Source organism: Dermochelys coriacea, chromosome 1 (assembly GCF_009764565.3).
Source record: "Dermochelys coriacea isolate rDerCor1 chromosome 1, rDerCor1.pri.v4, whole genome shotgun sequence".
Lineage (NCBI taxonomy): Eukaryota > Metazoa > Chordata > Testudines > Dermochelyidae > Dermochelys > Dermochelys coriacea.
This window is the reverse complement of record NC_050068.2, coordinates 222286884-222742014: the sequence shown is the minus strand read 5'-3', so window position 1 is coordinate 222742014 and position 455131 is coordinate 222286884. Positions and strand designations below refer to the sequence as shown.

General features: G+C 43.0%; 2 protein-coding genes and 3 long non-coding RNA genes across 13 annotated transcripts; 4 read left to right on the top strand and 1 right to left on the bottom strand.

Annotated features, from left to right (window-relative positions):
- The first annotated feature begins 32367 nt into the window (after positions 1-32367).
- On the top strand, positions 32368-119243 carry LOC122460299. Its single transcript, XR_006281537.1, has 3 exons — positions 32368-32580; positions 49045-49213; positions 119071-119243. It is a non-coding gene; the product is annotated as an uncharacterized LOC122460299 (long non-coding RNA).
- Positions 119244-142844: 23601 nt separating this feature from the next.
- On the top strand, positions 142845-369972 carry FAR2 (fatty acyl-CoA reductase 2). 4 transcript variants are annotated; one of them, XM_038387279.2, is made up of 13 exons: positions 142845-142961; positions 148237-148336; positions 248157-248391; positions 304589-304764; positions 307246-307425; positions 314478-314655; positions 315992-316036; positions 337018-337136; positions 344934-345001; positions 360101-360272; positions 364254-364383; positions 367325-367452; positions 369364-369972. In XM_038387279.2, the coding sequence occupies exons 3-13, from the start codon at positions 248203-248205 to the stop codon at positions 369524-369526; spliced, it is 1548 nt and encodes a 515-aa protein (XP_038243207.1). In that variant the 5' UTR covers positions 142845-142961; positions 148237-148336; positions 248157-248202; the 3' UTR covers positions 369527-369972. The 4 variants fall into 4 exon arrangements, with proteins under 4 accessions (XP_038243207.1, XP_038243206.1, XP_038243205.1 ...); XM_043514834.1 differs by lacking the exon at positions 142845-142961 and adding an exon at positions 143501-143562; XM_038387278.2 differs by lacking the exon at positions 148237-148336 and having other exon boundaries at positions 142852-142961.
- Positions 367451-434773, bottom strand: LOC119849905. Of its 6 annotated transcripts, none has more exons than XR_006281527.1 (7): positions 433540-434773; positions 427329-427376; positions 419366-419602; positions 383788-383888; positions 375743-375838; positions 368814-369024; positions 367451-368618 (listed from the first exon to the last, which is right to left on the bottom strand). It is a non-coding gene; the product is annotated as an uncharacterized LOC119849905 (long non-coding RNA). The 6 variants fall into 6 exon arrangements; XR_006281522.1 differs by lacking the exons at positions 367451-368618; positions 368814-369024 and adding exons at positions 370158-371733; positions 372174-373170; XR_006281519.1 differs by lacking the exon at positions 368814-369024 and having other exon boundaries at positions 375743-375865; positions 433540-434768.
- LOC122460285 lies at positions 430290-433802 on the top strand. The gene is made up of 2 exons (XR_006281515.1): positions 430290-431737; positions 432889-433802. It is a non-coding gene; the product is annotated as an uncharacterized LOC122460285 (long non-coding RNA).
- A 2102-nt stretch (positions 434774-436875) lies between the features above and the next one.
- Positions 436876-454815, top strand: LOC119841435 (TRPM8 channel-associated factor 2-like). The gene is given in 9 exon segments (XM_043514832.1): positions 436876-436880; positions 437430-438063; positions 440581-441554; positions 444351-444445; positions 446864-446977; positions 446980-447079; positions 448580-448819; positions 451026-451363; positions 454408-454815. Coding segments are annotated over 8 exon segments (2718 nt in total). The 5' UTR covers positions 436876-436880; positions 437430-437446; the 3' UTR covers positions 454648-454815.
- The last annotated feature ends 316 nt before the right edge of the window (positions 454816-455131 follow it).

Genomic DNA, 455131 nt, shown 5'->3' with positions numbered 1-455131 from the left:
CTAGGAAGGCACACACTTGCCTTTTGTGCTTGGAGTCTTGTATGCCTGTGAGGCATGGACTTTATCTACAAAGGGTAGACTTGCCCGCCACTGACTGTGTGGCACAGGTAACAGGCTTCCTCTTTTCTTATCAGGCATTTAGCACAGTTTGCCATTACCCAGCTTCTTCCAGTGATTGGCAAATGGTAGCTAATTTATCCCAATCCTTGCTATAGATGACTACATCACCCAAGTATGCTGCCACATATTGATTATGCTGCTGGAGTTATCAGTCCATTAAACATTGAAAAGTAGCCACCACCCCATGTAATCCAGTAGGCATAACCTTGAAATGAAATAGGCCGAGTGACATAGAAAAAGTTGTCTTCTCTTGGGAACCTGGTGTTAAGGGAATCTGTCAGAATTCCTTCATCAAATCCAAAGTGGCAATTGACTGGATTTCTCCCAACTGGTTTAAGAGTTCATCCACCTGCAACATGGGCTAGGCATGAAATTTTGAAACTGCGTTCATCTTTCTGGAGTCTATACAGAAACACAGTGAGCCAGCCGGGTTTGGAACCAGCACTGTAGAATTCTTCCAGTCACTTTGGCATTCCCCTATTACTCCAAGTTCTAACATAGTTCTGAGCTGTTTCTCAATGCTCCCCCTCAATTTGTTACGGATTGGTCAGAGCCCTTCTCATATTATTTTACTGGATTCCGTATTAATGTGATGATGGGCCAAGGATGTCTTCCTGGGGAAAGCTGAGAATACCTTTGGAAAAGTGGCCACTAGTTGGAGCTCCTATTGCTTTTGTTTCTTGTTTAGGTTCTCTCCAAGGGGCACTGAGCTCTCTTTCAGGCAGTCATTAATTTGGGGTCCCAGTTCTGGTTCTTCAGGATACGGCATTATGAAGAAGCTTTCCCTCGCCTTCCAGGGCTTCAGCAAATCGATATGATAATTTGTTGGGTATTTTTCATGATTGTCTGATTAAATAGTCCACAGTTCCTACTTTCTTTACCACTTCATAAAAGCCTTCCTACTTGGTCATTAGCTTTGATTCAGAGTTTGGAAGAAGTACATAGTATAACTCTGTCACGCGGCTGGAAGACGCATATTCTCGTCCCTTTATTATATTATCTTTGTTGTTGTTCCTGTGCTTTTTTCTGTTTTTTTTTCCTAGCATATGTCCTCATAGCCTCCAGTCTCTCATGTAACTTTAAAACATATTGTACTATGTTTTCAGCTCTTGGTGCTTGGCTTTCCCATGTTTCCCATGATCTAGTATGCCTCTTGGCTGTCACCCATATAGCAGTTCAAATGGTCAAAAATCTGTTGAGGCTTTTGATACTTTTCTGATGGTGGAGAGTAGGGATGGGAATAGTTGGTCCCAGTGTCGATGGTCCTGAGTAATAAATTTCTTGAGCATCTGATAGAATCTTTCCACTAGGACGTGTGTCTGCAGATGGTACATGGATGTGCATAACACTTTGACTTTCAAAAGTTGTCAGACCTTTTTCATCAGTTATATGTGAAACTTGTTCCCTGGTCTGTGAGGATCAGTTTGGGAATCCTTGCCCATGTGATGACCTTCAGCAGCTCATTAGCAATAGCCTCTGCATTTGTAGACCAGAGTGGTATGGTTTCTGGGCATCGGGTGGCATAGTTCACAATAACAAGTGTATGCTGATGTCTGGAGGAGCTCTCTAGGGGGCCTATAAGGACAATTCCTATTCATTCAAAGGGGTCTCCACCCAGGGAAGGGGTACTAGAGGGGCCTATGGGACTTATTTAGGGGCTACTAATTGGCATTCAGGGCATGATGCACATAAATTCTTGACTTCTTTAAGGTGTGGGTATTGGCCGGGAACCTAGGCTGTGTCATGTCCTTCCCAAAATGCCCTGCACATGGGATTACATGTGCTAGATGTAGGAACTTGTGATACTATACCCAGGATACTAGTAGTTGCATCTGTATCTCTTGTATCTGCTTGTCCTGGTCTATGTGATATAGTAAGTCCATCTTAAGGGGAAAATGGGGCTATTGTCATGTCCTGTGTAGGCATGGGGAGTGGAGCTGGTGGGATGCTTCAAGTCATGGTCTCAGGGAAATCTTACCTAGGGACCATGAGAGGCTACTTGTCACCTATCCTGCCTGTTGGCCAGTCAGCTACCTGTGTTCTCTTGGGGTTTACCACTTCCCTTGGATACCTGTCTGTTTCCTTCTCCAGTGTATATGGAACAGTTATTTCCATAGCAGAGGGTCCCTTGAACAGCCATATAGTCCTCCATGAGGCAGGTGGCATCAGCTAGGCTTACTGGTCAATGTTGCAAACCCAGTCTCAGCTTGCAGATGGTGGTTGTGCTTTGGGGGTTTGCACTCATGGTGCAAGCATTGATGATAGGTTTCTTCATCCAAACTAAGCTGTTCCAGTGTGGTCACCTTCCCTTGTTTATAGTCCTGGGCTGCTGCCTCGTCAAGTCCCTGGTATGCTGCCTAGGCTTCCCTAATGAGGAGTCGAGTGGGCTGGAGGCCTCACCACCCTTTCAAAAGTACCAAGAATGACTCTGGATCATCATCTGTTGTTATCTGGGGAAGCATCAGGGTCAAAATGGTTCCCTGAATTATGAGAGACTCATTCCTTCTCGGGGTGGGACCCAGAAAAGTAGCAGCCGGTACCAGTTCTGCCATCCATTGTAACAACTGTTGCTGATGTGATGCCCTCTGTTGGAACAGTTGTTGATGTCTTTGTTTCTGTTGCGCTTGTGTGTCAGCCTACCATTGCAGGAGCTGATTTACCTCCATAGCTCTTTTGTATATACGAAAGAGACCAGCTATCTGGGACACCTTTCCACTAACAAAATGCGCCTAGCCTTAATTTCCATGTGCATTTTGAATTTTTTTAAAAATGTATCATTAGCTAATATGGGGCTACACTTTAAGCCCAACTGGAATCCTAATTTGGTACATTTTTTCTCAGTGGAAGCACATGACCCTAGGGCACTGTGATCTTCACTGGCTGTCTTTCAGTTCCTGAACTGAGCTTATGGTGTTAGTTTTGACCTAGAAAGCCATAAGCAACTCAAGACCTGCCTACTTCCTCATGCCGTAATTGTTGCCTTTGTGATCAGTGCTGGCATCTGAACTGAAGTCTCACTGATTTAAAAGAGGGGGCTTAAGGTAAAGCATTACCTGAGGAGGTCCCTGAGCTCCAGCATCTACTCCTTCCTGTGGTCCCAAATATTGTTTTAGTGACCTTCCAGATGTATTGAAAGGGGTATATTTTAACTCAGGCTCTTCAGGAGGGAGGTGGTGGGGATGCAGTGTGTGTGTGTGTGTGTGTGTGAGGGGGGCTTTGTTTAATTGAGAGTTATTGGGAGGGTATCAACTTTCATAAGCTCTTCGTAGTGTCATTGGAGCTGCTGGTTGTTACTTACTGGATTTAGATGAGTAATGTTTTGTTAACTTTGTTTAACTTTTCCATCTATTTTGTACATATTTTTAATAAAATATGAACAAATCAATAATGTAAGCAAAATAAATCCAGTACCAAAGTGAGCCCTCCCCCACTCTCCACCCAATCTAGTCCCTCATAAAAAGCCTAGGTAAACATCTGGGCCTTCCAGCATGCCTGGAGTGTGGCTTCTATTGTACTGCAGGCAGTGCTTCTCTATAACCCAGGCAGCTTTCACATCTTTAAAGTTCAAAATACAGCACCTAATGTAAATCTCCAGGGGAGCAGTGAAGACGCACTGTCTGCTCAAATCTAGAAGCTGGGCTAACTTCTCTCCCTCTGGATGGTTTACAGAAAGAAGCCCCCTCCTCTCTCTCTCTCTCTCTCTCTCTCTCTCTGCATCTTTGAGGTTATGCATATCTGGCGGCACTCACTCTCAAGGAATATGCAGCCACGTCCATAATGATCAAAGGCAGTTGCTGCTTCCACTCAGCTGAGAGATCAACAGCTTCTTGTGCAGCGCTGTCTTCCTTGTCTTACCACACAAGAAGCAAAAGTGAATATTATAACAACAACCCTCCCAAAGACTTTAGACCTCCTTTCCTGAGGATCAGACCTCTCATGACTCACCTTCCTGGGAGCGTGATGTAGGCTCAGCAGCTTGGATTTTGGAAACCATCACGCCGTAGCATGTTGTTTCAATTTGTCATCTGCCATCAGAAGGGTGGCCACAGTTCCTGATGGAGTTTCCTCACTTAAACATTTCTCTGCATATAAAAAATGTCCATGCAGTTATCCTGCCAAGATCTGCATATTTAGAATAACATACATTGGCCAGAAACTTAAGGAGAAAAAAAATTATGTTACATATAAAGTACACCATTGAAAAGAGGGAAAACTGGTGAGTGGAGAAAGAAGCAAGGGGATTCTTTTCTTTTCCCTGGTTAAATCCTATCTTTCTTCAGGTCTGTGTCTAATGTACAGGCCTCCAATGTTTCCTGCCAAAGGAGTAATCCCATCACTATCTTCTAAAGGAAATGCAGTTTTTTGGGAAGGGTGCAACAGAATGTTCTGTATTTCATAGGTTTAATACCTTTACCCACTCTCAGGGCTGAAGTGCACCACTCCAACTGATGTAGAAATTAACCAGCTTTTAACATGGAAAGGATCATCTCAGTCTGGTCCACTACTAAGGGTGGTAAAATTGGTGCCCTACAGGGTGATGAATACAAAATTATTATAAAATAATTCTCAGTTCATGTGAAATTTACAAAATTTAGGATACCATGTAAGGGGGTCTTATCCACGGGGCAGTGATCAGAACTAGACAAGTAACAAAAAGTGTGGCTACAGTGACTCAAATGTACTGTACCAAGCCAAACGTGGAGATGAACTGATAATGTATATCTGATTTATATAACACTTCATGCCATATGTGTTAACAACTTCCATTTATCACCTGGCCCACAATAGCATTTAAAGAAGTACCACCAACCAAAGAGGATACATTCTGATATTAAGTTTTTATGCCAGTTCACCATTCTGATGTTGAAACATTATGTAAAGAAGTTACTCACTCCAGGAGACCATACTTCTCGAAATGGTGGTCATATGAGAAATGGGGTATGCAGGGTCTCACATTCAGAGATGCCCATCTATTAATGGGTATGTGTCAGTCATCTTTCCAGCTATCATTGAAGGAACAGGCTCCTGAGGTGTCTCACCTCGGAAATCCAATTAATGGCAACTATCCATCGGTGGCCACCATCGAGCCAAATATGCCATTGAAAAGATAATTACCTGGCAGTTAAAATTGTTACGGTTAAAAAAAGGCAGGTAGATTATAATAGTTCACTGAACTCCTGGGCAAACAGGGGATATGTTCTGAACAGGAGCCGTGCTTGCAGTGCCAGAGCATTTGATTTGCCTATCTGCCTTGGTGTTTCTCTGTTTTATTCTGGGACCTGCTGGCAGTAGCTCAGTGTGATGCTTCAGGAAACTTCCATAATGAACCTGGCCACATCTGCATTGCTTTTTTTATTGAGCAGGAATGACGAGGGATGGGCTGGCTTCCTTCTTAATTTCCCGTCCTCTCTTTTCTCCCCCCCAACGGACTGTCACCCCACGGCAGTACATTTATGCCAGGAGGAAAGGTGGCTGACATTCCTGGTACTTTTTGGCCTAGTTAGCATAGTAAATAAATAAAATCAGCTGATCCAATATTCTCTGTAAGAATTTTTAAGGCATTTTATTAAACTACCTTTTCCCTGTTGATTGCGATCTGAACTGACCTACCATGAATCTATGATTACACTGTCTGAACATGGGAACAGATGAGTTGTCTTACTGAGACAGATTATTTGTCCATCTAGTTTTGGTATCCTGTCTCTGGTCTTGCTCTGCCTCTAAAGCTAAAGAGAGGATAATATATTTATCTGGAATGGTATTTTTGAACTGTCCCTTGGTGCTGTTACTCTGGAAGGAGGAAGAGAAGTTCGGTCTATGGATGCGAAGGGTGGATGTGGGAAAATAGCCTTTAATGTGAATGCAGCCATAGATGTCACAATAGAGGTGTTTTGTTTGTTTGATTGCTGGTGAAAGGTGCTGGATTGTCCATCCTAAAGACTTCAGTCCTCTGTTTTAGGAACATAGTTGTAGTGTGGGTTAGGTTTCTGTTTCACTAAACACAGGTATGTCACTGGAAATTACGGTATTTAAAAAGGGAGGGAAAAGGGAGCTGTACTGTAGGATTAATTAAAAGGCACAACATGACTAGAAGAGAAATTGTTAGAGAGAACTGGTAAGGAATTCCCACCTGAGGGCTGAGAAATCCTAGCAGCTGAAGTGTGTTTATTGAATGTTAATACAGATAGCAGGGTAAGCCACTCTGAAAACTCCAGACTAACCATGATTGAAAGAAGAGTGGGGCACAGAGTAAGCTTTGGGGATTTTCAGAAGAGCAGCTTGTTTTGGTAGAAGTAAGCAAGGCTTGGGGGATTTTTAAAGCATCAGTGATTTCACCTGGGGTTGGTGGGAAAGCAAGGCTACTTTCTGGCCATGTTCGGTACTGTACATTTCAAATCTTCTTTTGACAGAGAAACAGTTACATGCAAGACAGGCTGCTTCTTGGAGCTGGGCTAACAAATGATTAATTGTATCAAGAAAAAGAAACAGTGTCTCCTTGCTAAGCTTTGTAACGGGCTTCATATAAATTTGCGTGAAATATTATGTGGGATTACTGCAGCCAGCCAGGACTTCAGCTGCAGGAGCCAAGAGAAGAATGGGAACCTAGCCAACAGGAGAAGCAGGAGATGAAGTGGATGATGTCTGCCAAGTCCAGGAGGAGAGCCAAACCATAGCTACAGTAGCATAGTAATGAGAAATTGGAATTACATTCAGCATTTGTGTTTATTATTTATTATTATTATTGTTTTGAATCTAATTCTTTATCCCATCCCCACCTCACTGCTCAGCAAAATGTAAGATAGGGAACATAAAAGATATGTATTTAAATGTAAACCCGTGGGGGCCCTGGCTGGTATGGCATAAATCCCCCACCTACCCACCCACCATGGCAGGCAAGGGCTGCAGTAACAGAAACTCTCTCTTTACCTGGGGGAACATCAAATGCTGCTTTCCAGCAACTTCACCCACTGAAATGATTCAGTAGCAGCATGTTGACTCAAGAGGATTAAGGAGAATTGGAGCCTCAGGGCAGTATTTCTTTCACCCTTCTTTCCCCTCAATTTGTGTGGTCAGTGTCCCTTCAGTTTCCATCTTGTTATAGCTGGGGAAGGGAAAATAAATGCAGTGATCCAAAGCTATGAAGATTTTGTATAGATGTATATTTTTTTCAAGTCTGCTCCCAGCAACTGAGGAGTTCCTGAGTACTGCTCCAATGCAAGCGGGGATTATTATTTTAAGCAGAGAGAGGCCTGAACCAGAATTTCAAATCCAAGAACCTTCCAGCTGTGAGGAAGTTTGAACATCACCTCTGACTCTTATCTCCAGAATGGAGCAGATTAAAGTTCCAGATCTGAACACTTTTCAGAAACTTGAATCTGCGTCTGAATTTAGCAGCTGCCCCCTAACTCCATAAGGGCCTGAAGCCAACATCTTCACTCACAGAAGAAATTTGGATCCAGAACCAAACTTTGCATCTCAGGACATCTCTACTATTAAATCCAAGAGCTCTTGTTATGTGTAAAAATGCCTTGGCCCTGGTGTGGCTGTCACTAGAATGCACTTACTGCATGTGCACATTATGCGAGTTGAGATGCACACTAAGGTGAGGCATCTGTAGGCAACAGCTCTAGCCAGTGAGCCAAACCCTGGAGGAACCTTTCACCTGTGGTAGGAGCCACACTATGCTTGCCTTTGCTGGAAATCTCTTTGCCTGTCTTACAGCCCTTATACGTATATGGGTGCACTAACTGATCCATGAGATTGAGCCTGTATTAATACATCCTTTTCCTGAAGAGGGGCAGGGAGATGTGCGCACACACATACACTAATATGAAATAATATCATATTCTATCCCTTGGTGGCAGATGAGTTCTCCCCTCCGCACCCATCCCCATGTGTGTGGAACCTCCAAGATCAATCTGACTGAGAAAAGGGTGACTTTTTTCCCCTAGTTTTCCCTCCAGCTGGAGTGAAACACACAATCTTCTCGTAAACACAAACTAAGAGATTCTTGTTTTCTGGAAGGAGACAGGGTAAAAACCTAGACTTCAGCCCGGAGCCAGAGTTGAGGGAGTTTCCCTCCTGGAGAGGGAAAGCTTGCCAGCATCACTGAGTGTCACAGAGTGCCCGGAAAAGCATAGCGCCAACACAGAGCTCCAGGTGTCAGTGGCTGTGGACTCATCCATTTGCCCTCCAATGACATCCTCTCACATCTCATCACCTGTCCAATGCAGCATCTGTCTCTTCCCTGGCTCACTGAAAAAGTAAGACACAGTCTTCCCTGTTTCTTCTGTCAAAGCTAGCCTGGATAGCTGTGGGTGGTATATGAGCCCCCGCTATTTTGAAACAGCAGGGGTGAGGGGTTCAAAGCTTCAGAAGGGACAATGTCTAGTTTTTCTTCATATCTGATCATGGGAGACTAATGATTTTTTTCAGGTCCTGGTCTGCATCCCAAGCTAGGTTCCAGTGGGGACATAAATGAAAGCTTCTAGGAATGGGAAAGAAATCTTCTACCTCTGAGGAAACATTTCAAACAGTAAAAGAGATCAAAATAAAATAGTGAACAATTCCAAATAGCACAGAGGGTATCATGAAAACCTAGAATGTACACAAGAGGAATATTATTTTGTTTTCATTTCATTTTGTGGTCTCTGAGCATTTTAACAAGTGTATGTGGATGATGGAGGCTGATGTTACCTGTACATTTAACTCTTACGCAGAATTTACCCATTTGGGACTCTTCTCTTGCAGGGTCCAAACAAAGACTGAACTCTGAGCAGAAACGCAGAGTGTCCTGGGTAGAGATTTTGGGGGTTTTTTGTTTGGTTGGTTTTTTTTTTTGGTTGGTTTCTTTTTAGATCTCCACTGGTAAGAAATATTTTTTCACTTTGCCTGTACTGGGACAAGAAACAAAGCAGATAGTTTGTTTTATCCCCTGTGTCTAAGCCCAGGTTTCTGGTTAGTATGTGATATTCCCTTTTTCAAATGTTCAGATGACTTAATAGGTTTGTGTAATATTTATTCTGAATTGAGTGGAAAGGACCCTTCAACCCATAGTCTTTGTTTTGCTAACTGTAACACAGATCTTGCACTGCTTCTTGTAATCATTTCATTTTTCTCAGTGCTCCTTAAGGAAAGCTATATGCAACAACAGGGCACATGGAGTAAATTCCATTTCTTGTATTTGTCCATTTTTTTAAAAAAAGTCTTCTTTCTGCTCTGCTAAGGACCCTTTGTAAGCAGCCTCCTCCCACACCACCCGCCCGCCTGCCTGCCTTCTGTGTTTCCACTTAAATTTTCTCTTTTAGCAACTAAGCATGTAATGTCTGTGAAATACATCTCTACCACCACCCCCACGTTCATTATACCTGAATTTGTCTCTGACCTCTGCCTTCTGAGAATGCAGTGTAGTTTGCAATCAGGTAAGACAGTCTTCATTGAATGTTACAGACGCCTCCCCCCCACCCCCTCCATCTTTTTTTCCAAGAAGAAGCATTTTCCCCTATGGCACTGCTCCTAGCTTTGACTACAAAAACAAGACTCTTAGTGGAATGATTCTTATATATTTGCCTGAGCACCCTTTCTCCACCCACACTCCCTGTATGACCTTCTGTGTAAAGAGCTGTATATAAACTGTAGTAGCTCCAGGACTCTTTATGACTTGTACACTTGGGAACTATAAGTAGAAGGCAACAGCTGGCTACTGGGAAAGGAAGTAGCTGAAGGAGAGAAAGGAGATTTTATGAATTACAGTAGAAGGAACAATATTGCAGCTTCACAATGAATGAATAGGATTATGAAAGAGTTAGAGCTAAAAAATCAGAAAGGAGGAAGTTTATTTGAGGTCCTCCATGAAAGAACTGTTGCTGGTGTAGTCCAAGGTCCAGTGTGCTACAACAGCAGCTGTGGGAGCTGGTTTGAGGAGAACAGACACTGACACACAACGCAGAGCACACAAAGGAGCCTCAGGCCCAGTTTCCCAAAGTTGTGTAAAAAGTCACAAGGCAGGCTTCCCCTATCTTGAACAACCTCATACTGGGCCAGTGAACAGGAGGGGGGCTACATTTTTTTTAGTTATTGGTGCTGTGACTCAGATAGGAAAAGTTTAAATTTCTTTTGCACACAGTAGGGAAGCTGCCACACAAGAGAACCAGAACAGCATGGATTCACAGTTTGGAGCCCAGGGGGGTTGACCTGACCCTGGTTTAATGTCAGTAAAAATAGAGACCCCCCCAAAGAAAGTTGTAGCCAGGAGACTCCTGCTACTAAGGATGAAGGTACTGGGGGGGGAGAAATCTTGGGGAGGAATACAGTAATGCTATATAGCATTATACCTCCCTCCACAGTACCAAATCCGTGGGGTTCCTGAGTTCAGTGGTGGTAGAGATTGCAGGGTAGACACAGAGGACTGGATAAAAGATATACAGTACCTGCTAGCAGCCACTGGCATGCCTGAGCCTTTGACATTCCTCAGCCTCATCACATACCTGGATGGGGGGGTCACGTAAATTAGTTCTTAACCTGCCACCTTAGGAGCAGTTTCCAGCCCGAACTATTGAAGAGCTTAGAGCAGAGTACAGTGACTGCCATTTATCGCTGGGCCCCATGGCAGACTTGTATGAGAGATGCCAATGCCCTAGAGAGATGGCCTCATCCTATGCCAATGAGCTAGAGGCCCTACTGCAGGTAGTAGAGGAGAAGCTCTGAGAGGGCCTTCCTTTCCCTGATCGGGGAAAATTGACACTATAAATTGACACAGCAGTTCATGAAGGGCATCCAGGAGCGAGAAGTGCAGGGCAGGTTGGCACCTATGCAGCCTCGCTACCTGACATTCCGACAGCTGTAAAGAGAACTGCATCAGCTAGCCTAGGAGAGGAACATAGAGGGTAGAATGGATATGCCATGAGCTGCCCTGTCAAATGGCACTGTGCAGGCTGTCCCTGGGGTGCCTTCATCCAGCAGAACCCCAGATCATGTGATGCTACAGGCAGTGAAGGACCTAACTTGGCTAGTCCAAGAACTGACTGTCCTCCAGAGACAGAATCATGAGAGAATGGGACAACTGGAAGCACAAGTGCTGCAGCAGGGTGCAGGAGCAAGGATGACACACAAAATTCTAGATGGGGAAATGGTCAAGTTATCCCTGATATTAGTGTCTGTGGCACCAGAGGCCATTTCATATGCCACCATTGTGGAAAAGAGGGATACATAGCCTGGGGCTGCCATCAACCTCCTCAGCCTCACCTGATGATGCCAGGGCAAGGCGAGGCTCCCTCTTCTTTAAACTGCTAAAACCTGACACTGAGGGGCAGGTGAAGGGTGTAGAGCTGGTGAGAAGTCCCCCAGTAGCATGCGTGCACAACTTCCCAGTGTACTCTACCAGCTGCAATCTGGCATCCCGGCCTGGTGGGGCCCTTGAACAAGGAAATTGTGGAAGTGAATGGTATCCTGTGCAAGGCTCTAATTGATTCAGGGTCTCCGGTCACAACCATCACAGAGGATTTCTGGAGAAACAACCCTACCCTGGACAAGTTGCATCCCCTGCCTGTAACTATCCTAATAGAGGGAGCCATGGCCAAGGAGTCTCCCATCAAGGAGCAATCAAATTAGATTTATCTTTTCTTGGCCAAACCTACAAGAGAGTCCCTGCCCTTGTGGTGCCTGGGACGAAGTACTGCCAGGGAGTCCCCATGTTGTTAAGGACAAATGGCATCTGTTCCAGTTGGCAGGATTTAGCTAACCAGTGGGGGAACCAATTCCCAGCCTGCCTGAAAGGGAAGTAACCAGTCTGGTATGCAGCCTACAAGCAAGTGATCTCTGGCCAAGAGAGGTCATCCTTGAGATACACTGGCAAGCAGCCCGTCTTGTTAAGTTCTGGAGAAGAAAGAAGTGTACCTGTGAGGGCCTACTGGGATACAGGATGGGTACCATACACTATTCTGGTAGAACCTGATGCTAAAACTCACCTGCCAGAAGATCTGAGGGTGGAGGAAGGCATAACGGATGTTGAACAAGGGAAGGCTTATATTTGTCTGCAGAATGTAGGACAAACAACAGCTGTAATAAAGAGGAACCCCCAGCATCTTGCTTCAGCTTCAATAGTCTAAAGCATGACTTATGCTTAAACTTAAAGTATTCTCCAGGACAAGAACTGGGGGGAGTGGCACTGGCCATTGCTGCTGTGCCAGAAGTGGACCTGAGTCAGGTAGCTGTGCAGGACCCAGCTCAGCTGAAGATATTGGAAGAATTGCTAAGGTGGAATGCAGATGTATTCTCTCAAAATGATCTCGACTTGGGCTGCACTTCCACAATCAAGCATGAGTTACCCCTGATTGATACTATTCTTATGAGGCAACCCTATCGGAGAATACCTCTAGCACAATATCAGGATGTCCACAAACACTTGCAGGGGATGGTGGAGGTGAGAGCAATCAGACCGTGTCAAAGCCCTTACGCTTTACCAGTGGTGGTGGAAAGGAAGAAAGATGGTTCTATGCGAGTGTGTATTGACTCCAGACAGTTGAATGCTAAAACCATTCAAAATGCATTTCCTCTGCCCCATATTGAATAAGCCCTGGATGCCCTTGGAGGAGCCAGATATTATTCCACACTAGATCTTACCTCAGGTGGAAATAGCAGAGGAGGATAAACCCAAAACTGCATTCATTAACCCTATGGGGCTGTTTAAATGTAATCAGATGCCTTTAGGTCTACAGAATGCCCTGGTTACCTTCCAGAGGCTGATGATGCATGTCTTGGGGGATTTAAACTTTTCTGCAGTACTTGATTTACCTTGATGATGCCATAATGTTCTCCCATACTTTTGAGAAGCATCTGCAGTGCCTGGAAATGGTTTTTGATATACTTCCTGGGCTTCGTATTGACGGAATCTTACTTGCTACAAGAAGAGGTAGGACACCGTGGGCACATAGTGTCTGCCCTAGGCATTGCAACAGATCCAAATAAGATACAGCAGGTGAGGGATTGGAAGACCCTTTCTAACAGGAAGGAAGTGTTACCGTTTCTTGGATTCATTGGCTATTACAGGAGATACATCAAAGGCTAATCCAAACTGGCAGCCCCATTATTCAGATTAACTGCAGGCGAAGCTCAGACCAGAAAGAGAAATCAGAGGGGATCCACTAAGATACCCAGTTTTGTTTGGACAGAGGAATGTGACCAGGCTTTCACAGAGCTGAAGACAAAGATGACTAGTGCACCAATATTGGGATATGCTGATTACAGTTTACCATTCATACTCCAGACAGACACATCCACAGAGGGGCTAAGAGCTGTACTGGCTCAGAATCAGTCAGGGAAGGAAAGGGTCATAGCTTATGCCAGCAGAGATTTAAAAAAAATATATAAAAAAATATAAATATATCTTGCCATAAACTGGAGCTCTTGGCATTAAAATGGGCAGCTGCAGATAAATTTAGAGACTATCTACTAGGACACCAATTTACAGTGCTAACTGACAACAATTCACTGACCTATGTTGTTACTACTGCTAAAATAGACGCAACTAGTCAAAGGTGGATGGCAAAGCTGGCAGAGTTCAACTTCGACATAGAGTACAGGCCAGGAGAAGTAATATCAGTGCTGATAGTCTGTCTCCCTGGAGGAGGTGGCTACAGTTCTGAATGCTGGATGCAATGTGTCCTCCATAGTAACCCAGGGTGAATGCCAGAGGACTGCAATGAAGAGAGCTGAGCCACTTCACAGGCCAGACACAGAATTAATCTCACGCTTGCCTAAGGAAGAATTGAGGAGGCCTCAGGAAAAGGATGAAATAATCTCCCAGGTAAGGACCTACCTGCCCAGGCAACAGGCACCCAGTGCCTGGGAGAGGCAGAAGGAAGAAACACCAGAGCAGACATTACTGAATCAATGTAAGCAATTGCAGCTGGTAGAGGACAACAATCTCAGAAGAGGGACACATCCAACTGGTGGCGCTGCCAGAAAAACTCCAAAGAGAGATATTCGAAGCTCTGCACACAGACATGGGGCACATAGGCATTGGCCATATGGTGGATCTCTTCCACACTCACTGTTATTGGCCAGGCATGCAGTCCTCCATTCCGGGGGGCAGTTGGGGGGGGTCTTGCTTGCAAAAGGTGCTGCCTAAGAAAGAGAGGCATCTCTGAAGGCAGAACTCCACTTACCTCCATCCATACCAGTAGGCCCCTCGAGCTAGTGTGCCTTGACTTTCTCACCCTGGAACCTGCCCTGTGGGTGCATTGCGAATGTCCTTGTAGTCACTGACCACTTCACTCGCTATGCTCAGGCATACCCTACTGAGGACCAGTAGGCATCTACTGTGGCCAAGGTGACGTGGAAACAGTTCTTCTGCCACTCTGGCATCCCTGAAAGGATACATACAGACCAGGGGAGAAATTTTGAAAGTAATCTCCTGGTCCAGCTTTGGAAACTGTTGGGGAGTTCAAAGCGCAGAAGCACCCCCTATCACCCTCATGGGAATGGGACTACTGAACACTCATGAATATGCTGGGAACCCTGTGTCTGGACCAAAAAGTGAACTGGAAGGACTCTGTTGAGCCCATGACTCGTGCCTATAACTGCACCTGGCATGATTCCACTGGGTTTTCCCCATTTTTCTTAATGTTTGGCCGGCACCCAAGGCTGAAGGTAGATCTGACCCTGGGTTTCCCCCACCGGGGAAATGAAGTGATGGAGGTGGAGGAATACATCTCCCAGCTAAGGGAATGCCTAGAGAGAGCATATCATCAGGCTGCACAGGCATCTGAAGTCGTCAAACTTCACCAGAAACAGTACTATGACCACCAGCCGCAAGAAGCCCCACTGACTCTTGGAGACAGGGTGCTAGTAGCCAGGGAGAATAAAGGGAAACAGAAACTGGGAGATAGATGGGAGCCAATTCCCTATATTGTGATCAGAAGACAAGGGAACTTGCCTGTCTATGCTGTACAACCGGAATCAGGAGGAGGAGAATGGGTGATACATCATAACCAAATTACACCATGCATATTTCTACCTATCAGTGGAGTCAATCAACTAGCAGGCAGGGATGTACAAATGGAGGGAGCCAAGTCAGGCCCTGAGGGAAACTTCCTATTGGAGGCAGGGACAGGGAAGGAACTTACTGGGGGCTCTGTAGATAGACCAGGCTGTTATAGGGGAAAGAAAAGCAGAAGGGGGAAGGAGTACAGAGGGAATACCTGGGATATAGGGGATGGGCAGTGCAATGAAGGGAAGCCAGGCCTACATTGTACTGAGTCACAAGACCCAGACAATTTTGACTCAGACCCTCAGTACTCTGACCGGGAGAAGCTTGACCAGATCATGGGGACCATGGAGGAGACCGATCAAATGGAGGAGAGTCTGAACAAATTTAATTGGATTAGAGAAGGGCAGACAGGTGGAACCAGATTGGAGAGATGCCCAGAGGTAGTTCACCAGCTCCTCCATGCTCAACAAGACAGCGAAGGGCACCTGTCCGGTTTGGTTTGGAGAAGTGGGCTGCCTGATGAAAGAGGAGCAGAGACTGGGGATTTGGCCAGTGCTGCTGTGGGGCAACATGCAGCAGGGAGCTCTTGGAAACATTTGAAAAAAGGAGGTGGCATGTGATATACAACCTGAGAGGTTTTTGACTAAGAAAAGGGATGGGGTCGTCCGTTCCATAGGTGGAGGAAGGGTGAGGAGGAGGAAGGAGGAGCCTAAGGTCCAGTGTGCTTCAACAGCAGCTGTGGGAACTACAAAATGTGGCCTTCAAACGGTGGCAGGTTGGGAGAACTTCCTGGTTCCTGCCAGGATGTATTCTCCCCCGCCCCCCCACCCCACCCCCGCAGCAGGAGATCTCAGCACTGAGGCAAGCAGAGAGGAGGCTGCTGGACTGTTATCCTGTTCTATGTTCTTTACAGAATAAAGTCTTATTCCTGGTGGTTTGTCTGAGTGGGTCTGGTCTGAGGAGAACACACACTGACACACAACGCAGGGCACACAAAGGAGCCTCAGGTCCAGGTTCCCAAAGTTGTGTAAAAAGTCACAAGGCAGGCTTCCCCTATCTTGAACAACTTCATACTGGGCCAGTGAACGGGGGGGGGGGGAGTGTTATATTTTTGACACATTCGCAACCTAACAGCACTTGAAGGGGTTAATACACCTTGAAGGGAGTTTTAAAATGCATTTTTTTTCCTCTTGGCCTCAGCATAAGGCAGCACTCTATTAGATTTGACCTTTCTTAATACGAATTAGCAGCTTGGTGGAACAGGATCCAGAACTCAGAGTCCCTTCCCTTTTCACATCCATGCATTAATGTAACAAAAGCAAAAAGGTGTCAGCAAGGCTAAGAATATCCGAACAGATCTTGTGCCAGTTTGGAATAAAATATAGGACCCTCCAGACATCGGAAGTAGCTGGTTCCTTCTGAACTCTAGGTAGGGCAGGTATTTTAAATTCACCCCCTCCAAACCACAGAAATGAAAGCATGGACAAATTCAGGTACTGAATTAAAAAAAAAAATCTTCATTTAGGTAGAACAAATTAAAGTGAATGCCAAATTATCTCTTAGAATCTAAATTACCTCTCCCCTCTAGAAATACAGTTTTGCTCAATTTTCTTAAAGGAATCCTTTCTTCCAGCCTTCCTGCCCATCCTCCCTGTTTCTTGCTTGAAACCTCTCAGCAGTCTTGTCACCTCAGGTCCTATCCTGTCTCATGAGATGATTGATGAATCCTAACTAGACACAAGGATGTGCCATCCAGGAAACCAGACCAAAACTGGTTGTGTTTAAAAACATGTCTGAAGAAAGCACAGGATGATGGGGGGAGGGGATGTTTTTCAGCCAATCCTTCCCCTCCGCCCCCCCACCCCCAAAACAGATACACTTCTTTCTGCAGCCCACTGAAAGATTTTTGGATGCGAGGGTTGAGAGGTGCGGGGGTGGGAGGCATGTGATAACTAGACTTTCATGTTACATCTGGTTTTTAGGTACTCGCAAGAGCTATAGCTGTGCAAAGTGGGGGGAAGGGAAAAGGGGCTTCAGCTCCAACTTTCTAGAGATGAAGTTATTTTAAGCAATGTCTTTGAAACAAAAAAACATGTGTTCTCAGGTCTGTAAAGCATTGGGCAAGACTTAAACACCAGGGCTGGGTTGCCCAGGGTCGTAGACCCCGCCAAAAATAATAGAGAGCTCTGAGGTGGGTCTGAGGCAGGTTGGTCACTGGTGAGGGAGCGCTGACACAGCCAAGTCTGAAGTAGCATGCTCTGATTGGCAAACAGGGAGCGCAGTGTTGACTACCCCGTAGGTATTTTCCTTTAAGTTTGCTGCTCTGTTTCAGACTATGCTGCTACTAGCCAATGTGCCATAATGCATGTGTGAAGGATGGGGGCTTGGACCCTGGGAATGAGCTTTGTGTGCAATTAAGATTAGAATTTACTTTTATTTGTTGTCCAAATTTTGATTTTTCTGGGGTTGATAAAACTGCTACTTGCCAATGACGGGATCAGCAACACATCAAACCCTGCCATGATGTCACACTGGTTAGTCTCTATGTTGCCTGATACAGTCACATAGCACCTCTCTGACTAATAACTCCACCCTCTCACTTTGCTACTCATTCTGCACCTACCATCTAGAATAAAAGCCCAGTTCCCTACACCCTCAAAGGGGGCACAAGCCATAAAGTCCATATCTGCATATGAAATTCCTCAGAGTTGGAATGTTTTCAGTCCCATCCCCAAATCAGGGTACTGTTATAAATATAGTTAAACAAAGTTTCCCAGCCCTGAAAAGTATTAGGAAGTGACAAACCAGCTGCTTTTTTGAGAACACTTAAAATACTGCCATTAGAAGCATTGTTGTTTAAATGAAAAATAATGTTCCAGGACTCCACTCTTCTCCCCAACCCACCCATCAAGAAGCAAGTGCACCGGCCCGGATGCTGGCATAACCTCATTGATTTTGAGATAGAATCTTCTCCCCCTGGTTTACTTGTGTGTGTTGACCTGCTGCTCCCATTTTTGAAACTCAGTGAAGCAGGCAGATTGATATCTGAGGTCATCATAGAAATATGGGAAAGCAACTGCACTCATACAGAAACCTCTCCTGCATTTCCTCAGTGGCCCTGCTGCAGATGTGCACAAGTACATTTTCCTCTGGGGAGAACTCTCTGATAGGGAGAAAAATAAATATTCCATAGGTTGTTTTAGGCTGCTATCCTACACATGCTATGCATGTGCTTATCATGATCCATGACTCTTGAACCCAGGTCTGCAGGCATCATCACATACCACCCCTCCACCTGACAGCTTACTAACACCAGTTAGAACCAGAACTCCTTGAAGCCTGGTCAGATAGAAGTCTCCTCTCCCAGACCCTGATTGGTGGAACACTGGAGCTCCTTATTGGCCTACTCGCCCTACTTAAGTCAGAAGGAGGAACAGAAAGTCATCTGCACAAGTGGGCTTCACCATGCTCTGAGCTGTTCACCTAGTGCTGCCTATTCCTGTTTCCTGATCTTGGTTTCCTGACTCGGCCTAATTCCTGGAATCTGACTTGTGGTTCCTGAGCTCAGCTCATGACTTACTGGTTCTGAACACTGACTGGTGTGGGGACCTGGCCTCCCACCCCGTGGTAACCACTGGGCCGGGCTGCCTGCATCCCAACCCAGACAATACTTAACGATACTACAGTGAGTAGAATCCCACTGAAATCAGTGAAACTACTCATAATGCTAAGCATGTGCATGAGTATTTGCAGGATTGAGGCCTAAGGTTTCATAATAATGTCAGACATTGGCACCTCTTCTGTAAACTATATGATGATATGGTGTCTGCATTGCTGAGTACCCACAACTCAGCTGAAGTCGGTGGAAGCAGAGGGTACTCAGCACACCTGAGAATTAGCCTCATGATGTATAAAGATTGTACATCAAAGGCCAGTCCTCGCTTACAGATAGCCCCCCAATCTGAAGCAAATACTCACCAGCAACCACACACCACACAACAGAACCACTAACTCAGGAACCTATCCTTGCAACAAAGCCTGTTGCCAACTCTGTCCACACATCTATTCAGGGGACATGATCATAGGGCCTAATCACATCAGGCACACTATCAGAGGCTCGTTCACCTGCGCATCTACCAATGTGATATATGCCATCATGTGCCAGCAATGCTTCTCTGCCATATATGTTGGTCAAACTGGACAATCTCTACGTAAAAGAATAAATGAACACAAATCAGACGTCAAAAATTATAATATTCAAAAACCAGTTGGAGAACACTTCAATCTCTCTGATCACACGATTACAGACCTGAGAGTGGCTATCCTTCAACAAAAAAACTTCAAAAACAGACTCCAATGAGAGACTGCTGAATTGGAATTAATTTGCAAACTGGATACAATTAATTTAGGCTTGAATAGAGACTGGAGTGGATGGGTCATTACATAAAGTAAAACAATTTCCCCATGTTATTTCTCCCCCCCCACCCCATCCCCCACTGTTCCTCAGACGTTCTTGTTAACTGCTGGAAATGGCTCACCTTGATTATCACCACAAAAGGTTTTCCTCCTTCCTCCCCTCCTTCCTGCTGGTAATAGCTCATCTTAAGTGATCACTCTCCTTACAGTGTGTATGATAAAACCCATTGTTTCATGTTCTCTGTGTGTGTATATAAATCTCCCCACTGTGTTTTCCACCGAATGCATCTGATGAAGTGAGCTGAAGCTCACGAAAACTTATGCTCAAATAAATTTGTTAGTCTCTAAGGTGCAACAAGTACTCCTTTTTTTTTTTTTGCGAATACAGACTAACACGGCTGCTACTCTAAAAGATTGTATTACGGATCCTTATCACTTTTGGCTAGTTTTGAGGCTCTTTAACGTTTGACACTATATATATTATAGTATTTTTCTCTTCTGTGGGTGTGTGTAGGGGTAGTGCTGTTGGAATGTACTTTAGAAAGCACCTCAAATACAGCCTGTTGTTTTCACAGGATATTTGTTTATATAGAGGTTTTTTACTGGCACTCATCATCATAGAATCTGAGTGCCTCACCTACATTAAGGAATTTACCCTCAGAATGCCCCTGTGAGGAAGGTTGCTATTTTCCCTATATTACAGGAGGGAATTAACCCATAATTAGACCAAGGTTACACAAGGAGTCTGAGGAAGAGCCAGAAAAAGAACCCAAATCTTCCTGATTTTCAGCTGTGTGCCTTAACAAGACTAGAGCTAGTTGAAATTGTATGGACTAATAGTTCATTCATCTAAAAGTGCAGTTTGGGGTTGACCAAACTATTCACAAATTTGACAACGATTCGCTGCATAGTTTTGGAGAAACCAGAAGTGTGAGGGCTCAGTTCACAAGGGGACTTGGGTATTATTCACAAGACTACCACAGGTAATGCCACCCAATGGCCCAGCCTAGTCACCTGAGAATGTGGGAGAACCAAGTTCTACTCCCCACTCTGTATGATTCAGTAAAGGGATTTGAACAGGAGTCTTCCACCTCTCACATGAATGGCTGCACTACTGGGTTATGTGGTATTATGAATGGGCTCAATCTCAGTCACTCCTGTAGAAGATATTCCACTTCTGTATAAACTACTGAAATAGTCACCAGAGCAGGAACAGTAACCAGGTGTCCCTCCTCCCCAGGTGAGTCCCCAAACCACCAGGCTATAGAGTCATTTTTAGTTGCTTCCTCTGGCCCAGTGAATACTTATTGGCTATAAGCAGGGCTGCATCAGTGCCACCTCCTCCTTTGATGGTTTTGTGACTGAGGTTTCAGAATTTTCTTTGTTTTCAATTGTAGTGAGGCGGGATGGCCTCCCGAGGACCCGGAGTGGGAGGGCCCCCGGACTGAGCACTAGTGGGTGGAGCCAGGGCCTAGTTGCCCCTCCCTGAGGCCAAGGAAGAAGGACACAGTGAACCAGAGAGAGAGGAACAGGGAGAAGAAAACCCCGATGAGTCCCGGACCCAAACCCAGCCCCCAGATCCAGTGGAGGAAGGCCCTGCAAGAACCTCCCTGTCCAACTTCCCTCAAGACCAGCGGGATGACCCCACCCTTGATCATGCCTATAACCAAGTGTCCCACATCAACAGGACCATAGTAGACCCCCAGGGAGCAGTGCAGTGGCGGGGTTTGAACTTACAGCCGATCACCTCTATCGGGTAGAGCGGGACCCCCAGACCCAGGAGGTCGGGACCCAGCTGGTTGTTCCCCCATGCCATCAGAGAAGTGTTCTGAAGCTCGAGAGATCGTAGAAAAGGAGATTCAAACGATGGTAGAATTGGGAATCATTGAGCGGTTGCGAAGCGAATGGCACAGCCCCATGTACTGGTCCCAAAACCTGATGGGAGCCATTGCTTCTGTATTGACTTTCGGAAGGTAAATGTGATCTCAAAGTTTGATGCCTATCTGATGCCCTGGATTGATGAGCTCCTCGACCACCAATTACATCACCACACTTGATCTCACAAAAGGGTATTGGCAGATCCTCCTGGATCCACGTTCGATAGAGAAGATGGCATTTGCCACTCTGAAGGGGCTGTATCAATTTGTCCAGATGCCTTTTGGCCACCATGGGGCCACGGCTACCTTTCAGCATATGATGGATCACCTCCTGAGTCCACATATCACCTATGCGGCTGCTTACTTAGACGACATTGTTATTTATGACAGATTTTAGAGTAGCAGCCATGTTAGTCTGTATTCGCAGAAGTGAGCTGTAGCTCACGAAAGCTTATGCTCAAATAAATTTGTTAATCTCTAAAGTGCCACAAGTACTCCTTTTCTTATTGTTATCTATAGTCACCATTGGGAAGAACACTTACTCCAGGTAAAAAGAAAAGGAGTACTTGTGGCACCTTAGAGACTAACAAATTTCAAATTGCGAATACAGACTAACACGGCTGCTACTCTGAAACCTGTCATTATGCAAGTTACTCCAGGTAGTGACAGTCCTGTGGACCATTTGGAAAGCAGGCCTCATGGCCAACCTGAAGAAATGTCAGATTGGATGGCAGGAAACTACCTACCTGGGATATACCCTCAGGCGAGGCCTCGTACAGCCCTCATAGGGAAGGTTCAGACCTGCAGGCCTGCCAAATGCCAACTACAAAGCGGCAGGTAAGGCAGTTTTGGGGTATAGCAGGATACTATCAACACTTTATCCCCGAGTTTGCATCCATTGTGGCTCCCCTCACAGTCCTTTTAACTAAGGACAGCCCACGTCGAGTATGATGGTCAGCGGAGTGCGAAGACGCATTCCAAACCTTCAAGGAGAGCCTGTGTCGAGAACCTGTACTATTCAGCCCCAATTTTGACCAAGAGTTCCTGGCCCAGATGGATGTTTCAGAGGTGGGGCTAGGGACAGCCTTGTCCCAGGAGGTGGATGGGGAAGAGCACCTTATCCTCTACATTAGCCGGAAGCCCTTCCCCAGAGAATGCCACTATACAGTTATAGAAACGGAGGCCCTCACCATCAAATGGGTGATTAAGGCCTTCAGATAGTACCTTTTTGGGAAACCCTTCATTCTGATAACAGATCATGAGCCCCTAAAGTGGTTGGGTACCATGAAAACCGCAAACGCTCGGCTGATGAGATGGTACCTCACCTTGCAGCAGTATGCCTTCACTATCCAACACTGTGTGGGGAAACAGAATGCTAATGCAAACTTTCTGTCCCACGTAGGGGAAAGCCAAGAGCCCAGCTCCGAAGATCGGGAGCTGGACTTAAGAGGGTGTGTGTTTAGAACACAGAGTAGGAGGGCCCCCACACTGAGCCCTGGTGGGTGGAGCCAGGGCCTAGTTGCTCCTCCCCCTGGAAGTGGGTGGGAGGGGCAGGAAGTATAAAAGGCAGCTCAGAAAGCTCCGTAGGGAGGCAACCACCAGAGAGACCAGACGCCTCCTGTGGCCTCCCGAGCTGGGAAGCGGCAGAGAGTATTGCTGGAGCAGGACTGGCCTGGGCCACTGGGGCTGGTAGCTGATTCAGACTTGGAGGAAGCAGACAACTGGCCTGGACTGCTAACGGACCAGACCCCCCAAAGACTTGCTCGCAGTCCCAGAAGCCACCGTCAACCTCAATCTCTCCTCACAGCAACAGGACACCAAGAAAGGGAGTGTGGAAGTGGCCAAGGGGTAGCAGACCCTTGTCTGGCCACAATGCTGATAGAGGGTGAATCAGCGTGTTGCAGCGTGGATCCTTGCTGACCCAGTGACAAAGTACTTTGTCACTGCTAGGGCTCTGGACCGGGATGCAGTGGAATGGGTGGGCCTGCTTCCCCCCTGCCACCCCAACCCAGGGGTGGCAGTCTCCTCTTCCCCAGGCCAGAAGCCTGAGCCTCAGACTCTTTACTACCCCACCTTGATCCAGGGTCTGGGCTAATTGACTTTATTTGCCGCTCAGCATGAGCACTGGCCTGGGCCCCAGCTGCTAGCGGAGACTGCTTCATTCCCCACAGCAGCTGATGTATCAGTGAGGTGGGGTGGCCTCCCAAGGACCCAGAGTGGGAGGGCCACCGCACTGAGCCACTACATTGATTTAAAAAAAAACAGTTAAGTTAAAATGCCCCAAAAGGAAACAAAATGTGTTGTGCTATACAAATAATTTTTTTTGTTTTGCCCAAAAACAAAAACAAAAAAGTTTATTTTGGATCAACCCAAAATGATTCCCCTCCTCCCCATACCAGTTCCTCAGTTTGGTCAGCAAACCAAAAAATTGATTATTTACATGGCTCTACACAAGATCATCCTTCCTTTCCAAGGTCTTCCTTTTTGCCCAGTTCTCTAGCTTGGTCAGGTGAGGCCAAGTGACCTACCTATCCCAAGAACAAAATTATGAGCATGGCACAGTTGGGACTAAATATAGGATTTACCTGACTTCTCTGCTGCAACTATTAAACACTACAGACCCATCTGTGGATGCAGCATAGGAGCTTGTTTGGGGTCTGCTAAAACCACCAAGGATCAAAAAGAGCCAAAAGATGGAAGAAGTATACCTATCAGGTATGAGATCCCATTGATAGGTCTGAGAGGGATTAAATTCAGAATGGACCTTGATCACTTGAAGCAATAGATCTTGTCTGAGGTGACATTCACACAAAGGGATGCTAATGGCTTCTCCCCCACCCCCACCAGAAATGTACATGGAGTTGATGAAAAGCAGTTGGTTTAATTCTCATACTCTCTTTTTAGGGTAAAATGCTGCAGTACATAACTACAAACACCTACCATGTTATTTCTTCAACAAAATCTGCAACTACCTATTTTACTTTGAGTCTGATCCAAAGCCCACTGAAATTGATGGGACTTTCCCTTTTAATTTCATTGGGCTTTAGAATAGGAGCTTCATCTTTGCCTCTAATTTGTTTTCTCAATTATTCCTTGCTGGTGGTGGTGTTTGTTTGTTTGTTTTTAACCAGAAAGATTTCAAGAGATCCTAGTACTTATGAGAGTCAGCAACTAATTCTCTGGCTAATGCGCATGCAAGCAACAACTGCACAAGCTTCCCCATTCACATCTTCCAGCACCGGATAGCTCAGTGGCTTGAGCATTAGCCTGCTAAACACAGGGTTGTGAGTTCAATCCTTGAGGGTGCCATTTAGGGATCCAGGTCATTCCTGCCTGGAACACTCTTAGTATTCCAGTCCTTAGTGTTTTTTGAGCAGACCTTGTCAGTTTGCTAAGGTGTGCCAGTGGTCCATGTGCTTTGTGATAGATGTGAGTCAACATTAACTATATTAAGGCTGCCAAATTCCTTACGATCGACAATTTAGACTTGAACCTAGGGTTGCAAATGGTAGTTAGTTCACTCATTGTGCCACCTTCCTTACCCTCCAGCACTCTAGCCCTCTGACCAAATTCCGTGCTCATTTTTCTTGTGTCTCTTGAACAACATACATGCACCAAACCACATAAACGTTTTAAGCTTCTTTAGCTGGGAGGGAAAAAAGGCTGCCCCACCCTTGAGTCCTGAATAGCATTCAGACTTATTGTTAAACATTTGTCTCAAGTAAACTCTCAGCTCCTGATGTTGTGAAACCACGCAAATTGCAATGCTGTGCAGCAGAGCATACACATGCTGGGAAAAGCGTCCTTGGCAAGATGAGAAGAATTCTCTTTTGGTCTTGAGGGAAAAGCTGCAACATGTCTTGGAGAAAATCCATTGTCATGTATACACAGAGGCCATTTCCTCCTCCTTTGTTAATACAGTGCTGATGTAAGCTATTTGCATCGTGGCCACAAAACAATGGGTAGTGTTTTGCAATAATGTAACTTTAGTGGAATCTCCTTAGTAGCTGATGACCATCTCACTGATGTGAGCTGGGAAAGGTGACTGCTGGCTGAGATAGGTTCCTGCTTGCTCACTCTCTTGTTTCACCTGGGAAATGCGCTGACTTTAGCCCACACAAGGGTCCTGATTTCAGCCTTGACTTCAGGAAGCACACTCAGTATAGCTGCCATCCCATGGAGTGGAGTCTGCTAATTCACTGGTTAATTTTGTCTTAGTGTCTGCCTGCCACATTGCAGACACAACAGTTGCATTAGACTGGAAGAGAACATTAACCACTGCCACTCTAGCTGCTATTATACCCTGGTTATGGGTAGCCACAATAGATTTGCCATTGAAGGCAAAGTGCTAATGAAAGTCTATCTCAAAACCAGTGAAGTCTAATGAAAGAGTTTCGCCCAGCCCTTGAACATACTTAGCAATAAGGCCAGGATAGGCCTACACGGGGAAAAGTAACATGTACTAAAATGCAAACACGTGCTATCAAAAGGCCTTAAGTGTCTTAATAGATAATGCACAACTTATTATATCAAGACATGTGCCAGTTTTAGCCTGCCCACAAAGGGGCTAGTGGATTTCAGCTGAATCCATCAGGCATTGAGTAATAAGACATCTGACTGTGAATGACCAAGAAGGCTGGAGAGATGGTGGGCTTTGGGCTCATGGTGCCCATGCTTGCTGTCAGTGCCACTCAAACAAGAACTAACTAGGAGCTCTCATCTTGATTCCCATTGTCCAAGAGTCCAGCACAGAATATTCCATGTAATTAAAAACAAAAACCCATGGGATGCTATGATCAGCGAGGAGTCTGAAGAAGCAGGTAATACTGTTCTCCAGCAGGAACGGTTCATGCATAGTTAGCAGGATTGGAAAAATAGAGCATAATAAGTTTTTTGTGTCAGTGTGGATAATGAATGCTTTTTTAATGTCTACAGGGCTTTTACAGGTGAAATTTGAGCCAGTGAACTGGCACCATGCCAAGCCCAGCTTAGCTCCCCTCCCAAAATGGCTGCAGGGCACAATTATGTTCTCTGTTCCTTTTCCCTCCTTTATCTCTTAAAAGGGTAATTCCTGAACATTTACATTCAGGCAGTTTTTTGGGGGTGTCTCTCTTTCCTCCTGGCAAGTGCTTAACTTCAGGTCTTCTGTCTCCTGTCAGGAATCATTTAGATCTTATTTACCTGATTAAGGGAAGTGGGAAAGCAAATAATTTGCCTTGTAAAGTATACCTTCCCTACTCTTCAGTCTTTTAAAACAAGCCCTGATGCAGTGCATCCCCCACTCGCATGCTCCCCTTTCTAAGAATCAGAGCTCTGTTTTATAGATTACTGCCCACTAAGTTCTGAGCAGAGGCCATCACAATCACTTCCCATGTGACCAAGAACCACAATTAAAGCCATATGTGGAAGTGTAAAGGTTGGAGAGGAAGGGATATTCCTTTTGGCTTGTTAGCTTAAGATCAGTCAGTGCCACCACATTACATTATCAGTGTTCACTAGCGAGGCTGGGCTGACGGCTCATGTTGCCCAACCAGAACAGAAACAATGCCTTTTTTTGTTTTAAGAGGGAGTTGAGGAGAATGTGGACTTACTCTGGTCATTAAGTAGCATTGGAAGGCCCTGGAGTTGTGATGGGCTAGCACATATCACCCCTGGAGAACATAGCTAAAAGAAATAGAAAACACCTTATCAACTTATTTGTACTAGAAACAGCAAAAGGCATGCTCTCCTTTCCTGAGCCTCCACCAAAGTTTGGGGACAAGAGTTGCAGCATGTGTGTCTTTTAAGGTGAGGCCAGTGTAGTGCTGCTACATAGAGGATTGAAGCTCAGTTCTTGTCTCTTGGCCTAGATGAGAAGAGGGTCTGCAGAATTATGGAGGCTGCATGTTCAGGTGATTTACGGGCAAATGAAGGAAGCATTTCATTATATTACATTATTCCTGTGTGACATCCACACCTGACAACACAGGACTACTACCCAGTAGCAGTAAATATGTATAGTACAACAAAGATTACTCTGCTGATAGAATTGGTTGGTCTAATGGGGTTCCCTGCTTGAGATAGGTTGAGACTGACAGTGACAGAATTGGTAGCATTATGTATTTCTTGGGAGAAGGTGCAGCTTTGCTGTTTCATACCTCTGGTGGTCATGCATGGTTGTATAGCTAGAGACAGCCTTTTCCTTGCCTTCAGGAAGGACAATCAGTGCCACGGACTGCACAGAACACAGTGATGGGGGCCGGTTTTGCTGTGAAGCCTCATAGAAAATGGCCCACTTTCGGTCTTCCACAGAACATGCATGAAGTCCCTGCCTGAAAAGATGGCCAGGTTGGAATCTACACTATAAAAGAAAAGTGATGGCATAAGTGATTTTTACAATTTCACTCAATATTTTTTCTGAATCCATGACCTTTTGGTACTTCAACATTGTGGTAACCTACCATCAGTCAGAATGTATAATGGGAGTCTATATAAACAAAATAGTTGTGTTTATTTCTACTGTGCTTACATATTGAGTGCTTGGGAACTCCCTCACTAAATTCAGTCTGAGCTAACACTCTGCAGCTCCAGAGGTTTTATTTTCCAAAGGCTTTGAACTATGAAGCCAAGGGGTTTTCATTCCTATCATCTTCTTTGATCACCACCATAACTATGGTGTAGTGGGTAATTACTAGAGCTGTGCAAATAATATTTTGCTGGTAATTTAAAAAAAGTTTTCAGGTTGGACTGAAAACATTTTTTTAGTTCTCCCTCCCTCCCCCCATGGAAAAAAAATCAGGTTGGATCAAATGAAACATTTTGCTTCAACAAAACTGAAATGTTTTGTTTCAATTTCTACCATTAAAAATGTCTTTATTGTTTTTATGGCAAAACTAAGAGACACTTTAAAACAAAGATTTCAAAACAAAAAATTGAAGGATTTCATTTAGAAAATATCAAAATGTAATGTTTTGATGTTTTTTTCAGATATTTTTTTTTCTTACCCAAACAATTTGGTGAAACCAAGATGAATTTGCAAGCATTTTGCTGTGATCATATTTGTTTCTTTCCCTGGAAAAAAGTTTCTGCCAAAAAACTTTGCTCATTGTCACTATACTGTGTTTTCACTGCGGGGGACATGGCCTCAAATCTTACCTCAAGTCACAAGTAAAATTGAGTATGTTGGTCTTATCTTAATTCCTAGTAGATTTTTGTCCACGATATGAACCAAGCTAATTGGCAATCTCTGCATAGGAAAGGTCAGGCTTAGAACAGTAGAAGAGGCTATACCTCAAGGCTTCTGATGCACTGGCAAAGGTGAGTGTGTGAGTATACATGGGCCATCCGAGCACTATGCCTGGCTCTTGCCTCTTCTATTAATCCACCATTTTCATGACCATCAAATTAATATTAAAAATCATATAACCCTTGTTTGTGATTTTCATGGACAGGATATCAAGGTGCAGCTGAGCTGTGGAGTGCATCTGGTACGGGGACTCAGAGGTGGCATCTCCGTTGTTTGCAGATGATGTCCTCCTTCTTGCTTCTTCAGACTGTGATCTCTGAAGCGCACACGAATGTTTCGCTGCTGAGTGTGAAGCAGCTGGGATGAGAATCAGCATCTCCAAATCAGAGGTCATGGTCCTCTCCTGGAAGAAAGTGAACTGCTCTCTCCAGGTGAGGGGGGAGCAGCTGCCCTGAGTGGAAGAGTTAAAGTATCTAGGGGTCTTATTCACAAGTGATGGCAAGCGGGAGCGGGAGATCGACCGCAGATTGGTGCGGCAGCGGCAGTGAGGCAGGCGCTGTCCCAATCAGTGTTGGTGAAGTGGGAGCTGAGTTCTCAGATGAAGCTCTCGGTTTATAGGTCGCTCTACATCCCCATCCTCACCTATGGTCATGAACTTGGGTAATGACCAAAAGGACGAGATCATGGGTAAAGCGGCAGAAATGAGGTTTCTCCGCAGGGTGGCTGGACTTACTCTTTGAGATAGGGTGAGGAGCTTGGCTACATGGGAGGGCCTCGAAGTAGAGCCACTACTCTTCCAGATCGAGAGGAGCCAGCTGAGGTGGTTTGGGCACCTAATAAGGATGCCTCCGGGGAGGGTTGTGAGGTTTTTTGTAGGAGTGGGTGGGTGAGATTGTGTGGCTTGCATTGTGCAGGAGGTCAGACTAGATGATCAGAATGGTCCCTTCTGACCTTAGTACCTATGAATCTATGGAACTCTACCAGGAGCGTCCTACTGGGCAGAGGCCCCAAGGCTGATCCAGGACACACTGGAGGGATTATATCTCCCAGCTGGCCTGGGAACCCTGGGGAATCCCCCAGGAGGAGATGGAACCTGTTGGAGTGGAAAGGGAGGTCTGGTGCTCCCTACTCTCCCTGCTGCCACCATGACCCCTCACCAGGCAAAGTGGCATAAAGAAAAAAAGAAGATCATAACTCTTGTGATGTCCAACTATGTGCAGGATGTTCCCTTGTGTGCTGAACGCTAGTCAGCTAGCTACCTGGCTATGGAAGTATTTGACACTGATTGAAGTTTTGCCCCTTTACCCTATCAACCTGTCTCAGGACGCAGAAGCCAAATGTGAGTTCAGATCTCCCACTGACTACCAGCTCAGAGTTTATGGCATGTTATTATCTAAAAAAATCCTATGACAGATATTTGTTTAACCTTGTTCAGTTTTGACCTCTCTATGTCTCCCAACTTACATCATATGATTTTTCTTCCCAAAGTAACCAAGAGAAATATAACAAATAAAGGAACCAGGAGAATACACAAACAGAAATATCTTCTCACCAGCTGGCTCACCATTTCCTGAGAGCAAAAGACAACATAGAAACAAGAGATGGAAAAGCCCCATTAGGTCATTTTATCCATCCCCCTACTAAGACAGTCCAAGTATGGCATGCTATTAGCCAAATTGCTCTTCAGTTTCCAGGCCTGCCTTTTAAGTGTGTAGATTGTTATCTATACTGGATGCTGCTGCAGGGGAATGATCTAATGATCTAAAAGATGAAACATTTGTTTGGTTCCCAAGAGCCCTGTTGGCTCTGTTCAGTAGATGATGAGACTGCAGCTGATGAGCACTACCTCTGTCAATAGGTGTTGCCCTAATCAGCAGTAATTACCAACGTGAATTTTGCAGATAACTGGCTTAGCATGAAAGGTAAAAAAATTAACAAAAACAAGACCCAATCTTATGAAGTCAGAAATGGCAAAAGAGGATGCAAACAGAACTTTATGATTTGGTGGAAAGCCAAGTGTGATGCCATGAAGACTTGTTTATCTTATGTCAATTAACCTCTGGGTTAAATCAAGTCAGCAATTGAAGTCATACAAGCAGCATGAGGGAAACTCATGTGTCTAATTAACTACCAAAGAAAAGCAAATCTGGCTTCAAAAAGTTGGGGCATTCACTCAACATCCGGTTTTACACTGTTTTCTTCAGCCTTGTTTCATTTCTTGCATGCATCAGTGGGGTTCAGGCTTCTATTTCATCTTTTAAAACTGAACTTAGTGCTGTTGAAAAGTGCTGGATTCACATCCTTAGAGTCTGTGGTTCTCTGTAGATCTACAGGATATCTACAGTCTAGGCAGCACCAGTGCAAGCATCCTCACATTACACTGCCAATGTCCCTCATCTCTGTCTTAGGCTGAGAGGAGAATGCAGAATCCATTCCCACTGAATTCTCAAGCCTCTAAGGCAATGGGACACTTACTAGATTCATAGTTGATAAGGCTGGAAAATAGGGCTAGATTCCTAAAATGATTAAGGTGCCAAACTTCTGTGTTAGGTGCCTTATTCTGGGATTTAGGCTCCACTGGGATTCACAAAACTGCTGCCACTAAACTGACTCAGGATCTAAGTTGTTGAAGTAACAAGTTCCCTAGGTGCCTGTGTTTCTGCCTTTGGACAAGTGCAGTATACCCCACTCTAAGTGTCCAGTTGTCTCTCTCCCACGTAAGCCCCAGTGCAGTGCACAAACCAGGGGAAGTTAGGCGTTCCTTCTCCTGCAGAGCCTGATCCAGTAAGTGTGCTCAGAGCTCACCTACCAGATTGAGGCCTGTACGTGAACTCTCACAAAACAGCTGTGAGGGGAAGGAGAAGGACCTGACATACAGGCCTCAATCTGGTAGGTGAGCTCCGAGCATGCTTACTGGATCAGTGGTTTGGGTACTCACCTGGGATGAGAGAGACTTCCTATTTCAAGTACCCCTTCCACCTCAGGGGGAGAAGAGATTTGAACAGGGATCTGCCATCTCTCAGGAGAGTGCTCCAACCATGGGGATATTGGATAGTTTGATATAGGGAATCCCTCCTCTTGAACCTGTTCCAATAAACAATGAGCAAGAGAGAAAAAGTGACTCTATAGCCAGCTTAGAGCACTCACCTGGGATTTGGGAAACCTGTGTCCAGTCCCCCTGCTCCAGTGTAATTTTAAATTATTTAACCACAATGGAACAGCTTCAAAAAAAGAGACTGGGGGATTCCCCATATCAAAATATCCTATATGCCAAAGGCACTCACCTTAGCGATGGCAGATCCTTGTTCAAATCCCTTCTCCCCCTCACTTGGAGGGGGGATTTGAACTGGAGGTCTCTCACATCCCAGGTATGTACCCTCTCCATTGAGCTAAAAGCTATTACGAGGAAGTGGCTTCCTTTCACAGTTGTGTTGTATGAGTTTGCAGATGGGCCCCAATCCGGTAGGTGAGCTCTGAGCACTTTTACCGAAACAGGCCCTCCAGGTGAAGAAACACCCATCTTCCCCTGGTCCTTGCATTGCACTGGGAGAGAGGCATCTGGACACCTAGAGTGGGGCTGCAGTGCACATGCCCAGAGACAGAAACATAGGTGCTATAGCAAAGAGGTGTGGCCATCCTCAGACAGTGAGGGATGGCCAGATTCCCCCTGGTGGGTGGAACCAGGAAAGCCATGCTTACCACACCGGAAGCAGAGGGGTGGGACAGGACCAGGAAGGATAAAAGGCAGGCCCTGTAGCTCAGTTGGGCAGTAGCTGTCGAAGGAGGTGGATGCATTCTCCCCAATGCTGATGCAGGAGCCCACAGGAGACTTCAGTTACCCTGAGGACTTGCCTAAGCTACCAGAGCTGCTAGACCCAGCCAAGCCTGAGGAGCTGTTGGGGTTGCTACTGCTGGCATACCCCGAGGAGACATCACACACTCACTGCACTGAGGTACCAAACCTGGGGAGAATAGGAAGTAGCCCAGAGAAACTAGATGACCTGTCTGGTAGAGTGCTGGCCTGATACAAGGTCAGTGTGTTGCGGGCAGATCCATGCTGACCCAATGGTGGACCCCTCTGCCACTGTTAGGGCCCTGAGCTGGGTTGTGGTGGAGTTGGGTGGCTTACATCCCCCTACCTTCTGCTATCCCACCCCTGGGGTAGCAGCCTCCCCACCATAGGCCAGGAGGCCAGTGTTGGTCTACTGTTTGAGACCTAGACTGTGTTTGGTGCTCATCCCTGCCTGAAGGCCAGGCTCCTAGACTCTTACCTTCTCTACCTTGCCTGAGGGCTGGAGCCCTAGATTGCTTGGTGCCCTGCCTAAGGGCCTGGGCTCCTGAACTGTTCACTGCTTTATCCTGCCTGTGGGTTTGAGACCTAGAGACAGACTGCCCTTCCAGGTGTGTGACAGCAAAGAGGCATGGCTGCCCTCGGAGATTGACAGTGAGGGACAGCCATGCATGCCTACAGGTGCCTAGGGAACTTCATTGTAAAAATTTAGGTGCTAAGTGAGTTTAAGCACCTACAGCATTCAGCATCAGCTGTGAGATGGGGGTGGGAGGTTGTGAATCCAAGGGGGGGGCTGATTCTGCTATTTGTGTGCCAAAAGTGGCAGTTGGGCAACAAAATATTTTTGAGGTCCTAGCCCCAAGGAAGGAAAAGAGAACATTTAAAATTCAGTTACAGAACTCCTCCACAGCTCAGCACTTTTTGTTCATTCTGAGTGCAGTTTACCTCCCATTATACCATGATCTCGCTCTAACACTTATCCAGGCATTGTCTCAACTCTCTCTTCCCCCTCCTCCCTTTTGCCTTTTAGCTGAAGGTAGTTGCCTACTTAAATGCAACTTGATTAAAAAAAAATACTTGAATGGATAACCCAGAGTGCGTCATGGGCTGAACACAGCTGTCAGCACAGTTTAGGGGGGTGAGAGCATCTTAAAGGTAACCAATATTCATAGCTGATCACAAACTTTGAACCAAATAAGCTGTCATTAATATTAACCTCTGTTTCCCAAAGCTGGTGAACATACAGTAGACAGCAGCACAAAGCTATGGGCAATGTACTGGGTTATGGTAGTCAATAGTAGAACATGGAGAACGTAGCACAGCTCGGTATATCTCATTAAGCATTCCTAGTTTGTAAAAGTTCCAGCAAAGGATGTTTGGCTTAAGGAGCAAAGCTGAAGCTGTGGAACAGTGTCACCAGGATCTCCAGGCTGGAATTACAGCCTGATACACTGAGTGGATTTTATTATTAAAAATTCATGGTAAATTATAGACCCCATATGCTCCTGATTTCACTGATTTTAAAAATAGAAAGTGAAAACTCCCAGCTGGGGGCACAGCTGCTGCTAAGCGCAAGTAAAAACCATGGCCAGAAGAATCGGTTGTAAATGCGGCAGCCTGCAACTCAAGTGGAGAGAGAGGAGAGTTCCTTCTTCCTATCTCCAGCTGGATCTTGACAAAGAGGGCTTCCCCCCACTGCCTGAAGGGTCAACTGTCTCTAAGCAGATGCAAGCATATTTAACTACAAAGTTCCCAAATATGGACAGTGCTCAGCCCCATTGTACTTCAAAGAGCCCGTCAAAATGGTGTTATGAGAATTGTTGGGATGCTGTCTTCTTTTACAATCATTCAGGCTTGAGCACTTTTAAAACACAATGCAATCAGAAGTGATGAATTTAGGCTACCACCTTGGTCACACTGCTGTTTGCCTGGGAGATAGGGTAGGTAACAAGTGATGCAACTTCTAATAACCCAATGGACTAATGAAAAGAAGAACTAAAATCTTTCCAAATGTACAAAACCCATGTCAAGTGGCCATGTGATATCTGACATTAAAGGACAAAAACTGAACACTGTAATAGCATGCTGGTTGGGTGAAGTCTTCCATTGAACTGGGCTTTGTAGGTTCTGTTGGGGACAGTTCTGACCTTGTGCCAGCAGACCCTGTCGTCATTACCTTCCTGATAAAGTAGAAATCCCTGCCCTATGTGTGAAGTTTCTTTTGTTTGTTTGTTGTTTAAAATGTCCCTGTCTGAAAGCTTTGTAACAATTGGGTTGGGTTTATCTTTACAATCCACCATAGAAATGACTACTGTTGTTGTTGTTGTTTGTTTTATAAATGGACTTTAAAATACAAATGTTCCTTTCCCTCGTCCTTGAAAAGAAACTGTGAAAAGTACTATTAATCCATTTGCTGAGGCTCAGAGCAGGGTCTGTGTAAAGGGAGATTCCAAGGAGAACAGTTTTTGCACAGCTGCTGTTTCTTGATCTTAAATGTCTACAGTGATTCTGACTCATAGGTCAGGAAAAATAAGAAATGCTATCTTGTTGAACCACACTGTCTCTTACCTGGCTTAGCATTTAGGTCGCTGGACTGGACCACCTAACTTGAAGACTTACTTTAAAGGAAATACTTTGATGGCGAGACGTGGGATTCAGGGATTTTTGAAACAAGAGCACCCTCTAATGGAAACAAAGAGGAAACAGCAGCTATGCCATAAAGAGGCAATTTGGACACAATGCTGAACATGTTCTCTCGTCTATCCACTACTGCTAGAGGTAACTTTCATGTTAAACCCAGTTAATTTCCACCTCCTACATTCACTATAGGTTATCTCACTTTTATTGTAAATGATTTATATACAGAATGTCAAATCAGGAACCAGAGCTTGTGGAAAAATAACACTTTGCATTGGGATAGTCCCATTCAGCCCAGAATCAAAAAGCACTTTACAAATAATAAGGGATAGATTTTTGTCTTTAGGCACAGTCCTGAAAAAGGGGTAGGGCAAAATGTGCATTGGCCCAGGAAGCACCGTGACCCAGAGACACCCCCTCTGAGACATAATCCCATCTGAGAAGCTAGTAACTTTACTGCTGGGCTTTATCAGCAGCAAATTATGACATGCTCTGTGCTGGGACAGTTGCTGTGTGGAAAGAGAAATTGGCATGTAGTATGCACTTCCTGCTGCACAACTGGAGTGTGGCCACAAGGAGCATTCATATTCCTTCACATGAGTGTATAGCTCAAGTCACAATCTAGCCTTAATTAAGGCTAGATATACATATGAGCATTAGGCATTATTACACACATTTTGCAGACAGGGGGAGGAAACCAGGGCACAGAGTTTCAGTGATTTGCCTAGGATGCTGCTGCAAGTCATGGTTTGTATGTAAGAACACTTTTAGTTTGTGGCAAGCTGCAGTGTAACTCTACCCCACATTAGCCTTCTGAATGCAAAATGTCCATGTGGAACCTGCTGCCAAGCACTACCCATTCTCTAGTATACTTCAATCTATTCCACTTTCAAGTGGGGTAGAGCAAACCATGCTATGGAATATTTGGTATGCAGCAGCAGGGCCCACATGGACACTTGGTACTCACCAGCCTAATGTGGGATAGACTTTCACAGCAGCTTGCCACAAATTCAGTGTTTTGTATAGACAAGCCCTGCATTACAGGCTGGGAATAGAACTCAGATCTTCTGATACCTTGTCCAGTGTTCTGACCTAGAAGACCCAGTTGTCTCTCCTGGAGAATGTAATTTGTGTAATGGTGTTCTTTAAAGAAATGAATTTCACCCACATCTACTTAAGCTTTCTTTCCTGCAGTTTTTTGTGTCCGTTATGTGTTTGTTTCTCACATTTGTGTCCCACAATTTGGCTACAGTAGGCTGACAACTGTGAAAACAAAGCTCATTATCAGGGTCCTGATGATGAATAAATAGAGTATTTACAGTACAAGAGATTTCCATTTTATCTCTGCAGTGCCAGCACATGTGCTCACCATTTAATATTTAGCCAATTTAATTTTGCCCCGAGCACTAGCAGAACCCTCCTGGTGATGCAATGGAAGGATGTGCAAGTCTAAAAGAAGCCACATCAAATAAATAGGTGTGCCATGTTCAGGCATGCCAATTGCATCTATTGAAAGAAACACTCAAACATTTCCCTAAAGACTGGTGTTTAGGTTAAATCAACCCAGAGGCATGTCTTGACTCTATGGGGTTTTTCCATGTCTTTCTATGTTGCTGGTCAATAAAATAATTAAGACTGTGTGGACTCACTGTACCAACATCAATGTATGTGTTCATAAATAAACACAACACACATACCAGGCTTTTGCTTGGTAGCAAATACAATATTGTAGTTAAGGTGGCAAAACAGTTTCTGCTATAAATTAATGTGTTCACTTGCTCATAGCTCTCTAAAGGGTTCTACTTTCTAGGCTGAAATTTTCCATCATTGGTCTCAGCCAAAATGAGAATTTTATGGGAAAGTTTGAGGGGAAAATCCATTCAGCTGTTCTCGAATTCTGCAAAGCTGGGGAAAATATGTTTTCTTTCTCTTATAAACAACTTAAAATATATTAAGATACACATCCAATAAAGAAAACAAGAATAGAAAACACAAATGTGTACACCAGGACTGTTTATGTAGCTGTCTAGGAATCTTAACTTGTACAGTTAGCTTTTATTTTATTTTAAAGACCTCATACTGCTTCTCAGATGTATACTGGTATAACTCTACTGCTTTCACTAGAGTTACTCTTAAATCAGTGCACATCAAGTGAGATCAGAATTAGGCTCCTACTGTACAAGTTTGCCATTGCTTTACTTTTTTTTTGGATTTAATGTGCATTAACTTTATGCAATTTACATGTATGTATATAGAATCAGTATGTAAAACCATTAATCTCGATGAACAATTTATGCCATTTAACACTGTGCTGTAAGAAACTGGAATTGCCATATTTTGTCAGACCATGAATCTACCAAATAGCATCCTACCTCTGGCCTTGTCCAATACCTGAAGCTCCAGAAGAGGATGGAGGAGGGAAAAAATAAACATCAATAATTTATCTAGGGTGAGGGCAAAGACAGACTTGTATTACTCATGTCTCCCTTTCTCACTAGTGATACATACTCCTTGTGCTAGTCAGCTGTACAGGGTGAATTTCACCCCAAGGTAATTGAGCAATGATGCACATGAGAGATGGGCTGACCACAGGAAGGCTCAGTTTACACCCTGAAGCATGAGGTTGGTTTGTTTAACATAACTACAAATCTCACTAACTTTTCAGGGGTGGGAAGTGGGTCCATGTGAATGCACTTCTGAACTGTATGTCTTTCCTGACTAAGGACAACTAGCTGTGAGTGAGGTGATGTGTTAAAGGGATGGTTGTCTGGAGTTTCACATCCTAAGATGGGAAAATGGCACTGCCCAACATATTGTGTGCTGGGTGTTTGCTTATGGTTATCTGTTCTTGAATGTGGTGGTGGTGGTGGTCTCCCAAATTAATGCTGGGTTCCCTGTCCCTTTTTAATAAAAGCTTTTCTTTTGTAGTATACAGATTCACGTGGGGAAGAAGTATTGCTTCTTAGAGGTGCCCTGGGGTCATGTTTAGTTTTTCTGGGTTACTGAGGCTTGAGCCAGTTCTATTTTGTATTTTTAAGAGGAACCCCTAGATATTGTACCCAGCCCATCTGTGTAAGTTTGAAAGCTTGTCTCTCTCACCAACAGAAGTTGGTCCAATAAAATATATTACTTCACCCATCTTGTCTCTCTGATCTCACTAATAGCCATATACCTACCTGCCTCTTATTAAAATGCTACCACAGTACTTGAGATTGAGCTGACATTTAATACTCAAAATGCCCTAGGCATAAGAGCATGGATTTTCCCACGCTCCATTTACAGTAGGAAGAGAGTCTCTGAGGTTAGCCACAAATCTCTGCAAGACAGTGACCAGTACATATAATTTACTACCATGAATGCAAGGAGTCAGATCTTCAGCTGATGTAAATCAGTGACACCTCATTGATTTGAATGGGGCTACGATTACTTATACTGGCTCACTGATGTAAACTATGGTGTCTGATGTGACTAATGCATTACAATGGTTCTCTGGTTTGATGCTGAACATCCTGAGGAAATGTTGATCTCAGATCTTGTGTGTGTGTGTGTGAATGAGAAGGGAAGTGGGTGTGTGTGGGGGATGGGGTCCCTAATCCTTAAGACTTGGAAAAAGCCATAACTCAGAACTGAACTTTCATTAATAAATAGAACTGCTTTTGCTCTTTGTCCTCCAGCCCTTCACCCATTTCTTAAAAAGAATAATGGGTCTCATCAAATGTGAATGTTTAATTTTTCTGTGCTTGGGTGGGGAAACTCTTTTTGTCAAATCTTGTGCTCACCTTCACAGTGGGAAGCTTGGATCAGAAGTCTAGATGTGGTCACCAGAGAAAATGAATTAGATTGGAGGGAGGTTACCAGTGGAGTTCCTCAGGGATCGGTTTTGGGACCAATCTTATTTAATCTTTTTATTATTGACCTCGGCACAAAAAGTGGGAGTGTGCTAATAAAGTTTGCGGATGATACAAAGCTGGGAGGTATTGCCAATTTAGAGAAGGACCAGGATATCATACAGGAAGATCTGGATGACCTTGTAAACTGGAGTAATAGTAATAGGATGAAATTTAATAGTGAGAAGAGTAAGGTCATACGTTTAGGGATTAATAACAAGAATTTTAGTTATAAGCTGGGAATGCATCAATTAGAATTAACGGAGGAAGAGAAGGACCTTGGAGTATTGGTTGATCACAGGATGACTATGAGCTGCCAATGTGATATGGCCGTGAAAAAAGCTAATGCAGTCTTGGGATGCATCAGGCAAAGTATTTCCAGTAGAGATAAGGAGGTTATACAAGGCACTGGTGATACCTCATCTGGAATACTGTGTGCAGTTCTGGTCTTCCGTGTTTAAGAAGGATGAATTCAAACTGGAACAGGTACAGAGAAGCGCTACTAGAATGATCCAAGGAATGGAAAACTTGTCTTATGAAAGGAGACTCAAGGAGCTTGGCTTGTTTAGAACTAACTAAGAGAAGGTTGAGGGGAGATATGATTGCTCTCTATAAATATATCAGAGGGATTAATACTGGAGAGGGAGAGGAATTACTTAAGCTCAGTACCAATGTGGACACAAGAACAAATGGGTATAAACTGGCCATCAGGAAGTTTAGACTTGAAATTAGATGAAGGGTTCTAACCATCAGAGGAGTGAAGTTCTGGAACAGCCTTCCAAGGGAAGCAGTGGGGGCAAAAGACCTATCTGGCTTCAGGATTAAACTCGATAAATTTATGGAGGAGATGGTATGATGGGATATGATATGGTATGATATGATTTTGGCAATTAATTGATCTTTAACTATTCATGGTAAATAGGCCTAATGGCCTGTGATGGGATGTTAGATGGGATGGGATCTGAGTTACTATAGAGAATTCTTTCCTGGGTATCTGGCTGGTAAATCTTGCCCACATGCTCAGAGTTCAGCTGATTGCCATATTTGGGGTCGGGAAGGAATTTTCCTCCAGGGTAGATTGGAAGAGGCCCTGGGGGTTTTTCACCTTCCTCTGCAGTATGGGGCATGGGTCACTTGCTGGAGGATTCTCTGTACCTTGAAGTCTTTAAACCATGATTTGAGGACTTCAGTAGCTCAGACATAGGTGAGAGGTTTATTTCAGGAGTGGGTGTGTGAGATTCTGAGGCCTGCATTGTGCAGAAGGTAAGGCTAGAGGATCATAATGGTCCCTTCTGACCTTAATATCTATGAGTCTATGAGGTTGCCTCATTCTAGTCCCCATTGTCCCTATCATTAAAATGGTCATGTAGCTTGTCAGGAGTGATAATCTCTCCTCCAAAGGGTTTGAGACTAGAAAAGCAAGTGAAGGCTGTAGGTTAGGACTCAGGTGCAATGAGAAACCTGGTATGGGAATGCAGGGGGGTCCCTGGCACATTGATTGTCTAGAGTGGCCACTATGTCTGTCTTAAACCTATACTCTTAATCACACAGTTTTAAGGGGGAAAAAATTAAACCTCTTGCAAATGTTACCCAAATACACACACTTTCACATCTGTAAAGCTTACACCAGAGAGCCCTCCAGTGGCAATGTTTTAAAGCTCTTTTCAGCCGGGATATGAACAGGTAGAGACATGTTCAAATCCAAATTCATGTAATACGTTTATGGAATTTTGCTATAGAGATGATTACATGATATTAAAGACTGTTACTAAAGGATAAAGCAAGTGGAAATTGCTTGTATTGGGTGGACAGATTACAAAATTTAAATTGATGACCCTTGTATGGAATCAGCAAGTATTTGATCTATGTGTTGAGTATGCTTTAATCCTTGCAAATCTGACATGATGACCAGAAGCATATGTATTGTGACTCTGTTTATCTAGAGATTGATATGTTCTCAGGATACATGGAGTTGCACTTTGATAAGTTTGCAAGCCAACCAGTTTGGCAAAGGCTGAACACTGCAAACTAAATTGACCCCTGTGCAGAGGGCTACCATATAGGTTATGCACAGTGAAGTTCACCTTAGAGGATTTACTTGTCACTTTAGCCTTGATTAGGAACCCTGCACAGAGATGAATTTCACCCATAGTTCAAACTGGGTCTTCACAATCAAATATACAAGTTGAATTTCATTTTCAGTAACCAATCTAGCATGAAGTTCCCTTCTCTTCACATATATGTTGGTAATACTTGATCACTTCTTTGTTCACAGAAAGCAAAGTTCAAAAGGGATACAATCAAATAGAATTTCACTTTTGAAGTCACAATTTTTCCACTACAGACTCAGGTCTAGTCAGATTTAACATTGATCTAATAATCTTCCAAAGTATGCAGATGTAATCTGCTGGTCAGTGTGTTATCCATCCCCTTCCATGCCTGATTCACAGAGGCTGTGAGTTTGTTGTTATAGCTCCCAGCTGCAGCACCTTGTTCTTTGGTTACATGCAGTTAAACATAATATTCTTCAATGAAACAACTGTTTACTAACTAGCATTCAGTAAAAGGAAGATTTATAAAACCAGTTCTCTGAAAGTCAGAAAAGACTGGCTATGTTAGACATAGAGAAATAATGCACATAGAGAAATAATGCATCACAAACCCGTTGGGGGGTGTGGGCCTCTTGTTTACTGGAATGAAGAGCCTTTTGGTCTGAGAGAGCTCTTCCGCTGGATTTCATTTGGCCACATATAGAACCTGATTCTGCAGTCACTTTAGTGGAGGCTTAAATTGAAGTATGTGAGTAGTCCTACTGAAGTCAATTGTGCTATTCACATGCTCAGGCCCTCCTTAGGATTTATGGAGGTCCTACACATTATTATTAAACTGGTGCTTTTATGCCAGCGCAACTGGTGCCCCAATGCTGGTGCATTTGGCTCTGTGAATACTGGTGCCCCTACACCAGCGCATCTGGCTCTTGGAATACTGGTGCCCCTAGGCCAGCACAAGTGGTGCCCTTAGGCCAGCGCATTTGGCTCTGGGAATAGGGCTTCTGCCTAGTAAGGAGACTGCAGCACGTGCACTGGGTGTGCGGGAGCCGACCTGCTCTTACCTGCTGTCCTAGTCATAGGTGTGGACTCCAGGAGTGGGTGCTCCGGGGCTGGAGCACACACAGGGAAAATTTAGTGGGTGCATCCCATCAGCGCCAAGCTATACCCCCTTCCCCCTCCACCCGCATCTCTTGTGTGCTGGTGGCCCTGCACTTACCAACTCTTTCCTCTCCCTCCCAATGCTTCTGGAGTGCCGCGAACAGCTGATTCGTGGCATTTAAGCTCTGGGAGGGAGGGAGGGAGAAGAGCTGGGATGGCACGCTCAGGGGAGGAGGCGGGAAAGAGGCAGGGCGGGGGCGGAGCAGGGATGGGAAGAGGCAGGGCAGGGGCAGGGGTTTGGGGGAAGGGATGGAGTGGGGGCAGGGTCTGGAGCGGAGGGGGGGTGTCAAGCACCCCCTGGCAAAATGAGAAGTCGGCACCTATGGTCTCGTTGGTGCTCCCACATTTTTGGATGCCCTCCACAGCTGCATATGCCTAAAGACAGTCCTGCACATGCTTAAGGTTAAGCACACGTGTATGTGTTTGAAGGATTGGGCCATAGTCTTAATCCACACCTGGTTAAACAAGAGTTTAGTTAAGCAGGGTTGCAGCATATCCAGGATTGAGTTTCTATGGTTTGTTTTTCATAAAGATAGTTTAGGTCCAGAAATTTTAATGTCAAGCATCTGTTTTCATGATAGCGGCCCCAATCCTGCAAAGAATTGTGCCCGTGCTTAAAAATCAATGGAACTACTCATGTGAGTGAAGATCTGCATTTCCATGACTGGGGCCATCGATGATCATTATTTTGCTACTGAGCACATTTTAATGGTTTTTTTTCTTTAACAATTTTTTTAGTTCATGCAACTGAACAGGCTCTTTATGGTGCCTCAATTTAGTGTTTTAATTTCCCATCCGTTTTTGTGGTAGTGGAATTTCATTATAATTCCTTTATTTCTAGGAGGGTGTGGGGTGTTTTTTTCCCCCCAACTGATGTTATCATACTCTAATTCTTACTACTTTGCTAAAGGAGAGATGGGAAAGATATGGAATGAACACAGCACCGCACTTGTACTAAAAAAAATCACATTACAAATAAAAAAAAAAAAAGTCAGTCACTTCATGACATGATCTCTGGGGAGAAAAGTCTTCGTAGAAAAGGGGTCACCAGTAAAATTATTACATTAAACTTGAAACAATGATCACTAACTTATATCCCGTTTTCCAAATCAGCACTGCTTTATGAGGGTAGAAATGGCCTGGAAATGGAATTTCCATCCTGGTGACATGTTCTGCAATGTTCCCAACTTCCCCAGGGGGCTGGGCAGCCTAGGGAGCCAGGCATACCAGCAGGAAGGCAGGCTGGCCAGCAGAGTGTGCTCTTGCATGGATCAACTGCTTTATATTCCACTTCCTTTCCCGGAAGGTGAGAGTTGCTCTTTCATGTAGGCTTCAGTGACGTAAGGACTTTCTTTTGTTTATATGGCAGCACCCACTATTTATAATAACTAGGGTAGAACAACTTTTCTAATCGAAACCTCTGTATGAAGAAGTTTGAATTATATTTCAGCCATAAAATAAAGTCGGATAAGAAAATTTTCTCTCTCTGGTTGAAATCCTGGCTCCAATAAAGTTAGTGGCAAAACTCCCATTGACTTTAATGAAGCCAGCATTTCACCCTCTGTGGGTAATAATTGTTTTTTGTGTTTGTTTGTGTTTTTTAAATCTGTTGTCAGTTTTAAGATGGGGAGAAAATAGCAGAAGTGAATACTTTTCAGGAGTGCTTTTGTTTTTTTTTAAACTCAAGCCCCTTTCAATCTCATTTTCTCATGTGATCAGTTTTTAAAGGGTGAATTTCACCCTAGAGCGCGCACAGCCTGATGTTCCATGTTCAGAGGTCTCTGTGGAACTTAACTGATGCACTGGCATCCTGAGGACCTGCTGCACTGGAGTGTGTTTCACCCACGGTGAACTAATATGGCAAGTCTTGGAATGCAGAGTCTGGCAAACATCTGGTACATTAACTGTCACCTACTATATCAGCACAGTACATTTTTTCCCCAAAACTAAATTTCACATAGTCTCTTAATCCGAATTCACACATACTAATAATATAATTGCATATCTTATGTGACACTGTAGCCTAATTATAGAGTATAACGTTCCTCCTCCAATTGCATAGCCAAGATTTTTAATTACAAAATTGAGATGTGTGACTCTGTAGTGCAAGAACAATTTTATATCACAAAATAGAGAGAGAGAGACACACATACAAATGCAGTAAATTAATGGGGAATAATGTTCCAAATGGTTTGGGAGCAAATTGGTGCAGTGTCGGGGCCCAATCCTATACTCCTCATCTAAGGAAAATTCCTGCAGAAAATGACTTTTACCCTAGGAAATGCTTTAAGAGATCTCCTAAATGGTGTCATTGTTTTGTCTTGTGTTTTTCATATAATTTTAAATCAATTTTGCTAATCAAATGATCAGATATCAGGGCCAAATCTCAAGTTGCTGCAAATCAACAAAGTTCTATTAAGTCCAGTGGAGCTGCTCTAATTTATACCAGAGGGGGATCTTTCCTACTGTGTTTATAATTCAACAAATGTTGTCTCCCCCTTAACACACCTCTCATGGTGAGCTCTGCAGTGACGTCATAACATTGAATTTGTGACATCGTTATCTCTCTCTAACAGGGTGGTTTGACCCATTGGCTGGAGAGCCTGCAGTTAAGTCAACTCTGATTACAGGATGAGTCCCACCTGAGAGGAATCAGATGCTTCCAGTACAAAAGGAGCAAGAAGGGGGCAATTCAAGAAACTACACCAAGTCTATAAGCACTGTGGGAATAAGAGGGTGTCTGCAGGACCCAGAGTGGGTAGGTGGGATGCGTAGGAAGCTGCAGCTGTGCCTGTAGATACTGTAGGGAGTATTACAAAGGCTTCTGCAGTTTCCTGAGTCAATAGGATGGAGACAACAGCTGAAGGAGGCCAAGGAGAAGGGCATATGCTAGGCATGAGGGGTGGGGAAGTGGAAACGCAATCCCTCAGCGGGGAGGCAATGTGCCCAACTGAAACTGTTCTGGGGGAGTGTATGAGTTTGTGTTCTACTTGAAAGACTTTGTTATTTTGAACTAGAGAGATGCTGTATGGGCTGGGGCCTAGGTGCTAGTTTGTATCTGAAGACTTAATGAATTTGACTCTCTGGAGGGGATTGTTTGACCTACCTTTGAACTGAATGAGTTTTTAAGGGGCCCTGAAAGCAGGGTTGGGTGGGAGGAAACAGGCAGGTTGCTTGTAGTATAGCTGCATGGGAAGCAGCTGGCCTGGTTATGCATTCCCATGGCAAGACTGTGATTTCACAAACAGGTTGATCATGGGCTTGTTGACTAAAGGATTAAACAGAATGGTGAGAATCAGAGTTTATTCTCCCAGCATCCAGATTTCCTTAAGTATTTTTAATAATATTTATTTAGCAATGTACTGGCAAAGAAAAATGTTTAAGCCTAAATGCTTTCATTTCTTCTTGTTTGTCCCAATATGAAAGTCCCTCTCTAATTACTTGCTACAGTAGCTGTCTGCCAGAAATGGAAGGGAGAGAGGAGAGAGTTATTTTAAGGAAAAGTTTTCAGGACTCTCTTCCTTGTTGACATCCTTGAGAGAGGGTGGATGGGTTGTTTGTTTGTGAGCTGTGAACAGCTTTCTGCCTTCTTCTGTGTGAGTTGAATATTGTGTATATGTCTATTTGCATTTAGCAAACACCAGAGTATAGGCAGAGATTGCACAACCCCAGCTGTAGTTTGTCTGTAAACCTGGAAAGGGTTATTTTTTCATCCCACATAGCACTTCATTTCTAGTGATTCCAGAAAGCTGAATAGTCTTCTCCTAAAGTGTATATTAAATTGATCTTGGGGGCAGCAGACGCAGCAAAGCCTCTGTGCTCGAGTGAGTTGGGGCTGTATGAATGATCATTTTAGGAACTGCCTGTTTGCTTTGGAGTAGTTTTGGCAGGCTACATGTTGCATGGCTTTTTTTTTTTTTGGGTACAACCTGTACTTTTCAGAAGTATTAAGGTTTTTGTGGGTGTCTGGTCCTAGCATTACAAAATTCCAGCCAGAATGTAAACAAAAATCAGTTCTTCAGTCGAATTCAATAAATATAGGCCAATATAAATCTGTGAAATCCATGCTGTGCCAAGCAATGTTAAACCTTGTGAACTGTTGAAATTCCTCACCTCAACTCTTTTTGAAAAGTACCAGAAACCGTATTCTCTAATATACATATATCCATAGTATGCACTAAGGTTATACACTGAAGCCAATAATCATATTTGTTGCATATTTTAGGGAACTCTTTTAAAATCTGATTTATAAATAATAAAAAAAGACCCAGTTGCTAAAATCCAAATCTATAGAAAATGTTATCTTTGGAAAATAAATGGTTTTAGCTGAATATAAATATACTTAATGTGTAGCAATTTAGTAGTCTGGGCCTGTTCCATAGACTCAAAGGTTAGACTTAGTGCCAAATTCCTTGTAAGATATAGTAGATTCTAGTCCATCTGACTCTATAAACATTAGGTTCTGAGTTCCTAGAATGACAGAGGTTAGAATAATAGTGAATGCTATCCAAAGAAATATACAGCCCATTTAAATATTAGGATCCGTCATCTTTTATTTGTACTGCACTGATACTTGGCTGGTCACTGAGGGGCAGCTAGTGTCTAGGATCTTTAATGTGACAATAGAAGAATGGTGAAAAATGTGGCTCAGAGGATCCATGAGTGACAACTTTCTAGGCAATGGACAAATGTTGACTACAGTGGGACAAGCAAAAGGGAATAAAATATCCTAGCAACACTGATGGTAGTTCTTTCATCCAGTTCAAGTGACCTCTTTCCAAGAGCCTTGCTTACCCTGGGGAATCACACCATTGCAACATCTATGTACTGATGGGTGGTGTGACTGAGCTGTTGCAGTTGTGCAGTGCATCCCCCACTTTATATTCTTTTTGGGGTGCTGTGATGGGTTCTATCTCCTGCTGGGGGCCTCAGCACCCTGACACCCCCCTGCTTAAGGAAAACTCATTCAGGGCAGGCTATAAATGAGACATGGTTCTCAAGAGGCCTAGAAGTGCCAGGAGGAGCCACTGACCAATAGGGAGCCAGCAGGCTAGTTAAGAAGACTTGCCTGCTTCCTTCGAAGGACAATGCTGAATGGGTGTGGCAAAGGAGAAGAGTTCCCCAGAACTGGCCTAAGACTCCAGAGCCAGGTTGGGTGCTTTGCTTAAACACTGTGACTGAGCAGTCACCTTTTGTGACTTGTTTATTAGTTTAATGGTGCAGGCAACTAAATCTTGAGTTATAATTAAATATTTAAGACCGATGTTAAGGTCACTGTATGGGCCTTTCTTCCCTAGCCTGGCTGCCACAGGTGCACACAGTACCTTACCTCCACTCATAGCACTTTCTGCAAGTGCTGCAGGGCCTCCAGAGAGTTGCGCTTTTTCCATGGTTCCTGACACGTCTCCCTGGAGCAAGTGCATACTGTCTATAGTGTACAACTGTGCACATTCTCTCTTTGTCCCAATGGATGCTTTGAATGGCTGTGTCCTGCATAAGGAACCACCCATTCATCAAATCGGGCACAAGTAGGGTTGCCAACCCTCCAAGATTGTCCTGGAGTCTCCAAGAATTAAAAGTCAATCTTTAATGAAAGATTAATGCCCCAAGGGTCGGTCCTGGGGCTGGTTTTGTTCAATATCTTCATTCATGATCTGGAGGATGGCGTGGATTGCACCCTCAGCAAGTTTGTAGATGACACTAAACTGGGAGGAGTGGTAGATATGCTGGAGGGTAGAGATAGGATACAGAGGGACCTAGACAAATTAGAGAATTGGGCCAAAAGAAATATGATGAGGTTCAACAAGAACAAGTGCAGATTCCTGCACTTAGGACGGAAGACTCCCATACACTGCTACAGACTAGGGACCGAATGGCTAGGCAGCAGTTCTGCAGAAAAGGACCTAGGTCTTACAGTGGACGAGAAGATGGATATCGGTCAGCAGTGTGCCCTTGTTGCCAAAAAGGCTAATGGCATTTTGGACTGTATAAGTAGGGGCATTGCCAGCAGATCGAGGGACTTGATCATTCCCCTCTATTCTACCTTGGTGAGGCCTCATCTGGAGTACTGTGTCCGGTTTTGGGCCCCACACTACAAGAAGGATGTAGAAAAATTGGAAAGAGTCCAGCGGAGGCAACAAAAATGATTAGGGGGCTGGAGCACATGACTTATGAGGAGAGTCTGAGGGAACTGGGATTGTTTAGTCTGCAGAAGAGAAGAATGAGGGGGGATTTGATAGCTGCTTTCAGCTACTTGAAAGGGGATTCCAAAGGGGATGGATCTAGACTGTTCTCAGTGGTAGTAGATGACCGAACAAGGAGTAATGGTCTCAATTTGCAGTGGGGGAGTTCTAGATTGGATGTTAGGAAACACTGTTTCACTAGGAGGGTGGTGAAGCACTAGAATGCATTACCTAGGGAGGTGGTGGAATCTCCTTCCTTAGAGGTTTTCAAGGTCAGGCTTGACAAAGCCCTGGTGGGGATGATTTTAGTTGGGGATTGGTCCTGTTTTGAGCAGGGGGTGGAAGTAGATGACCTCCTGAGGTCCCTTCCAACCCTGATATTCTATGTCCAACCAAAATTGGTAACCTTAGGCAGGGGATAGGCCCTGTAGCAGCTTCACACTTTTGTAGCTGCTATGAACCAGTCTCCCGCCAATCCTGAACTGCAGCTGGATTACCTCTCAGTCCAGTTACCTGGGGTCCCTTCTGATGAGTGCTACCATCTTTTGGAAAGTGGTGGTGGAGGAGATTAGGAGCTTGATGTTTATTCTTTTCATTTCCTCGGCCATTTTTACTGTTTTAATTTTGTGGCATTGAGATTTTCTTCTTTCTTTTGGCCTTGTGTTTCGCCTTTTAGCTGAACTAACATTTTCCTTCTAGCATTTCCACCGAGGATCCCGGCTGGGAATGGCTCAAGCCCAAGCGAGAATTCTTCCAGTGCCCCTAATGCCAAATCAGCCTATCCATCCCTCCTCCCTCATCCAGCTCAGGAGGGATCCCAGTGAAAGTACTGCTCCTCGTGACTGAGGAGATGAGCGGGTATTGGAGAACTGTGACGGGAGGTAAGTAGATTTACTTAGGGGCATGCAGCTGCAGGGGTGGACTTGCTGTGTAATCTTCAACTACCTTTTTCTGTTGGGGTTTTGGGGTACGGAGCAGGGACAAGAACAGCCAGGTACTACCTTGGATGGTTGTGGTCCTGAGTGGGGTGGGGTGGGGCCAAGCCAAGAGCCGTCAAGTACTACTTCAGTTGCTCTCAGGCCTGCATGCAGCCAGTGGATGGTTTGATGAGTGACTAAGCCGGTGCTCTGTGCTGTCAAGGCTGCTGCTAAAGGTTGTGCTGCAGCAAGGTGGGGTTGAGCAGGAAAGAGCCCTTTACAGATAGCTCAGTGCTATATAACATTGTCCTTAGTTTTGATCAAAGAAGGTGAGTTATAATTGGCTGATGAGCCATATGCTGCTGAAAGTGAGGTGGTCATCTCCAGTAGTCAGTGTGGGAAGGAAGGAGTCCAGTTAGTGTAGAAGAGAGAATAGGTATGAAAAATTTAACAAATGTTGAGGACTGTTTAGGAAAGTCACTTGCACCTTTTCTCTGCATTTTCTCTGATCATTTTACAAGTGAAGGGATACATTGTACAATCCCCTGCAAATGCCACTCTGTGGCATGTATTGTAGGTTATCAGAGCATGTTCTTGTGTGGCGAAGGTATTCCAGTAAAATGCATCCAAGGGTGGAATTCAGCCCTGCACAGGGGCCCAACATAAGGATTTGTGTACTTTTTAATCCCTATTTTGGATTCTTAAGTGAGGCTTTAGTGGTGTGTAGGCCTTGCTGATCCTCTACACGGGGTGAATTTAACACCATCACATACCCTCTTGTGGCTTATTGATCTACTGGCTCACCTTACCTTCAGGGCAAGACACTGTTTGTGGCTTCTCGTGGAAGAAGTAGCCTTGTACAAACTAGTCCATCCCTGGCTGTTACTGTGTCATCCATTGATCAGGCAGTTGCTTTGTTTGCTATCAGTTACTTTGCAAGAGCAATGAGACAATTAACAGACGCTGCCACGTAGTTGTTTGTGTATCACAGAAAATGATTCCAAGGACTTTGGTTATGAATAATAACGAAAAGGAACTTGAGAGAGGACAGAATGAGGCTGAAGTGAGCCAAAGAGTATTTTAAGGGCTAATGAGACTATTGATCAATGTCTTCCCAAGCCATGTCCTCAATGCTGTCTGCTTGAAGTACAAAGTAGGAGTTTTTAGTATTCCTTTACTGCATCTTCCTCTGAATATGGTGTACTAAATCAAAGACCAGAAATAATGTCATTGTTTTAAAAGCTATGGGTCAGATTCTTAGCGGGTGTAAATCATTGTAACTCCATTGACTTCATCGGTGCAACACCCATATAAAACAGTGGAATGTCTGGCCCATCAAAGTCTGTACTAAGATAGTGAGCAAAAGTAAGAAAGTGATTCTTGTGAGGTCTTACGAAACTCAATGACAGCAGTGACCATTTTCATTGGACGTGATTCATTACTGGCTATTACAAATGCTGTTCATATTCTCCCATTATTCTCATTTCCCTTGACTTTGCTGTGGCTCTTTGTATCACACTAAATTATAGAAGTCAGATTCAGAACTCTTTGTTATAAGGCTAAGTGAAGATTCCTGTGGCTTGTGTATCCTGCTATTGGTCAATGGTGCCTGTTCAGTAGGGGTGAAATTCACACATACGCAAAGGGCCAGTACAAGGCATATAAATCACTTTAGTCCCACTTAAGCCTTGTAATGAGGAGTTAAGTGAGTCTTAAGTGTTGCATAAACTGTGCTGATCTTCTACACTAGGGGGAGTGTCACCATAAGAATGGCCATGCTGGGTCAGACCAATAGTCCGTCACAGTCTAATCCAGTATCCTGTCTTCCAACAGTGGCCAATGCCAGGTGCTTCTGAGGGAATGAACAGAACGGGCAATTATGTGATCCATCCCCTGTCATCCACTCCCAGCTTCTGGCAATCAGAGGCTAGGGACACTCAGAGCATGGGGTTGCATCCCCGACTATCTTGACTAATATCCAAGGTGTGGGCATACTATGGATTTATATAGTGGCATTGTGATATTTCCTGTCTTATTGTCTATCCGTTTCCACCAACCATGCTTAGCTACCATTTGTATTTTAATATAATCTGCATAAACCCCCTCTACATTGTAGCTGAACAGACCTTTGTTCCATCTGTGTCTCAGCTTTTCCCTTTGTAAAATGGGGAAAGGCACTTTATTATAAAGCACTTTGTACTTCTAAAGTTCCATCAGTCTAAGAATCTCAATTGTTTCTTCTTAGCATTATTTGTTACTGTTAGAGAGGAAGGATGGTCCAGTAGTTAGCATGCTGGTCATGTGGGGACTTGAGAGACCTGAATTCCAGTCCCTGTTCTGCCACAGACTTTCTTTGTGACCTTTTGTAAAACAATTCCTCAGTTTTCTATCTGTACAATGGGGATAATAGTGCGTCTCTTCCTCACAGAATAATTACATTAAAAGATTGTGAGGTGCTTAGATACTATGGTAATGGAAGCAATACAACCACCTTTGGTGGATTTTTAACTTAATATTGAAACTTTCTAGTCTGTAGACTGCCAGCAATGTCCCTATTGCCAAAAGCAAAAATAAATATGGTTGGTGCACTGGAGGATTTGGGACCTACTTCACCATTTTGTTACTCAGCGGAGTTACCCTGCAGTGAAACTAGAGTAACACTATCATGAGTCAGGTCCAGTATTTTTACTCTTATTTATCTCAGAGAGGTGTTTGTGTTTTAACTGCAGAAAATCGTGAAGCAAAATATGGTGAATAGTAAACACTGATTTTTTTTTAATCACACTTCCTGTATTGTCCCTATGTTTTTATCAGTTTGGTAACATACACAGCATTAAATATAGCATATGCCCAAGTATATCTAAGTATATATTTCATGTGAATGTATTATATGTGTGGATTATGACTGATCAAACCGAGAAAAATACAAGGAATATGTAGTATAGTGGCTGCCATTGAAAACTCAAAGTTTACCCCTTCCTAATGATTGTGGTGTCTCCTGATCTCATTATAAGTAGTTATTTGGATTGCAATTTTTTTTTGGGTAAGGATCCTTCATACATGTTTGTACATCTCTTATCAAAATGGGGGCCCCATGTATAATTGTGGCCTTTGGATGCTGCCATAACATAAATATTGAAGAGTAGTAGCACTGTGGTTTACTGTATGTCCCTATGGATGTGTGGAGTGATGAGGAGGATGGTAGTGCTGGATGCTGAAAGTCATTCTGCATAATGTCTTCTGGGTAGAAAAGAAAGAACACTAGAAATGATGACTGAACTGAAGAGCAGAGAGAAGAGGGTCATTTATAGACATGCGTCATACAACTTTTCATTTTATATTTAACACCTAGATATCTCAATGATGGGTGTACTAGATATTCATTGATGCGGTAAGTAGAGAAGTAGGTTCAGTTATGTCCAGTGAAGTGAGTGAGCCAGACCGTGTTTTTTGCCTACTTTCCTGTTGCTATATTTGAGCTTCATTATTTAGCATCCTAGAGATTTATAGAATTTACAAGACAATACATCAGTTACAAAGAATACCTGAAAGCCTGCTGCCATGTTTACAAGCAATTAGGGCACACAATACCTTGGATTCTTAGCTGGCTTCAAGCAATAGAGATGAAAGGATCTCATAATGTGCGTCACATCACATAAATTTTTCTTCAGAACCTTGAAAACTAGCAACATCTGTAATGAAGTATGCATAGCAGATATGTTGGACTGAGTGCTGTATGCTTTGTCTTTCTCTGACTAAATTTAAAGTGTGTATGCAAAAACTGTACATCGGGTAACTTTTATGTGCACAGGGTACAATTAATCAAAGTGTGGAAAAGTGTTCTCAGGGATCTACACTTTGCAGTGTTTGGATTATTGCAAGAATAAGTAATGTAATCTATTTGTTCAGCAAATTAAACAACATCACCAGCAATGATGTCTCAAAGTTGGCAATAACATTGAGCATCGCATCTTTTCAGTCATCTCTTTCCTATACAGGGAGCACTACTACCTCCATGTATGTTCTGTGTTTTTGTTCATGATATAGCTGGTACGCTGTATTTCTGTATTAAGATGTGGAAATAAATTTCATAAACCTATGTAGACAAATACTGTAAAGCATTTCCAGTAATGGAAGAGCTATTGAGAAGAATTGGCTGAGAAATGTTTACTCTGGGGCAAATCTCTCAAAGTCAAAAGTGAATCAATAAGAATTACATCCTAAAAAAAAAAAAAGTCAAATGGCTCACTTAGAGTGGATAGCAATGTTCATTGATGTGGGTGCACTACTGCCCTCTGCTGCTTGGAATATGTCTTTCTCAGGGTTGCAAAACACAAATGCACACACACCAAAAACCAAGCCAGTGTTTGTCTTCCCCAGAGTTAAATCAGGCTTTCCTGGGACATCTGGGGGGTCAGAATTTGGCTCATTCTCTGCAGTAATATGTTTTAAATGTAATTTTTGCATTTTAAGCAAAGGCGACAGCTGTGTCAGTATAGTGCCTAGTGCAGTGGGAACCTGATCAATGCCTCGGGTTGCTACCATAATAATTAATAACACATTCTTTCTCTTCATTTCCATTTTGTTTTTAAACCAAAATGAAGATGTCATTTTTAATCAGAATGTGAATGTTTTCATTTTGTTTCCAGTTTCCCATTGGAAGGTTGTAATTTTTGGTTGGAATCAATTTTTTTGGTGGGAAAATGTTATTTCAAGTAGACAGTGTATTCAGTGGTTTTCAGCCTGTGGTCTGCAGATTCCTAGAGGATCTGTAGTCTGTGACTAAGAGGTCCATGAAAGGTCACTAGAAAAATAAAGTTTCAGAGCCCAGAAAAGGCATTCCATTTTTCTGATCAGTCAAAAGTATTTGAATACACCAACCTACAGGTCAAAACCCGGAAGCGTTGTTACCATAGGATCCCACAGTTTAGCACCCTTTCTCATGCTGCGTCAAACGCCATGCCGAGCACATGCAATATTTATAGTTGAATTCTGTTCAGTCAGTTTTCAGTCTAAAACTTTTATGATGGGGACCACAGGTTGAATTTCCATAGGGGTCCACACCTCCATTCAAAATTGTTTAGGGATCCGCACATGAAAAAAGATTGAAAACCACTGATGTATTTCAATGGGGAAACTTTCTGTGCAAAAAATGTTAATCAGCTCTAATAATTAATATTTTGCCTGTAGAAGCATCGTGCATCCCTGGTGGATTAGCTCAGAAATCAGAATGAGTCATGAGGATGGTGGGGGGTTTTTTTGTTTTTTGTTTCCAATACAACGGATATCAGAGCTTACCTGAAGGTTGTTAGAAAAGAGCCAGATGGGAGAGAGTTTGAGGCTATAGGTGAGAGAAGGAATGTAACAGTGAGTGACGGGGGGAAGGGGATGGGTTGCCAGGTTAGGAGAGCCAATGTTAAGAAAGAAGCCTCAGTGTGTATGACTGGGATGAAAGGGCTTAATGTTCGGTGGGGAGGAAGAAGTTTACAAGGGATGGGCTGGTGAGGGAAGGGTGGGGTTGAAGACTCTTGCAAGATTTTATCAATTTTCTCCCTGAAACATATCTACCTTTGGTAGAGTGAGGAGTTGAGAAGAATCACTTGTAAAAAAACAAAAACAAAAAAAACTGCTGCCAGATCCACGCTAATAATCATTCCATGTAGTATACAAGGAATCATCTTGTGCAAGGGGAAATATTAAACGTCAAACCCAGAGATGGTGAATGGAAGTAATTGATGTTCTCCAAGCTCTTGGGTGACCTGAGTCAATAGAGTGAACACGTCTTAAAAATTAAACAGCTATTGATGAAGTACTTGTCTGATTTTAATGGGCACTTACTATTCCAATGCATCTGGAGAGGGAGAATCAATATGATCTTTCTTTTTTTCAGTCTGTTCATCTTCTAAGTTACGGTGTCTCCATTTAGAGTGACCAGATAGCAAATATGAAAAATTGGGACAAGGGTGAGGCGGTAATAGGCTTCTATATAAGACATAACCCAAAATATCGTGACTAAAATTGGGACATCTGGTCGTTCTATTCCATTGTACTTATTAACTGATCTATGGTTAATTCGTATGTAGATATTAACCAATTTGCCAGCTCATTTAGTAATCTTTTAATTGTATTTTTAAGAAAAATCAGCTTACAACATAATAAAGCATATTCTACATATATGAATAACACTCTATACATTGTGTATTGTAATGCATTAGTAGCTTGATACAACAGAGCAAATACTGTATATATCACCTAATCTGTCTATGCCATGGATTATCAAACAAACCTAAAAGGTAGACATATGAAACCAGAACTGAACAAATCGAAAGATGGCTTTTTGTGAAGGACCAGACAAAATATTAAAGGGATTAATCGTGTTTTTCATTTGGGAGTGTGATACTAAAACATGTGTTGGCTAATGAGTAAGGCGACATTTTAGTCACGGGTATTTTTAGTAAAAGTCATGGTCAGGTCACAGGCCATGAATTTTTGTTTATTGCCCGCAACCTGTCCATGACTTTTACTGTGACTAAAATGTAGCCTGTCCATGACTTTTACTAAAAAATACTGGTGACTAAAACGTGGGGGGGGAAGCGGGGCTGCCCGGGACCCCTGCTGGGGTTTGTGTGGGCAGGTCTGGCAGGCTTCCTACCTGGCTCTGTGCCGCCCCACCCCATTAGTAGCAGAGTTTGGGAGGGGGCAGGGGATTGGGGCATGGGACAGGGTGAGGCGGGCTCTGGGCAGTGCTTAACTGGGGGCTCCCCGGAAGCGGCGACATCCCCCTCATTCAGCTGCTAGGTGGAGGCATGGCCAGGCAGCTCTGCCTGCGCTCAGAGTGCTGGCTTCGCAGCTTCCGTTGGCTGGGAATCACCCCATGCTCCAACCCCCTGCACCCTCCCATGGAATCCGTGACCTCTGTGACAAACTTGCAGCCTTACTAATGAGTTATTAGAGCACACCAGAGCTCCCATCTTTCATCTAGAAATCAGCACTGTTTAAAATGTAGTTAATGGCCACAGAATAAAGCAATCTGTATATACTTCAGTCTGTGGTTCCAACATCTGCCTGTATATATTGATTCATTCTGCTATGTACAATATGTGAAACCTTTCTCAAATTTTGCAGTCTCTAATAGTTCATTGGTCTTTTGCAGTATGTTCAGAAGGAATTGTATTTAGTGTTCTTGATCAAGATGTAATGTGAGCTGCTGGTTAGTGTGAGGGCTATTGCGTTACATTCTTGTCTCTGCCACTGTGTGTAACCTTGGACATCTCACTTAAACTTCCTGTGCCTCGGTTTCCCAGTCTCTAAAAACTTATATAAAAACTGTGTGAACAACCAATTTTTCTGATTTGGTCACTGAACCAAAATAAAAATTGGTTCAGGTTGACCTGAAACAAAAAAAAACTTTTAATTGTTCTAGCAAAATGAAAAAGTCAAAACAATTTATTTGTGGGTTGAACAAAACATTTCATTTCTGAAGGTTTATACCTTTTAGAAAAGTTTATTAAAAAAACTGAGTGAAATTCCAAAACAAAAATGTCTTTCCAAAATAAGTAGTTCCATTTCAAAACATTCCTTTTTTAAAGTGCCAAAATGAATCCTTTTGATATTTGTGATTTATTTTTTATTCAACCCAAAGCATTTCCTGAAAGCAACCTGAATTTATGAATTGTTTCAGTTTACCTACATAAGTGACTTTTGGCAAATTAATGATTTGCACAAAAAATTTCACCCAGCTCTAGTTTATAGTAATTCCCTATCTCTTGGTTATAACTAACCAATGGCTTTACATTGGCAGGGAGAGCTGTTAAATAGGTTTTGTTCATAGTTTACGTTTTGATCGATTGCAATCATTAGGAACCAATAGATGGGATTTTGCTCTCATTTGTACTATGGCTTGCTCAGCTGTAGAAATCCCCATAGAAGTCAGAGAATGAATGAGTGGCACAGTGGGTTGGCAAGGTGGGGGAATGCTGGCTTGACGCACAAAATTGCATCCAGCAGTGATCTGTAGTTGTGGAGTTGCTGAGGCAGGAGACGGGGCTGGCTGAAACTAGTTAAAAGCCTCCCAGTTAGTCAGGTGGGTGCATCTGTCAGGAGCTGTTGGAGGACACCATGCTGCTGGGGAAATGGAGCAGTACAAACCCTATCAGGCATAAGGAAGGAGGCCCTGAGGTACGGGTGACGTAGATATTGAGGAAGTGGGGGCTGCTGTGGGGAAGTGGCCCAGGGAATCATACTCGTCCAGTTTCCAAAAAGTCAGCTACCAAGAGCTTCTACTATCAGGGTCCCTGGGCTGGAGCCTGGAGTAGAGGGCGGGCCCAGGCTTCCCTCTTGCCTCCCTGACTAATCACTGAGACTGGGAGACAACAGAGACTGTGTGAGGGAGGATAGCTTCTCCTCACCTCCCTTGCTGGCTTATGATGAAAATGGCTCAGTAGGCTGTGACCGTTGCCTCTAGAGAGAGAGAAGGGCTACGTGGAGGATCACAGTGAGCCTCTGAGACTAACATAATCCACCAGGAAGCATGGGACCCACTGAGACAATGTGGGAGCTTTGTCACAGTATAGTTGGGGTTATGTTTTCTAATGTGCATTACTTTGCATTTATCAATATTGAATTTCATCTGCCATTTTGTTGCCCAGTCACCCAGTTTTGGGAGATCCTTTTGTAGCTCTTCGCAGTGTGCCTGGGTCTTAACTATCTTGAGTAGTTTTGTATCAGATTCTACTAAGAGTCTAACAGTCACCAAGTGCATCCAGAATTTCAGTGAACCATGCTGGCCAAAACACAGCCACAGACAACCTAGCCACTGACCTTTCTCCATTGATGCTGACACCTCAGTCCAGATCTGAGAAACTTTCTTAGCAAAATAACATGAGAGAGTCTCTGTATTTAAAAGTAGTTATTGCAAGACATCCTTGATCATCAGGGGCTTCACGGTTGTATCTATGCTGCACTTAATAGCCACTTGGAACTTTTTGGCAGCAACAGGGATGGAACGTGGGTGCTCCTGAACACAAAATATTGAATTGCACTAAAGGAAATCTTCTGGAGCAGGTAGTAGTACAGGGCATAGGACACACACTTGAGCACTCTGTATAGTGAAGTAAACTTTACGTCCCCCTAGACTCACAATCCACCATTCTCTGGGATCAAGATCTCACTCTGTTGCATGCCAGTGTGTATTATTATGAATTATTTGTATTACAGTAGCACCTGGGAGCCCCCATCATGGGCAAGGACCCCATTGCGCTAGACACAGACATAATAAAAAGACACCACTGGGCCCTTGGTTTGTTTATTAAAATATGGAGTCGAGTCCTGCAAGATGTGGGGAGGGGAGGCCAGCTGTTTATTATGTTGAAAGCTAGAACAAAATCCTGTTCCCAGTATAACTTACTGGGGTTCCTTTGCCAAAGTGGGGTGTTCTCAGTGAATCCTAGAAATAAGAGACAGGACATCCACCAGTACTAGCTAAAGAGGTCTCTATTGAATAATGCAAAGTCTTTCACTGAGCTGAGCACACTCTGCAGTACTCTCTACTAGATTAGAGATTGAATGATGCGGACCAAGAGGACTAGTGGTGTTTAAACATTACAAATAAATACAAATTTTTAAAAAAGTATCAAACACTAATCTCTTGCTTATAAGTAATAAGCACAGCTACTGAGCTGGTTCCTCCAAAGTGCTTTGATTGTGATGCTAAAAAGCTAGAAAATCTTATGCTTAATATGTGAATTCTGTTTCTTTTAATGCTCCTTGCTGTCTTTCCTTTTGCTTTGCCCCTTATTCTAGTCCTTTGCCTTTCATTTCAAAAGGCTAGCTATGCTCCCTTTGGTTGTACCAGTACAGTAACATCTGGTCCCAAAATGACATCAATTTCCACCATTGCTATCCATTAATAAACAACTGATCTACTGACATACACTGATTATTATTTAATAGTCTAGTAGTACCCAGAGGAACCAGTCAGGATCAGGGTCCCATTTTGCTGCATGCGTTACAAATACATATAAAGACGTCATCTCTGGCCCCAGGGGATTACAGTCTAGAGCCATTCACACTTCAACTAAAAAAGAAAAGGAGTACTTGTGGCACCTTAGAGACTAACAAATTTATTTGAGCATAAGCTTTCATGAGCTACAGCTCACTTCATCTCATGAAAGCTTATGCTCAAATAAATTTGTTAGTCTCTAAGGTGCCACAAGTACTCCTTTTCTTTTTGCGAATACAGACTAACACGGCTGCTGCTCTGAAACACTTCAACTAGAATTTCCATTTTTTTCCAGGAAATGAACTAGTCACCTAATGCTTTGTACATCCAGCAACTCACAGCACCCTAGTTATTTACAGTGCTTTGGGATTTAATGTTCCATTTCCAATGTTAGGATTATGTTGAATAAACTGGCTCTGAATGCCACTCGTTGGAAAACAGTGAGATGGTTTTATGGAGAAGAGGATAATTGAAGCAGAAAAGTGCCTTCACATCACATCACATTCAGATGAAGACATTAGTTTCCCCCTCAGCAAAACTTCCCTTTGCCCTTTCCTCCTTTAAAGCTTAGGGGCTCTGTGGTCAAACAAGCAACAGATTTAAGTGATTTGGGGTGAATGTTATTGCCTTAGGGCTTGCTTCAGCTTGTAAGTACGGGCATGATCTTGCAGCATGATGAGCATGAACTGGGTTGTTGGGCACTCTCAACTTTTGTTGAAGCTATGTTGAAAGCACTTGGCAGGACAAACCCCTCTATCTTAATTCACGTGATAATACACAGAAAAGAGTCAGCTCATTGTCATTTGTTTAATAAAAGAGGTTCCATTTTCAGAGCATTTTATCTTGATTAGTGCAGACTGTTGCACCAGTGTTTATCCCAAGCCTTGCTGCTTGTGTGTTGTTAAGTGTTCAGCTCTTCATTATGTTTCTGAAAAGCTATGATATTGCTGACACTTTAATTACTTGTCAGGTTTCTTTCTGTAAAAATCCTTTTAATTTCAGCTACTTACTGGCAGTGATGAAATGATAAAATTAGATGTTAGAGGAATCAGGTTGGTTGGATCATCCATTTATGTGAATAGAATTAAGAAGGCCTTTTTCTGTTTATTTTTATTTTCCTTTCCATCATTTTACACATACCAAGGAGAGTCAAGTATTTATCACCAGCAGCTTGTGCTACCTTTTTAATGACCCAAGAAATCGCCCAGGAGATAGATAATGGAAACTTCTAATAATAGTTCTGATGAGTCCAAGATTTGCCTTTTATTTTCCAACGCCCACAAGTGTGATATTCTTTCAGTATGTCTACAAATTTAATGGGAGAAATTTAAAATGTCTTCCAGTGATTATTTCCATCTAAAAACTTGAGCTTTGCTCACACCTCCTGTAGAACTTGGAAAAAATAATCCCTTTAGAAACAAGACTGGTTCTAGCTCTGCTTTTTCTCCCTCCTTTCTTTTTAGTGGACACATTCAAACTAGAAATTAGGCACTAATTTTTAACAGTAAGGGTGATTACCTATTGGAACAAACTACTAAAGGATTAGGTGGATTCTTTGTATCTTTACGTCTTCATGTCAATACTGGATGCCTTTCTGAAAGATATCCTTTAGTCAAACACAAGTTACTGGGCTCAATGCAGGGGTGAGATTTTATGGCCTGTGATATGTAGGAGGTTAAACTAGAGATCTTAGTGTCTCTTATGACTTTAAACACTATGAGTGAGGATCTGCTGGTCTGGGACCTGGGTCTGCTGCTAGTCCCTAGAGGATGGCCACAGCCATGCTGCCACCCAAAGGCTCTGGCAGAGCAGAGCAGAGCAATCTGCAGGCTGTGAGCCTTGTGGGCCCGAGACCCACAGGATGCGCTGCCTACAAAGGGCCTGATTGGCAGGGCCCTGGGGTCCCTGCTTGGTCCAAGTGCACAACTTAAGCCTGAGACTCCAAGAAGTTGTCTGTGTGCAACTGGGTGGATCCCCAGGTAGCTGCTATGACAGACAATTCTTCTTTGCCTTGCTCTCGTTCCTGACTTCCAACTCCAGCTCTGACCATCAGCTCTGGTTCCTGGCTCTAGCTTTGATTCTTGACTCTGGTCCCTGGCCCGTGACTCTGGCTCCATCCACTAGGCCTGACCACCCATGCCCTGGCCATGACACTATGAATCTATCAAAAGGATTTTTTTTTTATTAATCAGATTTAAGCTCTTTGGGGTAGGGGCTATCTTTTTCTGTATTTGCAGTAGAGCACTGGTCCATGATGAGTTTCTAGCCACTGCTACAATACAAATGAATAATGATATTAATTATAATTAGGCATTTAGCTGCTGTTGCTTATTCCCTGTCTGCCTTCAGGTTCTTCTCTTCCATTCTGAAAGTGTTTCCATTAGCTTCAGTGGGCTTTGGAGGAGACCTGTTATTACTTGCCTCTCCACAGCAACCCTTTGTGATGTCACTCGATAAGTGTTGGCAATGCTGTGAAGTCAAGTGCCCCAATAAATGGTTATTTATCCATAAGGTGCTTTTGCTTTGGATTTGGGATGGATCTTAAGAAAGAAGAAATGTAATATATGGTATGAAACAGCTAGCTGCCCCTTTTGTCATGCTTCCCTCCTGATTTTCTTATTCTTTAGGACTGAGAAGATCAATCCTAGAATAATAGTTGTCATTTTCTCTAACTGAAAAAAGTAATATACTGTATTTTGAACATCACTTGAGTAGCAATATCACTCTGCATTAGATAGGTAATTTGTCTCAAATTATCCTTTAATAATTCACTCATTTATATTGCTATGCATGGATCATGTCTCACTGAAAAGTATCCACCTCTGAGATGGAATGTAGCAGCTATTTAACAGCATGTGCCAGCCTTACAATCTTAAACACTATATTTCATTCATCCTGTTGTGCTCCCAGAATAACCGAGGGTTGTCATACAGTGGCGTTCTTACTTGCTGCATGTGTTGCAAACCTTAGGCATAGCGGAGTGAAAGATCCTTTTGTCTGCTGGCTGCAGATAGTCTTATTTGAGTGGCTTATTGTGATCTCATTGCTGGGGCTGGTACTTGGCACAGTGCAGACAAGGCAGGCCCCTTGTCTTCCCTTTTTTTTTTTTTGGCCCCTTGATTCCTTTAGGTGATCAGCCCACGATGGTAATTCTCAGGCTCCATGCTCAGATTGAGCTGGTAGTACTCAGTAGTCCGTACACTGCCCCAGCCCTTCTGAGGTAGCCCCTTCCGTTTCTGCAAAATTTAAACTTTCTTTCCAAAAAATGGATTTCTTGTGGTCCTTATCTGTGCACCACTGACTGTGACCCAATGGTGTGTTGTCTTCATGAGTTTGCAAAGAGACTGAAGCAGTAGCTCTGAGGTGCAGCCTACCTGCATTCATCTCAATGGATATTAACCCTGAGGCCTAATGATTACAAAGTATGAATTTTGACATCTGACTTCTGGCAATATATTTCAGTGGAGGCATGTTTCAATTATATACTATAGGGCTCTTAAGTTACAAATTGTAACTTTAGGTGTATACAGGTAAACCAATTTGGAGAAGTTTCATGTTTGCTATGTTGCCACAGTTCAGCGAATTTACAGAAGTCAAACTGTTCCCATGGACTTTCCTGGGCCAGTCACGGAGGAAACAAAATTTTCTCCTTTCAGCCATACTCTTCTGACCCAGCTGTGGTTGGCCTCCTCCTGCCACCTGCATATGGAGGATGAACTGATAGACTAAGTGATCTACTGGGCTGGTGACCCAATATTACAGTCATAGATCTGACAAACCAAGATTAAGTGTTCAGATTTGAGTCTGTTGAATCAAATTTGACAGGTTTGGACAGGACTGTCTTTTCATCTAAACAATGCCTGCAGTAGTAATGCTGGCAAAACATACCCAGTGAGATCACTCACACAAGATGAAACTCCCTTGAATTTCACCACTGAAATATCATAAAATGGCAAGATTCATTGAGAGAATTATGTATTCCTCCCATACACACAAGGACAATGCTGCACAGTTCAGCAGTAGATGTCACCTTATTCTATTCTGTTTGGTCCGGACTTTTCTTAAACTCATCTGTCTTCTGGACATTCTAGCATAGCAGGAAATGGATATGTACACCGCAGTCCAATGGCCACTTATCATGGGGATGAGAGGATGAATGATAGTGCATGATTGAGCTGGAATTGAATCTTTTCAGCGCTAATTGCTTCAGGCTTTCTTTCTGGGATGAACTATGTGTCAATGCTCATAAATGTTACTGATCTCATGAAAAGAAATGCAAGCAGGGTTCTGTTAGCAGGAAGACAATAGTCAGTAATACTTTGATTGATAGCAGCTGAAAGCAAACCAAAAGGACAAACTGGATGCATCCCACTATTGTGTAGTTTCAAAAGTCCTCCTTAATGAATATCTTCCTCCTTTTGGCCTGCTTGACTGATTAGGAATATCCAAATTCCCTTCTGTTTATCTTCTCTCTTCTGCTGCTTTCAGCTACATCTTTCTTGGTGCCCTTCAGCTGCCCTAAGTGTTCCCAGTAACCAGTTTGTAAAGGATCATTAATTACTATGCACACCTGGTAGGAAACATTACATGTGTTAGCTATAATGAAAACTGGACCACTGACTTGTCCCCATACGGTTACTGTCTTGAACCTCAATTCAGACTCCATGTAAAAGCAGTTATATGCAAAGTCATTATGTAACCTTTTGGGGCTGTGGATGACAGTCCCTTGCTCAATAATGACTTTGGAATTTCTGATTGGTATTACTTGTAGTGAAGGCCAAATGCCAGGTGGGTTATTATGTGTATTATGATTCTTGAAAGGTTAACAAGATATGCAGTGGAGTAAGATTATCTCTCTTTCTTCCAGGAAGGCTGATATTTTTCAACAAGAGACCTCTCGTATTGTAGAGATGGCAAACAGCACCCAACACCTATTTAATAAATAAAAGGGGTGTTGAGACAGGGAGCTATTTAAGAAGCTAAATCTTGCATATTCTTCTATTTGATCATATGCTTAAAAAAATTCATAGCTAACAGGTACAGCATGAACTGCCTGGGTCTTTTAAAAAAAAATACTCTGAGCAAATACAGTGATCCAATAATGGAAGATTTTAACTAATGTCTGAAGGCTGTAAATCCTATGCAGCTTTTATTGAAACCTGCCTTTGATAAGCTGTACAGCAGCAAGATACTCAGTGGGAAAGCAAAGATAAGTCACCTGTTCAGTCTCTATTATAGCTGGCAGTGCACTTCACAGTAACTAAGAGGTGGTTGTCAGGAGAAAAAAGGAAGACAATATTTTGCAAATTTCTCCCTCTCAAATTTGAAATTTCAACCAGCTATATAGAGGTGGTTGAAAACCCGGAAAAAGATTGTCAAAATGTAATCAAAACTTCAACTCTGCAACATTTCAAGCAGTTCTAACAACAGCATACTCAGAAATTGACACCCACACATAGCTGGAGAGAGGCTGCAGTACATTAAGAACTGGACACAAGTTTTAAAAAAAACAAAACCCACTCATCCCAGGGAAACTGCAAAAATTCTTTATCATTTGTAGTTAGAGTACTTTAGCCACCATAAGAATAACCAAATCCCATAGTTCAGGGCATAAAAGCTTTAGTAGTCAGAGAACAAGTTTCTGTTGCATGATATATTTGGTTCATTAAGGGGAGGGGATTATGTTGTTTTCTCCTTCTTAATCCCCTTTAACTTTGGTATTGGCCCCTTTAACTTTGGAATTGGCCCCTGATAACTGCAGGATGCTATAATTAAAGGACCAGTAGTTGGGTCCAATTTGGTAAATTTTGTGTTGGTTAGGCAGTGCTTATTTTCACAGTCTCTTGCCCTGCTGGCCCGCAGGATCTGCAAACAAGGAATAATGCTAATTTGGAGGAGAACCAAATGAAATCTGGTGGAGGGTATGCAAAAGCTACATGTGAATTGTAGAGTCACTGTGCACCCAGCCCAAAGTCATCCCCTCCCAGGGTTAGTTTCATTACAAAAAGATAACTCCTAAACACCAGCGGCTTCCTACTTTTCCCCCAAGGGTGCTCAATCCCTGCTCAGCCCCAGGACCTGCCGCTACCCCACCCCTTCCCCCAAGGCCCTGCCCGCACTGCACTCCCACTCTCCTCTTTCCTGCCCCATTATGCCCCCTCCCCTGAATGCACCCTGTCTCCACTTCTTCTCCTCCCCCCACTGCCTCTTGCATGCCACAGAGCAGCTGATTGCAGCGGGTGGGAGGTCCTGGGAGGGAGAGGGAGTAGTTGATTGGCAGGGCTGCTGGCAGGTGGGAGGCACTGGGGGGAGGAGCTGGCTGCTGGTAAGTGCTAAGCACCCGTTAATTTTTTTCCAGGGGTGCTCCAATGCCTATGCTCCTAAATAATAAACTATATGAACCCCAGCTTAAACCTTCTCCCCAGACTTGTCTGCTCCTAGAGGCCCTTCCCTTATCACCTGTCCCCACCTGCCTTTTCTTCAGAGAGGAGTCTGAGTCACTTCTGCTCAAGTGAGTCAGCAGTAATTTACCTGCAGCTCCCTCTCAAATTCTTACATCTGCTACATAGGTGAATCCTGCCTCCTCCCTGTTACACCACACATCTCTCTTGCTAGGAAGAAGCTGTAATGATCTATAAGTGCCAACCTAAAAGGAAAATCGGCCACTCTGAGTGTTCTTTAAAAATCATTGCTGGTAACACTGGAGAGAGGAACCCATGTGAAACAGATGGCACTGAGAAATAGTAGGTGTAGAAAGGCTCACCTTCGACTGGCTTACTACTTGCATGGGAGTTTTCAGGACTTATTGGGTGTTAGCATGAGCTCTAATATAGATAAAGTGTCAGATTCTCCATTGTCCTGTACCTGGTGTCATCATTTATACTGGTTCGAAGTGGATGTAAAATGCTATCATTCTGATTGGATACACCACTTTGCAGTGGTGTAAACGACTGTGTGAGGGCAATTGAGAATTAGGTACACAATTTTTAAGAAGAACTAAAAGGAAGGCCAAAATAAAGCTCAGGCATCATGGGGTTATAGAAGCTGGAAAGGATAATATTAATAACAGAGAACATTCCACATAATTACACAGAAGTTCACTGTGGAATGAATACTGCATATTACAGTCTTTTTTTCTGTGCAGCAACGCTTACCTCTCAGGAATGGTTCTGCTGATTACTAGTACATGTATGTACAGCACTTTGATGATGAATAACATAATGTAAATACTAAGTATCATTTGTTCATCAAGCCACTACTCTCACTTTGTTGAAATTGCTCCTAAAAACTCCACTTTCATCTTTTGCCTGTGAGAAGTGTGGGGGAGGAAAGGCAATAACAAAACAAAGAAGACCCTGGAAACTTCAAGATACGTACATGACTGCATTCTCGTCATCTGCATTTGTCGTCATTCCTCAGTTCTTTGGAAGTAGGACTGGTGGGGGTTTTTGCTTGGTTGTTTTTGGCTGGTCAAATACTTAGCACAATTTTAGGCTCTCAAAAAATACTGGAAAGTTTTATTTATTTTGGAGTTGAGGTATCATTGGATTACTCAGAAAGGGTCACAACATTGTGTCTGCTTTATTTTGGTGGGAAATACTGTAGAAAACGTCTGAACTAGAAAATAAGATTTTTCCCAGTCTTAGCTTTAAGAATGTCTTTGGCAAAATATATTTTTCTTTCTTTTTCTGTTTATTCTCTCACATCTTTCATCTTATCCCTCTGAAAGAAAACCCAGTGCATATATTTAATTTAGTTGCCAATGTTCCATTTATTTTCTTTCAAGCTTCCCTTTCGTAGGGACCAAAATTTTTCTTATTCACCTCTGTTTCCCTAACAATATCCCTAGCCCTACTTAGGCAATCTCCATGCCCTGGAGCTATTTCAAAATATGCTAGTCTAAGTCTAGGTATAATGTAAGCACCATTTATGATTTAATTAAGTTCAGGCTCCTGCTTTCAGTGCCATACCAAGGGTGTTCCAGGCCCAGTTTGAATACTCCTCCTCCCGCTACAAACCACCTCCCAATCACCACTAATTACTTTTACAAAAAGACCTTCCTAGTCTTCTCTAAATCAATCTTGTTAATTAGCTCATCCCATTCCATCCATCTTGCTTCTGAGTTCTCTATAGAAATAATTGCCAGATAGCATAACCTTTCCTACCCTCTGGATGTTCTCAGAGAGGTTCTTGATTAATTTTAATTTGCTGAAATGCCTTTTTGTTAGCAATCCTAGTGTGACAGGGTGTATAAATCTCGCACTAGAACTGAAGGGACTCACGAGAAACTGTAGGCCCAGGCATCCCTGCCAAGTTGCACTTGCCGAACATGCTCCAGCTGGAGGTGGAGCTTAGAAGGAAGCCAGAGAGTTCAGAAAGGGCCTGACAAGGGAGGGAGAAGGACCTGCCCTGAGGGCTCCTGAGGAAGAACACTGCACAAACCTTCTTCAGTAGAGGAAGAGCCTGCTTGCTGAGCCCAGGGGGAAGGGAGTGGGGCTGAAGATTCAATTGGCACCTTTTATTTTACAACTTTGCAACAAACTACAAGACGTCAACAAGAGAGCGACCCAGGGAGGCAGCCTTAAGGTTGTCCTGCATATTAGGCGCTTACAGGGCCGGAGCCAAGTGAAGTGGGAAGGACTGGGTTCCCCTACCAACCTCCCACCTCATCAAAAAGGGTATGAAAACCCTCATGTTTTAAATTACCCCAGGAGGGAGGGAAGGATTAATACCTTTTGCAACTCCCAGCTGCAATTGGACACTCAGGGGAGGGAGGGGCCAGTAGCCAAACCTCATCTGTCTCTGGAAACCCCACCACACTGGAGGGAGATAGGACTGAGTAGCATACTGACTGGAGGATCTAGTCAACCCCCAGTAAAAAACAGACTAACACCAGGCATGAAGGTAGCCTGGGGGGGGAGGGGCAAGGGAGAGTGGCCACTGGTGAACATCACACCCAGTTACAGGAAGACAGCAAAAAATATGCTGTGCTATTTCTGTGTTGGGGAACCTCACATCTAAAGAAGCTCTGAGAATGAAGCTAAGGAACATAAGAATGGCCATACTGCGTCAGACCAAAGGTCCATCAAGCCCAGTATCCTGTCCTCTGACAGTGGCCAATGGCAGGTGCCCCAAAGGGAATGAAGAGACAGGTTATCATCAAGTGATCCATGCCCTGTCACCCAATCCCAGCTAATGGCGAACAAAGGCTAGGCACAGCATTCCTGCCCATCCTGGCCAATAATAGCCATTGATGGACCTATCTTCCATGAATCTATCTAGCTCCCTTTGAACCCCGTTATAGTAAGGAAATCAGTGGGTGCTTTCATTTCCAAGTCAGCCTTAAATATTCACTTGCAATAACTGCTGAAGCGCTCGATCTCATTCTCAGAACTCTGTTTAAATCCTCAGTGTAGTTGCTTGCCAAGTTTTGAGCGTACCTCATTACGTCTTTACTGTTGAGCTTTTCAGTTTCTCACCTGTCAAAAAAGCAAAACTTTCTCCGAATCCATCATACTTCTGAATCCTATCATCTAATTGGGTTAATATCATATCTAAGATGGGGTTCAAAACCCGTCATTCCAAACCTGTTCTTGGATCTGATGACTTCTGCAAGTTCACCTGGCATTACTTTCCTCCTTCAAGATTGTTTCTCTCTGAGCAGGTTTCAGAGTAGCAGCTGTGTTAGTCTGTGTTTGCAAAAAGAAAAGGAGTACTTGTGGCAGCTTAGAACCAAATTAACAAATTTGTTAGTCTCTGAGGTGCCACAAGTACTCCTTTTCTTCTCTCTGAGCAGATATTCCTAATGTTACCTGCTGAATTTGATTTTGTATGCTGCAGCTATGTCAACTACATTGTCATAGTGTTGTACCCTGCAATCAGCCTTATCTAATATTGGCCATTTTTTTCAGCTTCCCTAAAATAACCTCTATAATACCCTCCCCACTGATGAGTATATCAATGAAAGCTACAAAGCAATAAATGGGGTCCCAAATGGTCCATTCAGGAAACTCAGTAGGCTAGGGCCCCACGACAAGTATAATTAAACGAGCAAGTATAATTAAAAAACAATTAACCTAACCAAACAAAAAAAAGGGGGAGGGGGCCTTTACTGACTGACCTTGGCCATTTGAAACCTCTTCTCACAGCCCTGCCTACTTTTGCAAGCATAATGGAAATCTGGCTAGGTAATACTGCGGTTTTATTGTTAGCCTGGATCACCCATAGCTGTTCACACACTGAAATTTGTTTTTGAGAGGGGATTGAAATTAAAGAGGAATGAAATGTTAAAGGAAATATGCAATACAGCTACTGCTGTTCTGGCCTTTAAACATAAATTACTGATTCGTTAGTTTGTTTTCCCTTCTTTTTGAAAAAAAGTCATTTGAATGACAAAAAAATTGTATAAGTAAACAGTATAAACTGGACACAAGTATGATCCTAAGACATCCCACTAATCCCAAGGCATTCTTTACCTCAAGTGGAGCAGAAACGGAGAGGGAGCAATATATATTGACATTTTATTTCCAGCTGTGAGAGCCAAAAATCTGGTCCAGAAGAATGAAGATGGTTGACAAAAGCCAAACTGAAGATGTAAATAAAGGAAAATATAAACCCATTAAAAATAGACTAAGAAGGCATGAGTAATTGATAGAGGGCTATGGAACTTCTGAGGAACCAGTTAAAATCCTGCCCATGGTTTTACTCAGAGTTGGTCAAAATGTTAAAAAAAATTTTTTTTTACCTTGGAAAAAATAGCCTTTTTTTCAAAATCAGAAATTTTCTCCCCAAAAGTTTGTTTCCAAATGTTTCATATTTTCTTGGACAAAACTGAAAAATGAAAAAAATAGGTATTTTTCCTCCTCCTTCCTCCCCCCCCCCTTTTTTTTTCTTTTCACTGTCTTCTTCAGTGGCAAAATGGAAAAAGGAAAGGAAAAGAAAAAGGGGAAGGATAACTGAAAAGTCCCAAAATTGTAAAATAAAAACAAGCATATCAAAGCTAGAAATTTGTTAATTTTCATTTAAAAAATTCAAAACAAACAAACAAAAGTTCCTTTTCAAAATCTGTGGAATTAAAATTGCTGTGGAAACATTTTGCAAAACCCTTTCCATTTTTCGATCAGTTCTGTTTGAAGGGATTTGAAAGTCACCGCCTTTTGTGCACTTATGTAAACAGGGATACATGAGAAAGCATGGACAGTGAAAAGGATTTTAGATGATGATACCTTGTATGGCATGTTGCTTTTATGTGCTTAGGGAGAAGAGAAGTGTCGGGCAGTGGCGGGTAGCTGATTTCTTTTTTTTTTCTAATTAAGCTGCAAGAAGATGGCGGTGCCGTCCAGAAACTGATGCCTTCATTTTTTAAAATCACAACTCTATTTTGTGTGTGCTTGACTTCACACACACAATTTTTGCTGTATTACCACTTGTGCAAACAAATGACAGATTATACACATGCAGAACCCTTTTATACTTTAATCAGTTTTTTTTTTTTGCTCCGTGACAAGAGATATGGATATTTTAAAATCGATATTTAGATCTTGGAGACTATTGCCACTCAGGAGACCTGGGTTCTATTCCCGGCTTTACCACAGGATTGGGATGAAATCTGGACCCCATTGAAGTCAATAGGAGTTTTGGTATTGATTTCATGGGGCCCAAGATTTCACCGTTAGTATATAACCTTGGACAAATCACCTAGTGTGAAATCCTGGCCTTATTGAAATCAATGAAGGTTTTGGAGTTGACTTCAATGAGGCCAAGATTTCACCCTTAATTTCTCTATGCCTCAGTACCCTATCTATAAAATGGGGCTAATAATGCTTGCCTGCCTTTTGCATAGTGCTTTGAGATCTGTGGTTAAAAAGATGATATATAAGGGCATTTCTGAATGAAAATATTTCAGTTTTCAGGCATTCCACTTTTGTGATGGAAAAATTACAATTTTCCATGGAAAATAAGCACTTTTCATGAAAAATGCCATTTAGATAAAAGCGCAATTTTCCATCGAAAAACAGCTTCAGTGGGACATTTTTGACTAGCTTTATTAATAAGCCATGGTTATAAACAATCTATTGACTTGTTGGACTCTATAACAATTGATTAACCATTTCTTAACGCCTATATTAATAAACTATTTATAAATTGAACCATAATATAAAGTATGAACTTTTTTTACGTGGCTCTGCAGTTTGCTAGATGCCTCCAAATGCAAACTAGTAGCCATGGCCCCCTTCCTAAAGATTTTATAATCTATATTCAGACATAATGCAAAAAGGAGGGGTGGTAGGGAGGAAAAGAGTAACAACTAGAGCTCTTTGAAACTCAGAATTTCCATTTAGCAGGAAATTTTGACATTTTGAAACGTTTGTTTTGAATCAGAACAAAATCCATTACTTTCAAAATTTCCTTCAAAGTGAAATTCCAAAAATTTCAGTTTGGGAATTCCAAGATTTAGCTGAGAATTTTATGTTAATGATTTTTCATTTTTATATTATTTTTACATTATTTCATAACATATTGGTAGCATAATATGCCCCACTACTATTGACATGTTATAATTAAGGCTAAGATTTTGTCATGCATATTTCTAGCAAAAGTCACAGATATATCACTTTATTGCCCATGACCTATCATGATTTTTACTAGAAATATGCATGACAAAATCTTAGCCTTAATTATAACATGTCAATAGTAGTGGGGCATATTATGCTACCAATATGTTATGAAATAAAGTGATATATCTGTGACTTTTACTAAAAATATGCATGACAAAATGGGGAGATGTGGGGTCCCCACAACACCCCAGGGGACCCCGGCTCGGAGCTGTGAGATCCCATCACGGTTCCCAGCCACCACGGGTTGCAGGGGGAGGGGAACCCTGCAGCTACTAGGCGCCACAGGCTCAAGTCTTGGAGATCTCTGGAAGTCACGGATTCCATGACCTCCATGGCAAAATTGTAGCCGTAGTCATAATATGATGATCTTATAGAGAAAAGTTGCAGTTTTGCTGAACTTTCACCTTAAACACAGGAAGTTTTTCATTGGAACCCTGCCTAACTTTCCTGCCAGATTGCCTTGTGGGCTACTGGGGAGTACTATCTTCCGCGGTCTACAGCTCCAAGGCAGCCCCACCATGCATACTGTTCCAGAGCTGGGGACCCAGAGCTTCCAGAGCAGCCTTGCTGTGCAGACTGTTTCAGGGCTTACAGGTTCCCTGATTCAGAACCTGGATGCCCTGGGAACCCTGGGTTGAGGTAGTGCTCTCATAGCTTCTAGGCTTCCCAGCTCCAGGGGGAGTAGCTTGGGGAGTCCTGCAGTGTAGGGGCATCTCGCTAGTCCATTTTGTTTTTAAACAAAAAACACCTCATCACATTTATTTGATTTTTCTGCAGCAATTGGGTTTTTTGGAACTTTTTTTCTGCAGGAAATTTCGAAATTTCTGATCAGAATAAAAATTTCTTGAAACACTGGAATGTACCCTGAAACAAAAAATTTAAGTTTTGACCAGTTCTACTCACATGTCATGGCTCCTTAGTTCTGTGCTGTAACCATGTGCCGTGAAATGCACGGTTATCACTTCACTGCAGAATTGAGTAGCAAGAACAAATGGATCATGAGGGAACTTTTGTTTGGATGCCAAAAGCTCTTGAAATGACTAAAAACATATTCCAGTTTATGGCAGGTGTATCAGAGTTAAATAGATTTGTTTTATGTGATACACTTGACATTTTCCATTATTGAAAATGTCTTTGTGGTATGCGAGCACTTAAAACTCATGTCATGGCTATAATGATCTAGATTAGAATCCCTGACTCCCATCGTTAAGAAAAGACCGTGTTCAACAATTGTCCCATAATGTTCATGAAGCTATTTGAAAGGTTGTGCACAAGAAATAAACTAACTCAAGCAGACACTAATCTGACATTTAAAGCAGAGCAGATGAAGCATTGTACTTTTTATTTTATTTATATGTATTTCCACTTGGAATGGACAAATGAATGACTCACGAAGGCTCAGCTTCAAGGCAATCTGACTCATGGCAGCACAGCCAAGGCAAAGCAACAGCAACCAAGCAAAAAGCAAACAAACAGACAGGATGTTAAAATGCTCATCTGTAGCAGCAAAATGCTTTCCTGACTGATACATGAAAAATAGGTCTCAGTGCTCAGAGAGGGAAAAGGGAAGGCCAGAGCCAAAGATATAAATCGAGCCATCAAAGCTCACTGCAGCTGGTGTGGGTGAAGGATGCAACAGAAAAAGTGAAGTTACACTGTATTAGAACTGGGCAAAGATTTGTGCTAAATCTCTCTTTGCCAAAAAAGTGCAGATTTGGGTCCAATGAAACAATTTAAGAATTTGAGTCAGTTTTGGTAAGTTGTTTTGATAGGGGGAAAACAAACACACACACATTTTAGAAATGTCAAAACAGTTTGTTTTAGCATTTCCAAAAGAAAATGGGTTGACTTGTTTCAGAAAGTTTTTCCTTTGAATTTCACTCAATTTTATATATAAAAAAAGTTTTTTATGGTGTTTTTAAAAAAACCTCAAAATCAAAATGAAATCTTTAGTTTCAGGTTGAACAAAACATTTTGATCTACCTAAAATGAACTTTTTTCTAATGTTCAAATTTTTCAGCAAAATGAAAACGTTAGTTGTGTGTAGACCTAAATTTGTTTTTTAATGTGGCACCAAACTGAAAAGTAATTTTTTGCACAGCTGTATGCTATTTGTGTACATTTAACCACCATGTCTGGCCATGGAGTTTTGAACTAATCCCAATTTTGCTCCCATTGACTTTCAATAAGAGCTAGATGGAACCTTTAATTAGGAATTTGCCCTGGGACTTGGGTGACTTGGGTAGCCTACATGCAAATCCTGACAGCAAGGATAACCCAGCTAGGGGTTTGTTTGGTTTTTTTTTTTTTTTTGCAGTGGCAGTGTATAGAGTGAGAGGATAATTCTTATCACCAACACCTTGGAGCAGCACTTGGAACTGTACAGATAATCACTGAAAGTTTTGGGGTCCTAGCTTTGTGCTCATCTCACTCAAGAGGCAAGCTGCTGCATTCTGCATTGAGTCCAGCTTCAGAACCTTCTTAGGCAGTGTCTGCATTAGCCTGTATTTCTAAATTTTCTCACCATTGGTACCATCTCTGTTGTTAGAGAGCACTCATATAGATTGGCCAGCAGCATTTTAACCACCATGTCATCTAACATTGCATGGAGGAGGTCTGGACAACATGGTGGTTGGACGCAAGAACCAGGTCTACATTAGCTCTCCTACCTGCTGTTACTCAGTAGAGTGCTGTAACTGTGGCAATGATGGTGGGACAATTTTGAGGAAAGGGTTAATGCCAATGAAGCCTTAGAGAATAGACTCAATGGGTACATCTGCACAGCAAGCTGGATCCCACGGCAGTGAGTCTCAAAGCCTGGGTCTAAAGACTTGGGCTTGCACTACAGTGCTACAAAGAGCCCAAGCCTGAACCTCTACACAGCTATTTTTAGCACAGTAGTGTGAGCTCAATTCTGTAGAGTGGGCTCGGAGACTCAAAGCTGTAGGATCCTGCTTGCTGTGCAGACGTACCCAAATGGAGCATATTGTAGGACTCTGATCATGAGGTTTGAATAGACGTGGATTACTTGCAGCATTCTCATCAGAGAGGAATGGACACAGCTCCTCACTAACCATAGATGGGAAAAGGCACTATTTGCCACTGGTATCATTTGAGAAACTGGGGTCAGTGATATATCCAAAATAACACAACACATATGTACCCCATGCTTACTCAGTGTGGCTATCTGACACCCTCAAGGGCAGGGGTGGCCAACCTGAGCCTGAGAAGGAGCCAGAATTTACCAATGTACATTGCCAAAGAGCTGCAGTAATACGTCAGCAGCCCCCCACCAGCTCCCCCCACCTGCTCCCAGCCCTTCCCACCCACCAGCAGTCCCGTCGATCAGCGCCTCCCCCTCCCTCCCCGCGCCTCCCGATCAGCTGTTTTGTGGTGTGCAGGAGGCTCTGGTGGGGGGGAGAGGGGGAAGAGCGAGGGCATAGCAGGCTCAGGGGAGGGGGCTGAAAGGGAAGGGGGCAGGGCCTGTAGCAGAGCCAGAGGTTGAGCAGTGAGCACCCCCCAGCACATTGGAAAGTTTGTGCCTCTAGCTCCAGCCCCGGAGTCGGTGTCTATACAACTTCATATTAACTTCTGAAAAGCCGCATGTGGCTCCGGAGCCACAGGTTGGCCACCCCTGCTCTAGGGATTGGCACAGCGAGCTTTATGAGTCTTACAGACATTGAGCTGGCAGAGCGGAGTCTTTCAGCTTAGGCAGTGGTGATTCATGCTTTTGATCCAGAGGTCCTGGGTTCAATCCCTGCTATGACAACTTACTTGGCAGCAATGCAAGGCACATCCAAACCATATTGGTAAAGGGTAGACAAATAATACAGGGTGCACCCACAGCCACCACCCATTCTTTTAGCTATTTCCTCATAGCTACCAGTGTGTTTCTATCACTAGGGCACTTTTAGTGCATCCAGCACAATCTGCATAGGCCAGTTAGTGCAAAACATTGAGGTGCTTCAGAATTCACATCCCTTTAGTGAACATTGCTGCACTGGGTAGACAAGGCCTTAGATTGAAAGCTCTTTGGAGCAAGGATTATGTATGGTGTGTGTGTGTGTGTGTGTGTATATATATAAGTCCCTAGCACAATGGGCTGGAGCTGACTTATTAAGTTTAGAGCAAGTACAGTTATTTCAGTTCAGTCGTCTAAACTCAAAAGCCAATTTTTGTGTGTCCTTTCTTCCTTCAAGATTTTTCCACGCCCTCACTATTCATGATAAATGGCTGGCTGAGTAAATAGCCTAGGGTATTATATAAGCTCTGTTCCAAACATTTGCAATCTCCCTTACTGAACATCTGTAGCCAAGCAATTCCCTTCCTATTTGCAAAGCCCATTTTGTCTGTACTTCTTGTACCTAATTTAACTGCAGTGAAAGAGTGGTTCTCAGGGTTTTTTCTTCTTCTTCTATATTATGACACCGTGTTACAACAGAAAAAGTTTTGGGAACTCCCTGCCCCTCATATATCTATATATATACACACACACAGACACCCACCCTGTCCCATCTAGCCTTTGATTGCAACCCCCTGACACCTGATTGTGACTCCCTGGGGTCATGACCCCCAGCTTGAGAACCAATGCACTAACAGAACCTAACTAACTCATGCTACCTTAGGAGGGGCTGTGGTGCCCTGTTGTCTTGCAAAATAAGCAGTACTGGGGCAGTATTTGGATGAGAGGCCTCTAAGAACCACACAGGTGCTGAGGGAAGTGATAGTGATAAAGGAGGTGGAGTTTTCTCTTATGAGTTGTTGCCAAACCCACACCACAGCATGATGTTAAGGGTTACTGTGCCAGCCAACTAAGTGACCAATGCAGTGGCAGTGAAATCAGGAATGGTGAGGGTAACCACTATGTGATGATTGCTTAGTCTTCAGTTTAGGCACATTCATATCTTGGTGGATCTCTTAAGAACGGCAATACTGGGTCAGTCCAAAGGTCCACTTAGCCCAGTATCCTGCCTTCCGACAGTGGCCAAAGCCATGTGCCCCAGAGCTTTTGCTTTGTTTTGAAATATTGTGGAGGAAGTGAGTAGCTAAATCCCCAATATAGTTTCAAGAGGAAAAGTTAAAGTATTCTTCACTTTCTGTCTTAAACTGGGGCTTATTGATAATTTTGCTATTAAGCAGTTTCTGATTCTTACCTCTGAGAAGGCTGCATTTTAGTATCAGTTGAAGTGACTACTTTCATATTTTGTCTCTTTGAATCCCTGATCAGTTTAAGTCCTGACCCTGCAAACACTTATGCACATGAGTAACTTTACTGATATGAATAATCCCTCTGAAGTCAAAGGACCTGACCTTAAGACCCCTTTATATCCCTCTAGCCGTATAAAGGAACCATAAAGTGGGAATAAATTACACACCCAATGTACAGACTCTTTACACTGCCAGAATGGTGTAAAAGAGCTTTAGTGTAAATAAGAACCTGGCCCAAATACTTTATTCCCATCAGTCTTCCTGTTGTAGCACTTGCATATGTCAGGCAGAACACAGCATGTCTCTTCCCTTAGGGAATACATGTGGATTATTTGTTTGCTTACAGAATAGTGATAATCTACATTTGTATCACAACTTTCATCCAGGAAAATCCAAATTTTTTTACAAACTTGTGTCTTGCAAGCACTTATTTACTCACATGAGTGGTTCTACTGACTTCAACACCTGCTCAGTGGTGCTTAGCGGTGAATACATTTGCAAAGGTTTGACTATTTTTCTGTGTGTTTGGCAGGAAAAACACATGGAAGAAAAATGTCTGGAAGTCTTTAAATATGTTTGTACACTGTTCCCAAAAGGGCTGTAACACTGGTAAGGCCAGCTATGAAAATAAACACTGAGATACTGTACACATATGTTGGGAGTATTTTTAGAATTTCTTCTACTGTAAAGAAGAAGAAAAGTAAAGGTCTCTTTATTGGAGCAGTAGCAATGTGTCAAAATGGCAGGCAGACAGGTGACACAAGAAGAGAGTCAGTTATTTATAGAAGCAGATGAAACAATTTTAACAATCCTCTTATTATTCTTTGTGCTGGTATGGCCCATTTCATCTGAGGATCTTTAAAAAGATTAATTGATTTTAATCCTCACGTTCTGCCTGTGAGACAGGTAGGGTGAAAGCCACAAGGACTTAGGTGCCAAGCTTCCACGTTGGGTGCCTCAAGCCATTGACAATCACAAAATCTCTGCTCAGCTGTGTAACCCTGTAGGTGTCTAAAATATCTATAGGCCAAACTTTCTACCCTGAGTTTCTCAAATTTTCATGCCAGGGCATGTGCACAGCTGTCTAATTCCTGTCACGGCCCAGCACATACTTCTCACTGGGATTCACAAACTAGGGCCCAATCTGTAGGTGTACTCTGCTCACACCTAAATTGGTTGGAGGAGGAGGGCCAGAGAGCATATGAGAATGACTTTTTATAGCCTGTTGGTTAGGGTGGTACTGTGGGAGGGCCAGGTTCTAGTCCCCCTGCTCCAATGAATATTTAATTATTTAAGCAAAGTGGAACAGTGTCATCAGAAGAGATCAAGTGCCTCATTCTAGAATACCCAATCGCCCAGTGGTTACAGGGGGCAGGGGGACTGAAATGGGAGACCTAAGTTCAAGCCCCTGTTCCACATCAGATAGAGTGGAGCGTTGAAGCCAGGTCTCCCACATTCCATGTGAGTGCTCTAACCACTGGGTTAAAGGTTGGGGGCAGGGAAGCCTCCCCTTTTTTTTAAAGCAGGTGAATAACTCCAGGAGAGTTGTGATTAGGGAGTTGGGGCACATGACTTATGAGGAGAGGCTGAGGGAACTAGGATTGTTTAGTTTGTGGAAGAGAAGAATGAGGGGGGATTTCATAGCAGACTTCAACTACCTGAAGGGGGTTCCAAAGAGGATGGAGCTCACCTGTTCTCAGTGGTGGCAGATGACCAAACAAGGAGTAATGGTCTCAAGTTGCAGAGGGGGAGGTCTAGGTTGGATATTAGGAAACACTATTTCACTAGGAGGGTGATGAAACACTGGAATGGGTTACCTAGGGAGGTGTTGGAATGTCCATCCTTAGAGGTTTTTAAGGTCCTGATTGACAAAGCCTTCGGTGGGATGATTTAGTTGGGGTTGGTCCTTCTTTGAGCAAGGGCTTGGACTAGATGACCTCCTGAGGTCTCTTCCAACCCTAATCTTCTATGAGCAGAGAACGTTCGTGGCTATGAATCCTGAGTACAGATAGGAGCCTCCCTCTGGCCCAGAGTATGTGCCTACCAAACTCCTTTTGAAGGGTAAGGCTTACGCCACACCCCTTTCTTCAACATTTCCTATTGGCTAACATGGCTCCCCACTCAGGGTGCTGGCTTTTGTGAATCCCCTTTTTAAGTGCCTCACTTTCCATACATTGTACAGGGACTCTGGTTGCCTAATTCAGAGTTGTGAATTCTGTGAGGTGGCAGAGCACCTAAGTCCTCTTGTGAATCTCACCCATAAGCTTTAATATCTCCATTTTGCAGAAAAGTAAACTGAGGTATAGGTAACGTGAAGTGACTTTAGATCATTATAGTGAAATAAGGAGAAAGTCTAGACTTCCAGGTCTCTTCTCTAATCACAAAACTACATTTCCTCCTTCTAGAGTAAAATTATTTAAATACATATATTTTAAATATAGAAAAAATCTGTTTAATAGTCAGATTGTGGCATGTGGTAACCCCTTCATTATGTAAACATGTTCACCTTGAGCAGAGTTTATTACATGCTAAAGAGAATGTGATTATTTGTGTAAGTCTCTTGTTAAAACATTGGCAGCACATCACTGCAGGAATGCAAGAACTGTAGTAGAGTTTTGAAAACAGTAGTAGAGTTTTGAAACATGCACTTATTTAATAAATTGATTTTAGCATAACCCTTGCCCCTCCCCCCCGAATTCTGCAACACAAATTACCTAAATAACATAAAAATAAATGTACAAACAACTGTAATGTACTTGTCTTTACTTTTTTTCCTATTCTATTGCGAAATGTATCTTTTTCTTTAAGGATGACATGCAAAGGATTTTTTTAAATTTGGGTTTTACACACACACACACACACACACATCTATATTAGATTGTGTTTTATATCTATCTATCTATAGATAGATAGGCCTGAATGGTTTTAGTTTTTTAAGGCATCGGTAGGGAGTATTCTGCTTGGTTTTTTACCTTAGAAAAAGGATCTAGGCATCTGAGATGTGTATTTTGAGCCCTCATGATTTAACTGAAGGGGTAGGGATACTCATCCTTTAACAAATACATCCTTTCACTCAAATATTGATTAGGCTTTGGAGTTTAACAGGTGTTAAGAATAACAAACACAGTATTAAACATTCTTACAGTTCCTTCCTCATTCAATGCTTAGCTTTCACTTTCTTGATTCTTGTGATGTCAACATTTTGCTCGTTCTCCAGTTGCAACAGATAGTGTTTAATATATAATAAGAGTATTTCTGTGTAATATTTCAAGGTAAACAAACCAGAATGTCTAATGTTTGGGTTTTGGTTTTGAGGGGGATGTTTTGGCTAAAAAAACCTTTCACCTCACTCAGTTTGTTTTCCTTTGCTGGTTACCTTTAAGAAAACGTTAATTACGTTAATTTAAAAAGTAAAATGATCCCCCCACCCTCCTGCAAAAAAAAAAAAACCCAACCCACTCTTAAAGAAAGTCCCATTAATGCCTTGCTAGAAAATCTGTGAATAATGAAGACTTGCTGATGCTTTAAAACAGATGGCAGAGGATTGAGGGGGTGTGGGAAGGAGGCCAGGAAGAGAGGGTTCTGTCACAGAGTAGTTTTCCTTTTGGTAATGGAAAATTGCTATTTTGCTTCCAGAAAGACTTCCTTTCCGTTCTGTTGTAATGAGGATTTGCATGCATACAATGCCTTTCAGGACTTCTGAGGTCCAGTAAATTCAAGATGTGTTTGTACATATCCCGAAGACCCATATCCCATGTTTTTCTTGACTTATTTTTCATTGAAACATCAGATAATTCAGAGGGGACTCAACAGCCCTTCACTTTTGCCAGTTAGTTCAGCTTCTTTGCCTCCAGGCCCAGGTTTCAAACAGGAAAACTGAGTCACAACAATATTTTTTTTTCCTTCTCAGCTGCAGGCAATTATCTTCACATGGTTTTTTGGAAGTTGAGTTATGATCAACCCTGCTTTCCACATATGAACGTCAGACAACCCATTTTAAGGAAGGAGAATTACCAGCACTTAATACTCGAGTCCAGACTATTCAGGGAATATCTGCAGAGGCAAAAAAAGAGAAGGTAGCTGCTCAATTCCCATCAACGTTCAATTTCAGTTTGCAAACTATCCTTTGAAAATCTCCTCTTCATTCATTAGCAGGAATTCTACTCCCATGAATTCAGCCTTTTTAAAAACCCGCCTATTTAATTTTATTCTTGTATTTTAACAAAACCTTCCAACTAACTCCCATTAGGAGCTGTTGGGTTCTCAATGATTTGTAAATCAGGCAGATGCTTACATATGGATTTAGAAGCCTAGTTTTAGGATCCTACTCTTGCTATGGTTTATATTTTCTGCTACCATTAAAGACTAAGATTTTTCAGAAGTCTTTGGAATACCCTAGTTCATCAGAAAATGCCAATTCATTGAACCTGAAATGTTTTATGGAAACATATTTGATTTGACAAACTTCTGATGAAACACAGGTTTCCTGTCAGCACACCCAGCAGGCTTCTGGGGACCCCAGGGCATCCAGGGCAAACCCATCATGCTCAAGATGGGGCTATCAGGTCTTCTTGGTTCCCCATTCCACTGCAGGAATCCTGGGAGCCCTAGCTGGATCAGGGGCTTTCAGGGCTTCTAGGCTCCCCATTCTTTGGCAGAGGACTCCCCTGACTCTGGGGGAACTTGGAGGCAGCCCAGGGAATCCTCTAGAGTTGAGGGGAGTTGACTGTGCCATTTCATTTCAATAAAATCGAATTGAAGCTGCTCAGTGTTTCCAAAATGAAATTTTTCAACTTTTCTTTTCCATGGGAAATTTTGCAGTGTTTTACTTTTTGTTCCAAAATGGAATTAAAACTTCTTTGAAAGATCAGAATTTTGTGTGGAACAGAAATTCCAAGTTTTGAACAGCTTTACTCCTGACAACCTCCTATGAATTATAATGGCATGAGAAAAAATCGATAGGGCTATGATTTTGTCATGGTGGTCACAGAAGCCGTGGATTTGAATAAAGTCCGTGACATGCCTCCAAACACAGTGGTATTGTGACCTGACACACAGGGCCCCTCCATCTCCATCTACAGAGGGTCAGACAGGTTACATCTAATTGGTGTTGCGAACCTGTGTGATATGTCACAATGCCAATCAAATTTGGCCCTTTGCCCCTCCATCTTCATCTACGGATGGGTGAATGCACCAGACCTGAGTGGTGGTGCAACCACATGCACTAGGTCACAACTCCCCGGGTAGGGAACCAGGCCCAGCGTCACAAGACAGTAACTGCCACTGTGGGGTGATTACAGTGTGCTCTTGCTCTCCAACCCCTACCCCCAGGTCACCTACTTTCCCCTTTTCCGTGACTTTATTATTTTTTCCCTGCACGTCTGCCATAAAATTTATTTTAAAAATTCCATGACAAAACGATAACCCTAATCATAGGATACATACTTTACAGTACTCTAATTGCTGAATATGTACTTTGTGACACAATACTATCAGTTGAAAATGACCAGTTTCAATAGTTACCAAAATACTCACCTCTCCTTCACATTGCCAAGTGCCCTTACTGTGGTGTATTGAGAACTGTGCTGGAATTGCCAGTTATCCCTTTAAGAATGGGGCAGGGAGGGGTTCTACTTGCAGACTAGGAGACTGTGAGTGAAGCATGCCATCTGGGAGCAGCGGTCAGTCTGAAGAAAAACAGCCTAGAACAAGGAGGGGTGAATTGTGCCTCACTGCATTCTGGAGCTGCCTGTTTTGTCTCTGCTTTTGATTACTGTGTGTTTTCATTCTAGTTTCTAAGAATAAATATAGTGTTATGTTGCAACCTTCCAGCAAGAGTATTTTGTTTTTTTAATCTTACTTCTCTCTTTGTTTGCCATGAATATAGCATTACCTCCCATTGGGAAGATGAAGATGCTCAGCACCTCCTTTGCTTGAGTTCTAGGTCTCTATCTTGTACAATTAAAAACATACAAGAGAGACAGAGAATTTTGTTTTAACTTTTTAAAAAGACATTCTTTTGCTAGAGTTCCCAGCAAACTAAGACAAAGTAGCCCCTTGTCACAGTGTAGCTGGCCTCTTTAAGTGAAGTGAGTCCAGCATTCCTGTGCCAGCAAAGGGTCATCCCCAGGGTGATCTGATTAAAAGGGTAGGGCAGAATCTGGAGCTAATAGATGAGGGGAAGACAGTTGTGGTGGAAGGAGGTCCTTGGAGGGAGAGGCTTGAATTCCCTAGGGGAAAGGCCTGGAAAGCAGTGGAGGAACTAGCCTGCTGACCTTCCTGAGCTGAAGAGCCAGTGCCAGCAGTTTGAGAAGGGCTGAAGCCTGGGAAGCCAGTGGAGGGGCGAGCTTGTGCCCTTTCCCAGGCAGAGGCTTGGAAGCCAGGAAGAAGCCTGAGAAGGACTCCAGCTGGTCATTTTGATAAAAGAAGAGGCAGTTTAGGTTGGACATTAGGAAAAGCTTCCTAACTGTCATAACTTAAGCACTGGAGTAAATTGCCTAGGGAGGTTGTGGAATCTCCATCATTGGGGATTTTTAAAGAGCAGGTTGGACAAATACCTGTCAGGGGTGGTCTAGACAATACTTAGCCTTGAGGGCAGGGGACTGGACTAGATGACCTCTCAAGGTCCCTTCCATTTCTATGATTCTATGACGCTAGGTTTAAGAAGAAGAATGGGGTAAGTTAAATGATTTCAAGAAAGGAAAAAAATTGATGTAGGAAGAAAGATGGCCACGAATTTAAAATGTACAAGTGTGCCCTAGTAAAAACAGAGTATATTATAATTTATTTATATCAAGTTCATGCCTAGGATCCCCAGTCATGGGCCAGGATCCCATTGTGCTAGATGCAGTACAAATACAGAACAAAAACATAGTCCTTGAACCCAAAGAGGTTATAATCTTCTACAAGACACACTCTACACGTGCATTAGGAGGAGATTGGAACTGCTTTGCACATGAAAGCTGATGGAATTCAAAGGGCCCACAACAGGAAGGCTATCGTGAGGTATTGGCTGTTGTTGTGTTGCATGTGACCTTATGCTTTCTAACTGATGCTGCTGTCTTTAGAAGCAGAGGGCTTGTCTACACGGGCAATTTACAGTACTGCAACTTTCTTGCTCAGGGGTGTGAAAAAACAACCCCCCTGAATGCAGCAAGTTTCAGCACTGTAAAGTGCCACTGTAGACAGTGCACCAGCGCTCGGAATCGTGCTCCCAGCACTGGTAGCTATACCCCACATGGAGATGTTTTCTGCTGCAACCACACAAGCCATGTTAAAGCCTTCTCTCAAATATTAGAGCGCTTTACAAGAGTTGTTCCCATTCCCAGTGCTTTCTGATTGAGCTCTCTGATTACAACTGATGCAAAACCTGCTCTGAGGAATGACAGATCAGCAACTAGCAGTCATGTTCTGTTACTAGTAGGGCAGGGAGAGAGCTCTGCTTCCTTGGGGGAAGATCAAGAGTTACAGCCAATGACTCAGCATTATCATGGTAACTACTTAGAATCATAGAACTGGAAGGGACCTCAAGAGGTCATTTAGTCCAGTCTCCTGCACTCAAGGCAGGACTAAGTATTCTCTAGACCATCCTTGACAAGTGAGAGTCCAACCTGCTCTTAAAAATCCCCAATGATGAAGATTCCACAACCTCCCTATGCAATTTTTTCCAGCGCTTAACCACTCTGACAGTTAGGAAGTTTTCCCTAATGTCCAACCTAAACCGACCTTGCTGCAATTTAAGCCCATTGCTTCTTGTCCTATCCTCAGAGGTTAAGAAGAACAATTTTTTCCCCTCCTCCTTGTAACAACCTTTTATGTACTTAAATTGTTGTCATGTCCCCTCTGTCTTCTTTTCTCCAGACTAAACAAACCCAATTTTTTCAAACTTCCCTTATAGGTATGTTTTCTAGACCTTTACTCATTTTTGTTACTCTTCTCTGGACTTTCTCGAGTTTTTCCACCTCTTTCTTGAAATGTGGCACCCAGAACTGGACACAATACTCCAGTTGAGGCCTAATCAGCATTGAGTAGAGCGGAAGAATTACTTCTCATGTCTTGCTTACAATATTCCCGCTAATACATCCCAGAATGATGATCCGGCCTCCCCCCCCCCTTTTTTTTTTGTAACATTGTTACACTGTTGACTTGTATTTAGCTTGGGATCCACTATGACCCCCCAGATCCCTTTCCGCAGTACTCCTTCCTAGTCATTCATTTCCCATTTGGTATGTGTGCATGCCAGAGGACACACAATTTAGATCCTCCTCTAAATGTGACTGTTAAAAATGGCTTTCATATACAATTAGCTCCATTTACAAGTGAAAGAATTTTTATTTCCTGGAGCTAGTCAAAAAATGGAAAAACAACTTTTCAAATAATGTAAATAATCTTTGAAGTTGTTTCTACTTGCAGGGTTCAAAATGGAACAATTTCTCAAAAATTTTCACTAAATAGATTTTGAAAAAAAGTGAATTTTTTTCTTCTTCCCTTTTTGCCACTGAGTGTAGTAAAATGAATAATGACCAGGTTTGGGTTTTTGTCTTTGTTTCCTTTAATCTGTTCCACTCTGTAAATTATCAAACCTGGGTTCTATTCCCAGTTCTGCCCCTGGCCTGCTGGGTGATCTTTGGAAAGTCACTTCCCCTCTCTGTGCTTCCATGTTCTTTTGTAAAATGGGAATAATGGCACTGACCCCTTTGTAAAGCACTTGGCGATCCACTGTTGAAATGCAAGTATTATTTATTATTACATGGATAAAGATAGGGGTATGCAGTCATGGTAACCAATCACAAAATAATTTGATAACTTTTGTGGTGTTTCATCTGCACATGAAATGCAGACTGACAGAAGAACTGAAATGCTGTATGTTTCCTTTGAGTTGGGCATGGAAGTAGTTTTTTAATACAATGGTATATAACTGCATGAAATGCCCCAAAATTCTCAGTGACTATGTCATTTAAAGGCTAGATGGCAGAGTCTGACCTCAACCTCTCCAGTTGTCACACAGCAATATTGCCAAACCCACACGCACCATTGCAAGTGCCAGGTTATCATGTCCTGAAAGAACAGGAAGCTTATAGGAAAGTACCAGAAGGTAGGGATTGTTCATGCTGGACTCCTTTTTTTGCCAAGGAAGGGGTGTGATAGACATAGTATAGTGGGGTGGTCAACCCGCTCCGGCCCAGAAGGGGTTAAAACAGCCCTGGGAGAGGGCTGCCCAGGGAGCCAATAGTAAAAGCAGCCCTGGAGAGGATTGTGGCTGGGGGAAGAGGAGTGAGAACAGCTGGGGGAAGTTGAGTGAATAGCTGACCACAGCTGTGACCAGCTCAATCAGGGTCCAGCTGGCCCTTATAAGAGGGCTGTGGGCCAGAAGCAAAGAAGGGTCTCACTTTAGCCCTGGAGTGGGAAGGGTTAGCTGCTCGGGGCGGGGAATGGAATGGAATGGAATGGAATGGAATGGAATGGGGCGGGGCGGGGCGGGGCGGGGCAGGGCAAGGCAAGGCAAGGCAAGGCAGCTCCAGCCTGGTAAATCCCCACACTGCATGCCTTGAGAAAGGCCTATGAAAAGGTACTGGGGCTGCAGAGGGGCAGCCCAAGGATAGGTAAAGGTAGCAGGTCTTAACCCCTTGCCAATGATTAGTGGCCATTACAGACTGCAGTCTGCCTCAGTGAGCAGGGGCTAGATGATGACTGGCAGTAGCCACTGAGGCAACGTGGGTTTAGAGGGTTGGGGGTTCCCCTGGGAGGGGAGATCCAGAGTGTGGGGGTACTGCTGGGGAAGAACCCCAAGGAAAAGGGCACTGGGTTCTGGGAGGGACAGGGGGCCACTGGCAGACGAGACATTGGCCAGAAAGAGGTGCTCTGTGTGCTGGAGAGCTAATTCCCAAGACAACCGGCAGGAGGTGCCGTGCCGGTGAGTCTTCGCTTTGCTACACATGGTAATTCCTGCAATATCTTTGAAAGATATTATTGTATTTAGTTGATGTACTATGTGGGCAAGGATTGTTAGTAACCTCTCTAGCGGGGGAGTCATGACAGATATAAGACCTGGGAGTTCAAAAGACTATATTGAAAATGTGCTAGGTAGGTATGGCCTTTTGGGACAGTAAGTGGATTTCTTGGGGAATCTGTAGGGAAAGGTTCAGACAAATTCTTCAACTCTGGTTATACAAAACCCCAGATTTTTTAAGCTGCGCCCTGAGGACAGGGTCATTGTCTGCTGATTATCTATTACAGAAGGCCAAGAACATAAGAACAGTCATGCTGGGTCAAACCAATGGTCCATCTAGCCCAGTATGTTTTCTTCTGTCAGTGGCCAGTGCCAAATGCTGCAGAGGCAATGAACAGAACAGAGCAATTTCAGATGATCCATCCCCTGGCCTTCAGTTCCAACTGTTGGCGGTTTAGGGACATCTGGAACATGGGGTTGTGTCCCTGATCATCTTGGCTAAGAGCCATTGATGGGCATGAATGTATCTAATTCTTTTTTTTTTTTAACCCAGTTCTACTTTTGACCTTTCCAACATACCACGGCAATGAGTTCCACAGGCTGACTCTGTGTTGTGTGTCTGTCTGTGTTGCGCCTCCAACTCCTTTATCCTTCTTCCCAGAGCCACGTAGTGAGGATGATGTCAAGGAATTATGACGTGATTGGAATAACAGAGACTTGGTGGGATAACTCACATGACTGGAGTACAGTCATGGATGGTTATAAACTGTTCAGGAAGGACAGGCAGGGCAGAAAAGGTGGGGGAGTAGCACTGTATGTAAGGGAGCAGTATGACTGTTCAGAGCTCCGGTACGAAACTGTGGAAAAACCTGAGTGTCTCTGGATTAAGTTTAGAAGTGTGTGCAACAAGAGTGATGTCATGGTGGGAGTCTGCTATAGACCACCGGACCAGGGGGATGAGGTGGATGAGGCTTTCTTCCGGCAACTCACGGAAGCTACTAGATCGCATGCCCTGATTCTCATGGGTGACTTTAATTTTCCTGATATCTGCTGGGAGAGCAATACAGCGGTGCATAGACAATCCAGGAAGTTTTTGGAAAGCGTAGGGGACAATTTCCTGGTGCAAGTGCTAGGGGAGCCAACTAGGGGGAGCGCTTTTCTTGACCTGCTGCTCACAAACCGGGTAGAATTAGTGGGGGAAGCAAAAGTGGATGGGAATCTGGGAGGCAGTGACCATGAGTTGGTTGAGTTCAGGATCCTGACGCAGGGAAGAAAGGTAAGCAGCAGGATACGGACCCTGGACTTCAGGAAAGCAGACTTTGACTCCCTCAGGGAACAGATGGCCAGGATCCCCTGGGGGACTAACATGAAAGGGAAGGGAGTCCAGGAGAGCTGGCTGTATTTCAAGGAATCCCTGTTGAGGTTACAGGGACAAACCATCCCGATGAGTCGAAAGAATGGTAAATATGGCAGGCGACCAGCTTGGCTTAATGGTGAAATCCTAGCGGATCTTAAACATAAAAAAGAAGCTTACAAGAAGTGGAAGGTTGGACATATGACCAGGGAAGAGTATAAAAATATTGCTCGGGCATGTAGGAAAGATATCAGGAGGGCCAAATCGCACCTGGAGCTGCAGCTAGCAAGAGATGTCAAGAGTAACAAGAAGGGTTTCTTCAGGTATGTTGGCAACAAGAAGAAAGCCAAGGAAAGTGTGGGCCCCTTACTGAATGAGGGAGGCAAGCTAGTGACAGAGGATGTGGAAAAAGCTAATGTACTCAATGCTTTTTTTGCCTCTGTTTTCACTAACAAGGTCAGCTCCCAGACTGCTGTGCTGGGCAACACAAAATGGGGAAGAGATGGCCAGCCCTCTGTAGAGATAGAGGTGGTTAGGGACTATTTAGAAAAGCTGGACGTGCACAAGTCCATGGGGCCGGACGAATTGCATCCGAGAGTGCTGAAGGAATTGGCGGCTGTGATTGCAGAGCCCTTGGCCATTATCTTTGAAAACTCGTGGCGAACGGGGGAAGTCCCGGATGACTGGAAAAAGGCTAATGTAGTGCCCATCTTTAAAAAAGGGAAGAAGGAGGATCCTGGGAACTACAGGCCGGTCAGCCTCACCTCAGTCCCTGGAAAAATCATGGAGCAGGTCCTCAAAGAATCAATCCTGAAGCACTTAGAGGAGAGGAAAGTGATCAGGAACAGTCAGCATGGATTCACCAAGGGAAGGTCATGCCTGACTAATCTAATCGCCTTTTATGATGAGATTACTGGTTCTGTGGATGAAGGGAAAGCAGTGGATGTATTGTTTCTTGACTTTAGCAAAGCTTTTGACACGGTCTCCCACAGCATTCTTGTCAGCAAGTTAAGGAAGTATGGGCTGGATGAATGCACTATAAGGTGGGTAGAAAGCTGGCTAGATTGTCGGGCTCAACGGGTAGTGATCAATGGCTCCATGTCTAGTTGGCAGCCGGTGTCAAGTGGAGTGCCCCAGGGGTCGGTCCTGGGGCCCGTTTTGTTCAATATCTTCATAAATGATCTGGAGGATGGTGTGGATTGCACTCTCAGCAAATTTGCGGATGATACTAAACTGGGAGGAGTGGTAGATACGCTGGAGGGGAGGGATAGGATACAGAAGGACCTAGACAAATTGGAGGATTGGGCCAAAAGAAATCTAATGAGGTTCAATAAGGATAAGTGCAGGGTCCTGCACTTAGGATGGAAGAATCCAATGCACCGCTACAGACTAGGGACCGAATGGCTCGGCAGCAGTTCTGCGGAAAAGGACCTAGGGGTGACAGTGGACGAGAAGCTGGATATGAGTCAGCAGTGTGCCCTTGTTGCCAAGAAGGCCAATGGCATTTTGGGATGTATAAGTAGGGGCATAGCGAGCAGATCGAGGGACGTGATCGTTCCCCTCTATTCGACACTGGTGAGGCCTCATCTGGAGTACTGTGTCCAGTTTTGGGCCCCACACTACAGGAAGGATGTGGATAAATTGGAAAGAGTACAACGAAGGGCAACGAAAATGATTAGGGGTCTAGAGCACATGACTTATGAGGAGAGGCTGAGGGAGCTGGGATTGTTTAGTCTGCAGAAGAGAAGAATGAGGGGGGATTTGATAGCTGCTTTCAACTACCTGAAAGGGGGTTTCAAAGAGGATGGCTCTAGACTGTTCTCAATGGTAGCAGATGACAGAACGAGGAGTAATGGTCTCAAGTTGCAATGGGGGAGGTTTAGATTGGATATTAGGAAAAACTTTTTCACTAAGAGGGTGGTGAAACACTGGAATGCGTTACCTAGGGAGGTGGTAGAATCTCCTTCCTTAGAGGTTTTTAAGGTCAGGCTTGACAAAGCCCTGGCTGGGATGATTTAACTGGGACTTGGTCCTGCTTTGAGCAGGGGGTTGGACTAGATGACCTTCTGGGGTCCCTTCCAACCCTGATATTCTATGATTCTAAGAAATACTTCCTTTTGTTTTTTTTTTAAACGTGCCGCTTATTTATTCATTGGGTGGCCCCTAGTTCTTGTGTTTATGTGAAGGGGTAAATAATCCTTTCCTATTCACTTTCTCCATAGCATTCATGATTTTGTTGCCCCTCTATCATATTCCCCTTAGTTGTCTCTTTTCTAAGCTGAACAGTGCCAGTCTTTTTATCCTCTCCTTGTATGGAAGCTGTTCCATACCTCTAATCATTTGTTGCCTTTCTCTGTGCCTTTTCCAATTAGAATATATCTTCTTTGCTTAGGTGAGCCGAACTGTATGCAGTATTTAGACTTCACATTGAGCAGATGTTTTTAGAGAACTACCCAGGGTGACTCCAAGATCTTTCTTGAGTAACAGCTAATTTAGACCTCATCCTTTTGTATGTATAGTTGGGATTATTTTTTCCCAATGTAAATCAAAGGCCCGAGGTGTATTAAGAAACAGCTGATCTGGGCTCTGGTTCTAAAATGGATAACCTTGTAATCATGAGGAAAACCCAGTTGTGGGTTTTGAACAACTAAAACCTACCAAAACCCTGGGCTGGAGTTGGGGGAGTGACTTCTGGTAAGCTTTTCAGCTTTGATATATTTTCACTGTAATGCTTTCACTTTAAGAATAAGTGTGCTTGCTTAGAAGGAGCTGTGTGGTAATTTATAACTGTGGGCAATATACGGGTTACAGCTTTACACAAGTTGGGTGGCAGGGGGACGCAGGCCCCCCCACTCCACTGCGTCCAAGCCCGTGGCCCTAGTAGTGACAGAAGACCCGCTGTTGAGTCAGTGGGGATCCTGGCCACAACACACTGATGTGGGCTCTAGCAGTGCTGCAGCCAGACTAGGATCGGCTGTCCCCGGGCCACTTCCAGACTCCCCCTCTTGAGGTACCTGAGTCAGGGTGGTGTCCTCAGGGGGATCCAGCATCATGGGTTCCTCGGGATAGCTGGCTAGGGGGTAGACTCAGCAACTCCTCTGGGTAGCTGGCGCGGGGCAGGTCGGGCCAGTCCTCAGGTCTTCCGCAGGCTGGTGGGCTTCCCCACTCATGAGCTAGGCTGGAGGCATCTGGCCCTGGCAGCTGCTTCCCCAGTGAGCCCTGAGGTTGGGTCTTTAAATTTCTGGGGCAGCACCTGACCCTCTGGGGGGTGGGCTCAGAGCTCCCTGGCTCCGCCCACTCTGGTGTCCGGAGGGGCTCGTCTCTCTCTGCAGCAGCAGGGAACCACACCACCTCACTACAAACAGCTAAATGTTGTGAGAGGACCCATCCAAAGGGGCCTTTGCAGACTGTGCCCCACAGGACAGGGGGATGGGCAAGGCCATGGGCTACCTTTCACTCAGATGCCCATCAGTGAGGAGGCAGAAGCTTTCCCTGGAGGTGGCACTCGCAGTGTGGGGAAGGAGGATGCAGCAGGGCGCCTGGCTTCGGGCTGAGTCCCTCACCCCCTTCTACAAGGGGCTGCTTCTCCGTCCCTGCTGCTGAAGTTCCAGCACTTTCCAGACTGCCCTGGGGCAAATGCCCTGTGCCTGTTCCCAGGGCAGAGGCCGCTCTCCCACTCCTATAGCAGGGGCTCTGCCCAAGGGAAACTGCTCCCCTTGCACTGCAGTGAGGCTTGCCCTGACTTCCATTTAACAATAGCTTCTAAGGTGAATCAAAAGTGGAGGTGGTGCTCCCTCCCTGAGCCCCACCATGTGGGGTTGGCCTGAGCTGCCTGGTGTCACTGGACTGACCTGCCTGGTGTTGCCGCTTTCCCTCCCCAGCGAACGTTCCTCCACGCCCATGCCCCACAGTTTGAAAACCTCTGTGCTAGATCCATGTGCCCCCCCTTCCCCTCTGAAACTTTAAATTGTGCCCCTTGCACTATCAACGGTTACATATCACCTCTGTGCTCGAGGGACCACTGAGATGGAAATACAGGTGCAGTTACCCTGAAACTGACAAGGTGAACATCTGAATACTTGGCTATGTCTCTGTCTACTCCCTAACTACCAGGGTGTGTCTCATCCATTTCACGGATCTTTATTTGTTTTGGCCATGCCTGCAACCCAGCCTGCTGTAAGCCTTTGTGTCTGTTGCTTTAAACCTAAATACCTTCTAGTAGTTAGAGGCAGAATGGAATCTGGTCCTTTGATTCATAAATCTGAGACAGGAATGACTTCAACAGCCAGACTCATTTATAATTTAGGCACTGGAATTAGTTTTAAAGCAAACAGCTCACATTTTATTCTGGTCTCATGCTTTGATAAACAGTCACCATTTACTCCTAGTAAATAACTGTACCCTTTCCCTTTACCCTTTCCCTTTAATGCATGGTATCTGGAATGATAGGGCTTAATTAAGATCACACAAATCTAAAAAAATCAACAAGTATAAATAACACAGATTTTTAAGACAATCCACCTTGAAAAACAACTTCCAATCACCTGCCTAATTTTCTCTTTGTTGTTTAATCCATACAACTTCAAATGAAGCCTCAAACCTAAAATCAAGATCTTTCATTGCTTTATAACAAATGGTTCCACATTTCAGTAACTGGCTACAGTGCTGTAAAAAGCAATAAAGCATCTGATTTAGAATGACTGGTTCAGTCTTCCAGCATTGTGTGTCGGCAATTAATCCTTTTAAAGTAAAAATAGTATTCAACGGATGCGACTGCAAAAGTTGCTGCTGAGCTCATCTTTTTGTCTTTAAGAATGCAAGCAGTCTTGGCTATTGAAATCTGTAATACTTATAAAATAGTCAACAAAACAAAAAACCCCACTAAGGTATATGCGGGAGGGAACAGTTGCTAAATACAGTTGTCATCCAGTGCTATTCAGCCGGGAGGATGGTGGCTGTGAAATGGCATGTGGAGGGTGGGATTAAAATAGGGTAGCAGGGATGGGGATGTAAGGATCCTCAAGTCTCCTTCTGTGTTACAGACTCCTAGAAAGAAAGAAGAAACATAGACCTGTTCACATGAGTGATAGTGTTGAAAAGCACACTTGTGAGTGGAGCCAAGTGAGAGGATTTTGTCATGCATCAGTGGAAGTACATTGGAGTGCTGCCAATGACTGCAGTAGGTGCAGGATTAGGCTGAAAAAGACCACCCCAGACTCTAATTATTCAGCCCCGGATTTAAAGGAGGATCTGTGTGTTCTTCCCCAAATAGATATTTTTACTCTCTAGTGATTTTTGCATAGATCTGAAGACTTTAATATTACATTTAACACTCATTTTGACAGATATTCTGTTTGATATTATGGAGAAATTGATGGTAGTGTAACAAGTCTGACCCCTAGAGTATGGAGGCAGAGGCTGCAGGAAGAACTCCAGTTTGTAAGGCCCAGAGCAGACAAAGGGTGCAGCTGACTGTGGCAAGCAGAGTGGGAGGAGTTTCCCCCTGTAGAGGCCTTGGCCCTGGTTGACCAAACTGAAGTATTTTTCAGTTGCTGGCTCCAGAGGATGAGGAAGAGAAGCAGTGGCCATTAGCAGTGGTAACAAGGGAAAGGCAGCACGATAAGAGAGGCTCTTGGGGATGCTGAGTGCAGTGTTTGTGGAGTCAGACAGTTGTAACTGTCGGTGAGCAAACTCTTTTTTTTTCTTTTGTTTTAAGCTGGTTCCAGAACTCCTCCAGAGGTACCAGTCAGCAGTAAACAATAAAAGCTAATTCATTCTTCATTCAGTAATTGATATCCTGGTTCCTCCCACTCTGGTTCTAGTTATCAAACCTGGATCTTCCCTTGATTGGGATCCACTCCATCACCCAGGGTCTCTAACTTTACCCTGGGGGAGGAGAAGAGTAATAACTGGTGTCACATGTGGGATAGAGAAGTTCTGAGAGGAGACACTGAGTTGTTAATCTTGATGAGTTGACATGGAGCAGGTTGCTGATATGCTTGCTCAATCCATGCCAGCCAGGCAATACTTGAGGGAAAGATCCTGTCATGAGGCTGTATTGAAAAAGATTCAATTTAATCAGGCTGCACTGGAGGGAAATATTTTATTCAGTCAGCTGTAGATAAAGACTGTTGAATCAGCAGCTACAAAAGCATTCAGGCTGATCTTGGAGGCCAGCAACAAGATGTTAAATCTGAATTTATTCTAGGAGATAACGAAGATCCAAAAAGACTTAGCTGATCTTCAACTGGCAAACAGAGTTGAGATGGAAAAGGGATTGAGAGAACTGGAAAGGAGATTTCTGGACTTGCAGCCCACCCTAGAAGCCTGCATTTTGGATGAGAGATGGGTAGACATTCAGGTAAACCAGAACCTTTCAAAAACATTTGCCCTCCCATCTCCCTTCATATCCCTGCAAGGATAATGTGGAAGCCCATTATATTTGAGAGGGAAAACTCATTGGAAAGCTTACTTTAAAACAGTTCAATATAATATGCCAAATGAATAGCTGGGGAGAAGCAGATAGGGGAAGTTTTCTGGCAACTAACCTGGGTGGGCTGGCCCTTACAGTGCTGCAGTTTTTGCCCTAGAGTAAGAGACAGAGCTATAGAGATTTGTTGCAAGCTTTGGATGTGTGACTGGAGCTAATCACCTATCAGTTGGCCAGGGCTCAGCTGCAGGCCATATAGAGGGGCAAGAGGGAGACCCCATTAGAGTTGGCAAAGGACCTGCAGAGGCTGGTTTCACTGGCTTATCCCTGTACCAGTCCAGAAACCCAGGACCAGCTGGCAATGGAGCATTTACGATGCCCAGCTGCATACAGATGTGCAGCTGAAACTCTGCAAGAGGAGACCAGGCTTATTCCATACAGTGTGGAAATCCTCACTGAACTTGAGAGCTTCCTTGCTGCAGTTCAGCAGAGAGGATGGCTGCCATTTGTGAGGAAGTGGAATCCGAGAGCCCATCTGCATCCAATACAAGTGGAGGAAAAGGGGAGTTTAAGCAGGTGACCGAACTTGTAGAGCAGTTAGGAAAGTGCTAAGTCTGGCTGATAAATGCGACATTTTAGCAATGGTGGGGAGAATAAAGAGCCTGGCTCACTTAAACGTTGGCATTATGGCAAAATTGACCAAGTCAGTAGAGAGAGTCATATGAGCTTAGGGAGGTTCCCTCACACAGTTCAGGAAATGAAGCTAAAGTGGCAAATCTTAAGGGTGCGTGTCACATCCTCACTATGCTTGTGCAAATCTGGGCAATTGAGTAACCACTGAGGAAGTCTGGCAATTACATGTGAAGTGGGGAGTACAAAATGCAGAGGGATTGTAGATATTGGTTCAGATGTAACAATAATTAGACCAGACTTGCTGAGAAGGCCAGGGATTGGAGGTTCCAAAAATAAACTGCTTAATAGGTGAACTGAAGATAATAACTGAGGACCAAGCACCAGTCCCAAAATGGGGGACATTGGTCTTAAAAGTTGTCCCCCTAAAGCTTGAACAACAGGTCTGTGTAGCAGAAATAGAGGATGAGTTTATCCTTGTGTTAGAATTTGTCACATCTAATAAATCTGTTACTAATCCCAATGGAGGTGTTCTGCAAATGTGATCAGTGACAATTCCCTTTCCAGATACAATTAATTGTAAGAGCAACGCCTTGCAGGAGGTTGGTGCTATGTAAATGAGTTATCTTAACTCCCGGAACTGAAATTATTGTGCCAACTAAATGTGTGGGAGACATCCCCGCAAATGAGAGATGGGGTAATATTGAGACTTGCTTGGGCCAGATTAGTCAAAGAAGGTTTCTCATTGCTAAAGCTCTAGTTGATCTGAGTGAGGTTTTTTCCCTGTCGGATTACTGAATGTCTCACATAAACCTCAGGTCAGTAAAAGGAGTACTACAATAGTATAGTTTGAACCAGTGAGTTTGGTAGCATTTGGTGCAGAAAAGGACTCTGTGGAAGGAGGGAGTGAAATAGAGTTCCATCTTTAAATGTACAGTATTGCACTCAAAGAATTCTAGGAACAGTAGGGAAGTTTGAAATATTTTCTGCAGGAAAATAAGGGGTAGTTTTCCTGGTCCAATAACAATATAGGGAAAAGTGCGCTGGCATCACACAAGATTGACATTGGGGAAGCCAGGCCAGTAAAACAGACACCTTATTGGTTGTATGCTGTGTTATAGCAGCCATGTTGGTCCCAGGATATTAGAGAGAAGTTGGGTGAGGTAATATCTTTTATTGGACTGACTTCTGTTGGTGAGACAGACAAACTTTTGAGCTAACACAGAGCTCTTCTTCACATCTGTAAAACTTAAGACTTGTCTACACTGGCACTTTACCGCGCTGCAACTCTCTCGCTCAGGGATGTGAAAAAACACCCCCCTGAGCGCAGCATGTTTCAGCACTGTAAAGTGCCAGTGTAAACAGTGCACCAGTGCTGGGAACCTCTCGTGGAGGTAGTGTTGTGTGGTGTTTTTTTGTTTGTTTGTTTTTTTTTAAGAGTGTTGGGAGAGCGCTCTCTCCCAGCACTCTGCTGTGACTACAAAAGCCACATTAAAGCGCTGCCAGTGTAGACTAGCCCTTAGACTGTCACAGCTAAATACAAGGTGGAACAGATTGTTTAGTATAAGTATTCACCTATTCAAGGTGAAGTGGCCCATTAACACCCCTCCAGACATAAGGCAGAAAGGAAGGATGGAGAAGCAGCTGGGGGGATTGTTAGTGGGTTGTATCTTTTTGAATGTAATAAGCCAATACTCATCATACCAGTAACTTTCCCTCGATCAGTGTCCGCTCCTCCACCCAAAATTTCTAACTTTACCCAGTCAGGAGTAAAAACTGGAATTCAGGAACTTCTTTTCCGCTTTGTTTTATTGAAAAAAATCACATGAACTGTCTGATTTTTGAGCAATTTTCTATGCACATAGTTCAGGAATGAACTAAGGGAATCACTTTGAACTGCATGTAGCCTTCACATCTGATTTTTTTCCCTCTTTATTTTCTGTATGTTTCAGTTATAAAATAGAACCTCTACATTCCTATTGGTGTAAACGAAAGCCCGGTCATCTTATTGGATATACCTTTTGCTTTAGATTGCAAATACGGGGCTGGATCCAACCCAATGGAAATCAGTTTAAAGCATCCCTTGACTTCAGTGGGCTTTGGATGAGGTCCATTGCAGACAACATCTTCAGGTGAATCGTGCCAACTCTGCGCACACGAGAATATTTAGGGCACAAGTTTACTAAATGGCACAGCAAGATTACTATCATTGCATATGTGATTCTGTATTGGCATACAGCAAGCACAAGGGCCATACTCGTATTTCCTCTTCACTGTCAACCTCATGGGGAGACAAGGCATTGTTATGCAGAAAAAACTACACAGGATCATTTCAGGGGACAAGACAAGATGTCATGTTTATTATAACACAATTTGATTTATGACCAATATCTAATACCTATGTACGCGCACTCACATGCACCCCCCCCACCCCCGAAATGTTCTGCAGCTGCTGTATAGTTACCAGTCCTGAATGTAGTTTGAGTTTGTAGCTTGTGTTCGTAGCTTGTGGCAGCTAACTGGCCAGGAAAGCCAGGCACAAGGAAGAGCTGGGTCTCTGTTGGGCACGCACTGATGCCCTTCCATGTTGGCAGCAGAATGTTACCTCCAAAGTCTTCCATCTCACGGATCCTTTTTGTAGGCTTTAGTTGAATCCAGAGTCTATAGGTCTTGCTGTGTCACGATGCCTCTGTGTTCAGTTTGGTTGATCACACGTCAGTTGCAGACATGACTTTCAGCCTGGGACCTGGCTTTGATGTATGTTCAGTTGTACTTTTGTTCTTTTTCTTTTTAGGGTGGACTCTTATTGCTTTGTCAGGGCTGTTGTCTGCATCTTTGGCCGTTGGTGTTTACACTTTATTTCATCAGGACAGGCTGGGGCTGGAGGTTTATTCCATCATCCATACATACCGCATTCACGCATCTAAACTACACTAATAAGATTACATCAGGGTTTTGCCAAATGAAGGTTGCAGCAGGGTTTACAAAATGGAGTGAGCATTTTAAAATGGAGTTTGAGTTACAATATGGACAAGTGTAAGGAATGGCAAACAGTGACCAGAAGTTACAGTGTTGAAATGGTGTAAGTTTCAGCAATTTCAGCAGCAATTGGATTGAAAGTGGAACTTACAAGGGCAGACACCTGAATAGCTGTGGCTCTTAGCAAGCAGCTTAATTGTCAATTAACCAGTTATTGGGATAACCAGTTTTATGAATGAATGTTTCATTCATAAAACTTTGCTTATGAAGTTATATTAATAAAGTGAACAATTAAAAACAATTTCATTGATCAGTTTTACAGCATCCAAGCATCACTAAAGTGCTTGAGTGGCTAAGTATTGTTATACCTAGAAATGGAGGAACTGAGGTTAATTAGCTTACCCAAGGTTGCACAGACTCCCAGTCCTCTCAGACAATGCTTCCTCACTTAGTAAGTGTTCTGTGAACTTGTATCCTTTAAATCCATTTACTTGGAAATTAAATTTATGGACAACAATCATCTGAAAGAAACAAAAAAGTAGTTTCAACCACAGAATTGAAAGAATCAATTATTCACTCAGCTCAACTCCTGACCATGGCTTTCTACATCTTGGGGGCAAGTGTTCCTAGATATGGCAAGTCTTTGATTACCCTGGTAAAGACAATTGAGTACTGTTACAAAGTTGTTGCGGTGCTGTCCTACAGAGGCAGTGATCACAAACCAAGATCTCATGGGAGTGAAATTGTGGAAGGGAGGAAAGATGAGTGATTAGATAATGTAGAAGTGAACAGGTTGGGTCATAATTTTTTTAACTGAAAAACTCCATTAGTAATTGCACGTTTCCTTTGCAAGAACGATAAAATATGTATATTCAGATATTTTTGTGGAAGTGTCTTTGATGTCACTCACACTTCAGCTTGCAGACCTGTCAGTTCCAACTGCAGATTTTATTGGATCAGTATTTCTTGCATAAGTGCTGGAACTAGAGGTGCTGGGGGTGCTGCTTGAAGTGGTTTCCATCATATACAGGAGATATAGTTTGATTCAATGACTCTCAGCACTCCCACTATACAAATTGTTGCAGCACCCCTTGATGCATTTTTGTTCTTTTTACTGTGCTTTCTATTGACTTCAAAGAAGAGAAAGTCCTTTCATTTTAAGCCAAAATAAGTAAGAGTTAATTGAAGTCTCTAAAGAATGGAAATTACCGAACACTAACTTCTTCCCAGCAAATTATTTCCATAGACCTCCATAACTAGCTTCTTAAGGCACCTTTCCTTTAGGTGATGGCTCTCTAGTAAGTCAGCAGTAACTATTAACTGCACAAACATCAGAGATTTCATTCTCATAAGATCAGTCAACAGACTGGTGTAAATAGACTGTATAGTGATTTACACACGAGCTGAGGATCTGGCTCAATGTATTTAATCTGTTTGCTGCAGCAGCACGTTATTCCAGTTTCAAGAGCTTCTAGAGTTGGCTGTATTTAAATTATTTTACTTCAGTAGTGATAGAGCACTCACTAACTAGAGCTATTGATAATTATTCAAGCTCCTATTGCTTCTGGATGTTCCTCAGAACTCTGAAACTACAGAATCTGTATCAGTCACAACAGCCAAGACTGCTCAGATAAATTTAGTTTTCTTTCCCTCTGCTTTTATTACTGAGTAGAAATAAATAGATAGCTCAAATACAGGGAGGAAAAGCTTGTTGCTGTTTCTTGTAGAGTTAGAGGCACAATGCAAAGCTTCTCAGGAAGGCTACTTGAAAATCAGAGCCAAATAAAATTCAGTCTGAGTCCTCACAGAAAAGCTTTACTGTCAGCCCTTGATATGCCAATATTACTACTACTTGAAAGAGCAGACTTGAGAGTTTCAAGTCCAGAAAAGAGAGGAGAGAAATGTCTTTTATTCCATAATACAGCTCAACAATTTTCTGTTCTTGCAGCTCAAAAGATATTTCTTCTTCAGATCATTAGTTGGATAAAAAAAGTGGGACTTGACCCTGCCTCTGTCTGCTGCTGAATTTCCTAATAAGAAATCGGGTCATTTTTCAGCTGTTTCAGGAAAATAGTACAACTCCTCAACAATGTCAAGAAAGTTTCTAGCAAGAATTACATTCGAATAGGTAATCTATAGAATAGAATGAGGTTTGAAGGACTTTCATCCACAAGTAAACTTCCTGGAAAAGATAAAATGTTCACACACACGGAGAAATTTACATTGTCACCAGAGGAGAAGTGGGTAGGAGACCCAAGAAACCCTGAGGGACAATGATGATATACCCGCTGTTTCATGCACTGTGTGCTGGGTAATAACATGACAAACTCCATGTTACTAAAACTAAACTGGCTCTTTATTAAGGGAAATATTTACAGCAGTGGTGGGCAACCTACAGCCCAAGGGCCGCATGCGGCCCATCAGGGTAATCTGATCGGGGGCCATGAGACATTTTGCTGATGTTGACTGTCTGCAGGCATGGCCTCCCACAACTCCCAGTGGCTGGGGTTTGCCGTTCCCAGCCAATGGGAGCTGCAGGAAGCAGGGACATGCTGGTTGCCACTTCCCGCAGCTCCCACTGGCCAGAAATGGCAAACCCCAGCCACTGGGAGCTGTGGGGACCATGCCTGCAGACAGTCAACATCAGCAAAATGTCTCACGGCCTGCAATCAGATTACCCTGATGGGCCTCAGGTTGCCTACCATGGATTTATAGAGATGGTGCAAACTGACTTCCTGGTGCCTCCTCCAAACTCTTCACACCTGCAATCTGTACTCCTTCCTTCCTTTTCCTGCAGGTGGCTACATCTTTCCTTCTAGTACTTTTTAAAACAATGTTGTGTCTTTTGTGCCAGCATTTGCCGACTTGCTAGGGCCAGAGCTACTGGTGCATAGCCCATTGCACAGACATGGGCTTTACAACAAGGTTGTCGTGGCCTGTTATGCCTCACAGTCCATCAAGTATGCTGGTCTTTGAACCAGCCTCCCATTTCTTGTTTGTGGTGTTTCATGGTGGGGGACTATCTTCCATCCTGTTGGTCCTCTATATTTCTCATTTATCATGTTTCTTCTGACTCTCCCATATCAGGCCAACTAATAGCTGAGGCTCTCTCTAAGTCCTAACCTTGGCCCTGTATGTCTGGGTGTGTTGTCTGTCTGCCACTACTTCACAAGTGTGCTTAATTTCATCTCCACCACAGTCCTGAGTCTATAGGTACCTCATATTACCTGTGTTCCCCTGCAGCTTTGTGTTCCCTTTTGCCATTGCGTTACATGGCTGTTTGATGATTGGACCCAGATCTGCTCACCTCTGCATAGTGGCCTCAGATTCTTGGCTTTGTCATAGCTGACTGTATGCCTAGCTTGAGATTCTCTGAACTGTTTCTCTGTCCTGTCCATCATTCCTCCACTGGGCTGCAGCAGACTACCCTTCATGGAAACAGTCTTGGTTTTCTGGCCCATCCATCAGTTCCTGTTCTGGGCTACTATCTAGTCCCTAGTTAGGTATATTGTGAAGGTTCAAAGTAGTAATAGGATTTTCATTTCTTCTTTTTCCTCCACCAATTTCATGACGTATCCTCTTGATTTTTCTCTTCCATTTGCCTCTGTTTCATTTCTCTCTCTCCTTTCCTTCCTATCTTTCTCTGTGTGTTTAAACTTTCTTGGTCATCTCTGAAAGGTGGTTGTAGAAAAATTGTACACTGTACAACAGGGGTGGGCAAAGTTCTTGGCCCAAGGGCCACATCACGGTTCTGAAACTGTATGGAGGCCTAGGGAGGGAAGGCTGTGCCTCCCCAAAGAGCCTGGCCCCAACTCTCCCCCTCCCCCCGCTCCTTGTCCCCTAACCACCCCATGGGACTCCCACCCCTATCCACACCCCTGTCCCTTGACAGGCCCCCCAGGACTCCCACACCCTATCGAACTGCTCCCCATCCCCTGACCGCCTTCCCCCCCCCCAGAACCTCACCCCATCCAACCACCCCCTGCTTCCTGTCCCCTGATTGCCCCCAGGACCCCCTGCCCCTTATCCAACCCACCCGCTCCCGGCCCCTTACCATGCCAGAGCCAGCCACGCCGCCATGCTGCCCAGCAGGAGCAGCAGGCCAGAGTGATGGCAGTACAGCGAGCTGAGGCTGTGGGGGAGGGGGAACAACAGGGGAGGGCCCAGGGGCTAGCCTCCATGTCCGGGAGTTCAAGGGCCGGGCAGGATGGTCCCGCGAGCCAGATGTGGCCCGCAGACCATAGTTTGCCCACCTTTGCTGTATAATGTGGCTAACCTTAAGATTATATTTTCTTCTCTTTATCACTAATATTTGTGGCCTTTGTGCAATTGTTAAATAGACTTAATTTTGAAATATACTCAATGCATAAAGAATTTCTTAAAAAATGCATGATTGTCTCCTATATATGTATTGACACTTAATTCTGTGATTAAGACTTTGTACACCGGTGTAATAGACTTTATTTAGAATTGTACTCCATATTTCCCTCAAATTGAGGGAAAAGTATGAAATCTATTTTTTATTTGTAATGCTTCAATAAATTTAAATTAAACCTCATTTTTCAAAATGCTACAATATTGTACAGTAATGCTTCAAATATTCCATTTTACTGTGGTGATTCTTCACTCCTTGGGGCCATTACTGTAGAAAATGTTAAGATTCCCTGGAGATGTATACTACCTCTATCTTCTCTTGTGTTCTGGGACAGAGAGGAGGAAATAATCAGCTAAGCTACCATATGAATATTGTTGAATTCCTGGTACAACAGCCAAGTAAGGTCCAAGGCAGATAGATCGCTTCCTACAAACCACTAGGTGTCCTCTGTTAGTAACCATACTCATATACTGTATATAGTTTTCTGTATACTGATGGGGAAAGCTATTTCAGATTATATGAAAAACGATACTGAACATTTTCCTCAGAAACCAAATGGAATTTATATTTTGCGGGGGGTTTTTTTAGGTTCATCAAATTTCAGTGACATTCCTGAAACCTAGGAATTACTGGAATGCTGTAAAAAGAACGAGTACTTCTGCCATCTTATAGACTAACAAATTTATTGGAGCATAAGCTTTCGTGGGCTACAGCCCACTTCATCGGATGCATAGAATGGAACATACAGTAAGAAAAGAATCTATTATTGTGAGATTTTGTGCATGATTTTTAAATTGTATAGGCTTGGATAAACATTCACATTTTGAGATGTGTAACAAATCAATGGAATGCTCAAACTTGCATCTCTACTTGACTATCATAATAAATGGATTTTTAGGTCACCTAATAGTTAACCTAACCCTCCTCATGTTAGGACCTCCAGTAGCAAATCCTTAGGAAAAGGATTTATTTATATTACAAATATCTATGTAATGGGAAGATCCTGTGGTTAAAGCATAGGGCTGGAGTCATGAGATCTGGGGTCTGTTTCTCGTTCTGGAGTAGACTCACTTTGTGCAAGTTACCAAGCCTCTTTTTGCCTCAGTTTCCTCATCTGTAAAATGGGAATAATACTACTTTCCTACAACATGGTATCTCAAACTGTCTCTCTTGCGGCTTACATCATTCACATTTGTAAAGCAATTTGCGATTCTCAGAGGCAAGGCATTCCAGAGGAGCAGAGTAATGTTAGTTAGTATGTTGGCTTATTCCTAATTTGACCTGGAAAAAATATGAAGAGCTTAATCATTGCTTTATGGTATATCATGATGATTTTCAGCACTGGCACTGAAACAGTGCAAAACAGCAGCTAACTGCAATGCAGCACATTATGTTAATCTGACCTTCTTGAAACCATTAGACCATACAAATGACTTCACATTGTAGCTCCTGCCCCAGCCTTATTCCTTTGAGTTTGACATTGTCTTCTTTATTTACACTCACAACTTGCCATCTTTCCTGCCTGCTGGTATTTTATTATGAGCACATGTAGAAGCTGCAAACAGCCGTAGTACTGTTGCTCAAGAAATTCAACCTGGACTGAAGTCTCCAATTAGCTTTCTATTGCATGGCTAGGGCTTTAATCAGCACCTGCTGTTATGAAGGGGCCTCAAGTGTTGAGATGTTACTAAGGCCCTCTTTTTACTGTCATACAATTAAACAGTTAATTGTAGGGTTAGAGCCTTTTGTAAAGGGACTCTCGTCTTCATCCACCCCACAGAAATCTTTGCCAATGTTTGTTAAGCATACAAGAAAAGAACAAGGCAGCAACACGAAAACACTTGGCTTTCAAAAATTAAAGAACAAGTCATTCTGGGGATACTGCCCCTTTCCTTAGTTTGCATTCGATAATGTCTTCCAGAAGAAAAGTGTTGATTAGAAATATCTCTTGCTAGTGTCAAAATTCTATCTTGTGGGGAAAATATAGTTAATCCACTGTGGGATTTTGGCTCAACAGTTGGTTGTGGGTGCTCAGAGTTTTCCTGCTCTTTAGACAAACTCCAAAACCACCCACAAGGCGGGAAGTTAAAGGATAGTTCAAAAAAAAATTGTCTCCCCATTGCTTCCTTTGCTCACATGCTGGAGGCAAGATGTAGTACTCAGGCTAGTCACAAGTGTGTGTACTTTCACCTTTGGACCCCAGATGACTTCCGGCTTGCATGATCTGGTCTGTTCTAACTCGTCCTTCTTTACATTGGGGTGAGGCTGCTTGCAACGTCTTCACCTGTTTTGCTGGCTACAGCAATAGATTTCAATTAATTCCAGAGCTGGTTGAACTTTGAATGAATCAGATAAATGACAAGCAGAAAGAGCAAATAGAATGAGGGTGAAGTGAAACACAAGTGAGGGGATAGCAAGAAACTTAGGGAGGGAATTTTACAAAACCTTCAGTGTTGGCCTAACTTCATAGCAGGGACCATTAGATTATCTATTCTAATCTCCTGTACAACACAGGCCATAGAATTTCACACTTTTATTCCAGTATTAAGACCAATAATTTGTGTTTTGTCTAAAGTAGATCTTCCAGAAACTTAAAGGTATCTAGTCTAGATTCGAAGATGTCAGGAGATGGAGAGTCCACCACTTCCCTAGGAAGTTTGTTCCAATGGTTAGTCATCTTTGCTGATAAAAATATTGTGCTGTAGTTGAAGTCGATAGTTTTACATTTACTTCAGAGGGAGTAGAGTTAGACCAGTGCTACGGGTTTTTGAAAACCCCACCCTTAAGTATTACATCACAGAAGTGCTGAGGCTTCATTCAATCTGGCCATGATAGCCTGACATCCTCACTGGACCTTTTGCGTCTGAATGTATCAAACAAAACAAAACCTTCCAAAGACCACAGCAAAAAGTCTTGTCCCTACTTTAAAATAAGGACCTTCATGACCTCTTTAATGTCTTGCTTTTACTACTAAGAAAGATGGGAGTAATGTGCTATACAGGGGCGTGATTTCTAAAGTGCACCAATGGGTTGCACGTTCATTGGTCCGTGCAGACTCTGTTTGTGCACTTTAATGTAGTGCTGTTTGAAACGGCACTACGTTAATGTGCACTAGGGAACCTTTAGTGTGCACCAGCAAGTTCTACATGGACCAATTAATGTGCAACAAGTTACTAAACTTTAGAAATCAGCCCTATAGAATGCATTATTCCTCCCCCCATGTAGACAAGCTCTAACTTGCATCAGGTAAAAACACAGTGAAGACAAAGCATTATAGGTTTACTGTGAGAGAAACTCGGTATTGTCAACCATGAGCAGGGGTCTAGTGTTGACCTCACCTTGTTAACTAGGCAGTAAAACTAAAATGCCTTATGTTCACTGTGCTGTTACCTCAGGATAGTTCACGTGCATTAGTTTCCCTGAGATAAAACACTTTTTTTATAGCAAGGGAGACAAGGCCTGTGACCCGTAAAGACCCAGAGGGCATGGGAGTGCTCCTGTGCTGCCCTGTCTGAATTGTTGACTCCAATGTGTTTAACCATCGCTGTTCCATCAGTCTAAACTTCTGATGTCCCAACGGTGGGTGTTTCTTTCAGTTTCAAGGAATCTTTTTCCATTATAAGCGTCCTTTGAAGTAATTTCTTCATCGTTGTATTTCAGCCTAAAGAAATTCAGTTCATGCAGTTCCTTGCACTTCAGTTTGTGCTGCTGCTGATCAATGTTATACAACAGATTTACAGGTTTCAGAGTAGCAGCCATGTTAGTCTGTATTCGCAAAAAGAAAAGGAGTACTTGTGGCACCTTAGAGACTAACAAATTTATTGGAGCATACGCTTTCGTGAGCTACAGCTCACTTCATCGGATGTTTTTGGTGGAAAAAACAGAGGGGAGATTGATATATACACACAGAGAGAACATGAAACAATGGGTTTATCATACACACTGTAAGGAGAGAGATCACTTAAGATAAGCCATCACCAGCAGCAGGGGGGTGGGGAAAGGAGGAAAACCTTTCATGGTGACAAGCAAGGTAGGCTATTTCCAGCAGTTAACAAGACTATCTGAGGAACAGTGGGGGTGGGGGGTGGGGGGGAGAAATAACATGGGGAAATAGTTTTACCTTGTGTAATTACTCATCCATTCCCAGTCTCTATTCAAGCCTAAGTTAATTGTATCCAGTTTGCAAATTAATTCCAATTCAGCAGTCTCTCGTTGGAGTCTGTTTTTGAAGCTTTTTTGTTGAAGGATAGCCACTCTTAGGTCTGTAATCGAGTGACCAGAGAGATTGAAGTGTTCTCCAACTGGTTTTTGAATATTATAATTCTTGACGTCTGATTTGTGTCCATTCATTCTTTTACGTAGAGACTGTCCAGTTTGGCCAATGTACATGGCAGAGGGGCATTGCTGGCACATGATGGCATATATCACATTGGTAGATGCGCAGGTGAACGAGCTTCTGATAGCGTGGCTGATGTGATTAGGCCCTATGATGGTATCCCCTGAATAGATATGTGGACAGAGTTGGCAACGGGCTTTGTTGCAAGGATAGGTTCCTGGGTTAGTGGTTCTGTTGTGTGGTGTGTGGTTGCTGGTGAGTATTTGCTTCAGACTGGGGGGCTGTCTGTAAGCAAGGACTGGCCTGTCTCCCAAGATCTATGAGAGCGATGGCTCGTCCTTCAGGATAGGTTGTAGATCCTTGATGATGCGTTGGAGAGGTTTTAGTTGGGGGCTGAAGGTGATGGCTAGTGGCGTTCTGTTATTTTCTTTGTTGGGCCTGTCCTGTAGTAGGTGACTTCTCCTTACAGTGTGTATGATAAACCCATTGTTTCATGTTCTCTGTGTGTGTATATCAATCTCCCCTCTGTATTTTCCACCAAATGCATCTGATGAAGTGAGCTGTAGCTCACGAAAGCTTATGCTCTAATAAATTTGTTAGTCTCTAAGGTGCCACAAGTACTCCTTTTCTTTTAACAGATTTACAGGTCATGACAGGTTTTTGATACCTTCTTTGAATCTGCAAGGCTTTCCTCTATTTAGCTAAGTTCTTAACACCATAAAATTATAGGTTCCACTGCAGCATGATGCACCACTTTGCCTATGTAGTTTTTTAGGATTGTTGAGGGTACTGATTCTCTGCTTTCCTGAGTAGCTAATGAGAACCTCTCTCTATTTTATTTTGATTCTTTTGTATTTTTAACACCATTTTCTTAGCATATTCTTTTCTACCCTTAGTTACTTGATGGCAAACATTGCTCTGGCATTTCTTTTCTCTCCCTGGGTGGAAATATGGTGCTGTTCTGTGTAAGGCATAGGATGGTACTTTGCATATCGGGCCAGGTTCTCTACCTTGGTTCCTGAATCACAAAGGACCTGGAATCTGTCTGCAGCTGCCTAGGTTTGGGGACATAAAGGCAGCAGAGCTAGTTCCTACACCAATTGCCCTCTAACTCTGGTTTAAGGATGTGTCAGGGGAAGGAGGAACATGTATGATATGAAGGAGCACAGCTATGCTCTGCCAATTCACAGCTTAGGATCCACAGGTTCTGTAAGTTAGAGCAGCCCCAAGGCTGCACTAGCATATGAGAGGATTGGGGATGAGGTAGGTTGACAATCAGGGAGTAATAACCAGCTTCCTGATCTCCCTTCCTTCTTCTGCACTAAGCAGATTGCAGCATAGGAGATAATCCAACCTATAGTGTTGTCTTCAAGGTACACTATATACTGGTGCTTTACATAAGAGAATATATAAAGCTATTTATAGACAGTCAGGCCCTGTTCAGTGTAGGGCACATATCAGGGTGATGTTTTGTGTAAGAATATGGAGTGCTCTTGATAGATGCATGATGGTACTTTGCACTGAATATTATGGCTTTATTGTGTACAGTGCAGATGTGAAATGTTTCATTGATGAGAGCAAGACAAAATGCAGACAAAAGTAGGCCAGGGGTCAGGAGAACTCAAGCCTGGGTTAATGAGGGCAGTGCCACACAGTTGGCCTTGCCTAGTAGCCAAAGTCAGGCTTATGAAGGAAACATGTAGCTGAGTGCCTTATTAGCATGAGGAGGATGGCATTAACATTCATATTTTTATGGATGCTCCTTTTGTCCCAGCTCTCTTTTACTCTGAATACTTGTAAACAAAGGAGCAAGCTTGAAACTTACTCGTCAGTGCAGAGGACTGCGTGTAGAAACTTCATCTTATTTGAAGCCTATCCTCACACTTGCGCTAAAGCTCAGAAACCTTTCTCATCACACAAGGGGGTTGAGTCTCAGTTTCATCCAAGCTATACTTGGCACGTGAATGAGTTGGGGGAGGGAGGCATAGAAAAGTTGCTTAAAGCCACTTTCATGCATTCAGTCTCTGGCATAAGTTAGGGTATCCCTAAGGCTGCTCTAATTTACACCTGGCTAAAGCAGCCCTCTAGGAGCCATCCAATAGCTGAGAAGAGCCAGAGAACAGAGTGCCTCTTGTCCTATACACATCCCCTCTGTCTGCTTCCACTAGGTTTATAGTTCTGCTTTTCACCTACAATGGCATAAAAAGGCTGAGACAGAATGGAAAATTGTCTCAAAAACTCTTGAAGGAAGAGTCCTTCAGTGTTGTCCTGGGCTGCTTATCTTTAATGATTGATCGTTTCCTACCTGTTTGAGGAATCATTAATTATTATTCCTTCATGGCTGCAGTCTGCTTCTCTAAAGGTATGTTTTTGTTTTTGTTTTGACCATTTGCTGCTTGCTCTATGCTGTTTCCCACTGGGGATGTCGTTCATAGCTACACACTACATAGCTTTATTGTTCTGTTTCTAATAAAATATTATGAAACTGTGCATACTGATTATCTTGCTATTGGTTAGTTCATTCCTGAATAGAGATTGTGATTGTACTTTGTCTCAAACAACAATATGCCAGAATTATTGTTCAGTGACCATGTGCTGATCCCTAAAAGAATGTGAAGATACTAACACTGACTATTTTGCACCAGTCTGACCATGTACATGTAAATCAGCCATAGATCTGACTTAACTAGTTGATTAAGTCAGAGTGGTGCAAAGTAGCCAGAAGGTACAGGTGAATCTGACCATACATACATCAAGGAAAGTTAAATTAGAGTGTCACACGTGCTTATTATGTTTGACATTTATAGATGCATGTACTCTAATGGTAATAGAGAAATACTGTTAGATCTTAATTTGAATAGAATATTTGTTACCATGTATAGAACAAAAGCTAATCACCAAATTCCTCCTATAGATTCCTACAACAGTTGAGGCTTGGCAGGTGCAAGCAAAAATGAATCGCTGGTTTATTATGTTTGGGAATTCACATGGCAGAATTAGAGGCAAACTCTCATTCTTTCTGTCATCACATGAGAGGCCTGGGATCATTGTTAAAGAAGGATGGGCTCTGCCCTGGTGAGATTTACCATAATTCCAACATGAAGTTTGTTTGTACTGATCTTTCATCCCCATAAGTTTATATTCAAATCAAGATCTCAAGAGATACACCTATGGAAAATATACTCTTGCTTATTCACCTGGAGTGAGGTTTATGTTCTGTGTCAACAAAACATTCTCTTCACCCTAGGAAGCCAGATTCACAGCAGAGTTATATAAAGATAAATGACAGTTGATGACTAAAATTTTATAGTATGTAATATAATTGTATTATACCATATAATAACTAGAGTTACCTTCCTCTTTCAACATTTCACAGGAGTTGATGGGCCAGTGTCAAATGCTGCAATCCAGAAATGATAGGTCACACTGTTACTCCCTTTAAGGATTAGTAGAAAGTTCTGAAAGAGTATCAAGATTAATTTGTTCTGTATGTCTTCTGAAATAACACTCTTCTTTCTCTGTTTCCCCACAATAGGTAATGGAAGCGGATTGATCTGAGATGGGATACTTCAGAAAGACTAGGAGTACTTGTGGCACCTTAGAGACTAACACATTTATTAGAGCATAAGCTTTCATGAGCTACAGACTGAATTTAATTCATTGAGAAGAGTGTAATCTAGCAGAGAGGCATTGGGAAAGAGCCAAAGACATTTTTATTATCGTTTTTGATAATAACAAAAAATAACTCGGGCCTGTCAGGGTCTTCCTCACAAGAGTTTGGCCATTTCTTCAAAGTGTTTGTCAGTGCTCTGTAGGAAACAGCTTGTGGCTTAAGACCTTCTGAGGAAGCTGTTTGAAGGCATTTTTATTTCACAGTATCCTCTAGCTGCTCATCTCTGCCTTTCCTACACTAGAAAGAGAGGCAAATAGCTGGTGTTCCCTATGCAGTTCCACAAGACATCAAGATAGGAGCTAACAATTGTCGATCTGTGTGGAGAACAACTGGACAATACATATAGACTATCCTATCTGAAATGTGAAGGTCCTTCTCAGTGGAACTTTGCCAGAAACAAATTGCATATCTCAGAATAAGTGCTAGCGTAGGTACCAATGCTGCAAGGGGGGGAAGAAGTAGCTTGATCTTACCCTAATTTATTTGCCATCATTTGTTACAGTCACTCCTGGAAAAAATGCTGATAAGCTGCAATCCGTTAATTGGTGGTTGCATGTATTTCTTGTGCTTCATCTTTTTTTCTGACTCATTTAGAACTAGTCTAACCTATTCATTACCAAGCAGCCTAGAGGCTATGTTAGAGAATTTGGGGAATTGAGGCTCTTGGGGTCTGTTCCGAGGGGGGTCAATGTGCTTGAAGAGCAATAGGAAAATCTATAGATTGGTCTTCCCATTTAAAGCAAAATGAATTCTCTTAACTGATGGTAGAGGCAATACAACTTGGCAAAGAAAATTTGAACACACTAGTGCTGGAAATATTTACACATTTTCTCTTAGAAAGAATAGTATATATGATGATGTAGCTCAGTGTTCAACTTGTCCAGCTTAAAATGGGGCTAGGGTGGGAAGGCCTTCTGGGAGGGTCAGGATTTAAAACACATTTTCCTCTTAACCAAGCCCAGGGGAAAAAAAAACTATAAAATGTTCAATGAAACACTTTGTGCAATGAAACTAGTGCAACCCAAATGATTCCCCCCCACCTTTCCAGTTCATTTTTTTAGGAAAGCTATGTAATCACAGGAGATTTGGTGAGACTGCTATAGCTGTCATAGCAAAAATATGCAGATGAGATGTGGCTCTGGGTCCTTTACAACAAACCATATCACTGTCACCCAGCTAACCCAAAGCCTGGCCAAGATCATCTCAGAGAAAAAGGAAAGTTGGTTTAAGTTAAACCCCAGCAATTTGGAGGTTATGCTGATTGGCAGAAGGAGGAGTTTGTTGTCATGGTACAGTCCCCACTCATGGAAGAAACACACACACATTCCTTAATGACACTAAGCTCTGACACAACAGTGTCCATGAATAACACACAACTTTTTTGGCTGGCTAGGAGGCTGCATCTCATCCTTGCAGACACTAATGTGGCTTTGATAGGACATGCTTTTGTCACCTCTAAGAGACTTTTAGCAATGTAATCTGCCTGGGAAGCAACAACTAGTACAGAATTCACCGGCTTGTGTCCTCAAGGATACTGTTTAATGTGAGCATAACCAGCCTATCCTCCACTCAGTACTTTGCCTCTGTGGTGAGGAGGCATGGCCCCCCTCAGACGCAGACATGGAGGGAACGCGGCAGGCTGCCTGGTGGGAGGAACCAGGAGGGCAATGCCCAGCACACTGGAAGCAAAGGGGTGGGACAGGAAGGGGAAATATAAAAGGCTGGCCCAGTTGCTCAGTTGGGAAGAAGCCATGGGAGGCAATAAACTCTTCTTCCCCACTGCTGGAGGCGAGCACCAAGGAGAACCGCTGTTGCCCCAAGGTCCAGCATGAGCTTCCAGGCAGCCCTGATCCTCTCGAGGCAGAGGAGCTGCTACCTCTGCCCTTGGCAGTGTACCCAGAGGAGATTGAAGATGACCCCTGGATTCAGGTATGCCTGAGGGGGAGAGAAGCAAGCATCCCAGGGGAACCAGGCAGTAGTCTGGTGGAGAGTGAGCCTGATGCCAGGTTAGCGTGTGGATGGATTCCTGCTGACCCAGTGGTGGACTGCTCTGTCACTGATAGCCCCCAGGCTTAGGACATGGTGGAGTTGGGTAGGCCCATCTCCCCCCTGCCGCCCCACTCCTGGGATGGTAGTATTCCCCCTCTGTAGGCCAGGAGGCCTGAGCTCCATAGACTGCATGTGGTGCTCAACCCCAAACCTGAGCCCCTACACTGGGCTGGTACGACAGCTCGGCCTGACTGCAGGCCAGAGCCTTAACTTGTGGCTGCCCTGCCTTGCCTAAGGGCTGGGTGAATAGACAGCAGTAGCCCACCCTGGTCATCCGCCAGAGCCCAGACTGCGCATGGCCTGCCCCGCTTGAAGGATGGGCCCCCTTGTGAATCGCTAATTCCCCTACTCTTGTTCAGCTTAGAGAAGGCTTTAGCAAATCGCAAGGAGGTGTGGCCACTCTCAGCTGCCAGCCTACAGCCTCCCTAAAGGATATTGTTCCAGGTCTTCAACTTTTATATTCAAGTTTCTTAATAATCTGGGCCCAACAGACACAAAAGATTGTCTAATGCTCCAGGATGAGGACTCCATTGATCAAACCCCTGCTCTGACACAGTAGAAGAACTCTCTACTGAAAGGATAAAGCTGCTATGTGCAGAAGAGTGCTTCCTCGTGGGCTGGTCTATAACTGAATGGACTAAACTCCGGCTCAGTCTAAAAGCTACCTCACCACCTTCTATTCTGGAAGCTGGATGCACTTGTTCAACTTTGCTTTCCTAAATTAAAGCACTTAGCACATTATAACAACAAATATATATATATACATTTCCCTCTGGGTAGAAGAAGAGGGAAAGCACCACACATGACCGATGCTGGTCATACAGCATCATGGATCACTGGAAAATGTCCAGATACTGCTGTGATGGGCATGGTATAAGAACTTAGAATACAGATCAAGGAGGAACTGCAGTAATAGAGGCAGAGAAGAGAAATCCTCCCAGATTGTAAATTTTCAATGGCAGAGATTGTTTTATTGTGGGTTTGAATAGCACCTAGCACAATGGAGCCCTGATCCTGGCTGGGGCCTCTAAGCACTTTTGCAATGCAAATAAATAACAATACTAATCCCTTCAAAGTAGAATTCAGATTTTAACAAGGGGCTCCTGAGAAACCACAGATGTACCTTCTAGCACATCACTAGTGTGTTCAAAAAAGCTCATGAGCCATAGCTGTTAATAAGCTTTCATCTGAAGATACTCCTTTCTTATTTGTCCAGAGGGAGGACACGTGGAATCTGCAGTGAAGCAAAATACACCATGGATTGGAAGACCCTTATCAAGATTATTTGCTGACTGTGCCACAAAACAATATCAATACCTAGAGCTGGATGGGTAGTGTAAGGTATATAAAGAAAGACTTGCAGCTGGAACATGGCTACCACAGCCCCTACTGACTCAGTTTGTGTGCAAGGCTCACTTACAAAGCTACCATTTTTGGTTGCAAATGAGTCCAGACACTGGGAGAAGGATTCTACTAATTTGGTTTGTTTCTGTTCTGGTGTCTGACACAACACTTGATTCAGAGCCTGTTTCTCTTAGCTATTGTAAAGGTTGAATTGATATGAATGAGCTAGTCAAACTTGTCTCTCTTTCTCCCATTCCACTTATTTTTGCTGCCTTCTCTTGTCACTATAGGCCCATATGGTTATGAAAAGAAAATATTTGTTGGACTGGAATTTTACATTCTTGCTGCCAGGGCTGAGATGCACAAGCTGCCTCTTCACTCGCAAAATAGGGGAGCCTGGGATAAAATCCTCACCTCATATTTCCAATGGTTATACTTTGTAATCAAGCTACAAATGTTAGCCTTTTTAAAAAAATCAATTTTTCATCTGTAGAGAGAGACAGGTTCTTCCCTCCACCTCTTAATGACATTCCTACCATGGCAGAGGAATGCATACACAGAATCATTTTCTGTGGTGTTGAATGTTTTGTTTGGCACCCACAGGAAGCTGGGGTAAATGCTGTTTCATTAAAACAAGCAACTGAATTTCCGTGATCTCTGCAATTTCGGATATGTTCAAGTTTCTCTCTTATTTGTCCTGACCGCCAAAGAACATGCCAAGTGTCATACCCATTCAGCCTCACAGACAATGGATTTACAATGCTTTTTATTCAAAAAAAAAACCCCCCCAAATCCCCAAAGCTTTCTGAAATCAAAATGCCACATTCATTATAGGCTATTAACACCATGCCACTGATGCCTTGTTGGAATCTTTGAAGAACATTGTATTTAGAAGCTGTTTTGTTTTAAACGTTATCAGAATAGGCTTGCTATCATTAAGGCTGAGAAAAGCATTTCATTCTAAACCTCTCTCTTCAGCCATTTTCTCAAACAAAAATGTGCACTTGAAGATATAAATAGTCATTGAAAATGCTGCACATGTCACAGCTGCAGAGTGGGTTAGTTACCATTGCTCTGGGGATCTTTTACTTTTGAAATATCTGACTTTTGTGGTCTTGAGAATGTTCAAGTGGACTCAAGAGCACGGCTTAGAAAAGTCTCTTAGAACATTTAGCCCTATTGGCTAGTTTCTTAGCTGGAGTAAATCAGCATAGCTCCATTGACCTTAATGAAGCAACAACCCTTTGACAGCAGCTCAGGATCTGGCACTATGAGCTCAAATGAGGGGTAGGCAGAGATAACAAATGGACACTAGTTCTCATGAGTAGCCCACATGAAAATAAGTTAGTTAGCAATATCTAGAACTGGAAACAGTTTCTGAGTAGAGACACATGTGAAAAGGCATATTGGTCGTTTCTGAGATGTAACAATGGTTACTCAGGCTACATTCGAATAAAGTCACTTTCAGATCATCTTGAAATCTCCATCAGGCAAATGACTGCTCATGACAAGAAAAAAGGGATTGTTTTTCAAGGTTGGCACTGCCCCTGTTTTAGGAACATGTTCTCATACATTTGCAAAAGTATCCTAGCTGGAACCATACAAACATCTCTTGAATAATGTATTCATTGCTCACAAAATATGATCAATCCACTATATTTTGAGACCATCCACATTTCTGTTTAAATTCCGTACTGCAAAATCTTGACATACCTAAATTATAGTGACATTGGTTGTGTATCCATAGTTAAAGGTGAGCTTAGTTTTGTACTTAAAGCAGGGATGCAATCTCTGTTATGTATGAAGTGTGTTTCCTATATTTGTAACACTTGCTCTTTGAATAGTTTATCAATTTTTAGAGAATATACAAGTAAATCCATTAATTAGTTTTGAATTAATATTCATTAATAATGGGAATTTTATTAAATTTATTCTGTATTCAGCCTTTTTTGGTCCCAAATGATAAAGACCACCACACGCTCTTCTCACATTCAATATCATTAAAATTCATTGGAATCTCTTGCATAGGTTGTGTTTGAAGAAATTAAGTTAATGCAACAGTTAATAACTTATTTATAACTGGTTTCAGAGTAGCAGCCGTGTTAGTCTGTATTCGCAAAAAGAAAAGGAGTACTTGTGGCACCTTAGAGACTAACAAATTTATTAGAGCATAAGCTTTCGTGAGCTACAGCTCACTTCATCGGATGCATTTGGTGGAAAAAACAGAGGAGAGATTTATATACACACACACACAGAGAACATGAAACAATGGGTTTATCATACACACTGTAAGGAGAGTGATCACTTAAGATAAGCCATCACCAACAGCGGGGGGGGGGGGGGAGGAGGAAAACCTTTCATGGTGACAAGCAGGTAGGCTAATTCCAGCAGTTAACAAGAATATCAGAGGAACAGTGGGGGGTGGGGTGGGAGGGAGAAATACCATGGGGAAATAGTTTTACTTTGTGTAATGACTCATCCATTCCCAGTCTCTATTCAAGCCTAAGTTAATTGTATCCAGTTTGCAAATTAATTCCAATTCAGCAGTCTCTCGTTGGAGTCTGTTTTTGAAGCGTTTTTGTTGAAGTATAGCCACTCTTAGGTCGGTGATCGAGTGACCAGAGAGATTGAAGTGTTCTCCAACTGGTTTTTGAATGTTATAATTCTTGACGTCTGATTTGTGTCCATTCATTCTTTTACGTAGAGACTGTCCAGTTTGGCCAATGTGCATGGCAGAGGGGGCATTGCTGGCACATGATGGCATATATCACATTGGTAGATGCGCAGGTGAACGAGCCTCTGATAGTGTGGCTGATGTGATTAGGCCCTATGATGGTATCCCCTGAATAGATATGTGGACAGAGTTGGCAACGGGCTTTGTTGCAAGGATAGGTTCCTGGGTTAGTGGTTCTGTTGTGTGGTGTGTGGTTGCTGGTGAACCTATCCTTGCAACAAAGCCCGTTGCCAACTCTGTCCACATATCTATTCAGGGGATACCATCATAGGGCCTAATCACATCAGCCACACTATCAGAGGCTCGTTCACCTGCGCATCTACCAATGTGATATATGACATCATGTGCCAGCAATGCCCCTCTGCCATGTACATTGGCCAAACTGGACAGTCTCTACGTAAAAGAATGAATGGACACAAATCAGACGTCAAGAATTATAACATTCAAAAACCAGTTGGAGAACACTTCAATCTCTCTGGTCACTCGATTACAGACCTAAGAGTGGCTATCCTTCAACAAAAAAGCTTCAAAAACAGACTCCAACGAGAGACTGCTGAATTGGAATTAATTTGCAAACTGGATACAATTAACTTAGGCTTGAATAGAGACTGGGAATGGATGAGTCATTACACAAAGTAAAACTATTTCCCCATGGTATTTCTCCCTCCCACCCCACCCCCCACTGTTCCTCTGATATTCTTGTTAACTGCTGGAATTAGCCTACCTGCTTGTCACCATGAAAGGTTTTCCTCCTTCCCCCCCCTGCTGTTGGTGATGGCTTATCTTAAGTGATCACTCTCCTTACAGTGTGTATGATAACCCCATTGTTTCATGTTCTCTGTGTGTGTGTATATAAATCTCTCCTCTGTTTTTTCCACCAAATGCATCCGATGAAGTGAGCTGTACCTCACGAAAGCTTATGCTCTAATAAATTTGTTAGTCTCTAAGGTGCCACACGTACTCCTTTTCTTTTTATTTATAACTATTATGATTATATAGACTTCTCAGACAAAAAACCTGCATTAAGATGGAGTTAAGGCTGAGAGTGCACATCAGTAATTTTACAGTCAGAATATTACAGGGCATATTGTAATTATCCCCCAAACCAACCAACGTTACAAACCTATGAAATTCAAAGTTAAGATTACCATGTCTGGATTTCTTTTACCTTATCTGACCATTTCTATACTTTAAATGTATCTAAACAACCTTAACTCATAGACTTTAAGATCAGAAGAGACCATCATAATCATGGTGTCTGACCTCCTACAGATTGCAGGCCACAGACCCTCATCCATCCACTGCTGTAGTAGGCCCATAAACTCTGGTTGAGTTACTGAAGTCTTTAAATCATGATTTGAGGACTTCAGGTTACAGAGAATCCACCATTTATACTGGTTTAAACCTGCAAGTGACCCGTGCCCCGTGCTACAGAGAAAGGGGAAACCCCCTGCCAGTGTCTCTACCAATCTGACCTGGAGGAAAATTCCTTCCAAACCACAAATATGGCATTCAGTTAGACCCTGATACCTGAGTGAGACCCACCAGCCAGTCACCTGAGAGAGGATTCTCTGTAGTAACTCAGAGCCCTCCCTTATGTAGTGTCCCGTTTCCAGCTGTTGGAGATATTGGCTCATAGCAGTGACGGATGGGCCACAAGCCATTGTAGGCAACGTCACCATACCATCCTCTCCATAAACTTGTCAAGCTCAGTCTTGAAACCAGTTAGGTTTGTTGCTCCCATTGGAAGAATGTTGACCCATTGATTTTATGTTCTAGAACTTCATTCCTCTGATGATTAGAAACAGTCATCTAATTTCAAATCTAAACTTATTGATGGCCAGTTTATAACAATTTGTTCTTGTGAAGTTATGCAGTAACCATGAAGATTATGAATAATGTGCATGCCTCCCTGCCATTTGGTTCATTATTCCCTGGGTTATATTGCCTGGCTGTCTTACTTCTTTGTCTCTTGCCCCCAAAACATCATCTCCCACCGCTTGCTGGCAGCTTTATTCTTTCTGGTGGCTCGGCTCCCCCAAGGCTGGCTCTGGTTTCCTCTCCTTTCCCTTTTTCTATATCAATGATATTAGAAGAGGCAGCAAGGCTAGCTTCTCTTTCCTGTTTCTATCTGCTTTTACAGGCTTTCTCTTTGCAGTGAAGATTCAGGAGGAATGAGAGAAGCAGCTGATAACATGGGCAGCCATTACAATGTGACCAACCACCTCTTTGCAGATCGCCAGTAAGTGTTCTGTGGACAACTAGTCGTGCGTGGACAGCAGATAAGGTGGATATCTGAAAAAAGTCAGAGGTACTTTAAAAATGAAAGTAAAGTACTTTAAATGAAGCAAGAATAGTGGGCGTCTTTAATGACTTCTCAGGAGAAAAGTCACTGGTATCGTGTGATCATTGAATAGGGTTTTATTTTTTAAAAAATGTGCCTTGAATCAACCTCTTATTGTTTACTGTGTATAATAAGCCACCCAAAGCAGAACCTTTCCCCACTTATGATAGAGGTGCCCATAAGCCTTTCATATAAGGGGGAAATCTCTCTGTGCAGAGCCTCATATTAGATTAAATTTTTAAATAATTACATTAAATTTCCAATTACAATGCTGAGGGTGAAAGGCATTTTGCCATGTTAACTGACAAAGGTCAAAGGTTTTGTCAAGTGTACACAAGCTTCAAAGGAGCCCTGAAGGGAATCTATTCCTCTCAGTCAAATGATTCTTTCCAGTATCACTGGATACTGAGAAGACATTTGACCAGGTAGAGCAGATTACTTATTTCTGTTACCTGAGGACTTGGACTTTGGAATCCAATATGCAAGTTTTGTTCCAGGTTCTGTTGAAGAATATCCACAGGAAGACTAAATAGCTGAGATTCTGCCTGCTCTGATTGTTAAGAGGAATTCCAGTAAGGAGGGATGTCGCTTGCCCCATTACTATTTGCCTTATTTGTGAGCTCACCAGCACAGACTTTGTGGGCCAGATTCTTGACCCTGATATGACCCACTTTTGATGATCCAGTTCTTCCAGCACTGGGGGCTCCTTGAGTGGCACTGGTGAGGGGATGTGTCAAGGGACATACCAGGAATACGGAGTGAGGTTGGAGTGCTGATGTGCTCTGGCAATCCTCAGCCAGTTAGAGCTGGCTGATTATTTATTATTATTATTTTATTTTATTATTTGGCAAATAGTAAATTCACAGAAAAATGCCTTCGGGGGGCACTAAAACTATTTGGTTTCTAAATGGTTTAAAATGAATAGTTTTGCTTTTTTGATAAAGAATTTATTTATTCATTCATTTTTGCCAAAACTGATTGCTCAATTCGACCCAAATTCTCAAAAGGAATTTTGAGGGTTCATTTTGACGTATTTCATTTCAACCATTTTGAAATGTTTTGTTTCAGCCACTTCTAAATGAAACGTTTCTGCTTTTCATGTTGGAAAGGTGTTTCATTTTGAACTTTAGCTAATTTAATAAAAAACAAACAAAAAGGGGGGTGGAAAATATCCCAGAATGACCCCAAATGAAAAAACAGAATAAAAATAGTTCTGGGTCAAATGGAACGTTCAGCCTGAAATGATTTTTTTTTCAATTTTTCTTTTTGTTTTGGCAAGAAAAAACAAAACGTTCATTTTTGGTTCAAACTAAACTGAAATTTTTTTTTGTTTGGCCCCTGAACCGAAAAATCAATTATTCACTTAGCACTACAGCTGATATTAAGGCTTCTTGAGGGGCTATCACCAGCCTTTGTAACTTAGAGCAGTCTCTGGACTAATTTAATTTGTGCTGGAGAACAAACTGGCCTCCGGCAAATCCAGGGAGGAATGGAGCTATGCTGATTTACACCAGTTGAGGAATTGACCCAGCAAGAAAATATTATTTGTAGACTCTTAATGAATGCAGAAGTAAAAGGAGCATTGCAGCAGAACAAATGGGGAAGCCAAAAACACAAGAGAGAGGGGGGGCTGAGGGAAGCAACCAGCTTAACCATAAAAGTTATTTATTGCCAGGTAATAACCACACAAGGAAAGCCAAACAAACAAAACAGTTACAATATTAAATCTAGCTTAATTTTTATTACAAAGTCAGATTTAGAAAACTATTCTTGATCACACAAGTCAGGGTTAGAAAGCTATACCTAGAGTAAAGAGAGAGAGAGAGTTGGTTTCTCACCACTCCATGAAGCTTGAACCAGTCGGGGTTCCCAGGTGGTGATGGTGGTAGCTGAGGGTCTGGAGTGCTGGAGACAGACAGAGCCCCCAGTATGATGAATCAAAAGAAGATGAAGCCCCAAAGGAACTGATGCTGATTTTGGATCTAGGAGGCATCAGACCCTTTACTTGAGCGTGGGTAAGGATTTTTGTAGGGAAACAACAATGGTTCAAGGAAGAACACTAGATTTGTTTATGGGTAAACTGGTGGCTCAAGGAAGTATACCAAAGTTGTTTTGTTCAGGCTAGTGAGCTGGAGAGTTTGGTAGTGTCCAATGCAGAAAAGGACTCAGCAGAGGAAGGGAACAAAGCAGTGTTCTTAATTCCTTCTTGAACTGTTCCAGTGCAGTGCTGTACATTTAAAAGCACAACAGCAGAGTAGTTTAAAATGCTTTCTGAGGGAAAATTAGGGATTGCTTTCCCAGTCCAATATTGATGTAGAGCAAACTGTGCTGATACCACACAAGATTGACACGAGGGAAGCCAGACTGGTAAAACGGACACCTTACTGGTTATCCGTTGAAAAGAGGGGAAAAACTTTGAGTTATTGAAGAAATGCAACATGAAGGTAGAGTTGAATCTTCAGTCAGCCCTTGGGCCTTGCTTATAATACTGGTAAAGAAAAAGGATAGCAGCACTCGAAAGCTGAATGAAGTCATCTTGAAAGATTTGTATCCTTTGCCAAGGATAGATGATACACTGGATGCTGTGGCAGGGTCAGTTTGGTTTTCCCCATTGGATCTCGAAAGTGGGTATTGGCAGGTGCAAGTGAACCCTATGGACAAAGAGAAAATGGCATTTACATCAAGGCAATTTGAGGAGATGCCGTTTGGCCTATGTAATGCATCAGCAATGTTTGAAAGGCTTATGGACAGGATTCTTCATGGTATGCTCCCTTCCACTTGTTTTCTATATCTAGACAACATATTGGTGCATGCTAAGGCTTTTCAACAAGAAGTGATGCATTTGTCAATGGTCTGTGACAGGCTTAATGAAGTTAATTTGAAGCTGATTCCAAAGAATTGTGAACTGTTTCAAAAGAAGATAACAACATACCTGGGACACACCATAAGTGCAGAAGAAATTTCCACAGACCAACAGAAAACTGAAGTTTTGGAAAACTGGCCAACCCCTAGTACAGATGTTGTTGTTATACCAGTATAAAGGTGCCATGACCAAGGTAACTGAGTCCACGGTAGGTGGGCTTGTACTGCTTTAGCTGTACTGATACAGTTAAAGTGCTACAATTTTAGATAAGGCCAAACTTAAGCTTGGTTCTAAGAATCAAGCTGGACTCTTTCTTTCCCACACATCATCACCAGCAAAAGGTTCTGTAGATCAGATTAGTCCTTCATTTACATCTATTGTTATGAAATCCCATTGTCTTTCTTTTATGGCCCCGGTGGTGCCTGTGCAAGCCCAATATATTTAATTTTTTTAATTACTTGACAGCCCTAGTTTTTATCAATTTTTGTTCTGTTTGTACACTATGAACATACAGGAGAAAAAATTAATCCTGATTAATCACACTGTTAAACAATAATAGAATACCATTGATTTAAATAGTTTTGGATATTTTGTACATTTTCAAATATATTGATTTCAATTACAACACAGAATACAAAGTGTATAGTGATCACTTTATATTTATTTTTGATTATAAATATTTGCACTGTAAAAAACAAAAGAAATAGTATTTTTCAATTTACCTAATAAAAGTACTGTAGTGCAATCTCTTTATCATGAAAGTTGAACTTACAAGTGTAAAATTATGTACAAGAAAAACCTGCATTCAAAAATAAAACATTGTAAAACTTTAGAGCCTACAAGTTCACTCAGGCCTACTACTAGTTCAGCCAATCGCTCAGACAAACAAGTTTTTTTTACATTTTCAGGAGATAATGCTGCCCTTTTCTTGTTTACAATGTCACCTGAAAGTGAGAACAGCATGTTGTAGCTGGTGTTGCAAGATATTTATGTGCCAGATGTACTAAAGATTAATAGGTTTCAGAGTAGCAGCCGTGTTAGTCTGTATTCGCAAAAAAGAAAAGGAGTACTTGTGGCACCTTGGAGACTAACAAATTTATTTGAGCAGAAGCTTTCGTGAAGTGAGCTGTAGCTCACGAAAGCTTCTGCTCAAATAAATTTGTTAGTCTCTAAGGTGCCACAAGTACTCCTTTTTTTTTTTTTTAAGATTAATATGTCTCTTCATACTTCAACCACCATTTCAAAGGAGATGGTTCCATGCTGATAACGGGTTCTGCTCGATAACCATCCAAAACAGTGTGTACTGACGCATGTTTATTTTCATCATTTGAGTCAGATGCCACCAGCAGAAAGGTTGATTTTCTTTTTTGGTAGTTTGGGTTCTGTAGTTTTCATGTCAGTGTTGCTATTTTAAAATTTCTGAAAGTTTGCTCTACAGCTCATCCCTCTCAGATTTTGGAAGGAACTTCAGATTCTAAAGCCTTGGGTTGAGTGCTCTAGCGATCATTAGAAATCTCACATTGGTACCTACTTTGTGTTTTGTGAAATCTGCAGTGAAAGTCTCCTTAAAACGAACAACATGTGCTGGGTCATCGTCCGAGACTGCTGTAACATGAAATAAGTGGCAGAATGCAGGTAAAACAGAGCAGAAGTCATACAATTCTCCCCCAAGGAGTTCAGTCACAAATTTAAGTACTGCTGCACTGGGGAAATGTTCTGGCAGTGAGGGAGAGCTCTGGTGGGAGGGGGAAGAGGCAGTGGGGAAAGGATCTGGCAGTTGCGAGAGCATTTCCTTGCTGCAGTGAAAGGCTCCAGCAGTGGGGAGTTACTTGAGCCTTCCCCCCCCCCCCCACCTGGGCCTTTCACTGCCATGTGTAGCTACACATCCTGCAGCTAGTATGGACACAGCCTGCCTTTAACTGCAGCATGTAGCTACATGCACTTTACATGCTGCCACAAATGTAGATGTGATCTATGTGTGCTGCAATCACACCTCTGATTGTAGTGTACACATACCCAGGAAGCAGGTCTGCAAAGTAAGAAATTGCCCCTTTTTTTACTTAATCACCTTTGGAAAAGTAGAACTTCACCTTAAGTAGAAATTGGCAAGTGATCCTAAATGTCTGATTGTTTTCTGATATGAAAAACAGTTCACCAGGGACTAGATGAGACATTACATTCATTTTAATTGTGCCCAAAACAAGATTTGAAGCATCCTTTCTCTGAATGGGAAAAAGCTCACATTTTAAGCTTACTGTACCATCAGCTTTATTTCTCTCCTGAAATAGTGAGTCCCAAAGAATTTTATTTTTATTAATTAACACCAAAAATGTGCTAGATGCTGTATAGAATGTGTAGGGGACAAGTTCTCACCTTAGAGAGCTCATGGCCTATATAAAGAGCTGAAACAATAAGCAGACACAAAGAAAAAAGAGGAAGGGAACGAAGAGGACAAAGGTTACAGATTTGGCTTAGACAGGTATGGAGCCATCTGAACTGATTTTTAAGTGAAGGGGTTTCTTTAGGTGTATTTTGATATAAAACATTATTGATTTGGGGGTGAGTTGAAGTGGTGAGGGGAAGGAGAAGAGACTATGGCTGTAATCGTGTGGGAAGATGGGAGGAGGAAAAAGAAAAAGAGAAGCTCAGGGGAGGAGAGGGATCAGATGTATGGTAGGGTGAGACAATCCAGTTAGGGAGCCATGGGTGTGGTGGAAGAGGAACATAATTAAGGTAATATTGACAATGAGCAGTGATCCAGATAATGATCAGAATGTTCATGTTCCAAAACAATGAAGAAAGGCCTTGAATTTAACCTGTGCACCCTCACTGGCAGCTGCTGATGTAGGGAAGGAGATGTGAGGGTCTAGATCTTTTCCAAATCCTTGCTGCTGCTAATTCCCATCTCAGAGGGAAGAAGGAGAGCAGGATGCTGAGGCAGATCCTTAGGCTTGTCCTTCTGGGGCACAGGGTTAGGTTGGACTGGAGTAGTTGCTTTGCGAAAAAGGAAATAGAATTGCCTGGATTTAGGAGCTAAGGAAACCAAAGTAGGTCTCATCTTGCTCCAACCAACTTTGAGAGTGTCTTTCCAGCCTGCCTCTGAATATCGGTTTTACATCCTTCAGTGTAATGCAAATGTTATAAAGGGTTAACAAGATGTTTAAAAAATAACTAAAGAGCTGGTGATTTGATTGTATTTTTAATGAACTTCCTGTTCTTTACTTCTTGCTGGAGTGTCTCAGGTACTTGCTTTAAAGACACCATATTAAAAACTGTTGATTACTTGATTGAAGTCAGGTCAATTAGAAACTAAAAGGTGTAAAACTTCAACCCACTGATAAAGGACCATTTCTGTTTGCTCTTAACTTGTACATGGTAGATTCTTCAGTCACTGATTTTGAAGTATTCTAATAAATGAGGACAGGTTGCTATAAAAATGTTGATCCTCCCTTTAAAGAGAATAGGTCTATCTTAGGTACTTCTGTTATCCCTTTTACAGTAGTATCAGAGCACCTCACAATCATTCACTCATTTTTCCCCGCAACATCACTCTTATTACTGCCATGGGACAGCGGAGGAGAAGAAGCGGGGGACATTGGAGGGGATAAGGGAGAACCATCAGGTGTTAGGGAAAGCTATTAAACCTCCATCCTTGCTGCAGAAATCATGCACTACTGCTTGGGAGCTGAAAAGCAACTGATAGTGAAGTGACTTGCTTGCCCAGCTCTCTATCTGTTGATTAATCCAGCTCCCACTGTAGGCCCTGCCCCAGCTGGCTGTGAAGAGGCAGTTAAGTAGCTTACCCAGGGGAGTAGAAGATGGCAGAGGTCCTTTTTACCAGCAACCACCAGCATGGGTGGGGAGAGGAACTGGGGCTCTGGTGAAGGGCGTGGTTAGAGATTCCAAGTGGGAAGGTGAAGATAGAGTCAAAAAGTGCTCAAAGGGACGTAGGTGCCTAGATCCCAGATTTAGATGCCCAAGTCTCAGTTTTAGGCACCATAGCATTCCCTCAAACCCCTGTTGACAGCTGCCTAACCCTGTAAGAGGAAGGGAATGAAGCACTTAAATTCACACAGCACTTACATTTTTGCTGTACAAGTCCCCATGACACCTACATTTCTGCTTCAGGCATGTGCACTGCTGCCTCACTCTAGGCATGTGAATCCCTGTCTTATGCCTAAGCCCCAGCATGAGCCACAAACCAGGGAAAGATAGGTCTTCCTCTGCCTAGTTTTCCTGAGGGGCCTGATCTGGTAGGTGTACTCAGGGCATGCTTAACTCCACACCAACCATCTGGGGGGAGGAAACAGCCTTTCTCCTAACTTTTAGACCAGTGGTTGAGGAACTCACCCAGGATGTGGGAGAGAAGGTTCAAGTTCCCCCTCTGCCTGATATGGAGAAAGGATTTGAACAGGAATCTGCCATCTCTCAGGTGAGTAATGTAACTACTGAACAATGGGATATTCTGATGTGGGTCTCTCTCAATTTCTCTTGTTGAAGCTATTCTACTTAAATATTTATTGCGCCAGAAAGAGAGTGACAATCACTCTGTAGTTGATTTCAGTGTTGCTGTAGCTGTGTTGTGTTGTGTCCCAGCCTATGAGAGACACAAGGTGGGATAGGTAATATTTTTTACTACTAGACCAACTTCTGTAGGTAAAAGAGACAAGCTTTCAAACTACATGGAGTTCTTCTTCAGGTCTGGGGAAGGTAATCCGAGTGGCATAGCTAAATACAGGTGGAACAGATTTTTAGCATAAGGAGTTAACAAAGGTTGCAAGAGACCATTCAAGACAAAGTGGGCAATTAACACTTCTGCAGTCATAGGAAAAAGGAGAGTTAATGGGTTACAGATTGCTGTAATGAGACATAAAACCAGTGTGTCTACTGAGTCTGATTTTCATTGTCTAGCAAAGTTATGTATTTAAGCTGCCAGGCTCATCTTTTGTACAGGTTTTCTTTGAGGTTGGGATGTCAGATATACAGTGATCATTTTGTGAAAAATATTCACCCACAGGTGATAGTGTTTTGTCTTATCATTTTTCTGTGTGAGTTCAGTTGAGAGCAGTGATTCTCTGGTTTCACCTACATATTTGTGGTGGGGGCATTTCATGAACTAGATGAGGTGCACCACACATTGTGGAGGGCAAGTGTAGGACCTAGGATCCTCAAAGGCATATTGTGTGGGTGTGACACTCTACCTCGGGGGACTGCCTTGTAACCCCAGTGTTAATCATTTATATATAACTGTGATATTTCATATAAAGCATGTCATGTAAGGTACTATGGGAAAGGTTATGATCTGCTGAAAGTCACTGGTCTATCTAAATATGTATATCTTTAGTGCATATGAGATTGAGACTGTGTTGTATGGTTGTCATTAAAATATGCTGTGAATTGGGGAATCGCCCAGATATTAGATCCCAAGAGGCAATAATAAGGGAGGCAACCAATGCCTGCACGGGTGTAAAAAAAAAAAACAACAAAAAACAAAAAAAAAACCATCAACAGCCATTAACTAGCAAGGAAGTTACAATTCAATGACTCACTTGCACAAGGCCACACCAGGGGAATTGCTCAACCTGGCCTGGTGACTCGGCAATGCCCACCAAATATGCCACGTGAAATGAGGATATGAAATAGGGGACAGAGGCCTCATGGTTGGTTCTTTCTCTTCTCCCTACCCACACTGAAAGAAACGAGTACACTGGAACTGAGGAGACTGGTCCCCAGGCTAACAGGGAGAGCTTGCGTATGAAACACTGTAACAAACCTACAAGTATCCAGTGGGGTGAGAAAAACCGCTTAGCCCAGATACTGCCTACTCTATTAAGGCTGAGAATTTAGACACTGTGCTTACCTTTTTTTTTTTTTTTCCTTCGGTAACTACTCTGACTTTTGCCTGTTACTTATAATCCATCTTTTGTAATCAATAAATGTATTCTAATGTTTATCCTTACCAGTGAGTTTGACTGAAGTGCTTGGTAAATCTGCTCAGTTTGCAATTGCTGGTGTATGTGGTGAACCAATTAATAAACTTGCATTGCTCAAGAAAGGGTCTTTTATCACTTTCCAGTGATATAAGGCTGGGAGCTGGTGGGATTAGACTGGTGTCTTTCTCTGTATGATTCATGAGTGGCTCTTGGAGCATTCATGCAATCTGGCTGGCTGTGGGGCTCCACATGCAGTTGTAGTGAGTGTAAAAAGCACCTGGAGGAGTTTTCTGCTTGTCACCAATAAGGCATTGTGAGAGACAACCCAGATTAGTGAGTAAAGGGGCACAGTGGCTCCATAGTCCCAGGTTCCATCTGGGGATCCTGTCACAGTGGTGCAGCAAGCTGGATGAACTGCACAATTTGTTGTACTGAGCGAATTTGGCACTTCATACACTGTGATAGAGATTTTAAGTGAGGCTTTAAGTGTAGTGGCTAAGGATGGTCAAGAGCAGTTTATCAGTTTGTTATTCTGTTTGATTATTTTTGGAAAGGGAAGTAGGGACAGAAAAGAAGAGAGAGAGTGAAAGCAGCGAAGCCATTGTGAAACTGGAGCTGTTCAGACTGCAGATGACAGAAAAAGAGAGAGAGAGAGCACCTTGGAGCTGAAAGAACTGGAGATAAAGGAGAATCAAAGAGAGTGGGAGGAAAGAGAGAGAGCGCAAAACCACCAAGTGGACGTGCTAGAGAAACAGAACCAGAAATCACTGACACAATGAATCCTGTCTCACTCCAAAAATCCATAATTAGGACCATTTATGTCCTGCATACAACAAGGCAGATGATATTACTGAATATCTGACTAGCTTTGAAAGGCTGTGTGCAGTGCACAAAATCCCTGATGCCAAGAGAGTTCCTACCCTGATGGCAAAATTAACTGGTAAAGCTCTAAATGTATTCAGTGAAATACCCATTGAAGATGCTTTAGACTCTCTTGTAAATTTAAAAATACTGTTTTGCGAAGGTTTCAGATTACCCCTGAAACATATATAGCTAAATTTAGGAATCTTAAGAGGGGTATTAGTAATGGGGAATACGTAAACAAATTTGAAAATTTGATCGGAAAATGGGGGAGGGACGAAGGAGTGGCAAGCTTTGAAGGAATGTTGGATCTTGTTGCTCAAGAGCATTTCCTAAGCATATGTAAGGCAGATGTAAACCAGTGCCTATGGGACAAAAATGTAGAGTCTCTGGATGAGATGGCATCTCTAGCTGATGCCTTTGAACAGACTCAGGCATCTGTTGACAGCAATCCATCAAAAGAAGGGTTTAAACCTGGTGGGAATGGAGGATCCTGTTTCGTACCTAGGAAGAAATAAGGGGGTTGGGAGCCCAGAAATTCTCTTCCCCCAAAACATCCCGTTACTGGTAAGTCTTATCCCAAACCTCCTGTCAAAACAGAGGAGCCGAGAAGGTGCTACTTCTGTAACTCCACTGAGCACCTGAAGAATAAATGCCCCAAGATGAAGGAAAATAAGCCACCAATAGCCCATGTTAATGAGTCTGTCGTCAGTCCAGAGGCCCCAGAGGAGAATCAGGCATGAACACCCACATTTTACCCAACACGTTTTGTGAGGACTGGCTCCTGTGAACCAGATGTGGAGCACATTAAAATTGTCAGAATTAATGGCAGAGAAGATGTGGGGTGGAAAGATACAGGGGCCCAGGCCTCTCTGGTTAAACAGAGCATGGTCCCAAAGGCCAAATGGCAGAGATTGTGGGGGTGGGTGGAACCAGATTCCCCATACCACTAGTTAAAATTCATGTGGTGTGGGAAGGTCTTGAAAGCAATCTGATTGTTACCATTACTCCCGATGGAGGGCATACCAGCTGACATGTTAGTGGGAAATGATTTCTTCCACAAGGCTAAGAAGACTGTTAGTGTGGTGACCCATAGCAAGAAGGAATAATGTATTGGGTTCCCTGGGGGAGGGGTTGAAGCCCTAGGAGCTGCTGAGGGGAATGGAGAAAGTTTCTTTGATTCTCCTGCTTTCAGGTAGGGGAAGGGCAGGAACGAGCTCTTTTACGCCCAAGGAATACAGAATGTCCTTGGGATCAGGGGCAGGGGAAATGTCGTCTGTGACTGAAGATGCTGTCCCAGTTATTAGCTGCCAGGGTTTTGCAGATGAGCAAAATATATACTCTAAAGAGCATAGGGAGATGTGTCCCAGAGGGAAGCCCAGAGAAGGGTGATGGAATCTTAGAAATCACTGAGGAGGATGATGGTTCCTTTAACTCTACAGCAGGGGGAAGCAGCATGCTTCTAGGTGTGTGGGAGTGATTGAGATCAGCCTCTGCATTGAAGCTGGAGGCAAAACCACCCTCAGAAGGGAGGGGGCTGAAACATCTGTCAGTGAGAAAACTGTCCAGGCTGTTAGCTGTGAGCCCTTCACAGCTGAACAGGGGATAGATCCCACTCTAGAGAACATAGAGGGAGAAATTGGGGAAGTGAAGGAATGTCTCTTCACTCGTCACTTGGGAGAGGATGCCCAGGACAGAATGGTTGATTCAGCATCTGTGAGCCCAGGCATTTATCCTGTGACCCAGGTTTGGAGAAAGAACTGTGTAACTTACCTCCTGGAGGTGATCAGTCACACTGCTGACTTCTTGGGGACAGAGAAAGCGGTGACAAAGGGTACCTCAATCCAGGTTCCTGTTTTTCAGGATGCTGTTCCTGATAGGCTTTTGGAATGTTAACTGTGTCTCTTTAAATCAAGATGCAGCTCCAACATCCGTGATAGCAGAGGAGTTGAGACCAGAAAATTGTCAGGTGGTGGTTTGTGAGAATACAAATGACGCAACTAATGGGGCAGAGTGTCTTCACCCAGGCTGGTGAGGTACAGAAAAGAGTTATGAAAAAGCTACTGGGGAAAGGTTCATCTAATCAAAGGGTAAACACACTTAGCCCAGACAGCACAGATCACAGCCTTCTAGGAAAAGAGGGCTGGAAAGGACTCAGTGCTTGGAAGGGGGAAACACAAGATAACCCTAAAAAGGAAGCTGGATTTTTTGCATATGTACAGTTCTGGGGTTGGGAGACAGCTCCCCAAAGGACCAGCCAATATGCAGGATCCCCCTAAGCCCCTATCTTGCCAGACCCGGAACAGCTGTGTCCCTTCTATTCTCCAACCTGGGCTACCTTTTACCTGACTTTGCAGTCAGAGCTATCGCTCCTGGTCTGCTCTTACAGCCTCCAGCATGTAAGTTACTCCCAGTTGTATTATATGAGCGATATAGCCATCCACTCTTGAATTACACCAGCAATTTCCCAGATCCAGACTTGCCCTAGAAATGTATGTCTTATACTATCCAGCTCTCTCCTGGACAATACAAACTCATATAAAGTCTATCATTTTATTAATAGAAAACGATATACACAAATCCTGTTATCCCAAATGGGGTTTCCCAAACGCTTCAATTCAACACACTGGTTTAGATAACTCAATAAAAAAAAGTTTTATTAACTACAGAAGGATAGATTTTAAGTGATTACCAGTAATGAGGCATAAAATTCAGAATTGGTTACAAGAAAATAAAAGTAAAATGCAACTAATGCCTAACTTAACAAGCTAATGTAAATTCAAAGCAAAGATCTCTCTCACCACATATTTCAACAGTCTTACTGGCTGAATTTCTTTCAGTCAGGATCCCTCTCCCAGTCTAGTGCTACTTCCTTTGTTCTTCCATTGTTGTCAATGCCAAAGGTAGAGAGAAAGGGGAGATAATTTGGGGTGTATGCTCTCCCTTCTTTTAGTTCTTTCTTTTCTTTAAGCATCATCTCCAGCTGAGGTTCAGGAGACAGAAAGTCTGTGTGGGTGGAAACCCCAAGATGTTTCTTTGTCAAGATGTAGCGTTTTTCCCACACCCTCTTGCCTGCCAAAGAACGACCACTTAACCTGGCTGAGGCATCCGCTTTCATTTTGTCTCAGAGGAATTGGCTTGTGGTTGCTCCCCTGACTTGGAACATGTCTCATTAACATTATACTGAGGGATCTTATAGCTTTATATACAGTATTGCCATACATATTTTACCAGGACAATCATGATCAGCAAATTCTGAGTTTTCAAACAATACCTCACCAGGCTTACTTTGTACAAAATGTATCATCATCTTGTAAAAGGGGTAAACATAGGGGTACAGACAGTCACAGCCCCCCACAGATCCTTTATTTTTGCCCCAGATTTTATCTTTGTGTTGTTCTCCCTGCGTGCTTCCAGAACCTTCTCCATCTTTGCTCTGCACAGCCTAAGGAGCCTGCTTCCTTCCCACAAATGCCGATAATGCCTCTTTCCCTGCTGCAGTCTGCTGCTTCTAATTTAGTAGCATTTGACATTTGCTTTGCAGTCACTTTGCACATGTGTAAATGATATAACAAGGTGAAAAGCACTGAGGTCAGATTCATGCCCTAATCAGGGGATGTGGGGATCAGTGCAACATTAGCACAGCACAAACTAGGGCAGCCCTAACTCGTGTCCCTCTTGCAAGGGCCTCTTAAGCATCTGCAGTAGCCATACCACTGTTGATCAGCTAAGGCCCAAACATGGGACACAGTGTATGGCAAAAAGAAAAGGAGTACTTGTGGCACCTTAGAGACTAACAAATTTATTTGAGCATAAGCTTTCATAAGCTACAGCTCACTTCATCGGATGCATTCAGTGGAAAATACTGTGGGGATTTTTATATACATAGAGAACATGAAACAATGGGTGTTACCACACACACTGTAACCAGAGTGTAGATAGTTTAGTGTCCTTTTTCTTTTATAGAGAAGCAAAGTGTGTGTTGTAAATGGCTTGTAGATAGTTTAGTGGTTACAGTGTGTAGCTCACGAAAGCTTATGCTCAAATAAATTTGTTAGTCTCTAAGGTGCCACAAGTACTCCTTTTCTTTTTGTGAATACAGACTAACACGACTGCTACTCTGAAAATTGTATGACAGAGACAAAATGAGGAGGACACAAACTGTTCATGGAGGGAATTTAAAATCCTGGTAGCGCAAATCATTCTTTCTGCCTCAGCACAGGGTAAGAGACTATGTGATCTCTTAAGTTTCCTTCCAGCCTTGTATGTCTATAGATTCTTTTTTCTTATTATTAATATTATTAATATTAATATTAACATTTATATTATAGTAGCGCCTAAAGGCCACAACAAACTTATTCTCCATTGTGCTTGGCACTGTATACACACATCAGAAATGACAGCTCCTACCCAAAAGAACTCATATTCTAAAAGACAAAACATAATAGGAAGATTAGGCAAACCTGGGGGCTGGGTTGGGGAGAGGAGAAAAGTTTTTTAATATTATAGGATGTGTGCAATTCTGTACTACTGATGTAAGTAATTTTCAATGTTAATAGTTGGGAGAACTCATATTTGTGTAGAACGTGAGAAATATGGGAACTCACTTGAGTGATGTCCCTCAAAATGAGGTAGGTTTGAGAGGTATGGCCCTGATCATGTTTCCCCCCAACACACCTCAAAACTCTCCAACTGTGGCCAGCCTCTTACTCAGTGCAAAATAAGAGGCAACGCAGAGCAGTCAGAGCAGCTCTGTGCCTGACATAGGAGCTCTCTACAATGGGGGCATTCACCAGAGTTGAGGACAGGTTTATGTCTACCCGGAAGCCCTTTGACATCATCCTATTTACCTAGTTATCCCCTACCCCCACACCCCGAATGTAGGATATTCACCTTGGTACCAATTATTAATGCTAACAGGAATCATGCATATAGCTCCCAAGATACCCAGAAAGGAAAAGAAGATCCTGTTAAGTTCCATCTTTTCTTGTTTTGACAGGTGCTTTTTTTGTAAAGAATAGGACACTTTGGGATTGTAGATTTGTGACAGGAATAATTTTTAGAACTCTGGCTACAGGTGGTTGTGAGACATAGATTACCTCAGTTGTCCAATCAGAATACTGAACAGCTTTCTGTTCATAGTTGTTGAACAGGTAATAAAGTGAAATAAAAGAAAAAAGAAAATTTCAATGGGGAAAGAAAATGAGGGCCCAATTAGAACTGAGCAAATAACTGATTTTTATTTATTTATTTTTTGATTCAGGTCCAAAATGGGAAATTAGACAAGAAATACTAATAATTATTGGCCTTGTACTGCAAAGCCCATTTATTAGTGTTTTCTGATTTTAAAATATTAATTTATAGCACTTCTGTGGTCTGGCAGTCTGCAGATAGGTCTCAGGGTTCTAATCCTGGCTCTGACACTGTCTCGCTTTGCAACCATAGCCAGTGTCCTTACCTCTCTGTACCTGTTTCACCAACAGTAAATTGAAGAGAAATTATTTGATTAATATAGCTTCACAAAGTTAATGTGAAGGCTAATTGAAGTTTTTATGGAATTCTGAAGATGTGTAGTACTACATAATTGCTAAATATTACTGCTCAGACCACATACTGGCTTGAAGGATTTTCATGGATCTCAAGTATGTAGCTTCTGCTACAGCCAAAGTAGGACAACTTAATATTCCTGGCAAAACTGCAGTAAGTAGGGTTTCCCCTCCCTTATCTACCTATAGTACCTTAACTAACCTAATTACATTGATTTGCACCAGATTTACATTGATTTGTAATTAAACAAAAAAACCTAAAGGAATATTTGTATGGGTAAAATAAATTTGGTCAAGACTCTCTACATTTGTTGGTTGTAAAGTGAAGATGGAATAAGTGGGCAAGAAACAGGGATGCCATTTAGGGATGGTTGGGGGGCTTCTGCACTGCCCCCAAGTTTTGTATAGGAGGTGCCCTCCCAAATGTAGCTCTTATCTACAGCACGGCATCAGTGTGGAATGTGAGTTTCTCAGCAGAGAGCTGCTGCTCCCAGCTTGTGCCCCTGGGATGGGGAGTCAATATTTTGTTTACAAACAGAGGCAGGGTGATTAAGATAAGAAAGTGTGGGTGATTAAATTAAGGATCTAGGAGTCATTAGATGAGCCTGTGAAACAGGAATCCCACTGTAGGGGGTGGGGGATGTTGAACAGAGAACACAGGGGACTCAGGCCTTGTCTACACTACAGTTTTGTCAACAAAAGTTTGTCAAAACTCAGAAAGCACTATAATAAAAATCCGTATTGCATGTTTACACTCACTCCCTCTTTCAGCAGAGAGCATCCACAGTTGGGACACTATCATCGACAGTGTGAGCAATGCACTGTGGGTACCTATCCCACAGTCCAGGTCAACCCCTTCTGTTGCTAGGTCTTGTGGGAAGATGGAATGGATCACAGCACATCTTGGGACCAGGCTCAGTGTCCCATGATGCATTGTTTTCTGTCCCAGCATTCCATGGGCTTCTGGCTTTCTTTTGTGGCATTTTTCAACAGCCTTTGTTTGCTGTGCACCCTGGCATCTTTGTGAGAAGGGATGGATCCTGCTCTGCTCTCCTATGCTCTGATAACTGTCATGAAGACGTTGCAGATGGCAGTGCAGTTAATCGCAAAGTTCCTAACTGAAGAAGACTCCCAGTTGCCTGACATGCTGTGTGATATGGATAGGAGCAACTTTAGATTGCTTTTGGCATTCACAGAACAGCTGCATAGGGTAGACAGTCACTTTTGGGCTCAGGAAACAAGCACTGAATGGTGGGATCATATCATCATGCAGGTGAGGGATGACGAGCAGTGGCTACAGAACTTTCATATGCAGAAAGCCACCTTCCTGGACCATTTGCAGAGTTCGCCCCAGCACTATGGCACAAGGACACCAAAATGAGAGCTGCCCTATTAGTAGAGAAGCGTGTGGCAATCTCTGCATGGAAGCTGACAACTCCAGACTGCTGCTGGTCGGTCACAAATCAATTTGGAGTGGGGAAGTTGACCATTGAGGCTGTGTTAATGCAAGTGTGCAGGGCAATTAATCGCATCTTGCTATGAAGGACCGTGATTCTGGGAAATGTGCGTGAAATAGTGAACGGTTCGCAGAAATGGGTTTCCCTAACTGTGGAGGGATGATAGATGGCACTCGTACTCCAGTTTTGTCACCAGACCACCTTGCAACACAGTTCATTGGTAGGAAAGGGTACTTCTCTATGGTGTTGCAGGCGCTTGTGGATCACCGTGGGCATTTCATTGTTATCAATGCGGGATGGTCTGAGAGTGCATGACACTGCATCTTCAGGAACACTGGCCTGTATAGAAAGCTAAAAGCGAGGACTTTCTTTCCAGACCAGAAGTTTACAGTGGGGGATATTGAAATGCCCATAGTGATCCTGGGAGACCTGGCATACCTCTTACAGCCCTGGCTCATGAAACCTTACACGGGAAACCTGCACAGCAGTAAGCAGCAGTTCAACAACAGGCTGAGTGGGTGCCAGATGACAGTGGAATGTGCCTTTGGCAGATTCAAGGCATGCTGGCAATGCCTTTATGTCAGGTTAGTCATCAATGAGGATAATATCCCCATGGTCATAGCTGCCTGCTGTGCTCTGCATAATCTTTGTGAAGCTAAGGGTGAAAGGTTACTCAGGGGTGGAGTGTTGAGGCAAACCGCTTGGCTGCTGATTTTGAACAGCCAGATACCAGGGTTATCAGAGGGGCCCAGAGGAGAGCAATTTGAATCAGGGAGGCTTTGAGGCAACACTTTGAAAATGAGAAGCACTAATAAAAATGAGAAGCAATTTCTCTGTGATTGGTGCTGCGATGTTACATTGCATGTGGTTTTCATAGGAGGTAACGCTGAAATTTGGGGCTTACATTCCAGTAAGCAAATGATTAAACTGCCTGTGTATGTATTGTTAGTGCCTGCTATCTCAATTTGTAGAAAACAAATAAAGATGAGTTACCATTCAAAAACTTTGTTTTTATTGCTTTTATTATTGTTTTTAATATTTTTATTATTTATCATTTAAATAATGATTTATTTATTAAGAAACAAAACACACACACACAAAGATGCTTGGTGGGAAAGGAGGTACCAGGGAAGGGCAGACTTTCAGAGCTGTGTGTAGGTTCAGCAATGATTTTAAAAGTTGTCTGAGGGGGTGGAGTGAAGGGAAAACAGAGAAGTCCTGGAAAGCAGCAGGGACTCTGAGGGTGGAGTTTGGGGGCAAGGAGGCACAGAAAAGATTTCTGAGTGTGCTGCAGGGGAAGGCGGGCATGCATCTGCTCAGTCTGCTGCATTAATAAGGACTTTAGCATCTGTGTTTGCTCCTCCATGACTTCAATCATCTGCTCAGTAGCATCCTTAAACTCCTGATTTTCTTTTCTGTCCTCCTTTCGGCTTCCCTCCACTCCTTGTGTTCCCCTTTCTCTGCTTTGGAGAAGTGCAGTACCTCCTGGATCATGTCGTCTTTGCTTCATCTTCGGTGCTTTCTTATCTGGCAGAGATGTTTGGCCAGTGTATGTGGAGCCTCAAAGCCACATATGCTGAAGCACAAGGAACAACGTACAGAAGCATGATTGTTAAGTTCTCGCTCAGTATTGAAACATCTACTACGTGCTTGTGGCATCTACCCTGGTCCCGATGCTGCTGCTTGCCTTTGTGCCACTTTGGTCCCTGCACAAGTGATTGCCAAATGGCACGAGAAAGTTTCTGACAATGGGGGAAGGAATAAAGCAGCTCTTCCAAGGAACCTTCGGCAGACGATTGCTGAGTACCTCCAGGAAACTTTCCTAGAGATCTCTCTGGAAGATTCCCATGAGATCTCGCCATGCATCAACACCCTGTTCTTCTGTACTGATTAGCTACACAGGAAATGTCCAGCTCATGGAAACACAACCAGTCTCCCACATTTCTATACCCCGAACTCACTTCTGCACAACACAAAACCACAGCCACTTACCAGGCGTCTCGTCTCCTGCTTCTTGCTCGTCGGAGAGCAACTGCTGAGACTGGCTAGATGCCTCCAGAGTGGAGAACAGTTCCTGGCTGCCTGCCCCACCGGGCGACCCCGCTGGGTGCTCCACATTGTTGTCTAACTTCACCTCTTCATCAATGATTTCATCCCCCAGGTTAGGTCCCCTTTCCATCACCTCCAGGCCCGCCAAAGTATCCATGGCAGTGGAGGTGGGATTGCCACCAAGGATAGCATCCAGCTCCTCATAGAACCGGCAGGTCTTAGGTGCAGCATCAGAGCAACAGTTTGCCTCCCTCACCTTATGGTATGCCTGTCTCAGCTCCTTTATCTTCACTCTCGGCACTACAGCATGTCCTGATCATAGCCCTTTTCGCACAAGCCTTGAGAAATCTGCCTGTAGGTATCAAAATTCCTACAACTGGAGCACAGCTGGGACTGCACAGACTCCTCTCCCCATATACTGATCAGATCCAGCAGTTCCGCAGTGGTCCAAGCTGGAAAGCGTTTGCTGCGATAAGCTGCCATGATCACCTGGGAAGATGCAATGAGACCTTTCTACGCTGAGCCCACAGGAAATGGGATTTCAAAAATTCACATGTCTTCTAACGGGTAGGGATGGATGATGGTTTACCTGGCTGCAGGGCAGTGGAGTTCAAACTGCTGACCAGAGTGGTCAGAATGGGCATTGTGGGACACGTCCTGGAGGCCAATTAAAGCAATGAAATCAAACGTTGTTTATACTGGCACTTTGTCAACAAAAATTTTGCACAAAAAGCCTTATGTCTCTCTTTGGAGTAATTTTATTTTGTTGCCAAAACAGGCCATTTTTGCCATCAGAAGTCACATCTCAGTGTGTATGCATTCACTGTTTTGTTGACAAAAGGCAGCTTTTGTCCACAAAACTCTGTAGTGTAGACAAGGGCTCAGAAGAAATACAGCCAATTCCTCTGAGCCAAGGTTACGTTCAGAAAAGAGGGGGATTTGAGGGGCATAGTTGAAAAGAAGGGTCCCAAACCCAGGGAAGTAATTGCCGTGGTAAAGAGAAATTCCCTGTCTACTTGTGGTGCTTATGTGGTCCCCATCACCATATTATCTAAGTACCTCACACTGTCTAACCTATTTCTCCTCACAGCCCCTCGTTGAGGTACAGAAGTGCTGTTATCCCCATTGTACAGATGGGACACTGAGGCACAGAGAGACTAAAGGCTAGATTTTCAAAGATATTTAGGCACCTAGTGGGATTTTCAGAAACACCTAGAAAGTTAGGTGCTTTGTAAACCCCACTAGATACCTAGCTGCATCTTTGAGTGCCTAAAAGACTTTGAAACTCCGTCCCTAAGGCACTGGCTTGTGGTCGTACAGGACGTCGGTTGTGGGAGTCTCCCAGGTCTCTCGGGGCTATCTCCCTATCCACTGGACCAGCCTCTCTCTCTGCTGCATGCTGCAGAGAAAGAGGACTCTGATAGATGGGAGCAAAATGAAGAAGGCCAGTTTTCTGAGACGCCAGCAAAGAGTCTGAGGTGATTGAGAAGGATGTAGTGGAGACAGCATGAAAAGCAGCACAGAGGTCAGGAAGGATGAAGAAAGAAAGAGAGAGAATGAGAGTTAGATGAGAAGAGATCACTTGCCACCCACGGGGTGGCAGATTTTGCCCCCTGCTGGGTTGTAGAGAAATGCTGTGCAATTTTACATTGAAAACCTTTTTGTTTTGTCATTTTTTGTTCTGAGTTTGAGAAAAGGAAGAAATGAGAAAGTGTCGTATTGGTATCAGATGTGTTTATGCCTTATTCTTAGGGTTTCAGCTGTATCCAGGCCAATTCCAGAACAAAGAACAGAAATTGCATTCACAGAGTCCATAAAGTTGATTATTGTTGTGATTTATGGTGTTCACTGAGCACTTTCTATGTGCTCAGCGCTGCTCAGAATGTGCCAAAAAATGTAGTCCCTGAGCCAATGCGTGTAAGATGTGTAGCCCTGGATAAGATGGCTCAAATATTTAAGTATGAAGTGTATAGTTATTGAACACATGTTAATATCTATGAGTGGAGGTGCTGATGGTAATAGAATTTTTACATGATTAAGGACCAGAAGATTTGACCCTCCAAATTTCTTTCAAGAGGAAGAGCTTCCAGAGCTCCTGTGCCTGTTTGTTTTCCTTTCCTGCCTGCAGTGGCCCTGATATACCTCAGAACCTTCAATTTTTTTCTCCACTTTAATATGTGGAATGTTCTTGGTATTTGGTTTTAAATATTCTCCTGTGAGAACTGCAACTCAACTACTGTAGTGTTGTGTTTAAGAGCCTTGTGGAAAGTAACTAGTCTTTGGTAGATGGTGTATTGCCACCCTTACTTCTGTGCTACTGTTGTGGCTTGTGGTGCCTGGTGCTTGGCTGCATTTTGCCAGAGCCCAGGGCTCTCCTGCATCCCTCTGGCCATTTCTGGCTCACCATTTCAGATTTTTTTGGGGGGTGGGAGAGGAAAGGAAACTTTAACCATGATTCCAGGGACTACTTAGGCACCTGAAAACTCTAGGGTTTTTGCAGATAATAACTTAGGAATTAGCTGACAGCAGCACTCTAATTGTTATATAAAAAAGACAAAATATATACAAATTCCAATTAAAGCCACATTTAAAGTTTATATGTAAATTTAGAACAATCAGGAGATAATACAATAAAATATTCCCAATCCCAAGCCTTGAGGTATCATTGCTGGAGCTTTAACACAGATATCAGAAACACATGTCTGATCCTTTGTACGCTATCTTTAGTAGAGATAAATAAAAATAAAATCTGCTTACTTTCTCCAACAGACACACTGTGTTACTGCCATTATTTCTTTTTCATTAAGACAGGGCATTAATTTTTCTAATTATTTTGGCATTTACATTTACTGTCACAATCATGTCTGTGACTCACTAACATGTGACTCCATCATTGCTATTCGTGTCATAGTTGGAACTGCATTTATTTTCATGCAAATTTTGTTATTTTACAGATATAACTAATACTACAATTTGAAAATAAGCAACCCTCATCTGCCCAGTGTCTAAAGTCATGTGTTTAGCTAATGTTTTTAAAACTGGCACTGCTAAGGTTAGTACAAGCAAAAGTTACATTCTAGAAGGATACTATTATTTGATTGTACCACTTTAAATAATGAATGACAAAGCACAATATGATAATAAAAGTAATAATGATAATTACTCCAGCCAGGACAGGTTAGGCATTTTAGAACTCACTACTCAAAGAATTAAAGTTAAGCATAAGAGAGAAATACAATTATGAAATGCATAGACCAGTCAAAAAATAACAGCACTTTGAAAGAATACAATTACAGAGACTATATCTGCACTGCAGAAAGTACCAACAACAATATAAGTATGTATTGGGGATGAGTGTGAAAGAGCCAGAGTATGTGAGCTGGGGGAGTGGGTGAGAGACCCCACGGTGCCCCTTTCAGAAAGCTGCACTCACCAATCTGAAGAAACGCTCCTTCAGACACAGCAGCAGCTGCCAGCAGCTCTGTCCCACTCTTGGTGAGCCCTGTTGTTGTCCCCCCCCCACTCTGTGGAGATGGAGTACATGGATGGGGGGGCAGGGGACACCCTGACATCAGTACCCCTTCCCCCCCCATACAGCAAACAGGAAGCTCCAAGCAGCAGCTGGCCAAGGGCGGCTCCTAGGCGGGGGCAGGAGCTGTGGTGCTGCAGATGCCAGCAGAGGGAGGAGCACCCCTGCTCCAGAAATGCCCGTTTATAATGGCGTCCTGGGCTTTCACCCAGTTTGCCTGTGCCTAAGGCTGGAACTGTTAGTCTTTAAACAGAAGTGAAAACAGTGATGCCAACTCTCATGATTTTGCCATGAGTTGCACAATAATTATTGTTTACCTTAAATCCCCAGCTCCTGGAGTCAAGTGGAGTGATGTCAAGTCATGTGATGATTTCAGCCTGCATTCTTAAAGAAACATGAAATTTCTAACCCTTGTGGCTGTGGAGAAAGCTTCAAAATGTAACCACAGGGCACCCTAAAGGCTAAAAAGCAGACAGCAAATAAAAAGAACACCAAATCTATTATTTTTACGTAATCTCATGATTTTGGGTGAGCCTGATTCATGATTTTTTAACATTTGGGGTTAGCAATACTATGAAAACGACTTGAAAGTGTCAATTTCACTCCAGTTTAAGGTCAGTTTATAGTCTATTATTTGTAGTGAGGTAACAAGCTAGGTGCCATAGTACAATGTTTCCAAAAGTTTATCTATTTCAAGCTTGGTGAACCACAAAAGAGTGATCTTGATTTTTTTTTTCCTACAATTGTTTCAGTCCTTGTCTTGTAGGCAAGAGTTAGTAACAAAGTCAGAATATACATTAAAATTTTAAACCTAACCAATGTCCCTTAAGTGACTTGACACAAGATATCCTAAGGTGTTTGTATCAGAGCTGGGTGGGTCTAATATTTATTTAATTTTTTCTTTGTATAGGAATTAGATACAATGCTCCGGTCAGCTGATTTCTGTTATCTGTAAAACAAACAAGCCAACCCCTAGAGTTTTCAGGGCCTCAGTAGCCCCTATAATAAAGGTTCAAGTCCCCCTCCCCCAAAATCTGAAATGGTGCCCCGGCCCGAAAGGCAGGCATTCAAGGCCTAATAGTCTTTTGCATGGGCCAGTTCAGGATGAATTTAGAGCATGCTAAATTCCCGTCCGTCCCTGAGGGGATTCCCTTTGCCTGGTGTGAGCACAGGACATCAGACGGCGCCCGTCCCCTTCTGTCAAGCTTGGCTGCCCCCCCTCCTCCCCGCCCCCTTTTACTTAAAGCTGGAGTGTAAGAGTAAGAAGTGAGATGATGATGATGATGATGATGCTAATAATAATAAGAGAGGCAGGGAGGCGCTGCTAAGCCAGGAAGGCGAGGCAAGCGCAGCTGCAGCTCTAGCGCTCGCTCCTTGCTTCTGTCTTTGCTTCCCAAGTTCCAAGGCGACCCGAGAGCCTGGGAAGCCCGACAGAGGAGCTCCAGGCTCACGGTAGGGAAAGACATCGCAACACCCTACCCCAAAGATCCTGCGCCTTCCTTAAAGCGCCACTGCCTGGAGAGGGGGGGCTCCCTGCGGCATGGCCCACGGGAGGAGGTGGAGCGAGGCGCGTACAGCCTGCAGGGAGCCCGCCGCGTTGCACGAGGCGCGGCTGTGCGCCGGGGGGGGCGCCCAGAGTTCATTGAGAGCCAGGGAGCGGCGGCCCGCCTCCGCCGCTTTTTGTCGTCTTCGGATCAAGGGGAAGCAGCCCGGCCGCAGCAAGCGGTCGGCGCCCGCTGATGCCAGCCCCGGGGCCAGAAACGGGAGCAGAAGCCGGCCAGGGCGGGACGGGCGGCTCGGCCGCCGCTCCGCCTGCCTCTTCCCTTCGGCTAGGGGCGGGTGCGCGCGCAAAGGTTGCACAAGAGGCAGGGCCGGGCAGGGCAACGCTTCCCCGCCACCTCCTGCCTCAAAGCCGGATATGTAGCATCAGCGGCTGGAGGAGGAGGAGGAGGAGGAGGAGGGAAGAGGGGTCGCGCCCGCCTTTGCCTAGAGTCGCTTGTGAGCGGGGAGGTGGGGGAAGCGTTCTGGAGCCGGGAATTGCTCGGCAACGAAGGTACCAGCCCGCTGGGAAATGGGGCCAGTCCGGGTTTCAGCCCAGCAGAGACTTTCGCCTTTCGCCCCCGGCGCGGGGAAAGCGAGGAGGACGGGAGCGAGCGAGCCTGGCTTGGGGTGGGGCTGCGTTTGGGCAGCAGGGGGCGCGCCCGGGAGGGAAAGGAGCCGGGGCAACTCGGGCTGGGTTCGGTGTGGGAGCGAGGGCTGGGAGGACGCAGACCGCGAGCCCGGGGCGCGGCTGACTTTCATAGGGGGTAAGTGTGGCGCTTTAAAGAGAGAGCGAGAGACACGCCCGGGCTGGGGACTTCAAAGCCGAGGGGCCGGGCGTGCCAAAGCCAATGGACACGGGGGCTGTGCTGGTACCTGCCTCTCCATCGCGCACGAGTCTGTCCTCGGCTGGCTAGTGATCCTCTCCAGCCCCCGCCCGTGGGCTCCCTTGGGCTCCTCCTTGGGAGCGTTGAACACGGAGGGCAGACATATGAATGAGGACAGGAATGTCATGAGTGGATAGTCACACTCCGTTTCACAAGATCTGATCTGGGGAGGAATAGAGACTTTGTGGTGCAGTGAGGAGACCCGGGGGGTGTGTGTGTGTGTGTGTGTGTGTGTGTGTTTAAGGTGCTTTTAAAATTGCAGGTTTCTTCCCCACCCCTTAATTTTTTTTCTGCCCATCAGTCAGTATAAAGAACAGCATATAATACGCAGCTTGGCTACAACTATTTAGATTTTTAATACATGGGGGAAAAAAGAAAAGGAGTACTTGTGGCACCTTAGAGACTTTTTAATTAATTTGTTAGTCTCTAAGGTGCCACAAGTACTCCTTTTCTTTTTGCGAATACAGACTAACACGGCTGCTACTCTGAAATACATGGGAGGAAGTGTAATTATGATCCCCCCCAACACTACTTCTGCTCACATTTTATTGCAACTAAGGTAGTTCCAGGAAACAGCATAGGTTTTTCAATATGAAGACATATCCTTAATTTTAAATTGGGGTCCTAACTCTTCCTACATCTGAGATGATCTTCAATTTTTCAGGAACAAGAGGCATCTCTTTGTGCTGTGTTTGTATAGCACTTTGAAGATGCATGCTGATAAACTACTGTTAAAGTGCTAACTTTTTTGTGTAGTAATAATGAATTTGCCTCTGTGTCTTTAAAGGATTTAGCTAGAGAAGAGGAGCCGGAAATTATCAGATTCAGCTTTATCTTTGTAATAATACATTGAACAGCTATTGCTCAATCCGATTGTTTTATAATCCCAAAAATTTGGTGAGCAGATTAGGCACATAAATTGATAACTAAGATTGTAATTTTGTGACAGCTGTAAAGGCTTTCTGTATACCCCAAATTTCACCCCAGTTCTGACATTTGAATTGGTGTTAAAACAAAAAGGAACTGAAGTATAAACAGATGCAAAAGGTATCAAAATTCATGAGTTTTGATGAGTTTTTTCAATCAGAAATCACAAGTTATGATATTCCATTTGCAGACTAGTCAGTTTACTGCATATGTCTGCACTCTTGATTCCTCAGCTCCACCCAAGTGGCTGAGCATATGTTATTATTGATGTTACAGGCACATATCATTGTGGCTCTTTTATCCGAAGCTGTAGTGTTTGAAATGTAGCTAGTAGCTAATATAGATTATGTTTATTATTGCTAGAGGGGTAAAGCAATGTTCTTACTAAACAGGGAAATTGCTTCTATGTGTGTTTCTATGTCTATATAATAGAGAGAGGACTCATCTATCATAGGGGTAATCATAGTGATTTCTTAGGTAAGGTTGCACTGAGAGTTGCACTTAAATCTGGTCTAAATCCTCTCTCTAATATAATTTAGTGATTGAATTTAGTCTCGAAAATTGATAATAACTCTCCAGTGTTGCATGTTCTATGTAATAAGTTTTAGTAAGATACTTACCAATTTTTGTAGCAGCAATATTTGAAAATGCTCCATTTTTGAAATTTTACCCTGTTTTCTTCATATTTTTGGGGAGTGGGGTGGGGGAATCCTTTAGTTAAACAACCATACTCCCCACAAACTCCACACTCCTGCATATTCAGATGATAGTTTAGCCAGGCATATTTTTAAAACACAGTGGCTAAAAATTTTAATGAACACTTAAAAAAACAAAACAAAAAAACATTGTGTAGATAGAATATGTGAGTCGGTCAAGGTGAATCTCTAGAGAGGCTGATAGGCTTGTAGAGAGGGCCAGGAGAGTTGTGGGTCTCTGACAACCAGGCCTTTAACTTGCATCTCTGCTACAGAGACCACTCTGCTGGAACCTCCTGTGATTTCTCAGAGGTCAGCCTTGGTTTGGCAGGCCTGTGGTAGCCCTTTGGGCTGGGACTCATCTGCAGGGCTTAATGACTATGAGGGAGGAAGACTATGTGTTGTGGGGAAGGAAGGGGTATGGATATGGGGGACTGAATAAGGTGCCATTGATGATGTGAAGTAGAGAGACAGAAGTGGTTACTGCAGAAGAGTTGGGGAGCAGGAGTGAGCAGCAGAGCTCTTCACTATCTCCCTGGTCCACTGGTCTCCAGATCTGCTGTAGAGCACAGTTCCCTGGTCGCAGTGGGCCGTCTGGTCTCCCTAGTCACATGGGCCTTCCACCTGCATTCCACATAGAAAATTATGTCCCCCCTTTATTTGTATATTTGCTTTAATGACCATTTATTTTCATCCATAAAAGGAAATGATCATGTAAATAAAGAGGAAAGATAATTTTCTATTTGGAATGGAAGTGAGGGAACCAGGCAACGAGCTGTGACTAAGGAGCTGGGCTCTGCGCATGGGGCTGGGAAGTGGTGGGTAGTAGGATCAGAGACTCTGTCTCTGATTGATATCTGTTTGATACAATGCATTTTCAGTGCATGTATTATTTGGCTATGTTGGACTTAGGGGAAACAGCAGGGAGATAGTTGAATATTCTGCCTTCTGTTCACTGTGCTCTCTGCTTGAATTTGGACACACACATTTTTGATTAGCCAAAGAGTTTAAACATTTTAGGCACTGTGAATAAAATTGTCAACAGCACCAAAGTCACTTAGACTCAAGGGCTAGATCTTCAAAGGGATTTATGCACTTCACTGCTACTTTACCCAATAGCCCAGTAGTTAGACACTCCCCCAGGATGTGGGACACCTGGGTTCAAATCCCTGCTCTGTCTGATATGGAGCAGGGACTGGAACTAGGGCAGGAATCGGTAACCTTTGGCACCTGGCCCGTCAGGGTAAAGCCGCTGGTGGGCCGGGCTGGTTTGTTTATCTGGAGCATCTGCAGGCATGGAGCCCCGCAGCTCCCACTGGCCGTGGTTCGCCGTTCCCGGCCAGTGGGAGCTGCGGCGATCTGTGCCTGCGGAGGCTCCAGACAAACCGGCCCGGCCCACCAGTGGCTTTACCCTGAGGGGCCGGGTGCTAAACTAGGGTGACCAGAGGTCCCAGTTTTATAGGGATAGTCCTGATATTCAGGGCTTTGTCTTATATAGCCACCTATTACCCCCCCATACCTGTCCCGATTTTTCACACTTGCTATGTGATCACCTTCATTGGAACCCATGTGACTCCCCCTACCAGGCAATAGAGTCATTTGATCTGTCTCTGGTTACTGCCAGTCTCGCTATGTCATGTAAATGAGGAAAAAGAACAGGAGGACTTGTGGCATCTTAGAGAGTAACAAATTTATTTGAGCATAAGCTTCTGTGAGTGTTTAAATAAATTTGTTAGTCTCTAAGGTGCCACAAGTCCTCCCGTTCTTTTTGCGGATACAGACTAACACAGCTGCTACTCTGACACCTGTAAATGAGGGTGTTACATTCGGGCTCTATGGATTTTTGACCCAGTTCAGAAGAATGCTAAGCACGTGCTTATCTACAAGGGGACTTAAGCTCCTGCTGAATCAGGGCCATAGGAGTCTCACTGTAAGAACCAAGGTTTTGGCCCAGTGATGCCAGCCTTGCACTGGGTAGTATCTTATCCCATAAGAATGAAGGACCAGGGCCTTAGAAATTAAGCTACACGGTCATAGTGATGGCTTAGTTGGATCTCTCTTTGTTAGGGAACCTGAGCTGCCGTTTTGGCGACTGGGACTCTGTCGCTGGGCGTAATTCGAACATGGTTTAATACATGGTAGCCGCATCAGGGCTACCTCTGGCTGTCAGACACATCTGGCACAGGCTCATTTTCGCTTCGCTATTTCAGGCAGCATTTATCACAGAGGCGTCTTCTGCCTTTTATTATATTACCCCTCCCCCAGTCTTTTTGTGTTTTGCCAAGCACGTAACTCCTCTTTTTTTCTGACACCATCTGAGTGTCAGCATTTTATCCTGTTTCTACTTTTTTCAACAAATTATTTTTCAAATTAGTGCTTCCAAATTGCTGATGACCCTTCAGAAAAGATAATAGCTATTGGGTGATGCCTTTATACAGAACATGGTATCAAAAGTCATGGTTAACAGTGCCTCTGCACTGTAAATAGAGAACAATATGTAATTAGTCTCTAATTGAGTAATTATAGGTGTGCTGGGAATTACTTTCTTTTCTCTAATCATTGACTAAGTTTGTTTTATTAAAACACTTGGGCACTATTGAAGGCTTGGCAAGAATTTCTCTCATCTGACTACAAGTATGTTCAAACATAATATAATACTGTCTCTCTCTTGTTCACAAGATTCAACTGTACATACAATCGCCCGAATATATATGCATAGAATCGGGAATGCAAATGGTGAATAATCACAAAAGGCTAGATTCTTCCATCCTTGATCACAGTGAGTAGCACCCTTACTCCTCCACAAGTTGTGCGATCATACCTCACTCTTCTTGTTTTCTACTTGCCAGGAATCAAAGCGGAATAACTGGACCCATAGGATGTGTAGTGTATTAGAGTCTTTTCCTGAATTAAACTTTATTTTTATTATGTATGCCTGATTCTGTCGTCCTTGTGTACACTGAGAAGTAGTTTATTCCTCAAGAAGTCCAATTTGAAGTTAATGGGACAACTTTCAGGATAAAGTACTATGCAGTGTGTAGAAGGGTGGTACTTACAGTTAGGAACCTCATTCAACATAGCACTTCACCACGTGCTGAAGTCCCTCTGAAGTTAAGCAAGGGCTTAAGTGCTTTGCTGAAGCAAGGGTAAAAGTATAGAACCAGGTTCTGATACCCTCAATTACATGAGGTAGTACCTTATGTCCAGCTCCTCAAAGGTATTTAGGTGCCTAACTTTCCATTGACTTCAAATATCTTTGAGGATCTGGGCCTTACTCCACATTAGTCCTGTTGACTTCAGTAGGGCTATTTCAGGAATAAGGAACCAATCAACACGAGTAGGGGTATCAGAACCTGACCAGTATTCAGACCCTGAAATAAAAGTGGCTTGATTTCCAGAGGTGTATGCCTACTACTTTTATTTAGGTGATTACTATTGACTTAGGGGAGGAGAGAGAGCTTGGTGGTTTGAGCATTGGCCTGCTAAACCCAGGGTTGTGAGTTCAATCCTTGAGGGGGCCATTTAGGGATCTGGGGATTGGTCCTGCTTTGAGCAGGGGGTTGGACTAGATGACCTCCTGAGGTCTCTTCCAACCCTGATATTCTATTCTATGTGAGAAGCCTATCTTTAAGCACCCAGGTTTGTAAGTTGGAGCCTCTGTTTTCTGGTAACCTAAGCTCCACTATAATTCTTTAATAAATTTATTGTGCCATACAGCTTTATAATTTATAGTGTCTTTAATATCAAATGTATACTTCAGCACTTTTAGAGAGTTCATTATAGCTACCCACCCTGATGTATGAAGTATAAATGATAAAAATTACATAAAAGAAAAAGATACATTTTTGGATTAAAAAATCATGAAACATTTTCTATCCATATTAGTGTAAAATGGCATCTGACACCAAAATTAAATTTGGGACCAACTACATTGGCAGTGTCCTTTTGCTTTACCTGTCTTGACACAATTGCAAAGCCTTTCAGTAAAAGGAATGAAAGGTTCTTTACTTTCACTGTAGCATCTGTAAAAGAGTGCTGTAGCCTCTGCTGAAATGCTGTTTGGTTAATTCCTACAATAGTCCTCTTTAGTGAATCCCAAGAGATTCCTATGATTCTACCCAGACACTTGGGTCACTGTTTTTCCTTTCTCTGTTAGCGGAAGCACACCAATTGATAAAATGGTGTGCTGCAGAGTTGAATATATTGGAGGGTTAATAATGGGATACAGAGTCTCGGTTGGTAGTAGCCAAAATTTGATTCCATTTAATGGCTTCTTGGTGGTATATGTGAAATGAGTTGCTCTCAGTTCTTCTAATGCACAGCTGCCCATATCACAAAATCCAGGGCTGTAGTTGACTGTAACTTCACTTTAGTGAAGAAGTCAAGGGCTGAATGACTACAGTGACAGCATATGCCTATCCTCTTACTCTCTTGTATTTGTTTCTAGTTAATAATAAGCTATGCTGTATTTTAAATAGGTTAGCCTTACTTACCAAGTAACATGGTAAGAAATGGAAGCTTTAGCAGCCAGCTTTGTTTTAGTGACTTCGAGCCAGTCTAATGTTATACTATAATGAGCTGTTTCAGCTGTCTCTGCTAATGCCACAAGATGACAATGAGGTGCAGATACCATGGAGATGGGTGCAGTATAAATATTCAAATAGAAAAGACTGCACTTTTCACAGGTACGGTGATTGTTGGTATTACAGCACTGTTCTCCACAGACACTATAGTCACAAGTGTTGCTCCAGCATATTTGGTCCAAGCTATGTAATTCCCTATCTTCACATATTTCTTGGAAGTACCAGTACCTCATGTCTCTTATAGAAAGCAGAGTATAGTTTCTAATTTTCTGTTGTTTTCTGGCATTCAGACAGTGGTAGAAGAGAAAAAATGAGTCATCCTTTCCACCCGTTTTGGGATGGAACATCTGTAATTGTGCACCCCGAGCTCTGCTCCAAGCTACAGGTTTTGGCAAGCCTTTAAGAAACTACAACAGGACTAATATTTTTTTTGGCTGACTTCTTTACTGCTGCCAAGTGTTGATTTGAAATGGAGGGCATCCTCCTCATCCTACAGGCTGACTTTCCTTGGGCCTTACAATACCTGGGTTGAAATCTTGCCTTGGTTGAAGTCATTGCAAAACTCCCATTGATTTCACAGTAGCCAGGATTTCACCCTGGACTTGTTCATACATCTGTGGAATCGCTGTTTTTAGCCACATAACTCAAGCACCAGTCAATGAGTTTTACAGGTCATGCATTGAATTTTTGTTTTTTGGATTAAACAATCATGAAACATTTTGGCACTTTATATGTCAGTCTCTGCTCAGTTACCTAATTTATCGTTATTGAACCATTATTGAATGTAATTGATCTGAAGTGCCAAAGTGCCTTGTTATCCAACACATTCATGAAATGATTGGGGGTGTGTTGATCTCCAGACAGTGAATGAGGTTGTCATCCTGGAATAATACTCTTTGTCTACCTCAGGAAACCTGATGCCTCAATTGATTGTCTCTGTCCAAATTTCTAAACTGGAGGTGACAGAAGAATACCTTCGGTTTTCCTTTGCTGAGAACTGTTGCAACCTGACTGCTTTTACCTCCAGGCTTGTGGGCAGCAGAGAAATGGGATATCTGCTTTTCTGGCAGATTCTGTGGTATTCACACAGAACCACAGACACTGATAGCTCTGCAGTCTAGTGCTGGAGCCAATATATTCCCCTTTGGACAAAACCACTTAATTACCACCTTCAGTTATCTTTGGGAGAAATCTCTGATTTTGGCTACTTTACTTGTCATTTCATGCCTTTTTCTGCATGCGTTCTTCCTTTGTGGATTTGCTTGCACTTCTCAGTAGAATCATCAGCTTGCCATCTTCAGGAAGAAATTAAAACAAGTCTCTAGTCTGGTCAGGGCTCTGGCATAAGATGGGACTGTCTACTGCAGATCATCTGCTCTAAGTGCTGATTGCCTTTTTCCATACTCGTTACTCTGTGGAAAATTGTCTGAGATGATTTCCTTGCTTGGAACCTGTTGCATTCTGAGCATGTCTTTGCTTTCATCCAGAATAAGCACATGTTTGTTTTTGTTTTTTGTTTTTTTTTTAAACCAGAGATACCAGGACGTTTATGCTCTGTCCTGACATAGACACCTTAGTCAAATTCTGCAGAGCCTGTCAACCCAGTGGCAAATATTTGGGGCCCCAAATTGCCACCATACCCAACTCAAGTTCTGGGGAATTTCTTCGCATTCTGTCAAATACCTGCTCGCTGACTGACACTTCCCTCCCCCCCCCCCAAAATCGCTAAATGTCCTAGAGTTATTCCAGTTTTGGCCCTAAAGTCTCAGGTCATGATGAGGATCCTAGATGATCTGTTAACTTGATGGTGTGCATCACATATTGATACAGTGGTCCCAATTTACTGCCTGTCATTTCCAGCATTTCATCTCCTTCATCCACTTCGTCCATCACGAGGCTGACAAGAGTTGAGAAGTTTAATTGTACCCATAAAGAAGGATTGACTTCTCATCTGAGCCACAGACTTACCCCTTCTATTTGGCACTTCACTGACCCTTCTCTACTACCATAAGTCTATGCATAGTACTAACATGCATTCTCTTGCCTCCTTCATGCTTGGAAGGGAATTTAACTGCCCCATTCTTAAGTTGCCTTGGCATGGGGCAGTTAAAGGGTATTATTCTTGTATGCATACATAATTGAATTCCCTAAAGTGTTTGTAAATTACAGGGGCCAAGTTAGCATACTATACGGGGAGCAGAAACTGGCTTCAGAATGGACTGGGCCTTTGAAGGTCTAGCAGTGTTTCTACTGAGTGACCACAGCAGATGATACACAACTTGTATGCAAGTGATTCCTGATCTGCTGGCTACAGCACCATTCGCTCTGTCAGCTGAAAGCTTGATGCTGAGGACACGTGGGTGAGTCCTTGCAGAACTCCCACAGCCACTGAAAGGCCCTGATTGGGCATCACTCGCCACTTCCAAACTTGTTACAGAGGACTTCATACACTCTTCTTGGGCTCAGACAAGATAAGCTCGAAGTCAGGGCGATATGACAATGACACCTGAAAACCAGGACATTGGACTCTACCAAGAGTAACAAAATTATTTATCTTTGTGGTTGGTTTACAATAATGTTTAGTGTGCCTTTAATTCTCAAGCAGTGCAAAGTTCATATGGACAAGATGTGGAAGTTTCAACAGCCACCTTTATTTTAGTAACCAGTAAACATTTAAATAGCGGCATATCTCAGTGACCATCTCTTTCCCAGTGCTGTAGTTCCCCAGGTCAGGATTAAGGCACGTAGGCAAGGAAGACTGTTTGTCGCTGTCTATGCTGTACCATTTAAGTAGAATAAATAAATAAACTTTAGTCTCTAGGGTGTCTTTTTAGTTATTGTATTATATTGTATTATAAATTGTATTATAACATCACAAAAATATTCTGAAACACGTCTTCCCAGCACTGATAATAGCCCAGTACTTATTTATGGAAGAATCCTAGCCTTTACATGGAACAATACCGGCAGTTCTTTTAAAAACAAATATTCTGCTGTTCAATAACATTTAATTTCCATGGCAACTTATGCATCTTGTGCTGCTGAAAGCTGAGAGATACAGACCCCTTTCTTAAAGGAGCCCACCTCACTGTTATCTTATCCAGTGTTCAAATATCCACAATATTTTAAAAGAAAAAAAATCTTTAAATAAATGACTTGTCCAGGATCAGCCTGGATTTCTGATTTGGTTGTCAGCAAGAAAATGAGCCTGCAACTATTTTGTAGCCAAAATATTTTTTTTCTTTTTCATACATTTGTACTACATGTAAGACTGGCTTGGATGTTTTTGGAGGCATATGGGACATACAGTATATTTCCTTTTGCTGAGTTTACTTGTTGGAACTGGCCCTGAAGCCTACTAGCGTTCCTCATTTCAGTGCAAGATTCTCCCAGACTTGCTATCCTGATGGATATACTCTGAGTGGAGGGGAGGCTGACCTTTGGCATTATGGATTCAGGGCTGTCAGTTCACTTGACAGGAATGCACTATGTGGCCATTGCCACTTCCCCTTGTGTTTCTTATTAGTGATACAGCAGTGTTTGAATTTGTGGTAGTTTTTTTTTTTTTTAAATTGTGTTACTTCTAAAGAGACCTGGCCACAATGTGTTCTACATGGCAGAGCCAATGTTCACTGGGATCTAGAGCAGTAAAGGGAGACTGCACAGTTAGAACCAATGTTGCAACAAAGGTAGTCGCTGCGTATGAGAAGAGCGGGCTACCCGGCTGTTTCTCAGTGCTTGAAACCTTGCCTTGAGTTCAGGCAGGAGGAAGACTCCTAGATGTTGTGTGGTTTCCCTCAGTGAAAAAGATGCTGATCTGATTTAACCAGTACTTAAAAATCCTGGCTGCATAGAGTATTCAGCATGGAAAAGCTACAGCTGAAAATAAAAACTAGCCTTCAGCATCATTTTTCCTGTAAATGCCACTGAACAGCAAGTGGGGTCCCAAAAAGGCACTTGGAGTTGAGTGTATGTGCAATTAAGCCATGGGCATGTTTCCGAAATGCAGAATGAGTGTAACTGGCTAAGTGTCGGAGGAGGAGTTTGAGCAAAGTAGCAGCCTGGTGGGCAAATTTTCTTCCTCTTCTGTTCTTTGGTGCCATTTTTGAGGAAACTGAGAGGAAAGGAGGTCATTCTTCACTTTCAGCCTCAAGCCTGACCATCTCTCTCTTCCCCTTCTCAAATTCCCTCACTGACCTCCTTTCTCTCTCCATATCCAGTTCCAGTTCCTTGTCTTGACCTTAAAGGCTCTGCACAGATCCGCCCTACACCCCCATCTCCTCCCACTCACTACACGCCACCCAAGCTCTTCCAACTGTGCTTATTGTTTCCCTCACCCATTCGGGTATATTTGTGACAACTTTGCTGTCTGTCACACTACCAATTAATGTTTGCCCATCTCTCTTCTCCTCCCACTCACTTCTGAAAGTTAAGCTATTCTGCAAAGAAATCCCGCTATCAGGACTGCTCTTCACTTTGAATTAATTCTGTGCCTTTTTGTGTACTCCTGTGATTTTAGACGTTGGGCCTTTTGATATGGTTTGCTGCTCTTTTCATGCATGGTTTTTATTTGCATATTGCACAGCTGCTTACACTAACAGCCTTTATATAAATAATCATTTGAATAATAAAATTATTCCCAGTGATCAGAGATCCCAAGATATTTTAGTGCAGTTTAGTAGTTTGTTGGATGGCTAGAGAGTAAATGTTGGCTCTTCAGATTGAGGTTTTGATTGTTCCAGGCTAACAGAAAATAGGATTCTTCTAAGCATCATGCATATGGTACGAGTTTCAACGTTCTTTGTTTTTTAAGGATTTTTAATGTAATTTTTTTTCTTCTCCAGTTCTTTGTACATATCTTCACAACTACAGGATTCTCTCAAAGGGTGGCTACTTGATTGCACTATGTTCTAAAAGGCTTTATATAAATTCCACTTGTTGCAAGGAATTAGCACTACATCATTTGCAGATCAATAGGATGCTTCCATACACACCTTTTGGTGAAATATGTATCTGCCAAATGCAATCCTCTGCCATCCCCATCCGCATCTCTGAAATAATAATTGCTCTTACATGGTGCCTTCCATCCAAGATGCTCTGAATTCTTCGAAAATGGTTTTCTTGATAACTGATACCTAAAGGGCATGATTTTTCCACTGTGTTGTATTGCATGTAATCATTAGCATCTGTGCAGAATTGGTGTAAAAATGCAAGCAAACAAAAATTCTCCACTCTCATGGGAGGTAACATTTCACACCCACTTTGCTCATATGCAAATGACTGCAGAAGGTGCAGTGAGAATCTGGCACAGAATCTACATCCAGGGTTTTACATAACTTTATATTTCCATTGTCAAAAGGACAAATCTTGGTGGCTTATCTTCCAAATAGGAAATCTGGCACCCATAAATCTTACTCTTAGAAAACTAGCAGTAACAAAGATTCATGCCTGCTTCATAGTCTCTCTCCTCTTAGTGCAGCACAGTCGCTGAAAGATTTACATTTCCAATTGAATTCACTTCTGTTGTCCCATCTGAAATAGTTGTCTAAAGGTATTTTACCAGACCAGCTCGAGGCAAGCTTGTCAACGTCAATTCAATCTCTAATGTGAGTGGCTACGCAAAGATGTCATAGTTATTCCCTCTTTATGGCAAATGATGAAATGTAGAACATCACAAAGAAAACATCTGCTCAATGTTGCATTTACCTGACCTGATCCTCTTTTCTTTTTCAAGGCAGATTTAGAAGGAACCTGACTGAAGAATAAGAGCTAGAAAACAAAGTGTCCATTTTTGTTTCTTCTATCTGCCTGTTCAGAAGTCTGCTCTGAATGGGTGGTCAGATGTAAGCTAACAACTTTGATAGAATCCCTTTACTTTTTGTATTTTGTACCCTCCTCCATCACTGTTGATTGCATGTCTTTAGCGTACACTGTAAATACATCATCACAGTAGTGTTTGCAACAGAATGTGCAATTTAGCATTTTGAGTAGAAGCAACAACATTCCATTAGGAGATTCCCTTGAAGAAACATGAATACAAAAACAAAATTTGAGTTCCTCTGTTGGACCAGAGATGTCCTGCATGATCTTGTGGATGGATGTATTGTGTCATCTGTCAGGGTATTTATATCCTGCACTTACAGGTTGAAGATCTCAATGATCTTGTATGTTTTTTCATTTCCAGCTTATATGATCCTACTTGGATATTCTGTATCATTTATCTTCTGTTTTGCTATCCATATAACACTATTGGCATTATCGGCCCTGTCATAAATATAAAGGGAAGGGTAAACACCTTTAAAATCCTTTCTGTCCAGAGGAAAAACCCTTTCACCTGTAAAGGGTTAAGAAGCTAGGATAACCTCGCTGGCACCTGACCACAATGACCAATGAAGAGACAAGATACTTTCAAAAGCTGGGGGGAGGGAGAAACAAAGCCTCTCTCTCTGTCTGTGTGATGCTTTTGCAGGGGACAGAACAGGAATGGAGTCTTAGAATTTAGTAAGTAATCAGCTAGATATGCATTAGATTCTGATTTCTTTGAATGGCTGAGAAAATAAGCTGTGCTGAATGGAATGGATATTCCTGTTTTGTGTCTTTTTGTAACTTAAGGTTTTGCCTAGAGGGATTCTTTATGTTTTGAATCTAATTTCCCTGTAAGGTATTTACCATCCTGATGTTACAGAGATGATTGGTTTTTTTTAACTTTTTCTTCTATTAAAATTCTTCTTTTAAGAAACTGAATGCTTTTTTCCTTGTTCTTAAGATCCAAGGGTTTGGGTCTGTGGTCACCTATGCAAATTGGTGAGGATTTTTATCAAACCTTCCCCAGGAAAGGGGATGTAAGATTTGGGAGGATTTTGTGGGGAAAGACGTTTCCAAATGAACTCTTTCCCAGTAACCGGTGTTAAACATTTGGTGGTGGCAGTGAAAGTCCAAGGGCAAAGGGTAAAATAGTTTGTACCGTGGGGAAGTTTTAACCTAAGCTGGTAAAAGTAAGCTTAGGAGGTTTTCATGCAGGTCCCCACATCTGTACCCTAGCGTTCAGAGTGGGGAAGGAACCTTGACATGGTGGTAGTGGTGGGATTAACTTGAAATCATTTTGAGATCAATTTGAGATTTTTTGAACCAGAAGCACAGATTTTAAAAGGGAATTTTTTTTCCTTTGGGCTGCTGGAAAGCAGGTTTCCAACTGAAAGCAGTTAGAGGTTTTTTTTCTCTGCTTTGGGGCCAGAGCAGAGACAAAAGGGAATTGTCTTTTGTGAGCTGGAGTTTTCTCTACCTAAAGGCAGGGTAGTTAACCTCCTGCAGGGAAATTCACAAGTCTTCACAGACCTGAAGTTGTTTTTTACCTAAGAGCAACTAGAGGGGTTTTCTGTCTATTTGCCTGGAGACAAAGGTATTAGGGGTTTTATTTAGTTTTTTTTTTGTTGTTTGTTTTTTGAGGGTTTTTTTAAGGATTTTTCTGTAGGCTGACAATCACTATCAGAGAATATAGGTATCCTATTACAGCACAGCAAAATTTTACAAGCCAAGTTTTTTTGTTTTGTTTTCTTTCTAACTCTCGGGTTTAAAGTTAGTTAAAAAGAGAGAGGTTAGGATGACAGACTCCACGGTTCAACAAAAGCTGGAATTAGCCACATTTGAGGCTGAGAAAAAAACAAAAGGAATATGAAAGACAGATGGAACTAATACCGAAAGAAATGGAGGCAAGGGAAAAAGAAAGGGAGGCTGCCCACAGGAGGGAAATAGTGGCAAGGGACAAAGAAATGGAGGAGAAAGAAAGAGAGGAAGCATGCATTGGAGATGGAGAAGGCAAAAGCTCAGCAGAATATACCAACAAACCCTAGCAATCCTTCTCCAGGTGCCACTTCCCATCCCAGAAAGTTCCCCACCTACAAGGCAGGTGATGATATCGAGGCCTTCTTAGAAAACTTGGAAAGGGCCTGCCTTGGGTACAGCATCTCTACAGACCAATACATGGTAGAGCTGAGGTCGCAGCTCAATGGACCCTTAGCTGAGGTGGCGGCTGAAAGCCTAAGGAACACATGAACCAGTATGAACTGTTTAAAACCAAGGTGAGAGTCAGAATGGGGCTAACACCCGAGCATTCCTGTCAGTGGTTCAGAGCCCTAAGGTGGAAACCAGATGTGTCATTTACCCGACATGCCTACCACATTGTGAAACATTGGGATGCCTGGCTATCAGGAGCAAGTGTTAAATCTTCAGAAGATTTGCCCTTCCTAATGCAAATGGAGCAGTTCTTAGAGGGTGTTCCTGAGGAAGTAGAAAGATGCATCCTAGATGGGAAGCCCAAAACTGTAATCGAGGTGGGGGAGGTTGGAGCCAAATGAATGGAAGTGGCAGAAAAGAAAAAAACTGGTCGCAGTTGGAGCGGATACCAGAAGGGACAACCCCCGACCACACCCCAGTACCAGGGGCCGCCCAAGGTCCCACCTATCCTCCAAGGAACCCTCCAGCCACCTTATCATCCCGCCACACCATTCTCCAGCAACCCACCTCGCTCCAGTGACCCGTCAGCTGGACAATGTTTTAAATATAACGAGCCAGGGCATGTAAAGGCCAACTGCCCCAAGAACCCTAACAGATTACAGTTCATTGCACCGGAATCACCCCAGAGGTCCTCAGGCCCAGATATCTCCCAGATACTCTCAGAGCGGAGGGAAACTGTGAATATGGGCGGGAAGAAGGTCACTGCGTGGAGGGACACCAGAGCACAAGTGTCGGCTATCCATGCTTCCTTAGTAGACCCCAATTTAATCAACCCAGAGATCCAAGTGACGATTCAACCCTTCAAGTCCATCTCTTTCAATCTGCCTACAGCCAAGTTGCCTGTCCAGTACAAGGGCTGATCAGGAACGTGGACTTTTGCAGTCTATGATGATTATCCCATCCCCATGCTTTTGGGGGAAGACTTGGCCAATCATGTGAAGCGAGCCAAGAGGGTTGGAATGGTCACCCGCAGCCAGGCTAAACAAGCCATCATGCCCAGCTCTGTTCCGGAAACTTCTACCAGGACCCGGTCAGAGGTGATGGACCCGGACACCAGGCCAATGTCTGCAACAGCAGTAGTGGATCCAGTCCCAGAGACCCAGACAGAGCCAGATCCGGAACTGGCGGAACAACTAGCACCAGACCCATTGCCAGCACTGAATCCAGTACTTGCAACCCCAACACCAGAGGGCTGCACCGAACCTGAACTGGCAGCAGCCGATAACCCTACACAAGAGGCTCAGTCGGAGCCTGAACCCCAACATAGTGCCCCAGTGGAGAGCGGTTCACAGTCAACAGAAACACCCCCATCCCCTACATCGCTTCCAGAGAGACCAAGCGTAGGTCCACAATACAGTGAAGAACTGATGTCTCCAGCATCAAGGGAATAGTTCCGGACAGAACAGGAAATAGATGAAAGCCTCTAGAGAGCTTGGACGGTGGCCCGGAGCAATCCACCGCCTCTCAGCTCTTCTAATCGATCCAGGTTTGTTGCAGAAAGAGGACTTTTATACAAGGAAACTCTTTCTGGTGGACACCAGGAAGACTGGCATCCTCAGAGACAGTTGGTAGTTCCAATTAAGTACCGGGTCAAGCTCTTGAGCTTAGCCCACAATCATCCTAGTGGCCATGCTGTGGTGAACAGGACCAAAGACCGTTTGGGGAGGTCATTCCACTGGGATGGAATGGGCAAGGATGTTTCTACCTATGTCCAGTCTTGTGAGGTATGCCAAAAAGTGGGGAAAACCCCAAGACCAGGTCAAAGCCCCTCTCCAGCCACTCCCCATCATTGAAGTTCTATTTCAGCGAGTAGCTGTGAATATTCTGGGTCCTTTTCCGAAAGGAAAGCAGTACATGCTGACTTTCATGGATTTTGCCACCCGATGGCCGGAAGCAGTAGCTCTAAGCAACACCAGGGCTAAAAGTGTGTGCCAGGCACTAGCAGACATTTTTGCGAGGGTAGGTTGGCCCTCCGACATCCTCACAGATGCAGGAACTAATTTCCTGGCAGGAACTATGGAAAGCCTTTGGGAAGCTCATGGGGTAAATCACTTGGTTGCCACTCCTTAGCACCATCAAACAAATGGCATGGTGGAGAAGTTTAATGGAACTTTGGAGGCCATGATACGTAAATTCGTAAATGAGCACTCCAATGATTGGGACCTAGTGTTGCAGCAATTGCTCTTTGCCTACAGAGCTGTACCACATCCTAGTTTAGGGTTTTCACCATTTGAACTTGTATATGGCCATGAGATTAAGGGGTCATTACAGTTGGTGAAGCAGCAATGGGAGGGATTTACATCTTCTCCAGGAACTAACATTCTGGACTTTGTAACCAACCGACAAAACACCCTCCAAACCTCTCTAGCCCTTGCTAAAGAAAACCTACAGGATGCTCAAAAGAGCAAAAAGCCTGGTATGATAAACATGCCAGAGAGCGTTCCTTCAAAGTAGGAGACCAGGTCATGGTCTTAAAGTCGCTCCAGGCCCATAAAATGGAAGCATCGTGGGAAGAGCCATTCACCGGTCCAGGAGCGCCTGGGAGCTGTTAATTATCTCATAGCATTCCCCACCTCCAACCGAAAGCCTAAGGTATACCATATTAATTCTCTAAAGCCCTTTTATTCCAGAGATTTAAAGGTTTGTCAGCGTACAGCCCAGGGAGGAGATGACACTGAGTGGCCTGAAGGTGTCTACTACGAAGGGAAAAGTGCTGGTGGCGTGGAAGAGGTGAACCTCTCCATGACCCTTGGGCGTATGAAGTGACAGCAGATCCAGGAACTGTGCACTAGCTACGCGCCGACATTCTCAGCCACCCCAGGACTGACTGAACGGGCATACCGCTCCATTGACACAGGTAATGCTCACCCAATTAAAGTCCAACCTTATCAGGTGTCTCCTCAAGCTAAAACTGCTTGAACGGGAGATCCAGGATATGTTACAGGTAGGTGAATCCACCCCTCCTGCAGTGCATGGGCATCTCCAGTGGTTCTAGTTCCCAAACCAGATGGAGAGATACGTTTTTGCGTGGACTACCGTAAACTAAATGCTGTAACTCACCCAGACAACTATCCAATGCCATGCACAGATGAACTATTAGAGAAACTGGGATGGGCCCAGTTCATCTCTACCTTGGATTTAACCAAGGGGTACTGGCAGGTACTGCTAGATGAATCCGCCAAGGAAAAATCAGCCTTCACCACAGGTCAGGCTGTATGAATTTAATGTACTCCCTTTCAGGCTGCGGAATGCACCCGCCACCTTCCAAAGACTTGTAGATGGTCTCCTAGCGGGATTAGGAGAATATGCAGTCGTCTACCTTGACGATGTGGCCATATTTTCGGATTCCTGGGCAGAACACCTGGAACATCTACAAAAAGGTTTTGAGCGCATAAGGGAGGCAGGACTAACTCTTAAGGCTAAGAAGTGTCAAATAGGCCTAAACAGAGTAACTTACCTTGGACACCAGATGGGTCAAGGAACTATCAACCCCCTACAGGCCAAAGTAGATGCTATCCAAAAGTGGCCTGTCCCAAGGTCAAAGAAACAGGTTCAATCCTTCTTAGGCTTGGCTGGTTATTACAGGCGATTTGTACTGCAATGCAGCCAAATCGCCGCCCCACTGACAGACCTAACCAAAAAGAAACAGCCAAATGCCGTTCAGTGGACCGAAGAGTGTCAGAAGGCCTTTAACCAGCTTAAAGCGACACTCATGTCTGACCCTGTACTAAGGGCCCCAGACTTTGACAAACCGTTCCTAGTAACCACAGATGTATCCGAGCATGGTGTGGGGGCAATTTTAATGCAGGAAGGACCGGATCAGGAATTCCACCGTGCAGTATTTCTCAGCAAGAAGCTGTCTGAGAGGGAAAGCAACTGGTCAGTCAGTGAAAAAGAATGTTACGCCATTGTCTACGCTCTGGAAAAACTATGCCCATATGTTTGGGGACGGCATTTCCACCTGCAAATCGACCATGCTGCACTACAGTGGCTTCATATCGCCACGGGAAATAACAAAAAAAACCTTATTCAGTGGAGTTTAGCTCTCCAAGATTTTGATTTCGACATCCAACACATCTCAGGAGCTTCTAACAAAGTGGCTGATGCACTCTCCTGTGAAAGTTTCCCAGAATCAACTGGTTTAAAATCGTCCTTGAGATGTGGAAAATATTGTTAGTCTTTATATACTTGGTAGTATATTTAGAGGTGTATGTGTCTTATTAACTCTTGTTTTTTTCCTAGAGCTCTAGGAAGAAATACCAGCCAGCATTTCACCCTATCTGTGATTTGGGGGGCGTGTCATAAAAATAAAGGGAAGGGTAAACACCTTTAAAATCCCTCCTGGCCAGAGGAAAAACCCTTTCACCTGTAAAGGGTTAAGAAGCTAGGATAACCTCGCTGGCACCTGACCACAATGACCAATGAGGAGACAAGATACTTTCAAAGCTGGAGGGGTGGAGAAACAAAGGGTCTGGGTCTGTCTGGGTGATGCTTTTGCCAGGGCAGAACAGGAATGGAGTCTTAGAATTTAATAAATAATCTAGCTAGATATGCATTAGATTCTGATTTCTTTGAATGGCTGAGAAAATAAGCTGTGCAGAATGGAATGGATATTCCTGTTTTGTGTCTTTTTGTAACTTAAGGTTTTGCCTAGAGGGATTCTCTATGTTTTGAATCTAATTACCCTGTAAGGTATTTACCATCCTGATTTTACAGAGGTGATTTTTTTTTTACTTCTATTAAAATTCTTCTTTTAAGAAACTGAATGCTTTTTTCCTTGTTCTTAAGATCCAAGGGTTTGGGTCTGTGTTCATCTATGTAAATTGATGAGGATTTTTATCAAGCCTTCTCCAGAAAAAAGGGGGTAAGATTTGGGAGGATTTTGTGGGGAAAGACATTTCCAAACGAACTCTTTCCCAGTAACCGGTGTTAGATGTTTGGTGGTGGCAGTGAAAGTACAAGGGCAAAGGGTAAAATAGTTTGTACTTTAGGGAAATTTTAACCTAAGCTGGTAAAAGTAAGCTTAAGAGGTTTTCATGCAGGTCCTCACATTTGTACCCTAGCGTTCAGAGTGGGGAAGGGACCTTGACAGGCCCTCTGTAGTGGAGGTAGCATAGCAGAGGAGAAAAATGATACTCATGCAAACAGCTACAGGAAGATGAGGTTTACTAAAAACAGGATAGACGTCAGGCTGCTGTGAAGGTACAGAAAGCTACCAGTGTCTCCTACAGAGGATGCAAACAAGTAAACAACTGCCTCCACTTTGCAAATGTGTCCTCAGCTTCAGTATAAACAATTAACATTAGTCTCGAAAGAGCATGGATGCAGAAAGTTAACAGATACTCTAAGGAGAAATGTTAATCGTATATATAATTATTCCCTTCAGTGGCAATGGCTTGTTCTGTTTCACCGTAAGTAGGCATGCATGCCAAGGTGGCAGAAGGAAATCTGTTAAGACTGACTTGGTATATCTACATTGCAGTAGCACAGCTATAGCACTCCATCTCCAGAGTTACTCTCATGGGAATTCTGTGCCAAAAAGTTTAAAATTCTGTGCACAGTATTTTAAAAATGTTCAAATTTCTGCATTTTATTTGTCAAAATAACAGAACATAATCATGCCAGTTTCAATTATTATGGTAATTTATTTCAAATACTTGTCAGCAAGTATGTCTGTAACAATACAGACAACAAAAAAGATTCAGGAAATTATTTTGACAAATAGATTCCTTATTAGGCATATTAATACAGAATTCTGAGTAATAATTCATTTAAACTATCCCTGACTTACCCAAGCCTTTGCACTGCTTTTGAGGGGTGCGGGACATACAATATAGAAATGTATGTCCCGCACCTCTCAGAAGCAGTGCAAGGGCTTGGGTAAGTCGGGGGATAATGGAGGGGCTCAGGGAGAGGGAAGTAATTAATGGGAAGGAGCCTGGGAGGGAACCTGGATTGTTGGGTGTGGGTAGAAGTATGGAACAATTTTTTTTTCCCTCGGGGAGGGATTGTTAGGGAGTTGGGGAACCTCCTCCATGCAGTCCCTGACTGACCCCTAGCCTCTCCCATTCAATCAGATACATCTGCACATGTCCCCATGTGGCCCTGCAGCTTCACTCCCCTCTGTCCACATGTGCCCCTGCACCCCCATTCAGCCAGGCATGGCTGCCCCTGTCTCAATATGTCCCTGCATCCCCCACCCTCCTGTCACAATGTGGCCTTGCACCCCACTCCCAATTCAGGCCCTGGCTCAGTGTTGTCACCCATTTAGCTCCTGTGCTCCTGCCCCAGTCTGACCCCCGCCCCACTAACTGTTATGACCCCCAGTCTGTGTGACCCCCCAGCAGCCCTGTGAGCCCTGCTCTGTCGTCCTTCCCCCCCATCCCACCCCCATATCCTGTGTCTCCTCACATGGCCCTGCAGGTAGGCACTATGAGGAAGGTAGCCTCTGCCTGGTCTGTCCCCAGGACTGGCTACTCCAGCCTGTGAGCCAGTTGCCCCGTCTGCTTGTGCCACATCAGCCCCTGGTGGGTGAAAGGTGTAATTGCAGCGTGACCTCTCTCATAGCTTCCCTTTGCCTCGGCATCAGAATCAATTATTCTGCGGGGATGAAAAATCTCTGGGGGACATTAATTCTGCACTTGCGCAGTAGAGCAGAATTCTCCCAGCAGTACAGTGTGTAGACATTTCCTATGTTGACAGAAGGGGTTTTCCAGTTGATATAGTTAATTCACCACGCTGAGAATTCTTCCATCAACCTGGATGCATCTACGCTGAGGGTTAGGTCAGCCTAACTATGGTGCTCAGAGTGCATATTTTTTCACAGCCCTGAGCAACGTAGCTAGGTTGATCTAATTTCTAGGTGTAAAAGACCAGGTGTCAGTGACGATGGCTTGACGCAGTACTATACTTAATTGCTGGGGCCATCTTCCTGTGACAACCCTCTGTGGACTTGTAAGCAAGTAGTCACTGTATTCCTTTGTCTGGGAAAGCTCAGTAAATCTCAGGTCGATTCAGATGAAGTGGCATGTAGCAGATATCCTTTATATGCCAGCAGATATGTATTGTGGAGGCTCTATATACAGCACTATGTGATATTTCTGGTACTAGTGAAATTGGTTTTTATTTTTACCCTTTTCTAACAGAGCCCATGTGAAAACCTCTAGTTTTTGTTCCTGTAGTTCAGGAATGAACAATTGCCAAAAAATGTTGTACTGTTCTTCCTCTTTATTCCTGCTGTTTGGAAGACATAAGAATTATCTGAAACTCTTTAGTGTCACATTTATTTCAAGAGTCCTGTATTTTTGTCCTTTGCTCTTGGTCCAGTTTTTAGAACTCTAGCCTGGAACTTGGCATACTTGGGTTCTGTTTCCTGCTCTGTCACAGACTATGGCTAGGTCTACACTAAAAACTTACATCACTCAGGGTGTGAAAAAAACGGAGCGATGTAGTTATATTGATTGAACTCCCAGAGCAGACAGTGCTATGTCGATGGGAAAGCTTCTCCCACCGACATAACTACGGCCTCTTGTGGAGGTGGATTAGCTATGCCAATGGGTGAAGTTCTTCCATTGGTGTAGTAGCATCTTCCCTAAAGTGCTACAGTGGTGCAGCTGCAGTGCTGTCTGTGTAGACAAGCTCTGCATCTATGACTTTGGGCAGATCACTTAATGTCAGACTTCCTCAGTTCTCCATCTGTAAACGGCAATACAATTTTAGTACTTTCCTACCTCACAGGGGTGTCATGACGCTAAATATGGTAAAGGTTGTGAGGCACTCAGATACTATATTAATAGGTACCATATAATTACCTAAGAGAGGTCCCCAGCTGATCTGATATTTTGTGCTTTGGTGATAGAGAATTAGGTTTTCCTAATTCACTGCTGCCCTCTACATGCAGCCATGTTTTAACTAGATGGATCACAAACTGGTCTTTAGACCACCAGTGGCTTGGTCAATGCTGGTGGTCTAGGGTGACCAGACATCCCAATTTTAACCCATTTGTCCCACCTCCCGACCGCACATCGGTCAGGACGCCCTTTGTCCCGATATCGGGGATGGACCACTCACCATCACAGCCAAAGTCCCGGGGCTGGTGTGGTGGCACTTCGTGGGGCAGCTCCTGGTGCCCGCCTGCCGGCAAGAGCCTACAGTGCAGGTGGCCCCTGGGCACAGAGGTGGAGGGGGTCTCCGCATCCTGCACCGGCTCCTTCCTGCCCAATCAGAGCTGTGGGTGTGCGGCTTGCAGACGCTGGCAGTGGGCAGAGAGCCCTCCACCCCCCCCCGACCCGACCCTAGGAGCCAGAGGGACCTGCCAGATGCTTCCTGGGATCCGCTCCCAGGTAAGCACCGCTGGGACTCTGGCTCTTAGGGTCGTGGCGGGAGGGGCAGGAGGCTCTTTGTGCACAGCCAGCACCTGCCACCCCACTCTGCGGGTCCAGCAACTGCCATTGGCGCTTTTCCTTGCCAATGGGAGCCACAGAGCTCACGCTTGTGGTGGATGCAGCATGTGGATAGTCTGGAGACCACCTCGTCGCTCTGACCCTAGGAGCCAGAGACCTCCCAGCAGGGCTGGTGAGTGTGGCCAGGAAGGGTGCAGGGTGTGATGGAATGAGTGTCTGGGAGGTATGTGTGGGGTGCTGGGCAGTGAGGGTGTGGAGGGCGCTGGCCAGTGGGAGAGGTTTGTGTGTTTTGGGGTGGTAGGCAGTGGGAGCCTGTTGGGGGGTGCTGGACAATGGGGGAGATCTTTGTGTGTCAGGGCAGTGGAGGTCTGTGTGGGGCATTGTTTAGTTGTGGTGGTGGGGCTGTGGGGAAGGGCACTGATGGGGCTGTGGGGAGGGAGGAGAAACCTGTGCCCAGGGCCCCGTGGCTTCTGCTGAGGGCTGGAGCTGGGGTCTTGAGTCCTTGCCCCATGGATTGTGGTGTGGGCTGCAGCAGGGGCCGTACACTTCTCTTGCAGCTTCCTAGGGCTGTGCGAACCCCCCCCCCCCCGCTCACCCAGTGTGTCCTGATATTTCACTCTTGTAATCTGGTCACCCTATGGTGTTCTTCAGAATGAAATGTTTTGAAATGGGGTGTTTGGTGGGAAGGTGATTCTTCTCTTGCAAAGCGATCTACAGAATGAGAGAGAGAGAGAGAGAGAGAGAGAGAGAGAGAGAATTCCTGTTCCAGGTATTGCTTACAGAATGCCAACAAGTATCTAGAATGGCAGCACTTAGGGAACTGTAAGAGATGATATGTGGGACACTTTGTCTCTTTAAAACTACAAAGGAACCCTTCAGGCGGAATGTGATTATCCAATATGGATTTTGGCCTGGACAGCTGGGTTATAACATGCCTACTGTGCACAATGGTCACTGCCGTGAGATTTTTAACAAGAACAAAATGGGTAGGACATCAATTTTACACCTCATCTGAAAACACTATTTCAAGCAACATGGTGCTTCTCAATATCATCTTGAATGTTTGCCAAATGCAAGACCTTGTTACCCTTCAGGCTCCACCATTTTTATGTTAATGTCAATTAAACTTTAAAAGCATCTGAGTGTCCTTTCAACTGCACATGTAATGTCTGTGGTGAAAACATGTTTAAAATACAATGGGAAAAATGAGAACCTGAAGCATGTTGCTTTAAGCTTAACTATATTATTTATTGGTAATTCTTATGGCAGCACCTTACATGTGCTACATGCTGTACAAATGTACAGGATTACATGGTCCTCGCTCCAATTATTTTATAATCTGTAAGGACAAAAAACGGTGGGGAGAAGGATATGCAGAGTTGTCAGGGTGGTGATAGCCAACTATATTGATAGTTCAAGTGTTTGTTTGTTTTTTCTTTAAGATAGTCAATTCAATATTTTATTTATATATTTTATATATATATATATATATATATATATATATATATATATATATATATATATATAAATACGTAGGCCCAGATTCAATGGCTTCCATGGGCATTAGCACCTAAATACCTTTGAGGATCTGGGCCTTAGAGGCTCTTTGGTAAGGGGTTGAAGAGAGGGAGACAAGTAGTAGGAAAAAGAGTGTGTGAGAAAGAGGGGAGAGGGAAGGAGGGACCGTGAAATACGAAATGTAAAGCCAGGATATTGAGTATCAGAAAGGTCAAAGTGGTAGGAGAGGGGCAAGGGGAAGAGGGGCGACAGCCAATGCTATGTTTCAGGAGGAGAAAAATTAGGGATATCCAGAGTCTAGGTTTCACAGTTGAATGGATGATGATTATGTCAATGGCTGTGAGGACTCCTCTTGGTTGCTGATGTGTGGCATGGGAGACAGAAAGCTGCTGGGCCTGATGCTCTGGGTGGGTCCTTCTTGATCTGATGGTGAGGTGGTTTGGGACTGGAAGACCCTGATTTACCCTCTGCACCCTTAACTGTAGCTGGCATTAGCTGCTTTGGGGATCAATCTGTGTCTATAAACATTAACTTTACTTGACATGTAATCTTTTATTTTCTAGTTCAGGCTGTTTATTCTGTGAGTATAGTAACAGTTATTAACTTTTCCTAGACTACACCCATTTGGTTAGCTCATAAATTTGGGCTTTGCTGTTGGTTTACTATAATTTCCTGTTAGTAAACTCTGCCAGAGGTGAAGTTGTAATATGTAAAAATGACATTTTTGAGTCGATGTGGATTTCCTATGGTTTATATCACCATAGTGACATTTCCGTGGTTTGAAGAGAAATAACTAAAAGTTGTTGTTGCCCTTAAAAATATAAAATAAATATATATCTGTATCTATAGAACTATTTACTGAGGAACTGAACTGAATACCTGATGTCAAAGGTAATTAGATAAATCTGGAAAAAAATGCACCATAAACTAGATTTCAGTTCAGCAAAATCATTTATATCAAGAGAGCTTTTTCTAATGATGGTCTGGGAAGTTGTCACCAGAAAAGAAATGCATTCATCATTCTTGTGTCTCAGGATTTCATATATTGGTTAAAGCTTATCGTCTTAGCTGTAAGGCTATTCAGCGGTTAGAGTGGTTTCACTGAGAAACACTGTTGGTGTGCATGTGTCTCTCTCTGTCACAACAGTTGGATAGTTTTACAAGGGAATAATTATGGACTTGGCTATGTTACTGAGGGGACAGATATTAAAGTAGCTTGACATGTTGGGTAGCACGTATGTAGATTTCAAAGAGAAAATAATCTGCTAGGGACCATTTGATTTGTAAATTTGAGCCTTGTAATTTTTGTGGGAAAAGTGTCCATGCTCAAATGTGCTGTAACTATTGAAGAAAGCCAATCATGGATTTTAATTGAATGCATCATAACTGGCTGGATAAATACAGGAAGCAAATTAGCACCTGGAGAGTAGAAATGGTCTAATGATCCTATTTGGGACTTAAAGATGTGTTATCAAGAGGCAAACTCTGATTGCTTTGCTCAAGCTGCATAGTGCCTTACTTTGAGTAGTTCCACTGTCATTAATGTCAATGTAACTATTTGCTGCAGTAGGATTACTGGTAGAGGAAGATACTACTCAACCTGAGCAGGGATATTTGAATCTGAGCCTTAAATGTTAAATTTTTAGTTATTGTTCTTATAGTCTGTTACTGACTCCACAGAATACATTGTGTAATGCCTGTGTAACTGTTGCTACAGCGCAGGAGGTAACAGAGACCATGTAATGGTGAGTGGTCAAGGTTTGATCGCAAGCCCAGAATCCTTTGTAATGGGAACAAATGCATACGCTTATTTGGTACTAAGCATTTTCTTGTTTTCTCTTTGAAATGTCTCTGGATGGTCCAGCCTCCAAGATCCAGAAGAGTTTGCCCCCAATGAATGGTGGAAAATCTTATCTATAGCATCAAAATAAATTTAAATCCTCCCCTGTTTTGTCCCTCCAAGTTGGTTCAAATGGCATAATTATGACTGGCCTGTTAACTTCACTAGCAGTACAATCTGCTCTGGGACCTGGTTTGCGACTGACCTTTTAACATGAGAGCTGCTTGAATCTGGGGATCGGGGATCTGGGTGGTTTATTGAAGTAGCTTTCTGTCTGAGGAGAATGATTTATCAGCAGTCCTCTTGGGTGCCTCATGCCCAAGTGTCTTCAGGGAAGCAGGAGTAGAGAGAGGGAATAGGATCATGTTCCCATTGAGGAAAGTGTCAAGGAACTATAGAGATGTGAGTGAAAACCACAGGATGGAATTTGGTTGGTCATTCCCTGAGGAGTACTATGAGTCATGGTTCAGTGAGAGAGAAAGAAACTAGTGTTTAGTTTCCGAGCCCATAAAGAGAGAATAAAATACACTGCCATAATAATATGTAGAATAGAAATGAAATCACTGGTCTCTGGAGGAGAGAGATAGATTACAGTGCATGGATGTCACATCATATTGATGGCTTTTCTAGCCTCCATATTTGTAACAAAGCTGATTGCAGTGTGTTTAGTGGTGGGAACTATGTGAGTCTTCCAAAGCCATTAGATACACTTGTACACATCAGTATGTATTGGACCGCTGCAGAAGATTGTTGCAAGAGTAGAAGGTTATAAAAAAGTGGCAAAGTGATCCATAATTTCTTTTTTGTTATCACGTGGTCTTAGTGGAAACTTCTAAAAACACCAGGACATGACCATTAGGTGTTACAAAGCTCCTTGTTAGTGCATACTACTCATATGTGCAGAACCATGATTAATATGGGTTCTGGAGGTCATGAGGCCCCACACATGACCCTCTTCCCCACTTTATAACCCCTTTCAGTTTTCTAGGATAATATATTATAATATTTGTTTTTATTTTACAAATAACAGGTCAGATCTTCCGATCATGTAAATTGGTGCATAGGACGTACACTGTTTTACATCAGATGAGGATCTCATGCGTGTTACAATGTGGTTTAAAAATAAAAAAAAAATGACAGTGGCAGAGCACTTGTGTGCATCTTTACAAAAATCAAACTTGTGTGCCGAGGAAGAAAATCTTTTAGGGAAGAAAACAAATGTGTGTCTGTATGTAGGAGTTTGTTTATCCACTAAGGAGCGAAAAGTCTCTTTAAAATTATTAAGTGACAATGTCCTTTCTAAACTCATGAATTTCATCAAAGTTAATACAACTAGTCCTTCAAAAGCTATGATAGTGTAGGTAGAATTTTGCTTGCTTTCCATAGTCCTGTGTTATGAGTTGGTCTTGCAAAGTGGTTTGTTTTCAGAAGTACTCCAAAAAAAAAAAAAAAAGGATAAGTGATATGCCAGTAACCTGCATTCCTATTGCCTACTGAGACTAGATGGAGTGCAGAACAGAGAACTCTCCAGACTGCTGAGAAACTGAACGGCAGAAAGGTAATTTGGTCAAGTTCAAAGACAAAGTTTCTAGTGTTTTTCATTAGATTCTGTTGGCATATTAAATTTGGAAATTATGAATATTAAGTAATGTAACTAGTGAGGCTGACAGAACAATTTAAAATGCCCAATGAAGGAACCCTATAGTCCTGACTGTTGGTAAAATTGCTGGGTTTACTACTAAAAAATTGTCTTGTATTATCTGTAAATGTCAATAAAATGTAGTTCGTTTAGACCTGAGAAATACAGCAGCATGCAGTCTGTGATCGTATTTGTATTAGGTGACTCATTCAGTGGGTCCATTATAATATTAAATTTATAACCTGCAATAGTTGGGTTTTTTTGCTAAGTATCAAATACTTAGTAAATACCATTGGGTAGCGAACATTCATTTGGTTGAAAAGATGCCAACTGTAAATTGTTTGTTTAATTAAAGGACACCCCCCACAAATGGCATATGAATAAAGGGTTCCACTTCTGGAGCCCTTACTCAAAAAAACCTCTTGCTCATTTTGAATAAAAGCTTCAGGAGGGAGCCCACCTTGAATATTCACCATCTAATAATCCCAGTCTTGCCAATTCCAAATGGTCATGAATCAGGCCCCCAAAATCATGACTGTAAAACAGTAATACATTTTGGGTTCTTCTCATTTGCCTTCTGATTCTCGATCCTTCATGGCAGTGGTCACATTTTCAAGCTTTTATCTGGAACCATGAGTGCTAGAAACTTAATGAAAGGCAAGATCCTCACGTAATCACAGGGCTACAGGAGCTGGTACTTTAAGAAAAACAGCAAATATCACAAGACTCGTGATAAAATAATGAGTTGGTAACACTGTGGTAGCAGTAAGCTTTTTTTTATAGTTATTTGACTATACCTTAAAAAAATGATGTAGATGTTGAAATGAATTTATGGTTCCAATGCATCTTAAACTCCATGTGACTTTATTCTAGCATAACCTGTTGGTTGATAAGTCCGGGCAAAATTTATATGCTTTTTTTTGTTCATTCTGGGGAAGACCCTCTTGAGACTTGCCAACACAAGGATTAATACCATAAGTGTTACATTAGGAGCTGTGGGCCCCTTAAAACCAGACAGGGAGGAAAGAGAAGCTGTTTCTTTTAGGGGAAGTGGAATGTGCAAGAAGAGGTGACTTATAGTCCATTAGGTTGGGTGCCTGGTGAAAGAAAGCCCCACACAACTAGTTTGAGAAGGTCTTGTAATGGGTTCCTGAACTGCTGATGTGGATACAACAGTTGGGCTTGTTAGGGAAACAAAGGCATCTGTTTTCCTGTAAAGCAGGAACCTTTCTGGAACCTATGCTAGAGCGACTCATGTGATATTATAGCTAACAAATTTGGCTAAGGAGAGATGGAGAGATTGCTTGTCAGCAGTGAGGCAGATAAGAGATTTTTCTGCCATTCTATATAGCAAATGTTTCTGTTCTAGGTAACTTAAGTTATTGCTAGTATAATGATATCTTAGCAATATTAGCCAAATTAGTGTTTGTACTGTGGACTTCTGATTATTTTACAGATCTTGAGCTCTTTCTCTCTTCTTCTCACCCTGGTGAGTTTTGGGTTTCAGAAAGTAGGTTTTGCGCAACTTCAGTTGCTAATACACGTCCATTTGATTTGTAGGTTAAAATGAGTGCTATTTGTTGACATATTACTGCTTCTTGAATTACATGATTTAACTATCTCACAATATGTCCTAAGTGGAGGAGCTTGCAAGTCATATATCTAACAACTTCTTGGTGTGCTCTTTGAGTAGGGAGATAAAAAAAAAAACATTTGCCAAAGAGTTTGCCTATCAAACCTGTAGCATTTTGGATCTGTAAAACACTTCAGTATTTTTCACCTAGCATATTCTCTCTTGTGAGAAAGTGGCTAGTGGTACAACCCCCGGGAAGGTGGGATAAACAGTTCTATTTAAATGGTGATTGTAAAACTGCCCTGCCAAAGCAAGCATCTGATCTGGAAGCAAAGGCATGAGAGCAGTGCTGTATAAAAGTGTGCACTGAAATCCCAAGTGGCAAGTCCATTTATTTCCAAAAGTGTTACATTACAGAGACAGGCCATAGATGCTGCCTTATTTCAGCTGAGTGAGTCGTCTTCCTCTGGGGAATGAAATCTGCCCTAGAGTGAAACAGGCCTACAGGACTCTGGGGATTCATCCCAAAAGTGGGAATATACTAAGGCAATACTTTCTCTAACTTCCTTAAATTTTCCCTACTTCATTTTAAACCCAGCACTACTTATTATATTTTCATTGACTAATGAGAACAATTAATGCCTGTACTCTTTTTATATTGCCATGCCTCCCCTTAGACTTCTTTTCTGAGACCGAACAACTCTATAGGAACGTTTAAATATTAGTTTCACAAGCTGTGCTTCAGATACTGTTGTTGTTTTTTCTCTACTCCCCCTTTTCTCAATAGCAAGTCAGCATTTCACTCATTTTTAAGTGGAATTACACAGAAGTAAAAATCCTTCAGGAAACTCAGTTTTCAATTTGGAATTAAGAGAATATAGTAATTTGGTCTGGCATGTTGTCTTCCTGACTTTTAATCCTGGACAACGTTTGGATCTATAAATACAAAATTACTTTTTAGAAATTTCAAGTGAACCAGTGGCCGCTCCTGAGGAGCGGAAGCGAGTTTTAATAGAGTGCCACCTCCGAACAAATAATTCACCGTTATTCAGAAATGGGACCATCCAGATCTAGGCCTTTGAAAATGTTCTGATGTTTGGCCAGGTGGTTTCATCCTGTGTCTCATAGCACATGCTGGGATTACAGTATTAATGCGTTTTCATCTCTGTGCCCCTCTGCTAGCCCTTTGGAGGGGCTAAGTTACCAAAAACTCCTGGGAAGCTGAAGGTGTGTGCTGGGAATGTGCAATGGTATTAAGGTGTGTAGTTCTCCATTGCTTTGTCTGGTGGCTAGGAATGGACACCTCCCATGACAGAAGGAGTAATTGTTACAGGAGGCATGGTAGCAATGCAAATGGGTGGTGGGAACTGTGTAAACCCTGATGAGCATAAAGTACAGCTCCTCCTCTGTGTCCAATCCACAAAACCTGTTACAACCCTAGCCAGAGATGTAGCAGCTCATGATTTAGCTTTGGAGATCCCTGCTTTAATTTCTGGTATGTGAGTCAAGATGACGGCTGTCACAATTGCTCACCTTTTGAGCTGTGATAGCTGTGGGGAGCCCAGGAGAAATGTTCTATATACCACTGCTACTTTAGTGTGATAAATAGAATCAGGATGATAGTGAAAAAAATAAACTCAGACTTATTTACTTCCTGTAGTAGTTGCTACAGGTTGTAAATAAGTCACCAACTCTTTTGTTTGTGTAGTTGCTTGCTTTTAGTCCCTGTAAAACTTTAATTGCTCATCCCCTGCCTGCTCTTTGCCATCTCAGTCTCTCTACTTCTCCATCTCTGCAATCAGGTATTTGATGTTAAAGTCAAAAAGCTGAAGAGGCTAGCAGTGGTCTTTGCAGGGTGAAGTATTTGCATTTGGGCTTCAGTTATATTTGTAAAAAGAAAAGGAGTACTTGTGGCACCTTAGAGACTAACAAATTTATTAGAGCATAAGCTTTCGTGAGCTACAGCTCACTTCATCGGATGCATCCGATGAAGTGAGCTGTAGCTCACGAAAGCTTATGCTCTAATAAATTTGTTAGTCTCTAAGGTGCCACAAGTACTCCTTTTCTTTTTGCGAATACAGACTAACACGGCTGCTACTCTGAAACAAGTTATATTTGTATTTGTGTTTGTGTTTCCTGAGCTGTTCTGATAGTTAGGGTGTTTTTAATTGGTTTGGTAAAACTTGTGATATGGTCTGAGAGTTTCCACCTTTCCTTCCCATTGTATTTATGGCAGTTTTGCTGAGTAAGGACTTCAGATTTGGGCTGTAGATAATCAGCATATTGATAAAACTCAGGTGAGGAGATAAAAGAAATTTTATCTTATAGTACCATTCATTAACTGTAATAACTTTCATCCCAAAGCATTTTATACATGTACTGCCAAATACAGTCACTTCTGGGGTAAAAAGGCAGCCGCTGCTGAACTATGCACAATGTTACTATAGGACTGGTTCAACAGGAAACACACGGTTCAGTTGAATCTACAAGGGAACTTCATCTTGTGATTCTGAGGCAATCACATCTCAAGGTTGTGTGGCTTCATGCCTCGCTGGGGGGAAAGATAAATGTGTTTTATATTTGTATGTTAGCATTTTTAAATTTTTATTTGGATTCTGTTTTGTTGTTTGTGTTGTCTTTTTTCCAAAGCAAGCACACACACCAAAACAGGTAGCTCAGTAAAATAATGTCATTTGTTATTAACACATCCGGGCATGGAACTCCATGTGGGTGAAGTTAAGACTAAAATATCTAATGGAAACATAAACAGAAAAATCTGTATGAGAATACTGTAGTAAACAATAAATAGACAAATCAGTCAGGAAATTTGGAGGTAAGATTACCTCCAAACATCTGAAATAATGGGAAGACACAGTTAAGACACTTTTTTTTAAAAGTGTATCTTAATTTATACATCCAAATGCTATTGTCACTTGTAGTTTATTATTATATTACATTAAAAAATTCTGGGTTTAAAAGAGTGTTGAGGTTACAAAGTCAAGCTCTCAGGAGTTTCACATGCCAGAAGTAAGGTTCCCCATGAAATTTATCTCCCCTCCGTTTAGAATTTTACTTAAGGATTTTACATTTTAATTGTCTGCTCTTTCTGTTAGCTGCATCTTGAGAACAAATCCTGTGTAATCTGATCCTGGAAGGGAGAACATTGCACTAGATGCACAATAAAGTTCCCTCTCCACTGGGAGAATTAAACATTCCAAAAATTTCCCTATGGGAGCAGGGGAATGCTCTCCATTTTTTCATTTTTTATGGTTACTTATAATTATAAGTTACTTATAATTATATTATGTTAGCAACAGGCCTCAGCTTTGTTGGAGCTCCATTGTGCTAAGCACCATTACACTAATAATAATAGTCCCTGCCCCAAGTATTTAGAATTTGTCCCCTTCTCTGCTGAGGAAGAAAAACCCCAGAAAGGTGTTGATTGTAAGTACTGAATCAATTTGAGTGCCAGTTCAGTGCTGTCCAGCAGTGCTGTGGAGGAATGGGAAAAAAAAAAAAACCTGATTAAAAACTGATGATTCTTGTGACCTGTTTGAATAATTGTAGAAAAAATGTATGGTGTCATATTATGTGATAAAATAGGAAGCAAAGGGATTGAGTTAATGCTGCATGTCCAGTTTTATCTTCTTCCTGGCTTGACTCTTGTGTGATTAAACTGTGCAGCCTCTCGTTACATAGCTTTCTTTGAAGGACTTGTAGTCACAGCACACTGTGATGCCTGTTGCTTATATTTAGGGCCCTACCAAATTCACGGTCCATTTTGGTCAATTGCACTGTCATAGGATTTAAAAAATCATAAATGTCATGATTTCAGCCATTTACACCTAAAATTTCATGGTGTTATAATTGTAGGGCTCTGACCCAAAAAGGAGTTACGGATGGGGGGAGCCGCAAGATTATTGTAGGGGGTGTTGCGGTATCACTATCTTTACTTCTGCGCTGCTGCTGGCGGTGGCGCTACCTTAGAGCTGGGCAGCAGCAGAGCGGTGGCTGCTGACCAGGATCCCAGCTCTGAAGGCAGAACCGCTGCCGGCAGAACCGCTGCCAGCAGCAGCGCAGAAATAAGGATGGCATGGTCTGGTATTGCCACCCTGACTTCTGCCCTACTGATGGCGGGGTACTACCTTCAGAGCTTGGCATCCAGCCAACAGCTGCCGCTCTGTGGCTGCTCAGCTCTGAAGGCAGCACCGCAGAAGTAAGAATGGTAATATCTGGACCCCCCATAAAATAACCTTCCAACCCTCTTGCAACTGCCCTTTGGATCAGGACCGCAATTTGAGAAACGCTGGTCTCCCCTGTGAAATCTGTTTAGTACAGGGTAAAAGCACACAAAACACCAGATTTCACGGGTGGAGACCAGATGTCATGGTCTGTGGTGTGTTTTTCATGGCCGTGAATTTGGTAGGGCCCTACTTATATTGTACAAGCATTTTTTATTCATTTTCAGATCTTTACAACTTTTATCAAGCTTTTTATCAAGGAATTAGGGGGAGATGGATGGGAGATGTCCAGAAAATCTCCACGCCAGATTTTAGCATTGAGAGGGAAGAAGATGAAGTAAGAAAGGATACAGCCGTGGGTAGGAGAATGTATATAAGGAGCGAGGGCAGTGTGGATACCAGTCTAGTAGGTTATACTGGCTGTAGAATGACTGTGCCTAATAGGGTACAAAATGAGAGCGAGGCCAAACAGCAAAAATTAAGATGTTTATACACCAATGCGAGGAGTCTAGGTAACAAAATGGAGGAACTAGAGCTACTGATGCAGGAAGTGAAACCAGATATTGTAGGGATAACAGAAACATGGTGGAATAGTAGTCATGACTGGACTACAGGTATTGAAGGGTATGTGCTCTTTAGGAAAGACAGAAACAAAGGTAAAGGGGGTAGAGTAGCATTGTATATCGATGAGGTAGAATGTAAAGAAATAAGAAGCGATGCAATGGATAAGACAGAGTCCGTCTGGGCAAAAATTACATTGGGGAAGAAAACTAGTAAAGCCTCTCCTACGATAGTGCTTGGGGTGTGCTTTAGACCTCCGGGATCTAATTTGGATATGGATAGAGCCCTTTTTAATGTCTTTAATAAAGTAAATACTAATGGAAACTGCATGATCATGGGAGAATTTAACTTCCCAGATATAGACTGGAGGACCAGTGCTAGTAATAATAATAGGGCTCAGATTTTCCTAGATGCGATAGCTAATGGATTCCTTCATCAAGTAGTTGCTGAACCGACTAGAGGGGATGCCATTTTAGATTTAATTTTGGTGAGTAGCGAGGACCTCATAGAAGAAATGGTTGTAGGGGACAATCTTGGCTCAAGTGATCATGAGCTAATTCAGTTCAAACTAAATGGAAGGATTAACAAAAATAAATCTGCAACTAGGGTTTTTGATTTCAAAAGGGCCGACTTTCAAAAATTAAGGAAATTAGTTAGGGAAGTGGATTGGACTGAAGAACTTATGGATCTAAAGGTAGAGGAGGCCTGGGATTACTTTAAATCAAAACTGCAGAAGCTATCGGAAGCCTGTATCCCAAGAAAGGGGAAAAAATTCATAGGAAGGAGTTGTAGACCAAGCTGGATGAGCAAGCATCTTAGAGAGGTGATTAAGAAGAAGCAGAAAGCATACAGGGAGTGGAAGATGGGAGGGATCAGCAAGGAAAGCTACCTAATTGAGGTCAGAACATGTAGGGATAAAGTGAGACAGGCTAAAAGTCGAGTAGAGTTGGACCTTGCAAAGGGAATTAAAACCAATAGTAAAAGGTTCTATAGCCATATAAATAAGAAGAAAACTAAAAAGGAAGAAGTGGGGCCGCTTAACACTGAGGATGGAGTGGAGGTTAAAGATAATCTAAGCATGGCCAAATATCTAAACAAATACTTTGCCTCAGCCTTTAATAAGGCTAAAGAGGATCTTGGGGATAATGGTAGCATGACAAATGGGAAGGAGGATATAGAGGTAGATATTACCATATTTGAGGTAGAAGCAAAACTGAAACAGCTTAATGGGACTAAATCGGGGGGCCCAGATAATCTTCATCCAAGAATATTAAAGGAATTGGCACCTGAAATTGCAAGCCCATTAGCAAGAATTTTTAATGAATCTGTAAACTCAGGAGTAGTACCGAATGATTGGAGATTTGCTAATATAGTTCCTATTTTTAAGAAAGGAAAAAAAAAAAGTGATCCGGGTAACTACAGGCCAGTTAGTTTGACATCTGTAGTATGCAAGGTCCTGGAAAAAATTTTGAAGGAGAAATTAGTTAAGGACATTGAAGTCAATGGTAAATGGGACAAAATACAACATGGTTTTACAAAAGGCAGATCGTGCCAAACCAACCTAATCTCCTTTTTTGAAAAGGTAACAGATTTTTTGGATAAAGGAAACGCAGTGGATCTAATTTACCTAGATTTCAGTAAGGCATTCGATACTGTGCCACATGGGGAATTATTAGTTAAATTGGAGAAGATGGGGATCAATATGAACATCAAAAGGTGGATAAGGAATTGGTTAAAGGGGAGACTGCAACGGGTCCTACTGAAAGGCGAACTGTCAGGTTGGAGGGAGGTTACCAGTGGAGTTCCTCAGGGATCGGTTTTGGGACTAATTTTATTTAATCTTTTTATTACTGACCTTGGCACAAAAAGTGGGAGTGTGCTAATAAAGTTTACAGACGATACAAAGCTGGGAGGTATTGCCAATTCGGAGAAGGATCGGGATATTATACAGGAGGATTTGGATGACCTTGTAAACTGGACTAATAGTAATAGGATGAAATTTAATAGTGAGAAGTGTAAGGTTATGCATTTAGGGATTAATAACAAGAATTTTAGTTATAAGTTGGGGACGCATCAATTAGAAGTAACGGAAGAGGAGAAGGACCTTGGAGTATTGGTTGATCATAGGATGACTATGAGCTGCCAATGTGATATGGCTGTGAAAAAAGCTAATGCGGTTTTGGGATGCATCAGGAGAGGCATTTCCAGTAGGGATAAGGAGGTTTTAGTACCGTTATACAAGACACTGGTGAGACCGCACCTAGAATACTGTGTGCAGGTCTGGTCTCCCATGTTTAAAAAGGATGAATTCAAACTGGAGCATGTCCAGAGAAGGGCTACTAGGATGATCCGAGGAATGGAAAACTTGTCTTATGAAAGGAGACTTAAGGAGCTTGGCTTGTTTAGCCTAACTAAAAGAAGGTTGAGGGGAGATATGATTGCTCTCTATAAATATATCAGAGGGATAAATACAGGAGAGGGAGAGGAATTATTTCATCTCAGCACCAATGTGGACACAAGAACAAATGGGTATAAACTGGCCACCAGGAAGTTTAGACTTGAAATCAGACGAAGGTTTTTAACCATCAGAGGAGTGAAGTTTTGGAATAACCTTCCAAGGGAAGCAGTGGGGGCAAAAGATCTATCTGGTTTTAAGTTTCTACTCAATACGTTTATGGAGGAGATGGTATGATGGGATAATGGGATTTTGGTAAGTAATTGATCTTTAAATATTCAGGGTAAATAGGCCAAATCCCCTGAGATGGGATATTAGATGGATGGGATCTGAGTTACTATAGAAAATTCTTTCCTGGGTATCTGGCTGGTGAATCTTGCCCATATGCTCAGGGTTTAGCTGATTGCCATATTTGGGGTCGGGAAGGAATTTTCCTCCAGGGCAGATTGGAGAGGCCCTGGAGGTTTTTCGCCTTCCTCTGTAGCATGGGGCATGGTTGACTTGAGGGAGGCTTCTCTGCTCCTTGAAGTCTTTGAACCATGATTTAAGGACTTCAATAGCTCAGACATGGGTGAGGTTTTTCATAGGAGTGGGTGGGTGAGATTCTGTGGCCTGCGCTGTGCAGGAGGTCGGACTAGATGATCAGAATGATCCCTTCTGACCTTAGTATCTATGAATCTATGTCATGGTCTGTGGTGTGTTTTTCATGGCCGTGAATTTGGTAGGGCCCTACTTATATTGTACAAGCGTTTTTTATTCAATGCTTTACAACTTTTATCAAGCTTTCCCCCTTCAGATTGAAATTTGGCATGTGTTTTCCAAGCCCAGGAAGGGCTCTGATTTGGAAAGAGTGCAGGCTTGAATGTGAATGAGGCAGGATTATGTAATGAATAAAACTGGGGTATAGATGATCAAACCTTCATTCTTTCCTAAACTTGGTCATTTGGGTCTGCAGGATCCTTCCCTCATTTAGGGCAAGCATTGGATGGAGTGCATGGTATGAAGCATGGAGCACCTACATGATGACACTAAGAGAAATACTGAATATTGTTTCAATCTCTGAACATCATCCATCGTGTGTACTGGGCATCCAGATTTGACATCCTTGTTGACATTTAGTAGTACATTGCTTTGTGAGTTGTTTCATTGACTTCATTGAGTACAACGTGAGCCAGGGTGACAGAATTGGGGCAGGGGGTCTTATGGAAAAATAATAAGCAAAGGTACGTTGTTTGTACAGCGCCTTTCACCACAGGGCCTCCTTCCTGACTAGGGTCTCTCAGTGCTACTGGACTTGAATTAACAATGATTGTATAATTAAAGACACTGATGTAATGCAAACCTACAATGAATTTGATGGTTGCAAAGTGTAGCACTCAAATGTTCTTGCCATGTAGATTGCAGAACAAAATCTAGTGCAGGGATGGCAACCTTTGGCACGCGGCCCGAGGGTTGTGCTGGCCACTGCTTCCCGCAGCCCCCATTCGCCTGAAGTGGCGAACCGTGGCCAGTGGGAGCTGCGATCAGCCAAACCTGCAGACGTGGCCAGTAAACAAACTGGCCCGGCCTGCCAGGGTGCTTACCCTGTCGGGCCACGTGCCAAAGGTTGCCAATCTCTGATCTAGTGTGTGCTTGCAGGTACGTGGAATTCTGTTATAATTGTCCTTCAATTATCTTGATTAAATATAGGTATTTACATCACCCCCTTAAAGCATTAGGTCTAGATTGTGCCTTTAGGGTGAGGAGTAACATGCACCACCCCAAAACCCCCAGGAGGCAGTGTGCTTCAGAAAGACCTCTCCTAGGCCCAAATCCCTCCCTGGCTTCCCTTCCTTTGGGAGGATCTATACCAGCAGCAAATTATAGAACCCCCCTGTGACAGCACAGTTATGCTGGCTGGTGTGTGTTAGGAGGTGAATCCAAGACTCCATCCATTATCCATAATTCTCCACCCACTTGTTCTGGATAGCCCACACAGGGATATAGTAGCTCCTTATTCCCTTGCACGGGTATACATCCTGAATTACAATCTAACCTTTCATAAGGCCACGCTATATAACTACAAAGTAGTAGGAAGGTAGACAGATTGACCCAGGATATAATCCTGCCCTCCCTGGTGTCAGTGGCAAAACTCCAATTGATTGCATTAGGGCGAAGATTTTACCTCCAGTGTTACCACAAACCAGAAGAAAATTTAAGCAATGAGTCTGTCAGTAACTATTGCCTAGTACTGAAGTAGTCAAAACACCTTGAACTAAAATCCCAGATTTTTCAGAGTATGTTCAGTTTCTGTCCACCTTAGTAAGACAGGAAAAACCATAATCTGCATTGTTCTTTTTATATAACTTTGTTCGTGTGCTACCTTTTACATTCAGTGTGACAAGCACATTAGCAGGCTGCGTCACCTCCTGTTTTTCAAGCCGGTGGGTAAAATGTTTCCAGATTGACTTTTCCAGCTGGCCATCCCCTCTGAGAGGCAATCAGAGACAGGCACTGCTGGGGACAAAGAGTGACAATATGAAAAAGCAGGGCTTGTAAATAAAGTGAGAAAAGAACTGCCAGACAGACGCTTACAGTGTAATGCTAATAAGATCAAGGGCCTAGGGTGTGTGTTTTTTTTTTTTTGGTGTGAGAGAGAGAGAGAGAGAGAGAGAGAGAGAGAGAGAGGGATTTTTTTTTAACCAGTTAGTATCTGGTCACCCAAATGCTGTCTGAATAATTCAACTGTATCCATTTGTTAATTCTACCACAATGTAAAGGTTTGTAAGGACTCTTTACTGGCAGAAACAGGAGCTTTAAAAAAAATAATAATAATACCGATCTCTTTTTAGAGCACTTTTTATCAGTAGATCTCAAAGGACTTTACAAAGAGAGATAAGCATTGTTATCTCCTTTTTACAGATGGAGAAACTGAGGCACAGAGAGGGGCAATGACTTGCCCAAGATCACCCAGCAGGCCAGTGATAGGGCTAAGAATAGAGCCCAGGTCTCCTGAGTCTCAGTCCAGTGCTATCCACTGCCACTCTGCCTCTGTCATGAAGAGTAAACTGAAAGAAGCACCTTTTCAGAGATTTGAAGGAGAGGGAGGCCACTGGATGCGTAGGAAGAGTCAGGCTGTTGTAGCGTGTGACGGTGAAGGGTGACTTAAAGGCACAAAGCTTAAACATTGGAGTCAAAATATAATGGGCTCAGTTCTCTACTGTGCACAAGCAGTGTTCAGGGTATGTAGGAGCCAGGGTGTTCTAAAGGAGTCAGTCACAGCCATCCAGCCTTAGTGTAAGTAAAAATTGCAAGGGCGCAGCTTACACAGTGTGAACTAAGCAAACCAGTTCACTCATGTGAACTAAGCAAACCAGAGAATCTGGTCTAATATTCTTTTGCCCATGTTTAGTGGTAGAGACAGAAGTTGGTGCCGCCTCTTAGTCCTCAGTGGGTGAGATGAGTATAAGAATATATTGAACAAAAGCTTCAAGATAAAATATTCCTCCTTACAGTACAGTTATTAATATTCAAATATTTCCTGGGAAGCTTTTCCAAATGAATAGAAAGCTTGAGAGATTGCATTTCTTGTATTGGCTTTCTGGTGAATTTTAGGCTATTTTTATATGACTAACACCCTCTGTGTCTCAAAACTGATGCAGCTTCAAGTTGTTAATAGAGACCTCCTGTCTTCCCAGACCAAGATGGCATTCATGGAAATAGCCATCATTGCCAGCTCACATGATTTTATCACAAGAGTTGCAGTATTTGCTTTTCTCTTAAAGCCCCGGCTCCTGGACTCCTGTGATGATATGAGAATTTCAGTTTTTTGGGGGGAGGGATAGCTCAGTGGTTTGAGCATTGGCCTGCTAAACCCAGGGTTGTAAGTTCAATCCTTGAGGGGGCCATTTAGGGATCTGGGGCAAAAATTGGGGATTGGTCCTGTTTTGATCAGAATCATGATTCTATGATTTTGTTAAAAATAATAATAATAAAAAAAGTTCCTAACTTTCATAGCTGCAGAGAAAAGCTGGAAGTTATGACCTGAGTGCCCCATAAAGGCTCAAACCCTACTAGACTCAAAAAGAAAGAACCCACATCTGTGATGTTTTTAAATCTCATGATTTTTAAGACAATCTCACAATTTTGGGGGGCCTGACTCACGAGGTTGGCATAAACATTTGGGGTTTGTCAATACTGAATAACTTTGAATAGAACTGAGGAGGACTAGAGTGTTGGGTGCTGTTCAGGTAGGCTGCAAAAAAACCATCCTCAATCATTGTACTCCACTGTCGTTGGAGGGACTGTATTATTTTACTGATTAAAAAATAGTTATTTTTTTCACAAGTGGCAGAGAAATCAGGAAGTCATTAGCTGGAAGAAAACCTTTGGCTTTTGTAGTTTCCACATTGCAAGCAGCTATGGGGTCACCTTACCCTGTCCTTTCTCCATACCTCCTTTCTTCTGTTTCTCACTATGTGGGGAGAGGTTTGTACTCCAGTTTGTGATTAGGAACAGTGGAGTTATGAGTAAAACTACTGGTAGCAGTGATTGCTTTATGCATTTTCCCTCCAACTTCCTCATTCTGTCATTTTGCTATTTTAGTGGAGATACTGCTTGGAGCAGAATAGCCCTCCCTGAGAGAGGAAAAGGAGTCAGATGTTGCAAGTAAGATGATTGCAATCTTCTTCAACTACAATATCAAACCTAGGTTCAAAGTAACAACCAGGCACCTAGGCAACTATTGGGTCTAATCTACTGAGCTCACTGGTCTACCTTTCTAGAAACTTTAGGCAAGTGAGGCAAATTGAGCTGGCTTGGGCCTGCCTCTTAGGAAGACAGCAGAAGTGAGGTAGCCTCTCATCCATGCTTATTCAAGTCTTCATATTGATTCCAGATAGTGTTACTCAAATAACTTCCCATTTGGGCAATTAACATGGTACTGAGATTGGCTGTTCAGGAAAGGGACAGAAGGGTAAATGAAATGGTTTTTCTAATTGAAAACGTTGCTCAGGTCAAGTGTTTTTTCCTGTTTGCTAAATAAATGGTGTCAGCTTGCAGAAAATTTATGGTGAGACAGGCAAAGAGTGACTTCCATCAGTGATAAGCTAAGGGCATGTCTTCACTAGCAATGTTAAAGCACGGCTGCGGCAGCGCTTTAACATGCCTGTGTATTTCGCAGCACCAGAGCTGGTAGAAAGCTCTCCCGACACTATAAAAAACCCACCCCTGAGCGAGAAAGTTGCAGCACTGTAAAGTGCCAGTGTAGACAAGCCCTAAGATTCTAGTGGGTCCTCCAACGTTCCCTTCCTGGGTCACCTGTCAGAGCTGCTGTTTACAGCTCAAAGGGGCCTAGCTTGAGTTTTGGCAGTATTAGTGCACAGAAGGCTTGCATATCAAATTCAGCCACTGGAGAGAGAAGGCCACTAATTGGTTCAGACTTCTGTAGTGTCTGCCCACCAACAGGGAAGGTTGACTTTTTTTCTTGAAAAACCAAAAGCTGGTTCCTTATGTAAATTGTAAGCTGTTTTTGGTCTGTGTATGTACAACACAATGGGGTCTTGTTCTATGACTGGGGCTCCTAGGTGTTAGTGCAATACAAATAATACATTTAAATATATTTTGGCTGAAAAGATTGAAAAATTGTCTGCACAAAGCAGACACTTCTTGGTAAAAAGTCATTGAAAATCCAATTTTCTGTCAAATTGCTTCAATGGGCATTGTTTCTGCCAGGCCTAATGCGAGGAGATTTTCTAGAAAGTGGAAATTTTGAAATGAATATTCAGTTGGGCTTAGGCCCTTTTTGCAGGCATAATTTGCAACTGCTACAGATGTGCCCACAAACCAATTGTAGGCATGAGTCTTAGCTTCATGTCTAATTATCTGATTTATACTTGCAACAAAATAGTTAGATGTGTAACTTCTAAGATTTCTGCCCAGTTAAAAACAAGTTAAACCACTGAAAATTTGGCAGTTTGTGTCCCGGAAAAGTCATTAGTGCCCAAACCGAAGTTTTAAGCTTTAAGCAATCAAAAAAAGGTTCCTTTTAAAGGATTTTCATACTGGGGAAAAACTTCATATATTCTTTACTTAAATTATACATCCTTTCATCTGTAATACCTTTTCGCTTGTTTCACTTATTCCCTTTTTGTTCGTTTTGTTTTGTTTTGTTTTTTGATCATCAGAGACTTTGGCAACACTGGCTGGTCCTGGTACAGGACTGGGGTCCTAAGTTCTATGATAATACAATTAACTAATAATAAGCTATATAAGAACTTTGTCTCTTAGCTGTTTCCTCCCTTCTCAAACTAGCAGTCAAGTCATAATTAGGAATATGGTGGGCAAACTGGTGTGGAATAAATAAAAATTTCCTATTAGATATCTGCAATACAATCCTCCTTTTTCTCATCCTTAGGGGCAATGATTTGGGGCAAAGGTGAGACAAGAATTAAAACTAACTGAAACCCTACTTCTGAGAGGCTACACCCTATCATATGTGTCATTAAAAAGAAAAGAAGTACTTGTGGCACCTTAGAGACTAACAAATTTATTTGAGCATAAGCTTTCGTGAGCTACAGCTCACTTCATCGGATGCAGCCACTGAATGCATCGATGAAGTGATCTGTAGCTCACAAAAGCTTATGCTCTAATAAATTTGTTAGTCTCTAAGGTGCCACAAGTACTCCTTTTCTTTTTGCGGATACAGACTAACACGGCTGCTACTCTGAAACCTGTCATATGTGTCATTGTTTCTCTATCATGTTTAGGCTTGCTACTTAAAAATTCCTTATGAGCCATTACCATCACTCCCATTATCCTCTAGCCCACCGCAAGTGCCTTTTTTAATGTGTCTCTTGCAGCTCTTTGCAGCACATGATATTGAAACACTGTGATTTAATTATTAACCAATCAGGATGCTTTTACTACATTATTAACCAAATGCAGTTGATAAAATAAAAATACTTGGCCAGTCATTTTGCTGTGAGAATAATATTTATATAAAAACTAAATATTTCCCCTGTCATACTGAATTCACACTACTGTGGCTATTTTGGGTAATGTTGATCACTAATTTGTCTCCTGAACCACTGAGGACTGAGTACCACTGCTCTAAACATTCGTGTACAGCCCACCGATAGCATATCTCTTCTATTACATCTGACAAGTTTGTCACGCTGGACATTACATTCTGGGGTCCTTTCAATAAATGTGCATGAGACAGGCATGCCACAGTAGACAGACTTACTAGTGTGCAGAGATACTAGCTATGCCTTGAGGTCTCAGCCTTGCTAGTTGCAGATATCTATTGCTTGTAACACAGACAGTAATCTTCTTAGCTGTTGAAATAGCTTGTTATACCATCAGCCACACTCTGAGAAGTGAGTGGAGATAGTGATTCAGATTGAAACAATTAGACACAATTGCTCATTGTAATACCCATGCCATCAACATGTCGTTAATATAAACAGTGCCATATAAGCCATGTGTTATAAAGATGATTATCATGAGTCCAAAACACCCATCTCCATGGTTGATTCAAACAAAAATATCTCCGATGTCTATCAATATTATGTGGGTTAAATAACATCCATCCCATGATAAGGTGATACGAGTTGCATCACCTGGGACAACTGGGAAACATCATGGGATGCAACAAATGACAAGACATATGTGCATTTTGTAGCTACACAAACAGTTCTTCCAGTGAATATCTCCCACCATCTGGCCCCCACATACATACGCAGATATTCATCCAGGAGCCATCAACACCTTTCTGGCTGCTGACTGTTTAATACATGAGACACTGAAAATGAGGGTAAGTCATGCATGCTCAATGTGTTGTTGTGGCATTCTCTCTCCTTCTATTAGTGGCTAGGCCACAAAAGTTTACAAGCATGTTACAGCCTTGGCTAAAAGATCTTTTAGGGTCTTTTAGGTCAAGCAGAAAAGGCTCATGCATTAAGATCTAGAGATCTCAAGTCTGATACCTGCTCCTAGCGACCCACCCACGGCATCCATGTTACATGAGTATCTTGTATAAAGCCAGGGCATTTGGCAAAGACATGGATGGTAATGTGCCGGCCATTACGTAACATGTAAATCTTGAGAATGTGGACCTCTTTGCTGTGACTGCATTTCTTTCCAATCCAGCTGGTTGTACAGGCATGTGAGTCCAATCAATGACATATGATTAGGAAAACCTAACTGATCAGCCTTAACACAACTATTGAGGGTTTGAACTACATGTGTATGAAATGATGTATGAACCATATATCAAGTAAGATCAAGTAGCACTGGTAGCAATGGTGATTTGTGTTTAGAAGAAACTATACCCCAGTCCTTATTGTATCACAGAGTATCAGACTATTTAAAGTGACGCTATAATTGCACACACAATTTGTGTATATCCTACCAGTATATTGGTCTCAATCTATGAATAACTGAGGAAGGTGTGACAAGTTCAACACATTCAAACTCTGTGAGGCCATAGCTGGACAATATGTCTGATGCACCTGACTACATGTGAAGCTTTCACACAAATCTCAGGTTGGCAAAGATCCCCCAGGTTGAACCAAAAGGCAAAAAAAAGGTAAGCAGAATATGAAGCTTATTGTTTTCCTCCAGGGCAGATTGGAGAGGCCCTGGAGGTTTTTTTGCCTTCCTCTGTAGCATGGGGCATGGTTGACTGGAGGGAGGCTTCTCTGCTCCTTGAAGTTTTGAACCATGATTTGAGGACTTCAATAGCTCAGACATGGGTGAGGTTTTTCATAGGAGTGGTGGGTGACATTCTGTGGCCTGCGCTGTGCAGGAGGTCGGACTAGATGATCAGAGTGGTCCCTTCTGACCTTAGTATCTATGAATCTATGAATCTATAAATTTACCACCTGTTTCTCCATAGATAAGCAATTACATTACTGAACCAGACCATGAAACAGGATATCTCCCTAAATGAATCCTACAACTGCCATGTTCTTAGGATGAGATCCTGGATCCAAATGCAGTCATTGTGGCATATCTATGCAAGATCAGCTTAAATAATAGATATATGTGACTTATGGGCATGTTGATTACTATTAACAAGTTATATATGGCATGGGAATGAAGATCACAATTGGTTGAATGAATTTGCAGACAAAAATACTAACAAAGGTATTGTTATCTTAAACTAGAGGACCTAAATATTCTCCTGAAGTGTGATCCCAGCAACTGAATGTCCCACAGACAAATGGGAATATTTGTCACATAACACATATGCAGCATGCTGTACTGTGTCATCATGTGGATGTCAGGGCTGAGGATTCCTTGGTTTTTGCAGGATCAAATTGATGCCTGTAGCCAGCTGTGTAATGAGACATCAGCAGTGTAGGTGTAGCACAAAAGACGTGCTGCTAGCATCACATTTCCCAAGGCCAATAGGGCCTATTTTTCAGAGTTGTTGAGTACTTGCAGAATCCATTTGCTTCAGCTGGAGTTCAGCATCTCTGAATATCAGGTCCAGAATATATAAAATAGCAGAAACAACACTGCAATATGGAATGTGCATTTTTTGCACAGAGAGCCTTACGGATATTTCATCAGCTGTGGCGATATGGCTGCAGTCAATTTCACGTCTCAATGCTGTGTCTCAAGCATTACAACTTATAATACAAGACCTGTTATCCATTCTCAGGCTTCTGTTGCCTCCCCACAGCACTGCATAAACTGGCAGATATTAGGGACTTAAAATTAGACAGTTCTTCAGTGTTCCTCTATAGGTGCGAAAAAGGGTGACCTGCAAAAGAAGCAAAATTCCAGTAGTTACAATCTTCCAGCTACAGTGTTGTGGATACTTCCTGTAGTCGATGACATCTGGACAATCATGATGGCTCAGGGAAAACATCTTCCCCAAATAAATCAAAATTATGGAGAAGAGTTCTGAAATTGATACGGTAGGATGTTGTATTTGAGTCAAAGATTCCTTTCCACATGTAATGGTTGACTCAAGCTGATAGTTGTGGTAGAGGTTGGGTGTCTTTCCAAAACCTTGTTCTCAGGTCAACTATTCAAATACAGCTAGTGGCTATGTCTAGAGATGGGTGGAACTTTTTATAGCTGAAAAAATGCAGATTTGGGTTGATTGAAACATTTTACAAATTCGAGTGAGATTTGCCAAAATAATAATAATAATTAATAATAATTCTGAAAAGAAAATTAACATTTTGTTTTGATACTTTCAAAACTAACCTTTTTTTTGTATTCAAAATAACTTTTCATTTTGAATTTTCCTTCAATTTTGTTTTAAAATTTGAAAAAAATCTCTAAATTCCGAAAAATTGAATTTTGGGCTGAACAAAACATTTTGTTTGATCTGAAATTATTTTTTTCAACTTCATTTTGCTAAACAATTTGTTTCAGGCTGACCTGTACCATTTCATTCCCCTCCCTCCCCAATGATTTTTTTGGTTCAGATGCCAAACTGAATAAGGTTATTTGCACAGCTCCACTTATGTCCTGTTCTGTGTTTGTGTCCTAGAGTGACAAGGAGAGACTTATGCCACCCCGATGCCTTTCTTTTCCTAGGGAAATATCAGGGTAAGATTTTTGTATAGCTCCTGAAAGCATTAGGAAAGAATGGCTTATCTATTGACCTGCACATCACTGCTTCTTTGAGGACTAGCTACTGTTTAGGGAGGTGGATCCAGCTCCCCCAGTTAGCTAAGGGTGTAGTGTATTGTCAGCAGCAGCTGCTAGATAAGGCACACTTGGAATCTGTTGAAAAGAATGGTAAAATATGCTCCTGAGCATGCCTTTTAGGGCCACCCTGAGGTATCGTGCTCTGGCTGGCAGGACTTCTGTAAAAAAGGATGCACAAAGAACAATGTGTTTGTTCCCTTTCTGCTATGTCAGGCAGGGCATGGATTTAGTCCAAAATATATTTAAAGTAAGTAAAGCTGCCTGAGATACCTTTGTCTAACAGAGCACACTGTATAGTCCATGGCACAGCCAATTGTGACCCGAATCTGAACACGTGCTGATCACAGGATGTAAGTCAGATGGTTGTTTATGAGTAGTCTGTAGCAATGTGCACTCTTCAGAATCCACATTATGCTCAGGGAAGAGAGGAAACAAAAGGGGGGCTCTCTGTGGTGGTATGTACTGCATTAAGTGCAGAAAATATAATTTTTTTTGAACAGTTATGGTTAATTGAACATTGAGGTCCAGCATGAGAGCTAGTTTGTAGCTGCTAATATTGCCACCTCATTTCATATTCATCTGTAATCCACAGTTTACTAGTCCATCCCTGGTACCTTTCTGCAGTTGAGGACTGTGCATTCCCATCCCAGCATATGCTATTGCAGCTGTAGTGCTGGTACATGCCTCAACTGCTCCACCCGTGCCCAAGAATCTCATTAGTGGTTCTCTGTGTTTCTCCGATGTGGCTTTTGCTATACCCTCTGCCCATTACCAGTCTAACCCCCAGCATATTTCTCCACTGAGGAGACATGCAATCAAATGCCACACTAGAAATTGGGATCTGCTGAGAGTTGAGCCACGACTCTTCGAGTTTGTGAAGAAAAATTAAGATCTTCCAGAGCTGCTTAGATGAACTAATTGCAAGCATTTGAATGGCACTCTGATGTACTTAAAGATAAGAATGATTGCTAGTGAGCTGCACAGAAATTGTGGTGATATGTTACCTCGGTCTAGGTACTTATGGCCCTCATCACTTTGGTAGATTGTGTTCCTGTGTGTGCTACCAAGGTGGCAGATGTCAGTGGAAGTTTTATGCAGTGTTATTGTAGCCATGTTGGTCCCAGGATATTAGTGAGACAAGGTGGGTGAGGTAATATCTGGTCACCTGAAGAAAAGCTCTGTATAAGCTTGAAAGCTTGTCTCTCTCACCAACAGAAGTTGGTCCAATAAAGGATATTATTACCTCATCCATCTTGTCTCTCTAATTGGAACTTTATGCCACAGGTATGGCTCAAGGAAATGTGTATTGGATAATATCTTTACTACAGTGAACACAGAGGTGCCCCTGTAGTCATTGTTACATATGCTTTCAGTCAAATAAATGTGGCTGAGTCAGTCTGTGTGGGGAGCTGGGGAATTTGAGGTTGTAACTGAGCATCATGGTTGGTGTGGTGCTGACTCTCTATTAGGATTATATGGGCCTCTTCTGGTTCTTGCTGTTTATGGTGTCATGAGCTGGTGGGTGACTGTGGTGGGGTCATACATGTGGGAAAGAGGGAAGTTAAGAATTACGATAAAGTTAGATAGGAATGTCTAAAAACACTGGGTGACTGGATAGGAATTGCCAGAGCATGAGACTGTGGGCCTGGTTATCAGAGATACCAAGCACCTGCAACTTCCATTGACTTCAGCTGGAGTTGTAGGTGTTCAGAGCCAGCACCTTTGGAAGCCCTCCCCTGAGGGGCCTAGAGAAGAGACACTTGCAATCAGGCAGTGTGGAGGTAGAATGGTATCTATCTAGTCCTTTATAAATGGACCCATCATGATGCTCATAGGGTTATAACAACAGTCTGTAGCAGAGTGCAGTCTCTGAGCATGTCACACTTGTGACACAGCATTGCTACTGTAGACACTTTGCTCGTTTTCTCTTCTGGGACTTCAGCAATTCACACAGCTTTCAGCATGTTCAATTGCTGAGGTGACTTAGCCCTCCAGCAGGGTCACTTGAGTCCACCCTTTCCAGGGCATTAAGATCCAAACAAACCACAAAACCAAAAACAATTTTCTGCTACCGGTCACAGGGCATTCCCACCCCTCCATCCACCCTCTCTTCAGATACTCTTCCAACCCTCCTGGGTTCTGCAGTCTTTCCCTAACCTAACCTAGGGCTTCCGTGGGAGTCTCTCTGTTCCTTGCAAAATCCCCACCCTCCCTTTTATAGAATGCTGATTCTCCGGGCTGCTCTCCCTGGAGTCCCTGTCTGTTCAGGTAACCCAAGGGCTTCTGCAGGGGCCTCCTTGCAGCTCCCCACTTCAATTTAGCTCTTGCTGGCCTTTTAGTTAGGTACTCTTCACCAGGGAAGAATTTGGTTCAATATATATCTTAAAATAAGTCGCAGCCAGCTATATACTATATTAAATCTTCAATTTCCATTTAGTTGCTTTTTTGAGTTCAGAATAATCAAAGAAACAAAAACAAAAGGATTTCCCCCCTTACTGTCATGCTACGTATTTGGAGGGACACTATCCAGGCTGCTAGCTCTAAAATTAGATCTGCCTGCCTTGGTTTGGTTTGTGGACGCATGTTATGACATTTCTGCACTCTGCCTGTCTGTTCTGTTCTTGTGAGCAGGTAGGATATTGAAATAATTGCTTCAGAGAACAAGATGCTTGTGACTTCTCATAAGGAAATAGTCGTCCTTGGTGACCAGACGTCCTGATAAAATCAGGAGGGTCCCGATGTTTAGTTGTTTGTCCCACATCCCGGCTGATGTACGGTGGGATGCCATTTGTCCCGATATTTTGGTTCGAGGCTGTAGGAGTACACTGGTGAGCAGTCACCTGGGGTCCCAGCGGTGCTTATTTGGGGCAGCTCCCAGGAAATGGGGCAGCAGGACCCTGCGGACCCTAGGCACACAGGCGGCCAGGGAGGGCTCTGCATGCTGCACCTACCACAAGCGCTGGCTCCATCGCGACCAATGGGAGCTGCAGGTGCGGACAGGGCGCAGAGCCCCCTAGCTGCCCCGCCCCTGAGGCGCTGCATGCTACTCACACCCCCAAGTAAGTCCCACCCCCACAGCTTCCAGCCAATGGCAGCTGGAGCCAGCGCTTGTGGCAGGCGCAGCACATGGAGTGGAGACCCCGCTGGCCGCCGCTGACCCTCGGAGCCAGAGGAACCTGCCAGGTGCTTCCCAGTGGGTGGGAACCATCCCCCAGGTAAGCGGCGGGGCTGCGGCCAAAGCTGGGGGCCATGAGCACCCGACCCGCAGCTTCCTCAAGCTGTGTATCCCCATTCCCCCATAGCTCCAGTGGGGTGGAGGTTGTGAGCCTGTGGCTGCCCCCCACACCCATGTGTCCCGATATTTTATTCTTGTCATCTGGTCACCCTATAAGTAAATGACCTTACTGGGCTCAGTTACAATATTTGTGGCTTTCCGGAAGCCACTGGACTTTGCTTTCCTTCTTCCTCGTTGGTGTAGCCACTACTTGCCAAGTGTGTCGTGTCTAATATCCAATAATACCACAGGCAAAAAAAGTGAGAGTGGAAGTGAGTGACTGTATCTGATTAATGTGCATCACGGGGAAGCAGCAGGAAGTGCTGAGGGCAGGAGTTTGAGAATCTGAGTCTGATATCCATTTACTTTGAGGTTTCAAGCTGCCAGACATCAATACAGTTAATGCTCTTATGAGGCTCTGCATTTGTAGTGCAATCCACAACACACCAAATCTGGCATTTAGTTAATGTACCAAATGGGAAGAAGTCTGCATGAGCAGCTTGCTACCCAGAGCTGTATATTTTCTGACGAGACTGATAAAGGGCCCAGATTGTGGAGCTTGAAGGCTCATAGCTATGGTTTCAGCAACAGGCAGCATATTTTCCCCATCCACCCACACCTGCATCCTTAGTACCCTACCACAACTACTCCTGATGCGGATGTCTTAACATCAGTTCTCTGGGAGGAGCTTCCTTGCTCCCCGGCTTTCATGAAGTGCTGCATCAACCTCAAATATTTGATCTATAGCATAGGAGTTGAATTCTCTCTAGAATACCCATCCCCTTCTGCTTCTACAACCAGCAGCAGCTGCTGCTGTGGCAGATCAGACTGTTCTTTCCTGGAGGTGCAAGTTAAACTGCCAAATACAATCTGTCTTAGGAGCAGGGATCCAGTCTCTCTATCAGTCAAAATCACTGTGGTATCTCCATCCCCCTTATGTTGTTGGGTAGCACTGTCATATCACATTTCATTCTTCAGTGCAAACATTAACAAATTAATCCTCCCCCCACTCTAAAGTGTGCAAATAAATATTTCATTTTACAGCTAGGGAAACGGAGATAGCAGGGTTTTATGATTTGGCCCACATTACAGACAAATCAGTGCTAGAGGTTGGATTAGAATCCAGCCAGCCCTGCCTCCTTATCCTATGCCCCACCCACTGAGACCACACCTTCCCCTGGTAATCTGAATATTGAGGTTAGGATGGGAAAAAACAGGTATGTCATAGAGAAGAAACAGGGACATTTAACTTCTGTTTTACAAATATGTTAGCTGCCAAACCTAAGCTCGCTAATGAATGAGCTGGGAATGGGTGACAGGATGGATCACTTGATGATTAACTGTTCTGTTCATTCCCTCTGAAGCACCTGCCATTGGCCACTGTCAGAAAACAGGATACTGGACTAGATGGACCTTTGATCTGACCCACTATGGCCATTCTTATGTCTGTTTAACCCCTTCAGCTTTTGACTTATCTTCTAGAAAGTCAAGTTTATGGTGAAATAATGCTGCTCTCTAAGTACTGCTCCAGGAGTAAAAATTCACAATTTTTGCCCAGATAAATGTGTTTTATAAATGTGCATGCATTCTGTGTAATTGCAATTTATGCATCTAGAGAATTAGATGAAACATCTAGGTTTAATTGTGTGAAAAAACTGCAGTAAGTCTGGCCATTTTACATGAAATTTCAAATATAGAAAAAGATCATAGGTGGGATTTTCCAAAGCACTTAAGTGTCTGAGGAGCTAAATAGGACTTGTATTCCTAAATCACTTAAATCTTTTTGAAAATTCCACCCCATATGTGTTATCCAGTTTCATCCACTTAATTTTCTCTAGCTCTGTCTGTGTTTCACTCAGCCTCCAAATGGACGTATGAACTCATTTTTCCCTATACAATCCCTGTTCACTCTTTGCTCTTCCCATTGTGAATCTAAACATTGTTGATGACGTGGAAAAAATTCTTTCCAAAGAGAATTTACCCTTTGACCTACATAGAATCATAGAAGATTAGGGCTGGAAGAAACCTCAGGAGGTCATCTAGTTCAGCCCCCTGCTCAAAGCAGGACCAACCCCAACTAAATCATCCCAGCCAGGATTTTATAAAGCTGGCCTTAAAAACATCTAAGGATGGAGATTCCACCATTTCCCTTAGGTAATCCATTCCAGTGCTTCATACATTTCCCTTTCTTGTCCCTTTTCTCCTGCTAACCTCCATGAGATACAAGTATAGTTGTTTTATTAATTAAATTTATGCTGAAATGGTGGAAAAAGCCATCCAGATGTCACAGAAAACAAGTAACTTTCTCACCAGACTTCTGGCAAAACCTGCTAAAAGACACATTTTGTCAGTTTTTAGTTTGTGTTCCCTAATGTCCTTCTGTGTTGTATCAGATAGTGGATATCATACCCTTCCTTCCGACTGGTGGAAACAAGAAAATGGAAAGCTTTTGGGTCTGTCTTCAAGCCTTTTTCTGACATTACAGACAGGATGCGACTATGTCCCCAGAATGTGGCATTTGGACAATGGATATTATTGCAGGTGGACAACTCCAGACTCATGATTCTGATTTTTTGCTGCTGTGGGAGTCCTATTATCTGGGCTGGCATAGAAGGATAACAGGGAAGGGGAATTTCTTTACTGGTATTTGAATTTTTTTTTGAATTTACTTATCTGCATTTATATATCCTTTACAACTATATTATAAGACAAGACAGCCTAGATAGCCTTCGTCATAGTAATGAAGTCAAGCCTAGTAAGTTTTTTTTTTTCCCCAATTTCCTCATTGAGACAGGTATGGCAGATTGTTGATTTTCTGATATGTCCTCTATTACTACTTTACACAATTCACTTTGGGTAGCCAGCAAAGCTTCTGTATGTGGACACTTAGATTACCAAATGCTCTGTTTTTCTTCTGACTTTACCTGCTGAAAGAATAGATCGCATACCCACTGTCTGGTTTGGCATAGTAACCTAATTACCAGCTAAGAAATTACCATTTACAACCAAGTATTCTGTTTCACATATAGTGCAATATACTTGATTTTTTTCATCTTCGAAGTGTTTTACAAGTATGAAGTGATTGATCATCACAATTCCCTGGAGAGGCAAGTCAGATTCTTGTTTTGCAGATGGGGAAAGTGGAGGCAAAGAGCTTAAGTAATTATTTTGAGGGCACAGCACCTCCTGAGTTCAAAATTTTCTGGCTCTCACTCCTGTGGTCAGCTCAGTAAATCATACTATTCTGTCACATTAAAAAATAAGTGCTTCATGCAGTTCTTACTGTTTTAGGGAGGAAAGTACCTCTGTTTACTTCCACAGAAATACATGTTGCCTATACTTTAAATTCCTTGGCTGCTTTTAATAAGAGGATTCTGTTGATGTTCTATGTGGAATCATATTAAAAAGTAATAGGCAATTGTTTTGTGTGGTGTTTTAAATAATGTACTAGAAAATTGGGATCTACCTAGATGCTCTTCCTTGTAACATTTAAATGTTTAACACAGGCTCTGGAGGGAGGGGGGGAAAAGCAAAATGGAATAAACTGAAGTGACGCAAGAGACAACCAGCAAGTTATCTCTTGAGTGAAGGTATGTTGTGACTCCCTGTCTGTGTTAGCCAACTGCTAGATGACACCTGCGTCATAATTTATACAAAACACTGATGTTATTTCCCCTGCTATTCATATGAGAGTTGCAAAATTCCCTCTTGCCTCCATGTCCTTTGAATGGAAAGATTAGCTGTTGCACTAGCAGAATAAAGCCTATTATATAAAAATGAAAGTGGTTCTGAATTTAAATGTTGCCACTTGAACTGAAAAAGGTAATATCCCTCTAAATTGTGTGGTGATGGAACATCATGGACAAGATTCAAGTGACACCCCTATGGTGCATATGAGATGTTGGTAAATAGGTGTAACTCTATGGGAGTGTAAGTTGTATTCCAAAGTGCAGGGAAGGAAGGTCTGTAGCAGGGAGAGAAACCAACAGAAGGATATGAGTTAATGTCTTGTGTGACACCCTTCTCCTAGTACACATTTGGCTTATAAGTTATGTTGTTTTATCAATGCGTACATCTTCCACCACTGACGTCCCATCTAAATCTGACTCTCAGCTTCCATATTAGGGATAGCCAAAGTATGGCCCAGAGTTCTGCAGTGGGGCCCATGGTTGCCTTAACCTTTAACAGGGATGTGCAACCTATATATAGAGAGAGTGCTCCAAATTGTGCTGAAATTCCTGCCCCCATTTTCTGCTATTATTGGTGTTCTCTATGAGCCAGTCTTCTACATTAAAGATAAGTGTGGTGCAATGTGAAAATTAGATGTAAGCCCTCCTGAAAGTAGTAATAGTCTAGGGCTAATAAGATCAGTTTCTCCTTACTTTCCATTTAGGGTGGTTAAGCTTTATTGTTAGATATTGATAATTGCATCTGGCAAGTTAATAGTGTAGACCTAACCTGGGAAAGTTTGAGGATCCCTGCTGTATACTATAGGGACGTCATAGGTAGTTCATTATAGACCACCTTGCTTCAGAAAAGTTTTTGGATAACTGTAAAGAGGCTGAATCCTTATCCCCACTCACAGTCCTGGTTAGTGTCCCAAATTACCCATCTTCTTGCAAGACTTTGTTTATCGGCAAATAAAATAACAGTTTATGCTTATGCCTCCTGCTAGGCTGCTCCTTGGGTTTGCCTCCAGCATTGCTCTGTTCCAGGCTTCAATCTTCTATCTAGAGAAGTATTCCCACCTCCCTTTTTGTTCAGGATGGGTTAATGAGCCTCACTATATTTATTGAGTCAAGCAATATTTCCTTGCAGGGTTCCAACACCTGCTGGGACGTCAACAGAAACCCCTTCCACTCTGGATTGGAAAGTATCACCTATGAAAGCACTACTCCCAGGAATAAAAACACAGCAGACTATGCCAGTGGGCTAATGTATATCTAATCTATACGCTCTAAATAACCATAACGGTGGTATCTGAGCAACTTCCAGGAGAAGTAAACGCAAAAATGTCTCTCTCTTCCATACCCACTGTTAGGAATAAGTTTAAAGTTATTGTTGGGAATTTTCCTTTATTTAAAATAAAGCGTGAGGGTGCTCATGTGTTTGAGGGAGTTATTGCAGAAAAGCTAAGTCAAAGAAACGGGTTTTGCAGGTGGCTGAGAATGAAGTGAGGTTTATGATCCTTTTAATTTCACCTGATAGAGAATTCCAAAATCATGGTCCAACTCCTGTGAAAATTCCATCTCTTCGGAGATACAAGTCTTCCCCACTTTTTTGACAGCTTTATTCTTCTGGTGGAGGGAAGCTTTTGGGTGAAGCCACCATTCCAAAAGCAGAGGCAATCTCTGTTAGATCCATTGCCAGGGCAGTTAGATCCATTGCCATCCATTGTAAACCAATACAGAGACCTGGAACTGGATGTTGTGCTCAATGAAGAGCCAGTGAAGGGAGTGGCAAATCGGGGTTCCCAGGAACCCGGGTTACTGTACAGGCATGTTGCTGCATTCAGGGTCGGTTGTAGCTTCCTCGGAGCATGGAGCTGCATTCCTACGTGCAGATATTGCAGTAGTGAAGCCTGGAGGCTACAAACATGGGTACGTGGGGCCGGAGCAGTGTCTGATGGGATGGAGTGTAATCCTCTAGGCAGGTGTAGAGTTCTTTGCCACTATGGCTATGTAGGTGTCTAATGGCAGTGCAGAGTCTAAGACAACCCCAATGCTACTGAGTGTGAAGACAGAGACTTTCAGTGGTGTGGGTTGGGAGGGAGGCAGTGAATTCCTTAAATAACTTCCCTCAATCTTTACTTCCCTCTCACTTCCATCTTGTCAAGATTCAAATTCAGACGGCTACTAGTTAGAGCAGATATTCACTATACTTTATAATGAGATGTACCGTTAAAACCGCTGGTATTTTGCCTACACGTGAAAAGTCAAAGGCAAACTGCAAGAATAGTAATTGTTTTTACTATAAGTGGCACATATGCTATGCACCTATAAACTGGTGGTGTGATTCCCCAAGACTTTGATCTGACAATTTTAAACTTTATCTGGTAACCATAATGAGAGTTGTACTCTTTGCTTACACAGTACTATTAATCTGAGGATCTTCTCAAGAAAAATTATTTGAACAGCACTGTTAGGTAGATTTACCCATTTTACATTTGGGTAAACTGAAGCACAGAGTAGTCAAGGGATACACTGTGTGTTGTTTGCTGAGCAGAGAGTCCTGGGCCTAGACCTTTGCTTGAACCACTGGAACACTCCCCATTTTGTTAGTCCCAGGAGAGCTCTGCATTCTCTAACATATGCTGTTGGACTGCAATAGGAGAGACTGGGAAGTCTGGATTGATACATTGATATTTCTTACTGGGTAAGTGTTTTCTCTTGGTGGGGAGTGTATGTGGGGAGGGTGGGGTGGGGGGAGGAGTCTGAACAGAAAACAGTTGGCTGATATGAGAAATGTGATTTATCTAAGTTTAACATACCGGGATATGTTCTCTTCCCTGCTATGTTCCCAGCACTGCCCATATCCCCCTTAGCAAATACAGGCCCTTGTGCTCCCTGCCTGACTTACCTTTCCTGCTGACCATCCCCTCTGCATAGAGTTCTCTTGAGCAATGTGCCAGGAAGTCCCCACCACAGCTACTGTTCTGAGCCTACCACATCCTGCTGTTTCTCCTTGTCAGGCAGGGGAGTTTAGTAATGGTGGAAGGAAGAATAAGACTCCCAGGTATGCTATGGGAAGAGACGGGTTACTAGCAGAGGGGAGGAGGGTTAGGTTAGGACAGGCCTGTCCTGATCACATGAAACACTGCAGGATTGGCCAGTGAAGTAAGGGTTGAGTGTCACGATAGGTTATGTGTGATTTTTTTTTTTCAAATCTGTCTGCTTGGCACAGCAGTGGATTCATTGTGAGGGAATGAAAACAATTCAGCCACTCACGATGACATCAATTATGTGAAGGTTGCAGCTGGAGCTCAGCAAAGTGAATATATCCCCTGTACAAGACTAATCAATGAAAGGCATTGATTGGAAAATAGCTTTCAATTGGCTATTTGATCCCATTAAAAATATAGTAACTACCTCTCCGATACTGGAGTCAGTAGATTTTACCTAATGAGATCGAAATAAAACATTAGCCATATGGAATGATTGAAGTATCTTGCAGAACAAAGATGACTAATTGGAGATGGGAGTTGTAATGGAAAATGGACAAATCAAGCCTTTTTCTGAAACATTAGAAAAGACCTTAATGAAATTTAGACTGGTGAAAAATTTCCCCTGGCCTTTGACATGGGGGCTATAATCCTGACTCCATCGAAGTCAATGGTACCATATCTCAGTGCATCCAGGATTTCATCCATTGTATATTTTCTTTTCTGTATATTTATCAGTCTCAGATAGGGACCAGAAGAAATTGCTGTTAGTATTTGCAGTCCAGGTTATGCTGAGTTGGGTGTTATCTTTGTACAGTTGGCAGTTAAGACCTTGATGTCTCATGATCTTCTCTAGTTGACTTACATCTTTGTTGATTGGGCTTGTTGGGGAGGACAGTCTTCTATAACTCCACAAATGAGGGCTCTGGAGGAAGAGACACTATTGCCCATTGTGGCCCCTGAGGACTGTTTCAAGAGGAAGGATTTAAGCCAGCACAGAAGGTTTCCTCTCTCTTTTCCAGGTCTTTTGGATATAGCATATCTTCTGCTGTACCTCTTTGGGTCTCCAGTAGTAAGGGTGAGTGCAGAAATATGGTGGTTTGACCCTGAATAGATATTGTATTTAAAAAAACTAATACGAGGTCATCAACTAACATAGCTGATAACATGAAATTTAGTCACTTAAAGGAACGATCAGCTTCAAGGTTGAAAAGCCTAAATCTTACGTACTGTTCGTTGATTGTTGTCCTATCCGGAAGGCCTCAGCCTTCGGGACAGTAGGTATTTGAACTTGTCTTTTCCCACTCCAAATGATCATTCCTACCATGAATGATAAGGGAAAAAGGCAAACATTAATTGAACTAGTCTATTCAAACTACCATAAAAATTGTATTCTGGCATAAAGTAAAAGTTAAACACCCGCTAGTTTTTTCCATCTCACTTCCAATTCCTCCTTGCCTGGCAAGAAGATTGGCTTAAATACCCATATGGTGTTTTTATACTGGGATAAGTTGTCTTAGACATACCTCTGACAGATACTTAGTGGAATGGAGAACAAATTAGAGGTGGGAAAACCATTTAGAATGAAATAGATACTGAGCAGAACCTTTGTCCAGAACTCAGCTCATGCTAAACCATTTTTTTCAGAAGAGGAAAAGTTTGGTTAGTTTAATCATTTTAAAATGTTTTTGTACCTTTGCACTTTCTGGATTTGGTCAGGACAAGAAATGCAAGTGTGGGACTCTCACAAAAGAGCCTGATCTCCTGAGGCCAAACAGGCTGAGATAAGCATATCTAGAACTTGTGTGCCTGTCAGAACCAAACTGAACCTTCTGAGGTCCATCCGTCATGAGGAATGAAACAAAATGCCTGCAGCCATGAATGTCAGATATCAGGTTATCAAGATAGTTCAATTTTTAAGTTTACCATTCTGTATAGTGTTTCTTTGAGTAGCCATACTCTAACCACATCTGAAAGTATTGGTTCCCTCTTCCCCCGAGTTAAAAAAAAAAAAAATCTAGCCTGCCTAAAGTTGCAACCTTAAGGTAAAAAAATTCTGTCATGTCTGCACAGCATAGAATTATAGAAGATTAGGGTTGGAAGAGACCTCATGAGGTCACCTGGTTGAACCCCCTGCTCAAAGCAGGGCCAACCCCAACTAAATCGTCCCAGCCAGGGCTTTGTCAAGCCGGGCTTTAAAAACCTCTAAGGATGGAGATTCCACCACCTCCCTAGGTAAAGCATTCCAGTGCTTCACCACCCTCCTAGTGAAATAGTTTTTCCCAATATCCAACCTAAACCTTCCCCACTGCAACTTGAGACCATTGCTCCTGGTTCTATCATCTACCACCACTGAGAACAGCCTAGCTCCATCCTGTTTGGAACCCCCCTTCAGGTAGTTGAAGGCTGCTATCAAATCCCCTCTCATTCTTCTCTTCTGCAGACTAAATAAGCCCAGTTCCCTCAGCCTCTCCTTGTAAGCCATGTGCTCCAGCCCCCTAATCTTTTTCGTTGCCCTGTGCTGGACTCTCTCCAATTTGTCCACATAATTTTTTTTAGTGGGGGGGCCCTAAACTGGACACAATAACCCAGATGTGGCCTCACCAGTGCCGAGGGGAATAATGACTTCCCTGGATCTTCTGGCAATGCTCCTACTAATGCAGCCCAATATGTCATTACCCTTCTTGGCAACAAGGGTACACTGTTGACTCATATCCAGCTGCTCATCCACTGTAATACCCAGGTCCTTTTCTGCAGAACTGCCACTTAGCCAGTTGCTCCCCAGCCTGTAGCAGTGCATGGGATTCTTCCGTCTTAAGTGCAGACTCTGCACTTCTCCTTGTTGAACATCATCAGATTTCTTTTAGCCCAATCCTTCAATTTTCCTAGGTCACTCTGGACCCTATCCCTACACTCCAGCATATCTACCTCTCTTCCCAGTTTAGTGTCATCTGTGAACTTGCTGAGGGTGCAATCCATCCTATCATCCAGATCATTAATTAAGATGGACAGACTCCTGGGGCACTCCGCTTGATACCAGCTGCCAACTAGACATTGAGCCGGTTGCCTATTGAGCGCAACTATCTAGCCAGCTTTCTATCCACCTTATAGTCCATTCCTCCAATCCATGCTTTTTTAACTTGCTGGCAAGAATACTGTGGGAGACCATATCAAAAGCTTTGCTAAAGTCAAGATACATCACATCGACCACTTTCCCCATATCCACAGAGCCCATTATCTCATCATAGAAGGCAAACAGGTTGGTCAGGCATGACTTGCCCTTGGTGAATCCATGCTGACTGTTCCTGATCACCTTTCTCTCCTCCAAGTGCTTCAAAATGGATTCCTTGAGTCTTGCTCCATGATTTTTCCAGGGACAGAGGTGAGGCTGACTGGTCTGTAGTTCCCCAGATTCTTCTTCTTCCCTTTTTTAAAGATGGGCACTATATTTGCCTTTTTCCAATTGTCTGGGACCTCCCCCAATCTCCACGAGTTTTCATAGATAATGGCCAATGGCTCTGCAATCACATCAGCCAGCTCCCTCAGTTCCCTTGGATGCATTAGATCGGCCCTCATGGACTTGGGCATGTCCAGCTTTTCTAAATAATCCTTAACCTATATTTTAACCACTGGGGGCTGCTCAGGACCCATGGACTGGCTTCATTGACAATAGACAACATGAGATCAAGTCCAGTCCAAGCTTTCTCCACAGGCTTTACAGCTCCTATTGTTTCCAGTTAAGTGCAGTTGAGCCCACCCCCTAAATCCCCTCTATCTTCAATCCCTCCATAAGGGCAGCCACATTCTGAAATCTGCTTTCCTCCCTTTTTATTCCCGCCAGCTTGATATTGTTTCTGGGTGTTGTGCAGTGGACCAGCTTCCAAAACACAGTTTACATCTAGACTATGATCAAGAGATCTGATTCCCCGCTCATCTAGACATACTCACCCAAGTTTTCATTGAGCTCGTGTGCTGAAAATAGTAATTTAGCTGTGGTAGCACAGGCGGCAGCAGTGGCATCCTGGGTACATATGTACAGATTTAAGGTGGGTTTGTACTTGATGCAGCTAGCCTGTGCCACCACTCGCTGCTGCTGCTGCTGCGTGTGCTACCTTAGCTATGCTACTATTTTTAGCCCACTATCTTGATGAGAGCTAATGAAGGATATCAGTGTGAGCTGAGATTTCACACTCTGAGTTCATAGGGTAGAAGTAACCATAGTGTTAATCCCTTCCTACCCTGAGTCAGCATGGGATTTGTCCACCACACCACAACAAGGAAAAAATACAAGTTTACTATCATTGTGTTTTGTTCCATAACATGATAAACTGTCTGCAACTGTATAAAGTACTTGGTGGTATGATACTTTACTTCTGTATGAACCTCTTTCCTTGGTACAACTTAGAAATACTGAGAGAGGAGTAGTCTGCCTCTCAAATGATTTGTCTTGTCATTCATGTTTGTTGATTACAGAAAGAAATGCCTCCTATAACTATTCATCATGCCCTATATTACTTTTTCATAAGAAGAATCCTTTTAGATCTGAAATGCATTATTTGTCAATTGATACTGACAGGATGTAACAGGATCTATGGATAATCTTTTTGTGCCATCACTAAGCTCAGTGAAACCTACATAGCCTTTGCTTATCAAATGCCTTAGAGTACCAAATAGTCGAAGAAACAATATTTTTGATGCATGGGCTTAGGTGGATCGCTTATTTGCTGTCTGGCTGTGGCACATAAGCCAATAGAACAGGTGCAGAAATGAAATTCCAGATCCTAGCTACACACTGTATATTCAGACCAACCCACCAGCTGAGCACTCTACACCTGGTATCAGGTTTGTATCCAGGAAATGAGGGTGTGATTTTGGGATTAGAATGTACATACCACATGCTCTGTTCAGTTCTAGCTGTGAACGTGGCAGCGGTGGAAATTTCAACTTCTCCTCTTCCACAATAAGAATAACAGGAATATACAGCCTGCTTCTTGTAATTTCCTGAAAATCCTGTGTATATAAAGATCCTGTAATTTCAGAAAATCAGTATATAAAGGTCTTGTCCAGGAACTAGTACTAACATCTCTTGGTGAATTTATCCTTAAGATATTTACCTGATGTTGGGACTAGAGAGGCAGGTCCTAGGTAGAGATAGTAGGTTCTGTATAAGGGACTGCAGCTGTGCTCGTGAATGCTCAGAGATGACAAAATGGAGTAGCGTAAACTATCTAGAGCTGTGAATCATCAGGCTAGCCCTCATTTGTTGCCAGCTGATGACTCGTCACAGATAAACAGATATGGTATTGATAAGAAAGCAGATGTTCACCACTGCTTAGGGAAGCAGCCTTGATCGTGTCTTGGCCACAAGAAGTGAGCTGTAGCTCACGAAAGCTTATGCTCAAATAAATTTGTTAGTCTCTAAGGTGCCACAAGTACTCCTTTTCTTTTTGCGAATACAGACTAACACGGCTGCTACTCTGAAACCTATTCCTTTTCTGGAAGCTTTAGCACATTTAAGGAGAAGGGAAATCAGGATTGACTGGCTCAGGTGGGCACACTTAGATCTGAAGGAATAGAGTGTGGCCCTACCAGCAATCCATAGTATTGTACGTCAGGATGGAAACCCATCATGGCTAAGCTGTTTTTATTGATGGCGTGAGTAACAACAACAAAACCCTAGCATTGTGAGACTTGCATTAATATTGTAAGACTATGACTTTGCAGCTTCTGTCTAGTCTGAGAGCTCATTTTACAGCTGTCTTTGGAACTCCCATTGTCTCCTGTGCACCCATGTATGGCTGTAATTTTACAATAAGGATTCAGGCCATCTCTATACTACTTTGCATACGCTTCATCTGCTCTTGCATTTCCACTTATTTCTGTTTCAGAGAGGATCTTGTGTATGATTAATTGCCATTAGGATGCCATCTAACAGTTCTCTTTGGCAACTCCATCATGTGTTCATACTCTCCCATTTGTTTTTTCTAAGAAGCTAAGGAGGCATTTTCACTTCAAATTATCTGTTGCAGGTTGGCAACAACAAAGAAATGGACTTTGCATGTGCTTTGCAGAATTTTATATGCTGCTTCTCCATGATGGAAATATTTTTGTCCAGTGGAATGCTCTAAGAGGCAAATCCTCTCTGCAGCCTGAATTGCTGGGCTTGGGTGCTGGGACTCGTCACAGGATGAAATGTGAGGAATCCACCTCTTCCAGTCATGAAATAACAGTGCTGTTACCCTGTTCACCAAATAGGATCCAAGGTCCAAGCAGCTCTTCTTTCTGTGGAGGAACAAAGAATGGGGAACACATAGTGGCAGATCCTCCCCTTCCCCACCCTTTTCCCAGTCAGCACCTGTCCTGCCCCCAAAGCACCCCAGAGAAGGTGATTGGGAGTTAGGACACCTGTATTATATCTATGGCAATACTTCTTCTCACTGTATGACCTCACCCAAATCATGTAACATCTCTGTGCATGAGTGTAAAATTGAGTATTATCCTGAACTATTTACAGGGATTTTGTGAGTCTTAAACTGCTTTGAGCTTCTGTGATGAAAGAGGATGAAGCATATGCAAATATTTATATATTGTTAAGTATCAATAATATTGATCACTGTAGTTAGGGTTAATTACAATGCACATTAGCTTACTCAGCTCCTCACCCATTATAATGCGTTTAGAAATTGGCTAGATTATGCCATAAATACTTAATATTTTCATGCTTACAACATGGAGGACTGGCTCAAAGCACTTCTGTGCAATCATTCAGTTTTCTATAGGAGCCCACGGAATTCAAGCTACTTGTCCAAACTGGTCTCAGGTTAACCAATATTGTCCCACAGTGTGTCAAGACAAATAACTGTTGTGAAATCTTTTTTTAAAAAATCCTCCAAAATGACAACCTCTAAAATTCAAGGAAAAGCAGAAGAATGTCTGTTTAATGTACTTTTTAAAGCTTGTGTGGCTGCACATACTTTCTAAAGAAAGAATGCCAACAAACTAGTTAACTACTACTTCCTCTTTTTTAAAATACAGTTGAACATTCTGAGGCCTAAGTCTGTGACCCTAAATGCATAGTCCTCCTCCTATTAGAGTTTTGATTGAATAACACTGTTTTGGTCCTGTGTTTGGTTTTTTCCTCCATGTATAAATAAACCATCTTCACCTGGAAACCCTCTTCACCTGCTACCTGCTTGCCTTTGTCCAAAACAAAATTGGCTGACACATTGTAATACAATGATTCTTGATGTAATATAGTAAGCCTTCATCCAATTGTATCAAACATCATCATGCTGTAATGTAGCATGGCAAAACTTATTACTGTGCCTTAAAAGTGATTTCAGGACCAGTAATGCAGTGTTTTGAACAATTCAGAATCACCAGGACCAAACCGGGAGGATGCTGCAAAATCCAGTGTTAGCATCAACACTAGGTGTGGGTCTGAACATGCCAAGTGGATTGAAGTCCATTTTTTCCCCTAAACTAACTTTCCTGAATTTTTTCTGGTTTTAGCTACCTATATTTCTCTCATGTACTTGCCTGACAGTCTCAGACAGGTAATCTGGGGCACTTCTGAACTGGGGTCAGCTCCCATTGCTGAACTGAATTTAATTGTGTCAGTGAGAAGTGGATGATTTGATAATGCTGGAGAAGGCAATTGCCATGCCCAGAAATGAATACATTGGCCGACTATATTCCAAAGGAAGCTGCATACATTCATAAAGGGCATCTAGGCAAAGATTGTAGAGTTGAGGTTCAGGGGAGAGAGATGCGATGGGGGAATCTTTAGTTCTCTTCAGGGATGACCACAGGGGGGGAAAATAGTCAGAAATCTGTACATTTCTTTTTTTATATATTCTTTTCAAAATATGAATCCATAACAAGGAACATGATTAGAAAAGGTCAATCATTGGTAATAACTAAAATGTTGATAGACTGGTATGTCCTAGGACTTGAAACCATAGAGTAACTTTTAATGACAGTAGTAAATTTATACTTCTAGGGTATAACTAGTGGCTTCAGTGCATAGGTGCTTGGATACCTTGGTGACAGGTACCTTTATAGATACTGGAGGTAGATAGATAAGTGGGGAAAGGTTAAGAAAGTACTGAGCATCTGTGAAAAAGAAGTGAGAGGACAGAGCAAAGTGAAGCTGTGGAGTAATGTAGAACCATTTCTTAACTCCGAGTCTCATTGCACACTGTGCTGAGGGCAGTATTAAGATCCATTTCTATGTTTCACAGTCACTTAATTCAAAGTCTGTCTAGAATAATATTCAGTGAAGGTGTTGGCTTTCCAGCAGCCTTGCAGCTTAGCTTCCAGTGCTTATTACAGCTTTCACAATACCACTAGTCTCGGCAACCTTGTTTTGCTAAGAATCTTGGGTTGCAGTGTCTGTCAAAATGAGAATCCCATTTGAGCACACAAGACTAGAGCAATCCAGGTCCAGTTTGTGGCCTTAAGGGGAGGCTTTCAGTCGCACTGTATGCAGAAGAGGGGCTAGGAACATCTTCCATGGGGAGGCAAAGACACACACCCTTCATCAGAGCACCTATGGTTTCCCCTTCCACCTGGCTGAATGGGGTGGGGAGGCCAAGACCACTTGGTGTTCCCACCTAAGTCCCTGAAACTTCCCAGTCTCAGCAGGCAATCCCATTACGTGCAGATTGACAATGCTCTCCCTTTCCCACCTCACTCCAATGAGGATTTAAGTAGAACAGAGAAGCCTTTATTTATCTCCACAACCCAAACATTCCTGGGAATCCAGCTACCCCTTGTGTCAAGGGGAGGTATCAACACAGTAAGGCTAGAGCCCCAAGTGGGGAGGAGAGCAGAAGTTAGTCTATGCCAGAGATCCCCAACCCCTTGAATCCAAAACACACTCCTCCTCTATCAAGCAAGAGAGCCTAAGAGTTGGAAAAAGAAAAGTAGTACTTGTGGCATCTTAGAGACTAACAAATTTATTTGAGCATAAGCTTTCGTGAGCTACAGCTCACTTCATTGGATGCATTCAGTGGAAAATACAGTGGGGAGATTTATATACACAGAGAACATGAAACAATGGGTGTTACCATACACACTGTAACAAGAGTGATCAGGTAAGGTGAGCTATTACCAGCAGGAGAATGGGGAGGGGGGGGAGAGGGAAATGACGCACCTTTTTGTAGTGATAATCAAGGTGGGCCATTTCCAGCAGTTGACAAGAACATCTGAGGAACAGTTGGGGGGTGGGAAATAAACATGGGGAAATAGTTTTACTTTGTGTAATGACCCATCCACTCCCAGAGTTGGAAGAAACTGTTTCACAGTGGCAAAGAAAGGCACATGTCGAGAGACTGACAGACACTGCTTGAGTTGGGATTTTATTCTATCAGCCAGGTTTCCCATGTTATGAGGCTGTTAAAGTTGCACCCATTCTTTCTTTTTTTTTTTTTTTTTTTTTTTTAAAGTCCTCAGGTCAAGCTGGTGCCTTAGGAAGCAGCATTTGATTTGGGGCTCTATACAGCTGCTGGCAGGAACGTCTAAAGGGAAGCTATTTTCTCCATTCCCTTTTAAAAGGGTAATGTTATAGAGCTAATGGAAAGAATGCTAGGCAGGAGGGAAGTAGACGTGCAGGAAAGTAGAGAGCAGCCAAGAGCACTGAAAAATTTGACAGCCAGCAGAAAGACAGAGGACAAAGGTGGTAATAAAAAGACTTTTCTGTATTCATGGGGTTGGCTACTAGCTACCTCTTTCTGTATCTTCTATAGAGCAGGTCAGGCAAACATCTTTTTCCATTGAAAAACTGAGGTGTTTTTCTAGGAGAAAAAAAAGAAAAGAAAAAGAAAATACTTTCAGTTGCTGAAAACCAAAATATTTTTCAGGGTATTTTTTTTTTTTTGACAAAAACAGTTGTTTTCAATGAGACCTTGCTTTTTGATTGAGGAAAAAAAATCTCTTAATTGAAAATGAATTTAAGCTCAAATCTGCTATCTGTTCCTGCTCAGACACTGGGTAATTATTATTATTATTTATCATTTGTATTACTGTGGTCAGAAATCCCTAATGCTTTGGGTCTACCTACATTGTTTAAATCTTCTAATCTGTTGCAGCATTTTTTTTTTCAGTTTGAAATGGGAGATTTTTGTGTTGAACTTCTTAGCTTTTCTCTTTTGAAGTGTTAATGAAAATTTGATCTCTTGGCTCCAATCTTACATGTGGATAAGAAAGAGTAGCATTCCACTTACTGTAGGCATGTGGAAAACCTTGCACTTGAAATAGAAAATCTTAAATTAGGGATGGAGGGGGAGGGGAAAACAACAAAAAAGAGGGTCTTCCATTTTTATGTATAACAGAAAAAGTCTTTCTCTCTGCCTCTCACAGAAAATCTGACAAGAAACTTGGTTGTTTTAGTAATGAGTCATAGGAATATTTTTCATCAAGTTCTGGCAGAAAGTCAGAATTTGCCCTTCCGTGAAGTTTGTATTGGATCTCTTAATATCGGTGTACTGTATCATGCTTTCATGGTAAAGCAAGAAAACAAAAAATAAGTGGAAGCCTAACTTCTCAGATTATTTGCAACAAACTTTTCATTCTCTAGATCAATGCAGAAAACCTGAGCTCTTCTTTTTGTGGTGGACAAGATTTGCCATTATGTTTCTTGTCATGTTTGTTTGCAGAGCAAAAGATTTATTGGGATGTAATCTATGAGTTGCTCTAATACACATTTGAAGGAAAGTTGTAGGAACAGAAAGACAGAAGGGAATGGGAAACAGGAAGGAATGGGCCAGAAGAAAGAAGGACAAGGGAGACTTCTTTATTTAAGGGTACATCTGGCCATTATCCATAAAATGAGAAGGTAACATTTTAACTGAGGGGTTTACTGAGCCACATCTGTGTTAAGGGACCAGAAAAATGTAGTTACACAGGAGAGGTGATCATTAATTAAAAATAAAATAGTACAGGAAGCACTGGAATGCTTTGAGATGGTTGCTGAAAATGGGCGTTGCACAAAGCTTCTCACTTTGAATAAGTGGGTTTCAGTGAAGTTTCACTTTAGGATTCTGGTAACTGGATAGTTTTGCTCTTGTGGGTTAATGCTGTATCAGCAGAATCCCTCCCCCCTCAGAATAACTAGTCCTATACTTCATTGTTGCCTGTAACTTACTTTATGTGGATCTTATACAGCATCAGTGCCCTCAGAGAGAAATACTGATTTGTGGATTTTATGAACAACCTAAAATATATCTACTTGCCGCAAAGGTACCCAAAAGAGTTTAGGAACATGGGCAGGTAAGAAACTGAAGTTCAGCCTGGAAAGGAACAAGCTAATACATCTCAGGGAACAAAGCAACCCAGAACACACACATTCAGTAGAAGGGTGGGAACAACTGAAAATAAGTAGTGCTCAAAGAGTCCTTTGGATGAAAGCAAAGAGCACAATGAAGAAACTCTTACATTGTTATGCAATAGCTAGAAAGCAAATGGTAGTTTCAACTATATACAAAGAGGCACCATGTCACAATTCAGAAGGTGAATATCCCTCTCTCTATGAGAATAGTTATTGTCTAGTCTGTCCACATCTGGGAACCTTTCCATGAGTGTAGCAGAGTGCCACAAATGGAGTGCCCTCTCATGGCCAGGGGTCACTTTGCAAGCACCCTGCCCCTATTATCCCCCTCTTGCAAGTCTCTTAAGTATGCCACACAGTCTCTCTTGTGGCTAACAGCACCTCTACCCAGGGCTGGTTTTAATAACAGAAAATGTTCAAACCACCCTCCAAATCTTTATTAACAAAAATGATTCAAACAATCCCCAGAGAGTCCCCCCGAAAAGTCCATAACACAAAAGTTTGTACACAGTCTTGGTATTTCTGCCACATCCAGAGCTCTTCCTAGCCCTTTCTGGTTGGCACTCATCCTGCTGGCCCAGGCTTCTTTCTCCTGTCAGACACACCCTTCAACTTCCTGCTCCTTTTTAAGCCTAAGCCAACCCAGATGTGCCTCTTTAGTAATTAGGGCTGGCTAGCCTCAGCCCCTTCAGGCTTTAAGGGGCAAGCTGCCCTGTTACAGTGAGAAAATTGTCAACCAACTGGCGGAAGTTCAGAGAAGAGTGAAAAACCAATATAGGTTCTGGATGGGTAGACTTATGAGGAAAGATTAAAAGAACTGAATACATGTAGTACTGCTAAGCGATAACCAAAAGGGGAAGATAAAGTTGCTTGAAAATTGGAATTTCCATTCTGCAGAAAGTCTGCTCATTTCAGGATGTGTTTCTGTCCTGAATGAAAAGTCAAAATGTTGAAATTTTTTTTGAAGAATGAAAGAGTAAAAAAAAATAAATTGATTTGGAAATGTTGCTTTGGGTCAGTTTGACATTAAACTGTCCACTGGAGCCTCTGTGGTGTCGCATGGGAGTTGTAGTTCAGATGCCTCTTGCCCCCATTCATCTGTATGGGCTCCCTGACTGGACTACTTCTCTCATGATGCACCACGCTCATGAGACTCTTATGCTGCACTGCAGCAGTTCAGCCAGAGGAGAGACCTTGGTACAACATGGGATTCCCATGACTGAGATGTGGCTCAGCCAGGAAGCCCAGCCCAATACAGACATGAGTCACCCAAACTAGAACTCCCAAGAGGAATCACAGGAGCTCAGGTAGACATAGATTAATGCTGAATTGAGTGAAAACAAATATTTTGAGTGGGTTCTGTTTTGATTCAGAATGAGTTGATCCCAAATGAAATATTTTGTTTTGATCTTCCTGACAGAAAATCTAAAAATTTTATCATGATTGACATTTTTCCATAGAAAATGACAATTTTGTGGAAACTACATTTTCCATTAAGAAAACATTTTGAGTGAAAATTCCCAGTCAGCTCTAATAACAGCTTACATGTATCTTAACATTGTAAACCCTACAGCAAAAGAGTTATTAATATTTTGATGGTCTAGACTTGAGTATAATCAGGAGTAATGGGATGAAAATCAGTACAGGACAAATTAGGTTAACTTTTAAGAAAAGGGCTGAAATCTTGGCCCACTGAAGTCAATAGGACTTTTATCACTGGCTCCAGTGGAGCTTGAATTTCAGGCAATGATTCTAACTGAGAGAACTATTAAGATGGAATAGCTTGTGAAGGGATGTACAAGGAGTCCCCATGCTCAAGCCACGTAAGACTAGAATGGAAAATCATTGGGAGAATCTTCTGTAAGAAACAACCTTGCCATGGCAGGAGGATTAGCAAAATGACCTAAGAGGTATTTTCCATCTCCGGTTTTTTTGATTCCTTTGAAGCACCAGATGATGCTGGTGTTGGATTACATAACTGCATGATACAACTAATAAAATACCTCTAGATGCAGAGGCTGCATGCTTGAGATCTGGGCAAACAGCAGTATTTTGAAACAGCCAAAATAATGCATATTGTTAAGAGGGCCTTTTTCGTATAGTGCAGTATGTATGTGTGGTGTGTGTGAAATATCGAGAAAACCACGTGCATTCTGGAGCATTTCTAACTGGGAAAGTCTCAGTGCATAGGACTTGAGCAGAGTGAGGTCTGTAGCAGACTGCAATCCTGCGATGGGAATGCAACAAAGCTAGAGGGGTTAGTGAAAGCTGCAAAGAAAGGTGGACTAGGGAGTATACTGAGGCATATGGAGACAGAAGGGTGAATAAGAGTAGAGAGGACTGATCCAAATCTTTGTAAAGATTCAAGTAGTTTAAGACCCTGCACTCCCCAACAACTATCCCCATCCCCAAGTCAGTTTGTACAAACTGTGGTTGAAACTTTATTTTTTATTCCCCTTATGTAATTAAACAGCGTACCTCAAATGAATTGGCTTTTCACACACAGCTCTGCAGATGCAACACAGTGCATCCCCTGATATTCCAATCCAAAGATCTCCAGACAGCTTTTCATATAGACCACAATCCTGATTTGCAGCACTCCCTGCTCCTTTGGTGTTGGATTGGCTGAAAGCTCTGCACCTTAGTCTGCAAAACCTGCTGTGATAGAGCCTAATATTGCAGGGTGCTGAACAACTCCTGGAATTGCTGAGTGTCTTCAGTGCTCCTTGACTTCAGAGAGGATAGAGACTGCTCAGCATCTTGCAGGACTGAGCGCACATTTTTGGAATCTCTTTTCTAGAAAATCCTTTTCCTAAACAACATTGAAGGAAGAAAGTTTTTTGATTTTCTTTGGCTGTGTACTGGGCTGCCACTTGGACAATTCCCATCTCTCTTGCCGTTGGTGACCATTCTAACAGCAATTCATAGATGAATTATTGACACTCAAAGGTGGTGCTAATAAGGTGATCTTCCTGTCCCATCATTCTGACCACTGCTCCGCATGCTTCCACTCCATTTCTCGGCAACATCAAATTCAAGACTCCCATAAGGTCTTTCACAACTCTGTCCCTCTCTACTTATCTGCCTTTGTATGATATCGTGTCACTCCTCACACTGCCTCCGTTCTACCAGCAATACTCTCTGCAATCACCCATCTGTCCACTTCTCTGAGTGCCTTCACACTTTCTTCCGTGCCACCCCTAATGCATGGGGAGCACCCTCCCTGAACTCCTCTGCAAAGCCACTGCCCTATCCTCCTTCAAATCTCTCTTGGAGACCCACTTTTTACGTGAAGCCTGTAACAAATCACCAGCTACCGCAAAGCCACCTCATTGTTCTCCTTCAAATCCCTTCTGAAAATTTTTCTTTGCCATGATGCCTATAAAAAAAACCTCAACAGTGGTTAAGCGGATCATGTGCTGTGACCACTACTTATCACACTAGCAAGTAACAATCTTATGCTCTCACTGTTTGTTGTATCCAACTATTTTCTATTTTCTCCTACTTAGATTGGAAGCTTTTCAGGGCAGAGCCCACACTGCGGTTCTGGCCTGTCGGAGCTACCACATTACAAATAACAGGTAATCATTCTAACACTAATACCTCATATGCTAGAGGCTTATTAATATCCACCTCTTTATTTACATCTTACAGCTAGAAAAAAAACAAAATAAAAACCTTCACATGACTCAGAATCAACTAACTATGTATGTGGCTAGTCTGTGTTTTTCTCATGGTTAGTGGTAACCTTGTCCTCGGTTCCCCATTTCATCATTTGTTTCTTACACCACCTTGCTGTGTTTTGCTTACAAGCTAATTTAGGTTTCAGAGTCCGATGAAGTGAGCTGTAGCTCATGAAAGCTTATGCTCAAAGAAATTTTAGTCTCTAAGGTGCCACAAGTACTCCTTTTCTTTAAGCTAATTTAGGACTCTTCAGGGCAGGAACTGTCTCTCACTATGTGTTTGTACACAGCCTCACATAATGGAGCCCTGATCCCTGACTGGAGCATCTTGATGCTGCTGTAATACAAATAATAGTCAATGAAACTGCAATCCACACGGTACTAACTAAAGAGAGGAAGATCCTCAAATTCGGCTTCTGAGTTCCACACAGTGACTAGCTATAGCTCTCAGACTTTGACTCCCTCAGGGAACAGATGGCCAGGATCCCCTGGGGGACTAACATGAAAGGGAAGGGAGTCCAGGAGAGCTGGCTGTATTTCAAGGAATCCCTGTTGAGGTTACAGGGACAAACCATCCCGATGAGTCGAAAGAACAGTAAATATGGCAGGCGACCAGCTTGGCTTAATGGTGAAATCCTAGCGGATCTTAAACATAAAAAAGAAGCTTACAAGAAGTGGAAGGTTGGACATATGACCAGGGAAGAGTATAAAAATATTGCTCGGGCATGTAGGAAAGATATCAGGAGGGCCAAATCGCACCTGGAGCTGCAGCTAGCAAGAGATGTCAAGAGTAACAAGAAGGGTTTCTTCAGGTATGTTGGCAACAAGAAGAAAGCCAAGGAAAGTGTGGGCCCCTTACTGAATGAGGGAGGCAAGCTAGTGACAGAGGATGTGGAAAAAGCTAATGTACTCAATGCTTTTTTTGCCTCTGTTTTCACTAACAAGGTCAGCTCCCAGACTGCTGTGCTGGGCATCACAAAATGGGGAAGAGATGGCCAGCCCTCTGTAGAGATAGAGGTGGTTAGGGACTATTTAGAAAAGCTGGACGTGCACAAGTCCATGGGGCCGGACGAATTGCATCCGAGAGTGCTGAGGGAATTGGCGGCTGTGATTGCAGAGCCCTTGGCCATTATCTTTGAAAACTCGTGGCGAACGGGGGAAGACCCGGATGACTGGAAAAAGGCTAATGTAGTGCCCATCTTTAAAAAAGGGAAGAAGGAGGATCCTGGGAACTACAGGCCGGTCAGCCTCACCTCAGTCCCTGGAAAAATCATGGAGCAGGTCCTCAAAGAATCAATCCTGAAGCACTTAGAGGAGAGGAAAGTGATCAGGAACAGTCAGCATGGATTCACCAAGGGAAGGTCATGCCTGACTAATCTAATCGCCTTTTATGATGAGATTACTGGTTCTGTGGATGAAGGAAAAGCAGTGGATGTATTGTTTCTTGACTTTAGCAAAGCTTTTGACACGGTCTCCCACAGCATTCTTGTCAGCAAGTTAAGGAAGTATGGGCTGGATGAATGCACTATAAGGTGGGTAGAAAGCTGGCTAGATTGTCGGGCTCAACGGGTAGTGATCAATGGCTCCATGTCTAGTTGGCAGCCGGTGTCAAGTGGAGTGCCCCAGGGGTCGGTCCTGGGGCCCGTTTTGTTCAATATCTTCATAAATGATCTGGAGGATGGTGTGGATTGCACTCTCAGCAAATTTGCGGATGATACTAAACTGGGAGGAGTGGTAGATACGCTGGAGGGGAGGGATAGGATACAGAAGGACCTAGACAAATTGGAAGATTGGGCCAAAAGAAATCTAATGAGGTTCAATAAGGATAAGTGCAGGGTCCTGCACTTAGGATGGAAGAATCCAATGCACCGCTACAGACTAGGGACCGAATGGCTCGGCAGCAGTTCTGCGGAAAAGGACCTAGGGGTGACAGTGGACGAGAAGCTGGATATGAGTCAGCAGTGTGCCCTTGTTGCCAAGAAGGCCAATGGCATTTTGGGATGTATAAGTAGGGGCATAGCGAGCAGATCGAGGGACGTGATCGTTCCCCTCTATTCGACACTGGTGAGGCCTCATCTGGAGTACTGTGTCCAGTTTTGGGCCCCACACTACAAGAAGGATGTGGATAAATTGGAAAGAGTACAGCGAAGGGCAACAAAAATGATTAGGGGTCTAGAGCACATGACTTATGAGGAGAGGCTGAGGGAGCTGGGATTGTTTAGTCTGCAGAAGAGAAGAATGAGGGGGGATTTGATAGCTGCTTTCAACTACCTGAAAGGGGGTTTCAAAGAGGATGGCTCTAGACTGTTCTCAATGGTAGCAGATGACAGAACGAGGAGTAATGGTCTCAAGTTGCAATGGGGGAGGTTTAGATTGGATATTAGGAAAAACTTTTTCACTAAGAGGGTGGTGAAACACTGGAATGCGTTACCTAGGGAGGTGGTAGAATCTCCTTCCTTAGAGGTTTTTAAGGTCAGGCTTGACAAAGCCCTGGCTAGGATGATTTAACTGGGACTTGGTCCTGCTTTGAGCAGGGGGTTGGACTAGATGACCTTCTGGGGTCCCTTCCAACCCTGATATTCTATGATTCTATGATTCTATGATTCTGCCATGACTGTTTTCATTAAAAGGGATACTTGGTCATCTCTTTGCTTCTCTCCTGGGGTGGTATTTAATCAGGACAATCTTCTGACATTCTGATTGAGAGAGGCACCAGGAGTGGCTCATGTGAATTAGTCTGTCACACTGACAGTGTCTGAAGCTCCCATTCTGTGAGTTTCAGATAACAGAAGGAAACAGATTAGCCTGTGAAAGGGTCATATGTTGCATGTAAATCACAAATTGGACATTTTAGTTTTCTCTCTGTGGGCTAAATTCATCCCTGGCATAAGTGGTAAAAATCCATTAAAGTCAGTAAAGATGCATCTGTTGACATAGAGCTGAATTTTGTCCTGTCGCTATTTGCTCACTTAAATTACGTGTATGCATTGTTGTGTGTTGCATTTGATGACTGATCACTTCACTCTCTTGGAAATAGAAGTCATGTTTCCAGAGTGAAGAGTAAAATTAGAAAAAGACTGAAATAGGAAGACAACTAATTGTTTCTCAGATAATAACACTGAAAGATCATCTGAATTTACTTTTAATCCCTGGTAAAAATGGGATTTGGAGAATGATCTAATTTAAGCCATGTCTAATTGGACCCGAAAAACGAGACTGTCTAATTTCTCATGGACCAATTACAGAGTGTGGATGTTAATTTGCATCTCTCGTGTTATCTTTAAAAGAAAAGGAGTACTTGTGGCACCTTAGAGACTAACAAATTTATTAGAGCATAAACTTTCGTGAGCTAGAGCTCACTTCATCGGATGCATGAAGTGAGGTGTAGCTCACGAAAGCTTATGCTCTAATAAATTTGTTAGTCTCTAAGGTGCCACAAGTACTCCTTTTCTTTTTGCGAATACAGACTAACATGGCTGCTACTCTGAAACCTGTCATTATCTTTAAAGGAAGTCACATGACTAACTCCCTGGCATCAAGCTGATGATTTAACACTTGGGTGGGGGCGCTGAATTTCAGTCAAAAGAAAATGGAAAAGTTGCCCAAGTTCTTGTGGTTAAAGATGGAAATAGAGAATAAGATTGAGCCAGGACAACTGAGCAGGGAGATCAGTGTGTGGTCCGTTGGTCATCTCTAGGGCCCTACCAAATTCACAGCCACGAAAAACATGTCACAGACCATGAAATCTGTTCTTTTCCCGGGTAGTCCTTTTTATTTTTGAGAGACATGCTACCCAACCTTCAGAGAGGTGTAGATCACCTGAAGGGTCATGTCTATTCGTGAATAAGTGGGGAGGTAAGGTAGGGTTGAAGGAAGAGGCATCCATTTAAAGGTGGTGATTGGTAGTAGAATGGAAAGAATTTCCTCTCTCTTGAAAAAAGGAGGGAGACTCCAAAAGTACTGCTTTTTGTTTACTTGTTTTTCTGAAGATGGCCTTCATCCCAAAAGGGAATTGTCAAGGGCAATTCTTTCATATAGAATGTTTAGTTGCTGTTTGTGAGTGAGAGTGACTGCAGGCTATTAGCTTAGGATGGCAGTTTGTGCCAGGGAGTATAAAGACAGCCATATGAAGAAAGAGGTCTATCAGCAGTGATAATATCGCCTTTGTAAATGGGCAGATTTATTGTATGAGTGAAATTTTAACCTTTTCACTTCCTTTATTTACTAAATCCTTCCAAGATAAAATAGCAGCCTTACAGTACTAGTAAGAATATGAATCTGCTCTATGGCTAGTTTGAGCCACTTTTTGTTCTCTGTCTCTCAACTTTCTCATCATCCTGGTTGGTTTCAATGTGGAGAGGAATTGACTGGAATTTCTTACTGCTGTGGTATGAGCACAATGGGCTTAACACTAAAAGTGTCCCTGTTTGTTGCATCATTGAAGATACCAAACTTATTTGGCTCATGACTCCCAGTTTGGGGTAAATACAGTCATTCAGTGTACAGAGAACTCTCCAATAAAGAAGTTCTCTTTCTAGGCTGTAGAATGAGAATCCCATATTGTTTCACTGTACTGCTTTGTGCATATTGCACAACTACCTCTATGTAGAGATGCTCAGTTTATAGTGAAGTTATTCTGTGAAAACAATGACTCACCTTTTCAGAGGGCCCAACTATAAATGACAAAAAAAGAGAAACATTGTGCATAAACAGGAAATGAATTTTACAGAAAGATTTGTGAGGAAAAAACTGTCAGTAATGTGCCATCTTAGCAAGTGTGTTAACCCTTTGGGTGTCATAGCTGTAGTAATACTTCTTCCTGCTGTTATAACATTCCATGCTGTCTGATAGTCTGCTTTCAAAGCAAACATTCAGAGAGCCATAGCTAGGAGTGGAAGGGTTCTGCGTACATATAAGTTGTTCATAGTAATGGATGGTTTTCATTTCCTGCAGACCTAAACTTACCCTCTGTTTTTACACTCCTGGTATTCTCCTGCTGCTCATTGTTCCTCTCTCTCCAGTTGCAGCATCTGCAGGCCTTTGTGGGCAGATTGGTGACCAACCAGTCATCTTTCAGCTACGGTTGCACTGGTGCAACAGTAGTCACTCCAATGAGTGCCCCGACATGCCAGTTTTAAATGTGAAAAGCAATGTATCATATGCCACACACAGTGCTGTTTTCAGAGTAGCCGTGTTAATCTGTATTCGCAAAAAGAACAGGAGGACTTGTGGCACCTTAGAGACTAACAAATTTATTTGAGCATAAGCTTTCGTGAGCTACAGCTCACTTCATCGGATGCATTCTACAGAGTGCTATGCTGTTATGAAATCCTGGGCCATGTGAGATTAGAACAATTCATCTTCTGAGAAATTGTAGGGTTATCTCCAGTGGTCTGGCATAAGCTGCAGAGCGCCTTTTACATTTTAAAGCAGTGGCTCTGTGGGACCCTGCAGAGAGTTGCTTGTTTCCGTTGCATCAGAACAGGGCACTGTGCTGCCACAAGGAGATGAGGCTTGATTGGATGGGCTGGGGAAAATCAGGCTACTTAGGTGTTGAAAGGGATTTGCTATAGAAGAGACTGAACAGAGAAGATAGCAGGCCATCAATGGCCTCCTCACCTAGAAGACAAAACAGCAAGTCATTTGAGTTACGGCCTGTTGTGAGCGAAACGACTATGAAGGTATAGAGAAAGAGAACTGAAGGCCCTGGAAGGGTAATGTCAGAACTTTGGCTAAACAACTCAACCCTGCCTTTCGAGTTTCTCCTGTCAGTGTGAGCAGAGACAGCCTAAAAGTGCTCAGCAAAAATGGCATCGGTGCTCAGATGTGTTAAAATAGCGAAGTTGGCTAACAAGACAGATGAAATGTGATTGCCACCACTTTGGAGATTCACATTCACAGATGTTCTGCTTGCACCAGCCATGCCATAAAGACACTAAAAATAATCAGTTGGTAAGACTAGTGAGGCTTTTCCTACATTAAATGGGGCTGTAGTGATGCTAAGTGTGTTCATTTCACAGTCAGAATTGTGGCCCATTGGAAAGTAAGGCTGATGAGACTGATTTAGGAAATGTTTTGGCCCAGGCGCTCTTCATGCTGTGACACTGGTGCAAGGTGGCCCGTCTTGGGAGTTTCACCACAGCCTAAATTGCTACTGTGGTGTAGAGCTGACCTAACAGCTCCCATGCCACCGCTTCTCCTTGTGGCTGGGGGAAAGGGAGAGAGGTGAGGACTTGGCTGCACCTTATAATCCTCAGCTGCCATAGGCCTGGTAGAAATTGGCAACAAGTTACTGTGGCAGAGTGGTCCATCACACAGACAGCCCTGGCCCCAGGGAACACAAAAGTGCCTTTCTTTTCTTTCTATCCCAGTTCAACATCCATGAAGGATTTAAAATATTGCTTTGTGCTTTAATTCTCTCACCAGTGTGAACTTCTAATTATCAACCTTATTTATCCCAGTCATAATTTTGAAGAGTTCAATTAGATCACTTGAAATTATTCTTCTTTCCAGTAAAAATAATCTAAAATCCCTTAATTTTTCCTTATAATTTGAATTATTATATCCTGGTTGCATCACAGTACAGTGCCTGGTACCTTTTTTCTCTTTGCCAAATGAATCAGACTAAGGTCAGATATATGCTTTTCCACATCCTATTCCCCACATATATCTAGGTACATATCTCTTGCACCCACATCTCTATCCACCAGAGATTAGAGCCCAGATTCCCTGGTTTTGCTGAATTGTGCCCATTGCGAGGTGTGAGGGAGGCGTAAATCCTAGAGCTCCTCAAGGGCTCATCTAGCCTCTAGTATAAGTTAGAGCAGCCTCAACACTGACCTGTGCACACTTGCCAACAGTCTCAGGAGCCTTTCTGACAGTCAGGGTTCCCTGGGACATAGAGATATCTGGCCACAAGTGTGCTGATTTTCCTCTTGTGCTGGGGACAAGAAAGGAGGTTGGTGTAGATTACGTGAGTCTTTGCCCCCTCTGAGTGCTCCCATCCAGGAAGAATTCTCAGGAGGCCAGATCTGCCAAGTTTCTGGCTGCTTTGCACCACCAGCACTTAAGTGGCCTCCAGAACAGGGCTCTAGGTATGTTAGAGAGATTTCAAGAATTTTAATACTGAACCAGTGCCCTCCCCCTCTCCTTTTTTCAGCAGAAAACAGAGAGTGGTGTCTTCTTTACCAAACTCTTTCTTAAGCTGGTGAGGAGGAAAATGGCTGTTACACTCTACCTATGCTTTTCCTATTTGTTTTTTTCCCACGAGGTGTAATTGAGCTTGAGCCTTGCTCTATCGCAGTGGTGGGCTGCATGCGGCCTGTCAGTGTAATTCGCTGGTGGGCCACGAGGCAGTGTTTACACTGACCGTCCGCAGGCATGGCCACCCGCAGCTCCCAGTGGCCGCAGTTCGCTGTTCCTGGCCAATGGGAGCTGCGGGCGTCCGTGCCTGCGGACAGTCAATGTAAACATTGTCTCGTGGCCTGCCAGCAGATTATCCTGATGAGCCACAGGTTGCCCACAACTTCTCTATCTGCTTATTCTGATAAATGTCTTCATAATACAGGACATACCCTATCCTAAAGCCCAATTTTTGGCAGATAAAATTTATGTTTTGGCTGTCAGTATATACAGGATTTTATCATCCATGTTTTAAAATGCCTTCTGTGGATAACACATTCCCTCCTTGCCTGATTGAGCCCTGGGTCTTGGCCAGGAACCCCAAGCACAGCAGATCTGGATAGCATTCCCTTCAGACCCCTTTCATACGGTTGTTAAGTCAGTCAGTATAGACAGAGGTTTATTAGTAAAATTCCAACAGAAGGGGCTGTCAGATAAACATCTCAATGCTTTGTGCTGAGGTGTATGCTTTATCCTGAATTTTTCAAACATGATAATGCAAACCATACCACTGTGAATGACAGAAAAGGATAATGCAGAAAATGATAATCTCTTGGCTAGAAAGGTACTGAATTTATAGAGCCAGACATTAGACAGTAATTTATTTGTTCAGCTGTAGCAATGGAAATTTCTGCTTCTTCATATATGCATCTTCTAAATTAAGTTTTGGTCACTGGTGAATCACTTATATCCATCTTCACAACAGTTCCAGGATATAGACTGAGACACTTAACTTATTATTCGAACCCAAGTCTTCCATATGGCAGTATAGCACAATAGCATGAGTTTTTTTTAATTTAGGCTTAGTTTCTTAATTTAAAAGCAGGCTTATTTAAATGCATAAAAAAGAGAGATGCAAGATATGGTGACGTTTCCTTTTGATGGATTTATTGGCATACTGGTATCCATAACTTTGAATAGTAGGCATCTCTCAGTTACGCTTTGCCGCCAAAGGAAGTGGGTCTCATAAAATCAAGGAGTACATTTTTTTTCATTTTCTGAAAAATACAATAAAATATTAAATGGAGCACACAGTCACTTTTTTCATTTATTTATTTTACTTTTTACAGTGTCAATAAAATCTTTCCTTTTGATAAGTGGGCCTCAGCAGCATATTGTATGTTTTATTGTATTTGATCAAAGGTTAAAACTAATGGAGTCGCATTGCACCTAAATAAATTAATTTGGTCCATAACAGTTTCCAATCCCTAAAAAGCAGAAATGGATTATTATAAACATCAGAGCAAATCACAAAGGAGTTGTGGGTATAAGGTAACTGTACTTAAGCCTGAAATCACTGAGTCACTATAGTGCAGCTTTTGTTGTAACAGAATACCAGTACTGTATAATGTAATGACCCAGAAGTTTCATAGTTATTTTTAAGGTACTTGCTCACATTGTATATTTTGTAATCCATTTTGTCAAGAGCCAATAGCCACATCCTTGTGAATGGAAAGCAGTCTTTCTCTGGAATAAATGAGCCATGCTTTGGTGCAGTGACTAACACTGAGCCTTATATTTAGACAACCTCCTATAGGCTTTGAAAATTTTGGGCAGGCTTTTATTGTCACTTCAGATGCAATAATGTTAGAGCAACTAGAATTTTATATGTATACCTTAAGGCAAGGCAGGAAGAGAAGAAAGTTGTCTTTCTGTCTAGCTGGGGTGATGTGTCTAGTGTTGTCCTCCTTAGGTTGGATGGCTTCAGCATTTCCTACATCTAACTGTGCTGCAAGGTATATTGGCTGACATGTGGCTAACCTAATCTAAGGTCATCTAGAAATTCGGCTATGGGTAGACTTAAATAGGGTCCCATGGAATTCCCTATGACTAAGAACTATTTCTTTTGTCTTATAGGGTCATGGTAGATAGACTTGAACTGCTAAATTCTACTTTGCAGATGAGCAGTGATTTTGCATAGTATTCTGTTTTTTTAATGGAATAGTAAGATATTAATTGTGTGATTATCATCAGTCATCATAGAAAATGTTCTGAGTAAATTTTGTACAGTAAGTGGGCTGGTAAATTTTGCAAAGCTTTGATTAAATGATTGAGTTTTCTATTTCTAAGTCAGAAAAGAGAGCCTGATCCAGTAAAACACTTAAGCATGTGCTTTGATCTTGCATTGACTTCAGTAGGGTTATGCACATGTTTTATATTAAGCACATGCTTAAGTATTTTGTGGCATTAGGCCCACACTCTCCTGCAGTTTGGGAGCAAGATGTAAATTGTAATTTGGGTGTCAATTCCTCGAGGAGATAGACTCTATTATTTGGGTTCATCTTAAAAGTTTACTTTAATAAATTACAGCTGAAATCTGGGGAATTTAAAACAAATATTCCACCAAAAACCTGGTTAAAAGACTGTGTGTTCATTCGGTATAGCCTTCCATATCATTGCTGATTACTGAGAGGATTTATGCTAAGAGATGCTTTCCCCTTTATAATCAACACATTTCTTCTGTCTGATGCATTCACTGATGTTGTCATGCCACACTTGTGAGATGACAATGCACTGATAGGAGGAGCTGCTTCTCCATAAAAACATATTTTTGTTATCATTTAAAAATTTTGTTTATCACCAGTGATAGGGAAAGAAAGCATAAGAACAGCGTGTGAGTGTTCTCTCTCTGTTGTATCACCAGAACTGTGAATGGTGCTGCTGTCACTACCAGCAAAAGCTGGCAGTCTAATAATACTTCTCAGCAGGAGCACCAGTTTGATGACACGAATTTGAACAGGAAATCAGCTTCACTGCTTGAATGCTTGGGAAATCAGATTATCAAAGTGGTGTAGTGTAAGTTATATTATTTCTTTTATTTCCACACATAGTTGAGCTCATTCCCTGAGTTCTCTTCTATGCCATCAAATTACTTGATTAATTATTTTAATTGTTTATAACTAATATTTAATAACACTTGGTTATTCTATAATAATACTGGCTCTAAAATACAGCTTCTCATCAGTAGATCTCAAAGCACTTTACAAAGGAGGTCTGTATTATCCCCATTTTACAGATGGGAAACTGAGGCACAAAGAAGGGAAATTACTTTTTAAGGTTATCCAGCAGGTCAGTGGTACAGCCAGGAATAGAACTGTGGTCTCCTAAGTCTTAACCAAAGGATATATCCACAAGACTACTGGTCATCTTTAGGACTCATTTCTTCCATAGGTCTCAAAATACATTACAGTGCAGGATAGATGCCTTTATTCCTATTTTTGTAGCATGAGAAGCTGAGGCAGAAAGAGATTAAATGACCTGCCCAAGGTCACACACTGAGGCAGTAACACAGTAAGGAATAAAACTATTTAGGCTAGTGATTCATTCACCTTTGTAATTAAATACCTTGATCGAACTAACCTTTTTATATTATCTATATTCCTATATATCATCATTTCAGTGATCATCTAAACTTTGGTGGTGCTTGTTTAGACAAGCTAGGAACTGGAAAAATAGGATAGTGTGGGATTTATTGTTCTTTAAGTGACTGTTCTTAATTTCATGTCTAATTGATCAGAATCTCCCAGCTGTGCTTTAAACAACATTTAGTTGGAATCTCAAGTAAAGTGGATTTCTTTATTTTGCTCATTAATGAGGATTCAGCTAGATGCATTTTATTCTCTCTCTATTTAGGTGCACAGCTGGGTATTAGAAGACATTAGTACAGCCTGACAGTGTTTTTCTAGTACTTGCTGTTTTATTCAGTGCTCCTTTTTGAAAATGTATGAAAAGTAAAATGTCATCTTTCATCAGATCTTTGCCTAAATATTAGGTGGGGAGGGGGGAAAAAGGGCAGCCTAATCATATTCCAAAGAAGCAATCTTTTCTCTGCACCGATATATGCCAGCTGAGGGCATTTGTGCTCTTGACATTTTTGTTTTCTTTCATTGGTGAGGATATTTCAAAAGCTCCCAGCGCTCCAGGGATTCTTTAATTCTTCAGGGAATTGTTTATTGCCAAGCAAAGCTCCTTAAAGCATTCTTCAATAACCTGAGGGAATTCTTTTTGCCTTCCTCTTCCTGTCTCCTCAGGGGATGAATTGCTATCATACTGGAGAATTTTGGAGGGAAAATGCAACCACCTTCTCACTCTTCTCCCCACCCCAGAGAAACCCAAAAAGACATTATCTAATGCATACAAATATTTAATTTTCACTTTGCTTGAATACACAGGGTGGGTCAAATAACAAAATAATTGCAAGTTCAGCAGAAAAGTAATTTATGTATTTTTAATACTAGAAGGTGTCACTGTGATCACCTAGTCTGACTTCTTTCCATATATATAGTTCCCCACATGGGCCTGGAGAGTGCAGGCTTTGAACCCAGGCCTTTCAAATGCACAGTACAAACTGCTTTTTCTTCCGCTCCATGCGTAACTGCGTAACACAAGTTTTTGGGAGTAAGATGTGTAATGTGGAACTAGTTTTGTCACTGTAAATAGATCGTATTTTGTAGACTTTCTCATTTACAATAGTGTATTTACATATGATTCATGTTAGACCACAGCATTGCAAAGAAGTATCGCTGGAAATGTAGCAACATATTATACTGCACTTTCTTCTTTATAGTTCTAATGTTTCTTTTTGTTTCCATTGAGGGCACTTTTGTGCCCCATTCTAGCATGACCCAAAGTGCCACAAGGACTGTGCACAACTTAACATAAAAGTGAGAGGAAGTGCTATATCATCTTTAACTACAGCATTACCATCCTGGCACACTGTTGTTGACTCTAACAAAGGCCTCGGACAAGTCATGCGCCTCAATTCTAGCAATGGGGATAGTGTTATACATACCTACTCTATTTCGTTGGGGTATTTCAAAGACAAATTATTTATTTGTAAAGCACTTTGAAGAAGGAAAGCGCCATGCAAGGGCTTGCCTATATGAACACTTAGTTCTCAGCAAGCCAGGGTATAAATCTACCTTGCACTAGCCTGCTAACTGTCCATATAGACTTGCTCCTGCACACTAAAGGTTCTTAGTGCACTTTCATCTACTCCCATTTCAAAGTGGGGTAGATCAAAGCATATTAGAGAACTTTCAATGCATGGCAGCAGGGACCATATGGCCAGTTAGTGCCAGCAGGCTAGTACAGTGCTAGTGCTGCAAACTAATTGTTCCTACAGACAAGCCCAAAGTATAAAAGTATTGTTATAATAAATCAGACATGGAATGGGTAGAGCATTGAACAGTATACATGGGGGAATACAAATCATGAATCAAAATTGTCTAATTTAGGTGTAAAAACCTAGAAATATTATTTGAACTGCTGTAGCTCTTAAAGGCCCACCTGTGGTCTTGACTCCATTTTGAGGAGCACTTTAGACAGAGAGTCTCCCTTACTATGTAAAGAACTTATGACCTAAATAGACAAAGAGTGATGAGAAAGGAAACAAGAGGTGAAGTGATTTTCCTGAGGTCACCCAGCAGATCAATGGCAGAGAACCCAGGTCTCCTGACTCCCATTGAGTGCCTTATCCACTAGGCCACTCTTCCTCTCACAAGGTCCTTCTTCCTTACTTCACTTCATTTCCATTTCCACTCTCTAAAGTATTACAAAAGTCCATTTCTAGGAAGGCTTAAGACAGACCAGGAAAAAAGGTATCAGTTAACATCAAATATGAAGACAGCCAAGGGGGAGAGTGGCCATCTCTCATATTTTATCATGCATCTCTCACTATTTGGTGGTTTTCTGAAAGCCGCAGCGGCTGGCATCATGTGATTTTTCAAGAATCTCAGTTTCCATTTTTAAAAAGTTTCTAGTCCCTATGGTTGTAGAGGAAAGTTTGAAAACGTCAATTCTAAAGGCTTGAACCGAGAAGGCAAATAAAAGGATGCCAAAATTTATTATTATTATTATTATTTATTATTATTTTATTTTAAATTGCATGACTTTTAAGCCAATCTCATGGGGAAGGTGGGGTGGGGGAGGGTGTGTTTTGTTTTTCAGGCATGACTCTTGATTTTGGTGTGTCTGTAGATAGCAATACTGAATAAATGCCCTCATGAACCATATTAGGATGTCTCTTGTGAAAGGATTTATAGAATATTTATTATGCATAATTTGTCATTGTCAGAGCAATGAAAAAATTGTTCCTGGTTGCCTGACAGAAGAGAGTCATAAATGTCTTCCCATTTCTTTGGGGGGAATTCCTTCAGGCTTTTTCTGCTTAATGTGTGATTACATGCAATTTGATTTACCATATAATAACTATCTATCATGGACTTAATTGGACTTAATTGGACTCTGGAAAAGCCTACACAGTACAGCTTTATACTATGTGTTTTACTAGACTATGTTCACTGTATATTGGATATAGCTAATTCAGATTTATAGCACTATCGGAAAGAAATGAATAGGGACATTTTGAAGGGGTGAAACTAGAGAAAACAGCACTTGACTCTGAACACTTCGGTGAAAAAAGGCTAGAGAATAGAAGATTAAAATACTGTTACAAATGTTGTTGTGTTTGCACTTTAGCAAATTTGTGTAATCCACTGCAGTAAGACAAGTTTCAGGGTAGTACATATATCATGGGCTACTGACTGAGGTCCAGTTACTTAAGTTTTCTTCCCAGTATATACTTCCCACTAGATTGAAGTTAAGATGAATAGAACTGGTCGGGAATTTTCTGAGAATTTTTTTTAAAATGCTGATTCATCAAAACAGAGTTTTCACACGAAATGGTTGTTTAGATGAATATCCTGTTTTGACATTTTCTAAACCAAAACTGTTGTTTTTCAGTTCTAAACAATGTTTCATTTCAAACTTTACATTAGTTAAATTAGAATTAAAAAATTAAAAGGTTGACATTCAAATGAAAAGTTTCAAAATTATTTAAAATAAAATGTTTTGATTGGCCTGATCTGAATTTTTTGTTTTATTTTGTTCTTTGCAAAAATGTTCATCCCCATTCAGGATGGGAACAACCTTTTTAATTTTCTCAATATTCCTGTTGGATAGAAAAACTGTTTCCCTCCCAGTTCTAATGCCGAAATCCTATAAGCTTTGATGAGGAATGGAGGTAAAGAGACCTAAAAGAACCTAATAATATCGCACAATAACACTCATATACCAGAGTAATACTCCATACATGGGGGGTAATGTGACAGAAAAAGTATTTAGCTAATTAAACATATTTTCCTTCATAAAACACTGAAAGTATTGTCTCTGCAGCATGCAATATACATTAATTCAAGTCTTGTCATTTCCCTCTCATGCAGCTGTCAATTTACTAGCAGAGATTAGTATCAAATGACTTAAATTATGAAATCAAGATTCTAAAATGGCTATTTTTTTGCAACAATATTAAATTAGTTTAATTTAATTTTACCTTTCATTTTGCCATTTTCCCCATGTTACTCAAGGACAGCGTCTGCCAGCAGGGCAGTAACTAGGCTGAAAGCTAAAAGTGAACTAATGGGAGATTATTTTACTTTTAAAGTAAGCAGCCCTTTTGAATTAAGGAGTATTTTGTGGCAGATGTTTTCTCCAAACCATTTTCTTTCAATAAGAATGAACTGCAATAACAGCAGAGTTTTCAGGGTGAGGGAATGGCTAGTGGGGAAAGCCTACTGTGTATTTCTGTATGAAAAATGCTAATATTCCCTTTAGGAGGTTGAATATATTTTATGAACTACACTGCATGTATCTATTCTAAATATATTTTAGAATGTTGTGGAATTGGCCAATTCCTGCAATATTTCAAGGACTGGGTGGATCAGGGAATTCTAATGACCAAGTTATCATCTAACAGCTGTTTGGAAGCCTACGTGAAGTGAGCTGGTCTCGGCCCATTTCCTAATGGGAAGGTGTCCAAAATCCTGCTACCACTATGAATGCTAATTGTACTTTTTTTGGCAGACTTAAGTACCAAATGGCCACTGGACCTTTGTTAACAGAGTCCATTGCAACTGATCTCTCTCATCCTTAAAGGTAGTCCTTCCAAGTCAGTTTAAGTCATGCTCGTTGGGGCATTTTCCATTGCTTTCATCTTGTGGCCTTGCACTAGCCTTAAATAAATTTCAAACATCAGTGAGCTAAATTTATCCATGGAATAACTCCCTGGAATTACACCAGTGAATCTGGACCAGTGAATGTAGGGCTCCTAAAATTATTCTGAAGGACTGAGTAGCACTGGATTGATCTAGGCATGATGCAGACAAGTGCTGTGCTAGATTCATCTACATAACTCATTTTGGGAACCAGTTTTACTGGTGCAGGACAGATGGGTAGCTCCTCTGTCATATTAATGTCATATTAATTAGAATAGCAATCAATGGTACAGAATAGTTTTGGAGCCCATCAATAGCTGAGTTCTGCCCCTTTTCACTATTCAGATGTTTCTCCTACCTTGTTGAGAAGAAGCAGCATTTTGTATCCTCACCCGACCCCCAATTTTCATGTTTACTTTTTGGCTGGTCTTGACTTTTTGGTCCAGACAGGTCGGACTTTTCTAGAGTCATTTGGGGATATTTTATACAATTCCTCTCACTTCCAACAGGGTAGTTATATCTTCTGTTGCCTCCCTTCAAATGCTGTCTCCTGGACACAAGTACAATTTGTCTGATTCCTTGTCCTAGGGGGATGGAGGGCGGGTGGGTGAGGGGAATGCCCTTTGATTGGTCCTGGACTGAAAGTATCTAATGCACTTTATTCTCTCTCTCTCTCTATAAAAAAGAGCTGCAATCTTTCAGCTCCATTCCTCTAGCACTCAGTCCAAAGGGTTTTCTGGCTCTGTTAGACATGATTGATCTTTATTAACACATTCCACCTACTTACATATATTTAATGAAGCTTTCACCATTAGGCCTGAAAATTTCTATGCTTGACCTCCATTGCCTGCTGGGATTCCAGGGAATTATTGACTAAAAGGTGGAGCCAATTGTTTGACTATATTCACGACTCATTTTTAAAAAATGTTCAAGTCCAAATAGCTGAATTTAGCCAAATTTATTGTCTAAACAAAGCAGTACAATACAAAAAGGTGACATGCATACCTTCCTTCTGGGAAGCAATTCTTATCTTATAGTATGTTCACCTTACACAGAAGTTTTGCTTCAAACATATGCATTTCAGCTTGTAGTGTTTATAGTATGATTTTACAAGTTACCAAACTCTTTTTTTACACAGCGCTAGAATCCACCCGCCAGTTCATAACAGTCCCTTAATTGGTTGTTTTGTTCTGTACTTTTCTTATCTCTGTTTTGGATACTACATTCCAAATCAGTTCGGTGTCCCAACCTGTTCTAAGATATCTTGCCTATCATGTATCTTGCCTTTGACTGGCTTCCTATTTTCTAATACCAAAGCTGACGTCAGCTTTGCACAGTGCTGTGGGGTGAACAGAATTGTGGGGAGAGCATCATACATTCAGTTGACATAACATCCCAACACATACATGAATATTATACTAATACTGTGCATGTATTACCCATTAATGTGGATTATACTATGTCTGACATACACTAACAGAATGCAGATGCCCCCGCTGTGATCACCACTCGCAGCACTTCTTGCTTTCAGGGAGGAGTTCCAAGGAGGTTGCTTCTAGATTCCACTGCTTCCTTTCCTTGTGGATGGGCTCCCAATGGCCTTATTGTGCACCTCCTGCCTCTGTGCGGTTCATCTTTGCTGTCCCAGGTCTGTGAAGTGGCCTGCGGAAGGAGAAAACCTGCCAGACAACACTGCTCCTGGCTTCTCTTTCCAAGATAGTTGCAGGGGTCCTGAGATTTGAGTAGACACCAAATTGCTCCCATCTGTGGCTCCTTCAGGTGTTGTAAGGGGAGTGGAGAGAGATACCCATCTCAGTGGAAGAGTCTGCAGCAGGGAGACATGAGAGTAGTGCAAAGCAGACAAATTCTCTTCATTGATGGGTCTCAGAGTGCTGTGAAATGCTCAAACTGGACAATGAAAAAAGAACTGAGAAAAATATTTCCTCTGAATTCTTTTGGATTGTCACTTGTCAAAAAGGTAGAGGAAAGGTTGCAGGAATGATTTTTGGGGATGATGATGTCCGTTTTAAGCACAATATGAAAATAAGATTTGATTGGATCTTAAAGGTGTGAATTGGAAAGGGTATGTATTTTTAGTTGGCTTTGAATTTGATGTTTGAAGCTCTGATGTCAGCCTGATCACCCTTTAAAGGAGATGTCTCTCTTTAAGAAACTTGCCAAACATTTTTGTCTTTTATCCAGATAAAGCAGAGGCTGTGCCCTGAGAAGGGCTATAGGGTGGGCTTTCAAAAAAGCCTGTAGCTAAACATAAACAAAAACTGCTGAGCTCAGCTTTCCACTGACCCTAAAATTCTAAGGCAGGACACAAAAGGCAAATTTTCCAGTCTCTTAGACCTCCTAGTATAGTGTGTAATTACATTTTAGCCTGCTGTCAGAAGACTGTTAGGCTCCTTGGGATAGAAGCTGCATTTGATATCTGGTGATGTGGTACAATGACGTGAATTGCTTATACACACTCATCAAGAGGTTTTGCTGACAACATGCCACAATTTCTCCAGCTGTGAAGTTGACTCCAGAAGACCTGCAAGCAAGTTCAGGGAATATGAATGTGGGGAAGGGGAAGGAATATTTGTTCTGCTAGGGCCTGGCAGAGCCAAATAATGAATGTTCCACACTAAATGGGCAATAGATAGACACTTGTGGTGTTGATGTGCCCAAAATAGCAACATAGACATGACCCAATAAGAAAAGAAATTTAAATTAAACTAGCAAATGTCCTCGCTCTGCCTGTTCTGTGCCCATACACATACATGCAGTCCTGTGCAGTCAGGTAAAATAGACTTTGTGATCATTAGTAAAAGCCTGAATATTTTGAGTGTTTGGAGGAGGAATAATATAACAAAGTTTGGGAGATTCATCATATGCTAGTTGTGGCAGGGAATATTGAGTGAGTCGTTAGAACCCGGAGGAGTATATATTCATGTGTATATGCTTTTATTTTTTTCTGCAGATAGTGTCATTCAGAGCTTTTCATGTGCAAAATGCAATATATGGAGTTTAGCATAAATGTTTAACAAGAGATACTTGGGTAAAATGTTCTGAGCTGATGCACCAAGCCGCTGACCTTTGCATTCAAGCCTCATGTGTACCATGATATCTACAAAAAATAACCATCTAATAATGGTTAGGTAGAGGGGCATTTGGGAATGATTTCCACATAACATTTTTAAAAACAAGCCATCCTAAAGTCAGCACCTTGACCATTTTCTTTGTATATTGCCCTCCTCATCCCTTTCTCTGTTTGCTTGTCTTTTTAGGCCCCAGTTCTACAAACCTTCATGCACATGCTTAAGTTTAGGCATGTCAGTAGTCCCATTGGCTTCAACTGGACTATGCACATTCTTAAAGTTAAGCAAGTGCATAAGTCTTTGCAGGATCAATACCCACTAACTCTTTTCTGCAGAAACAATGCCTTCCTAAATGTCTGTACAGTATCTCTCACATTTTGGATGCTACTACAATATAAATCATAATAATTACTAACCATCCTGTTTTTAGTTTTTATATAAACATGAGAAAAATGCTTTAGATATTTGTTTTCAACTTTCAGTTTTATTTTAGAGGACCAGAGGACAGTTATTTATTGGGAAGTGGGATGGTGAAAGTGGTGATAATGTAGCCAGTCATTATGCAGTTGACTTCATTGCACCATCAATGGTGGGACTGCTGCAAAAATTGGGGGAAGTGTGGCTTAATAACTAGAGCACTGGACTAGGACACATTCCTAGTTCTGCTACTGACCTGCTGGCTGACCCTGGGCAAGTTACTTTCACTCTCTGTGCATGAGTTGCCCCATCAGTAAAATGAGGATAATGATACTGACCTCCTTTTGTAAAGCTTTCTGCACTCCATAGATGAAAAGCATTATATAAGAGCTTGGTGTTATTTTATCACTATTCTGTCTGATATGAATTATAGCCTTCTGATGACATTACGATGAGAGAGAACTGTCTTGCATGCTAATTTGCAGTGAGATTGTAGATCAATCTGTAATGTACAGAGCGTTTATTGTGTGTGTATATATATATTCGGAGCTGAGGGCATCTCTTACATGTCTGCTTTGGTGAATAATGTGAAGTTATGTACAATAGCTTCCATCTCAGAAAGCTGACCAATGTAAAGGGCATGGAAATCTAGTGGATTACATGTGACTTTAATTTCATGATTTTTTTGGGGGGGGTATTATGGACATCCCAGTTATGTCAATAAAGAATTAACACAGTAACATAGTTTTGGAGGGTAGGCGGGGAAAAGAGAGGATATTTGCAGGAATATGCTGGGATAAGAAAACTACAACACCTAACACAACGGGGTTCTGTTCCGTGATGGGAGCTCCTAGGCACTACGATAATACAAATAATAATAATAATAATAATACATTGAACTATATTGAGGCAAAGGAAGCAGAATCTCCTCCAGTTCAGAGTAACATGGCCTTGGTGCCATTCCATGTGCAGTTCTGGAGGCCCTGTGTCTCATGAGCTGCTCAGCATTGAGCCCTAAATTAGCACTGATTAAAGGAGAGCAATGCTGGTACAGACACTATGCATCTGATGAAGTGGGCTGTAGCCCGCGAAAGCTTATGCTCTAATAAATTTGTTAGTCTCTAAGGTGCCACAAGTCCTCCTGTTCTTTTTGCGGATACAGACTAACACGGCTACTACTCTGAAACCTGATCGGAGTAGTGCAGTTCTTCAAAAGCAGCCATGCTGAGCTCTCCATGGGGGGTACTGCTGCTTTTATCTGTAAGTAAGAACTAGGGCTTATCTACACATGGAAGGAATAGCTGTTCCTGAATAACTTCATGTAGGCAGGCCCTTTAATCCTAAAAGGTAACTGTGCTGACATGCTATGGGCATTGGCTGGTTTTCACTGATCTTAAAGAGAAACTAATGGAGCCAAGTTTCAGAGTAGCAGCCGTGTTAGTCTGTATTCGCAAAAAGAAAAGGAGTACTTTTGCATCTTATGCTCAAATAAATTTGTTAGTCTCTAATGGAGCCAAGAGAGACTAGAAGATTCTCTGAAGAGTCAAGAGGACACACCTACTTTTATCATACCAGCAGGGATTCTGCTTCACTTGTTGTGCTCCAACAGTCTGGGAGTAATTAATACATGATGGAGACAGCCTGTATGAATGAGATGATCTGTGTAGCTGGGCAGATAAAGTTTAAGCATTGATAGAAGCTTGAAATTCAAACTCCACTCATTCATTGACATGAAGGGGGTGAATATCAACAGAGGGAAAATTGCTTTTTGTAGTGACCCAGCCATTCCCAGTCTTTATTCAGGTCTAATTTGATGATGTCTAATTTGCAAATTAATTCCAGTTCTGCAATTTCTTGTTGAAGTCTGGACACAATCAGACATCAAGAATTGTAACATTCAAAAACCAGTAGGAGAGCACGTCAGTCTCCCTGGACACTCAATAACAGACTTAAAAGTGGCCATTCTTCAACAAAAAACTTCAAAACCAGACTTCAGTGGGAAACTGCAAAACTGGAATTAATTTGCAAACTTGACACCATCAAATTAGGCCTGAATAAAGACCGGGAGTAGCTGGGTCACTACAAAAAGTAATTTTTCCTCTGTTGATACTCACACTTCCTTGTCAACTGTTGGGAATGGGCCACATCCACCCTGATTGAATTGGGCTCATTAGCACTGACCCCCCCACTAGGTAATGCAACTCCCATCTTTTTATGTGCTGTATATTTATACATGCTACTGTATTTTTCACTCCATGCATCTGATAAAGTGGGTTATAGTCCATGAAAGCTTATGCCCAAAGAAATTTGTTAGTCTCTAAGGTGCCACAAGGTCTCCTCCTTGTTTTTACTCATACAGACTAACACGGCTACCCCTCTGAAGGTCTGCATAGTGCACTATGGATGCATTAGCATGACCCACATACAGCAATTGTAAGCCTGGGTTTACAATGCAGTGTAAAGCTATCCATTTTCTTGAGTTGTATTAACATCCATAGTGCTCATATGAAGGATAGGTGATGTTTTCTTTGCTTTTATTTTTATGGCTAACTAGCACTGTTTCTATTTTTTTAAAATTAAATGGATTTTAAATAGCTCTTAACGATATGTCAGCTAAACTGAGTCATTACATGGCCTTGGCACATCACTTTAACCTGCCCTTGCCTCATTTTCCACAACTGTAAAATAGAGATAACCAGACCTACCTTTCTAGAAAAGCTCTTGAGATTCTTGCATGAAACTGCTGAGTCAGAGTTTCAAAAATATTTAGGTGCCTAAATATGCAGATAGGCACCGAGTGGGATTTTCAAAAGCCCCTAAGCGGGTTAGATGCTTCATTCCTACAGAAATCATGCTCCTATCTGCATCTTTAGGCACCTAAATATCTTTGAAAATCTGACCCTATAAAACTTCAAAGCATGGCTGTTGTGAGTTTCTGTTTTTCTTTTCTCCTGTGGCTGACGCATACCTACTGTCATAAAATGCTGTGCCTGTCAGAACTCAAGCCTCTTTTTTTTAAACTGACTCTTTCCACCACTTAAAGCACAGAACTAAAAATATGGAGCCTGGAAAAATATGAGGCCAAATTATTTCCTTGTGTAACTTCAGTGACTACCGTGGAACTATACCATTGATGAATTTGGCCCAGTGTCTTGTTACAGGAGAGCTGAATGACTTTGTCCCCTCCCTCTTTTACAGTGACTGAAGATTCAGCCTCCTGGCTTCTCTGTAATGAAATCTGAATAACTTCTGTACATATTTGCAGCATGGTCTGGGACTATGTGACTCTAAGACCATAGCATGCTCTATTACTTCCGCATGTCCTGAGGCTCAAAATATTGTGTGAAATCTTTGAAGCATAGCCTGGTGATTTCACAAAGCCTTGACATAAAACTAAAGCATCTCCGATAACAGGTTGCACACCTACGTATATTTGTACACATCAAATTTAACTGTGAAAAGATTGCTAGACACACAGCATACATGACACAAAGACACAAAAGCAAGGACATGAAAGGTGAAGCTGTCTTTCCTTTGTCATTTTTTTCCTTCATACCCCTTACTTTACATTCTGTGGTTGAAGGAATCAGGAAGGTTGAAAAGACACTTTATTTATATACAGTTTATATGTTGGAACTGGACTTCCTTCCAGCAAAGCACAAGAGATAGCATACCACAATGGATCCGTTAAGATTACTGGGACAAAGTCATATACCAGTGAAAACTCTTCACATGTGTACAATCCCTTCACTGATTCACAAACCATGGAATTGCAGTGTGCAAATTAGCTTGAGAGGAAGGTGCTGATTGGTTGAGTAACCTTTGCTGTCACCTTAGTGCCACATAATCTTGAGCCATTGACCTAATCCCAGTATTACCATAACAACAAGATAGCACGCTTGCTAATAATTTAGGTTAATTACAAACTAATTTCTTCAGGTGGAGCCTACACATAAGATACCTTCGTTTTAACCATTATGGAAACTTGGAAGAGTCTGTTGTTCTTCTATTAACATAATTTATTCTGAAGAGGGCTCATTATTAGTCATTTTAAACTCATAAAGTAATTACCAGATTGAGCAGACAGATGGACTGAATTGGTCTTTGGTCACATTGTTTCAGGTTAAGGTTGAAGCATAGTTGTGGGGCAGTGTGACGAAGGGAACATTGCTGTTACTTGTGTAGTATAAGTTTTTTGGGCCAACAGAAGGGGTTTTTTTCCTCAAGGGGTGTTAGTCTGTCATATTTCACCCACAGTAAATTAACTTTATAAAAAGAGAAAACGTAGTGTGTGATACTTTCAGTAATGCCACCTGTTGGCTCAGTTTTCTGCTCAGAAATTGGGTAAAGTTATATTACTGGCCGCAAAACACTGACTGTATCGGACCTTAAAAATATCATTGGTTTGGTTTGCATTCACTGATGGAAAGCTGGTGTCACCATTTTCACTGAGCTCACTCTGATGTTTGAAATCTGTAATATAACAGCTTTTGCATCAGATTTTAGAACTTCCATCACAACCAGAATAAATATATAAAGACGCCAGGAAATATATAAAGAAGCTCAGACCTAGAAATAAGTCAACACACTATCACATACTCCCACATAAGACCAGATTCTTCTTCGAGTGATTGCTCATGTGTATTCCACAGTAAGTGTGTGTGCTCGCCACGTGCACCGGTGCCGGAAGTTTTCCCCTTAGCAGTACCCGTACCAGGGGAAGCACTGCTGCGACCCCTGGAGTGGTGCCTCTATATCACGCTATAAGGGGAGCTGCGCACTCCCCCTACCCTCAGTTCCTTCTTGCCACCAGCCTTTTCCAGTGATCTTAGTAGTACCTTTCATTAGTGTTAGCAGTTAGTAGTTTTAGTTGTTAGAGAAGGCTCGGGAAATGCCCTGTGCCCCTGGCTTCAAGTCATGCGACTCCTGTCGCCGTTCCATGCCAAGGAGTGATTCGCATGCTGAGTGTCTTCGCTGCTTGGGCGAAACTCACGTGAGTGAACGCTGCAGGTCATTCAAGCCGCAGACTAAGAAGGAGAGGGACATCAGGCTTCATGCCCTCCTTATGGAATCGGTGCTGGCCCCAACTTCGGCACACCAAGCAGACTCAGCGCCCGGCACCGTGTCTTCGGTACGCAGGGAAGTCCCCTCCTCCAGCCGGCACCGCTCCCCCTCCAAGAAGCAGGGGAAGAGCTCCACCTCGCAGTGGTGCTGAGGGAAGGAAAGGGGAGAGGCTGGTCCCACGTCGGGCAGCCCTCGATCCCCCCCCGGGCCCGAAGCCTCTGATTCATGATGAGCGGAGCAGCCCAGCACCATCCGCATGTGCGTCTCCAGTAGTCAGGAAGCCATCGATGCCTGAGGCTCTTCAGGCCATGCAAGACATCCCGAGTTTGCTGGTACCCAGGGTGCCACCGATGACGGGCCCTCAGTCTGGTGGCAAGCCACCACTGGGGGCTCACCAAACCTCCCCGGCGCAGTGCAGCTTCCACTCTGAGGACCACTCCTTGCCTCATTTGACGTGCAGTGGCCAGTCATCTCACAGCCCGCGCACCACCCTTGACGCAAGTCAGGCTCACCGGTTCGCCACCTGGACGGGAGTCTCGAGGTCCCTCCATGCCGCACAGTAGCGGACGCAGGCACCGTGACAGGCACTGGAGACTATCCTTCTTGCGTCGCAGCTACTGCAGCCAGTCCCGACACCATTGATGTCGACGCTCCCGTTCGAGTTCCCACTTTGCCAGACGTCGCACACTGGACTCTCCTCGCGATTCACTGGCACCGGAGCATCGTAGCCCCAGGCACCAGGGCGAGTTCCGGAGCAGCACTTCCGACGGGTCCTGGTCCCAGGGAAGACTGCATCGCAGACACCTTTGCTCCCGCCGCTCCTATGGGACCGTGCGTTCGACGGTGACCTCGGCCTCGGCAGCTGGCTCAGCCGGACCAGCTAATACTGTCAGGGCCCCAACTTGAACAGTGGCAAGGGGCTCCATGGCAGGGGCAGCGATGCCAATGGGCACCGTGGCCACAGATGCCCACCCAGACGGGAACCCATGGGGCTGGGGCATCCCAGGCTCCATCGGCCTCTCCATCTTGGCCGAGGGACAAGTCAACAGGTCACAAGTCGGCGGTCTCTCGCCCGGACTCTGAACCTGGGGATCAATTCCTCGGTACCGCCAGAGGCCCATGGCTCCAGGCTGGCCCTCTCTCTGGCACCGGATGATGCCATAATGGCACTGCTGCCCATTATCCCACAGGAGGATTTCAAGGTGCATCAAGACCTGTTAAAGCGGGTGGCGTCCAACCTCCAGCTGCAGGCTAAGGAGATGGAGGGCCTGTCCGACACACTCTTTAATGTGCTGTCGTCCTCAGCACCGGGCCGCGTGGCCCTACCCCTCCACCAGGGAGTAGCCAACATTTCCAACACCTTGTGGCAAACTCCCTCTTCCTTACCCCCCCATTTTCAAGAAGACTGAAAGGACCATGAGTACCTCTATTCCCACCCAGCACCCAAGTCTCTGGTCGTGGAATTGGTAAACCATCGGGAACAACAGGGCCAGCCCGCACCCACCCTCAAAAACAAAGAGTCTAGGAGACTGGACTCCTTTGGTAGAAAAGTTTATTCCTCGGCAAGTTTCCAGCTCAGGGTGGCCAATCATCAGGCCCTACTGAGCCGATATGACTTTAATTTATGGGAATCTCTGCCAAAGTTTGAACCACTCCTCCCGGAGCAGGAAAGGAAGGACTTGAAGGCTCTGGTGGAGGAAGGGGCGGCGGCGGCCAAAGCAACCCTCCAAGCAGCATCCAACACGGCTGATACCGCAGCCTGTTTGATGGCTTCCACCATATCCATGTGCAGGCATTGTGGCTCCTCCTGTCCGGACTGTCGGTGGAGGCTCAGTCCCTCATGCAGGACCTGCCGTTTGACAAAAAAGCATTGTTTGCAGATCAGACGGATGTCCGCCTGCACGGGATGAAGGATTTCCGTACCACCCTGCAAACCTTGGGACTCTACGTTCCTCTGGCTAAGGACAAGGCCAAGCTGCAAACGTCGGTTCAACCTGCGCGGAGCTTATACAAGCCGCAGTATAAGAGGCCGAGAGACCAGAGGCTTCGGTCTCAGTGTCAGTCCCACCCTGCCCCACAGCCCGGGCTCTTCAAGGGAAAGAAGCAGGGAAAGAGGCAGTTTTGGCTATCTCCAGGGGAGTACCAGGGCAGTGGCCAGGGAGACTTCCCTATTAACAAAGTTGGTGTTCTGCAACCGTTTGTCTGCTTTCCGTATGGCGTGGTCCCATATAACATCGGACCAATGGGTCCTCAACAGCATCTCCAGGGGCTACACACTGCAGTTCATCTTATCCCCGCCCAACCAACCCCCCTTCCCGATGGCCTCGGGGGTCCCAGAACATGCCGACCTTCTAGGCGGGGCGGTGGAAAGAGTACTGGTAGAATTCCAAAAAAAGGGGTTTTACTCCCGGTATGTCCTGATCCCCAAGGCAAAAGGGGGTCTCAGGCCCATCCTGGACCTGCGGGATCTCAACTGCTTCCTGGTCCACTCCAAGTTCTATTATCCCCTCCCTGGACCCGGGGGACTGGTACGTGGCCCTGGACCTTCAGGATGCATATTTTCATATTCACATTTTCGAGGGGCACAGGCACTTCCTCCGCTTCCTAGTGGGGTTAGATCACTACCAGTTTACGGCCTATCCACAGCGCCCAGTGTTTTCACAAAGTGCATGTCCATGGTGGTGGCCTGCCTCAGATGGGAAGGGGTACAGATCTTCCCATACCTGGACAATTGGCTTCTCAAGGGCAACTCTCGGGCCCAGGTAAGGGCCCATGTGGAGCTGCTCAGGTCCACATGCGCGGATCTCAGCCTAGTGGTAAATGAGACCAAATCACTGTTAGTTCTAATACAGCGCATAGAGTTAATTGGGGCGCTGCTGGACTCTCCCACTGGGCAGGTTCGCAGCCCTATGAGACCTCATCGCCTCGGTCACAGGGTTCCCGGTGACAATGGCGAGAGCTTGCCTTCGGATCCTGGGACACATGGTAGCATGCACATATGTAGTCCGCCATGCCAGGCTACATAAGAGGCCCCTCCAGCTCTGGCTGGCCTCCCAGTTCTGCCAGGCCCGGGATGGGGTAGACAAGGTTCTCACAGTCCCATCCCCGATACTTACCTCCCTGCAATGGTGGTCTTACCCGAACAATATGCTGCGAGCGGTTGCCTTTCGGGAGGTAACCCTGTCGTTAGACCTGGTGTCCGATGCATCGTATTTAGGCTGGGGAGCTCACATGGGGAGCATGCAAACCCAAAGGAGGTGGTCGACTTTGGAATTGTCCCTCCACGTAAATGTCAAGGAACTCAGGGTGATTTGTTTGGCGTGTGTAGCTTTCAGCTTCACCTTCACGGCAAGGTGGTCAGGGTCCTTACAGACAACACCGCTGCAATGTACTACATCAACAAGCAAGGCGGGACTCGTTCCTCGGCCCTCTGTCTGGAAGCCCTGAGCTTATGGGAATTCTGTATAACCCACAATATCTCCCTGCGAGCTTTTCACCTGCCGGGCATCCGCAATGCGCGAGCCAATTGCCTCAGCAGGATTTTCTCCCAGCAGTACGAGTGGTCGCTCCACTCGGAGGTCACTCACCTGCTCTTCTGAGAATGGGGAGTTCCCTAGGTCGATCTCTTTGCAACCTGCCAGAACGGGCGTTGCCCCAAGTTCTGCTCCAGGGGAGGAGTTGGGAGGGGGGTGATATCAGACGCCTTCCTCCTACTGTGGTCAGGCCAGCTTTTCTATGCCTTCCCACCATTTCCCCTCATCGGCAAAGTACTGCAAAAAGTAAAAACGGACAGTACGCATGTCATCCTCATAGCCCCAGCGTGGGCCCGCCAGCACTGGTACAGGACCCTCCTACACCTCCTAGCAGCCCCCCACGAAGAAGTTGTCGCTTTGCCCTGACCTCCTCTCACAGGGTGGAGGCTGCCTCCTCCATCCCAATCTAGCCGTGCTCCACCTAACAGCATGGCTGCTAACTGGCTAGGCGAAGAGGAGAGGAGGTGCTCGGAGGAAATCAGGTGGGTTCTCATAGAAAGTAGGAAGCCGTCCACATGCCGGACGTACCTGGTGAAGTGGTCCAGATTTTCCAGATGGGCAGAGGAGCGGGGAGCCTCCCCATCGTCCGCATCACTCCAGCTTATTCTTGAGTACCTCCTGTCCCTTAGGACCCAAAGGCTGGAACCACCTCTGTCAGGGTACACTTGGTGGCCATATCGGCCTTCCACCCGCTGGTGCAAGGCCACTCGGTCTTTTCCCATTCTATGACCTCTTGCTTTCTGAGAGGCCTAGGCCGTTCATTCCTGTATGCTACATTCCCCATACTGTAATGGGACCTAAACCTGGTGGTGTCTCATCTCACAGGACCCCCCCTTTGAACTCCTGGCTACGTGTTCCTGGTCTTACCTCTCATGGAAAGTAGCATTCCTTGTAGCAGTCACGTTGGCCCGACGTGTCTCGGAGGTCAGGGCCTTGACCTCGGAACCCCCATATACGATCTTCCACAGGGATAAAGTCCAGCTTTGCTCACATCCTGCATTCTTCCCTAAGGTGGTCTCCTTCTTCCACATGGAGCAGGACATTTTTCTTCCAGTGCTCTGTCCTAAGCCCCATTCCTCCAACAAGGAACGTCGCCGTCACACAGTCAATGTGCGTAGAGTGCTGGCCTTTTATCTGGATTGGACCAAGTCCTTCCAGAAATCAGGGCCTTTGGGGTCTGTTCTCACTTCAGTGTGCATAAGTCAATATTTGTGTGACTCCCACTAATCATTCCTGCAAGCAGAGAGGATAATTGCACAACCTCATATAGACTCTCCACAGACACCCACACCCACAAATAAATGTACCTACCCATCTAAATGTAAATAAGCCAGAAAAGGCACATTGGCAAGGTTAGTGGAACTAAAAGTTGGACGTTGGTTCCATATTAAAGTTCCTGACCCTGATTCTAAACCTTAAATTACAGGAAAGAACTGAATGCTATTCATCTTTACTAGTGCCATCATCCATTGGTGATATAGAGGCACTTCAGTGTAAGTTATAGCACATAACCACTATTTTGAGTCTCTTTATTTTTCTATGTTTCCTGCTGTACATAGGTGCTGGAACTAGGGGTGCCAGAGGTGCTGCCGCACCCCCTGGCTTGAAGTGGGTTCCATTATATACCGTTTGGTTCATTGGCTCTCAGCACCCTCACTATACAAATTGTTCCAGCACCTCTGCTGCTATATTGAGAATTATTGATAATTTTGCTTAATTACAACCTAATGTACAATTGAGAATAGTTGGTAATAAGTCTTAAATATATGGAAAGTTTGAAGGATGACAAACCAGCCACTTGTTAGCAAAAAGGGTCCACAAAAAAGAAACTGAATTTTTGAAATATCCAATTTTTGAATTATACTAACCAACCAATTTGATGGCAGTCCCAGAAATACTGAATTTCTACCAAGCCTCTATACTATGTTTTAATATGTTTAAATTAGTGGACGTGTCAAATTCATTATTTAGGGTAAAATTTTCAGAAGTGACTTAGGCAAACAGGCACCTGTCACTCTTGAAACTGGGAGTAGGCAGTATTGAAAATTTTACCTGGTTCTCCTAGTTTTGAACACCCATTTTAATGCATCAAATAGTAGGACTTTCAACTATTGGGTAGTGTGATGCTGTGGCCAAAAGAGCTGATGCAATCCTGGGGTGCATAGTCAGGGGAATATCAAGTGGGAGCAGATAGGTTATTTTACCTCTGCATTTGGCACTGGTGCAACTGTTGCTGAACTACTGTGTCCAGTTCTGGTGCCTACAATTCAAGAAGGATATTGATAAATTGGAGAGTTCACAGAAGAGCCATGAGAATGATTAAAGCATTAGACAACAAGTCTTCTAGTGATAGATTTAAGGAGCTCAATGTATTTAGCTTAACAAAGAGCAGGTTAAGGGCTGACTTGATTACAGTCTATAGGTATCTAGAGGGAGAATAAATATTTAATATTGGGCTCTTCAATCTAACAGAAGGTATAGCATAATCCAATGGCTGAAAGTTGAAGCCAGACACATTTTGACCAGAAAGAAGACAAATTTTTAAGAGTGAGGGTAATTAACTCTTGGAACAATTTCTCAAGAGTCATGCTGGGTTCTCCATCACTGGCAATTTTTAAATCAAGATTGGCTGTTTTTCTAAAAGATCTGCCCTAGAAATTATTTCTGGGAAGTTCTATGGCCTGTGCTATACAAAAGATCAGACTGGATGATCGCAATTGTCCCTTCTGGCCTTGGAATCTATCAATACAACTAATAGCCCAGGCTATCATTTTAGAGGATAAATACAAGCATAGCACAACTGGCATCATTATTGGCAGAAAGCCTCATGATCAAGGACTGTATAGATATAGCGCATGTAACTTCTGACCTTTCCAGGTCGTGGTCCTCCTATGGCAGTGCTGTGGCACAGTGGCTAGCTGGTGCTGGGAAATTTTATATTGTCATTACCTGCATTACATAATTATTGGATCTATATAGAATTTTCATTCTCCAGTTCTGCCACTCTGTCAATTTTCATCAGCACTAAATTTACCATAGGGGAAAAAATAGCCATGCCTTTAACAGGAAAGAAGCCCAGATGCTTAAGTTAGTGAATCAAATCCAGCTGAAGTATTATCCCAAGCCTTGTAGACTCTGCATTATATAATATAAAACAAAGGAAAATCCCAGCTTTAGAAGCGATCCAAAACCAATCGTCAGGTGTACCATCCAATTTAGAAAAATGGGTCAAAGAGAAACTTCACTTTCAAATGAGGTTATTTCACAAATTAATAATTGTGGGGACTCTGGCTCCGTAAGTTAATGCACTAGCCTACTTTCAAATCCAGCCTAGGTCACAATTAAATGAGTGTAATGGATGGCCTCAAGTAGTACTAATTAAGCAGTTACCCATATCACAAAACAGTGACGATTGGTCATATATAAATCCAGATAGGTATATAGATTTAGATTAATAGATCATTAGATTACCAGTAATACAGCAAATAGATAAGAAATATGTGCTCAGGAGAAACCCAGGGTGATGAGAGAAACAGAAGATGCATGTGTGTCTACATTGCATATAAAGCCCAGGTCTTTGGGACCTGGACTTGTGGACTCTGTGTTTGAGCATCCACATTGCATTGTATACCTGGGCTTACAATTGTTGGCCCCAGGTCTGATTTGGGTGAGTGGCTTGAGTTGCATCCACACTGCAAAATGACAGGGCTTGGACCCAAGTCACAGCAGGACTCGGGTTCTAACCCACCTCCCTAGCAGGGTCCAAGGGCCTGGGTCCTGAGTGCTTGCTTACCCAAGTCATCCTGATCTGTGCATGGATGGAAGGGGGGCTTGGGCTCGGGCTCGGGTTCAGACCTGAGTCAGAGCCCATGCTTAGGGCATGTGTGCAATAGAAAATCCATGGAACCGAGTCTCAGAGCCTAGGTCAGTTGACTCAGGCTTGTGGGCCTTGAGCTGTGGGGCTAAAAATTGTAATGTAGCTGTTTTATGCTCGAGCTGGAACCTGGACTCTGAGACCCACTCACCTTACCAGGTTTACCCAAATGAACCCATTCCCAAATCACAGGTGGTAGGGAAAGGTTGGCCCCATGGGAAGGTGGCCATCCAAGGAGAACTCTTTATGTCTGGACACAATCCCAGTTGATTTGACACAGTGTGGTCTGGTGGATAAGATATTCATGAGGAGGCCTGAGTTCTGTTCCCTGTCCAGCAGCTGATCTACTGCGTGAACTTCAAGAAGTCACTTTGCCTCTCTGCGCCTCTGTTTCCCATCCTGCTGTTTGTCTGTCTTGTCTATTTTGGCTGCAAACTCTTCAAGGCAGCAACTGTCTCTCACTATGTGTATGGACAATGCCTAGCTTACTCCAGATTGCAGTCTCTAGGTGCTACAATAATATAAATAGTAATATGGAGGCTAAGGCTACACTGAAGTTTAGGCTTTGCAAGTTCATGAGTTTGTTTGGTCTATGATCAATCCTCTATTTAAAAAAAAAATCTTTAAAGTTGCCACTGATTGGTCTGCTGTGGGAGCTGCCTCGGCTAACAGACTGAAACGGCTATTGCAGATGTCAGCTAGCATGGTCTGGTCTGGGCCCTAGTGGTCCTCAAGTGTGCACCATATTCTTAGTGAAACTTCCCAGCATCTAATCTCTTGCTCTGTTGTTGATTCACCACAGGTACCTCCTGCAGGAAGTCAGAAGGAGGACAGAGAGAGAGAGCACCATGTCTTCAATTGCAGCTTATTACAATGGAAAGACCGTACTCATCACAGGAGCCACGGGTTTCATGGGCAAAGTATTGATGGAAAAGCTACTGCGCTCCAGCCCTAATGTGGAAGCTGTTTATATCCTTGTGAGGCCAAAGGCAGGACAATCAATGCAGGAGAGAGTGGCAAATATGGTGAAATCCAAGGTAGGTTGCTGCATTTTACAAAGAAATCTAAATTGTAATCAACAGAGCAATTACATGTGTACAGTAGATGACAAGATGTTATATTTCACCTGTTGAGGACAGTATCGCTCTTCTGCTACAAACCTTACATAGGTTTAGTATGGAAAAAATAAGCTGCACACAGAACACTTAAATCATAGAATCTCAGGGTAGGAAGGGACCTCAGGAGGTTGTCTTGTCCCACCACCTGCTCAAAGCAGGACCAATCCCCACCTCCCCAGATCCCTAAATGACCCCCTCAAGGATTGAGCTCACAACCCTGGCTTTAGCAGGCCAATGCTCAAACCACTGAGCTATCCCGTCCCCCCAATGATGTACAGGATTTGAAAACTATATATTTTTATTTTTTAATTGATTTTTATATGAAAAATAATAATACCCAATGAACATCAAAAACATGTTGACATCAATGTGGTGAGACACTGTGAAATCACCATAATCACAATGCAAATTTGGTGCGTCCATAACAGAGTTCAGTGACATTAAACAAATGTCGTCATTGTAAATTACATGGTGACATTTATCAGCCATTAACTAACTCCCCCCCCCGTCCCCTGAGGAAAACTGAACACTGCTCAAACATCAATAAAATTCAAAGTAACCCCTCTGTGGGATCTCCCTGCACTTCTCAAGGCTGTTGAACCACCACAACATCAACAGGTGCTAACAATTACAATACTTGTTTTCTCTCATAGGGCACAGCAGTAAAGCTGATTAAACCAGTGGAGGGACTTTGTAGTCCATTCACATCCTGCTGTCCATCAGTGCCAGTTACAGGATCAACCTCGATTATGAAACATTAAAAATACTGGGAAACATTAGTGTACAGAGGCTGTATTGAGGCTACAAGTAGCAGCCATGGGAGAATTTAGAGTATCTAAAACTCTGTCCTGGGCAAAACTGACTCGAGCGATGTTATTTGATGTCCCACTAGTGGTCCCCAGGGAGTTAAAGACTTAACAAACAAGGCTAGGAAGAGGAAGGGATGTTGTTTAAAAAAAAAAAAAAAAAAAAAAAAAAAAAAAAAATTCTTTGCTGGCCCCTTATGGCCTGGAACTAGAATTGCATACTTACCTGCAGAGGTAACTTACATCTAGCAAATGGTTCAATAGAGAAATGTCCTATTGTTTGCTTTTTGCAAATCTGTCAAATGCACAATTTTTCTATCATTTTGCCTTCAGTGAATATTATTTTCCACATAGTTCTACGGCTTTCTTCATTGACAACTGCAGCTACATTTTTCATAATAAAACAATAAAAGTCCAACTGCAGTTCTTTCCCACAAAATAAAGTGAAGGATATTATTTTTACAAAACTTCTAAAAGCTCTGTTTGCATTTCCTGTAATAAATGTTAATGACCTATTTGCTCAATAGCTCAGCACAGCATAATGTTGTTGTTAGCTCTAGGTAACGTTCCCTAGTAGCTATTTTATTGTTGCAGCTGTCAGTTACTAGATATTACCCTCCTTTTGTAATGTGTGTCAGCAGTTTTTGACATGCCAACAGCATAGAGGACTTGATAACCTCTCCTTGAACTTTATGGCATTATGCTTCAATGGGCTCCAAAGGAGTAAATGTTAAAGAAAATCAGTAGATAAGTTTCTGGAAGTTAGTGTAATGCTCAGAAATCAGGCAGGTTGAGGGTAGTCCAGATCAGTAGTCAGATGTCATACAAGAGGTCCAATAGCCAGGAGATCCTATCCAAGGGAAAGGTACAGCACAGCTGCTGGCGGGGCTTGGTGAGATGGCAAGGCAAGATCAAGTGAGGTGATAAGACAGGGGTCAGGCGAGGTGGCACAGCAGGATCAAGTAGGGTTCAAGTAGCAAGCAATAGCTTGTTGCTCAGACAAGGTCAGAAAAGAAGCAGGAAGTTTATGTATAGCCACCAGCCAGTCAGGGTCAAGACCATGTGGCCAATCAGGAAGCAGGGTTATAGAACCCTGGAAGCTGGCGCACCCAAATCTGTGATTTCCTTGGTAATTGGATGGGTCAGTGTGGTGCAACAACTAAGGCTGCTGCCCAAGAAACCAGTGGACCTAGGTTTATCAGAGAGACTTTGAAAACCAATTTCATGACTGGCCAGGCTACGGTGTAACAGTTGTGTGTGTTTCTCCTTGCTGCAAACCCACCCCCTTTGTTGATTTTAATTCCCTGTAAGCCAACCACCCTCCCCCCTTCGATCACAGCTGGCAAAGGAAATAAAGTAACTATTGTTTTGAAGCCATGCATTCTTTCTTTATTAATTAAAAAAAAAAGTGAGATAACTGACAAGGAAGCCTGGGTGGGGTAGAGTGCGGGAGGAGGGAAGAACAAGGCCACATTGCTTATTGTAGCCACACTACAAATCAAAACTGTTTGAATGACAGCCTTCCGTTGCTTGGGCCATCCTCTGGAGTGGAGTGGCTGGGTGCCCAGAGCCTCCCCGTGCCGCGTTCTTGGGCGTCTGGGTGGGGAGGAGGGCAGGTGGTTATTCAATGGATGCATCGGGGATCTGTGCTCTTGCTGGCTTTCCTGCAGCTCCAACAGACACTTCATCATGTCCGTTTGCTACCGCATTAGCCTCAGCATCGCCTACTTCCTCTGCTCTTCTCACTCACTCAATGCTTTCCTGGCCTCTGCCACTGAAGGCCTCCATGCATTAAGCTGTGCCCTATCAGTGCAGGAGGACTGCATGAGCTCGGAAAACATGTCACCGCGAGTACGTATTTTTCACCTTCTAATCTGCGATAACCTCAGAGATGGAAATGATAGGGGGAGCATAAAAACATTTGCACCTGGGGGGAGATAAAAAGAGAGAGTAAAATTTAAGATGATACATTTCTGAGAACAAAAGGGAGACTCTTTCACAGTGAATCAAGCAATTCACAGCAGACAGCACATGTGCTTTAGGTACAAGGTCGCATTTTGCCTTTTATATTGAGCGCCTGCCAGTATGGTGACACATCACACACGGCTGGGCAACAGAATTTGGTTTCCAGGCAGCCATGGTAAGCCTTTTGGTACGTGGGGTTGGCTTCTTACACCTTCATAACATGTGGGAATGGTTTCAAACTGCAGCACCATCCTTTCCCATAGCAAGCAATGCTGGTTGGGTTTCTCATTTAAAAGGAGGGGCTGTGGTTTTCAGGTGGATGTGGAGCACACACCTCCCTCCACCCCACAGTGTGGCCATTCTCTGGGATGATCCCTTCACCCCTCCCCCGCTGCGTGACTGTTCTCTGGGATGATCCCTTTTAGCCAAGCGCAAACAACCCAGTGTGATCGGGGTCCTCTTACTGTTTCCTTACAAAAATTCCCCTATTTCAACCAGGTGACCATGAATGATATCACTCTCCGAGGCTAACACAGAAAGATATAGACCGAATGTTGCTTGAATGCGACCAAAACCCAGGACCATTCACTGCTTGTCTTCTGCGCATTCTCCTCCTCCTCATCCACAAAATCCCCCTCCCTGTTGTGTGAGACTCCCCCCTTGCAGGTGTCCACAGACAGTGGTGGGGTAGTGGTAGGGTCTCCCCCCCACCAGAATGCCATGCAGCTGATCATAGAAGCAACATGTATGGGGTTCTGACCCGGGGCGACTGTTTGCCTCCCTTGTCTTTTGGTAGGCTTGTCTGAGCTCCTTAACTTTCATGCGGCACTGCTGTGTGTCCCTGTTGTAGCCTCTCTCCACCATGCCCTGTAGGACTTTGGCATATATATTAGCATTTCTTCTTTTTAATCAGAGTTCGGCCTGCACACATTCTTCTACCCGTACAGCAATCAGATCCAGTGTCTCCCGTTCACTCCATGCTGGAGCTCATTTGTGATTCTGGGGAGACTTCATGGTCACTTGTGCCGCTGAGCTCGCCATGCTGACCAAACAGGAATGAAATTCAAAATTTCCCGGGGCTTTTACTGTATACCTGGCTAGTGCATCAGAGTTCAAAGTGCTGTCCAGAACGTCACATTGGAGCACTCTGGGATAGCTCCTGGAGGCCAGTACCGTCGAATTGCATCTGCACTAGCCCAAATTCAACCCAGCAAGGTTGATTTTAGCGCTAGACCCCTCACCGGGGAGGAGTACAGAAGTCAATTTTAAGAGCCCTTTAGGTTGACGAAATGGGGTTGGTTGTGTAGACACATTCATTTTAAAATTGACCTAATGGGGCTAAATTCAACCTAACCCCGTAGTGTATACCAGGGCCAAGAGTTGGACTTGCTAAATGTATCTGTCTACCTAAAGAATATTTCTTTGTACTTAAACATACTGCAGTATAAGGGCCTGATGCAAAGCCCACTGAATTCAGTGGAATCCTCCCAAGTAAAATCTACAAGCACAGTATTGGAATATTCATTATGTATCCTTTAAACATGTTGAATGCCATAGATCTAGTTTATGCTGCATATAAAAGCTTAGTACCCTGGTACTGAGCCAGTATTTACTGTACAGCTGCATGTATAGGAGAGCAACTTGTGAGAGGCAGGTGCATAGGGTTGAATTGTCTCTGTATTCCTCTTAGACTGAGAGAGACCTCAGCAGTGCCAGCCACATTCAAACTAAACACTCCCTTTTTAGAAGCCTTACACCAGTTCCACCAATTCTCTGAGCCAAAGAGGACTGCATCAGACTCTAGTTAGAACCCCGCAATCCTGCTCCTTTATTATCCAGAGGGAGAATTGTTGCTATTAGGGAATATCATTTCCCCCCCCACTCAAAGTGTGACAAGGGCACAAGGCTGTTTAAATACTACATCACTCCAAGTATGTAAACTACTTCTTCGAGTGTTTGCTCCTGTCCATTCAACTTAGGTTTGTGTGCTCGCCACATGCACCAGTGCCAGAAGTTTTTCCCTCAGCAGTATCCGTAGGGGGCTGGCTCCGGCACCCCCTGGAGTGGTGCGCGCACATGCTGCGATATATAGGGTGCCGCCGGTTCCCCCCATTCTCAGTTCCTTCTTGCCACCAGTAATGGTGCTGGAACTGTTGCTGCTTAATTAGTGCTGTAGCTGCTGGTTTGTACGAACGAGTTATCTCCTGTATTAGACTGTACATAGTTTTCTATTAGTATTTATAAATCCCTTAGCTATAGTTAGAGACTTTGTAGGTCCCGAGCAGGACTTTGCCTGGGGACCGGGGCATGCCCCGATCCCCAGGCTTCAAGTTCTGTGATCGCTGCAAGAGGCCCATGCCCACTAGTGATCCACACAGCAGCTGTCTGCGTTGCCTAGGTGAAGGACATATTAGTGAGAAGTGCAAAATTTGCAAATCCTTCAAGCCAAGGACAAAGAAGGAGCGTGATATTTGTTTAAGAGCACTGCTTATGGAGTCGGCCCTCGCTCTGGCACCAGAACGACACTCCGACTCAGTGCCACACAACATGTGACCTCGGCGCGCAGCGCCCCGTCAGGACCATGAGCCAGCACCGGTCCCCATCCATGGCTTCCATCAAGAAGCCCAAAAAAGTGGGACAAGGCCGGTCTCCAACCTCCATCAAGGGAAAGGATAAGACTGGGAGTGAGCAAGGTCCCATGCCGGGCAACTCTTCACCTACATCGGGATCTCGGGCCCAAGCTCTGGTGGAGCAACGTAGCCCAACCATCCCCCATCGCGGGGGACGTTCTGCCAGCATTTGCCCTCCCATAGCTGCCACGCATCTGACTGCAATAGGCCGACACAGAGCAGCCCCATTTGGTCCCCGAACCTTGGGCAGAGGCTCGAGGCATAGCTCGCTGGCCACCAGGTGCAGACCTTTGGAGGCATGCGCCCCCTGGCAGGAGTACCAGTCCCGGCACCCAGTATCTCCGAGACTGTGGTACTGCGAGATGTAGATCAGCGGATCCGTCGAGCGCCACCAGTCCCTAAGACTCCGCTCCAAATCAAACTCCAGGCGAAGTGATCGACATCGGTTGGGACAGACCCACCGTTCCGCTCTGTCCTGGTCACCTGGGGGTAACCGCTCAGGATCCAGCCCTGGTTTGAAGCGAGGTTCCCTGACAGCGGGACATGCTCCGGTACCGGCAGTACCAGTTACATTGTTGGCACCGAAACCGACCCAGTGGCCTCAGGCACAGTGGCTGGCGCCATGATACCCATGGAATCCATGGGGGTTCACCCAGCCCTCCCAGGCCACCCACTCAGTGTCCGAAGCCTCGAAGAGACCAGCTGACTCTCTCTCCCACCCTCCTCTGGCACAAGAAGCCTTGGGTGTGAGGACCTCGGAAGTCCAAGAGGGAGCAGGGGAGCAAGCCACTGGGCCACCAATGGTTGTGGAGGACCCTACAACACCAGCATCTTCCTCGTCGCCACCAGACAAGGCTGTAATGGGGCTCCCTCCCACAGTTCCTTCAGATGATGCTAACATGCACCAGGAACTACTGAAGAGGGTCTCTGCAAACCTGGGTCTTCAGGCAGGGCAGCTAGAGGAGCCCTCAGACTCTCTCTTTGATGTGCTCTGCTCCACAGCACCAGCCAGGGTGGCTCTGCCCCTTCATGATGGGGTCTCTAAAATCACTAATGCCCTGTGGCAAACTCCCTCCTCCCTGCCACCCATCTCCAAGATGGCTGAGCACAAGTACTTTGTGCCATCCAAAGGCCACGAGTACCTGTACACCCACCCTGCTCCCAACTCCCTAGTGGTAGAAGCCGTTAACCACAGGGAGCGACAAGGTCAACCCAGGGCTACCCCTAAGAACAAAGACTCCAAGAGACTAGACTTGTTTGGGCATATGGTTTATTTGTCCTCCAGCCTCTAGTTGAGGGTGGCCAACCATCAGGCCCTCCTGGGATGTTATGATTTTAAGATATGGTGAGCCATGGCCAAGTTCGAGGGCTCTCTTCCTGAGGCTTCTAGGAAGGAGTTCTGGGCTATTATGGAGGAGGGCACAACTGCAGCCAGGAACACGCTCCAGGAGGCATTGGATGCGGCGGACACCACCACCCGAACCATGGCCTCAACCATCACCATGCATTGGGCACCCTGGCTGCTCTTCTCTGGCTTGTCCATGGAGGCTCAGTCATCAATGCAAGACCTTCTTCCCTTCGATGGGCAAGCCCTGTTTGCAGAACAGGAGGACAATAAGCTCCATGGCCTAAAGGACTCCCGCACAATACTTAAAACGCTGGGCCTTTATGTTCCTACCCCTGCCTACAAGTGGTTTAAGCTGCAGCAGCCTCAGGGCCAAGGGAGCCTCCCTTTAAGAAATCCAGAGGCTACAAGCAACATCCTAGCAGACAACCTTCGCAGGCCCCTCAGTAGAGTTTGGCCCGCAATAAGCAGGTGGGTAAGCACTTGCTTTGAGGGTATGCCCGGGGCAACATACCAGACAGTTCCCAGGATCCTCCCTCCCTTATTTTTTGCCAACTGTCTTTCTCCTTTCCTCCTTGTGTGGGCATCTGTAACATGGGACTGATGGGTCCTCAGAACGGTGGCATGGGGTTACACCCTTCAGTTGCTTTCTACCCCTCCTTTCCACTTTCCCCTCCCCATCCCTCTTCAGGGACCCTTGTCATGAGAGTCTCCTTGCACAGGAGGTAGAGGGGTTACTGCAGGTAGGTGCGGCGGAGATCGTTCCTCCAGAGTTCAGGAACAAGGGGGAGTCTACGAGCTATCCTGGACCTGTGAGACCTGAACTGCTTCCTAGCAAAGCTGAAGTTCCGCATGGTCTCCCTGGCCTCAATCATCCTCTCCCTGGATCCAGGAGACTGGTATGCCACCCTTGATCTGAAGGATGCATACTTTCACATCGCCATCTTCAAGGGACACAGACGCTCCCTCCAGTTTACGGTAGGTCCTGACCACTATCAGTTTGCGGTCCTCCCGTTTGGCCTAGTGACAGCACTGCAGGTATTTATCAAGTGCATGTCAGTGATGGCTGCCTACCTCAGATGCCGGGGTGTCCAGATCTACCTGTACCTCAATGACTGGCTAATCAAGGGCAGAGCCAGGTCCCATGCCCAAAGGGATATCTTGATGCTGTTAGCCACCTGCCATCGCCTCTGCCTGTTGGTGAATGACAAAAAATCCACGTTAGTTCTGGTACAGAGGATAGAGTTCATCGGAGCGGTGCTTGACTAGACCCACACCAGGGCTTTCCTGCCACTGGAAAGATTCAGGGCATTGATGGGCCTCATCGTGGAAGTCTCCACGTTTCCCCTGACTACGTCAGCGTGTACATATGTGGTGCGCCATGCCAGGTTCTGGATGCAACCTCTGCAGCAATGGCTGTAATGGTCACTCCCAGTCCAAGGAACACCTGGAGAAAGTTGTCACTATCCCTGCGGCAGTAAACCTCACTGTGATGGTGGACCGGCCCTGGGAAAGTCCTAGAAGTCCTGGTGCACACCTCACTCAGTTGGGTTGGTTTCGTTCGCCTCAGACCTTGGGTGGGGGGTGCACCTCTGCAACCTCCAGACCCAAGGGATGTGGTCCCCAGAGGAATCGATGTCAGATAAATGTCAAAGAGATCAGGGCAGTATGCAGAGCATGCACGGTCTTCCTACCTCACCTGTCAGGCAGAGTGGTCAGAGTCCCCACGGACAACACAGCCTTGATGTTCTACATCAGCAGACAAGATGGAGCATGATCCTCGGCCCTCTGCCAAGAGGTACTCTGTCTCTGGGGCTTCTGCATCAACCATGGAATTCATCTAGAAGCGTGTCACCGTCCAGTTGCCAGGAACATGCTAGCAGATCACCTAAGTAGGGACTTCTCCCCTCACCATGAGTGGCTGCTCCACCCGGAGGTAGTCGGCATGATCTTCCAAAAGTGGGGAACTCCCCAAGTGGATTTGTTTGCCACCAGGCAGAACAGGAGGTGCCACAGGTTTTGCTCCAGATGGGATCTGGGCAAGGGCTCCCTCTCCGACGCCTTCCTCCTGCCGTGGGCAGGAAGCCTGAGGTACGCATTCCCTCAGATTCCACTCATCAGCAAGGTCCTAGCAAAAATCGAGAGACAAGGCGCAGGTTATCATGATCGCCCCGGAGTGGCCTTGCCAGCACTGGTTTGGGATGCTATTGAGCTTGTCAGCAATCCCTCCCTGGCCCCTTCCGAACTGACTGGACCTGCTGTCACAGGATCATGGCCGACTCTTGCATCCCTCCACCTCACGGCGTGCACGTTACATGGCTGAACCCAGATGAACAGGCCTGTTCGGAAGGGGTCCAGAAGGTCCTCCTTGAGAGTAGAAAGCCCTTGATTAGGCAGACCTACCTGGCAAAGTGGACGAGGGTTTCCTCCTGGGCAGCCAAATGGGGCATCTCCCCTTCGCATTCTTTTGTGCAGTTGATCTTGGACTACTTGCTTCATTTAAGGAACCAGGGCCTGGTGCACTCCTCTATTAGGGTACATCTGGCGGCCAGGGGCAGACAGTGTTCTCCCATGACATGACTTGTCAGGTTCCTTAGAGGCCTCGAGATACTCTTTCCTGAAGTCCGGTCACCGGCCCCTCAGTGGGATCTCAACTTGGTTCTGTCCAGGCTCAAGGACCCGCCCTTTGAGCCTTTGGCCTCGTGCTCCGTCTCACCTATCGTGGAAGGTAGCTTTCCTGGTGGCAGTGACGTCATTAAGGTGAGTGTCCAAGCTCCGAGCCCTGACCTCCGAACGCCGTATGTGGTCTTCTATAAGGACACTGTCCAGCTCCAGCCCCACTCTGCCTTCCTTTCCAAGGTGGTGTCTATTTTCCACATGAGCCAGGACATCTTCCTTCCGGTCTTCTACCCTAAGCCCCATAAGACTGGTGAAGAGAGGTGCCTTCGCATTTTGGACATAAGTAGTGCTCTGGCTTTCTACCTAGATGGGACAAAGCCTTTCCGTAAGTCAACTTTTAATCTTTTCATCACTCATCTTTTCATCTCTACAGCTGATAGGATGAAGGGCCTCTTAGTGTCCGTGCAGAGGATTTCTAACTGGACCACCTCTTGCATTCGGACCTGCTATGAGTTGGCGTGAGTCCCTCCGCCCCTGATAGTCAGAGGCCACTCGACCAAAGCGCAGGCATCTTTGGTGGCCTTCCTGGCACACTTCCCAAACCAGGACATGGTCCTTGGTGCACACGTTCACGGCCCATTACACCATCACTCAACAGGCCAGGGATGATGCTGGGTTTGGCATAGCTGTGTTGCAGTCTACATGTTTGTGAACTCCTACCCATCTCTGAGGGGTACTGCTTGGGAGTCACCTAAGTTGAATGGATATGAGCAATCACTAGAAGAAGAAAAGACAGTTACCTTTTCCATAACTGGTGTTCTTTGAGATGTGTTGCTCATGTCCATTCCACAACCCGCTCTCCTTCCCCACTGTCAGAGTTTCTGGCAAGAAGGAACTGAGGGTGGGGGGAACCGGCTGCGCCCTATATACCGTGGCATGTGCACACCACTCCAGGGGGCGCTGGAGCCAGTCCCATACAGATACTGAGGAGGGAAAAACTTCTGGCACCAGTGCATGTGTCGAGCACACACACCTAAGTCGAATGGACATAAGCAACACTTCTCAAAGAACACCAGCTACGGAAAAGGTAAGCTTTAGCCATACTTGAACAAGTAGCTAAATTCAATAAATAGGTTCTCTCCGGACATGGAAACAAGTTTCTATTTCACTTTCATTTGGCATTCCTGATTATAATAGGCAAGCAGAATACATAAAATTGTGTAAGCTATGAGCAACAATGGAGGTGTTTTAGACTAAAATGCCCTCCTTAGTCATATATATAATTATACTGCATGCTGATTCAGATGAAGTTCTGGTAGTGAAATATCTGCCCTATGTATAGTGCACCATACCCTACGGCTTGCAACAGTGTTAGTGCAGTACAATGCTGTCATATTTCTTTCAGTAGGAAATATTTTTTATTTCCACTTTTTTCCATTTTATAATTTATTACACTGAAACAGAAGACTTCATGAATCATACATCTGCTTTGACAATATCATCTATTCTTCCTGTCACACTGTCGCTGTTCCTTTCGTCTGTTGTTCTCCTCCAGAGCTTCCTCTTTCCCTGCCCTGCTAGTAACAGAACACAACGGCTAGCTGCTGCTCTGTCATGCCTCAGAACAGTTTTTGCATCAGTTGTAATCAGAGAGCTCAATCAGGAAGCACAAGGATTGGGAACAACTCTTGTAAAGAGCTCCAATGTTTGAGAGAAGGCTGTGAGGAGTCAGAGATTTTACTAGGTATTTTCTGAAGTAAAGTGAAAACCTACTGCTTTCTACTGTTGTCCAAATGCAACTTGTTCCTGCAGTATATACAATGTTTCAGCTAATACCAAGAACACAGGTCACTTGTTGGTTTGAACTAGAGGTAAGGGTGGATTCTTTGTAGCTCACCATCTTTAAATCAAGATTTGAGGACATCAGTAACTCAGCCAGAAGTTATGGGCCTATTGCAGAAGTGTGAGGTTCTGTGGCCTGCACTGTGCAGGAGGTCAGACTAGACGATCATGATGGTCCCTTCTGGCCTTAAAGCCTCTGAGTCTAACTCTCACTCTCTCTCTCCCTTTCCTTGTTGTCTCTTCTCTGAAGATTGGGTTGGAACCACACTTCTAAAGTAGGGCTGTACTCTGAAAAATGACGGGTTGTTTTTTTTTTTGTTAAGTCATTGTGGGAGACCCATGTTTCTTGTCTCTTAATAATTTCCTAATAAAGTGTGTTCAGTTTACAAGGAAATATATGTTGTTCGTTTGTCCCTACCTGTTAGCCATGCTAGTTCAGCTTGGGATCGGAGAATCAAGCCGAGCTGAGCTTCCCGCCCTTCATCTGTGCATCATCAGTATTAATAAAAGTTCCACGGGCCAAATTAAGACCTCAGTGCCACCTGCGCAATCTCATTGTCTTCACATTTTGCTTCTCCCCTAACTCGCTGCTCTTCATTATGTTCCCATTACACCCAGGGCCAGCTCCAGGCACCAGCGTTCCAAGCAGGTGCTTGGGACGGCAGATAGAAAAGGACAGCAGTTCATCTGACAGAGGCAGCAAATCGGCGGTGGCTTCTCTGTTCCGCCCACCACAGTGGCAAATCGGCGGCAGCTTCTTCCTTTTGCCGTCCGCAGCAGCAGTTTTTTTCACTGCTTGGGGCAGCAAAAACTGTAGAATCGGCCCTGATTACACCTCTGGCGTTTAGGGCAGCAACAAAGCTCCTCCACTCCTGTCTGTTTCTGGCCAGTCTTTCAATGGTTCCCCAGCTGTACCCCAGGTTTTTCAGCTTGACTTCCATAGCTCTTCGCCCTGTTTGTTTTCGGGCGGCCTCGTTTTCACTTGCCTTCAGGTGTCCATCTTAATAATATTCTGGTGATAGAATCAGTTTCCATCCGAAACACATGGCCAATCCATCTCCAATGCCACCTGGCAATGATAGTGCTCATATCTTCTTGGCTGCACTGTGTCAATAGATGTTGGTTTGAGGCAGGTTGTATGGAATGAAGATTGTCTGGACATGTCATAATGCTGTTGCACAGGTGTAAATGACTGGAGTTTATTAAACAATTCTGTTATACCCAAGGTAGAATACAGTCTAGCTCACTCCATGATAGATGCAGTGGCTCTGCTGTGCTACCAGGAGTAAACTGTGGTAAAAGCTAGCTAGCTCTTTCTCTCGTTCTCTCGTCAATAGATAGGATTCTGAATCTACAAAAGGAACAGGCCTATTGGGTAAGAAGGTTCCATCTTTATATAATCTCTTTTTACAGTGATACTACATTTTAAAAATTGGTTTGGTACAGCCGGAGCTTAGCCCTAAGTGTCCTAGCATTACATACAACACAAAGCAGGTAGTATTAATCTTTCTCTTCCTACTTCACTGGATAACCTCCTCCCCCCCCCCTTTCATCCCGTCTGTGTCCATCCCCATTCACTTTTTGATGACAGGTAACTTCTGGCCAGCCTACTACCTGCAGTTTAGGAAAAGGCTCCCAGAATTCCCAGGGCTTCTAGCAGTATGGATGTTTCCTGAAGTCAAACTCCTCCAAAAGTCATTTTAAGGTGCCTGTCATATGATATATAAAGCCTACGCTGCAACAGTCACAAAGGAGTTAATGGAGAGAACAGCAACTTTTCCACCTTTGGCTAATTTATGGACTAGCAACAGCGGGAATAAAAAACTGAAGCTGAGGCAGAAGAGTGTGGCTCCAGAGAGATTGTGGACTACATTGAGGAAGTGTCTCAGCAGTGGTCTGGTAGGGAACTGCCAAGGAACAGACCAAGAAACCCCATAGGGAAAGAGGTGAGATTGCAGGGGAACAGCTAAGTGGATTGTCCTTTCCCTCTGCACCACAAGATGATGGGAGAATTGGATTTTCTAAGGTCCATGTTGTGAGTCCTTTGGGAAGATTACAACACAGGGGTTAAAAGGTTTTGGGTGTAGGTCAGAAGACCAAGAGAATCGGGTCTTAAAGGGCTGATGTACCCTCAATAGTCCCTTAGGTAGAAAGATGGGATTGAGCCCCCTCACAGTGCCCCTTTAACACATGGAGCACAAGACATCTGCCTTTCCCACCTCTGCCTAAAGCAGCCCTACACACTATGCTGTCACCACCACAGTGTGTGCCAGTAAGTGTAGCTTGATGGACAACATAAAACCTCATCATTTTAGCCATTAGCACCAATGAATCTTGGTTTCTTACACCTTCTTTGCCTATTATTGCGCTTCCAGAGTTTTCAACACAGATTGGCTCCTTTGAAGAGGTTTAAAGTGCAATTAGGCAAAGTAAGCTTCAGTTTTTAAATCATAGGAGATGGGGGGCGAGGAGCCAGGATGGTGAAGATAGAAATGTGATGTTTGGAATTTTATCATTCATTACATCACACACATGAATCTAGTTTGGAACCAGGTGATGAGGAAAGGATAGCCTTGTTTGGCTGTGACAATATATTTTATTTAGTCTATGCCACAGATCAAGGCACAATGTGACCTTCGGTGATTACCTGTGTATGCGGCTGATATCATTTGGTAATCCTGTATATCTCCAGCTATGCTGCATAACCTGTTCAGAGTTGCATTCTCTTGCTGAGGCAGTCACTGGTTGGAAACAACCATTCCTTTCTTACACTATATTTTATTTATTTTTTGTTACTGTCACTGGTTATGTGTTAAGTGTATCTTAAATCAGGCATCGTATAAAGAGAAAATGTCTGTTATTATTTATCTTTGTATTTATTTGCCAAGCCTTTCAAAAGAGTCTAGTGATTTTGGGGGCCCAACTTGACACAACTTTATAAGGGGTCTGAATTTCAGGAAGTACTGAGTATCTGCCCCTTGAAAATCAGGCCCTGTAACAGTGTATACTGGCCCTTTACAAATAGAGGGGGCCAGAAGACCCTGTTCCAGTGACATTCGAATAAACAAAGGCCCTAGAGATGGTCTAGTAGCAGGAAGAGAGGAAGCAGTTCTGGAAAATTAGTAGTTGGATTGGGGAAAAAACAGACACTGTCCCTTTAAGGGTCTGGGACCTGGAGTCCTGTAATGTAGGGTGGGCAGGGCTTCCCTTTCTCCCAACCAATCAGGAGGAAGCTCTCTGAAGGAGAGCAGTATATATGATGCCTTCTGTCTGTCAGAATAGGGAGTGTGCTGAGAGGGAGAAGGAAGCCAGAAGGCTGAGTCTGTGATTGGAAGGATAGGATTCATGGCTCTGTGAAGAACAGTCTGGGACAGAATAAGAGCCAGAGATGAGTGTGAACTTTTGTTTTGTTGTAATGGACTCTAGTTTTGGCACACTGAGGACTGTGTTCAACCGCTTTCGGCTATTAACCCAGCCTCAGGCAATGGTTGGCGGTAGTCACAAGAAATACTGTGGGAGTTCCTAAGGGGCCCCAAAGAGGGAAGAGAGCAAGGGTGCTGTAGAGGCACCTCTGGCCTCAAGGGGGCACTCAGTAAATAACAAATAACTACGGGTCCCTTTAAGGCATCTCAAATTGGGAACCCCAAAACTGAGACACTGAAAATCCATAGTCAGTTTGAAAATTTTGGCTGTTATTATTTAACAATCATATTCTCACAGCACGTGGAGGCTCCAAATAGATGCAGGGGCCCTGGTTGGTCTAGGAACTGTACACACACAAATGTAGACATGGAGTAAAAATTTCAAAAACTCCCAGGTCCCTTATCCTAAAGTGATGTCATCTCATTGAAAATCCATAGGATTTAGACTTCTAAATTAGATAGGTGCTTTTGAAAATGTTAAGAACGGTCTGTGCCCTGAAGAACATACAACATAACTCAAACAACATGCAAAGGTTGAGGGAAACATTCACATAAATACATTTTTAGTGTACAGTTATACACTTCCCTCTCTTTGGTTTCATATTATATAAATACATATTCACTATCCCTTCCCCAACTGCCCTAAGTCTAGGCAGCATATGTTGCCTGGCTTCTTGTATTGAGAAGGATTGTGATGAAGCAGGAGAGGGTTGTGGGTTTGCAAATCAGTTCAGGAAGGCAATTCCATGGGTAAGGGGTGACATGGAGGAAATCATGAAGATGCTTCTTGGAGAAGTGAACAAGCTGATATTTGAAGCTGGCTTTACTGGTGGAGTGGAAGTGGTAGAGGGCAATGAGACAAGCTAAGTAGGGAGTGGCAAGAGTCATGGGTGAAGCTAAAAGTAAAAGCAACAATCCTGAGCTTGTTCTGGTGGGACTAGGGGAGCTAGTGAGCGGGTTACAATGGGTTGGTAATGTGATGAGAGTAATGGACAAGAAACACGATTGTGGTCAGCTGTATTTTGCATGGATTGGAGCAGAGCTATGTGAGTACTGGGGACGCTGAGGGGGGGATATTGCCCTGATCAAGATGGGAGAAGATGAGGGCCTGGATAGGCGATTTCATAATGAGGATGGACAGAAGTGATCAGATTCCTGATACCTTTAGAAAAAGGAAGAAGTGGTAGGGTTTGGATACAACCTGGATGTGTGGAGCAAGAGAGTGGGAGAAATCAAACATGAAGCCTAGGTTTCAGGCCTGAATGACAGGGAGGATGGTGGTGTTGCCAACAGAACAGAGAAAGTGAGGGGATGGAAGGGATTTTGGAGGAAAGGTCATGAGCTCTATTTTGGCTGTATTAAGTTAAAGTGAATGGCAAGACATCCAAGAGGAGATGCTAGCTAGATAAAATGTGATTCTAGATTGGATGGAGGGAACCAGGTCAGGAGCAGAAAGGTAAAATATTCAAGTCATTGGCATAAAGGTGGCAGCGTGGAAATAGTGTCAGCAGAGGAGATCACCCAGAGAAGGGGCTAAGTATGGATTCCCAAGGAGAGTACAAGAATGGTTGGAAAGGACTCACTGGAGAGAGTTCCTGATGGAACAATTAGAGAGAGAGGAGGAGAATCAGCAAGAGGATAGACGGGCAAAAGCTGAAGAAGTGTTTGATCAAAAGAAACTGAGATGTCAAGGAGGTAAAGAATGGAACAGTGGCCTGGTCTGGCTATTAAGAGGTCATAAAAGTCAGGAAGTAAGCGAGAAACCACAACCATGGCAACAGGGGAGAAAGATGAGAGGGTGCTGGAATGGGTGAGGGAGGAAAAGGGGACAGAAATCACCAAGGAGATAGGTTATGTCTCTTTGTCATGTTATGAGAATATAATATTTATATTGTGGTAGCACCTAGGAACTCCAGTTATGGTCCAGAACCCCTATTGTGGTAGGTGCTGTACAAGCACTGAACAAAAAGAAGGCTCCCGCCCTGTCCCTGAGTGAAAAAGTTGGTGGTATTTGAATGGTTATGGCAGAGAGGGTGGAACTGGTTCAGAGTGTTATGAGGAAGTCAAAGGGAGTGAATTATCAACAGGGATTCAAATTACACCACGAGCCATGCCTGATTAAAATTGGAGACCCTGCATCTGTCATACTGAATTTATCTGTTTTCCCACCTCAAATGCTCCCTGTCAAGCAGTCAAGATTTACTAAACATTCACCTTCACTGAGACTTTATGGAGGAAGGGAGAAGATTGTTGGCTCATTCAGGATGTTCAGCTCAGAGAAGAAGGTCTATATCTTTGACTGACAGATTCCCCTTTACAGTTCCTTACTGTCACTCACTAAACAGGCCAAGTGATTTGAAATCAACACCCTTTTGAACTAAACTGAAGTAACCTACCGTTCTCAAATTTTAATCACATTGCATAACAGAAAGAGGTTAAGTATGTAAATGATTTGTTCTGTGTCCCCACTGTTTGCAATCTTTAAAGGTTACACAGGGCTATTTTTTATTTTATTTTACACAACAAAATCTTTTAAAGGTTTTTTGGTCAGTTAAATTCTCTCTCTTACTCTCTTTCTCTCCTCCCATGGGCCACCCCTCCCGCTCCCCATGACTGTGTGTGGATGAGCCTAAGGTTGACTAGTCATCCATTGCTTTTCATCAGTGCCATAAAAGGTATGAAAGAGGCACTGTTCACCATAGCCAGTCAAAAATGTCTGTCTTGTCTTTTTAATTAAGATCAATCTTGGATATTCTCAAGATTTAGTTGATACATTCCAAACAAGTTTTGTGTCCTATTTTTAATCAGTAGGGAATCTTAAAAAGAACACTCCAGCTGTTTTTAAAATATTTTTCTATTCAGTGTGGTTTCTACTAACCCTTTAGAAGCTTGAAAATGCATATCTTTGTCATTCATGAGCTGTTTCCTTACTGTTGCCTATACACACTGCTTTGTTGTATCATTTGTTATATATTCTGGACTGCTGGCAATTATTTGTTCTGTTTTTCTGTTTTTAGACAGTAAAAGAGCACTGAAGTATTTATTTCAGAAAATTATTAAAGGTGACTTACTAATGCATTTTACCAGGTTCTTTTAACTGTAGCAATATGTGTGAAATGCAACCAATACCCAAGAGATTGGAGACATCTCATACATTATCACCCAAATTTGAGATATTTTAATTTGTATAAGGGCTGTAAACAGTCATACTTCAGGGCATAAACCAACACCTAAGTGATAGGGGCTAGGAAGTGACTTCTCTTTTGGACAGATTATTCCTTTCTGAAACATTTTGGAGTTTCCTGAATCTTATTCTGGAACATCTGTTATAAACAATATTTTCCATTAGATGGATTTCTGGTAGTATTAGTATAACTGTTGTGTTTTGTTGTAGTTACTTTATATTTATATTGGAATAGCTCCCAGAAGCCAAGGCTAGGATTGTGGCCGCATTGCTCTCGGCACTGTACCAGACACAAAGTTTGATTTTATCACTGCCCCAAAGAGTTTTTCTGCTGTCACTTACTCATGTGCTTAGCTTTAGCCATGAAGACTACTCACAGTGCATAAGTGCTTGCAGGATTTGGAACTAACACTTAGTCTTACAAAGTGTAGAGTGAGGACTGACTGCTTGACCCACATGAAGCCACACTGACATCAATGCCCCTGTAGGAATAGTTTCCAAGATCACAGCCAAAGAGGGGATTGGAGGCAAAGACACAAAGTGTAGGGGAGAATGAAATATACATCAATGTAATCAAATATACAGTACACAGTTTTAGTATACATATACACACATTTGTAACTTTACAAATACCTTATAAATAAATAAGCATGCACTATCCCCATCTTCCTTTGAGCCTCACCATCACGAATTGGTCAGATCTGATGTGGCAATTCTTAACGCGCAAGTTGTGCCCAACAAACGTCTATGAGCACATACATAAAATTATGCTTCCAAATCATCCATTAGTGTGTGCATGTTCAAGCACCCCCTTTTGTGCGCTTAAGTGCATGGTCTGCATGCACAGTTACCTGTTTGTGTGCACAATTTGCAGGTGACACTGGAGCTCTCCTCCTTGAAAGTTTGGCTTCGTTAATGTAAAGCTCACTTAAATCTCATGTTAAGGAGTACTGATTGATCACCAGCTCCTACTCTGTTCTTATGCGCCAGCGTGGAGAAAGGCACTTACCTGACTACCTCAAGACTATCTTTTGCATCTGTACCCAATGCTTACAATGTATGGTTCTTTGTCGCCTTAGTGGCTGGACTACATAAAAGGAAACATGAGTCCACTACATTCTTTGAGCTAGCAGAGCTGAATCTTGTTCAGGCAATAGAAACTCATACATCCAGAGATCGCAAGTCCAGTACTCAGTGCTTATCACCCACTCAAGGCATTGCATTACATGTGATTTTGTAAAGTTTTAAATATTATTTTATATCTCAAAGGATATATGATATATTTTTAAAATCTGCATGAAGTGCAATATGCAGCACTAGGTGTGGCTATTAGTCCCTCATTTTTATGACCACGAAATTCATTGACAAATACAATTACCCATGTATTGTAGCTATGCTTCGTTGTTTTCAAAATCTGAATGTTGTGAGCAAGGCTTGAACAATGCACTTACCCACACACTACTGCTGAATAGGCAACTTTCCCTGGTCAGTGGGTGAGTGCTGAGAGCAGCAGAATGACACTGACAAATGTCTGTCTGCTCCAAATTCACCAGACGCCTACAAGCCAAAAATAATGTGAAAGAAGTAACCTCTCAGTGCGGTCTGGTGAAAGTAGCTAATTTCTGCTATTTCTAGCAGAATTTTCAGCAAGGTACCACCTTGGGACCCCATGGTGGGGGAATTCCATCTTTCATATCAGCCTCTGGCTAGTGGGTGTCTGGGACACTTGTCAAGCCCTGAATATATGCTGTGCAACAAATGACAAGTGAATGGAAAATATCATGACTGGGATGCATGGGGTCAAGCAATTCCTTAAAAAGATCACTTCAGGGTCTTTCCATGCTAGAGTACAGTTCCCCATGCAACAAACAATGTAACCTAGAGTTCAGTTATCAAATTACAAAAAGTTGTTTCTTTCTCTCTTGCATGCTAATATCTTTCAAAAACATCCAGCATCTAAAAAGTAGCATGGAACAGCATTCTGCTCATTTTTGGTTACCTTATATCTTCCCTATGTCAATTTCCAGCTATCAAATGCATTATAAAAATCATTGTAAAAATTGGAATCATAATAGTTAGGAATAATAAAAACTATAAAGATTCTCAAAATGATAAAATATGGCATTTTATTGCCTCTAAGAAAGGTGCTGTCCAAGTAAAATATGGTCTAAAAGTGCAAATGTCCAAAGTGAAAGCCAAACAAACCTCAAATATAAACATACTTTAAAAATCCTTCTCGTTCATTCCATTTCTGGATGGGAAAAGGAAAGAAATAAAGAAAGTAGAAATCTCTCTCTTCTGCATTAGACCCTGATCCAATGAAGCACTTAAGTGCATGTATAACTGCAAACGTGAGTAGCCCTATTAAAGTCAATGGGACTAATCACAAATGTAAAGTCATGCACATGTTTGAGTACTTTGATGGATCCGGGTATAAATGTATTTTATCAAGAGAACACTACAGCTGACTCTGCTTACACAGAGTAAATGTCACTGTCACATTTTATATAAACACTTGTGCACCCTTTCGGTCTTCCTGGATCATGCTCACTTTGGTTGAATTTCTTGTTTCAATTAATTGCCCCATGTATTGCTGAGCCAATGTGTTAAATGTGGCTATATGGTAGGCTGCGATGTGTGTAGTGAAGAACTCAATTAGTAGGCACATGACAAAATAATGAAGGGTTCCACTCCTGAAGCAAATAAGCAGGCAATGCAAATCAGAATGATGCAAATTTTAGTTATTCTTTTCATTTTTTTAAGTTGAACAAAAAAGTTGTAGTAAATTAAAATGTAAGAGGTAGAGGCCAACTTCAAGCTTTGTGCCAGTTTCATTAAAATGAAATGCCCTGTAATGGTGAATAAGCATAAGAACGGCCATACTGGGTCAGACCAAAGATCCATATAGCCCAGTATCCTGTCTTCCAACAGTGGCCAATGCCAGATGCCACAGAGGGAATGAACAGAACAGATAATCATCAAGTGATCCATCTCCTGTCACCCATTCCCAGCTTCTGGCAAACAGAGGCTAGGGACACCATCCCTGCCCATCCTGGCTAATAGCCATTGATGGAACTATCCTCCATGAACTTATCCACGTCTTTTTTGAACCCTGTTATAGTCTTGGCCTTCACAACGTCCTCTAGCAAGGAGTTCCACAGGTTGACTGTGTGTTGTGTGAAAAAATACTTCCTTTTGTTTGTTTTAAAACAGTGTTATTTAAAGCAATGTTATTTTGAGCTCGTTGTCTGCAGCCAAGGTTACAGCTACTTGCACACATCATATTAGAAAAACACCTGTCAGGAATGGTCTAGATAACATTTAGTCCTACCTTGAGTGCAGATGTGCAGAACTAGATGAGTGCAGAACTAGAAAAGTGCAGAATTAGATGACCTCTCGAGGTCCCTTCCAGTCCTATGATTCTATGATCATTTCTGCGAAGTGCAAAAGGAATCTGATTAAAAAAAAAAAAAAAAAAAAGAGAGAGAGAGAATCTCATAAGGGAGTTTACAAACTAAGGCTGCAGCTCAGCTGAGCATTCAAGCATGTGCATAACTGTGCTTAAGTGCTTTGCTAAATTAGGCCCTATGCCTGCAATCCAACACCAGTTGACATCAATGGAGTGATACCCAAGCCAGTTGGAATCAGTGGGACAAGTCCTAAGATGCACAGATAGCCATAGGCTCTGGCATCAGCCCCAAAGTCCTGGGGCACCAGAAAAGTGTGAAGTCAGTGGGTTTTTAGGGAGCCAGAAGCAAATGGTAACTGTAGTACTGTACAGTGCCTCTTCTGGTTGCCTCTTTCTCACTTATGCATAAGTGAAAATAGTAGCCTGAATGTGGTCCTAGATGTTCAGGATAAGTTTCCTATTAAATATTTGAAAATCCATCTATTGCTTGCATGTCAGGAACCGAGTCCAGGGATCACTTCTCCCAGGATGATATAATGAGCACTTAAAGCATATTATTACCCTGACTCAATTAAGTGCTTTTGGTGTCAACTCTTTGGGAGAAGAATATAATCCTGATATCAGATCTTTTCAGGTAAGTGAAGAAAAAGGGCTGGATTCTCTGGTCCACTGAATTTACTTTGTGCTAATGTACACCAGCCAGAGATTTCCCCTAGAGAATGGCCCCTGCAAAGGGGTGAAGCGCCAGCTAGTGTAAAGTCGGCAGAGGTGACTTTCCATGTATTTCCTGCACCAGTTCCATCACTGCTGCCTCCTCTGCCAGAGCTGTGTAAGGGGGAAGTTGCATGTTGGCGTCAGAGAGGGGAATCATGGGGAAAACCCTGGGCCATGGCCCATTAAAGCTCTATTTTGCCTGATCCTCAGATGGCATAAGGGTTTGTGCCAGCAGCATAAATTAAAGCTGTCTTCCAGCAACTTTAACTTTCATCAGGCAACGGAAAGTCAGGGAGCCACGTCTGACATCCCGTCACTATCACTGCCTCCCCCATGCCACGGCACCCAGACTTTGTTCTGGACCCGTGGAAGAATGAGCCCGAAGCGTTTTGCACTTATGTAGCATGTTGCATTTTCGAACTTTTGTGACCCCAATAATTCATGACCAAAGCCTTGCTTTTCCAATATCTTATTTTAAATGTCAGTTGTCACTTTGCTTAAGTCTATGGGCCAAATCCTCAGCTTGTCACTGGGTTCATAAGCTACTTTGCTGAAAATGAATGGGCTTTTTCATGGGCTTAAAGTTAAGCATTTCCCTAAGTGCTTTGCCGAATTCGGACTATGTAAAGAAGCCTAATTTTAGGCACCCAGTTTTGAAAATCTTGACCTATATGTCATATTTAAGAACTGAGACAAGCAGTTATGCTTTCCCATTGTCAGCGGTAGGACAGCGTTCAGGGCCCATAAAACAGAATTTGCTTCTTTGCCATTAAACAAAGTATACTAACTAGCTCCTTTTTCATCCTTCAAGTCTCAGGCTTTATTACATTCTGTACCAGGTGGTTCTTTCTCACTTTTAAAGAAAGTTTTTCAGTCCCCCTAAAAGCAATCACTTTCTTCATTTTTGCTTCTATCATCCAACAAACAACTCTGATTGAATGACAGATGTCAAGACCAGTTTTCTGGTAGCTCAGCGTGTGGAGAAGGCTATGTAAGTAGAATACATTGTTAAAAAGTAATCGTAGAAATATTGGGCCAGTTTCTCCAATCTGTTAGACTGATACAAAACTGGTCTAAAGTTGTCAGACTTGGGCAGTAGAGGATTCTCCATATATAAAAGAATCCTTGGCTGGCGCAGAGCCAACATAGTTGCTCTTATTATTATGCCTTTCCCAGCTGCTAGCATAGGGTTGTGGCTTGGGGAAAGAGATCATAACCAGGGCATCCTTGCACCTCAGTGATCTACAGCTGGCAGAACAAACCCTTTTGGGCTACTAGCAGCCAGAGAGATTTAGAGCAGCATTCAAGGTGCTCTCGTCTGGGCCAGCAAACCAGCCCAACACAGATTTGGCCGAGGATCAGGGGGTCAAAAGGTAGCTTAAAGTCATCTTCTCCAAGGCTGTCAAGATGTGGGAGTACTACAGAGGGGCTGTGCTCAGTTCCTAGTGGAGTGAGGAGGGAGCACCTAACATTTGTTTCTAGAAACTCTCTCTGGCCAATGGAAGTTGCTGCTTTCCCTGATCTCAGAATGAGCCATATTTGGCTTTGGACCACTTGAAAGAGTTCTTAGAGAGGGTGAGGGGGAGAAGAAAAAATAGCTCAACTAACTTTTCTGGAAGGGAAAGAGGATTAAGAGAAAACTGCAAAGGCCCCCACTTACCAACACCAGAATTCCCCACATTAGTTTTCGGTACAAAAGGAAAAAAAACACAGTGAGGCAAGACAAAAATGGAAATGACAGCAGTCACATCTCCTCTGCCAAGGGTGGGTGAGTATGCAGGATTGCATGCATTTTGTTTTTAGTGAGCACAACAACCCAGGTCATGTATCTCATTTCTCTGGATATGAAACTGTCCAGCAGCCCTTATATCCTCTAACTCAGCCACTGTACTGTGTCTCATAACCAAAGAAGGAAAGAGGCCAGCTCAAGCCAAAGAGCCTTTGATCAATGGTAAAGAGTGGTGTGCCTGCGGGACAGAGTTGGAATTTGTGCTTTCTGTGTTGTATCTCACACACAGTCCCCAATCCTGCCCTTACTTACATGGTTATCTTTAAGCACATGAATAGTTCCATTGAGTTCTCATTGTGGGGCGCTGTGATGTAATGGTTTGCTTTATTTACTTCTCTTTCACAATGTGTTTCCATTTCTTAAAAGCATAGTGTGGGAGCCCATCTGTTTATTAGAATAAACAGTGAAATTGCAGATTATCTACAGTCAATGTTTATCTATGTTGTGTTAGACTTGCACACGCACACATATAAATAACCACTTTTGAAATGAACTTGAATGTTAATTAGATTCATTTTCTTTTAACGTCTGATGTATTTTGTATGCATCAGCACTGCCTCTTTTTTTGAATGTCTCTTTTGGAAGTCTGTTTGGCCATATTGATGATTATGTTTGCATGAAGAACCCATTACTCTATATTAGCATAAACTCCAGAATAGTAGATTGAATGATGACAAAAAAAAATCAAACTGAAGATCAGAAAAATGAAACGATGTCTTTGACAGCCAACCTTTAACCTCAAGCATAGAGGTTGGGAACTGTTTCCTTGGCAACTCTGCTGAAAATCAAGAGCCATCATATTCAATTTAGTTGAAAAGTCCTTGTTAAATAATGTTTCTCTGGTGTCTCTTCTGGTCTGTATCATTTTGTATTTTAAGTGGCAGTAAATATAGACACACGTGCAAAAATAGGGGGTTATATACACATAGGTACATGCACTCTGTATTTGATTGAAAGCTGCACCTTCATCATGCAAACTACAGTGGAAAGCAATTTCATTTAACAGACACCACAGCTTTTAAATGCAAATATATAGTATATGTATATTGCTTTATTTGTAATGGACTGTATTAATCTTATTTTGTAAAGAAGAATTGCATTCATAAGTAAATTTGTCAAAAAAAAATATTTGTGGCTAGTTTCCTTGGGAGCAGCCAAGAAACATATTTTGGAAAATATGTTTCATTCATTATATAATGTTAGAGTGAGGAGACCGAGAAACTGCTGGAAGAATGTCAACATTTTTCATGACAAAAGGCTCAGAGTGTTGGCTAAATAGTGCCCTTGGTGGTTGTCATATGCCAAAGTGCAAGGATTAACCTCCTGCTAAACAGGGCATGAAAGAACAGCTCTAACTGTCTTCAGTATTTCATTTATGAAAAGGTTTTTGTGCCCCAGGGCTGTTTATATCAGTTACATACATGTATCCTAGTCTAAGTACGCACTACCCATTAATTTACAGAAAATGTGTGATATCAGAACTGCTCTTATTAGGATGTGCTGTTTTTAGAATCTGAGATCATGTTTCTGGGGAACACTTGTACCATTACACTCCTACTTTAGCAGTGGCTGTGGGTCTATATTTAACCAAATGAGATCAAATGATACTGATCTCCTTTGTAGAGTGCTTTGAGATCTACCTATGAAAAGATATATATATATTGTGACAAAGCTCTGTCCTTGCCTCCGTGGGTCCCGTGTTGCCTGGCGGATTTCGCTAGCCTCAGAGTCTCATTGTGACCCTCCATGTAACCCTTTTTTCTCTCTAGAGAAAAGGGTCACAGTCTACTGCGCCATTTTCATCAGAAGCCAGTGAGGGAGGTGAGGAGAAGTTATCCTTCCTTCCACAGTCTCTGTTGTCTCCCAGTCTCAGTGATTAATCAGAGGGCAAAGGGTGGGGAGAGCCCAGGCCCACCTTCTACTCTGGGCTCCAGCCCAGGGGCCCTAATAGTATCAGCTATGGTAGCTGACCTTTTAGAAACATGGCATGTACAATTCCCTGGGCTACTTCCCCCACAGCAGCCTCACTTCTTCAAGCTCCACTTCACCCTAACCTCAGGGCCTCCTTCCTTGTGCCTGATATGGTGTGTACTACTCAGTCTCTCCAACAGCGCAACTTTCTCCCACAGCTCCTGACATGCACACCCACCTGACTGACTGGGAGGCTTTTAACTAGTTTCAGCCAGCCCCTGATTGGCTTCAGGTGTCCCAATCAACCTAGCCTTCTCCCTGCCTTCTGGAAAGTTCTTAATTGGCCCCAGGTGTCTTAATTGACCTGGAGCAGCTGCCATTTCACTTATCCTGGTACCAGGGATTTGTTTAGCCTGGAGCTAATATATCTGTCTCCCACTACTTTTCTATAGCCATCTGGCCTTGCCCCATCACATATCCCCACCCTCTGCTCAACATCATAGAGTTGGACAACTTGGGATGCCAGGCAGTATGCTCGTGACAGACCATCAGCGTTGCCATGTTGGCATCCAGCCCTGTGCCATATGCAGAAATGGAATGGTTGGAGGGATAAGAATCACCTGGTGACCTATGTATTCTTTTCCTTATTTTGCTGCATCCACTGGAGGGGTGCATGGTGCAAGAGTAAATCGCCAGCCTAAGAGGTAATAGTGCAGTGTCTCCATAGCCCATTTGACAGCAAGGCATTCTCTCTCGACTACTGCGTATTCCTGTTCTCTTGGGAGAAGCTTTCTGCTTAGGTAGAGGATCGGGTGTTCCTCTTCTCCCACCATTTGTGACAGAACTGCCCCCAACACCAGCTAGGAAGCGTGTTTGTAAAATAAATTCCCTGTTAAAGTCCAGGGCTATGAGTACGGGGTCATTACAGAGGGCCGTCCAAAGGTCTCTGAATGCCCCCTATGCTGCGTCAGTCCACTTTACCATGTCTGGACCTCGGGCCTTCACCACGTCCGTTAAGGGACTTGCCCTAGTGGCGAAGTGGGGAATAAAACATCAGTAGTAGCCTACCATGCCTAGGAACGCACGGACCTGCTTCTTTCGGGTCGGCCGGGGCCAGTTTTGAATTGCCTCTAGCTTATTTGTTTGGGGCTTCACTATGCCCCTTCCCACAATATATCCCAGGTACCTAGCCTCTGCTAGCTCTATGGCGCATTTAGCGGGATTAGCAGTGAGGCCAGCCCACCTTAAGGTGCGCAGTACTGCCTCAACTTTCTCCAAGTGGGTTCCCCACTCTGGCATATGGATGATGACATCTAGGTATGCAGCTGCATAACTAGTATGGGGGCACAGCAGCTTATCCATGAGGCGCTAGAATGTGGCTGGGGCCCCATGTAGCCCAAAAGGGAGGAGGACGGTGTTCCAGAATAGCCCATCCGGGGTGGAGAATGTTGTCTTTTCTTTAGCTTCTTTGGTCAGAGGAATCTGCTAGTACCCTTTTGTCAGATCCAGTGTAGTCAAGAATCGGGCACTACCCAGTTGGTCAACAAGTTCGTCGATGCGTGGTATGCATCAAACTGGGATATTTCATTCAGTTGGCGAAAGTCATTACAGAATTTCATGGTACCATCACGTTTAGGCACTAGAACAATTGGACTGGACCACTGTCTGTAAGATTCTTCAATAACCCCTAATTCTAACATTTTCTTTACTTCGGCCTTGATTTCTTCTCTTTTGGCTGCTGGGATTTGGTAGGGTCTCAATGTTACCTTGGCTCCAGGAATCGTGCAGATATGGTGATAGGTCTCAGTCATCTGCCCTGGTTTTGTAGAGAACACATCTTGGTTGCGATTAATCATGTCGGCTGCCTCGATCTATTGGATCGGCGTCAAGTCGGATGATATCCTCACTTGCTTGTGTAAGTATCCTCCTGGGGAAGGGTCTCCTGCATCACAAAGCATGCCTCTCGATTGTGCCAAGATTTTAGAAGATTGATGTGGTAAATTTGCTCCGATTTCCGGTGGTCTGGCTGCCGCACCTTATAGTTCACCTCTCCCACAGCTTTGATTACTTCATAGGGTCCCTGCCACTGGGCCAATGGTTTATTTTCTGCTGTGGGCACCAGTACCATCACCCAATCCCCTGGTTGGAACCATCGAAGATTTGCTTGCTCGTTATAATGGTTTGTTGTGTCTCCTGTGCTCTCTCCAGGTGTTCCCGTACAATGGGTGTAACTTGGGCTATCCAATCTCTCATTTGTAGTACATGCTCAACTATGTTCCTTCCGGGATTTGGCTCCTCTTCCCAGGCTTCTCTGGCTATATCCAATATGCCCCAAGGGTGGCGCCCATATAGTAGTTCGAATGGAGAGAAACCCGTGGAGGCTTGCGGAACTTCCCGGATGGCGAACATGAGGTAAGGCAATAGGGTATCCCAATCTTTCCCATCCCGGCTCACCACTTTCCTGATCATGGCCTTGAGGGTCCTATTGAACCTTTCCACAAGGCCATCTGTTTGCGGGTGGTATACAGAGGTCTGTAGGACTTGTACATGGAGCGATGAACAGAGATCTTTCATCAACTTGGACACGAAAGGTGTCCCTTGATCAGTCAATATCGCCTTGGGTAGCCCAACCCGGGCAAAGATCTGTACTAGCTCCTTAGCTATTGTCTTGGAAGCTGTGTTGCGCAGGGGAACAGCTTCTGGGTACCGGGTTGCATAGTCCAGTACAACAAGCATATGTCGGTGGGCCCGAGCTGTCTTCTCTAGGGGCCCTACCAGATCCATGGCTATCCGTTCAAAAGGAACCTTTATTATTGGAAGAGGTATCAAAGGAGCTCGCAAGTGTGGGCGAGGGCTATGTAACTGACACTCCCGACAAGAGGTGCAGTATCGCCGGACATCTTCATGTACTCCTGGCTAGAAGAACCTCCGCAGGATCCGTGCCTGAGTTTTCTCTACCCCAGGTGTCCTCCAAACAGGTGACTGTGGGCAAGACCCAATATGGCTTTTCGATGTTTTCATGGCACCAGAAGTTGTTGTATCTTTTGCTCCTGCATTTGCACCACGCAGTACAGGAGATCTTTCTTCACTATAAACTAAGGTCCGGGACCCCGGACCTTCCCATCCACGGGTATCCCATCGATCTCAGCCACCTCTTTCCTGGTGTTACCGTATCTGGGGTCCTCTGCCTGGTCCCGCCCAAAAGTCTCTCGCCCAGGACTAACCTGCCCAAACTCCCTGGGGCCGGCTTCTGCTTCTTCCAATGGCTCGCCACCGTCATGGCTGGGGGCAGCTACTGGCTCACCTTCTGTGGTGGAAGTTTCTCTGTTGGCTGCTTGCGTCCATCTGCCTACTAGGGAGGTCTTCTCGGGTTCCCAAGGCCTTCGTGGCCTTCCTCTCTTTTTTTTGTCTTCCGGGTCTTTCGGGGGGGCAGAGAACAGATCCTGAGAAATCTCGGCGAACATCGGGGGGTTGACATTCTCCCGGTGACGAGTCGCTGTCCTCAGGGTCCCCACCTCCCTTCAGCCTCTCCGGGGGGAGTAAATTATCAAACCCTGGATCGTCCCTCACAATGACTACAGAATATGGGAGTTTAGGAACTATGCCTACAGTCACCTCAATGGGGTTTCCCTGAACCTCTATCTCCACTGGGATGGTGGGGTAATGGCTCACGGCCCCATGCATGCACGTAACTGCTTCACGTTTGGCTTGTAGCAGCTGACTACTTTTTACCAGCTTACTCGATATGAGGGTGATAGCACTCCCAGAGTCCACAAGCACTGTAGTCTCTGCTCCATTTATCCTCACTGACCTGGTGTAATTATGCAGGGCTAATATGACCCTCGCGAGGTTGATAAGGGAGCATGGGACCTCCCAATCCCCCAAGTTACATTGCATAGACTCCTCGGTGCTGGGACACTGTGCTGCTATGTGTCCCCACTCACCATATACATAACATCTATAATTGTATAATCTATAATTGTAATCTATAATTCTTTTAATCACTCCCCTATCCTGGGGGTTAGGGGGTTTAGTCCCAGGATTCCCCCCACTCAGGCCAATCCCTTCCTTCTGGGGTCCCCACTGGTTTTTGCCCCCCCTTCTTCCACCTAGGACTCCCCAGGGGTTTGGATGTCCAACCTTCCACGGTTGGGATCGGGTGCTTGGTTCGAAAGGGGCCTTCCTTGGATAGTCGGGTCAGTTCCCTGGCTGTCATCTGTCTTTCTACCAGTGTGATCATCTTGTCGTACGTGGATGGATCGTTCTGGCCTACCCATTTGCGGAGATCTGGCGGCAGTCCCCCCATGTAATGGTCTATGACCAGGGTCTCCAAAATCTCCTCCGGGCTGCACACCTTGGAGTGTAACCACTTGCCCGCAAGGTGTATGAGGTCGAATAGCTGGGACCTCGGGGGTTTGTTCTCCTGGTATTTCCACTCATGGAACCTCTGGGCCCTTACCGCTGCCATTACCCCTTATCGTGCTAGGATCTCTGCTTTCAGACGAGTATAGTCAGTGGCATCCGTGGCAGGCAAGTCAAAGTAGGCTTTCTGTGCCTCTCCACACAAAAAAGGGGCGAGAATGCTGGCTCACTGCTCCTGGGGCCACGCCTCATGCTGAGCAGTCCTTTCGAATGAGAGGAGATATGCCTCTACGTCATCTCCTGACGTCATTTTTGGCAGACAACCAGTGGCCCTCAGGGTTCGCGTCCCATCAGACCTCCGGGCCTGGGTGGTGAAGATCTTCAGCTGGTCCACCACCTCTCTCAAGAGAGCACGATCTTGGGTCACCTGGCTCATCAATAATTGATTGGTTTCCTGCTGTAGCCACATAGATGCCTGTTGTGCTATTGCCTGAACCCGGGTGGCCTCCTGGTGGGCTGCCGTGGCTTGTACCAGAGCTCTTACCACCTCCTCCATTGTGGTATAAAGCAAACAAACAAACCAAAACCAAAAATCCAAAACCCCAGTAAATTTTTTAACCTCTTTCTTCAGCCACGCTGTGAACGAAATCCATCTTCTTACACCAGTTGTGACAAAGCTCTGTCCTTGCCTCCGTGGGTCCTGCGTTTCTTGCCAGTTTTTGCTAGCCTCAGAGTCTCACTGTGACCCTCCACATAACCCTTCTTTCTCTGGAGAAAAGGGTCACAGTCTGCTGAGCCATTTTCATCATAAGCCAACGAGGGAGGTGAGGAGAAGTTATCCTTCCTTGCACAGTCTCTGTTGTCTCCCAGTCTCAGTGATGAATCAAGGGACAAAGGAGGGGGGAGCCCGGGTGCACCCTCTACTTCAGGCTCTGGCCCAGGGACCCTAATAGTATCAGCTATGGTAGCTGACCTTTTAGAAACATGGCATGTACAATTCCCTGGGCTACTTCCCCCACAGCAGCCCTCACTTCCTCAAGCTCCACTTCACCCTTACCTCAGGGCCTCCTTCCTTGTGCCTAATATGGTGTGTATTACTGAGTCTCTCCAACAGCACAACTTCCTCCCACAGCTCCTGACATGCACACCCACCTGACTAACCGGGAGGCTTTTAACTAGTTTCAGCCAGCCCCTGATTGGCTTCAGGTGTCCCAATCAACCTAGCCTTCTCCCTGCCTTCTGGAAAGTTCTTAATTGGCCCCAGGTGTCTTAATTGACCTGGAGCAGCTGTCATTTCACTTATCTTGGTACCAGGGATTTGTTTAGCCTGGAGCTAATATATCTATCTCCCACTACTTTTCTATAGCCATCTGGCCTTGCCCCATCACAATATATGTAAGAACACTATGTATTATTATTGCAATATTGTCATATTTTAGTCAAGAAACAGGTACAGCACAGAAAGAAGAAATGAAAGCATCCATACTCGACCCACCATTTTGCGCAGAAAGACTGACCCACCTCTGATAGGGAGAAAGTAGTTCAGTCTCTCCATGAATCCCTGCATAGAACTTCTTCTGTACTGTGTGTTCCATAGCTCAAGGGTTTTACGAAAAATGAATTACTTATAATGCAGTGACTTGCTAGAAAAACTGAGCAGTCAATATGTGCTTGACAACAGATCATGCAGGCAGCTATGGATATTGGAGTCTGAAACTGAGAGGGCCAAGAAATGTTTGTTATGCTAAAAGCTCCCCTCCCTCTCACCAGTGGCGCACACAAAACTGATAAAAGGAAATACTTGTTCACACAACATGTAATTCAATTGTGCAACTCACAGCCACAGGATGTTGCTGAGAGCAAAACCTTAGCAATTTTTAAAGGAGATTGGATATTTTAAATAATTAATGATGACAAAAATGTTAGAAGGGAGATTTAACCTCATGCTTCAGGTTTAAGCCAATCAGTAACTATTAGAGACCAGGATGAGACCAAGCACATGATGGCAGGGAGGATAGATTATCCCACAGCTGCTTAGTGTGGAGTTCTTGTATGTTCTTTTGCAGCATCTGGGACTAGTCACTGACAAAGCCAGAATACTTGACTACATGGACCTTGGGTCTGTTCCAGTGTGGCTATTTCTATATGATTCATCTGTTAGAGCCTCCTTTTTTTATTCTAATCTCTAGCAACTGCTACATCTATTTTACCAACCTCCTTTCCAATCTTCTCCTTAGCTTTCACTGTAGCAGCAATGTTAACCCAGCTACCACCCCAAGGCACGGATAGTGCCTGTGCAGTAGTCCCCTGTCAAAGCTCTGAATCTGTAACACTGAAAAGAAAGAGAGCCTAGAAATGAAATGTCTATTCTGGGTAATTCAGTAACCTCTCTAGGGCCAGCAGCAGTGCTCCAGGGATTTGTTTTAGCGGGTCACTGTAAGACTAAGTGAAAAATGTCTTAGAGGTAAAATGTAGAGAAATGCCATTTATTTAACAGCATCCCCTCCTGACCTGAATACAGCAGTTGGCTTTCTCACTGCTTCCCCAGTTGTTTTCTGTTGCAGGCATGGCATGTATTTATAAACTTACTTCTCCTCTGCAGTTTGCCCTTTTTTTTTTTTTGCTTGAATAACATAAATGAAGGTGACAGCTACCCATGATACATTTGGGCCTGGTATTTGGTGAAGCATGAACACACAGTGCAGGCTGCAATTTAGCTTCTGGTCTATGGTCTGTGCTCTGCAGTTCGTATGAGGTCTCCAACATCAGGTTCATTGCTTTTTTTTATTACTATTTGGCATGAGTAGAGGATTTGATGGAAGAGTAGGTTCTCATTATAGCAGAGCTATTAGAACTTTTGGTTTGATCTTATTAACGAATCTAGCTATCTGAGGTATTTATTTGTAGCCCCCAGAACTGTAGTATCTGAGCATCTATCCTCTCAATTCCCCATGAGGTTGGGCAAAGCTCTTACCCCATTTTACAGATGGGGAATTGAGGCACAGGGAGACTAAATGACTTTCACAAAGTGAGACAGGAGGTCTGTTGCAGAGCAGGGAATTTAGTACAGGTCTCTTGAACCCCAGGCTAGCACACTATCCAGTGATCACCAATCTTTTCTTATTGTACAGTGGGTATGAATATAAAGTTCTGTTCTACAGGCAAACCTTTTATATAGTCTTTCACTTATAAATGTACAACCATGTCCTCACCTGGAGTAAATGGCATAGCTCCACAGAAATCAATGGAGCAACATCAGTTTATACCAGCTGAGGATCTGGTGCACTGTATATGGATCAGCACAGAGCCGATGACCATATAGCCTCATGACATCAAGCCTATAAAATGTTAAGCCTGAAGTAGGGATGTGACTGACTAGGGGTATGACAGCCAGGAAGGAGAGCTCCCCTTATTAAATATTCCTTTCTTGTGCTGGGGCTGTTCTGGCAGCTGTATCCTTCTTATATCCATCCCTCTAGCACTGTGGTTTGCAGCATTATTCCTAAAATTAGGGTCTAAGTCATTAGGGTAGAACTTACAGATTCACTAGTCCTCCCCTAGAGTCCTTCCTGGAGTAATACTTCTGGCAAATCAACGCCTAAAGATTGCCATCTCCCTTTAGGTCTAAAATGTTAGTAAGTATGTGTTATGTTAACCTGTAACATCGTTTAGATAGGCTCTAAAACTAAGCAGTAGCTCTCTTTTGCTATAGAAGTTCAAACCAACACAAGCCTTTTTGTATTTTAACTACAATTCTTTGAGTGGCCACATCGAACAGTCCCATGAGAAGAGAAGTTTTCTTCGTACAGGTAATAAGTGAGAGCTATGGTACAAGTACTGCACGTTGGCCCCCTCAAAGACTTAGGTCTCCTAAGTGATTGCAGTTATTTCCTTCCTAACAGAAGAGACAAAATGCATGGAGGGTTGAGTTCAGTCATAGGGTGTTGGCTTTGAAAGCTGGGGAGCAGGTGGTTCTGGGTAAATGAAGTCTATGACTAAGACAAATTCTCAGAGAGGGGAGAATGTATTGTGCTTATTTACCACAGAATGAAAATATGAAAGATAACCAGAATGTAAACACAAAAATTAACCATGAAGCAAGTCTTCAAACTGTACATTTGACACTGTTTGTGAAAGTTCATGGGGAGAACCCATGATATGAAGGGGAAACCACTTCTTAAATTCTGTCCTATCAAAAGTGTCTTCAAATTAGGTTGTTTTGAGGCTGTTAATTCATTTACTATGGTCGGCAGGAGATACAGGCTGGACAAAAGACACCAAACAAAGACATTAAAATTCAAGCTAAACACTGGGGAGTCTAATCTAGTAGCAGTCCCCCATGACAACTTACCTGTTTCTCTAGATGCTCCTCTACCAATCCAAGAGTGCCACAGGAAACACTTTTGATTATTCAAGTGAAAACCAACACTTGGCTCTCACATGGCCTTCATAGAAGTCTTGAATAGTTCAAGAAGTGCCACAGAGACAATGAGGGATACCAGTATTTGGGCAAGTTCCTCATCCTAGCTCACTCAAAACCATTGGTGGTGCAACACACAACTACAATTTCCTTCCTTTAACCCTTGGTTTCATTATCTGTTCAGAAAATGGCCACCATTCCCCAGCACAGAAGACTTCAGTCATCAGGCTTAGGAGAAAAAGAAAAGGAGTACTTGTGGCACCTTAGAGACTAACAAATTTATTTGAGCATAAGCTTTCGTGAGCTACAGCTCACTTCATCAGATGCATTTGGTGGAAAATACTGTGGGGAGATTTATATACACACACAGAGAACATGAACCAATGGGTTTTATCATACACACTGTAAGGAGAGTGATCGCTTAAGATGAGCTATTACCAGCAGGAAGGAGCGGGGGAAGGAGGAAAACCTTTTGTGGTGATAATCAAGGTGGGCCATTTCCAGCAGTTAACAAGAACGTCTGAGGAACAGTAGGGGGTGGGGTGGGGGGAGAAATAACATGAGGAAATAGTTTTACTTTATGTAATGACTCGTCCGCTCCCAGTCTCTATTCAAGCCTAACAATTAACTTATCACCACAAAAGGTTTTCCTCCTTCCCCCCTCCTTCCTGCTGGTAATAGCTCATCTTAAGTGATCACTCTCCTTACAGTGTGTATGATAAAACCCATTGTTTCATGTTCTCTGTGTGTGTATATAAATCTCCCCACTGTATTTTCCACCGAATGCATCCGATGAAGTGAGCTGTAGCTCACGAAAGCTTATGCTCAAATAAATTTGTTAGTCTCTAAGGTGCCACAAGTACTCCTTTTCTTTTTTGTGAATACAGACTAACACGGCTGCTACTCTGAAACCAGGCTTCGGAGAGGACTGATCCATTTAAATCCTTCCCCCGCCCCTACACCAATTCAGAAGCAGCTCATGTTGTGGATTATTAACATTGTCCTCAATGAGCTGCTGATAGCTCCTACTGAGCCATTTGATAACTTAGAGCTCAGGTTATAGAGTGTGTTTTATCTTCAGTGTATATAACAAACACTAATTAGACCTCTTAACTCCCCTGGGAAGTAGGGAAATGTCTCAATTTTACGGGTCGGAAAGGTTAAAGTTGCTAAAGTTGTAAAAATGGCACCTTCTTACTCAACAGATCTGCTGCTCTCTGTGTATTTTCCAAGTCTCACTTGCTTACTTTACTGAATAAAGTATATTTTTATTCCTGTTAACCCAGCACAACTAACACAGCTCTGTGATGGCGAGCAAGAGCTTATTCTGGTTGCACTCATGCTCAGCAGAATTTTTAACCAAGCTCCAGTTGCAGAATCTGTCCCCTCAGTTGGCCAGTTAAGCCAGCTGGTCAAACACTTCTTGCTGTCAGAGCAGCACAAGGCAGCCAGACTGAGAAGCAGGGATCTAACCCCACCTCTTCTTCTGCATCTGGTACAGTACTGAACTCCATGTTGGGACTTATGAAATGGTTAAAATAAGGGTAAAGTTAAAATGAATTTCAACTGGACACACGAAAATCCACAGTGTCTATATTTCTGTTTTTTTTTATTTCTTTTTAAATGAGCATGGCATTCCTGCTGAATCACTTTTCTTCATACCAATCCTTTCTGTCTCTCTAAATACTGTGGTATATTGTTTAAAACGGGGCCACAGCAGCTAAAAAACAGTCCAACATCAGTGCTCAGTCAGCGAGTGCCTGACACAGGCAAGCCCATTTATATAGGGTGAACAATGTTCCCTCAGCCATCTCAGCTTTAGAATAACATTTTCTGCTCAGCACAAATATTTGCATCTGTGTCTGTTTCCTCCTCTGTTTCTCTCTCACTCTCTCTAAATAAAAAGTGTATTATTTGAAACTGAAGTTATAATTGTGTTGATCGGTATAGGACACACAAAAGCATTTGCCCTGCATTCTTCTGTGCTTAGTTCAAGAGGTAAATTTCATAAACTCTTCTTCACCTCTGCTGAACCAGCAGATGCTCCACACCAGCAGTAAGGAAGGATTTGGAGGTAGTTGTGCCTTTTTGTGGGATGCACTGACCTCAGCTTTTTTCTGGCACCTTAACCAGAATTTGTCTCAGTCTTGTTCCTATTCGACAAGTGTCCAAAATGACTTCACAACTACCACCACCACCACCACCACTGGTCATCTCAAGCAGAAAGACCAGGGATTCAAAGGGCACAAAAGTTGAACTAAATCTATCACCCTCCAATTTTGTTCCTCCAAATCAGGGTCAAGACCCAAGGGTGTGAAAGCAGCTTGCACAGCTGCTGCTCTGATTGTACCTGTTCTGTGAATAGATGGTTTCAGTTTCCAGGGCTGTCATTTCAGCACTTTTTGCAGGCATTTATATCATAAACGAAAAATCTCCTAGCAACCAATTAGAAGTAGCCAGCAGCATTCTCAGCTGCAACAACATGGTGTAACTGCTGAAGACTGCATGAGTGAATGCTATTGCATATGAGGGTGGCCTGCCTTAGAAAATCAGATCCTAAACTGATCATCTGTTCCGAGCAATGTGATCGAGTACAAAGAAATGGATATATCTGAGAGGATCCCCCAGTCTCAGGCTTAAGTTGATGTTACTCAGACAGTAAGCTCTTTGGGTCAGGGACCATCATTTTGTTCTGTGTTTGTACAGCCCCTAGAACAATGGGGTCCTGCTCTGTGACTGCGACTCCTAGATGCTGATACAATACAAATAATAATGAATAAAGTGAGCTACTGCTTTTCTTGGCTCTGAGGCTAGCAACCTGCATGCTGCCCGAGATTTTCACAGCTTTCCCTCTTCTCCCTTCTTCTGAACTTGTAATGAAGGACGTAGACCAGAGAAGCTGTGCGGGGATATATCCATCAGGCAACAAGACAGCGTGTCCTTCTTTTAGTAAGTTTCCTCTGATCTTTGGCACTATTTCCTCCTCCCCCTCCCGCCTTGCTTCAGAGGATAGGCAAACTGCCACAACCACACTGAGTATAATGGACTGACAGTGAGATTAGAGCAGAGCTGCTACTACTGGCGGAGGAGACTTCAAACCTGCCTGCCATTTTTTCCCAGGGATCAACCCACCATATAGTGTTCATTGTTAGGAGGAAATTATCACTCCACTCAACCCCTATATTCCTTTTAAAGTGTCAAGTTACAAACACTTTCAATGAAAATATTTAATCGCTATTTTTCAGCACATTAATGTTTATACACTCAGTCCAGACGTGGCAGTCTGTATGTATATTTGTGGAAACAAGTATCTGAACCCACTTGTATTTGATCCCAAATGAAATACACATATAAATGAAAGAGTAGGAATTACTACAGAACTGTTGTTCTTGCAGCATTTCCAGCCTAAATACATTCATTAGGCAGACTATGTGTGAGCGCAACGTCCACACATACAGTCACAGGAGTTGTAGACATGCATTTGGGCAAGAATAGATGACAGCAGAGGATTGGTAACTACAGTCAATGATAATTCAGACTCCTTTACTTTTAGACCTATATTGCATCTTGCTGTGCACAGCAAGTGGAGATGAGGGAATGTATTAGGTGGCATTCACAGCTTCTATTTGCACCAACAAAGTACTAAATGACATTCATTACGTGAGTGGTGACCAACCTTAATCCCCTTCTCATTTGGAATATGCTGCAGATTTCCTCACAGAGAGCTTTTGTAACATTGTACCTCTCCATTGTGGTTGCACAAGAAAAGGGCAGAGAGCAGCATGGTGTAGTGGTCAAAGCTCACAAATAGGAACTAAGAATTCCTGGGTGTAATCTCTGCTCTCGCACAGACTTCTTTTTTGGCACTGGGCAAAACACTTAAACCGCTCTGCCTTCAGTTTTATTTCTGCTTAAATGGTGATGACACTTATCCACCTTACAGATGCCTAGTGAGAAACAGTAAATACTGCATTGTGCTTTGAAAATGAAAGATGACACATGAGAGGAGAGCATTATTGGTGTGTTTGTCTGGTATCTTATTTTGCAGATTTCTAATTCACTTCTCTTTAGGACTTTTTGCTGGGGGGTTACCTCTGTTTTGTGGCCGCCATCACAATTTATTAGACGCTGGGTCACACCTGTTCACTTTCCCTACACAGTCAGATGGCCCAACTGCCCACAAGGCTCCCCCAGGTCTCATGGAGTGACATTGTGGTGCGGTTTCAGACACAACTCAAATCTTATGGTACTGGTGGATCAGTCAGTGATGACCAATCGCAACTGCCAACAATATAGCCGTGTCACAGGGAAGAAGTCTGTCCTAGTGGTAGACAGGGCACAGCTCTGGGAGTCAAGGTCCTGCTCCTGGGGCTCTCTCTCACTGAAATTCACTGTGTCACGTTGGTCAACTAAATTAACTTCTGGGTGCTTTATTTTCAGTATTCGTTGTTGTTAGTAATAAATATTTGTATGCTGGTGGTGCCCAAAATTCCTAATTGGAATTGGGGTTCCATTGTGCTGGGAGCTGTACAAACATAGAAAAGAGACAATCCCTGCACTGAAGGGTTGACCATCTAAAGATGTAAAACTCACTTACCAGCCTGTGCAAAGTGCTTTGTTATCTATTGATTACAAATAGTAAGTAAGTATTCTGGGGACCTGGAAAACTCATCATCATTTCAGGGCTGGCTCCCTCTCTCTCTCTCTCTCTCTCTCTCTCTATATATATATATATATATATATTTGTGTAAAATACAGATGAGTGGCAAGTGTCATAAATTAATCCATAATCTAGATATAAAGTTTGTTGCAAGTGGAGCTTTGGAAAAGATAATGATTCAGTAGTTATAACCACCTTCTAATTTTACTTTTTGTGTGTGTCCAAGAATTTCAATATAGGTAATTGGGTTTTTTTTTCCTCCTTGGAGGGTTTTTCAACAGCAGATTAATGCATTTAAGTATTTATAACCTGGTAGGTCTGGTGCCCATGTGCTGAGACTCATTATTAGTAATCCCCACTCACAGATGGCTTCAGCAGATTTTTGGGTACAAGCAACATTTTTGTGTTCAACCATTTGTTGAAAATTTTGCTTGTTTTGCTGACTCATTGGCAAGCAGCCCATTCACTCAAAGCTTAATTAGCAAATTCCCTATCCCCCTCAACACATGCTCACTCTTATACCCTGCATAAACTGGATAGATGGTATATAATTAATCAGTGAGGTCTGGCATTGGGAGACACACAGAATCCATGAATGCCATTGCAAGTGTTTTCTCCTTTGTGGCTTCCTTCATGGGGATGTATGCTTAAAATTAATTGCAAAGGGAACTAACTTTTCCTTTAATGAATATACTTTTTAAAAGTTCATTAATCTATGGAGACTGCATGTCAATTTGAAACAAGTCTTATATGGCAGTTTCCCTGATCAGCAATGCTTTTAACAGAATGGCTTAGTTTTGACAATTAAAAGGAATGAGAGCTCCAAAGCTAATAAGTGAAGCTTCTAAATGTCTCTCTGAAATATACAGCAAACTCCTGTATTACCCAAGTGAGATCTTTAAGACCTGCCTTAGAAATTGATCCCAGATGCAGGACACTTGATAGGACTTCCTTGATATTCATTAAAAATGTATATTTCACTTATCAAAATATCTAGGCTCATTTAAAGGAAAGACAGCCACATCTGATCAGTAACTGGCCACACATACCAGGCCTATGGACCATGTTAATGCAATCTAGGTACCTTTTAGTTTATACTAGCAAAGTCTATACAGGGAAGTTTGCAGTTCAACACTTTAGTGTGCGTTACAATTCACACCACTAGACAAGAGCCATAACCCAAAACTCTGGATCTGAATCTGAACTTCATGGGCTGAATTTTCCTTTCATTTCAATCAGTGCAATTCTGTTGATTTCAGTGGGTTATTCCGGATTTACACCAGCGCAAGCAAGAGGTGAATCCTGTCCACTATGTCTGATATGGGCAAAACCAAAAGATCTCAACACTCACAAAAATGGGGCTTCATCTGCAGAACATGATTCTAGCTTTCCCAGTGTACAGGGAGTTTAGATTCGGGGGAGAATTTTGAGCTGTGACTATGAATGTTGGATTCACACTCAGAGATTTGATTCAGGACCATTTCTGAAGTATGTCTGTAGATGCTTCCACGGACTTGCCCATAATCTTAGGTAGTGACTGCAGTTGGTCCCTGATAAAACTATGCTTAGAGCCACCCTGCATTGTAAGTAGCTGGCCCTATTTTGACAGATGATTCTATCTTCTTAAATAAGTTATAAATTCCCTAAGCTGCCTGCTTCTTGGATGTGAATCAAGGATTAATGGTAATTCTATACTTTCTTGCTTGTTTAGGATGATGGCACAAAAGAATTACTTGATACTAGGTAGGCCACTGGTTCTCAGATCTTTTCATATTATTGACAACTTCCTAAGAAAGAGATCCTCTCATGAATGCCTTCCTTTCCAATACTGAGACAACCCTTTCCTTGCAGTAACCATATGTCGTAAATATGAAGGGAAGGGTAAATACCTTTAAAAGCCCTCCTGGCCAGAGGAAAAACCCTTTCACCTATAAAGAGTTAAGAAGCTAGGATAATCTCGCTGGCACCTGACCCAAATGACCAATGAGGATACAAGATACTTTCAAAGCTGGAGGGGGGGAAGAAACAAAGGCTCTCTCTGGCTGTGTGATGCTTTTGCCGGGAACAGAAAAGGAATGGAGTCTTAGAATTTAGTAAGTAATCTAGCTAGATATGCATTAGATTCTGTTTTGTTTAAATGGTTGATAAAATAAGCTGTGCTGAATGGAATGTATATTCCTGTTTTGCGTCTTTTTGTAACTTAAGGTTTTGCCTAGAAGGATTCTCTGTGTTTTGAATCTGATTACCCTGTAAGGTATTTACCATCCTGATTTTACAGAGATGATTCTTTTACTTTTTTTCTTCAATTAAAATTCTTCTTTTAAGAACCTGATTGCTTTTTTCATTTTTCTTAAGATCCAAGGGTTTGGCTCTATGTTCGCCTATGCAAATTGGTGAGGATTTTTATCAAGCCTTCCCCAGGAAAGGGGGTGTAGGGTTTGGGGAGGATTTTGTGGAGAAAGACATTTCCCAGCTGGCTCTTTCCCTGTTATATATTTGTTAGACGCTTGGTGGTGGCAGCAATAAAGTCCAAGGGCAAAAGGTAAAATAGTTTATACCTTGAGGAAGCTTTAACCTAAGCTGGTAAAAATAAGCTTAGGGGGTTTTTCATGCAGGTCCCCACATCTGTACCTTAGAGTTCAGAGTGGGGAAGGAACCTTGACACCATACATGACATTATACAATAGCTCGGTTACATGAAAACATAAGTGTATGTGTGATGCTGAGCCAGCAAAGGTTAAGCATCCTGCAGGCTGGTTGAACTAAAATCAAGCTTTCAGGACATATTAGAAAAGTACAGAAATGGTAAAGAGGGCTATTTCTTGTAGATAGTTAGCAAAGCCATATTAAGTAGAATAGAGTTCCTGAAATATAAGCCTGTATTATCAGAGAATCAGAAGTAGATACTAATTTTGTTTGTCCGTGTTTACCTAGATCTTTTTGGATTTTAACAATATGATCTAATTAACCTGTAGATGCTAAACTTCGGTTTCTGTCTGTAATGTTTCATTACTATATTCTATTGATTCAGAGAGCAAAAGGGGATATTAACATTTAGTTGAAACTTGTAGTGTAATAGTATCATTGTCTTTATTTCTCTTTGAAGTTTGTAGTACACTGCCTGTGAACCATTTGAATGGTTAATCACCTTATGCTAATGAAGGCAACTAGTTACCGGTGTGTGCCTAGGAAATAGAGATTTATTTCAGAGCAACAATGTATATTACCTGTTCTTCATCGAAGGAATGCCTGCTCTGATGTCTGCTGTCCAGAGGCTATCAGCCTGCTAGAGAACTATAAAGGAACTATAAAGGAAGCTGATCCTGTTTTATTTTAGATCTGCTTAAACTTTATCAGGGGAGGTTCAAGTCACAAGACAGAGGTCTCAAGGTCTACCCTGGATTGTTCCTCTACACATGGACTGTCTATTGGACTATAACCTATTGAATTGTTTCTAGAAGGACCAGCAGTCTCACCATCTCTGTTATGAAACTGACTTAAGAACTTTATTCATATCTGTATATAATATGATCTTTTAATCATAATAATAATTTTCTATTTTTAAGAAATCTTAGATTAGTTAATAAGAATTGTTTCTAAGTGTGTATTTTGGTAAGATCTGAAATATTCATTGACCTGGTGGGTAATGTATCCAGTCTCTTGGGATTGGTAGAACTTTTATGTATGGTGAATAAGGTTTTAAGTAACTCTCACTATATTAGCCTTGGCTGTCTAGGTGGGAGCCCCAGGGCTGGATTGTTTTAAGGGAGCTGTGTTTTAGCTTCTTGGTAACCAGTAAGGTATTGAAGAAGCTGTTTTGTGATTGGATTTGTGAATCTAATTCTAGAATAAACCACCGATTTGGTGGGATTGTCAGCCCCATTCTTTGCAGTTTTCCCTTATTGAGCATTCTCAGTATAGCCCCTCCAGCAACCATGGTCACAGCATGTTGAGTGATGTACTTCAGACATGCAGATTCATAGTGGAGGTTTTATCAAAGATGATAGCACTGGAGCTGGTCAGGAAAAAAAAGTGTTGCAAAGTATTTTTTTAAAATATTTACCTGTTTTTATTTTGGACTTTGAAATTTTTCAACCACCACTGTAGTTCATTGAAAAATGTAAGTAAATTTAGCTAAAATGTTGTTCAAAATTGTCCAGATTTTTTTTTTAATTTCAAACTTTCATCAAAAGTTGAAAGATTTCTACAAACTCTCAACAGTGCCATCTCTAGTATATGATGAAACAAATCTAAAACAGGACAATATTAAGGAAACTAGAAAATCTCACTTTAATTAAATGGATTTGGATGCTTAGATACAACCCTTTATTTTGTATCTACAATGTTTATTTCCTCTGCCCTCATTGTTGCACTCTGCATTTATTAGTCCTCTTGTTGCCTTTGGTGCCTTCTGATCAAATCTTTCTAGGTCCTTTTGCTGTTCATTTAATCCTTGAAGGCCCCAGATTGCTGTCTGAATAGCATTGCTGTGGCCTTGCACTCTATCCCTAAAGAACTGCTAAAAAGGTGTGAAAAACAAAACTGTTCTCTTTGTCCCCTGTAATGGAAAGTTGTGGCCTGTAGTGACCTCTCTTTCCCAGCCAATTAAGGAGCAACCAGTGCTTCCAAAGGGGGCTCCCTGTTGTGTCTGCATTGAAGATGAGGTCACAATAGGTCAGGGAGGGGAGAGTTCCTGAGAGCAGAGATCCAGCCTTCAGGCTCTTTTGAACTCAGAGTTATGTGGTGCAGAACAAGAAAAGAATACATTAAACAGCTCAGATTTTTTTTTAGTTTTCCTACCCATATGAGGTGCCTTGAAAAGGAACTTAAATTACTTAAATCATAATGGCCACTTAAAAATAAAAGCAGACACAGTCATAGTTTAACTATTTCAAAGAAGCAGCTATCTGTGTTTGGTATGGCTTGTGTGCCTGGCTGTTTAGTCTTTCGGGGCTCATCAGCTTCTGCTTAGCTTTCTTGGCATCCAAGCAAGGTCTGTTACTGAAGCTGCAAAGAGCTTCATTTTTGAGTCAATGGGAGTGAAGAGCCATGCTTAAATAGTAAAAAGAAAAGGAGTACCCGTGGCACCTTAGAGACTAACAAATTTATTAGAGCATAAGCTTTCGTGAGCTACAGCTCACTTCATCGGAAGTGAGCTGTAGCTCACAAAAGCTTATGCTCTAATAAATTTGTTAGTCTCTAAGGTGCCACGGGTACTCCTTTTCTTTTTGCGAATACAGACTAACACGGCTGCTACTCTGAAACCTATGCTTAAATAGTGTGGCTGGATAACTTTATGACCATAACATTTGCAATTAGGCAAACTAAGGCTATGGTAATCAATTCTCATTCTTCAAAGAAGAGATTGAAGTTGAAAGGCAAGAGGAAAGAGATATAAAATTCTGGAAATTGCCCACTCCCCATTCTACCTCTCTGGTCACTGCTGACTCTCTTTTGACTTTTCTCCTCATTCATTTGAAACCTTGGGATATAACCAGGGTAATTGATGGAAATTATGTGAAGGAAATTTTAGTCTGGGAAAATTTCCGAAAAGCTGCTTAGAAGGGGAAAGATCTGTTTAGATTTTGGAATAGTCTCTTGTGAGAAGTGGTGGAAACTTTTATCATTTAGGCTATTTATGCAACTGGTCCGGATAAATCACTAGAAAATGTTCCTGACACAATACCCGAAATTCTGTTTGCTGGAAGCTGGGAATGAGTGAAAGGGGACGGGTCACTTGATGATTACCTGTTCTGTTCATTCCCTCTGGGGCACCTGGCATTGGCCACTGTCGGAAGACTGGGCTAGATGGACCTTTGGTCTGACCCAGTAGGGCCATTCTTATGTTCTTATGTACCCGCCCACCTTTTGTTTGTCTCTGAATTCTTCTGCCTTCATTTCTGTCCGTTGTGTCCACATCCACACATATATCCATTGTATGGCTGTGTATATAGACCTCCACTTTCTATGTACATGCGGCTTCTTAATTACCATCTGGAGAACAGAAAACCAGTCTCCGCACCCTAATTTCTCCGCCACTTTGAAAGTGTCATTAACATCATCAATCACGCTATCAGTTCTGATGGCAATGCATTCCAATACACAGCCTAGAGATTACAAGGGTGTGTGAGTGACCTGAGAAGTGGATCACCGGACTATGAAAGCATCGAACTTTGTCCCTTGCATGTCTTCCTGCATGATAGTACCACACACCATGGAAAGTTTTCCTGTCTCTATAGAGTCTTGTAAACAGAGGTATTAACGGTTGTATCTGAAAGGGCTTTTCCAGAGCTCCGGGTTAAATGCTGTGTAATTCAGAGCTCTCTCCAGAGCTTATTCAGCTCAGCATTGGCAGCAGGCATCTTTCATGGAAATTGGCTTAAATACAATGTCAACCCAAGAACATCCATTTAAAAACACACGCTGAGTAGCTAGTTGGGCACATTTGTCTCTGCTGACCCAGAATGGAATTCATGTTTTGTCATCTCTGTATCTCTATTGTCAATATTTGCCTTGGAATAATGAGCTCTTTTGTTTACTAGTTATTGGTCATGGATACTGCATTTTCACTGCACTGCTTCTACTTAAGAAAAGGCCGTAAATCTGGATCTGATTAGAAGTCATTTGTTAACTGATAATCGGGGAAATCCCTAGTGCATTTTTAACTAATTAGATTAATTATGCCTCATTTACATTGAGAAAAATCATGGTTAAAGTCACTCAGAAGAGAAGAGGAGGCAAAAAGGGGGTGGAGGAGACGGGCAACAGTGTAGCCTTGATTAACACTGCTCAAGCTATGGTTTCACACATTGTCTGTCTAAGCAATGCATTTCACTCAGAATAGGCCATGTTAATGATTAATGGTAGACTAATGATCTAATGTTTGGAAGCTACCTAATTAATTGAGAATATTGCTATAATGGAAGTTCTAAAAGTAGGCATCAGGCACACAGTTTTTGCAGACTATCGGAATGGGTTTATCAGCAGTAAACACAACTAGGATGTATTAGGTAAGCTCTTTTCTCCAGAAATAGAGAGCAGGGATCATTCTGACTCTTGCTGAGCTATTTTTATAACTTGAGTAAAACTTTCTAAAATTTTGACATGCTGGTTAGTTTTGTCCATTTATAACAGTGCCACATTTTCATAGAAATTAGATATAGACCTGAACAGCAGGGAGGCATAGTATAAACATACTATCATGGCAAGATTGTCCCCTTCAGTGTGTATACCAGTGATTGTTGCCCAAACTACTTTTAAATGTCCCAAACAAAGGGGGTTTCCACCACTTGCTTTCTGAGATTATCTACAGGCTCATGGAGTTCACTGTTAGGAATCGTTTTGTTTAGGTGGTGCTTTGACATTCAGCCTAAATTTTCCTTTGCTTAACTTGTGTAGTTTTTCTTTACTTAATTATTATTTAACTATGCTCCCTTGGATTATGCTAAACAATTCTTACCCCTTCTTGATGTTTACTTTTAAATACTTGTAGACAGATTCCTTATTCCTCTTATTCTCTGTTTGGTCAAACTATATGTATTTGATGCTGTTAATCTTTCCTCATATATCCTACATTTCAGTCTCAAGATCTTTTTGTTGCTGTTCTCTGAATTTCTTTCAATTTTACAACTTTCTGGTATTGCAATATTCAAAGTTTCTCTCTTCCCTACTCCCTTCACAAAAGCCTAATAAAATGGTATGTCTTCAAGATCCACAGACACAGGGCCTGTCAGACCAAGCAGGGACCACATTGCAGTTCAGGGTCTTTTACCAAAAACACCAGTACCTCCCAGTGCAAGTAGGAGACTAGTAGTTCAGACTGTTCAACTGCATTGGTACCACAGAAGCAGAGAAGCAGTCTCCCACGTAGCCAGGCCCCAGACCATATAAGGACTTAATGCTGAATCCTGAAATGGGCCAAGCACTCTGGCCCTGATCCAGCAAGTCACATAAGCACATGCTTAGCTGCCCATATGTTTCAAGTTAAGCACATGTAAAGTGCTGCTGTGACAGTTGCTCTGCTGGCCGACATGCTGGGGACCTTTAGAGCTAAAAGTGTGAGCTGCTACAGCTTAAGCTAAAGAGCCATGGCTGTGTAGGTGGGGGCTATAACAACTCATACTCTCTGGGACCAGCACACATGCTCCTCAGTGGATTACACTGTGCTGGATCAGGGCCTGAATATTCAGCACTTTGCGAGATCACTTCTGGACTTCTGCCCTGTGTGGAGCATATGACAGTTATCCAGTCTATCGGCAATAAAGATATAGATAAATAGTGAGGCCCACATCCAAAAGAAAAGGCTACAACCTTCGGCTAATAGCTGTCAGAAAACAGAACTGGTGAAATGTTGGGCCTGCCAGCCTTGACAGTGTTCCTTCAAAGTAGGTGAAATATTAGGCCCTATCTCGTTGTCTTTACTTCAACATATTAATTGACTGGGAATTTTGTCTGAGTAAAGAGGACAAGTTTAAATGTTCAGCATCTCAAACTACCTGATGAGTTCCTTTTTCAGTTTTGCAGGTGACCTGAAATAAACTGTTTAACTGAGGCTTTTATATCAAGATTATGTAGAAATCATTCTAATTAAAAGCTTGACAGGCAGGAGCGCTTACGAATTATATCCACCCTCTGGGATGGTCGTAGGAACAAAACATTGCTTTTTCCTCTCTCTTTTGGGGAAAGTGAGATCAAGCCTGGGTTAGACAATAGAGAGGAGACTAAACATTAGGAACACACATCCAGCGAACATTTTCAGTTGATGTATTGCATTAGGGACGATCCCTGATGCAACTCTGTCCTGAAGCATGTAAAATGGAGTAAATTTAAGTCCCAGAGATCTGACTACTCCTGGAACAGGGAAATATAGAGGTATGGAATAAAAACAATTCTGCAGATTCTGGAGTGAAACTCACCCATATGCAGAGGGCCAGCACAAGGCTTATGCACCACTTAAGTCCCGCTTAAGCTTTATTTTGAGGAATTAGAGTTGGACTTCAGTGGTAAGTGGCTTTTATGATGACCTTGTTGTGCTGGGATGAATGTATGCAGTATGACAATCAGAAGAAATAACTTGCACTAAAATTGTGACATACCAGCCTCAGTTTTCCTTGGTTTTCTTAACTTTGGCTATAATTAAATAGATGGCTGTGGGGGGGAACAACACTCTTTTCCTTTCTCTCTGCTGTTCGCTGCAGTAAAGAATCAGCCATTTTGGGTGTTCCTCTGACTCTATACATACTCTGGGTATTAAGTTTAGCAGTTCCAGCTGGATAACCCACTGACACATCTGTCTTTTAAATCCTTGCTTACTTTTGAAGATCCCTTGTGAAGAGGAGGAGCCTGAACAGTCCTGAAGTCTCATATCACTGGTGAAGGTTAATCAGATAAACATGATAATTTCAACTGAAAATCAGTGTTTAAAAATGTAATTATTGCCTAACCCTAGGATACACTGACTGTATATGTTAGCCATTTCTCCAGCTAAAAAGCAGCATCCTTAGAGGTTTTTAAGGCCTGGCTTGACAAAGCCCTGGGTGGGAAGATTTAGTTCGGGTTGGTCCTGCTTTGAGCAGGAGATTGGCCTAGATGACCTCCTGAGGTCTCTTCCAACCCTCATCTTCTATGATTCTATGAAGTTGGCTGTTTTTTTGTTTTGTTTTTAAATCTTCACAGATTAAGGGCTTGGCTACACTTGTGAGTTACAGCACAATAAAGGAGCCCCGGGCGCCCTAGCTCACTCCCCGTCCACACTGGCAAGGCATGTATAGTGCTCTGTCTCCGTGGCTACAGCGCTGCTGGTACTCCACCTCTGCGAGTAGAATAACGTTTACTGTGCCACCGCTGGAGCACCACGTCGCCAGTGTGGACACCCTGGTCTGTTACTGTGCTGTGATTGGCCTCCAGAAGTATCCCACAATGCCTATTCTAGCCAATCTGGTCATCATTTTGAACTCTACTGCCCTGCGCTCAGGTGATCAACCATCAGACCCGCCCTTTACATTCTCTGGGAATTTTGAAAATCCACTTCCTGTTTGCTTAGCCAGGAGTGGAGTGCTCTCAGTGAATCTTTCCAGGTGATTATACCTCCCCGCACCAGACGATCCCCAGTATGGAGCAATGACAAGGTGCTGGACCTCATCAGTGTTTGGGGGGAGGAAGCTGTCCAGTCCCAGCTGCGCTCCAGCCGCAGGAATTATGATATCTTTGGGCAGATATCAAGGGCCATGCTAGAAAGGGGCCATGACCGGGATGCACTGCAGTGCAGGGTTAAAGTGAAGGAGCTGGGGAGTGCCTACCACAAAGCCCACAAGGCAAACAGCCACTCCGGTGCTGCCCCCATGACCTGCCGTTTTTACAAAGAGCTGGATGCTATACTTGGGGCGACCCTACCTGCATGCCAACTACCACCATGGACACCTCAGAGGCCAGTGCAACAAGTCAGGAGGAGAAGCAGCAAAGCGGGAGTGAGGGTGCTCCAGCGGAGGAAGACACCCCGGAATCCTTAGATGCATGCAGCCAGGAGCTGTACTCAAGCCAGGAGGAAGGTAGCCAGTCACGGTGGCCGGTGCTTAGGAAAGGACAAACACATGAGGAGGTTCTCGGTAAGCAGCTTTTATTTTGGGAAGGAAGTTGTTTGGTGCGGGCTCTTGGAGCAAGGAGGGTTAGGGCTGCATGCATGCCTAGATGTGGAATAGGGTGTTGATGTGCTCTCTCACATCACGGTAATCAGCCTCAGTGATCTCTTCAAAGGTCTCATCCAGAACTTGGGCAATGTGCTTGCACAGGTTTCTTGGGAGAGCCACTGTTGTCCTCGTCCCAGTAAGGCTAACTTGTCTGTGCCACTGTGCCGGGTTGGGTGGCGGGACCATTGCTGCACACAGGCAAGCTGCATATGGGCCAGGGTGGAAGCCACATTGCAGTAGAAGACCCTCCCTTGCTTCCCTAGACACCCTCAGCAGCAAGATATCTTCCAGAATGAACTCCTGTGGAAAATATGGGGACAGTGTTCAGTATGGGGCCCCCTGCAGCTGTTGGCTCTCCCCAAGGCACAGAAATCCAGAGGACAGTATGGCCCTGAAACAATCAGTCACACTTGACCTTGTGCTTACTCACCGTTTTGGGGCTCCTGTGGGTTATGTGCGCTCGCTTTGGAACAGGCAAATTATGCTATTGTGTAGACTCTGCTTGCCCTTGAGTATGGGGGAATCATTGCTCTGTCTGGTGTGAACAATGCTGCCTCTGTTAAGTGTTGCATTTTGCCTTTACAGATGCAGCCTTGAGATCTCAGCTGTCCGTGTTATCACCGGCCGAGAGGCTGCAAAGAATCAGGAAGAGGCCACATAGAAGCAAAGAGGACCCGCTGCATGAAGTCATGCAACATTCAACTAATGAAAATAAAAAAGTGCAGGAGTGGCAGGAGAGTGAAAGGAGGGTCCGCCAGCAGAATGCAGATCACAGGCACCAAAGCACAGAGCAGCTGATACGCATCATGGAGCGCTAAGCAGACTTGATCCAGGCGCTCATAGCTATGCAGGCGGAGCACTACCGCGCCCACCCCCACCCTGCAGCCCTTGTCCCAAAATTCTTTCTCTTGTGCCACCATGTCACCTCCAAACCACTTTCCCCAACATTCGGGTTCTTACCGCCACCCGCTGCCTTCAACACCTTTAGCTTCACAACCCAGCCCTGAAAACTATGACCTTTACCCACTGCACTCAACCCCCATCACCATGCAGTATAGCCATCCTGAAGTGCAGCACTCATTGCACCGCACTCCAGACAGGACATACGCAAATCTGTGATTGTACCGTTCCCTACCCCACCCCCTTGCCCTTTATGTTTCCCAAGCAGTAGTGTTGTGTTTCTTTCAATAAATGGATTTTTTGGCTTTGAAAACATTCTTTATTATTGCATAACATAAAAGAAACCTTAGCCCAGGAAAGCAACAGGCACTGCAAGTCAGTGTATCATATGTAGCAAACACAGATTCCTACCACACTTCACTCCGTGCAGGGCACCACACCAGACATTACTGTTGGTTTTCAGCCTCAAATTGCTCCCTCAAGGCATCCCTAATCCTTGCAGCCTCGCACTGGGCCCCTCTAATAGACCTGCTCTCTGACTGTTCAAATTCAGCCTTCAGGTGTTGAACCTCCTGTCATAAATATAAAGGGAAGGGTAAACATCTTTCTGTATACAGAACTATAAAATCCCTCCTGGCCAGAGGCAAAACCCTTTCACCTGAAAAGGGTTAAGAAGCTAAAATAACCTCGCTGGCACCTGACCAAAATGACCAATGAGGAGACAAGATACTTTCAAAGCTGGAGAGGGTCTGTCTGTCTGTGTGATGCTTTTGCCGGGAACAGAAAAGGAAAGGAGTCTTAGAACTTAGTAAGTAATCTAGCTAGATATGCGTTAGATTTCTGTTTTGTTTAAATGGCTGATAAAATAGCTGTGCTGAATGGAATGTATATTCCTGTTTTGTGTCTTTTTGTAACTTAAGGTTATGCCTAGAGGGATTTTCTATGTTTTGAATCTGATTACCCTGTAAGGTATTTACCATCCTGATTTTACAGAGGTGATCCTTTTACTTTTTCTTTAATTAAAATTCTTCTTTTAAGAATTTTTTCATTGTTCTTAAGATCCAAGGGTTTGGGTCTGTGTTCACCTATACAAATTGGTGAGGATTTTTATCGAGCCTTCCCCAGGAAAGGGGGTGTAGGGCTTGGGGGGATATTTGGGGGGGGGAAGACGTTCTTTGTTTAACACGCTTGGTGGTGGCAGCATAGGGTTCAAGGACAAGGCAAAGTTTGTACCTTGAGGAAGTTTTTAACCTAAGCTGGTAAGAATAAGCTTAAGGGTCTTTCATGCAGGTCCCCACATCTGTATCCTAGAGTTCAGAGTGGGGAAGGAACCTTGACAATCCGAATTCCATGTCTGAGTGAATCTTTCACCCTTCCCTTCACAAATGTTATGGAGGATACAGCACATGGATATAACTGTGGGGATTCTGTTATCGGCCAGGTCCAGCTTCCCATACAGAGAGCGCCAGCAACCCTTTAAATGGCCAAAAGCACGCTCCACAGTCATTCTGCACCGGCTCAGCCTGTTGTTGAACCACTCCTTGCTGCTGTCAAGGCTCCCTGTGCAGGGTTTCATGAGCCATGGCATCAAAGGGTAAGTGGGGTCTCCAAGGATCACAATGGGCATTTCGACTTCCCCTACGGTGATCTTCTGGTCTGGGAAAAAAGTCCCGGCTTGCAGCTTCCTGAACAGGCCAGTGTTACAAAAGATGCATGACTGGACCAGCCTGTGTTAATGTCAATGAAATGCCCACAGTGATCCACAAGCATCTGGAGAACCATAGAGAAATAGCCCTTCCGATTAATGTACTTGGAGGCTAGGTGGGCTGGTGCCAGAATTGGAATATGCCCCTCCACAGTTAGGGAAACCTATTTTTGCAAAGCCAACCGCAATGCCATGCCCGTTACCGGGAGTCACGGCTCTTCTGAGCAGGATGCAATTAATGGCCCTGCAAACTTGCATCAACACGATTGCAGCGGTCAACTTCCCCACTCCAAACTGGTTAGCGACCGATCGGTAGCTGTCTGGAGTTGCCAGCTTCCAGATTGCATTAGCCACCCGCTTCTCCACCATCAGGGAAGCTCTCAATCTCGTGTCCTTGTGCCGCAGGGTGGGGGCGAGCTCCTCACACAGTCCCATGAAAGTGGCTTTTCTCATCTGAAAGTTCTGCAGCCACTGCTCATCATCCCAGACTTGCATGACGATCTGATCCCACCACTCAGTGCTTATTTCCGGAGTCCAAAAGTGGCGTTCCACGGTGATGAGCATGTCCATGATTGCCACAAGCAAACTCGTATCATTTGTGTTACTCAAGTCGATATCGTCGGAGTCCTCACTGTCACTTTGGATCTTAAGGAGTAACTTGACTGCCAAGCGTGACGTGCTGGTGAGACTCATCATATTTCTCAGCAGTTTGGGCTCCATTCCCTCAGACTGAAAGGGAAGACAGAGTGCACAGTACAAAAACCGTTGAAAGATGGAGCCAAATGTGGACAGAAGCAAAGGGAATGCTGGGATGCGAACTGATGCATTACGGGGCGTTGGGACAGGACACAGAATGCCCTGCCCTCCCCATCCCTTTCCGACAAGCAACAGCGCCAGAATGGGAAGAGGTGCTCTGTGGGATAGCTGCCCACAATGCACCGCTCCCAATGCCACTGCAAATGTGGCCACGCCAGTGCACTTGCAGCTGTCAGTGTGGACAGACTGCAGAGCTTTCCCTACTGCGCTCTACGAAGGCGGGTTTAACTCACAGACTCTACATCTGCAAGTGTAGCCATGTCCTAAGTCTCATTGTCAGACCTTCAGATTCCTTAAATGGGGCAGCAGACTTAGATGAAACAACAGCTCTAGTGATATGATTGATTATCCAGAAGGATTCCAAAGCATTATACTGATTTACAAACTTCCATTTAGACATTGCCTCGCCCTTCATTAAAATGCAATGAATCTTTTGGAGTGAAACACAGCAGTCTGAAGCAATGTTGCACAACAGTTAGGAGAGAAGTTGAAGAATATTATACCTAATGGGAACAACAGGTGGAATTCAGATATGGGCAGAATGTAATTGCACAAACTGGATCATAACATGCTGTGATTCAGATTTCACACTCCTTTTGCATTGGTGTAAATGATTACACAAGAGGCATGACGATGGAGAATCAGGCCTGAGATCTTAAGACCACAAGTGGTCAAGACTTTAGTCTTACAGTACCACTCATCTGAAAGACAGCTCAGTTTTGGTCTCCTCAGGACTTACATACTGGCCCTACACATGTTGTAACATTGAAATGATGCAGACTAAGGCACTTTCTCTATAGACTCTCAAATTACAGGGGGAGATTTTCAAAAGTGCATTAGGCACCCAACTCCCATTGAAACTAAATGGAAATAGAGCATCGACCTCACATAGGTGCCTTTAAAAATCTTGCCCATTTTGGAGACTTTGTATAGGGTTTTATTGTTGTAAAGAACAGTGACTCAATATATGATACTTTGGAAATGATTTACAGCTGTAAACCCAGTTTCCATAGCTAAAGCACTGCTCCCAACATATACCTAGTAACTGTACAATTTGGAAAAATAAAACATCATCCTTATGTCCATACTCTTGTTAACTCGCTCATTTGGGAATGTCTTGTTTATTAAGGCCATACAGCAATATGTCGAAGAAAAGAGACATAGCAGACAAACACGCTGCTTTAGAGAGAAGGCAGATCATATCCTGATCACTGCTATATTGCTGCAAACATGGAGGTGTATCTGGATTTGTTGACCAAATAAACAGAAGGATGATCATCCCTTAGTCAGATGACAGAATATTTGCTTCAGTTGCAATTTAATATATTTGTACATCTTTTTATTTAGTGTATGTTTATTTTAAATCAAGTACTTCCTACCCTTCCATAAGCACTAGACAAGTCACAGGTAGGACAGTGTCTATCAAAACAGAGATCATGGTAATAGAAAGAAACACAGCCCCACACCCTTCCTCAATGGACTGGGCAGAAAACCTCTAGTGTAACAAGCAAGGAAAAAAATGATCCTTGAAGTGTGGTTCTGATCTGGTTATAGGTTATACCTCTATGATTTCATAGGTGTTCTCATTATTCTCTCTGTACCCCAAAAGGGCAGAGACATCATCAAGTCCACTAGGGACTTCACTATTGTCAATTTTATGTAAAAAGTGCTCAGATACTACAGTAATGGGTGGCAGTATAAAGCCATAAGAGAAGTTTTATAGTTTGACTAATTTGCAAATCAAAAAACAATTTTAACTGCTAAAACAGCAAACTCGTGTGGAGTTCTGAAAATCAAGCCATGTTCTCTTTGCCTCTTACTTCATCACCAATAACAAAGATTTTGCAGCTAGGATTTACAGTTGTTGGCTATTTTGTTCCTGATGAGAATCAAATCTTCACTCTGCTGATAGCTGTAACACTGCATTTTTCTCAGGCAAGCAAACCCCTGTTATTCAAAGACACAGGGAGGAGAACTGTAGAGTGGGAAAGGTGCTAATTTTGTTAGCACTTTTCTGACCATAAGTGTACTTTAAAGGATCGTTCATTTTTTTCACTTATTTTTAAGGTGGATTTTGGACAATTAAAATACTGTTTTTGTGCATCTACTTTTTGAGGTCTCAGGAAAGCAGGATGTAAATGCAAAATATAGTTTATGCTGAGCCCACTTGTCTCTGAGATCTGCAGGAAGAGGAACCCCTCCATGCAAAAGGGTAGGCAGTGGTCAGCCACTTCCCCAGTACTGACTCCTCTTCTCCAGATATCATGGATGTCTCTTTGTGGGACTGGGAATACACGAACTGTGAGAGGGAATCAGCAGGCAGTGACAGAGGGTGAGCTGGGCGTAGTATGGTGCACGTTGTCTCCCTCCTCCCCTCAAACTCTTTGTAGAATCAGCAGGAAAGCTAACAGAGCCTAATGCTGCTTTAACTTTCCCACTCCACACCTTACCCTCATTCCCCACCTGTTCATATAAGGTTCTAGGGTGAGCCGCCAGTGGAGGAAGTCCTGGCAATGCAGCTTCATTGGTGCCATGCTAGCCTGATTGTATGTAGGGGGTTGCAGAGCTACTGTGGAGGCATGGGACCTCCTTTGGATTCCCCAGGAGACATGGAATGCTGAGAGGAGCCTTTGTTCATTCTTCAGCAGAGCAACTCATCCCCTCCTCAAATTTTTGGGAGGGCACTCTCTCTCTCAGGTTTTTCTATGGGAGGGGACAATCAGGTCCATTATTATTTGTCTGCCTACGTGCCCCAATAAAGAACCTCCTACCACTATGACATCTGGAAGTATCAGTCATTCTCGGTCATGTTCACTTCATCAACTGATGCAAATATAGCAAATGGGCTGTTAATCAAGGTGCTATTGTCATCAATAGGAATGATAGCAATAGTCCATGACTCAGTAGCTGATCATTGTGTTTGTGCTTCTAGGTCTTTGACAGAGTCCGGGAAGATTGCCCTAACTTCCAGGAGAAGATTAAGCCTATTAATGCAGAACTCACTCAGCCAAATCTGGCCATCAGCACCAAGGACTCGCAGGAGCTCCTGTCCCGGGTCAATGTTATCTTCCACTGTGCAGCAACTGTTCGCTTTGATGAGCCTCTAAAGTATGTCCCTTGTTCTCTGCTGTTTGCATTTATTAAGTAGAACTTAGCTTCTTACTGGGACACACAAAATATGAGAGACCATTATTGTAATTTCTTGTACAATTATAGTAATAATTCCCTGGTGTGTTTTCAAACTGCACATAAATTCTGGATTGGATATACAATTTAAAGAGCTCAAATTATTGACTGCCTAAAATATCATGTACGTCAGAACTTAAAAAAAACATACACACACACACACACACACACATCAAGATTGAGGTACTGTGGCATTGCTACATGGAGCCCAGGACCGGAATAAAAGGGAGTTCTGCAAATTAGGATTGCAGTGCACTGGCAGAGTTGGGTGCGGCCCCAGAACTGGAACAGCAGACGTGTTCTATGGGTCAGGACTGAGATGTTTTGGCAGGGCTACATGGAAGGAGTGCTAAGTGAGTCTACACTGTCTTTGACTCTACAGCCAATGTTATTGGTCCAACTTTTTCACTAAAGGTAACTCAAGGAGGGAAATGATATATTTTTGAAGCAGCATATTTTAAATAGCAAATCACAAGGTACCGTAATGTTTTAAAATATTCATCCAGCTTTGAAAATGTTGCCTTCATTGTAATGAGGCATTTTAAAAAGGTGGTCTGTTACTTAGGGGATTTCCTTGAGAAGCACTTGGTTTGTTCATTGTCACATATAAATGAAAGAGTTCCTAGCACAATGGGGTCTGAATTGTGATTGGTCCCATTGAGCCCGACTTTAATAATGATAATGATCTGATTGTGGTCATAGATACAGGCCCCAAAAGAATTTCATTAATGACAATTATAATATCCCTCTCTGAGACGTTACATTGATTGTCTCCATATTGCTCAATATGAGGGGTTTTTTCACTTATTATTACTGTAACTATTTTTAGTTAATCACCACAGGGATGGGGGGAATTTCTCCCAGAGCATTGTATAAATGTGGTACGTATTTTTTGCCTTCCTCTGAAACATGAGGGGTGAGTTGCTGCTATGGGCAAGATAGTGGATTTCATGACTGTTGATTCAACATAGCATGATAGATTGAATGTTCTTGTGTTTCAAAATCAAAACCCTTAAAATGAGATTATAGATAGAACTAGGTGAATTTTTTCAGCCAAAACTTTTTTATTTAAAAAAAAAAAAAAAGTGTATTTGGCAACACTGAAAAAATGTTTTGCAAGTTCATGTTGGTTTCATCAAATTGTTCACATCAAGGAGCGGGGAATATTGAAATATTTTGTTTTTACATTTTTGAAATTAAACATTTTGATTTTTCAATTTGAAATTACTTTTTGATTCAGAATTTCTTTTACTTATATTTTTAAAAGTTTTAAAAGGCTTTAAATCAAAATTAAACATTGCATTTTGAGTCGAACAAATTGTTTTGTTTAACCTGACACAAATTTTTTTCAACTTTTTTATTTGCTGAACATTTTTCAAAAAATCATTTTAATTTCTCCAAAACGTTTTTGTTTTGTTTTGTTCAGAATTGTTAGTGAGCTGAAAAACCTATTATTCACTCTGCTCCAATTAGAGACTAGGTGATATTGTGTGGAATATGCAAAATAAATGAATTTAGATTACTACTTTGGCCAGAAATCATAACTCATGGGTATTTCTGTCCAGTCCAGCTGAATTGATAATGAGTTCTTCTTTTTCCCCTAAAAAACTGAAAGCTCCTCCTGCTGACAAGTTTGCTGAAATCGGCCCCATCTTCCCCAGTGTCTCTGCCTCCTTGGAGGAGGGCACATTTCTTCTAATATGAAGCCTGCAAGCAAGCTCATGTAAAGGGAGCCCACACATCAGTCAGAGCCCATGCAGAAAACCACCAGAACACCTTGAACATATCCTGAGTGTTTCAGGGAGGACCTTCACTCTGGTACCCTTTTTCTCTTCCCCCCAACCTCTTGGAATCACAAATTTTATTACTTGTAACTTTAGCTTCTTCTAGTGTTGTTCCATTGCTTTGGACAAGGCCCCATATATTTATCTGGAATCCCTTGTATGTTGGTATAGCATGTGTCTTTCAAGACCAGATATGAGACAATGTTGAATGGAGTTAAAAAGTCAATAAGAACAACACTTCATGTCCTTCTGTTTAAATACTTGTATTTTTCTTGAGGTGGAATGATTGTTCATCAAACATGCTAGCAAGGATGTGCTGTCAGTTTTAATTTCCAAAATAAATTAAAGAGGAACTTTTGCCTCCAGTCTATTGGATTGGGTAGAAATACCCCTGAGTTAAAATTTTTGGACCAGAGTAGTGGACCAATAGTAGAAGAATCCAGCACTACAGGTTTGAAAACTAATTTTGCCTCTTGCATCTGATTTAAGCTTCCTCTTCTGCTGTACTATTTTCCTCACTGTGGAGGTTTGCCTCTCAGGAGAGATTTGCAGTGTATGTAGTTTTAATACATTCATCCCCTGTGAACCCCTTTTGTTTGTTTTCTCTCCCCTTGTTTAGACATGCCCTGCTGTTGAATGTCATGGGCACACAACAGCTCTTACTGCTGGCCCGGCAGATGCAGAAGCTCGAGGCTTTTATCCACATTTCCACTGCCTATGCAAATTGTAATCGGAGAAATATAGATGAAGTCATCTACCCACCACCTGTTGAGACCAAGAAGCTCTGCGACTTAGTGGAGTAAGTAGAAACAGACACAGCTTTCCTTCCTGATGCTGGTGTGATGCACCATCTTTGTAGAAAACCTGTGACTGAATTGTTCACACACCTATGCTATGGAATGTTCCCCCAGACCAGTTATAGTTGCAGTGCCCTTCACATTTGCACATCAGCTAACAGTGCTGGGAAATGGGTGTGTAACAGAAGAAGGAGACAAAGGGAGGTGGTAACTTGGATTCCAAGTATCTTCAAGAGATCAATTTTCAAAACATTGATTGGAGGAATCATTCCTACATGCTTGTATCCAATAATGTTAGCATTTTTGGTCTTGTCCTTTAATCTATTTTTATTCATATTTTCTGGAAATATTAACAATATAGACATAACCTCTGAGTCTTTATTTGGAGGTCTCTTAAAGTCACATTAGATTGTCATTTGGATTGACCTTCCAACTGTATTTTGATTTCATTTTGAATGGGAAAGAATTAGCAAATAAAATGATCCATATGTGTCAATCCTATTATTTCAGATGTTTTTCCAGTTTTTATTTATAGACTCTTGTGACTCTTTATGGTCCAGCATGGAGTCAGTTGAAGGTGCTTGTTAGTGTTAGTGAGAACGACGCAGTGCTTCTTCCTTTTCTAAGTCCCAGCGCTCTTGTTCCCTCAATAAGAGATGTAACATTTTAGAAAGTGAGCGTGATTCATCGTTGCATTACTCCTGTTGTCACTCAGTGTGACTCCACTTATTTCAATGCAGTCCCAAATAGTGTCAAACTGGAGTGAATCAGACGCACTGTTTCAGAAAGAGATTTAAAATGATGATGCCTCATTCTAACCCTGCAAGAATCCCAGCCCAGACTGCTGAGTTTAGCTCTTTCTAATGGTTTCTTTCCAACTGCTTTCTCCCCATGTATGAGCTGTGCATCTGCAGGGCCAGGTTCATTCTGTATTGAAAATCACAGCTCAGCTGGAGAATTCAGTAAATCTGCAGGACAACAGAAGTGTTTATTTAACTGAGTTTGTTGAATAGATGGATAATTAGAAAGAAAAACAACACCTGCTGACAGGGATTCCAGGGAAGCCTTCTCCTGAGAAGAACTAAACTTCCCCATGGAAGTTTGTTCTCTTTTCCTTTTTCTTTTCAGATAATTTTCCATTTGCATGACATTAACTTTAACTCTGCCAACCATTAGCTCAGAATGCAGGTGTGAGCCTTCTTGTCCTTCAGACTTCTTCAGAGATGGGCATAAGCTGTATCTGCTGGCTTTTTCTCTGAGAGAAGAACAGAATTTGGCTTTTCTCTTGAATCCCATGTTGCCAAAATAAATGATTGCACTCTCTGAGTGCTAACTGGAAAATGTAATGTCAAATATTGTTCTGTCTTTGATTTTTCTCTAGCAGCCCAGAGTCTTGAGTATAGTTCTCCCCAGCCAGTATATGGAGCCAGAATAACTTAAAAAGTCTTTTAATGAATCAGGATTTCCCACCTTCCCCACTTACAAAAAGGGGTTTGCCAGATTGCAGAGTTCAGTTCTCTGTCACTAGCAAGTGCTGACTCAGAAAAAAGACTTGAGCAAAGAACACTATGAGCCTCCGAAAGCGGCAGGGATTTCAGACAATATGCCTCTATCACAGGCTCCAGGTTTTATAGGCAAAGGAAGTAATCAGGAAAGCCTCAGAGAGTTACGGGGTGAGGCACTAGCTCTTCTCTGCTCTTCTGTATGTTTGCCTCAGCAGCATGTACAGCTGTCAACTCTTGGTCACCACATGGTTTGGTTTTTTGTTTGTTTGTTTGCTTACTTGCTTGTCTTACACTTTCTCATGGTTTCCTGAACTCTGGCGGCATTCTTGTGAATGTTGTCCTTGCTCAACAGGTTTACTATCTTCCATTGCTTTCAGTGGACTGGAAGCCACAGGCTGCCCTCAGTTAAGATGGCTGCCACTTCCCAGCAGTCTTTGCAGGTGGCATGAAGGCTGCCCATAGTGAAGAGGACCACTCTCTCACATTGTTTTTAAAGGCACTGAAGCTAGGGGGCACTCAGCGAAGATTGCCGGACTCTTGGTTTGGAAAGTAGTCTGGAAACTGTAAGGGTGCAGGAAGGAGACTTATGGGCAGGGGCTGGGGAGGCTGCAGAGGAACATGGGGGAGTAGGAGGGAGAAAGGCAAGATCAGGAACTTGTAATGGGGAAAAGAAAGGAAAATACAAAGGCAGGTGGGGGACAGAAGACTAAGGGAAAATGTGAGGAGCAGAGAACTGGCTGGCGCAGGGAGGAAGACAAAAATGGGTAGGAGGATGGAGGCAGGGGTTATGCTATCAGAATACTTCATTATTCTGTCTTCAGCTAAATAGGAGGAAGTATATCTAAGTGTGGGCACTAGTCCAGAAGGGCTCAAAGAAAGATAATTAATAGGTAAGGAAGTTTTCCCCTTAATCCCTTCCTCCACCCCATATATATCCAAATAATTACATGGATTGTGTCAGCAAAAAGGGGAAAGAAATAGCAAGTTATACTTTGGGCCAGCCAGCTGTGAAAGCATCCCTTCATATCCACATCAAATGTCTATTTGAAAACTGATTTTAAAGCATTCAACTGAACGAGCATCTATATTTTTCTTGTTTCATATGTCTGTATGTCTGAGGCTGGCAATACATTATAATCCTGGCTGTTCACCTGCTGTTCAAGTTCATAGTAGCCAATGCCAGCAGAAACTGGAACAGGTCATTAAGATATACTCTTCTACAGTTGTAGGACATTGGCTGTTATGATTGTAATGGGGATTTTTAAGGCTAATGTGTAAAGAAGCTTCTTAGACCTAATAGGAAAGTAGAATTTTTACAAAGCTATTAAAAGGCATGACCCTACAATCATAGCTAAATAACAGATCCTTTAATGGTCCTCTCGATGACAGATTTAATTTGTATTTATGATTATTTACTCAGCTAGAATGCTTGGTCAGGCTCCAAGCTGTTTCTTTTTCCATTTGTCCTCCTTCTATCTCCCTGATTTCAAATATGATGCTTCTTTAACTGCAACTGAAACTTTAAGATTGATCTGTGGAAACCAAAAGTCACACTTCTAAATACCACCTGGCCAATAGAGGAAACATATAATCTGCTACATCAGGCAAGATTTGCCTTAATCTAAATCTGAACGAAATCCGCTTTGGAGGGTGCGCTGAGGTAAGGAGCACCGCACAGTCTATAAAGTTTGGACCAAAGCAGGGTGCACACTGTCCCTGATTATAATATTATAGGAAATGTAAAAGGAGGTCAGTTCTAATTTATATAAGGGACCATCTTATTAGCTGTAAGTGTAAAATCTTAATACCGAAAGTCACTTTTTCTCAGGGGAAAATGTCCTGTCTGTTTGGTGAAGTGGGAGACAGTGGGCAGCTAACCAGAGCATTTTTCTTTGATTTCATAAGGCACCAACAGCAGTGAGGAAAAGCAGTTTCTATATGAATTAGCCTTTCAAAACCGCGAATGTAGGTCACAGAAAATGTAGGGCAGTGTAAGGCCCTGTTGAATTGTCGGCTCGGTGCTTCCCTGATGGGAACACTGATTAATCATAGCACCGGGAAGTTGGGATACTTGTGAGGGTCTGTGGCACAAACCCCTCAACTATCGCTCAGAACGGCATGGAGGCACACCCAAGATACTGGAGTCATGACAAGGCACTTTAGGTGGGCACTTTGAAAGTATGTATTTAGGGCCATACCAAATTCACGGTCTATTTTGGTCAATTTCACGGTCATTGGGATTTTAAAAATCATAAATTTCATTATTTCAGGTATTTAAATCTGAAATTTCATGGTGTTGTAATTGTAGGGGTTGGACCCAAAAAGGAGTTGTGGGAGGGAGGGTCACAAGGTTTTGTAGGGGGGGTTGCAGTATTGCTATCCTTATTTCTGCGCTGCTGCTGGTGACAGTGCTGTCTTCAGAGCTGGGCAGCTGGAGAGCTGCGGCTGCTGGCTGGGAGCCCAGCTCTGAAGGCAGAGCCACCTTCAGCAGCAGTGCAGAAGAAAAGATGGCATGGTATGGTATTGCCACCCTTACTTCTGCACTGCTGCCTGCAGTGCTGGGCCCTTAGCCAGCAGTCGCCCAGCACAGAAGTAAGGGTGGCAGTACTGCAACCCCCCCCCCAAATAACCTTGTGACCCCCCTGCAACTCCCTTTTTGGTCAAGACTCCCCCAATTTGAGAAACGCTGGTCTCCCCTGTGAAATATGTATAGTATAGGGTAAAAGCACATGAAAGACCAGAATTCACAGGGGGAGACCAGATTTCATGGTCTGTGATGCATTTTTCATGGCCGTGAATTTGGTAGGTCCCTAGATATATTAGATGGACAAGTTGCACCATCTGGTAAATCAGCATTACAGTTTGCCCTGGTACCCCGATGGCTTATTCCCATGGTAGCTCAATTACACTGGGAAAGGAAAGGCAGTATTCGGACCATAGCTATGACTGTAGGCAGGGTTTCTGTTTAAAGCTGAATTTTGCATCATTTCTGAAATTCACATACATGGTCAGAATTGGAACTGGGCAGGAAACTGTTTCCTATCACACAAGAGTTTTTGAGATTTCAACATTTTCTCCCATCCCGATTTAGGATGAAAAGTTGAAATCTTGAAAATTTTCATAAACCAATAATCTGATCTGAAATTTTCCAGGGGTCAGTTGAAATGTTCTGTTTTGATTTTATAGAATTTCACCTTATTTAGTATGAATTAACTATACTTTCAAAATGAACTCATTTTGAACCAGAAAAGGAAACTTTTTGTTTCAGAAATGTTGAAAAGTCTTGTTTTGACCATTTGAAAACTTTTTTTTCACAATCAAGATTAATAAAAAACAACCCTTTCCTGCAAACAGTTTTGGGTTTCACCAATCTGCTATTTCCAATTGGAAAAAAATAACATTTTGTCAGAAGATTCCTGACTGTCTCCTGTCAGAACTGGTTGAAAATCACTGTGCTAGTCCAGAGACAGAATTTGTGGTGCAAATTTGAGCTCATTTGATGAAGTGGTTCTCAAGATATAGCACAGTGGTCACCAACCAGTCGATCGTGATCGACAGGTTGATCCTAAAGGATCTCCCAGGCGATCACGATCTCCGGCGTAGTGTGGCTGTAGCTAAGGCAGACTGCTTGCCTACTCCGGCCCCACACCACTCCCAGAAGCAGCCAGCATAGCCCCATGGCCCCGGGAGGATGCATGGGCCTCCCTCCATGCGCTGCTCCTGCCTGCAAGCACCGTCCCCGCAGTTCCCATTGGCTGGGAGAGCTGTGGGGGCAGTGTTTGCAGAGAGGGGCAGTGTGCAGAGCCACATGCCCTCCACCCCTCCCCTAGGGGCCGCAGAGGTGTGTTGGCCCCTTCCAGGAGCGGTGTGGGGCCAGGGTTGGCAGGGAGCCTGCCTTAGCCTCGCTGCGTCTGCCACCAACCGGGAGCCACCAGAGGTAAGTGCTGCCTGGTAGGAGATTCTGTACCCCAATCCCCTACCCCAGGCTCAGCCCAGAGCACCCTCCCACACTGTGAACCCCTCGGCCCCAGCCCAGAGCCCGCACTCTCTCCTGAATGTCAATCCCCTGCCCCAGCCCGGTGAAAGTGAATGAGGGTAGAGGAGAGTGATCGACAGAGAGAAGGGGGGATGGAGTGAGCGGGTCGGGGCTTTGGGGAAGGGGAAGGAGAAGGGGCAGGGTAGATCCTGGATTGCCCTTAGATTCAAAAAGTGATCTTGGGCGTAAAAAGATTGGAGACCACTGATATAGCACATGCACCCTTCCATTTTCTGCCCCCAAGTGGCCTATTTTTAAGATATCAAGTCTTATCACCTTATTTTATGTAGAGATAGGAGAGAGAAGGAAGTGGTGGAGCATCACTGGAATGTCCCCAGTGAGCTATACTGTCCAGCACAAAGAAAAAGCTCCAAAACTTAATAAAAGGTTATTGGACTTTATTTTTGGTTCTATGGAGTTATGCACTAGACTTCTGTGAACCCTATCTAGATTGCCAGCCCTGTCTGTAGACTTCAGAAACACAGCCAGCTCCCTTCCTCTCTGAACCAAAACACAGGCAGATGACCAAAGTGTTGCTGGTTTGCCAGAGCACAATTTGAACCCAGGGCCTCCATTTTAACAGCAATGACCTCGACTCCAGGAGCAAATTAGTAACTCCTTCAGCTGGTCGTAATAATAGTCTCCTATCTGGACCAGCCAATAGAAGGGAACACATAACATTTATTGAGCCAGCCACTTGCATTCATTCACCTCCATAAAAATATCTTTTGGCAGAGAGGAAAGCAAATATCATTCATCTCCTTTAACAGATGGAGAAATTGAGGACAACAGAGGTTCTACAAAGCCACCTCTGGTACAGCCAAGGTCTCTCAAATAGCAGGCTCAGCTTATCCACTGAGCCACACTTCCTCTCAGAAAAAACGAGCCAAACCTTTGTGCTTGGCTAGAGCAGAACCAAACACATGAATTTTTTATTTTTATTTTTTGTGGTGGTGGGAGCTGGTGGGGAGATTTGGAAAGGGACCCTGCATGCAAACACAGTGATAATGTCAGATATTTGCATAATAAATGCAATTGCAATATCATTGAAGAAGATAATTGTGACATTTTAAACTTTTGTAATGCTGCTAAACTTTTGGTGGAATTAACTTTTACCAAGAGTTTGCATGCATTGCTGGGGACTGTGCTAGCTAATGCATCACTAAACAATGCTGTAAAAGCGGCAAAGAGTCCTGTGTCACCTTACAGACTAACAGTTGTATTGGAGCATAAGCTTTCGTGGGTGTATACCCACTTTGTCAGATGCAGAGAATGCTGGTGCAGCACATCTGTACTGGGGTGAAATCCTGGCTCCATTGTAGTAAATAACAAAGCTCCCAGTTATTCCTTCTTTTGCCTAAAAGTATTCTAGTTGCTGACTTCCCCACTGCAGGTAAGAGTCTTGAAACTATAGGCAGCTGAGTATGCTGACCAATTTGCATAACTTCTTCCTTATTTCATTCATCTGTCTGTGTGGTTTATGTCAACATAATTCTTTTCTTTGTCCCACTAGGTGGCTGGATGAATCTATCATTCAAGAGATCACACCCAAACTGATTGGGGACTGGCCAAACACGTATACATACACCAAAGCCTTGGCAGAGTACCTGGTCCAGCAAGAGAAAGAGCACTTCAACATTGCCATCATCAGGCCATCCATCGTAGGAGCCAGCTGGCATGAGCCTTTTCCAGTAAGCCTGATTACACTCCTTCTTTTAACCGTTTGCCACTGAGTGCTCTCCAGATCCAGCTGAGGCTCCTGCTCTACATCCAGCCTTACTGCCGGGGAGCAACCCCATGTTACAAAGATGCCTGCTGATCATCTTAGAAGTGCTCTCTGGTTCTTCAGGGTCTCCAGGGAGGGCAGTTGGAGATAGGAGCAGGCAGTGTCTGGTGCAGAACTGCAGGACTTGCTCAACATCTCCAGGAAAGATTCACACTTGCAAGGTGAAAAAGGCAATTTAAAATAAAAAACAAATGAATTGGATTTACTGTTGGTGGGAAATGCTGGACTTACAATACTGGAGACTGAAGTCCTATATCCAGAGAGCTTCTACACACTGCCATGCCAGCATATCTCAGCACTTAGCTGGGGGAACAGTCCTAGAGCTCACAGGACAGATCAGGCTCTCCTTCCTGATCTTTATGCTAAGGCAGTCTGCTAGGCCTGCCAGGTAGGGCCATTTATGAGGGTTTTGTGGGTGACATAAAATGACATTCAACAACTCACCAAGCTGAGATGCTCCAGATGCACACTTATGGGGAGTGTTGCAATATTAGGAGTATCCCACATGGAATTGAAGGCAGCTACATTTATACATTGAAATAAATATTCTAGGCCAAATTTACTACTGGCATTAGTAGGTGCAACATGTCCTAGGCTTGCACCTTGGTCATAAAGGTGACATAGTCTACCGTACCTGAGTGGGACCAGGCAAAGCTCAGACATCACCTAGGATCTGAGCCAAAATATCCATCTTGGAAGGACAGAGTGGAGCATAATAATGTCATTCCAAATATTATTGGTTCTAATTAACATTCCCACAAGATGTGACTTTCCTTACTGCAACAGAGTGCTGTTCAAGAGTCCTGATATTCTTTACTGTCTTTGAAAATCAAATAAATTATCTCCAATCTGACCCTTAGACAGGTATGCCACACTGATCATTATAAGCCAGGGGTGATTGCATCAACACCAAGATTACATGGCATTTGGAAAGTCAGATCTGGTACACGTAGTCAAATTATCACCCTAATGTGGTGATCTTTAAAACAAAATTTGACTATATTTGACTATATCATAAACTACAGACAACACTGGCTGTTTACCATGTATCCTTTATTTGAAATCAATACTTTGTGCTATCTTTGCTCTCTGGCAGTCATCCAAGCTAAACTGGCATCCTTTTTAACAGTGGTCTGATTAAGTGACTTCATCCATACCAAAGCACTGTAATACTTTTTGAAGCCTGTATGAGCTAAACATTGTTGAAAGAAATAATAAAAAATGCCTTTCCTTTTTTGCAGGGTTGGATTGACAACTTCAATGGACCAAGTGGAATTATTATTGCGGTACGTATAGTTACTAGTTAAAAACAAATTCTTTTGCTCAAAACTTGTGTGCAGATTATTCGAATCTATGAAATGCTATGGAATTGACACATACCATACATCTTTATGGGTATATGCCTACAGCACCTGACAGTGTTGTCTGTTTATACTGCATCCAAAAAAAACTACCTTAAAAGAACATTAAGGTTGCACAGACAAGTACTGTAAAGTTAGGAAATAAAAGAATTAATGTTACCTGTACAAGCTTACTTTGTCCCCCTTCTTATGCATATGCATTATGATACAGTCTTTAATTACATGATCACATACTAGCTTTTCCACAGGATCCTGGCCTCCTACCAGCAGAAGGTGCATTGAGAACATAGTCTCCATGCTTTCAGTTCTGGTACCTGGCACAACAGTGACAGCTATTAGGGAGCATGTGCCAAGCTCTATGGGGATACCAAATGCTCATCCTGGTCAGCATGTAGGATCTGTGTGGATATGGAGCATGCTCATTGCAGAGAATCTAGCTGCCAGCTTGTACTAAAGCTCTACTGAGCATGTGTGAACTGTGATTTTCAGAGGCTTATAAATTGGCCATATTTGGGCAATTTTTGTGGGGCTAGCAAAAGGCTCACCTCTGATGGTAGGCACAGTTGCCAACTTTCACGTGGTAAATAAGCATCCCGACTTTCACAATAAGCCAAAAATCAAGCTAAGCCCCTGCTTGCTGGGAGCCGATCAAAAAACAAATAAAAGTAGTAACATATAATCTCTCCACATATAGAAGCCGTTCCATACCCCTAATCATTTTTGTTGCCCTCTTCTGTACCTTTTCCCATTCTAACATACCTTTTTTGAGATGGGGCAACCAGAACTATATGCAGTATTCAAGGTGCAGGCATACCATTAATTTATATAGTGGCATTATAATATTTTCTGATTTATTATCTATCCCGTTCCTAATGTTCTTTTAGCTTTTTTGCCTGCCACTGCACACTGGGCAGATGTTTTCAGAGAGCTATCCACAGTGACTCCAAGATCTCCTTCTTGAAAGGTAACAGCTAATTTAGACCCCATCACTTTGTATGTGTAGTTGGAATTTATTTTTCTAGTGTGCATTACTTTGCGCTTATCAATATTGAATTTCATCTGCCTCTTTGTTGTCCTGTCACCCAGTTTAGGGAGATCCCTTTGTAGTTCTTCTCAGTGAGCTTTGGACTTAACTATCTTGAGTAACTTTGTATCGTCTGCAAATTTTGTCATCTCACTTCTCACCCCCTTTTCCAAGTCATTAATGAGTATGCTGAACAGCACAGGTCCCAGTACAGTCCCTTGGAGGACCCGGCTATTTACCTCTCTCCATTGTGAAAACTGACCGTTTATTCCTGACCTTTGTTTCCTATCTTTTAAACAGTTATTGATCCATGAGAGGCCCTTCCCTCTTGTTCCATGACTGCTTAGTTTGCTTAATTGACTTTGGTGAGGGACCTCGTCAAAAGCTTTCTGAAAGTCCAAGTACAGTATATCCACTGGATCTCCCTTGTCCACAATAGATCGGCGAGGCATAATTTGCCTTTACAAAAGCTGTTTAACTCATCTCCCACAAATCATGTTCATTTATGTGTCTGATAATTCTGTAACTTACTATCGTTTCAGCCAATTTCTCTGGTACTGAAGTTAGGCTTACCAGCCTATAATCGCCTCTGGAGCCTTTTTAAAAATCAGCATTATATGAGCTACCCTCTTATCATCTGGTAAAGAGGCTGACTTCAGTGTTAGATTACATATTACAGTTAGGAGTTCTGCAATTTCATATTTAGTTCCTTCAGAACTCTTGGGTGAATACCATCAGGTCTGGTGATTTATTACTGTTTAATTATCAGTTTGTTCCAAAATTTCCTCTACTGACACCTCAGTCTGGGGAAGTTCTTCAGGTTTTCCACCTAAAAAAAGGGCTCAGGCATGGGGATTTCCCCCCATCCTCTGCAGTGAAAACTGATACAAAGAATTCATTTAGCTTCTTCACAACAGCTTGTCTTATTTGAGTGCTCCTTAAGTATTTTGATGGTCCAGTGGCTCCACTGACTGGCAGGCTTCCTGCTTCTGATGTACTTTAAAAAAAATTGTCATTCATTTTTGTGTCTTTATCTAGTTGTTTTTCAAATTCTTTCTTGGCATGCCTTAATTAGACTTTTATATGTGACTTGCCAGCATCTGTTCTCCTTTCTGTTTTCCTCACAAAGATTTGACTTCCAGTTTTTAAAGGATGCCTTTGTGCCTCTAACCACCTCTTTCATTTTGCTGTTGAGTCATGGTGGTATTTTTTGGTTCCCTTAATGTTTTTTTGTTTTTGATGGCAGGTATACATTTAATTTGAGCCTCTATTACGGTGTTTTTAAATAGTCTCCATGCAGCTTGCAGGCATTTCACCCTTTAATTTCTGTTTAACTCGCATCCTCATTTTTGTATAGTCCCCCAGCCTTTTGAAGTAAACGAGATTCCCTCAGAAAAACGTACTATTACTAAGAGTGCTGGGTGGAAAAACATACAGTGCAGTGTGCAGTTTGATCATCCCAGAGAAGCCAGCAAACAAAACTTTAAAAAAAGAGAATGCAAATTGTTCAAGAGCACTTGGCACCCAAGCCCCTGATTATGGCTGAAAGGTTTGGGCATGAGCGGCAAGTGGGGGAGGCTGTGCCTCCCCAAACAGCCAGCCCTGGTTCCGCCCATACTTCGCCCCCAGGGCCCCATTTCAGTGGTGCCACTGGACTCCGGAGGCTGGGGCCATGCCGCCCACCTTCCTGGCGCTCTGGGGCTGCGGAGGCTGGAGCGGCACTGTGCGCTATCCCTCCCAGCACTCCGGGACTGCGGGGGGCTGCAGGCATTAGCCAGCCTGGGGTGGGGGCCAGCGGCCATGGTGGGGTCTGGGTTCCGGGGGCGGGGAAGGGGCGGTGCCAGGCCTCAGGTGTAAGGGGCAGGGCTACGTACTAGCCTCCCCTGACAGCGGTTCACATGCTGCCCATGGGTTTGGGTTTCATAAGCGGAATCAACCTGAAGGTGAATCTATTTCCTCCTTTGGGACAGAGTTAAAAAGATTATCAAAACAGCATCCTTTTAAGGATGGTCTTAACGAGGCCTTGAGAGACAGATTTGTGTGTGGAGTTCTTATTGGAAGGATATAAAAAAGGCTCTTAACTGAGGAAAATCTACCTTTAAATGTACAGTAGAAATTGGAGTAGCAATGAAAACTGCAGCAACGGATGCAATAGAATTGCATACTGAAGCTAAAACTGACATAGGAATGCATACACGCTCTGTGATCCAAAGCAAGAGCTGGTACAGTCAGCAGACAGACCTGTTATTAGTGTACAAAAGGCCTCCACGTGCCTTCTGATTGCCAACTGAAAGATGCATATTGCAGAAGCATATTGTCACACTAAGAGAAATAAGAAAGAGACCAAATCAGGGTACAGAAAAAGCAGTATCCATGTACACTCTATATACAGAAGTAACAGTAACACTGACTTAGAAAGTGGAGTAGCCAGCCTGGATATATAGAGTGTGAGCAAAAAGGGCAAGTCAGCAATCTAGCTGACACCCCAGGTGGCAGGAAAAATACTCAGAATGAAATTGGATGCAGGCTTTGCAGCGTCTGTAAGGTCATGTTCAAAATATGAAAAAACTTTTAAAAATACCAAATTGAGGGAGACACCAATGTTGCTAAAAACATCTATGGGAGAAAAGATAGTGCCAATAGGAGTGATGCAAGTGAATGTGGAGTATAACAATAAGCAATGTTTATTAGACTTGTATGTGATTGAGAAGGGGGGACCAGCCCTGTGAAGCCATGAATGGTTACATAAGATTCCTCTGGATTGGAAGTCTATAAAGATATTGCAGTCACTTTCAGCAGACCCCACTAAAACAATTGAACAACAGCTGGAAGCGATATTTTGTTAGGCATCGGGAGTATTCAAGGAGGGCATAGGAGCTCTAAAACACAGGAAGGCTAAAATAATCCTAGTTGAGAAGGCACAGCCCAAGCTTCACAAAGCTCAACCTGTCTCTTGCAGTATCTCCTTGAATTGGAATGTCTGGAAAGATAGGGCATACTCTCAAAAAGTGACCTCAGGGGAGGGGAGAATTCCTGTGGTTCCAGTTGTAAAAAACAGTAAGGAAGTGTGGTGCTTTTAACGTCACCATAAGCCATGTACTAAACATTGACAGATGCCCTCTGCATCAGATTGAAGACATGTTTGCTACACTGGCAGGGGGGCAACAATTCAACAAAATTGATTTGTCATAGATCTACTTAGAAATGGAAGCTGAGGAATAATCTAAGTCATATCTCAGAATCAACACACAAAGGAGTCTGTGGCAGTACAACAAGCTAGTGTCTAGTATTGCTGCAGCTCCTGCTATACGATTATAGTCAATGGACCCAGTTTTCCAAGGTTCTCTGAGAACACAGTGTTATTTGGATGACGTTATTATGACCGGTGGAAGTGATGAAGAACATCTGGAAACCCTGAAACAGGTATTAAATCTCTAGAAGAATATGACTTATGAGCCACTTACATATTTTCAAGGACTTGGTAGTTTATTGTGGGCATGTTATTGATGCAAAAGGCCTGCACAAATCTCAGGAGAAGATTAAAGTCATCCTGGAAGCTCCACCACAAAAGGATGTGTCATAATTTAGATATTTCTAGGATTTATCAACTACTATAGCCACTTTTTACCAAACATAGCCGCAGTATTGCATCCATTGAACTGTTTACTGCAGACTAAACAAAAGTGGGTATGGTCACATGAGTGTCAAAAAGCTTTCCTCAAAGCAAATCAATTGGTCACATCAGACAGTGTAGTTACACGCTTTAACCCATCCTTACCTATCAAGTTAACGTGATTCTTCCTCATATGGAACTGAGGCATGTTGTATCCTATACCATGCTAGATGGCAGTGACAGACCCCCATAGCATTTGCCTCCAGATTGCTTGCCATGGCAGAAGGTAACTGCACAACGGACAAGGAGACTTAAAATCTGATGTTGGGTGTGAAGAAATTAAACCAATATCAATATGGGAGGAAATTCAGCCTTGTCACAGACCACCAGCCCCTACTAGCAATCCTTCGTCTGAGGAAGGGAGTTTCTGTAGCAAATGCAGCATATGTGTAACAATGAGCGCTCTTCTTAGCTGGTTACATCTTTGACACAGAATTCAAAAGAACAGAAGTGCATGCAAATGCAGACAGGCTCTTCCATGTGCACTTTCTAGTTGAGGGGTGGCCTGTAATCAAGACAGAATCTGTTGAATTTGTCAGCTTGTTCCAGTTTGAGATCACCCCGTTGATTTGAAGTTTGACCAAGCAAGAAACCAAGAGGGATCCCATGTGAGCTCAGGTTTATGAAGCCACTCTGAAGAGCTGAAAATATGCTAACAGCCCTAATTGGGGGTGAGCTTACCATACATTAAGGATGTGTCCTGTGGAATTCATGTTGTTATACCTGTAAACTGTGCACAAGAGTCTTAGAAGAGCTCCTTGTAGGTCACCTAGAGATAGTAAAAATGAAGGCACTTGCCAGAAGTTTTGTATGGTGGCCAGTCATTGAACAACAAATAGAGCAGCTTGCTAAGGAATGTTTGGACACCCAACAGATACAACACATGCCTAAACCAGCATTATTTCCCCTGGGAATGGCCATAAGTTCCCTGGCAATGTCTGCATATTGACTTTGCCGGACCATTTTTGGGAATGATGTATCTAGTAGTGGGGGGTGCCCATTCCAAATGGCCAGAAGTTTTTTTGCATGAAAACTACCACAGCTGCACAGACAATAGAAAAACTTGGACATTTATTTTCAAGAACGGCACTGTCAGAACAAGCTGTGAGTGACAACGGTCCTCAGTGTTGCTCGGAAGAGTTTTGGCAACTCATGAAGAAAAATGGTATTAGGCATATCACCTGAATACCACACCACCCAGCCACAAAGGGCTTAGTTAAAAGGTTTGTACAGAAGTTTAAGCAAGCCCTGAGATCCATGACAGATGAGAAGAGGTCATTACAGCAGAAGCTGCCATGGTTCCTGCTAGCATATAGAAATACAGTATATTCCATGACAAACCAAACACCATAAACACCTGTTTATGGGCAGAAATCTCAAGTCACACTTGGACTTATTAAAGCCAAATGTATTCCTACAAGTCAGAATTTGTCCAATAAGTCAAGCTATGGTGAGAGGGACCGGTGTACCTTGTGAGCTACAAGTGGGTCTAACACTATTGGTGCATGATTATCAGGGAACCAGTATGTGGCTTCCAGCAATTATTATCGCACAAACAGGTCCTTTGTCTTATGTAGTACAAGGGGAACCCAATATATTTTGGTTCTGCCATGTTGACCAAGTGTGAGATTCAGGGGTGACCCTGTGGCTGACAAAAGCAGCAAAATTTGGGGAACTGCCAATTGTTCCAATATCAATGCCCCAGTTTGAAGCAGCAACCAAGAAGCAGGTGCACTGAACAACCAGCATTATCTGAGAGAACATCTGAGTCAGAAATTGCTGCAGACATCACTTTCTTTCTCAGAGAAGTGTTCAAAATGTTGGCAGACGCTATCCAGAAAGACAAAGCAAGTCACCTTAAAGACTTCACTTGTAACTGGACCTTGGGTTGTTCGTCCATCTTCTGAAGGTTTGTCTCAATTCCATTTTTCAAAGGGAAGGACAGATGTGATATACTTGACTGTACTGAGCAGAGTTTTGAATCTGTTTGTGAATTTGCAGTTATAGTTTCTTAAGTAGTTGCTTACGCTGAATCTATTGTTTTGTAGTGGTTACTGTGTTTTTCTTCTCTCTCTCTTTGCAATAGAAGAGTCAGTCTGCTGTCCTGGCTGCTGTGTTTCTAATCAGGGATTTGTGCTATATCTGCCATATGCGCCACCTTTTACATCCCACCATGGACAAGCTCACAAATGTTGCACTCGCTCTCTCTTTCTCTCTTCTCCACACTTAGCACCTTGGGTTCACCTAGTACATGTTTCTTCTGTGTTCTTTCACACAACCTTGCCACAGTTAGCATGAGAACCTTTTTCTCTGCAACTTATGTCTGGAAACTCCTTGAAAATGTAAATCTTTGCTTCATTAACTCTCTATTGCTTTTCAGCTATCAACTGAAAAGTGATTTTTTTTTCTTCTTTGCCAACATCTCTGAATTTCTCTCCATTTGCTATTGTTTCTATTTTATATCTGTATTATTTAACTCCATGTGTTCTTTGGGATACAATTTGCATGAACAATGTTACACAAAATAAAGTTCTGTTGTTTGGTCCTTTATTTCCCTTGAGATTGTTTTGTGAGTTAGTTGTGCTGGATACCTGCATACATCAGGCACATACATCAGGCCGAGTGCTTTCAGCCACCCAAGAAATGCAGCAATTAAGTGTGACTTTGTGATTTGAAGTGTTTCACTGCTTGTAAAAAAAATTTCTTGCACTTTTTTTTTGACTATCAGCAATTCAGTCCTGACCTACATGGTGAAGTATTTTGAATCTTCATCCACCAATAATATTTCTTCTTTCATTAAATCATCTGCTGAAGTTGTACAAGGTCCCGTATGTATTTCGTGTCATTGTTCCTTGGCTCAGCAACAAAGGGGAAATGGAGCCATACGCTGTCATATAACTATATCTTTTCCTGAATTCCATCTGTGAAATCCAGGCCTCATTGATGTCCGTGGCAAAACTATCATTGACTTCAAGAGGGTCAGGATTTAAAGCTACGTCTTTAGTACTGAATGAATTCTAGTGTACAGTTGGGGTTTCTGACACTGCAGGACTATCTTACTAATTCTTATTCTGCAGTTTTCTCTTACAAAAATTGCCCACATTTTGTGACTTGAATATTTTTAAGTTGTGACAGATTTTGGTTTTGTTCAAATGAGTCCGGTGCCAAGGTTCTAGGTTCTTATATCTCTGAAATGAAGAGACAGCAGAAAATAATCACAAGGAATGAGCATACATTTAGGTTACACTGAACACAGTAACAACCTCGTGCAAGATCTGACCATTTAATTCCATCACACATGAAAGTCAGAGAAGGAGAATCCCACTTCTGCAGTTTCCTTTGACAATACAGAGGTTTCTCACGCATTTTGATGACTTTGTCCTGAGAGTCCCAGAGGGGACAGCTCACTTATCTGTCTTTTCTTTCCCAAGAAAAGTGGTTGAAGTATTTACACAGTGATAAAGTTTAAGTTTTCACATATTGAAAGATCATTGTGTTTTTAAAAATATCTACACTATATTTTATTTGATATATAAAACCTATATATTACAAAATAACTGTTTTCCACTATCTAGTTCAGTAGTTTTCAACCTGTGGTCTATGGATCCTTGGGGGTCCGCAGACTATAGATTCATAGATACTAAGGTCAGAAGGGACCATTCTGATCATCTAGTCCGACCTCCTGCACAGCGCAGGCCACAGAATCTCACCCACCCACTCCTATGAAAAACCTCACCCATGTCTGAGCTATTGAAGTCCTTAAATCATGGTTCAAAGACTTCAAGGAGCAGAGAAGCCTCCCTCAAGTCAACCATGCCCCATGCTACAGAGGAAGGCGAAAAACCTCCAGGGTCTCTCCAATCTGCCCTGGAGGAAAATTCTTTCCCGACCCCAAATATGGCAATCAGCCAAACCCCGAGCATATGGGCAAGATTCACCAGCCAGATACCCAGGAAAGAATTTTCTATAGTAACTCAGATCCCATCCATCTAATATCCCATCTCAGGGGATTTGGCCTATTTACCCTGAATATTTAAAGATCAATTACTTACCAAAATCCCATTATCCCATCATACATTCTCCTCCATAAACTTATCGAGTAGAATCTTAAAACCAGATAGATCTTTTGCCCCCACTGCTTCCCTTGGAAGGTTATTCCAAAACTTCACTCCTCTGATGGTTAAAAACCTTCGTCTGATTTCAAGTCTAAACTTCCTGGTGGCCAGTTTATACCCATTTGTTCTTGTGTCCACATTGGTGCTGAGATGAAATAATTCCTCTCCCTCTCCTATATTTATCCCTCTGATATATTTATAGAGAGCAATCATATCTCCCCTCAACCTTCTTTGAGTTAGGCTAAACAAGCCAAGCTCCTTAAGTCTCCTTTCATAAGACAAGTTTTCCATTCCTCGATCATCCTAGTAGCCCTTCTCTGTACCTGCTCCAGTTTGAATTCATCCTTTTTAAACATGGGAGACCAGAACTGCACACAGTATTCTAGGTGAGGTCTCACCAGTGCCTTGTATAACGGTACTAAAACCTCCTTATCCCTACTGGAAATACCTCTCCTGATGCATCCCAAAACCGCATTAGCTTTTTTCACAGCCATATCACATTGGCAGCTCATAGTCATCCTATGATCAACCAATACTCCAAGGTCCTTCTCCTCTTCCGTTACTTCTAATTGATGCGTCCCCAACTTATAACTAAAATTCTTGTTATTAATCCCTAAATGCATAACCTTACACTTCTCACTATTGAATTTCATCCTATTACTATTAGTCCAGTTTACAAGGTAATCCAGATCCTCCTGTATAATATCCCGATCCTTCTCCGAATTGGCAATACCTCCCAGCTTTGTATCATCTGCAAACTTTATTAGCACACTCCCACTTTTTGTGCCAAGGTCACTAATAAAAAGATTAAATAAGATTGGTCCCAAAACCGATCCCTGAGGAACTCCACTGGTAACCTCCCTCCAACCTGACAGTTCGCCTTTCAGTAGGACCCGTTGCAGTCTCCCCTTTAACAATTCCTTATCCACCTTTTGATGTTCATATTGATCCCCATCTTCTCCAATTTAACTAATAATTCCCCATGTGGCACGGTATCAAATGCCTTACTGAAATCTAGGTAAATTAGATCCACTGCATTTCCTTTATCTAAAAAATCTGTTACTTTTTCAAAAAAGGAGATTAGGTTGGTTTGGCATGATCTACCTTTTGTAAAACCATGTTGTATTTTGTCCCATTTACCATTGACTTCAATGTCCTTAACTATTTTCTCCTTCAAAATTTTTTCCAGGACCTTGCATACTACAGATGTCAAACTAACTGGCCTGTAGTTACCCAGATCACTTTTTTTTCCTTTCTTAAAAATAGGAACTATATTAGCAATTCTCCAATCATTCGGTACTATTCCTGAGTTTACAGATTCATTAAAAATTCTTGCTAATGGGCTTGCAATTTCAGGTGCCAATTCCTTTAATATTCTTGGATGAAGATTATCTGGGCCCCCCGATTTAGTCCCATTAAGCTGTTTCAGTTTCGCTTCTACCTCTGATATGGTAATATCTACCTCTATATCCTCCTTCCCATTTGTCATGCTACCATTATCCCCAAGATCCTCTTTAGCCTTATTAAAGACTGAGGCAAAGTATTTGTTTAGATATTGGGCCATGCCTAGATTATCTTTAACCTCCTCTCCATCCTCAGTGTTAAGCAGCCCCACTTCTTCCTTCTTAGTTTTCTTCTTATTTATATGGCTATAGAACCTTTTACTATTGGTTTTAATTCCCTTTGCAAGGTCCAACTCTACTCGACTTTTAGCCTGTCTCACTTTATCCCTACATGTTCTGACCTCAATTAGGTAGCTTTCCTTGCTGATCCCTCCCATCTTCCACTCCCTGTATGCTTTCTGCTTCTTCTTAATCACCTCTCTAAGATGCTTGCTCATCCAGCTTGGTCTACAACTCCTTCCTATGAATTTTTTCCCCTTTCTTGGGATACAGGCTTCCGATAGCTTCTGCAGCTTTGATTTAAAGTAATCCCAGGCCTCCTCTACCTTTAGATCCATAAGTTCTTCAGTCCAATCCACTTCCCTAACTAATTTCCTTAATTTTTGAAAGTCAGCCCTTTTGAAATCAAAAACCCTAGTTGCAGATTTATTTTTGTTAATCCTTCCATTTAGTTTGAACTGAATTAGCTCATGATCACTTGAGCCAAGATTGTCCCCTACAACCATTTCTTCTATGAGGTCCTCGCTACTCACCAAAATTAAATCTAAAATGGCATCCCCTCTAGTCGGTTCAGCAACTACTTGATGAAGGAATCCATCAGCTATCGCATCTAGGAAAATCTGAGCCCTATTATTTTTACTAGCACTGGTCCTCCAGTCTATATCTGGGAAGTTAAAGTCTCCCATGATCACGCAGTTTCCATTAGTATTTACTTTATTAAAGACATTAAAAAGGGCTCTATCCATATCCAAATTAGATCCCGGAGGTCTATAGCACACCCCAAGCACTATCGTAGGAGAGGCTTTACTAGTTTTCTTCCCCAATGTAATTTTTGCCCAGACGGACTCTGTCTTATCCATTGCATCGCTTCTTATTTCTTTACATTCTACCTCATCATTGATATACAATGCTACTCCACCCCCTTTACCTTTGTTTCTGTCTTTCCTAAAGAGCACATACCCTTCAATACCTGTAGTCTAGTCATGACTACTATTCCACCATGTTTCTATTATCCCTATAATATCTGGTTTCACTTCCTGCACCAGTAGCTCTAGTTCCTCCATTTTGTTACCTAGACTCCTCGCATTGGTGTACAAACATCTTAATTTTTGTTGTTTGGACTCGCTCACATTTTGTACCCTATTAGGCACAGTCATTCTACAGCAAGTATAACCTATTAGACTAGTATCCACACCGCCCTCGCTCCTTATATACATTCTCCTACCCACGGCTGTATCCTTTCTTACTTCATCTTCTTCCCTCTCAATGCTAAAATCTGGCGTGGAGATTTTCTGGACATCTCCCCCCAATTCCTCGTTTAAAGTTCTCTTTATCAGTTGTGCCAGCCTCAATCCTAGAAGTCTATTTCCTTCCCTACTCAGATGAAGTCCATCCCGAGAGAACTGACCTCTGTCCGTGAATGCCTCCCAGTGGCCATACATCCCAAAGCCCTCCTTATAGCACCACTGCCTAAGCCATCTGTTGACAGTCATAATCTTGTCAGACCTTTGTTGCCCTTCTCTAGGAACAGGAAGGATCCCGCTAAAGATCACCTGAGCCTCAATTTCCTTTAGCGTCTTCCCCAGCCTAGCATAGTCTCCCTTAATACTTTCCAGCGAGAATCTAGCTGTATCATTTGTTCCCACATGAAGGATAATTAGGAGATTCTTTCCCACTTCCTTTAGGATCCTTTTCAACCTCAGGTCTACATCCCGTATCTTAGCACCCGGAAGACAGCACACCCTTCTATTCTCTGGATCAGCTCTAGTTACAGGCCTGTCTATTCTTCTCAATAAAGAGTCCCCGATCACATAGACCTGCCTTTTCCTGGTGACAGTGCTATTCTCCAGTCTCTCCCCTGTTCCCTCTGGCTGCAAGTTCTTTCCATTCCTGTTTTCCCTTACAATCTTCTTCAACCCATCCTGTATCCTCCTGGGGCTCATATTTGGTGTAGTCTCCCTTGACTCTTCCCCTTTTTCTATAGGACTAGCCTCTCTTCTCTTCTTCCTTACCCTTCCACCTTCAACAAGTACCTGCTGAGCCCCTTCTTCATTTTCCAACTCTGCAAACCTGTTCCTAAGCTCTATTTCTCCTTCACTAGCCCGTCTTTTTCTCTGCCTGGTTCTTTGAGTCACATGTTTCCACTGACCACTTTCCTCATCCAGTCTCCCCTCAAAATTCCCCAGCCCTGCTTCCATCTGTGAGTCTGAGCTTTTCCCTTCAGATACCTCATATCTTTGCTCCATCATCTGCTCAAACCCCTTCCTAAACTCAACCAGACTTTCCACCTGTATCTCCAAACCTCGGATCTTTTCCTCCATCAGCTCTCTCAGACGACATTTCATGCAGAAAAAACTCTTACCGGTTCCCCCCTCCAGGATCATGTACATACCACAGCTTCCACATCCAGTCATCCTCAATGTGTCTTTCACTACAGGAGTCACTCCCACAGCTGCCTCTGTATCTGTCATCTCCTTCCCACCTAAATCCTGTTAATCTGGGAAACACAAGCCACACCAAAAAGACCATACACCCCCCAGCAAAAGCAAACCCCAAACAAGCACCACAATACAAAACTCCCACTCAAACTCCCCTGTTTAGAGCTCTGTTTGCTAGCTCCTGTGCCGCTGCAGCTGTCTGTGCCGCTGCCTGACTGGCTGGCTACCTTTATAGAGCCCCTAGTCAGAAGCCCCACCCCCTAAGCAGGGCTCAGCTGCTCTCCCAGCACAAAACCCCTACACACACACACACACACACACACACACACAAATACTAAAAATACAAAACCAAGTACAACTACCTTCTCCTCCAACAGAACTCCCACTCAAACTCCGCTGTTTAGAGCTCCGTTTGCTAGCTCCTGTGCCGCTGCAGCTGTCTGAGGGGTCTGTCTTACTATGTCTAAGGGGTCTGTGAAAGGTGACTATGAAAATAAAGTTTCAGATCCCAGAAAAGGCATTCTGTGTTTCTGATCAATCAAAAGTATGTGGATACCCCCACCTACAGGTCAAAACCCAGAAGTGTTGTCATTACTGTAGAAGCCCATAGTTTAGCATCCTTACACTGTGTCAAATGTTGTGCTGAGCATGTGTAACATTTATAGTTGAATTCTCTTCTGTCAGTTTTCAGGCTGTCTTCTGTGGTAGGGGTCCGTGGATCACAGGTTGAATTATCAAAGGGGTCTGCACCTCTGTTCACATTTTTTTAGGGGTCCGCAAATGAAAAAAGGTTGAAAACCATTTCTGTAGAGCACTGCCATAACTGAGTGAGTATAGAAAAGTATCAGTGTTCTTAAAATGTTTCATTTAAGTTAATACTCATGAAAAGGGCTAGATCATCGGCCCTGGAGACTGAAGTTTAGCCAAGGACACAATAGAAGCACAGGCAGCATCAGTGCAAGTTTCGCCACTCTACCCTACCAGTGTGCATGAACACTGACATTGGAGGGATTACCTTTACCTCTGTTGAGACTAAAAAGAATGTCAGTGTTCATTAGATAGGATGAAGGTGTTCACATCACAGAATCTCCTAAGAACTGGACTCGGATGGTCATCACATTTCACAGGAACTACTGTCCTCCGGTGGGTCCGTCCACCAGCTTGGGGAAAACAGTTAGCCATGCTCAACTATGTTATATCCCTTTATACGGGTTCTGTTATTTTTCTGACATAGAAATGCAAAAAATATGGAAAATGTAACAAAAGTGATAGTCCTGACCTGGACTGATACTGCAGGTCCTGTGCCCACCCAGTAGCTTGAGGGTCACAACCTTCCCTTTGCCTCGGGGGAACCACAGGGCTTACTTGCCCTGTTGGAGCCTAGTGCTGCTGTCCAGGGAACTGTTTGTCTCTCTTGCCTGACCCCTCCCCACTTCCAGAGTTTGGTCCTCACTTTTATATCTTCCAGCTGGAAACCAGAGCCACTCTTTAGCTGCCGCTTAGCTGGATCAGCTGGTTCCCAACACCTGCCTCCTGGGATTCTCTGGAGGCTAGGGCTTGCTGCTCCCTGACTCTGCAGGTCCTAAATGGGCAGACCACTCTAATACACTACCAAAAAGGCCCTCCATAAAAAGTATACATCTATTCTTCAAGGATTTGTTCTTGCACCATTGAAATTTTCCCTTTGACTTCATTGAGTGCAGGACCAGGCAGAAAGTGGGAAAAAATGCATGCTCTTAGCTTAATACTTGTTTGAATCTCTGTTTCATGATAACTAGTGAATGAAATTCATGAGGAACACATTTTTTCATTTCTGATTGGCAGGAGACCATGTCTAGCCATTGCAAATGACAAACTATCAACTGTGATCCACCTGTTCATCTTCTCAGGGCTGGACTTCCTCTAAGTAGGTCTGTTGGTCAAGGTCAAGCAAAAACTCCACCTTGTCCAACATATATACTTTGAACAGGACAAGTAGCTTAGAGCATATCACACGTGTGCCCTCCCAGGTTAAGTTTCCTTCTCTGCCTAATTCAAAGTCCTGGTCCTTATCTTGAAATCCCTTAGTGGTCTTGAGGCAGGTTACATCAGAGACTGACTATCAGTGATCACTCAAGACAAATTAATTAATCTGGGACATAGAAATTAGAAGTCCTTAGGGTGAAACTTTCAGGAGCTGAAAGCAGGATGTTCTCAATGTTGGGTGCTGGACTTCCCTAGCTGAGGAGATCTGAATGGATCCAAGTCTATCTGTTTTCAGAGCCCATTCTTTTGATCCTATGTGCAATGATGAGGGAAGAAGGAATAATTGAAGGTTAGTGGTTGAAACCTATGATGACAAAAGCAAAAATCCATTTGCGTGATTTTCTGTGCTCGTCAAGCAAAGTGACTTTTGTTCCTATATATTGCAGTTATTGGCATCCTATAAATATAAGAGATTTGACAGTTTTTCCAGAACAATTTTGCAGATATGCAGATAGTTCAGATAAGCATCTTTTGGCTGCTTTATCCAAACTGAACCTGAACTCCAAACCTTTTGAACTTTTCCCCCTCATTAGCATTTATATGGAGATGAGAGTCTAATAATTTGTCTGCATAAATACATATGTTTCTGTTAAATACACCATGTGAGGGGGCAGAGCTCTGCTTTATTGCATAAAGTGATTTATTTCCCTTTGCCTCAAATTGCTTCTTTTGCTGGGAAGAGAAGCTTTGGTTTATCTGTTGATTTCAGAGGTTGTGTGAAGTGAATCACATTTCTGCTAGACTATAACTGAAGAGTTATGTCTTAGTGTAGCACAGCCTTCCTTCCCCCCTACAAAGCTATGATTAGCTGGTGTGGGGAATAACTCTGCTTTTGGTCTGTGTCCTGAATTGTGATTGGCCCCTGAGCTCTTCCGCTGGGATACTGCCTAAAAATGTCAAACTCAAACAGGGAAGTGATCTCAGAGACCTCAGTTGAAGTAGCTTTTATTATACCAAAAAGAAAATGTCAGCAATCTGATATAAAAATTAGACCATGCCTTATACAGAAATAGTGTACCATATATAATGAACCAAATAATGTGCAGCATTCAATTTGTTGAATTATTTATATATTAATATTTATTTATATATCAAAGATCTACTTCAAATGTATATTCCATCAATATGAATACAGTGTGTGTTTATAACATGTCATAACTACTAAAATAGGTAAATAAGTATGCATCAGCCTCTCTCTTCTAGTGGGTTCAAGTAGTAATTGGGGGCACAAGTGAACGTGAGTTTGTCCACCTGTATGTGATCACCATTTGTCCACATCACAAAATTCAGAATTCAACATGATTGGCTGCTTCTTCTGAAGAGAGCACTAAGGTTGCATCTACATAGTACACTTGTTCGGGTGGCAGGTACGTCTGTGCATAGCTCCCCAGCCCAGGTATTGGTAGCCATGTAGCTGGTGAGGCAGGGCTTAGGTGAGTCAAGTGGAGGCCTGGCTGAAAGCTGTGAGTAAGTACTTGAGTACATACCCTACACAGCTCTCTACTCGCCCAAGTTGTGCCTCCCTGTCTACATTGCTACTTTTTTAGCAGTGTAGTGTCCCGCTGCCTGCCCATTACTGGAGACTTTCCCTGCTACAGTGAAAGACTCCAGCAACCGGGGGTGGTTCTGGCGGGACGGAAGGGGGGAGGCAGTGGAGAAAGTCTGAGCCTTCCCTTGCTGCAGTGAAAGGCTCTGGCAGCAGGGAACAGCTGAAGCCTTTCCCCGCTGCCTTTCCTTGGCCAGAACCTTTCACACCACACTGCAGCATGGACATGGTGTGCTTTTTACTGCAGTGTGTAGGTACACATGTTCTACATGCCGCTGCCAGTGGTGTTTAGCCTAGGAATGGGCTAGCAGAAGGTGATGTTGTAAGTTAGAACTGAAGTGTTTCAGCAGAGTTGTTTTGTGGCCGAAGACTAGAACAACAGAAGGATATGCTGCAGGATATGATTGAGGTACATTGTCAGAGCTGGGTGGGGAAGCTTACATGATTATACCTTATCTGCAACTTTCTTGTGACTAATATCTTTAATAAGCATCAGAATGACACAAAACATGTGCATTGTTCATGGGCTAAGAACAAACTTTAAAAACTGTCATTCTAGCAAGGGTTTTTCATCCCAGATTTCAGACAAGTAATTATGCAGGGCTGGACATGCTCTGTTTGTTTATAGCAGTGGTCCTCAACCTTTCACAGCTAGCAAGCTACGTCATTATCCGAGGGAGGTACAGACAGACAAAATAGAATTGTATCACAGTAGTCTGATGTGATGAGCACATTGGAACATTGCTTATAAATAGGTGATGTTGTAAAATCCTCTTTCTCTCTCTCCCCACCTTGTGACTGCTGAGTATCTCTGCTCTCTCCCCCACTTCCTGTGCAAGCTCCACTCCTGCCTTAGCGGGAAGGAGAGGTTGGGGAAAGGATTTTTGGCAGCTTCCATCAAGTTTGTCCTTTTGCTCATCGCTCTCCTTTTCCCTGCAGCTCACCGTTAACCAGCACTCTGCTCTCCTCTTTGGATCCTGACAGTGTGTGTCATTCACCACACACATGGACATTAAAAAGCCACACAAAGGCCCTGAGAGGCATGGGCAGCTCAGGAGTGGTAGAGGAAGATAAGAATGGTCATAGTGGGTCAGACCAATGGTCCATGTAGCCCAGTATCCAGTCTCTGAAAGTGGCCAGTATCAGAGCTTCCAGGGGAATATTCAAAACAATGAAGTTGGAATGATCCAGCACCGTCTTCCCGTCCTGGCTTCTTGCAGTCAAAGGTTTAGGGTGACCCTGAGCATGAAGTTGTGTTCCTGACCATCTTGGCTAATAGCCATTGATGGACCTATCCTCCATGAACTTACCTACTTCTTTTTTGAACTCAGTTATACTTTTGGCCCTCACAACATCCCATGGCAATTAATTCCATGGGTTAACTACATTATGTGAAACAGTACTCCCTCTTGTTTGTATTAAACCTGCTGCCTATTAATTTCATGGTGTCCTCTGGTTTCTGTATTGTGGGAAGGGTAAATAACACACATATATATTCACTTTTCCCACACCATTCATGATTTTAAAGACTTCTATCATATTCCTGTTCTGAGTCTTTTTTCTAAGATGAACAGCCCTAATCTTTTTGTCTCTGCTCGTATGCAAGCCATTCCATACCCTTGATCATCTTTGTTGTCCTTCTCTGAACCTGTTCCAGTTCTACCATATCCTTTTTGAGATGGGGTGACCAGAACTGAACACCGTATTCAAGGTGTGGATACACCTTAGATTTATATTATGCTTTATGATATTTTCTTTCTTATTTTCTATCCCTTTCCTAATAGTTCCTAGTATTCTGTTAGCTTTTTTGACCACTGCTGAACATTAAGCTGAAGTTTTCAGGTGATTCCAAGATCTTTCTTGAGCTAATTTAAAACCCATCATTATATATATGTAGTTGGGATTATTTTTTCCATGTGAATTACTCAGCCCTTATCAGTGTTGAATTTCATCTGCTGCTTTGTGTCCCATTCACCTTGGTTTTGTGAAATCCCTCTGTATCGCTTCACAGTTAGCTTTGGAGTTTGGACATAACCTATCTTGAATCATCTCTCTTCAATCTGTCTTGAAGATCACTGATTACATTGGCTCCAAATCTTTTCTTGTAACACCAATCATCTCCTCCCTAGTCTCTCACAGCTGCCCAAAATGCAGATGCAGAAACATTTTCTTTCCTGCTGATGTTACTGCATCCTTCGCTGTCCAGATCCCTTCACTGATTTTTCTATTGCCTTCTACATCAAATTCAGGTCCCTTGTCCTTGTAGTCCAGGCATTACACTGCTTAACTCCTGCCTTTCTCTCTTTATCCTCATAACTTTTCACTCAGCTATTTGCACGTAGGCCTCATGCCCAACACACTTTCTTAGTTTCCTTCCCCAACTTTCACCTCCGTGTCTCGTGCCCCCCACTCTGAAACAGCCTGGCTGATCCAGTCTGCCATGCTGCTACCCTTGCTCCTTCAAGTCCCTCTTTAAAAGACTTTTCCATGAAGCCTCCAAACACTCATCTCCCTTGCACAGAACCATCATCACGAACACTAAATTAAAAACAAATCATTTTGGAACCCCCGAGAAGTGCATTACCAACTAAATCAAGCCCATTATCTTATGGCTCTAACTTCCTCCTCCCTTCTTCACAGCATTTGTCATTGGCACTCAACAAAGTTACATCTTAACTTAGAATGTGTCTAGACCGTGACCGCACCTTGAGTAGTGTGACAAAGTTCCTCCTCTGCCTTGGTGGGTCCTGCGCTTATTGGCGGATTTTCTCACCTCAGAGGTTCACAACAGCCCTCAGTTTGGCCACATTCGTGGCTCAAATCTGCCATTCACTCAGTTAGCCTCATCACTGGCCAGCATGGGGAAAGGAAGAAGAACAATCCCCGCAGCCTCTGCTCATCCACCTAGTGGATCGGGGAACAGGTCAGAGACCTTCCCCTCTGGTGGAACCCACAGTCCAGTTCAACTCCTCCGGTATCAATTAGGGAGCTGGGGGGATGGAGGAATGGGGAGAACCCAGGCCCGCCCTCTACTCCGGGTTCCAGCCCAGGGCCCTGTGGATTGCAGCTGTCTACAGTGGCTCCTGTAACAGCTGTGTGACAGCTACAACTCCCTGGGCTACTTTCCCATGGCCTCCTCCCAACACCTTCTTTATTCTCCCCACAGGACCTTCCTCCTGATGTCTGATAATGCTTGTACTTCTCAGTCCTCCAGTAGTACGCCTTCTCACCCTCAGCTTCTTGCGCCTCTTGTTCTCAGCTCCTCGCATGCACCACAAACTGAAGTGAGCTCCTTTTTAAACCCAGGTGCCCTGATTAGCCTGCCTGTCTTAATTGATTCTAGCAGCTTCTTGATTGGCTGCAGGTGTTCTAATCAGCCTGTCTGCCTTAATTGTTTCCAGAAAGTTCCTGATTGTTCTGGAACCTTCCCTATTACCTTACTCAAGGAAAAGGGACCTAATTAACCTGGGGCTAATATATCTGCCTTCTATCACTCTCCTGTAGCCATCTGGCCTGACCCTGTCACAGTAGACACACATGAGCTAGCTTTAATCTAGCTAGCTTGGGTTCCAGAACAGTGAAGCAACAGCAGTGTGACCTTCAGTGCAGGCTGTACAAAGCCACCTAGAACCCTGGGTAGCCAGCGCTGAAACTCACACAGCTGTGCTTTCACTGTTCCAGGACCCAAGCTAGTGAGATTGAAGCGAGCTCACGTATGTAACCTTGAGCTGAATTACACTGCGTTGCAGCAGTGAAGACATATCCTATAACTGTAAGCCCTCAGAGAAAGGACCATGTCTTGTTTAAGTACCACACACACTGATGGTACTTTAGGAACAAATCATAGCATGGAAGGTAAACTTCAGAATGGATGTATAGCTAAATCCAAAAGATTGGGGTAAAATTTTCAAAAGCACTTAAGTGACTTAAGAGCCATTTCTAGAGTGCTTATTGACTTTCAAGAGACATTGGCTCCTAAATCCCTACATGGCTTTTGAGAATAGAATTTAGGTCCCCAAGTCATTTGAACACATTAAAAATGTTACATTTAGGCACTGAGGAGCCTATGTTTCATTGAAAATCAATAGGACTTAAGCTCCCATGTGATTTTTGAAAATAGAATTTTAGCTCCTAAGTCATTTAGGTGCTTTTGAAAATTTTACCATAAAACATAAAAAATGTCTGTCTTGCTGGATGTCCTTTTAGCATCATGAGTTACACAAGGCCACTGCCTTTTTATACACTTCTACTGACATTTGCGCATCACATTTCCAACTTCCTCTGACAACACTAAACAATTTGATCCACACAAGAATATAAAGCGCTGGCTCTCCACAGAGGCAGACTGATCTTCTGTTTTGCACAGTGGGCTTGAAAAGTGACTAAGGAATGCTGCCTGCTCTCTAGGCCAAGGAAATCCTGTCATGGCATATTGTCACTGACTCTTTCCCTCTGTCACACAGGCTGGTAAAGGGATTCTGCAAACTGTCAAAGTTAATAATGATGCAGTAGCAGATCTGATTCCAGTAGATGTCGTCATCAACCTCATCCTAGCGGCTGGATGGTACACAGCAGTTCACAGGTAGGGATGAGCGCTTGTTTCTCAGATTGCTGGTAAGGTATTATGGTACAATATGGATTTTAATGGGACAGCAAATATCATCCAGCTTAGACTTCATGATACAGCAGCATTTGATTCCCAAGTTCAGTATCTTCTTTCCTGGGTGTGGTAAAGGCTAAAAGTGCTACAGAAGCCATGAAGACATATCCTGGGATGTGGGGGAGCTTCTTATGCCACTCTGCAGGAATCTCTTTGGTCAGTAAGATCATTACTTAGCACTTATAAAGTATGGGACATACACATGAATACATAGAACTGTAAAAATATTAATTAATCAAAGTGGGAATGGTGTTGAAAAGTTGAAAAGGCTGTCTAGTCTTCTAGACCCTCTTTAACCTAAGGAAAATTGGTGGAATACAGGTTTCAGAGGGTGGCTGCGTGTAAACAAGAGGGCAAATAAATATGTCCATGGGGGTGAGGGGTGGCAAGGAGGGGAAAATGTTAGAACCTGGTGAGGAGTGTCCTCTGGATTCTATATGGGCTAAATCCTTACTCACAAAAATCTCCTATGGATTTTATTGGGAGTTTTGCCACAGTAAATACATGAGTTTTCAGAATGTGTCCCTTATATTTAGCTGGTGTTGTCTGGCTTAGTATACTAAGTTCATGAGGCAGAGCTCACCTCCAGTTACACTCATTAATAACACTATCCTTATTAGCCAGCTTACAACTGGGCACAGACTCCTACAGCCGGGGCAAGCCATGAATATGATATGAGCAACCCTTAGAAAAAGTCAATATACACCCATATGCAACATCATCACCTCTCTGAAGCAGCTGTATTACACTGCAGAATATCAGCTTTCATTTTAAAAAAGTAAGTCTTCATCTGTTATGGTTTCAGAGAAAACCTCTAAAATGTGAACTGAGTGTCAGAGCTTGTCTACATGGGGAAGTTAAGGTAGGGTGTGACTTTAAATTGCTATACTTATACCAGTAGAACTCTCCAGGCTGGTATATGCTTAAAATGCTACAACAGAACAGCTGGGCCTTAGTAGTGCTTCACTGTAGACTCTACGTATGATGACGGAAGGGATTCTCCCATCGGTGTAGGTAATCCACCTTCCTGAGAGGCAGTAGCTAGGTCAATGGAAGAATTCTACATGAGGACTTAAGTTGGCTTAACTACACCACTCAGGGCTGTGGATTTTTCCATACTTATGTCAACGTAGTATAGACCAGGCCTCCATGTGGACATTCTTATTGCAATATAAAAGTGCCCTTTTCTGGTTTAGCTTATATCATTTTGAAAGCAGTATAAGATAAGGTGAAAAAGCCACTCGTATGCTTAATATGAAGAGTTGTTATACTTGTATAACACCTGCAGTTTAATTTTACTGATATGATTATACCAATGTAACTAGAAAAATCCCCCATGTAAACAAGTCAAAACTGATTCAGAGAAGAGTCTGCAGAGAGCCTTGAACAACAGCTCTGAGGATTTTGAACTGTCCTACTCATCTCAGTGGGGTATTAATTCAGAGGCCCACTGATGATCATTTAAACATTGATGCTCATGTAAAAAAGGAAAGGAGACTTGCATCTGCACAATGTACTGTAAGTGGTGTCTCATTATGGTGCCACAAGTGGGTGGCATTTGGGACATAGCACCACTTCTCCCCACCCCCAATCAAGAAAGAGCCACACCCAGGATTATTGCAACTGTCCAAGTGCATATTCAAGGGGGAAAGAGGCACAAACTCAAGGAGCCCAGCAGAGACAGGTGGCACACTGTCATGCCAATCTACTGTGAGTTTTTGTAATTCACATGGCAAAGCCTGTTTTGTGGGCAGGGACTGGACAATACCAGCAACACTTTGTCCTCAGTATGGCTTCTGGATATGAGGGCTGAGGATTTACTTCATCTCTGCAGGTAGAGAGCTCTCCTTGTAGTCATTGGCCAGATGGGATCCTTACTCACATACTATGACCAATACCCGTTCCTCTGTGCAGTACAAGCACAGATGGGAGACCCTAGTTTCTCTCTTCAGCAGTAACTTTTCTCCAGCTAACTACAGTCCTGAACCTTTAAAATTCGACTTCTTTTTTTGTATTTCCTGCCCTACATGGTTACTGCCATTAAATAACACTGAGTTATTTAAAAAGGCAGCTCTTGCCAGAGAAATGGAATTTTAAAACTCCAGAACATTAATCACAAGGTTCTTCTTCTCTTGAGTTGTCAAGTTAGTCATTTAATTGTCCCCCTTTCCCAACCAGTGCATTAAATCAGCTATTCATACGGGTGTTTTCCAAATGGATGTGGTGTTTCATAGATGGAATATTTTGTTTTGAAAAAAATTGCATGATTTAAATAGGTAATTATGTTACAGGTTCATGTGAGGAGGGGGTGGGGAAAATGATATTAAACCCCAGTTGTTTGCCTGGTAAACACACATGTATAAGCCACATTAAAGATTTAGCATCTTTTCCCATTTAACTTCTTGCTCTGACATTTAAATCTGTGTGTAGTGGAAACTATGCTGTAAGTTTCATGGATTATTATAGAGGCCTAAGTATTTATGTGAAATCAATACAACACAAAAAAGAAAAGACATGAAAGCCAGTCTTATCCTTTATCCCTTGAGCCTAGGCTGAAGAAAACCCACAAACAAGAGCCAGAATATGGGGAGCCAGCAATGAGCCTTAAAAGCAGTTTAGACTTTGCAGTTTCATTTTTTTCCTCATTCCCACCCAACAGCAACAGGCAAAGGAGAGGAGTGACCAGCACAAGCGAATGACAGCACACCGCTCCAAGTCCAAAAAACAAATGCCACTTCCCTTAACCAGGGAGAAGCACCCTCCATAGACTGAGGAGTGCTGTCTTACCAGCAAAGCAGGAAGCAGAGAGAGGCCCAGAGCCAGACTTCCTGAATCTGTGAGCTTTGAAACCCCAACCCATTCCCCCTCTAGGAGAAAGAGGGGCCTATCTTACCACAGGGACTAGGAAAACTACACCTTCCATCATTTCCAAACTGCCTAATGCCTGCACCTAAAATAGTGGAGGTAGAAATGGCTCCTACTTGCAGACCCCCTTTCTGCTACTCTAGAGTGGAGTTTGAGCAGTGTTGCTTCTTCCCATAGCAACAGCATAATGCCCAAAGGTATTCAGAACCTTTGCCAATTGGTTCACACCCAGGTCTCTGTCAAAACCAGCCACAACCATCACCCAACACTTCTCCCCAATCCAAGTCTTATCTGGAAGAAATGCAAACAGGAAGTGCAAACCAGGACCCAGAATGCAGATTGGTATAAATTTACTGCCAATTGTATGCAGTCATATAACAGCCATTTTTGTACAAACTTACGACGGGGGGAGACAAACATCTGCTAACAATATCTTTGACCCCTCCCAGTCAAGCTTCAATCCTAGATATGGAACAGAGAGAGTCCTATTAGCACTGAGGGATGAACATCCTTTAGCCATGGACAAGGGCCCTTCATCTACACTTGTAGTGCTTGACCATAATACCATCTATCTGATGTCCTGCTTCAGACATGCAGCAGGGATTACTAGGATCATGCCACAATGACTTCAGTCATTCCGCTCAGATCGCAACCAGAAAGGCATGACTGATTTCTGCTCCTTCATCTGCAGAACTCACATCTTTGGAGTTCCTCAAAGATCTGTTCTCTCAGCCATTCAACATCGATATGAAATCACAAGGGAGACTGATCAACATGAACTACAATGCCAACAATGAGCAGATAACACACAGCCCTACATTAGCTTCTCATCAGCTGAAAACACCACCATTTCTCAGCTATCCAAGGCCTTGGTTGTAATCAGCAATTAAATGAAGAAAAGTCTCCTGAAACTGAATCTTGGTAAGGGAGAAGGAAGCACTTCCAAGAATTCCTCACCTCTATAACACTACCCTTCTCTGAAGGCATCTGTCCTCAGATTAAGTCACTGCTGTTCAGTATTCACCCGATCTCCTCACTGCTTCTGGATGCCAGCCATGGCAGTGAAAAAAGTCTTTTTCCATCTTCTCCCGGCAAGAAAACTAGGCCTCCTCTTGTCAGATTTGGAGTTAACTGTGGTGATTCATGCATTTGTGACCATTAGGCCATATTCCTGTAATTCTCTGTATCTGAGTATGAAACCAAAGAACTTAAAATGCTGGTTCAGATCACAGTAGTCCATGTGCCCAGCAATGCATGGCTGCTGAGAGCCCATCACTCCACTTTACTGACACGTTCCTTGTTGATTACCTGGTGAAATGTAAGATTTCAGTCCTCCTCTTCAGAGCCCTCTGTGGAATTTACCCATGTTACATGAGTGACCATTTCATCCGTGTGACTTGAATGCCCTATGACAACCACATTCCATTGGAACAAGAGAATTGTCAACCTCAAGTGTGAAACTCATGAATACAGAAAGTAGCGTGTTCTCAATGACTGGCTTATGAACCTGGAACTCACTCCCCAGACAGATCAGGATGACTATGAACTTCAGTATCTTCAAAGCACAATGCAGAACCCACTTTTTTGACCTAACCTTCCCACAGTGACACCACAACCAAAAATTAAAACAAATAGTTAATGCTTTGCAAGGAGCACAGAAAAGAGAAAGAGATTTAGTTTATATGTACATTTCATAATTTTGGGAGGAGGTTAGATACCACAATGATGGGCATTATGCAAGAACCGAGATAGTGCATGGCAAGTTGTAGGACAAAGATAAACTGCTTACTTGATGTGCTTTTTATTTTACAAAATAAGAAACACACTTTAAATAATCAATGTAAGTATAGAATGTATTTAAACAGTGACTGACACCAGCTGGACATCTTTGAAAAATGTTCTCTAAATTCTCTTTATATATGTCCGGGGAAATAGCCAGGTTTTACCTCTAACCTGTCAAAATGGGTAAGAGGGTTTTTTTTAAAGCACCTAAGTGATGTAGAACCCAAACTCATCTTGACATTTTTGAAAACTTTACCCAGTATGTTCACAGAGGTGACTGAAATGAGTAACCCCAGGCATGGAGCAAGTTGGTGTTTTTCTAAGCAGAAGTGTAGCACTAGATGAGGTCTTCAAGGCAGTCGGAAGGTGCAGAGATGCACTGCCCACAGGGAGCATTTAGTATGTTGCTATTTATCTTACAGATGAGAAAATTGAAGCACAGAAAAGTTAAGTGATGTATCCTCACAGCTATACAGCTGACTTGATTCTTATTGATACTAAAGCCCTGTTACACCACTTGGACAGTATAAGAGGCCTTCAAGGAAGCATAAATTACATTTATGGCCTCTATACGCTGCCAGCATGATGTCAAAAGGACCTTAATGTAACTCAGAATCAGGCCTGAAGACTGTGTAGCAGAGCTGAACTATAACTCAGGTCAGTTCCCTTTCTTACCCATGCTCACTACCCATAAGGAGAGGGCTAATCCCTCTGTCCTTGTGTTTGCTACATGGCAAAAAGAAGTTGGAAGGAAGAAGACTTGTTGCACCCTCTTCATCTCCTTGTGTACCTGTGCATAGCCAGTCATGAGCAGGCTCATGGTAAACATAATATGGAATAGCATAGTCTTCTCCAATGTAATTTCTACACAATAATACTGCTAAATGCAATAATCTACAGCTGACAGTGTGGGCTACGATGCAATTTATTAAACAATTCCCTACCCTCTAATTTAACTATGTTTTTTCTGTAGTTCCCTTGTTTAACACCTGTGGGACTCAAAAGCAATTACAGATTATCATTACAGACTTCATTTGGCTGGCAAAACCACTCCATGTTGAAATGAAATATTTTGTGGTATGTAAATCTAAAGGGAGAGTCTGAGCATTTCTAACATACATTTCTATTATCTTGAAATACATCAGAGAAATGTGGACAGAACTTGCAACCTCATTCCAGGTTTTGATTCTCTCTCTCCCATCTGGGTAAATGAAACACATTATTTTGGGGAAAATTGGGGAAAATGCAAGAATTGCCCCAAATCACCACTGTTTTTTTGATCTAGCAAAAGTGGCATCTTTCAAGTAAATGATTTTTAAAGCACATCGTGTCTCCCTGACTTTGGCTTGGACAAATGAGTTACAACACATTAAGAGAAACTCTGCAGTAAATAAAAACTGCTTTTATTAATACTTTCCTTTATTGTTTTCATAGTTTGTTTAATAACTGAAGTATAGATAATTTATCTCAAGCCAAATCTGTTATTTATTGATTGATTGCATACACAACCTAGATTCACTGGCTGGATTTGATTAATCTTCACTTTTTAATTGTATTTTGCATTTATATATAGGATGAACCTTGTTTAGTGTCCTCGTTTTATGAGCTGTTGACTTTCATGCTTCATTATAAGGCTTTGTGTGGCTTGATGTATTCTTGCCTAATGGCTTTCACATGTATGTTAAATTAAGATTTGTTGTTTGTTATACATTCACTTACTGTAGCCCCAGCAGTCAGGTTTCCTGGGCCTTGGTGCACAATGCATCCTTAGGGCTTAACCACTTCCTGCCCACGCTGTAGCAGGGAGGACAGGAGGCAGTTGGGTTATGTCGGTGGCCAGCAGCAGCCTGGAAGTGTTAGCTGTCTTTTGACACTGAGTGGACAGGAAGGGACAAGCTGCTTTCAGCCACAGGGGTCAGGGGGAGAAAAGAAGAGATGAGCTCTGCAAATACATGGGCCAGGTCATCCCTTTCCTCTCCTCCACCTCCCCTGTGGTTGGTAGCAGCTCCTGTCCCTTCCCTCCCGCACAGTGCTGAAAGGCTGCTGCTGGCCACATTCTGGTGTGAACCCTGGCAGAAATCTGGGGAGGGGGAGCATGTGACTTTGACTTTGCAAGGGAGGGGAGGGGAGGGTCAGTCGCTCACCCCCCTGTGTGACAGAGGCATACGAGAGTGTGTGGGTGTCACCTCTCCCCATGTGTGTGTAGGAGGATAGGGGTGTGTATGTCACCCCTCCCTGTGTGAACCCGAAAGCCTTAAAGATAAGAAGGTAAATAAAAATAATTCAACTACGCGGTATTTCTTTTTAATGCGGGCTGTCAACTTGATGTTAATTTGAACATCTGTACTGCATAGCTCTGATTGATTGCCTTTGAACTCGCTAGAATACGAGGAGTACTTGTGGCACCTTAGAGACTAACAAATTTATTTGAGTATAAGCTTTGGTGAGCTACAGCTCACTTCATCGGATGCATAGAATATGAATAATTTTACCCGGTGCCCCATATTCAGCGTAGGGAAATATGGTCACCCTACAGATAGGCAACCATTGGGATTTTCAAAAGCACCTAAGTAAGATAGGCACTACTCCCATTGAAATCAATAAGAGATCTAGTGTCCATGGCTAACATTTGCCCTCATCTCACTACTGTGCTGTTTGGTTGTCATGCTTCACCTCAGATGTAGCTGCATTTCATTAGTGCTGTATGTTGTGTATAGATTTAAAGCATTTGGGGATGAAAGACCCTATGTACAAGTAAGATATTTTTTATTTTTAGAATGTATTTTGTTTGATTACTTATTATCTAGTTAGCTTGGATTAAACTATATAGAGATAAAGTCTACTCTCATTTGTACCTAATTATCTCCACTGAAGGCAGTGAAATTACAAAGCTGTCCCATAAACTGAAATAGTACAGTGAGACATAATTGTCATATTTCAGTTAAAGTATTTCTTGCTCCCATTCTCTTGTTCATGATTTTAAGCCCCACCTCAAGATAACTGGATAATTTTTTTCTGTTTTCTTTCCACATTTTTAAATTTCCTTCATTTTTCACATCATGTATTTTCCAGACCAAAAACAATGATGGTGTACAACTGTACAACAGGTGGAATCAACCCTTTCTGCTGGGGAGATATAGGTAAGTTCTAACTGAAGCAAGAAAACAAACCATCAGTGGGGTTACTGGGTTCCAGACATGGAAAAAATGGTCCTGGTTTTAGCTGACAGACTCACTAGCAGCAGCCTGACCCTGTAAGTGCTCAACATGTGGAGCTCCCTTTACAGTGAACAGGTGTGCTGCGTGCAGAGGTTTCACAGATCAAACGTAACCCCCAGTTCAGAAAAGCTGAAGCATGTGCTTCATTTTAAACGTGTGAATAATCTCATTCCTGCTCATCAAAGCGTTTAAGCACATGCTTAATTTTACGTGTTTGAATAATCCCATCCCCGTTCATCAAAACACATGCTTGAGTGCTTTGCTGAACTTTTAAGGTTGTGAAGAAAGGAGTAGGAGGTCATGACTTCAAGTTCCATAGGAAGATGCTATAAATATCCAGACCTAAATTTCCTCTTGTTTGCTTTATTGTGTTTAAATCCAGTTAGAAAACCCTTGACATGAATGATGTAATTTCCAAAGGCCGCTCTAATTATCAGAATAGAAAAAGTTAGTATATGAAGAGAAAATAAGAGCCGTTTCTTCATGTTTCTATGGCGCACCTTAAGGGTACAGTCTTGAAATAGAAATGTCTTTGATTCACTTGAAAAGATGACCCTGGAAAGAACAGACTTAATTTAACAGAGTTTGCCTTTCATTGCAAAAATCTTGTCAATAGAAATATTGAAGCCATTTTCATGGCTATTTTGTTTTTGTTTTTGACTTTTGAGTGAAATGTTTTTAATCTGGCTGATGATGCTGAGTCAGAGGCGATGGAAATGTAAGGATAAATCCTGAGATCTTTACTCAGAAAAAATGCCACAGAAACCCAAGAGCAGAATTTGGTCCATACTGTAGAGGTATCTTCAGCTATAGTATTGAAAATCAGCAAAATCAGTCAGTATACTGCAGTAGAAACATATTGAGCCTGATTCTCCACTGCCTTGCACAAACTGTCTTCATACCCGCTAGTCGAGATCAAAGCCTTCATAATACTCCCATTTGTCACCTTTTCTGTTTTATTTTCCGCATGTAATTTTATTGATGAAAATTCTGATAAATAAATGGATTGTACCTAATCTTTTCCTAGTACAGTGCTCATTAGTCTAACTAGGAACTTGGATTCATCAGACTGTGTAACAGAAGCTTGCATTTCTGATGGTTCAGCTCCATCCACTTACATCCAGATGCACAAGGCAAGCTTGTGCATAAGCAGTTCAGCTTTGTAAATGGACTGAGGGCAAAATTCTCTCTGATCCGCAGTGCAGATCTGTCATGCATATTTTTCTGCCCAGAGCTGCCATTGAGGTCAGTGAGAGTTTGCATGGGGACTGAGTGCAGAATGTGCAATGGAAAGATTTACTGTAGATTTGGGAGCAGAATTTTGCCCTAAATGAAGCGGTACTGTTTCTGAAGTGGATTTGAAAAGGGATTACCACATTAGTAGTTCAGGTTTACCACTTAAGTATTGTCTTCAAAAGCAAGTGCACAATTGGAATTTCTAAATGGTCTGCTTTCCATTTCCTGTAAATAAGGATACACACTTTTAAAATGGCCTTTATACATGACAGACTTTCTGAACCTTTCTCTGTGTAACTTCTTATCTATCCTCTATCCTTTTCACGTTGGCTCCTATATTCCAGGACTTGTGGTGTGTACTTTTTATATACACAGATTTTTAAGGCCAGAAGGGACCATGAAGATCATCTAGTCTGACCTCCTGCATAACACAAGCCATTGAACCTCACCTAATAATCCTTATTATAGGCAGGACTGGTAGCACTTCCCATTATTATACCCTATTTTCAGGTGCTTATAACTTTGTCCAAATTTAATTGTTTGAGCTGAAATTTCCCTTGTCAAATCTGGAAAATTAGAGTAAAAAAGGTCCAGCCATTTCCGAGAAAGAAGGTAGGGGAAAATGCATTGTTTTGCCTATGTTAAAAAAAAATTGAGCAAACTTTTTCTTTGAGATCTTCCAGCATGCCCATGTTTTGAAGTAGGTAGTTGATCTTTGGAAGAGGAGTGGACTTTGTGTCATGGATGTCCCTTATACCATCCCTATAAAAATTGTCTCATAATGGGCTACAAATAGCCATTGAAAAATCACAGTTTAAACATGCTCAATAGAGACCTCTTAGAGTTTAACCGCTAAAATCTCTGATGGCTCCATCTTTATTGAGCATGCTCAAACCTCTCACAGCTTCTAGTGCTGACCAGACTGCATTTGTACCACCCCACAGAGTGACTGAGCATGCTTCCTCCAACCCTGAGTGATGGGGAGTCAGAAGGACTTTCCCTGTAATGGCTACTCCAAGTTGGGGCAGCGAACATGCTTGAACAGAAATTGTGGAAGTCGAAATCATTATCCCAATATTACAGATAGGTAAACTGAGGCAGAGAGAGTGATGTGACATGTCTAGTCACCCAGAAGGCCAGTGGAAGACATAAGAGCTTCTAAGTGTTGACTGGTTCTTTTCCCTGCTACCCAGAATGCTCAGGTTCACAGACAGACTCTTGAGTTGAAGAAGTATGTTTGTTTATTCACTGCATCAGTGAGCGATCAGTCCATCGAAACAGGGCACAGCATAGGGTTAAATGCAAGCACACACCCACAGTCAGGTGCTCGCCTTAAATATATTGTTACAAAGTTATTCATTTATATACTGTAGAGCCTCACTATAACGCCCTTCACAGTAGCGAACCTTGGGCTATAGTTAGGGGCTGCCAGCTTCTCCAGCCCGGGGCTGTAGCAGTGAGTTAACAGGCCCTGGGGCCGCAGCCTGGGCAGAGTGCTCCTCCCACCCTGCAACTGGGACAGAGATCTCCTCCAGCCCCAGGCCCAGAGGAGCACGCTGCCCCCTGCCATGGCCCCGGGGCCAGAGGAGCTCACTCTGCCTCTGCTACAGCCCCACCACCACCTTACTATGATGAACCCCTGGCTATACAGAACAAATGGCTTGGATCCCCAGGGTTCATTATAGCAAGAGTGTACTGTAGTGTATGAACACCTTTTCTGCCAAGTGCTAAGATTAGTTTGCTAATTCATTTGTTTACCTAATCAGGTTGCTGACTCAGCTTTTTACATGGTTGTTCTCTTTCCTTGCAAGACAAGCAGGAAATATACCTTCTACATATTACATCCTACATAGCCCCTTCTTTTCTTATTTTACATGCAACACTATCCCATGACTTGTTTCAGTTCTTTATTATGTAGTTGTCCGTTTTTTCCATCTCAGTGTGTCTCCAGAAAAATGCCCCCTGCTTGGTATGTATTAGTCTATAGGCCTGTTTGTTAGCCAGGGATAGAATTTTGGCTTTGACTTTTTCATATTCTTATATCCTTACTAATATGTGTAAACAAAGACATTGTGTGTTACACCTGCCCACAAGCTGATGGGGTGAAAAGAGGTAAGAGATGAAGTTAAAAGTGTTACAGGGTATGCTGGGAGTGTAATATATGAGCATACACTAGACAGCTGCCTGGCTCCTCTCTCAAGCCAAGGTCAAGCAACCAGTTAGGAAGAGCAAGTGGGGATGGGGAGGGGAGGCATAAGAAACACTAAAAGCCAAAGAAAATCCTGGCCTTGGCCAGAACACAACCTCACTCCTCACCCCTCCCCTGGGATACAAAAGAGGTGGGACGAAGACCCCAGACCATGACCCTCCAAAACGGAACTTGACCATAAGTTGTAAGGGGTGGGACTAGGGGTATAGGGCACTTCAGGTATATTTGGGCCTGCTAAGGAGGAGGTGGGAAATGGGAATGGGGACACAGGCAAGGTTCTGCAACATCAGAGCTGGGAAGGGGGACACGGGATAAATACTCTGTGACATCAGAGCTGGGAATGGAACACTGGGAAACAGATTCTGCTAGCATGTAGAGCTATGGAGCTGCTTGCTTGAAACTAACCCCAATAAACATCACATTGCCTGCACTTTGGACTTCTGGTCTAGCATCACCAGCTGCCATCCTCCTCTGTCGTGCCCAAATAAGTCCAGGTGACCATGAGTTAGATGATTATTCCTAGCTCTCTCTTTACATTGTTTAGTGTTAGCTGTCACAGCATGCCTATGTAAGTAATACCAGAGTTGGTTTCAGCACTCAATTTACTTTTATGTAGCGGGCCCACTACCATACATCTGGGGAAAACATGACTTGGGCCGTAAGATGTCAACCAGCAGGGGTAGGCTGCTATTGGTGGCCTCTTTACGCACAACTCAAATCCATGCCCCACATATCTCGAGAATGGCTACACATTCCTATATATGACACCAGATACTGTTGCCAATTAATGTTCCATACATGGGCGTGAGATGTTAGGCCCAGAATACACACTAATCTGTGCTGTAACAGAAACAACTGTTGCTAAGCATTTTGAATATACATCCATTGCCTTAAATTGTGTAGATATACACACAACCATCCTACCAAACAAAACACACAGATTACCACTAGGTGCAGGACTTCAAGTTCTCATGTTAGCATACATTAAGTCATCCCACCAGTTATTGGCTTCTGCTGCTCTAAACTCTTTTCCCAACCTCATTCACACTTAATTTGAGGATACGTGACATCTTGCTTGTTTCCTGAGCTGTGTTCCATACGACCTCTACTGACTTCAGCAAGGCCTTCCAATGCGTTGATTGCTGAATCTCTAATTTTATGTTAATAAACAAATCTCCCCCTGACTAGGTTACATTCTGAGTGATAATGTCGGGCACATTTTGCCAATTTTTATTTCCCAATTTTATACTCTTTAATGAGACATTGCTGCACCATGTGACTTGTGAGATCTTTACACAATGTATATGCCCTTCCAAGGTGACCCTTGACACATTATTAGTATTGTTTAAATGACAGCAGACCTTCCCATTCCCTACGTGTGTAACATGATTTTTGGCAGGGACACTTCTGCAATTTTCCTGGCTGACAAACCCAACTATCATGAATTTCTTCTACACATATGGAAAAATCTGCATCACTGAGCCTTTCCTCTTCGTCTACCCATGCTTGCAGCTCCTGTCGAATTTTGGTGGTCACATTTTCAGCCATAAGAGTGAACATCCATCTCTCTATCTTGACCCTGCTAACATTTCCCAGAGGCAGTTTATTAGTATATAATTTCAGGGAGGTATGATGGGTATGTAGAATTATTTGCTGACCTCCTGTAAGATATTTAAACTTCATCAGTGCCCAATATGCACACAAAACCACCTTTTCACACACTGAGTATTTTAATTCCACACTTTGCAACAACTATGATGCAAAAGCCACTGGTCTCTCTTCTGTCCCATAAACTGTGTGACTACAGCCCCAAGACTACCATCCCCCACCATTATCCAGAAAGAGTAAGTTTTCTCCGAATTTGGCACTGCCAGTGTAGGGGTACTCTCTAGTTTGTACTCTAGTCTACTCTTCTTTTAGTTTGCAAAAAGCATCCCTAAGTTCCTCCTCCCATTCCAAAACTTTAGCTTGTACTAATTCATGTAGGGGTTTTGCCACTTAAACATACATAAGAATGAAATCCCTGCAGAATCCAGTCAATCCTAAAAATGACTGTAAACTCCTTTTGTCTTGTGGAATAGGGAGTTTTTCAATTAGGGCCACCCTAAACGTGTTAACACTTCTCCCATCTTTTCCTAGGATGTTACTCCTAGGAAATTAACTGTACTTTGATGGATCTGGACCTTATTTGGATTAATTTTAAGGCCCCCTTTCATGAGATAGGTTAGCACTTTTGTCAACAACTCATTATGTTCCTCCTTACTCCTTCCCTGGACTAGGATATCATCTACCTACTGAATGATTAAATTATGATTTCCAAGATCCCCCAAAATCTTTCACGCATTTGTGAAAAATGGCAGGTGAATCTTTATATACTTGTGGTAAAACTATCCATGCATATTGCACCCCCTGGCAAGTGAAGGCAGTTTTATATTGCTGTTCCTCTGTCAGTGGTATTGACAAAAAGCCATTTGCCATATCTACCACTGAGAACCAGTTTGCATCTGGATGTATTTTAGCAATCATTTGTGGATATGCCGCTATAGCTTCCCCTATTGCACAGTCATTCCAGGCTCTATAATCTATAGTTAGCCTCCATTTGCCGCTAGGCTTGTCTACTGGCCATACAGGTGCATAACAGGTAGACCAAATTTTCCTTAGACACCCCTGATGCAACAGCTGCTGCACTTTCTTTGTTACATCTACAACAGCCTTCCAGGGCATAGTATACTGCTTTTGGGGGAGGGGGGATCAAGTCCCTCTATCCTAGCTATAAAGCTTGTTCTTCCATAGTCTCTGTCTTGTGCTCTGCCCACACAACAGCAAGAGCTTTTAACTCTGTAACTTCCATTCTGTTTACAGGCTGGTAATGTTTAACCACATTCAGACCTGGTGGGATACTAGTTATCATTGTGTTCTCCCTCCCCCCGCCCCCTTGCAGGTGGTGCCAGACACACAGGTTAGCCAGATCTATTAAAAGATTGTAGGCTCCAAGTACTGCTGCTGACAAAATCTCTTACTTAGCATTTACTACCATGGTAGCTTATACTTGTAAGTTTCCCATTTGTATTAAAACCCCAGTGTTAACAGTGACTTGTTCTTTTACCCCCATAATCCCCTGTATCTTCCTTTGGGCCGTTCCTTCCCTAACTTTGTGTGTCATGCAAATTGCTGCTCCACTATCTACTAATATTATTTCCTGCTACCCTTCAATATTTGTTTGAACATGAGGCTACCCCCATTTATCTAATTTAATAGGGCAAACCTGTAGTGCAATGGCCTCAGGTCATGGCCCCCTCTATTGTGGGGCCGGGCTTCCAGCCTTATCCTCTAATTCTTCCACCCAACATTCCAGAACCTTCTTTTCTTCCTGCAACTGCCTGAAAGAAATCCATTCTCTTATCCCCCTTTCTACCCATGCTTCCTCTTCTTCATCCCCTTCCTCTTGTCCATGCACCAGTGCCTCTCCTGGCTCAACTTGAAACACCCTCACCTCGTTTATGGGTAGAACTGTCTCCTCTCTTTCCCCCGGCCATGCTTCAGCATGGGTAATAGTTTCCTCATAATCATGGGGCTGGGGTGAAAACGTAGGATTGCCATGGACACTCATCTGGTAGTCCTATTAATGATTCAGTATGCTCTTGAGAGTTAATTCCCACTCAATCATTTGGTCCATGGCCCAAATTCCAATAATTCAGAGCCCTTTCCCCTACCGCTATGGGGCTTTCCCCAGGCAAATATGTAACCTACTCATGTCACTTGTAGGTGATGGACTACCAAACAAAATTTCACTTAATCTCCTTTGTAGCTGGTGAGTGTTTACACATCCAGCAATTCTTGTGTATAAACCTCCTAATACACCTTTCAACTCCTGGTTCCAATCTTTATCATTTAAATTGCTGTCCTTCATGATGTCCACAGCCATGCAAAGCCACTGACAAAATGTATTCCAGTCATCCCTTGGGATGGAATCTGGATTTTTCCATGGAGACTGAAATTCCCTTGCTGGCAACAATTTATCATCCAGGGTGGTGCAAATGTGATTACCGTCCATCTCAGATTTTAGAATCATAGGGGAAGCCAGATAAGGTGCCATTGGAAGGGCTGAGGTTTGGGCAAAGTAGTGAGGGAGGGACATGGGAAAGGCAGATCCTTGGGAACCAGAGGATCCCCTTGCTGGCATTGAGCCAGTTGGTCCCTAAGATTTGCTACCTTGTTCAACAATTCATCCCATTCCTGTTGTATGCTATCACAATCATTAGATGTTTGGTGGAAGCCTTGATTAGCCATTATCGCATGTATTTTAAAAGCTTCTCCTTTATCTCCATCCCCCTCAAGCTCAGGGGGCAGTGTCTGAAGTTCAACCTCTTCAGTACACACTGCTCCTATAACACATTAATTCCTTTCATTAATCTCTGTATAATGCAGACTTTCTTCTGTCCTTCCTTCACTTTTGGATCTAGCATGATTACCTTATGGGACTTCTGAATCTCCTCCCAAGTCCCTGTTTTCTGGGGATCAGTGTCATAGGGACCTCCCTTGTCACTGACCCAAACTTCCACAGAGATAACCAAGTCCATATAGCAAAGCCCAGTTATTACCTTTACTTTATTCCAACCAGACCCCACTATAGACCTTCAAAATTCCCCACAGGACTGTATACTCGCCGACCATCGTGGACTCCACTCCCAGTCATGGCACCAAACTGTTGACTGGTTCTTTTCCCTGCTACCCAGAATGGTCAGGTTCACAGACAGACTCCTGAGTTGAAAATGCGTGTCATTTATTCACTGCTTCAGTGCGTGATCAGTCCACCAAAACAGGGCAAAGCATAGGTTAAATGCAAGCACGCACCCACATTCAGGTGTGCCTTAAATACACTGTTACAAAGCTATTCATTATATATTGTATAAGCACTTTTTCTGCCTAGCACTAAGATTAATTTGCTAACTCAGTTGTTTACCTGACTGGACGCTAACCAAGTTGTTTACCTGATCAGATTGCTGATCCAGTTGTTTACGTGGTCAGATTGCTGGCTCAGCTTTTTACCTTGCTGTTCTCTTTCCTTGCCAGAAAAGCAGGCATCTTTTCATATGTCCCAACACCTAAAACATATATTCTACATATTACATCCTACACTAAGGAAACATTACTCATTACTCATAAATTTAAACAGTTCATTATTAAATGTGCAGTAAACTCTGCACATATGGACATCTGGAATTAGCATCCCCTTTTTAAAGGATCTTTTTTTTGAACTATGCTCATGTGGTATCCAGTAAAATGTTGCTCAACTTTCAATCAAAGAAATTTGGACCAGTCAAGGAATGATTTATTGACCCTTTGAGTAGCTGATTCTAGAAAGTTTTAGTGTATCAGCATTATTCAGTGTTTTCTTTTATCTTTCATCTTTCATGTTTTCATCTTTTAATATAACACTTTCCCTGGTATAAAGCGTCCCGGGGTATAAAGTGCTACTACAGTCAGTGAGGTTGCATGGGAGAAGAATTTGGCTCTTTGTAAGGAGCCAGACTCTGATAAGAGATTAGCTTCATAATAGGAGCAATGCCTTAACTAATTTCATTCATGTGTCATTTTGCTGTGGAAATAGGGAGTTCCTCACATTTAAGTATTGAATGGGAGTCACTGTAGACTGTATGACTCTCTATTGGGATTTCTTTCTTCAGACCAGTTGCATGTTTCTTTTATGAGTTATATTTTCTTTTCACCAAGCAGTTGAAATAGTTCATAAGAATGAATGAGCTGCAAGGAGTCCAAAACAAGCCTCCAGGGCCAAATTTATCCCTGGAAGAACTCCGGCAAAATCAAGGATGAATTTGGCCCATTCGGCATGGCTGTGAAAATAATGGTCAGCCCCTCATCAGACATAAACTGGCATAACTCTGGTGACCCCAATGGATCTGTACCAATTTACACTGAGAAACTATTTCTAAATGTTTTTTCCCCTGCTTTGGACCAAATTCTGTTCAACACCCATACAAATATACAGAAATTAATGGAGTTACAGTGGATTTTCAGTGGAATAGCAGATGGAAGAATTTAGGCTAAAACGTGTTTTCTCTAAAACGTTAATCTTTCTTTAGTTCTCTTCTACTTCCGTACTCCCTTGGTTGATTCTAAGGGCTTGTGTACACTTGGAAATTTACTGAAATAGCTATTTTGAAATAGTTATTTCAGTATAAGGCCCTGTCTGGACACTCTTATTCTGAAATGAAAGTGTTCATAAGTGGGGACTTATACCAAAATAGGATAATAATTATTCTGGAATACGTATTTCATTAAATTTCCATGTGTAGAAAAGCCCTAAATGTCAGATTATCCAATTACTTAAATTATTTTATTCATTTTCCAAATAACAGCATGCCATTGAAAGTATATTTGTGTCTCTTTTCTATTATTGTTATTATTTATTATTTTTGTTACAAAAAAGTCTGTGGCAGACAACTAAGCATTAGCCTGAAGTAATCTCAAAGCAATTTGTTCTGCTTTGCTGCAATTTAGGTCTGGCCAATAAAATCAAAGTGGGTTAATCTTGCTAGCTGCAGCATACTCAGTATGTCCTGAAACTTCTAGTCAAAAGCAGTTATTTAAAACAGGCTGCAATATGATTTTCACTGTGTGAATATTAATGAATTTCAAGCCATCCGGTTTTCCCTTGATGAACTGAAATAGGTAGACTGAGTTCTGATTCTGACCCACTGAAATTTTAAATGGACTTCTAGAACTTGCTTCTTCCTTTTTTTAAGCAAGGAGGAAGGCTGTCCTGGTGTCATTTCAGCAAATCTATTGGGGTTTTATTTGTGCTCAGGGTTCTTTGCCTGCCCTGAACAACTTTAATATGGCCCTCTTGTACACATCCATTATGATGAGTGCTGGATGAAATTTTTTGGCCAAAACATGTGTGTAGGGTGAGTGGGTTTTATTTTTGTTTGTTTGCATGTGGGTTGGGGTTTTTTTAATTTCTGAAAACTGCAGATTTGGGTCAGCTGAAACATTTAATGAATCTGTGTTGAATTACTTCAGTTGAAAAACACTGAAAAAAAATTCTGAAAAAGTCTAAATGTTTCAATTTGATATTTTCAAAATTAAACATTTTGATTTTATTTGAACCAACTTTTCATCTTGAAATTTACTTGAATTCGCATACCTCATTTTAGGCCCAGATTTACCTCTTTCCCACACAAAGCTAGTGCTTGGACACTTATTACTAGACATAATTTACAACAGAATTGGTGTACAAGGTTAGAGAAAATATTCTAAAAATTAACAGTCTCTTTTGATGCTTCTTATACCAGTGTCCTTATATGTCCCGCATTTTACATCCATCACATATAGCGATATACATGTACTTGTATACATAATGGCCTTGTTGTACTGAGAGCTATAATACTTTTATACTGATTTGGGATTTTGAACTGTTGGGACTGATTTTCAAAAGAGCTCAACTCCCTCCCATTTATGCCTGTAAATAAGGTTCAGATTCTCAGAAGTGCTCAGCATGCAAACCTCTTTTGAAAATCTAGCTGCTTAATCTGACCCCAGTTGTGAGTACTGAGCACTTCTGAAAGAGCAACATGTCTAGGCACACAGAGGCTAGTACACATAGTACATATGTCAATGCAGCCACGTCATTGAAATAAGGGCTATGGTCTCCCCAGTGTAAGTCTTGAGAGAAAGAAGTTAAAGGCAGGAATTAAGCTACCAGATAGAATAAGGTGGTTTCGATCATAAATTGGCTACAGCATCAGTTATGCCAATTGTGCAAAATGGTTTTGTATTTTCCACCAGTCACCGAACCTCCCTTCGTTGAGATTTCCATGTAGGTCTCACAGCCATCTCAGGTATTTAGTAAAACAATACAAGGATGATGTTTGCCTCCTGCTTTTCAGCATTTTCTCTTGTGTCTCCTCTGCCATTTGTTGAACATGATTTGCTAGAAGCCTTAATTAGTTAACACAGAGAAGGAATTGCTGATTTGCCCAAATTCAATGTATGGTATGTGATTTGAAATGACAATGGCTGCGTTTTATAAATATAACAATGATTTGTCTTTTTTTTATCACAGCCAAAGATAGCAAGAGTAGAGGATGAAGGACTAAATAAGTGACTGCTTCCAAAGGAAAAACCTCCTCAATTGATTTATAATTGAAAATTGGATTTGCAAATCTTTTTGGGTTTGAATAAAGGCAGATGATACTCTAAACACTTGCTGCGGATGATATCAAAACACTATCACAGCTCCAGGATATCACTGACAGCAAATAACACTTATGAGTTTCCATTAGGAAAGGGAGAGGCTAAATAAACTCTGAAACTTGAACACTGTTCAGGACTTAAAGAGCCTTATTAAAAAATTCTCCTTTAGGGGAGAAGGGACAGAGTTCATGGGATTTCCCACCTGATCCACAAATTAATTTATGGGGGTAAGCATGTCTCTCATGATTATTTGCTGAGCACCAACATACTTGACACTGTAATTAGCAAAGAGACTGCCTGGACACTGCCTTCAGTGCGACACCCAAGGACAGCCTTCTGTTCCCCAGGGTTGGTTATATCCCGAATTTTCAATCTCCACTACTTGGCAAGATTTTTTTTTAATAACTAGTCAAATTATACTAAAACTCTTCTCTTCCCAACCCACCCACCCACCATTGTAATAATTCCAAAGTAGGATTAATGGAGAGGGAAAGATAGCAAGACAGGAATCTAGAGCTTGATGCATGCCTGAAACATGAAACTATATTTGCTAGCATTCAGTGGAGGAACAAATGGCCAAATGTAGATTTTGAACAGCCCAAGCGTGTTCAGGAAAATTCACAGAGGTAATTATTGTCAAGTATAGCTGCCCTTGTCTGAAGTACAAAGAATAAGGTTCCCCACACTTGTAAACACCATGGAACCCATTTGGTTTCCACAATAAAAGAATTCATTGTATATTGATGATGAAGCTGTTTAGAAGATGTACTCTCATGCATTGGGCCTGATGAGCTGTATTTACCACTTTACTCCCATGTTCAAGAGGTGCCACACTGTATTATCATCACTATCACCCGGATTCTGAGAGGTAAGGTGGGTGTCCTTCTTGGGTTTCATCACAAGGTTCTGCAAGCTAAATCGGGCACTAGGATACAGGAGGTAGCTCATTTGTTTCAAATTATCCCCTCAGTTACATGTGGGCAAATCCACTTGAAAATAAAGGATTTGCCCAGGTCTAAATGTAGTAAACAGTTGTCTTGTCAATGCAGAAAAACTAACAGAAGCCTGAGCCGTCTCTCCTAACTGTTCTGGCTCTGCAGGACTAACTGAAGTAAAAGGCTTTCAAGGTTTATTTTTGTCTCTAAAGTAAGCAGAAATGACTCTGAATACACTCAAGAAACAGGCCTGCTGAGTGAGAAGGTGCCCTTTTCACATTGCCACTTTTCAGAGTAGAACTGGTGTCAATTCCTCCTCAACCTTAATACCCTCTCTTTAAAGATTTTTAAACTATGACATCAGAAGGAGTCTTGACATCATGTGGATAGTGTTTAGTGAAGGACCAAGATGAAAATGCTAAATTCTCTGAAGCTTAATTCACATTTCTCCACAAAACATCATTAATGTTATCCCAGCTAGTTAACGCTGCCCAAGTAAGACTCTTCCTAATGTAAATCCACAAAAGCAGGGAAAATAAAGAATGAAATTATTCCTACAGCATGTTACCTGCCAAGCTACACAGCCTATGGAAAGAACACATCAGCCCCAACCCCTCCTGCATATCTCTCCACCTCCATCAAAGCCAGGAGAACACAGACATAATTAACTAGGACTATTAATTTGCTTGTCGTTTACCTATTGTCAGTGTTGGTGACTTGGAAATATTGTAATAAAATGATACCTGTTTATAGGTGAAAACTGAAGAAGTGTGTGTAAAAGTGTGTTCACTTAAAATTGTTTTGGTTTGAATTAGTGAGGGTTGTGAGTACTCCATCTGCCAGAGGATCAGAGATTTGGCAGTCTCAGGGTACATCTTGGACTCACCAGTAGCTGCAGTAGCTCATATTATTTCTACACCTAACCCTCAGTGTAGATAGCACTAGGTTGATTCAAGAATTCTTCTGTTGCCCTAGCTACTGCCTCTTGAGGACATGGGTTACCTACGCTGACAGGAGAACCCTTCCTGTTGGCATAGGTAGTGCCAACACTGATGCACTACAGTGGCACCGCTGCCACACTGTAGCTGTACCATTGTAGCATTTTAAGTGTAGACATACCCTTAGTATGTGATATGAATACAAAGGTTGCCAATTTGGGTCTCATTTCTCAGGCACCATAGATTATGACTATAATGGAATTAACTTTGTTGTTACATAGACAACAAATCCCACAAAAGTCTGTGGTGTATATGATGATTGCAGTTAGTTACCCTGAACCAATTCTGCTCTGAAGGAATATGATGAGGATTTTTTAGAATATACAATATATAGAATATACAGATATGCTAATTGTTTCTTCTCAGTACAGTACAATATATGCACTGGCACTTTTTAAAAATTATTGAAGTTCTCTTTTCTTAAGAAATACAATCATAGTTTAAAGTTAATAAGTCAAATTTTGCTCTGAGTTAGACAAGAGTAAATCTGGAGTAAACACTGATATTCATGGCGTTCCCTTGGATTTACACCACTCTATTTGAGAGTAGAATTAGAATTCACTGTTGTTGAAAGTTTGAAGCTGAAACTGGCTCCCTCTTGCAATGTTTCCTCCATCATATGTTGTTTCATTATGGTAGAGTTGCTCATAAGTGCTGCCATTAGGTTTTAGTCAAGCATTTGTTTTAAATAACTAGCAGCCCAGACTCATAGATGTTTAGGGCCAGAAGGCTCATTAGATTATTTTATCTGACCATCTGTACAATGCATGCCAAAGAATGTAATCCATTTGCTCCTCTATTCAGCCCAATAATTTGTGTTTGACTAAAGCATATATTTCAGAAAGGCATCCAATCCTGATATGAAGACTGCATATAGACCTGAATCCTTCCCCCTTGATGGCAAGACTGCCATGGAGTAGGACCAGTCCCTCAAATCATAATGAATGACGGGGATTTTTGCAAAGAGATTTATGTTGTTAAAAATGTATAAATATAAAACTGATCGAATTTTGGGCCAACTTATCTTGTCATCCTCTCTTTTTAAGGACAGTGGAAAAGACAAAGACTACATCCAACACACATTTGTGATAAATATAACAAAGGCTATGCACGAGTTGGGAAATATGTAAAGACCCAATTAGTGGGCTCTCATTGTTGATTTTTATATCTATAACAACACCACTTCTTTTTATATATATATATATATATATATATATATATATATATATATATGGTATGAATTAATCAGCATGAAACAGCCATCTTTCTCCTCTGACAAAACGTAAATCATATAATCCAGCTATTTCCCTACAACCTTATTACATGGTAGTATTAATAGATTTGAGCACATTGATATGCTCATGGCAGCCTGTTCTAAAAGTGATGCATGTCTAATTCAAAACATCTGTTCTCTGTTATCTTACAGGATACTATGTCATATCCACATTCAAAAGGAACCCCCTTGAGCAGGCCTTCAGAATACCCAGGGCTCAGACAACCTCAAACCACCTGATAAACCAGTACTGGATAGCTGTCAGTCATAAGGCTCCAGCTATGCTCTATGACTTCTACTTGAGGTTAACAGGAAGAAAGCCCAGGTGAGAAGTTGTGCTACTCCATATATTATCATACCTAAAAATATCAGAGAAGAAGGGCTCTAACATGTCCTGAGAAAATCAGCCCTACAGTATCTGCACTCGCTTTAAAGTTCTTGGTTGTCTTCCTTTCTCCAGTACTACTCTTGAGCCATTTACTCAAGAAGAAAGAACTGAACCCCATTTGCTCAGCCCAGCATACGGTTCCCAGCTCTCATAGCTTTCCTGGGAGAGTCTTAGATTTTCAATCAGACTCAGCTCCATGGAGTTGGTCTCACAATTCGTGGTTTCCCAAGCTGCCAGAAGGTCAGGAGTGGCCTCTCCCTCTGGTCCCACTACCAGAGCCCCACAAAGAGGAATCAGGTCAAGCATTGAACAGCAATTGTAGGTAGACAAAAGGGTGGGGCCTCAGTCCTTTACTTTTATTGTCTGTGCTTAAACCTGGCCTTGTTGCCATGCATACACAAGCTTTTGATCCTTGCAATATCCTGTTGTTACTTCAGTCTATCGTGAAATTGTGTCAATGCATAAAGACTCAGGCTTTGCAATGTTCAGAGTGTTACCACACAGATATTTTGACCTGTAGGTCAGTGACATGTCCAGCAGGTGACAATCCGCATACAACAGTCTGACAGTTGGAAAAGTGTAATGAGTGTTTCTGAGCGTTCATAAGCTCTGAACTGCATTTAAAAAGAACATTTACACTTACAGATGATTTCTGAGCATTGGCAACAGTGTGGCTAAGCAAAATGAAGGCATCCATGACCCTTATGTGGGGGACCCCGTGTAAATAATATAACTCAGCTTCTTTCCTGCTTTATTACTTATTTAACAACCACAAAAGAAAGCTTGAACAGTGGACCAGGCCAGCTGCTTTGGCCCACTCAGGCAGCATATAGCTGGTTTAAGCAACCATCTGTAGGGAAATCTCTTGATGGCATAGAGCTGCTATAGCAGCTGTGATGTTACCCTACCCCCTGACATGGCTGAAGGAAATGGGCCATACACCTAGAGCCGCAGTTATCCCCAACTTCAGGAATGGCCCCTAGGAACCATAGAAAACTGGGCATAAATTAGAGCAGTGCAAGAGCCTCTAGGCCAGTGGTGGGCAACCTGCAGTCCATCAGCGTAATTCACTGGCAGGTCGCCAGACAATTTATTTACATTTGCATGGCCGCCCATGGCTCCCAGTTCACCGTTCCCAGCCAATGGGAGCTGCGGGAAGCGGCATGGGCTGTAGGGACGTGCTGGCCGCCGCTTCCCGCAGCTCCCCTTGGCCAGGAATGGCGAACCACGGCCACTGGGAGCTATGGACGGCCGTGCAAATGTTAACAAACTGTCTGGTGGCCTGCCAGCAGATTACCCTGATAGGCTGCGTGCGACCCGCGGGTTGCAGTTTGCCCACCCCACTGCTCTGGGCACTGTAATGCAAATAAATAACAGTAATAAGTGCTAAATATAGTTATTGCTGGTGTTACAAATGATGGCCCCTTTCAGCAAGATTGTTGCCACTAAGTTCATAAATTATAAAGCCAGAAGGGACCACTGTGATTATCTAGTTTGATGCCCTACATGATACAGGCCATAAGACATCCCTTCAGAAATGTCAGCTATAATCCTAAACTTTAATTTCAAATGATGTGAAGTACCTCCCAGATCTCTCAGCTGGGCAAACAGGACACAGCCTTGTATTTAAGAGTTCATTGAGTATTCAACTGAGCCTGCCCCAGCTGCCAAACTCTCTTCTTACCCCTCCTCTTCACCTCAGACAAGTACATAAGTAACCCAAATGACTCCTGGGTGTGGTGTTCTGTCCCATCTAGTGATACTGAGACAACTTAGAGAGAGAGAGAGAGAGATTAATGAGTCTGCTCTACAACCTTAGCTAAGGCTTTTATCTATATGGCTTTTAGCTCATGCAGTAGAGGATCATGCACTAAGCTCCAGAGGTCCCAGGTTCAATCCCGCCTGCTGATGACTATGATCTGTCGGTGTTACATATAGCCTTGACTTCCTTCCCACCACCCATTGCAATGTCTAAATCCAAACCTTCCTCCATCACATCATCTTGAATTCTCTCATTGTCCCTCAGATGCCTCTTCCACCTTTCACACCTTCAAGTAGTTCCTTTCCTTCACACAGCATCATGTTGCCTTCTCCTCTATCCCTGATGCTACATCTTCTGCTGGTCTCCTGCTCCCCAGCAAGTGCCCAGATGATTCAGATTCCTCCTTAACAGCTGTGGCACCCCCCCATAATCTTCCCCCACAAACACTCAGTTCTAACTTCTTAGCCATCAACATGCATTCACTTTCCAGGTGCCAGCCAGAGTTAACCTGGGTTGAATTGTTACTCTCTGTCAGCTGTTCGGTGGCTTGTGTGGAAGGATTTAGTGGTCAATATTCAACTTCCTGTGGACAGGTGTCCCCAAAACCCAGCCTCACCATTGGTATCCTTATTAGCGTCTTCTACAGATAGGCCAAAGAACAAAGGCCATATTTACAAGATGGGGGACTCTATCTTGGGAAACAGTGACTCTGAAAAAGATTTGGGGGTTGTGGTGAATAATCAGCTGAACATGAGCTTCCAGTGTGATGCGGTGGCCAAAAGAAGTAATGCAGTCCTTGGATGCATGAGCAGCGGGGAGCTCAAGTAGCAATAGAAAGGTTATTTTACCTCTGTATTTGGCACTGGTGTGACCACTGATGGAATACTGCATCCAATTCTGGTGTCCACAATTCAAGAAGGATGTTGATAAATTGGAGAGGATTCCGAGAAGAGCTATGAAAATGATTAAAGGATTAGAAAACATGTCTTCTAGTGATAGACTCAAGGAGGTCGATCTATTTGGCTTAACCAGGAGAAGGTTAAGGGGTGATTACAGTCTATAAATATCTACACAGGGAACCAATATTAAATAATGGGCTCTTCAAGGAAGGTATAATACAATCCAATGGCTGGAAGTTGAAGCTAGATAAATTCAGACTGGAAATAAGGCATAGATTTTTTTTAACAGTGAGAGTAATTAACAACTGGAACTTACCCAGGATTGTGATAGATTCTCCATTGTTGATCATTTTTAAATCAAGATTAGATATTTTTTCTAAAAGATATGCTCTAGGAATTATTTTGGGGAAGTTCTATTGCCTGTTTTTTATGCAGGAGGTCAGACTAGATGATCACAATGGTCCCTTCTGGCTGAGGAATCTATGAATCCTTCCTCCAGAAAAGGAACTCTGAGAGATAGCTACCAGACCTACAGCAGCTATGGTTGTGTGATTTTTACAGAAGTCAAGAATCCTTCACTCAGAGTGCTCTGCCACCAGGACCTTCCCATTTAAGAAAGGGGACATCATTTAGAGCACCTGAACTGTTCAAAACTGCTGCAATAGTACACAAGGAGACAGGGGGTCTGCAAGATATCCAGGACCTATGTTATGTGTAGACTATTATCCACAGTGAGGAAGCACTAAGAAAGAAAGGACATGTACATATCTGAAAACTGACATTTGTGTAATGATTCCCCAACTGGCAGACCTACCCAGGAATTAGTCCATTTGTTACTGTTATTTAGTTCAAACTAGTAAATTAGGCCATGGTCCTGCAACTGGCTTTGTGTAGATACAGCTTCACGCTCATGCTGAGTCTCACTGAAGTCAGTAGTGATCTTCTCAGGAACCAGGGTCCCTCCCTGAGGAGCCAGCTACAGGATTAGGGCCTCAGTTGGAATTGCTATACACTTGCTAAGGAAGTTATCAGCCTGCTGAACAAAGCAGGAGACTGCTGGATGGCTGAGTCCCAAAACTCAGATTCACAATAACTAGCAAAAGCAACTAAGGCATTAATCTCCGTGGAGAAACCTATTATGTAAAGTAGGAGAACCCTGCATGAAACTCCAATTTTCAGATAAGAGCAAATTTTCCTTATTTCATTATATGTGCTGCTGTGGCTCTGCACGGTTCCGACACCTCTGCGTTGTTCCAGGATGATGAAGATCTTCAATCGGCTGCACAAATCTATGATGCTTCTGGAATATTTCACCTGTCAGTCCTGGGAGTGGTCTTCAGAAAATATGAACATGTTAATGGCCCAGCTCAGTCCAGAGGACAGGAGAGTAAGTATACCTATTGCTAAATTGCAAATATTCTCAATCACAGTTCTATTTACCTCCAGTCTTCCAGGCTATCATATTTGAGTTATGGTTGAGCCTTCGAATAGCATCTTCCAGGGATGGTCAGCATTAAAAACACTTCCTTGAAAGAAAGAGAAATAATATATTTCCCCCCAGTTTTGTTAATTAGAATCATATGAGCCTTCAGTTTCATTTAGGAGGATGTTCTGCTTCTGCAATGCAACAAAGAAGGGATGGACCAAGCATTTAAGATGGCAACTCGGTGTTTACTCACCCCACCACTGTTCACTTCATGAAAAGTCTTCTCAATAGCTTCCCGCCAGTACTAAAACACACAACCCTGGGGGACCTTAATCTTGTCCTCTCCACTCTTCAACCCAATGGCAACATGCACCCTCTCACGTCTCTCCATGATGGTAATCTCCCTCGTGGCCATCACTTGGGCTCCGCAGGTCAGCAAACTAGCAGCCATGATGGCTGTTCCCCCATCCCCACACTTACACTGTATTTCATAGAGATACGGTTTCCTTGCGACTGCATCTCATGTTCCTCCCGAAGGTGGTCTCAGAGTTCCACCTCAACCAATCTATCCACCACGTCTCCCCTACAGACAGGACCCTCCATTCCCTCAACGTCTGCCATGCGCTAGCATTCTACCTCCACAGAACTTATGCCTTTTGCATGTCAACAAGACTGTTAATTTCCATTGATGACTGATTCAAGGGCCAAGCCCTCCCCTCCCAATGAATCTCAAAATCGGTATCCAGCTGCATCTGAGAATGTTACACACTTTCCAACATCTCACCACCCGACAGAATTACAGTGCACTCGGTGCAGATGCAAGCAGCCACATCCAGCTCCTTTGCAGGTGTCTCCTGGCAGGACATCTGTCGGGCAGCGATGTGGTGTTCAGTACATACCTTCATCACCCATTACACCATCACCCAAGAGACAGCTGAAGATGCTGCAGTGGATCATGCCATATTGCAGCCTGTGCTACCTCTTGCATCTTGGCACCCATCTCCATGCTGATCGCAGCTTGATATTCACCCCCATTTAGAATACATATAGGGACCACAACTCGAAGAAAAAGATGTGACTTACCTGTCCAGAGACAACCCAAACCTGCTGATGGTGAGGAGACAGAGTGAGGGCAGTAACTTCAGCAGATGTTACTGAGTCTGCTCAGTCCATGTGAGCATGCTCAATACAAGCCAAGCAGCATCTCTGGAGGGACACATGACCCTGTGTGCCTCCTGCCCACATGTCACCTCTGCCTATAACCGGAGGTTCTTTGAGGTGTGTGGTCCCTATTTGTATTCCAATACCTGTCCTCCTTCCCCTTTGCTGCAGACTGATCTACTCAGTGGTAAGAGAGTGACTGAAGAGGCGTTGACCCGCCCAACCTAATATAACCTCGCTTGAGACATGAGGTGACTCGTGCAAGTGCGGGTCAACAGACATTGCTGCAAAAATCTTTCAGATCCAGCACATGGCACTCATGTTTAGAATACAAATAGGGACCACATATCTTGAAGAACCTCCAGTTACAGGTCAGTAATCTCTTTTTTCCAATGATGTCAATGGGAGTTGGACAGGGCCGTAAGTACAATATTTTAGAAAATAGTACAGTGTCTTAGCCAGAGAAAACATACAGTATGAACAAGTTCTTGTTAGATTTGAGCATCTGTAGAGCAATAACTGCAGGATGTCAAAATCTAATGTACTCTTTGCTGGTTTTAAGTACTTCTGCACATGAGTGGGGGAGTGATGGAAAGATCAGCAACAGGGCCGAAGGAATACAATTAGCAGACCTAGGATGAGTTTCAATGTACCTGTGGGGCTGTATCATAAACTTGCAGAGAGATGGGGACTCAGTGATCGAATAAAATTGGTCTAGTCCCTTGTGAAATACTCATGCAGATCCCCAGTGTAGGAGATGTGGTACAAAACCTCACAAGTCATGGAATCTCTACACTGTGAATCCAGAGAGGCAGCAAATTTCAGGTATAGCTAGGTAACCTTCCTGTTTTTTATGGCCATATCCAGAATTCACTTCTGGCTCACAGCCGTGCTGATGCCAGTGCTCTTGCACCAAGCTGAAAGGGTTGGGTGGTCTTGAGAGTGAAGAGTTCTTTTCTGCATATCTTCCTTGAAAATACTTCTGTGGAGTCACATCAGCCATCTTCTTATTCATTCAGAAAACCCTGCTTCACAGTTAACAGTTCTCTCTACAAAGAAAGTACTTCCTCTTTATTCTTATTTGGTTAAGCTGTTTCTTCACTCTGTTAGACCTACAACCCCCTGAGAGCATTGCTGACACCTTTTCCATTTAAAATCTTGATCTATGAAACTAAATGTCATTAGCAATGCAATCTGACAAATTGATGTCAAACAACTGAATAAACAATTTCTTGGATTTCTGGAGCTACAGATGCTGAGAGAGAACGTAGCTCTGCCCAGCTGAATTACTGACCCAGAGGGACCTGTTGATTCAGTGTCTGGTCCATTTATTTTCACTGAAAATATAATCCCAGTATGACACCAGTGAACAGGGACAGTTTTCTGATGTATTCTCAATATGCAGTCTCCGTTCTAGCAAGATGGTTTGGGTTTTTTTTAGTGACTCTACATTTACAGATAACCACATGCAAGACAGCTGGCAGGAAATAACTAGTTTTTTAAGGTCAGAGGGTTGTGAGTTGAAAGCAGAGCCAGATGACTCTAATGAACAGTAGTATGATAGAGTTGGAGTCATATTTTTTCATTGTACATTTCTTCATTGAATCTTGTGGTTCGGAAATCTTTAGGCTTTGTTCTGAGTGGAGCTCAGTTCAAGATTACAGCAAGAAGTTGTACAGCTTTACTCTTACTGCAGATCGGATTGTGGCATTTAATTAACTTTCCTTTTCTTTAATTCCAGTTATTCAACTTTGATGTGCGTCAGCTACATTGGTCGGAATACATTGAAAATTACTGCATAGGAGCGAAGAAATATTTGCTGAATGAGGATATGTCTGGGATTCCTGCAGCAAAGCAGCACTTACGAAAGTAAGCCATTCATGGTCAAATGTGGTAACGGCCCCCAGCTGCCTTGGGTAGCTGTATCTAAGGGTTTTTAAGGCAAGGGTTTCTGTTTTAAATTGAATGATATGATTCCTGGGACAAGGACAGGTGAATAGAAACTGTGTCAAGTTGAGAATTATCTCATGTGAGATAAAAATGACATAGCTCCCTATTTATATCAGCTGAGGATCTGGCTTAATATTTCCTTGCCCATCTTGTGGGAAGAAAAGGGGGTTTGGGCTGGCCCCATAGCCCAGCAGCAGCAAATGATGCTGTCATGGAAGTAGTCAGTCCTCCTCACCATGAGTTATTAGTCACACACACAAACACACACACACCCTTCACCCCTAAAGAGGCAGAGAGGGGTTACAGATTTGTTGCTGCAGAAGTTCCAAAGGTTCATTTAGGACAGGAAAAAATAAAAGCACGAGGGGCAGCTTTGGATTTTGGGAAACTCCTAAAGGTCAATGACAATTTCCTGGGGTTGTGTAAAACTTTAAAACAGCACGTAGAAATACACTTGTACTGGATATTGGGGAGATTTTACCCTCACTCCCTGTCTCCCATTCCCAAATAAAATAGAGGCTTCAAAGTTGGATTTGATATTTTGGAACTAGAACCTATAAAGTTCTAAAACATTCTAAATTAAAGATCTTGGGTTCCTTTTTTCCAATTAAAAAAAAGTGTAAGCCCTGCTCATCTCCTCCAGACCAAATACTCAGAAGCACCAAAGAACATGCAAACGGGGACAGAGGTACTTCTGCTGGAGGACCAGTGTTATGCCTTTCAAGGAACAGCACTTTGCACTCTGGAAAACACTGACTACTGTGAAACTACAAGTGTAAAACAGGCTGTTGCTATTGCTGGGGTGTCACAAATGAATCATGAGTTTGTTGAGTAATTTTTAAAGATTTATAGTCCTAGTTCTAAGTGCTTCTATAATAAATCAGGAACATATAAACTACATAGTAACCCAAATGGGTAGCATAAACTCCATCACTACTAGTACAAGCCAAAATATCAAAACATAGCGCGCACACACAAAAGACTAAGCAATCTTGACCAGGTTAGGTCACAGCTAGTTTGCTTTTGTCCTGATCCTCCTCTTGGCCAGACACTGGGAAAGTAAGGAATGTGTAGAATTGTAGAATCTGTGTTTGACAAAAGGTAGAAACAGAGATTAATATAATCAGCATAATGATAACATTTTAGCCTAAATCATCTCACAGTTTCCCCAAATGGCTTGACATGCACAATAAATAGGGTTGGGGGCTGGAGGGGAAGCAGAACCCTGCAATACCCTGAAAATGGACTACTGGGGAGGATGTACCATTTCACGACATTACCTGTCTGAGATGTCACAGCGAGGGAGGAACAAACCCACTTAAAGAGCATTTTGTAAATCCCTGTAAACGTTCCATAAGCCAGTCACCAAAACTTCATTGTCGATGTTATTAAAAGTTGCTGACACACCAGAGTAAAACATGGACAATAGGACATCTCTTAGTCCATCCCTAGGCAATCGACCGTCAATGTTAATTCAGTCTCAGTTCAGGTCTGAAATCAGAATGCATGGAATCAAAGAAATCTGGGGCATGCTGGTGTAGCTGAATCTATCACATCACTGCATTCATTGCATTATAATTTCAATGCAGGGTCATGTAGGAGGCGGTGGCTTTGGGACACAAAGGAGACACCTGTTTAGGCACCAGTATCCTTGCTAATAAACAGAAAAAGCAGGAGGGCCACATCATTCCATTTTATAAATAAGAACACTTTAAAAGTGTTCTGCAGTGCAGAAATTCCTCTTTAAGTTTGATCCAAAGATGTTAAGGCTGCATCTCAGGGTATTGTTTTAAGTAATTTTTCTTAATGTGCTTCTCTTTTATTTGTCAGGCTAAGGAACATTCAGTATGCATTCAACACCACCCTCCTTGTGATCATCTGGCGCATTTTCATTGCAAGGTCGCAGATGGCTCGCAACATCTGGTACTTCGTTGTGAGTCTCTGCTATAAGTTCCTTTCCTATTTCAGGGCATCAAGCACCATCAGGCACTGAAATAGTCAGTAGCAGCCAAAAGGACCTTCCTCTCCTCTAAACATCTGGGCTTGAAAGTAGCAGGGAATCCACCACCAACAGCTGCCTGCAGTCAATGTGCCCTGTTACTATGATCACAATTATCTTTTTACTAATGCTTTAATATGTGACAGTCTTTCCTCCATAGGACCATGCTAATTTTAAAGCCATAACTGAAGCTTTAGGCATGGGTTGTTCTGGCTCTTTTGTCTAGATTCTGATATGCAAGAGGATGGATTAACCAAAGCTGCCATCTTTCCATCCAAAGTCTAAGAGCTAGACACTCTCATCCCCACCTCCCTCCTTAATATTTGCAGATTTTAGTCTTAGAAATTAGGAAAGGAATACGATAAGACAAGGAAATATCAAAGAAATAAATCAGTGAGAGGTTTTCTTAAATGTAATTCACAAATTCTAGCTCAATGGAACCAACTAGCTCAGTGGTTTGAGCATTGGCCTCCTCAACCCAGGGTTGTGAGTTCAATCCTTGAGGGGGCCATTTAGGGATCTGGGGCAAAAATTGGGGATTGGCCCTGCTTTGAGCAGGGGGTTGGACTAGATGATCTCCTGAGGTCCCTTGCAACCCTGATATTCTATGATTCAAATACAACTGGGCCAAATACCGTATTAGATTGTGAAAACACATTTTCCATGTCACTCAAAGCTAAGGGAAGTAAGGAGAAGTAAATTGTGGAAGGCTGATGAATGTGGTTTAGATCTCTATCTCAGGTTGCCAAGGACTGATGCTTTCAAGCCCTGATTGATGAGACATACAGAAGCTGTGTACATTTTTTATCAGCATGAACACACACGCACACAAAGTGACTTTACTATGGAGAGGCATTAGTCTCTCTATAATTTGGCTTCCATTAAAAAGCCCTCTTATCATTTCTATAGCTCTTGCTTGGAAAGTTTATGTGGCCTGAGAGTTGTTGTATTTATGCTCAACATGAAGGTGAATGCTTGTGCAAACCTTGAAGAAAATTAATAAAGGTGTTTTTGAATCAGTCATTTTAAAAAATCACCATGCTTTAAAATTCTGATTTTTGGCGAACATTTCTTTTGTCTAGCTGAAAAACAGCTTGTTACTCTCCTTTCAAACTTTCCATGTAGTTAAATTTCCCTGAAAATTCATGCACCCACTTTGTTAAAGAAAGTGTAATTAAGCAAAGTTAGTGACAGTGTTTTATGTGGATCATGCAGCCCGATCTTGCTCCCATGGATGTCAGTCTTAGTAATAGGCCCAGTCCTGTTTTCATGGATGACAATAGGCATTTTTCCTTGACATCTGTTGTAGAGGGATTGCGCATATCAGCTTGTTGCAGCTTAGAAGGCAGACAAGGAGTTGCAACTAGGGTCCCACTGAAAGGCTGATTTTTGTACCAAAAAAAGATACATTATTAAGCTTTCAATTTTTAATGATTAAGTCTCATTGACTTTCTTTAAATTTAGTGAGCATTTGTTAAGATTAAAAGACTTTAAAATGACTCCTTTTTAAAATGTTTGCACGTTTCCATTCTGTCTGCCCAAGCAAGTAACATTGCATCACAAAATGTGATGCAAGAGGCAGTTTTCAAGGCCAAAAATAGTCAAACGTCTATGAAGTGGCCATTATTTCAAAATTATACCTGCTTCTGACAGTGAAGGCAACAGAGGAAAAAATCATGGCCACAAGCAATATTTTTCTTTTAAAAAGTGAAAAGAACTAATAAAGTTACCCCTCCTTCCGCATCCTCTACAGGGCCATTTTCCAAATGAGAGTAACAGAGTTTAAACAAGTTGCCAGAGGAGGCTTTTGGTGGATCCCGGAATATAGATGCTCCTCCCCCAGCACTCTGAAATGGTAAAGCCATTTCTTTTCTCACTAGAGCACAGTACTCTCATACAGATTGCTTCAAGTCTCTGTACTTCAGTCAAGTGTAAAATGGGCTACTAATGCTTAACCACCTTTGTAAGGTGTGTTGAGGTCTTAGGATGAAAAAGTGCTTTGTAAATGCAAAACTTTGTTACCCCACCTTACAAAAGGTGGCTAAGTGGGACACAGAGGTTCAGGGAGGTGTCTAGCAGGCACTGCATCCTACTGGCTTAGCTGCTGCTTGTGCAATCAGGAGACGTGGTTTTCTAGCCTTGGATCAGACATGTCATGTGCTATGACGCTTCAGCAGTGTTTGAAGTGAAGGTCAGGTGCACTGTATTGGTATAAGCTTTCGTGAGCTACAGCTCACTTCATCGGATGCATTTGGTGTAAAATACAGAGGGGAGATTGATATACACACACCAAAAATATTTCATGAAGTTGACAGATTTCCACTCTATACGGCTAAATTCAGTGCCTTGCATAATTACAGGTTTCAGAGTAGCAGCCGTGTTAGTCTGTATTCGCAAAAAGAAAAGGAGTTCTTGTGGTACTTTAGAGACTAACATATTTATTAGAGCATAAGCTTTCGTGAGCTACAGCTCACTTCATCAGATGCATTGCTCCCCTCTGTATTTTCCACCAAATGCATCTGATGAAGTGAGCTGTAGCTCACGAAAGCTTATGCTCTAATAAATTTGTTAGTCTCTAAGGTGCCACAAGTACTCCTTTTCTTTTTGTGAATACAGACTAACACGGCTGCTACTCTGAAACCTGTACTGGTATGTATCACTAACATAGCTACCTAGTGAATGCACCTAAATTGTGAGGTCCACATGGAATGAGGCAGGGCTGTCTCTGCAGGATTCATTGTTAGCTAGTCCTGCACCACTCACTCCTTTATTTTACTAATCAGGTGACACGTTCACCCCACTGATTTAACACACTATCTTCATTTACCTGCACACAAGAGAAAATGAAAGGTCAAAAATAAACAAAACCTGGGTCATTCTGAAAACAAAAAAACTTCAAATAGCTATGGCAATCTTAAATCTTACACTGCCCACATAAACAAAGGACCCAATCCTACAATCAGATGCACCAGGGCAAATCTTTCAGCTCACATAAAGCTCCATCGAAAGCAGTGGGGCTCTGAACATATCTGATGTAAAGGATCTATGCCACGCATATTTTTTTCACAGATTCTGAGTTATATTGATCCCCACCATCCCCTTCCTTTGGCCAGACCTACTTGTGACTGATCGTTTGCACATACCATATCCACCCCAACCAGTCTCTATGTCTTCACATGCCTTGAACATGTCAGGACCCTTGTACCTGCATGAGAAGCAGGATGCAGTACATTTCACTCAGGAGGCTGATGGTACCAAGTTTAAGTTTTTCCAGGCACCTTCACGTTTTGCCAAATGCAACCATAACAGCAAAGTGGGCCCTTTCTTTCTCACCGTTGAAGAGTAGCAGAGCTAGTTGGGGACATTGCAAAAGCACAACTGTGACCACTTCTTCTTGTTCCAAGTGGCAAACTGTATTCTGGAGAGCTTTCACTGTCTGCCCTGCCATCCTCTTAGCCTCATCCTCATCTCTGAGGAACTCCAGCATTGCCAGCAAATAGCCCCTGAACTGTGTTGCCTTTCCTGAGTGGAAGACCAGCTAATTCCACTAAACCTGATCATAAGTATGATAAAACTTACATCTTTAATCCTCTCTTTAATGTGGCTCAGAACATCATCTCTGATTGTCTGAGATCTTTCTGTGGACCAGACAAGGTCTCATCAAGGACAACTCTGACCATGGTGTTCTGGTGCTTATGTTGACCACCTGGTGGAAATTCCTACTGAGCTCAGGCTTGCAGTGATTTTCCCTGGGCTCTTGAGATCTTTACAACCTCACACCAATGGTCTATGGGACTTTTGCAATGGTCTCCAAACACTGTATTCATCAACATACAGCCACTCTCTTTCAGTGAGCTCAAAGCCCAGGGGAAGTTCTCTCTAAAAGGAAACAGATGCTTGCTTCTCCTTTCCCCTCTCCCTCCTTTTGACAAAATGAAGCCAAATCCAGTTTAGTTTTTATTTCTTTTTAAAAGTTGCAGTTTTAAAGAGGTCCTGTAGGAAATTGTACTTTGGTTCATGGGCATTACACTTGCTGGGCAAATAACTGATTTTTTCAGTTTGGTGGCAGTTTTAGAAAATAAATTAGTTTGGGTCAAAGAATGTGACATTTTTTGGAATTTTTGGTGAATTAAAAAACCCACTGTGGGTCCCTTCCATAGCAGGGATTTAAACCACAGTCTCCCACATCCCATGTGAGTGCCCCAACCACCTGGCTAAAGAGTATAAGGGAGGGTGGCAAGAGCAGCACCACCATCCCCTTCTCTTCCTGCTATGGCCAAAATTATTGGTGTCACATTTGTGATTGGGTTTGGGTTGATCAAAGCTGCCTTTTTTGTTGAATAAACCATTAATCAAAAGAATTCCATCCGGTGCTGAGTCATAAGTATAGATAACTCACCCGGAGCAAAGGTTGCAGAAATTGGCACATAGCATCTGTATGAGCGGAGGCCAGTTGGGCTAGAGACTTTTGCAGAGGCAGTGTGTTTAGTCCTGTGCAAAGCAGTGGCTTCACTTTCCTTGTATCTTGTTGACCAATCACAGAGCTACATCAAGCTTCTTTTCACCATGGGTGGGACTCAAGCAATAGCCTAGAACCAACCTAATATCTTCCTTGCTCCCCCACTGCCCTTTTTGAACAAGGAGCTTTGAGGACAAAGCTGGTGGTCACATACTGTACAATCATGACAGATTATTTGCCACAGCATCACAAAACAGGATAGGATCAGTTACCATTTGTACCCAGTGGACTTACCGTGCAGTTACCACCTCATATTGTGACAGAATACTGCAGAGTTGTCATAGTTACTCGGGAAACTAACCTGTGACACGCTGAACCTGATGTACTCCTGTTTTAGTCAATATTATATGCACATACCAGGCTATAGCTATAAGCTGAGTGTTATGTAGAAGCTATGGAACACTGAATATCATTTCATTGTCAAATGATTTCTATGTTATATGGAGTCTGTCATAAGCTGTTAGCTTTCAAATAACAAATTGTATACTTTAAATTAAACTAAAAATCCCCAAAATTAATCTGAACATGCCATTTGACTGACAAGTCAATTTATTTCCAGAGAATTTGCTGCAAAATGAAATTTTTCAATACATTTGCAGGAAAACTTGACAACCAGACCATATTTCTTGGGGGCACTTTTGGTCAGCTTTTGCTGCTGCATTAGGTACTTCTCATGATGTTTTCAAGGCAAGCTGGTGCACCTCTGCGGGGGCGGGGGTACATATCTGTATGTATATTATACATTTTCAGCACCAATCATTTCACATGACTTCCAGAAACGTTGCAATTATCTGATCTTTTTTAAAGGCCAGGCTGTAACCATTTACTATGTGCTTTTCTAAATCAAATTAAGATGAAGTCAAACCCCCCACCTTAATTTCCCAGGTTAAAACAAAACAAAACTCCCCACCAGTACTGTTAAATAATCATTCAAGAATCCTTATGCAACTTGGAAAAGGTGTGGGGGTGAGAGGGCTTTTTGTTTGTTTGTTTGTTTTTAAATAAACTGCAGCTTCATGATTTAAAGTGTGTTGTTGCTTCTCCTGCACTGAAGTTCTACTGCAGACAAGAAGGATGAACTTGTTGTTCAACTGGGCTTTGTATTCTAGCGGTGAATAGATAATATATTGTGCATTCCTAGCAAATGTATCAGTAATGATCTTGCTAAATGGTGCTACACCTTGGTAAGAAGGTGGTTAAAAACTTATTTAAGGGCAAATAAAAACGTGTGCATTAGGAGTAATTTAATAGAATTTAAAAGGTACTATCCCAGTTTCTCAGTTACTAAAGAAAGAAATTGTGATATTTTTTCAATGAGTACCATAGAAAATGAAACTGCTTATATATCATTTCTTGATCATTATACATAATCTTGAAAATAGAATGAACCCTCTTTATAGCATAATATTTATGTCCCACTGCCCAAAGTTTATATGGTTATAACTGATATTTCTATACACTTTTCCCTATGAGATAATTTACTGTTATATATGTTACTTATGAAGTTTCTATTTCAAAAGTGTAATGTTTTGAGCCCTCAGTGTCAAAGTTGTAAGGTCACAGAATACAAGAACCTCAGCCATAAAATTGCTAATATTAATTTTATGTTATTTTAAACATTTAATAAAATATTTTAAAACAGTTGTTATTATGCATTAAGCTACTGGAGTTGCTGAGGAAAAGTTACTTACGAGCAATGGTGTTTTTCCCTATACCTCTTCTTCACCATTTCAAAACTTGGGGTGGAAAAGAGTAAGTTTTAGAGGGACATAGCTCAATCTCTCCACCTACAGGATTCAGAAGGCAAAAGGCAGCTAAGGGGGCAATAAAGGGGTGGGGGGGGAAGAGAGAATTTCTACATTTAGCTTGGGAAAGAGCCTGGTTTGGGATACAGACACATCCTTATTGTTTTTTTCTAAATGAGTGTCCACCAGACACACTGACAATTTCCACCGGCTGAGGATCTGCCCAAAGCTATCTTATGTTTAATTTATAACTTAAGGATCTGATTCTCAATTACGCTAGAGCCACTTTGCATCACTCTGGCAACTTAAAGTCAGTATAAATATAATTTACTCCCACTTAAAGGTAGGGTGACCAGATCGCAAGAGTGAAATATCAGGACACATTGGGTGAGCGGAGGAGGGGGAAGAGAATCACAGGTGCACAGCCCCGACTGGAGCCATGAGAGGGGGCACATAGCCCTAAGAAGCTGCAAGAGGGGTGTACGGCTCCTGCTGCAACCTGCACCACGAGCCATGGGGCAAGGACTCAGGACTCATGGCTCCAGCTCCAGCCCCCAGCAGAAGCCACGGGGCAGAGGCACAGGTTTCTCCTCCCTCCCAGTACCCTTCCCCACAGCCCCACCACCACAACTAAACAATGCCCCACACAGGCCCCCAGTGCCCAGACACACAAAGATCTCCCCCAACAGGCCCCCCACTGCTGAGCACCCCAAAACACACAAACCTCCCGCACTGCCCAGTGCCCTCCACACCATTGCACCCCACACACACCTCCCAGACACTCCATCACACCCCTTCCCTGGCCACACTCACCAGCCCTGCTGGGCAGTCTCTGGCTCTTAGGGTCAGAGCAGCATGGGGATCTCCAGACTGTCCATGTGCTGCCCTGCCACAAGCGCGAACTCCATGGCTCCCATTGGCTGGGAAAAGTGCCAATGGGAGCTGCTGGAGCCATGGAGCGGGGCTTGCAGGCACCGGCAGCATGCAGAGAGCCCCCGTCCCAACTCTAAGAGCCAGAGGGACCTGCCAGGGGGCAGGGTGGGGAGTCCTGGCGGTGCTTACCTGGGGCGGCTCCCAGGAAGCATCCAACAGGTCCTAGGGTCAGGTTCGGGGGGGGCTCTCTGCCCACTGCCAGCGCCTGCAAGCCCTGCTCCTGCAGCTCTGATTGGGCAGGATGCAAGCAGGTGCAGCACGTGGAGACACACACACCCCCGCCTCGGTGCCTAGGGACCACACTGCAGGCTCCTGCCAGCAGGCAGGCGCTGCCCCATGAAGCACCACCAGCCTGGGACCTCAGGTGCGTGCAGTGAGCAGTCCCCGATATCAGGACAAAGGGTGTCCCAACTGAGTATGGTCAGGACGTGGGACAAATCACTTAAAATCAGGACTGTCCCGATATTATCAGGACATCTGGTCACCCTCCTTAAAGGGCTCCTTGTGAAAATGAGAATCAGACTGTAATATATGCCCAAAACTGCAGACAGACTTCTCTACATTAAAGCACTAAGTAAACTGCCATTCTTAATCCAGCAACTGGCATGGCCTGCTCTGCAAAAAGCCCAGAATACCTAGGGCAAATGCAATGCTTGAACACAGCTTGCAGTGACTTCATGCTTAGATTCTGACTCAACTGTAGCCAGTTAGAAATAGTGACGTAAGAAGATGGACTATGAAATGTGCCCTACCGGAGATACAGATACTTGCCTTGCTAGTAGGCAAGGGTCATTTTACATGCAAAACAGATCTCACAGGTTACTGAACTAGAGGCTTCATTCTTACGGTTGCCAGTTTCGGTTGGACATATTCCTGGAAGTGCCATCACCTGCCAATCTTTAATTTGAAATTAATCTTTAATTCCTGGAGATTCCAGGACAATCCTGGAGGCTTGGCAACCCTACTCATGCTGGAAAATCACCTTGGCCTAGAACTTAGGGGCTCAAGGTCTCCAGGTGCCTAAATGAAAGAGATGCCAAAAGGTCTGGGTTCAGCAACAATCTCTTGAGACGAGAAAGCTGACTCCCTCACAGGTCTACAGTGTCTGAAATGTGAGCAGAGATCCAGATCCTTAAAGGTATTTAAGCTCCTAAAGTCCACCAATTTAAATGGATGTTAGGAGCCTAAATACCTTTGAGGGTCTGGGCCAGGGAGAACTTCCCCATGTCATTTAAACTGTTCAAAATTAACTCTAGTGAATTATGGCCATCTGCCTTGAAACAGTCTGGATTCTGAGAGAAATGTCATAGCATGTTCAGGGATGTCTGTTTTAAAAAACCCACAACCTGATATGGAATTCATGATTTCTCTATTTCCTGACATGGGCAAAGAGGAAGGGCTTGACCAAACATAGTAGAGCCAATTCCCTATACAGTGCAGGCTATACTTTTTGTAAGCTTGCATGAACTGCAGGGGGAGCTGTATGCAAAGTGATGATACATCAGAACACAAGCATTATGCAAAGGGGGTGGCATATACATTAAAATTAACCTAGCAGCACTGTTCCCTCTAAGCTCTGCGTGTGCAAACAGATTCTAAACCCCGCACACATGGCGAAACCACGTGCACAAAAATTTGCACAGAAACACAACAATTTGCACAGAAGAAATTTTTTGCACACACGGCCTGCCAAAAATTAGAAGGAACATTGCCTACCAGAGAGAGAAAAATAGGGCATCTTAAATTTAAGTATAAAATTATCAATTTTTTACTGTTTTTGAAATCAAACCTGTGTTTAGTAACTGGAAACTGTATCAGAAAAAGATATTTTAATGATAAAATAAAAGTGGCTTTCCAACCGGCACTATGTCTTGTGATCTTATCCTGTCCTTTGGATGCTTCAGCACACTGTATACCATCTTTGAGGGAGGCATCTCCTTTTCTTACTAGTCTGAGGGTGGGAAGCAGATGCAGAACTTTCCCCATTATATTCTAAGTGTCATTATTTATAACCATCTTTTTCTTCGGCCCCTCGCCCCCAGCCTCCAGTGACTATCAGGGCCTCTTTATGCATACAAGGTCTGCCCATATGAATCTAGTTGCAGGGTCAAGGCCTAAAAAGGTAAGCAGACAAAAGGATACAACTAGAGCTGTTTGGAAAAAGCCAATTATGATTTTCACACAAAAAATTAAAACTTTTTACATTTCCTTTTTCCCCCCCCCCCACAAAAAAATGGCAAAATCTGATTCCCCTCCCCCCCCAAGAAAAACCCTGCTTTTTGTAAAATATTTCAGTTTTTGGTAAAAAGTTTTTATTTTCAAAATAAAAAAAATTTAAAACCTGAATTTTTGTTTATCACAGACTGGTTTGGTTTCTTTTTCCATTGGAAAAAAAACAAAAACAAACAAACAAACAAACAAAAAACACAAATTCAACTTTTGTGAAAATGTTTGTTCTGTTTGAAAAGCTATTTCTTTCATTCAAAAAATGCTTTGATGAAAACTTTTCAACCAGCTTTGGATATAGTATACACGTACAGTTGTCCAGGTGATGACTGGCACATATAGTTCTGGGGGAAAAGGCTTTTTATGCTATGTAAACAAACAATCATGCAAATACTCCATTACCTAACCATTATTATTACTTGGCTCATTGGTAGAAGGGACTCTCTCAGAAGGCACTAAATATAGCAAGGATAGCAGCCTAGAGGGCTAGTACAGATGTCACCTCCCTCCCCCACCTTTCACATTGCAAACATTATTGCATGGTCTCCCTGAATTCTGCATTAATGTTCTGCCTCATTTCATATAGTTTGAATCCAGATCACCACGTTACATTTTCAATGGCAGTTTTTGCAAAGGCATTCAGTCTGGCTCTGAGAATTCTCTCTCTCCAGTAAGTCTTCTGCACACTCAAGAAGTGATTGATCAGATTCAGAGGGTTCCCTGGCCTCCTTCCCGGTCCATGTTCTATAAAGACAGGCACATCCCAAGATTTCCCACCCCTCTCCTCCAGATTTTTTTCCTGCCCATTAGTTCTAGTCTTTGAATATATTGCACAACATTGTCAGGTTTATAATAAAGTCAGGCAAAAAGATTTCAAAGAAGGTGCTGAGCATATGATTGTAATTAGGAGGTAAATGGGCAGAGGTAATAAGTGCATATTCAGTTAGGTCACACTTCCTGATGGCCAGGTAAATAAAACCAAAAAAAGTGAGTAGTTCAAAAATGTAGTTACTTGTTTTAAGAAAAGAAGTACTTGTGGCACCTTAGAGACTAACAAATTTATTTGAGCATAAGCTTTCATGAGCTACAGCTCACTTCATTGGATGTAGTCACGAAAGTTTATGCTCAAATAAATTTGTTAGTCTCTAAGGTGCCACAAGTATTCCTTTTCTTTTTGCGAATACAGACTAACACGGCTGCTACTCTGAAACCCGTTAATTGTTTTGTTACTCTGAACCTTTCCTCTGGTTTTTTATTCACAAAGCCCTGTGGACTGTAAATTCTCTCTCAGAAAGAAGAATTGCCAGAAATCATAATATGTCATATAACTAAGCTGGTTATAAACATACAGGTCAGGTTCTGTACTCCAACAGGACCCCTCACATTGCTCCAATAGCAGAAATATGCCATGCAGCTGAAGGAATTCCCCCAACGTAAGGCATATCCCCAGCATGGCGGAGAGCTGTCAGAATAGCTTTTAGCAACCAGCCTCGGGTAGGACATGTGTTGGGAAGGAGGGGAATGATAAAGTATATGTGCTTTGATTAGTTCCAGCCCCCAGAATACCCCCTAGATGGCCACTACATCGGAATGTAGATTACAACTACCCTGTGAAGCTACTTTAGCTTGCACTGGAGACCTCAGAATATGTGGAGGTGCAACGATGGCTACTATTTTCCTCCACCACCAGCCCATTCTTGCCCCGCAAGTAGTCTTTGGGAAGAAAACAGAAATCTGACACATGCTTCCCAAACTATTTAAATATATGTATGTGTGTGTGCTGATCCTTCTTCCATTGAGGTTAATGGAATACTAATGGGAGCAGGATCTGCCCTATGATGGTGCTATTTCAAAGCAGCTGCATTTTGAAAGCTTGTGTTGAGTTTCCAAGTAGTGGTGCTGCCTCAATGTAATGATAAGGAAGGAGATTTTCAAAAGCAGAGCTGGCAGTTAGGTGCCTAATCCTCAATGATTTTGAAAATCATCCCTAAGAACACAAACTATTCTTCATGATGCTGGCCCAGGATAACAGTAGACAGCTTCAGTAGGAATCTTCCATTGCCAGCCAGCATGCCCATAATATACATGAGTGTTAAATGAAAGCTACACGAAAAATGACTCTTCAAATGGCAATATTAACAGTGTGTGGCACTTCAGTAAAATAACTATTTCAGTATGATGGGACACAGCACATGGACTGAAAAAGAAAATCCATGTTTAACAGCCTTAATATAATGCTTATCATCAAATGTCACAGTCAATTTTTAATGTAAATGAGTTCTGGGGGGAAAAATTGAATTTTGCCATTGACAGCGCCTCCAGTGAATTAAAGCCATCAGCAAAAAAGTTCAAATTTATTCACAATGTAAGCAGAATCAGAATGAGCTCTACCCTGACATCTGGTGGTGAGATGTGGAAAAGGACTTCAGGGGCTGATCTCATTTGCATGGGCACACCCACCCTGCGTAGCATGATGGACTTCTTGCCCAAATGGTCGCTTTGGCTGCTGTGGGATCCTCAGTCTCTTTGTTATTGGGGCACGAGTAATAAAGGGTTGTTATCCTGGTTATGTGAATCAAGGACAGTAGAACTGTACTTTGCATTTTATGACGGAGGGACTCACCCTCAACTAAGTAGCACTTGCTAGGCAAGGGACATGGGTTCCAAAACTTACTGAATTGACAGGGGCTAGGAACAGGTATGTGTACCTGGTAGTGTGATAAAAGGGTTAGAGCAGTGTAAAGTGGTCCTAAAAGCCCTGTATGTAGAAGAGGAGGATTTCTTCCAGCATACATAGTCCAGTGCCTGTAGTAAAGCGGGCTTCTGAGGAATCCTTCACACAAGCCCTAGTATGAGGGGTGTATTGGGGTGGAGCACAAGTGGGAGAGACATGTCAGGGATTGGACTGCAGCACACAGCACTGCAAAAATTCAGGGCAGTGATCAGGCCTACAGGGCAACCTGGCGAGACTGCTGTAACTTAGACACCCAGGGTTGTCTACCTTACACTGGGGACCTCTCCAGCTCCCACAGCAGCCTTGGATTAGGTGGGCAAACAGGAAATTTAAAGTTACCTTAGTGCCCCATTCCCTTGGCTGTGAGTTCAGTGCTGTGTTCCTCTGAGAGTATCCTGCAAGACACTAACAGCTTTCCTGTGAACTGCCAATTTTAGAACCCTGTGTAAATAATGTATTGAGATTTATGACACACAGCATACACATAGGTAACCATTCATATTTCAGCCTTCAGTATTTCATGAACTATCCTTATCCTCACTCATTAGCAGTTAAAGAACAATACTAGCATGCTGTATGTATACATTACAAAGAGTCAGTGGGGGAAATTTACCATTGTCTGAATCATTTTGCTTTGCTAATGTTTTACACTCATTTTGCTCTGATATAAATGACTACACAAGGCATGAGGCCCTAGCACACTAGTGACCAGTGAACCTCTGGCCTGTAGCACTATGATGTCCTCTCTACATGGCGGGATATAAAAGTGGCTGTAATGGTAGTTACATGTAAGCAAGATGATTCTGCCCACAAAACCTAAGAGCTGCCAGATGGCATGCTGCTCATCTGTCACCATCACTGAACCAAAATCCTGCTTCATGAGGAGCCCTAACTGCTCCAGGGTTTTCTGCTGGGTAGTCACTCACTCCCTTTTGAGAGGAGGGACACCAATTAGTGCTATTCCAGCAGTCACACATCCATGGCAATTTTTAATGATATGGTTGCTAAAGACAATGCTTTGTCAAACAGTCAGGAAACAAGATCAGTCAAGTGAGCATGAAGGTGACACCTCTGACAGATCACCCAGCAGCAACTACTGTGGGATGTCCAAGGAAGAGATATGGGGTGATTGTATAAGTCTTTACTTTAGCAAGTTAGTCTTTCATGTTCCTAATCACGTGGCTTCTCTATCATTTACTGCTTCTTGCTCAGCACCAGAGAAGGGAAGGGATAGACTGTAATGATCTCATTTTGCCTAAGGCCCACTGACTACAATTTAAGGTACATGATTTTCAGTGGAGTCTACCTGCACAGAGCTCAGTTGTAGGACCAAGGCTGAAATTATTATTTAAGGTCATTTGCTCTCCAGACCCTTCCTCCTGCCCCCTATTTTCCTAAAAATAAAAGTTCAACTGAGGAAAAATTTCCTATCAAAGGGTGAAATTCATTCCTGTGAAGAGGGTCACCACAAAAGACTGTACACCACTTGAATCCCACTTATAGCCTCACAATAGTGCATAAATGGCTTTAGGAGATGCCTAGGTCTTCTTTTGACCCTCTGCACATGGAGGAATTTCACCTAAGAAGATCTGCTGTAGCAGATTGTAGAACAGACACCTCAGGGAAATTCCGAGAGCCCCACTGCTTGGAACATTTAAACTTAGAGTAGAAAAAGTGCTATAAAACATTCCCCAGGGACCAATTCTGCACTGGCAGGGGATAGATTAGATGGCTTTTCCATTACTAGGTCTTGTCCATTGCTAATAGCTATTACTTATTTTTCATAACTCTGGGCCTTCCCTCTCCTCTTACTCCTTTTTTTGTTCCTTGGGGCTTTTCATAGGGACAGGAAGCATATAACCAGGTGCTTTATAACTGGGGGAAGTAATTTAAATATACCTAGTTCTTTTCACCCTTCCTCATAGGTCAGGTTTTCTCAACTTTTTGTATAATTTTTGTTGCTCTCCTCTGGACTCTTTCTAATATGTCTACATCTTTCTTTACTTGTAAATATCACTTGTCACACTAAAGAGAAAAGGATCCATAGTCTTCATAATATTTAAAAAAATATTAAAAAACCTGAGGACCTTGCACTTACCACTTGTTTCATTTTTTCAGGACAAAACAGCTGTTGATGATGACAATATTTCTAAGTCTCTGCACACACTGTTGGCTCTCTTGTGTTTCTTCAAGATTCACCTGAAGGGAACAGTAGAGATGCCATGTGAGCTAGACACTTTCTGAGAAATCCTGATTTACAACATAGCTAATGAAGATGAAAGCAGTCAGAAGATATTGTGGCAAATGGCCAATATTATTGTGGGGATCAGGGCACCACTCCTTCCCCTATTCTTGGGCTTCACTAGTACCCTGGAGGGAGAGAGAAGGGGAACAGGGAAGGGACCCAGGTCTGCCCCCTACTCTGGTCCCAGATCCTTCAGCTTCACAAGCTTCTTACTCTCTTTCCCCTTGGGCAAGGTTTCTCTCAGTCCTCTGTACTGGGGGAGTTCCTCTACCCTGCTTGGGCAAGGTCTCCCTTTCCCAGGTCCTCTGATTCTCTGGTCAACAATAGTACAGCTCCAAACTACAGTCAGCTCTCCTTCCCTCCTCCTGGCTGACTGAAGCACAGGGTTGGGTGGGGGAGGGGGGGCATTAGGTCTCAGGTGGGGCCTTAATTGGCTCCAGGTGCTCTAATTGTCCTGTAGAAACCTCTCCTTAGTCCACAAGGAATTAGGCTCTGAGCATCCTGGGTCTTATATACTTCCCAGCACCCAATATGATCACTCATCTGCTGCCCTCTAGCCCCGCTGTATCATCACAATATTTATAACTTTATTGGGTTTATGATAAAAGAAGTGGATCACGAAATAATGTGGAAGGAGAAGTAAATCTCCATTGCAAATGATTAATTCTGGTTCTACACAGTGTTGCTATAGCTGGGTTGGTCCCAGGATTTTAGAAGGACAAGATGAGTGAGGTAATATCTGTTATTGGACCAACTTCTGTGGGTGAGAGGACCAGAAGAAAAACTCTGTGAAAGCTTGTCTCTCTCACCCACAGAAGTTGCTCCAATAAAATATATTACCTCTCCCACCTTGTCTCTCTAATTCAGTTCAGTCATTTCTGATTGTTTTTCTGCAAAAAGGAATTTAAATATTTCAGTGAGCCCACATCTGTTGGGCACTGAGACTGGGTGAACTGTTTAGGAACAAAAAGAAAAGGAGTACTTGTGGCACCTTAGAGACTAACAAATTTATTAGAGCATAAGCTTTCGTGAGCTACAGCTCACTTCATTGGATGCATAGATAAGCATCAGTCCAAACTTCTGCCCAGCACTCAACATATGAGGTCGATCAGGTATGAATCTATGAACATTTGGATTGTTGTCTTTCCTCTTGCCTGTTTTCATTATGAAAATTATAGTCAACATAGCTAAACCACTTTGGCCTATGATCCCCTCCAATCTCATATACACTAGTAAGCAGGTATAGTCCTGTTTTGAGTGAGAAACACACAGGGACAATTTAGCTGCACCCTAATTCAGAATGGCATCCCTATTCAGGAAGGGTTCTTAAGCAAAAGTACTCTTGACTTTAGTGAGACTTAAGTATGTGCTTAATGTTAAACATGTACTTAAGTGCTTTCCTGAATTAGGTCCTCTGTAGGTGATGCATTTTTCTTCAAGTTAGTACTAAACCCAATATCTCAGTGTCATGTTAGGAGGAACTATGCTCCAATGGTTGTTATATTTTAGGTCCTGATATATATTATATATCAGGACCTAAAACCAAGATCCTGATGACTTGTGGTCATTAAAGGTCTAGCGGAACTTTTTCCAAGAATAAAAGCATTGATACCAGTGTTCTGGCAAAACCATTTTTGAAACATGTGTGTGACACAGATATGATGATTTTCCTTCATTAACCTGGACAAACTTTACTGAATTAAGTTAAACCTTATTAATTAAGTTTAATATTGATGGAGTCCATTGTATTAAATGAATGGCTGATGTATCCTTGTGAGACAGGAACTGCATGTATTTCCATGGGAAAGATAAATGCAGCTCCTGTAGGAACTGAAAACAGTGTGGAGTATTTAGGCAGGTTCACTCGGGTTCTCACACCACCAGAGAAATATCACCACAAAGAAAGGATTTTTGGATTTGGGGACAGAGGAGTTAACAGAATTGTTCTATACCATTAATTTGTAGGCCTCCATGACTATGGTAGCCCCTCAACCAGTTCTCTATTTTGTTACATAACAATATGCTGTTGAATTTATATTGACTTGAGGCCTTCTTTCTCATTCAGAAAACAGACAGGACCTAATCATGGGCAGCAGGTGAAGCTTTCCCTGGGGGTGGTTAGCCCCCTGTCCCACCTCTTCCGCCCACGGCCCTGCCCACACTCCACTTCTTCTCTGCCCCGTCCCCACCCCTTCTCCGCTTGCTGCATCCCACTGCGAGACATACCCCCACCCACACACTTGCCACTTGCCTGTGGCTTGCCTGGTCACCAACCCATCGCGAGACCCCCACACCCGTCTGCAACTTGCCTCATCACCTGCTTGCCGCTCACATGGTCACTGGCCTGCCATGTGACCCCCACTCCCACCCGGCCTGCTGCTTGCCTGGTCACTGGCTCTCTGCATGACTCCCCCCGCCCACTACTTGCCTGGTCACTTGCCCACTGTGTCTCTTCTCACCCCTCAGCTCCTGATGGGGAGGGGAGGGGAGGAGACGAGGGATACAGCAAGCGGTGGGGGCCTCCGGAGAGTGGGGAGTGGAGTGGAGGAGAGGAGGAAGACTTACCAGGCAGCAGGTGGTGGAGAGCTTGGGGAAGGGGTGGAGTAGGGAGGGGAAGAGGCGGGGCACCATGGCCCAGATATCCAGCAGTGGGGTGGCGGCGGCGGTTGTGTCAGGGGACACTGAGCCTCCCCTTGCCTCTTATATCTGCTGTCCATGGCCCTAATCCTTAAGGAAGGATTGGAAGGACTGAGGCCCCATAAAACTGAGGTGCTTGTTCTAAATGAAAGCTGTTATGAACTTATGACCAAAAATATCCCAAAACGCCACCTAGATGGGACTTGAAGTACTGTTCACGGGCCAGAGCCCTATTTGGAGTGAGGGTTGATCTCTGGTCAGCTTATTAACATGTATGTTGGTTCATTTATTGTTTTCTCTGTAATGCTTTTACCCTAAGAATATATGTGCTCACTAAGGAAGGGCTGTGTGGTAACCTAACTGTAGTCAATAACACCATTTATCATCCCTGAGGATAAAGGCAAAGCATGCCTGCTTAGTTAGTCTATCTGTTTCTGGGGATATCACAGTGTAGGCAGGGAGTTGTGCAGCCTTTCATGATGCAGAGAGAAATGGGTGTCCACCCAAAAGAAGTGACAGCCAGAAGCCCGAGAGAGGGGGAATACAGGGGAGGAATACAGATGTAGTTGCCCTGAACTGTGACCTATCTGGTGATAACAGTGTGAATTGCATAAGTGCCAACAGTGTTGAAAGCAAGTACTCTAAGAGTATGTCTACACTACAAAATTAGGCCAAATTTATAGAAGTCAAATTTTTAGAAAGCAATTTTATACAGTCGATTGTGTGTGTCCCCACTTAAACCCATTAAGACCATTAAGTCGGCAGAGTGTGTTCACATACCGAGGCTAGCGTCGACTTCCAGAGCATTGCACTCTGGGTAGCTATCTCATAGTTCCCACAGTCTCTGCTGCCCATTGGAATTCTGGGTTGAGATCCTAATGCCTGATGGGGCAAAAAACATTGTCGCGGGTGGTTCTGGGTATATGTTGTCAGGCCCCCATTTCCTCCCTCCCTCCATGAAAGCAACAGCAGACAATTGTTTTGCACCTTTTTTCATGGGGTTACCCATGCAGATGCCATACCACAGCAAACATGGAGCCTGCTCAGCTCACCGTCACCGTACATCTCCTGGGGGCTGGCAGACATGGGACTGCATTGCTACACAGCAGCAGCTCATTGCCTTGTGGCAGCAGATAGTGGAATATGACTAGTAGCCATCCTCATAGTCTCCTGGGTGCTCTTGGCCGGCCTTGGTCAGGTCTGTCGGGGGTGCCTGGGCCGACATGGGTGCTCCTGGCAGATCACAGTAAGGTCTGTCAGGGGTGTCTGGTTGGACATGGGTGCTCCTGGCAGATCTCAGTAAAGTCTGTCAGGGGCACCTGCACATAAATTGGAGTGACTCAGGTCATTCTCCTCTTTAAGTTTTGTTTAATGGAGATTCAATGCTGCCTGGACTATTGGCAGAGGGATAGCTCGGTGGTTTGAGCGTTGGCCTGCTAAACCTAGGGTTGTGAGTTCAATCCTTGAGGGGGCCATTCTGCCTCAGGCTTCTCTCCCAGCCAGCAGCACCATCTACTACCACCTTACCCCTCCCTCCATGAAAGCAATGGCTGACAATCGTTTCATGCCTTTTTCCATGCGGGCGCCATCTTGCTGTCAGCATCGTCATCCACCCACTGCTTCCGCTGCCACTCTGCTCTCCTGCTCATGCCATTCCACGGCAAGCAGGGAGCCCACTCAGATCACCGCAACAGTTGTGACTGCTCTAAACACCATGCGCATTATCATGCAGTATATGCAGAACCAGAACCGGAAAAAGCAGGCGAGGAGGCGACAGCAGTGCGGTGAGGAGAGTGATGAGGACATGGACACAGACTTCTCTCAAAGCATGGGCCCTGGCAATTTGGCCATCCTGGTGGCAATGGGGCAGGCTCATGCTGTGGAACGCTGATTCTGGCCCCAGGAAACAAGCACAGACCGGTGGGACCACATAGTGTTGCAGGTCTGGGATGATTCCCAGTGGCTGTGAACTTTTCGCACGGGTAAGGGCACTTTCATGGAACTTTGTGACTTGCTTTCCCCTGCCCTGAAGTGCAAGAATGCCAAGATGAGAGCAGCCCTCACAGTTGAGAAGTGAGTGGCAATAGCTCTGTGGAAGCTTGCAATGCCAGACAGCTATCAGTCAGTCGGGAATCAATTTGGAGTGGGCAAATCTACTGTGGGGGCTACTGTGATGCAAGTAGCCAATGCGATCACTGAGTTGCTGCTATCAAGGGTAGTGACTCTGGGAAATGTGCAGGTCATAGTGGATGGCTTTGCTGCAATGGGATTCCCTAACTGTGGTGGGGCCATAGACGGAACGCATATTCCTGCCTTGACCAAAGCAGCCAGTACATAAACCACAAGGGGTACTTTTCAATGGTGCTGCAAGCACTGGTGGATCACAAGGGACGTTTCACCAACATCAACATGGGATGGCCGGGAAAGGCACATGACGCTCACATCTTCAGGAACTCTGGTCTGTGTGAATGGCTGCAGCAAGGGACTTACTTTCCAGACCAGAAAATAACCATTGGGGATGATGCCTATAGTTATCCTTGGAGACCCAGCCTACACCTTAATGCCATGGCTCATGAAGCCATACACAGGCACCCTGGACAGTAGTCAGGAGCTGTTCAACTATAGGCTGAACAAGTGCAGAATAGTGGTAAAATGTGCATTTGGATGTTTAAAAGTACGCTGGTGCAGTTTACTGACTTGGTTAGACCTCAGCAAAACCAGTATTCCCATTGTTATTACTGCTTTCTGTGTGCTCCACAATATCTGTGAGAGTAAGGGGGAGACATTTATGGTGGGGAGGGAGGTTGAGGCAAATCGCCTGGCTTCTGATTAAGTGCAGCCAGGCACCAGGGCAGTTAGAAGCGCACAGCAGGGTGCACTGCGCATCAGAGAAGCTTTGAAAACCAGTTTCATGACTGGCCAGGCTATGGTGTGACAGTTCTGTTTGTTTCTTGATGAAAACCAACCGCCTTGGATCACTCTACTTCCCTGTAAGCCAACCGCCCTCCCCTCTCCCTTTTGATCACCACTTGTAGAGGCAATAAAGTCATTGTTGTTTCAAATTCATGCATTCTTTATTAATTCGTCATACAAATTGGGGGATAACTGCCAAGGTAGCCCGGGAGGGGTGGGGGGAAGAGGAAAGCACCAGGTAGGGTGGGGGAGGAGGGGAGGATGGACGGACAAGGCCACACTGCACTTCAAAACTTATTGAATGCCAGCTTTCTGTTGCTTGGGCAGTCCTCTGGGGTGGAGCGGTTGGGTGCCCGGAGGCTCCCCCACCATGTTGGGCATCTGGGTGAGGAGGCTATGGAACTTGGGGAGAAGGGCGGTTGGTTACACAGGGGCTGCAGCAGTGGTCTGTGCTCCTGCTGCCTTTCCTGAACCTCAACCATATGCAGGAGCATATCAGTTTGATCCTCCAGTAACCTCAGCATTGCATCCTGCCTCCTTTCATCATGCTGACCCCTCTTGTCCTCTCCCTAGTCCCTCCTGTCCTCATGTTCATTTTGTGCTTTCCTGGACTCTGACATTGTCTCCCTCAATGCATTGTGCTGGGGTCTTTCAGCATTGGAGGCCTGCATGAGCTCAGATAACATTTCATCACGAGTGCGTTTTTTTCAGCTTCTAATCCTTGATAGCCTCTGGGACAGAGATGATAGGGGGAGCATTGAAACATTTGCAGCTGCAGGATGGAAAAAAGGGAGATTAGTCTTTAAAAAGAGACATTTTAGAGAACAATGGATAGATTCTTTCACAGTGAACCAAGCTGTTAACATTACTTTGCACGTGTGCTTTCTTTACAAGGTCGCATTTTGCCTCTTATATCAAGGGCCTGCCGGTATGGTGTGAGAGATCACACACGCACGGCCAGCAGGCAACCGTATTCGGCTTGCAGGCAGACATGGTAAGCCACAGTCTTTTGGCTTCTTTAACCTTCCCAACATGTGGAAATGGTTTCAAACAGCAGCACCCTCATTTCACATACCAAGCACCTGTTGGGCTGGCCCTTTAAAATGGGTTGGCCATTTAAAAGGAGGGGCTGCGGTTTTTGGGTTAACGTGCAGCACAAACCCAGCTAACCCCCCACCTCACCCCCCACAAACACAATTCTCTGGAATGATCGCTTCACGTGGGTAACAGCGGGGATGATTTCTGTTCAGCTACAGGCAAACAGCCCAACAGGAACGGCCACATCTGAATGTCCCCTTAATAAAATTCCCCCATTTTAACCAGGTGACCATGAATGATATCACTCTCCTGAGCATAACACAGAGAGATAAAGAATGGATGTTGCTTGAATGCCAGCAAACACTGGGACCATACGCTGCCATGCTTTGTTATGCAATGATTCCAGACTACGTGCTGCTGACCTGCTGTGGTAAAGTGTCCTACCATGGAGGACGGAATAAGGCTGCCCTCCCCAGAAACCTTTTGCAAAGGCTTTGGGAGTACATCCAGGACAGCTTCATTGAGATGTCTGAGGAGGATTTTTGCTCCATCCCCATACACGTTAACAGACCTTTCTAGTAGCTGTACTAGCCGCAAATGCATCCCAAGTCTTCAGGGCAAATTAATCATTAAACATGCTTGCTTTTAAACAGTGTATTATATTTACAAAGGTACACTCATCAGAGCTGCCTTCTCCACCTTCAAGGTCCGGGACCCCGGGTTGGGAGGTTGGGAGGGTATTGGCTCCAAGATGATAAACAGTTCCTGGCTGTCGGGGAGAACGGTTTCTCTGCTTGCCTGGTGTGCACTATATTCAACCTCCCCCTCCTCATCATCTTCCTCGTCCCCAAAATCCTCATCCCCGTTGCGTGAGACTCCCCCCTTGCAGGAGTCCATGTACGGGGTGGGACAGTGGTAGGGGAACCCCCTAGAATTGCATGCAGCTCAACATAGAAGCAGCATGTCTGGGGCTCTGACTCCGAGCAGGCATTTGCCTCTTGGGTTTTTTGGTAGGCTGGTCTAAGCGCCTTAAGTTTCACTTAGCACTGCTGCGAGTCCCTGTGATAGCCTCTGTCCTTCATGCTCTTGGAGATTTTTTTCAAATATTTTGGCATTTCATCTTTTGGAATGGATTTGTCTCCCCATACAGTGATCAGATCCAGTACCTCCCATTCAGTCCGTACTGGAGCTCTTTTGCGATTCTGGGACTCCATGGTCACCTATGCTGAAGAGCTCACCACACTGGCCAAACAGGAAATGAAATTCAAAAGTTTGAGGGGCTTTTCCTGTCTAACTGGCCAGTGCATCTGAGTTGAGAGTGCTGTCCAGAGCGGTCACAATGGAGCACTCTGGGATAGCTCCCGGAGGTCAATACCATTGAATTGCGTCTACACTACCCCAAATTCAACCCAGCGAGGTCAATTTCAGTGCTAATTCACTCATCGGGGAGGAGTACAGAAACCGATTTTAAGAGCCCTTAAAGTCGGAAAAAGTGGCTTCGTAGTATGGACGGGTTCAGGGCTAATCCGATCTAATGCTGCTAAATCTGACCTAAACTCGTAGTGTAGACCAGGGCTAAGAGGAAAAGCAAAGAGACAAAAGTCTCAATTTTTGGGGAAAAAATTGTGAAAAGAGAGATGGGGGAAATGAATTTTGAATAAATGAAGAAAAATCACCTAGTTTAGCTGTGCAGAGAAAGGCAACTCAACACTGAGGATCGGACAAAGACATAGCAAGTAGATTTGCAGTAGTCTAATGACCAGACAAGAAATTATGGTTCAGAATTACAGGGACCTTCCAGCCCACTGGAAGAGGGTTCAGTAGGTGGGGGAAATCTAGGCGCCAACAGCCTGGATGGAAGCAGGGAAGAGGTGGACAGAACCAGCAATTATGTTCCATCCAGATCGAGTGCACCACTGCCACAGGAGTGGTGGACAGATCAACAGTTAGAGTAGGAGGAGCTGTGTCTGGAAAGGGACTGACTGCATCTGGAAATCCATCCGCTAGCACACTGGAAGCAAGAGCGACCAGATGAGGAGAGGCAGCATCAGTACGAGAGAGAAGAGGAGCACCAACACCAGAACAAAAGAGAAGAGGAGGATAGGAAGAATCAATATCCGATTGATAAGGAGAAACTGCACCTAATCCCTAGGTACCTGTGCCAGTGGGTGTCATAGACTTCAAATTATCTGCTTGCTTTAGGGCGGGGAATCACATGGATGTGTTTCTAAATGCTTTTGAGGTGGGGTGTGAATTGAATAAAGTGGGAAGGAGGACATGGTTCAGAATCTGGCTCTACTACTATCAGGGACAATGGCCTTGGACGTTTTCATCCCCATGGACAGGGAGAACTATAAAGATTATGACTGATGTAAACAAGCTTTGTAACAGAAGTTTAAACTGACCTATGAAGTGTACAGGAGATGGTTTTGGGACGTACAGGAAAAAGGGGACATGCCCTATGCTGAGGTTTCATTTCAGAGTAGGGGTTATGTAAAAAGATGGGGAAACTGGCTGGCAGATTACCACAGTTGATGAGGCCTATGAGTTAATGGGTTAAAGTTTCAGAGGTAAAAGCCTTCACTCCATCTCAGCCAGATTTCTTCACAGACCCAGGAAGGTGCAGGGGTGCTGGTTGTAGGTGCATTTTTAAAAGTTCCATAGTCTTTGCTTTGGGGCAAAGATATTGTTGCTTTGAAAGCGGAAGGGGTAAATTTGGCCCCCTCAGCTAGATTCAGACCAGCAAGAGACTGTTAAGACAAAATGCAAATTAAATGCCGGGAGGAAGAGGGGTGGATTCTCCCTGCTACATTGGGGATGTAACATCAAGTTACATCCCCAATGTACATCACCTGAGGGGAGAAGAGTGACAAGACCTACTGACTTGAAAGGAAATTCTCTGGGTCCTAAAGCCCAGAACAGACAAGTAAGCTTTCTGCCTACTAGGGAACCAGAGGCAGTATAAAGAATGGTGATGACTGTTGCTCACCAAAAGTAGGGACACTGAGGCAGCTGGGGTACATTGCCCACTCCAGGGTGAGAAATGTCCAAGTAGAGTGTAAGATTGCTTCTTGGAGGATAACAAAGGTAACTACAGCTAGGAAGGAGGGGGGATGTCTTCTCACAGTCTCTGATTGCCTGATTGTCCTTTACATTTCCACAGACTCTGAGCCTGGTGGAAGAGGGAATTCTGTTCAGTGCATGGGGAACAAAAGGCCATGCCAGTCGGATGGAGGATTGATATTCCTCTTCCTTCCCCCAGAGAAGCTGAGGATAGGCCATCAGAATCCGTGGATCCTGACCTTCAAGGAGGTGGGGCCAGACAAGGTTCAAAGAATCGTCCTTTCCTGATCCTCTGCTGTTAAAAGTGCTTGCATGATTAAGAGCCACTTCACAGGGAGGCAGCTCTATCTTATTTCTCCCTTTGGTACAAAGAATGACTGCTTGTGATACTTCTAGAAGTGGTGGGAAACCTCAAGCCATCACTGGGGCACTGACCACTTTGGGGACAAAGGGCCACCATGCACTCACTCTAAGAACTAAATGGGAGGTGGAAGTGGAAGGACTAGGTTTCAAGTTTATACCCAAAGATTTGGGGTAACAGTGATAGGAAGGGGTATGTGAAAGCACAGTCCCATAAATTCTAAGGCAAGAAATTATACAGGATGGTTATTAAATGACTCTGTGTGAAGCTCTGAATGACATATGACATTATGTTGAATGCTTGTTATCTGAATATTTGAAATGTGAAATTATGAAAGATCATGGCAGAAATGCCATACAAAGAATAAACCTGTCAGCCAACAAGACAATGGTTTCTCTAGAATACTAGTCAGCACCTGTGTTATACCCTCTTCTTCAGGAGGGAGCTGTGACAGATGTGGTAATTTTTTGCATTATTCTTGACAAACCTTATTTGCAAGGAATAAGTCTATCCACTAAACATAGGATTGATCACATATTTTCCTTGATATTGCATTTATGTCAACAGTGAACTATGAAGTTACAAACACAGAAAAACTAACTACAGCGATTTAATTCCCATGAGTTTTATGCCATGTTTACATACAATTTATCTTGTATTTAACATCCTCCAAGTCAGAAGCAGGATTTGGTTTGCCAACCTTCTCACTTTTCAGTTCAAAAAAAATAATACAACAAAAACAACCAAGACTATTTATAGATTCACATTAGAAATGTTTTAAACTGTCAGATAGGACTGAGCAGAATCTGCAAAGTTCGGTGAAAAGCACAGCACCAAAATAGTAGGAATTCCTGCAGACCAGGATTGAAGCACATTGTCTGACAGGCGAGAAACAGGACTAATTGGGCCAAGATGAGATACAGAATGCCCTACACACAGACACACGGTCTAACTTCTCCCATTAAACTGTTTGATTATTGCTTTCTCCTCACTCTTGTGATTTTCCCTACCTTGCTGAATGAGGTTTCTTTTAACGTATTTGCACCAGTTTTTCAACTAGTTTTCCAAAATGAACACTTTCTCCATCAGAATCAAGTCTTGCTTTCCCTGGTTTTACTGGAGGTCTTCTTGGAGGACCAGAGAACCTTCTCAGTCCTGAACTCAAGGGGCAGAGGTGTTTGAATCTTCAATGAGAGCGCTTTTTTAGTCTTTCCTCAAACATACTTCTTATTCAGGCCTGTAACCTTGTCTTCTTGAGTCACAACTGAGAATACCAAATTCAGGACAAACGGCTGAGAAATAGGGCAGACACACCCCAAAACTGGTGGTTATTCTCCCTTAAGGTATACCAAACCAGCAACAAAGGTAAACGTCTGTTTCACCACACTGGCTAACAAGAAGTCAAAACAGCAGTTTCCTTAGGCATTCCAGTCTTTGTATCACCACCAAAAACACTAGACTTTAAGATGAGTGGTTTTTTACAACCAGTTTCATCAAATGAAAGGTTCTTCTGATCCCAAAGGATCAGCCACACACCCACGTCAATATAAAACTCAGATCTTACCTAATAATCATGCTGTTGCCAATCCTTTAGTATCTAAAATCTAAAGGTTTATTTTTAAAAAGAAAGAAAGAAAAGTGAGAGTTAAAATTGGTTAAAGGAATCAAATACATACAGTAATTGCAAAGTTCTTGGTTCAGGCTTGTAGCAGTGATAGAATAAACTGCTGGCTTAAGTCAAGTCTCTGGTAGCTTCCAAATGATTGGAAGGTCCTCAGTCCCTTGGCTAGAATGCTCTCATTAATATAAATTCATAGTCCATAGGCTTGATCAGGAAAGAGGCAAAATGGAAGTGTTTCCAGGGCCTTTTATAGCTTCTGCTATGTGGAGGGAAATCCATTGTTTCAAACACAGCCCTCAGCACAGCTAGTGGAAAATTACAGGTAAAAGATGGAGTTTGGAGTCACATGAGCAAGTTACATGTCCATGCATGACTTCGCTTAGCATAGCAGGAAATCATTATCTATACTCCAGACAGAACGTTCACAGGATAGTCCATTCAGTGTAGATGGGGGACTTCCATTGTGTGATAAGTGTTCTTTTGATGGGACACTTAACTTGAATAGTCCCTTCAAGATGTGCAGGCTAAATACTTTGTGGGCAGTACCCCAGGAGCAAACATATTTGAAATATAGGTATAGAGCCAAAGCTTATAACTTCAAATATAAAAATGATACATGCATACAAATAGCATAATTATATTCAACAAATCATAATCTTTCCATAGACACCTTACTTGACAACCTTTGTACAAGATTTGTTGCAATTATATAACAGTGGTAGCAACAATGATCTACATGGTCATATTTTATCAGATAACATCACAAGGCCCATCAATCTTGATATTGAAACATGGCAGAGCATAGTAACCAGAGCCTGCTTTTTGCAGTTGCCTGGTCGGCCTGTAGTCAAACTCTACCTTTTAAGATGGAGAATGATCTTAGTCTCTGTAGCCACACCATGTCTGTGATATTTTTGCTCATTCCTGGCCAATAGATTACGTCTCATGTCCTCCTATTACATATTTTCATCTCCATGTGCCCTTCAAGAGTGAGCTTTAAAGCTTTTTTTCCTTAGTACAAATGCAAACCCTATACACCTTTCTTTAAGGAGAGAGCACCATCTGCCCTGGAGAGCTCATGCCTGGGAGGTACCTAGTGCTGAGGCATCAAAGGGTTTTGATGTGTATAACATGTATGAAGGACAAAAGCTCTCATGCTGTGTTGGAGCAGCATGTATTTTTCCAACATGTGAGGTGACAGAGCATCCAAGTAGTTTACCATGTGGATGTCTATGGCAGATTTATTTTCTGGATCCTGACCTAGCTGGGTCTCATCCCATGTCCTGCACAAAGTATTGGCTGCAATTAAATGACTTTCTGGAATGAATCCAAGATTTCTGAAGCTGTGGTAAGAGTCTTTGAATTCTAGCTGTTACTTACCAAAGACCCTTCTTTGAATTGGTTAACAAGGGTTTATGATCGATTTCAGTCACAAATGTTTGTACACAGACATCAGTGTGAAAAGCTTCCTAATCAAACGTGATTTCCAGAGTTTTTTTTATTTGTAAAAATGTGTATATGGTTTTGGAAGGCTCTGGATACATATGCCACAAGTCTCCAATTGCATACTTTCCTTTTACAATAGTACAGCACCTAGTCCATATTTAGAGGCAGCCATAGAAAGTGTTGTAGGGCAGGCGATGTTGAAATATTTTTGTGTGGATTATGGGTGAGTAAACTTTTCAGTTCTTTGTATTCAACTTCATGTTCCTGTTATGTTTTGAGGATCACCCACACCAGTAACGGGTTCTTTCACTGCCTGTCATGTAACATTGGATGCCTTAATGCTATGCTGATGTGACTCAGAGCCCTAACCAGTCTATAAGCATCAGGATCTCACCCTGGCTTCCACCAGCCTAGTTATTCCTCACAGGGCAACACCTTCAACCCTTAAGGGCCCAAGTCTACCCAAATCCACCTACCCTGAGTTCTTAACTGCCAGACACTCAGCCTTTTCCACTCTGTTTCATCACCCCTCAAAGGAATGAAACCTGCCTGCAAGTTGTCAGTTCACTTGGGGACACACACTCCATACAGCGTACACACCACAGACCTGCTTGGGGTAAAAATAAACAAAAGGTTAATTTAATATAAAAATAATAGATTCAAAGATGAAATAATAAGGGAAAGCTAACACATACAAGCTACACAGAAAATAAATATAAAGATGCAACTTCAGGCTTTATACTTCTATATTAACTAAATTCCTTTTTCTCATATAAGTTACTTATTGCCTCTGAGCAGTTTCCCAGCATGCCCTCTGTCTTAGATGAGATTCAGTGTTTCACAGACAGCATCCTATTTAGATGTTGGCCCTCAGTTTCTGGATAAAAATGTCTCAGACCTAAGCCTGTTTTTAAAAGTTTTTTTCTCTTGTCATTGTGACTCATACTTATTCAGTATGGGGAGAATTCCCATCTTTCTTAGGGCTTGTCTACACATAAACCACTACAGTAGAGAATTCTCCTGTTGACCTAGTGCTATCTACACTGGTAGTTTGGTGGGTTTAACTGCATCGCTCAAGGGTGTGGCTCTTTAACACCCCTGAGCAACATAGTTATATCAACATAATTTCTTAGAGTAGGCCAGGCCTTAGTTTTTCCAGCACTAGGGTTTTCTTTTCAGTCTCAAGTTGTTTCATTGTTTTCCCATTAACTTTAATGGTCCACCATTGTCTCCTCCTGGCTGGACCCTGGACTTGTTGTTGGTTTGTGTAAACAACTAGCCTGGCAGGTGCCCCATCCTGCCATGAGGTGTACATGAAATTGAAGTACAGGTCATGAGCATAGCATTCTATATACTTAAATATACAGATTTATAACCACAATTTTTATACATATCTCAAACTGACCATCAAATTCAGAACATTACAAGCTTTCATAAAATACCTTACTTGGCATATTGTGATACACACTAACATTGTGTACGATCAGTTGGTTCACTTGCTTAATCTTTTGGGTTCATATCCCCTGTTTGCCCCTTGGGGTATCTGCACCCTGATTGTCACAGCTCATCAGTCAGGTTATCAATGAGTTTGCCTCAAAAAGTCACCATATCGAGAGCCATGACTATGCTAGAAGCAGTTTACCAGTATAAGAATACCAGTGCACAATGCCAGTGAAGTGCTCCTAGTGTGGAATGTGGAATTGAAACCAGGAGTCCTGAGTTTATATTTTCTTCTGTTGCCAGCAAATCTCTGTAAAACCCACTGGCAACGCATGTTTGTCATCCCTGTCTAAAGAGTGGTCCACATGGAGGGTAACAACCTACTACATCTACTAGTTACTCTAGATGAAGTGGTAGAGGTCTCTGCTGTGGATCGAAAGGTCCCAACCCTCCTGATGACCCATATGTATGTTCTATAGGGTAGAATGTCTGTTTTTTCAGTTTGCTTTTTTTTAAAAATAAGGAAATTACACGCACACACACATACACCAGTTACAGAAAAGAAAGTTACATTTGCAAACTCCAGTGCTCAAAAGTTAGGATATTCCTGAGTGAAGTCTTTTGTGCATTCTTTATTTGGCCCCCTTGTTCTTAACTTTTGAGTGTTTGATTTTGTAACCTTATCATTCTTTTAACATAGTTTTGTTTTTTGCTTTGAGGTGGGCTGTGGGGTTGAGAGGATGTTTGCATGTAAAGTATAATAGTTCATTAGGAGCCATCATTCATTGAAATAACAGCAGCTGCATTATCAGAGAGAGATCATCGAACAGCTGGAAACATCTCTGTGCAAAAGGAAACAGTGACTGTTCACCTTTTCCCCTGCCTGAGGGTTTTGGTTTTGATGTTTTATTTTTTTAAATTTGCTATCTCCTGAACACTTCATTTGCATCTGCCCAAGGCAGGGAGGGATGGTGAAGTTAGCTGTATATTGCTCCTTGACAATGTACCAGCTCAGAGCCAATTTCAGTGTGTCAGCTCCAGAATCTCTCCTCTTCTTTTATTTGCAGAGGAGAACTCTGAAGTTATGCATACCAATCTCTGAGTTTCATGATCAATTCCTAAATAGGTTTGCTTTCTGTCTGTAGGTTATTCATAAATCATTCAAAATCTCACAGGTACCATTTGTGCACACTGGTGTGGTCTCATTTCAAGTGTAAAGCATTGCCTTTTCCCATTCTTCTTCCTTATGCCTTAACTAGAGTCCTAAAAGGAACAAACCAAGTAAATGGTTATAAATTCCTTCTGTATGTAATCCCAATACTAATGATTGGCATGCACCTAAAGACTATTATTCAGTTTAAAAAACCTGTTAGAATGTTAAGGCATCATCACAGGGAACTTGAAAGTCAGGAAATGGCCAGGTTTAATTCCACCCCTTTGTGTGTATGCATTACAATGTAGTCTTTAATTACGTGATCACTTTTTTTTCCCCTGCAAGACTCCTGCCTTATTCTAATTCAGATTGAAAGCCCACTGAACTCAGTGGTAGGCTTTCCTATGACTTCAGTGGGCAATTGGATCAGGATGTCATTACACCAACTGCACAGTGTGCAGTGAATGAAGAGGCAGTTAAATATTTTTATCCTTAATGTTCAGGGAATGGAGATTCTGCCTCTTTGATCACACACCATCCATCCTGCTTATACTGAATGAGGCATGGAGCTCCATTGCTTTGTTCACTAGACAACATTCCCTCGTTCATTACACACTGACCATCCTGCCCACTAAGGGGCCAGATGTACTTTTAGTTACGGTGGTTTACATTAACTCCATTGACATCAATGGATTTCTCCAGGTTTACACCATCATAATTGATCATAGAATTTTGTGCCATATAAGGCACCTGTGTCCTATTTACATCCTAACTTTATACAGCACATACCATCCAGTCTGTGCATGGAATGAGAGATGCATCATAAGAGAAAAGAATAAATTAAGGTGTAATTGAAGACTGTATTGTAGTGTGTGTGTGACATTACTCAGGGTACAATCTGGATTGATGAGCAGCTGTGTCCCCTGAGTTCTCAAAGTAGGGTGCCTTTTACACTGTTTTGCTTTGAAATTTACCACTCCTGATCTGCTCACACACAGTCTCCATCATGTAAGTTACTCCCAATTGTATTGTCTGAGTGCTATAGCCAGCCGTTCTTGAATTACATTGCAGAGCAACACCAGCAAATTCACAGTCCCAGACTTTCCCCAGAAATGTATGTCTTGTACTGCCCAGTTCTCTCCTGGACAATACAAGCTCATATAAAGTCATCATTTTATTAATAAAAACTGATAGGCACAAATCCTCTTGTCCCAACTGGAACTTCCCAAACACTTCAATCCAAACAACAACAACAAAGAAAAGAATAAAAACTAAACAACAAAAAAGGAAAGAGCTATAGAAGTTAAAAGAGAATGCAGAAAGAAGTCCAGCTTCAGAGTGTGGGGCTATCCAGTTTAGTGCATTCACTGCATCATGTATGATTACCTGCCCTATGGGCAGGTGAAATATGTGTGCATTCGGTACAAGGTGCTCCTGGTCCTCAGAGACCATATATGGGCTGTGGAGATCAGAGTGGCTGAATTGGAGGTGCTAAGGGAGACAGAGAAGTACATAGATGAAACTTTGTGGGACACAGTAGAACGGTCCCACCCCCAGTCTGACAGCCTCTGTGCTGTTCAGGAGGATGAAAGTCTCAGGGAAGGAGAACATCAAACTGGAGCAGAGGGAAACAATCCCATAGTTGGGACCCTCCATCCAGATGATGTCATGGTATCCTCTCACACTGAGATTAAATCTCTGGGGGAGGGAACTCCAGTTATTAGGAAGAGACAGGTATTAGTTATGGGGGATTTGTTCATTAGAAACATAGATCAATGGGTTTGCAGTGACCAAGAGAACTGCATGTGACTTGCCCGCCTAGTGCAAAGGTTGTGGATTTCTCGAAACATCTAGATAGACTTATGATTAGTGTTGGGGAGGAGCCAGTGGTCATGGCATATGTAAGTACCAGTGACACAGGGAAGGATAGGAGAGAGGTCCTTGAGGCCAAATTTAGGCTGCTAGGTAAGAGATTGAAGTCCAAGATCTCCAGGGTAGCATTCTCTGAAATGCTCCCAGTTCCACGCACAGGGCCAGTTAGACCGGCAGAATTGCAGGGTCTCAATGCGTGGATGAGACAATGGTGTAGGAAGGAGGGGTTTAGATTTATTAGAAACTGGGGAACCTTTTAGGAAAGGGGGAGCCTATACTGGAAGGATGGGCTGCACCTAAACCAAAATGGAACCAAATTGCTGTCACTTAAAAATAAAAAGGTCATAGAGCTGTTTTTAAACTAAGGGCTGGGGAAAAGCTGACATCCCATGGGGGGGATCTATTAGAGAATATCCATTATGTCCTAGTAAGGAGGAGAGGGTAGAAGATTATAAAATACAGGTAGGATCTGATAAACAGTCAAATGACAAAGAGTCTCATTCAATTACATCACATAATGGCAGACAGCTAAAAAGTGAAAAATTTTAAGCGCTTATATACAAATGTTAGAAGTCTAAATAATAAGATGAGTGAACTAGAGTGCCTCATATAAAATGAGGATGTTGATATAACAGGCATCACAGAAACGTGGTAGAATGAGGATAATCAATGGGACACACTAACACCAGGATACAAAATATATCGGAAGGACAGAACAGGTCACGATGGTGGGAGAGTGACACTAGATTTGAAAGAAAGCATGGAATCAAATTAAGTAAAAATCTTAAATGAACCAAATTGTACCATAGAATCTCTATGGATAGTAATTCCATGCTTGAATAGTAAGAATATAGCAGTAGGGATATATTACTGATCCCCTGACCAGGATGGTGATAGTGACTGTGAAATGCTCAGGGAGATTAGAGAGGCTATAAAAATCAAAAACTCAATAATAATGGAGAATTTCAACTATCACCATATTGACTGGGTTCATGTCACCTCAGGATGGCAGAAATAAAGTTTCTTGACATCTTAAATGGCTGCTTCTTGGAGCAGCTAGTCCTGGAACCAACAAGAGGAGAGGCAGTTCTTGATTTAGTCATAAGTGGAGCACAGGATCTGGTCCAAGAGGTGAATATAGGTGAATTTCTTGGTAATAGTGACCATCATATAATTAAATTTAACATCCCTGTGGTGGGGAAAACACCACAGCAGCCTACCATGGTAGCATGTAATTTCAGAAAAGAGAACTACACAAAAATTAGGAAGTTAAACAGAAATTAAAAAGTACAGTGCCAAAAGTGAAATCCCTGCAAGCTGCATGGAAACTTTTTAAAGACTCCATAATAGAGGCTTAACTTAAATGTATACCCCAAATAAAAAAATATTGTAAGAGAACCAAAAAAAGTGCCACCGTGGCTAAACAACAAAGTAAAAGAAGCAGAGAGAGGCAAAAAGGAATCCTTTAAAAAGTGGACATTAAATCCTTGTGAGAAAAATAGAAAGGAGCATAAACTCTGGCAAATGAAGTGTAAAAATATAATTAGGAAGGCCAAAAAAGAATTTGAAGAACAGCTAGCCAAAAGACTCAAAAAGTAACAGCAAAACATTTTTTAAGTACTTCAGAAGCAGGAAGTCTGCTAAACAACCAGTGGGGCCACTGGACGATTGAGATGCTAAAGGAGCACTCAAGGATGATACGGCCATTATGGAGAAACTAAATGAAATCTTTGCAACAGTCTTTACGGCTGAGGATGTGAGGAGATTCCCAAACCTGAGTTATTCTTTTAGGTGACAAATCTGAGGAACCGTTCCATATTGAGGTGTCATTAGAGGAGGTTTTGGAACAATTAAATTAAACAGTAATAAGTCATCAGGACCAGATGGTATTCACCCAGGAGTTCTGAAGGAACTGAAATGTGAAATTGCAGAACTACTGACTATGTAACCTATCATTTAAATCAGCTTCTGTAGCAAATGACTGGAGGATAGCTAATGTGATGCCAATTTTTAAAAAGTGCTCCAGAGGTGAGCCCAGCAATTACAGGCTGGTAAGCCTAACTTCAGTACTGGGCAAAATGGTCAAAACTATAGGAAAGAACATAATAGCAGACACATAAATGCACATAATTTGTTGGGGTAGAGTCAACATGGTTTTTTTAAAGGGAAATAATGCCTCACCAATCTACTAGAATTCTTTGAAGGGGACAACAAGCATGTGGACAAGGGGAATCCAGTGGATATAGTGTGTTGGACTTTCAGAAAGCTTTTGACAAGGTCCCTCACCAAAGGCTCTTAAGCAAAGTAAACTGTCATGGGATAAGAAGGAAGGTCCTCTCATGGATCACTAACTGGTTAAAAGATAGGAAACAAAGGGTAGGAATAAATGGTCAATTTTCAGAATGGAGAGAGGTAAATAGTAGTGTACCCCAGGGGTCTGCCCTGGGATCAGTACTATTCAACATATTCATAAATGATCTGGAAAAAGGGGTAAAGAGTGAGGTGGCAAAATTTGCAGATGATACAAAACTACTTAACATAGATACGTTCAAAGCAGACTGCGAAGAGCTACAAAGGGATCTCACAAAACTGGGTGATTGGGCAACAAAATGGCAGATGAAATTCAATGTTAATAAAAGCAAAGCACATTGGAAAACATAATCCCAACTATACCCATAAAATGATGGAGTTTAAATTAGCTGTTCCCACTCAAGAGAGAGAGAATGGAGTCATTTTGGATAGTTCTCTGAAAACATCCACTCAATGTGCAGCGGCACTCTAAAAAGCTAACAAAAAGTTGGGAATCGTTAAAAAAGAAACAGATAATAAGACAGAAAATATCATATTGCCTCTATATAAATCCATGGTATGCCCACATCTTGAATACTGTGTGCAGATGTGGTCTCCCAAATATCTCAAAAAAAAAAGATATATTGGAATTGGAAAAGCTTCAGAAAAGGGCAACAAAAATAATTAGGGGTTTGGAACAGCTTCTGTATGAGGAGAGATTAATAAGATTGGGACTTTTCAGTTTGGAAAAAAGACAACTAAGGGGGATGTGATAAAGGTCTATAAAATCATGACTGGTGTGGAGAGAGGAAATAAGGAAGTGTTATTTACTCCTCATAACACAAGAATTGGGGGGGGTCACCAAATGAAATTAATAGGCAGCAGGTTTGAAACAAACAAAAGGACGTATTTCTTCACACAATGCACCGTCAACCTGTGGAACTCTTTGCCAGAGCTTGTTGTGAAGGCCAAGACTATAACAGGGGTCAAAAAAAGAACTAGATAAATTCATGAAGGATAGGTCTATCAATGGCTATTAGCCTGGATGGGCAGGGATGGTGTCCCTAGCCTCTGTTGGCCACTGTCAGAAGACAATATACTGGGCTGGATGGACGTTTGGTCTGACCTTATATTATGTTTAAACACCCTGGTTTAGATAAAACAAATTTATTAACCACAAATGTTAGATTTTAAGTGAATACTAGTAATGAGGCATAAAAGTCAGAATTGGTTACAAGAAAATAAAAGTAAAAACACAACTAATGCCTAACTTAACAACCTAAGTGAATTCAAAGCCAAAGCCTCTCTCACCACATGTTATAGCAGTTCTACTGGTTGAATTATTTCAGTCAGGATCTCTCCCCCCGTCCAATGCTGCTTCTTTTGTTCTTCAAGTGTTGTTGATGCTGTGAGTAAAGAAAAAAGGAGGAATAATTTGGGGGCTCTCCTCTCTCCCTGAATAGTTCTTTTCCTTCATCAAAAATCATCTCCAGATGAGGTACAGGAGACAGAAAGTCTGTGGGGATGGAAATGCTTGGATGTTTATTTGTCAATATAAACTGTCCATCAACAAGTTTAGGCTCAAAATTAGGGTAAAGTTTCTAACCATCAGAGGAGTGAAGTTCTGGAACAGACTTCCAAGGGGAGCAATGGATGTAAAAGATCTAACTGGCTTCAAGACTGTGCTTGGTAAGTTTATGGAGGGAATGGTATGATGAGATTGCCGACAATGGCCCATGGCGACTACCAGTAGCAAAAATCCACAACTGCTGGAGACAGGACACTAGATGGGGAGGGCTCTGAATTACTACACAGAATTCTTTCCCAGGTATCTGTCTGGCCGGCCTTGCTCACATGGTCAGGGTCTAACTTATTGTTATATTTGGGGTCATGAAAAAATGTCCCCCCAGGTCAGATGGGCAGAAACCCTGAGGGTTTTTTTGCCTTCCTCTGTAGCATGAGGCATGGATCACTTGCAAGTTTACATTAGTGTAAATGGTGAATTATCTGTAACTTGAAGTATTTAAACCATAATGTGACACTCTGGCACCCCACATTCACTATAGTAATATGATTATGTGGCATCTTGTGCAAAGTACGCCTTGTAAGGTATCATTCTAAAAGTCTTGATTTGTTGATCATTAATATCCTGTTGATTGTATGTGTTATCATTATATGTGAAGTTATAAAGTTTTGCTATGTATGTGTTACTGAAAGATGTTGTGAAGTTGAAAACACCCATGGCTAGCCTTTCAGGGACATTGATGAAGAAACTAAACAGTGTTGATGGCGCATCAATAAAGACAATGGACCATGGAAGAGCTTAACCTTCCTGGGAACGCTTCAGACAGCTTATGGACAATGGCTGCTATGACTCATTGGGAGCATGCAAGGGCATGTGACCAGACCACATGGCACTGAACTCCCTTTTGGTACCTGTATTTTTCCACAAACTGGGCTGGGAACTTAGCTTGAAACAAAGGATTCCCGCCATATGGAGAGGCTGGCTGAGTCACCAGCAGAGCAGTGTGAGAAAGCCAACCCAGCTGAATGGTTAGGGAGCACCCCAATGGTTCCAACGACTCCCATACTGCATCCCGGGGGTACACCCATCACACATGATTTGAAGACTTCAGTAACTCAGCCAAAGGTTAGGAGCCTGTTTCGGGAGTGGGTTAGGTTCTGTGGCCTGTAATGTGCAGGTCAGACTAAATGATCATGATGGTCCTTTCTGACCTTAAAGTCTATGAGTCAAGACGTAGATTTTTACCCACATCCAAAGAATGTCCACTTAACCAGGAGATGGTCCGTTTGATCTTTCTGACACCTGCCTGAGGCACTGGCTAGTCTATTGTCTCTGGGCAACTGCTCCCCCCAGACTTGGAACATATTTAGTAATACCCTACAGAGGAATCCTATAACTTTACATGCAATATTGCCACATATATTTTACCAAGACAAGAATGATCAGGAAATTATGAGTTTTCAAATGATATCTCATAAATCGTACTTTGTACAATATTTATCATAGTCCTGTAAAAGGGGTGAATATAGGAGTACAAACTGTCACAATATGACCAAAGGGAAAATTTAAGCTTGTGCAGACAACCTTGTCATTTCTTTACTTTTAAGTGTTTCATTTTGCTACCTTAACATTTTGAAAGGCAGTTTTGAAATTCTATTTCCTGTATGAAAAGATGCAAGAGAAAAAAAAGAAACTCTGTAATATGGCATTGTTTGCTAGAAAGCACTAAAACTCATTGGATGAATTCCTGGCCCCATTGTAGTCAATGGCAAAACTTACATTCAGTTCAATAGAGCCAGGATTGCATCCCATCTTACACATGATGTGTATTCATTAAAGCAAGGGCTGTTTTGGAGCCTTGTCTCACTAAATGTGTCCTTTGTGAACTCATTAAGGTAGGGCTCCATAAAAGCCCTGTGTCATTTCATTAGCACCTTCCAAAATCTTGACTTGTTCCATATATTCCCTCAAACTCTGAGAGAATGAGGCAGACATCTGCCTCCATCCATAGATAATTGCACATCAAATGAGAGTGGACTTTTCAAAAATGTTTAGTGCCATCTAAAATCCCAATCACTTTGTAATATATACATTTGCAGTGCCAACAGAATGTTGGGAGATCATTATTAAAAAGTCTTATTGGTAAAATATGAGCGTGCATTTCTTTCTAAAGAAATTTATCTTGGGCAAAGATCTGATCTGGAATACTTCTGCCAGAAATGTAGAACTTTAACAAAGTAACAAATAAGCAGCTGTAAAAGCCTAGTGAAATGGAAACATTTACCAAAGCTTAACTGTAGATTCAAAAAAAAATACACTGAATTGTTGAACACATTTTGATTTCTACACAATAATACAAACATATGAGAAGGAGCAGAAAAATAGTAGTATAGACAAAGTAGCCAAGGACATCTCAAGACTTGCCTTTGAGGCATGTAAAGTATAAAAAAGCTTTTGAAATAAAATATCAAATACTGTTTCTTTCTTCACACAGTGAGAAGTATGTGGGAAAATGTCTATATGTTTCTCATGAATCAGCAAAGTCAGCTCCAGGTCCTGCAGGGAATTCTGAAACAGATGAATGTCCTTTTCACTTGCAGTGATCTCATGAGTTCAAATATGTACAACTCAGGATGTCTTTCGGGATAGCAGGCAGCTTCAATGGCCACTTTATCTCTTCCTGATTTCATTAAACCCTGTAGCCTTCTACCAGAAAGTTCTGAAACTTTTTCCCTTTCAGATTTCTTCCTAGTCATCCACTTCTTATATTTCTTCTACCTCACAACTTCCAGTCACCCAGTTTCCTGCTGCTCTGAGAACTCCCTGATCCATCCTCCATCTATTTTTCACATTCTCAATGTCTACAATATAATTTAATGTATATGCCTTGCCTTCTTTTCTCTTGTAAACATATTTATTTTAGTGTGAGTTTAGCATCCAGATGTCTATAGAGTGCTGTAGCTGTACATGTTTAAACGATATGTTTAAACGATTGGCTAGTTCAGGGGGGCCAAATTCATCCCTAGTGTAAGTCAGCTAACTTTAATGCACATCTTAGCATCCTTAACTAAAGGGCACTCTTACTTCAGGCAGGCATAAGTAATGCATCCTTCACTGTAGTAAGTTTCCTTCACTACAGTGTGAACTTATAACTGAGGCATCCTTAGGTAAGATGCACTTCTCTATGGTATTTAATTGAGACATAGTGTTGTACCATGGGTACTGTGCTATACAATTGGTTATGTTTTGGCTATATACAGTGTATGTTTATAGTAAAAATTAAGGTATTAGAATAAATTAATAGGATAGTAGATACTACTATTATCCATTTTCTTTTTATGCCTTGTAAGTAACAGACAGGATTTTGTCTGTGTCTATGTTAATTAGATTAGAGGAATTTCAGAGGCCCAGGCCCCAATGTGGGAAAGGACAGTTACAAGATTTAGTAAGGTCTAATTTATGATGCCTTTCTTGTTCAACATAAAGCACTGCTATTTGTTACCTTTTCAAGGTCTCTGCAAAGAACTGTTTGTGTGAATGAGGAATGTATGCATCAGGGAAAGATGAGGTGTGAAGGCCATTTTTGAAGCCAGATGGCCAAGGGAGGAGGTGTGAAGAAACTGAAGAGACTGAAGAGACTCAGCGATGCCAAAGAACCATCAAGGTGCATCCATGGTTGAGGAGGGGCAGACTGACGACCCTGAGGTGAGGGCTGGCACCCTTAAAACACAAGATAATTGATTAAATCAAAACCAGACAGGATGACCCTCTCTGAGGTGTTTTGGGCCATCAAAAGATAACACCAGCTAAGGAGTAATTGGTCACAAACTGACACAGCAAAATCCATAGACTTCAACAGAGAAAAAAAGGCTATAAGAACAGGGTGCTTTGCCATGGCACTTTGGGTTCGTCTTGTCACACTCCAGGAGCATCGGATCACGACCGACAGAGCCTGGCTCCCCACTGCGACAAATCTGGCTGGCTACTAGATTGATACAGACTCTGGACTGGTAACTATAAACATCAACTGGCGGGACTGTATGCATGGTGTGTGTGTGTGATTGAAAAGCATATGCTAACTGCTGTATTCTCAATAAATGTGGTGTTTTGCCTTCTCCCCTATAAAAGATCTCATGTGCTTTGTATAGCATAACAATAGTTCATTGAAGTATCCTTAACTATATACTGCTGGGGAATTCTTCACAACTGCACACACACAGAATTCATGTCTGGGCAGATTTTTTTTCCCCGCAGAAAATACATTCTTCCCAAGAAGTGCTGTAGTTCCTCCTTTCGCCCACCAGAAGCCGCAGTTCCACCAAAACAGCCAACAACATGAACACAATAAACTTAAATAAGAAGCCCTTAAATGCGATGCATTTAACTAAAAAATCCTCTACTGAGATCATTTTTCACAAAATCCCTTAACTGAGTTGCACTTAGTGAAAGAGGGCCTTCTATAGCCACAATTCAGCAAGCTGCTTAAGCGCAGACTTACTATAACCACTTGCTTAAGCAGGTGCTTAACTATAAATGTGCTTAGGTACCATTGATTTCAATGAGACTTAAGTGTTTTGCTAAACTGGGGCCTAAATAAAGAGCAGTTAATGAAGTCCTGTTTAAGGGAGGCATCTTTAACTAAGGGTACATCTATGCTTTACTTCCAGCTCAGGCAGATGTACACAGGCTAGCTTTGACTGAGCTAGCATGCTAAAAACAGAAGTATAGCCTCTGCAATGTGGGCTGGGAATTACAACTTCAGCTCCATTTTAGATATACTGCCCTGTGGCAAGTTAACTGAAATTTCTTTTTACTGACTGTCCTTCATACAGCTATGAAAAGCGGTGCTTGTGCAACACAATTGTTTCTGTCATCAGTGCTATTGCTCACACAAGGTGAAATCCTGACCTCACTGAAGCCCTTGGCCATTGACTTCAAAGGAATGGGGATATCATTAACAATTTCTTTCTCTGAGAAGGTAATCTTCACTAGATTCTGAAAACGTAAGGCCTGATTCAAAGCTCATTAAAGTCAATGGGAGTCTTTCCAATGACTGCATTAGGCTTTCAATCAGACCCATAGAGAATGTTTGTTGACAATGTGACCAGGGTTACAGAATATTAATGTGGTATTTTCTTCACATTTAAGGTAAATATGCCAAATGTTCTGTATGTACAATATGTTAGTGTCAAAGTATTTGAACCTTATTAACATGAGTTTGTTTCTTTGTGTGTAACTTTTTTTAAAAAAGCTTATTTTTAAATGTGTGTTCAGTTGTATGTGAAAATGATTTGTATAACTAAAATTGTTATTTGTGAGTGCATTTTAAACAGCCCCCATCCCCTCATTTCAGCTATGGAAGTTTACCTTATGGCTTACAATATGGCAATGTTCTGTTAATGTGTTGGGACATGTACGTGAAAAGATGTATTTTATGGCTCTATTTTTGACTATTGTTACAGGTTGCATTTATCTGAGACACTGTAGTATTGTTAGCATTTCATACAATAAACTGTTACTATTTTTAATGGAAAATAAAAATTGCCTGATGTACTAATAATCAAGAGTGTGACGGGGGCCCTGTTTCTCAAGGGGGGCCACCTCTATTGGTACACCCTATCACACTATTGTCTGGACTCCCTTTGGGATCAAATAATTGCAACAATGTGGTCTCGGGACCCCTGGGAGGGTGGAGCAAATATCGACCTGTGGCCCCCAAGTGGGGTAGGTAGAACAAGCAGTATGTAATCTCTGAGCCTTCTGGCCGGAGCCAACAGTAACAATTAGGGTTTCTGACAAACAGGGGCAGAACAAACAAGCAGTCTAGGGCCCCTGAGCTTCCTGGCTGGGGAATTGTGATATACTTCCCTAGGGTGCAACCTGGAACTGGGGTACCACTAAGCCCTCTGTCTCACCAGCCTGGGTGCCTTCTGTCACTGTGATGCTGTGATAAGCTGAGACTCTTCCCGGTCCTGCAAACATTTACAGGCAGGGACACATCCAGCTCAGTTACATGAATGCTTTTGCCAGCCACTCATGAACCAACAATAGAGAAGCTCCAGCCAATTCCCCAAAGCTCCTTAGCCTAGGACCCCAGAGCTGTTATCTTGTCCAGGTCAAAAGCCTTACCAGTGTAAGTTTATTACCCAGTCCGCCCCTCCCTCAATGTGGAGAGGACAATGCACCAGCCCCTGTTCCTGAACAGATTTCCTTTTGCACTTCGAACACACTGTTTGAGGTAAAAAAATATATTAACTAAATTAAATATAATTTAAATTTAATATATTAAATAAATTAAAAATGTATTAATTACAGAAAGATAGATTTAAGTGATTATAAGTAATAAGTGTACAGATCAAAGTAGATTACCTAAGAAATAAAAACAAAATCACAATCTGACTACTATTAACTAGACAGGATTTGAATCAAGCAGTCTCTCATACTGATGGTACAAACAGTTCACCAATCTTTCATACACAGGCTGGGATTCCTTCTTTCCCACCTGGGGCTACATCCCTGGTTCAGTCTTTGTTTCTGAGGCATTTCTAGCTGTTGAGTTGTTGGGGGAGTGAGGCCCAGTGATGATGTCACTTCCCCCTTTTACATATTCTTTTATGTGGAGGGAACTTCATTGTCCCTAGCAAAGTCCCCAGCACAGTTTGTAGAGAAGTACAGGCACAAGATGGAGTCCATTATTACATGATCTAGTCACATGCTTTTGCATGCTTCAATGAGTCATAGCAACCATTATCCCTATACTGGCTGAAGCATCCACAGGAAAACCCATCAGGTGAGGATAAGCTTCTTCTGCAAAACGATTGTTTTTTTCTAATGGGCCACCATCTTTAATGGTTCATCCAAATGTGCTGGCTAGACTGGATGTAAACTACCTTCTGGGTGTTACCCAAGAGCAAACACATTTGAAATACAGGTACAGTCAATATTCATAACTTCAGATACAAAAATGATACATGCATACAAATAGGATAATCATATTCAGCAAACCATAACTTTTACATTGACACCTTATGTGACGTGTTTTGTACAAGATTTGTTGTGAATATGGAGGTGCCAGGGTGTTGCTTTGGGCTACAGTGTCACAGGCAGGCAAACAGCAACTGGGGATTCCGACCCTCGGCCTGCCTTCTTTTATCTGTCCTTTCCACCTGGAGCATGTGCAGCAGGGTCTAGGGGGCATGGCCTCCTGGATTCACAGTGACTGGTCCATCCTCATTGGCCCTGTGCGGGGTTGGTACACCCTGTCACACACAGTTCCTATTTTTGAGATTCTTTAAAATGTTTTTAAACTGCATGAAAAAAACCATGTATATATATTTGAGTCTGGTGGCACCTTAAAGACTAACAGATTTATTTGAGCATAAGCTTTCGTGGGTAAAAACCTCATTTCTTCAGATGCACTTCTCCATGCAGCTGAAGAAGTGAGATTTTTACCCATGAAAGCTTATGCTCAAATAAATCTGTTAGTCTTTAAGGTGCCAACTGACTCCTTGTTGTTTTTCTGGATATAGACTAACATGGCTACCCCCTGATACTTGACAATATATTTGTATTGATCAGTTCTTCTACTTGTAAGTGTTGCTACTTAGTAGGGAAGGAGAACTAATAACTGAGGACATCAAGAAAACTGAGGTGTTTAATGCCTATTTTGCTTCAGTCTTCATTAAAAAATGTTCATGGAGACCAGATACTCAACACAATTAATATTAACAACAAAGGGGAAGGAAAGCACACCAAAATGGGGGAGGGGGCGGTTAAAGAATAGATAGATAAGTTAGATGTATTCAAGTCAGCAGGTCCTGATGAAATTCATCCTCGGATACTATTCAGGTTTAACTATCAGGAAAAACTTCCTAACTATAAGGGTAGTTTCCTCTGGAATAGGCTTCCAAGGGAGGGTGTGGAATCTCCATCACTGAAAGTTTTTAAAACGGGTTAGGCAAATGTGCCATGGATGATTTATGTTTACTTGGTCCTGCCTCGGCACAGGGAGCTGGACTTGATGATTTCTTGATGAACCTCCAACCCTACATTTCTATTATACTTTCCTGAGAAACACTTTTATTTTTACTTGAAAGGCCATAAGGAAAGCAAATTGATAACCAGCTTTTCCATCTCTTTAGATAGCTTTATTTCCTCTGTTGGAGTTTGTGTATTATTTTAAAAAGACTCAAAGGATGAAACAGAGGAAAATGTTTTGAAACTCCTCATCACAAATTCTCTGTAAAGTGTCTGTAAATACAATAGCAATCTGTAAGTGCCTGCAGAATATAAGATAAGGTGTAAATATAAAATGGAACATTCTGGCTACAGAGCCTTGATGAAAAACATATATAATTAAACATAATGGAAGATTAGCTGGAACACACAAAGGCATGAGGAAGCAGGAACAGGTATATCACATGAGTATTTTGAAACAAACACTTAAGGAGAGTATTGTAGTTTAAATATTTGTGTTTGATAATATGTAAGAATCAAAGAATTATACACCTGCATTATACACCTAACATTTGAAGTATCTTGAAATTTTGCCACTTGGTACTGAATGAGATGGATTGTTGGTCTATCCTAATATGGCAATTCTTATGATGTTAGCTGGATTATTTTGTGGATTTCCCTTATACTATATCATTTCTAGAAAGAACGATTTACTGAGTTTTGCAACAAGTAAACAGGCAACCTTAGAAAAGTGCACCGAACTGTTCTAAAGTGGGGAGGGTGATCCTGTGGAATACAATGTTCTGCTAATGGCACAGAATGGGAAATACACTGATCACGTTTTTTGAAATCATATACCTCCATTTAGATTCCTAACTAATCGCCCCACTAGCTCCCAGTCCTCTTCTCCCTCCCTGGGCTCCTCATCCAATCTCAATCTTCCCCCTTACTTCCTCCAACTTGGTTGTGTGAACAGTTTGACAAGAGGGGTGTTAAAAATTTGAAAAGGGGTGTGAAGGGACCCCTTGGTGCTTCCAAGGCCTGTGTGGCTTTTAAATAAAATAATTTGTGTGAAAACTGTTCTCTTCTTAAGAAAAAAGACCTATTTTATAGTAAAAAACTGAAATGTTTGTAGTAGAATCTGATGGAAATAAAATACTGGCATTTAAAAGAAAGCAAAAACTGTTACATTGCTTTATAAAATATACATCTTAGAGCTATGTGCTTGAGAACAATGGCACTGATTGAACTGATTGAATGAAACCCATTGAACTGAATTGGGATTCTGATCTTAATGCCCCTCTATTGAAATAGTTCTATTGCTTTGAAAGCTTGTAGATGATGGGAAAGTTGTAACCAGGCACTCAGGCTGCCTTAACATTCTATCTGGGTTAAAGATATTATGCCTTGTCCTGGCTAAAAATTATTCATTGACCAGGCCTTAAGTAAGCAGAGCAACACCCCAACCCAGGGAGTTGAGCTTGGGTTAACATTCAATTAAAATTTTAGGCGATTGTAAAATACTATAGAGCAATCTCTCTGACAATTCAAAAACAATTTCTTCTCCACCAAAGGAAGCCAGGGACTAAACTGTACTTCTCTAAGGAACAGCCTATTCATGCTGTAATACTGAATGGAGAGCTTGTGGAAAGGGCAAACTCTACTACAGATAAACCTGAAGCATTTTCTTCAATGTGAGCTTAGTCTCTCTACACCCCCGTTAGCCTGAGGGTGGTATCTGGGAGTTAACAGACATGCCAGATCCCTTTATCTGCTAGGAATTGGGTGAAACAAGCACAAAGAACTGCAGTCCATTATCAGTAATTATGCAGGGACAATCCCACCTACACAACCACTCCTCCAGCACATCACAGTTGGCTTGTGGTGTTACTATCAATTCAAGTGTCTTTCAGAGCAGACCAGGAGGCAACTCCTGGGGACCTCTGGGCTCAGTTTGGTTTCTCCAGGCCTGTGAGAGTTCAGACAGCAAAAGAGATGGAAAATTTTCCTGTGAAAATTTTGTCCTTGATGCAGAACTCATTAGTCATTATCTCTTTCCAGAAATGATATATCACAATCACCCTTTCTTGTTTGGCTTGAATATAGGTCCAAGGCAATATTTCAACTGCTGCCAGATTACCACTATAGGGTTCATATCTAGAGATGCTATGAAATGAAATAAAATTAACCAATAACTAAAATAATTCAGTGTATATATTTTCTGAATAGCATCAGAAAGTTCTGAAATGGTTACAAATATAAACTTAGAGGTGGCTAGTAGATTGATAGTACAACAGATTTTACAACAGATTTTATAGTGTAAGAAAAGTCCACAAAGCATTCCAGCTAACAACATTAGAATTGCCACATTAGGACAGACTGATTGTGCATCTCATTCAGTACCCAGTGCCAATTTCAGATACTTCAAATGAACGTACATAATACATCTAATTGTGCAATAATTATTATACAAGAGGGCTTTGAAATGATATTTCATGCTGCATTCTTTGATTCTTTAAATATATTTGTGTTTGATAATATTTATCTAGAACACTTTCCTTAAAGGTTTGCTTTAAAATACTCTTGTATGATACACCTGTTCCTTTTTCCTCATGCTTTTGTGTGACCCAGATAATCATGTCCATGTGTTTTTCATTATGGTGATGCAGCCAGATGGTTAAATTTTAGATTTACAGCTTACTTTACAAAAAAAAATATTCTGCAGCACTTACAGATCACTATTGTATTTACATCTGCTCTATAGAGAATTTATGATGATAAGTTTCAAAATATTTTCCCTATATTTTATTCTTAGTGAAGTACCCCTTAAAATAGTACACTAAAACTTCTATAGAACAAATAACCAGCTTTATCAATTTGCTTTCTTTATACTTTGTAAAGTAAAAATAAAAAAGTTTCTCAGAAAAAAAAAATCAAATCCTTAGAAATTTAGGCCTCAAGAAGTCAACAAAGTCCAGCCTCCAGCACTGAGACAGGACCAAGTAAATCTAGACCATCCCTTGTTACCTGGGGTTTTGCTGAACCCAAAGCTCTTGATAACTTTACTCTCTGCGAGGCGGTGGCAGGCAATAAATCACTGGGGACCTGGAATGTCTGGACGATAGACAGTTGATGCAAGTGAGCAAACGAAAGTGCTTTCAATCAAAGCTTCCACTTTATTTAGTCTCCAGCACTTATACACATCCACAACAGGTTAGTGGAGCACCTCAAATTAACCTCACATTAATATTTACCCAAGGTCTTGAGGAGGTCTCGAGTGGATATCTGAAGACTTCCAGTGGACAGCCTTCCAGCTGCAGGGGAACTTGTGAGGTGTTCAAGAAATGTTCAAGGTGTCCCGTATTTAGGTGTCCACCGAGCTCAGATCTCTTCCTCTTTTTATACCCAATGTTAGTATTACGTGGCTTATTCACCAAAAAATCCTGCTGAGCAGAAGTTAAGAATGGTGTTTTCTGGCCTGTCAGGCAGGGAACTTTCCATCTGTTAACCAGACGTATTTCACATAACAACAGTTAACTATTGCCAGTCTTCCCTTTTTGCACAACTAGATGCTTCAGCAAAAAGCTCAACATAGGAGGGCACAGGGTCATGTTTACTCCTCATGGTCACTCACTTCCCCATCCCCTCCTGGTCTGTTAGTTGCGCTAAGGGTTTAGAAATGGCCTCTGTTTAGCAGCTTTCAGAAATAAGCATAACAATTGGTATTCCAGGTGCAGGCAGTGGTCTACACATGTTACTGGGCTCTGGGCTACCAAAATATCTCCCTCTCCTATACCTTGACAAGGTGTTTGTCCAATGTTCTATTAAAAAACTCTCATGATGTGGATTCCACAACATCCCTTGGAAGCCTATTCTAGTGCTTAACTATCCCTAGAGTTAAAAAGTTTGATATATTATCTAAAATAAATCTCCTTTGCTGCAGAAAAAGCCCATTCCTGCTTGTTCTGCCTTCAGTGGACACAGAGAACAATTGATCCCCATCCTCTTTGTAACAGGCTTCCAGTTAAGACTGTCAGGCCCCTCCTTAGTCTTCTTTTTTTCCAAATTAAACATGGCCTGTTAGCTCTCCCTCCTCGGTCATGTCTTCTAAACCTTTTATTCTTTTTGTTGCTCTCCTCCGGACTCTTTCTAATTTATCCACATCTTTCCTAATGTGCGATACCCAGAACTGGACACAGTAGTCCTGGTGAGGCCTCACCAGTTCCACATAGAGTGGGACAACTACTTCTCATGTCTTATCTATGACACTCTTGTTAATACACCCCAAATTAGCCTTTTTCTCAACTGCATTACATTGTTGACTCCTGTTCAGTTTGTGATCCACAGTAAACCACAGGACCTTTTCAGAAGCTATTCCCCATTCTGTAGCTGTGAATTTGACTTTTTCCTTCCTAAGTATAGTACCTGAGTTTGATAGTTCTTAGTTAATGTCTGCAGCCTGGGAAAATGCTGGAACCTGGCCTGTCAGCGTCACAATCACGACCTCAGGCTGGTGGGAATAAACATTTCTGAGTCGTATGCATTGATTTTTACCTTTTTCATAAAAAATAATCATGTGCTCTTTGCCACGAAGGGCAGGCTATGTCTGGTGATGAAGCAAGGCCGTTGCTGGCATGTGGCATTTCTAAAACACTAAGCACAACACAACATCTGTACATGCTCTCAGAGTTCTGGACAACTGCACCTGCCTTCCCTCTCTGTGGTCCAGCAAGGGCACTCACTGTCAGACTTCCAGCTCCCAGCTGTCACCTCTCTTGGCTGCAGACCCACGTCTCTCCCTGCCCCCAACTGTGGTACTTCCAGGGTTCACAGCTCCCTGCCCACACTGTTATCCCCAGCAAAACACAGACTGCCTAAGCAGGCTTGCTTTGCCTTTATCGTCAGAGATGATAAACAGTGCAAGTGTCTATAGTTACCACACTGCTCATTCTAAACCAGCACATTTATTCTTAAGTAAGGATTACAGAGAAAAAAAAACCAGTTACTAATCATTCATCATTGCCTCCATTTTGACATGTAAGTAGCTCTGATAGAAGGCTTCTCCCTAGGATTTAACTCCAGGCTGTTAAGTGAAGGGCCTGCAGTTTTGGGTGGAGTGGCCAACCATGATCTTGGGAGACTGAGTCTGGGTGCTATGGGAGCAAAACTGGGGCTGCCACTGACAGATCCAAGAGAGTGGAGAACCAGTGCTGGCAAGGCCACACTGGGGCTATTAATATAACTCAGGCCTGGTCCTGTTTGATCTTTAGCAGCAGTCTAAAATCAGAAAAGTACAGCCTGCTTAATTCATTTAAAAAGATTTTCAGTCCAAAAGCCATCTCACCTCTTCGCATATGCATTCAGTAAGTAGAACTATAGAAAATCAAGTTTGCATAAGACACTCCAGCCAAATGAGACACCTACCCTGTTGGCTGAACACTACCCTAATGAGTGAAAAGAAGGTGCATAAAAAACAACTGTTCTTCACCTGAAGAAGGTTTGCTCTCATAACCAATGCCCAGAGCCAGGCTATCACAGAGCAGAATAGATTCAGGCTGATAATCATCGACAAGCTGACTTCTAGCTTCTCCTGAATAGGAAGAGGCTTTTAAAAGCTATCAAGGGGCTACCCTGTTGTCCAGAGTACATGCTCCAGAAGGCAAGGAAAGAATCTTTTAAAGACACCCTGGTCACCTCTACATATCCACTACTGGCAAGTCTGAACATGGTGAGCATTGCAAAAAGTCATTGATAAAGTTCAGATAACTTCCTAATTCCACAGTTATAGCTGAGCTTCTAAGGAAAAGCACTTGCCTGATGAGTAAGAGATATTGCTAGTACTGAACAGGCATTTGGAAACTATTTCTCATGTAACAACTTGATTTCTAGGAGGAATGTGAGATTAAATCTCCTTGCATCCCCACATTAGCTTGAAGCTAGTACCTGGGAGTACAGACATACTGGATTCCTTCATCTTCCAGGAATTGGGTGAAAAGGGTAAGTATCTGCTGTTGCCTGTCCTGACAACCAGCCAAGAAATAACCACAAACAAAGGTTGAACTAGAGCAGCACTGAGGGTTGATTTATTGCTTCCCTTATTTACAGAATTATACTCACACACACAACTCTTTCATGCTGGCAAGCTTCAGGCATGGATGTTGGTTTTGATTTTGCAAGTGGCTGAGGCTGGCCAGGCAACAGCTGACCAGAGACTGGCTGCGAGGTGATGAGAGTCCCTGAAGTCCCTTCGGATCCGCGGGAGGGCTCTACTGCTTCCGGTCCGGTCCTGAGTTTAGCGTGCTGTTACATTTCCTTGTTGGTACCTGTCATGGCCGCCCGTCTCGAGATTTATACCTTTACAAAGATAATACCATGGTTCCATAAAAGGCGTTATTTGTCTCTTTGTTTTCCCATTGGCTGTCACTCACACTATCTCACTCATTCCTTACATTAATTGATTATACATTCATCAGCATGAATACAATTGGTGATATAGAGCAATGCAGCTTTCAGCAAGCACCTAACATAATTGGGGAGCTTCCGCTGCTTGTGGCTTTGTAACAGCATAACAGGAAACTGTGCAGACTGCACTTGACAGAGCAAATGGAGGGGACGCATCCGGCTACATTCCTCCCCTCCCCCCTTGATCAATGGATCACAATAAGGATTGTCGAACAGTGGTCCCCCAAAACAGCTGGTGGAGCTTGGTGACTTGCTGAACCAACAGCCAGGTATAACAACATAAGTATAAAAATACAATGAAAAGTATACCAAGAATAATCAATAAGATGTGTGACAAAGCTCTGTCCTTGCCTCAGTGGGTCCCACATTTCCTGGCGGATTTCGCTAGCCTCAGAGGCTCACTGTGACCCTCCACGTAACCCTTCTTTCTCTAGAGACAAGGGTCACAATCTATTGAGCCATTTTCATCATAAGCCAATGAGAGAGGTGAGGAGAAGTTATCCTTCCTTTCACAGTCTCTGTTGTCTCCCAGTCTCAGTGATTAACTGGGGGTGAAGGTGGGGGGGGGAGCCTGGGCCCAGCCTCTACTCCGGGTTCCAGCCCAGGGACCCTAATAGTATCAGCTATGGTAGCTGACCTTTTAGAAACATGGCATGTACAATTCCCTGGGCTACTTCCCCCACAGCAGCCCTCACTTCCTCAAACTCCACTTCACCCTTACCTCAGGGCCTCCTTCCTTGTGCCTGATATGGTGTGTACTACTCAGCTTCTCCAACTGCACAACTTCTTTCCACAACTTCTGACATGCACACCCACCTGACTAACTGGGAGACTTTTAACTAGTTTCAGCCAGCTCCTGATTGGCTTCAGGTATCTCAATCAACCTAGCCTTTTCTCTGCCTTCTGGAAAGTTCTTAATTGGCCCGAGGTGTCTTAATTGACCTGGAGCAGCTGCCATTTCACTTATCCTGGTACCAGGGATTTGTTTAGCCTGGTGCTAATATATCTATCTCCCAATACTCTTCCATAGCCATCTGGCCTTGCCCCATCACAGATGACAATGAGGTGCATAAAGAAAATAACGAACCAGTAACCACTTTGTCTGTTTACCACTCAGCACACTTAAAACTCACTTAAAATCTCTACCAGTGTCTCAAAGCAATGAGCTGTGCACAGATCCTGTTCAACTATGCCACTGTGACAGGTTCGGTCACAAAGATCTCTTTGGGACTGTCACCTGATGTTCTGAAATTACCTCTGAGCCTGTTTTCCCTGCTAGCTTGGGACTCCAGAACCCTGCCTTATTGAGCCAGACATGCTAGCTTGCTGCAACACAGACCCAGGGTCCGATCCATGCCCCCAAAGCTGCAGACTTAACTGAAAACAGTTCAGCAGCTTACCTGCCTCCAGCACCCAGACACCTAGCTCCCAGTGGGATCCAAACCCCAAATAAATCCTTTTTACTCTGTATAAAGCTTATACATGGTTCTGATGCTCTGTACCTCAGGGAAACACCCTATATCCCCATGTTCATCTTTATAAAATGATTGTGTGGTATCCAGTGAAAAGTTTGTCATGTTGGGTGTCTTTGGAAGGCTCACAATGCATTGAACAAGGTTGTTTTAGTGATGTTATAGTAATTGTTACAGTAATGTTATAGTAAGGTTATAGGTTATAATTTCATGTATATAGTTATGAGGCTGAAAATGTATCCTCATGGTTAAAGCAAGCCCATGTAAAAATTCTCCAAGAACAGCGAGGCAGTTCACACCTCGTCAGGGCATGGATGGGACAAACCTAGCCCAGCCTCATAGGAACAATGGACGCTGGCATAGGCAGCAACAAAAGAATCTGTTAGACCCTTGAGGTTACAAAAACAAAAGAATCTGTTACACCCTCCTTCTCTTGGTCATGTGATGAGGTAATGCTCACCTCACTCTGAAGGGGGAGTGAAGCCAAGAGGAAAGAAAAGACATGATAAATGGGAGAGACATTTTGCCATGCTCTCTCTCTTCCACCTACATCTACAGACACCATCACCACCACCACCAAGCAAATGAAGCTCTGATCAGTGGGGAGAGCCTGACTAAAAAGTAACCAGCCAGCCTGTGGTGAGAAACTTCTAAGTGTGTAAGGACATTGAAAGTGTTAAGATCAGCTTAGAATGCATTTTGCTTTTATTTCATTCAACCAAATCTGACTTGTTATGCTTTGACTTATAATCACTTAAAATCAACTTTTATAGTTAATAAATTTGTTTATTCTACCTGAAGCAGTGTGTTTGGTTTGAAGTGTATCAGAGGCTCCCCTTGGGATAACAAGCCTGGTACATATCAATTTCTTTGTTACATTGACGAACTCATACTTGCTTGTAGCATCCAGCGAGCATAACTGGACACTGCAAGATGGAGGTTCCTAGGGTTGTGTCTGGGACCGGAGATATTGGCTAGTGTCATTCGCTTGCAAGTACCTGGGAGCATCTTACATGCCAGAGGCTGTATGTGAACAGCCCAGGAGTGGGGGTTCTCACAGCAGAGCAGGATAAGGCTGGCTCCCAGAATCAAGGATTGGAGAGGCATAGCAGATCACTGGTCCAGATAACACCAGAGGGGAATGTCACAACAGGGTAAACTCATAAATTGTCTGCCCTCTATAACACTGATGGAGAGATATGCACAGCTGATTGCTCCCCCAGCTATTAATCACTTATTCTGGGTATATTGACAAAGAAAAGCAATTTTATTAAGTATAAAAGGTAGGATTCAAGTGGTTTCAAGTAATAACAGAAGAACAAAGTAAGTCACCAAGCAAAATAAAGTTAAAACACGAATTTGGGTGGTCATCGTGGACTGGGCCACTAGTTGGGCCCGTTGGGCCACGTTGAACTCTTGTTTAAGAGCTTGGTCCAAATGGACCAGTTCTGGGAGGGGGGAATGGGTAGGCTGGGTGTGGGAGCCAAAACATCGATGGTTTGGGGTGGGGATGGCACCCCTGCACTATGACTAGGAGCTCCTCGTGGGAGTGGTCCCTGAAGAAGGACTAAAAGGGAGGGTGGGTGGGAAGGGTAGAAATAAATTGGAGGGTATAACCCACTTCCACAGTGCTTAATACACAGCACTCTTAGGAATCCAGGATCAAGCAGTAAGTGGGAAAGCTGGTTTGCAAATATGGGGAAAATGGAATCTGGCATCCTGGAAACTAGCATGTTGTCCTTGAGCATCCCATCAAAATTCCTGCCTAGAACCGCTGGAGTTGCTAGATGGAGCAGGCATTGATGCAGAGGCAGAAGGAGGAGGAGGTCTATGTCTATAGCTTCAATTCTTCTTTCTCTGCATGTCTTCAGTGGCACAGGGGCAGAGTAACAGTGGGTTTGCTGTGGATAGAAATGCTTTCTGGATGGGCCTGGAATGTACAAGCCCAAAGATCTTAGAGCTGCCCTAACATCCTTCAAGCCACGGAGCTTAGAGTAAATTTTCTCCAAAAACATCAAAGAACCTTCAAAGGGCAGGTCCTGTAAAGTCTGTTGGACCTCTTGTGGAAACCCTGAGGATTGCAGCCAAGAGCTCCTGTGCCTGGCCACTGCAGAAGCCATGGACCTAGCCACTGAGTGTGCTGCATCCAGCAAAACCTGCAGATTTATATATGTATGAGATTGGATGGGATAACAAGCCAAAGTAGTTTAACTGTGTTGACTATAATTTTCATTATCAAAATAGGGTCAATAACAATCCAAATGTACATAGATTCATACTTGATCAATCACAGGGGTTGAGTTCTGGGGAGAAGTTTGGATTGATGTTTGTCTATTCCAAAGCAGTTCATCCAGTCTCAGCTTCCAACAGACAAGGGATCACTGAAAGATAATTTTAACTCCTCTCTATAGAAAATTGTTCAGAAATTACAGAACCAGAATTAATCATTTGCAATGGAGATTGACTTCTCCTTTCACATTATCCCATGATCCATTTTTCTTACAAGCCCAATAAAGTTATAAATATCTTCTATATAGTTTCAGTTCCAATTAGCTATGTTATAAATCAACATTTCTCTGCCAGTGTCTAACTCACATGGCATCTCCTTCAGGTGAGTCTTGGGGACACATAACACAGCCAACACTGTGAGCAGAGCCTTACAAATACTGTGTCATAAGCTGCAGCTGTTCTGTCCTGAAAAAATAAAACTAGTAGTATATGCTAGATCCTCAGGTTTCTTGCTTAATTTTATGTAGAATATAGATCCTTTTATCTTTAGTGCTCCAAGTGATCTATAGTGAAAGGAAGTAAAAAAGATGTGGGCAAATTGGGAGAGTTCAGAGGAGAGCAACAAACCTGATACGAAGTTGAGAAAACTTGACCTATAAGGAAAAGTTAAGAATTAGCCATGTTTAATCTAGAAAAAAGAAGGCTGCAGGAGGATACAATAACAGTCTTCAAATATGTAAAAGGTTCTTATAAAGAAGAGGGTGATCAATTGTTCTCCAACTCCAACAAAGGTAGTAAATCAACATAGCTACATTTAGGTCAATGGAGCTATGCCGATTTACATCAGCTGAGGATCTAGCCCTAAATGATTTGCTGATAAAGCAGAGATCATCAAGATCAAAATCATGAACAATGAAATTCACCCCTGTGCAAAGGGTCACCACAAGGCATATGTGACACTTAAGTCCCATATAAGCCCCCAAAACAGGGCTTCAGTGGAATTTGGAATTTAAATGGTGCATAGGTCTTGTTCTGCCCCCTGCACAGGAGTGTATTGCACCCTAAAAGATACATAGATAGACCTAAACATAACAAATACATATGTTTTAAATCCAACTATTTGGAAACCACTTCCTTTCTTAATGTCTTGCCAGTGACCTGTGGGTGGATCCCGCAAGCACTGCAGGGGCTACAGAATTGGGACTCATGCCCCTAGAGTTTCATCCAAGATACCAGCTGTGGGAAACGGCCCATAACCGTTTGTTTCCACTACTCTCTCTTGAGTGCTAGTGTTTGTAGGATCCGGCTCTTAAGGCCAGATTTTTAAAAGGTATCTAGGGCCAGATTCTCAAAGTTATTTAGGTTCCTAACACCTACTGATTTCAATTGGTAAAAATGCCCCATGCTTAAATATCTCTGCAGATCTGGGCTGTAGGCACCTAAAGATGCAGGCAGGCAGTTGATGAGACTTTCAAAAGCACCAACTCCCACTGAAATCAACGCTTTCAACAGCTATAAGACCGAATAGAGTGTATAATTAAATACATTCATTTATTAAAGCCATGTGCACTGAAAGAGTTTATAAGTAAGGCTATGAGTCCATGATTTTATGTGACCTCTGCAACTTCAGTCCCAGGTGGCCGGGCTCCAGCTGTCAGCCCTGGGCAGCTGGGGTCGGGCTTCCGCAATATATCGTTTATTGCCTGTGTCCTGTCTGTGTTTTACTAGAAATACCCATGCCAAAAATCTTAGCCTTATTTATAAGTACCTCAGGTGGGTATGAGCTAAGATTGCTACTGGGATGTGTAAGGCAAGTTTTGAGATGTACCTATTATCACAAGTGAATATCTGAACTGTAAGGGTCACCGAGAAGTTATATAAATTACCTTCAGTTACCACTGCATTTCCTACAGGGCAGGCTCCTCTCCCGCCTTGGAGTTCCTCACAATCAACGAAAAAAGCATCCAAAACCGCTTATTACCTCTGAGAGTTTTATTTACTACCTTCACCAAAGCACCATCACAATCCTGTGCAGCAGGTCTATTGACAGCTTGTCCTAACCCTCAGCCTTTTCCGGGGGGTGGGGATGGCAGCACTAGAGAGATCTCACTGCCCTGAGACCTTCCTTCCTCTGAGCTCTACTAGCTTTTCCCCTTTGCACGTCTTTCCTGCTCTTTTACCTATCTATTCTTCCCAGCTGGTGGGATAATTAGTTCTTGAGCTCATCAACCCCCAGTCTGCTTAGGCAATTAAGAGAGACACCTGGGACACTGAGTGCCTTTCCCAGATCCAAGGAAGAGCTCTGTGTGGCTCAAAAGCTTGTCTCTCTCATCACCAGAATTTGGTCTAATGAAAAGCCCACCTTGTCTCTCTAATATCCTTGGACTGACATGACTACAACAACACTGCATATAGGCAATTAAGTATAATCGGTCTCCATGAGGCCTTTCCTAGTAGGGTTAATTAATGCTTAACTGATCAGAATGCTGGGGCAGCTAGTGACTTTCAGCACTTGGTCAACATTTCATTGAATGTTTTATGGAAGTATGCTAATGAGTGTAAATATAATGTAACTGGAATATGCTTTATACAAAAGGTCTCTTGTAAGGTATCATTACAAGGCTTATAATCTACTGAGTGTGGTCATCCTATTTGTATGAATGTATCATTCTTGTATCTGAAACTAGGAATATGAAAATAACTCTGAGGTTCTATTGTAATTATGCAAAGTGTGGGTCATTAATGGTGGTTTGGAATCTTGATGGCTCCCAATAACTAGGACAATTGGCTGTAAATGGCTGTTTACTTGCAAGCCTTCCTGTATACCTGTGTGCCAGCGTGGGAAATGAAGTCTCACAGGACATGTGAACATGTCACATGATACTGGAATCCATCTTAAACCTGGTGCTTTTCCATTTAGAAGGAGGGGTGGGAACCCAGAGTGAGACAAAGGATTCCCACCTTGTGCCAAAAATATAAAAGTGGGTGGAACAGAACAAAAGGGGCTGTTGGTCATGAGAAGTCCCCTAGTTACCACCTGAGCTGGAACTGACAAGGATTGTACCAGGGGAAAGGATTGGGCCCAGACTAGGAAGAAGTCTAGTCTGTGAAAGAAGCTTATTGGAACATCTCTAAGGGTGATATTTACCTGTATTCAGTTTCTTAATGTATTAGACTTAGACTTGCATGTTTTGTTTTATTTTGCTTGGTAACTTATTTTGTTCCATCTGTTATTACTTGGAACCACTTCAATCCTACTTTTTATACTTAATAAAATCACTTTTGTTTATTAATTAACCCAGAGTAAGTGATTAATACCTGGGGGAGCAAACGGCTGTGCATCTCTCTCTCTCAGTGTTATAGAGGGAAGACAATTTATGAGTTTACCCTGTATAAGCTTTATACAGAGTAAAATGGATTTATTTGGGGTTTGGATCCCATTGGGAACTGGGTGTCTGGGTGCTGGAGATAGGTGATAAGTTTTTGGTTAAAGTCTGAAGCTTTGGGGGCGTCCACCAGACCTGGGTCTGTGTTTGCAGCTGGCTAGTGTGTCTGGCTCAACAAAGCAGGGTTCTGGAGTCCCAAGCTGGCAGGAAAAACGGGCTCAGAGGCAATTCAGCACATCAGGTGACAGTCCCAAGGGGATCTCTGTGACCAAACCCATCACAATGATGTTAGAAGAGACATTTTCTATGTGCTTTATTATTATTCATAACAACATTACAGTCATCTCTGGAGGCCCAAGTCTAGACTTTGGCCCCACTGTGTTACAAATACATGGTAAGACATGGTCCCTGCCCTTAAGAGTTCATAGTCTAACTAAACAAAACAGACAAACAACATTTTTATTATCATCAGCTCCATTTTAGATAAGATGGACTGATGAAGATGAAATCACAGGGTAAGGGGGGACCCACCTGGCCCACATGTTCTTCTTCTTTCCTGGGGGAGCTAGGCACTGGCATCTAAATATGGATGGAAGGATTCAAGTCTTAAAATGTTGAAAGTAATGCGTAATCTCTTTTTTCTAGGCTTATTTCTGTGTTCAGTCACAGATACAAGGCATATTGTTTCTATCTAAATGTCAACATTTATTGAAATGAGACCCTCTGAGAAATCCAGAAAAGGGCCATCATTAAGCTAGTTGGAGGTAAAAAAGAAACATTACAACAGTCAGGAGAGTGCACTGTTATGAATAGAGAAAAAAGACTGTTTCAGTATAACACAGAGTGAGAAGAGGCACTCTGGATCCATTCACTGAGGAAACCAGTTGTGCAGTGCGGGTGTTTTTCATGGAAATTTGAATCCTGGGTCCTGTGAATCCAACCAGCTCTGCAACAGACTGAACTTTGGCAGGGAAACCTACTTTATTTGACAGGAAAGGTAACTATTTAGGGTAGGCTCTAGTTCACATTTTATTATTTTGTTTTATATTATAACCATTTGTTTCCACCACTCTCTCTTGTTTTTAGTTGAATCTAACTTCTTTCTTGAAGACCCTTTCTCTTATTTTATTACATTTTTGTGTGATTTGCAGGAGCTGTGATTTAAAGTAAAACTAATAAATTAGGATACACTGATCCTTTAGGGGCAGAGGATCTGAGATCTTGGTGAATGTCAAGGATATCACAGGGGAATGCTTCCAAGGGACTCAGAGACTGGATGCACCTATTGTTAACCTGCAAGGCAGACAAGGCTGGCATAGCCCCAGAGAGAGTGCATGAGTGGCTGAAAGGTCGGTGGTGTTAGGGAGCTGACATCTAATTAGCACAAACAAGACTCTTTCACGCTGGAGGTAGGAGGTTACAGGGTGATGAACAGTGCTGGGTACCCCAAGAATCATCACAGCGCTACAAGTGGGTTCCACAATCTGGTTCTGGGTTCCACAATCTGGTCCTAACTTCAGAAGAGTTACACAACTCACAGATTTGGCCTGCGGATTTCTGCACTGACTTAACACAGATAATAAAAACACGTAATGTACGTAATCCACACTTCTCAGGAAATCCAGCCTTCCAGAGAATCTCAGGTCAATCTGCGTTCATGGCCTGTCACCTAGGCTCAGAATCACACACTCCTTCCTTATTGCATATGTGATGCTGGCACCATGCCAATGCCCCAGGTCTCAAGGAAACACTCACAAATACAGAGCTGGAAACAGTGTGGATCTCCTCTGTGTCAGTATTATTAAAATAGGTATAAAAATGTGTTTAGGACTTAGACTTTATGGAATCCTTGTAATTGGCTGCATGTATTAATCTCACTTATAATATCTATATTCCATGTTATAAGGTAATACTTAAGTGTTTGCTCTGTTAGGAGTGCAGTGTTTCAAGGTTATCAGATGGTTCAGGGGATACCGTAATGGGGCAATGGTGTTAGGGCACTGCAAAGCTCTTCTGTCCAGCCATCCTGTTGCTAGGTGCTTGTACTCACCCATGCTGGCAGGTCTACCTGATTGGTTCCAACACAGAATATATGATGGCTTGGGACCTCTTTCTGCGGTGGAGGGGGGCAGGGTGGAAGAGTTCCAGCAGGAAGCAAACCTAGGACTAGCCAAGCTTGGGGTAGAGTTTAGAGTGGGGTTTATATTTTGTTGGAATTGTTTAAGGTAACAGTAAAGGTGAACCTTGGGAAGGGTTATGTTTGGACTCACATACAGTATAGTGCGATTATACACCACTTGGAGAAGTGTGGGAACTCAACCCACTTACACAGTTCTGCATCCAAACCTTATTATGCAGGACGTTGGACACTAGTCTCTTAAAGCAACAGCTGCTTGCATAATATGACAGATGCCCCTGTGCACACAAACCCACGTACCCCACACTTGAATGAAAATTACAAATGTAGTGAATGATTAAACATTAGGAAGAGACACTTAGATTCTGCAATAACCAGCACAGTAGAAACAGACAGACAAAATAGATACTCTGTGAGATGCTGAGTGCCTCCTGGCAAGGTTGAGCTCTCTCAGCTCTGAATAAAGTTCAGTGGGAGTTGAGGGTGGTCATTATCTTGAAGGAGCTGCTCAGTTGTTGCTATGTGTGTATGGGAAACTGAAGGACCTTGCAATTTATTATCTACCTTTGACTACCTCATGTACCTCTGTTCACTAATTAATCTCCCTGGGAGTAATTCTAATGTCAAAACCACAAGTAAATTCAATCAGCTTTCATTTAAGAATATTTAACTTTTATATAATCCTTGTTTATCCTTAAAACCTCAAAGAGCAGTAAAAAAAATGGGTAAGTATTATCATCATCATTTTACACTTGGAGAAACAAAGATACACAAGTGTTAAACTGGCTTTTCCAATATCTCACAGCAATCAGCTATGTGGTAGGGCTGGAAACAAAATCCTAAAGTAAAGTAGCCAATACTACTATCACTTTGCCTTGCCAGAGCAGCACAAATTGGCCATAGTTGAGGCCAGGGTCTTGTCTGCTGTACCCTAATCCATGACAGAATGTTACCTCCAAGACCATGACAACTGAAAGTTTCATTATTGTCCTTCACAAGAACATTTGACCAAAGGCCTTTTGAAATTAACAAGAGATGAGTTTCCATTATACACTATTTTATGGACACCCTCAAAGAATTCTAATGGATTCTGTCTGTCCAATTTCCTTTTACAGACATGTATGCTCATTTAGGTATTTCATAACTATCTTTAATTATTGTTTCCACCAAAATTGCCTAGTACTGAAGGCAGGCTCTCTTCTCTTTAATTCCCAGGATCACTTTTAATGCCTATCTTAAATATTTGCTACCCTCCAACCTTATGGTATAGTAGCTGATTTTAATGAGAGAACATTTATGTTAGCAACTCAGCAAATTCTTCAGTCCTATGCTTGTTATTTAATTTGTCAATTTGCTTCAATCCTACTTCTTTTGACATCTCAATCTCTGAGAAGGCCTTGTCTTCATTATCTGAAAAGGAAGGGCACCTGCCACCATCATTACTGGTGAGGATGGATCACATACTTGATTTTAAAGTCCTCATCATTCTCATTTGAGCAGACTAAATCTCTTAGAAAGTCCACCAAACTTTTTATTTCATTTGATAGCAATTCACTGGACAGTGCTATTTGCTAAGAGGACCTTATCTAAATGGGTACCCAAGTATATCTTCTGTTATGCTCTCCTTAGCATGAAGCTGCAAGGTTGTATCAATGTGCACTCAGATAGAGGCAAACCTGCCACAACTAGCTATATCATACTTGTCTTCTCTGAGTTCATCAGCAAAGGAGCAATATGGTCATCCTGCCATGTGCTCCTACAGCCTTATTGCTTGGTTGTGTTGAGAAGCCCACCTTGGACTCTCTGCATTCCAGAACTTAGTTCTAAAGTCGGGGATAAGCCCAATTCTACCTGCAGAGAAGGTGTTCATTTGTTTTGGGGATGTGGAAGTCCCTTATTTTATGCGGGGCAAAGATTTTTTCAAGTCAAAGTTGATTTTTCCCCCCTGTTCACAGTTACTATTCAGACTAAAAAGTCTCCCTGGTATTGGTCAGGTATCTTATTCTTCCCTATACCATGTTTAATATTACAACCACTACCAAGTTCCCATATCACTTTTAGCACTGCAGTCTTTTCTTCTTTCAGCTTATCCTCAAGCTTCTTAATCTTCAAGAATGAGAATCCTATGGAGAACATATCTTTAAAGAAGGGGATATTGTTGGGACGGTCCCAAAGTGGTATGACCATACTGAATGAATGGTGTGAGCATAACCTGACATGACTTAAACATGGCCGAATGGCAGCCATGGAACAGGTTCCCATTAAGCAGAAGCAGATTTGATAAAGGACTGGCAAATTCTGTATGTACGATCAATATTGAACCTATTGGTAGGCAAATATGGGCCCATGCAAAAGTAAATATCACATATATAAAGTTCCAGTATGAAGCACAGGTTGTCCTTACAGCAAGGACATCACACAGAGAGCCAGAGCGAATGACTGATGAGTGAGTAAACATGGGGTGATTTTCGTTCGGTACCACCCATCCCCTCCTAAAATAGTAATTAGGTGAAAATTAGTAACTACACGCCCACTGGGCATGCTTTTAAGACCTGTGACTCCTTTGAGGAAAAAGAGTATAAGAATCAAGCAAAATAAATTACTGTTGGTTGGGATTCCTTCACTGACACTTGAAGAAGCAATGCTGCCAGACAGAGTAGCCAAAACTCTGCTCCGTGGGCTCAAGTAGGACTGTGAACCAGATGGGTCTCAAGGCAACCAAAGCCTTGACTCGAGGGAATCCGAGACAGACCAGAGGGCTGAGAAGTACAGACCAGGAGGGAAGAAGCCATCTATAAAATTGGTAACTACCTTCTCTGTTTGCCAAGTAGGAACTGTGTGAGGTTAGCGCAGGATCTGTTCATGTATGTTTGTGAAAGAGAGACTCATTAAGAGGAATGTATAGCTCTTAATGTCTAATGTAGGAGTTATGTGCTTAATATAACCCCTTACCGCTTGTGTAATTCCTTTTCAATAAACTGCTGGGTATTGCATATAATTACTGTAAACCTTTTTCACTGGTATGACACTAATCTGCTCCACCAGGTGCCAGTAAAAATCCATTTCAGGGGTAGTAGCACCCCCTGTTGCCAACAGATATCACACTCATTCTGCTTTTTTGACAACATTATTTCACAGGCTTTTCACCCGTCTCCCCTCTAAGTTGGGTTTCTTCTTTGTGGAGTATCTGTAGTTTTGCTTAGATAACTTCCCTGTGACACAGAGTTACAGTTGATCTTCTAAGGAAAAGTATTTGTTTAATTAGTAACAGATTATGGCTCACTGTAAGCTTTGTGAATGGTAAGGAATTATGCAATATAACTTATGAACTGAAAATCTCTTCAACTGAATTTAGCAATCTGTAATTTTCAGATCTTGATTTCTGTCCATTTTTATCTGAACATAATCTCCTTTCCATAAGGAATTTTACACAAAAATGCCAGCTGTTGTCACCACCAGCATGAGCCCTAGTATAGACATGACTTCAGTGGCTTTCAGCATTTTTAACCACCGTGCAATATGATACATTATAAATGTCAGAAGCCACCAGATTCTTATATACACTAGTAATACTACCTCACTTCCTGACTTACAGCTTTCCCTAGTATTCCAAACCCATATATTTTTCCTTCTCCTGCAGCCACATCAAGCAGAGGAGGCCTTGGAGCCTCAGGAAAAAGGGGGTCTGATGATGGCAAGTCTCTGGGTATTTTTGATGAAGGGGTAGAAAGAAGAGTGAGATACCTGGGGTGGGGGGGGGGAAGAGCACATGCTGACTAAAGAGCTAATGGATCATTATGCCAGGGGCTTGGGTGATTAAGAATGTTCTCTTCCAACTAGTGGTTCTCCTGAAGTTGTAGTACAGACGTGGGCAGGAACGGGGTTTGCATTGGATAGTCACACAGCACTCAGTTGTATTTCTATAACAAAATGGTTAATTTATCTTTTACACAGCAAGAAAACTCCAAGGAGTTTTCAAGAGCTTGTCACAGGGTTCACTCACCACATGGGGTGACTCCTCCTGGCCGCTCTGGGGCTTAGCTCCACTCACCTCTGACCCGTCCCATCTGTCACTCATTCATGCACCTCACTGCTTCTCTCTCCCCCTCTGCAACTCAGGGTGCTCTCTCTTCATGACTTGGTCTCCAGGCAGGTCACTATAGTCCTCCTCTTCTGGGTATCAAAGTCCCACTAGATGGCTGTATTAGGCAGTCTTCTGCTCAACTGCCTGGTCTGTGCCACTTCCCCCGTGGTCGGTAGGGGAACATGGGCTTGGGCATCACTCCAGGTTCTAGCCCAGGGACCCTATAATCAGCAGTCAAGGTCTGCACTGCCCCAAACCTTGCAACTGTTTCCTTGGGCTGCTCCTACATCACCTCTATCAGGCTCTTCCTCCACCCTCCTCTGGGTACACCCTTTCCTCCAGGCCAGAACCCCAGTGTTACCCACACAAATTTAGAGCCCTCTCCTCCCCCTCTGGGTGCAATGTCCCCCTACGGCTTAATGGGACCTTTTCCCAATGAAAGAGCCTTTACATAATAAATATCCTTAACTTACATTTATTAGCATTTAATAGTATACACACGCCAAGCATCTAATGCTCACCACTCCTAAAAATGCAGACAGATGTTTCCTGATGGCCAGTCAGGATCAGATTTCATCTGGGGCTCTTGCTGCTCTATGGTATGGTCATGCAGGTTGTAAGAGTTCCAGCAGCTTTGGTCTTAAGGAGTGTCCCAGAGTTAGGTTCCAACTGGCTTCTCTTCTAACCCGCATTACATAGGTAAAATGAGAGTCTCTTATCTATACCCAAACCAATTAGTTTACTTAAAGTATGACTATGCAATAAATTTAACCAATCAGAACTCCTGATGGGCTCAAACAATTTCTCTAGTGACAGCAAAACCTCACAATTTCTACTTACCAGAAAAAGCAACTTTTCACAAAAACTCACACAAGCACCGAGTAAGAAACATGCAGAAACTAAAGGTTAGCTTCTCCATAACCCCTTCTATTCCCATGAAACTGTGATTTTCCTCTATCTACCCTGTTATCAATGCTGCAGCTGGGATTCTAAGCCAAGGCCAAATTTACTATGGTTTCCGTTTCCAAGTAATGGTGGCTGAGCATACAAACTGGCTGCGGGTTATGCTCAATCCATATACAACATGGCTGCAGGTCATGTCAAGTCCAGGTCTCTCATAACACCAGAACTTCCATTTTCCCCTGGGTTTCCTCCTTTCCCTCTCTACAGCTGGAGAGTGGCCACAGTCCTCCACACTTCAGACCCTCTTCCATTGCCTGCTTCCTGTATATTCCTGTATTATAGCCCCACCTGTCCTTCTCAGCTTGGCTCTATTCCCAACGAGGGGTTGCTTATCCAGTCTAATTCCCCTCAGTTGTGTCCCATCAAGTTCAGTGGTCCACTTCTCAACCTCATTAACCCTTTCCAGGCTGATATGGGGTGAACACCCCCTCTTGCTGTCTGGAGTGGCTCACAACTATAAGTGCCTACCTCAGGACAGACTCAAAAACAGGGCAGTTACCCCAAACTGGTTGTGTGTCCTGTAATTAGATTTCACCAGGCCAGCAACAAACATGAACTCCTGGATCACTTTAACACTCTTACCATGAAGTCACAGACAGTCCTTTTTGACTCTCCAGTCTATCTTGCCACCCAGACAAACAGGATTTAGTGATAAATGGTCACTGACACCAAGAAAATCCCACCACATTCAGGTTCCTTCCAGTCCCAAGAGACCAGTCACTTACCCCAGGTCAATTGGTACCTTAGATCTAACCCCAAAGACAATGCGTTTAGCCAATCCTGTAATGATCCTATAATGCTTTATTACCTAGTAAAAGGGAATAAGAGTTACTTACAGGTTAAAGCAAGAAAACATATAGACACAAATGACAGGTTTCAGAGTAGCAGCCGTGTTAGTCTGTATTCGCAAAAAGAAAAGGAGTACTTGTGGCACCTTAGAGACTAACAAATTTATTAGAGCATAAGCTTTTGTGAGCTACAGCTCACTTCAGAAGTGAGCTGTAGCTCACGAAAGCTTATGCTCTAATAAATTTGTTAGTCTCTAAGACACAAATGAGTTACCATCTACATCCTAAGAGTGACAGAATTCAAAGGGTCTTTCAGGGCAGAAACAGGAATCAGTATCTGGGTATCTCAGGCTTCAGTTTAGAATCTCTGGCCCTTCAGAATACAAATAGCTAAAAAGATGGAAAATTTTCCTGTGGTTTTGTTTTATTTCCTTCATTCAGCTTCCAATCCCACAGGACAAGCTTCCTTCCACCTAGAATTTCCCAGGAGTGATGGGGCCATTAACCAATCCTTTCTATTGCAGTGTTTCTTGATAGCCCATCTGATTTTAATAGTCCTTCTGGATGGGCACAGTGAGGGACAATTCTCAGGCCTCACTTCACAAGTTCGAGGCAAACATTTTCAAACGTATAAAGCAAAACTTGCATATTTTATTATAGATATTACTAATGCATGCAGCAATTTACAACCATTTCATAGAATCTAAACACTAAACATAGTTGTACAAGACTAATACCTATTTTGGGCAAAACTAACATACAGGTGAATTGCTCTGGTCTCCAGTCATAAGGATGTTACTTGTTAGCTAATGCCTGTAGCCTGGCGAAGAGCTGGCTCTGTCCTGCCAGCATCACACCTCCCTCCCCCATGACAGAGCTATATACAGTAGCAATCTGACCAGCTAAAGAGTGCTCCCTATCACCTCTCAGCACACCTTGGCCCTGCTTTGCACCTATTTAGTCACACCTGTGCTGAGTGAGTGGAAGATGCTTCCACCAGTGTAAGAGAGCAGAAAAAATACTGATTTTGTAGCGCTTTTTCACCTATTTTACACACGCATAATGATGACACAAGGTGCAAGGCACCGGGAGAAAGTTTTCAAATTCAGATGCAACACTGGTGCTAAGGGTGAAAAATCTTGTGGGGATAGGTGTGACCCTGTAGGTACATTGAGGAAAACATCAACAGCATAGAAAAAGGTTGGAAGGGAACATCCCCTTCTTCCCTGCCCATGGCTACATCTATACTCACCTGCTCCATCCCAGATGTCTCTGTCACACTGCCTGCTGTGGGACATAGGCTAAAAGTGCAAATCTCAGGTCAAGCTGCCAGAAATCAGGACATGCACCCCAAACTGGTGGTATATTCTATCAGAAGATTTCACCAAGCCAGTAACAAAGGTGTACTTCCAAAATACTGTACTAGTTACTATCAAGCCACAGACAGTCCCCTTCAGGTCCACTAACCCCTCATGTACCACCCAGACAAGCCAAACTTCTGTGATAAATGATTATTAAAACCAGAAATCACATATATTAGGTAGGTTCTTCCAAGTCCAGGGAGCCGGCCATGTACCTCAAGTCAAACTATATTTCCGGATCTCACCAAATACCACGCTGCAGCCAGTTTTTAGTAAACTAACTAAAGATTCATTAATAAAAAAAGAAAAGAAGAAAGTTATTAAATGGTTAAAGTGGATCATATACATTACAGTCTATTTCAGAGCCTGAAGGTCAGGATGACATCAGTGATGTTAAATCTGCTGGTTTGCAATAAGTCTCTCTCCAAAAGATTAAAGCCCAAATGGTAGCTTAGAGTCTGATAGAGTCCTTCCATTACTCTTTCAAGGCATCCCAAGTAATAACTTGGTGATCTCCACCCACTGGTTCAAACTTTCCCTGTTTAAAGTTCAGCAGATAAGAGATGGCAAGATCATGCCCAGGGTTTTTCTTTTATAGCTGAAACAGGCTACCAAGTGTTTCTGAGCACAGCATGTGTCTAAAGATTCCTCATTGTTGAGCCCACAATGACCCACCTGTTCAAGTCCACATTCTAATTCCTGTGCAGAAATAGGTAATCCAACCACACTGATTTATATAATCAATTGCTGGTCATTCATTATAACAGGAATAGATCAGCTGAAGACAAAATAAGTAATATTCATTTAATTCATGCAGTATGTACACATCTTTGATCTTAAGATTAATTACAGTTACAGGACATAGACACACATACACACAGTGTCTTCCTTGATTTCTTATCCACACATGTGAATGGTCTTAGCCTGTTAATCCCTTCTAGTATCTCTTTGATGCCCACACACAAGTTCATTGTCCTGATTACAACTGCAATGCCTCTCAACATGCCTTTAGGGTCATACACAGGTTACTCGTCTGCTGATCCTAACCTGAGCTGGTTTGACAGTGTCCCAGTCACCCACCCCCAAAGCGGGTTTAAACAAGCATTTACGGTGAGCAACTGGTGGGGGAGGAGGTGGAGGCAGGTAAATTTCAATCTCTAGGAATGAGACATGTTGATTGTAGCCTGTGCTTGTATCTGAACATCCTTCACACTAATTCAGTAGAGGCAAAGAAGGATAAATAAATCCTCTTCTGGCTGTCTTTAGCATAAGAAAAACTATTATTTGTCTTTCCTGTAGACAAGACAAAGCTGAACATGGATCCTTCAGCTGCCTATGATTTGCTGGTGGACGGTTTCCAGGACTGGGATCTTACTGGTGACTCTGTTCCTTGTGAGCTGCTGCTCATTGGCGAGACTGCCTTCCCAGTGATGGTGAACCCCCGGGGGCAGGTCCTGATTGCCGCCTCACAGTATGGGAAGGGCCGGATGGTGGTCATCTCCCATGAGAGCTACCTGGGGTGTCCCAAGATGTCTCAGTTCCTACGCAATGCTGTGGGTTGGCTCAGTCCCTCCCCAGGAGCGGTGGTTGGTGTCCAGAAGACCTTGAGCTCCCTGGTGGGCATTCTCAGTAGTTCTGGCACCCAAGTGCAGCCCAGTACAGAGCTCATTGACTCTTTTGGGGTTTACTGTATGAATGCCTATGATGCTGCACAGAAGAGGGAGCTGATCCAGTTTGTGAAGGGAGGAGGAGGTCTGCTCATTGGGGGTCAGGCTTGGCACTGGGCTTCTGGACACAGCGCAGAGAGAGTGCTGTTCGATTTCCCTGGGAACCACGTAACCAGCGTGGCCGGCGTTTATTTCACGGATATATATGGAGAGACGGGGATCTTCAGCGTCTCAAACAAAGTGCCTGCAATTCCCTTGATCGCTCCGTGAGTATCTGAAATCATTTCCTATGTATTAAAACCTGTAATTAAAGCTGTAAGAAAATTACTCCTGGGGGAATTCTAGGCCACTGCACATGCACAGATTTTATGTACCCTGCAGATTTCTTTGCTTCCCTGCAGTAAAATGACTTTCTGATGGGGAAGCAAAGGGAAGCCACAAGAGTGGTCATGAGATCCTCCCCAGCAGTATGTTTTGGGTGCCCAGGGCAGCCGGCAGAGAGCTAAATCACTGTGGGGCTGGGGGCTCCTACCCTGTGCCAGACTCAGCTGCTAGTCCCGGCTGGGCTGGGAAGGACGGGACTTCCTCTTCCCTTGCACAGCATCTGGGATTGAGTCAGATCCACCCCCAGATTTCTCCCCTGGCTGTAGGAAGCTCTGAAAACTCTCCCCGCTTTTCAGCTGCAGGGGGAGGGATCCTTGTACAGGGAGCGGCTCCCCATCCACCCAACCCCTGTGCATCCAGAGCCCCTCATACCCAGACCTTTCTGTCGAGTCTCACCCCACCTGCACCCAGAACCCCCCCTTACGAGCCCCACTCTCCCTGCATCTGGACCACCCCGATGAGCCACCTGCACCTGGATCCCAACCCTACCAAGTCCCAACCAGCTGCACCCGGATCTCCACCCCACTCAGCCCCATTTCCCCCAGCATCTAGACACTCCCCACCGCTGAGACGTCCACACCAAGACCCCCCTGCCAATCTCTATCCCCCACACATCCAGACCCCCACGCTGAGCTCCAACCACCTTCACCTGGACCCCCCCACAGAGTCTCATTACCGTTGCACCCCCGCTCCCCCATCCCAACAAGCCCCTGTACATCCAGATCCCCCACAAGCCCCTGTGCATCCAGATCCCCCAGTGAGCCTCCCGCACCCAGATTGCTCCACACAGAACTCTTTCAACCCACACCTGGATCCCCACACACTAAGCCCCTCCACACTTGGATCCTACCTTGCTCAGCCTGCCTGCCCACACCTGGAGCACCTGGCATGGAGGGGCAGGGCCCTGGGGTGTTTCTGCAGCAGACCCTGTCCTAGCGCTGTGTCAGAGTTGGGAGCAGCCTCATTGCTCAGTCTGTGTGCTGTGGGGGAGCTACATAGTGATCTCCCACCTCTGTGCAGCCTGTCACCTGTGCTCTCCAAAACCATGGTGGAACCTCCACATTTATTTGACAAATGAAATTTGCAGAATTTTTAATTTTTTGGCACAGAATGCCCTCAGGAGTAGAAAATATTCTTAAATGCTGCTATGTTGGAAAGAGTATTATTTTCTAGCACCTTAGGGGGTATGCAGGTCCTTATCACTGGGGGAGGAAAAAGGAATTAACAGGAAAGAAATAAAACCAGAATCCTGCTAAAGAAGTCTGAGGAAACATTTGACTTCTGGGGACTCTGATGCTCTGAATGAGTTCAGGTGACTCATGAAGTTCTAAGCATGAGACAAGGCAAATAAGTGAATCCTTTAACTTTTTTTGTGTGTATTTCAATAAGCAGGGATCCTGTTACTTATTTGAGATCTGAAATATTGATTTAGTATAGAACCACGAACAATAATTAACCTTTAAGTAGTTATGCTCCACAAATGTCTGTTTACATATAAAGCATGGATGATCACATGACAAAACTGTTACAAACTTTTCTGAAATACAATGAGCCATTTATTGCTGTGCAAAGGAAATTCTCTAAGTTCTGATTATATAAATTAGCTCAGAACCAATGAATACAAAATATCCCTCATACCTTATCCTCTGCTCTGCCATTCGGTATTTCATCTCTCTTCGTGCATCCCCTTACCCTGTTCTGTTTCGTATCTCTCATTCTCATCTCCTTACCCTCTGCTGCACTGGTTCTGCCAAGCCACTTCACATAGGATAAAAGGATAAGAAAAAGTGACATGAAATTGCTACAGAACAGTGCAGGGTAAGAGGATAAGAGGCTCACTTTGCTTTAGAACAGTGGTTCTCAAACTGTGGGTCAGGAGACAAAGTGGGTTGCAATCCTGTTTTAATGGGTCACCAGGGCTGGTGTTAGACTTGATGTGACCTGGGGCTCAAGCCAAAGCCTAAGCCCCACCACGCGTGGCCAGAGCTCAATGGATTCAGCCTGGGGCAGCGGGGCTCAGACTTTGGACGTCAGTTTTGCCCCCACCCACTTGGCGCTGCAGGGCTTGGGCTATGATCCCACCTCTTGGGGTCATGTAGTACTTTTTGTTGTCAGAAGGGGGCCATGGTGCAATGAAGTTTGAAAACCCCTGCTTTAGAATGATTATTCAGAACAATTGCAACTAAAGGCAGAGCACTGTCACTCAGATGAAGGCAGTTAATTGTGTAGAAGTTTCCACCAGTAGATCTCAAAATGAAGAGATCTTTGTAGAAGTGATTTCAGAATATTTGGATATGCTGTAGGGAGAGCAGAGATACCATACAATCTTCCTCTTCCATCTCACGATATTGTGACGGTGCTGGCATGTGACCTGACAGGAACATCTCTTGGTTTTGCAGGCATTGGCTAGATTGCAGCAGAGATTTAAACCTTCTCCTAACAGGAGTGTCAGAGCTAGACATAGTGACAGATGGTGTCCCCTCTCACCTGCTGGTCCATGGCACACTGGCCTTCCCCCTTGGCTTGGATGGCACCTATCGATGCTTTCTTGCAGCAGCTCACTCTGGCCGGGGCTGTGTGGTGGTGGCTACACATGAGGTCCATCTTAGCACCCTGAAGCTCACAGACTTCATCCTCAATGCCATTCGCTGGCTGGGTGCTGAGAAGAAAGGGAGAATTGGCATCAATCCCAATCTGAAGAACCTTCATGACCTGCTGATTCAAAGGCAGGTGGTGTGTGAGATTTCAGAACTTACCGACAATCTCAGCATCTACTGCTGCCAGTCCTACAGTGACAATGAGGCCAAGAAGATTCATGAGTTTGTGGCAGAAGGAGGGGGCCTGCTGATTGGAGGTCAGGCTTGGTGGTGGGCTTCTCAGAATGAGGGCCGAAATGTTCTGGCTGAATATCCTGGCAACAAAATCCTCAATGGGTTCGGGATCAGCATCCTGGGGGAAACCATGGAGGCAGGCAAGTACCCAGTGTTACGACCCGAAGAGCAGCGGGGACATTACCACTTCCGTAGGGCACTCGCTCAGTTCCAGCAGCACCTAGACAAGAAGGAAGAACTCCAGCCCCCAGTGGCAGGGTGGCTTCAGAAACTGAGACAGGACTGCGCCAAAGTCCTTCAGATCCCAGTCAAAAATGGCCACATCTATGCCTCATTGTACCACATCCTGTACATGATGGTGCAGAGCAATGGGATCCCACCAGTGAGCAAGGAACACGCAGTCAAGGGGAACTCCAAGGAGGTCGTGCTGCTTCATGTGGCTACAGCATTATGCCAATCCATGTCCAACTGTGCAAGGCTAGCACTCTGTGAACTCCCCACAGTCCCTAGCACCACTGTGGAAATCAACTGCACAAACACAGGTGAGAGAATCTGTCCTTCCTCACAAATCTCCCCTCCCCCTGTTTCAACATGGAATGGCCTGTAGAACACGGGGTATAACAGTGTATAACCCTCCATAGCCTTGATCACATAGATCACATCTGTCACATTGTGTGCAGAACAGAGCTGCTAAAGATGGAAACCTCTTGGGTTACATTTAGCTTCTGCTTCAGGACCCAACTTAGGCTTTCCCCTAAAGTCAATTCTCCGTTTTATCTAGTCCAGTTTTAAATTATTTGAGTGATGGGACTTCTGTAATTTCTCTGATCCATGATCTAATACACCTCACCATCAGGAAACATTTCTAAACATTTAGCCTTAATTTACTTTCATCAGCCTCATGCCATTACTGCTAATTATACCCCTTTGGAGCACCCTAAACAATTGCTCTCCTCAGAGTTTACAGTTTTCGAATTAGAACTTTTCAGGAATTTTTTGTTAACAAATGTTTTCAACAAAAGCCAAGAAAAACAATTGGCTGATCTTTCTCCTCCATCTTCTGACCAGTTTGATGAAAATCTGCAAAAGTTTCTCCTATTTTACCCTGATTTTTGATCAGCTCTATTTCAAAGAAAGCCCCTTCTACCTCCATATTTAGGAATCACTTGGCTAAACTCGATAGGTAAAATCCTGGCCCAACTCAACTCAATGAATTTTGCAACGGGACAGGATTTCACTTTACTCATTTCCTTCCTAATCTTCATCAGCAAATTCTCTCCAGCCCCTTAATCAAGTGTTCAGTTTGCAATGAAAGGTTATGGGGCTCAAGCAATTAGGTGCTGGGACTCAAGCAAATTTTTTACATTCATAACCGATGCAGCAAGCCCAGAGGTGCCGGGCCTATGAACTGACAAGCCCAGAGGTGCTGGAGCTAAGCCTTGGCAAACCCTTGCACAAATTAAGCACTGCCTTAATCATTCATGTTGCTTTTTTCTATATTCCTCCATTTTATTGATATCTTCATGGAACAGAGGTGCCCAATACTGAATCCAGTATTTCTGGTGCAGTCACCAAAAAAGCAGAGAGAGATCCTTACTTCATATTTTACAATGTAATTAAACCTCTGCCCATGTAGCCCCAAAATTCACATTTGCCATTTTGCTGTCGCATAACAGTGTAAGCTCATGTCTAATTATTGTCTATTATCACTGGAACAACTGTTTTTGAAATCATCTGCTTTTTGATAAATGCATGTTTTAATCCAGCTATATGATCTTGAATTTGACCATGATGAACTACTTTTTGCCCACAGTCCTATATTTCTCTCCAAGGTGGTATCTGAAGGTCACCTTATTGAGCCTATTGGCCTGCCAACATTCGTTCCATGCCTGCTGACATTGTGGGTGAAATGCTTTTTCATATACTTCATTTAAAAGGTCCTTGGGATGCTACTTGGAGCAGACTAAAAGCTTTAGAAAGTCTACGTAACTTTTTATTTCATTTGATACCAATTCACTGGACAGTGCTATTTGCCAAGAAGACTTTGTCTAAATGGGTATCAACGTACATCTTCTGGTATCCCTGCCTTAGCATGACACTAGAAGGCTGTGTCAATGTCAATTTAGTCACAGCGAAAGCTGCCACAACTAGCAATTTTGTAGTTCTCTTCTCTGAATTCAACAGCAAAGGAGCAATATGGTCCTCCCTCCACGTGTTCCTGCAGCCTTATTGCTTGTTTGTGTTGAGAAGCTCACCTTGGACTCTCTGCATTTTAGAACTTAGTTCCAAAATAGGGGAGAGGCCCTGTTCTCCTGCCTCCAGAGAAGTTCTTCATTTCTTTTGAGGATATGGATGTCCCTTATTTTATGTAAGCCAAAGTTTTTTTCCTAATCAAAGTTGGGTTTCTTCCCCCACCCACCTCCATCATTGAATGTCACTATTCAGACTAAAAAGTCTCCCTGGTACTGGTCTGTTCTCTTAGTCTACCTTGTAACATTTTTAACAACCACCACCAACTTCCCATATCACTGTTAAAACTGCTGTCTCTTCTTTTGGCCTATCCTTCACGCTTCTTAATCTCCAGGAGTGAGAATCCCTGGAAATGTGGAAATCACAATAGTTCTGCTTCTTTGAAAACATTATTTATCAGGCCTTTCATCCATGCCCCTCTAAGGTGGGTTTCTTCTTTGTGGAGTATCTATATTTGTTACATCTCCTTGTTTTTACATTTCTGAGACAAGAGTTTAAGGTTTTATATTTTGACTGATATCCCTCGCTGAGCTTCACCTCCTGTTCAATTCAGAGAAAAGCATGGAGCGTTATGGCAGCGGCATGTGCATATAATATAATCTAATGTGCAGGTACTGTGTGATGACCAGTAAGGTCTTCGCTCCTGCCGTACCTTCCTACACTGGAGACCTTAGATTTTTGCCCAAGGGAGTTCATTTGGTTTGTGCTAAGGAGCAAGGACCCAGGACTGAGCATCCTGAATGATGTTGTTTAAAGAAACCAGACTGAAGGATTGTAATTTGCCCTTTTGCTTGCAGCTCTGACATTATCAGCAGAATATCGTAGAAATCATGTTGTTACAATGTCTGCATAATGGTAATGTTATAAACAAGAAGTTAATTTCCTAGGAGAATGCAGCAGGAAGTATTAGCCCTCCCCTGCTCCATCTCACATGAATACTCTTTGCCCCCCGATGACATTCAGTGAGGGGAGATCCGTCCTCATGCAGACTGGCCATGCCATTCTCCTGATCCTTTCATATTGGAAAACAGAGGGAGGTGTTTAAGAATAGCTCTGTATTTAGACCTGTCCTCTGTGTTTTATGCCAGGTGATACAGCATGAAGGAGCACAGGACTTTATCTTCCGCGTGGGAACACAGTGACCTTTATATTTCCTAGCACTGTTACTGGAGTTGGCCTTCAGGTGAACTAATCATCCTTTCTGATGTCTGTTACTTTACTTAAACTGTAGTTCTACTCAGAAATGTGATTACATAAAAAATGACACCTTATTGTTCAGCTCTGTTCCTGGAAGATATTCAGTTCTGTGGAAAGGTAGTGTCTTCTTGCTTTGTAGGAGCATTTACCATGCAGAGCAAACACAGGCAGCAGAGAGGGAGCTAGATTCTATGTCTTCTTGTGCGTTAAGAAAATTGTTTACTATGTTCTAATGAATTGCCCCATAAATGTTAAGCTCTTTGGTTTAGGACCCAAATCATCTTATATATTTATTTACGCCCAGATCCCCAAAAGCAATTTAGGCCCCTAACTCCCAGTGAAATCAGTAGAAGTTGGGGGCTTAAATACCTTTCAGTATGTGGGTAATAGTTTCTTGTACAGTGTACCCCCAAGCTTGGAGCTCTCAATTAGCTATAATATTAATACATGGTTAATATCAATAATGAGGTAGGACAGCTGAGTGATTGCAGTGCTTGACTAGAATCCTGGTGCTTGTGGGGCCGACTGTCACTGGATCTCACACTGAAAATCTTCCTTCAGTTCACTCAGCTGTAAAATGGATCCCTGCTCAATAGGGTTAGGGAAGTCAAAGAAGGTCAGAGGTGATGCGCACTGCCATATCACTGCCTTGTGTACCTTGGTTATGGAAACTGATCCACCTTAAATTGCATCAACCTGATGAGCCATCTGTGGCTGGAGGCAGACTTTTAATAACAATAATCCATGCAGACCCATTGCGCGAAGACTACAGGCCAGGACTAAGAGTCCTGGGACCTTAGGCAAATAACTTGTGAGTTTCCATTGATTTCTCTGGAGTTGTGAGTGCTCAGCACCTCTGAAGAGCCAGGCTTCCATTTGTCTGTGCCTAAGTTTCCTCCTCTGTAAAATGGAGCTAATGCTCCCTCCGTTGCAGGGCTTTTGTGAAATTTAACTCATTGATGCCTGTGAAATGTGATACGAGCTTCAGATGGAAGCTGCTATTGAAACACAAAGTGTTAATAATTGTTGATCAAATGACACACTGGAGATGTAATAAAATGCCACTGCTTATACACTTTTACTTCTATGCTTTGTGGGGCCACTTTAAATACAGACTCTAAAGCAGAAAGGCAGAACAGTGAGGTCTGTAAAGCTCACGTATCAGATCATTGCTCCACTGATTTCATTTGAGTATAAATAAGGTTGCGAGTCTGTCATAGAAGTTCCGTATTCTGTGACTTTCTGGACCGCCATGACTTCTGCAGTGGCAGGTACGGCTGTCTTGGGGGCCACCTCAGCAGCTCGGGCAGCCCCCAGGCCAGCCACACCGGCTGCTGCTAGGGCAGTCTCAGGCCACTGCACCCCACCCCATAGGGTGCTGGAACTAGGGGTGCTGCACCCCCTGGCTTGAAGTGGTTTCCATCACTTACAGGGTTTACAGTTTGGTTCAATGGTTCTCAGCACCCCCACTATACAAATTGTTTCAGCACCTCTGCCCCTCCCCGCAGCAGCAACAGGAATTTGGGTGTGTGAGGGGGCTCAGGGCAGAGGCATGGGGTTGGGTTGTGGGAGTGGGTGAGGGCTCTGGGCAGTACTTACCTCAGGGGAATCCCCGGAAGCAGCCGGTATGTCCGGCTCCTAGGCGGAGGTGCCGCCAGGCGGCTCTTGTTTTTCCTCTGCCCACAGACACCACCCCCACAAATCCTATTGGCTGGGAACCCATTGGCACTCGGGGTGGGGGCAGCGCATGGAGACCCCCTGGCCACGTGTCTGCCTAGGGGCTGCAGGGACATGCCGGCCTCTTTCAGGAGCCACATGGAGCCTGGTAGGGAGCCTGCCAGCCCTGCCAGACCTCCTCTAGCTTCCCCAACACCAGCGGGGGTCCCGGACCACCTTCTGCCCTCACCTCCCCCCAGCACCAGTGGAGATCCCAGGCCGCCCCCTCAAGAGCACCTGTGGCACCCCCGGGCCACCCCTCCCACGAAGCACCCAAATTTTAGTCAGGATATACAGTACAAGTCATGGACAGGTCACAGACTGTAAATTTTTGTTTACTGCCCGTGGCCTGTCCATTACTTTCACTAAAAATAACTGTGACTAAAATGTAGCCTAAATTATAACTGTCTCCTTGGCCTAGATCCTGAAAGCTATGTAGGCACCTGACTCCCATTGCAATCCAGGGGAGCTAGGGCCCAGCTCCACAATGGGACTGAAGTGCTTAAACCCAACAGGGACTAGCAATTCTCAGGGCAGTGCTCTAACCAGTGGGCTATGGGATATTCTGGTGTGGGGCTCCCGCAGTCTCTCCTGTTGAAGCTTTTCCACTTGGATAAGTGTTTAAACAATGGTCGGTAAAGTTCATTACTTAATTGTTCCCATAACCAAGCAACCTTTTCATTTCCAGGTGCAGATTGGGTGTCACTCAGATGACCTCAGCAGAGCAGAGGAGCTGAAACGCCCCCCTGTGGTAATACACAGATGTGATGTCAAAGATCAGAAGATGTCAGTCTCCTCTCTCGGGGGGGGGGGCTCATTTACATCATAGTGCCAAAGGGAAGCCTGTTGGGGGGAGTGTCTATCACTGTAAAAGGGGCTGCGCATGCTCCTTTCTTCAGGCTTGGTAAGTGTGCTGGTAAATGGTCTGCACATCTCTTCTTAGCCAGTTTTGCTGATGATGATAATGATCATGAAGAGACACAGAAGTGCCTCTCTAATTATCCATGATTTGGGCTTGATCAGTTTTATCATGTTGCTTGTTTAAAGTCTAGTGCCACTTCTGAGCAAGATCTTCTTTAGCTGCCTTCTTCCTGGTCATTTGTGTATTCACTAAACCTTATTCTCCTCGGTCGGACAGAATAGTGTATCTCTGCCAGCTTGATACCAGATTTTGTTTCTCACCATATATTTGAGCAAGAACAAGGGTTACTTTGATAGCACCTTAAAATGCAATCCGGGAAGAGGATAAAGGCAGAAGATAAAACCAACATTGGCAGGGAGAGGAGATTGTAGTCTCATGCTTTTAGTCATCGTGACGCCCTTCTGACAACAAAAATTACTACATGACCCCAGGAGGAGGGACCGAAACCTGAGTCCACCCAAACTACACCATCCCAAGTGGGGGGGCCAAAGCAGAAGTCCAAGGGCTTAAGCCCTGCGGGGGTTGGGGGCTGTAACCTGAGCCCTGCCGCCCAGGACCACAGCAAGTCTAACGCCGGCCCTGGCAACCCCACTGAAACAGTTTGAGAACCACTGAGCTAGATGAATCCAGCAAAATCTCAGGCTGTTTTAAGTTTTCTTATAGATGCACAGGGCCAAATTTAGAGTTGCTGTACATTCAGAAGGGTCCACTGAAATCAGTGGATTGGGATAGGACACACAGAGTCTGAATTTGGCTCACAAATTAATATCACTAATCATTCTTGAATCAAAAATATTTTGAACATATTGTTCCCATGTATGCAAAGTTATTTTCCTTGTGTTTGAATGTGCTTTAACTTCATGGCAAAATTGTCTTTAAAAAAAGTCAGTAGTGTTTCTTATTTATATAGCCCTGGTGAGAACAAATGACATTTCATTGCAATTAGTGGACTGAATTGATCCTCAGCCCGTATTTTTCATGTTAAACAGAAAAACACTTATTTTTTTCATTTCTGGCTGTTAACTATAACACTAATTAGAAAAGGGAAAAGTCAAATATAATTATTTGTTCAATAGCAGCTCTTGATGGTCCCAATCAGGATCAAGGCCCCATTGTGCTTGGCATTGTACAAATGCAGAATAACAGATCACTTTTGCCTCAAACAGCTTATAATCTAATTTGAAAAAAGGTGCAACAGGTTCCCAGCTCACAAACCAATGAATACAGTGGCCGGGTTTCCATTTACTATAATGGACTTTGGATCAATCTTTGAGAGAATGCAACCAAAAAAAGGAGGGGACGAAGAATAATAAATCAAATCAAATCATTAGGTTACTTAAGTAGCTTCTGCTCATCTTTAAAGCTTCCAAGGGCCCCAAGTATTTTAATTTATATTAAAATATAAAATGAAATCTGCTATACCCAAATGATACGGAACCAAATCATCATGGGATTTAATCTCTCTCTCCCATACTGATGCAGGAAAGACATCTAAGAGCCAGTGGCTGACCTGCATCCGTCACTATCCAGCTCCGTGGGCAGAACTAGCTACCCAGAACATCAGCTTAATGGTGCCTGCTGACAGCATCCGTCCCATAGAAGATCCCGAGCCTTTGCTAACCCTTTGGGAGCAGATTATGGCAGCTGTAGCTGAGCTGGCTGCTACACCAGCCAAGTTCCCTCGGCCAGAAAGGATTGTAGCAGATGTTCAGATCTCAGCTGGTGAGTATGGTGTATTGTCATAAAAGGCAAAAGAGCGACACCCTGGGGTAAAGGATTGAATTGGAGGTTGAGAGCCAGGAACTCTTTAATTGCAATGCTGGTTCTTTACTGACTCTCATTATGACACCTTGGAAAGTCACTAACCTCTCTTGAGCTTTTCACCAAGACACAAGATGTGGAGAATACAGTGGGACCCTCTAACAGTGTAACTCTATTTATAGTGATGCTTCCCTCCCAAGCACACTCTTATTCGATCTGTCAGATCCTGCCTCAGTTTACTCTAGGAGTGAGGGGAAAGAAATTGGTCATACCCAACTCACAGTACAGCAGCCCTCCTTACCAGTACAAAATTATTCTACACAGCTAGAACTGGTCAAAATACTGAGAGGGAAAAATATATGCTATTAATAGACGGATTTTAGTTCAGTTAGAAACTGGTCTGAATGAAGACGTATTCAATGGTCAGTACATTTATTCAATCCACTAGTGAGCTGCCTGGTCAATTCTGAAGCTTGAATACCCACACTGATCCTTGGCAAATGCTCCATACAAATGCCATTTGTTTGCTTTTGGTATATATCAAATTTTAAATTCCAAATTAGCAAATATTGTGACTGGCTTAATTATGCATTAGTGAACCGAACTTCAGCAGATTTGTAATTTAGCAAATGTAATTCAACCCCCTTCCCCTACAATATACTTTCTAGTCCTTTGTTCATTCCTATATTTAAATGACTCCAACCATGGAGCTTCCTTTGGAGAAGACTATTCCATATTCTGTGTTAGTAGATCTCACCACTATAAATGTCTCGTGGTCAATTTAATCATACTACTTATACATCCTTGTCCAGCTGTACAATTACGTCAACGGGGCTATATTCCTGCTGATTGTTAAGTGCTTTACTGGACTGGGGCCAGAGCATGTAGCATTTTACAAGGCTGAGTGCCATCTGAGGATGACTCAGTGGTCTGTCTGAAATTACTTGGTGGATGTCAGTCCCGTTCCCAATAGATTAATGTGCACACCAACAAACAACCATCATAATTAGAATTATTTGTGCCCTGTGTTGAGAATCAGATGCCAAGGACAGACTGGATCATGAAGACTGAACTAACTTTCACCACAAGGGATAGTCCCTCCAAGAAATTGAGATCACTTGAGAGGAGGTGGTGTGTAATTTAGAAGCTTGTTCTTCCCCTGCCCAGCCTTTCTCTCTTTTGTGGATTTACTGAGTATTTTGTTATCCAACCACAGTTGTCAATCCAGCACCTTTCTTCATGCTGAAATTGACTGTAACAAAGAAATTAAATATCAGTACTAAATCATACTGCCCCTCCTCCTTTTCTCCATCTCCCCCCGCCCCCCAAACCAAGGGGATCAGCATCTCTGACATTCAGACCATTTATTTCTAAAGAACCATATAATGAACACGGTATTAAAACATTCTAAAATACAATAAAAACATTAGATCCAGGGTCACCACTACAAAAATGTTCATGAATATCAGCTCTATTGCTTTAATGCATCCTCTGTGGTGGTGTTTGTGCCTCTCTTGGCTCCGATTTCCATTACCATTTGAGTTTCACTCTCACAAAAGGTCACAGAGTAGCAGCCGTGTTAGTCTGTATTCGCAAAAAGAAAAGGAGTACTTGTGGCACCGTAGAGACTAACAAATTTATTAGAGCATAAGCTTTCGTGAGCTACAGCTCACTTCATCGGATGCATTTGATGAAGTGAGCTGTAGCTCACGAAAGCTTATGCTCTAATAAATTTGTTAGTCTCTAAGGTGCCACAAGTACTCCTTTTCTTTTTGAAAAGGTCACAGAAAGTGAATTTCAGAGAGGCGTGCATGAATCTTTGCAGAAACTGAAATTTTAAGCATGGGAATATTCTCAGTGGAAGAGCCTGCACATACACTCCCAAACAGGTACAGCAATTACAGGATGACTTATCTGACCAATCACAACATGGATCAAATTTTGATTATCAAATACTCACACTGACCTGTTACAGTATTCATCCATTAACACTGAAAAAGAATGAATTTGAGGAACTATCCAGAGGGTAATTCCAGACCACAACAAAGGATTTAATTGGTCTGATTTATTGTTCTTTGTGAATTACTTGCCAACTTCTAAAAAACACAGAATAACTTTCTTGAGCTGAGATCTCACCTTGACTGTTGGCCCCATTTCCCCCCTCCAGGCTGGATGCACTCTGGCTACCCAGTCATGTGTCATTTGGATTCATTAAAGGAGTTGGTGAACATGAAATACATGCAAGCGAATAGCCTTTGGGGACCCATCCATGAGCTGGGACACAACCAGCAGCAGTCAGGCTGGCAATTCCCCCCTCACACTACTGAGGCCACCTGCAACCTGTGGTCTGTCTATGTGCATGAGAAGGTGCTGGGAATCTCCAGGGACAGAGCCCACGAACACCTACAGCTGCAGCACCGCAAGAAAAGAATCAGTGATTACCTTAGCAAAGGAGCCCAGCTAAAGGACTGGAATGTCTGGACTGCACTGGAGACCTACCTTCAGGTAAAACAGAAAGAAAAGGAGTACTTGTGGCACCTTAGAGACTAACAAATTTATTAGAGCATAAGCTTTCGTGAGCTACAGCTCACTTCATCGGATGCATTTGGTGGAAAAAACAGAGGAGAGATTTATATACACACACACAGAGAACATGAAACAATGGGTTTATCATACACACTGTAAGGAGAGTGATCACTTAAGATAAGCCATCACCAACAGCAGGGGGGGGAAGGAGGAAAACCTTTCATGGTGACAAGCAGGTAGGCTAATTCCAGCAGTTAACAAGAATATCAGAGGAACAGTGGGGGGTGGGGTGGGAGGGAGAAATACCATGGGGAAATAGTTTTACTTTGTGTAATGACTCATCCATTCCCAGTCTCTATTCAAGCCTAAGTTAATTGTATCCAGTTTGCAAATTAATTCCAATTCAGCAGTCTCTCGTTGGAGTCTGTTTTTGAAGCTTTTTTGTTGAAGTATAGCCACTCTTAGGTCTGTGATCGAGTGACCAGAGAGATTGAAGTGTTCTCCAACTGGTTTTTGAATGTTATAATTCTTGACGTCTGATTTGTGTCCATTCATTCTTTTACGTAGAGACTGTCCAGTTTGGCCAATGTACATGGCAGAGGGGCATTGCTGGCACATGATGGCATATATCACATTGGTAGATGCGCAGGTGAACGAGCCTCTGATAGTGTGGCTGATGTGATTAGGCCCTATGATGGTATCCCCTGAATAGATATGTGGACAGAGTTGGCAACGGGCTTTGTTGCAAGGATAGGTTCCTGGGTTAGTGGTTCTGTTGTGTGGTGTGTGGTTGCTGGTGAGTATTTGCTTCAGATTGGGGGGCTGTCTGTAAGCAAGGACTGGTCTGTCTCCCAAGATCTGAGAGAGCGATGGCTCGTCATTCAGGATAGGTTGTAGATCCTTGATGATGCGTTGGAGGGGTTTTAGTTGGGGGCTGAAGGTGATGGCTAGTGGCGTTCTGTTGTTTTCTGTTGTTTGGGGATACCATCATAGGGCCTAATCACATCAGCCACACTATCAGAGGCTCGTTCACCTGCGCATCTACCAATGTGATATATGCCATCATGTGCCAGCAATGCCCCTCTGCCATGTACATTGGCCAAACTGGACAGTCTCTACGTAAAAGAATGAATGGACACAAATCAGACGTCAAGAATTATAACATTCAAAAACCAGTTGGAGAACACTTCAATCTCTCTGGTCACTCGATCACCGACCTAAGAGTGGCTATACTTCAACAAAAAAGCTTCAAAAACAGACTCCAACGAGAGACTGCTGAATTGGAATTAATTTGCAAACTGGATACAATTAACTTAGGCTTGAATAGAGACTGGGAATGGATGAGTCATTACACAAAGTAAAACTATTTCCCCATGGTATTTCTCCCTCCCACCCCACCCCCCACTGTTCCTCTGATATTCTTGTTAACTGCTGGAATTAGCCTACCTGCTTGTCACCATGAAAGGTTTTCCTCCTTCCCCCCCCTGCTGTTGGTGATGGCTTATCTTAAGTGATCACTCTCCTTACAGTGTGTATGATAAACCCATTGTTTCATGTTCTCTGTGTGTGTGTATATAAATCTCTCCTCTGTTTTTTCCACCAAATGCATCCGATGAAGTGAGCTGTAGCTCACGAAAGCTTATGCTCTAATAAATTTGTTAGTCTCTAAGGTGCCACAAGTACTCCTTTTCTTTTTGCGAATACAGACTAACACGGCTGCTACTCTGAAACAGGTAAAACAGAGAGATTCATAAGGATGTGTCTGAATGCAAATGATTCTAAAAGGATGCTGGCTGGTTTGTATGTTCCACAAACATAGAAGCAGGTGGCAGGGGGAGAGAACTCCAAAACTTCTCCCTCAAAATTCAGGCCCCTCCCGTTTGGCCTAAATAAGATTCTCCATTCACTAAATGGCTTATTTATTCTTATTTATTCATACTGACATAGAATTACAGACCTACTTCACAGGTTTCAGAGTAGCAGCCGTGTTAGTCTGTATTCGCAAAAAGAAAAGGAGTACGTGTGGCACCTTAGAGACTAACAAATTTATTAGAGCATAAGCTTTCGTGCATCCGATGAAGTGAGCTGTAGCTCACGAAAGCTTATGCTCTAATAAATTTGTTAGTCTCTAAGGTGCCACACGTACTCCTAGACCTACTTCAGTGTGTCTAGTAGAGGGCAATGGTGGCACATTCACATCAGCTAGCACATTTAATAATGCAGGATAATTTGTTACTGAACAGTAACTATATAAAAAAGATACCTTCAAACTCTAAGACACACTTCCTGTGTGCAGGCAGGGTTAGAGTCCCTGACTTTAGTGACTAAGAGAGAGATTTTTAAGGGTATTTAAGTGCCTAAAAATGCAGATAGGCACCGGATGGGATTTTCAAAAGGTGCCTCTTAGCATCTTTAGGGGACTAAACAGTTTGAAAAATCTGGCCCTAAAAACTAAGTTCTTACTCCTGTTAGTTCTGCATAATCAGCAACATTTCAGAGAGAGGAAGGTGAACTATGCATCATCAGAGGTGTATATGTTCTAGTAGGTATAAAATGATGTTTCACAGCTGTTAATGATGGCCTAACTGTATCTGTATACTTTCTTATTAGTGATGATACATGAAAAGGAAAGATCCTAGCTCAGTGTGGGGGGGGGGGCTGGTAGAGACAAAACATCTTTTTATTTGTAAAATGAGCATATTGGATATTGAAACTATTGAGAAAAAATAAGCCTGGCGTCCCATACCAGTACTGTTTTTTTAACAGTCTCTTTTCAGAGTAGAAATACACTGTAAAATCGACCCTCCCCATCCTCACTCCTAACTCTGATCACTGAAATACAATTTCAGTACCTTTCCCCAAAATGATATCATAATCTGATAACCATGTAATAGTCATGAGGTGTGATTAGCAATAACTGTAGATTTGGTCACTCATCCTCATAACAGGGACCTGGTGCAGTGTCTTGTGTTACTTTAGCGAAGTATGATGCACTTTTAATACAGTTTTTTCATGCTCTTCAGCTTCAGGAAGCCTTTGGCTGGGAACCCTTCATCCAACTCTTCTCTGAATACCAGACAATGTCTAACATCCCCACAGACAACCCTTCCAAAATGAACCTGCGGGCAGAGAAGTTCTCTTGGCAGGTGAAGAAGAATCTGGCCCCTTTCTTTGTGGCTTGGGGCTGGCCCATCAAGGGAGAAGTCTATAAGAAGTTGGCATCTCTGACCAACTGGGATAAGAATCCAATGAAGACAGTGTGATGCTTTATTCACATGGAATGGTGGCTGTAATTTTTAGAGATAATTCAGAGTTGCTTGTCTTTCCTATAAGGCTAGATTCAAATCGGTATGGTGCAGGCTTATTAATTATCTGTTTCATACTTGTTGGTATTTCTGAAATAATTGCCTTTGCCATGTGAGGCAAACATCTTCTGTAATCTGAATTTTCTGTTCCTTTCTCTGGGCCAGCTTCTGCTAGCTTTGTTCTCATGGAGTAGCACTCTGAGAAGATCCATTGATTTTAGTTGGGCTACTTGTGGATGAATAGGACTACTCATAGAGTAAGGTATTACTCCACAGAGTCAGTGAAACAAACCAAAGATATCTACAGCATCGATTACCTTCTAGGCTAAATTACTAAATTACCTTCTAGTATTTTCATAACACATTTCATATTTTGAGATGTAGCTCAGTTACTCCTAGCTATAATCTGTAGTGAACTCTTGGGAAAATATCATCTGGCCCT

Excerpts from the sequence above, each read along its gene's own strand:
- FAR2 (XM_038387279.2), top strand. The coding sequence starts at position 248,203 with ATGTCTTCAATTGCAGCTTATTACAATGGAAAGACCGTACTCATCACA. Across the intron at positions 316,037-337,017 it reads CAAGTGGAATTATTATTGCG|GCTGGTAAAGGGATTCTGCA; the intron begins GTACGTATAGTT and ends TCTGTCACACAG. Across the intron at positions 367,453-369,363 it reads GCAAAGCAGCACTTACGAAA|GCTAAGGAACATTCAGTATG; the intron begins GTAAGCCATTCA and ends TTTATTTGTCAG.